The sequence below is a fragment of the Typopeltis vanoorti genome, chromosome 2 (assembly GCF_054136105.1).
Source record: "Typopeltis vanoorti isolate ZY-2024b chromosome 2, IOZ_Tvanoo_1.0, whole genome shotgun sequence".
NCBI classification, from domain to species: Eukaryota; Metazoa; Arthropoda; class Arachnida; order Uropygi; family Thelyphonidae; genus Typopeltis; species Typopeltis vanoorti.
The window spans coordinates 105,096,162-105,672,877 of NC_143550.1; the positions used below are offsets into that span (position 1 = coordinate 105,096,162).

General features: G+C 35.4%; 1 protein-coding gene across 8 annotated transcripts; it reads right to left on the reverse strand.

Moving 5' to 3' along the window:
• Positions 1-36,477: 36,477 nt before the first annotated feature.
• On the reverse strand, positions 36,478-479,645 carry AMPdeam (AMP deaminase). Of its 8 annotated transcripts, none has more exons than XM_090412444.1 (18): positions 479,291-479,645; positions 434,894-435,003; positions 354,436-354,652; positions 322,638-322,788; positions 293,663-293,849; positions 272,375-272,591; positions 249,866-249,995; positions 221,002-221,133; positions 167,157-167,201; positions 125,806-125,868; positions 104,044-104,175; positions 92,099-92,262; positions 76,968-77,094; positions 72,709-72,872; positions 70,312-70,432; positions 48,176-48,349; positions 43,347-43,457; positions 36,478-37,489 (listed from the first exon to the last, which is right to left on the reverse strand). In XM_090412444.1, exons 1-18 carry the CDS (start codon positions 479,386-479,388, stop codon positions 37,334-37,336), a joined length of 2,499 nt encoding a protein of 832 aa, XP_090268570.1. In that variant the 5' UTR covers positions 479,389-479,645; the 3' UTR covers positions 36,478-37,333. The 8 variants fall into 8 exon arrangements, with proteins under 8 accessions (XP_090268570.1, XP_090268565.1, XP_090268589.1 ...); XM_090412439.1 differs by having other exon boundaries at positions 272,375-272,594; XM_090412463.1 differs by having other exon boundaries at positions 272,375-272,594; positions 434,894-434,999; positions 479,284-479,644.
• Positions 479,646-576,716: the final 97,071 nt, after the last annotated feature.

Here is a 576,716-nt window from a genome sequence, read left to right on the forward strand (position 1 = left end):
CTTTGTATATAAGAAACTACAGATTTACCTCTTAAGTTAAGCAAACAATATAATGTTAAAGCAAGATGGAATTCTTTTTGTAAAAATAAGAGTGCCTACAAAAAAATGAAATCTGCATGAGATATAGAGATACTACCAAAATATATGCATATATAAATGTAAATAAAAACATAAGCAATGTATGTATTTTAAGAATAAGATGTGCATTTAAATTAAGTTAATAAAATAGTCTTCCAAAATATGTGAACAAAGATATAAAATGAAGATATATGTAAAACGAATTGTACATATGGAAAATGTCAATGCTAACATATATATGTATATATGTGTGTGGGTGTATATGTATGTATATATGTATGTGTATGTATGTATGTATATATAAACGAGAATAGACTGATCTGATAATGGAACTTATAGACTGAAATCACCATGTAACATATACCAACAAAAATAACAGCTCAAGCAATTCAATAGGACAATAAGGAAAATAGAAATTGAGCATGTGATGTTGTATCTTATTTAAACAGTGATTGTAAAACAGGTGTCATAAGTATATTGTAACGAGTAAATGAAAATGCCTAATAGAATTAGCAGCCTATGTACAAATTGTAAATAGCTGTATATATATTTATTTTTAAATGTACACAGCTACTGTTGTTGATACAAATAACCTCAGTAGAAGTAGCCTCAAGAAATGTAAATCAAAATGTCAATTAGAATAAGCATTCTATGTACAAACGTATATATTGTAAATAGTTGTATATATATTTATTTTGATTGTACATAGATGCATTAGTGTTAATAAAAATATACTCAGTGGAAGTGGCGCTTGGCCGCTTGAAGTTAGACCTAGGTTCTAGTCTAGTCGCTGACTGGAGGAACTTTTTCTAAGCCTATCTTCGACCAGTTCCCGAGTTAGTCGATCTCCGGCACGGACAAGCGGGTTTTTCCTCCCGGAAACTCGGGTTTTTTCGTCCCATAAACTCAAGAAAATCGACCGTAGTACCCACATTATTTCAGACAGTGGCATATCTTGTTAGGGTTAGATACCAAGAGATGGCAGCACTTGTTTGCCAGCCTCTTCATCGGTGGCTGCTATAATTAGTGATAGACATAGGCCAACTATCTCTGATTGGCTACTGGTGAAGATTGAACTGCCCACTCGGTCTCCAAAAGTTAGATGGGGTATAAAGGCCTCGCCTACTCCCTATTAGGGAATAAAAGGCGTTAGTTGATTTTTTTTATATCCTACTTGCATACTGTTTTATTTTGATTAACAGAAAGAAATGGCGTGGTATTCACATATTCGGATTTCATCACTTCTTTCTAAAGGCATGTCGTTATTAAAAACGAGATCTTTATTAGAAACACTACCTGCACACCTTGATTGTACTTTCTTGATTAGTTGACCAACAATAAGTATTCGTCTATTTCACAAGTATTATTTAAAAAGTATGTTTACATTACATAGAACATTTCGAATTATTTTTGAAACTTTTTAGAATTTTTTTGTTTTAGCTCACCCTTAAAATCGTTTCTTAGTCACATAATATATAACATAATAAAAACGAGATGTCGTTATACCTATAATGCAAGTGCGCACACTCCAAAATATTGATATTCATATTATATAATGTCAGCTCAGAGCCTCCGTAGCTCAGTCGGCATAGACGAAGAGTTTTGGTCAGAAGGACGGGTTTGATTTCCGTCTATGACGTGAGGAACCTTTATCTCTTTCGACTAAAGGTGAATTAGCTGGTCTCATACGGAGGTAGAGGGTTTTTGTATCCCTCAGAACAGCAAACCGGCCTGTGAACACACAGACCTACATCAGAAATACATAGAAGTCCCTCATTGGAGGGCACAACCTCAACTAATCCTAAGGGATAGATGAGGAAAATTGGAGAACCCCACACGACAACAACAGTGTCAGATTATATAACCCCTTTACAAAAATTAATACACTAATATATCATATCCACTGCAGTTATATATATATATATACAGTATATATATCCAGATATATATCCAGATTTTTTCCTTATGTATCTGATCTCTATGAAATATAAACAAATTAGAATCACATGTAGTTCTGTTTTTTCTCTCTCTTCGAAAGGAGGGTAATTCGTATCGACACGTACGCAGTTTATGTTGTTTCTTTGAAATGTGGTGTCCTAATACTTATTTTAATATGCTGTAAATGAAAGATGTATAAGCCAGAGTCAACGCTATGTTTTATCTAATTTGAGGCTTTGTTCAACGAAGCTTTTCTTTTCATGTATCATTTCTAGAGGTTTCTTTTATGTTAATTATTCATTCAGTCAATAAATATTCAAAATATTTATTGAATTATTTTTAAAATATGTTTTTAGAAGAAAAGAGTAACAAGTGAAAAGGTTCATCTATGAATCCTTCAATATTCTTCATGAACTGGTCTGCCCTTTTTCAAGGCGGACTAACCCAACTTTATCAGAGGAAAAGGCACAGATTGTCGCTTGTTTGGACTCTCAAAAGTCCTTTGAAATGATGTAATTTTGCCAGCCATCAGAAGAGATACATATTATATTATAATTTTTCTCCCTGCAGGCATACAAAAACTTGTGAACCAATGGACTAAGTGAATTCGAAACTAGGAGAGAAATATGTATGTCGAAAAAGGATGTTTTGTGTTGCTGGATGATTTTAATAAATGCTGTGTGGGATACTTTCTTTCAGGGAAGAGAGTTCGCTACTGGACAACTGCCGCTATCTATATTTAGAGCTCTCAGGACTAGGTGATATTTCCGACTTATTCTCAATCATGCAGAGAAAGCATACACGAAATGCAAAGTAATCATAGTAATTATGATATCCAGGATAGCAATATCTATTGAGAAAACTAGTATATGTGTGCTAGAGAAAAGGCCCAGACTGTCGCTTGTTTGGACTCTCAAAAGTCCTTTGAAATGATGTAATTTTGCCTGTGATCAAAAGAGAGCCAGGTGAAGATATGACATAGGAAATATCACCTAGTCCTGCGAACTCTAAATATAGATAGCGGCAGTTGTCCATTGGCGAACTCTCTTCCCTGAATGCCAGTTAAAATTATTGATGGTCTTGGACCAGCTATTTTTGATTGGCTTCTCCCAGTTCCCAAACGTTAGAGCTAGACAGCCTCACTCAGTCCCTTTGAGAAATAGTGTTATCTTTTTGTTGTTATTTTTAGTTCTGATAATAGAAAAATAAAGAATCAGAGTTGAAAACCTTTCATATGCGAATTACAGACTTCCACATGATAATCAATATGCAATGGTAAAAATCTCCGGCCGAAAACGCCAACAAAGGTAATTTTGCAATGTCGATAAAGATCAGAAGTGAAACTTTTGGCTGAATCAAGAATTAAAAATTCCAGAAAATACGAATCGAAGATACAAAGCCGTCGCCAGATTAGATCGCGCCCTGAGGCAAACAAAATATCGCCCCTGATAGAATATAAGAAAATCTCCAATTGCTATTTTCTTATTGCAAGCGAAACATTAATATAAAACGATTACATAATAATATTAAATATTTGCTCGATGGTGATATCGCACAATAAAACTGTTTATAAACTCTTCTAAATTTAAATTATAAGCTATATCTGCCTCTAGCAATATACTTGCTAGACCAACCAATCTTTTTTGGTTGGTCTAGCAATCAAGGTCGAATAACAGGAATTGTTAGGGTAGCGACGGCGCCTACTACAGCCTGGCTATATGAGCGCCCTGATTAAGCCGTGCCATGAGGCAGGTGGCCTCTATGCTACACTCTGTCGATGGTACTGACCGACACTGCCACCTCCAAATTTCGTAGTTGTCGTTACGCATTCTGGAAAGAGTCGGTCGTTCACCCGTCCATCTGCTCACTTGAGGGTGTAGCATGATTCATCGCTCCTATAACACAGTTTTTCAACCTTTCACGTACATGTTCTTTGCACCACTAAAGTCTACTCTACATGATGGTTTGGGTAATGATGGGGTTACATTGCGCGCTTTGGTTCTGAATGTTTTTGGAAGATTCATGTTCCAGTCGATGCGGTGTGAATAATTGTAAGGAAATAATTGAAACAACAGATCACGTTTACTTCACACTACGATTTTCACAGGGGAAAAAAAACCGTTTTAGAACAGTTATTGGCGCCTTCAAAATTTAACTTAAGGAATTTTCGAAGTGTAATAGTATTAGCATAGGTTCTTGTGCTTCTAAGGAATAAGGAACTACTTCTTAAATATGTATATTGATAAGTTATGTTTTCTTCGTAGTGACCACATTCCCAATGATTTCAACTGTAGACTAAGATTACAGGAATTTTTACGTCAGAGATTTTCTTTCTTTTTGCTATTTATCCACTTTTTTTAAAATTAAACTAAAGAAAGAATTGACTAAATAAGAAATCAACCTACGTGTTTGGAAAGAATGCGTTTATGTACAGTGATGAACAAAAAGAGTGAATTTCTAGACCCAGTTGGACGTTATTACTGCACTACAATATCACTATCTTTTTTGAGAGAGTGACACATAAATCACATGTAAAATAGCATTATTTCTGTGATAAACTGTATTCTACACCGTTGCTTATTACACGGCAAAAGATTATAATACGCAGCCATTGAGTTCTTTACAGAAAGAACTCAATGGCTGCATTAGGTAGCATTAGTATTGTTACCAAAACCAATATAAACAAATATTGCTTAGCTAACGAATGCTTAGGAATAAAAATTCGATTCGCTTACGCTATCAGAAATATAAATGTTTTCTGAGATATTATCGGAAATCTTTTATGAAAATAATTAAAACCTTTATTTAATTATTTAAATTTCCTTGATAACAATAATTTAAGAGACACCATTTAAAATCTTATAGAATTATATCGAAATATTTTGATATCTACAAGAAATTAGAATTAAAAGTTATTCTTTATCGCTTGATGAGACTACTGAAGTCGTTTTTATCGTGCATGTATACAAAATAGCACAAATTGTCTTGAGCATATTAAGAATTTGTGCGCACGAGATTGGGAAATCGTGACGTTTTTTTTTTATTATTCGAATAAAACTGAAGTTTACATTTTTACTATAATGAGGGCGTATATTTTCCATAAGTATCAAACGCGCATGGAGAATGTGCATATATTCTTTCTGTGAATTTTACTAGGATAGTAATGCGAAAAGGGTATAAAGGAAAACTACATTAATTCATCAATTAAATATTCTGTTTTTAACATATTTTCAAGGCGGAATATCTCTTTGAATTACAGAATTTGCATCTTGTTTTTAAATATCTCTTTAAAAAGGTGGGATAATTCCTGAAAAATAGAATCAATGGAAGTCATTTTATCAGATATTACGAACGTGAGATTATGACAAGGGAAATCGCTTACTACCATACAGAAAACTGAGCACCGTGATTAAAACTTCTTTCTTGATGGCATCGCTCCAATTGCTTTCAAAACTTACTCATCTCCTGTATCGTCTCTACAATCTTATGCGCAATTGATATTCCATGGAACAATCACATATCCATCCTATTCCAAAAGAGAGAGAGAAAGTCTACAGTCAAACCATTGACCAATCGCCATCTTGTCACTTTTCTCCAAAATAATGGGAAATGCATCAATAGCCAACTTCTCCAGTTCTTAGAGCTCTACCAATTAACCACCAACCATCAGTATGGATGTCTTCACTCAACATTCCAAGTTAAACTCCTTGCTCACACCACCAATACTGGACATAAGTTATGAAATGTTCAGAGAAACTTATGCTGTCGCCCTCGACTGGTCCATAACTTCTGATCCCGTTTGAGATAGTGGTCTTCTAAATAAATTGCCATCCTTTGTTCTGCCGTCACCATCAATAATTCGTTTACTAACTTCCTCTCTAATTCTTCACTACCTGTCGAGTTGGATGACCTAATATGTTCGAATATTACCACTAATCAGAAGCAACTCAGGACTAAATCATTCTGTCCTATCATCTGCTCTCTTTCTTCAGCACATAAATGGCTTCTCCCATTCATCACTAATTCTATTCGCAGCTGTGTAGACGACAGTGCTTTATATTCATTTGTCCAACCATGCAGTGCAATGACATCCCAGGAGTAAAATTTATCTACAGCCAGTGACTTAAATATTGGGCTAACATTTACCTCCAGACTCTCCTAGCCTGACAATCGCAATACGTCAACAGTTTTCTCAGCGTCTAAAAAAAAAAAATGAGAATCCTCTTTCGTTCAAGATATTATTTACACGAAACCAGCTCTTAACTTCATACAAAACCCAAATGCATCCATTATTAGAATACTGCTCACATGTTTGGGATGGTACATCTTACATTTTTCTAAAGATTCTTTGTGCTGTTCAGAGAAGTACTCTGAATTGCTCAGTTTTAGCTGCTGACTTGCAATTAACATATAAACTATTACTCGATATTACGTCTCATTTATATATCATGTAATTGTAGAATATTAAAACAGCTTTTCTTTTATCATATGCCTTTTCCAGATCTATAAAACTTAAATCCACATCTTTTTACATGCTCAAGAGATCTCACTTTTTGAGAATTCTTGAGAAAATAAACAATTCTCACCTATTTATCATAAAATAAAAATATAATCATGACAACCTCTGTAAAGGCTGTCTTTCCTCATTTCAGTTTTTTCCACCTCAGGTACTGAAATGCATCGATTATGTTTTGTTTTTTTCTTATATGTTTACTCCAATCACTTAAAATATCTTTATCATCGGCGATCAAGTCATCATTATCATGTCTACAACACCGATGAAAGCTGCTGCATTTTTTTGAAAAATCATACACACTTCCTTTCAGTACGATATTCCATTTTATCCTGCTCATACTAAATTATTACTTCCTATTTCAAATCCTTTGGATACTCTTGTGTCCTTGAACCAGCATGAAGATATCGCTGTTACCAATAACACACCAATGTGATTTTTCTTAATAATCATGTCTTATCTTCATATCAGATTGCGCACTTCGTATTGCAACTTGGTGTTAGTAATAAATAATACCGGTCCTGAACAGAAATCCCACAGGTGCTTTCCTTTATTATTAATTAGCTTTATTCTTTTGTCAAAATTTTCCCAACACCTTTGTGTATATTTTGTAACAATTTCCTACTCTGCTGTTTGGATGTTCAACAAGAACGAAAATTTCCTTCTTACTGTTAACTGCCTTCTTTATAATAAACAAAAAGTTCCACTATGTGAACTTCGTCTTCTTGTACGGAAAAACTTGAGCAACAAATTTTCTACCTATAAACTACACACGGGTGAAAAGAGCACAGCAAAATGTTTGATATATTTCTATCGCTTTCTATGTATTCTCTATTTAACAAGATTGAATTTAATTCTAATATTTACTTTTTGATTTTAAACTACTACTTATCATTGAACTAAATATTGATGTTTTTGTATTAACGCATTATCACTGGTTGGTATCATTAATTCAGTGATGTACAGTGTTAACTAATTAGATTGATGTTTTACAGGACAGCCCTTTGAATAAAAGTAATAAACATGTTTATAGTTTTGACCGCTAGAGTGTGTTGTAATCGCAGGGGCAACTTTCCAGTTCGAAAAGGTTGGCGGAGTGGTTAGCATATCCACTCTCCAGCCATAAGGCTGTGGGTTCAAATCCCGCCGTGGGCATGGAGGTTTGCGATTTTCTGTGAAAATACTAGTAATAGTAGTGGGCGGTAGATGGCGTTGGTGTAGATGATGGTTGTGGTTGCAGTTAGTTATAGTTGGAGTGGTGAAGCCAGAGAGTTAGAGAGTATGTGCCCTCCCTCGATGTGTCATTGGACTCCCTGGAGGTGTCACGTAATAAAAAAAATAAAAAAAATTATTACATAGCACCTCCAGGGAGTCCAAGGACTCATCGAGGGAGGGCACCTACTCCACAACTGTCCTTCACACCACTCAACTACGTTCATCTACACCAACGCCATCTACCGTCGACCACTACCATTAGTATTTTTCACAAAAATCCATGCCCACGGCGGGATTCGAACCGGCAGCTGCCTTTGGCTGGAGAGCGGATACGCTAACCATTCGGTACCTGGCTGGCCGAGTTAGTAGGTGTCACGTAATAATAATAATAATAAAAGACTAAACCATATCTCAATGCAGACTTGTGTGGATGTATAAGAACCTTGAAGTATATCGACTTGTAAAGAAAGGTTATTAGCTGTTAATTACAGCAAAGGTAGATGGTTAACTATTTGGACGAACATATACTCACAAAAAAAAAAAAAAAAAAAAAAAAAAAAAAAAAAACGCAGCCAGAAAACGTCTCTGAATAATGTTCACTACTCTGTTTTAATGAGAATTGAAAGAAAAGATAAAATGTGTACTCTCTTTTCCACACCCCCTGAGGTAGAAGTGGTGTGGGACGTGATATCCCCAGTAGGCCTAATCCACGATTTAGTAGTAGCGGATAAATTTATTTTGTATCAAACGAGGTGAATATCATTTTTCACATCTACAGGGTGTCCCAAAATTCACGCAAGATTTAAATTTAGCGCCATTTGTGCGGTAAAGTGTTGCCAACGAGAAAAGAAAAAAAAAAAGACAGCGTGACAGCTGATGGTTCAGGGTTATTAAAAATGGATCGCTACACGAAAGAACAACGCTTGAATGGATTATGGAACAAGTGGATGCTTATTTTTCGAACAAAATCATCTTCAGCGATGAGGCTCATTTTCATCTTGATGGCTTCGTTAATCGACAAAATTGTCGCATTTGAGGTTCAGAAAATCCACGAGTGATTGTTGAGAAACAAATGCATCCACAACGTGTCACTGTTTGGTGCGGATTTTGGGCTGGAGGCATCATCGGCCCATTCTTCTTCGAAAATGCGGCTGGTAAGGCAATAACAGTTAATGGTGCTCGCTATCGCGACATAATAATCCAGTTGTTTGTGCCTAAATTGCAAGATATGGATGTGGACGACATGTGGTTTCAACAAGACGGTGCCACATGCCATACAGCCCGAGAAACAATTCAATTACTCCATGAGTCATTTCCTAGTCGTGTAATTTCCAGTTTTGGTGATCAGACTTGGCCGCCCAGATCATGTGACTTAACGCCGTTGGACTTACTTTTTTATTTGGGGTTTTTTGAAGTCTAAGGTTTATGCCAACAAGCCCACGACCACCCACGCCTTGAAGGAGGAAATTGAGCGCTGTATCAACGAAATTCAGCCACAATTATGCAAAACTTGTCATGGAAAATTTCGACAAAAGAGTGCGTATGTCAGCAAAGCTGTGGAGGCCATTTACCCGATATGCTATTCCATGCATAACCCTATACTGTATACTTTATGAATCAATAAGAAATTACAAATTTTAATTAAAAACCTGTTTTCTATCAAAATTACTTCTTGCGTGAATTTTGGGACACCCTGTAGAAGAAAAAATATTATTAATATAAAGACTAATCCCAGGTGGACAACACTGGTCACCTTAAATCTTGGAGACTCTCATTCCTCTTTTTGACATGTCACGCAGCCACCCTCTTATCCAAAATGTTAATTTATATTCCAATTCCATATCGTCCACTTATGCAAACAGCCATCAGAGCTTAATCCTGTTAAAACCTTTGACAAAGTCCAAAAAGCTTAGAAAAAGTTCCTCTAGCCGGTGATTAGACTCGAATTATGTCTCTCTTCGTTTGGCCAAGTGCAGAGAATGCGACACCGAGAAATTCCTCAAAAACACACAAGTCATCTTCTCCATGATTAATGGATAACACGGTTACCATAGCTAATTCAATACAGATTGCATATTGGAATGCTAACGGACTAAACAACAACCTCCTAGAACTGAAAGAATTTGTTGAAAGATATAAGATAGACATCCTTTTAGTCAAGGAGACGCACCTTTGGCCTTGCGACAACCCCAAAATAAGGTACTACACACTATTTAGGACAGACAGGCTCAATGCCAGAGGGGGCAGAACGGCTATATTTGTTTAAAAAAAAAAAGCATAAGATACAATGAGATCAAGAAAACAACAACTACAAACCTGGAATTGAAATACACACAAACAACTCAGGTAGTCTAAAACTATATTCAGTCTACAACCCTCCAGGCAAACCACTCCTAGCCTCAGACCTCTCCAGCTCCTTGACACAAACGAAGCAACAATAGTGGCGGGAGATCTAAACGCAAAACATCCCGTGTGGAACAGTAGAAACACCAATAATAATAATAATGGGAAGGGCATACACAAATTCGCTATGACAAGAAACATCACCATAGCAGGTCCTGTCGAACCAACACACTATGGACCACTGGGCAAACATGATATGCTGGATATAGCCATTTTCAGGAACACCCCCACAGCAGTTTCAGGTTATTAATGATCTTAGCTCCGACAACAATCCAGTTCTGCTTAGCCTAGGCGGAGAAGCAGAAACCATCCCCAGACAATCCTACACAAATCTCAAGAAGCTCAACGCAACTCTCTGCAACATCACAGGCCCTGTCCCCACCATCTACATCTTTGGGTGAGGAGATCAATAAACTGGAAAGCACAATCCAAACTGGCCTTGCAGCAGCATCCACCGTTACCACTCCAGCTCAAACTAACCTGCTCCCAGAAGAGATTCGAAAGCTTATCCGCAACGAAAACAAGATCAGACGTCGATACTATGCAACACTATCACCCCTGGATAAACAAGAGCTTAACAGGGCAACAAACGTCCGATATGCGATCAAAGGCCATAAGAATCAACTATGGGAGAGGAAACTAAGCTCATTAAACACAGAAGATAACTCAATATGGAAAATGACTAAAAGCCTTTCACAGCGATCGACCCAACATACAACCAACCCATGGAGAAAGCGGCATAGTCTACCGAGACGATGAAAAAGCAGAAGCCTTTGCAGACACCCTGGAGCTGCAATTTCAACCAAACTACACTCATGCGGATTTGCGCTTCATTGAAAAAATCCACAGGCAAGTATGCAATGCACTTCATCATACCACAGCCGTGACAACACAAGCTATACTACGCTAAAGGAAATATACCAAATCATCAAGAACCTCAACAACAAAAAAAAGCATGATCAGATTTCGAACAAAATTATAAAAGCACTCCCTCATAAAACAATAATGCATCTAGTGGCTATCATCAATGCAATGCTAAGACTCACCTACTTCCCCACTCGCTGGAAGCAGGCAGATATAATCCTCATCCACAAACGGGGGAAAGCACCTCAGTTCCCTCAGAATTACAGACTTATCAGCCTCTTGTCAGGCCTTGGGAAAATCGCTGAAAAAGTAATACTAAAACGCCTACAAAACGAAACAGACAATCTAGGCCTAATCCCAAAAGAACAATTTGGTTTTCGAACTGGCCACTGCACAACTCAAGAAATCCACAGACTTATAGAAAAATAACTATCGGATTTAATTGGAAACAACATATAGGTGCAATGTTCCTGGATGTGGCGAAAGCCTTCGATAAATTGTGACACAAAGGCCTCATCCACAAACTAATAACTGCAAAATACTCATTAACCTTATCCAAATCATCGACTCTTACCTGATAGACCGAAAATTTCAAGTGAAAATCCACTAAAAGAAGTATCACAGGAGGTGTCCCACAATGCTCCCTATTATCGCCGCTACTCTTCAACATTTTTATCTCAGACGTCCCAAGCACAGCATCAACAACCATGGCTTTCTATGCAGATGACATGGCGATACTGACCAGATCGCTCAGACCATACCTAGCCACACAATGACTACAAAATGCAGCAACGAATCTTGAAAAATGGTTTCAGAAATGAAAAATTGACGTCAATGCAGACAAAAGTACGGTACTGATATCCCATGGCAAAAAGAAGTAAAATACCTGGGAATCAAACCAGATAACCATCTCAGCTTCAACTCCCATGTCTCTCATGCCTGCAACAAAGCAAACTCAGCAATAGCTCAACTCTACCCTCTACTTAACCGTAGAAGCAAAGTCAATTCTTATCGGTATGGAAACATTCATTCCGCATTCCAACTTAAATTCTTTCTTTTATTGGTTATGGGTTTTTCAGGAAGCATGCCGAGATTGTACAAGAGAACCAGGTAACATCATTGGTTTCCATTAAATCTTCACCTTTCTTTTATTATTAGCTGATATCTCCAGGGAGTCAAGGACTCATCGAGGGAGGCCATATATATCACCACAACCAGATGTCACGCCTTCCCTTAAATTCATTCACACTAGATGCACTCCTGTGGTGGCCGGTGAAATTTTAAGTGGAGGTACCGCCTATACAAAATAAAATTCTTTTAAGGTTACACAATGATCAGCATTTATATTGATGAATTTAGGGACACAAAACACACGTGTTGAAAAGATTATTTAAAAAAAAAAAAAATCAGCTAACACCTTTTTATTCCCGTATATACGGGAGTAGGTGAGGCCATTTAGCCCTATCTAACTTTCGGAGACTGAGTGGGCAGTTCAATCTCCACTGGTACCAATCAGAGATAGATGGCCCAAGGCTATCACTAATTAAGCGGTACGCAGTGAAGAGAGACGGCTCAAATGTGCCGCCATCTCGTGGTCTCTAACCCTAACACAATATATTTAATGTCTGAAATAATGTGGGTTCTACGGTCGATTTTCTTGAGTTTACAGGACGAAAAACCCGAGTTTCCGGGAGGAAAAACCTGCTTGCCCGTGCCAGAGATCGACTAACTCGGGAACCGGTCGAAAAAAGGCTTAGAAAAATTTCCTCTAGTCGCCGACTAGACTCGAAACCAAGACTTCCTTCGTGCGGCCTAGCGCGGTGGTGTGCAAACGCCACATCCACTGAGCTACACAGGCTCAAGATTATTTTACTGATTAATAATAAAATAATAACTTTACATTTCGACCCCTGTATTCAGGTCATCTTCAGAAGGATACATGTGTATAAGAACAAGCTACATGCTGTTGCACTCTATGCAAGTAAATTACATCTACGTTGTTAACTAATCTTTTTTTTCTTAGCCTGTCCTCTAGTGGAAAAAAATAAATAAATAAAATAAACAAAAATAAAATAAAAATTACAATAAACTCTGCTAAAATCCTCACGTACTAGGATTCTTCTGGAATTATACAGTTTATATTATGATTATTTTCTGGATTTGTACCGTTCAGGAAAAAAAAAAAAAAAAAAAAAAAAAAAAAAAATCAGTGTTCTTGTATTGAGATTTTTTCTTCGTGGTTGCTATGAAGGTTGTAGATGGGTCTTCCACATTCTTGGAATTGTTAGACCATCATTTTTATTCAGATTCGGATCATGTTTGAGCATTTCACATGCTTCCTTGAATAACAATATAAAATGTATAATTCCAGAAGAATCCTAGTACGTGAGGACTTTAGCAGAGTTTATTGTAGTTTTTATTTTATTTTATTTAATTTTTTTCCCCACTAGAGGGTAGGCTAAGAAAAAAGATTAATTAACAACGTAGATGTAATTTACTTGTATAGAGTGCAACAGCATGTAGCTTGTTCTTATACACACGTATCCTTCTGAAGATGACCTGAATACAGGGGTCGAAACGTAAAGTTATTTTATTATTAATCAGTAAAATAATCTTTTCAACATGTGTGTTTTGTGTCCCTAAATTCATCAATATGAAAAATAAAAAATTATTTTTTTCCCCTAATCGGTAACCAATTTATTAATAAATAAATCTGTAGATTAAGATTTTTTTTTTATATTTTTTTTTATTTTGTATAGGTAGCACCTTTACTGATTAGAAAAAAAAATTTTTTAAATTTTATTTTGTATAGGCAGCACCCCCCCCCCTACCCCAACTTAAAATTTCACTGGCACTCACTACTCCTAAAGGCAAACTGTTCCACTCACTGCTATGAGAGAAAAACCTAGCTCTTACCCCTCCTCCTGACTGCGAACAAACTTAACTTCCATGGATTCCCCCCCCCCCCCGTTCTCTCCCTACCTTCCATATAATGAAAAATTTCATCAAACAATATCCTATAGCACCCATTCAGAAGTTTATAGACCACTATCATATCACCCCCTCTTTCCCCTGTTAACTAGTCTGTAATCCACATACTCTCAATCTGTCCTCAATCTAAATCCCATAATCTGGATATAATCTTTAACTCTTATTTGCACCCTTTCCACAGCCACTTGGAATACAGGAGACCAAACCTACACACATAATTCAGGTGCAGTCTTATCAAGGCCCTATAAAGAGGCAAAATGAATTTCTTATCCTTATATATTCAAGGTTTGTTTCAAAACAGAATTTAGCAAATTGCAAAATGAGGGTATTCTGATGTGAAGAGTAAGACTATTTGTCAGTTTTACGAACACAAAGAATTCTTTTGTTATGTTGCAAGTAAAAGAAAGAATGAATGTATGTGACTAGTATGCAGGTGATAGCTGAAGGGACTGTTCAATTAATAAGTGTCATATTGCTATCAAGCCGGATGAAGAAACTTGGGTCTATCCAGTGGTGAGCTATAAGGGGCTCGCACGAGCCCTTTGTTACCTCTGGTAGACACCTGGATAGCTGATCTCAGCTATCCAGGTGTCTACCAGATTCCCTGCTCGTGTGGATTATCATATTTCGGACAAACAGGAAGATCTACTTAGGTCCGGTTAGAAGAACACCAGTCGTACATCCAGTACCTTGAACCCGAACAGTCTGGAATTGCAGAACATGCCATCAACACCAGACATAGAGTTAAGTGGAACAAGACAAAAGTCGGTTCCTAATGGAACGGCTATACAAAGAAACATTACTTCACTCCCCTAACCTAAACAGATCCGATGGTCTACGTCTTTCCCCCTTGTGGGAGATAGTACTTTATAAAGCAGCAAATCTTTCCTAACATATAATTGTATACACACACACACATATATATGTAGCAAACAGAACTTACATCCCTTCTATGAGAATTGCCAAGAGGTGTCCTATTAAATTATTAATTATAATGAAGAGCCAAAGGCTTCAATTCCTTTGAAGAGTTTATGTCGCCAAATTGAAGCCTTTGGCTCTTCATTATAATTAATAATTTAATAGGACACCTCTTGGCAATTCTCATAGAAGGGATGTAAGTTCTGTTCGCTACAAACTTGGTATTAACTAGGTCTACCTACTCACTGATGAGACCTCAAAAAAGGTCGAAACCGGTCTGGGTAGTAACCTTCTCTCATAATGTTGAACAAAATACAGCTCCTAAGAGTTAAGTTCACATTATGGGTAAATATCAAGAATAGTGATCGGAGCTTGCTCCACCCTTTATGAGTTACCTCAGCTTGCACTACCTTCAAGGGTCAGGTGCTGCACTATCCAGGTATTTGCTTATGCTTGGAATCACCGAACTTTATATAGTTTCTATATTCAGCATGAAACTCTGAGTTTCTTATTCGGCTAAGAAACAACATGGGATATAATATCTCTTAACTTAAATAAATAATTAAATTTAAATAATTTAAAAAAATAATAAATAATAATAATTAAATAAATTTAGGAAATTTAACCTTAGCTACTTAGGTGGCGCTTTGTGAATATAACAGTTATTGTTTAATTAGCCTTGTACCTGTACTGATGATGCCTGTGATACTCAGGTGAAAATTTTATGAATAAAGAATAATTTACGTGAGTTAATTCCATTATTATAATATGTCTACTCACGGTATTTCCTTACTGAAACTTATTAGTCTCTATATAGTTGTGAAAATACTTCATGTGCAAACTTATATTTCTTGATTAAACAAGAATATACAAGTAGCCTACTTGTGAAGATACTTCACATGCAAACTGTCCTCACACTTCAATAAAGAATTAAACAATATAATTTCTTGATTAGCTTAATTTCTAACCAAGTGGAAAAACTTTCTATAAGTTAACCTTGTTAGAAAAGCAAGCCTCTAACTATACACAGGGGTCCTTTTAGAACATAATATCTAAATGATCATTGTTTTCCACATTGTGCAATTAATACTGCATTCAAATTCTGCAACTTACATATAGCTTGAAAATAAATTAAAAATTTTAAAACATTCATATTTCTGAAGAGCAAAGATCTAATACAGGCAATGGAATAAAATTGATTGCATAAAATTGGTAACAGTTACCTGAGTACGTAATCTGTCTGATTATGGTTATATTATGGAAGTTGTCAGAATTCACTGACGGATTTTTCTGAATGTTCTAAAACATAAGTTCCATGTAGCTTCCTAGACATAATTAAAAGTGAAGGCTGATATCAATGGAGGAATTCCTTTTTTTTTTCCCATCAGGTATTTTGGTTTGCACTTTCTACATCATTTTCCTAATCTTGCATCACTTTTTGGTTCTTCGTTGTCTTTGGAGCTTGTGGGGAGGACTTCCCTCGTGAGCTCCAAAGATAACGCACTGTCGAAACGCCTCATATCCCGTTACTCCCACCCTGATCTTATCCCATCATATCCTTCCCCAAAAATTTTTATTTTCACCCCCTCCTAAAATATTCTCTGCCCACCTTTAATAATAAATAATAAAAAAAAAACGGGTTTTTCAAAAAGTTCACATATCCCTTGCCTCACCAATATTCTCCCACATCTCTCTCTCTCTCTCTCTCTCTCTACCCCCTTCCTTTCAACCATACTTCCATGCTGCTGAATAAGACAGCCAGCATCATCCATCCTACCAAGATATGTCCGAATTTTTCTTCCTATATATCCGTCTGTATAAAACATCAATAATGCTCTAAAATTTGAGTAAAAAGCCAATGACATTATAAAAAGGGATAAATCCTAACCAAAAATAGGCATAAAAATAATAAAGTTTAACTTTTACTCATTTTCCTTGAAGGAATTTTTATTATATTTTATATCAGAAGTATTTTTCCAACAGGTCTTTGAGTATCCTTTCTGTAATTGATGTATATTCATCAAACTAAGTGGGCATATGTTCACTTACTAATCTTGGAAAATTTATTTCTGATTTCAATTAGATATGTTTCAGAAAATAAACAAAGTTCTTATTCCTCATCTGTTATCCTTTATTCCTTCATGCAGCTAGCTGACTGACATGCTTTTATTCAACTTGCTACAACATTTCTACAAACATTGTGCAGATATGGTCATTTAATTTTAAAGAGAATGAGAATATATACTGGAAAAAAGTCCAGATAATTTACTGTTTCAAGCCTCTGGAATGTTGGGTATGAATACAGAACGAAGAAATGCAAGTTTCAGGGCCTCATATACATTCCTCAGAAAGAAGTCAACGGACACCATAGCTGAGAAACAAACAGCCATAGTGCCCATCTTAATAAGATGTAGGACCTCCTTTTGCTATGATGACTGCAGCAATCTTAAAGGGCATACTTTTGACAAGCGTATGATAGTGATTAATCGGAATTTTGGACCATTCTTCCTATAGGCATGTCATGGGTCCTGGACTGTGCTGGGGTATATGTTCCTTAACCTCACCCAATGCTCCAGTTCATCCCACAGATGTTCAATAGAGTTGAGATCTGGGCTCTATGGAGGCCAGTCAAGTGTGGTGAAATTTGTGTCCATAAACCATGCAGTTACAGTAGCCTTATGAGACAGTGCATTGTCTTGCTGAAAGAGACAATCAGTTCTGTAGAAACATCACGAAGTAGGAAGCATTGCATTGTTCAGAAATCTCTTGGTGTTCAATGTTTGTGACACCACAAAGGCACGACAGCAAATGAGGAAAAACAGGATCATACCATCATACCTCCACCTCCAAATTTCATAGTTGGGGTTATGCACTCTGGTAAGAGGCATTCACTGAGCATCCACCACAACCACACCTATCCAACTACTTGGTAGAGGATGTAGTATGATCTGTTACTCCATAACACAGCTTTCAAAACTTCCACATCCCACTGTACATGTTCCTTGCACCACTGAAGACAACTGCATGTTGGTTTGGGTAATGTGGGATTATATATCACGGTCCTACCATGGAAACCCATGTAGTGTGCCTCAGTTCGGAATGTTTGTTTAGATTTGTGTTCTAGTTGATGTTTGAAACTCCACTTTCAATGTCTTGACCAATGGATGGCAGTTTTTACATATCTTTTGTAGTACCCTACAGCCACATTCAGTGAGTGTGGTGGGTCATACTCTGTGGGTATCACTTGCAGTTGACTTCCTGTGCTTCCATCTCAGTATATGGTATCAATGATTGTTGACCTGGGATTGACTGATTTGTCAACAATTTACCGAACAAATAGGCCTCCAACATGGCATCCTATCACAATGCTTTTTTCAAACTGTCTGTTCCCTTTCTGTGTGTGCACATGGGGGACTGTCTGTTTCCCCCCCACACAGTTGCACTGACTTAGGAGCGTATTCCCCCAATTTATACCAGCTACAAAAGACACGACCCATTACATTTCACATTGTACCTTGTCCATGAGGTTCAAAGCTTCTACGTACCACTGTACATGCTCTTTGCACCACTTGGGATGTTCATTGACTTCTTTCCAAGCAGTGTATAAGTTAGCAAGGGTATTATTATTACCAAATTGCTGCATAAAAAATTTTCCAGAGTGAAGGGAGAGACAGAAATAGTACAGGAAGCCATCCTTAAAAGTTATATAAGATGGGTGTGAACAAAAAACCGAGGAGGAAGTTTTTTTTTTTTTTTTTTTTGGAATGAAGAACGAAATGCATTACCTGAGTATGTGGCGAGTGCAAAATAATGGGTTTAAGGCACAATTTGATGAGTTGTGGATGATGAGAGTCATCATCTCATGGAAATCATTCATAGAAGTCGTGATGTTAATAATAAAGCAATAATTGAATTAAGAAACCAGAATAATTGCCAAACTTAATATAAAAAATAACTGAATAACAACAAAAATCAACTAAGCAGAGTGATAGAAATATTCAAATGTTATGCACGTTTATGAATTATGCTTCTGAATGCCACAAATACAGTACTGAAAAAAAAAAATCTATGGGGATATTTAAAGAAAATTGTGTTGGCAGTTCATCCATAGTTGGTTCTGTATTTTGGAGGATTGTTATCAGCATTTTGCCTAGGTTTCCAATAAAGGACATTAAGTCCTCTTGGAAATGGCATAATATATTTTTTTTTAAAAGATTTAATTACATCTTTAGTAAAGTATTTACATTCTCTCCCACCCCCTTCTTTTGTATTACTATCAAACCTAATGTGCACCCACCCACAGTTACAAGTCTTTTCTTAATGAAAATTAGAATTTATTGTTTTATTTTTCTATTACTCCCAGACATGAAAGGCAGAAGGATCTACAGCAAGTAAATGCTGTGCAAGGACAAATGATACAGCAGAAGTAAAAACAGATTTTGAGGGGGGGAAACATTACAGATCAGTATAAAAATAGCAATAGGGAAAAAAAAAAAGTTCACAAGCCATGAATAGATAGATTTGGAAGGGTGAAATGCTTATTGAAAATATGCAGTCATTCTCACTATAGCTCACAAAAAAAAAAAAAAAAAAAAAAAAGAAAAAAAAAAAGAAGAAAAAAAAAACTTTTTTGCTCTAATGGATTTCCTTCATAATAGCAGCATGCCTATGTGGAGTTGGTCAGGAAATTTTTAATTTGTTATAATGGTATTTGCTATAGTGGGAGTTAGACTACTTATTAATTTCATTATTTAATTACTGTATTTAGTAATGCATAATTAAAATTTGATTGTTTTTAATTTTCTCGAAGAACAAACATAGTTACATGTAAAATATATGTATAAAGCTAATGGATATTAAATTTGATATACTGAAATAAGACAAAACTGCATTTTAATTAAAAAAAATTTATGGAGGTCACAAAATCAGCACAAGAGAATTATAGAAAAGATTCGGTTGGCACTATTACTCTAATGAATGTTAATATATCAAGAAACAATCCATCTGTTATTAAGTTTTTAAATTTGGTTAATTAAACAGCACATAATTAAAAAAGTAACCTGAAATACAAACATCAAAATATATCAGTCATGATCAATTTTTAGATGGAGAGCATGTAACAAAAATCGATTATATGTACACAAAGGTTAATTGTGGAAACTAATAACATGAAGTTTAAAGTTAAGTAAATATACCCCTGACAGTTTTTTTTTACCCATAAAATATTATACAATTTCAGGAATGTCAATTTTAGTTAGACAAAATCTTTTCTAGAGGAATGATAGTTAAAAAAAAAAAAAAAGATAATTTGATATCTTAACAGTACAGAATCAGGCAAGTAAATAAATGACAAAATGATCAGAATTAAACTTCGAATATTTTTAGTGAAAAAACCTATTAGTAAAGGATGCTATTATAATTATTACTGGAAAATATTTGTTTCAACTTAAATGGGATCTTTGAGAAGGTACTTTTGTAACTAGATTCTCTGAACTTTTTTTCTAATAAGATTAAATATTCATTTATGTTTCATCAAAGTAAATTGATAATTTAAAAAAAAGGAATGGGGTTTTGTATACTTTAATTTTTTTTTTGTCATAAATATTTGAATTATAGTTAATTTATTATATTCCTTTTGATATCAATAAGACTATTATTATTACAGTGTAGCAGGCAACTCCAAGGAGTCCTTAGACTCATCAAGGGAGGCCCTATACATGTCAAGAACTATCCAACATTTGTGCAGTCATCACACCCATAACAGACTCTGGCAACCTATTCCACTCATTCATTACTCTTCACACAACAAACCTAATTCTAACACCCTTGCTCAATTTACATGGATGGCTCCTAGTCCTTCCACCAACATAGCTGTTCTGAAAAATTTCCTCTGAATATTTCCAAGAATTCCTGTCACCCAGATCTGCATACAATAGTCAAGATGGGGTCTAATCAAGGCTTGATAAAGAGGAACAATAACCTGCTTGTCTCCGCTCGTCAAAGTATTTTTCAATAACCAAGTGATCTGATGAGCTGCTTTTGCCACTTTTGTTTTGTGCCTCCTAAACTTTAACTCCTTATCCACTGACACTCCCAAGTCTCTGGCTTTGTCAATTTCCCAGAGTACAGTTCCACCAATGTGATATACAGCTGGGAATCTTTTCATCCCAAAATGCATAACCTTATACTTTCCACATTAAACTGACATCTATTCTCCTTTGCAGTCTGCCAATCTATCCAAATCATCCTGCAAAATTTTGATATCATCTGTATTAACTATTGCTCTACCCAACTTTGTATCATCGGCAAATAACTGAACAGTTCCTCTCAAATCCTTTCCTAGCTCGTTGATGAAGGTTCAAGAACAGAATCCTGTGGCATGCCACTAGTCACAGGCCTTCTTTTGGACTCCACTCCTGAATAAACTACTCTCTGATATCTCTCCATCAACCACCCTCCTATCCATCTCATGAACCCTATATCCATGCCCATGTGCTGCAGTTTACTGATTAGAATTACATCACAACTTCTCTAATACTTTGACAACTCCTGATATGCTGATTGGTCAGTAATTTGCTACATTAGACTTGGAGCCTCCTTTGGAATGCAATGGAACAATTTTCCCCTCTTTTTCACCCCCCCCCCCTTTGGGACTAACCCAGAGCTGAGACTTAGATTAAACAATATGGTCAAGGACAGTGACAATTCCCTCGCCACTTCATGCAAAACTTGAGCTGGTATACCATCCAATCCCACAGCTGTATTCACATTAAGGTTCTGTAATATGCTATGCACCTCTATTTCATTTACCTCAGTTCCCATATAAGCCTTTGGCTCTCTCATTCCTACAATATCACCACCTGGATGATATACCCTTGCTAAGTGTTTACTTAATATCTACTATTTCGACTGATTCAGTTATCTCTCTAGCATTGGCATTCCTTAAAATCATCCTACCATATACATTCTTTCTATTACTTGTACCATATCGAAACAACTGTTTGGGATTCTCTTTAGCCTGCAGTGCTAACTTCCTTTCATAACCTGCTTTTGTCTTTCTTTCCATACTAGTTACTCTTCTAGCCTGTGCCTTGTATTGGTGATGTGCCACCTTGCTCCTTAAATTCCCTCCACAATTGTTTCATTTTTTGTAGCTCCAGCTTGATGATATTCATTAATTTAACTCCCATTTGATTTACTCTCCTGACTCTAGGTATGCAGTCTTCCATTATTTCTCTCAAACACTCCTTTATCACTTCCTATGCACTATCAACATTCAGCCCTTGCAGTTTTACATGCCATGGCACCGATCCAAACAATCTCCTAAGCTTGTCATACTTACCAGCCTGTAATTTCACATATACCCCATCTTAACTAAAAATTCCACACATTTTCAGTTGGACGCTGCTATAGACCAGGTCAAGACCATATGATCACTCTCACCAATTGGTGGCAACGTGGTCATATTCGTTATAGAGAAATTCTCAGATGCACTCACTAGATTGAGCGCTCTCAAATCCCTAGTATATTCCATTACATGCTGACTCAGGTAATTATCCCTTAGTAACTGTCTAAAATCCATTTCCTTCCTCCCATGTGCCCTCTCCACCTTCCAATCTATGTCCCCATAGTTGAAATCTTCCATAATAATTACCTGTCCTCTACTCATTGAGTCTATTTTCTGATGCATTCTATCTCCATCTTTTCCATCCCCTGGTGTATATCAGCATCCAACTGTATATTTTGTTCTGCTGGCCTCAATCTCACACAGATAGTCTCAAATGTGCTAGTTTCACTGGCTTGCAGTTAAACTTCTACTCTCTCTTTGATTGCAGTTTATCTGCTATCATCAATAACACTCCTGTTCCCCCCATTCTTTCCTCTCTATCCTCCCTGAACACACACTATACCCTTCACATTCTATCCCACTAACTATATCATCTTCTGTTAGCCATGTCTGAGTAATGCCAATAACGTTTGGCCAGGATGAACCAACCAATGCCAAAAATTCATCCTGTTTGTTCCAAATGTTCCTGGCATTAGTGTACATAAAGTGCAAAAGCCCTTTAGGCCCACTGCTATCCTGATGCTTTATACCAGGGGTCGCCAAAGTTATTTGTCCGTCGACCCCTTCAGGAGTTTGACTTTTTATCGACCCCCTATATTTTACTATTACGTAATTATAATAGGACAAGCAAAAAAAGACACTTATGTGAGTTTTTAGATTGTTTATTTTATAGTTACAGTGTTTATTGTATGTATAATATAGTATATATTATATTACTATTATTGTTACTGCTAAAGTGCAGAAATCAGTTATTCTCCAGATTAACTAGGGTGATCTGTTAACGTGCAGAAAATTGTTTCTTTTCTCAAATTATCTAGGTAATCTGCAAATTACCTAGATAATCTGCACATTACCTACTAGGCACTCGTTAAAGTGAAAATATGATCTTTGCTGGAACAACAGCAATGTTTCTGTACGCTTAAATTAACAATGTTATTTATTTTTCGATATCTAAAGAATCAAGTTAATACAATCAACAAATTAGTTGATAGAATCAATCAGTTTTAAATGCTGATGAATTTTAGAACATTAACGCTCACTTGTATGTCGATGCGCAAAAATGAGACTGGGATCAAATACTTGTATCAGTAAATAAGAACCACGTACGTGTTGCAATCTCGCTCCCACTGTGCCACCAACATCCGTTTATTGGTACGTCATTTTGGCCTACTTGATTGGCCTCAGTAACTATTTTCATGACCTTACTCCATCGTATAGGTCCTATTCATGGACCTGTAAGATGGAGGTACTGATCCCACGATTCACTCTTAATTGTGTTGTCATTACCTCCATGTCTTTTGTCATGGAGGTAATCCAAGTTAACTGAATTAAATATTACCCATACAATGATGTCTTATATTTTTCTGTTGACCCCTGAGCGCAAATCGACCCCTAACAATGTCATATCGACCCCCTTTGGTGACCACTGCTTTATACTAACTATCCCATTCTGGTTTGCTACCAGTGGTAACAACTTAGGCATATTATGCACATTCTTACACTATAAACAATTTCATCTTTATATGTCCCATAAAAATTTCTTACTTTCTTATAACATGCAGGATATATGAGATTTATTTCTTTTTATAGTCACCATTTCTAATGACAGTGATGCCAACAATCCCACTTCACTGTATCTTTTAACAATGAAAATTAATATTCATTATATAATTCATTTTGGAACCTTTTCTGAAACTGCTAAATTCTAGGTCATGATATTTTGTTCATAATGTTATAAGGACTGTTTTTAATGAAATAAAATGCTTCTTTAATGAGAATGTGTAATGGAGCAGAGATATTAATCATTAATATTTGAGAAAACTAAGAAAAAAAGGTAGGACAGTTAACTCACATAATGTGAAATGAAAATGCATTGACCAGTTAAAATTATAAGTGCCTTATGTTTATCCATTGTTTCTTTCATCTCATTAGACAAAGCTACAAAAGTCACCAATTCAAATATTATTTGGTTTTACTGAAAGATAATATCAAGCTTGATAGCTATTTCTGAAAGTTTGATGATATACATACAAGAAAATCTTGAAACTGAAAAACCTTATTTGTGTGAGCAGATGCAAGTGAAAGCTGCATCTGTAAAGTAATATGTTAAATGCCTATAATCTTTGAATATATAAACAGAAGCTAAGTGATACAAGGACATGTTACTGACAGTGAGATATAAGAAAGGATTTCAGACAGATATATGCAACATCCATTTTGAAAGAACAGAACTGAAGGATTGTGAAATGGCAAAACTAAGAAAATGTGATATAGTTCACTGCTGGTGATAAGTGGAGATGGTTCTCTGAAACATCTAAATTGCATGTTAATAGGTAGATAAACATATAGATTATACTATTTCTTCATTAACAGCCAACTTCTATATACTGTCTGAAATTAAATATTAGAAAAAAAAAAAAACACTGTATTAAACACTCTTTTATAAGTCAAGCCTGGTTGGCTGAACAGATAGCATTTCTGCTCTCCTATCAATAGTCTGGTTCCAAAATCCCACTGCAGGTATAAAAAGTCATAGTTGTTATGAACAGCTATATAAAATTCACTGCCCAGTGCAAGCCCTCCACTCTGCTTAATGGAGACAGCGTGAACGTTCCACATTTGGTCTCTAGAGCAACATTTCAAGATTACTTAATCCTTAAGTCTCTCATAGTACTAATGTATTATATGTTTTTTTTGGGTGGAATTCACATAAAAAATATAATAGCTCATATAAATTTCTGCATATTTGTATAACAAGTAAACTGAAACCACAAAGAAATATACACTGGTTATATTAAAGTTACAGTAATGAATTGTACAATTAAAGCTGACCTGGGATTTAAACTGAGTAAATTTTTACTCTTATTCTCAGCAAATCAGTAATGACTGAATAAATGTTACTGTAAATGCTAATCTTTAATGAAAATTTGAATGCCACCAAAGCGCAAGCCAGTAGATCAGTTGCTTATATAATAAATGTTCAGGATATGAAATATATTCATGTTAAAATCTTCTGATTAAGAAATTTCATTAGCTAAATAAAATTATTTTTGTGATAATAGATTGTTACAATTCTAAATGCGCTGTTATTAAGTCCATACAAGCATGTTTCCTGTCAAACAGGTTTCATATACTTCAGAGACACATATCTAAATAACATGCTGTGTTAGTTCATTTGCTGAACAGAAACAAAAATTAGATTACATTTATAAGAACTAGTGAACTAAATGAAATGTAGCAAATTTTATAACACAGAGATGAGAAATTATCATGACTGATTGCAATTATAGATTTCAAAGGTGAAAGGAACTGAAAAAGGTTAATTATGCAGTAAAAATGAAGAGAAGCTTTCATTTTATTTATTATTATTTTTGAAGTACCTTATTTTCAACTGACAGTCTTGAATTCCATTCTTAATTTTAATGAAGTTAGCAGACCATGAAAATATTAAAAATTATTATAGAAAGAAGTGTTTGCTCGATTTTTTTAATAAAGATTATAACCTCCTTGTATTATTATTATTATTATTTACAAAAAAAAAAAAAAACATTAAAAGGATACAGGAATAGAAATAAAATAATTAAAATGACGAATTAAGGCTTACACAAACATGATTCTGGTGGTTGACACTAATATAAAAGTAATCATTTAGCAATATTGAAAAAAGTGATCAGATATAAGCTTACTTTCAAATAAAATTCAGAAATGAAAAGTGATTCATATTTGACATGAATTTATCAATCATTTCTCCATAATGCTTCAGAGAATGACTAGAATTGATTTTTTATGTGCACTTTTTCTAACAGAACTGAACTTCAAAACATTGCATAATATATTTCTGTTTTTCTAAAGCTAGAAGTAATTGAACGAATTAAATTAAAAATGAGTTTCATTACTATTTCATAGAGATTTTATGGTGTCACAATTATAAAATAACTTTCTTCATATACAAAATACTGAAGAAAAATGCATAATGGGAATCATACTGGAAAATGAGAAATAGTTGCATCTGGTTAGATAGTAATGGCAACCATTTCAATTAGAATTGCATGAATATAAAGAAATGTCTTCACTTATTTTTCTATTCCATTGTTTTAATTATTATATAATAGGAAAGATAGTTTGTGAAGCAATAAAACCAAGATTTAGTACAACATATGCAAGAATCATTGAGAGGCTGCTGGGTTTAACTCAGTTTGTCAGGCTACGATTCTCAAATTTCTTACTGTTGAATCTAATACTATGTAAGAATAATTTTACGTCTCACAAGCATGAAAGTATAAAAAAGATATATTTTCTTAATAAAATGGATGCCTTATATCACCATCTGCACTAATTATAATATACACTATATATACTCAAACTGCTTGCATTTATTCCACTAGGTATACTTCAATTCATTCTTTTCGTTAACCAAGATGTTGATGAATAAGAATAAACCTATACTGTTCCTGTTTCTTCTTGTGGACATTGTATTTTTACATGCTTACACAAATCTCCAACAAACTAATAATTCCCAATTTTCTGAAGTTCATACAGCCAACTCTCACCAGTAAATTTGTAAGGCCCACAATAGTGTTATAGTTTGCTATAGTGAATTTCCTTTAGAAGAGGATTGTGCCTATGAGAACTTTTGAATAATTTGTTTCAATAATCTGTGGATGAGTTTGTTATAATAAAGTCTGATATAGTGACAGTCAACTGTATATAATAACTCGAGCCTTTTTTTTTTTTTTTTTTTTGAAAGTAAGAAAACTAAGATAGCAAAGCAGTTGTTAGTTTCTACAATCATAGTTCAAACAAAAATTAAAATGACTAATAGGATATGATCAAAGAATCTTAGTGAGCTTTTAGAAAAGGTGAATTTTCTTTTATACTGTGTCCTACATAATACCAATCAGTTCTCATATAAAAATAATGTACAGTGAATTCAATATTTAGAACAACATATTAATAATAAATTTAATTCTCTAATCTAGAAATATTTTTCTAAAGCATGTATTATACAATTATTTTAAACATTATTCTTGTAATTATATTCTTGGTTTCATCCTTTTTCTAAGAAACCAAGAATATAATTTTTTCGTATCTTTAATTTATAAATATAGGCATATGGAAAAAAATTTCAACATTATCTCTAATCCAGTATTTTAATAATAAGGTGTTACACCTTTTGGCTACTTGTATATGGAAATATGACTTCTGCATTACTTCAACTCTGGTATGACTTCTAGGTCTGGCTCCAACAGATAAGACCTCAATAAAGGTATCATCATTGCATTATGGGATACTAAGGCAATTGATGTGAAGCCATTAGCCTCTATATATGAATTGTCCTATCATGAAGTTACTTCATGTGCAAACTTTGTTTGCTTACACTTGGAAAAAGGATGAAACCAAGAATATAATTTCTTGGCATCTTTAATTTATAATATAACCAAGTAGAAAAACTTTTAACATGAAGAAAGTATATTATTAGTGGTTAACATTGCTTTCTTAATGAAAATTTATATGAAAGGTCAGTGTTTTACAGACAGAAGCAAGAATAGTGATGCTTAATATAGAGATTAAAGTACAACTAGCAGTTTTTGAAACTTGCTTGCCCTTCCTCTAGTCATAAATGAAAATTACATTTAAATATTGTAGCATAAGGGAGGAGAAATAGAGAATTTAATATGAGAAAGCAAGTGGGTCTTTATGCTGGAATTCATGAACATAAAAAACTGCTTCAAAATTCATAGCCACCAATCAATATTTACAGCAAGATACTCATTGGTTGGAAAGCGAAATGAAATGAAAGCTGTATAAGCTGTTTGTAAAACACAAATGAACTGTTGAGATTGGAATTAAAAATGAACTAATTACAGAAAATTAACCTTCTATAAAAAAGAAGCTATTCTGATGACATATCAAATTGGTGATAGGATAACTGAGAGTACAATTACATGGTTCTGTATATCAGAAATTAGTTGACACACTGATCTACTATTTAAGGATTCGTTAATTGAAGGCTAGATAATTGAGATTGTTGAAAAATGAAAAAAAGAAATTTAAGGATTCTTTTGACATACTTAAATGTGTGTCAAATTATTTTTCTGAGTGAAAATATACGAGCATTAAAAGGGCAGTGATAAAATTCTTCAATAAAGGCTTAGGTTACAAAGGTATCTAAACTGAAAATTATGTTAAAGATTGATTAATGTATAAACAGTTGCAAGTGAAACATGGAATTTTTTAAAAATTAATAGCAATTATCGGTAACAAATATAAAAAGAAAGAAAAATAAAATTAAGAAAACAAAACTGAATATAAAGGGAGGAAAAAAAAGGTAAAACTTATGAAACTAGCGAAAGCATCATTTTTATAACTACAGTTTTTAGTATGATTCAACTGAAATTATGGTATTTATTTTCAAAATCCAATTTTTCAAAAAAACTAAGAAAAATAAGATGAGAATTTTGCTCAAATGTTACTAAATCTAATATTTCCTGTTAGGATTAATAACTAAGTGCCTGTCCTGTTGAATATCTGAAAAAACATAGGACCTAATAACAGCTTACTAAAAGTATCTGCTTTCTTGGAGTATTTTTCATAGCTTTCTTTTGTTTAATGAAAAGATAAGGCACTTGCAAATGTATTATTACTTTAAATTTAATTGTAAAATTTCTATTCTATTCTACAATAATAAATATTAGCCTCTTAAATCTCAGCTCTTATATTATTCTATACTTTCATATATACATAATAAACAATTTATTACAATATTCAAAATCAAACTGGAAACTTAATGTCACAGTTCTTGTTCATCTTGCTGCTGTTCATATTTCTAATACTGCCTATGGAAGGAAATAGTTAAGAGAATAACTGCATATCTAGATATTTATAAAATGGCACAGCAGCTAAATGTAGATTCATGTATCTGGTGACAGTTTGGCTATTTAAACAAGATATGCTATGAATACTGGTGATACAAATTTGAGAGTTTTGTTCTATAGCAATAAAAGTTAACTACTTACCTAGAGGACTGAAATAAATGTACAAAAAATTACACCTACCATTAAAGCCTAAAACATAAAATTTATAAAAATGAAAGATAATAATTTAGTAAAAACCATCATTAAAATAAATAATGATTTAATATAAACCAGAACACTGCATCTAGTTAAATTTATTCAATGTATAAACCTAACAACATTCAGCACTTTATTTCTCTTTAGAAATATAAAGCTTAGGTATAATCTATAACAATATAAAATTTTCTTAACAAATAATCATGCAGAAATGTATACCACCTATCAGTCTTAAGTATATAATATTATGAGAAAAGTCCTTTATAAGAATCAAAAACTATTTTCAAAATGACTATGAAGTGATTTTTTTTAATATTTTATTATTTTTTTAAAATTTGGGATAACTAAAATAATGCATATAACAATTCGAAACAAATATCCATATTATAAATGTATTGAAATAATAGCAGTGTAATAAAAGTAGTTAAACTTTGTGTGTGTGTGTGTGTTGTAGGCAATGGACCTTCAACACTTCCACCTCATGATTTTGGATAAAGTGTTCTGATACTCTAATATGCTATTTTTTTTTTTTTTAATTCACCATTTTCTGGTGTATACTTGATAATCCTACACTTAAAATTTTCTTTCAAATTAGTCTATTAAATGTCATATCTCTGATTTGATCAGTTTTTATATTTCACTCTTCTAAAGCACTCTTAATTGTTTCAATCCATATCTTGGTTTTATTTGGGTTGTTTTCCCCATTTTTGAAAAATGTTTCACCAATCATCATCCATTCTGTTTAAGTTTTAAGTGAGCATACCATCTCAGCATACATACATACATTATTGAGTATTAAAAATGCCAAGTTCTTTTCATATCTTCATTATTAATATACTGCTGTCATCATTCCACTGTAGTTTCTCTCATATCTTTGGTATTCTGTCAGATCAGTTTTATTTCTAATTAAACTTTTAGATCCATAAACTGGTCCAGGCAATGCCACATATGTACTTTAATTTAGTATTTTGGCTGATTTCACATTCAATCCATATTTATTCAACTGAATTACAGTCATAATCATTCAATTAATTATTTAATTTGATTTGAATCTTCTCTAAAAATTGTCTAAACAGCTAAAACATATAACCTGTTTAATGGGTAGACTACTGAGAATGGACTACATTGATGTTTTCTGTCTCTTGTTAATTTCTTTTTTTTTTTTTTTTTTTTTACTGCTGATTTTCAGACAACGTTTCTGATAGCTGTTATTTAGTTTGTCCCAGACGCTGTAGCAGATTTCAGAGGATGACACCACCCACACAAAATAAAGAACAATGCTCAGAATTCCCTATTTGAATATCAGGTTTAATATCTCTTTGCTTAATAATGTGGTAATAGTAATAATAAAAATTCATGTATAAAACCAAATACTTAAAATTTTCAATTTACTAATATCTCAAAGTCAGCTTTCATGGTGAAGAATTTATGGAGACACAACACATGTTACAATAATTACTTTACTTATCATTAAAAAAGTCTTAAAAGAAAGAATTGTCAAAGTCAGCTTGTTCCTTTTCAGAAGTTATTACGTTTTACATATGTTAACAGTGGCGGCCTGTACATAAGCACTGCGACACTGCAGCACCCCCAGGGAAAAAATTAAATTTTGTTTGTGTTTTATAAATGATAACAATGCTTACAACATTATATAAATGCAATACATGTTAAAGGTTACAGCTTATGTTTTGACATTGATTGAATAGTTAATAATTGGAATTGTTCGATTAACGCTTTAGATTACGAAACAAATACACTGCGATCTAACGCCAATATTCGTTTGCCCTTGTCATTGCACGTTACGTCATTCCCAACTGTAACTGCTCATGCGGCAGTGTATTTTTAGTATGCTTACATGTCTTATTTCTGTGAGATATGAAACGTTTATTATTGGTGCGCGTGCGTGGTGAACTATTTTTTGTAAATCTTATTTTATTTTGTTAAAATAACATATAATTATTTATTTATTATAGATACAAGGCTGAATTATGACGAGTGTCACTGTTGAAAATATGAAAAGAGCAATATTTTTTCAATTATCGTTACATGAAACAAATGCACTACAATCTAACGCTAATATTCATTTGCCTTGTCATTGCACGTTACATCATTAGATACACTACCACTTGGATAGTGTATCTTATGCCTGTGCTCGTTATTTCTGTGAGATATGAAACTTTTATTATTAACGCGTGTTCGTGGTGAACTATTTTTTGTAAATCTTATTTTGTTAAAATAACATAATTATTTATTTATTATAGATACAAGCTGAATTATGACGAGTGTCACTGTCGAAAATATGAAAAGAATTATATTTTTTTCAATTACATGAAATAAATGCACTGCGATCTAATGCTGATATTCGTTTGCACTTGTCATTGCATATGAAACTTTTATTATTGGTGTTTGTTCATGGTGAGGATGAAATATTTTTAATAAAGCAATTTTTAATATGTAAATTTTTTTTATTAATAAATTCGTTACTGAGTAGGAAATTTTTTTTTTTTTTTGTAATGCAGCACCCCCACTTAAAATTTTCACCGGGCTGCGACTGTATGTTAAGAATTTTATTTCGTTCATGCTTAATGCACAATAACACTTTTGTTTACATCAACACACAATAAAAGCAACAGCATGTTTGATAGAAAAAAAAAAATAATGCAAGCATGAAAAGTTTGCAATCAGTAAGTGTTTTTCAATCAGTTTCCCATTGTTTTCTCAAAACAATGTGCAACCATATTGTAAGAAATCACAATTTTTTACACTACTGTTACACAGACATGTTTTGGATTGAGTGGTGGAGACAGAGTCGTAGAGTAAGTGTCCTCCCTCAATGAGTCCTTGGACTCCCTGGAGGTATCACGTAATAATAATATTTTGCTGGCCTGGTTGGCCGAGTGGTTAGCGTATTCGTTCTCCAGCCAAAAAGGCTTTGTGTTTGAATCCTGCAGTGGGTATGTTTGTGATTGTCTGTGAAAATACTAGTGGTGGATGCCATTGGTGTAGATGGAGTTGGAGAGTGGATGCCCTCCCTTGATGAGTCTTTGGACTCGCTAGAGGTGTCATGTAATAATAATAATGAAAATTGCATGCACGGTATAAAAAACACAAATAAAACCAATTGTGCTTTTCCAATAACACACATTTATAAAGTGGACAAAAAAAAAACGAAATGAACTTTTTATGCTTAAATATAATGAGGAAATAAAAAGAATAGAAATAGAAAATAATTTTTTCCTTTTCCATCATGTCTCAATTTTTTTTTCATCAAAAAATTAAGGACTTTCAAAATAATGTACAGATTCTATTATATATAGTTTTTAATAATTTTTCAGATGAAATTATTTACTTTACATAAAGTATTGCTAAAATCTGCTTTTTTTTAAAAAAAATCTGATAATACAAAAAGAAGCTGTGAGCATGAGAATGAGGAATGGTTTCTTTGGATGGAGGGTGGTTGAACCATTGAATGCATTGCCTAATAGTGGTGAGAGCACGAATGGTCAATTAGTGGTATGATAGTGTCCCCCCCCCCCCATGATGAGCCTTGTGACTCCATGTAGGCCTGAATCCATAATAATACAAAGAAAGATCAAAATGGAAATAAACTATTTTAGAAATGTTTTACAATATACTTAAATATCTATTAGAAAGTTTAGTTTTCACTTGGTTAGAGTATAATAAAATTAGTTTAATCCTTTATCCGAGTGTGAGCAAACAAAGTTTGCGCCTGAAAGTATCTTCAGGACTGGGGTAAGGTGGTACAACACCAGGGCAACTCGTTGCAAAGGTGGAGCAAGATACCAACACTCCTATCTCAGTAGCTCCTATAATGCAAAACACATCTCCTTGCGGATATGTCTAATGTTATGCATTAAGGGAAGGGCCACTGAGAGGAGATACTGAGATAGGAGTGTTGGTAGCTTGCTCCACCTTTGCAACGAGTTGCCCTGGTGTTGTACCACCTTACCCCAGTCCTGAAGATACTTTCAGGTGCAAACTTTGTTTGCTCACACTTGGATAAAGGATTAAATTAATTTTATTATATCTATTAGATTTGTTTTCCTTAATTCTTCTGGTTGGATATCACAGAAAGCTGATACTATGAAGATACTATAACTGGATAAATTCTAGGAGCAAAATTGCCAAATTATTTCAGACTAATCTAAAGTAATAACTTTGTTTTGGCTGAATGGAATTTAATGAAATTTGTATTTAGGATATGCATTAAAATTTGTTCAGTCAACTCAATTTTTGGTTTTAATCAGACCATTCTGATGGGAAAAAATGCTTCAGAATGATAGTAATAATTCTGCTCTGGCTGGACAGAATTGAATAAAATTTGGTATTTAGGATTTCTACTATAATTTCTCAACTCGTGTGTGTATGTATGCGCACGTGCACACACACACACACACACCAAAAATGGTCCTAGGTTCAATTGTGCTGCATCTAAACAGGAGTGATAGAATGAAATGCATATTTTCATGATTTCCTTATTTATTGTATTATATACTACATATTTTTACTTATACTTATTTTATTATTATTATCCTAAGATCCCATGGAGTCAAAGACACATCGAAGAGGTCCTTTTGTCACACATAAGCAGCTCATCATACTTTGCCTTAAACACATTCAAATTCTCTGTAGACACCACACTCTCAGGCATGGCATTTCAATCATTCACAACTTTGCATGCAAAAAACCTGCTTCTCACTCCCTTCTTCACATCCTCCTTATACAGCCTTCAGGGATGACCTCTTGTTCTTCCCTGATCTCCCACCATTTTATGTAAAATTTCTTCAACGTTGATCCTATAACAATCCCTTACCAACTTGAAAGTCTCTATATCATCCCTCTTCCTCCTCAGCAAATGCTTTAAAGGGGAAAAAAAAAAATATAATTTATTGTATTTTGGTCCCCTTATCTTCTTTCTGGCAGCTTTCTTTTGATGTTACATGGTAGTCATTCATATTGGTAATATTATGGAGACTGCTACAGTGTTAAGAGTAATAAATGACTTCCAGAAGTTTTGACCTTCATATACACAGCATACATGCTATATATATAAAGAAACAAGCTGCATTATAATTTAAAATCGTATATCAAAGTATCACTAATTTCATCTACTGTTACAATATTAGCTTGGACTGGTGAAATGGTTTTATATGGTCAGGGATCAAATTCATATTAAACTTTAATGAGCATTAATGTAGCCTAATCAGTATTTAAAATAAGAGCTGAGGTTTGTTATTAACAAATTGTGAAGGCTCTAATTATTATAACCTGTTAGAATAAAAGGATGAACATGTACCATATGCATTCTTGAGATCAGGGTGGTTGATTTATAAAATTTCAGGATTCTTTAAATTCGTACTCATACAAATTTTTGTGGTTTAAGGAACAGGTGCATTTCACTCATTTCTGTGTAGAGAAACCAGGGCATGATCAGAAAGAGCCATAATTACCATAGTTAAAGTTTATTGTAAAATAAAAAATTGGAATAAATTTCATACATTAAAGGGATATTAGAAAAATATAAGCAGAATGCTATATAAACACAATATAGCCACAATATTGCAGGAGGTTTATAGCCACCTATAAACCTCCTGCAAAATTAAAGAACTTATTCAACTCCTCCAAGGATCTCCTTCCTTCTCTAGCCAATCCAGGAGTTTACTGTATTCAGTGCACCCTGTAACTTGCCATACATAGGAATCATGCATACAGTTTCACCTATCTAAAAAAAGGAACACAAGCAATACGTTAGATTTAACAATTATAAATCTGGAATTTCTAATCATACCTTAGATACTTCACACAGAACTGACTGGAAAGGCACCTGAAAAGGGGGGCACCGCAGGGGGGATGGAACCCCCTAGTATATATATATAAATAAATAAACATAACCAATGCCCCCCCCCCCCTCCACAGGGATGGTAGTCAATTTTTTAATTCTGCAAAAATGCAAAAAAATAAATGGTGTTTGTGTGTGTGTGTGGAGGGCTACACTAACCCTGTTCTAACACAAACCACTGTCCTTTTTTCTATTTTCACAACAATTAGAAAAAAACGTATCAGAACCTAGTGCTTATTTTAACACATGCTTCTTGGAAATTATTTAGATTTAGATTTGCAATAATTGGTCCATCTCATTTATACAAACCCACTTAATGTTTAAGGTAATGCTAACCACTGTGGAGTGCAACTTTTCTAGGCATTTTGATCTGAGCCAGTACTATGCAAGAATATTAGGTTTTTATAATATAGACAATTTCTCAATTACTTAGACATATTGGGAAATTATTTGCTGATAAATGAACTAAATAATTAAAAACTGTTTCAGGAATCTGTTAAAATGCTAACCTAATCAAGGACTAGAAATCAGATTCCATTTATTTAAGATACATGGTGGATCATTGTATTTTCAATGGTAGCAGAATTCTTTAAAAGTCATATATCTAATACATGAAGAATAATTTTCTTCTTCCTATTCTTTTAATGTATTTCTTGAGAATGACATTTATACTAAAGAGAAATGCTATATAAAATGATTCACCTACATAGCACTATACATAATTATAAGTTGAGAATTGATGCGTTTATCATCACTCTTCCACCAGGAGACAATCTCATCTAGGGTTGCAATGGCATTAACTCCACAAAATGACCAAAATTTATATTAGCTGGAAATGCTGACAGTTGTTTTTATAGTTAATACTAAGAGTTAAATGTTGCATATTATTTAGAATATATCAGATGTTCATCTTTGAAAAACTCTTTCAAAAATAATACATTGGAGTATCATAACACTTTATCTATGGGTCATTTGATAATGCTCTATGCCCAATTGGGCAAGTGCAACATTATGGATCAATATTTTTGACAAACCCAGCCCAATGAAAATGAACAATATCTGGCTGTTAGATATTTTGTTTATAATACTTTGTTCAAAATTCTACAGAGTACTATAAAATATTTCTTATACAGTATGACATATTTTACAAAGTAATATATACATGTATTTCAGACTAGAAAAAGTGTCACCAGCAAAAACATATCTGAAGTGAAAAAAAAAAAATTAATTTTTGTCACCATTTGTTTTTGGACTATTAAATAATAATAATATTTACAAAACAAGTGGTAGAGAATAGTACTTTCATGAGATACAGCAATCAGATAAAGAAATATACCAATGATAAAGATATACAAGAGATTCATAACAAGTATTAACTATTTATACTAGACACCACAATAAGGCAGTGTACTTTTAACAAATGTAGACTACATATTCTAGTAGCCTACTTCATCTCGAAAGGTTTTGTTGACTTCAACAAATTTTCTAATATTAACTATTATATTTACAGTCAGTAAACAAATTAAACTAGGAAAATATTCAGCAATAACTTTCCTCAAGGTTCTGCTGATCTGTTCAACAAAAACAGTCAAAAATACCATTAATCCTTTAACATATCTTTATCCATATCAAAAATTTACTTTTATCCTTTAACAATTCAAGCACATTGGGACTCTTTCCCTGTGTGCATTTTGATTATCTTAACATCAAGAGATGCTTTAAAGGAAACCAACGTGATATATAATAAGTGCCAATAACCTAATTGAAAAATAGTTCTGTGTAAGTACAGCAGCTTCTATTTCTTTTATCTCTAAATCAGCATATAAGAAATCAGTCTACTGAATCTTTCAGCCTCTTAAGGTATTACTGTCAAGTATTAGTATTTATAGTTTATGGATTACATTATATTCAAAATTTTATATGCGTGCAAATGCAGCAAAAATTGTTGACAATTCATCAAGAAGAGTCTCAAAACGGTATGCAACTCTAATGTCTGGTACATTTGTGCGACTTATATCATTTCCAGCCACACTTTCTTTAGAATAATTTGATCCCAACCAGTACTGTTTAAGCTAGAAGAAACAAGGAAAAAAAAACGAATGCACATTAACATACAGGTACTCCACGAACACAATATATCATTTATCATGTTCTATATAATGTAAATTACAATCCCTATGAACAATGCATATTTTCTGTTCTATATTCTATAGTGGCTGAAACCGAAACATGCATTATAACAACAAAAAATTCAAGCCAACTGGGATATCACTCAGTTATACAAGACCCCTGCTATGTTACTCAGGAGAACTATGATGATTAACAACTACTAGAATAACATCAATTGAAGTGATGACAGGAATGTCATCACTTCAATTGGTACAAAGCATTCAACAGAAAAAAAAAAAAAAAAAGCAGATGAATTACAGGAACACCATGATGACATGACTTGGGGTTTGAAATTAAGATTGAGCAGGTAACATTCTTGATGACCACAATATAATTTATTCAAGCAATCCAGACAGATTTTTTTTTTTTTTTTTAATGTGAATCTTACCTATGAAAAATGATAAACTATTCCCTTAATACCATAGATGGGCTAAGAGTTAGATAATCTGGCAACTTGGCTTTAGAAAGCAAATACTGAATTTTTCAAGCCACTACAGGCTCCCAATATGTAGGGTGGTTGTGATTCTTACATCAAGATGATGAAATTCATCTACTATAAATCAAGGCTATTGGGATATTTAAATCAAGTGTAATGTGTTTGTTAATTGCATGTGCCCTAGCCAGTTTGTCTGATGTGCGGGATGGAAAATCCTTAAAGGTTCTTTATACCATAGATGGGCTAAGAGTTAGATAATCTGGCAACTTGGCTTTAGAAAGCAAATACTGAATTTTTCAAGCCACTACAGGCTCCCAATATGTAGGGTGGTTGTGATTCTTACATCAAGATGATGAAATTCATCTACTATAAATCAAGGCTATTGGGATATTTAAATCAAGTGTAATGTGTTTGTTAATTGCATGTGCCCTAGCCAGTTTGTCTGATGTGCGGGATGGAAAATCCTTAAAGGTTCTTTACACCCTAGATGGAAGAGAATTGAACTCAGGTCCTGCCAATCAAGGGACATTTGTCATTACCACTAAATTAAGAAGATAATCTTCTTGAACAGAAGGAATTTTCAAGTAGAGAATGTGGACAAATTTCAAAAGGGACAAGTGGACAATGCAACTTACTTGTATTGTCCAACTGTCCTTGCTCCTATTAAATATTTAAGTACTGAAGTAGAAAGCACCTGAATTATGAGAGAAGGCAACCGATATAAATAAAAAAAAATGCTTCATAGTAAACAGCAAGTAATTAATGAAATCCTAGACAGAGAAATGTTACGAAAAAATTTTGGAAAAAAATATAATAAAAGGACAAACAGAAACGTAATGTGAAATATCTGCTGGATTTTTGCTTTGCAAATAGACTAATTTTTATTAATATCATGTTTCACCAAAAAAAAGATGTGTATGAGTTAACATGGAGAGAAGATAAGTCTTATATTAATTCCATCATTGTTGGAGATATCTTCAGATTACTCAAGCAATAAGAGAAAACATGAGGGCAAATTTGAAACATTTTAAAAAGACAGCTGAAGGTGGCAAATTGCAGACTACAATATATAAATATGATACAGGAAAAAAGTGAAAGAGTTTGCAAACAAGAATCAAACTAATGATCCAGTGGCAAAATATGAAAAAAAAAAACTAGAAGTAGGGCAGGGAGGACTGCATCCATGTTCTCCCCAATCCCTGCTTCCCTGAATTCTAGCTTAATAATTTCTTAACATATACTCTTCTCCCCACCTATCCCCAAATTAAATACTTCTTTGAAATTTTCTTCCAGTTGATGTATAATGGATTTGGTGGTTCATAATGCCATTCTGAACCACCAAGTGGTGAAATATCTCTTTCTATTATTCTTTAATAATGATTTAGTTTAGTGCTTGGTTTTGGGACACTGTGGCGAATTCCACTGCCAACCTTCAAATAACATATGCAGGGCACTCACGCATACAAGTGTCTTTCACAATACCAAAACAATCAGACAAATAAAAAAAAATTCTTACTGGTAAGCCTATAGAACAATGAAAACATTTTAGTTATTTAGGTACAATTTTTAATGAAGACAGCAAATTAAATATAAAAATAGAAAAAGTAAGGCTGGCATGGTGAAAAGTCAGATGAATAAATTCATGTAGAAAGACAGAAATTGGCCAAAATGCTAATGAGGTATGCATGATAATCTTTAAATGAATTTTTAAGATATAAAGCTGAGAGTTGAATATAAACAACACCTAAAAACTGAAGACAACTGATATGAGTTCAAGGAATGAATACAGGGTGTTCGGGATAAATTTGACATATTTATAATTAATTATATTTTTCCGTAAGTTACATGTATTAACACACACTTCTCTTCATTTAAAAGGTTGGACCCTTCTTCATTCATATACAAGATGTCAGAAAGGATGGATAGCTGGAACCCACCTGAATCATGGAAGAGAATAACTTGTATCATGATGATTCGTGCCGGCCATCAAAATAAGGATATTTCGACTGCTGCCCAATGCTCCCTGAATACAGTAAAAACAATCAGGCATGAACTAGAGACTTGCAATGGTGACTACGAGGATGTAGCAAGAAGAAAGATCCCTAGCAGACGATCTGATTGCGTTCGTACAGCAGAATTCCTCGCAAATCTGCAGGAAAAGGTGTTGAAGAACCCTGGCATTGGAATTCGGACTTTGTCACGTGAAATGAATGTTGCAGCCTCTACTATGAAGCTTGCACTCAATGAAGACCTCCGCTACTACTCATACAAGCGCCGCAAAGGTCAGCTTGCTTACAGAAAAGGCCCGTGAAAAACGTTTGATAAACGCGAAGAAACTTCTAAGCAGAGTGAAACATCCTGCGGAACCACAAACAATCTGGTTCTTTTCCGATGAGAAAAACTTTTGCCAGGATCAAAAACACAACACGCAGAATAACAGATGGCTTGCATACAGTACAAAGGACATTCCTCGTGTAATGCAGACTAAATTTCCCCAAACTGTGATGGTTTTCGGATGTGTATCCTCTGAAGGCAATGTGATGCCTCCGCATTTTTTCCAAGAGGGCCTCAGGTTGACTTCAGATGGCTACGTGGAGTTGCTAAACACTGTAGTCAAGCCCTGGATAACAAGGGTAGCCAATGGTAGGCCATATGTATGGCAGCAGGATTCGGCCCCTTGCCACACCTCTGGGAAAAGTCAAAAATGGTTGTCTGAAAATTTCTACGACTTCACCAGTCCAAATGTTTGGCCTCCAAACTCCCCAGACCTTAACCCCATGGATTATTTTGTATGGGGCGCAGTTGAAAAAGACACCAATCGCACTTCCAGTAATACAAAAGCCCAGTTAATGGATAAAATTAAAACAGTTTTTGCGGCCCTTCCCAGGGAGACTGTAGCATCAGCTTGTTCGAGGTTCCGAAGCAGGATTGAAGCTGTGATCGATGCTAATGGTGGTTATTTTGAGTAAATCTTGTTGATAGTATTGTAATTAACTCTGCCTGTAATGTTTTTTGTCAATTCATTAAATTTAATAGATACAAAGAAGATTTTCTTTTTCCTTACGAAACTGTCAAATTTATCCCGAACACCCTGTACATGGAATTAATGGTAGAATCATTAAAAACTGAAAACAGCAGAATACACACAAAAATTATTAGTCTTCCAAGGTTGGTCGATTGGTAGAGCCTCTGCTACTAATGGCTCACACGAAAAGTTAAGCAAGTCTGAGTGCGGTTAGTAGTTGGAAGGGATTCAATCGTTCGCTGCTGTTGGCACACTCTCCCTCGACAAGTCTTTGGACTCCCTGGAGGTGTCACATAATAATAATAATGTGTAAACAGAGATGACTTAAGGTTGATGAGCTAAAATTGTCACTTAAACAGCTGGGAAAGGTGCGAATGAGATATCTGAAGCAAAAATGGCAAGGAAAAGACCAAGATTAAGATCAAGATGGATGGATGCATGCATGCAGCCAGGAATGCCATAAAAGACAGAAGTGTAATAGCTGATTATGCTGAAGACTCGTGTAATAATTTGGAGGGAAGCTGTTCATTTTCAAAATTTGAAGTTTTATGACTAGAAATAAAATATATTTAAGATTTTCTATACCATTAAGAAGTTCAAAAATACCAATTTTATCACACCGCTGGAAAAATAAACAAATAAAAAAATAAAACTCTTATGCCACATATTGAACATTTTGTAAAAAATGTGTCGACTCATGAATCGACATTATAATGGATATTTATAGTCATAAATTTAAAAACATGTACCAACTAGTTTTGCTCACACATAACTGGTCAGGGTTTGTGTAAAGAGTAAACATTTTTATGTTGCATATGAAAATGAGCAACTATAGAGTTGTTCAATACTAAACAAAAAATGTTACAATGGAAATGAATAAATTCATTCTAACAAGAATGTAAAATCACATGGCATGTATTAACAGCTGCCACCTGATAATGATTGAAGATAACTGTTGGAAAAACTGAAATCTTAAAAGATCCAATGAGAAATTTTTAAATTTCAGTTTAATATAAGCCCTTGGTTTCTGTTGAGACTCATGTGAATAAATAAATATCAAGGATTCTTTGAGAAGTCTAGAAAAAACGTTTTCTTCTAAATATGGCATGGTGGAACTATTCAACATTTTCTTCTGCCTCAAATCCACAGCTCGTCTATCCTATGTAGGCCAAATTACATAAGCTGGGAATCTATAGACTCCTGGGTGTTTGTAAATGTGTGTGTGTATTGGGGGGGTGCTATTTTTAAGAGATACAAGAAGACTACAAACAGTATGAATCAGTTTGAAAGTTACCTGATGTTATGATCCTTGAAGAGCAGCAATCCAATATACAGAATGGCAATCAATATACTGGATGTTCTGATGAGAGAGAGAGAGAGAGAGAGAGAGAGAGAGAGAGATGGGTTGAAAATCAAATTTTATTAACTGTTTTCTCAGAATATCCATGAAGAAGAAATAAAACAGAAATGGTTTGGACTTCTGTCTTGAGTTGATCATTTTGTAGACACTGCACAATTCTTGAGAGAGAGAATAATACCTAGCTTTTGATAACGATGGTGACAGGGCAAAACACGAAGATAGCGTCCAGTGTGAGTAGGCTTATATCTCCAAAGTGACACCTTCGTCAAGTTTCTTTATGACATCTAGGAAAGGGAGTTTATCAACCTTTTCTAGTTGTTCTAATGAAATTAATTGTACACTGAAATGAAGAAATAGTTGCAGACTTGTGAGGTCATGTTTCCAAATAATGAAGACATCATCCACATATCTCCACCAAATGGCTGGTTTCAAAGGATTAAGCCAGACATCTTTTAAAATTCTCCAGAAGTGATCAGCTGATGAAGGAGATAAGGTGCTATCCAAACCTTTGGCTTATAAGTCAGATAACAGACCACAGAGCTGGTGATCAATAATTACAGCTCATCTTACTTTCCTCTTAGGCATATTCAAGAACAGTGGTCTGCAGATGGAATTTCTAAAGTTATGTATGTGGCAAAATGTTATCCACATAACTTGATAACAAAGGAATGAAAATTTATATAAATGAAATTTAAAAAAAAAAAAAAAAGTATTTCTTTTGTTAATACTATTTTTTTTTTCCCAATTCACTTACCAAAGTTTATTTAGTCTAATGAAACAGATATTTAAGTTGCTAAATATGGTCACAAAAGGGTGAAAAATACCTCTGAACATTTATATATTGTTTATTTGTATTAAGAACGTCACCATCCTCTAAATGAAGTTTTCTTTCAAATACAGCAAAAATTTCATTAAATATAACAAAAGTTCCTGAATTACCCTGTGTGGAAATCCACTCATCAGAATGCTGTTTCTTGCCAATTCACACATGTCACAGCTACTTAATTTCCATACCTGAGCAGCAATACTATATTCTTCCATTAGCGGTTCCTAGAATTTTTAAAAATTAATAGTAATTAAATTTATTAATACATAAAAATAAATAAAAACAAAAAGTAATTTTTAACAAAAATCACATTTGATATATATTAATAAAATTTCAAAACATTTAAAAACAAAATAACATCCAATTAATTCTCGTGAAAGGAAACTCATAATGCAATATGCTTTTAGACGTTGTGACTGCTGGGAAAAGATGTTAGAGTGCGATCATGCGAGGTTGATTACAAACATGAATTGAGTCACTAAGTGTCCAGGTTACTGTTATATGTTGGAAAATAATCAGATGATACATTAGAAAAAATGACCCAACAAATGTCATAATGGGATACACTCAATGACAGAGGCAGAAAACATAGAGGGATAAATGGAGTATCTCCATTCACTAAATGATCATTATAGAATTTAAGAGTATCTGTAGACATAAAGGTAGTAATACAATGCTTGTTTACTAATGCCAGAAATAACATAAGCAAGAGGAGTTTTTGTCATCAATTCAGTTTGATTTAGCCAAAAATTAGACATTACTGAGATATAGTCGATGAAGGATTGTTTGATCACAGAGATAAAATGTAAGAGATTGTTTTCAGAGCAGGATTGTGAGAGGTAGTATATATTGAGGCTATACAGTGTAAGATAGAGCCCAACAGAAGAAAACATATACTTGGGTCATGCTGTTAAACTGAGATTTATCTGTAAATCAGTTCAGTGAGCACATGGAAGGAATCAACCATAAAGATGTAAAGTTGGGAGTATATAAGACTATAAGAAACAATGGCAATGGAATTTATGGAGCCGGGAGAAGTTACAGACCAAGCAAATAACTGGAGCAGTAAGATACATTCATACTCCGAAGTTACGCAGTAGATGGGACCAACAAAAAGTGCACAAGTTGAATTCGTGTAACTTGGGGTATAATTTTGCTTGTAATTTATATATACAAACATAAAAATATTAGTTAACTGGGACGAAAGGTTTACAAAAACACCTATTTTTTTAAAGAAATATAATCATAATTGTAGTTTTTCGTACATAAAAAAAGAAAGTTATTTCGATGTCGATGGTTTCATAAAATCTAATAGATTCGTCTGACGGTATAATGTCTTTTTCTTGTCACGCAAAATTTCTTCATAGCAAACCAATGATTTTTTATTCCTTTCCTTGTAGCTACAATTCGTTCCTCAAATGTCCTCCAAAATCTGTAAACCTTTCTTAATTAAGCTGAGACCTGTTAATTTTACAATTGTCATGTGCTTTTCTGGTAGAACTTCTTTGCTAGTTCACAAATTTTCATTCCGCCTTCAAAATCCTTAATAATGTTGAGTTTTGTTTCCAAAGTCGGTTTGTAGACTAAAAATCGCATATGAATGGAGACTGTGCGAAATAAGTCAGTGCTTGTTCACAGCATGTGTGATGCTGGCAAATGTGGCTGGCGCCGAAAAAAATATGACTAGTGGTAAGGCGTGAAGAGGGATGGGAATATGTACATATAAGCAACCGCGTAACTCCGGATTCACGTAAGTCAGGTATGACTGTATTAGAAAATTTGGGTAAGAATGGGTGGGATTGGAACTTTTTTTCAAGCCACTACAAGCCTTCAATAAGCAGGGGTTATGGTCTAATACTGGGCAATGAAATTCATATACACATGTACAAACAACTGTGACTGAATGGCTGTTAACTTTCTCCTTTGAGATACTCCTTTTGATTTAATTCACTGATGGAATTGAATAAGGAGACTAAACTAACAATGTATTCAAGTTGTGTATTGTCTATTCCCCTCAATTTCAACAGTACATGCAGTGTTTTATCAAACACTTATGCAAAGTTTATAAAAATAATCACATAATCACTATGACCACTCATGTACTAATGCTTAATAGATTGACAACCAAAAAAAAAAAAAAGCAAATTATCTTCTCTGTCTAACAAAGGTGTAACCATATAAAAAATGGAAGGTGAAATGTATCAACCATCTGAGTTAAAAAAATCCATGCTGCCTTCTGGAAAGATTAACTCATTTCTCTGATATCTTCATTAACATCCCTGATATACACACCTGGCCTATAGTTTGCTACCACTAACTTGGATTCTTCTTTATGTACTATTTTTCTTTCTTTCCACAATTCAGCAAATGTGGAAAGAAAGATAATATAATATAAACAGTAATATTCACATTCCATTCCAAAACCTTATTAACATTAAGCTTACTTAACACCTAGTTGGTTGAGTGGATAACATTGAAACTAATAAGCTGCGTATTTGAATCTTGTTGTAAGCATTTGTTTGTGAATGCCTTTTTATGATAAAAGAATTTCATCACTCAGTGCGAGATTACTTCTTCCTGACTAGCAGTATGAAGTGACTTGTAAAAGTTTCATATTTAATCTCAACTTGGGTAAAAGAAATCTAAATATCCAATCTATGAACTTCATAGATGTGATGTGTTCAGCACTGAATAAGACAAGGAAATAAGTCTTTCCTACACTTATTCAATGCTTTGAATACTTCATACCCTTTAAAACTCTTTGCTATATAAACACAATTACTTGCCTATGCCACCCCCCCCACCAATCTTCTCTGTCTAACAAAGTATCTCCTTTCCATACTGCCTTATCTCCTACCAGACAACAGCAACCCACAGATTATATATTGGGCTTTATCCTTTATCCAAGTGTTAACAAAGTTTGCGACCGAAGTACTTTCAGGACTGGGACAACTCGTGGTAAAGGTGGTATAAGTTCTCATCACTTGCCTTAGTATCTCTCATAATGCAAAGCACATCTCCTTGCAGACATGTATAATGTCTATGCATTAAGAGAAGGGCCACTACCCAGACATGTTTCAACCTTTATTGAGGTCTCATCTAATCTTTTGTGGTAATACTAAGATAGAAGTAATAGCAACCTACAGCGTTTTGCACTGGCAGTTTTGCTCAGATGCAAACCATTTCAGCAAACTGCTTGCTTCTATCCTCAAATTATGTACGTCCACAAACTCAAGGCCTCTCTTTCTATACATTCTATCACACCTTTCACAATCACTGTATGTCTTCATGACATACCAGCTAACCAACAAAGTCAATTCTTCCACTCATCCTCACCGTAAACACTCTTCTTATTGTCCCTTCTCTCAAACAAGTCTTCTTCTGTTTTAGAATTTTTTTGATAATGGAATTATTACACATACACATACAGACTGACGAATTCCCGATGATTGGAGTAGAGCTCTAATAGTACCCATATATAAAAAAGGAAATAAAACTGAATGTGAGAATTAGAGAGATATTTCCCTACTGAGTGTTCCTGGCAAGATCTATGCAAGTAACATGGAAGAAAAGCTTGAATTGTGGAGGAAAAGCTTGGTGAAGAACATGCTGGATTCAGGCCAAATAGATGCTGTCAGGATCAGATCTTCACTTTACAACAAATAGTTGAGAAAGCATGGGAATATAACAAAGATCTGTATTTAAGTTTTGTCACTCTGGAAAAGGCATATGACAAGGTGCCAAGAGAGAAGCTATTCAATATGCTACAGTTATATGGTGTCAATTGGGTATTATATCAAGCAATACTTAGTCTTTATTTGAGTTGTAAGTCAGCAGTTAGAATTGAAGGAAGTACAGGAAGATGGCTTAATGTTAAATCTGGTGTGAGACAAGGATGTACATTATCCCCTCTGTTATTCATTATCTACATGGATCACATTACGAAGGAATGTGGTATTAAACATGATATCAGAATTGAAGATGTTAATGTCAGTTCTTTGCTTTATGCGGACGATGTTATACTTCTAAATAAATCCGCTACAAGTTTGCAAGATTCCCTGACTAAATTGAATAACTGTTGTAATAGATATGGTATGAAGGTCAGCATTAAAAAGACAAAGACAATGAAAATAGGTAGAATTGTTGAAAATGTCAACTGTGTTGTGAACGGGGAACCTGTGGAACAAGTAAAACATTTCAGCTACTTAGGCACGATTTTTAGTGAAGATGGTAAATTAAATATGGAAATAGACAACAGAATCAACAAAGCTGGTATGGTAGGCAGTCAATTGAATAAATTCATATGGAATAAAGAGAAATTAGTTGGAACACTAAATTAGCTGTATACAAGACAGTGTTCAAACTGGTTTTAACTTATGGATCTGAGAGCTGGTTCAGAAGTAAAACACTTGACCAAAGACTAGAGACCACAGATATGAGAATCCTGAGAAAGATTAGAGGCGTGAACAGATGGCATCAATGGCAATATCATATTAAAAACGAGGATATTAGGAAAGAACTTGACATTGTCAGCATCCAGGAATGCGTTAGCAGAGCTAATCTCAGGTGGTATGGTGACTTAAACAGAACAGAATGGTTGAGGAAAGATTAGCAAAACAAGTGCTCTCTGCCAGGTTGTGAGGAAAACGACCCAGAGGAAGACCAAGATATAGGTAGATTGATACGGTACAAAGTTCCTTAGACGACAGAAATATAAGATCTGATAATGTTGGAGTCTTGACAAGTAACAGACTGATTTGGAGGAAAATTGTAGATAGGAAGTTAGTAATGACGTAAATTTTTCATGTAGTACTATCATATCCTGTACACCCCTTGAGGGTACATGTCAGGAATTTGATGATGATGCATTTTTCCTGTTTGGAAGAGCATTGTCATAAGTTTATTGGTTAAAGCATACAAATTATCTGTATTCATTTATTACCTTAGTGAAATGGAACTGAAGAGGGTCATCTGTAGAAAGTGAAACACATAATCCTCGGCTCAAGTATTCTGGGAGTGGATTGCGATGATAATTCAGGAAAAGTGAATTGTTACTTAAAGGAGACATAGCTATTCCAACTTGAGCTAAATAATAAAGATATTGAAGAACAGGCACCTAAAAAATAAACATGAATTACATAATAATTCAAGCTCAGGAATAATAGTTATTTTTCTAGTTTTATTGAAATAAAAAAAATTAACTTTTTATTGCTCCAGTAATGTGATTTATTATACTCATTAAAATTAATGTTTGAAAACTATAGTTATGGCTTTTGAAAATCTGAGTGGAATGCTCAGTGAAATACATAAGTTCACCCCTAATCTTCAAATCTACTGTATTTTCAGTTTCTTCATATTTTCACTAAAATATCATATGTGCAAAAGTATTTGAAGATATAAGGACATTTTCAAAATATGAGAAAAGAGACAGAAAAGAAATTAACCCCTATCTAGAATGTTTTGTTGGTGTTTTATCTGATCATTTCTTGTGTTAGGCTAAGTGGTCTGTTACGAGTAAATAACTCGACTTCACAGAAACCTAATTCTATGACAGAGTGGTCAATCCTATCAGCATATTCTATAAGTATATCAAGTATTTTCATAGTTCTATAATATACATATATATAGTAGCATTCTCAGAGCAGAAATCATTAGAAACAGTCACTATAACATACAGAGGAACAAACATATTGCAGGAATATGATTCTCCCAAGTCAGTGCAAATGTGTCCAGGTGAAATTGGTGTGAGAAGAGAACTGAGTTTTAAAGTGGCATCATGATAGGATGCCATGTTGCAGGCCTATCTGTTCAGCAAACTGTTGACAAATTGGGAAATCCCAGGTGAATAATCAGTGATACCATATACTGAAATGGAAGCACATGAAGTCAACTGTACGTGCTACTCGCAGTGGACAACCCACCACACTCACCAAATGTGACTACAGGGTGCTATGAAGGATATCACATTGGAGGTTTAATGGAATATTTGCAGGACTAGGAAAGGATTAAAAACTAATTTTAGTGCTTCCAGTATTTTGATCTCAGTCACTGAGATATTTTGAGGGATTGCAAATAACTCTTGTAACACACACAAAAACAACACAATACTAAATGAAACACAGTGACTCTAAAGTCCTATCTAGGTGTGTGCCCTCTATAGACATTTGTAGGTGGTCTAGGATGTAAAGTGGGACCTGTGACAATTACTCTTTCCCAAATTTTGAGAAGTTTTATACATCCGTATTTATTTAAGTTCGGTTGATTTCTGAATGTCACTGTAGATTCTAAAAAGTCTTTCTTTTTAAATTTAATATGGAAGAGCATGATGGTTTTCTTCCAGGAGATCCTTTGGGTTGTATCCAAAATGATCTGCAAGGCCAGAATGACCGTAGTCGTGATTGCAGATGTATAAAACAATTGCAATCATGACTTGTGTTCAATTTATGTTCTTCTAAACTGATAGAAGCATTTAGATGGGCAGATACACTGATCTGCCTGTCTGTCCAAAGTAAGCCAACTTGCAGGAACAGGGTAACTCCAGGCAAAGAGGGGGGAGAGAGGTGATCTTTGGTAGAATGGATAAGGGTAGCAAGTTTCCAGTAGGGCTTAAAAGCTGTGTAGAGGTTGTAGTTTTTGACCTGGCTATTTTTTTTTTCTGATGTGTCACGGATGTAGGGGGATGGAGATGGCATTTCTGAAATCCTTCTGAAGAAATGGCTGAGGAACTGATTATTTTTTAATTCTGTAATTATTGTAGTCATTGGAAAGGAAGGTGTGATGTGACCGAGTTCGATTGAAAGGAAGATTTTCCACTGGAACAAAGATTATAGGCTCTATTAGTTTGAGTTTTAATAATGCCATATTGTTGAGAGGGGTGGTGATGAGAAAGTTTGCGAATGTATCTGCTTATGAGAGTAGGTTTTCTATATACAGTGAAGGAAAGGTTACCATTAGGAAGGTGTGTTACTAAGGTGTCTAGGAAGGGTAAACTATTGTTATTTTCCTTTTCCATTGTAAACTGGATTCTCAGATGTAGACTATTGAGGTGACTGAGGGAGAAGTCTGTGTCTGGGCCATAAGGCCCAATAGAGAAGACATTATCAATGTATCTCAGTCAGATAGAAGTTTGAGAGGGTTGAGTCCACTGCTCGTTTTTCAAAATTTCCATGTAAATATTGGCGAGAGGGGGGGGGGAGGTGAGAGGGAGGAAACTCATAGTAGTTCCCCCTCTATCTGTCTGTAAATTTTGTTCTTTCAAGAAAAATAACCAAGACAATCCACCACATTCACCGAATATGATTGTAGGGTAAATTTGAAATAATGCAGAACAAAGGATCACAACATGGGTTTTCACGGTAGGACCACAATATGCAAGCCCGACATTACCTGAACCAACATGCAGCATCGTCTTCAGTGGTGCAAAGGGCATGTACAGTGGGATGAGGAAGCTTGGAAAGCTGTGTTATGGAGCAATGAACCATGGAGATGGATGGGTGTGGCAGATACTCAGTGAACGTCCCTTACCAGAGTGTGTAATACCAACTATGAAATCTGGGGGTTGGCAATGTGATGGTATGGTCCTGTTTTCCCTGGTTTGGCCTTGGACCTCTACAGTCCAGGACCTCTGTTTGTGGTGACATGAACATTGAACTCTAAGATGTATCTGAACATTCTGGACAATGCTTTCTTCCTACTTTGTGGAGTTTTCTACAGAACTGACTATTGTCTCTCAGCAAGACAATGCACCATGTCATAAGGCTGCTGCTGCTGCAACTGTGTGGTTTGTGGACATGAATGTCACCACAATTGAGTGGCTTCCAGAGAGCTCTGATCTCAATCCTATTGAATATCCATAGGAACTGGAGCATCGGATGAGGTCAAGGGATGTCTGCCCCACTACAGTCCAGGACCTCATTACATGCCTACAGGAAGAATTGATTGCTATTGTACGCTTCTGGAAAGTATGCTCTGTAGGATTGCTGCAGTAATAGCAGCAAAAGGAGGTCCATCTTATTATGGTAGGTGCAATGGCTATTTGTTCCTCCCACTATGGTGTCCATTGACTTCTTTCCGAGCAGCGTATATACAAATTGTACACTGTTCCTTCTGCAGAAACTAAGCATTAATTCATTAATTTGTAACCATGGTCTGTCTTCTCAGTTTGCTCCTATATAATGATACCATGACAACAGACAGACTCAATCTTAACTTTTTCTCCTTTTTTTTGCTTAATTCAGTAAATCTTTCAACATCTCTCTCTTTCCATATTAATTCCATAATTATTTTGGTAGGTGCAAATGACTTACATCTGGAAAGATAACTCTTAATTTCCCTCACTTCTAAAAGATTCATTATCATCCTTAATCTTGCATCTGGAAACATGATTTCATGATAAAATCATGTTCTTTCTCACTCTTTTGCACTTTTCCCACTTACTGCATTTTTTGTCCTTTTATGCTGTACCACTTGCTTCTCTACATGCTCAAGGTCATGTTTTACTCCATGAAAGATTCTGCATAAGCATGTTATTTCTATCATTGCTGCCACCTTGTCAATGACTTTTCACTTCTTTAATACTCTCATTCATCTTGTGTTTGCCATCACTCACTCCAGTTTTAGCCTGTATGACATGCTTATGGTTTTCATCATCAAAGTTAGTCACTTTGTCATTTTTTTTTTTTTTTTACACTATCTGTGCTTTTTTGCAGTGCCACTTATAAACACACACTCCATTTCCAAGTATACCTTAAACTACTCTAAATAACTTGGCTGCCATTGTTCTAGTGCATACTAATGCCATGTGCCACACTATGATTATACAAGAAATAAAACCCACAGAACAAATACAACGAAACTGCACACTCACAGAACTACTAATTATGAGTAACATGTTAATTATTTCCTAAAAATCACTTATCTCTCTGCACAGCAGGCATTTTCTGACATAATAGTGGAGAGCTTTATCCACTTCTTTGAACAGACATTAACATTTTGGTGCAAGGGCATTATTTTATTTTTTTTAAATATCAACCCCACACACAAGATGTCACAGAATATACAGAACATTAATGATGTGTAGGCAAGGGTTGAGGAAGATACCTAATGATATTCTTTTTAAATAACAAAGTTGTAGTTGTTGGGAAACAAGCTATTCTAGAGAAAAGAGAAAGAATGAAGATGTAGGTTCAGCAGGTTTGCGATTGCATTGTTTGGGCAGTTGCTGCTTTCACAGGTTTAGTAGAAAGCAGAGGAATGAAGGATGCCAGTTTAGTGGAACAACACCCAAAGAAGAACCTGAAGAATCATTGGCAGTTTGGCTAATGCCAAACTGCTCTATTCTGGACAAGTTTTTTTTTTTTTTTTTTTAAAGCACCATCCTAAATATAAAAACAACAGGAGGAATTTAGTACTATCATCATCGAGATCACAGACAGGATTATTGGTCAGTGAGAGAAAATCAATTTTGTACAAGAGAGTATGCTACATACAGAGAGTAGACCCATTCAAGGGTCTACTCTCTGCTTTCCAAACCTTCACGTAGCATGTATCTAGAGATAGGTGGGTGGGCAATGTAGCTACATTGTCATGGATCTAGAGTGGCAGGATCCATAGGCCAGATAGCCATTTAAGAGAAAATCTCCCATCAAGGGATCAACCCATTATCCTCACCCTAGATGGGAGACTTTACTTTTTTTTTTGCATCAGTTGAATACAGATTGGTTAATGTTGTAGATGACAATGATGCCAACTGAGTATAAAAGTGTAGAAATGATACAAGATGGATGTTAGTTTCAATAAGTGTAACTAGGAAGATACCATCAGGATCAGATTTTTTTGCTGAGTTATTTAAGATTCTTCTGATGTCTCTTTCTGGAAAAAAGAAGATAGGAAGCATGTAGTACAATATATCTGGTATGTATGCAAACCAGAAATCGTGCACTACATGCTAATTTATTTTCTTGTATACATCAGTTGCAGAAGAATGATGCCAAAAAGGCAAGTATTATCTTCAGGCATTAATATCTTCATGTTATATTGGTGCTGCTGTCTGGATGTGTGTGTGAAAGTGGTGGGAGGGAGCATATATGAACAGAAGTTGTGATTAATGGATTTGCAAAAGAACAGAAGGAATGACTGTCATTTGTACAAGAGGTATGTTTTCTGCATTCAGTGCTCTTACAGTAAGACTTCGATTGGTTGATGATTGTTTTTCATTTGTTGCATGTGTGTGTGTGTGTGTGTGTGTGTGTGTGTATGGCTGAGAATGAAGCTGAAGTTGCTGTCACAAGCTATTTTGTGATATATTTGGATTTTTCTGCTTGGAGTGCCTTGTCACATTGATTGTTAAGCCATGGTCCTGTGTCATCTCTATAATCTATTATACACAGCTGGTACTTATCCCAACATGTGGAAGCAATCACATATCCAACCTATTCCAAAAAAGAAGATGGAAGTCTACTAATCAATCAAACTAACCAATAGTCATCATCTTAATCAACTCCAAAAAAAAAGTCATCATTAGTGAACTTCACTACCTAGAAGTGCACCATTATGAATTCTGCCATGCAAGATCTAAAGCTGACGTCCTATTACATCAATCAAGACTGGACATGTGTGCTATGGAAATAGTTTGGAAAAACTTGTGCTCTCACTCTTCACATTTCCAGAGCTTTTCATTGTGTCTGGCATCGAAGCTGTCAATTAGTTGTCAGCTTTGGTCTACCTGCCACCTTCTGTAACTGGGCTGCAAGCTTCCTCTCTAGTCGTTCACTATGTTTCATGGTTGATGGCTCTCCAAGATTCATCACCAATGCAGGAGTACCTCAGGGCTCTGTCCTATTACCCACCCTCTTTCTCCTGTACATAAATGACCTACTCTCAATCACCACTAATTCTATTAACATCTTTTCAGATGATAGTGCTCTCCATTCATCTTACTCATTTAACCAACTACATAGTGTGTAGACAGCCCTAGCATCAAGATCATTTACAACTAGTACCATAAACACTGATCTATGTACTATCCTTCAATGGGGCGAGGACAAGCTGGTCACACTCAATGCCACCAAAACACAGTCTTGCCTCTTCTCTCACAAAAGCAATCTCAGCTCACATTCCCTTATCCTCAGAATACATAAATCACCAAGACAAGATCAAATCTTTCTCTGCTTGGACTAACATTTTCCTCCAGTCTCTCCTGGAACAAACACATCGATCAGTGTTTGTACCGAAAAACAGGCACTCTTTTGTTCAAGATGCTTCTTTACTCCCAATTAACTACAAATCTTAAATCTGCCCATACTGCTCACATTTGGAATAGAGCACCTAAAACTTCTCTAAAAATTCTTGATGCTGTTCAGAGGAGAGCCATTCTGATTGCAGATGAACCCTCCCTCTCTTACAGATTCACTTCAACTTTATCTCACAGATGCAATGTTTTGGCTGTGTGTTTATTCTCAGCTACTTCAATGGTTATTGCTCTGCTGAACTGACAATCATTCCTCCACTTTATGTTGCACCTGTTAATACAAGAGCAGTGGCTGCCCAGCACCTCTTTACTATGCAATTGCAAAAGCAGTGAATCTGCTTTCCATCTTTCCATTTTATTTCATCTATCTCTATCCTCTGAAATAGCCTTCTGTGAGAGTTATTTCCAAACAGCTACAATCTATGGTAATTCTTTAAAAGTCAAACCCTTGCTGCTTCGAACATAGCACTGATATGTTTATAGGTCTTAAGATGTTTCATGTATGGGATCAATAAAAAAAAAGAAGAAGAAAAAAGAAAGAAGTTTGAATAGGGATAGGAATTCAGAATCGAGTGGGAATGAATTTTCAGTGAAAATAATTTACTTAACTAGCTTAGAGCAGGTATTTGGATTGGGAGAATGGAAGCAGTAGTCTGTTCATGAAAAGAAAGGAAAGAAGTGCTGAAGATATCCCACATGGTAATACAGTGCCAAAGGTTGAAAATGGTTAATGGAAGGCTTTCTAGAGGACAGGAAATTTGCACTAGATTATGATCAAATTTACTAATATACAGGAGAGTGACTTCTACAGTATACCTGGAAAGAAAACAGGTTAAGAAAAAAGGCTATGTGGTATTCTAGATGGATAATTTGCATTAGATAATTGCTTACACCAAGAACTTCAATAGCTCTTCCAGCCAGAAGAGCTATTGAAGTTCTTGGTGGAAATAGAAAAGGAAAGTGGAAATAGACAAGGAAAGCCAGGGATAAACTCACTTAGGATGATGACTTCATTGTTTGGGTACATGGAGCGAAGAAAATTAGGCTGTGATAATAAGGATAGTGATTTTCAGAATTTCAAGTGGTAATTACAGCAGGTGAATAATACTGAATGGAAACCTTAAGCAGAAGGTCAAAATGTAGATTCTAGACATGGCATTCTCTCTGGAATGGAATATCAGATTGCACAATTGGGTGTTGCTCATCATTGTGCAATTAGTAGGTGGAATTGTATGCAATATAATTTGCAGACTTTTTTTTTTTAATGCAGTGTCATGATTATTTTTCTTTCGATGGTTGATTCTTGTAAAAAGTTAGAGAGAGAGAGATGGGGGGGAGACGTGCAGTGAAAAGAGAATACTCAGTCTTTTTGTGATAATCAGTAAGATTATGCAATAGCAGATCAGGAAGCCAACCAACATGTTACTATTTTCAATTTGTGTAACAATTCATTTGGATGAAAACCCTTTTCTTTTCCTACACTCCTCTACCAAAGACCATTCTTAATTACGTTCATTTTATATCTAGAAAACTGAGAAACAATGTCACTCAACTCTTTTAGTTATACACAAAAATAACTTTATATGACTTTTTGCCAATATCATGACTTCATGTTCTCCCACTATAAAAACTCTACTTCCTTTTAGAAGCTAACAGCTTTTGTCTTGCTCTGAAGATGCCTTGCTGGCCTGGTTGGCCAAGTGGTTAGCATATCCGCTCTCCAGCCAAAAGGCTGTGGGTTCGAATCCCACTGTGGGCATGAACGTTTGTGATTGTCTGAAAATAATAGTGGTGATGGTGGACAGTAGATGGCATTGGTGTAGATGAGGCGGTTTGTGGATGAGGTTGAGTGCTGGAGATGGAGAGTTGTAGAGTAGGTGTCAAATAATAACTCAAGAAAATTATAAGCAATATTAAATATTTAATTTCTTGGTGCTTGTTTCTTCTAATAGTTTTCATACCTATGGCTTCTTGACACAAAACTCTGAAAAACACTGTACATCATGATTAGAGAACTTCTGGTATTTAGACTAATCAAAATTGCTAGTATCTCATTCTGGCAAGTCTGTAAATTCTTTTAACTTTTTGTTCTGGAAAAGTATGTTAAGGTCCTAGGAGACTAACTATTGAAAACAACACAATTTTAAGGCTTTTTTCCATCATTATATTTTAACGAACCTGACAACTAATAACATCTAAAATTTTCACATTCGGATTTATTTATTTTATCTTTTTTTTTAATAGATGGGTGTTATGAGGCTCTACTCCAATCTTAATTATGCACTAACAGCCACTGTAAATCTTTTATACTTCCAGAGTCAAGCATTTATGGTTAATAAATAAATTATGAATTACACATTACATTCCTCTTGTTGAAAGTTTATTTTTCACTTGGTTAGAGTATAATAAATTTAGTTTAATCCTTTATCCAAGTGTGAGCAAACAAAGTTTGCGCCTGAAAGTATCTTCAGGACTGGGGTAAGGTGGTACAACACCAAGAGACCTCAATAAAGGTTGAAACTAGTCTGGGTTGTGGCCCTTCCCTTAATGCATAACATTAGACATATCCGCAAGGAGATGTGTTTTGCATTATGGGAGATACTGAGATAGGAGTGTTGGTAGCTTGCTCCACCTTTGCAAGGAGTGCCCTGGTGTTGTACCACCTTACCCCAGTCCCGAAGATACGTTCAGGTGCAAACTTTGTTTGCCCACACTTGGATAAAGGATTAAACTAAATTTATTATAACATTCCTCTTGACTATTTTCTGTCACTGTTCCATTTCATTTAATGACCTTTTAGCATAATTACTTCAGCCATTCAGAATATCTTTCTCTTCAATTTTTTTTATCGCATCTTTATCATCTCCAATTCCTTTTACAGCACTCTTTCTTCCATTTCTAAACTTATTCACGGTCAAAACAATTTGACACTTTTGTGATTTAAAAAAAATTTTTTTTTTATATTTTAAATCTGAAGATGAAGAATGATTGATTTGGCCAGGGAAGCATGTCGTGAAGTTGTCTGCAATGATAGAAAAATCAGAACTCCATGAATTTAGTTTAGCTACTTTTACATATTCTTTACATTTTTTACATTTTTCACTGTCTTCTCTTAGGGAACCTAGCAACTTTACAGAAACTTTTCATTTCTTCTCCAGGATTGCCACTTTAACTTGAATCCACCTCCCTGGTAGAATCCGTCAGCATTTGCTTTAGAATTTGCCAATGGTTCTCTGAGTTTTTGTCTACGAACTTTCATTTTTTTCTCTCCAATAATTAGTTGTATATAACAGGGGTGGCCACAGTTTTTGCAGCAAAAGCCCTAGTTACCTACAAGAAATTGTTAAGAGCCACATCCCAAAGGTCTATGTCAGTCATGTATGTACACATAAATACAATATCATTTATAAGGAATAAGGAAAAAAAAGTTTTTGAAACATTATATTTATTATTACATTTTTTTTACATCTCTTTAGATTTTTTTATTTACTCTTTACTAGTAGAAGGTTTATGGATTTCTAAGTTAGCAACTCAGTTTTTGATAATTTGGTTTGTAATTAGTAATTGAACTTCTTAATTCTTTCAAATGTTGGTTTGTTAATTGAGAACGATACTTGGATTTTACAAATTTCATCGTTGAGTACAGTGATTCAACATCATACGTCGCTCCAAAAATTGATGATAAACGATATACTACACTTTTTTAATGATCGTACTTTATGGTAGGTACACATTTCCAAAATTCATTGATTGAATTTACTGATTTATGTAACATTTTAAGACCTTTGTCTTCTTGCATTTCTATTAACTCCATTTTTCTTGATGCTGTTCCAGGAAGTAAGCTTTTTAAAAGCGGGAAACTGTTGTTAATTACATCAATTTCAAATGGATTTAATAGAAATGTGATAGATGGTTTTAATTCTTGTAAGTCTACAAATCTTCTTCAAAATCGTCCAACAGGTTGGACGATTTTGCTCGATAGTTACTGATGGCTGTAGGAAGACTATCACATCCTGAAGTCGCTTTTTTCAAACGTGGAAAGTGATTGAATGTCTTTTCACTTATATTTTTTTGAAAAAGTTGTAATTTTTTTTTAAAACTAAAAATGCTCTGACTCAATTCTGAAATATTCTTGTCCTTGCCTTGCAGCGACACATTGAAATTTTGTAAATGTTCCATTATATCGGTAAAAAAACATTAAGTCCTGGATCCATTCATTGTTTTTTAATTGCAGATATGATTGCCTTTTTATATCTAGGAATTCGATAATAGGTTCCAATAAAGCTACAAATTTGTTCAATACATCGTACATAGATAACCATCTCACTATGCAGTACAACGATAAATCATTTATTTGTTCATTCAAATCAAGTTCATCAATAAAATTTCGAAACCAACGGTGGTTTTTTGTATTGTCCGAATGAAATTTACAATTTTTATGAGTGGTGTAAACACATGTTCAAAATTAAAGTGTTTTGCAACAAGATGTTCTTGATGCAAAATACAATGAATTGGAATGAAATCGGGAATGCTTTCATCCTTTTTTTAAGTCCAATTAATCCTACATTCTTACCCACCATTGCTGCTGCTCCATCAGTAGCCACACTTACTAATTTACTTTTTGGAACATTTTTAAGGGCAACATCAAAAGCTTCCTTAATATCAACACCACGTGTACTATCTTTTAATGCTATTAAATCTAATAATTCTTCTCACGTCACTCCGTCCTCAAGAACGAAACAAATAAAAATTGCTAATTGGGGTTGGTCTGTAATGTCAGTTGATTTGTCAAGCACCAAACTAAATGCTACACAATCTTTTATATCGTTTTCTAATTTTGATAATAAATTCACATTTATTTCTGAAATTCGATGTTCAATTGTATGTCGTGAGGTAGGAATGTCGGTAATTAACTTTAAAAGTTTTGAATTATTAGGGTCCAATGATTCAACTGTATCAAGAATGTTTTGCTAAATAAATTCCCCTTCGGTATAAGGCCGTTTTGCATGTGCGATATTCCATGATATTTTAAAACTAGCCTCTATTACAGTTTTAGATTCTTCAGTAAATTTTGTCATGAAGTTAATTTGGTTATTAACTGAAGCTTTCAATGATTTAAGCTTTTTAATTCGTATTTCAGATTTTTCTGGATATTGAGACGAAAACTCACGATGCAATTTTTTATAATGACATTTTACATTCCCTACTCTGAAATTGCTCACTGTTGAACTACAGATGAGGCAAAAAGCTTTACCATTTTTCTCAATAAAAGCATAGTCTTCTTCCCATTCTTCCTTAAAATTTCTATGTTCGTCGATATACTTCTGCTTCTGTTTATTTTCAAGAGTCATACTGCAAAATATTCTTTAATAAAATTTTAAAAATCAAATATTAATATAAGAAGTACAAAATTCAGTAATGTATCTTTTTTTAATTTTCTGACAAAGTAATATAAATATAACTACATTGCCGAACTGCATATGACCAGAAAATTTCATCAAGCCACTCAAAAACATTGACCAATCGAGCAGCAAAATACAGCTTATTAGGGATGGCAAACAAACATCGATGATTTTCAGAGAAAAACATAGTTTTTTTCCTTTTTTTTGGCTTTGCCTCGAGTTTTTTAAATTATTATCATCATTCAGAAAAACTTTATTAGGTGATTGCCCCATGTCTGCTAGAAAATTAAGAAAAATTATAAATATTTTTTTTATTTGTTAGTTGAGCCGCAATAAAACTTAAGAGCTACATATGGCTCGCGAGCTGCAGTTTGGCCACCGTGGGCATATAATATCAAAGTTCAGTTTACTTCTGAAAGCTTATTCTTTTAAAACATTTGTACATATTTCTCTTTTTAATATGGTATTCACTTTTTACCCTACGCAAAAGTAAATGGTGATCACTTCCTATTTCAAGATCTCTGTATGCTCTTGTATCCTTCTCATCAACCTGTAAGAATATTGCTATCAACAATAACAATCGAGACATTTCTTGTATCTTCTATGTGAATTAACGCACATTATTGATGAATTCACCTTAAATTCTTATTTTTTCTGTTCCTGCAGATCTATTAACAATAACATAATCAAGACATTTTCTTCTGTGTTCTATGAAAATTTATGCACAACTCATTATACTAAACAAAACATGGCATTAGCAATTACCAGCTCATGTCCTGAACAGAAATCCAACAGATATTTACCATCGTTATTAGATTTGCTTATTTTTGAAAATAATCCAAAAGCATTTCTATATATCTGAGATTCAGTCCAATTCTACTGTTTCTCTACGACAAGATGAAGTTTCTTTTTCTTCAAATCAGATACATATACTCGCTTATGAACAGAAAAATTTACGTATACTCTTTCCTCTAGTATCTTCTGTAGGAGTGTAGATACAAATAAATTTCACTGTTCAATTTCCCATTTTAAAATTTGACCACATCACTACTTGATGTGGTCAAATATTATAGTTATCTTCCTTTAACTGATCACTATTTGAACTATTTAGTAATATTTTATCTGTTTTATTCTTCATTTTAGTATTAACAATTATCCTGACATGGCAAATTCTTTGGATAGTTCCACTTCATTTCCTCTGATATATTTTTAATGCTGATGGTGCTATTTTCAACTTTGCTGATGCTGAGTTTATTCCAATAGCTAACATTTCACCATTCATCCTAGTTCTCTGATGAAAACAGCAAGGGTATTGTTTAACTAAGTGATACCTTGCAGGCACAACATTCCATTCCATTGTACCATATACCAATACAGAATTCAATATGGTTAGATAAATCCCAATTTCCAGTACACCCTTACTTGATATCTATCTTTCATATCATTTACAAAACTTAGTTTAGCTATTTTTAAACATAACTAAGCTTTCTTACATTTTTATCAATGTTCTTTAAACAACATATGCAGATTTTTATGACTACCTAATAGAATTTTTGATTTTTTCTTTTCATAGACTACTTTGTATGTCTACCTTAGAGTTTTTTTTTTTTTTTGTAGACAACTTCACCATATGCTTTTCTATTTGAATCAATGCCTTCTTGAGATTTTGCTATTCAGTTTCTATGGTTTAATACTTGTTTCTACACTTCTTCACTTTTACCTCGATAATATTGATATTTTCTGTCTACAATTCACATTAGAGAATTGGACTAATTCTTTTCAAAACTTTAGCCTACATTTTTTCTTTCACTTGTACTGTCATATCTTGGATGGACCAAATAATAACCTAATCAAATAAGGCTTTTGTTAGTGTGCACTGTGTTCTCTCCATCTGAATTTACATTTTTCTTGTAAATTTCTGGAACATGGTGTTAGTAATTATTAGTCTGTGTTCTGAACAGAAATCTGATAGCAAGTATTTTCCACTTAATTTATAGAAATCCAAATTAAACCTATACCCATGCCTGTTTGGCTAGAACCTGTGAATTGTAATTAGAGATAAGAGTATTAAGTATCTCTTCAAAGTCCAAGACACGCACGAGCGCACACAAAAATTAACTGTCACAAACAATGAATTGCTTGACAAGGATCATTTAAAACAGTGAATTATCCTTTGATAATCCTAATTAATATACACAAGTAGTGAAAGTGATGACTAATGTTAAACTTTGGTTTCGTGCTTTGCTTACACCTCCAAATCAAAAAATTAGAATAATAAAAGGAAATGTGTTGAATGATTTGCAATTCAAATTTATTGCATAGAACAACACCACAAACACTTTTATCAACAAGGATGTTTTATCAACGTTAATATTTCGCTGATTTTCAACTCAGCATCATCAAAGCACAACACACATGTAAACGCGATAGTGAGTGAGTGAAACAATATAATTGCAAAAGACAAAAGATCTAAAGTCCTATTTTTGGCGCCCTGTAATGGAAAAAAAAAAAAGCAGCAGTTATCCAGGAGAGTTTTTCTTAGGATCACCGTCTCCCAAATTTTTGGCAAATTAATGCAACCATATTTGTTAAGGTTGGGAGAATTCTTCAAAGCCATTGCTGACTCAAAAAATAATCTTTCAGATCTATAACGACTCCTAAATAGCACATTCGTTTTCCTCCATCTAATCCTGTGTGAAGGAGTGTCCAAAGCGTGGTCTGCCAGTCCCGACTTGCCATAGTAATAGTAGCGAATGTATCTTTCATGTTCTTCCAGGCGGATGTTCACTGATCTTCCTGTTTGCCCATAATAGGCCAAGTCACAGTCACATGGAACTTCATACACTCCTGGGTGTGCTAAAGGGTGAAGTTTATCCTTTGGCGAGTGGATCAGAGTTGCCAGCTTGACATGAGGTTTGAAGGTGGTGCGAAGCCATGTTTCAACAATACTTTGGCTATCTTTTCCGATGTACCTCTGATATAGGGAATAGAAATGGTCATGTTGTATTCTTGTGTATTAGGGGAGGGCAGAGTAATGGGCCTATGTAGTATTTTATCTATTTTGTAGGGATTGTAGCCGTTGGCTAAGAACGTATGGCACAGGTACTGGAGTTCAGTGGTCAGAGCTGTATCGTTAGAACAAATGGCTCTGGCTCTGTGTGTAAGTGTTTTTAAAATGCCGTACTGTTGGACTTGATGATGATGTGATTGTTTATGTAGGTATCTTCCTGTGTGTGTAGGCTTCCTGTAAATAGAAAAAGATAGTGATCCATCTGAAAGGCGGGTGACTAATGTGTCAGGAAATGGTAAACAGTTATTTGATTCTTTTTCTACTGTGAAGTGAATTTTGGGGTGTTGGCTGTTTAGGTAGGTGACAAAAGCATCCAAAGTGTCTTGTCCATGGGGCCAGATGGCAAACACATCATCTACATAGCGCAACCACACTTGTGGCTTGTATGTAGCTGTGGTAAGTACTTTGTTTTCAAAGTGTTCCATGTAAAAATTTGCTAACGGGGGAGAGAGGGGGAACTCATAGCGGTACCATTAATCTGTTTGTAGAATTTCCCCCCCCATGTAAAGTAACCAGCATTCATGGTAAATTGAAATAATTCAAAAATATCTGGGGGAAATTTAGACTTGATTAAATCAAGAGTGTCTATAAGTGGTACATTGGTAAATAGGGAGGTGACATCGAAACTAACCATTATGTCTGAATTTTTTAGGATTAGATTTTTAACCAGTGTTTTGAAATGGATTGAATTTTTTACAAAAGTAGAGGAGTTGCCAGTAAGAGGGGCAAGCGACTTAGCTAAATGCTGGGCCAGTTTATATGTGGGACTATCTATGCTATCAACTATGGGGCATAGGGGAATATTAATTTTGTGGATTTTTGGTAATCCATAAATATGGGGTGTTTTAACATGAATTGGTTTTATTTTCCTGATGATTTCTTTGGGCCATGATTTCACTTTTTTCAGTAATTTTTGGACTTTTTTCTTTTGCGAGATCGTAGGGTCTCAATGTATAATTTGATATGTGGAACTGTCACATATGAGATCTTGCATTTTTTTTGTTATACTCTTCTTTATTCATGATAACTGTTGCATTTCCTTTATCGGCTTTTGTAATAATAATATTTTTATTATTATATAACTTTTTTAGGGCAGTTATTTGCTTACGTGGCATATTGCTTTTTGGAGGCTTAGCTTTGTTTATAATACTTGCTATGTCTAGTCGCACATTATTGGCCATTGGTGGCGGAAGATCGTGGATACCCCGTTCTACTTTCATCATAATTTCGAGTTTAGGAATTTGTTTGGGGGCGACGGCAAAGTTATGTCCTAAACTGAGAGCGTTCTTGGCTTCTTCAGTGAGTGTTTCCGACGATAGGTTTACGACCACATGGTCTCGTCGAAGTTGCGGTCGGGACTTCGTATGTTGGCGCTGTTGTAGTAGTTCAAATTTCTTTAGGTGCTTGCTTTTAACTTTTGTGAATTCTTTTTTTTGCTGCAACTTCGGAGATCTGCTGTAGGACAGTCCATATTTCAGGATTTAACACGTTTATTAGTTCTTGTTGTAGAGCTGTGATAGAGCTGTTTAGCTTACTAAGCTCTATGCGAGTAGCGGCGATTTGTTCTCGAAGAGGCGCTAAACTCGCCCGTCGATAAATATGATGTGCCTTTGCAGATTGTAACTTTTCTTTGAATCATCATGGCCCAAAGAAATCATCAGGAAAATAAAACCAATTCATGTTAAAACACCCCGTATTTATGGATTACCAAAAATCCACAAAACTAATATTCCCCTACGCCCCATATTTGATAGCATAGATAGTCCCACATATAAACTGGCCCGGCATTTAGCTAAGTCGCTTGCCCCTCTTACTGGCAACTCCTCTACTTTTGTAAAAAATTCAATCCATTTCAAAACACTAGTTAAAAATCTAATCCTAAAAAATTCAGACATAATGGTTAGTTTCGATGTCACCTCCCTATTTACCAATGTACCACTTATAGACACTCTTGATTTAATCAAGTCTAAATTTCCCCCAGATATTTTTGAATTATTTCAATTTACCATGAATGCAGGTTTGTAGAATCCCCCCCCCCCCGCCATGGGGGGGGGATTCTACAAACAGATTAATGGTACCGCTATGGGTTCCCTCCTCTCTCCCCCGTTAGCAAATTTTTACATGGAACACTTTGAAAACAAAGTACTTACCACAGCTACATACAAGCCACAAGTGTGGTTGCGCTATGTAGATGATGTGTTTGCCATCTGGCCCCATGGACAAGACACTTTGGATGCTTTTGTCACCTACCTAAACAGCCAACACCCCAAAATTCACTTCACAGTAGAAAAAGAATCAAATAACTGTTTACCATTTCTTGACACATTAGTCACCCGCCTTTCAGATGGATCACTATCTTTTTCTATTTACAGGAAGCCTACACACACAGGAAGATACCTACATAAACAATCACATCATCATCCAGTCCAACAGTACGGCATTTTAAAAACACTTACACACAGAGCCAGAGCCATTTGTTCTAACGATACAGCTCTGACCACTGAACTCCAGTACCTGCGCCATACGTTCTTAGCCAATGGCTACAATCCCTACAAAATAGATAAAATACTACATAGGCCCATTACTCTGCCCTCCCCTAATGCACAAGAATACAACATGACCATTTCTATTCCCTATATCAGAGGTACATCGGAAAAGATAGCCAAAGTATTGTTGAAACATGGCCTTCGCACTACCTTCAAACCTCATGTCAAGCTGGCAACTCTGATCCGCTTGCCAAAGGATGAACTTCACCCTTTAGCACACCCAGGAGTGCATGAAGTTCCACGTGACTGTGACTTGGCCTATTATGGGCAAACAGGAAGATCAGTGAACATCCGCCTGGAAGAACATGAAAGATACATTCGCTACTATTACTATGGCAAGTCGGGACTAGCAGACCATGCTTTGGACACTCCTTCACACAGGATTAGATGGAGGAAAACGAATGTGCTATTTAGGAATCGTTATAGATCTGAAAGATTATTTTTTGAGTCAGCAATGGCTTTGAAGAATTCTCCCAACCTTAACAAATATGGTTGCATTAATTTGCCAAAAATTTGGGAGACGGTGATCCTAAGAAAAACTCCTGGATAACTGCTGCTTTTTTTTTTTTTTTCATTACAGGGCACCAAAAATAGGACTTTAGATCTTTCGTCTTTTGCAATTATATTGTTTCACTCACTCACTATCCCGTTTACATGTGTGTTGTGCTCTGATGATGCTGAGTTGAAAATCAGCGAAATATTAGCATTAATAAAACATCCTTGTTGATAAAAGTGTTTGTGGTGTTGTTAATACCGTGAAAAATAAGTCATGAATAACCATCAACGCCTAAGCTTATCTGTTAGATTATTGCATAGAAAATAATTATTACCAAATATGAATTAGAATCATTTAAATCTACGTACTTTGTAAATTACATAACCATGTAAACACAAAAATGTAATATAAAGATAAGAAAACTGTTATCTGAAAACATTCACAAACTTAGAATAATTTTTAACATGGCTCAAGATTTAGAATAATGTGAAAATAAATGCACAAAATTACAGTCAAAGGGAAATAACATGATAATTAGTAATTTGTTCCATTCCCCTTAGCTTTTATGACTGTTCATAAGCGGATGGGCATGTTATTTACTAGCATTTCGCAGTCTTTTTTTTTTTTTTTTTTATCAAAACATGCCGATATGGTCTGCAGACTATAAACAAGTTTTTTTTTTGTCTCTAGAGGAAACTTCTCAATGGGTTTAAATCTGGTGAGTTTGTCAACCATGGAATTACATTGATTTGTAATCTTGGAAGTGTGACAAGAAGCTGAATCTTGCTGAAAAAGGAAATCACCATCACATAAATCTTCCGATGCTGGTAACATAAAGTGCTCAAGAATTTCATGGTGCACTTTGGAATTAACTCTTTCATACACAAGACTCAGTCTACCTGGACCCTCTGCAGTCATACAAGCCCATACATGATAGAGGTTGCAAATTCATCAAACGTTTCATTCATTCTTTATCAAATGCTTCTTGCTTAAGATGCAAAACATGCACCCTTGATGACATGGGACACACAAAACATACTTTCATCACTAAAAGGCACCTTTTTTTCAGTCCTCTTGACCCCACAAAAGTCTTTGCTGATACCATCGCACTCTAGCTGCCTTTTGCTTGGAAGTCATAATATACTTCGTCTTAGGCACACGTGATTTAAAACCCAATTTGTGAAGTTCTCTCAACGTCATAGATTTAGAAACATTCACACTTACTTCTTTTCATCTCCTGTGAAAATATCATGCACTTGGAAGCGGTTTTTCTTCATGATGGTGTTCAATCTAAACTCATCTCGACCGCTAACTGTAGCGATTATTTTGAAAATTCTGGTTATTAGAATACTGTCTCAATGCTCACTGTTGCTTGAGAACATTTCAATTCTTAACTATAAATTGTTAAATTTGGCCTTCTTTGTGTAGAGACACCATATGAACTTTTTAGCTTCCGATATCCATGCACAAATGGTTCCTCACACACGTTAGTGCCACAGCTACTGAAATATATGCTATTTCTATGCTCTCCTCAAAACAAATCAGAAAAATTTGGAATATTCTAATATTTTGAACCACGTTAAAAGTTATTCTCATTTCCTGAATGGTTTCAAATAACAGTTTTCTTCTAATTTATATTAGATTTTTATGTGTTTACAAGGTTGTATAATCTACAAAGTATGTAGATTTAGATGATGCTAATTCATATTTGGTAATAATTATTTTCTATGCAATAAATTTGAATTGCAAATCATTCAACACATTTTCTTTGATTATTCTAATTTTTTTTATTTGGAAGTGTAGTTGGCTAAGCAGATACATTGTTATTCTCTAACTAATATGCTGTGGGTTTTAATCTCACTATCTGTCACCCTTAGGTGACAGATTTATTATTCCATGTGAGAGAACTTTCAGCTTACTAGGGTAATGAAGTAGTTTTGTTTGCGAAAGTGTGATGTTTGGTCTTCTGAGCACAGTTTCTGGATTATCTATCCCTGAGCCCAACCATAGGGTTTACACCCTTTCTGAGTAAAATTTGCATTGAAAAAAAAAAAAAAAAAAAAAAGTACATTTCAAGTACTTTATTTATTTCCCCCCCCTCTGTGGTTAGGCATTGTGGTACAAAACTTGTGCAGTCAAAACCATATGGATTAAATTACCATAGCAATTACATATTCAACAGGTATAGTTCACTGATGTGTCAGACATGCACCTAGCTGTAAAAAGTTTTTTACCTTGGGTATATACTATGTTAAAGATACCAAGAAATTTTATAAGCTATGTTTTAATCCTTTTTCCCAAGTAAGCAAACAGATGGGTAAGTCAAGTTTGCACCTGAACACAGTTCAGGTCTGAGGCAACATCCCCGCAAGGGGATGTGCTTTGCATTAGGGGAAATACTAAGGAAAGTGATCAGAGCTTACTCCACCTTTACTACGAGTTGCCTCAGACCTGAACATGTTCAGGAGCAAACTTGACTTACTTGTATGTTTGCTTACTTGGGAAAAAGGATTAAAACCAAGCTTATAAAATTGCTTGGTATCTTTAACATAGTATATACCCAAGGTAAAAAAAATTCCTACATCTTACTCTCATCCTGAGATTTTTATTTAATAAGGTCAAAGTACCTTGTGGAAACTTGTTTAGGCAAAATTTATAAGCTCTGCATTACTTCAACCTTGGCATGTTTGGATCTGGCTTCCACTGACGAGACCTCAAAGGTCGAAACTGGTCTGGGTAATGGCCCTTGCCTTTAATGCATAGCATCATACATCTCTGCAAGGGGATGTGCTTTGCATTAGTGGAAATACTAAGGTAAGTGATCAGAGATTACTCCACCTTTACTACGAGTTGTCTCAGACCTGAACTATGTTCAGGTGCAAACTTGACTTACTTGTTTGTTTGCTTACTTGAGAAAAAGGATTGAAACCTAGCTTATAAAATCGCTTGGTATCTTTAACAATGCACCTAGCTGCTCAAGTTTCATCACACTGGCTGTTTTTTGATACAGAAAGATATCTGATACTATCAGCAATCCTTTCATGTCCTTCAAAAATGCAATTGCACATACTGAAATGACATGCACATGTCCCCCTTTTGCAAATCAGCAGTTAGAATTGAAGGAAGTACAGGAAGATGGCTTAATGTTAAATCTGGTGTGAGACAAGGATGTACATTATCCCCTCTGTTATTCATTATATACATATACATTATATACATTATATACACATTATGAAGGAATGTGGTATTAAACATGATATCAGAATTGGAGATGTTATTGTCAGCTCTTTGCTTTATGCGGACGATGTTATACTTCTAAATAAATCCGCTACACATTTGCAAGATTCCCTGACTAAATTGAATAACTGTTGTAATAGATATGGTATGAAGGTCAGCATTAAAAAGACAAAGACAATGAAAATAGGTAGAATTGTTGAAAATGTCAACTAGGTTGTGAACGGGGAACCTGTGGAACAAGTAAAACATTTCAGCTACTTAGGCATAATTTTTAGTGAAGATGGTAAATTAAATATGGAAATAGACAACAGAATCAACAAAGCTGATATGGTAGGCAGTCAATTGAATAAATTCATATGGAATAAGAGAGAAATTAGTCGGAACACTAAATTAGCTGTATACAAGACAGTGTTCAAATCAGTTTTAACTTATGGATCTGAGAGCTGGGTCAGAAGTAAAACACTTGACCAAAGACTAGAGACCACAGATATGAGAGTCCTCAGAAAGATTAGAGGCGTGAACAGGTGGCATCAATGGCAATATCATATTAAAAATGAGGATATTAGGAAAGAACTTGACATTGTCAACATCCAGGAATGTGTTAGCAGAGCTAATCTCAGGTGGTATGGTCACTTAAACAGAACGGGTGAGGAAAGATTAGCAAAACAAGTGTTCTCTGCCAGGTTGGCAGGAAAACGACCCAGAGGAAGACCAAGATATAGGTGGATTGATATGGTACAAAGTGCCTTAGACGATAGAAATATAAGATCTGATAATGATAATGGAGTCGTGACAAGTAACAGACTGATTTGGAGGAAAACTGTAGATAGGAAGTTAGTAATGAGGTAAATTTTTCATGAAGTACTATCATATCCTGTACACCCCTTGAGGGTACATGTCAGGAATTTGATGATGCCCACTTGCCTTTCTTTTTTTTACCATTCCAAGTTTAACACAAGCTAAAACTGAGTGAAAAAGTGTGTTAAATATGAACCTGATAATGAATCTGAGCTGAAGAGTTATGAATTTTGTGTTTTGACTTCTGTTGGTACAGAAAAATTGCATTTTTGAACTTTTACCTTTCGAAGTAGTAGTCCATGAGATATATTTTCACAAAGTAAGAAACCTCCTACAAGATGCTGTATTGGACCTGCCTCTCCACAATGAGGGCGTAAAACAAACGTATTCAGTCCACGTTCTCTGTAACATAACAAATAATTTCAATAAACTGAAAATGTAAACTAGGTAATTAAACTGCAATTTATAGAAATTAAAAAAATCTTATGAACTGTATATCAATATTACAGCAAGGCACATTTCTACCAAAATGCACTGTAGAAGTCACCTTGAGAAATCAAAGTATTTCTCAAGGTGATTTTTCTGTCTAGAGCAGAGCTTGACAATCAGTGGCTCACAAACATTAAGTGCTCATATTATTATTATTACACCCTCCATGGAGTCAGCAGACTCATTGTGGGAGGTTTATTCAACTGACAATATATTTATCATACCGAATCTTAAAATCCTTAACACTCCTGGCATAACACATTCTGGTAATGTATTCCATTCACTGACAATTCTCCAAGTAGAAAATCTACTCCTCACACTGCTCTTCACCACACTCTTACATAACTTTCAGGGATTGCCTCTGGTTTTTCCTCTCTTGCCTTCTACTCTCTTTATAATCCTATATGGATTAATCCAATAAAATCTTCTAACTTAAATGTTTCTATCATATAAGAGGTGATACACCTCTTTTCTTCCTATCCACCAAACTCTGCAATCTACATTTGTTCAACCTCCTTCCATAGTCAGCATCCCGAAGTCCTGATTCTTAGTCCCTTATCTCTGGACCCTGCCCTATGTTTCCTATATAATTTTTTACTATGTAATGCGCTTTTTAATTCTTAGCAGTTTTGGTTCTGTAAATTTATAATGGTATGCTTCCTATAGCAAATCTGAAGAAACCAGAGAAAATTTGCTATAGTAAAATTAGGTGAAAAGAACTTTATCTTGCTGATTTTTGGGAAATATACCTAAGAAAATATTGACATTCAGTGGGATATGATGACTTCTAGCTGTATCTCACACCAAGCATCTTGGTATTATTATTCTTCTCCAACCTTATCCCGTTACTATACACCATAGTTTCAAGCAGTGGTAGCAGGCAGTTATGAAGTATTTTAAGCTTTGAATATGTTTATTTAGAATTTATTTATTTAGACAATGCAGGACATGCACTTATGGTGCATGTCCTGCTATTCCTTTAATGTCTATGTCAGTGGTCTCCAAATGTTTCACCGTGAGGGCCACATTGGGTACCTCAGCACTGTTAAGCGGGCTGTAGTAAAAAAAAACAACTCTAGAACTAGATATACGAGTTTTATTGAAAGCAGATAAAAACTGATTACAGAGTATGTGAGATTAAATTATCGTATATTAATGACAACGAACACTATCAGCAAATTCTCATATTTTTAGCACAAATTATAATTAATGTGAATGATGTAACTGTGTTTGTCTTTTCAAAATCTTATTAAACTGAGATTTAAATTTTGAAGTGCTAATTACAAGTAGTGATTTCAAATGTTCATCAGATAAATTTGCCCTGTATTTTGACTTGATATACATTGATACATTGCAAAGATACATTGTCCCAAAAATAGAGATAAATTTACAAGCAAATTTCTTCAAATTTGCTTGTAAAATTCAAATTTTTTTTCTTCGTCAGTCCATTTTAACCGACCTTTTAAGTCAGAAAGACTGTAACTTGGATTACGGTTACTTTTTGCTATTCGGGAATATATTTTGGACATAATTTTAATTGATGCATTTAAAATCTATTAACACCTCGTGTTTTTTTTTTTTTTTTTTTTTGCAGATTCTTATTGAAAAATTAATCCAATTGGCGGGCCGGATAAAATCATATTGTGGGCCGTAGTTCGGAGACCCCTGGTCTATGTGGTGATCATACAGGACTGTTTCCAAGTACTTCCAACATATTCAGGATTCTTTGAATTAAGATGGATATCAGCTGAAAAATCATTCTTCATGGAACTTGCATTGTGAACTGTACTAAGGACAAACTACTGGAAGTAATCAACTATTATCTACATTATGTCAACTGTCAACTGCTAAAGTATCTCAATGAACCTAACCATCCCCTCCAACAGGAGGTGTTAACAAATCAGTCCATAAATGTGTAGTAAATGCAAAGCAAGGTGGAGAAGATTTATAGCAGTGTTTATAAGCCTTAAATATACAGAATGCATTTAAATAAGAGTTACATGAATCTATGTTTCAGTAATCTTACAACATTACAGTTATATTTTTATGAATTTTTATGTAATCAGTTTAAGATCTTCTACTTCTAAGACTTCAAACTCTTAGGGGTAAAATACATACATCAAAAATAAAACATTCAACGATTTTAGTTTTCATCTAAATCATAAGAAAAATAAAGATTACAAACTTACTTTCTGAAATGATTTAAAACACACATATTGGCATACATATAATAGAGGTAATAGTTATATGGAGGATTCTCCAAATCTGTCCATTCATGTGGAAGAGGAACATCTTTGTCAAACATGGGATTTTCAGGTTTTGACTCATCATCAACTGAATCAAATCCTGTAACCTGGAAAATAGTATTTTTATTTCATTCATTAATTAAAAAGAGACTCAGAATTATTATAATTTAAAGAATCAGTCATAAAATTATATTAAGTATTAACTATTAAAGTGAACTGTTACATGATCTCAATGGATAACACGAGATGAATAACAATTAAATTGAAGAGCTGTTCAAGCCTGCAGATATATGGAGAGAGTTTGATGGGAGGAAAGAACGATATACACAAGATCTGCATTTAAATGCATCTAGAATTAGGTATTTGGATATATGGAGAAAATATATGAAAGAATGGAACAAAAGCACACCTCCTAAAACATGTCCACTCTCCAACAATTAGGTCATGGATTCAAATCCTGTGACATGAATGTTCAAATGTCTTTAGGTGGGAGATGAATCTAATCTTGTGGTGTGAGACAACCACACCCCATCTTGTTTAATGGAAGCCTGAAGGGGCTTACCAAAAAAAAGTTCCATATTTTTGGTCGCAAGCATTGTTTATGGATTATATAATCCTCACAGCTTGCTCACAATAATAAATGTATTATAAGTTTATACAACCTTCTATATCTGTGGATAGGATTTCCAATGCAAAAATTTGTCAAGAATGGAAGCAGGAGAAGTTTAGATAAATAATTTTGAAGAATGCAGACATGGAAAAGTAATGCCAATGATTTTGCGAAAGAGATAACCCAAGGGGCAGAAATGGACACTGCTCACTAAATGAAGGCAACCGAGGTGAATCTAGAACATACAAAAAGCAGGTTTCAATTAATTTGAAGCTCAAGGCACTGTAAATTATCATAACTGAATTAAATGATTAGCTAGGCTGGGTGGGTGGTCAGTGTCTTTGCTTTCCAATCAAAAAGGTGATTCAGATTCAGATTTTACTATGATCAAGTCATAGTGAAATCTGAATATTGGTCAGTCTTTCAGTGGTAGATGGTTTGTGTCACCCTGCCTAATTTGAGACTTGAAGCAAGTTGAAAAAGAACCATGACAGATCTCTAGATAGAGGAGTTCTTAGATTAGTTAACTTTCAGCTGACCCTAATATATAGTTTTACAACTTTTCATGATGATTCCATTAAAAACAAAACACTTCCATAAATGTAAGAAACATTTTTCCAGTGTCAATTTCATTCAATAATTATGTGAATCAATCCACTGATTCACAAGAGTTGTCAATTACATTACAACAGTACCATGGGTGTCTAATCCGAAAATCCTGCTTCAGAAACCATAACATCGAACTTTTTCAAGCCAATTTTTTGGGCAATGAAATTGACCGCAACCACTAATAAGCAGGGTAGTAGCAAGCAATTAAATTCATTTATCACCTAAAGACATTCACAAATCTATGTGCATTGCAAGAATTGCAGCCTATTTGGAGATATGCTATCCCTTGGCCAACCAGGCTGGCAAGTTACACTGCATAATATTTTTGATCTAGAACATCTGGAAAATCCTTTGAACTAATAGGTTATAATACAACATGTAAAATGTAGCAAATACTTCTATTATCAGTATTTTGCTTCAAGTTAGTGAGGTATTCTGCAGGCTAGAACAATTAATGTGAGTTTTCAGGCTTGTGTAGTACTAATGTTTTGACTACAGTCAAAAGTGGCCAGTTTTGCTTTTGGAAGAGGAGTCAACCAGTTTTCTGCATCTTTCTCTCTCTCTTTTTGCCTGCATAAAGAGCATCTTGTAAATTCCTGTTAAAGATAATCAGTGGATTTCATCTTTGAGTCAGAGAGAAATAGATAGTGAAAGATAAGGAATATTAGTTTGAATACCGGTTTAAAGGTAATATGTACAATATATTTCTTTAGTTTTTATTATTATTATTCTTATTTCAGAAGTCCACTAACATAACTATTAATGTTTTGGATTGGTCCATGTTCTTTATTACTCTACATATTAGGGGAAAGGGGAGATAGGATAATTTTTTTTTTTTTTTTTTTTTTTTTTTTGTGGGATTGTATTCATCAATAGTAAAACCATTTAAGATGTAACTGTAATGCATTGGTGTGTGATGTCACTGAAATAACTGGTAACTGGCAATATTTATTCAGAGGATGGTGGTATGAATTAATATTAAGGTTATGTTAGAGCATGTTGTGTGTGTGTGTGTGGGGGGTCTGTACACAGCATAAGTGAAACAGAGAGAGAGAGTTATTTAGGAGTATGGTGATTAAAGTACCTACCAATGAATATAGTGGTTGTTTGTAATTTCTGTAAGACAATGCAATCAAGATTATTTCACTTGACATAAAATCTACTCCACATTGAAAGCACAATTATGGGATGAACTTACACCTACTTCCCAATTTTTTTTTTAATTAAAAAAATATTCATTCGAGGAATAGGTACTAAACTACACTCTTATACACCTCTATATGTAGCTGCTCCTAATTAATGATGTGCTTACTGTTGGAAGTTTTTTCCCACTTGGTTAGACTATAATAAATTTAGTTTAATCCTTTATCCAAGTGTAAGCAAAAAAGTCTGCACCTAAAGTATCTTCAGGACTGCACTACCTCTGGGTCTGGCTCCCACTGAAGAGACCTCAATAAAGGCCAAAACCGATCTGGGTAGTGGCCCTTCCCTCAATGCATAGTATTATACATGTCTGCAAGGATATGTGCTTTGCATTATGGGAGATACTAAGACAAGTAGTGATGAGAACTTGGTCCACCTTTACCACGAGTTGCCTCAGTCCTGAAGGTACTTCAGGTGCAAATTTTGTTTGCTTACACTTGGATAAAGGATTAAACTAAATTTATTATGATGTGCTTACTATTTGGTCACTTGGTCAGGATATGTTAGGTAAGCTGTTAATATAAAAATGTTCTTAAGGTGTTTATTTATCTTATACATAGAATAGCATTTACATAGGAAAACTAGAAACAACCAGTGTTTACTGTTTTTAGATTCTCTCTTACTACCAAAAACAAATCACATACTATCTGAGTATTAAATCACACCACCACCCAGCACAGAAATAAGGCATGATTAAAATGCTAACACAAACAGCTAGAGCCATTTGCCTCAATGCAATATTCTAAAATAAATCAGAATACAATATGGTTTCACTATTAATTAATACAATCCTACAAAAAAAAATTATCAATCCTTCCAATTCCCCCCCCCCTCACAAAATGCACACATAACTTAAATATAAGCATAAACACCTATAAGCTAATATTCAAGCTAGCCTTTCTTATTTAGCCTTCTAAAGGTGAAATTCACACATTCTTAGTATCATGAGTGTAATGGATCCAATGAAAACTAACTTGATTGTTACATTCAACATTAAAAAAGTGAGCCATCAGTCTAGGTGCTTGATATACTTCAAGCAGTAAGATGGAAAAAACAATAACCTTAAGGCGATGTTACTTTAAAAGTCAAATATTCTGGGAATCAACATATGCTTTACAGAACAATTCTAAAATAAGTAAATTTATCTGCATAAAACTACCTGAAGAAACTGCCATCCTCTCCAAACTTGGCCACCAATGACTGTATTAAAAGGGTACAATCCAAACAATTAGGATCCTAGTATGAATATTTTGTGGTCTTGTTCCCCCCCCCCCCCCCCAAAATTGTATGCATTTAAAGTGACTGTTCTAACCTTGTAAATGGGGAGGGAGGGGGGGGGGGGGTAAAATATTGGTAATAAAGCATCACTTTAACCTACTGCATTGTGATAAGCCACTAAACCATCAAAATAATAGATTATCCTTATTTTCAGTTTACATATAAGGCATTTTTACACATAATTTACATATATATTATGTTTACATATAATGCTTAAAAATAAAGGAAAGAGTACCATAAAACTGGTAATCTTTCCTCCATTTTTATGCTCTTTTATTCCTCTAAACTATTTCAGGTCTTATGTAATCTTTCCAAAATCTTCCCACCATGATTTCTGTTTACCTGTATTGTACCATGAAACAGCATACTTTACTGTAGGAATAAGTAAGTATTAGAAAAACATAATCACAAACATTTTTTTTTATAATCTTAAAAAAAGGGCTGTTATTATGCAACTGTAAGTAAACAATAAAAAGTTAAGAAACTAAATTTTAATACTTACATATTGAAGAAAAGTATGTATATCTGGATGCTGACTAGGATTATTTGTAGCCTCAAAGAGTGGCAAAAAAATATTTTCTAGAATCTGCTGGAAATCAGATACAAGTTTGTTGGATTTGTAAATATCACTGAAAAGAAAGATAATATATAATTTTATAAATTACTAATATGTGCTATGCAATTATAAAAAATACAAAAATGCTAACAAATAAAATTTTAATACAAGTGGTTAGCAAATCCTCTCTCCAGCCAAGAGGCTGCAAGTTCAAATCCTGCTTAGGGCATGGATGTTTGCGAATGTCTTCCACCTTCATACACACAAGTGAATAAACACTCTCCCAAGATGGAGTGGGTCACCATGGGAAAAGTAGACCCAACCCTCCTGCAATGGGAGAGACCTTTATCCCAGCTGTGGGAAAAAGTTACAGGCTGGAAAAAAAAAAAAAGACATTTAGATGTAGGATAATTTGTAGGATTTGAAAAGACTTAGCTAAAATAAGCCATAATTATCATGATATATTTTCAGCTGAAGAGAGATACTGGTCTCGTATTAGATAATGAAATTCATCTAACAATTAAATACATTCACAAAACATCCATGTCCATAGTGGGATTCATAGACACATCCTGTTGGTTAGAGTGGTTATGTTGCCCAACCAGGCCAAATGAGTATAGGCATTATAAAGAGGAAACTCACTTGCAAAGAACTATATCTACTGTATAAAATCAACTTTTACGAGATTTGCAGGTGTACGGATAAAGCATTCCTTTTAATAATTTATTCTCTTCTAAGTGCAGCATTTCAGTAACCTAAGTCATTGATAATTGCATTAATCTGCTGTTTTGGATTTTGGACTTTTACTGCCATTCTTGCATCAAGCACTAATAATGCTCAGTTCCTAATATTTTCATTTTTAATATGATTTTTGCCATTGATGCTATAATCCTAATTTTACTTACTTACTAAATTATTCCTAAACCAACTCCCTGATCCATAAGTTAAAATTGATTTGAATACTGTTTTGTATGGACAAGACAGAAATCATATACAGATGGACAAGATATTGCAGCGAACTATATAAAAATCAACTAAATGATACTGCAACAGAAGTAATCAAAGAATTAAAAGCAATCTCTCCACCAGCAGAGATCTTTGAAAATGACATCTTGGAAGAGGAGGTGAATAAAGCTATAAAACATCAAGAACAACAAGAGTCCTGGAAATGACAACATGATAGGCGAGATGCTAAAATATGGGGGAGAATCAGTTGTAAAAGAAATACACAAGCTATGTAATGAAATATGGAGATCAGGGTATGCCCCCGAGGAGTGGAAAAAAAAATTGGTCTTGGTTGTTCTTCATAAGAAAGGCAAAATGCTGATGAAAATACTAACAGAACGCCTGAAGAGGCATATGGAGGCACATCTTCCAGATGAGCAAGCTGGATTTCGACAAGATCGAAGTACATTGCAAGAAATACTCGCACTAAGACTAATAGCAGAGAAAGCTCGAAGAAAGAACAAAAAGATATATTGCTGTTTTATGGACTTCCAAAAAGCATTTGATAATATTGACCAAAATATAACATGGGCTGTCTTAGAATCCTATGGTGTGGACAATAAATTGATCTGCCTGCTGAAAGATATAATAAACAGCCAAGCACAAGCAAAAATCAGAATAGCAGGTGAGACTGGAGATTGGTTTGCCACTAGTCAAGGCACAAGACAAGGGGACCCAATATCACCAATCATCTTCATCACACATCTGGGAAGAACACTAGATAAGATTAAAGAAGAAGGTGGAGACATTTCAATAAATGGCATGAGAATAAACTACCTCTACTTTGCAGATGACATTGTCCTGATTGAAGAAGATGTAGCAAAACTGGAACAGACATTGCAAACACTATACACAGAAGGAAAAAGATATGGACTAAATGTCAACTTTGAAAAAAACTAAACCAATGATATTCGGACAACAGGAGTTACTGAACAGAGTTACGATAGACAGATTTCAACTATCTGTCTATGTGGAACACTTCACATATCTTGGATGCCACATGACTTGGACCCAAAAAAAGGAGATAAAAATTAGAATAGCCAGGGCAACAACTATTTTAAAAGCCATGGACAAAATATGGAAGAGCCAAGCTATAAAGATGCAAACTAAACTGTACATTGTAGAAACCAGTATCTTCAGCAGCATGCTCTAGGGATGTGAGGCTTGGGTACTCCTGAGAGAATCTGAAATGAGGATATTGGCATTTGAGAAGAAGCTATAGAAAGATCTTGAGAATAAGCTGAATACAGAAAGTGAACAATGAGGAAATCTATAGCCGAATACAACCAAAAGAAAACCTAATCCAGAAAATAATCAAAAGGAAACTACATCTATTTGGCTATATATGTAGAATGAATGATGAGAGAAAATTAAAAACGTTGTTGTTTGGAATGATTGAAGGAAAGAACAAAAGAGGAAGAACAGAGAAGGGGGCAATGACATCGTCAAATGATGCAGAAACTCTATACACAAACCGAGTTATCTTGCACAAAATAGAATGCAAATGAAAGAATCATATCAAGATGGCAGCAGCCACCTATGGGCATTGGACCCATGGTTGTTATTGATGATGATAGGTGTTTTGGCTGATTTCTCTTTTATTCCATATTGAACTAGTTCTCAACCAAAGCAGCCTGGCTAATTCTTTCATATTATTTTTCATGTCCTACACCTCATTCCATATATCAGCTTACAAGTCATTCATACCTGCCAAATAGAAAGTAATACCCACGTATACTCCTTAATAAGAAATACTTTTTACTTTTATTTGTGTGTACAGACTGATTAATACTGCAAAACTAATAATCCCATCTGATATTGTAATTAGTGTGATTTCAATTATTTTTTGCACATCTCAAAGAAACCACTGTAATCTTCAATTTATCCATTTTTTTTGGCATTAATACAAAATGTTATATTCAGGCAACGACAATCACGGAAAAGAAGGAGTAGCCATAGTATTCAACACAAAATACGAGGCTAATCTTCTTGAATGGCAGTCAGTCTCAAGTAGAGTAATGTGGGCCAATACGAGAATGGAGAACTGGACAATGACACTTATTTGTGCCTATGGTCCCACAGAAGGTTCTACTAAGGTAGAACCTTCTGTGGGAGGTTCTACTAAGGTAGAAGTGGATGAATTTTTTGAGGCTTTAGAAAAAGCAACTGACACAATGAAAAAGGAAAAGTTGGTCCTTGTTGGGGATCTAAATAGCAGAGTAGGAAATGATTGTGAGACATACAAAAATATTTTGGGAAAATTTGGAGAAAAGAGCAAAGCTAATAATAATAGCAAATATCTGTTGGATTTCTGCTTAGGACATGGACTGGTTATTACTAACACCATCTTCCAACATAAAAATGTGCACAAATTCACAAGGAGAGAAGAGGCAAGGAATAAGAAAAGTCTCATTGACTATGTTATTGTTGATAGTGATGTTTTCTCCCTGTACAGAGATTGTACAGAGTGTACAGAGGATTTGAAATTGGAAGTGATCACTATTTAGTCTTGAGCAGGATAAAATTGAATTTCATATTGAAAAGAATGAAATGTAAGAAAGTTTTAAAATGAATAAAAGTTGAGCAGCTCTCAGATGTGAATTGTAGACTAAAATACACAAAGATTATTGAAGAAAAAATGAAAGAGTTTGAGAACAGGAATCAAACCTTGGAGATTCAGTGGCAAACTCTGACGAAAACATTAATTGATTCTGCCAGAGAGGCATGTGGTGAGGTTGTCTGCAAGGATAATAAAATCAGAACTCCCTGGTGGACACAGGAAGTTAAAGAGGCAGTGAAGGAAAAGAAGAAAGCATACCAAAAGTTCCTGTCAAATAAGTCAGCTTGTGCTCTTAGAGAATATAGAGACAAATGCAAGAATGCTAAACACTGTGTAAAACTAGCTAAACAAAAGTCATGGGAGGACTTTGGCAAGAATATAGAAAATAAATATCAAGAAGGTGGCAAAATACTCTGGAGGTTGTTGAAGAAGCTCAGGAATGGAAGAAAGAGTGCTGTAAAAGGAGTTAGAAATGATAAAGGTGACATGAAAACGGAAGAAAAAGATATCCTTGAAGTATGGAGTAATTACTTTGAAAAACTGCTAAATGAAACAAGCAGTGATGACAGCACAGTGGTAAAAAACACTGACCAGGCATGCAGTCAGGAATCCATATCCATACTTGAAGTAGAAAAAGCCATCAAAGGCTTGAAATGTGGAAAGGCAGCAGGAATAGATGATATTCGATCAGAAATGCTGAAATATGGTGGTATAAGAGTCTTACAGTGGCTACACTGCATAGTTCAGAAAGCCTGGACAGAGGGACGAATTCCCGATGATTGGAGTAGTGCTCTCATAGTACCCATATATAAAAAGGGAAATAAAACTGAATGTGAGAATTACAGAAGTATTTCCCTACTGAGTGTTACTGGCAAGATCTATGCAAGTACAGGGTGTTCGGGATAAATTTGACAGTTTCGTAAGGAAAAAGAAAATCTTCTTTGTATCTATTAAATTTAATGAATTGACAAAAAAACATTACAGGCAGAGTTAATTACAATACTATCAACAAGATTTACTCAAAATAACCACCATTAGCATCGATCACAGCTTCAATTCTGCTTCGGAACCTCGAACAAGCTGATGCTACAGTCTCCCTGGGAAGGGCAGCAAAAACTGTTTTAATTTTATCCATTAACTGGGCTTTTGTATTACTGGAAGTGCGATTGGTGTCTTTTTCAACTGCGCCCCATACAAAATAATCCATGGGGTTAAGGTCTGGGGAGTTTGGAGGCCAAACATTTGGAGTGGTGAAGTCGTAGAAATTTTCAGACAACCATTTTTGACTTTTCCCAGAGGTGTGGCAAGGGGCCGAATCCTGCTGCCATACATACTGGCTACCCTTGTTATCCAGGGCTTGACTACAGTTAGCAACTCCACGAACAAAGCCCGAATTCCAATGCCAGGGTTCTTCAACACCTGTTCCTGCAGATTTGCGAGGAATTCTGCTGTACGAACGCAATCAGATCGTCTGCTAGGGATCTTTCTTCTTGCTACATCCTCGTAGTCACCATTGCAAGTCTCTAGTTCATGCCTGATTGTTTTTACTGTATTCAGGGAGCATTGGGCAGCAGTCGTAATATCCTTATTTTGATGGCGGGCACGAATCATCATGATACAAGTTATTCTCTTCCATGATTCAGGTGGGTTCCAGCTATCCATCCTTTCTGACATCTTGTATATGAATGAAGAAGGGTCCAAACTTTTAAATGAAGAGAAGTGTGTGTTAATACATGTAACTTACGGAAAAATATAATTAATTATAAATATGTCAAATTTATCCCGAACACCCTGTATACTTGAGAAACGGTTGAGAAGAATTGTGGAAGAAAAGCTTGGTGAAGAACAAGCTGGATTCAGACCAAATAGAGGCTGTCAGGATCAGATCTTCACTTTACAACAAATAGTCGAGAAAGCATGGGAATATAACAGAGATATCTGTATTTAAGTTTTGTCGATTTGGAAAAGGCATATGACAAGGTGCCAAGAAAGAAGCTATTCAACACGCTACAGTTATATGGTGTCAATGGGGCATTATATCAAGCAATACTTAGTCTTTATTTGAGTTGTAAGTCAGCAGTTAGAATTGAAGGAAGTACAGGAAGATGGTTTAATGTAAAATCTGGTGTGAGACAAGGATGTACATTATCCCCTCTGTTATTCATTATCTATATGGATCACATTATGAAGGAATGTGGTATTAAACATGATATCAGAATTGGAGATGTTAATGTCAGCTCTTTGCTTTATGCAGATGATGTTATACTTCTAAATAAATCCTCTACAAATCTGCAGGATTCTCTGACTAAATTGAGTAGCTGTTGTAATAGATATGGTATGAAAGTCAGCAATAAAAAGACAAAGACAATGAAAATAGGTAGAATTGTTGAAAATGTCAACTGTATTATGAATGGAGAACCTGTGGAAAAAGTGAAACATTTCAGCTACTTAGGCACGATTTTTAGTGAAGATGGTAAATTAAATATGGAAATAGACAACAGAATCAACAAAGCTGGTATGGTAGGCAGTCAATTGAATAAATTCATATGGAATAAGAGAGAAATTAGTCAGAACACTAAATTAACTGTATACAAGACAGTGTTTAAACCAGTTTTAACTTATGGATCTGAGAGCTGGGTCAGAAGTAAAACACTTGACCAAAGACTAGAGACCGCAGATATGAGAGTCCTGAGAAAGATTATAGGCATAAATAGATGGCATCAATGGCAGTATCATATTAAAAATGAGGATATTAGGAAAGAACTTGTCATTGTCAACATCCAGGAATGCGTTAGCAGAGCTAATCTCAGGTGGTATGGTCACTTAAACAGAATGGGCGAAGAAGGATTAGCAAAACAAGTGTTCTCTGCCAGGTTGGCAGGAAAACGACCCAGAGGAAGACCAAGATATAGGTGGATTGATATGGTACAAAGTGCCTTAGACGATAGAAATATAAGATCTGATAATGATAATGGAGTCGTGACAAGTAACAGACTGATTTGGAGGAAAACTGTAGATAGGAAGTTAGTAATGAGGTAAATTTTTTCATGTAGTACTATCATATCCTGTACACCCCTTGAGGGTACATGGCAGGAATCTGATGATGAAGTAACAAAAAGGTATGAGAGTTGGATTTAAAAATGGCAAAAAAAGAAAATTTTTAATAAAGCAGTATTGCAAAACTGAGCTAAAAAAATTATGCATTGCTGAAAGAGCTCAATGGCATAGTTGTGAATATGTCTTTTCTCATAGATATATTTATTTAAATTTCTCATGTGGCATTCATTTCTTTACTTCCATATTTTAGCATTTCATTATAGATTCCATAAGTTCCAGATTATTTCCTATTTTTCTATTTTGAGATGACTGATTCTATTAAGTTATTTTTTTTTAATTTCATTCAGTCTTTTCTGGCAATAATATTTCAGACATTTTTATTTCATATATAGTTAAGTAAAATAGTTTTCACATTGTTCTCTTTTAATGACTGGTGTATGTATGTATGTATGTGTGTATATATATATATATATATATATATATATATATATATATATATATATATATTCACACATTTCTTTTCTTTGATTTCAGATAATTTTCCACACTTGTTTGTGCTCTGTAAAAATCATATTCCTGTTGTTTAGAATAACCTTATCAATATTACCAGCCGGCCTGGTATCTGCTCTCCAGCCAAAAGGCTGCGGGTTCAAATCCCACAGTAGGTATGGATGTTAATGATTGTTTGTGAAAATACTAGTTGTGGTGGGCAATAGATGGCATTGGTGGAGAGAGAGAGAGAGAGAACTTTAGAGTAGGTACCCTCCCTCAATGAGTCTTTGGACTCCCTGGAGATGTTATGTAATAATAATATTTTTGCTTTAAGAGTCTTATTTTGTTATTTCATTTCATATTCTTCATATTTAGCTAGATTAGTTTTATCTTGTAAATATTTATGACATGGAGGTTATTTTAACTCCTGTGATTAAAAAAATGTATTATTTATTCTAAATTGATTATCTTATACCAAACAGAAGCAATCTTATTCCATTTGAGTTTTTAGTTGTTTCATCGAATCTTTGAAATGCCTGGTATTACACTATATCCAATCCTTGCATTTAAATCTCTTGTCAGTATTATTAATTCAGCTGATGTTCTTTTTATAGTTTTCTGCAGTGCTTCATAAAATTCAATTTCTGTTTTTGGTTTTCCTTCTTCAGGACTGTAGCCACTAATTATTTATTTTGCAGTTTTATTTTTATTCTCAGTGTTCTTTCAGATATGTATTCCCATTCTTTTATTTCATTTTGAAAATCGTCATGATTATTATTACTACATCTGCTTTAGCTATCTTTTGTTTCTATGCTCCACTGTCATAATTATTTAATTTATACATTCCTTTGACTTTCTTTTTTGTTTCTCATGTGCAAACTATTTTTATGTTTTGCTTATCCAATTAATTCTTCTTGTTTTTGATTTAAGGAATGAATGGTTCAACTTCCAATCCTTAATATGTTCATTTTCACTGTCTTTTCCAATGTTCTTTCTTGGTCAGATCTGTTTGAACAGTCTGGCTTCATCTTGTATTATTTCTGTGAGCATTTTATTTTTACTTCATACAAGCAGATTGCTAGCCTTATTTGTTGATGCAACCAGCTTTAGCTGGGTATGTTGATGTGGCCTTCATACCTAGGATGGTCTTTCTGGTAGTTTACATCACCTGTTCACTCTCACTGTGAAAAAACTTCCATTATCAACTTATCTCTAATCCAGAGAATTTTAATAATAAGGTGTGACACCTTTTGGAACTGGTATGGGTAAATATGACTTCTCCATTACTTCCACCTTAGTATTACCATCTCTGGGTCTTGCTCCCACTGATGAGACCTTAATAAAGGTCGAAACCGGTCTGGGTAGTGGCCCTTCCCTTAATGCATAGCATTACACATGTCCGCAAGGAGATGTGCTTTGCATTATAGGACATACAATGCCAAGTGATGAGAACTTATATGACCTTTGTATGTACCACAAGTTGCCCCAGTCCTGAAAATACTCAAGGCACAAACTTTATTTGTTTACACTTGGATAAAGGATTAAACCAAATATATAATTGGTAGCATAACCAAGTGAAAAAACTTCCATCAGATGTATAATTAATTCATTTAAAAATAATAATAAATAAAAATATAAAAAATTATAAACAAATAATAGTCATCACTTCACAAAACTAAATAAGTATACAGCCTGTCCGATTAAGATGGTAGTGTAGCATCTTAGTACAGTTCCAATGAACTCTGTATCTAGCGAGGCCTGAATTCTCAGAATCTGTAAATTTTATATAATCTTGATGTTCTTCAATTCTAATAGTAGCAAAACAGCCAGTCTGTCCAAAGTAGTAAATGACAACAGGGTATTTGATAAACACCAAGCAAGGATAAAGGTGATAATGAATCTTTGAGAAGTGGTAAAAAAGATATCAACTTCCAGGATGGTTTGAAGGTGGTGTACAAATTATATCTGCAAAGAGCTATTTGTTCTGTTCAGATATTTTGTTAAGGTAGGGTATGCTGAATCCTTTTAACATCAGATTGCAATCTGGAAGAAAGATCATAATTATCAAATATTTTCTGTATCAAGGTCTCATTGTATCCTTAAGTAAGAGTAAGTTTTATTTAATTCTTCTAATGGAAGAGACTCTCAGAAGAACAAATTGTGCATGTTTCATGTACAAGATTTTTGATAATACCAATTTTTTGTGAACAATGATCATATGAAGATCTGTAAAGGATGGCTTCCTATAAACAGAAAATTTAATATTACAGCAGAGTTACCATGTATTAAAGTATCAAAAGAAACAGGGGAGACTGTTGTTAGATTCACATTTAGTAGTGAACTTGATGCGAGCATATAAGGAGTTAATTTTATCCAGAAATTGAAGTAGTTCTGTTTCAGAGTGAGACCAGCTTGCACCACAAAAAAAGTAGCCAAATGTGAGGTTGAGGAGAAATGGTGTTAGAAATCTGATCATCTAAATGCTCCATAAAATAATCAGCAAAAGCAGGTGATATAGGACTACCCATCACAAACCATTCGATCTACTGAAATAATTTATTATGCCAAGTGAAATAGCCGGGATTGATAGTAAACTCCGACAATGTCAACAGGGAAATCTACTTAAAAGTTGTAGACTTTCTTGAAGTGGTATATTTGTAAACAATGAAACTACTTCAAAGGAAATCATTTCAGACTCTTGAAGATGAACATCTTTAATTTTTTCTTTGAAATAAAACTTTTTTTTTTTTTTATATAAGAGGTGGTTTTCTCAGTAAAATTTCATAGAAGTCTTGAAAATATCTTGAAAGATATTTTCCCAATTAATAAGTGGATCCAATGCAATAAACTATTGGATGTAATGGATAACCATATTTATGTAACTTAGGAAGGCCATAAATACGTGGGAACAAGCATGAAGGAGACCATTAAATCTTATCCTGCTCATAATATTTACCAAAGAACTAGCAAGGCACTACTGTCTGAAAGGATATGGCATGTTAAGAAGCTGTTCTTTTGTAATAACAAAATTTCTGAACTTCAAACTCTATTACAGAATAATCTTAGTTCTGAACATTTTGACTTCATCAGTAGAATTTCTTTCTTCAGTCAGACATGCCCACTTAAACTGTAAACAGAAGTTGATACGTAAATTTGAATTATTAGAACAAAGAAGCAGTCAGCTCATTCAGCAATCACCTAGCTCTGCCCATAATATGTGGGTTATAAATTTAACAACCCATCCTTTTACAAATGAGGAATTAAATGTATTGTCAAAAGGTCCAGATTTTGTAATAGCACCTCATCATCTCCCTCATTTAAACTTTATGGTAGGTGTAGAAAAAGGCATTGGAGAATTACTGAATTCATCTCTGGAAATTAAGTGTGTGGTTAGCAAAGGTCAGAGGACTAGATTTTTCACTTAGAGAATGGTGAATGAGTGGAACAGGTTGCCTGGGTCATTTGGAAGTGCTTTGTCAGTAAATGCTTTCAAGGGGATTTACAACAGATATTGTGGATAGTGCAGGCCTGCAATGAGTCTCTGGATTTCATGGTGTTCGCATTCAATCATAACGTCTAACTGATATAAGAGAGGGCTTTTAAAAAATTAATCCCAGATATGAATTTATGTATCCCTGATAACAAGTACATGTTTCTTGACTTTAAAGACTATAAAAATCTTTAAATCTAATCGATTTATGACATTCATCCCACTATGGAAGCATCCTCCATCAATTTATCATATAACTTACCTACAACAAAAGAGTATCCTAGTAATAATACATTAATGCTAAGTGTTGGCTCTTAAACAGAAACATACATGAGCTGATTATCAATTTTGCTGTGTGAGTGTGTGTATATCATCATCATCATCACGAATCATGGGCTCACTGCCAGTTGATGTCTGATTCACTATCTTCTTCCGCCTTTCTTTGTCCAGTGCACAGTGTCGCAGTTTTTGTACACCCATTCCACACCAGTCTTTTATATCGTCTATCCATTCTCTATATGGTCTACCTCTTCTGTTTAAACCATCCAAAATACCAAACATAAATGTCTATCTTCTGGTCCTCACTCATTCTACAGATGTGTCCAAATAATTGCAGCTTCCGTTTTATAATCTTCTGCATTAGATTCTGTTTTGGTTGTATCTTCTGATAGAGCTCTTCATTGGTGATTTTCTGTACCCATCCTATTCTTAGAATCTTCCTGTAACAAGTTCTTTCAAATGACAAAATTCTTTTTCTTGATTCCTTATTTATTACCCACGTTTCAGATCCGTACAGTACACTGCTGAAGATGCATGTTTCCAATACTCTTAGTTTTGTTTGCAGACTGATCACTTTACTTTTCCAGATGTTATCCATGGCCTTCAGATTTGTTCTTCCCTTTGCAATCCTGATCTTTATTTCTTTTTTACAGTCCAAGTCATATGTCAGTTTACTTCCCAAATATGTGAATTGTTCTACATTTTCTATATCAGTTCCATCCACTTGTATCTTTTGTTTCATGTTCTTCTCACCAAATACCATTGTCTTTGTTTTTTCAAAGTTCATAACAAGTCCAAATCTCTTCCTCATTTAACAGTTTCAGTTTTTTTTTGTAGTTCTATTTCGTCTTCAATAATAACAATGTCATCTGCAAATCTCTGATTGTTAATTTTCATTCCATGTACAGATATTCCTTTGGCATCTTCTTTCATTTTATCCATTGCTCTTTCTAAATGTGCGATGAAAATGCTTGGTGATATTGGGTCTCCCTGTTTAGTACCTCTGCTTGTTTTAAACCATTTCCCCAAATCATCACCTATTCTAACTGCTGCAACTGCATTCTGGTAAACATCTTTTAATATAGCTATTAGTTTTTTATCAATTCCATAGGATTCTAGAACTGCTAATGTCACTTTCTGGTCAATACTGTCGAATGCTTTCTGAAAGTCAACAAAGCAAGCATATATGTTTTTGTTTTTTCTCCTAGCTTTCTCTGCTATTAACCTCATTGTCAAAATCTGTTGGATTGTAGTTCTATCCTTCCTAAATCCTGCTTGCTCATCTGCAAGGTATGCTTCCAATTGTGTTCTCAATCTTTCTGTCAATATGATCATCATCACTTTACCAAGGTGACTTATCAAGGCAATTGTTCTATAATTTTTACATTCTAGCTTATTTCCTTTCTTGTATAATGTTACTAATATTGATTTCACCCACTCCTCTGGCATTTTCCTTTCTTTCCATACCATATTACATAGTTGGTGCATTTCTGAAACCATACTTTCACCACCATATTTAATCATTTCTCCAGTAATGTTATCGTTACAAGGACTCTTGTTGTGTTTTAGCCGTCCTATTGCTTTTTCTACCTCTCCTCTTAAAATGTCCATATCATGCTCATTACCTGGTGGTGATATCTGTTTCAATTCTTCAGTGAGTTTCCCAATGCTATCTGAATCTAGTTTTTCTTCATATAACTCACTACAGTATCTTGTCCACCGCTGTACAATTTTTTCTTTATTCATCAATACTTTGCCCTTTTCATTTTTAATTGTGGTCTGTTTTGGTTGCCACTTTCTATTAATAGTTCTGATCATTTTGTATACCTCCTTTGTTTTATGCTCTCCATAGTACTGTTCTATATTGTTGCATTGGGCTTCTAAACATTTCATTTTATCCATTCTGACTGCTTTTTTCACCTCATTACACTTTCTTCTATATTGCTCTTCTATTTGTTCTGATGTATCCCTTCTTATCTTCCACGTTCTTTTCTTCTGTACTAACTTCAGTGTTTCTTGTGTAATTCATTTCTTCTTGATCTTCTCTTCTTCTGGTACTGTTTCTTCAACTGCATCTTCTATCGCCTTCATTACTCTATTCACTCTTAAATTCGAGTTTTTTTCTTTCTCCACACTTTTAAGTTTCTCTGCTAACACTGTTCTGTATCTTCTTCCTATTTCTGCTTCACTTATTTGTGCTGTATCTCTTCTATTCTGATGTTGGGGTTTATATTTCTTTTTCAATTTCATCTTGATGTTTGCAATCACTAAACTATGGTCCGAGTCTATATCCGCTCCTTGAAAAGTTCGACATTGCTGTACTGATGTTATCCATCTTCTTTTAATCATAATCATGTTTTTGGTTTTCCCATCATTTGATTGCCATGTCCATTTTCTACACTCCTTTTGTTGGAATCATGTGTTACAGATCATCATCTTGTGGTCCACAGCAAATTCTAACAATTTTTCACCTCATTCATTTCTTTCTCCAAAACCATATTTTCCCATGACTTTTTCCCAACGATCATTATCTATTCCAACTTTGGCATTCCAATCTCCTTCAATAATTAGCACATCTTGCTTTGGTATTGTTTTCTATTGTCTCTGTGTCAAATCTTTGTAGAATAAGTCAATATCCTCATCTGTGCTGTCAGATGTGGGTGCATATATCTAGACTATTGATATGTTGAATGGCTTTGCCTGAAATCTTGCTACTATGATTCGTTCATTTACTGGTTTGTAGCCTAACAGTGCCTCTCGAGCTCTTTTGCTGAGAAGGAAGCCAACTCCTGCTTCGTGCATGGTGTCATGTCCTGACCATATTACTTCGCATCCATCGATCTCTCCAGATGATGTCCATCTCATCTCTGCCAATCCTAGTACATCCCACCGATATCTCTTCATTTCCTCACGAAATAGTTCTAATTTTCCTGACATCCAGAGTGTCCGCCCATTCCATGTTCCTACTGATAACAGTTCTGTTAGTTTCAGTTTCTGTTTCCTTTCAGTATCCCACTTTTCAATCCAACCCTGATCGCTCGATTGGTATCGCGGGCCTTGTTTATCCGGGTAACGCCCAAGCCGGCATGTTGTAGCTGTTGGTTGTATAGGCATCAGATAACAATCATTTTTTTTCTTTACGGTCAGAGTATCGACACTCATCTGACCAACCCTCCTCCTTTATCCAGGCTTGGGACTGGCATGAGACCCCTAAGGATCCCATGGCTGATAAGATTTCTTCTCAGATAATAGTATTTTTGTATTTTTTTTTTATGTATCTTTTTTAAGTTAAGGGATATTACATCCCATATCATTTCTTAGCCGAATAAGAAACTCAAGGAGTTTCATGCCGAATATAGTAGAAACTATATAAAGTTTGGCGATTCTGAGCGTAAGCAAATACCTGGATACTGCAGCAACTGACCCTTAAGGTAGTGCAAGCTGAGGCAACTCATGTCTAAGGTGGAGCAAGCTCCGATCACTATTCTTGATATTTACCCATAATATGAACTTAGCTCCTAGGAGCTGTATTACTGTTCGACATTATGAGAGAAGGTCGCTACCCAGACCGGTTTCAACCTTTATTGAGGTCTCATCAGTGAGTAGGTAGACCTAGTTAATATCAAGTTTGTAGCGAACAGAACTTACAACCCTTGAAACTGGCATGGGTAGTGACCTTCTCTCATAATGTCAAACAGTAATACAGCTCCTAGGAGCTAAGTTCACATTATGGGTAAATATCAAGAATAGTGATCGGAGCTTGCTCCACCTTAGACATGAGTTGCCTCAGCTTCCACTACTTTAAGGGTCAGTTGCTGCAGTATCCAGGTATTTGCTTACGCTTGGAATTGCCGAACTTTATATAGTTTCTACTATATTCGGCATGAAACTCCTCGAGTTTCTTATTCGGCTAAGAAACAATATGGGATGTAATATCCCTTAACTTAAACAAGTTATATGTCACCGAACTGAAGCCTTTGGCTCTTTATATATCTAATTATGTATCTTTATTTTCAGCTACAGAAAAAGCAGGCAAGGAATGTTATACTTTCAATTTTATCTTTCTTCCTAATATAAAGTAATATTAAGACAAACCAATATCAAAAATTTATATAACTCCATAAAAAATTACGAATTTATATTAAAAATTAAAGATTCTCACTACAAAAACGACTTAAATAACAAGCTACTTACTATAAACGTGGTATTTGTATAAGCCACCTACAGTTGTCAGAAAATACATCATTTTTAACAGCCCATGTAGCTAGTTTATTCCACTCATCTCTTTTACGACCATAAATTGACAACCGCAGTTCAGCATTTTGATATTTGCTCTCTTCCAAGTCACTAAGAACTTCCTGTAAAAATGAAATTTACATTTTTTTTCCCTCCCTTTTAGTGTAATCATTACAGGGTTACATTGTAAAATATTTAGAATATTATCACATGTAAATAAATAATTCATAAATTGATATTGAAAGGGTTTAGAATATAAATTTATACTATTTTGGGAAGCTGTATTTGCTGCTTGCATTTTCTTGATTATATCATTCACCTTTTTACAAATGCCATGAAAATCTTGGAGAATCTAAATATCTTTAAGGCTGTCTTGTCTTCACTGATAATTGGACTAGTAGTTTTTATTTTTTTTTTCGCTCTCTCTCAATGCATGCTGTGTATAATGGCAGATGGACTCATTATCCTCAATCTTTGGTTGCAAAATTTGAGGATAATGACCCAACTACGAAGGCTCAGTTCTTTTTTTCACTCAATCTTCTTTCAACATATGAAATTTTTCCAGGTGTGACTCCTCTTTTTGAAAAACAGTGCATTACACAAATCAACAAACTTTCCAGAATTCTGATCAAATCGATCTTCAACAGGTTGCTTGAAAGCCTTATGATCAATGTTAGCAAAACTCTCTCTCTCTCTTATTTCTTACAAAAAGAATTTTTTTTTTTTTCTGGGAATTTTACCAGAAATAACACCTAGAATTTTTTTTTCTTTTCCATTCTTAGCTTTGATAACATCCAAATCTTTATAAAACAGATTAGATTATTTCTCATCTTGGAATAACCCTAACCTCCAATATTTCTTGGCATAAACATATATCTCTTCGGCATCCAAGAAATTAGGTATTTTTTTTCACTCAAGGCATTACTTTATCTCTGATCTGAATAATCATTAACTCCATGTAAATATCATATGTCCAACCAGTGAATACCATTCTCCCACCTAGGTTGTTATCACTGAGGGCTCTCTAAAACTTCATCTCTCTTCATCAACATAGAATGAGGTCAATCAGATTTACTGATGACTGACATCTGGCTTGAACTTAATATCCAACCTCTGTTACTTGCATTTTGTGCATATACTGCCACCATCACTGTTTGTGAAAAATCAGTATAGTAGCCCCCCCTTTTATCTGCCAGGGGTGGGACTGCTGTACTGGCAGGGCCGGATTGAGACCCATAGAGGCCCTAAGCACTTAAAAGATTTTGGTGCCCCCATATATATGTAATTCAAAATATAAACAATAATAACCATAAAATAAATTGTTATTTTTCAAAATGAAACAAAACTAATAGTAAGATGGAAAATAATGTTCATTTTTGTATACTTCAACTTTATTTAGATTTGAAAAGTTTTCTCCTACTCTTTTTAATTGCAAAGTTTTTGATCAGATCCTCAAAATTAATCTTACGTAACACATATGCTTCTATACTTAGTAGAGATAAGGCATTCAACCTGCCTTTTTGCATAGTTGTTCTGATGGGATTTTTAATATACTTCAACTGAGAAAATGAACACTCAGCTGAGCAATTTGTGACCATTAATGTTAAAAATATACGAAAGACAATGTCTACATTTGGAAAGGCACACTCAATATTGTCTTTTACAATTATTTTATAAAGTTTAGCATGACTGAATCTTGTTTTTACATTTTTTTTGCATTGAAATTATGGTGCACATATGAGTGAAACTGCTGAAGCTCAGCTGAGAAATTAATGTTCAAGTCCTCTGGGTTAGCATCAATCAGCTTTTGACAACACTGAGAATACCTTTCAATTTCAGTAGATGATGAAGTCACTGAAGTAGCATTATGTGACACATCACTTAGAAAAGAAAATCTCTCTGATATTTCTTTGTATATCTCTCCTCTTCTTCTCATCTCAGTTTCAAGTTTGTCAACAATTGTGTAAAAGGTGGTAATACGAAATTTATCTCTGGCATTCAGATATACTTCTGGAGCATCTTCATCATTGCGTACCTTCTTTCTGATACGTTTGCTAGTTTGAGCTGCCTTATAATCAACATCTGGTAGCACGTTCTTTGTAGCTGCTTCATATCTTTCAAATTCATTTCATGAAGTGCACAATTGGTCAGCTAATGATCCATACAGATCTGCACATGTTTTTAAGTTGACATCCTCATTCTGTAGAACTTGGTTTACTCTATGAAAATTTTGCAAAATCTCATCCCAAAAATTCAACATAAAAACGAATTCTAGCTCTTGCATCTTATTTGCAATATTATCTGCTTCTCTTCTAGTGTCTCCCTTTTGTGACTGGTCTTTGGCTATACAGTCTAACGCTTCTAAAATTTGAAGGAAAGATTTCAAAATTGCTGCTGTTGCCATAGCATGTGCTCCCATCTGATATCAGAGAGGGATTTTAAGACATTTTCATTTCCAATACAACCTTTAAGAATTATTCACGGGCTGGTTGAGGCTGAAAAAAAAGGTATAGAGCAACTGCACTGTAGAGAAGAAATTAACCGCTTCTTGATAGCAGTCAACAGCACTTCGGCCTACCGAATTTAGTGAATGAGCTGCACAGGGTACATATATAGCAAACTTGTTTGTTTCTAAAATTTTTTGCTACATTCCCTTATAACACCCAGACATGTTAGCAGCGTTGTCATAAGACTGACCCCTACATTTTGAAAAGTTTAGCTGACAAACTTTACGTAAGTACTGCAACACCTGATTTGCCATGTCCTCATTGGTATGGCTTTTCATTTTTAGAATGGTTAAAAAGTGTTCAATAGGCTGTCCATCTTTTAAGTACCTAAGTGCAACACTTAACTGGTCGATATGTGACAGATCTGGTGTTGAATCAACTGACAAACTAAAATAACAAGAAGTTTTACTTCATCAACAATAAGCACGTGGACCTTTTGAGCCATCAGTTGAATTTCCTCACAGGTGGCTTTGGACAGATAAGGATTTCCTTTGCCACAATTTCCATATTTCGCAATGTGACTTGCTAAAATGGATCAAACTGACTTATGAGCTCAAGCAGCCCTAAAAAGTTCTAATTTTGCAATGATCCAAATCTTTCTTCTGTTCCTCGAAAAGCCAAGCTACATTCAACTAATGTAAGAATAACAGCTATGACATGTCTCAGGACATGTTCCCAGAAATTACATAATCACGCTCTTTCTGAATTTTTCCAAGTGTTGTCCCAACCCTACACCTTGTCTGCAAGTTAAGTATGATAGCATAGCGTCTCGGTGAGTAGTGCTTTTTTTCATGTTGATCAGTTACAATAGTATTTCGCCAGTCACTGAACCCTTCTCTTGTAACAAAATGTGAGAAATTTTTAGGAGCAAACAGTTTATAAACAAAACAATAAAACTGATCCCATTGATAGCGAACACAATAACCACTCTCTCATGCATTCCTCACCATTGGCTTTTGTCCCAACAAAATGTTTCTGCAAACAGTATCTTACTGGTTTGCCACTACTGAAATGTCGGTAAGGTTCGTCAAATGGCCCATTGTGGTGTTGACAGTCACTGGGTCCAAAAGCAGTCCAATAAGCCACGTCATCAGCAAAGAAATCAAGCCACAACCCTGGATCTTTTGCTATATATATTTCATCTTTTGCAGACTGAATCATTTCGCCACCATGGCCCACTAAACTTTCATTTTCGGCAATTATTTCAACATCAGAATGTTTTGTAAAGCAACTTGCATCAACATTTTGCAGTAAAGATATCAAGAGAATTTACAGACAAAGCGAGGTTAGTAGTAAGACATGTGCTAGATGAACCTGCTTGTGACACTTTGATGAATTCCAACATCATCATATTTTAATTTTGAAGTGATCAAAGTGGTATTTGTGTCCACTTCTGATGACAGAGATTGGCTCTGATCAGGAATTGATATATAATGTTGTGGAACTTGTGTGAAGAAATCGGTCAACTTTGCAGTCTTGGAATCTAATTCCAAAGTCTCCTCTTGTTTCTTTTTTGAAAGTTTTCGCTTTTGTGCACCACTTAACTGAACACGTTTCATCTTGGTTCTTGGGATCTGTTAAATACAAAAATAGAAAGATTATTTTGTTGAAAATTAGGTGGCAACCAACACAGTTACACATATCACAAGCAAAATCATACGAACAATTTAATTTTTGGCTTACAGCTAAATCTTGTGCTTTCGTATTTAATTAACTCTTATTTTACTGGAGGCGCGTTTCTGAGACAACCACGTGATTTGTTTTATATTTGCTTCTAGAGCCTTTTAACCAACCGACAAGCTTCTTTGACTTTCTATCCACCTACTATATTAATGTATTATAGGTTGAATCACTTCTGTATGGGATTACCATTAAAACACTAAATTATACTCTTTCTTTTAAGGTTACACGGTGATCAGCATTCAATATTTATGAATTTAGGGACACAAACGTGTTGAAAAGATTATTTTACTGATTAATAATAAAATAATAACTTCACGTTTCGACCCATTTATTGAGGTCATCTTCAGAAGGATACATTCAGAAGTATAAGAACAAGCTACATGCTGTTGCACTCTATACAAGTAAATTACATCTACATTGTTAACTAATCTTTTTTCTTAGACTGCTCTCTAGTGGAAAAAAAAATTAAATAAATAAAATAAAATAAACAAAAATAAAATAAAAAACTACAATAAACTCTGCTAAAGTCCTCACGTACTAGGATTCTTCTGGAAGTATACAGTTTATATTGTTATATTACGATTATCTTCTGGATTTGTACATTACATGTTGCTATTTGAATGTTCAAGAAAAAAACACTTCACTAGGTCTTCTTGTATTGAGATTTTTCTTCGTGGTTGCTATGAAGGTTGCAGATGGGTCCTCCACATTCTTGGAATTGTTAGACCATCATTTTTATTCAGATTCAGATCATGTTTGAGCATTTCACATACTTCCTTGAATTTCCGCTCGAACCAGGTTTTGGTGCAGTGTAGGGACTTTGTACCTTTCCAATCAATTCTGTGGTACGTTTGGAGTGCATGGTCAGAAAGGCCGGCTTTTCCAAAATAGAGGTATTTTATGTGACGTTTGTGTTCATCCTTTCTGATTGGGATGGTTCGCCCTGTTTCCCATATGTATGGTATGCTACACGTGCAATCTATTTTGTAAACCCCTGGGTGGGCTAAGCGTGACAGGTGATCCTTGGAAGAACTGTGTCTTAATTTTGTCGGGGGTTTAAAGGTGGTTTTGATGTTGTATTTGTGTAGTGTTCTGTCTATTTTTTCTGAAATGCCTCTAACATATGGTACAGCAATAGCATTCTTGAAATCTTTTTTGTTATTAGTGGTATCTTTGTGGAGGATCTTGTGAATGGTTTTTATACTGTATCCATTTTTTATAAAGGTATGTTTGATGGTCTCATATTCATGGTTAAGAGCTTGTTCATTTGAACAAATGGTTTGAGCTCTGTGTTTAAGGGTGCTTATGACCCCTAGTTTTTGTGTTGGGTGGTGATAAGAAGTTTTGTGTATGTACTGGTTTATGTGTGTAGGTTTGCGGTAAACTGAGAAAGAGAGACAGCCTGAAGGAAGACATATGACAAGTGTGTCTAGGAACGGAAGAGAGTTGTTTTTTTTTTCAATTTCAATGGAGAATTGGATGCGTTTGTGTTGTTTGTTCAGGTGGCTAAGGAATGTATCTAATGCTTGGCGGCCGTGGGGACAAATGGCGAAAATATCGTCGATGTATCTGAGCCAAATTTTGGCCTTTAGGCACACCGATTCTAGGACTCTTTGCTCAAAATCTTCCATATAAAAGTTCGCTATTGGGGGGGGGGGGAGTGGTGAGCCCATGGCTGTACCCTCTTTTTGAAGGTAAAAATTGTTTCACCACATGAAATATCTGAAGCGGAGTATGTGAGAAAAGAGGGTGGTGATGTCTTTTGGAAATATGTTCTGTAAGAGTAGGAGAGTATCATTAATTGGGACATTGGTGAAAAGGAAAGTTATGTCAAAGCTGACTAATAGATCTTGGTCGATGAGTGTAATATTTTTAATTTTGTTTATGAATTGTTGTGTATTTTTTTATGTAGGAAGGGGAATGACCAAACAATTCCTTGAGCGTAGCTGCTAATTTTTTGGCTAAGTAGTACTTCGGACTGTCAATTCCTTCCACAATTGGACGTAATGGCGTGTCTGTTTTGTGTACTTTTGGCAGGCCATAAATTCTGGGTGTGCAGGCATACTGCATTTGTAAAGTTTGTGTTCATCCTTTCTGATTGGGATGGTTCGCCCTGTTTCCCCTATGTATCGTATGTTACTTGGGGTGCTTAAGGGTCAAAGCTGTATAACTGAGAGGAGACCTCCACATAGCCTTTAAAGGAATGCGGAGAACCGACCAGGGCTTCTGACCTAATGTCCAATCCTCACCTTCTCGTGGCGCACCCTGTTGGGTATCTACTTGGATACTGAACGAACGAGGATGGGCTAGCAATTTGGGATTTAGCCAACCAAATTATATTCTTATTGGTTAAACCAAAATAAAAAATGATGGTACAACATAACAAAATTTCATGCTGGCTGGGGCGTCGCCCAGTTAAACAAGGCCACCGTTGTTTTCGCCAGGGAACCAGGGCAAACAGCGAAAAGTCAGTTACTGGAACAAATCTGAGAACAAACCCCAACTCAACATCACCAGAGTTAAAGATCGGTACTATCAATGTAAGAAGCCTGAATGGCAAAGAAATGGAGCTAGCTGAGGAAATAGATAAGTACCAGATCGACATAATAGGGGTGACTGAAACAAAAAAAGACCAAAACTGGTGAGATCTTTCTGAGCAATAAATACAAAATGTTATATTCAGGCAATGACAATCAAGGAAAAGAAGGAGTAGCCATAGTATTCAACACAAAATACGAAGCTAATCTTCTTGAATGGCAGTCAGTCTCAAGTAGAGTAATATGGGCAAATATGAGAATGGGGAACTGGACAATGACACTTATTTGTGCCTATGGTCCCACAGAAGGTTCTACTAAGGTAGAAGTGGATGAATTTTTTGAGGCTTTAGAAAAAGCAACTGACACAATGAAAAAGGCAAAATTGGTCCTTGTTGGGGATCTAAATAGCAGAGTAGGAAATGATTGTGAGACATACAAAAATATTTTGGGAAAATTTGGAGAAAAGAGCAAAGCTAATAATAATAGCAAATATCTGTTGGATTTCTGCTCAGGACATGGACTGGTTATTACTAACACCATGTTCCAACATAAAAATGTGCACAAATTCACATGGAGAGAAGAGGCTAGGAATAAGAAAAGTCTCATTGACTATGTTATTGTTGATAGTGATGTTTTCTCCCTGTACAGAGATTGTACAGAGTGTACAGAGGATTTGAAATTGGAAGTGATCACTATTTAGTCTTGAGCAGGATAAAATTGAATTTCATATTGAAAAGAATAACATGTAAGAAAGTTTTAAAGCGAATAAAAGTTGAACAGCTCTCAGATGTGAACTGTAGACTAAAATACACAAAGATTATTGAAGAAAAAATGAAAGAGTTTGAGAACAGGAATCAAACCTTGGAGATTCAGTGGCAAACTCTGACGAAAACATTAATTGATTCTGCCAGAGAGGCATGTGGTGAGGTTGTCTGCAAGGATAATAAAATCAGAACTCCCTGGTGGACACAGGAAGTTAAAGAGGCAGTGAAGGAAAAGAAGAAAGCATATCAAAAGTTCCTGTCAAATAAGTCAGCTTGTGCTCTTAGAGAATATAGAGACAAATGCAAGAATGCTAAACACTGTGTAAAACTAGCTAAACAAAAGTCATGGGAGGACTTTGGCAAGAATATAGAAAATAAATATCAAGAAGGTGGCAAAATATTCTAGAGGTTGTTGAAGAAGCTTAGGAATGGAGGAAAGAGTGCTGTAAAAGGAGTTAGAGATGATAAAGGTGACATGAAAACTGGAGAAAAAAAAAGATATCCTTCAAGTATGGAGTAATTACTTTGAAAAACTGCTAAATGAAACAAGCAGTGATGACAGCACAGTGGTAAAAAACACTGATCAGGCATACAGGCAGGAATACATACCCATACTTGAAGTAGAAAAAGCCATCAAAGGCTTGAAATGTGGAAAGGCTTGAGTAGATGATATTCGACCAGAAATGCTGAAGTATGGTGGTATAAGAGTCTTACACTGGCTGCACTGCATAGTTCAGAAAGCCTGGACAGAGGGACGAATTCCTCATGATTGGAGTAGAGCTCTCATAGTACCCATATATAAAAAGGGAAATAAAACTGCATGCGAGAATTACAGGGGTATTTCCCTACTGAGTGTTCCTGGCAAGATCTATGCAAGTATACTTGAGAAACGGTTGAGAAGAATTGTGGAAGAAAAGCTTGGTGAAGAACAAGCTGGATTCAGACCAAACAGAGGCTGTCAGGATCAGATCTTCGCTTTACAACAAATAGTCGAGAAAGCATGGGAATATAACAAAGATCTGTATTTAAGCTTTGTCGATTTGGAAAAGGCATATGATAAGGTGCCAAGAGAGAAACTATTCAATACGCTGCAGTTGTATGGTGTCAATGGGGCATTATATCAAGCAATACTTAGTCTTTATTTGAGTTGTAAGTCAGCAGTTAGAATTGAAGGAAGTACAGGAAGATGGTTTAATGTTAAATCTGGTGTGGGACAAGGATGTACATTATCCCCTCTCTTATTCATTATCTATATGGATCACATTATGAACGAAAGTGGTAATAAACATTATATCAAAATTGGAGATGTTATTGTCAGCTGTTTGCTTTATGCAGATGATGTTATACTTCTAAATAAATCTGCTACAAGTCTGCAAGATTCTCTGACTAAATTGAATAGCTGTTGTAATAGATATGGTATGAAGGTCAGCAATAAAAAGACAAAGACAATGAAAATAGGCAGAATCATTGAAAATGTCAACTGTGTTGTGAATGGAGAACCCGTGGAACAAGTAAAACATCTCAGCTACTTATGCACGATTTTTACTGAAGATGGTAAATTAAATATAGAAATAGACAACAGAATCAGCAAAGCTGGTATGGTGGGAAGTCAATTGAATAAATTCATATGGAATAAGAGAGAAATTAGTTGGAACACTAAATTAGCTGTATAAAAGACAGTGTTGAAACCAGTTTTAACTTATGGATCTGAGAGCTGGGTCAGAAGTAAAACGTTTGACCGACGACTAGAGACCGCAGATATGTGAGTCCTGAGAAAGATTAGAGGCATGAACAGATGGCATCAATGGCAATATCATATTAAAAACGAGGATATTAGAAAAGAACTTGACATTGTCAGCATCCAGGAATGCGTTAGCAGAGCTAATCTCAGGTGGTATTATCAGGTGGTATGGTGACTTAAACAGAACAGAACGGTTGAGGAAAGATTAGCAAAACAAGTGTTCTCTGCCAGGTTGGCAGGAAAATGACCCAGAGGAAGACCAAGATATAGGTGGATTGATACAGTATACAAAGTGCCTTAGATGATAGAAATATAAGATCTGATAATGTTGGAGTCTTGACAAGTAACAGACTGATTTGGAGCAAAATTGTAGATAGGAAGTTAGTAATGATATAATTTTTTCATGTAGTACTATCATATCCTGTATACCCCTTGTGGGTACATGGCAAGAATTTGATGGTGATGATGATGGTTCTTCTGGCTGATTTGCCTGTTTGTAAGATTTAAAAAAAAAAAAAAATAAGTTTCAGCAAGAAAAATCTGTGCAATCTTATAAGAGACTGTGTTATATATGTTCTCTAGAAAAGCCTTTAGGCTTTTCACATTCTAGATCTGAGTCGAAATAGGTCTTTCCAACTGAGGAACAAATGTCGCATCTTCGTGGCTGCACAGAATTTTAGTTGTCTCACAGTTAAGCACAAAGAAAGGTGGGAACCAGCCACTATAGAGTAAAGAAGTTACATCAGCAATAAATCATGGGGAAGTCCATACATAGGTAAAGAGGAAGGTTTAAATCTGTGCATAAATTCATATGTTACTACATGAAAAGTACTGTATGAAAGGATGAAACATTCTTTGGTTTTGGAGAGAGAGAGAGAGAGAAAAGGGAGGAAGGGAGATTATGTTCATTTCCATCTGCATGGAAATATTGCTGCATTTGTTTCTCAAATAATGCAGCACTTAATGAAAGCTGCTGTACAGAATGGTTTCACAGATATCTTCAGCTAATGGTTGTAACTTTTCTATGACACCCAGTAAATATAATAGACAAATTATATTCTTGTTTTAATCCTTGGGGGTGTAAGCAAACCTAGTTTACTATGAAATATCTTCATAACTAGGCTGCTTGTACATAGTCAGTTGACTATGCATTAATCACCTTAGTATCCTATAACATGTAGAGCACTTCCTTTCCAACACGTATACTACTAGGAATTATGAGAACGATTACTAACTAGGAAGATACTGAGACTAAGTCAATGCAGAAAACGTAGCAAAATCATTTATGATCATATTATGAAAATGCTCTGCATCAGATAATTGCAGAAAAGTTTTTTTTTTTTTGGATTGGATTAAGCATTAAGTAAGAATATAATTTGTCTATTTTGTAGCCATGCAAAAAGCTTTCTTCACCTATTTCTGCTGCAGAGAATTTTAATAATATGGTGACAGACCATTTTGCTACTTTATATGGAAAATATCACTTCTGCACTGAATTAATGCAGAAATCAGAGGGTGGTGTATGGTGAAATGGAATGAAGGTGAATGAGGGTGACTAGTGAAGTGCCCCAGGACTCTGTACTAGGAACCACCACTCTTTAATTTGTACATTAATGATATCAGAAGATTTGAAAGGGGATATTCAGTTGTTTGTCAATGATGCAAAACTAAGGAGGGCAATAGCTGATAAAAGTGATGTAGATATCTTGCAGGATGATTTAAATAAATTGGCAGTGTGGGAAAAGGACAATGGTTGTCAATTCAGTGTTGTAAAATGTAAGGTAATGAATGCACTTTAGAATGAAAAGATTACACACTTATTAAATTACTCTGGATCAGAGACAGATGTTGAAAGTTTTTTCACTTTATTCCATAAGGGGGTGTGCTTTGCATTATGGGATACTAAGGCAACTGGCATGAAGTCATTAGCCTCTAAATACAAGTAGCTCAGTCATAAAGATACTTCACACACAAATTGTTTACTTACACTTGGATAAAGGATTAAACCAAGAATATAATTTCTTAGCATCTTTAATATTATTATTTATTATTTTAAGGACCCACAAGAACCCATAGTAGAAACAACAAAAATAAATAAAATAAATCCTCCGATGCCTTTTCATTCTCAAAGGGGACAAGGCAGAGCTCTTAGTCCTAACTAACTTTCTGGAGAATGGTGAACAGCCATTCTCCACTCGTAGCTACTGCCAAACTGAGCTCATCTACCAATGATTATTAAGGCATTAGGGAAAAGAGAGAGAGAAGACAAATGCCACTATCTCTTGATCCTAAACTATATCTCATAATGTTCTCTGAAACAGTGCAAGTTCTATGGTCAACATTTCAGAGTTGTGGGAATAAAAGCTTGAATTTCTGGAAGATATTTTTTGCATGCATTAGAGACAGGTTAACTCAGGAACCAGTTAAAAACAAGAAAGTTGGGGGCAGGGAGCTAAGTTGTATATATTCCCCTAGTTGTTGAACTGGAATAGAATCTATAATGGGTCTTCTGATGGTCTAGGATTATGGAACCAAACCACATAAGATGTTTCTAGTTCATTAAAGCTACCTGAACATAAGGCTGGTATAAAAATAGCTAGGATAAAGGTTGTAATAACACAGCATAAAATTAAAACTGAATTAATAAAAATTATATAGAAGTAAGACTTACTTTTAAAATAGAAGCAAAATATTTTCCTCCGATGTGGTTGTCTGTTTTCAGAAATATTTCCCTGAGACGACTCTCTCCAATAGGATTATATTTGGCATTAAATTTGTCAAATCGATGAAAGGTATTTCTATCCTGAAATATAAACATAATAAACATTTAAAATTTATATAAAATTTATATAAACATAATAAACACACAATAATATATTCTCATATTCAGTGATAAAAGAACTGTGGAGGAGACTCATTATCAACAGTGACCCCACTTAAGTGGGAGAAGCTGCAGAAGAAGAAGTAGTAGTGATAAAAGAACTCATGACCTGAATTTCAAATGTCCAAAATTTTTTTTTTTATCAGGTCACCAGTCCTGCTAGTTCTATGAAAAGCTTACTCAGGATTTTGATTACAAGGATATTTAGCAACAATTTAAGGTAACAAGGAATGGTTTTTCAGTTAATTTTTGATGTTGAACAATAATACCATGCCACACATTATTTCAATTTTATATTTCATCACAAAAAACACCAGTGTTTAAGTGTGTATGTGCATTTATGTGTATTAAATAAGTATTATTCCAAGGGCCATCGCCAGATTAGATTGTGCCCTGAGGCAAACAATTAAATATCGCCCCTGATGGATTATAAGATAAAAATGAATGCAAAACAATTATAATTTTAATTAAATGTTTGCTCTTCGGGGATAACACACATTAAACTGTTTACAAGCTCTTCTAAATTTAAATTATGAGCTATGTTGGCTTCTATTGATATACTGCTAGATCAACCAATCTTTCTAGTGTCACTGCTGTTCGCAAATAATTTTTGACGAGTTTAAGCTTCTAAAAACTTCTTTCCGCACTTGCTACGCTAACAGGAATTGTTAACAATATCCTTAGGGCGTGGTTACGTTGGGATAAATTTCTACAAGATTTTGGTTTTATATATATGTTACCGCTAAAGCTCGAAAGCCGTTAATGTGCACATTACCTAGCTAATCTGCAGATTAACTGATTATCTCCGTTAACATGCAGAATCGAGAGTTTTCTGCATTTTACCTAGGTAATTAACGGCTTCCGTATCGTTAAAGTTCAAAATTTTGTTTCTCTCATTTCCTTTCCCTACTCCTTCCCCCCCCTCTCCCTCCACTTTTAGTTTGGTTTTTTAATAAGTAAACATAATTTTATCACATGTTTTGCAAATTCATTTCCTTAATTCTAATAATATTTTAAACCGTTTGATTCTTTGTATTATAGTTTTAATTGATTGATGATTGATTCTATCAACTAATTTGTTGATTGTATTAACTTGATTCTTTAGATATCGAAAAATAAATAACATTATGTTAATTTAAGCGTACAGAAACATTGCCGTTGTTCCAGCAAAGATCTTATTCTCACTTTAACGAGTGCCTAGTAGGTAATGTGCAGATTACCTAGGTAATTTGAGAAAAGAAACAATTTTCCACACATTAACGGATCACCTAGTTAATCTGCACAATACCTAGGTAATCTGTAGAATAACCGATTTCTGCACTTTAGTGGTAACATATATATATATGATAAAATTTGATGAGGACCACTTTTCTCTTGTGTTATTTTCAAGAGAATTTTTACTTCTTCAAATAAATCTATTGCATCTACATCAGATGTTTTGGCACTGCTCAAAGCAATTTCCAGGTCTTTACAATGTTTTTAATATTTTGTCTAAACTCCAGTTATGTAAATTATTTATATTATATAAAAATCCAAATAGATCATTGTGGGATCTCAGTTGTTCAAATCTATTTTGTAAGCTATTTATAGCTGTATCAATTAAGACGTTAAAAACATTAACTTCAAAAAGTTTTTCTGGGGTCGCTTGCAGCTCATTATGGATCTCATAGGAAAACATTTTTCTTTTTCTTATTATTCTCACATGAGGAAATTCCAGTGGTACATCAAGTTTTTCTGCAATTTCAGCTGCAGTTGTTTTCATTTGTTGAAATACGTTTTCCCTATAACAAGTTACAAATTTCAGGATGGTGTCAAGCTAAGAGCAGCCAATATTTAGAGGCATGGCCAATATTTAAATTTACACTTTGCAACATTTTACTCACTGGGTTTATTAATGATAGAATGTCATACCAAATAATTATGCGGCAAATAAATTTGAATGAAGTAATTTTTTCAACAAGGGCATGAGCAATGTACTATGCTTCATTTCCAGTTGAAACCTGTCAATTGAGGATTTTCGTATATTTACATGAGTGCATCATAAATTTCGCAAAATTGAAATCGAATTGGTTTAATTGCTGCAATTAGAACTTCCCATCGAGTATCAGACACACCTTTTATTGTCATGTTTAGTAGTTGTCTCAAAAGAACCTCCCACCTGTTCATTGATCCAGAAAAAAAGTCTAATAGATGTTGAATTATTCCAAAAAATGATACAGTGCCAAAACATCTGATGTAGATGCAATAGATTTATTTGAAGAAGTAAAAATTCTCTTGAAAATAACACAAGAGAAAAGTGGTCCTAGTCAAATTTTATCATATATATATAACCAAAATATATATGATAAAATTTGACTAGGACCACTTTTATCTTGTGTTATTTTCTGAGGAATTAGATAAGTACCAGATCGACATAATAGGGGTGACTGAAACAAAAAAGACCAAAACTGGTGAGATCTTTCTCAGCAATAAATACAAAATGTTATATTCAGGCAATGACAATCAAGGAAAAGAAGGAGTAGCCATAGTATTCAACACAAAATACGAGGCTAATCTTCTTGAATGGCAGTCAGTCTCAAGTAGAGTAATGTGGGCAAATATGAGAATAGGAAACTAGACAATGACACTTATTTGTGCCTATGGTCCCACAGAAGGTTCTAGTAAGGTAGAAGTGGAGGAATTTTTTGACGCTTTAGAAAAAGCAGCTGACACAATGAAAAAGGAAAAGTTGGTCCTTGTTGGGGATCTAACTAGCTAAACAAAAGTCATGGGAGGACTTTGGCAAGAATATAAAAAATAAATATCAAGAAGGTGGCAAAATATTCTTGAGGTTGTTGAAGAAGCTTAGGAATGGAGGAAAGAGTGCTGTAAAAGGAGTTAGAGATGATAAAGGTGACATGAAAACAGGAGAAAAAGATATCCTTGAAGTATGGAGTAATTACTTTGAAAAACTGATAATTAAACAAGCAGTGATGACAGCAGAGTGATAAAAAACACTGACCAGGCATGCAGTCAGGAATACATATCCATACTTCACGTAGAAAAAGCAATCACAGGCTTGAAATGTGGTAAGGCAGCAGGAGTAGATGATATTCGACCAGAAATGCTGAAGCATGGTGGTATAAAAGTCTTACAGTGGCTGCACTGCATAGTTCAGAAAGCCTAGACAGAGGGACGAATTCCCGATGATTGGAGTAGAGCTCTCATAGTAAACATATATAAAAAGGAAAATAAAACTGAATGTGAGAATTACAGAGGTATTTCCCTACTGAGTGTTCCTGGCAAGATCTATGCAAGTATACTTGAGAAACGGTTGAGAAGAATTGTGGAAGAAAAGCTTGGTGAAGAACAAGCTGGATTCAGGCCAAATAGAGGCTGTCAGGATCAGATCTTCACTTTACAACAAATAGTCGAGAAAGCATGGGAATATAACAAAGATCTGTATTTAAGTTTTGTCACTCTGGAAAAGGCATATGACAAGGTGCCAAGAGAGAAGCTATTCAATACGCTGCAGTTATATGGTGTCAATGGGGCATTATATCAAGCAATACTTAGTCTTTATTTGAGTTGTAAGTCAGCAGTTAGAATTGAAGGAAGTACAGGAAGATGGTTTAATGTTAAATCTGGTGTGGGACAAGGATGTACATTATCTATATGGATCACATTATGAAGGAAAGTGGTATTAAACCTGATATCAAAATTGGAGATGTTATTGTCAGCTCTTTGCTTTATGCGGATGATATTATACTTCTAAATAAATCTGCTACAAGTCTGCAAGATTCTCTGACTAAATTGAATAGCTGTTGTAATAGATATGGTATGAAGGTCAGCAATAAAAAGACAAAGACAATGAAAATAGGCAGTATCATTGAAAATGTCAACTGTGTTGTGAATGGAGAACCTGTGGAACAACTAAAACATTTCAGCTACTTAGGCATGATTTTTACTGAAGATGGTAAATTAAATATAGAAATAGACAACAGAATCAGCAAAGCTCTTATGGTAGGAAGTCAATTAACTAAATTCATATGGAATAAGAGAGAAATTAGTCGGAACACTAAATTAGCTGTATATATACAAGACAGTGTTCAAACCAGTTTTAACTTATGGATCTGAGAGCTGGGTCAGAAGTAAAACGTTTGACCAACGACTAGAGACCGCAGGTATGCGAGTCCTGAGAAAGATTAGAGGCATGAACAGATGGCATCAATGGCAATATCATATTAAAAACGAGGATATTAGAAAACAACTTGACATTGTCAGCATCCAGGAATGCGTTAGCAGAGCTAATCTCAGGTGGTATGGTCACTTAAATAGAATGGGCGAGGAAAGATTAGCAAAACAAGTGATCTGTGCCAGGTTGGCAGGAAAACGACCCAGAGGAAGACCAAGATATAGGTGGATTGATACGGTACAAAGTGCCTTAGATGATAGAAATATAAGATCTGATAATGTTGGAGTCTTGACAAGTAACAGACTGATTTGGAGGAAAATTGTAGATAGGAAGTTAGTAATGATGTAAATTTTTCATGTAGTACTGTCATATCCTGTACACCCCTTGAGGGTACATGGCAGGAATTTGATGATGATGATATAACCAAAATCTTGAAGAAATTTATCTCGACATAACAACGCCCTAAGGATATTTGTGCTTTTAGCTGCATCATTAACAAACAAGATTGAGAGAATGAGGCACTACGTGGACCAGAAAATGCACGGGGATTTATATTTAAAATGCAAGTTTGTACACCTTTCTCTTGTCCCTTCATGTTAGCACCATTATCATAACTCTGTCCATGAATGTCTTCTATATTGATATTCAATTGTTCTAATTCTTTTATAATTTTATCAGTCAACCCAAGTCCTGTTTTATCATGAATTTCCAAAAAACTTATGAATTTTTCACATATTTTCCATGTTTCTGACCAAACATATCTTATTATAACAGTCATTTGTTCAGGTATGGGTGGCATCTGGTGTGCAGTCCATAATAATGGAATAGTATTTGGTTTTTTTAATATCACTTATTATTTTACTTCTTATTTTCTCTGTCATAATTTGAATTAATTGATTTTGTATTTCAGGATTCAAATAATGAACTTCACAACTTTTTTGTTTGTTTTTGGTTATAGTATCAAGATGTTGCTTCATAACTTCATCGAACAATGCGAAAAGTTCTACAATTTTTTGTTGCTTCTTAACTTCATCGAACAATGCGAAAAGTTCTACAATTTTTTTGAAAATTTCCATTGTTAGGAGTATAAATTGTAGAGGACGATCCCCGAAGCGCAAGATTTTGTGCTGCTATGCAACGGATTATTGCTAATAATTGTATTAAAACTGCTTTCCAGCGTTGGGTTTCACTGTCCAAAATTCTTTGTTGGTCTGCATCGATAGTCAGTTTCAAATTTAACCGGAATGTCAATTCTTTCCAACGAATATGGGAATGTGAAGTTTCATGGATTTGAAGTTTTCTGTTGATATTTTTCCAATCATTGAAACCGCTTTTCGACGTAAGGCCTTTTTGCTCTGATGAAACAGGATTAAAAATTTCGCAGCAGAAACAGTAAACAGCATCTTTTTTCCTAGAATATAGAAGCCACGATCGTTCGATATTTTCAGAAAGCATTCATTGATAATAATTATTCGAAAATTTTCTGCCTTGATCATTCAAAGGATATTTATTTAATTTTACTTGAATAGAATCTTTTTTTTTTTTTTTTTTTTTTTTTTATAAGTTCCATTCTAGTTTTGTAATCAAATTTCTCTGGCCACTAGAATGGATCAGTTTCAATAAAATAATCTTGATTTTTAATTGGATCATCTGTTCATAATTCCCGTTTCTTTACGTCATCATTTTTGAAATCACCACAAGTAGTTGTTGTCAGTATCAGTGGCTGATATGGGGGAATTGTTGGTATTGGTGGATGAGGATGTAGAAGCTGCTCCAACGGCTGGTGCTGAAATTTTTATAACTTTTGGTGCTGGTTCTGTTGAAAACTCGTTCTCTTTGATGTCTTTTGTTAAGATTCCAAATCTCCTTACATCGCTTGTTGCTTTCTTTACTTGTTCTTCCTTTTCTCTTTTCCTTTTGAGAAAAGCAGCTCCCGAAAACTTTTTCTCTTTCAAATTACTCATATAAATTACAATAAATTTCGTATTGATAAATTATTCTTTTTTTTTCTATTAATTATTAGTTTTGAGTTAATTAATTTATTATTTTTAAGAGTTTTAAAACAATAAATCTTATTTAAAAAAAAAAACGATTTAAAACAGTTGCTATCTACGAATTTTTACTATAAATAATTTGAAATTTGGATACTTAATGGTAAACTATCATTATTGAGGGCAACGTAAGACAAAGTATGCTGCCCAAAGAGCGATTTTGGCATTTTAGCAAAATACATCTCTGATTAATAGGTTTATAATTTATAAACTATTATCTTTAAAATTTTATTTGTCTATCAAAAATCTAAAAATATGTACACAATTAAAATCAAAGTCAAAAATTGTCCAAAGTCATTTAAACACAGAATACTCAATATGTTTCACACTCAAAATTGAAATGATGCTGAAAAAAATGCATGAAGTGCATATCACGCTGTTTCGTCTATCCAAATTCAAAACGGAATTTAAGAAAACAAACAGCGTAATACACACCTATGTTTCAGACTAAATATTTGGATAGATCAGTGTTTCTGAAACTTTAGATATCCGTGTACCCCTTCTTTATTTTTCATTATTACAAAGTACCTTATCAAAATAATAATAGTAAATAAAAATATATTTCATTGTAAATGTCTGTTTTATTTGAATTTAGATGTACATTTAAACAAAAAAAATATTTTCTTTTAATAGAACAAAATTTATAAAGATACTATACATTTTTACTTAATATAAATAATTTATCAATGAGGAGTGAAATTGCTTATTCTATATCTGCTATATTGCTCTCTTTTGTGCGTTTTATAAATCCAGTCTTTAACCAATGCTCCATACTTAAGAATTTGAAAGCTTAAAAAATTACCATATTTACTCGAATATAACTCTCATCCCCCCCCCCCCAAATTAAAGCAAAAAAATCATAGTGCATGATATATGCAGGGATTTTCAGAAACAAAAATTTTTAGAAAAAAACTGAAAATGGGTAAGACTTACCAAGAAGCTTCTATTTGCCATCACTTCTTCTGTCCTAAAGAGCAGTTTCCTTGTGTGCAATGTCAAAGTTATCTACCCAAATAGTGTCATCTTCATTCCCATTATATCAAGCAAAAATTACCAGTAATTTAAGACTTGAGATACATAATGAACAATCCTTGACAAATTACTAATGAGAAGTGAAAGATGTGCACGATTGTAGGCAGTAGAGAAAGAGCTGCTATGAAGTGCATATGATTGGTGAGTATTAACAAAATACCGTGCGACCCAAAGAAAAAACAAGCTGACAACTGAATTGAAATGCCAATTCTCTTCAACTGATTTCCATAATATATGAAATACATTCACTATATATTTCTTAGTTTTAACACGTTCACGACGGAGTTAGTGTCAAGCAAAACCATAATGTTGCACTGCCAACATGTGGTTTTGCTGGAGTCTATACAGCAGTTTCTGTTGTAGGTGTTATGTCGTGATATTTCTTTAATTCCTTATTGTGTTCTCCTACTTATATCACTTATCTCAGATTGTCACTGTACACACGAGACTATCAGAATTCTGTACTCTCTTATCTACAGTTAAATCTATTCATACAATTGGCCAATTCTTAGAAAGATTAAGTATATTAAATAAATTAACAAAGGGTAGACTTCTGAATGGAGTCCGATCCTCAGTCTAGAGTTACCTCCTAATCAGGTTCTGGCAATATTTATTTGATCAAGCTGCGCCAGCCAGATCCCTAGGTTAGAAATTCCTCTTAACCAATGAGTACCCCTCAGAAAATATACTAAGTAAATCCGGGACAAACCCGTTTTATACCTCATATCTCTAGCCCTCTTCATTACCAAATCTTTCTGCCCGACACTTTCTTTTTGTGCCTGGCTCCTATTTTCATTTCTATCTTCCTGGAATACTTCGTACACATGCCGCGTCTTCCCGGAAAACACTGTGCACTCGCACATAAACAATTTGCCGTCGGCTACACAATTTATCCAAAGTTGTTGCTAGTGGACTTTGAACCTCCGGTACTATGCTCTAACATATATCTTATAGAGAAACTTCTTACATTATAATATTTTACAAATAAATGACATCTTTCACCTTTAATTAATATTTCAAAATTTATAATTGGTACAATTCTTTAAACAAATTAGTATCTTTACACTTATTTACAAGCATTTCCCCTTTTAGTTTTTTGTTTTCTTGTTAAATTCTGAATGAGATATTTCTTAGTTAAAATATTTTCATTCAAAATTCAACATAGAAGAGATGTGATTCATTAGTTAGGCCGTTTTTATCCCAGTTGTCTCTAATAGCACTATTTGTTGAGAAATATATATTATACAGTCAGCAAATGTCTGTGAATCTTATTCAGCGACATGATAAAACTAATTGTTTTTTGTGTTTTTGCAGTATAGTTGTGGAGGGTGCATTGTTTACCGCAGGGAGTGAGTTATCGCTCCAACGTGAAAGTTGGGGTGATAGTGACTCGCAATTTGAGTAGGAGAATTTATGCATAATATAATTTAATATATATATTAAATTATATTATTTATATATATATATATATATAGAGTATAAAAGTTTATGAAATTCACATCGTATGATACTTTATGGGTTGTTTCTTTAAGTATCTAATAAGTGGACTCTAAAATGTTTTCTTTTAGTATGACTATAATTTTTTTATAATAAAATATAATAAGCACATATTTAACTGTCAATGGGAAATGGCACCTTTTTTATTTGATAAACTAAACGCTGTATATTTGTAAAATATCTTGTTGTCGTAATACAGCTGAACGAGCATCTTTATTAAGCAGCGCATTGAGGCAGGCTGCCTCTATGCTACACCCTGTCGACGGTACTGATTATTCCTATTCATGATAAATGATTCTTTCTATGCTAATATTCTTATTTTAAAAAATTCAAAGACACAAGAAACATCATATTCAAAATCAGACAATTAATCCTGTTTCACTTACAATGAGGAGGAGAGATGACTCATTCTAAGTTATTCTCTTTCTCTTGCAATACACTTAAAAAATGCAAATTTCATATTTAAAAACCTATAGTACATGTCTACATGAATATGTAGCTTAAGGATTAGGGTAGTTCTTCTTGAGAGACCAGATATAGAACTTTAAGACACTATTAAGCATTGTGATGGTCTCACATTGGAAATTCATCTACTTCTCAAAGGTATTCAACAGCCAATATTTGGGGAATGAGCATTCCCCCCCCTCTCAAGAGAAGAAAGATGTTTTTATAAGGGATGCTTGAAACTCAAGTATTTTATTAATTTCTGCTTAGTCATATCATTTTGCACATCTTTCATCACAGGGCTATTTCCTGAGTACAGAGCTACTCCTAGTATGAGATCCATTATGATTATCCTCTAATGTGCATAACATGAAGAGTACACGGAAGAAGAGAAATTACGATCATTACTCTATATAAATTAAAACATCTCATTTGTGAAAATGAATTCAAGCTTGCAAAGAACAACCTGAAATGGCCATCAACAAGTTTAAATGAAATGTTTTTAAATCCAAGGCAACATCTGTAGAGAAAAACAATGAATATAGAACACAATGTAGAATCAAGATCATCATAATTTTGTACAGCAAGTTACAGAAATGCTTTCAAAATGCTCATTGTTAATCTTGTATGAAATTAAGTACAAATATAGAAACACTGTCTTAGTTCTTGTGAATCTAGCTGTGCAGTATACATGTCATACAGAGGTGTGATATGCATGGTCGAAATGAAATAGTGCCACGACTTGATTCTTGGTACTATGGAAACCTACAGCTTGTTGCTGAGAAAATAAGGAAGCAATTTAGCCATAACATATTAACTATTTTTTTCATACAAAACATTAGGGGAGGCTACATGCCATTTTTTTTTTTTTTTTTTTTTTTTTTAATAACAATCCCACCTAAGGAAAGTTAAAACCTTATTACACATTAGTACCATGTATGAATCCTATCAGAAACAGGAAACTATATCATAAATTCCATTCATTAGCATAAATTCTGATTGAAAGCCTGCTAGCAGGAAATTAGAAATAATCTACCTGGCCATTCACTTTGGTTTGTCCAAGTCACACTGCTTTCTGGGATTCTAGATCTTATGGAGTTATCTGTTAAAAGGATATTAAACCAATGATCTCCTCTGTATCCTTTTCCAGATAAAGACTGTTTTAACATATTTGCAAATCTGGAATCTTGATCTCAACTATCTGTTTATAGCCTTCATACTGCTGATATCATCATCTTTTGTAATGTATTGAAATCGAATGAAGCACAATAACACTGACCAAAACAAATTTTGTAACTAGAATCAAGAGACAGATTTATGTATTTTTGGACACACAATTTAAAGATAGACATCAGGAATGGTGATTACTAACACTTTTTTATAGTCACAAATACACTTGAATTTCACTTGATGCAAAAAAAACCTGTGTTGTACTTGTGGTTATCACATCTGCCTACTAGGTGGAAGATCCCAGGTTCAATACCTGGTAGGTAGATTTTTTGCCAGCATGGTGGGCTGAGTGATTAGCATATCCGCTCTCCAGCCAAAAGGTTGCGAGTTTGAATCCCTCCGTGGGGGATGGATGTTTGTGATTATCTGTGAAAATATTAGTGGTGGTGGTGGCAGGCAGTAGATGGTGGAGATGGAAAGTTATAGAGCAGGTGTCCTCCCTCAGTGAGTCCTTGGAAGTGTCAGGTAATAATAACAAAAATTCCAAAACTGCACTGATTCTCATCAACAAAATAGGAATAATTATTTCAAAATGCAAAAATTTTTAGAGAAAATAGATACTGATTCTGATCAGGAAATTCTATCAGCAAAAACATCAAGAGGAAAAGACTAAGATCTGACATCTCAAAATTAAGATCGCATGCAATACACAAAATTGCGTTTTAACTAAAAATTCTAAATCAGAGCCTTAATTTCTGAAAATAGACCAATTTTTGGGAAAAGGAAAACACAGTACTTCATGCATTAAAATAACTTACTAACACATCTATTGCAAAATTCTGAAATGTATAAACTATGGAATCAAAATAAGATAAAAGAAAAATTGTCATTCAGAAACAGCTGAATTACAACAAAATTAAAAAATAAATCACAATTAAATGTAGAGAAGCAAAATCAAATTGTACCAAAATGTGTATCAAAATGCAGATACTCATCACTGATTCAAAATTTATATATAGCACAATAAGATAATATAAATCAATATCATTAAACATGAAAGTGGCAATCAAATATCTGAAATTTTGGCTGACAACAAATTTTTGCAAAATCTAATAGTGAAAATTAAGAAATGTTATGAAAATTTCTTCATTTGGTTTATAAATTAAAGATGCAAAGAAATTACATTCTTGTTTAATCCTTTATCCAAGTGTAATCAAACAGTCTGTGTAATGAAAAGCACACACCTGAAAGGCCTTTCCTATAATACACAGCATTATACATCTGAAAGGATGTGTGCTTTACATTATGGAATACTAAGGCAATTAATATGAAGTTGTTAGCCTCTATATATAAGTAGCCTAGTCGTTATGATATCTCACATGCAACTTTGTTTGATTATAGCGTAATGAGAATATGATTTCTTAACATCTTTAATTTTATTTGAGAATATGATTTCTTAACATCTTTAACCTCAAAAATATTAAGGAAATAGGTGATGCAATCAGATAAGACAAAACAGATGAAGTTCCAAGAAGATGAAATAAAATAATTGCTAGAGTTTTGAAAGCATGGAGGTGAAACTGCAAAGCTTTATTTAGTACAGTAATTCAAACAAATTTTAACTCATTAAGAAATTCACGCCTGGAAATCAGGAAGAAAAATCCCCTCCCCCATATATATATATATATATATATATATATACAGGGTGTTCGGGAGAAATTTGACAGTTTCGTAAGGAAAAAGAAAATCTTCTTTGTATCTATTAAATTTAATGAATTGACAAAAAAAATTACAGGCAGAGTTAATTACAATACTATCAACAAGATTTACTCAAAATAACCACCATTAGCATCGATCACAGCTTCAATTCTGCTTCGGAACCTCGAACAAGCTGATGCTACAGTCTCCCTGGGAAGGGCCGCAAAAACTGTTTTAATTTTATCCATTAACTGGGCTTTTGTATTACTGGAAGTGCGATTGGTGTCTTTTTCAACTGCGCCCCATACAAAATAATCCATGGGGTTAAGGTCTGGGGAGTTTGGAGGCCAAACATTTGGACTGGTGAAGTCGTAGAAATTTTCAGACAACCATTTTTGACTTTTCCCAGAGGTGTGGCAAGGGGCCGAATCCTGCTGCCATACATACTGGCTACCCTTGTTATCCAGGGCTTGACTACAGTTAGCAACTCCACGAACAAAGCCCGAATTCCAATGCCAGGGTTCTTCAACACCTGTTCCTGCAGATTTGCGAGGAATTCTGCTGTACGAACGCAATCAGATCGTCTGCTAGGGATCTTTCTTCTTGCTACATCCTCGTAGTCACCATTGCAAGTCTCTAGTTCATGCCTGATTGTTTTTACTGTATTCAGGGAGCATTGGGCAGCAGTCGTAATATCCTTATTTTGATGGCGGGCACGAATCATCATGATACAAGTTATTCTCTTCCATGATTCAGGTGGGTTCCAGCTATCCATCCTTTCTGACATCTTGTATATGAATGAAGAAGGGTCCAAACTTTTAAATGAAGAGAAGTGTGTGTTAATACATGTAACTTACGGAAAAATATAATTAATTATAAATATGTCAAATTTATCCCGAACACCCTGTATATATATATGGGGGAGGGGATATATAAGCTGCATATTACTATGCAATCCAATAGATTGATAATCTGATTAAAGCCATATTTATAAGAATTATACAAGACAGAATAAAAGCAGCTTTTGAATGAAATATATAAGAGCAAATGGGATTGGGGAAGGGCTTCTCCTTCTACAATAAATTAATGTATTATATTATTATTTAGGCCTCCAAGGAGTCAAAAGATTCATTGCAGGAGGTTCTTACTAGGAAACACAATCTATCATACCACTCCTTAAATTCATTGACTGTTCTCATCTCACCACTATCAGGCAATGCATTCCACGGTTCAACCACCCTCCATGCAAAGAAACCAATCCTCACCCTCTTGCTCACAGTTTCCTTTTGTAACTTCCAGGGATGGCCCTTTGTCATCACTACTGCAATTATTAGAAGATATGTTAGGAAAAATATAAATCTTTATTGCTGTTTAATAGATTTTAAACAGCCATCCAACTCATTAAGCACAAAAATGAATTTGGAATATTAAAATTAAAAATAAGGAAAATGAAGAAGAGATTCAACAAAACATAACTCATCTCTTAGCAGTTGAAATACCAGTTAAGAGGTGAGTTATGGATGTCCTCTCTCACCATATTAGTTTAACCTATATCTGGAGGAACTTAAAAAAAAAAGATTCCATCCCAGAAAAAAATGAGAACATCTGTAAATGGAAAAAAATTACATCACATAAAATATGCAGATGATACAGCATTTACAGATAAGGAAACTCAATTATATGATAGAAAACTTACATAAAAAGATTAAGGACTATGCTGTTTTTTTTTTTAATGTAAGTGCAGACAAAAATTAAAATGCAGATAAATTTTACAAAACCAAAACAATGACAACAGGGAAACAAAATAGCTTCAACTTGTGAGCAGATAGGATTAAAACAATTATTTAGGCACCATCTGCCTATAGCAGATGAGGATGATGATTAAAATGCCTTATACTGATGCAGTAAAGCATAATTGTTAATGACCTACTTTTCTTTAGAATGATCTTAAAAGACTGGAAGAGTAAACAGAACAGAAGAGGTTAAAATTTAAACTCTGATAATATAATATTGGATAAACATAAACCAAATGGACAGACTTCATTAGAAAAAGTTAATGAATACGAGAATTAGGATATTTTGTTTGATACGGAATTTAGTTCTCGAATCATACTGGTAAGCTTGGGAGACTAAGTTTAATTCAAACTTCACTTGTAGGAGAAAGGAAGTTATAGCATTATACATGTTTCTAGACAGGTTAATATTAGATTATAACTCCAATTTTACTCATCAAGATTTTTAATGGATATCAAGAAAAAATTAGAAGGGTAATCAGAATTAGAGGAATTTCCTGCTTCTCACTCCTCTACTCACCCTCCCCTTATATAGTTCCAGGGATGACCTCTTGTACTCCCCAGTCTCCCGCCATTTCATGAAAAACCTCTTCAATGTTAATCCTATAACAATCCTTTACCAATTTTAAGTCTGTATCATATCACACCACTTCCTCCTATCCACTAAACTCTGCAAATTGCATTGTCTCAACCTTTCTTCATATTCAACATTCCAGAGATCAAATTATTTTGGTCAATTGCCTCTGGATCCTCTCTAACATCTCTTCAACCTTTTGAAAACCAGGTGACCAAATCTGTGTGCAGTAGTCCATATGTAACCTAATCAGAACCTTATACAATGAAACCAGAATCTCCTTACTTCTACAATTCAGTGTCCTCTGCATCATTCCCAGACATTGCGTTGTCCTCAAAATTTTGGCAATATGTCCTAAATTTCAGATCCTTATCCACCATCATCCCAAGATCTCTTCTTTCTTCCACCTCCAACAATATATCTCCACCAAGAGTAAATTCTACATCCCACCTTTGTTTACCTATTCAAGTTGGCTTGAAAGGCCACAACATCTGCTCTACTCTTCAAAGTTTATTCCAACTTTGCATTAACTGCAATGCAACTGAATATACTCATTCAAATCTTACTCAATATTATTAACAAACAGGTTAAACAGCAATGGTCCTAAAACAGACCTGAGGCACACCAGTAGTGACTTTTCTCTTCCAGGATATTGTTTCCCCATACACAACTTACTGATACCTATCAGACAGCAATCTACAATCCAATGCACTAGTCTAATATCCAACCCCAATCCACTCTAGTTTGACTGCCAACTTGTGATGCAGTAATCAAAAGCCTTTGCAAAGAAGTATTCTACTGTATATCCATCTCCTGTATTCAATGCTGCTGTCACTTTATTATAAGTAAGTAGATTACTAAACACAACCTCCCTTTAGCAAATCCATGCTATCCATCACAGGTAATACCATTGTTGTCAACCAAATTCTGGATCCCAAATCTCACCAGCCTTTCCAACACTTTTACCACAATACTGACACACAGATTTGCCTACAATTTGATGCCTGACTTCTGTCACCTCCTTTATGAAGCAGTACAATCTTGCCTTCCTTCCACTCCTTTGGAACTTAACCCAATGTAGGATGCATATTAAAAAATATCAAAGCAGATATCAACTCTCTGGTGCATTCCTTCAAAATACACAGTGATATATCAAGTCCCACAGCCTTATTAATATGAAGTTTGCTTAATTCCCCATATATCTCTTTCCTCACTCACAGTCAGTCTCTTCTTACCCACTGCTCTCAAATTCTCCATGATGTCACATTCATAAAAATGAAAGACCTTTATGAACTGCTCATTAAATATCTCAACTATATCCTCCAACAGCAGTTGTCCGTATATAATTTTTTCCAATCCATGCCATCCTACCATAATCATGATTATTTTTGCTAGCTACATATTGAAATAACTCTGGGATTTTTTTCTTTTTTTGACTTCATTAACTAACTGATGCTCCTACTGAACTTTTGCTACCCTTACCAACTGAGTCACTCTTCATGCTTGTTCTATATATTCCTCATGGAACTGATTACCACTCCTCTTATGTTGCATCCATAATGCTTTTTTTTTTTTTTTTTTTTTTTTTTTTTTTTGTACAGCATGCTTAATCTCTTCACTCATCCATTTCACACTTACATCATTTAACCTTCTGACCTTTGGAATACATTTAGACATTGCTTCTACTTGACAATTCTTGAATATCACTCAAGCAGAATAGATCTCTTTTCCGCCCAACTCCTCATTCCATGCTACAGCTCCAAGCCGTCTCCTGAGTTTCTCATAATCACCAGCCTTGTAGTTTCACATATACCCTTTCTTATGTCAACCACCCAGGTAATCACTTCATGGTCACTCTCACCAACTGGAGGGAGATTTGAAATCTCATTTATAACAATATCCTCTGATGAGATGATCAAATCCAAGACCCTCAATCCTTTTGTGCTCTGTGTTGCATAATGCCTGAGGTAGTTGTCCCTCAAAAACTCAACTCAGTTTCTTTACTTCCAGTTGCTATCTTATCACTATCTATATTGCTATAATTAAAAGCACCCATAATGATCCTCCTTTTCCCAATTCCTTTTGCTTATGCATTTCCTGGTCACTACCCCCCCCCCCTCCCAACATTACTAGGTCTATAGCAGCATCCAATGAAGTATTTCATTCTATTCACCTCTATCTCAACACCATACTGCCTCAAAACCCATTACTACTATTTTCCCCATGCAGCTCTACCTTGTATGGACATAACTTTTTTTTTTTCTATCATCAAATCATCAATAGTACTCCACCTCCCTTTTTACACCTTTCCATCTTCATGAAATACATGATACCCTTCCATCTCTATTCCTGTCAGGATGTCATCCTCATTCAAACCATGTCTCACTGATGTCAACAATTTTTGAGTGAACGATCTCAATCAATGCAACCATTTCCCTTGTTTCTGAGGAGTTCTGATACTTCTAGCATTCATATACAAACATAACAGCTCATTCCCAAATCTATAACAAGTTTCACTAATACCACTTATTAGATGCGACTTCTCCATATTTTCCTCAAGTCATTTCTTTTTCTCTTTACTCATCCCAGAACCTTCTTCAAATCCAACTGCTTTCCCCACATCCCAGGTCATCCCCTTCCCTCACACATTTAGATCCTCTTGGAGCATCAACCATTCTCACACTGTGTTTCCCTATCCACCCTGAGTCGCCCCATTTCCAGTTTGTCTTGTGCACTTGTTTTCTCTCTCTCTCTACACTTGTGCTACCCACTTCATTCATAAGCACTACTTCAATCTCTCCTTCCTTACTCTACTGCTCTTTCACATCGCTTCTTACTTGTTCAGATTCATTCTCTGCACCCTTTCAGCAGTAGTCTCTCCAAATGACTCGCACCAAAACCATTCAAATGCAGTCCATTATGCTTATACAGTTCAATTCTTCCTTCAAACTCATTCCGCACACTAACAAACTGCACTCCTTTCTCTTCACACATTTCTGCAAACATATTGTTCATAATTCTTGCTCTCCATCTCATCATCACTGTCAATACCTGGTCAACACACTGACTACCTTTCCTATCTTACTATTATCTTTTATCCTTCTGAACAACTTCCTGATATCCAATCTTACATTCTCATTTTTCCCAGTCAAGTAATTTTGTCTTTACTACCACTACCAACTCTTTTTCTTGCTTACTCCTCATATTCAGCGCCTTAATCACTCTATTCATTTTATCTCCAGGAAAACAAACCACGTGCATCTTCTCGTTTATAATGCCTCTAATAATCAAATCACCATACACCACCACTCACGGATCTTTCATACCGACATTTGTTTTCGTCTCCTTCACTCTTCCATACATATCTACAATTATCTTCATTTCACTCTGCCTCATCTTCACCAACTCAGCTTTCAAATCTTGCATCCTTTTATTGCTATCATTCACTCACTATTTTATAGCCAGTCACACACATGTTCGTGGTCAATCCCGTTCATCAACTTACCGTTAATTATACTGTTTTTCAACATCATTATTGCCCACTTTATTAATTTCAGTCTGTTTCTAGACATCATATAAATTATCACTTTATCGTCAATCAATCTTTTTTCCACATACTCTGAACTTTTGCACAAACTTCAACTGCCGTGTCAGTTACGACAGCATTTTCCCTATTGGCTTTTCACCTGGCCCTTTTCAAATCCATCATTTGAGGTTTGGCACCTGTAATTTTTGGAAATCTCAGAATTAGACTGCTTAACTAACACTGGAATGGTCCATTTTTGTGTGAAGCTTAAAGTTTTTCATAAGACCTAATAATGGCAGAAATATTTTTTGGGATCCAACAAGGTTTGTATTTTCTCTCTTCGTGTAAAAAAAAAAAAAGTTTTTTTTTTTTTGGGGGGGGGGGGATTGATGTAATGTTTTCCTGTTAACCACAACCACACCATAAACACAAGAGACAGAAATGTTCTGTAAGTCCAGGTGCATACTTTTAAATCCATAGATATTCAACTGGTGTTGCCCATTTACTTCCACATGCAATAAGTATGGAATTACTATTATGCATAAGTGCTTTTAAGCTTGTTTTGAAAGAGTGAACTAACTAGTGCCAATCTTTAAGATCCTGCACTTCATTTTCAAAAATGGGCACCCTTATCACAGCAATAAAATTCCACTTCTTGCTTCAAAACAAAGTTAGGATATTACTTCTCCCCCCCCCCTTCTTGTTTTCAAAAACCAAAATTTTAATTTCTTGACTAATAAGGTTGATATTTAGATAATTAAAATCTCTAACAAGATTTCTCAATATGGAATTACTATTATGCATATCTTCAATCAAACATCACATAACCTCACAAATACTTTCATCTGATGACTTGGAATTCACTAAAAGCAGAAGATTCATCATCCATTAGTACCAACATTTGTGATGATGGCAGAACAATTAGATAAACTCACTAGCATTCACTTGCAAATAAGTATGTTTGTCATCCAAAACTGATCTATTGTCAAATATGGAGAGAATCAATTAGATGACATTCCAAAGGTGATGAGGTTCAAAGAGGTAATGATGATGATCAAGAATAATTTTCTCATGTGATGTGATGCTTCCCCCCCCCCCCCCCTTATTCTTTTCTCAGTTTGTAATCTAGATGACAAATATAATTTTTTATATTTGATCTTGATATAATCAAGAATAATTTTCCCCATGTGATGCGATGTTTTTTTTTTCCCTTATTCTTTTTGAACAGTTTCAAACTATTGAGATTCTATAGCTTTTCTCCATTTTGACTGATCTAGAGCTTCCCAGTTACTTCTGTGAATGTTACATTTCTTCATATTTGTCTTCAGTAATCCTTAGCACTTCTTTCATCTTTCTTCACTTCTGAGATGATATGGTTAGGAAGGTATATATCTGGCATAATGGTGATGTGACCAGTCCAGAGTAGTTTGTGGTGGATAATTATTGCCTCAGTACAACCGTAAGAAGCTTTGTTCAACATACTAATACACTAGTGTCCAAAAGCTAAGGACGAACTACATTTTTACCTGTATATGAAAAAATTTTCATGATTGAAGTCATTCCTGGAGGCTATTGAAAAAGCTTAGAAATGATGAAAAGAGTATACAGCAACAGGAATCAGAAATGATAAAGCTGACATGAGAAGTGAAATAAAAATTCTAGATTCTCAGAATAATTTCTAGTTGCTCCCACCCACAAAAAAAAATTTTCTTGTAAATCTGTAGTACATTTGTACCATGAGTGAGTTAAGGAATTTTTTTTTTTTTAATTTCATATTTTTTGTATTATTATTTCTTTTTTTCACATAGTCCTGAAAACCTACCCTAGAGACCCCCACATGGAACTTTTCCAAGTCATTTCAAGCTTACAGTAAGCAGGGGCAGTAGTCTCACACTGGATGATGAAATTCTTCTCCTGACTAAAGACAATTGCAAACATCTATGCCCATGGTGGGATTTTAATCCATCCTGTTGGTGGATTAAAATCTATCACTTAGCCACTCAGCCAACCAGACCAATAATTTAACAGTTTCACAAATTACTTTGAAAAACTCTTATATGAAAGAAGAAGTGACAGAACAGTGTCACTTCTTGTTTCATATAACAAGAAACAAGAAGTGGCAGAACAGTGTTAGAAAAGTATTCAAAGGAAATTCAGTCAGGAATAAACATCAGTATCTGAAGCAGAAAAAGCCATTGGACCACTGAAATATGGAAAAGCAGTGGGAATAATGATATTTGACCAGAAATACTCATACATGGAGGTATAAAAGTTTTACAGTAGCTACACTGCGTAATTCAGAGGACCCAGAACATCATATTCTAGATCAGAGATCCCCAAAGTAAGTTACGAACCGATTCTGGGCGGGTCGCATTAAATATTAAAATACGAGTAGTTTACATGTTATTTAGGAAAGTTTTACTCATCAAGAATTGTCGGATGAACAATTCAAAGTCCTTTATCCAAGTGTTAGAAAACAAAGTTTGAGTTTGAAATATTTTCAGGATATGAGAATTCGTATATAGAGGCTAATGACTTCACATCATTTGCCTTAGTATCCCATAAAGCACATCTCCTTATGGATATGTATAATGCTATGCATTATGGGAAAGGTCACTACCCAGACCAGTCTCGACCTTTATTAAGGTCTCATCAGTGGGAGCCAGACCCATTGGTGATATCAAGATTGAAGTAATGCAGAAGTCATATTTCAATATACAAGTAGCCAAAAGGCGTCACACCTTATATTATTAAAAAGGTTTAATATAAATTTAAAAAAAAAAACTTTTTTTTTTTTTTTTTTTTTTTAATGGAGTCAGTTAATAAGAGAGTTCATTTATTCGTTGCACTGCAATGATTTTCAGGGAAGTTTTAGCGTTCGTTAAAATGTAAGGAGAGTATTTTAAGGTATAGAAGACAGAATACTAAGTGACAGCAATTCAGAGTGGCAATGCCTAGAGCAACAAAAAAGTTTTGGGGAGAAAGATTGCAAAACAAAAGATCTGATATTTGCGAGAAACTGCAAATGGAAAACAGAAAAGGAAGGAAGAAGAGGGGCTCTAAGTTTTACCTGGAAAATATATTGCAAGGAATATGGCTAATTAACTTACAACATGAAAAATAATTTCTGGGTTAAATAGCTGGTATAACTTGGCCAAATCAATTGCATTTCTACTCTCAACAAAGCAATGCAAGTTTGTATCCTGCTGTAGAATTAATGTTTGTGAGCATCTTTATATAAGAAAAGTTGAGCCAGCCATCGTCTGTATCAAAAGACTGAAGTGGAATAAAATTTGTTTCTAAATCGGGTTTTGATTATCTAAATCTCACCAAACCCAAGATATGTGTTGCATGTTTTTAACCTTTGGTGGACAGGTTGGGGTTAATATGAAAAACATTATTCCATAGTGGTTGTTCCAAACAAAGCAATACAATTTCAGTGCATTATGTTTAAATTATATATAAACCAAAGTGAATTCAGAAAACTGTCAATTTTGTAAAATCTGAATTCATCTCTATTCTCCAAAGTTCTCCAATTATTTTAAGAAGAGTAGAAAAATTATAATGAATCAAAATTCATTTTGAATACTTACTGCATGAACGTCCAACATGTCAACACTCAAATCATATGCAGTCAAATTCAGTAAGTCGAACACCTGGTAGAAGGAACTTAATATAATTTGTGACATTAATACAACTGAAATAATTAAATCATTACAAATGAACACTATTAAAATCTTGTAAATAGTAATAAAACATTGTTCAATAATCTTAATTTTCTACATTAACATGAATAACTAATGTTTGTTATGCATATGTCTTCTATTCATTGTATAGATGAGTTTGAGGATGATCAAGAACTAAGGCACAATAGAACAGAACACAATGTACTCTGGCACGATAACTTCCTTCGGCTGTAAATGGAATGTGTTTATCTGCATCTCATTCAACAAGTAAGATATAACCCAGGAAATCCATTTATATATAAGTTTGATTTTACAATTAAATAAATGGGTGTACACGTGTGTAGAGGCTTAAGTGCTGTGAGGACATCATGTTGGAGGCTTAATGGATTTTTTTACAACACTCAAAAAGAATTAAAATAGACTTTAATACTTCCTATATTTCGTCCTAGTCACTAGGACATCTACGGGGATTACAAAAAAATTAATGTAACATATGCACAAATAACAAACAATACTAAGCCCAACCACGTGGGTGACACTAAAGTCCTATCTAGGTAGAGCGCCCTCTAAGGGCAGTAGTAGGTGGCCTGGAATGTAAGGTGGGAACTCTGGTGATGAGTGTTTCCCAAATCTTCGGAAGCTTAATGCACCCATATTTATTGAGATTTGGTTGGTTTTTGAGAGCTGCTGCTGCTTCTAAGAAAAGTCTCTCTTTCTTGAATTTGCTGTGGTGGAGCATGGTGCTTTTCTTCCATGATACTCTGTGGGTGGTGTCCAAAACATGGTCAGCCAAGCCTGAATGGCCATAGTTGTGTTTGAAGATGTAAGACTTGTGTTCCTCTAGACAGATGGATCCTGATCTGCCTGTCTGTCCAAAGTACGCCAGCTTACAGGAACAGGATACTTTGTAAACTCCAGGCAGAGAGAGAGGAGGGAGCTGATCTTTCGTAGAACGGATAAGGGTAGCCAGTTTGCGGTGGGGCTTATATGCTGTGTGTAGATTGTATTGTTTTAGTATCTTGGCTATTTTTTCAGATGTGCCACGGATGTAGGGTATGGTGATGGCATTTTTAAAATCTTGTTGACGAGAAGGAAGGGGAATGGGGGAGGAGTTGATTATTTTTTTGATACTGTGATCGCTGTAGCCATTGGAGAGGAAAGTGCTGTGTATGTGGTTAAGCTCATTAGTGAGGGCGGTTCCACTGGAACAAAGATTGTGGGCTCTCTTGGTAAGAGTTTTAATAATGCCATATTGTTGAGAGGGGTGGTGGTGGGAGAGTTTGTGAATGTATCTGCCTGTGTGTGTGGGTTTTCTGTATACGGTGAAGGTAAGTGTATCATTAGGCAGGCGTGTGACTAAGGTGTCTAGGAAGGGTAAACAATTGTTCTTTTCCTTTTCCATAGTGAACTGGATTCTTGGATGTAGACTATTGAGATGACTGAGGAAGGAGTCTAACGTGTCTGGGCCATGAGGCCAAATAGAGAACACATCATCTACATATCTTAGCCAGATAGAAGGTTTGAGTGGGGTTGAGTCTATGGCTCGTTTTTCGAAATCTTCCATATAGAAATTGGCAAGGGGGGGGGGTGAGAAGGGGGGACCCCATGGCAGTTCCCTCTATCTGCTTGTAGATTTTGTTGTTCCACGAGAAATATCCAGAGTTAATGGCAAAGGAAAAGAGATCTAAGATGTCAGAGGGAAAAACCTTTTCTAAGAGAGATAAGGTGTCAATTAAGGGAATATTGGTAAACAAAGAGGAGATATCAAAGCTTACCAATATGTCTGTCTTTTTCAAGGTTAAATTTTCTGTGAGGGCTTTAAAGTGGGTCGAGTTTTTTATATAGGAAGGGGACCTTCCGGTGAGGGGGATCAGAGAGTTGGCCAGCTGTTTAGATAGTCTATAGCAAGGTGCATTGGTAGCATCTACTATAGGCCTGAGTGGGGAATTGGGTTTGTGGATTTTTGGTAAACCGTATATTCGGGGGGGACGGGAGTGGAAAGGTTTAAGTTTTTTCGTGACATCTGGGGGCCAGGAAGATACTTTTTTTGAGTAAAATTTTAAGTTTCTTAACTTGTGTTTTTGTGGGGTCATGTTCTAGCGGGATGTAGGTAGCGCGATCGCGGAGGATAATGTTCATTTTACGCTTATATTCACTGGTATTAAGAACGACTGTGGCATTATCCTTATCCGCTCTGGTGATGACGATACTTTTTTCTTTACGTAGTTTCAGGAGAGCCGTGCGTTGGGCATATGATAAATTACTTTTTGGCGGAGAAGAATGCGTGAGGATGTTGGCTACGTCAAGTCTGATGTTGTTAGCTATCTCCGACGGTAAGCGACTGATTCCACGTTCGATGTTCACAATTACGTCAAGCACCGGCACTTCCTTCGGAGCGATGGCAAAATTATGGCCGAGGCAAAGGGCGCTGACGGCATCGTCGTTGAGCCTTTTGGAAGAGAGGTTTATTACTGTCTGGAGAGGTTGAATTTGTGGTTGTGGTTTGTTTTTCACAAGGTTGCTAAATTTCTTGATGTGTTTATTTTTTATTTTTTGGAATTCTCTCTGTACGGAAGTTTCCGAAATGCCAGAAAGAATCGACCAAAGTTCAGGGTTAAGAACGGTGGAGAGCTCTGAATGTAAGGAGCCAATGGCGGCGTTCGTCACTGCGAGGGTAGCACGTGTAGAGGCGATTTTCTCGCGGAGTAATGCCTGGCTGGCATTACTCCGCGTACATTCACAAACTCTCCCACCACCACCCCTCTCAACAATATGGCATTATTAAAACTCTTACCAAGAGAGCCCACAATCTTTGTTCCAGTGGAACTGCCCTCACTAATGAGCTTAACCACATACACAGCACTTTCCTCTCCAATGGCTACAGCGATCACAGTATCAAAAAAATAATCAACTCCTCCCCATTCCCCTTCCTTCTCGTCAACAAGATTTTAAAAATGCCATCACCATACCCTACATCCGTGGCACATCTGAAAAAATAGCCAAGATACTAAAACAATACAATCTACACACAGCATATAAGCCCCACCGCAAACTGGCTACCCTTATCCGTTCTACGAAAGATCAGCTCCCTCCTCTCTCTCTCTGCCTGGAGTTTACAAAGTACCCTGTTCCTGTAAGCTGGCGTACTTTGAACAGACAGGCAGATCAGCATCCATCCGTCTAGAGGAACACAAGTCTTACATCTTCAAACACAACTATGGCCATTTTGGACACCACCCACAGAGTATCATGGAAGAAAAGCACCATGCTCCACCACAGCAAATTCAAGAAAGAGAGACTTTTCTTAGAAGCAGCAGCAGCTCTCAAAAACCAACCAAATCTCAATAAATATGGGTGCATTAAGCTTCCGAAGATTTGGGAAACACTCATCACCAGAGTTCCCACCTTACATTCCAGGCCACCTACTACTGCCCTTAGAGGGCGCTCTACCTAGATAGGACTTTAGTGTCACCCACGTGGTTGGGTAGTATTGTTTGTTATTTGTGCATATGTTACATTAATTTTTTTGTAATCCCCGTAGATGTCCTAGTGACTAGGACGAAATATAGGAAGTATTAAAGTCTATTTTAATTCTTTTTGAGTGTTGTAAAAAAATCCATTAAGCCTCCAAAATGGGTGTACAATTTCTTCATATGATTTACTGGATGTGATTGACATACGTATTTGACCACGAATGTCAAAAGCACATATGAAATTTTTATAAGTTCTATCAGGGTTAACTTCTATAATGTAATTCCTGATAATTAAACCAAATCAGTTCTTATGGTGCATTTCTCCTATCTAGCATAATGTGACTTATGGCTGATCACGCTGAGACTTCACCACATGACGCATAACGTCATGTGGTGAAGACCCCTATCTCTTCTACATACTATCGTAAGTATTCATGACTAAATCTGTGTGTGTTCACAGGGCCGGTTTGCCTGTTCTGAGGGACGAAAAACCCTCCATCTCCATATGAGATTGACTAACTCACCTTTAATCGAAAGAGACCAGAAAAAGGTTCCTCATATCATGGACGGGAATCGAACTCAGGTCTTTCTGATCAAAGGGTTTTGTCTATACTGACTGAGCTACAGAGGCTCATGGTGCATTTCTAGCTTATGCATAAAGTAATGAGAAAAGTATTTTTTTTTTATTTACATCTACAATAATTTCCCATGTTCATTAAATATGGTGGATTCACAGCAGTACTATTTAAATCTAAACTTCACATATCACTTACAATACTGTCTATCATTTTATTTACCTCAGAACAAAGTTCTGAATGAAATACCGCAAGCAATTTTTTCAAAATCTAATTTAAAAGCAAATCATTTTAAAATTCATATCCAAAAAATTATCAGTACTTTATTATATTAAAAAAAACTTTATATCATAATTAATGTTTGTCTAATCAAATATTGCAGTAGCAGCATTTCAGAAAAATAACAGCTGGACCTGATATATTTACATTTTCCCTTTACTTTTTTTTCTTGAAGTAATAACACTTTCTTTTGTATGAAATAAGAGAACAATTAGTAAAAAGAAATAATAATTGTATGAATTAAACAAGTGAATAAATACATACAAAATTAAAATTTCTTTAATCAACAGAAAGAAAGTGATTGGCTTACCTCTGTTCTTTTGAACAGTCTCCCACACAATTATCATAAAAGAATGTAACCTCTAGCTGTTCAAGAAACAAATCAAGAGATACCTAGTTTCACCTAAACTTTTGTCAACAAATTACTGATGAGCTATAGATTTGCAATCTTTCATGCCTGAAGTTCTAAAGTTGATAAAAAAAATGATTCAAATCTTTTTAAACAAATTGAAGATGGAATGAGTTATTTGTTGATGTGCACACTCAAAGGGTATACAAGATATATGGTAGTACTACACAATTAAATTTACATTATTATGGACTATCAACAATTTTTTGCCAAATTAATCAGCTGTTTGACAGGATTTCAATATTGTCAAGTTTTACATTTCAATTTAAGGCACTAATACCACCAATCTCCCCTAGATCTTTATCTTCCTCTGGGTCATTTTTCTTGCTATTAACAACTATATTGCTAAACTTTTCTCTCCAATTTGATAAAGTGACCAAACCACCTTAGATTAGCTCTACTTACACATTCTTAAATGCTAACAATGTTACTTTCTCATATGTTCATTTTTAATTTGTATGCCATCTGTTCACCCCCCCCCCCTTTTTTTTTTTTCAAAGCTTTCATTTCTGTACTTGTCTTTGATCAACTATTTCTAACTCTGCAAGTTAAAACTGCTTTGAACATTGCCTTGTATGCTGCTAGTTCAGTGTCCTGATCAATTTCATTATCACTCAACAAATTTATTCAATGGTTTGCCACCAACCATACTATCTTATTCTATTGTCTATTTACAATTTAATTTTCCATCTTTACTAAAAATCGTTCATAAACACAGCTGAAACATTTCACTTGTTCTATAGATTCTCTATGATTTTCACACCAAACTTAAATTATTCAATTAAACTAGTCCATCTGAAGCCACATTTGTAATGGATTTATTTAGGAGCATAAGGGCTGAGTTGAACAGCTCTGATTTTTATATCAGTTTTAATATCACTTTTCTTCATAACATGATCCATATAGTTGACAAATAACAGAGCATGTACAATTTTTCATATCAAGCTATTTTCCAATGTGTTCTTCAATTCTAACTGCTGACTTGTAACTTAGGTATAGGATATATATATATATATTGTACTGTGTGTACAGGGAGGCCCATAAATCACAAAGGGGTTTAAAATGTGAATAACTTTTTGTTTGTTATGTAATTTTTGAATAATGCTTCACACATGTACAAGAAAACTAAATATAATTTATTACTCCTATATATTTTGTTCGAAGGGAGAAGGCAAAGAAAACTAGTAACATTTAAATTCTGAATACAAGAATGAGTCGTGCATATAACATCCTGCATCTTAGTCGGAGTTGTATAGTAAGAGGGAACATTATTAGAGTTCAGTGATGTGGGAATAGATGTAAAATTAATTAATTTAAAAATAAATAAAAATATACAAAATTATGAATTAACAGCACTAACTTCCCAAAACTTAGAAATAAGCATACAGTATATCAAGATTAAGATCAGAATGGTGGATAGGGCCTCACACAATTAAAAAAATAATGTCACATTTGAACCTAATGTAGTGTAGAATTTTGGTACAGTTCCAGCAAGGCCTGAACCTTCGGAATCTGAAAATTTTCATGTTCTTTGATTCTAATAATAGCAGAATGGCCAATCTGTGCAAAGATGACAGCGCAGGATATTTAATAAACACCAGGAAAGGATAGAGATAATAATATATCCTTGACAGGTGGTAATAAAAATGACAACTTCTGGGCTGGTTTGAAGATGGAGTACAAATTATATTTGCAAAGAGTCCTTACATTTGAACATCTGAGTATGCCGATCCTTTTAACATCAGATTGCAATCTGGAAGAGGGATCATAATTATCAAATATTTTCTGTATCCATTAATTAATATTCTTCTAATAGAAGAGACTTGAAAGAACAAATTGTGTGTATAGGTATTATCAAAAGTCCTGTACAAGACTTTTGATAATACCTGTGTTTTGTGAAAGATGATGATATGAAGATGTGTGGATATATCTACTTGTAAAGGATGGCTTCCTGTAAAGAGAAAATTTACAAGCATATTTATGAGTTGAAGTATCCAAAAAGGGGAGATTGTTGTTAGATTCATGTTTAGTAGTGAACTTGATGCGAGTATGTAAGGAGTTAATTTTATTCAGAAGTTGATGTAGTTCTGTTTCAGAGTCAGACCAGATTGCAAAGATTTCATCCACAAAATGTAAATTTCTGATTATTAAGTTTTTCATTTTATTTTTTTCAGATATTCTAAGGGGCACTTGGGAAATTAAAAATAGTGCAATTTTATTTTGAAAATCAGCATTCGATTATTCTAATGCAAAGAGCATATCACCGCCACTATAATGTCAGAAATTCTCCCTCAGAAATAAAGATTCGTTACTTGATTAAACATTTCCAGCAAGATGCTTCCATAAGTGAATTGCCAGGACAGAGAAAAGCATTCAATGTTTTCCTTTTTTTCTCTGGCTTTACTTCTTTCAAGATGATGATGACAGTAATGTAGTGATGGTCAGTGATATGAGGTCATGTTAATTTTGTACACCCTGTGGCAGAGGATAGAGAGAGATGGAACCACTGTCCACACTGCTTCTAAGGCACAATTTTGGTGAGAAAATTATTTCGTGAAAATTAAATGGCCATCACATTCTCCAAATTTGATGGCTCTTGACTTTTTCCTATGGGGTTACCTGAAGGCAAAGGTGAAAGGCAACTGTGAACAAGCCTCAGACAATCCAACAGCTGAAAGAGAACATTCATGCAAAAATTAGGGTGCTGCAGACAGACATATTAACAGTTGTCATGGAACATGCTGTAGAAAGGGCCCAACTTTGTGAAGCCAAAAATGGAAGATATTTACATGATGTGGTTTTCATAATTAAAAAAATTTCAAAGTTCTGTATTTCATTATAACAAAAAAAAATGAATAAAAAAGTTATTAAATGTTTAAACTCAGTGGTGCACCCAGAGGGGGGGGCAAGGGGCCCGAGCACCCCCCAAAGAAAAGGAAAAAACACTAGAAAATTTTCCACAAATCTTTTCCTAATTTAAATTCATTTTTTTTTATGTTGTGTCGTGTCTTCTATTTCTATACTACTTATGAATTAGCGATCACTGCAGATGCTCAGTCATAGGTCGTATGCGATGCATAGTGTGTATTCGCAAATCGTCTACTCAACTCGCCCCCCCCTCCAAGATTAAATCCTGAGTGCGCCACTGTTTAAACTCCTTTGTGACTTATGGGCCCACCTTGTATAATGATCTAAAGTCAACATGTTATCCATTTCTAGCAAAGCCTGACTGTATGTACAGGGCTTTGGTTAGGACTTTAAGTAGTTTGTTATAGTAAGGGTATTTGCTGTAACAGCATCAACTATAATGAAGATTTAAAAAAAAATTCTCTTGGAACTTTATCATATACTGTTTTCCATACCTACACAACCTAAATAAATACGAATCTTGCCATTAATCTGGACTAGACAACTACCACAAGCCTGGCTTGATTCCAGCTTGTCCTTCCTCCAGTGGAAGGTGTTATTTATTCTGAAATGACTAATCTTATTTAATTCATTTAGTACTATTATATTTTTACTGTAAATATAAGTCTTGGATAAGGATTTGGATACTTATCCAATAAGTATTCAATTGAACAACTGCCAAAATGATCCTGAAAATATGTAGTGTCTACTGTGTCTTATCCCTCTAAGTCACAGAGAACACACAACTTGAACACAGTCAGTAATGTGGATAATTTCATCATTCTCTTTCATGTTAAACCACCACCATTTCACAGTTGACAATTACTCTTCATCATATTTTTTAACCTCAATGTATTAAAACATAGTTTACATCAAATCCTATAAAGTTCCCTTAGTAACTTATGTTATTCTCATACTCCCCCCCCACCCGGTCTGTTTATCTGCCAAATTCTGTATCTCGGAAACCTTCAAATCTTTAAAGGGAGCATTCCCCAGATCTATGGACGACATAAGTAGTGAAGAAGATCTAATATTTCATCCCCCATCAAACCTAAGTAATGAAATCTGCACACAGTGGTCTAGATACACTTGAGAGCTTTAATAAGCTTTACAGAAAAGGATAACAACTACTTTATTCCTACTTGCCAGTGTCTTTTCAACTCTAAATGATTGTTCTGCCCCATTCCTTCAACATATCCTCTGAAAAAGATCCTTTTTGTAGTGAAATTAAACTTTACATCTATAAGTATAGTTGGTTTGATAAAACTGTTAGAACAGAAACAATCAAAATGAAATGCATCTGCTGTTTCTTCAGATAGTCTGGAGGTTTTTGAAAGTTTAGTCTGGAGGTTATTGTTGAAGAAGTCGAATTCTAAATGTTGAGAAATTTGATTAATGATTTTCAGATGTCATTTAAGAAGAAAAACAATCAGAGACCCTAGTTCTGTTGAGGGAGCCATGTGAGTATATAAATGCAGTAGATTCCATGCAAGAAAGTTGTCTTCTGAACTTCACCTTCCTGTTGACTATAATCCTGCAGACTACATTTCTTACAATATGGTCCCAATGATGTCATTCTACTTAAATCAGCCTGCAGGATCTCTAATAATCTTTATTAATTACTGCCTTCTTATAAGCATGAAACTGAATATTTTTCCTCACATTATCCCTAATATAACTGATGTACAAATTAAATAGCAGCAGTATTCATCAATTTGAACCTGTGATATCACTGCTTATTCAAAGTTTCATTTATTTCAATCATAACCTATCATAAATTTGGATCCACCCAGATTGTATACCCAGAGTAGTATAAGTCTGTAGGATACTCTATCCTTGAAAGTAAACCATTTTACATTAAAAGGGTTTGAGAGGCTGGATGATAAATTTCCTGTTTTAAGAACGTGAATAGTCTATTAATAATGAAAGTAATAAAATCTATACTGCTATATTAGGAGTGATAGCACATCTGTTAATATCAGTAAATTACAAAAAAATAAAGATGCCAAGAAATTATATTGTTGGTTTAATCCTTTATCCGAACCTAAGCAAACAAGGTTTGCACGTGAAGTAAATTCGCGACTGAGCAACTCGTATATTATTATTATTATTCAGGCCTCCATGGAGTCAAAAGACTCATCATGGGAGGTCCTTCCTAAGAACATAAAGTCTGTCAAGACTCATCGAGGGGAGGTTCCCCCTAAGAAACACAAAGTCTATCATACCACTCCTTAAACTCATTGACCATTCTCGCCCTCACCACTCTATCAGGCAATGCATTCCACGGCTCAACCACCCTCCATGCAAAGAAACCACTCCTCACCCTCTTGCTCACAGTTTCCTTTCATAACTTCCAGGGATGGCCTCTTGTCATCACTCCTTCCTGCTGTTCAGCCAAGCGAAAGAACTCCCCAGTGTCAACCCTGTAACCACCTCTCAACAGTTTAAAAGTCTCAATCATATCACCTCTCCTTCTTCTATCCACCAAACTCTGCAGTCCACATTCCCTCAGCCGATTCTCATAACTATCCTTGTACAGTCCTGAGACCATCTTTATCATCCGTCTTTGTATCTTTTCCACAGTTAATTTATCCCCTTCAAATCCTGGGAACCAAATCTGAGAACAATAATCCAAGTGTGGTCTGATCAGAGACTTATACAACGGAATGATAACCCTCTTATCTCTGCAGGTCAGTGTCCTTCTCATAATTGCAGCAATCCTCTGTGTTACCTTCACCACCTTTGCAATATGTCCCCTAAATTTCAGGTTTCTATCAATCATCAATCCCAGATCTCTTGTCTCTCCTACTTCCTCCAGTATAACTCCTCCCATAGAGTATGCAGCATCCTATCGATGTTACCCAAACCTCAAGACCTTACATTTTGCTGCATTAAACTGACACCCCCATTCATTTGCCCATCTATCTAGCTTATTCAAATCCTCTTGTAGGGCTACTTCCCAGCTTCGCATCATCTGCAAACAACTGAATATCCCCTTGCAATCCACTGGTAATGTCATTGATATAAAGGTTAAACAATATAGGTCCTAGTACTGAGCCCTGTGGGACCCCACTTGTAACCTTCTGTCTCCTTGAAACTGCTCCACCATACACAACTCTCTGATACCTATCAGACAGCCAATCCTGAATCCAGTTGACCAATCTGACATCTAGACCCATGTGTTGCAACTTAAATATCAGCTTATCATGTGGAACCCTGTCAAATGCCTTTGCTAAGTCTAAGAAAATTGCAGTATATGCCTTTCTCTCATCTAATGTTCTTGTAACTTTATTATAAAAGGCTAGCATATTACTAAAACAAGAGCGCCCTTTCACAAATCCATGTTGACTCTCACAGATAACATTACCCTCATCTGCCCAGTGCTGTATACGGTCCCTCACTACTTTCTCCAAGATCTTAACAACTACTGATGACACACAGACTGGCCTATAATTAGACACTTCCAGTCTGTTACCACCCTTATGCAAATGCACTATCTTACCTTCCTTCCATTCAATGGGCACCTTTGCCGAAGCCAGACTTTCATTGAAAAGCCAGGTTAAAGGCACTGTCAGTTCCCTAGCACATTCTCTCAAAACTCGCGGTGAAATACCATCCAGTCCAAAAGCTTTATTGACATTCAGAGTTCTCAGTATCTGAAACACACTCTCCTCCTGTACCTCTAAACCTTAAACCTGCCCTATCCCTCTAGCATTAAAACTGACTCCTCCAGGATGAAATACTCCAATAAAGTGGTCATTGAACAATTCCATTATGTCCTCTGCATCAGTCACTCTATTCCCATTTTTATCCCACAATATCATTCTTCCACAGTCATTTCTCCTCCTACTGGCCACATAGCTAAAAAATTCCCTAGGATTTTCTTTGGATCTTAGGGCCAATCTCCTCTCATATTCCAGTTTCGCTTTCCTTACCACACTAGTCACTCTTCTGGCCTGTGTCTTATATTCTTCACGCATCCTCTCTTCACCTGTCTCCTTATATTTCTTCCATAGCCTCTTTTTCACATACAATTCCTGTTTAATATTGGTTGTCATCCACTTTACTCCAAATTGTGTCCTCTTCTTCACTCGTGGTATACAACTTACCGTTGCTGCTAACAAATATTCTTTCACAATTTCCCACGCACTAACGATATCCCGGCCTTCCAATTCCTCCCTCCATGAAGCTTCCCGAAGTTGACGTCTAAGACTATTATAATCACCTGCTTTATAATTCCACATAAGTTCCCGTCTCTTTGATACTCCTGCATGTCTATTCATTTTCCAAGTCAAAACCATATGGTCACTCTCTCCAACTGGTGGGAGAGATGTCATCTCAGTTATTATCAACTCTTCTGATGCTATAACCAAATCTAAAACTCTTGAACCTCTTGTTCCCTCTGTTACATGTTGCCTAAGACATTTGTCCCTCAAGAATTCTAGAAATTCCATTCCACTATTGCTACATGCATCTTCCTCTCTCCAATTTATACTACTGTAGTTAAAATCTCCCATAACAATCATTCTTCTTGCACTTGTCAAACTTAGCTGTCTAAATATCTCCTGGTCCCCATCTTCTGTGCTCCTAGGTCTGTAGCAACACCCCACTAAATATCCTGTCTTGCCTACCTCTACCTCACACCATATGCTCTCAAAATCATTTATCTCACTTCCTTCCAAAGCCTCCACTCTTAGAGGACATAGGTCATCACTTATCATAAGCAGTACCCCACTACCATGCTTTCCCCTCCTATCCTGACGAAAAATGCTATACCCAGCAACTTCTATTCCTGTTATTATATCCCCTTCTGTCAACCATGTCTCAGTGATCCCAATAATTTTTGGCCAGGCTGATGCTATCTGCACCACCAATTCCTCTCCCTTATTCTGGATACTCCTGGCATTAGTATAAAGCATATAAATGCCATTGTTTCTATACCCAGCATTATCTCTTCTAGACTCCACTGGGCTCAGTGTTACCTGACATCGTCTCCCTTCTCCCAAGTATCCATTCCCACAAGAGGCCACCCCTGCTATCATCCTCCCTGGGACACACTGACTCTTTCAGAACAGCAATCTCTCCAGATGCCTACGTCCTTCCTCATTCAAATGTAAACGGTCTCTCGTATACAATTCCTCTCTTTCCTCAAACGCACTCCAAGCATCCACATATACCAGTCCTCTCTTGTCACACATTCTTGCTATTATGCCATTCAATATCACTGCTCTTCTGCTCAGCTCATCATTATCATACCTAGGCAACACACACACTATTTTTCCTCTCTCTGTCTTTTCCGTAAAGTCTCAAGCAAAAACCTCATATCTCTCGCTGCCCGACTTACATTACCACTCAAGTCATTCGTTCCTACCATCACAGTCATCTCATCCACCCTTTCACCTCTCTTAATTGCCATAGCCACCCTTTCTATTGTTCCTCCTGGCAAACACTCCTCACGCATCCTATCTTGAACACCACGGATCATTGAGTCGCCATACATTATACCTCTTACCATTCCCTCTCTCCTATTGTTTCCATTCTCTCCTCTTCTTTCATTCCCATAGGTCTCTCTCATTCCCTCTCCTCTACTGCTATTCTCTCTTCTAGCATTCCCATACTTCTCTCTCTCCTACTGTTCCCATTCTCTCTTCTTTTAGCACTCCCATACTTCTCTCTCTCCTACTGTTCCCATTCTCTCTTCTTTTAGCACTCCCATACAAGTCTCTCATTCCCTCGCTCCTACTGTTTCCATTTTCTCCACTTCTAGCTCTTCCATATCCTTCTCTCATTCTGTCTCTCCTACTGTTTCCATCCTCTCGTCTTCTAGCATTCCCATACCTCTCTCTCATTCCTTCTCTCCTACCGTTTCCATTCTCTCCTCTTCCAGCACTTCCATATCTCTCTCTCATTCCGTCTCTCCTACTGTTTCCATCCTCTTGTCTGCTAGCATTCCCTCTCTTCTACTGTTTCCATTCTCTCCTCTTCTAGCACCCCCATACCTCTCACTCATACTCCCTAAATTCTCTCTCTCTCTCCTACTCTAATTCTCCTTGCATTTATCTCTTCCATTCTCCTAATCTTATCTTTCATACTTCTGCTCTCATTCACAAAACGTTCCACCTCCTCTTTCAACTCATCTATCTCCCTCTGCAGGTCAGTCACTCTTAATCTAAATTCACTCTCCCAAACAAAACCATCTCCTAAACTTTCGCAATCACTCACACCTTTCACACTATCAACTATTATTTTCTCATTCATATATATCTTTTTATCATTCTCTCCTATCACACTACTTGTCTTCCTACATTCATTCCCCGTTCCTGGAGCAACAAAGTCGAATATTGATATTTCTAATGCACTTATTTCCTCCAACTGCCTGCATTTTGCACATATACGCTCTCAGCTCTCTTTAACAAGCCAGATATCTAATTCCCGAGACGCATACATGCCGCAAGTACTGCATGCCACAAAGTCCCTTATGATATTGCTAATAATTGAGTTCTTAAATGGCGGAGGACTTGGCGATATGCCACTTGCGACTGCTGCTGAATCCGTCATCATTCCTTACTGCTGAGTAGCGTAATCGTTAATTATTCAATTAATAAATTCCATTAAATAAATAGAAAAAAAAAGTACAAACAATTACAAGCAAAACAAAACATTTAAGTACATTAAATAAAATGAAATATAACTAAATACAGTAATGAAAACTTAGCTTCGTTTTTTCTTCCACCGTTATGCATTCGATTCTGAAGGTAACCAAAATATATTATATCGCGACAGCAACTAGCTTCCAAAAAAACAACCACTGGAGTACACTCGTATTCAGAGAAACGATTTAGCACTCAAAAACATAGAAAAACAAGAAAAAAAACGGACTATTCACCAATTAAAAATCACTTTCTTCTACACAGCTCAAATTAGCCGCCACATGCTACGGCGACGTATATAAACGCTAATAACTTCACATCACTTGCCTTAGTATCCCATAATGCAAAGCACATATCCTTATGGACATGGATAATGCTATGCATTATGGAAAGCATCACTATCCAGACTGGTTTCAACTTTTACTGAGGTCTCATCAATGGGAGCCAGACCCAGAAGTGATACTAAGTTAAAGTAATGCAGAAGTCATATTTCCATATACAAGTAGCCAAAAGGTGTCACACCTTATTACTAAAATACTCTGGATTAGAGATAGATATTGAAAGTTTTTTAATGTAGTAAAATGACGTGAAGTCATTAGCCTCTATACATGAGTTGCCCAGTCGTGGAGCTACTTCACGTGCAAACTTTGTTTGATTACATTTGGATAAAGGATTAAACCAAGAATATAATTTCTTGGCATCTTTAATTTATAGTATAACCAAGTTAAAAAAGCTTTCAACATTTATCTCTAATCTAGAGTATTTTAGTAATAAGGTGATGCAGGAGTGAATGCTGGTCTTGAAATTCACGCTTGCTCTTGTTATCATTCAGGGAGTGAGAGGTGTGAATGAAGTCTGATTAGCGGAATAATGAATTACTGACCATTTAAAACTATATACTGTATATAGAAATGTACATTTAATTATACAAATACAACATTTATTTTACAAACGATATTCTATCTTTTTCAATTTAGCTACTTGAATACAAATTCTACCCTACGGTTCTTCTTTATGAACTGGTCAATAACATCGTCATTAAAAGTTGGTTGTAACTTAATTTTCCCAAGCAACATGCACACTTGTAAAGGCTGGCTGAAGCTCACTGGCTAGAGCTACTTTGACTGGGTATGGTCTTGTATTTAAGACAACGTGAAGGGAGCAGAAATGGTTATGTGCGTGCATGAAATTACATTGCCGCAGCGAGGACCTGGAAGCGCCTACAACCGAGCAAGGCAAGGTAGCGTTGACTAGAGCAAGCATCGGTCTTCGATACACAATGCCAAGCTCAGTTATTGCTGCGTAAGCTTAAGACGTCTTCTGTCTACAAAAATAAAAGCCTAAATGGAATGCTTATAAATGCATGCATTTATTAACAAATAAATATTACTTCTTTCTCAATTAATTAGCTTGAGCAGCAAGCATGGAGAATTCACCATTGGTGTGATGCCTTTTGGTTTCACACCTTATAGTAAGACAGTAAACATATTGTATATGGAAATATGACTTCTGCATTACTTCAACCTTAGTATCACTTTTGAGTCTGGCTCCCATTAATGAGGCCTGAATAAAGGTCAAAAGGCAAGTGATGTGAAGCCTCTATATATGAGTTGTCTATTTGTGAAGTTACTTCATGCGTAAACTTTGTTTGCTTACACTTGGATAAAGAATTAAACCAAGAATATTTTTGGTGTCTTTAATTTATAGTATAACCAGTTAGAAAACATTCAACATCTATAAAAATAGTAAATTACAGTATTACAAAATGTTATACTAAAATTGAAGATATCACTATTTCAAATCCTGCTCTTACCATATATGTTCATAATCAATTCTGTGGAGGGTATATAAACAGAAAGGTGACCAGCCAACTCATGAACAGTACAAGGTTCAGGCAAGAAAGGTGACCAGCATGGCAAGGCAAAATCAGATTATGAGAAGAATTTAGCAGAGCAGGCCAATGGAATTCTCAAAGAGTTTTTTTGTTATGCGGTGTTAGATCTGAAATAGGTGACTTCAAGTTTTACATGACGTCACCATTCCAGAATCTAACAATTAACGAAAATATATGCATACTTATCCTTTAGCGCAGTGTAAATATGTCCTTTTTGTAACAACATCTTGTAGGATAAACTGTGAATTTTAAATAAATGTATCTATATGTCTAGCATGAATGTAAGTCAGCAAAAGGGGGCAAAACAAGAGAGAAATTATTAGTAAAATATTGTAAATGAAAGAATGTGTATTATTCAGCAACAAAGGGCAAAGATCGTCCTAATACTGTAAAAGCAGCATAAGCACCCGCGGGCATTACATCTAAGAAGGAATCATGATGCACACGTTCCCGGAAACAAGAAGTCCCGTATGTCGATAGGTGAAGTCACCCAGCCGGAGACCAATGGGTGAGACGATATGAGCGATTCAAACTCGGAAAGGTGGCGCTCTAGGAGAGCGAATAAAATCTGCAACATGAAAGCAAATGACCCCCCCCCCCCCGTTTTTTCTTGTTCCTGCATTTCGCTTCGTGTGTGCTTTAAGAGTTCTTCGCTGTTCAGCGCTCATTTTTTGAGGGCTGACCTACGATAAGATCCAGCATGACACCGCAGTAGATTTCGGCAAGATTAACCGCAGGCCGCGATGAGAAGATCATCGACGAAAAACCTTAGCAGAGGGATAGCGCCCAGCCCAGGCGAGCACATGTAACCCACGTGACGATAAAATCGAGACGGCTAGAATCTAAACAAAGAAGGAAGGACGGAAGAAAACCGATAAAGAATAGATAAGTACTCTCACTTGTTCTAGCCCCTTTTGGGAATTGACTAACAGTGTTAAGAGAATGCAACTTAGATTTGTAATGAAAGAAAGAGTGAAGAACTAAGTTCTATGTAAATGACTATGCTTTTGAAATGAACTTTAAGAAATTTCAGTGTTTGATAAAGATTTGATTGTAATTAATCTGAGAGAAGTTATAAAATGTGTTAAATTGCCTTATTGTCCAATTGAGCTGCAATTATGAACATGTTATATGTTGAGTTAATGAATTTGTTAATACCTTGATGTCAATGCATAATTGTTTTAAGAGTGAGAGAGTGAATGAATGGTAGAGGTTTAACATTAGATTTGATAACCATTTTAATTTGTATGGCATTATTTAATGAGTTTAATAAATGTATTGATTTCTTACATATGTTTCTGATCATGATGACCGACTCTAAACCTTCATAAAATTTCGAACCTGAGAGAGAGAGAGTGTGCGCGCACGCACAGGAATACCCCAATTGAATGTAGTAGGGCACGACTGCAAATAAGATAAAAAGTAGCCAGAGAACCCAAGTTTCTAAGAATTTAATTTACATTGTTAGTGGCACCTGATATTCTATGATTACCCTAAAGGCAGAGTTTTCTCTAACCTTAAGGCCCAGGCTGGCGCAGATAAAAAATAAATTTGTCTGCGTGACCAGGATAACTCATTGAATTCAGGGAACGGGTAATTTCTGGTGGCCCTTAAGGGTTAAATTACGTAAAAAAAGGTATAAGAGAAGCGAGACTTAACGTTAAGTTTAATATTGAGGAAGATCACGCGACAATGGCGCAACCGAAAGAATTTGATATAGCGGTTGAAGTAGGAAAAGATAAAGTTAAATATATTGCCCTGATATATCAATATGAAAGATATATGGACGCAACAGCAGCAAGTAAGAGGAAGAATAACTACAGACGATTAACCTTAATGACTGATGATGGTCATGAGGAGACAGAAGCTGATAAAATAATGACAGACACTAACTAATGTTGGAACAGAAGTGGATGAACTGGAGGTTCTTATGATAATGCAGAATCTCAATGTAAATACAGCTGTGGGATTGGATGGGATATCAGCTATGATTTTGTGAGAATGTGCAAGGGAATTGGCAATGCCTCTGACTAGGATGTTTAATTTAAGTTTCAGCTCTGATAGAGTTACAAAGGAGTGGAAAGAGGGCAAAATTATTCCTTTGCATAAGGGGAGGATCTAGGACTACAGTAGCAAATTATAGATCAATCAGTGTCTCAGTGGTAAAAGTAATAGAAAAATTGATAAAAAAGAGAATTTAAGAATGGGTAGATAAAAATATGATGCTGTGCGAGGGTCAACATGGCTTTGTGAAGGGTCGGTCATGCCTTAGTAATTCGATAACTTTTTATAATATAGTAACAGGTCATTTGGATAAAGGAAATGGCTATATGATGGTTTTGCTGGATTTTGAAAAAAGACATTTGACAGAATACCACATGGAACACTGTTACACAAATCAGAACAAATGAAGATGGATATGACACCAGTTAAGCGGATAAGAGGGTGGCTGATGGACAGATATCAAAAAGTGGTGTATGGATGGGCAGAATTGAGGCAAAAACAGGTGACTAGTGGTGTGCCACAAGGTTCAGTGCTGGGAGCATTGCTGTTTAATTTGTACATAAACGATAAGATACACAAACAAGAGCCTGTGTAGCTCAGTAGAAGTGGCATTTGCACTCTACAGCGCTTGACCACATGAAGAAAGGATTTGGTGGTTCAAATCTAGTCGCCGACTAGAGGAACTTTTCCTAAGCCTTTTTTCGGCCGGTTCCCGAGTTAGTCGATCTCTGGCACGGGCTAGCGGTTTTTTTTCTCCCGGAAACTCGGGTTTTTCATCCCGTAAACTCAAGAAAATCGACCGTAGAACCCACACTATTTTCAGACATTAAAAATATTGCGTTAGGGTTAGAGACCACGAGATGGCAGCACTGGCTTGCCGCCTTCTTCACTGCGTACCAATGAATCAGTGATAGCCTTGGGCCAGCTATCTCTCTGATTGGCTACCAGTGGAGATTTAACTGCCCACTCAGTCTCCAAAAGTTAGATAAGGTAAACGGCCCCGCCTACTCCTTATACGGGAACAACATAGGCAATAGCTGATTTGATTTGATTTTTGACGATAAACAACTGAATTCGATATTCAGTTGTTTGCTGATGACGTGAACTTAGGTAAAGTAATAGTAAAGATGATGTGGAGAGTTTGCAGGAAGATTTAAGTAGGCTGTCAGTATGGGCAAAAGATAATGGGTATCAGTTAATGTTGAGAAATATAAAGTTATGCATTTTGGGATAAACAGATTACAAGCTATGTATCACATTAATGGCACTGTACTCCAGGAAATATATGAAGCTAGAGCTTTAGGGAGTGGGGAGAGAGAGTTGAAGTTTAGAGGACATATTGCTAAGGTAGCTTGTAAGATTACTTGGCTATTGAAGAACACATTAACAAGTAGAGATAATGAAGTTATAATTCCTCTTCATAAGGCCTTGATACAGCCCACATCTGGATTACTATGCTCAAGTCTGGTCCCCTGGGTTTCTTGGGGACAAGGAAGCAGTGGTAAGGATTCAGAGGTGAGTGGCTGTGGAATGTTCCCTATGAGGATAGATAGGTGTGTGGATTGCAGAAGTTGGTTGATAGGAGAAAAAGAGAGGATATGATAGAAACATTAAGTTGCTTAAATGATTATATAGGATAGATGCAGGAGAAATGTTTCAGCACTTGGCTAGAGACCAGAACAAGGGGATCATCCCTGAAAGTTGAATAAAGGTGTGGTCAGTTAAGGTGTGCCGACTAGATTTTTTTTTTGCTTGGAGAATGGTGAATGAGTGGAATAGGTTGCCGGAGTCGGTTGCGAGTTCTCTGTTTATGGATTCAATGACAGGTATAATAGATTGTGTCGGTAGATTGGGTATCACGCTAAGAGTCTTCGGACTCCATGGAGGTGCCTGTATAATAATATACATTAATCGAGTGTTAAACTGCTTTTAATGAGACATTTTCTTCCACTTTATTACAACACATTAGAATATTTAACTAACTAATAAACTTTCTATTTAGCAAGTCTGGTTAGACAAGCTTAAGTGTTTAATAGTGTCATAATCACTGCTGTTTTTCATTTGGCATTTACAACTTAAATAGATAAAATTAAAATCCATTTAGTTATTTATTCGATGCATTTTATAATCAACTGAACAGTTTTGCATACTTTTCAGCTTGTTTTGAAATATGGTTGTAATTTTAATCTGAATGCACTAATCACTTTAATTAATTCAGAAATACATTTAATTTACACAAAATAAATGTATTTCTGTATTAAAATTGTGTAAATTTTTTTTGAAAAAAAAAAGCAGAATAAACTTGATATCTTTGTAGAGTGGAGTCAACTGGTGAAAGACAGATCATTAATCAACATAAATTCTGTAGTAAGTAATATTTTTTTTAGGACACTCTTAAGGACACCACTGCAAATTAAGAACAAAATTTAACTGTTAACTGAATTTTGATTTGTACAGTTAACTGTTCACTGGTAAATAAATGACTTAAGTAAAATAGAAAACAATTTCTTGGATGCTGTAGAGGCAATAAATGTAATATGTTTCATGCCAAGAAATTGGAGGATGGAGTTGCACCAAGAAGAGAAACCTCATCTTGTCCAAGATTTGAATGCTATCAAAAGTATCACTGGAAGAATTTCTTCCTCTCTCTCTCTCTCTCTCTCAAAAAGGCAGAATCAAGTTTTCAGCAACACTGTAATCTGTATGAATAATGATCTTAAAATAATATTCACCATCTCAACCTTTATATCAAAGTTATTCTCAGAAATACTCAAAGATACACTGAATCAAAAGATACATCGGTATACACTACAATGGGCTCTATATAACTGCTTTGATCAACCATTGAAGGTAGCCTGAGCTCTGGTGAGAGAAAAAAAAGTCATGAATAAATTGGTAAAACTACATTAGCAGTTTCATTAAGGATTTAGTTTCATGTAGCCCTATTATTTTCAGCACTATTTGTTGTCTGAGAGCCACTGGATCATTAAGTAATTATTTCTGTTTGTCCTGGTATCCAACATGTGATTATTCACGCTTGAAAAATTACCCAAGTTCTTTCTGGATGCTACGTGGGTTGGAGATAAAACCATCCAAGTTCTTGGGACCTTTAAACCATCAATTTTTCTTCAGATTCGGTTGATGGATAAACATTTCACAGACTTCCTGGCATTTACATTGGATACTATGCAAGTTTGAAGAAATGCATGCTCAGAAAGGCTTAATTTTCTGTAATGAAGGAATTTGATATGTTCTTGCCTTTTCTTATTTTCATTTTGGGACTCTGTTCTCTTTCACCTATGTAAGGTAGGCTACAGATGCAACAGATATGATATACACCTGGGTGGGCAAGGAAGGTTATCCTTAGGAGCTGAGCATATATTTTTTTTTTATATTTTCACTGGTGGTTTAAAAGTGGCCTTAATGTTGTATTTTTGTGTTTTGTCTATTCTGTCTTTTATTTTTTGGTTATACTTTTGTATAAAGGATTCTATGAATTGTTTTCTTGAAGTATTCATTTTTTTTTTCTAAATGTTATATTATTATTATTACATGACACCTCCAAAGAGTCCAAAGACTCATTGAGGGGAGGTGCCTACTCTACAACTCTGTCTCCACCATGCAATCCAACTACAGTAAACCACATCATCTACATCAACAACATCTACTGCCCACCACCACTAGTATTTTCACAGAAAATCGCAAACATCCATGCCCACGGCAGGATACGAACTCGCAGCTGTTTGGCTGAATAGTGGATACACTAACCACTTGGCCAATCAGGCTGGCAATTTGTGTGTTAGTGCCTGCTTATCAGAGCAAATCATTAGTGATCTGTTTTTGTACTAATGACACCTAGTTTTTATGTATAATGATGATATGATTCTTTCTTGAATTCACAAGGAAAGCAGTAAATATTCACACAAGTAAATATTTACTGCTTCCCTTGTTTTCATGTGAATCAAATGACATGTACAAGTATCTTTCAAAGAATGATATGATTCTTTGCACAGGAATTGTTGTGTGTGTGTGTGTGTTTACGGTAAATAGCAAAGGATAGGCAGCCAGATAGATGTGTAACAAGTGTATTCAGAAAGAGAAGTGTGCTATTGTTTTCAATTTCAATGGTGAATAGAATGTATCTGTTTAGGTGGCTGAGAAAACAGTTTAAAGTTTGGCATGGGGAACCAAACTGTGAATATATTGTCAACATATTTTAACCAAACTTTGGATTTTAAGGTTGCCGAATTTAGGTCTTGGAAGTTTTTTCCCCACTTGGTTAGACTATAATAAATTTAGTTTAATCCTTTATCCAAGTGTAAGCAAATCAAGTTTGCACATGAAGATACTTCAGGTGTAGCATACAATAGTGCAGTAACTTTTGAACAGTTTTAGTTGGCCATGTGGATATAAACTTAAGTAATTTTGTTCTTTCTTTTAAGGTTACACAGTGATCAACATTCATAGTGAAGAATTTATGGAGACAAAAACACACTTGTCAAAGTAATTACTTCACTTATAATTAAGTAAATAACACTCAACATTTCGACCTCTGTATTGAGGTCATCATCAGGGAAACATACATATGCACAGGACACAAGCTACATGACACTACACAAAAGTAAGATAAATTTAAATGCTTTACGAATTGTTTATCCTAGCCTGACGTCTGGTGAAAAAAAAATTAAAAATTAAAAAACAAAATAAAATCTTATAGCAGAACTACATTAAACACATCTCTACAGTTCTCATATATTAAGGTGTTTTTTTTTTTTTTTTTTTTTGGGGGGGGGGTTCTGTCATGTTCTGGATGATATACAGGTTGCAGATGGCTCCTCCAGATTCTTGAAATTACTAATTCATCATTCTTGTTTAGATTTGGATGATGTTTCAGCATCTTATAAGCTTCCTTGAACTTTCTTTCAAACCAGGTTTTGGTGTGGTGAAGGGAACTTAGTGCCTTTCCAGTTGATTTTGTGACATGTTTGAAGTGCATGGTCCGACAAGCCTGTTTTTACCATAGTGGAGGAATTTAATGTGGTATTTATGTTCATCTTTTCTTATTGGGATGGAGTGTCCTGTTTCCCCCTTATGTAGGGTAGGTTGCAGTGAATTTTGTAAACCCCTGGGGTGGGCAAAGGGATCTTTGGATGAGCTGAATAAATTTCTTAATTTTGCAGGAGGTTTGAAGGTTGCTTTAATGTTGTATTTTTCTATCTTTTTTTTTGATATTCTCCTAATGTATGGTATGCTATGATTCTTGTAATTTTTTTTTTTGCTCTTGATGGTAATATTGTGGAGGATCTTGTGAACTGTTTTTTGTTGTAGCTATTTCTTTTATAAATGTTTAGCTAATAATTTCAACATTCTTTGTTCAGTGCCTGCTCATCAGAGCAAATTGTTAGAATTTATGTATGAAGGTACTGATGACCCCCAGTTTTTGTGATGGATGGTGGTATGAATTTTTATGTATGCACTGGCCTGTGTATGTAGGTTTGCAGTAAACCATGAATGAAAGACAGCCTGAGGGAAGACGTGTGACAAGTGCGTCTAGAAAAGGAAGCGAGAGTTATTGATTTAAATCTCTAATGTAAATTGAATATGTTTGTGTTGTTTTGTTCAGGTGGCTAGGAATGTATTTAATATTTCATGGGTGTTGGGGCCAAATGGCAAAAATATCATTAACATACAACCTTAACGAACAAGGACTCTCGCTTCTGGAAAAAAAGGCTTAAACTACGCTATCACACCAAGGTCAGTAAATAAACAAGACTTCCTATACTACATAGAAAGAGGTCTAAAATCTCTCACATTCAATACAGCCAATAAAATATGTATGGAAACATTCCACATACTAAATTCTAATAAACAGCTAAGTTGCAATGTAACCAAAGCTGAAAAATCTGTCATTGCTAAGGCAGATAAAAGCAATGCTACCGTTGTTCTTGATCAGACAGCATACTTTAAAAAAATGAATCAATTGGTATCCAACCACAACATGTACCAGTTGGTTAACTACAATCCTACAAACTGCATCAAAAAGAAAAGACTCAAGTTGGTGATCATTTGGGCTTGAGGAAACGATTAAAAAGCTATTACCACATTATGTCCACATTCCCAGAATTTATGACCTGCCTGAAATACACAAAACAAACTTACAACAACTTATGACAGATAACTGAAGGAATCGACAGCCCCAATTATTACTTAGCCAAGAAACTAGGGGCTACACTCAAGGAGGCGGTCGGTCCTTCCCCCCCCCCACACGAAATACACAATTCTCATACAGAACATATTTCTGTCCCATATCGCAGCCCTCTTTTCCAATGCACTTTGCTCTGTGTATTTCATGTGGCAAAATAATTACTACCTGCAAAAATAACGTACAGCCATGGGCTCACCACTCTTCCCATCCCCTAAATCTAACTTTTATACTGAAAACTTCAAGCAACGAGCTCTAAATTCAGAAAGCCTAAAACCCAAAGTCTGACTCAGATATGTTGATATTTCTGCTATTAGGCCCCAGGGCCATGATACATTAAATACATTCCTAAGCCATCTGAACAAGCAACACAAACATATCAATTTATCATTGAGATTTAAACAATAACTCTCTTCCTTTTCTAGACACACTTGTCACATGTCTTCCCTCAGGCTGCCTTTCATTCAATTCATGGTCTACTGCAAACCTACATAAACACACACACAGACAGGCCAATGCATAACATAAAAATTCATACCACCATCCAACACAAAAACGAAGGCTCCTCAGCACATTCAAACATAGAGCCCTAACAATTTGCTCCAATGAGCAGATGCTGAACAAAGAATATGAAATTATTAGCCAAACATTAATTAAAAAAAACAGCCACAACAAAAAAAAAAAAACTATTCACAAGATCCTCCACAATAATACCATTAAAAGGCAAAAAAGATTACAACAATTAGGAGAATATCGGAAAAAATAGAACACTACATAAATACAACAATAAGGCAAACTTCAAACTTCCTGCAAAATTATGAAATATACTCAGCTCATCCAAAGATTCCCTTTCCAACCTTACCCACTCCCAGGATTTTAAAAATTCAGTGAACCTGCAACCGACCCTACAAAGGGGAAACAGGACGCACCATCCCAATAAGATAAGAAGAATGCAAGAACATTAAATTCCTCCACGATGGCAAAACAGGCCTGTCAGACCATGCACTTCAAACATGTCACAGAATCAACTGCAAAGACACTAAAGTTCATATATCACACTAAAACCTGGTTTGAAAGAAAGTTCACGGAAGCTTGTAAGATGATAAAACATCATCCAAATTAAAAAAAAAAAAAGGATTAGTAATTCCAAGAATCTGAAGGACTTATCTACAACCTATATAAGCATCCAGAACATGATAGCAGAACACCACACAAGAAAACCTTAATATAAGAGGGTTGTAAAGATGTGTTTAATGTAGTTCCACTATAAAACATTTTTTTATTTTTATTTTTTCCTATCATCTGTATATTATGCTGATATAAATAAAAAGTTTATTTTGTTAATTTATATTTTTGTATGTATTTTACTTATTTTTTTCACAAGAGGTCAGGCTAGGGTAAATGATTAACAAAGCATTTAGATTTATCTTACTTTTGTGTAGTGTGCGTCCTGTGCAGATGTATGATTTCCTGATGATGATGACCTCGATACAGAGATCGAAACTTCAAGTGGTACTGGCTCTCTGAACAATACCAGCAATTTTTGTATGATGGACCCCGTGTTTCAGAAAAGAAGGTGACCAGTGATGTGCTTCAGGGTTCTGTTCTTGGGTCCCTTCTGTTTAACTTGTTTGTTAATGATATTTCATGTGGATTGACTAGGGATCTTCAAATTTTTGCCAAATGCAAAGTTAGGTGGAATTATCAGGATTAGTACTGATGTTAATTCTCTACAGCAGTGGTTCTTAACCTTTGCAAAAGTCACGAAACACTTTTGATTATAAGAAGAATTTGGGGAACACTAAAATTATTCTGCTCATAAAACTAACAATAAAAATATGCATGGGCTTGTCTTTTATTAAAATGGAACTTATTTTAATGCGATACTTGAGTTTGTCGGCTTTTGCTGGTTTCAGCAATATCAGGTCTAATATGTGATATACCTACTCTCATCTACTTGTATATATTAGTAAGTCTTTAATGCTTTTTAGTTTTTATATTGATTAATATTGAGAAACCGAGTTCACACAAATATGATGTTGGGTATTCGGCTTGGACAAAAATCCAAATTCATCAAGAGTTATTTCAGGGAATTTCATTTTTAGAGTATGATCCATTGACAAGGTAACTAATTGTTCTTCTTGTAATGAAAATTCACAACTCTATGTTAACTGTGCCAAACGGATTTTGTATCCAGTCATAATTGTGTGTATTTAAGGAAGGAAAGTAACTTGAAATATTTTCTTCCAATATTGTTAAATATTCCGTTATAACAGAAATAATTCCCTCGACATTTTTATTCAGAGTAGCCAATTACACTCAGAACTGTGTCGTGTGACATCTTTCACTGTAGGAACACTTGTAACCAGTTCGCGGAACACAAGTGTTCCAGGGAACACCGGTTAAGAACCACTGCTCTACAGGAAGATTTGAACTGACTTTTAGCTTGGACAAATGAGTGAGGTTGCCATTTTAATGTTAATAAATGCAAGGTGTTACACTTTGGGATGCAGAGATACAGGGCTACATACCGTATTGGTGGAGTTGTGTTGCAAAGACTGCACATCATATTGCTGTTATGATAAAAAGTACATTGAGATGTAAGGATAAGGAGGTGGTGGTGCCTCTATATAAGGCATTGGTCAGACCATACAGACTGTTGTGCTCAGATTTGGCCACCTAGTTTTCATTGTGATGTGGAAACACTAGAGGGTTCAAAGACAAATAACCTAAGTGATATCAGAACTCCGGAATGTTGGTCGTGAAGCACGTTTGAGAGAATGTGGATTACAGAGATTGATGAATAGGAGGAAAAGAGGAGATATGAGAGAGACCTTCAAGTTAGTTAAGGGATTCTATCAGATTAATACAGAAGAAATTATGAAAAGAATGGATTTTAGGATAGTACAAACAAGAGGCCATCCCTGGAAGTTGTATAAAGATGTGAAGAAGAAGGGTGTGAGGAGTAATTTTTTGCATGAGTTGCAAGTGTTGTGAGTGCAGGCAGCGTAAATAACTTCACAACTTATTATGATAGACATATTGCTGGCTGAGTGGGCCTCCCACGATGAGTCTGTTGACTCCATGGAGGTTGCCAAATAATAATAAGTAATTACTTCAACATGTGTTTTTGTGTCCATAAATTCTTCACTCAGAATAAGTAATTCTGTTGTCTTCTTGTTGGTGCAGTTGTTCACTTATTGGTATATATTGTTGTCAGATTATCATTGGCTCATTTTTCAAGGTAAGCTGTTTATTTAAGAATAACAATAGCATTACATCTGTCTGCTTTGGTAATATTATTATTACCAAATTCTTTGTTTCAAGGGATTTAATTGCCATTATTTCTACTTTAGAAAGAATTGAAAGTACCATTCTAAGCAATGGTCTGCACGGTTAGCCTAGTCGCTTCTCAACCATATGCCTGAGGAAGGAGTGTCCTAGGTTCGATTCCCGTCGACGACGTGAGGAGCTTAAGGATCTTCCTCAGCCATAGCCAAGTTAGCTAGTCTTGGGCATGGATAGCAGGGCTTTTTCCACCAGTTTGTCTGGGGTTTTTCATCCTGCAAGCAAGCAAACCAGCCTCGTGAACACATATGGATTACAGTCATGAATACTTAGAGGCATAGGGCTGACCATTTTATCGTCATATTTCGGTTACAAAATTCAAGCATGCTTGGAAGGTTGTGGGCACTTAAAGGCCTGCTAAAGCCACTGAATAAGATATATTCTAAGAAACGGGCTGAATATGGACTATTTTCCAAGCTGCAAGATAGATATAAGTGGAACAGAGAATAAAGATGCAACATAAAGACAGTAATTCTAGGCACAAGCATTCAAAACAATCAGAGAGATGTCAGACCAAGAACCTTGGCTTTTTTTTCTTTTTGTTCAGTTTTGACAAGATCCTGTTTTTCTGGAGGAAAAAAAAACAACAAACAAACTAAATCCTGCATGCTTAGAATGGTAATAGGACATTTATGAAGACTGTCACACTTAATCTCCCCCCCCCCACTTATTTCATAGGAAGTCTTGGTAAATGTCCTTTTATCAATTCCAAGTATATGTGTGAAGGGGATGGGCATGATTAGACAAAATTATGGCCAGTAGCTTTGGTAAGGAAAGCATGACTGCCATTTGAACATGATGTACGTTTCCTGTTTTAAGTCTTTTTCAAAAATCAGTTTTGGATGGGCTAATAGTTTGCTTCCAACTATACTGTGGAACTATACAACTATACGGAGGACATTTACGAAGATTGTCACACTTAATTCCCCCCCCCCACACACACTTCTTTCATAAGCAGTCTTGGTAAATGTCCTTTTATCAATTCCAAGTACAGGTACCCCTTGCTTAACGCAGTTTTGGTTAACACGAATTTGATTATCGCGGCAAAATTAATTGCAGCAATCCCTTTATATATGCAGCAAAAATTTTGATTAACGTGCCTTTAAATTTATCACGCAAAATCATGCTCATGCCACAAGGCTGCTAGCCTCATGGTCATTCAAATTCTCTTAATGATCTGTGTGAGAATGTGAAAGTTTTATTTTTCCCACCAAATACAACATCATTGTTACAACCCATGGACATGTGAGTCATTGCAACTTTCAAAGTCTATTTTCTTAAATAGACATTCTCAAAGGCAGTAGAAACAACAATGGGAGAAAATGGGATTACGCTCCACGAATTTTGGAAAAAATTTAACATTAAACATCCAATTGAGAACATTCGTGACTTGTGGGAGCAAGTGTCTTCTAGTTGCATGAAAGCTATTTGGAAAACCTTCTGCCAGAATGTGCTAATGACTAAGCGATTCTGTTCACAGGATTTTGCTTTCAAAATCCTGTGAACAACGTGGTCAAAGAAATCATTGCAATTGATGAAGACCTCGGTTTTGATGCAGAAGATGTTAAAGAATTATTGGATTCAAATTCAAAAGATTTAAGTGACAACGATCTTCTTGAAATTGTACAATGCACATACGAAGACAACAAACAAATGGAATGTGAAGATGAGGTTCCAAAGGAAATAACAGTCAAAGAACTGGATGGAATATTTTGCAGTTTAGAATCACTTAAGTAGCAAGTAATGGATATGAATCCTGATGTTAATCGAAGAATGCTTGTTTGTCGAGGTCTGGAGAGTCATTTTGCTTGTTATTGTAGAATTTATGCCGATAAGAAAAAAACTAAAACTGTTCTAACGACTCTTTATAACTTCTTTTGGTTAAAAAAAATTGCCGTAACTAATGTAGGTACAAATTTATTAAACATTTACTTTGCATTCATTTTTTTGTCTTTCCTAAAAGAGTACCATATAAAACGAACTATTAGTACAGTAATCGATCAGGGACGAATTGCCATTGATTATTAGATTTGATTAACGCGATTTTGATATAAGGGGTAACATCGAGGGATTAATTAACCGTGTTAATCAAAGGATACCTGTATGTGTGTGAAGGGGGTGAGCATGATTAGACAAAGTTATGGCCAGTAGCTTTGGTAAGGAAAGCATGACTGCCATTTGAACATGATGCATGTTTCCTGTTTTAAGCCTTTTTCAAAAATCAGTTTTGGATGGGCTAATAATTTGCTTCCAACTATACCATGATTTATTCTAAACTGAAGATATCTATGAAAGCTAACTGCACTATGCTTGATTCTTCTTCTTTTGCACACTTCTTGAAAAACCACGGCTTGGATAACGGACAAGAATTTAAAGTGGAGTAGGCAATGAATGTTTTCATATCAATAAGAACTGTCTCAACAATGAAATTCAGTGCAAAATTAGAATAATGAAAATGAAACTATCCAAGTAAATGAGGCATAAAAATCAAAGATCACTCCTCTTGGCATTCTTATAATGATAAATATAATGAAGATAACAGAACAGTGGGTATGTGAGTGTTGCTCCATGGAAATCAACTAGATTGTGATTTGAATTGCCTTGAGAACAAGCACCATCCACACTATATTTAGAAGTGGTCACCAGTGAAGTGATTAGGAGTGTCTGGAGAGTGGTTTGGTATTCATTTATACAATATGTAGGAGATCACTGTTTAAAGTGAATGTCTCAGTATCTCTACCTGCTGGATCAGTACAATTGGAAAATGAAACCCAGTTGGAGTTCATTATTATTATGTAGGATCCTCCAGGAAGTCAAAGACTCATTGAGTCTGACTTCCTGAAGATAGATATTTAAGCATTCAAAAATGCACTCACAGCATGCTCACCAGATGTCAATAGCAGAACCTGGACCTCCTGTGTTCCCTAACCACACACTTTTCAGTTTTTGCAATGACCCTGAGCTCTCCTTCCCTTACCACGAGCTATAAAACCTTTCCTGTCTATACTGATCTTTTACTTATGCTTCTATATCCTCTTTCTTCCTAGTTATTACTCAAACTTTGAAGATCATATCTCTCTTGATATGTCCTTGTATGAATAATTCCATAGGCTAGATATCATCTTGGTTACTTTCTGATGGGAATTTGGCTTTGATGAGGCCACCAACATGTGGTCTTATTAAAAACCTTGGACAGTACAAAAATAATAACTTTCTTATTCCTAGAAGTTAGTGTTGACCCAACTACCTTAAAAATAAACCTAAATTTTAACCCCACATCATCTACAGGTTTCTGCAATCACTGATCACTTATAATGAATTACATTAATGTGATACTCTGCCTGCAATGTCATCCTAAGTCCAAAATGTATAACCATACATTTATGCAACAATGAATTGGCAATGTCATATGGTGAATCAGTTTGCAAGGATTCTGCATCAGATATGTCCCTATCACCCTTCCTAGCTTTGCATCATAACCAAATATAATTGTATGCTGCGAATTAAACAATGGTCCAAGTAAAGAACCTCATAGTACTCCATTGATCACCACAGGAGTCCCAACCTCAAAAAATCCCATATTGTACAGTGCTGTTCTAAAGAAAATCACTATTCTTGCAGTATGAGTTTGTTATAATGATAGACAACTGTATTTCTATCATATTTTGTGAGAACTATCATACAAGATAAATTTACGGTATTCAAACATGTCTACTATTATATTACATTGTGACACTTTTTATAAAAATTGTACACAAGCATCTATTAAAAAAACTAACAGCACAAATCACTACTTGTATATTTTACTTCAAATATGGAGGCAAACATTTTCAACGCTTCATATTTTACTAGATATCCTATTTACATAATTTCTACTTCTTATTAAAAATAAAGTTTCAGGAGTTAATTTTTACCCCCTCCCCCTCAATTCAAACAATTTGCTTCAGTCAGACAATTCCTGCATTTACCTCTTCTACTATCAACCCTACCAACTAATTCAATATACAGATAATTTAAGTCTTTTTCCTCAATGCCTAAAATCTGTTACAATACAATATACTAGACACAAACTGCAAACACTGATTTCTGTAGCAGAAATCAGTATTTACAAATAAGCTTAATGTTTGTGTTTCAATACACTGAAATTCTAAGCCTTTTAATTATCCCCCCCCCCACACACACCCAGTTTTATGCCATGTAGAAACACCTCTTATTACAATGTATTAAGATAGTACTGAAATTATAACTTTGTAATCTGACCTAATTAACTAATCCTCCTTATAGAATAGTTCAGAAACATTGAACAATTTCAGTAGGAACTTGCAGTCCCCTAATACATACACACACACACACACCAGGGACGAATATTCCAGGTGTGCAATGCTCATCCACCGAATAGTAATATCACTGATATTATGTTTTTGCATTTATTCCCATTAAATACTTCCCTAATTGTTTCCAGACTTTGTGTGATTCCTAAAAGTAAGCACAATAGACAAAGCTTCATGAAGAGGATACTTAGACGTGTAAACATTGCATTACATTCACGTTAATAGTCTGGGTGTGCGTTCAAAATACATACACCTTTGAGCCCTTTGAAAAGATGTACAGATGATGCAGGGTCAAATTCTTAGTGTTCTAATAGTTTTAAACAGCTCAGAAGGTGAGGCAGGGTGAGCTCTGAGACAACTGCACCTAGAGGCCATGATTGGTTATTGTGTCAACCAATCCAACTGAACGTTGTCATCTGTATCGAGTTGCTGTTTTTTTCTTAGTTTCATCTGTTTTGCATGCGTGAAGTGTGAACTGACATGGTAGGCATTTTTTAAATATAATATAGACAAGTTTTTAATATATACTTATTGATAAATTTATAAATTTTTTTGGCTATATTTACTATAGAAAACAGTATTGTAATTGAAGGATTGTAATTTAGTTACAATTAATTGATAAATTAAAATATTCAAAGTCATCCTACAGTTAATTGCATTAGACCAATTAAGGCGAGCACTGATAGGCTACACACTCTTAAAATGTTTTTCATATATCGATAAAAATGCAATATATATATATATATATAGAAAGTATTTTACCTTGGGTATAATAAATGTTAAAGATACCAAGCTATTTTAAACCTGGTTTTACTCCATTTCCCAAGTAAGCAAAACAGACAAACAAGTCAAGTTTCTGCCTGCAAGTGTTGCAAGTCTAGCTGATCCTGCACATAGTGCAAGACCAAGGCAACTCATGGTAAAAATAGAATAAGCTCTGATCACTAATCTTAATATTTACCCTTAATGCAAAGCACATCTCCTGGAGGAGTGATGCTTTGTATTAAAGGCAATAGGTTAATATTGATTTGTATACGACAATGTGAATGTCAAATTATGTGTTCATTATTATGAAATTCTATATTAATTTTTAAACTTGTCTCAATAAAATTCTGCAATTAATTTTGTATTAATTATTGTTAATTAATTAGTTGCTGACGTGACAGGCATGTCAGCAACTTGATTTGTAAACTTTTGGCACGTGGACATAAAAAGGTTCGCCACCACTATCCTAACACACGAAAACTCAGACCCATACGGGCCGATGTCTTCGCTGAACTGGGAAGAGGGATTGTGAGGTAACTATACCTTAGGCCAGCTAATATGTAATCAGTCATCCCGAAGAAGTCACAGTGTGTCACCTCTTTTGTTCCTGGCGATGGTATTGTATAATCTATGGAAAAGTTGATATCACATCCATCTTAGTCAATAAATGAACGAAGAAATTTATAAGATTTTTTGCTCTATTTTAAGTAACTCCTACCCAGGAATGGCTGTAAACATATCTAAATCATCACACATTAGTATTGTGGGTGGACTAAGAATATTTTTCTATTTTTTACCTGGTATTATGCTTAATCTAGAGACTAAACATGGAACTTTTTCAAGCCACTTTGGGGCCTACAATAAGTGGGGATGTAGTCTCCCACCAAGCGATGAAATTCGTCTCTCAACTAAGGTTACAAACATCGAATACCCACAGCAGAATTCAAGCCCGAAAGAGAACATAAGACAAAAGAAATATTTATGCAGCATTCAATCCTAATTTTTTTTCATATTTTTCTTAGATTAAACATTATAAACAGCCCAAGATACAATTGCAGGTAACAATTTGGCTATTCTTCAACTCGGTAGCGCACTCAGAATTTTTTCTTTTTTTTGGGGTGGGGGGTGGGGGAAGAGTTGAGTAGACGATTTGAGAATACACATCGCATACGACCTATGACCTAGCATCTGCAATGATCGCTAATTCATAAGTAATATAGAAATAGAAGACACGACACAACATAAAAAAATGAATTTTAATGAGGAAAATATATTATTATTTGTATGCAGATTGACTCGGTTTATGAACATGTTTAGTTATTTTAATGACTACAACCACCAAGATAATTAAGAATTAATTTTGTGTCTGTATTAAACTTTTATTCTTAATTATCTCGGTGGTTGTAGTCATTAAAATTACTAAACATATATACGGTGGTGGCTGGTGACAATAGAAACAGGTGGGGCCAAGGGCCAAAAACAACTTTATTTTTTTTTTTATATTTATATAGTAGGTTCTATTATTGATTTATAGTTATTATTTCTATTACAATAATGTTCAGTCAGAATCCACTGACGCATTGAGCTATTAATTGTTTTAAATTGTTACATAACATATGTTATTAATACGTGTTATTAATACGTGGGCTCAACGTATTAATAACACGAAAACTCGAAAGATTTGCAGTTGCGGGCATAGCCCAACGGACCAGAGCAATGAACCCGAAATCCAAAGATGCCGGTTCAAATCCAGCTGGCCGCCCTGCAAAATGTTTTCATTTTTCAAGTGTTAAAACAAAAAAGTTATTATTTCTATTATTTATTTTATGAAACTTCCGAGATTCAGAGAAATAATGAGAAACGTTTTTCCAATAAACTATTGATTTTGTTCATAGTTAAAATGTATTGTTTATGGACGTAATAAAAATTTAAACTTTAAAATAAATTATAGCAAAAAACGACAACAATAATTAAACGCACTAAAAACAATAAAACAGATCGACGAGAATAAATAATAAGACAATGAAAGAATCGCCTGCTATTTACGTACAAATGCAGTGACTGGGCCAGACTAAACTGGCCCCAAGATAAGCGTTGCACCCAGTAAACAAACACGATCACTAGTGCACGTACTTCACAATCAAAGAATCGCACGCTATGTATGTACGTGAAAATACAGTGACTGGGCAAGACTAAACTGGCCCCAAGATAAGCATTGTGCCCGGTAAACAAACACGATTGCTAGTGTACTTGCCTCATACATGCCCTGTGTTCTACACGTATAAAATAGAGCCAGCCGTGGCTGGCCTCAGAGACCATGCTAAGTTGCATTATACAATAGTGCCACAAAATACTACAGTAATTTTTTTTATTAAACAATAAAACGTGTTGGAAATAGATCAAAAAATAATAATTACGAGAAACATTTTTTAAAACTACAATTATAGGGCTAGTTATACAAATACAGATGGGGCACAGTCCCTATAGACGAACTGCACCTGTATGTATGTATGTGTGTGTGTATATATATATATATATATATATATTAGTTATTTTCCATTTGTATAATCAACTGTGATCTTAACATATAAAAATTTTCTTGATAAAAAGACTTAAAACTTCTTTCTCACAGACTGAATGTAACTTACATCCTGAAGCAAGGGCAATCACAACAAGTAAATCTGTAGCAATCTGTAGCAAGTAAACCCATGCTACAGAGATATTAAGTTTCTATAAACTTAGTAGCTAAATATTCATATATGGCATATAAAACAAGTTTTTTCAAAAGCTTTTAAGCTATGAGTACATACATTATGAATACATGGCATTTTCACAAGATAATTAATTATCTAAAATGAAAGAATCTAGCAATAATCTGACTCAGGTCTGGAGAAGTACAGGTCAACAAATACAAATAAGTGATTTTAATTACTGTACTTTGAAGTGCCACATCCAAAAGCCTTCCCTCATATGATTTTTTATTTATTATTTTAACATTCTGTTGTGTATGGTCCTTTACAACAGTTTAATAGCAACTTAAGTCATGCAGTAAAACATGTGACAGTAGTTTAAAAATGAACAGAGGATGGTTTGAACATCATCCTCTGTTCTGTCTTTCTCACCTGGGCTCAGCAGTTGCAAATTTAAGAAAGGGAAAGGGTTATACCAGCAATGTAGATGGAATATTATTTTGAGTATAAAACACATCCAAAATGAAGATAAAAGGTGGGCTCCATTCTGGTTGCAAGTTTGATTAAATTAATTTGATATAATGGATTTAAGCAAAAGGCTATGACTTTTGATGTCCAAATCAAAGAACCAACAGATCATGTAACAGATGGCTTTCTGTTCAACTAATGTATTAAGATTTTCTAAAAATATTTTACATTATACCAAAACTTAGAATCTATCATAAAACTAGCAGTCTCACTCTTAACATCTTCCAGCAATGGTTCCACCACTGCTGCAAGATATTCAAGTACTGATGGATCTTAATTCATCTGAAATTATCAGATGAAAACATTTGAGTTGTCAAAAAACATTTGAATGACCAGCAGGAACTGAATGATTTTGTTAATTTCTCAATCTCAGATCTCATCCAATAGAACTCACCAGATCCAAGATGGCCTATTTAGAGAACTTGCTGTGAAATTATGATTCTGTTGCATAATAGTAAATAAGCCGTTGGAAGTTTATTTTCCACTTGGTTAGGCTATAATAAATTTAGTTTAATCCTTTACCCAAGTGTAAGCAAACAAAGTTTGAGCCTGAAGTAGTTCAGGACTGAGGCAACTCGTAGTAAAGGTGGACCAAGTTCTCACCACTCCTTGTTTGAGATTTTTCCCATAATGCAAAGCACATCTCCTTGCAGACAATAAAGCTATGCATTAAGGGAAGAGTAGTACCCAGACTGGTTTAGACCTTTATTGAGGTCTCGTCAGTGGGAGGCAGACCCAGAAGTGGTGATACTAAGGCAGAAGCAATGGAGAGGTCACACACACACAATATATATATATATATATGTGATTATATTGTTATTATTATTAATTTACTCTGGATTTAGAGAAAGATGGTGGAAGTTTATTTTCCACTTGGTTAGACTATAAGAAATTTAGTTTAATCCTTTACCCAAGTGTAGGCAAACAAAGTTTGTGCCTAAAGTAGTTCAGGACTCTCAGACCACTTCTGGGTCTGCCTCCCACTGACGAGACCTCAATAAAGGTTGAAACCGGTCTGGGTAGTGGCCCTTCCCACAAGGAGTGATGAGATCTTGGTCCACCTTTGCTACGAGTTGCCTCAGTTCTGAACTACTTCAGGCACAAACTTTGTTTGCCTACACTTGGGTAAAGGATTAAACTAAATTTATTATAGAAATAAGAATTCTTTACTTCTTGCCCATGTAATAAATATAAAGCAGACTGAAAATATATTCAAGTATGATGAAAGTAATAAGGTACAAGACCATTTAAAAGTGACAACATTATTTCCAGGTATTCAAGGAGAATTTACAAAATATTGCTACTTACAAACTAAAACAACAGACAAAAATGTACCTAACTACAATATTTTCTCAAAATTCAGGCAGATGTCTGTTATACTTAAATTTGAAATTATAAAAGAGATGAATATGTCTCAATAAAATAGAAGCCTGGAAATCAGGGACATAGCTCAAGGTTTTTGGAAAACAATAACACGGAAAATTATAAAATACTACTTAATCATCACATACAATAAGTGTTATAAGATAGGAATAGAATATCATTGAAAATTCACTTCTTTCATTTACTCTGCAATTATTTCCTGAAACATTAGTGCAATCAGATAAGAACAAATGGTTCCCTACTTTAAAGGACATCATAGTAACGTAGCAATAATAACAGGAAAATGGAATGTTAGTACAGTATAATGGTCCAGGAGGGATGGGGAGGGACAATTGTTAATTTATTCAAAAAATGACATGCAAAGGTGCCTGCAAGGCAATATTACATGAGAAATGATTTTATTGCCTTGTGTGAGACCATTCATCCTTATTCCATGATAGTCTCCAGATAGAGTATGCAATTAGTATTATGCAATAGTAGTCTATTGCATAACCTCAATGTCAATGCATCTGTGGGATTAGATGGTATACCAGCTCGTGTCGTACGAGAAGCGGCTAAAGAATTGTCAGTACCCTTGACCATTTTGTTTAATTTGAGTCTCAGGTCTGGGTTAGTCCCGAGGGGGGTGGAAAGAAGGGAAAATAGTTCCACTGCATAAAGGAGGTTCCAAGACTGTGGTTGTAAATTACCGACCGATTAGCATTTCAGGAATCATTGTCAAGGTCTTAGAGAAATTAGTCAAGAAAAGAATACAGGATTGGATAGATGAAAATGGGATATTGTATGGGGGACAACATGGTTTTACGAAGGGTAGATCATGCCTCAGTAACTTGCTCACATTTTATAACACAGTGATGGCTGAACTGGATAAAGGTAATGGGTTTACAGTGATTCTACTGGACCTTGCCAAGACCTTTGACAGGATACCACATGGAACTCTAATCAGTAAACTGGAGCAGATGGGGATGGATATAGGGTTGGTGAGATGGATAGGAGGGTGGTTGATGGAGAGATACCAGAGAGTTGTTTATTCAGGAGTTGAGTCTAAAAGATGGCTTGTGACTAATGGTGTGCTGCAGGGCTCTGTTCTTGGACAACTACTTTTCAATTTGTTCATCAATGATATAGGAAAGGATCTGAGAGGAAGTGTTCACTTGTTTGCTGATGATGCAAAGTTGGGTAGAGCAATTGTGAGTGCACAGGATGTCAAAATTTTACAGGATGATTTGTATAGTTTGGAGGATTGGCTAGGAAAAATGGATGTCAATTTAATGTGGCAAAGTGTAAGGTTATGCATTTTGGGGTGAAAAGAATAGCAGCAGTATATCACATTGGTGGAATCATACTCCAGGCGATTGATGAGGCCAGGGATTTGGGAATGTTGGTGGATAGGGAATTTAAGTTTAGGGGGCACATTGCAAACGTGGCTAAATCAGTTCATCAAATCACTTGGCTTCTGAAAAATACTTTAACATACAGAGACAAGCAAGTTATTGTACGTCTGTATCGAGCCTTGATAAGACCCCTTCTGGACTACTATGCCCAGTTATGGGCGCCAGGGTTTCTTCGTGATGGGGAGGAAGTGGAGAGGATCCAGAGACGACTGACCAAGATGATAACAGGTCTGTGGAATGAACCTCATGAGAATAGGTTGAAGATTTGTGGGTTGCAAAAATTGGTCGATAGGCAGAAAAGGAGTGATATGATTGAGACATTCAAATTACTGAAGGGTTACTATAAGATTAATCCAGAAGATATTTTTGAAAATAGGACTGGTGGTGGGAAGACTAGGGGCCATGCATGGAAGCTGGGCAAGAGCGTGGTTGACAAGGGTGTTAGAGCTAGGTTTTTACTTGGAGAGTGGTGAACGAGTGGAATAAGCTGCCAGAGTCTGTGGTGGGTGCTACGACCGTGAATGAGTTCAAGGCAAGGTATGATAGATACTGTGCGAATGTCGAATAGTTGTTCTTGACATGATGTTAGGGCCTCCCTCGATGAGTCTGTCGACTCCTTGGAGTTGCCCAGAATAATAATAGAGACCAAATGTGAAATAGTTTCCAACCTTTAATGGGTAAGAAACATAAAAAGAGGGAACTAAATATGAAGAAGCATGTTTAAATTTATGTGTATTTTTAATAATTTCTTATTTTTTCACTTTATTGTAAACATAATAAAATATGCAGTATGTGAATTCAGGCTGTTCATATTCATTTTACAAAATTATTACTAATAAAATATTTCATTATCTTTTAATTTTTTAGTATTAAACAATAATTAGTCCAGATTACTGGTAAGGAAAAAAACTGTTCTGTTTCTAAATTTTATACTCTAAATCCAATTGTTTAACTGGATTCAGAATCCAATCAAAATTCAATTGATTGAATTTAGGATTAAATCAAAACCACTGGATTCTAAATCCACAGAATCTAACTGTTTTGATTCTGATCCTAGTCACAGAATCTTTATCAACAGTGTAATAGATGACACAGCAAATTAATAAAGGATTATGTTTTTAAAGAACTTAAAATTTCTCATATGAAAATCAGATTAGGTGGAAGATTGAGAATTATTATAACATACACTTAAAAAAAAGGAGTATATACGATTGCAAAAAGAAAAAAAAAGGAACTACATAAGCAATCGAATTAAAAAAACGTTATAAGTAATTCTAACTTCAGTTTGGCACAAATGAACAATGATGTTGTAATAGTCACTAATTATAATTTTTCTTTCAATATTATATAAATAATAAACATAATAAGTACAGCCTTTCTTATCCATGGTACATTTCACATAAAACATTAAATAACAAAGTATTACTACATATATATATATATATATATATACATATATACACACACACACACACACACACACACACACACATATATATATATGTGTGTGTGTGTGTGTGTGTGTGCATGTATCAATTTTCTACTTAGAATATTTCAACATGATTTATTTTAAATAAGAAAGGCTTAATGCTTCAAACAAGCATTCTAAAATTACTTTCATGTGTTCAAAAACTATCGGCTTAATTTTATAGTACAGTGATCTCTCAATTATCTGATTCTCAAATAACCAGACAGTTTTAACTAACCCTTGAATGGATTAGTATATCATCCAACTTCCAATATAGCACCATATTACTATACATTTGCAGTTAACCATATCTTTAATTATCTGGAAAGGAAAAAAAAAACTGTTCTGTTTTTAAAATCCACATAAGGTAAAAACAGAACATAATACACGCTCCAAATCCAATTATTTAAATGGATTTTTAGAATTCAATCAAAATCCAATTGATTGAATTTAGAATTAAATCAAAACTACTAGATTCTAAATCCAGTAGTTTTGATTTAGTTCTGAGCTAAATTACAAAGGACTATATGAATATTACTATACGAGCACAATGGAATAAAAGGTGTGCTTACAGTACAGCACCATATTACTGTACATTTGCAGTTAACCATATCTTTAATTATCTGGCCAGCAAAGTGATTTCCCAATGCATTCAGATAACAGAGAGATTACTCTATTTCCTCCTTTACAACTGACATATTCTGAGCTAAATTACAAAGACTATATGAATATTACTATATGAGCACAATGGAATAAAGGTGCAATCAGATATTTACACGTATTAAAATACTCCATTATATATTACAATTAAAAAACATAAGTTAAGAAATTAAGAAAAAACAGCATAAATTAGTCAAGTTTTGTTTCCTCTGGAGATAAAGTATTATTTTCGAAAAAATATTTGAAATGAATGTAGTCATAAATTCATATCTTTTATAATCATGCACGTCTTCCTTACTTGCTCTTCCTGATGATTTAATATCTTCATGTCATTAGTCATCATCTCCAAAGGAAAAAAGAAACAAAAATCACAATTATCTTCATTTTAGACTTTATCAAAATCATGGTAAATATACAGGGGCCACAAAGTCCTGATCAGTTTTTAATTTTGTGACTTAAAGAACTGTATTGCATTAATTTGTTTCATTTCTAGATTTACTGGGACTTTGTGGATACACCTGCATAACTATGTGCAATTTATTTTCACATTAAAAACATAAAGTTCTAGAGTTCAAAACTGAATGGAACTTTGTGGAAAGCAATAGTGAAAATTATTTTTTATTTTTATTACTCGAGTTAATCTAGAAATATTAATAGTTAAGAACTTTTATTATGATTCTAAGTAATCAAATTAATGTAATAGTAATAATGTCTTTGATAACCATTTTATTAAACAAATATATGCAAAATTACATGAAACTCAGCAAACTTATTACAGAATAATAAACTGTTCATTCTTATTTTATTACAGCTAGAGTAGATCAGAACAAGGAAACTTTATGTGGCTGAGTTTCTGGAAAAGATAAATGGGCTATATCCTCACAATTCACCATGGAAATTGAAAAAGAAGGTAAACTGGTTTCTTTGGACATTTTGCTTTTCAATTCTCATAATGAACTTACTTCTGTGTACCATAAACCAACCTTCACTGGCCTATACATACTAAATAATTCAGCTCATCATCCTTCGCAAAAGATGGGCATTACAAAGAATCTACGCAAGCATGTATATGTGTTATTTGTTGCAACCCTTAAGTCCTTCAGTTGAAAATTGATAACATCTAGAACATTATGCTAAAAAATGGTTTCTCCAAAAGACAAATACAGTAGATCTGTGATTCCTATACTCTAGCTCCAAGAAGCTATATGAAGAGTTCCAATTCCTTACATCCTCAGCATTTCTGCTATTTCTAGGAACTTAAAGAAATACAACTTAAGACAGACATTCTTTCCTATCAAACTCTCATTTTGGTTACCTCCCTCCAAAGGACAGACCGTCTCCTCTTACCCTTCTAGGTGTTTATCAAGATCCCTGTGACTATGATATTTATTTTGGACAAACTGATCATTCTGTGGAAAAGAAATAGAGGATCATCAATCCTACATCCCTTATAACCTTGAAAAGTCCAGATTAGCACAGCACCGTGTAGACAAATACAAGTGTTTATTTAAGGTAAGTGAGGAAGCCTGAATACATCATTCTAACTTGAATAAGAATGATTATATGTCATTGCCAAAAATATGGCAGTCTTATTCTCCTTGGTCATCACTAGTTCTCAAACTATCTCAATGTTGTCACATCATATGCACATGCAGCAAATATTGTTTTAAACAATCCGCCGTTAGCATTCTACCTTATGTAACCATTTTTTATCTACACTGATGACTTGTTTCAAGCCATATTTCTAAATAGTCTTATTCAACATTTTGTTTTCTTCTTTTTCATAAGTAGCTTCTCCAATTTGGAGGTTAGTAATCATGGTACACCAGGGTGTCCAATCCTCTCTCATTCTTCTGATCTCATAATAGCTCGTTGCCCATCCATTTCTTTACATCAATCCAAGAAGTCCTTTGTCTACTAGGAGATTTTCTTCCCTCTAATTTTCCAACCAGTATTTTCAGTGATGTTTTCCTTGTGGATTCTCTTAATATATGTCCTGCCATCTTGCAATTTCTCTTTATAAGGCCTTCCCTTCAGTGAGTGCTCTTTTGGTTCCCATTAACTTCAATTAGTTTTTTTCTCATTCCAAGAAATTTTCAGTGCTCTCCTATAGCACCACATTTCAAAGGCCTGCAATTTCTTGATTATGGATTTTGTATATGTCCACGTCTCACATCCACACTTCAAAGTAGACCATACATAGATTTTATTTTTCTTATTTTAGTCTGTTTATTTATTCCAGACGTCATTAGCAATTTATTATTCCAGAATACTTCTTTTTGCCTTAGCTATTCTTGATTTTATTTCCATAACTGTTGTTCCATCTTCTGTAATCATTACTTCTAAATAATTATAAGCCTTTACATTTTGAACAAATCCTGTTGATATTCTTAATTTGTGTTTTGTTGCTTATTACCACATACTTGGTAATATCTATATTTAATATTAAGCCATATTTCTGACTCTTTCTTGTTTTACATGTTATAAATGCAATATTAAATAATATCAGTTCTCACAATAGCAATCATTGTAGTTCACTAGACTCGCTCAGATGCAGTAATGCTTCATCACTTTCTTTATAAAGTACCTGCTCTTATATAGAACTCTGTCAGCACAACTTGTGTGTGCAGGCAGCAGCATGCCCTGCAGGGACTGTTCTAGTTCATAATGCTGGATATTTCTTACAATTTTCATTACAAACTGCTTTAGATATCTTTTACAGTAGCCAAAGTAAGATAAATCAGAGGTGTAAGGGATCTGTTGGAAACCAGCAAATGCCAGTAGAGAACAGTTTATTCTTTGCAAAATTCAAAAATGAAGAAAGCTATGGACAGCATGGAACAATCTCAAAGTAAATTATCTTCGCAACATGCTCAGATTCCTCAGACAAGCCATGGTTAACTTCTTGATCAAATGATTAAACTATCACTTAAAACCTTAGAACAAAATCTATTTTATATATAATTTTTGTTATAACAAAGATTTCATGGTACTTGTTTTCACAGTATTGATGACAACACAGAATGATAAGAAAATAATATTAACTTAACTGCTGATGTTTTGCTGGTATCATATCCAGAATCTTCAGAGCACAAAAAAGAGTTTGTCACAGTATGCAAAATAACAATTTGATATAACAGTGGGACTAGTTTAAAAAAATTGTAACAGACAACACAAGGAACTAAAGTCCTAATTAGGTGCCATCTATGTTGGAAAAAGAGAGAAAACAAATATTAATTAGATTTTAAAATGACTTGGATCTTAAAATAAGCCTTTCCACATGTTTGAAAGTTTCATAGAGCAGGAGTAAGCCAAATGGATGTCTCAAGTGTCAGATTTTTGTTATGGAAGATGCTTGTGAGATACAACAAGAATATGATGTCCTATGTGTGTGTGTTGTAAAAAACTGAGAATCAAAGGCCTTCTACTTGGCAAAGAATAAGATCTAAAAAAAAAATGAGATGTAATTGTTATTTTCAGTTTCAAGTGTAAAAACTATATTCTAGGATGAAGTATTAACTGTTCAATAAATTTTGGGGGCTCTGTTAATTAAATCGAATACCATCTTTGTGAACTTAGGACCATATGAGTCTCGTTTGTTTTATTAAAAGTAATTTGATCATTATGACAACCAATAAAGAGAAAGTAGTAGCTCAGAAGAGAAGTGAATACTACAGAAAATCACTTTAAAACTCAAGCATGACCTATCATCATCTTACTGATGATCTTACTCAAAGTCAAATTAACAGACAAACTGCATAAATAGGTGGAATGCAAAAAAAAACTGAGCACATATTGTGGACATCTGCCTAGACTATGACGCTTCCACAGAGCTTGTAAATAAATCTTTCTATAAAGATACATTCCATTTCGAAAACAAAATTTCTGAACTGCAAAGGTTGGTTGATTGGTAGAGCCTCTGCTACTAATGGCTCAGTTAAGTAAGTTTGAGCACGGTTAGTAGTAGGAAGGGGACCAATCGTTCGATGCTGTTGGCACACTCTCCCTCGATGAGTCTTTGGACTCCCTGGAGGTGTCAAATAATAATAATAACTTTGTCTTCATTTAAAGATTTCTTTAATCAATTATAATATTAAAACATTTTTTTAAAAATAGTTTCATTATTCACTAATATACCTTTGGAAGATACACTTGATTTGCTTAACTAATCACGATTACCAAGATCTTTGATTTTGTAATTAACTTTCATCATTTCACTTAACAAAATCAACTATACAAACAAATCAAAGAGAGCAACTGAATATAGTTAAGCCAGTATGTGGAGAATATATATTCTTTACATACTGGCTAACTAATATTATGGAGAACTTTGAATCTTGTCTATAGCATTCATCCTTAGCTTCACTGAGGTGTAAATTCACAGATGACATTGGTGTAGTATGGCAAGGTTCATTATTGAAGCTTCAAGAATTTGTACATAAACTTTCATTATGAAGTCAAAGCTCTTGTAATACAAGGTCTTAAACTTTTCTAGCTTATGCATAAATCCAGCCTTTTCTCTACTCAACATGCTGTAGGGTCTGAATTTTACAATGGGTATAGATATTTTGTGAATATCCTTAGATGGTAGATGGAATTTCATTGCATAGTGAGATTGTGTTTGCTAAAGGCTGAAGTGGCCCGATAAGGTGGTTCATGTTCATATTCAAATCCAGCCAATCAAACTCTTAGCCCACTCCATACTAACAGCCTTATATGGATGGAGAATTGACAAGTGCATGTGGATACACACAAAAATCCTGTTTTGAGAACCTTTTCTTTCTGTTTAAGTGACCATATCACCTCAGATTAGCTCTACTCACATATTCTTGAATGCTAACAATAATTCCTATCTAATATCTTCATTTTCAAAGATTCTGCTAAGTTACCATTTTGTTCATTCCCAAATATTTATATAGATCTCTAAATGGATATCTGCTTATAAATATTTTGAACACTTGTAGCTTAATTGTTATTTACACAGAAATTTATTTATTTAACTGGCACCCTATCATACCAGTTTTGATTATTCTGGTGTCTATTTCCAAACAGAATTTGCTATTTCTAAATAGCATTTAATAAAATAATAAAGTAACATAAAAAACCACAGTGATATCTTTAACTAGTAAAAGGACAGATATTTCGTACTAAAATTAATAGTACATCTTCAGTGTCTGTAACGGTAATAGGAATGGAATACAGGCAAAACATTCAGTGGATCAACTATTAAAATACAATTGTTACTGCATGCTAGGAAATAACAGAAATAACAAATTTAATCTATTAAGATAAATATTTTTATTACATAAGTTTCTTCAACAGTCTGCAGAGTTCCTATTCCATACATTCCAGGAATCTGAGAACCTATAGGTAGAATTCTAAAAAAGTATGGATTGATTCCAACATACATTCCTATCAACAAAATTTCTTCTTTATTACCTTCTACAAAGGATAAACTGTCTTCTCTATCTTTGGCTGGCATTTACCAAATACCTTGCAAATGTGATGTCTCTTATTTTGGACAAACTGGCCTTTCTTTGGAAAAAAGAATAAAAGAACATCAATACTGATTATAACAAACCTCTGAAGTCTGGTCTGGTGCAGCACAGTATTGACTCTACTCATAGTGTCCAGTGGGATAAAGCAGTTCTCCTCCATAGATGCAGATTCAAATATGAATGCTTATTCAAAGAAAGTTGTGAAACTATCTTACACCGAATGAATTTAAATAGAAATGACTGTATGTCTCTCTCAAAGATCTGGGAGACTTTTATCTTATGTAAAAAAACAGTTATCTTAATAGATTAAATTTGTTATTTCTATTATTTCTTAGCATGCAGTAACAATTGTATTTTAATAGGTGATCCACCGAACGTTTTGCCTGTATTCCATTCCTATTACTGTTACAGACACTAATATAAGATGTACTATTAATTTTAGTATGAAACATCTGTCCTTTTACTAATTAAAGATATCACTGTGGTTTTTACGTGTTACTTTATTATTTAATTACTATGCCACAGGTTCCACTAAAAATTAAAAACTAAATATAATTTGTCATCTTCACTAAAAACTGCTTGCTTCTAAATAGATGAAATGCTTTATTGTTCTATAGTTTCTTCCTACAAGATGCAGCTGATATTTACCATTCTTACCAATTTTCATAGTTCTGCCTTTTTACTGCTGATTTTTATACAAAATTTGTATAAAAATCAGCAGGATTTATTTAAGAGGTATAACATCATCTACTAAAGAGCTGAACTGAATAGCTCTAATTTTGAAATCAAGTTTAAAGCCACTTTTTTTCCATAGTATGATCTCCACAGATGAATACCAGTGAAGATTGGATGTATGCTTTCCTGATTTCTATGCCTCTTTTCAATTTTGTAACTTATAATTCACTGAATTATAAATAGGTTATAATTATAAAGTCATAAATAGGCTGGCTATATATCACAGTATAATGTATAATTATGTTTTGAATAGCTTTTCTTTTGGAAATACTGTCATATGCCTACTCCATACTTAAAGCTTACATACTCTATCTTCTCCTATGAAACTTAAATACAGAAACTCTTATTTTTTTACTTTTTCTCTACTATTTGTATGAAAGTAAAAATCTGATCCTCACAAACCCTGTTCGGCCTGAATTCAGCTTGTTTTTCAAGTTCTTCCACAATTTTTTCCTAGTCTCAAGTTGCCATACTCATGTAAATACAACATTCAGTTGTATTTTCCTCTTTAAAGATCAATATTATGACAGATCTTGCTATCATAATATTCATCTTTTACACCTTTACTTAATATACTTTTCAACCTGATATGTTTTGAATTATACAGGATAACCACTGTAAAAACTTTTTATATTGCTCTGGTTGATTTTCCATATTCCAGGTTTACTATTATTACACCATACCTTTAAGGAATCATTAAGAAAGGGTATTCTGCTGTATTGCACACAACTCAGTCTCCACTAATTACTTAATCCACCAATTATACACAATGGTATCTACTGCCCACCACTAATAGCTTATTTTGTCTATAAACTGCATGTATTCTTCTGACCAATTTGATTGCATGTGGGATGAAAAAACCCAGAAGAAAGTAGCTACCTCTATAGGAAATCAACTATTTTGCATTCATTTGAAAAAGTGAAAGATTCCTCTTCATGACGAGATTTGAATTCAGGTCCTTTCAAATCAAACGACACAATGTACCATCGTTCTTCCAATTGCATACAGAGGAATTTCTGATAGCTTTTTTCTATCTCGTGTAATAAGTACTCCTGCTTGCATTCATCTTGAATATCTTCTACCACTGTTCTGTCAGTGCTAAACTGTAAGACTTTTGTTACAATTAGACTGTTATGCTACTAATAACTTATAATACTACATCTGCATTGTTAATTAATGAATAAGCAGAAAAGGATATGGCCCCAGTCGAGAAAGGAGAGATCACATCGAATGAGTGTTATCAGTGGAATAGCTGTAGATTCAGGAATGAGCTGTTGTGTTTATATACAAATGCTAGGTAAGAAACAAGGCAGATGAAATAGTTGCACTAATTGAGTCTGTTCACCCAAAAATTGTTGGAATAAGTGAGACGTGGTTAGATGAGGAAGACATCCTGACAGGAATAGAGATGGAAGGATATGATGTGTTTTGTGAGGATAAAAGGGATAAAAAGGGAGGAGGAGTGCTGATGATAGAGAAAGAGTTATGTCCATACAAAGTAAATGCTAGAGGGAAATAATTGCAGTGGTTTTGAGGCAGTATGGTATGAGAGGTGAATGGAATGAAATACTTGGATGTTGTTATAGACCAGGAAATGTGGATGGCAGTGACTATGAAATGTATAATCAAATTAGCCAAACAAATAAGAAAGAATGATCATTATGGGCAATTTTACTTATGGCGATATGGACTCGAATGAGATAGCAACTGGAAATAAAGAAATTGAGTTTGAGATTTTGAGGGATAACTACCTCAGGCAGTATGTAACAGAGGGCACATGAGGATTGAGGGTCTTGGATTTGATCATCTCATCAGAGGATGTACCGTATTTGCCGGCTTATAAGACACTTTTTCCTTTGAAAATAGGTCTGCAAAACAGGGTGCATCTTATACGCCGATACTCAGTTTTTTATTATTTTCATTTCTGGAAATTTTCTCTGTTCCAAATTACGCGATTTCTTTATTGCTTCCTTGCGGTGTGTGAGAGTATTCTAGTTACGTAGAGCAGTGTTTCTCAAACTTCAGACATCCGCTTTCGTATGATTGGTGCGGTATTAACAAAAGATCGTGCTGCTAAATGACAAAGACAATCCAACAGTTGAGTTGGAAATGCTAATTCTCTTCAACCGAATTCTTTATATAATATCTAAAACACATTCACTATATATTTCTTCGTTTTAATACGTTCACTCAAACAAAACCATATGTTGCAACGGCAACATACGGTTTTGCTCGAGTCATACAGCATTTTCTGTGGGAGGGGGACGTGCGATTCATTAGTTAGTACAGTTTTTATCCCAGTTGTCTCTAATTGCACTGTTTGTTGAGAGACATATTGCACAGCCTGCAGATGTCTCTGTACCTTATTCAGTGACACAACAGGAACATTTTACAATCTCAAACTTCACGGATACATTGAATTTTATTCTATGCGTTAATGATGCATAGCTGAAAATTGCCAAGGACCTCCTGAAGACCTTTCACGTACCCATGTACGTGAAAGGTCTACTTTTCACGTGCCAGCTGAATATGAAGAAAAAATTATTGAATTTCATCGATTCGTCATTAACGCAAGGAAACGAGAACATTTTGAACTTGCGCAAATAGGAAACATGGACGAGGTTCCACTGACTTTTGATGTGCCTCAAACAAAACTGTAGATTCCGAGGGCACTAAAAGTGTTACTATTAAAACTTCAGGGCACGAAAAAACTCACCATATGGTCGTTTTATCCTGCTGTGCTGATGTTACAAAATTGCAGCCACTATTGATTTTTAAAAAGAAGACACTACCCAAAGAAAAATTGCTTAAAGGAGTGTTTGTACATGTTCACGCAAAAGGTTGGATGGATGGAGGAGGAATGAAGTTATGGATAGATAAAATTTGGTCTAAGGCACCCTGGTAGACTGTTGAAGAAGCCTGCCATGCTAGTATGGGATCAGTTTCGTTCTCACAGAACAGACGATCTTACAAATAAACTCAAGGAATTGAAAACTCAGTTAGCTGTAATTGCAGGAGGTCTAACTAGTCAGCTTCAACCTTTAGATGTCTGTATTAATAAACCATTTAAGGGATTTATGAAGGAGAAGTGGAACAGCTGGATGCAGTCATCAGATTTTGAGGTTAATGCCATAAAGAAGAGGTCTAGCATTTCGCAAGTTTGTGAGTGGGTCAAAGCTTCATGGAATGCTGTGAAAACTGTGACAGTGGTTAAATCATTTAAGAAGTGTGGAATTAGTAATGCACTGGATGGTACAGAGGACAATTTGTTGTATGAGGACTCAGATTCTGATTTAGAAGAGATTTCAAGTGTCTCTTCATTTAGCTCTGGAGATGAATTTCTGGGTTTTGACGATTAAAAGGTGGATACTCTTTCCTAGTTAGATTAGGTATTTGTTGAATGCAGACCTACTTATTACTTTATATTTGAAATACTTTAAATTCATTATAATATTCAGTGATAAAGTTTTTTTTCCTAAAAAATGTGTACAAAAAACGGGGTGCGTCCTATACGCTGGCAAATACGGTAATTATAAATGAAGTGTCAAATCACCCACCAATTGGTGAGAGTGACCATAAGGTGATTACCTGGCTGGTTGCCAGCAGTATGAGGACCTCTGTAAGAAAAGGGTATATGTGGAACTACAAGGGGAGGGGGGGGGGATGATTATGAAGAGCTCAGGAGACAGCTTGCAAGTGTAGCATGGAATGAGGAGTTAGCTGGAAAGGAGATCAATGCAGCTTGGGGGAATTTTCAAAAACTATCTAGTAGATGCAATGTCTAAATGTATTCCAAGGGTGAGAAGGTTAAATAAAGTAGGTGTGAAATGGATAAATAAAGAGATTAAGCATGCAATACAGAGAAAAAGTGCATTATGGAGGCAGCATAAGAGAAGTCGAAATAACCAATTCCATGAGGACTACAAAGACCAGGCAAGGGCAGGTGACTTAGTTGGTGAGGGTAGCTAAAGAGAGGTATGAACAGCAGTTAGCTAATGAAGCCAAAAAGAATCCTAAGAAGTTATTTCAAAGGATGACACTGATTGGAGAAAATGGTATAAAGACAGCTGTTGCAAAAGGTGTGGTGGAGATACTTAATGGGCAGTTCATAAAGGTCTTTCAATCTTGTGAATGTGACTTCATGGAGAGATTGAGAGCAGTTGATGATGGGAGGAAAGACTGACTGTAAGTGAGCAAGAGGTGTTTGGGGAGTTGAGTAAACTAGATGTAAATAAGGCTGTGGGAGCTGATAATATATCACCACGTATTCTGAAGGAACGTGCTAGGGAGTTGACGCCAACCTTGACATTTTTTAAATACGAGTCTTGCTCTCGGTCAAGTTCCTAAGGAGTGGAAGGAGGGCAAGATTGTACCACTTCAAAAGGGAGGTGACAGAACTCAAGCATCGAACTATAGGCCTATCTGTGTGTCAGATGTTGTCGTTAAGTTGTTGGAGAACCTTTTGAGAACTAGGATACAGAATTGGGTTGACAACAATGGTATTATCTTTGATGGACAGCATAAATTTGCTAAAGGGAGGCCATGTTTTAGTAATCTACTTACTTATTACAATAAGGTCACTACTTTAAGACAGAGCAGAAGGATATACAGTAATATACTTAGATTTTGCAAAGGCTTTTGATAGATTACCACATGATAAGTTGATAGTTAAACTGGAGTGGATGGGGTTGGATATTAGATTGGTGCATTGGATTGGAGACTGGCTATCTGATAGGTATCAACAAGTTGTATATGGGGGAGTAATATCCAGGAAAAGGATGGTTACGAGTGGTGTGCCTCAGGGGTCTGTTTTTTAGGGTCATTGCTGAAGATTGAAGATTTGGATGGAGATATTCAGTTGTTTGCAGATGATGCAAAGTTGGGATATCCTTTTATCAAATATTTGATAAAAGGACCTCCTAAATGAGTCTGACTCTATTGGGTCTTGGGTAATAATAATTATGCTTGTGCTACCATTCCATCCACTGAAGGCTCTCCGCATATACAGCTACACTAGCTTCGCTCTTCTACGGGAGCAGATTGCATCATTCTTGCATTCTCTTGTTCAACTCCAAACAAAGCTATTCGTGCACTAGAGAAGAGCTTGCCACCATGCTGAACATTGACATTTGGACGATCCTTTCTGACATCTCGAATGCTTCAGCAGAAAAAGAATTGAATAGAATACGATGTCAGTACATTAAAATATTTGAAAGTTTAAAAAAGAATTCAGCTTTGAAACCTCAACTACCACTCAATATGGTAATAAACCTGTCATCCCTTATCCTGAAGCAATCAGCACACTTGCACGTGGTCACAACTTTGTCGTAGCACCAAAAAAGATCCCCCCCTGAAGAAATAATGATACAGGCATATTTTGGTATCTGCAGCCTTCCCAACCATATTGCCAACAATATCAGACTGGATGTAGCGTGTGTTCTTACCTAAGCCAAACCACCAAAAAGCAACCTATCAAAAGAAGAATTCAAAACTCTGCAAGAAATGAAAAACAACAGTAAAATAATAATTACTAAAGCGGATAAGAGAAATGCCACTGTGGTTCTAAACCAAACTGACTAGACAGGTAAGCTTGCCTCTTTACTTTTAGATTAGTCTACCTACCTCCCTATAGAATATGATCTCACCAGCTCCCAAATCAGAACACTCCATAGGCTTCTTAAGGTTACTTCTTGGCCTGTGGAAGTGACTAACAGACTAAAACCTTTTAACTCTAGATCCCCCCCCCACACACACACACAAATAAATCCATAAGCAGAATATACCATTACATCTCATTGTGGATGGCACTGATTCCCCCCATATACAAATCAGCCAAACATTTAGCCAAATTGCTCACACAATATACTGGCAACACAAATTCACACATAAAACACTCAGCCCACTTTAAAGCCAGTATAAAAAATCTCTCACTCCAACACACTGGCATAATGGTCAGTTTTGATGTCTCCTCATTCACCAATGTCCCACTCAAAGATTCCTTAGACCTCATTCAAGCCAAATTTCCTCCCAATATCTCAGCTCTATTTCACAGTTCACCATGAGCTCAGGCTATTTCGTTTGGCAAGGAAAATTCTACAAACAGATAGAGGGGACAGCCATGGGTTCTCCACTCTCTCCACCTTTGGCCAACTTCTTTATGGAGAACCTCTGAAGAAAAAGCCTTAAACTCCGCCTCACATAAACCCACTGTTTGGCTATGCTATGATGATGTGTTCGCTATTTGGCCACATGGCCTGGATACACTCCATAACTTCAACACACTTGAATAATCAATTCCAGGATCCAGTTTATCTTGGAAAAGGAAAACAACAACTGTCTCCTAGACACTAATTACACACCAGCCTGATGGATCCCTGGTTTTCTCTGTTTACAGAAAACCTACACATACAGGCAGATACATTCACCAGCAGTCCCCCCCTTCCAATAATATGGGATTATAAAAACCCTATATAACATGGCTAAATTAATCAGCTCAGATAACAATGCCCTAACTACTGAACTTAATTATACCCTTAACACCTTCTTAGCCAATGGCTACAACCCCCCCAAATATTAAAATCAATCCCCCCCCTTTTCTCCTTTCATAACAGAGATTACTCTAAATCTATCACCATCCCTTATATCTGGGGGTACACCCAAAAAACTAACAAAAATCCTAAGAAAATATGACCTCACAACTTGTTACAAACCACATAAGAAATTGGCATCTCTTAAGATGCCAATTTCTTATGTGGTTTATAACAAGTTGCAAAACCAAAGACTCACTCCACCAAAGACCAACCACTTCCTCTAGACCTACCTGCAGTATACTAGGTCCCTTGCAGTTGCAAACTGTACTACTACAGGCAGGACAGCCAATATCAGGATATCTGAACACAAGTACTACATCTGGTTTCACCAATATAGCCACTCAAGACTTGCTGACCATGCATTGGACACTCACCATGGAATACACTGGAAGAAAGCCACTTTATTCCACCATAGCAAGTACAAGTATGAAAGATTATTCCTAGAATCAGCCTCAGCTCTGAGAAATTTCCCAAATTTGGGAAGCTTGCATTTTAAGAACATCAACCCAAAGGCCAAGACAACCCAATTTAGCCAGCTAGGGAGCACCTTTAGGACTCTAGGACCAACTTCAGTTGCCTTCAGCTTCATTTACTTGGTGTTAGTGCCTGTGTCCACGTGGTTAGCCTAGTGCAGTGATGGCGAACCTTTTTATCCAAGTGTGTCAGACATCTTTTTTTTTTTTAAATATTGACGTTCTTGATGTGCCACTTGCATACGTGCATTATAAATTTAACTACATAATCACAGATGGTGACTTATACATATCATATTAGGCTATTTATTTAATAGGACTTTGATATAAAATCTATGAATTCATATTATATAATTAATTTAATAAAGTGAAATTACAAACTTACATTACATTTAATGACTTTTCTGTTGCTGAGTACTGGTAGAAAGTTGCTTTATAGAAGGGCTATAGTGTGTACATTTTAATGCTACACAGGCAGCGCTCAAATCATTGCTCAATCTATTTTTCCCTTTCAATTTGATATTATTTAAGGCAGAAAATATAGTTTCACAAGAGTATGTAGAAGATAAAATTGTTAGAAAAGCTTTAGCAAAGATTTTAAGAGCATGAAAGTTTTCAGGAAGGCTATTCCACACGCTTATCAATAACACTATATTGTTTCTATCAATATCTCTATATAACACCATATTGTTCAGTCCAGGCATCTTGGAAATTTCTTCCACTTCCTTTCTGTGATAATTTCAGTTTTTTATTAGTGCTAGCTGCCATTGTAAAAGGGTTCACAAATTAAAAAAGAGCACAATTACATACGGCGTTAATTAAGCAGTAATAATTAATAAGAACTTACAATTACTGGAAATGAATTATACACCAACAACTCAAATTACTTAAGTGGCAGACCATGCAAGCCTACCATTACTTCTTTCAGCAGGGTTGCCAGATTTATTACCGGTACGTTTGTACCAACCTACCAAACTTGTTATGTTTTACATCATGCTACTAAATAGCAGCTATTTAGTTTTGTTGCAACGTCATCGTAAGTTGTTACTATTTGCATTATTTAATGAAATTTAGTGAATTTATTGCAACTATAAAAATATTTTCATTATTTACTCAGATAAATTTAATATTTAATGCTGCAAATTATATTTTCTGTTAAAGTGGTTTTAAATATGTTTAGAACTTGTATTACTCATTCAGTCGAGAGACTTGGAATGCATGCATGAATGAATTTCACACAGAAGTCAAATGAAAACTTTATGTTTATAATATATAAAGCACGTATTTATAAGTTTGTATCATATAATATTGATAATTTTTATTAGTTTTTATAATATCATATGACTATGCAGAAATTATAATCATTAAGAAAGAAAACAAACTTATAACACTCGTTGTTTATAGGCTAGTTGCAAAATAAAATAGACTAACTATAAAATACAAGTCTTTCAATGAACTGAAACCTACCTTCGCCTTAACTGAGAGCGATCTTACACGATTTATCGCAGTTTCTTCATCAGAATACCAATATCTTTCAACATCCAAGGTGTGTCAGTGCTGACACGCATGTCATAGGTTTGCTATCACTGGCCTAGTGGCTATGCTCTTCGCAACCATATGCCTGGGGAAGGAGTGTCCTAGGTTCGATTCCTGTTGACAAAACAAGGAGCTTAAGGATCTTCCTCAGCCATAGCCAAGTTAGCCAGTCTTGGGCGTGGACAGCAGGGTTTTTTCCCACCAGTTTATCTGGGGTTTTTCATCCCGCAAGCAGGCAAACCGGTCCAGTGAACACACACGAATTACAGTCAAGAATACTGACCCAGCCATAGGTTTGATTTGTCAGCTATGCCGGTTCCGGAGCCCGGATAAAATTTGGGGGGAATTGAGATGGTGCCGTACCTCCCCGTACAGGGGACTCATGGCCGTGTATCATCATACAGTTATTATTAGTGCCTGTGTACACATATCATTATTTTGTGATCCCTGAAGATGGCAATGTAACATTGCCAAAATGTAGGAAGGTATTGATTAAAGTTTTTAATTAATATTCTAGTATACATTGTCATTTCCTGAAAAATTAAATGTTATGTATAACCAACATATAAGTTTATCTAAAAACATTCTATCTTTTAATCAGTCATATCAAAGCTGCTCACAAGAATCAAAATTCTATGAAAAAAGTGTTTATATCTAATTCATAGTTAATTTTTATAAGAAGAAAAGCAGTTTGTTTCACCTTAAGAAACTTTCTATATACTTGAACTCCCCCTTGATAATTTCAGTACAAATATTGGGTCAACAAGATCACTTATATAATCTTATAATCTTAACAAGGACTGAATTACACAATTTATTTTCTGTTTTATGTGTATATTTCAAATGGTCAAATTGCAGACAAGTTGGAGCTAATCTACAATGTAATCTACATAGCCTGTTAACAATTAAGACATTCTATGAAGATGTTTTTTCTGCTTCAGGGAGTACTCAATAAGAAAAAAAGAAAACTAGGAACTGATCTGATTTGTATTGACACAAATATATACTACTTACAGATTTGGAACTCATAACAATTAACAATGGACAGAGCACCTATCTCTCTAAAACCAACAGGAACTGAATCTGCTATTGACATCACAGCTATTAATTATAGCATTGCATCAAGTGCATGATGGAAAATTTTGGGAAATGCCATCAGTGACCACAGATCCATAATAACAACACTAAACTTCAAGATTGATCAAGAACAGCAAATCAAAAGGACATGGAACTTCAGAAAAGCTGAATGGACAAGGTTTACTCAAATCTTGGAGAGCTGTCAAGATGAACCTGTCTCTGGAAACTTTGACAGAAAATTACAAATCTTTACTTCACACATCAATACATCAATAAAGCTGCCAAAGTAACAGTACCAAGAGGCAAACGGAAAAATAAATGGATACCATACTGGAAAGATAACAATATTGATTCAATGATTACAGAAAAAGAAAATATCAATGAACAATTCAGAATTAATAAAACTGGTGAATCCAGAAAGAAATTAATGGACATAACACACAAAATAGAGCAGCAAATTTGGAAGTGCAAACAAGAGAAATGGGCAGAGCTTTGCAGTAACCGGGACACAAGAAGAGCCAGCCAACACTGTAACATTATTAGAATCCTGGACAACAATATCAAAGAAGAGAACCAACAGAAAACAAACTTCATTATAAATGCTGGGAAACAAGCTATTACAGATCAAGAAATTTCAAACACACACTGGCAAAAACCTATTCAAACAACTCCAAACTTCAGTATAACAGAGAGGACAAGACCCTCAATAAATTCACAGTAAAATACTAAAACAAGCAAGAACATACCAAACTAATGACATCTTCTCCGAAGAATTACTGTGCTGGCAAGTATGACAAGCTTGGGAGATTGCTTGGTTCAGTGCCATGGCATGTAAAACTAAAAGAGCTGGATGTCGGTAGAGCATGGGAAGTGGTCAAGGAGCATTTACAGGAGGTTATGGCTGATTGTATACGTAGGGTCCTAATAGTAAAACAAGTAGGGGAAAAATGGATGAATAACACCATTAAGCTTGAGCTGCAAAAAAAGAAACAACTGTGGAGGGAATTTAAAGAGAAAGGTGACCTGCAGGCACACGAACGGTATAAAGTGCAGGCCAGAAGGGTAACGAGCGTGGTGGTTAAAAAAGCAAAAGCAGATTATGAAAGGAAACGAGCTATGCAAGCTAAAGAGAATCCCAAACAGTTCTTTCAATATGAAGCAAGCAAAAAAAATCTGTACATGGCAGAATGATTTTAAGGAATGATGATGGCAAGGAGGTCACTGAATCAGTAGATATAGTGGAATTACTGAGCGAGCACTTTGCAAAAGTATATCATCCAGGTGGCGACATTGAAAAAATGAAGGAACCATTAGTTTATATGGGAATTGCAGTGAATGAAGTGGAAGTGAATAGTCTATTACAGAACCTTAATGTGAATACATCTGTGGGACTGGATGGTATATCAGCACGGGTCTTACGTGAAGAGGCTTAAGAATTGTCAGTGCCCTTGACCATATTGTTTAATCTGACTCTCGGGTCTGGTTTAATCCTGAAGGTGTGGAAAGAGGGGAAAATAGTTCCACTGCATAAAGAAGGATTCAAGACTACTGTTGCAAATTACCGACTGATCAGCATGTCAGGAGTCGTTGTCACGGTCTTGGAGAAAGTAGTCAAGGGTAAAATACAGGAATAGATTGATGAAAATGAAATACTGTATGGGGGAGGGGGGGACAGCATGGTTTTGTGAAAGGTAGATCATGCCTCAGTAACTTGCTCAAGTTTTATAACACAGTGACGGCTGAACTGGATAAGGGTAATGGGTTTACAGTGATACTGCTGGACCTGGCAAAGGCATTTGACAGGATACCACATAGAATTCTAATCCGTAAACTACAACATATGGGAATAGATATAGGGTTCATGAGATGGATAAGTGGGTGGTTGATGGAGAGATATCAGAGAGTAGTTTATTCAGGAGCGGAGTCCAAAAGATGGCCTGTGACTAGTGGTGTGCCGCAGGGTTCTATTCTTGGACCACTGCTGTTTAATTTGTTCATTAACAATATAGGAAGGATCTAAGAGGAATAGTTCATTTGTTTGCTGATGATGCAAAGTTGGGTAGGACAATAGTGAGTGCAGAAGATGTCAAAATCTTGCAGGATGACTTGGATAGATTGGAGTTCTGGGCTAAGGAGAATGGATGTCAATTTAATGTGACAAAATGAAAGGTTATGCATTTTGGGGTGAAAAGATTAGCAGCAGTATACCACATTGGTGAAATTGTACTCCAGGAGATTGATGAGGTCAGGGACTTGGGAGTGTTGGTGGATGGGGAGATGAGGTTTAGGGGGCACATTGCAAAAGTGGCTAAATCAGCTCATCAACTCACTTGGTCGTTTGAAAAATACTTTGACGAGCAAAGACAAGCAAGTTATTATACCTCTGTACTGAGCCTTGATAAGACCTCATCTCGACTACTGTGCTCAGATTTGGTCACCTAGGTTTCTTCTTGATGGGGAGGAGGTGGAGAGGATCCAGAGGCGAGTGACCAAGATGATAGCAGGTCTATGGAATGAACCATATGAGAACAGGTTGAAGATTTGTGGGTTCCAGAAATTAGTTGATAGGCAGAAAAGGGGAGATATGATTGAGACATTCAAATTGCCAAAAGGGTTTCTATAGGATTAATTCAGAGGATATTTTTGAGATCAGGACTGGTGGTGGGAGAACTAGGGAACACCTATGGAAGCTGGGCAAGAGTGTGGTTAGCAAGGGTGTTAGAGCTGGGTTCTTTACTTTTAGAGTGGTAAATGAGTGGAATAAGCTGCCAGAGTCTGTTGAGGGTGCTATGACGGTGAGTGAGTTCAAGGTGAGGTATGATAGGCCTCCATTGATGAGTCTAAGGACTCCCTGGAGTCGCCCGTAATAATAATAATAATAATAATAATACTTAGCAGAGATAAGGCATTCAACCTGCTTTATTGCATAGTTGTTCTGAGGAATTTTTAATATACTTCAACTGAGAAAATGAACACTCAGCTGAGCAATTTGTGACCATTAATGTTAAAAATATACGAAAGGCAACGTCTACCTTTGGAAAGGCATACTCAATAATGTCTTCTACAATTATTTTATAAAGTTCAACATGACTGAATCTTGTTTTTACATTTTTTGTTGCACTGAACTTATGGCGCACTATTTGAGTGAAATTGCGGAAGCTCAGCTAAGAAATTAGTGTTCAAGTCCTCTGGGTAAGCATCAATCAGCTTTTGACAACACTAAGAATATTTTTCAATTTCCACAGATGATAAGTCACTGAAGTAGCATTATGTGGCATATCACTTAGAAAAGAAAATCCAACCTTTACCATCCAACCAATCAATACAACCTTTAAGAATTGTCCACTGGCTGGTGAAAAAAGGTATAGAGCAACAGCACTGTAGAGAAGAAATTAACTGCCTCTTGACAGCAGTCAACAGCACTTCAACCTACCGAATTTAGATGAATGTTAGCAGCGTTGTCATAAGACTGACCTCTACATTTTGAAAAGTTTAGCTGAAAAACTTTAAGTACTGCAACACCTGATTTGCTATTTCCTCACCGGTATGGCTTTTCATTTCCAGAAAGGTTAAAAAGTATTCAATAGGCTGTACATCTTTTAAGTACCTAAGTACAACACTTAACTGGTCGATATGTGACAGAACTGGTGTTGAATCAACTGACAAACTAAAATAACCAGAAGATTTAATTCATCAACAATAAGCATGTGGACCTTTTGAACCATCAGTTGAATGAGTTCCTCACAGGTGGCTTTGGACAGATAAGAAGGATTTCCTTTGTCACAATTTCCATATTTCGCAATGTGACCTGCTAAAAATGGATTAAACTGACTTATGAGCTCAAGCAGCCCTAAAAAGTTCCCATTTTGCAATGATCCAAATCTTTCTTCTGTTCCTCAAAAAGCCAAGCCACGTTCAGCTAATGTAAAAATAACAGATATGACATGCCTCAGGACATATTCCCAGTAATCACACTCTTCCTGAATTTGTTTTTCCAACTGTTGTCCCAACCCCTACACCTTGTCTGCGAGTTAAGTATGTCAGCATAGAGTCTTGGTGAGTAGTGCTTATTTTCATGTTGATCAATTACAATAGTATTTCACCAGTCACTGAACCCTTCTCTTGTAACAAAATATGAGAAATTTTTAGAAGCAAACAAAACAATAAATTGATCCTGTTGATGGTGAATAAAATAACCACTCTCTCTTGTATTCCTCACCATTGGCTTTTGTCCCAACAAAAAGTTTTCTGCGAACAGTATCTTACTGGTTTGCCACTACTGAAATGTCGGTAAGACTTGTCAAATGGCCCATTGTGGTGTTGACAGTCACTGGGTCCACAAGCAGTCCAATAAGCCACGTCATCAGCAAAGAAATCAAGCCACAACCCTGGATCTTTTGCTATATTTATTTCATCTTTTGGAGACTGAATCATTGCGCCACCATGGCCCACTAAACTTTCATTTTCAGCAATTATTTCAACATCAGAATGTTTTGTAAAGCAACTTGCATCAACATTTTGCAGTAAAGAAATCAAGAGAATTTACAGACAAAGCGAGGTTAGTAGTAAGACACGTGCTAGATTTGATGAATTCCAACATCAACATATTTTAATTTTGAAGTGATCAAAGTGGTATTTGTGTCCACTTCTGATGACAGAGATTGGCTCTGATCAGGAATTGGTATATAATGTTGTGGAACTTGTGTGAAGAAATCAGTCAGCTTTGCAGTCTTGGAATCTAATTCAAAAGTCTTCTCGTTTCTTTTTTGAAAGTTTTTGCTTTTGTGCACCACTTAACTGAACACGTTTCATCTTGGTTCTTGGGATCTGTTAAATACAAAAATAAAAAGATTATTTTCTTGAATATTAGGTGGCAATCAACACAGTTACGTATATCATAGGCAAAATCATACGAACAATTTAATTTTTGGCTTACAGCTGAATCTTGTGCTTTCATGCTTTAATTAACTCTTATTTTACCGGTGGCACATGTTTCTGAGACAACCATGTGATTTGTTTTATATTTGCTTCTGTAGCCTTTTATAAGACATAATTTATTAAAACAAGACCTAAAACAGACAGAAAAATAAAATGGTTATGTTAATTATAAAAAATTACCTCATTTGATGCAATGGTAGTGCCAGAAAGCGTCGTGAGCAATAATACGGTGTAAATGAACCGTCATGCACGTGGTTAGAGTTTTATTAGGCCTTCTACACGTCATTATTTATTGAAACAAAGTAGGTAACAGTAAGAAAAGAGAAAAACATTGAAAAACTAATTAAAAGTTAATTTAAGCTAAATTCGTCATCTAACTAAAGCAGAAATTCTGTGGTGCCCCCCTCCCCCCTCCATGATGCCCTAAGCACGTGCTTATTTTGCTTAATGGTTAATCCAGCCCTGCCTTGAATCCTGCAAGTACTGTAATCTAATTGGCCGTCATTGTTATAAACAGGTATCAATCAATAGTTTTATTTTCCAATCAGATTTTTTTTTTTTGCACACAGCCCAAAAAATATTAGCTTTTCTGTTTTTGAAATGAAGTAGATTTCTTGTACTTCATTAATCTTCCACTTATTCCCTCCTCCCTGGGGATTTGATATTTGATTTCCATTTAATATTTACTGCTTCAACATTAACTGAGCATTCACAGAACCACTGATGTGGTGGGGGGGGGGGCTGAAAAGTTGTGATAACTACTGCAAATGATGCAGAAGCATTGTAACAAGTGTATAAATAACACTTAATGGGGAATATGTAGAATAATGTGTAAGTTACATGGTTCTACCTCAATCCCGTCACTTCATGGTGATTATCACAACTTTTCAGCACACCTTCGTATATTCTTCGATCACCTACATTTTCTTTAGCTTTACAGTGGCTGCTTATAACAAGATATCCATATTTTATGATTATTTTCCTGACCCCGTGGAGTCACATGACTCATCATGGGAGGTCAACACTAGAGAACAGAAAGTCTATCATACGACTCCTTAAAGTCATCCACAGACTGCATGTTCATCACCCTCTCAAGCAATACATTCCATGCTCCTACCAGTCTCTAAGCAAAAAACTTACTTCTTACCCTGTTGCTCACTACCTCCTTTTGCAACTTTCAGAGATGGCCTCTTGTCCTCGTTCCACCACATGAAAAATCTCAGTATTAATATGATAAATAAACGCCTTTGCCTTCTATCCATCAAACTCTAGCATGCCTTCAAAGTCTATCCTCATAATAAATGTTGTACAATCCTGATATCATTTTTCTTATCGATCTCTGCATCCTCTCCAAGGTTACTTCATCCCCTTCAAATCAGTGACCAGATCTGAGCACAGAAATCTAGATGTGATAGATCAAAACTTTATACAATGGGGACCAACACTCTGTTATCTCTCGTGGTCAATGTTCTCCTTAGTATCACAGCAATTCTCTGTGATGTCTTTACAGTCTTTGCAATATGTCCTCTGAACTTCAAATTTCTACTTATAATCACCCCAAGATTGCATGCTTCCTCCACTTCTTGCAGTATAACTCCAAGTAAGCATGAGGCATCCCTTCTGTGGATCCCAAATTTTAAAACTTTATATTTAGTTGCATTAAACTGATATATCCATTCATTTGTCCACCTTTCCAACTTATTCAAATCCTCTTGCAGAGCCAAAAACATAGCATGATTATCAATAACCCTCATATTATCTGCAAACAGCTGAATATTTTCCTGTAGTCCCTTGATAATATCATTGACATAAAGATTGAACAGGCAATGGTCCCAGGACTGAATGCTGTGGAACTCCATTTATAACTTTCCTACTCACTGATACTGCTCCCACATATACAACTCTCTGATATCTATCAGAGCTAATCACCAATCCACTAACCTGATATCTGAACCCATATGATGTAACTTAAAATCAGCTTGTCATGTGGCACCCTGTCAAATGCCTTGGAAAATTTCAAAAAAACAATGATGGTATGCCTTACCTTCAGCCACTGCTCTTGTTACTCTACTGTAAAAGGTAACCAGATTACTAAAACAAGAGCGCCCTTTAACAAATCCTTGCTGGTTTGCATAATACCCCTCATCTACTCAATTCTGTATAGTAGTTCTTATCAATTTCTCCAAAATCTTAACTACAGAAGAAATAAAAATAGGCCTATAGTTTGATACCCCATTCTACCACCACCATTCTTATGCAATGGTGCTAGGAACCATCCCCATTGCAAGAATTTCGTTAAACAGCCAAGTTAATGCTCAGTCAGTTTCATATTCCCTTAAAACACATGGTGAAATTCCATCCAGTCATCCTGCCTTAATGACATTCAGCATACATACTAAGTATTTGGAATATATCCTCTTCATTCACTTCTAACACTTCACCACTCATTATCCTTCTAGGAATATAGCTTGTAGTATCAGAATAGAACACCAAAAAAGTGATCATTAAATAGCACAGCCATATCATCTGCTTTGGTCACCCAATTATCATCCCCACCCAACAAGATAATCCATCCACTATCATTTTTCCTCCTACTCGCCACATAGTAAAAAAAAACTCCTTGGGATTCTCCTTGGATTGCAGTGCCAGTCTCCTCTCATATTCTAATTTTTCTCTCCTTAGAATACTAGTCACCTTAGCCTGAGCCTTATATTCCTCATGCAAACTGTTCTCCATCTCTCTCTCTCTTTATATGCCTCCCATAATCTCTTTTTCTTCTTCAATTCCCATTTTATTCCTTGTCATCCATTTGACTCCAAAAAATCTTCTCTCGAGGTATACAATCTGTCATTGTGGTCAACAAATTTTTCTTAAATATCTCCCATGCACTATCGACCTCTTTTTCTTTGAATTCTTTCATCCATTGTGCTGCAAGCAGGTTTCTAAGTCTATGATAGTCACCTGCTTATAATTCCACATAACGTCCTGTTGTTTTGATACCTACCCATGTTTATTCATCCACCAAGTCAAGACTACATGGTCACTCTCATCAACAAGGGACAAGAATGTCATCTCAGTCACAATCAGATCCTCTGACCAAATCCAGAACTCTCGATACTCGTGTTCCCTCTAGCACATGCTGCCTAAGACTTGTTCCTCAAGAAATCCAAAAATTCAGTTCCCTTATTGCTGCATGCTGTCTCCTCTGCTCAGTTTATATCACTATAGATTAAGTTCCCCATAATGATTGTTCACTTTGTGCTTGTAAAACTAATTTGCCTAAACATTTCCTGCTCATCACCATCTATATTCCCTGGTTTGTAGCAACATCCCACTAAATATCTTATCCTTATAAACATCCATCTCACACAATATACAGTACTCTCAAAGCCATTAGTGTTATTTCCATTGAGATTCTCCACCACCATGTTTACCTTCTCTATCTTACAAAATATGCCATACCATTTGATTTCTATCTCTGTTAGAACATCCTCCTCAGTTAACCAAGTTTCACTGATACCAACAATGTTTACAGGAACAGTCAATTAATGCCACAAACTCCCCTTTACAGCAATCCCTTGATTAGTGTGGCTAATGTGTTCTTTAAAACAGGTGTATTTATCAAAAACTAATCGAATATAATAACCTACGGGAAAAAGTATAATTCATTCCTCAAATTTCTTTTTTGAACCTTAATTTTTTTATAAAAGAATTAAGGTATGTCTCAGGGCCTAGTTAAAGGAAAGCCATGAAGCTGAAAGACAATAAAACATATTCACAATATAAATTTTATTATTCTACTTCTTAACAAAGAATTGAGCTAACGTAGTTTGGCGGGCATTTTGTTTCTTTTTTTTTCTTCATACAACCGACGGTATGGCCCTATTGCCTCTTCTACTCTTCTGCAAATTTTACTGCTTCTCTCTTCATCAGGGTCAGCCTCTAGGCATTGCTGCTTAAAAACTTCGATTATACAAAAAATATTTTCAAACTGTTTCTGTGAAAGCTCTTTTAGCTGACTATCAGTGGTTAAATTTTCTTCATATTCTTCGGGATCTTCCCGCTATGCATCTAAATTTAGCAGGTTGGAATCACTCAATTCTTCAGAATGAGATTTAATTAACTCTTGGACATTATCATTGAAGGGGAGAAAGAAATGAAGGATGTACGAATTGGTCGTCAACACGCGAAATCATGTGCTTTATAGATAAAATTTCCCAAATGTTAAACAAGCAAAATAGTAACCACTTTTAAAACTACAATGATCATAAAAGAGAAGTTAATTTTCAAATGTGTAATAATAAAAAACTCATCCCAGAAGACGGATTGATTACCCTATTATCGGAATGGATTCTCCTTTTTGTGACATGCGCAGAAGTGTCGAATGGTCTCGAATCTGTGGGCATACAGCAGACGACATAAATTTTGGCGGTAAAAATTTGGAACATAGTATACATGGAAGTAGTGTAGTGGGCCATTAAAAATAACTTTACACAATGTTTTAAATCAATAACTAAATTATTTCATTCTGGCGAGTGATTTTTTAAAATAGTTAGCCATAAAAATGTATAGATAGAAAATTTTTAAAATCTGTAACATCTATTTTTAAGATGTATATAGGCGCACTAATCGAATTTGGGTATCGAAAACAAAAATGACGCACTAATCAGGTGTGCATTAATCGAGGGATTACTATATTCCTAATGCTCTCAGCATTGTATACAGAAAATCCATTATTACTTCTCTCATACTGCACCTGGCTCTGTAATACAGTGTACATCCCCTCTTTTCTCATGACATATACCCACGAGGCCATCCCTGCAACATTCTAGTTTCAGGGATGAGGCTATCTAGTTTCCCTTCTCCTTCACAATTACTTGCCCAGAAAACAAGTCTCTCTAAATATTTGTTATCTACTGTCTTTTGATTATGCATAAATTTCCTAAATTTGTTTTTGGCTGTGATTTTCTTATACAAATTTAACAATATACAAATCTGTTTATTGTTTTGCAATTAGGGTGTTCAGAAAAAACATCTCCTCCCACCTCCTCCAACCACGACAACATTCTCTTTGTGTTCAAATTCATCTATTTTGTCAATTTTCTGCCAGTTTGTTTAAATATAATTAAATATAATGTCATATTTTCATTCCTTTTTAATTATTTCACTTTGATTTTTGAAATTTTTATTTCAAATTTTTATTTTTTTCATATTTTGCCATAATTTCACTGAAAAATGTTCTGGGTAGTTCTTTTATACAACTTTGTTGTCCTCCCTTCCTTCACACAATTCCCTTTATACTTTTGTCTTGACTACCCTTTTTGTTGTTGTTGTTGTTGCTGCTGCTGTTTCAGACCAAAGGTACTGTATATACATGTGTGTGTGTGTACATATGCATTTAGCACCTGTAGTAATAAAATATATGATATAATAATATGATATACAATAATCACTAAATAATGAAAAATATTCATTTCTTTGAAGTTAAAAGCATCTGTTTCTTAATTATTTAATTAGGATTAGTTCTTTGAAAAAGCAGCCAAACATTTCACATACTTTTATTTTCCAATAACATTTAAAAATCACACACTATCCTGCACATACCGGCCACTGAATTAGAAACTTTCCGGCTCTTTGCAGAAATCAGTGGTTTCTGTATAGGCATGTGATGACCAGTACTGATCCTCTTCAATTCCATGCATATAGTTTGGTAAGATATGGATTGGGAACACCCTTCATTAAATGCTTCGATCAATTGCTGCACACAGGAAGTTATTTGTCTGTTTAAATGAGATCACCATTGTCTGACAAGCATTCTTGTTCCTGACAGACTGTCTTAGGACCACAGACAAGCAATGTGAAATATTTTTCCACTGATTAAATACCCAGGATTTCATATCCTGGGTGTTTTATTAATGAGAACCTGATCATCTCTGCTGTTTTCAAAATCATGGCTCCAGCCAGACAGGCACCCATGATGCGCCCTTTATCAAACTCTGAAAGATCCATCTTTTTTCCCACTGCGATCAATACTATTGATGATTACTGACCAGCAGCATTCTTAAATAGTTGCCTAGAACACATGGTGATGCATGTGACTAAGTATTTTGCATATGTGCTGGGTAAGTGACATTTACGTACATCTGTATAAAGGTTTCTAATTCAGTTGCCAATATATGTATAACAACCTATGTACACTTTGCCATATATTTTTGTTAAATATGTTATTCTTTAATTTCAATATTTATATCTGACATTTTTCCACTGTATTATTCTGTCAGGTTTAGTTGTTTTTATTATTATTTTTACAACATATTTGTATGAATTGAAAAATTAAAAGAAACCGAGTTTGAATTACATTTGGTTAACCATTTTATGGCCGCAGGGAATTTAATCACTGAATATCTTCTTAACATACCAAAATAACATAAATCTATGACTGTGTGATGTGGCAATTTACCAAGTGATCAATTTTTTTGCGGAAGAATAAAATAAAGGAATTCATCATAAACGAATTTCTGTTTTCATTAAGTACCACCATTCCTCACATCAACGAATAATACTAGCACTCACTCATTATAAAGATATACAATACATCTGTCTCTCTATTGTGCATGCAACTGTTCAGTAAACTTCAGTATACATGCGACATCAATATTTAGTTTATCTCTATAAATATGACAATTTATAAGGCATTTCTTTACACCATTTTGTGCAAGCCTGAAAATCTTAAACATTCAACAATGAAATAACCAGAGCATTATTTTATAAATGGCTATTCATGAATTCTTCTTCAGATTTATCTTCAGTATGTAGAAAATCAATGTACAAAATCTGCTGAACAGTCTATAGGATCATCCTTCACTAACTGGTAATTAGTTTACGGAATTAACAACGCATATAAAGTATATTAATTAAAGTTAACTTTAATAAATAACTTCTATATTTCGGCAACGTCACGTTGCCATCTTCAGGAACATAAAGATATGGTATGTGCACGCAGGCACTAACAAAAGCAAATGAGGAAGAAAGCAAGAAACTAATATTGTTCCTAAAGTCCTAATGGTGCCCTCTGGTGGGCTAATTTGGTTGACTTGGCAGTTGGGCTGAAGTTCTGAAAATGTAAGTCTCCCAAATTTGGGGTAGTTTCATGCACCCAAATTTGTTGAGGTTAGGAACGTTTTTTTAGAGCTGCTGAAGATTCCTTGAATAATCTTTTGTATTTAAACTTGCTGCAGTGTATTATTTTTGTTTTCTTCCAACGAATTCTATGGTGGGTATCTAAGGCATGGTGGTATCAGCCAGCCCAGAGCAGCTGTACTGGTGAAACTGGATGTAGTCTTTGTGTTCTGAAATCCTGATATTTGTTGTTCTGCCTGTTTGGCCAAAGTAGGACAATTTGCAGCTGCAAGGGACCTGGTATACACCAGGTAGGTCTAGGGGAAGTGGTTGGTCTTTGGTAGAGCAGATAAGGAATGCCAACTTTTTATATGGTCTGTAACAAGAAGTAAGGTCATATTTTCTGAGGATATTGGTTATTTTCTCAGAGGTGCCCTGGATGTAGGGGATGGTGATAGATTTGGTGTAATCTTTATTGCAGAGGGGGGGGTTGTGGTTTACTGGTTTGAGTATTTTATGGATTTTTCTGAACTAAACCACATCCACAACACTTTCTTAGCCATTAGCTAAGTGTTGTGGATGTGGTTTAGTTCAGTAGTTAGGGCCTTGTCATATGAGCAGATTAATTTTGCCCTGTTATATAGTTGTGAGGGGGGGGGGGATTGCTGGTGAATGTATCTGCCAGTATGGGTGGGTTTTCTGTAAACAGACAGAAAACCCACCCATACTGGCAGATACATTCACCAGCAATTCCCCCCCCCCTTCACAACAATATGGGGTTATAAAAACACTACACAACAGGGCAAAATTAATCTGCTCAGATGACAAGGTCCCTAGCTACTGAACTAAACCACATCCACAACACTTTCTTAGCCAATGGCTATAACCCCAAAAAAATCCATAAAATACTCAAACCAGTAAACCACAACCCCCCCCCTCCGCAATAAAGATTACACCAAATCTATCACCATCCCCTACATCCAGGGCACCTCTGAGAAAATAACCAATATCCTCAGAAAATATGACCTTACTTCTTGTTACAGACCATATAAAAAGTTAGCATCCCTTACCTGCTCTACCAAAGACCAACCACTTCCCCTAGATCTACCTGGTGTATACCAGGTCCCTTGCAGCTGCAAATTATCCTACTTTGGGCCAAACAGGCAGAACAACAAATATCAGGATTTCAGAACACAAAGACTACATCCGGTTTCACCAGTACAGCCGCTCTGGGCTGGCTGACCATGCCTTAGATACCCACCATAGAATTCGTTGGAAAAAAACAAAAATAATACACCGCAGTAAGTTTAAACATGAAAGATTATTCAAGGAATCTTCAGCAACTCTAAAAAACGTTCCTAACCTCAACAAATTTGGGTGCATGAAACTACCCCAAATTTGGGAGACTTACATTTTCAGAACTTCAGCCCAACTGCCAAGTCAACCAAATTAGCCCACCAGAGGGCACCATTAGGACTTTAGGAACAATATTAGTTTCTTGCTTTCTTCCTCATTTGCTTTTGTTAGTGCCTGCGTGCACATACCATATCTTTATGTTCCTGAAGATGGCAACGTGACGTTACCGAAATATAGAAGTTATTTATTAAAGTTACCTTTAATTAATATACTTTATATGCATTGTTAATTCCGTAAACTAATTACCAGTTATGTATGACCAACGTATAAGCCTTGCTACTAGAATTTTGATCATCCTTCAGACATGCACAATGATAACAATTATCAGATGGAACTACCCCCCCCCCCCTTTTTTTTTTTTTTGCATTAAGCTACTTCAGATGTACTGAACACAAACTGATGATCTGAGAGTAGCAACCTTTCTCATAAATGAGAACAATTCTGGCAAAGACAGCACTGAAGTGATACTAAAGACTACAGTGCATAAGATTAATAATGAGGAAACTGATTTTTAATTTCAATAATTAATATATAATTTATAATAAAACATCCACTGCTAAATACAATTAGGCCTGATATAGAACTTAAAATTCACGTAAAAATATCATAGTGGTGCTTTAGCATGTGCAACACTTATGCAACAAATGACTAACTTACTGCTGCAACAGAAACAGTTACAATCATCTTGGTCTACTAAGAATCATAAACACATCCTCATTGCCACAGAAATATGGCAGCATAAGATTGCACTTTAAACATACTTTAAATTGTATGGGGGGGGGAGTGTTCAGCAGTCTTTTTTAACCAATGCCATCGATTTGATAAAAAAAAAATTCACTCCTTCAAGTCTATCCTACACAAAATTTGTATTTAAAATTCCAAAATAAATGAAATGATGACACAAAAAAAAAAAAAAAAAAAAAAAATCGAAGAAATAGCAAATTTAGGAAAAAAGTATACATCAAAAACATTGCTATGCATTATAACAAATCAGTATGCTATGTACTTTTTTTAATAGTAAAAAGGGGGAAAAATTATGCCTATTTCCCAAAGAAGTTTATGGTTTCTCAATAGATGTCCTAAGTAGGCAGCTTTTCTTCTTGTCACAATATTTATTCACAATTTGAGTAATATTTGAGTATTTCAAGTCAAATATCATCCCCAGCTGCCTTTCCATATCAAAAAACTGAAATGTGGAAAGGTGGCTGGAGTTTATAATATTCAACTTGAAATGCTCAAATGCAAAGGTATAAAACTTTTACAGTGGGTAAATTGCATAATTCTGAACCCCTGGTCAGAGGGTCACATTTGGGATGACAGGAATATAGATCTCATATTTCCCATATATAAAAAAAAGAGAAGTAAAACTGAATGTGAGACTTACAGGGGAATTTTCCTATTGAGTGTTCCTGGTAAGATTTATGAAAGTATAAATGTTGCACCTCTGTAGTGCAAAATAGAAGAACGCTAGTATGCTGTGCCCTTTGAAAAGGCGTAAGTTCGATTCTTGTCATGATGAGAGGAATCTTTACATGGATTTTTTCAATTGAAGGTGAGTTAGCCGATCTCATATGGATGTAGCAGGGTTTTTTCCTCCAAAAACTTGGGTTTTTCATCCTGCATACAGACAAATTGGCCCTTCAGAACACACGCAATTTACAGATAAAAAATACTAGTGGTGGTGGTGGTAGATGATAATGGTAATAGAAGTTCAGTGTAGTGGTAGAGACGGAGTAGTAGAGTAAGTGTCCTCCCTCAATGGGTCTTCAGACTCCTTGGAGGGGTCAAAAAATAATAATAAATAAATAAATAAATGAGAAAAGGCTAAAAAAAAATTGTGGAAGGGAACCTTGGAAAAGAAAAAGTTGGATTCAGGCCAAACAGAGGTTGTCAGGATGAGATTTTTCACTTTAAGGCAAATAGTTGAGAAATTATAAAAATATAACAAGGATCTGTTGAAGTTTTGTAGATATTGGAAAAGGTATATGACAAGATGCCAAGAGAAAAGCTGTCAAAACGCTACTGTTATATGGTGTAAATGGGACATTATATTAATCAATGCACAGTCTATATTCAAGTTCTAAATCAGCAGTTAGAATTGAAGGAGGCAAAGGAAGATAGTTTGATGTTAAATCAGGTGTGAGAGATGGTTGTACATCTCTGCTGTCATCTATATGAATCACATCATAAGGAAAGTGGTATTAAAACTAATATCAAAATTAGAGATGTTAATCTCAGCTCTTTTACTTGATGCAAAGATAATGTTATACTCCTAAATAAATCCAGTACAAGTCTGCAAGATTCTCTAACTAAATTGAATAATTTTGCTGAGAAACTTGGTATGAAAATAAGCAATAAAAAGACAAAGAAAATGAAAATAGGCAGAAGTACTGAAAATATGAACTGCATCTTGAATGGAGAACAAGTAAAACATTTCAGCTATTTGTTATTATTAACTAGTCTAGCCATAAATACTGTCACAACTAAGACAGCACATAAACCTGTAATATATCAGTAAATCATTTACAGCACATACAAACTACATGTATAACGTGCATATAGCAGCACTCAATGTTTAAAATGTCGCCCTTTTGCCTTCATGTACAACCTTCAAAAGGAAATGCTGCCACTGTTTGCTCCAAATCCATCTTCAGGCTGACAATGCTGGTGTGTCATTTCTTGCAAGTTACCCCCCCCCTGCCCTCCCAATCTCCAACCACAATTTGAAGTCCAACGGATTCAGACTGGGACTTCCAGACAGGCAGTAAAATGATGATATGTGGTCAGGCGCATTCGCTTCCAAGAAAAGTCTAGTGTGGGACAAACCACAGTTTGATATACTTTGGCAGAAGTTTTGACCTCTTTCTCACAGAAATGCAACTTGGATATACCCCTGTACACTCCCTCCACCACCACCAAACAATCACTGATGCAGGGTGATGACCTCTCTGAATCATAGGTGCTATGGCACATGCTGTGAGACCATCTGGGGCATATATCTGATCGTTTTCATAGTTAAATGACTCTTCAGTGGTGAAAATATTCTCATCCGTGAAGAAGATATTTCTGTCTATTGTACAAGCACCACAGGAGAAGTGCCTTTAGTTTTATCATCCTCTGCCAGATAAGCTGTGGTGTGTTGGTTTTCAGAATAGAATTCAAGAATGGTGGATAGGGATATAATATTCTACTGGTGAATATTATATCTACTGGTTTGGTAAAATGGAAATCTGGATTCAAGAATTTACTCCCTTTCTACAATAAAGTGACACCTGGGTTGAATAAGGGAAATAGCTAGCATGATACTGCTGGATTTTGCAAAAGCAATTGACAGCTTCCTGTCAATTGCAAAAGTACATATAAACTTCCATGAAATTCCTGACATGTATCCTCAAGAGGTGTACAAGAGGTTACTATGACTTCCAGTATTAAGTGTTTATTACTAATCTGTTGATGATAGCTTCAACCTTGTTTAACCATATGACACATTAGCTGGCATGGCTTTTTTTTTTAAAGTCAGTTACAGTTTGGTTGGCTAATCCCACATTTGCTAGTCCATCTTTGTTCAGTATGATATCTTCTAAGATGAGATCATAAGCCCAGTTGGTTGTCTGCATTTCTAAAAAAAAATAGTTATGTGGAATTCTTCTAGATATCTAGCTTACACTGTTAGGCAATCTCTCCCTTCCCAGCTGCATTGAAAAATTTCTTTAGCAACTTTATTATTATTAAATTATTTAAAAAAATGAAAGACAAAGAAGTTATGCTAGATGTCTAGAGTAATTTCTCTGAACACCAATTGAAAAACAGTAAAGGAAGTAGAAAATGTCCAGGAGCATTTGAAGAACAAAACATGAAGCTGAAATATGGAAAGGAAGCTGGAGTATATGATATTAATCTGTAACGCTTAAAATATATCCATAAGTTTTAGAGTGGTTATGCTGCATAATTCAAAAGGCTTGGTCTGAAGGTCAAATTCCACATCACTCAAGCAGAAATAGTACTAATTTATAAAAAAACAAAACAGAATTAGAGGTATTTTCTCGCCCATGAAAGATTTATGCAAGTGTACTTGAGAAAAGGCTAAAAAACCTTGAAGGGAAAACTGAGAAGTACAAGTGAACTTTAGACCAAATATGATTACATAGATTTTTTTTACTTTATAGGAAATAATTAAGAAATCATGGGAACATTATATGGATCACTAATGTCAATCTTAAAAAAAAATTCAAAAAGCAATAAGGTTAAGAGGAGAATATTCAAACACCTGTATCAGTATGGTGTAAAAAGAATCATAAAGAGCAACAGATTATACTTAAGTTACAAATTAGCAGTTAGAATTGAAGGATGGTATAGTACGCCCACAGATTCGAGACCCTCCGACACTTCTGCATATGTCACAAAAAGGAAAATCCATTCCGATAATAGGCTCCGATAATTTGCTCCTAAGTTGGTAACTTTGCTCCTAAGTTACCAACTTAGGAGCAAAGATACAGGAGGCAAGGTTGAGATGGTTTGGTCATGTGACAAGGAGGGAGGATGAGTGTGTGGTAAGAAAGGTCGTGCAGATGGATGTGCAGGCAGCCAAAGACGAGATGGAGGGAGCTGGTGGAAGAGGACCTGAGGATGAAGAACTTGGATGTGGTTACAGCCCAAGACAGGAGGATGTGGAGGAGACTCATTAAGGACAGCGATTCTATTTAAGTGGGATAAGCTTGAAGAAGAAGAAGAATTGAAGAATGGTACAATGTGTGCAGTGTACAATACTGCCTATAAGGTGAAAGGCAATATTGTACACTACACTACTTCCACTATTATTTATCATCTATATGGACCTTACTAAGGAGTTGAGTAAGAAAAGATATTAAATCTGATAATGAAATCAAGGATACTATAAATAACAGCCATACAGAGTTCATACAAAATTATTACCACTAAGAGTCAGAGAGAGAGGCTGAGAAGCAGGTTGTGGAAGGACAGGAAGATGATAGATACAAAGGTGAGAAGATTATAGCAGAGCAAAGTGATGGAGTGCAAAATGGTACTGATAATATAAATGAAAAATCAGAGTCAGGATCAGGGAAATGGGGATGGTCAGGATGAAGAGAGAAGTACACTAAAGCAGAGAGAGAGAGTAAAAGCGATTATGTTGATGGGATGGCCTCATAGACTGGAGAATTTTATGCTTGTATACTAATGTATGGAGCATCAGAAATAAAAGGGCTGAGTTTGTAGCATTGAATCAGAATGCCCAAAGATAATTGGCATAAGTGAAATTTAGTTGACTGAGGATGATATACTGTCAGGACATGAAATCTTGGGATACAGAATTTTCCAAAAGGATAGGAAGATGAAGAAGAGGGGGAGTATTGTTAATGGTAGCAGAGGAATTGTGTACTTCCAGAGTCAAAAATGGAAAATAGTAGTGCATGTGAAGATTTTTTGAAGCTGTTTGGTGTGAAGTTGAGATCAGTAGAATAGTATATCTTATTAATAGGATGCTGTTATAGGCCAGGGAATGTGGAGAGTATTAAATGTGAAATGTTTAGACAAATTAGTTGGACAAGTAAAAGGAAGATGATCCTAATGGGAGATTTTAATTATAGGAATGTAGATTGGAAAGAAGAAATAGTGTACAGTATCAAGGAGAGTGAATTTGTTGGGTTTTTGTGGGATAACTATCTAAAATAGCATATGATGGAAGCAACATAAGGTTTATCAGTGTTAGATTTAATGATAATCCTCATAGGATGGTTGTGAATAAAGTATCAACACTGCCGCTTGCTGGTGAAAGTGATCATGTGAAAGAGGAAAATGTTGTTCTCAAGAACAACTTTTATATGTAGAACCTATAAGGTGGGTGATTATCAGAAGCTCCAGTCAACTAGCATCAATAATGGGTTGATGAATTGTGTTGAAAAGATGTTGACAATGCATATGAAATAAGCAGTATCTAGCAAAAGCAATGCATAATTGCATACCAAGAGTTAAGCAAATAAATAGAGTAGGTGTGAGATGGATGAATGGCGAAATCAAGCAAGTGTTATAAAAGAAGTTATGGAGGAAGTACAAGACAGTTTGTAATGAATGGATGCATGAAGAATATAAAGTGCAGGCCAGAAAAGTGACAAGCATGGTTAAAAAAAGAAAAAAGTAAATATGAGAGGAGATTGGCCAGTCAGGTCAAAGCTAAACTAAGGGAATTTTTCTGTTTGTGGCAAGGAAGAGGAAAAATAATTATGACAGGTTGATGTTGGTAAATAGTTATAGTAGCAGAGTAACCATAGCAAACAATAGTAGAATTATTTAATGAACACTTCATCAGCGTATATCATAGTGGTGTGAATGATGCTCTGCAACATGCAGATAGAAGTTAAGAATTAACAGAATTAAATGTTAAAGAATCAGAGGTGTATCAAGTGTTGTACAGATTGGATGTTAATAAGGCTGTGGGAATGGATGACATATCACCATGTATTTTTAAAGAATGTGCAGAAGCGTTAGCTACCTTTGACCTGGTAATTTAATGAATGTCTTGCAGTGGGAAGGTTCCTAAGGACTGGAAAGAAGACAAAATAATACTCCTCAATAAGCATGGTTCGGGAGCAGAAGTTTCCAATCATAGATTGGTCTGTATATCTGCAGTAGAGATCAAAATATTGGAAAAATTGGTTAAAAATAGAATACAGCATTCGGTTGATGAACACAAAATTCTCTATGATGGTCAGCAGGGATACGTGAAGGGCAGGTATTGTTTTAGCAATCTGCTTATGTTTTATAAGGTGATGAATGTGTTGGATAAGGAAGAATCGTATACAGTGATATTCTTGGACTTTGCAAAAGCATTTGATAGATTACCACACATAAGTTGGTGTACAAGCTGCAGAGGACAGTAATTTTGGTCAGATGGATCAAGTTATATGATGGAGCTGTGTCTCAGAAAAAAAAGGTGACCAGTAGCATGCCTCAGAGTTCTGTTCTTGGGATCTATGTTTAACTTGTTTGTTAATGATATTTCATGTGGACTGACTGGAGATCTTCAAATGTTTGCAGATGATGCAAAGTTAGGTAGAATTATCAGGAATAGTGCTGATGTTAATTCTCTACAGGAAGATTTGAATAGGCTTTTAGCTTAGACAAATGAGTGGGGGTTGCAGTTTTAATATTAATAAATGCAAGGTGTTACACTTTGGGATACACAGATAGAAGGCTACTTACTATATTTATGGAGCTGTACTTCAGGAAGTGGATAAGATTCAGGATCATGGTGGACAGTGGACTGAAGTTCCAAGGGCACATCATACATGTTGCAAAAACTGCACATTGTACAGCTACTGATAAAAGGTACATTGATACGTATGGATAAGGAGGTGGTGGTGGTGATGCCTATATGTTACGGACCACATATGGTCTGCTGTGCTCAGATTTGGCCACCTAGTTTCATAGATGTGGAAACATTAGAGAGGGTTCAAAGCATGTTTGAAAGAGTGTGGATTACAGAGGTTGATGAATAGGAGAAAAAGAGGAGATATGAGAGAGACCTTCAAGTTAGTTAAGGGATTCTATCAGATTAATACAGAAGAAATTATGAACAGAGTGGATTTTAGGATAGTACAAACAAGAGGCCATCCCTGTAAGTTGTATAAAGATGTGGTGAAGAAGGGTGAGAAGAGTAATTTTTTACATGGAGAGTTGTGAGTGGAATGCATTGCCTGAGTGTGTTGTGAGTGCAGGTAGTGTAAATAATTTCAAAGCTCATTATGATAGCCATGCTGCTGGTTGAGATGGCTTCCCACAATGAGTCTGTTGATTCCTTGGAGGTTACACAATAATAAAAGATACAAATAGCAGGCAATGAGCAGGTGATGCATATAAGTAACACTCAAAAATGGACAAAGTTGATATCTGAATAGTATCCCAGAGATGGAAAGAGTTATTACAGGAAAACCAAACAGACAGTGTGTAGATGAGATTAAAGATAGAACTCAGTGGCATAGAAAAGTTCAAGATAAGATTGATGGGATTTTAAAATACAATTAAAGATGTCACTTTTACATGTTATCCCAGAGTGCCTTGACAGAACATCATATGTTTGATGTTTTATCTTGATGATAACCTCCAATCCTGAATTTCCAAAGAATTTAGTGGTTATATATACATGGATACTTAATCAAAGTAAAGGCATCATATCATAATGCATGACATTTGGAAGTCTTTCCATTTATGTAATAAATCAGATCTCTTGTCTATTAGCAATCATCTAAAAGCTATAAATAACAAGGTGCCAATAACAAGCATGCCACACACTTCACATGTAGAATTGTACTTGTATCTTTAGTATCTTGAAATAAAAACACTTTTTGCAGGTATTCAGAGCTTTTCTCCATTCCCCAGTAAAACTTCCTGAAGATTCTGTCAGACATTGAAAAGCAAAATATGTGGAGGTGACTTCTTTTTGCATATTAAAAATTATCCCATAAATGAGGTTCTCTCTCACTGTTATCTCACTTATTTATTCAGTCTTGGTGTTTTTCCTTTTAAAAAGCAAGCTATAAGTTTAATTCTTTACTCAATGAATGATATTTTCTTAAATAAATCTGCAACAGCTTTCAGGGCTTTGGACAAACTAGTATGAATCAATTAGAAGACAAACCAAGTTACCTAAATAGTTAAATGTGTAACATCAAGTTGTACATTTATTTAGTGAAGATTGCAAATTAAATATGGAAATAGATCACAGAATACATAAGGCATGTAAGAATGGAAATAAATAAATTAAAATAGAAAATCAAACAAAACACTAAGAATAAGTATACAAGTCAAAGTTCAAAATAATTCAAAATTCATGGATCTGGAGATATGTGTTAGAAATAAAACAGCTGATCAAGTCTAGATTTCTGAGAAAAATTCAGAAAATAAAAATGACATTGATGGTAAAACCAATGAAGATAACAGTTAAGAGCTTGACATTATTAATGTTTACAAATGTGTAAGAAGAGGTAATCTCAGATGGTAAGGTCACTTAAAACAGAATGGGCAATGAAAGATAAGAAAAACAAGAGTTGAAAGCCCAACCACTATCACAGGAGATCCAAACTATCCACAAAATCTATCATACCTCCCTTCGAACCTATTAACAGACAAAACACATAAATGACACTGGTAACCCATTTCATTCATTCACAACTCTCCAAGCAAAAAATCCTTTAGCCAATTGCTTGAACATTTGCACTGCATCAATCCTATGAAACTCTTTAAGTAATTATATAAATCAAGTGACAAATATTATATCCCCTCTTTTTTTTGCCTATCAACCAATCTTCCATCCATCCTCACAGGGAACAATTCTGTGGATCATTCACCATCTTAGTCACTCGCCTCTGAATCCTCTCCATCACTTCCTAATCCCCAAGAAACCAGACCTAAGTATACAGTAATCCCGATGCAGATGTAAATAGGCCTTATAAAGATGAATAATGACTTCTTTATATCTACTTGTTAATGTGTTCTCCAAATACCCAAGTAATTTTATGAGCTACCTTAGCAATATGTCTTCTAAACTTCAACTCTGTCTACCACCACCCATAAATCATCCCTAGCTTCATCTATTTCCCAGAGTACGGTACCGTTAATGTAGTACACAGCTTATAATTGTTTTATTCCAAAATGCATAATTTTACATTTTTCCAGATTAAACTGATACCCATTATCTTTTGCCCATACTGAAAGCCTATTTAAATCATCCTGCAAGCTCGCCACATCTTCTTGATTAACTGTTACTCTTCTCGATTCTGTTCCTCCATTAGCACTTTTGGATATCTGTCCACCAGTTACTCTCTTATCCTCAGTGTCATATCTATCCCCATTTGTTCTACTTTGCATAACAGTTCCATGTGATATTCTGTCAAATGCCTTTGCAAAATACAACAGAATCAATGTGTAGCCATTTATTTCAATAATACAACTCAGTTGTCACCCTATTATAAAAATTTAATAGATTACTAAGGCATGAACTTTCCTTCCCAAAGCCATGCTGCCCCTCAGAATATCATATTCTCATTCTCAAATTCTCTTTTTGACCAACTTTTCTAGTACTTTTACTCCCAGCACTGATTGGTCTATGATTTGACACTTAGAGCCCAGTCAGAAGCATTTCCAGTTCCCTAGCACAGTCTTGCAAAATGAGAGCTGATATCCCATCTAATCTCACAGCTGTATTTACATTGAGATTCTGCAATATCCCAACAACCACCACCAATTCATCCACCTCTAATTGTACCGCTATGTGGTAGGTAAAACGAATCAGAGAAGGAAAGCATATCATGATATATGTCAGCATTGATGCAGTTAGGAATATTTTAGAAGACAAACATAGGAACTAATCAAATCAGACTGAAAAAAAACAACAGACTAATTTGGAAGAATGTTAATGCATTTCCCCCCCTTTGTAACTGGTATGACAAGCAAAAACTAAGATGTCTCAATAAAATTATGGCATTGTACAATGTAAAAATGGTGTGTGTTAAAATGGGCTTATAACTGATAAATTAATATCAATTTAATTTGGTACAGTAATTACAATATTACAGTTACTAGAGCATAAGTGTTGTCACAAACCTGTTGCACAACTCATGCACACTGAGTTCATCCATGTGAAAGAGGACCTCATTCAATGTGACCACCATTCTCGTGGAGCAGAAATTGCATCCTGTATGCACCATTTTATTCAGAATTTGAAACCTTACAAGAATTTATCAAAATATCTTAATTTTTGTTTTTATCTGAAGGAAAACCCACTTGCCAGTGCTTAAGACTAACTAGAGAACTGATTAGGGGAAAAAGCTAGCAAAAGTTCTAGTCTACAACTGGAATTGGATCTATATGATCTTTCTTCTGGTAATACACCTGATATGCCCTGACACAGCTCAGATGTATCGCAAATTTTATCAGAGGAAGAGTGGATGGACACTGGCCATCCATACTTCCCAAACACAATTGATAAATATAAACCCGACAAAGGTAAGCCCTCAACCTCCCAAAAACCAAACAAGTCTATGAAGCCAAAACAATAAGAAAATTTGTGCAATGGTACTGTTGTGGGTTTTGCCAGAATATCGCTGATGATGTTGAGATTATGTTGTAGAAAACCTTTCCATTTCTGTCTACAGGAAACATACTTAAGACCCAACGAGGCCTGCTACTTGAGGAATTTCACTGTTGTATGCAAGGAAAGAACTGGAAGTGGTCCTGCTCATGGAGGAGCAGCTATCCTAGTGGAATGTCATAAACTTTTTATCATGTCTAGCTTAATACTGTTCTTCCAGAACAGTATTAAGCAACTTGTGAATTGCTACTTCTGGAAGAAGTAGCAATTCACCTATCCATGGGATTTCTTATTACAGCATGTTCAATTTATTTACCATTGAGTGCTGAGTTAAATGAAAATCAATCTTGATAACCCCATCTTGCAACTGCCTGAACCCAGATGATGAAAGATGAAAAAGAAATACAAAAAAATTAAAATAAGACAAAATATATCATATCTGGATGCAAAAAGGAAGTTAACCACTGCTACACCTGTTTTGAGAGCAAAGAAAAATACTTCTTATGGGTGACTAATAGTCACAATACTCTGTAGTGGCAACACAAATAGATGAGGTCGAATGATTGAAAGAATCCTTAACAATAATGACCTCTCCTAATAAATTTAGTTTAATCCTTTATCCAAGTGTAAGCAAACAAAGTTTGCCCCTGAAAATATCTTCAGGACTGAGGTAAGGTGGTGCAACACCAGGTAACTCCAAGCAAAGGTGGACCAAGCTCTCATTACTCCTTATCTCAGTATCTCCCATAATGCAAAACACATCTCCTTGCGGACATGTATACTACTATGCATTAAGGCAAGGGCCACTACCCAGACCGGTTTCGACCTTTATTGAGGTCTCGTCAGTGGGAGGCAGACCCAAATGTGGAGATACTAAGGCAGAAGCAATAGAAGAGGTTGCACTAAGTTAGTCTATCTTTGGTGCAAGGAAGGGAAGCTCATGGCTATCACTGATTAAAATCCATGATAGCCATTAGTTGAGCTTCTGATGACTGCTACAGATGGAGACAGACCTGCTGTACATCAATTTTCAAAAGTTAATTAGGGTTAAAAGAGATCCACCTTTGGGGAATAAAAAGGTGTTATAGGATTTGTTATTATTAGAAGCAAGTTTTTATTACAGTCTGGAGCCGCTGTATGGCACTTAATAAGCATGGAAGATGTACAGTTCAGAGCTTAAAGTGAAGTGTAGGATATTCTCAAAGATCTACAATTTCATTCAGCTAGAAAACATGTACATAACCTTAGTTTAAATTTCTTTGTTCCATTATCATTTGCTGTCTTCTACAAATAATTTTACAATAACTGTTGTGATTAAAAAACACAGTTGCAGGGTTCGTGGTGTGTGATACGGTTTTTGTTGGTAGAAAACAATAGTGCTGCAGAAATTCACTGACGACTGTGTAAAGTTTACAGGCCGAAAACGTAATGAGTGACAGTAGGGTTAGGCAATGGTGTAGTTTGTTTAAAGAAGGGTGTAACAATGTTCACAATGAAGAGCACAGTGGCTGGCCAAGTGTCGTCACAGATGATTTAGTGGAAACAGTGAACACAAAAATTAATTGTGGCTCGTACCTGAAAAAAATCAACATGATCCATTTCGGTTTCATAAGACAGTGGCCATAATTTGTTTTGATTGATGGTGCCTGTTTGAATTTTTTTTGCTTTCAGAAGTGATGAATGGCATCCACTGCACTGATTGTTGTTTTGACTTGACTACAAAATCCATGTTTCATCAAGATATAAGAAATAAGTTCATCTCCTTTGTTTTTGCAATGCTCCAAAAATTTTTGAGCTGATTCCGCTCATTTATGTTTATTTACATAGGTCAGCATTTTTGGGACCCATCTGGAATGCAATTTCTTATATCCCAGCTTTTCTGTTCACAATTTCGTGAATGACTGAGCGTGAAACTTTCAGAAATTCAAAATAAAGTTCCATAATTGTGAAACAGCAATTCTCACGAATTTGTGCTCACTGTTTCCACCAAATCATCTGTTACCACATTCAGCTGGCCACTGCACTCTTCATCGTGTCCTTCTTTAAACAAATGACACTATTGCCTAACCATACTGTCATTCATTATGTTAAGTCTGTAAACCTTACACAATCGGTGAATTTCTGCAACACTATTGTTTTCTACGAACCAAAAAATGGTATCATACCATGAACTTTGCAACTGGTAGATTATTATTTTTTTTTAATCACAGCACTCATTATAAATTATTAATAGAAGACAAGAAATGATAACAGAATGAAAGTAAAATGGTCAACAGCTAGCTAATGAGTCACTCTATAGCATGCATAGGCGACCCCCCTCTCTCATATCTTATTTAGCAGTAAATTCTGAACAGACCTTACTTTCTGGATGCACCTTGTTGTTAGATATCACTGGGAAAGATGTCTGTGTGCTACAATTTAGTATTCCCAAGTTTACATGACTAGAAGCCCAAGCCAGAACTAAATAATCCAGAATAAACTGACCGAGGATTCAATACTCCCTGAGAAGGCTCCAATTCATCATCTCACTGTCAGATCCTAAAGAATTTGTGTTTAGGGCTGCATATCTAGTAGGCATAGCTAGGTTTTAGTGTCTATGGCAAATTTGTACACAAGTGTATTTTATAGTGAGACAATTTTGGTAAGCGGTAAAATATCCTACCATTGGCACCCTTGGCAACTCTCCTAATGCCAAAGAGTTCTTACATTACTGTGCATGTCATAAATTTTCATGGAAGAGCTTCAGTCTCCACAAATCTTTGTTACCAACAATGAATAAAGATTCTCAACTAGCATGGGGGGAAGGCAGGCAGAACAATGGAATTTAGCCGTGTGGAACAACAAGTAATGCTATGTACAGCCTCTTCCTCTGATGAATATGCCAGAATATGGAGGATTTCTGGAGAATATTTTATACATGAGTGCGTTGTCATAACGATAAAATATGGAGGCAGTATAACGTGTAGCTGCTTCTCATGGTCTACTGGTCAGAGCATGGAACAGTGACTCTTTAGCAGACAGAGAGACCTACCTTGAATCCAATAGAGTATCAACTGAGATGAAATGGACTGCAGAATTATGGCATGGCCAAAGTGGCCTAGTGAAAGGATGGCATTAATGGAGGAATCACATTATTTTGAAGACACAAAAGAATGACACTTAATATTTAAGGTAGTTGGTCAATGAAACAGAATGGAAGATAAAAAAAAAAATTAACAAAACTACTTAAGTAAATGTGACAAAATTATCAAGATATATTATTATTAATTATACTAGACATACTCAACTACCATCTGAAATAAAAACAAAAAAACTTAAAGATAAAATTCTATGTTTCGACCTCTATGTTAGGGTCATCCTCAGGAATATATACATCTGTATATACTACATTAAAGCAACTAGCTATATACCATTGTGACGTACATAATGTCCCAAACTAATTAACCTGTTTAGCTTGACATCTTTTGGTAAATAAATAGTAAGATACCTGAGGTAAATAAGGTTCAGCATCTAATAAGGCCCATTTAAAAAAAAAAAAATCACAAATTAAGGCAAGTTGTGCCGGTTTGGTTTCTTACACACACAAGGACACAATACAATGGCAAATCAGTGGTGCCATATTGTCTAGCGACTGTATTGTGTCAGTTTGACCCAGACCTTTGTGGGAGGTGGTTGCGTCTTCCCGTTTAATAATATTACGCCGCAATAGTTCGTAAGTTTTAATTAAAAATAGTTCTTTTCGCATTGTTTTTATATTTAAATTGTTCTTTCAACATTCAGTTTTATGATAAAAAATGTTTTAATTGATTTCAATTCATATTTTACATGAAAATAGATGGGATCTAATCTAGTTCGCGGCGGTTAATAAGGCCCAGTAAATTTGTTGATGGGCCTTATTAAATTGCTATAATTTATGATTTTATTTTTTGGTGATTGCGCATAATAGTTACTTATTTTATTGGTAAAGGCCTCTGAAAATGTCAGAAGTTAAGAAGAAAAGGGGTCTTTGGACTGATGAAAGACTAGAAGCAGCTATGAAAGCTGTGCAAAGAGGACAACTATCACAATGTGCAGCATCAGAATGCTATGGAGTACCTAGAAGAACATTGAGGAACCATTTAAACACAGAGAAGAAGATGAAAAGAACTTGGTAGAAAGAATAGTAATGTTTGCTTCAATTGGAGTCTCTTTAACTCCAAAAGCTATATGCAGGCAAACTTTTATTTATATTTTGTGAACAAAATGAAATTAGGAATAACTTCAATAAAGAAAGTGGCCTCGCAGGAAAAGATTGGTTGAAGTTATTTTTAAAGAGAAACCCAACAATTTCTAAACGTAAAGCTCAATTTTTGAATCTTGCTTGAGCTGTAAGAACATGTCCTAATCCTCCATCTTGTGATTCAGAAAACTCCAATGATGAGATTCCATTGGCAAATCTAAAAACAAAGAACTCTTTGAGGTCATCATTTCAGGAGTTAATGCCAACGTCAAATTATGCAGTTGTAAACGCAACACCACGAAGAAAAGCGTTAAATTATAAGGGCCAGAGAGTGACCAAAGATCTTTTCAAAGAAAAGGATAGTAAGAAAGAGAGGGTTACCACTAAAAAACAGGAAGAACCAAAAAAAAATAAATAAATAAATAAAGGAACAAACAGAGTGTCAAAAGAGGGATGGTATTGCCATGGATGCAGAGAAGAAAAGGTTGCTGATATGAGGCAATGCACATGGTGTTTTAAATGGTACCATGAAGAGTGTGCTGGTCTCACCAAAGAAGAATGTGGCATATTTGTATGCTCTTATGACTGTTCTTAAGCTAATAATTATGATTAAAATTAATAATAAAAATAATTGTTATATTCTTTTTTAAATATTTAATTTTGTTCAAGGGCTTTATTAAACTTCTATGGTTTAATAAGGCCCACACAAGGTGTTTTTTAAAGACTTGGTTAAATTACTGCAAGAATTGTTCTTATTTGTGTTTTTTTTTTAATTAGTGATAATACAAAACTTTAATATGAATATTGTTGTTTCAATTAATCTAAACAATTGTCTAACTTATTCAAATTTTAAATAAGGTGGGCCTTATTTGCCTCAGGTATCTTATAAAAAATTGTTTGTGAGCGATGCAATAGTTATGGACTTCCCTAATAATTTCTATGGAAAGTTTCCTGAGCATAATCGAAATAAAGACCACGATATCAATAGCTCATGTACAGGGTGTTTCAAATTGAAGTACCCTTATTCAGAACAATCTGTACAGAGAACCAGTATATGAAATATCAAACTTGGTGGGTACTCTAACCAGATCATGGAGGAAGACATTTTGACAATAAAAAAATTAATCCAAAAATGACTGATAAGGGAAAAATAGCACTATGAGCAAGAGTGAAATTACATCAATGTGAACTGGATGGTATGCGATTGAGAAATAATTCGGTCAGTGATAACAAAGTTATTTGAAGATGTATATTTGCTCATTTCCTAAAATACCGTGATATGACCAACAGAGGTGATATTCAGCAGTGGCCTTTTGTACAGGACCAATGGCCAATACTGTCTACAACTGCATGCAATTGAACTGTTGAAAGGTTTCGCACGTGATGTGTGATTTTGTTTTCTAAATCTGCCAGGTGAAGAACTTTGTTCCAATACACTATGCTTTTGAAGTAACCCAAAAGCCAAGAGTCAAAGGGGTTAAGTAGGCGAATGAGGTGGTGATTTCATAGAAAATCAGCAACTGATTATCTTCTGTAAAATTTCTGTGACCTTTAGCTGGGCCGAGTGGTTAGCGTATCCGCTCTCCAGCTAATAGGTTGCAGGTTCGAATCCCGCCGTGGGCATGGATGTTTGTGATTATCTGAAAATACCAGTAGTGGGCAGTAGATGCAGTTGGTGTAGATGATGATGATCGTTGTAGTTGGTGGAATGAATGCTGGAAACAGTTGTAGAGTAGGTGCCCTCCCTCGATGTGTCTTTGGACTCCCTGGAGGTGTCACATAGTAATAATAATAATAAATGTCGTTTCAATAATTGTTGAACTTTATGTCCTACATAGGGAGGTGTTCTAAAATAGTGCACTTTAAATAGTCCAGTTTGGAAGAAAACTTTTGAAAGGAAACTGGTAATGAAATTTTAATCATTAGACTACATTTCAATGTTGTCCATACTACTGTGTATGGCAGTGGTTCCGAAATGTTTTTAATTCACAGGGCCCTTGCTGAATCCAGGTTTTCCCAAGGTGCCCAATGTCAAATTCTAACAAGTACACTTTGTGAAATAGCAAATAATTTTTTTTAAATTAAAGGATTAGGTAAAAATAATGATCACAATTTATATTAGGTAAAAATAATGATCACATATTAAAGATCACAAAAAAAAAAGTAATTGAACAAATTCAACTAATTATCATTAGTGGGATGGATGAGCTTGTTGATCACCACACATTTTCTCCAATCTTGGAATCAAACTGGACACAGCCACCCTCATTTCCTTCTTCACATCGATTTTCGCACGATGTTTAGTTTTTATCACAGTGAGTGCCGAAAATCCAGCTTCACACAAATAAGAAGTCGCAAATGGAATTAAAATTCTCTGAGCTTTTTCACTCAGAAGGGGATATTCATCTTTTACAGATATCCAAAATTCAGTTAATTCCATGCTGCTAAATTTTGTTTTCAATGTATTGTCGCAAGACAACTCAATAAGATTCTCATCTTCTGCTAATTCTCTAATTCACTAATTAGAGAATTAGCAGATTCTCTAATTCAGATGGAGCACTGGCATTAAATGGATCTTGAATCCATGCAAATTTATCGATATTATCATTTTGAAAATATTTCTCAAACCAGGTGATAAGTGTTCTTCAAAAATGGATTTCATACGTTGAGAGAAATCAACTCCATTGGAGGTCAAAAACTGTTGCAACAGGGGAAAACATTCTTTGCCCCCATCTTCATTCATTTTATTTTTCGATAGTTTTAGTTTTTTTTTATAAAAGCTGAAATTTTCTCAATCGACTTTAAAAGGTACATGTTGCATCCTTGCAGGGAGAGATTCAGAGCATTCATCTTTTCAAAAATATCACATAAGTATGCTAGTTTTACCAAAAAATCTTCATTCACAAAATTTTCGGTATACTTGTGGTCTTCCTCTTTAAGAAAAATATAAATTTCCTGTCGCAGTTCAACCGTATGAGACAAAACATTACCATGGGAGAGCCATCTTGAAGTGCTGTAGCACAACAAAGACATGTGCTCGGATCCCATATCCTCACATAGTTTTTTGAAAAACCTTCCCTTCAACGGCCAAGTTTTCATAAAGTTTACTGCATTCACTACATATTCTAAGACTTGGTTCAATGTAGGACCCAGATATTTTAACGAGAGTGTTTCCCTGTGAATAACACAATGGGTCCACAGTGCAACAGGGGCTTTGCTTCGAATAAGTGCCTGCAATCCTCCATAACAGCCAAACATAGAACAAGCACCATCAGTACAGTCACCAACGCACTTAGTCCACTTCAAATTATTTTCAGATATAAAAGTATCAAGGATCTCGAACGTCTTGAGCCTTGGCACCAGCATTGATACTTTTACAAAAGAGGTCTTCTACAATATAGGTATTATTTCTTGGAAAATTCCCATGTTACTCCTCTTGAAAGTTCTTTTATGGCTATTATAGTCTGATATAGTCTCTCTGATATTATAGGCTAATATAGTCTCATTCTTTTAAGGCTATTATAGTCTGTTTTTGTTTAGGAGTGTCCTTTATTTTAAATACATTGGCTTTTTAAACTCAAGATAATTTTTAGGGCATTATAAGTGTATTTTTGAAGGAAAATATAGCAGAATAATTGAGGAAGAAAATTCTGTACATACCTTGTTTAGATGCTAGGATGACTTCATTCTCCATATTTCTGCTCTAGGCATGTTAAAGGGGGGAGGGGGAAACATGGGGGGAGTGGTTGATGCAAGGCAGGAAGAATAATTTTGAAAACCCGAGTTTTTTCTAAAATAATATATATTAGAGGTGCTTAAGGGTCAAAGCCATATAACTGAGAGGAGACCTCCACATAGCCTTTAAAGGAATGTGGAGAACTGACCAGGGCTTCTTACCTAATGTCCAATCCTCACTTCTCTTGGTGCACCCTGTTGGGTATCTACCTGGATACCGAACGAACGAGGATGGGCTAGCAATTTGGGATTTAGCGACCAAATTGTATTCTTATTGGCTTAAATCAAAATACAAAATGATGGTACAACATGACAAAATTTCAAGCCAGCTGAGGCGTCGCCCGGTTAAAAAAGGCCCCCTTTATTTTTCGCCAGGGAACCAAGGCAAACAGCAAAAAGTCAGCTACTGGAACAAATCTGAAAACACACACCCCAACCCAGCATCACCAAAGTAAAAGATTGGTACTATCAACATAAGAAGTCTGATGGCAAAGAAATGGAGCTAGCTGAGGAATTAGATTGACATAATAGGGGTGACTGAAACAAAAAAGACAAAAACTGGTGAGATCTTTCTGAGCAATAAATACAAAATGTTATATTCAGGCAATGACAATCCAGGAAAAGAAGGAGTAGCCATAGTATTCAACACTAAATAATCTTCTTGAATGACAGGCAGTGTCAAGTAGAGTGATGTGGGCAAATATGAGAATGGAGAACTGGACAATGAGACTTATTTGTGCCTATGGTCCCACAGAAGGGTCTACTAAGTATAAGTGGAAGAATTTTTTGATGCTTTAGAAAAAGCAACTGACACAATGAAAAAGGAAAAGTTGGTCCTTGTTGGGGATCTAAATAGCAGAATAGGAAATGATTGTCAGACATACAAAAATATTTTGGGAAAATTTGGAGTAAAGAGCAAAGCTAATAATAATGGCAAATAGTTGTTGGATTTCTGCTCAGGACATGGGTTGGTTATTAATAACACCATGTTCCAACATAAAAATGTGCACAAATTCACATGAAGAGAAGAGGCAAGGAATAAGAAAAGTCTCATTGACTATGTTATTGTTGATAGTGCTGTTTTCTCCCTGGTGCAGGACACCAGAAAGTGTATAGAGGATTTGAAATTGGCAGTAATCACTATTTAATCTTGAGCAGGATAAAATTGAATTTCATATCAAAAAGAATCACATGTAAGAAAGTTTTAAAGAGAATAAAAGTTGAGCAGCTCTCAGATGTGAACTGTAGACTAAAATACACAAAGATTATTGAAGAAAAAAATGAAAGAGTTTGAGAACAGCAACCAAACATTGGAGATTCAGTGGCAAGCCTTGAAGAAAACACTGATGGATTCAGCCAGAGAGGCATGTGGTGAGGTTGTCTGCAAGGATAGAAAAATCAGAACTCCCTGGTGGACACAGGAAGTTAGATAGGCAGTGAAGAAAAGGAAGAAAGCATATCAAAAGTTCCTGGCAAATAAGTCAGCTTGTGTTCTGAGAATACAGAGACAAATGTAAGAAAGCTAAACACTGTGTAAAACTTGCTAAAAAAAAGTCATGGGGGGGAACTTTGGCAAGAACATAGAAAATAAATACGAAGAAGGTGGCAAAATATTCTGGAGGTTGTTGATGAAGCTTAGAAATGGAGGAAAGAGTGCTGTAAATGGAGTTAGAGATGATAAAGGTGACATAAAAACAGGAGAAAAAGATATCCTTGAAGTATGGAGTAATTACTTAATGAAAAACTGCTAAATGAAACAAGCAGTGATGACAGCACAGTGGTAAAAAACACTGACCAGGCATGCAGACAGAAATACATATCCATACTTGTAGTAGAAAAAAAAAAAGCTATCAAAGGCTTGAAATGTGGAAAGGCAGCAGGAGTAGATGATATCTGACCAAAAATGCTGAAGTATGGTGGTATAAAAGTCTTACAGTGGCTGCACTGCATAGTTCAGAAAGCCTTGAGAGAGGGATGAATTCCCGATGATTGGAGTAGAGCTCTCATAGTATCCATATATAAAAAGGGAAATAAAACTGAATGTGAGAATTACAGAGGTATTTCCCTACTGATTATTCCTGGCAAGATTTATGCAAGTATACTTGAGGAACAGTCGAGAAGAATTGTGGAAGAAAAGCTTGATGAATAACAAGCTGGATTCAGGCCATATAGAGGCTGTCAGGATCAGATCTTCACTTTATGACACACAGTTGAGAAAGCATGGGAATATAACAAAGATCTGTATTTAAGTTTTGTCGATTTGGAAAAGGCATATGACAAGGTGCCGAGAGAGAAGCTATTCAATAAGCTACAGTTATATGGTGTCAACGGGGCATTATATCAAGCAATACTTAGTCTTTATGTGAATTGTATGTCAGCAGTTAGAATTGAAGCAAGTACAGGAAGATGGTTTAATGTTAAATCTGGTGTGAGACAAGGATGTACACTATCTCCTCTGTTATTCATTATCTACATGGATCACATTATGAAGGAAAGTATTAAACATGATATCAAAATTGGAGATGTTAATGTCAGCTCTTTGCTTTATGCGGATGATGTTATACTCATCCACATAAAGATGTTATACTCAATAAATCTGCTACACATCTGCAAGATTCCCTGACTAAATTGAATGACTGTTGTAATAGATATGGTTTGAAGATCAGCAATAAAAAGACAAAGACAATGAAAATAGGCAGAATCATTGAAAATGCCAACTGCGTTGTGAACGGAGAACCTGTGGGACAAGTAAAACATTTCAGCTACTTAGGCATGATTTTTAGTGAAGATGGTAAATTGAATATGGAAATAGACAATAGAATCAACAAAGCTGGTATGATAGGAAGTCAATTGAATAAATTCATATGGAATAAGAGAGAAATTAGTTGGAACACTAAATTAGCTGTATACAAGACAGTGTTGAAACCAATTTTAACTTATCGATCTGAGAACTGGGTCAGAAGTAAAACACTTGACCAAAGACTAGAGACCGCAGATATGAGAGTCCTGAGAAAGATTAGAGACATGAACAGAAGGCATCAATGGCAATATCATATTAAAAACGAGGATATTAGGAAAGAATTTGACTTTGTCAGCATCCAGGAATGCATTAATGGAGCTAATCTAAGGTGGTATGGTCATTTAAACAGAATGGGCAAGGAAAGATTAGCAAAACAAGTGTTCTCTGCCAGGTTGGCAGGAAAATGACCCATAGGAAGACCAAGATATAGGTGGATTGATACTGTACAAAGTGCGTTAGGCGATAGATATGTAAGATCTGATAATGTTGGGGTCTTGACAAGTAACAGACGGATTTGGAGGAAATCTGTAGATAGGAAGTTAGTAATGATGTAAATTTTTCATGTAATACTATCATATCCTGTACACCCATTGAGGGTACATGGCAGTAATTTAATGATGACATATATATTATTCTACAATGTTATTACCATCTATAAACCGTACATAGCAAATCAAGTGAGCATTATTATTATTATCTGTGGTCTCATCCAGCTGCAATCCAAATTTCTTCCCTTTTATTTTTTTCAATTAATTGATCATTGAGGTCCTCCACTATGTGCTGTATTCTGCGATTGGTGGTGTTATTGGACAAAGGCACTTTTGAAAGCAGCTTCCCAGCAGACTCACTGATCATAACATTCACCATATCTACAGCAGCGTAGAATGAGTTCTTCTGCAATGGTATGAGGTTTCTTATATTTTGCAATTCTGTGCGCCACCTTATAGGATGCTAGCAAAGCATTGCTTAGTATTAACATCTGCTTATAAAAACTACCTTTTTGTTGATTTAACTCTTAACTTTCTGGTAAAGTAGCCACGAGATGTACTAACCATACTGGGATGATTGGTTTCTAAATGGCATTTCAACTTACTTGGTAGCATACACTCTGGTGCCAAAACTGTCATACACAGTATACACTGTGACCTCCATTCAACATCGACTTCTGTCGACGTAAAACCAAAGTCCAAATAACTGTCATCATATTTTCGATATTTATGCTTCTCCACACTCTTGCCACTATTTGATGGTGTGCCCTCTTTATTCTCTCTCACAACACTTATTATTGTTTAGTAAAAACCGATCCATTTTTAAAAATACATACGAGAAGAAATACTTCAAAAACTTCACTTGACTAAATCACAATAATATTCAGTTGATACAACCTCCAAAAACTAATTCAACACTATGACCGCGTGAAACTGACAGCTATTTATATACGAACACAAAGTACCGAGAAAGTTCGAGAAACTACTAAAACAATCGAGAAACTTAATTATTGTAGAGCGCCATCTAGTAACCATTTGTAGAGGCTTCTGCAAACAGTTATTACTAAGTGAGTTACTGGTTTGCACCAGGTCCACTAGATGTCGCGTCCTATCACATTAAATTGAAAATGGAAATAAAATTATAAAAATTTTGTAATCGTGGCTTCCCAGGGCGCCGCGCAACACACTTTGGGAACCACTGGTGTACAGCAAATCTAATTGTCTTGCTACAGCATACTGTATGAATCTACAAGATTCTTATTTGACTGCTCAATAACTACAATTGCAACATCTTCAGTCACTTACAGAATTTAATATTTATGCTCTCTTCCTGGTTGGAATGTCAAATTGCCTGTCTTTTCATATCAACTATGCACTGCATTGGTGTCAATGGGCCTTTTCATAGTTTTTAGACATCTATGCTAGTGAAGTGATACTGCAGCATTTTCCCCAATTCCTACAGAAACATTTCAAGTAAGGTATGTTCGAGCAAAGTACACCCGTCATGCAAGTTGAATGACTGTAGAGTCTGCCTTGCTCATTTGTTTATACTGTTTTATAGCTTACGTGGTATACAAAATTCATTAATTTTTCCTCGCTCGCTGTGCTTTAAATCATTTTTGAACTAATATTTTTTTTATTGTCCAAATCTCTTCCCCATGATCTTGTTAGGATACCAACCAACCCACCAACTTTGAGGGTATTTCATCTACTGGTTCTCTCTATAGACTTCTGAATAGGAGTGCTTTAATTTGCAACACACTGTAGTTAAGACTGTGTTAGAAGATACAGAAGTTGTAACTTGTAACCTAACAATGTCACTTTAAATAGTCCAGTTTGGAATAAAACGTTTGAAAGGAAACTGGTAATGAAATCTTAATCATTAGACTAGATTAAGCTATCTTTCTAAAGAATTTATCCAACCTTCAAAGCAGCAACCCTTCAATTAACTGACCTCTGCATGTCAACCAACTTCTAGTACAGCACCATGTAATTGCATTTCAATTATCAGAATGGCAAATTGCCTTCACCATGTGGTCAGATAAATTGCAGATTACTGTATAACAATATTCTGCACATCCTCTGAGATGAAGAAATTTACAAATTCAATGGCAATTCCTTGGCCTGTGGCCTGTAAAGAACGAAATTGAAATTGCCCGTCTCACTTAATAATAAAGAATGTTAATATGCTCTGTGTTCTATGAAGCATTTTTTTTCCTTGCTACTAATTCCAAAATTAGCAAACGATATTGGATTACGTGTAGTATGCAAGTAGTTATTTTTTGTTATTATGATAAAATTAAATAAAATGCAAACTTCATTAAACAAGTGAGGGAAAAATATTTTTATGGAAAGATAACTGATTAAAACTTCAAATTAATGTATTCTTAATAGGCATTTATCATAATCTCCTACCTGTTGCAATGTCATGTTACTTCCATCTTTAACACACACTATGTCATCCGTATGACTTTTCAAAGTCTTTTTGATGAATCGAAGCAAATGTTTCTGATTCATACATGAAGCTGCATGTACATGTGTATCAACCTAAAATTAATATAAGATGCAATTTAATGTCAACTGTAATTCTATTTCATTTCTATATTTTATGATTATCTATACCAGTGATTCTCAACCACAATGCTGAGATTTTTTTTTCTAAAAATCAAATATAGATTCATCATAACATATTAATAATGGAATCACAATAATTTAAATGTCTTTATTTGTAAAATTCTGCTAAGTTTCATGGTCGCTGTCAATACAATTATAGGAAAACACAATAAAGACCAATTCAGTTGAAAGTGCACGATATATTATGTGCACTATCGGCTGCAGGAGAACAACTATCTACATTAATAGATATCCTTTCTCGTAGACAGGCTAATAGATATTATAATAAAATAATTACAAATTAAGGAACACATGAATGGTGAGTATTAGTCAGTATAGCTTCCCAAAATTGAGAAAGTTGTAGTTTTTGTTCAGGCTTGGTTGTGAATGTGTGTGCTTCACAGCTTTCTTTGTACCATCTTTCCAGAAGAAAATTACTTTTGTGTAATACTTTGGTTTTGTTCCAATGCATTCTGTGTTTTGTAGATAGTGTGGCTTGCTAAACCAGACTTATTGAGTTTAAGTCAAATGTATCCCTGATATTCTACAAGACAAATTAGTGCAGAAACAACCTATCCATAATAACATAAGAAGCAAAAAGAGGGATTCTGTAAATCCAGGATAAGAAAGAACAGGATATTTGTCTTCAGGAGAGATAAGAAAGGTGTTAAGTTTATGAACTAGACAGAAAGAGACTTGTAAGTCAATTTGTCGAAGTAGTCTTGCCATTTTTTCTGAAAGTCCTTCAACATATGGAATACAAGTTTTAGTAATTTCTTGAGCCAAGTTAAGATGACAGCCATAATTATTAATTGTTTCATCAATAATTTTTTGTATTATAACCATTATAGATAAAGGTAATTCTGATAATAAACAGTTCTTTGTTTAAATTATACATTATGAAAACAACGTGCTAGAGTAAAACTTTAGTTTAATATAAACCAAAATAAACACTCTACGTTTCGACCTTCACATTAAGGTTATCATCTGAAGTATACACATATATACAAAGAAACAAGCTGAACTACAATCTACATGGTATGCTAAAGTTACTGATCAACTGTTACAACTATTGGCTTGACCTCTGGTGGGGAAAAAAAAAAACTTACTACATCAAAGCTAATCCTGTTATTATTATCCATTAGGTTACAAAATCAAATTAAGCTGGAGAGTAACATGTTTGCAAAAAGGAAAAAATTAATAATTAATAAATAAAAATAAAAATTATTACTTATATAAGTATACATATAAATTACAGCCAACTGGTAAGGATAGTGGCCAATAACTAAAAACTGCTTAAAGTCCTAAAGTGAGGGGTCTGCTGGAAATTATCTATAATTAAGTGGGCTGAATGTGTGCCATCCAAATTCCTGGACCTTTTTTATGCCACCATTATTGTTGAGATTGGGGTGGTTAATCAAAATTTCACAATCTTCTTTAAATTTCCGTTCATACCAGATTTTTGTATGATGTAATGGGCAAGTACTTTTCCAATCAATTTGGTGTAAGGTGTTAAGGCATGATCTGAGAGGCCTACTTCACCAAAATTGTTAAATTTAATATGTTGTTTGTGCTTTTTTATTTATATTTTATTTTATTTTATTTTTTACAGATAGGGATTGTATCCAGTTTCCCCAATATAAGGTAAGTTACAGGTGCAATAGATGCATTAAACTCCAGGATGTGCCAATTGGGGAAAAGGATCCTTAGAAAAGTTGAATATGGTTTTTAATTTTAAAGATGGTTTAAGTGGCATTAAGATTGTAATGGTGTAGGATTCTATTAATTTTTTCTGATAACTCTTTGATGTATGGGATAGCTATGGTTTTACTGTAATCTATATTATTTTTTGATGAAGTTTTATGAAGAATTTTATTAATAGCATTTTTGCTATAGCCATTATTTATAAATGTATTGCTAATAATGGGCTCAGCTCTATCACCCCTCCCCCCAAATGCTAACTTTTACATGGAAGCTTTCGAGCAACATGCTCTCGATTCTTTTACTCTAATACCTACAGTTTGGCTTAGATACATCGACGATGTTTTCGTTATTCGGCCACAGGGTCGCTAAACTCTTAAACACATTCCTTAGCCACCTGAACAAACAACATGAGAGCATACAATTTACTATTGAAATTGAAAATCAGACCTCACTCCCTTTCCTGGATACACTAGTCACATATCTTCCCTATTAGTATTTCTGAAGCTATTATAATAGCTTCAGGAATATTATTAGTTTTTACTACTCTTAAAAATGGTGCCAAAAACTCGTCGTAACAAGGCAGTGACTAAAGCTAAAGTTGTTGCTACTGAGGAGAGCGTTTGTCCTGAACAAAAGCACAGCTGCAGTGATGATAATAATTTATCTGAGGATACACTGACATTAGAAATAGTTTGGCTAAAAGAAATTATTAGGAAATCGACCAGGGAATTGGAAAAGGTGGAAAAAATGTTTGTCTAAACTTTGACAAGATAAGAAAAGGGATGAGAACAAGAACAGGCAGGAAAATACCGAACATGATAATCAAAATATTAATAACAACAAGGTGAGTCAGTTAATATCTAAGAAAAAGAGGTAATATGGTATGGTAACTTAATTTTAAAATTTGCACTTGCTGAGGGAGTCACCACTTCTAGTTTCCTGGGAGCAAAAATTAAAAATATGAAAAACGTAATTGAAAACCAAAACAGAAATATAAGAGAAATGGTACTGCTGGTAGGTACTAACAATTTAAGTGGGGACACATATTGAGAGAAGATATGAAAGGTGTTGGAAGAAGCGAGAAAGAAATGTGAAATAGTAAAAATTGTAGGATTACTACTTAGATATGATAGTACCGAGTTAAGGAGAACGACGATGATAGCAAATGATTTCACGTGCAGACTATGTAGAAGATATGAATTTATGAGTTTTTAGATGTGTTTGATGGCAGAAAAGATTTGTATAAGAATGATGGCCTGCACTTGAAGAATTCATTTGGCATCAGAAACCTGGAGAAATTACTTCTTGGTATGAGATCCAATGCAGAATCAGGGAAACTAGATCATCAAGGGAGAAATGAGAAAAATGTGTGTGAAAGTTCGGCTATGCCTTTGAACATGGTTATGTATGTGATGAAGGAGTGGAAAAATATGCTTTGGGTTCGGACCTTTTTAAGTATGCCTGGGGAAGGAAAACAGAAAATTCTAGAACAAGACCAAATAGATTGCATATCTAATTATAAGAATAGGTAAGGTCATAATTTATTATGTCTATACACAAATGCCAGAAGCATTAGAAACAAAGGGGTTAAGTTTGTTGCTTTATTGAATATGATGTGGCCTAAGATTGTTGGCATTAGTGAAATCTGGCTATCAAAATCAGATATCGTAAGTGGGATTGAGTTAATGGATACGCTATTTTTAGGAATGACAGAAGAGATAGGAGAGGAGGAGTGCTACTAATGATATCAGATGACTTTAAGTCCAGTTAGGGTAGAAATACAAGAAAACAATGATGGTAACAATGTCCCATGTAGCGATGAGTTTGAATCTTTTTGGAAGTTTTTCCCCACTTGGTTAGACTATAATAAATTTAGTTTAATCCTTTATCCAAGTGTAAGCAAAGTTTGTACCTGAAGTATCTTCAGGACTGAGGCAACTTATGATAAAGGTGGCCCAAGCTCTCATCACTCCTTGTCTTAGTATCTCTCATAATGCAAAACACATTTCCTTGCAGACATTTATAACACCATGCATTATGGGAAGGGCCACTACCCAGACCGGTTTCGACTTTTATTAAGGTCTCGTCAATTACACTTGGATAAAGGATTAAACTAAATTTATTAGAGTTTGAGTCTATCTGGTGTGAAGTGGAGGTTAACAGAATGAAATATGTGGGGGTGTTGCTACAGACCTGGCAGCAGTTGCAGGGGACGAAGAAATGCATTGCCAATTTAGTCTTATGGGTACCAAGCGAATGATCATTATGGGTGACTAATTTTCCAAACATTGATTGGGTAGAAGAGAAATCTCATAATAAGAAAGAACAGGAATTTAATGAATTGTTGTGAGACAACTTTCTCAAGCAGAATATGAAAGAAGGAACTCGAGGTCAAAGAATGTTGGATTTACTCATAGCATTAGAAGGGATCTCTGTCAAGAATATGGGCTATTTACCACCAATTGGTGACAGTGATCATGCTGTTCTTTCTTGGGAAGTATCTACTTGTATTGAAGCTCCGATTAAAATAGGCTACATGCTGAACTACAAAGCTGGAAATTATGATCAACTTAGAAGTATACTATCTTTGGTCCCATGGTATCAGTTACTGAATGGAAAAAAATGTCAGTAGTGTATGGGAATCTTTGAAAAAGTGCTTGAATGAGGCGGTATCGTTATCTCAATGTATTCCTAGTGTTTGAAGAATAAATAGGTTGGGAGTGAAATGGATGTGCAGCCTTATTAAGCAAGAGATCCACATGAAGAAGATGATGTCGAAAGAATATCTTGAGAATAAGGGTAAGAAGAGTTATGAAATATATAAAGCTCAGGCCAGAAAAGTAACGAGTATTGTGAGAAAAGCTAAAATGGAGTATGAAAAGAAATTGGCCATGCAAGCTAAAGGTAATTCAAAAGAATTTTATCGTTATGCCGCAAGCAAAAGAAAGAATGAATGTGGAAGAGTAACTTTACTGAATGCAGATGGTACACAAGCGTTGGAAGCTAAGGAGATTGTTCAGTTAATTCCTTCCTTTCCTTACTGTGTGATGGTACAGTAGCCATGAGTCCCCTTTTTATGGGGTGGGTGGGATACAGAACTATCTAGTCCCCCCCCACCAAATTTTATCCGGGCTCCGGAACCGGCACAGGCTGACGAATCAGGCCTATGGCTGGATCAGTATTCCTGGCTGTATTCGTTGTGTGTTCACGAGGCTGGTTTGCCTGCTTGCGGGATGAAAAATCCCAGATAAACTGGTGTAAAAAACCTTGCTATCCACGTCCAAGACCAGCTAACTTGGCTATGGCTGAGGAAGATCCTTAAGCTCCTCAACGTTGTCGACAGGAATCAAACCTAGGACACTCCTTCCCCAGGCATATGGCTGCGAAGCGCAAAGCCACTAGGCTAACCATTTTGCTAAGATATATCAACCAATTGGATAAGAATTTATCAATACAGACAGATGGAATATCAGCCAGTTTGCTAAAGGAATGTTCAGCTGAATTGGCTAGGCCTTTCACACATTTGCATAACTTAAGTCTCAGCTCAGGAATGATACCAGAAATGGAAGGAATGTATGATAGTTCAATTGTACAAGGGCGGTGCAGAAACTGATGTGGTGGTGCAAAAACTATCAGATGCCTTAGAAAAATCCAACATTATCTATGATAATGTTGGATTTTTCTAAGGCATCTGATAGGATACCACACGATAGGCTGTTGTATAAAATGGAGAATATGGGATTTGAATATAATCTATTGACTTGGATCAAGGGATGTTTGACAGACAGATATCAAAAAGTGGTATACAGTGGGTGTGAATCTGCCAGATTTAAGGTAACCAGTGGTGTTCCTCAGGGTTCAGTTCTTGGACCATTATTGTTCAATCAATACATTAATGACATTAAGCAAGGTCTATCATCAGATTTGCAATTGCTTACTGATGATGCAAAGATAGGCAGGGCAATCAGGAATGCTACTGATATTCAGCAACTACAAAATGATTTGAATAGACTGAAAATCTGGGAAAACGAAAATGGCTATCAGTTTAATGTTAGTAAGTGTAAAATTATGCACTTTGGCATGATTAGAGTTCCAGCAGCATATTATATTAGAGGGGTTATGCTACAAGAAACTGAAGAGGCAAGGGATCTTGGTGTATTGGTGGATAAGAATTTAAAGTTCAAAGGTCACATAGCAAAAGTTGCAAATACAACTCAGAGGATAATTGCTATGTTGAAGCAAACCTTGGCATGTAAGGATAAGGAAGTAATTTTGCCTCTTTATAAGGCTTTGATAAGACAACACCTGGATTACTGTGCACAGATTTGGTCTCCCGGGTTCCAAGGGGAATAAAGAAGCTGTGGAAAGGATGCAAAGAAGAGTAACAAATATTATATCCAGATTATGGGATTTAGATTATGAGGACAGATTGCCAGTATGTGGATTGCAGACTCTGGTTAACAGATAATTACTCTGGTTAACAAATAATTACTCATAATATGGAAGGTCTGCTGATTAATTATATGTAGAAAGTATTTTACCTTGGGTATAATAAACGTTAAAGATACCAAGCTATTTTAAACCTGGTTTTACTCCATTTCCCAAGTAAGCAAACAGACAAATAAGTCAAGTTGCACCTGCACATAATGTAATGCAAGTTTAGCTGAACCTGCAGGTAGTGCAAGACCAAGATAACTCATGGTAAAAGTAGAATAAGTTCTGCTGATTAATTATATGTAGAAAGTATTTTACCTTGGGTATAATAAATGTTAAAGATACCAAGCTATTTTAAACCTGGTTTTACTCCATTTCCCAAGTAAGCAAACAGACAAATAAGTCAAGTTGCGCCTGCACATAATGTAATGCAAGTTTAGCTGAACCTGCAGGTAGTGCAAGACCAAGGTAACTCATGGTAAAAGTAGAGTAAGCTCTGATCACTAATCTTAATATTTACCCATATTTACTCATAATATGGAAGGCAGGGAGAGAACATGGGGGGGGGGTATCCATTGAAGTTAAGGTTGTTCTCAGTCAAGAAAGAGGTAAGAGCTAGGTTTTTCTTCAGTGGGTGAAATAATTTGCCCTTAGGGGATAGTGAGTGCATCTAGTGTAAATGAATTTAAGGGAAGATATGACAACTGGGTTGGGTAATTTACAGCCTCCCTCGATGAGTCCTTGACTCCCTGGAGGTCTCAGATAATAATAATAGCTCATATCACCACTCTTTGCAAAAATTTAGAGTCATTAACACCCTCAAAAACAGAGCTATAACAATTTGCATGAACAAGCTCTTAAACAAGAATTAAAAATTATTAGCAATACATTTATAGCAATATATAATATATTCCGATCACCATGTAAGCATGAAGGAAAAGTTCTTTGTTTAGAAGAGAATCTGTAGAACATATATTATGAGCTCTGTTGACTAAAGATTTGATTACATCATATTTCTGACAAAGGTGGTGATGATGCGAGTTAGAATCAATGTATTTACCAGTATGAGTTGGTTTACGATATACTGAGAACTGCAGACTACCATCTGGTTGATGCAGAATGAGAACATCCAGAAAAAGATCACAATTATATCTTCTTCTTCCAGGGTAAATTTGATTCTTTGGTTTAATAAATTAATTTTTTTTTTGTTAAGAAATTCACGAAGACTGGACAAGGAAGAATTCCATACGGCAAAAACATCATCAGTACCAAACTGATTTTAGGTGAAAAAACGTCCAGAATATGTTTGAAATGTTGCATAAAGTAATTAGCTAGAGTTGGGTAAAGGGGAGGGGGGGGGATCCCACAGCTGTTCCCTCTCATCTGTTTGCACTGTTTATTCTCAATGAAGAACAAAGTCAAATAATTTTACAATATCAGGAGGCAAGTCATTATGAAGTAATTCAATCTTATCTCTTTCTTCTTTTTCCTGGTGTTATGTTCTACTTAGAGCAGGGTCTGCTGATTAATTATATGTAGAAAGTATTTTACCTTGGGTATAATAAATGTTAGAGATACCAAGCTATTTTAAACCTGGTTTTACTCCATTTCCCAAGTAAGCAAACAGACATATAAGTCAAGTTTGCGCCTGCACATAATGTAATGCAAGTTTAGCTGACCCTGCAGGTAGTGCAAGACCAAGGTAACTCATGGTAAAAGTAGAATAAGCTCTGATCACTAATCTTAATATTTACCCATAATGCAAAGCACATCTCCCAGAGGAGATGTATGATGCTTTGTATTAAAGGCAAGGGGCCACTACCCAGACCGGTTTCGACCTTTATTGAGGTCTCATCAGTGGAAGCCAGGCTAGAAATACCAAGATTTTAGTAATACAGAGTTTATAAGTATTTTACCAGAACAAGTTACCATAAGGTGTTTAAACCTTATTAAATAAAAATCTCAGGAGGAGATATAAATGTAGAAAGTATTTTACCTTGGGTATAATAAATGTTAAAGATACCAAGCTATTTTAAACTTATAAGCTCTGTATTACTAAAATCTTGGTATTTCTAACCTGGCTCCCATTGATGAGACCTCAATACTTGGGAAATGGAGTAAAACCAGGTTTAAAAATTGCTTGGTATTCTTAACATACATATATATATAGTTGTATGAGTGAATGTATGACGGTGAAAGACAATCACAAACATCCATTCCCACGGTAGGACTTGAACCTGCAAACCACCTGACCAACTAGGTGGGGTAATTCAATCATATCCGTCAGGGATATTTGTAAAGAGTGAGACTACCACAAAACTTACTAGAAGATCTGTGGCTTCTAAGGATAATCCTGAAATTTTATTCTTTATCTAATGATCATATATTAGTATTATCTAAAGGATTAGACCATGCAGTAGCTCCAAACATCATTCCAATCTCCTGAAGACAAATATCCTCCTCTTTCTTATCCTGTAGATGGATCTTATCCTGAAGGTTTTACAGAATCCCCTGCTCTTGCAGCTTATGGATAGACTGGTCATTCTGCACTAATTCGTCTTGAAAAAAAATCAGGAATACATTTCACTTAAAGAACCCAATAAATCCAGTTTAGCAAGTCACACATTATCTATAAAACAAAATTTATTTAAATTAAGGGGATATTAAATCCCACATTGTTTTAAAACCGAATAAGAAACTCAAAGATTGGAATCAGAGAGTTTCTTGCCGAATATAGTATAGTAAACTATAAAGTATCGGCGATCACTAAGCGTCCGCTAAATGCAAGTGGCCCGGCACGTAGTGCAATACCGGAAATCTGGCAGCAAAGTCGGTAAAGTTCTGATCACTATTCTTAGGTATTTACCATAATGTAAAAACACATTTCCTAGGAAATGTATGCTGTTATTACATTATGGTGGTGAGGTCACTACCCAGACCGGTTTCAGCCTTTTTTGAGGCTTCATCAGTAAGTAGCTAGAATGGGAGTTCATGCCTTTCATCACTGGCCTCTTTAGATTTAAAAAAAAAAAGTTGTGCTGAGAGTCAGCTTGATAGTGAGAGAGGAGGAGAAAAGATAGAGTGGATAGTAGTAGATAGTTAAGAGGCCTCAGTCGATCTACTTGGCCTGACTTAAATGTCAGCACCAAGCAGATCTCCGACATTATCTCCCTCCATCCGTTCTTTTCAGCTTTCCCCGGTCAGTCACCTCTTCAGGTGTCTGCCCGAGGAAAGTGGGGAAAAACAAATGAAAGAAGCACCACATGAAAAAGAGGAACTAGTAAATAACATTAAAAATTACATATAACAATTTGTAAGAAACTAGGTAAATTCTGAAATTTCAACCTGAATGACCAGTTTAATACTGAGAAGAGCGGGGGAAGAGCCTGGCCTGGGTGATGCGGCCCACAAGGAGCTGCACCGCCTCGGTGTAAGCCTTCGCAGCCCAGGTTCTCAGGATACCCCCTCCTGTGTGGAATAGACAGACCTTTTTTTACAACAAAAATTCTAATCTGAAAGAGGACAAAAAGAAGAAAAAAAACAAACCAGAATTTTTTTTTTTTTTTTTTTTTTTTTTTTTTTTCCCCGCTCTGGCAGATCGATACTAGGAGTCGACTGACTTGTTAGGCGAGGTTTAACTCCTCCTGCTGTCTATTGTTATGGGTTTTAATGATGAGATCTGCTAATTTGTCTCCACGGACGTGGTTTAGCATGTAGAGGCCTCTGTGCAATGCTAGTCCCACGTCGTCCCCTGCATCGATAAGACCAATGATCTTTTCAGGAGTGATTTCATTTATATTATCGACAAACACGTCGTTCCATTTTGCACTGACGACTCTTGGCCCGTTTTGTCCTGTGAGTATCAGTTGAATGTCTCCGAATGTTTCTATTGCTTTTCGTAGTCTTGCCGCCTCCTCGGGGAAATCTTTTAAGAGATGCAATATAGGTGCATTGGCCTTTGCATGAGGGAACTTTGTGGGTTCTGAAGTTGACTTTATATTTCCAACTTGTGCCGGACTTCCTTGTTTCGATTTTTTAATATAGACCGAATTAATACCAAAGTGTATAGCGAAAAGAACTTTATACTCTGCTATACGAGTTTCCGAACAGGTGCAACCATTAAGTTACTTAAATATAAAGAGCTAATAAGCTTCATTTCGGCAACAAAAACATTATTTAAATTAAGGGGATTATTAAATCCCACATTGTTTTAAAACCGAATAAGAAACTCAAAGATTGGAATCAGAGAGTTTCTTGCCGAATATAGTATAGTAAACTATAAAGTATCGGCGATCACTAAGCGTCCGCTAAATGCAAGATTTGCTGCCAGATTTCCGGTATTGCACTACGTGCCGGGCCACTTGCATTTAGCGGACGCTTAGTGATCGCCGATACTTTATAGTTTACTATACTATATTCGGCAAGAAACTCTCTGATTCCAATCTTTGAGTTTCTTATTCGGTTTTAAAACAATGTGGGATTTAATATCCCCTTAATTTAAATAATGTTTTTGTTGCCGAAATGAAGCTTATTAGCTCTTTATATTTAAGTAACTTAATGGTTGCACCTGTTCGGAAACTCGTATAGCAGAGTATAAAGTTCTTTTCGCTATACACTTTGGTATTAATTCGGTCTAGCTACTCACTGATGAAGCCTCAAAAAAGGCTGAAACCGGTCTGGGTAGTGACCTCACCACCATAATGTAATAACAGCATACATTTCCTAGGAAATGTGTTTTTACATTATGGTAAATACCTAAGAATAGTGATCAGAACTTTACCGACTTTGCTGCCAGTTTTCCGGTATTGCACTACGTGCCGGGCCACTTGCATTTAGCGGACGCTTAGTGATCGCCGATACTTTATAGTTTACTATACTATATTCGGCAAGAAACTCTCTGATTCCAATCTTTGAGTTTCTTATTCGGTTTTAAAACAATGTGGGATTTAATATCCCCTTAATTTAAATAATGTTTTTGTTGCCGAAATGAAGCTTATTAGCTCTTTATATTTAAGTAACTTAATGGTTGCACCTGTTCGGAAACTCGTATAGCAGAGTATAAAGTTCTTTTCGCTATACACTTTGGTATTAATTCGGTCTAGCTACTCACTGATGAAGCCTCAAAAAAGGCTGAAACCGGTCTGGGTAGTGACCTCACCACCATAATGTAATAACAGCATACATTTCCTAGGAAATGTGTTTTTACATTATGGTAAATACCTAAGAATAGTGATCAGAACTTTACCGACTTTGCTGCCAGATTTCCGGTATTGCACTACGTGCCGGGCCACTTGCATTTAGCGGACGCTTAGTGATCGCCGATACTTTATAGTTTACTATACTATATTCGGCAAGAAACTCTCTGATTCCAATCTTTGAGTTTCTTATTCGGTTTTAAAACAATGTGGGATTTAATATCCCCTTAATTTAAATAATGTTTTTGTTGCCGAAATGAAGCTTATTAGCTCTTTATATTTAAGTAAAATATAAAACAAAAGATTTAGTGGAACAAAACCCAAGTGTTACACAAAAGTTTTCTTCTGGAAAGACTACAAAGAAAACCATGAAGCACACACAACAGAAACCTGAACAAAAAATGATTACTTAAAACTTTTTCAATTTTCCGAAGTTATATAGTTCGCCCACCGATTAGAGGTCCCACGACACTTCTGCGCATGTCAGAAAAAGGAGAATCCATTCCGATAATAGGGTAATCAATCTGTCTTCTGGGATGTGTTTGTTTATTATTACAGGTCGGAAAATTTAGCTTTCCTTTAACAAACATTGTAGTTTTTAAAGTGTAACTATTTTGCTTGTATAACAGTTGGAAAAATGTACGTAGAGTATTAACAAAAATAAAAAAGGTATAGCATAAAACAAAAATTTAACTAAGTTTATTTTTAAGAAAGTTTTCTATAAAATAAAAATTATACAGAAAAACAGATATTTTTTCAAATGAACTTAGATATCTAAACTTACAGTTGAGAGAATTGAGACACTTTAATGTCCTAAACAGATTAATTATTTACGACTCTTAACAAACCCATGCAAAAAAAGGTTGGAAAAAAATACCATTATCAAATCCTTTTAATCTTCATAGTCATCTGAATCGGTGTCCTAATCCCCATCACTTTCACTTAAACTGATCACAAAAGGTTCACATAATTCTTCGATAATTCTGTCTTTGTCCCAATACATATTTTCCAATGAGGTAACATGAAAGCAATATTTTCCCCAGTTTTGAACTGTAATACTTTCAATCGCCTGTTCTGAAAGCTTAAAAAGTTTCGACATGTCAATATCTCCAGTTACGTTACGATGGCGAATGAAACTTTTCACTTCTGCCCAAACATACTCAATAGTATTAATATCGCAATGATATGGTGGTAGCCTCAAAGCTAGAAATCCATGCTCTTTGAACATCGTGTGGAATTTAAATAGTTCAGTTGTGGGAGAGTTTCTTTTGACCAAATTAAGCAATTTAATTTTTCGCATATCTGGGGAATGAGAAATGTTATTTGCAGAGAGAGCCAATCCATGAGAACTTGCTTCTTATTAGACCAATTTGGAACTTTGTTTGATCGAGTAGAGTGATATGAAGTGTTATCAATTATAACAACAGCATTTTTAGGAAGGTTTGGAATCAGTTTTTCTTCTGCCCACTTTTCGAAGATAGTAGAATTTATTTGCCTATGGTAATTGGCTTTGTATAGTAAGTTTGAATTCGGTAAAAAACCCATTTCTCCACCCGCACACAAAATTATTATGCGCCAGAGGCATTTCCGTTTTGTAGCACTCCACATTCTTCTTTAGACTGCCAACATTTTCCATAATTTAAATTACTATCAATCCAAGTTTCATCTAGATACACAATCGGTTTTTTTTCCTCCCTGAAACGTCTTATTGCTCTCAAATACTGGGTTCTAGATAAAACAATGTCACTTTGCTCCATGATAAGTTTCCTTTTATTCTGGGACTTTTTAAAACAAAATCCAATTTCATGAAGTATTTTTCTTAAAGTTTCTCTTTTCCAAGGAAAATTAATTTTTTCTTTAAGCACAGGAATCAATATCGGAACAGCTGGCACTCTTTTCTCGACCACGTAAAATTCGTGAATCTTCTTATAACGTCTATATCAAAATCATTCAAAGCTACGGTTTCAATGGTTTTCTTTACTCTGGTGCTTTTTTTTTAGGAGAAGATTTAAATTTTGGCTCACCTTTACCTTTTGATTCCCTATGAATTCTTTTAACAGTCGACCCCGATACACCCGCAATTGCACTTGCACATTTTATGACTTGAGAAAGGGGAACAAGGAGACGATTCTTTTTCACAGAATGTCAGCACATTATTCAATATTCTTTTGCAAGAGCTACTGAAATGTTTAACAACAGAACTTGTTGACTGTACTGGATCCATCATACAAATTAATAATAAAAAAATAATGCAAAAAAACGACAACTAAAATCAAGCTAGTACTAGTATAGGGACAGACAAGAAAGCATGTGATTTTGCATGTTGGCGACCAATTCATACATCATTTCTTTCTCCCCTTCAAACATGAATCGACTATTCTTGGCAAAATGCCAAGGAAAGATCTACAAACTGTAGGCAAACTATACTAATACTTACCATTTACATGTTCCTTAATTTGTAATTAATTTGTTTAATTAAATAAATAAATTTGTAAATAAATTACAATAGGATAATTTATTTCAGATATCTATTAATGTAGATGGAGCTATTCTCCTGCAGCCAATAGCATACATGATATAAAATAATTAGTTTATAGTTAGCCCCATGGGATGGTCTGGCAGGGATTATATTTTTGTAGCATCTAAAAGAGATAAAGGTGGTTTATTTGTTGTGATATACAGACTAGGGATTAGTGAAGTTCAAAATACTCCAGTTGCACTTCTCTGGTAGAGGCATAGACATTAATTACATCTAGTACAAGTGAAGAGAGAAATGGAAGACAAGATGCTGTTCGAACTTTATTAATCTCCCAAGATTAAAGCTTGTCTTAGTCTGAGTTCTGGGTCAGGATGAATTTCTATGGCAAAAATACACAAACTCTCTTCTGAGGTGAAAATATGAATCCATTTGTATGCATCCATTTTGAAAGATAGCCCACAGCTTCCTGCAGCTGTGTTTCTATCACCCTCATATTACACAAATAACAGAACATGTGTAAAGTCATCCACATAGAGGGCATTACTAACAGGGAAGAAGCTGTTCGGTTATTGAGTTAACCTTGATTGCAATAAAGCACGACACTTTAAACTGAACTTTGTGATACAGTTTAGGTTCAGAAAGAGCTATTCTGGATTTGGAAGATTTGGATAAAAGTTCATGAAGAGAGGGAGATTCCCTTTGAGCCAAAGTTGAGTAGGTCTTTCAAGATTATGAATTTCCAACAGAGTTGTATGCTTTTTCCAAGTCAAAGAAAATTGATATTAAGCTGGTGTTTTACGAAGGCATCCAAATCCAACTGGGATGAATGCTTCCAGTCAGAATAGATGACTAGATGTTAAATGACATTTACAGAAGCCAGATTGTGTTCTGAAAAAAGGGAGTTGTTTCTCTTCAGAAACCATAAAAGAGTTAAATCATTTTTTCCAGAACCTTGTACAAGCAGCTGGTCAGAGCAACTAGCTGATAGTTTATTGGGGATTTAGGATCCTTCTCTGGCTTAAGAAAGTCAGGAAAGGATTTTCATCATAGATTTTGGAGATCCTTCCGAACTCTTCCACATGAAGAGCAACATTTTGTCAAGTGGACTGTCCTCTGTTGAATGTATTATTAAGAAAAGTGATATGTTTGTTGTTGCCTCTGATTTTTTCTGTTTCTTATTTTTATTTTATTTTTTTTTATGTTTCTATGGTTTCTAAACATATCTGGAACTTGTTGAAGTCCCCTGATAAAAAAGAGGATGAAATATTTATTCTCAAGAGGAATTTGGTTCAGCGCCAGAGCTCTCACCACACATGGGAGCCCACTCTCCGGCAAACAATGACTGCACTTGTGAGTGGAATGCCAGGGCTATCCTCGATGCCATAATGGCACCACAAGTAAATCCTTGGCCCTAAGTCCATGGGAGAAGTAGACTTACTGCAATATCAAAACAAGCCTTCTAACCAAATGATTCTGGTTGGCAATCCAGGACCACCCATTTTATTGAAGGATTGTCTTTCTATCACCATCATATTACACAAATGACAGAAGATGGGTAGTCATCTTTATCATCTTAAGTCAACCATATAGAGGACATTACTCACTGTTCACGTTGGCCAAAGTACTGCAAGACATCTTAAGTCAACCATATAGAGGACATTACTCACTGTTCACGTTGGCCAAAGTACTGCAAGACTACCAGGATCCTCCTTTCCAGATTTCTATGAGTTGCACTACATGGCAAACAGGATGGCAAGGCATTGGATCCCAGCAGTAATGGTTGTCTGGAAGACAGGATAGTAAAAGAGACTCAGGAGAAGTGATGCAAAGAATATGGGAAATAAATGGGTGCTTCACATGGAGGAAATGGGATTGTTAGTTCATTGTTAGAAATTGTAAGGTTTTAAAATTTGGGAAAAAAAAACAGATGATATGTAGAGTGTACAATTGGGTAGGGATATATTGGAAGAGATCTATGGGTGATGGTGGATAGAATAATTATAACACATTGCTGTAATTATGAAGATAGCACTGAATTCTGGCAATGATTTAGATGACTGATTTGTAAGGAGATTATGGTTCCACTGTATAAGGCTAATATATGGACTACTCTGCACAGGTTTGTCACCTGGTTTTCAAACAGATGAAGAGATACTGGAAGAAATCCAGAAGCAATTGACTGAGGTGGTTTCTGGTATCTGGAATATTGGGTATGAAAAGAAGTTGAGGAAATACGATTTGCAGAGTCTAGTAGATAGAGAAAAGATTGGGGGGGGATGTGATAGAGACATACAAGTTTTTTTGTTTTTTTTTAATCAGATTAAAGATGAAGAAGTTTTTCACAGAATGATGGAAGATGTGGAAAGGAGAAGGGATGATCCCTGAAAGCTATATAAGAAGGATATTTTATTATTATCTTCAGACCTCCGTGGAGTCACTTCCCCCCCCCCCCCCCCAAACAGAGTGGCAAATGATTGAAATGCATTGCCTGAGTATGGTAACTGCAGAGAATGTGAATGTGTTAAAAAAATTGCAATCGGCTATGCACGAGAGTGGGACTTGCCACAATAGAGTGACTCCACGGAGGTCTGAAGATAATAATAAAATATGTAAAATCAGTATTACTAAAAATTACTACAATATTACCAGATTTTTTTTCTCATGTACTGTACATAAATTTTGCTAATTCCTAAAAATTTATCAGAAGTTATGAGGTGGAACATGCACTATTACAGTAAAATTTCAATACATTAAAATGACTTCTTATATCTTAAAATAATCATTATCATCATGATGCACTTCAAGGATTTAGGCCTATTATTGCCTCAGAAGCCAGTAGAAGTCTCTTCAATGGATGAACTGGTCTTTTTTCCTAATGGTTTATAATGAGCTTGTTTGGGTAGTCTTTCTATTTGCAATTTTTTTAACATGCTCCAGCCAAATGTATATTTCTTTATTTTCTCCTATTATTGGTTGCTGGTTTAATTCTTTCATCATTTATAATCAAAGAGGATATTCTGCATAAACTAGAAAATATGGGATTGGAATATAAACTCTTGACTTGGATCGGTGGATGGTTGATAGACAGATATCAACAAGTGGTATATGGTTGGTGTGAATCTGCCAGATTTAAGGTGACCAGGTGTACCTAAGGGCTCAGTCCTTGGGCCACTGTTGTTCAATCCGTACATTAATGCCATTAGGAAGGGTCTAACAGGAGAAGTGCAATTGATTATTATTATTACTATTATTACGGGCAACTCCAGGGAGTCATTAAACTCATCGAGGGAGGCCCCAAATCATATTCATCACAACTATTTGACATTCATACAGTACCTATCATACCTCGCCTTAAACTCATTCACTGTCACAGCATCCACCACAGACTCAGGGAGCGCATTCCACTCATTCACTACTCTAAAAGTAAAGAACCCAGCTCTAACACCTTTACTAACCACACTTTTGCCCAGTTTCCATGGATGTCCCCTAGTCCTCCCACAACCAGCCCTGTTCTCAAAAATATCTTCTGAATTAATTTTATAGAAACCCTTCAGTAATTTGAATGTTTCAATCATATCTCCCCTCCTCCGCCTATCAACCAATTTTTGCAACCCACAAATCCTCAACCTGTTCTCATACGGTTCATTCCACAGACCTGCTATCATCTTGGTCACTCGCCTCTGGATCCTCTCCACCTCCTCCCCATCAAGAAGAAACCTAGGTGACCAAATCTGAGCACAGTAGTCTAGATGGGGTCTTATCAAGGCTCGATACAGAGGAACAATAACCTGCTTGTCAACGTATTCTTCAGCAACCAAGTGATTTGATGAGCTGATTTGGCCACTTTTGCAATGTGTCCCCTAAATTTCAATTCCTTATCTACCAACACTCCTAAATCTCGTGCCTCATCAATTTCCTGGAGCACGGTTCCACCAATGCAGTAAACTGCCTCCAATCTTTTCACCCCAAAATGCATAACCTTACATTTTGCCACATTAAACTGACATCCATTCTCCTTAGCCCAGACCTCCAATCTATCCAAATCATCCTGCAAAAATTTGACGTCATCTGCATTCACTATTGCCCTACCCAACTTCGCATCATCCGCAAACAAATGAACTGTTCCTCTCAGATCCTTTCCTATATCATTTATGAACAAATTAAACAGCAGTGGTCCAAGAACAGATCCTTGTGGCACACCACTAGTCACAGTCCGTCTTGTGGACTCTACTCCTGAGTAAACCACTCTCTGATATCTCTCCGTCAACCACCCTCCTATCCATCTCACCAACCCTATGTCCATCCCCATATGCCCCAATTTACTGATTAGAATTCCATGTGGTATCCTGTCAAAGGCCTTGGCAAGGTCCAGTAGAATCACCGTAAACCCATTACCCTTATCCAGTTCAGCCGTCACTGTGTTATAATATGTGAGCAAGTTACTGAGGCATGACCTACCCTTCACAAAACCATGCTGTCCCCGATACAGTATCCCATTTTCTTCTATCCAATCTTGTATTTTCCTCTTGACTATTTTCTCTAAGACCTTGATAATGATTCCTGTTATGCTGATTGGCCGGTAATTTTCAACAGCAGCCTTGGAACCACCTTTGTGCAGTGGAACTATTTTCCCCTCTTTCCACCCCCTTGGGACTGACCCAGTCCTCAGGCTCAAATTAAACAAAATGGTCAAGGGCACTGACAATTCTTTGGCCGCTTCACGTACGACACGAGCTGGTATACCATCCAATCCCACAGATGTATTGACATTGAGGTTCTGTAATAGACTAGTTAGCTCTACTTCATTCATCACAATTCCAGTATAAGCTGTTGGTTCTTCCATTCCTGCAAAGTCACCACCTGGGTGATATACTCTTGCAAAGTGCTCGCTCAGTAATTCCACAATATCAACTGATTCAGTTACCTCCCTACCCTCAGCATTTTTTAAGATCATTCTACCATGAGCATTTTTCCTTTTACTTGCAACATATTTGGTCACCTTTCTCCTTAAAATTCCTCCACAATTGTTTCTTTTTTTGCAGCTCAAGCTTAATAGTGTTATTCATCCATTTAACCCCTAATTGATTTATTATTCGGACTCTTGGTATACAGTCAACCATTGCCTCCTGCAAACAGTTCTTAACCACCTCCCATGCACTATCAACATCCAGCCCTTGCAGTTTTACATGCCATGGCATTGAGCCAAGCACACACCTAAGCTTGTCATACTTACCAGCCCGGTAATTCCACATGTACCCTGTCTTAATTGTAAATTCGACTCTTTTAGCCACCTCCCAAGTCATGACTTTATGGTCACTCTCACCAATTGGTGGCAACATGGTCATGTTCATTACAGCCACATTCTCGGTTGCAATTACTAGGTCCAGCACTCTCTGCCCCCTGGTATTTTCCAATACATGTTGCCGTAGATAGTTGTCCCTTAATAACCGCATAAAATCCAATTCCTTCCTCCCATGTGCCCTCTCCTCTTTCCAGTCAATGTTACCATAATTGAAATCACCCATAATAATTACCCTTCTTCCACTCATTTCTTCTATTTGCTTATGCATACTATCCCCACCATCCACTCCATCACCCGGTCTATAGCAGCACCCAATTGTATATTTTGTTCTGCTGGATTGTATCTCACACCAAACAGCCTCAAATGCGCTTTTTTCCCCATCATGCAGTTCAACTTCTATACTCCTTGGCTGAAGATCATCATCAATAACACTCCTCCCCCCTTTTTATTCACCCTGTCACTCCTGAACACGCTATACCCGTCGCATTCAATCCCACTAGCTTTATCATCTTCTGTCAGCCATGTTTCACTAATACCGACAACCTCTGGCCTGGAAGTGCCAACCATGGCCAAAAACTCTTCCTTCTTGTTCCTAATACTCCTGGCATTAGTGTACATGAATCGCAGAAGCCCATTTGTCCCATCCTTACTTTGATGCCTTATACTAACTATCCCATTCTGATTTGTTGTCCGTCGTACTCGCTCGGGCATAATATGCTCATTCATACACTTAACTGCCCCCCTAAAGTCAGCATATCTACTCCCCCCCCCCTCTTAATAAATCTAGTTTCCCTGAGTCTGTACATCCACTTCCACTTCATTCATTCATCAACACTCTTTCAAGTCTCCGTACACCAACTCCATTCAAATGCAATCCATCCATCTTATATAAGTCCTTTCGCCCATCGAACTCATTCCACACATCCACAAATTCCACACCACTCTCCATGCATAACCCACGCATAAAGTCATTGGCAATTATGGCCCTCCTTCTAAACACTTCACTGTCATACCGCGGTAAGATACTCACCATCCTAACTCTCTCACTCTTCTCTTTTGCTACCTCAAACAACTCCCTCACATCCTCTATCATTTCCATTTTGTCCTGTTTCAAATCATTCGTTCCTGCCACGATTATCATCTCTTTCACCCTCTGTTTTTGCAGTCGAATAGATTCGCTGACGTCCTTTATGATCGCACCCGGCTGGTACGACTTCGTTAAATTCTCAATTATTACGCCTCTTAATAGCGAATCCCCATACAGCACTCGCTCCTTCATTTTATTGACGTTTGCAAACATTCTATTATTTGCCGTCGCAGACTTCCGCCGGTTATTTGTTGGTACGTTCAACACACATTTTTCCATACGCTCCAGTTGTCGTTTAGCTCTGTGTATGGCACCATTCAAACGGGCAATTTCGCTACTCGCATTTATCTCACCATTTTCATTATCGATCAAATCATCCATTCTTTCTGTGTTTCTACCTTCAATTACATTTTCGGCGACGCTCTCACACCTATCTGGCACTACCACGCAATTCTCTAGCACACCGCCATTTTCTACATTCTGACTATCGTTCACGATATCGCTCTCGACACACGAAACACGCTTGAAGTCCTCATTCTCTTTACACTTTTTACACATATTAACTCCACTATCACTTTCTAACCAGACTCCCACCGCTCTTCGCAAGGCATACATCTCACAGACAGCACATTGCATAAATTCGTTTACATCAATACTCTTAAACAAACATGGCGATCTGGCCGCCATTTTTTTCTTTATCGGTGCCATGTGTGCGCTATCTTTTCTTAAAAATAATAATTAAAATAACAGAAAACACGCAAAAATTGTACAGACATACCAAGAAACAAAAGCAAACAATACTACTTAAAATTCTAGTAAAATATCTAATGTTAACACAAAATAATACTAATCTTTTCAGGAGCTCTCGACAAGCCGACGATCTAATCAGTGAATCAGGACTATTGATTGCTGATGATGTGAAGATAGACAGGGCAGTCAGGGATGCTACTGATATCCAGCACTTACAAAATAATTTCAATAGGCTGGAAATTTGGGCAAACAAAAATGGCTGTAAGTTTAATGTTAATACTTGTAAAGCTATGCACTTTGGCATGTTGAGATTTCCAGCAGCATATTATATTAGCAGGGTTATGCTACAAGAAACTGATGAGGCTAGGGATTTTGGCACAATGGTGGAGAGGAATTTGAAGTTCAAAGGTCACATAGCAACAGTTCCAAATACAACTCAAAGAATAATTGTAATGTTGATGCAAACCTTGATATGCAAGGATAAGGAAGTCATTTTGCCACTTTATAAAGCCTCATTGATAAGAATGCACCTGGATTATTGTATGCAGATTTGGTCTCCCTGGTTCCAAGAGGATAAAGAAGAGTTACAAAGATTATGGGATTTAGATTATGAGGACAGATTGCAAGTATGTGGATTACATACTCTGGTTAACAGGAGAAAGAGGTGTGATATGACAGAAATCTATAAACTTCTGAATGAGTGTAATAAGATATCATCTGATGAAATTTTTAATTATATGAAAAATGGGGAGAGAACACGGGAGGCATCCATGGAAGATAAGTCTGTTTGCAGTCAAGAAACGAGTAAGAGCTAGGTTTTTATCTCACAGAACAGTGAATGAATGGAATAGTTTGCCTTTTTGGGTAGTGAGTGCATCTAGTGTGAATGAATTTAAGGAAAGGTATGACAGCTGGTTTGGGTAATGTATAGTCTCCCTCGATGAGTCCTCAATTTCTTGGAGGTCTCTGATAATAATTTTGCTGTTTTCTTTATAAATTTCATTTCAGCTACTATTAATCTTTTTTTCTTTTATTGACCATATTTCACTTTGCTATACTATTTCCAATAGTTATAGGAGAATGCAACACTGAGCTCACTGCTACCTCTTCACTGGATGAAAAAATACAAGTGTATGACGATGAGGTATTAGAGCTGTTGCACAAACTGAACAAGAATTCAGCAATAGGGACTGATGAGATATCAGCAAGTGTGCTAAAAAAAGTGTTAGCTGAACTGGCTATTCCTTTGACCAGGGTGTTTAATATGAGTCTCAGAACAGGGAAGATTCTGCAGGAATGTATGGTGATTCCATTGCACAAGGTGGTGCAAAGAACGATGTATCCAATTATCAACCAATTAATATCTCAAGATTGGTGGTGAAGATTTTGGAAAAATTGGTTAGGACTCACATTCAGAAATAGGTTGATGGTGAATGAACAACATGGGTTTAAGGGAAGGCCATGTTTTAGCAACTTGATCACATTCTATAACAATGTTACCATTGAACTAGACAAGGGGGAATGGATACATCATGATACTTTTGGATTTTGCTAAGGCTTTTGATAGAATTATAGAATGGTAGACTATTGCATAAATTGGAGAATATGGGTTTGGGTTATAGAATATTAGCATGGATAAAAGGATGGCTGATTGACAGATATCAAAGAGTAGTATACAGGGGATGTGAGTCTGCAAGGTTTAAGGTAACAAGTGGTGTACCACAAGGATTAGTGCTTGGTTCACTGTTATTCAATCTGTACATTAATGATATTGGGAAGGATTTGACAAGCAACATACAGCTATTTGCTGATGATGCAAAGATATGTAGGGTAATCAGGAATGCTGCTGATATGCAGTCTTTGCAGAATGATTTGAATAGGCTGGAATTGTGGGCATGGGAAAATGGGTGTCAGTTCAATGTCAGTAAATGTAAAGTCATTCACTTCGGCATGATTAGATATCCAATGTCATATTATATTGGTGGGATTATGGCTAAAAGAAACTGATGAGGCTAGGGATCTTGGAATGTTAATAGATAGGAAGTTGAAGTAAAGGGGCCATGTGGCAAAGATTGCAAATACAACTCAAAAAATAACTGCAATGCTGAAATGAACATTCACATTTAAAGATAAGAATGTCATTTTGCCTCTTTACAAGACATCGATAAGACCTCACTTGGACTATTGTACACGGGTCTGGTCTCCATTGCGATTCTGATATATTGGAGAGAGAGTGAAGGAGAGTGTTAACTGATATCTGGATTATGGAATACTGATTATGAAGACAGATTGAGAATTTGTAGACTGCAGACACTAGCAAACATGAGAAAGAGGAGTGATATGATTGAGACTTACAAACTTCTGAAAGGGTCATACAGGATTTCAATTGATGGAATTTTTCAATTTATGGAGGACAGGGAAAGGACAAGAGGATATCCTTGGAAGCTGAGAATGAAGGCCGCTAAGAAGGGAATGAGGGTTAGATTTTTCTCTGAGAGGGGTGGTGCATGATTGGCATTGGATGTTGTGGGTGCAAGCAGTGTGAATGAATTCAAGAATAAGTATGATAGCTGGTGTGCGTAGTATGTAGCTTCCCTCGATGAGTCTCTGCCTCTCTGGAGGTCTCTCATAATAATAATAATAATAATAATATAGCAGAGTTTGTAAAACTAGTGTATTATAAACTTTTAGTCGAGTATGCTTTTGTATCAGGTTGGATTTAAGCAAAGAATTTATTATGCCTATTACTTTTATGTATTTTTAATTTTCTTATTTATACCCTTTTCATCTTCATATGAAATGAAATCATGCATTGTAAATATGTAAAAGGATTAATATTTTATTTGTAATTGATCTTTAAAAGCCATTGTCTTTAATCTCCTTCAACTACTTCTTTTAGATAGAGAATAGATTTCTGAAGATTATCTTCAGAGTCTGTATTTACTACCTAATCATTTCATCAGTAAGAGTAGTGGTGTTTAAATTCACATTCAAGAATAGTTTAATACTGTGATGATTTTTCTATTCTATTTTATTATTTATTTAAATAAATATTAAACAATTGCTGGTAGGAGACATCCTTGTCAGACTTCTTGATTTATTTCTCTCTAAGATGAATTTTCAGAGTTGAATCTTATCTATTTCATTATTGTCACATATTATAATAGCTATTAGGATGCTATTTTTGGTATTTGTCTTTTTTGTAATATGTTAAATAAAATGTTTCTTTTTAGAAACAGCAGTTACTATTCCACCATCTTCATCCATTAATATCATTTTACTATAATCATTCTTACTTCTACTTGCCAGATATCTGATAAAATCTAGAGTTTTTCTTTGTCTGATTTGCTATTCTTAATGAATCAACCTTCCTAGCCTGCTCTTTATACTCCTCATGCAATGGATTACTACCACTATTCATCTTGTGCTGCCTCCAAAATGCATTCTTGCAATTTCTTGCTGAATCCTTCATTCACTGATTTGACACCTACTTTTTTTCAGTCTTTTGACTACAATGTAATTGCTTATTGATGTTAAATATCTTTATGTCAGTTCCCAAGCAGCATTTATCTCCCTCCCACTTAACATCTCATTCCATGCTATAGTTCCAAGCCATCTCCTAATATTTTTATAATCCCCAGCCCTGTAATTCCACATATCCTTTCCCCACAGAAGTCTTCATATGGTTAGCCACAACGCAGGTGATCACATCATGATCACTCTTATCAACTTGACGGATGTATGAAACTTCACTCACAATCACATCCTCTGCTGAAATTATCAGATCTAAAACTTAATCCGTGTGCCCTTCTTTACATGCTGCCTAAGACAGTTGTCTCGCAAGAACAAGAAATTCATTTTCTTATTTCAAAATGCTATCTTGTTATTCCAATCTATACTGCCATAATTAAAATCACCCTTCCCTTGTTCACTAACCCACATTGCTTATACATTTCTTCATCAACACCCTCCACATTCCATGGAATATATCAGCATATGATTAATTCTCTCTTCATGCCAAACTCCACTTCTCACCATACTGACTCAAAACCACTGCTACTATTTGCATATCTCACATCTCCATTTTGTGAAGACATAATTCACTAGCTATCATCAACAGCAATTCCCCCTACTCCCTTGTCCATACTATCTTATGAAAAACATTGTATCCTTCCATTTCTATTCCCATCAGCATAGCATTCTTTTCCAACTTGTCTCACTTATTCCAACAATTTTGGGTGAATAAACTCAATCAGCAAAATCATTTAATCTCTCTTATTTTTGATGCTTCTAGCATTTGTAAATAAACACAGAAATTAATGTTTAGGTCTAACCAGTCATGCCACTTGTAAGTTGTGATTTTAAATCTTATTCCCGCATATTTATATAATTCTGAGTCCTTTATCTTCTTTGGGTGATTTCCCTGTTTTTTTTTTGTTTTTTTTTAACTAATTTTTAATGCTTCCATTATTATATCTATAATTTTCATTATCTATTTGCCAGCTGTTTTTGATTTTATAATTATCAGTCCATAATTCTGAAGAAATATTTAGAACTTGTTGTTTTTAATTCACTGCTTGTATTTAATTTTTCTGTAATATCTGAACTGATATGCTTCAAAATTTTATTTGTATGTATTGGATCCTATTTTATATATATTATGTTGTAAATTAGAAACAAATCTGTTCCATGAATGTCAAATTATTTTCTGACCTTTTTTTCTTTTAAATATTGTTGGCCATAAAAATTATATTTATCAGCTAAACAATTATTCTCAAAATAGTTGTTGGAAGTTTTTCTACTTGGTTATACGATAAATTAAAGATACCAAAAAAAAAAAAAATTCTTGATTTAATCCTTTATCCAAGGTAAGCAAACAAGTTTGTGCCTGAACTATTTACGAACTATATAGAGTTTGTCTGCACAGTTAGCCTAGTCGCTATGCGCTTCACAACTATATGCCTGGGGAAGGAGTGTCCTAGGTTTGATTCCCATCAGTGACGTGAGGAGCTGAAGGATCTTTCCTCAGCCATAGCCAAGTTAGCCAGTCTTGGGCATGGACAGAAGGGTTCTGTCCATGCCCAAGACCTACTTTAGTAGATCTTTTGTCTGTTAAAATTTGAACTTTTATGTAACACTAGGCAACTGGTTGTAAAGGTGGAGTAAGATCCGATCACTTTCCTTAGAATTTTCCCCTAAAGCAAAGCACATTTCCTTGTGGAGATGTATGATGCTATGCATTAAGGTAATGGTCACTACCCAGACCAGTTTCGACCTTTATTGAGGTCTCATCAGTGGGAGCTAGACCTAAAAAATGCCAAGGGTGAAGTAATACAGAGCTTATATAAATTTTACCTAAACAAGTTGTCATAATGTGCTTTGACCTCATTAAATAAAAATCTCAGGATGAGAGCAAGATGTAGAAAGTTTTTTACCTTGGGTATATATTATGTTAAAGATACCAAGCAATTTTATAAGCTAGGTTTTTAATCCTTTTTCCCAAGTAAGCAAACAGACAAGTAAGAAACAAACAAGTAATCTCTGCAAGGAAATGTGCTTTGCATTAGGGGAAAATTCTAAGGAAAGTGATCAGAGCTCACTCCACCTTTACAACCAGTTGCCTAGTGTTGCACTACGTGCAGCCGCAAACTTGACTTAGGTGTCTGTTTGCTTACTTGGTGTAGAATCATACTTAGATCATACAAAAACCTGGTATTGAAGTTGAAAGTTTATGTACACAAATTTAGAGAAGCCGGTGAAATTTTGATCAACCATCCAAATCTAAACAATGGTGGCATAAAAATCCCAAGAATTTGGATGGTACACTTTCAGCCCAGTTAAGTTCTTCAAGTTTTCCAGCAAACCCTTACTTCAGGACGCTTAAGCAATAATTACAGTTATTGACAAATTAATATCTCTCTTAATGATTTGTAACCAAATAGATAATAACAACAACAGAACTCTAGCTTTAATGTAGTAGGATTTATGTTTTTTTTTTTTTTCTTCATTTTATCAGAGGTCAGGCGATGGATTTTAAAGGTTGACCAAATTGCTGTGCCTTTAGCATACATGTAGATTGTAATGTAGCTTGTTTCCTTGTATATATGTGTGTATATGCCAGATGATGACCTTGATAATCATTCAACATTTTGACCTTGAAGGTCAAAATGTTGAATGATTATCTTGGTTTATATTTAATTACAGTTTTACTTTAACACGGTAGTTGTTTCCATAATTTTTAATAACAAATTATTCAATGGAACTTGCTATTAATTTCATATAGAAAGTGAATCAAGTTATTGAAGTGTCTTAAATGAAGACAAGATATGCCTTTCTTCAGTGTTTCATGATCTGGAATGCAAGATGAATTGAACTGATTAATATTGCAGTTATATAGGAAGCAGTTCTTGGGCTATGTTGATTCTTGTATTAGTTTTCCTCCTTTGTGAATTCAAGAAGGAATAAAAGTTCTGTAGAAAGAGAGAGAATTCCAGAAGTTTTGTTGTATACATAGAATAATAACTGTTAGCTTATATAATTGAAAGCTACTAAGTAGAAAGAAGGATTTTGCATGTTGTTTGAAGTTGTCATCGATTGAATATATTGCATAGTTAAGCTGTATTCATTTGACATATATATTTGTGTTTATTTTGCAAATTAAAGATTTTTCTTTTCACTATAAAGGTGGGCAAAGACTCAGTTCTCTTAATGGGTTTAACGAGTTATGGGTTAACTTGGACGATAAGATGTATGATATCCTGGGATGCAATGTGTGCAAGTTGGATTTGGAAGTCTTTTTATTTTGAAATTAAATGTCAAATCACTCAGAGTAGAGAAATGATTTACTAAAGGTGCAACTTGATAGGATTACAAAGAGAGAAAGGTAAAAATATATTTCGCCCCATAAAATTTTTCAACAGGGTGAGGATAACCATCTTGTTGTTATCCTCAGTGCTGCCAAACACATTGTTTTGCTTTCTTCCTCACAAAAATTAATATTTTTGTGAGAAAGTGTTTCTCACAAAAATGGATCCCAACTTGCCTTCAATACACAAGATAAGATTTCTCTTCTTAGGCTGATATTTACCTCTGCTCTTTCTGGAATAAACACATCACATCACCTCTTATAGCTTCTAAAAAGGTGGGCATCCTTTTTCATTCAAGTTGCTACTTTTCACTTTACAAATCACAAATCCATCCATTCTTAGCATACCGATTACATGTTTAATGTGGTGCACCAAAAATCTTAAAAATTCTTGCTGCCCAGGGAAGAGTAATTTGGCTGACAGATGATCCCTTTCTCATTGGCTCACTTCAACCACCATCTCATAGATAATCTGTTTCAGTTCTGTCTTTTCTACAGATCATACAAGCTCCTGCTTCTCAACATCTCTTTACAACTGCATTGAACTTGTTTCTCCTATTTTCCATGTACTTCTGTGCTCTAAAACAGCCTTCCTCATGAAGTGCTACTATCCCCAGCAAAGTGCATGCAATTCCAGATTGCATATAACAAGTATTGTTGGGGGGGGGAGGGATAGTATGCAAGACTTGGACTGTAGAGTCATAGGAAAATGATTATAAAATTAACTGTAAGAGTTCCAAGTGGAGCTCCAATTATTTAAATACTAAACTTTATTATTTCAAAAATAAGCAAAAATCTTTTGAAAAAAAATCAAACAAAAAAAAAAAGGAGATTAAGATTTCTGACATACCTTCCTGATATTGTAGAAGTCCCTGTGAGGAACAGCTTTTTGTGCAGCTAATTCACGTAACTCATTTAATAATACATGTAGCTGATATTTTGAGGATAAATAACTTAGCCTTCGATAACAGAAAGATTTCCTGATTAAAAAAACAAAACACGAAAAGTTGTGAAATTATGCGTTATCATAAAAATGAATGCATATTTTATTACATTCTTCACATACTCATGCAATCACAAAGTCTTCACAGGTAACACTAAAAGCAATATCAAAATCAATTAAATCAGTCACATACCATATTAAGTTTTTGCACTACTTATGCTGTAAATCACTATATACTTGAAGACCTTTTTATTGAACTGAGCAAAAGCTATAATTCATATCTAATTTATAGGCATCTTACTGTCCTTCAAGTAGTGATGGGTTGTAGTTACTGTGCACTGGTTGTTAAATTTTTTTTACAAAAACAAATAAAAAAATCAGCTGATGCCTTTTATTCCCTTATAGAGAGAGAGACCGAGACACAAAGCCATTTTAGCCTTATCTAACTTTTGGAGACTGAGTGGGCAGTTCAGTCTCCAATGGTAGCCAATCAGAGATAGCTGGCCGAAGACTATAACTAATGATAAGTGGCATCCAACAAAGAGATGACTGACAAGTGTTGCCATCTTGTGGTCCCTAACATATATTATTGTCTGCAATAGACAACTCATTAACCATAGGAGTATAGTTTGCTATGGCAAAATAATAAGTTTGCTCTAACATGAAATAATTGTCTGTGCTATAGAGAACTGAGACAATTCCTAAAATGAGAGTTCAGATGCACGAGCTCCGCTCCTCTTTAATTTATACATTAGTGGCAAGCAACAAACCTCCTCCCGAAAGTTTGAGTATGCAGATGATCTGGCATTGGCAATTCAGACTAAACACCTAAAAGAGGCAGAGACTGTGCTCATTTCTAACCTCGAAGTTCTGTACAACTATTACACCAAGTGGCACCTTTGCCCAAATCCCTGTAAGAGTGAATTTTGCACATTTCACATGAATAATCATCAAGCTGATAAACAGCTGACGGTCTAATTCAGAGGGAAGACTTTGAAGTACAACCCCCAACTAAAATATCTTGGAGTCACCTTAGATCGCTCTTTAACCTTCAAGAAACACCTGGAAAATGTCTGCCAAAAGCTGAAAACTAGGAATAATATCATCAAGAAGCTTGTGTGTTTGGGCTGGGGGGGGGGGAGCTAACATGCTCCCATATTCTAGTGTACTCCTGTGCAGAATACTGTGTTCCAGTGTGGTATTCAAAATATCATGTCAGCAAGGTTGACGGGCAACTTAATGATATCTAGAATCGTTACAGGTTGCACATAAAATCTACACCTGTTGAGTGGCTACCAACACTCGCTAACATCATACCACCAGACATAAGGAAGAAAGCTACCACTAACAGAGTAGATAAAATGTACGGGAAATAACATCTTACCCATTCATGAGGATCTTCAAAATCTACCATTTTGAAGGTCTACCATATTCGCTTAAAGTCCCACAACCCGATCTGGAAAAATCAGCAACCAGATACATATGCTCCTGAAACTGAATGGAAAAATCACTGGCTTACTTCAACAATAAAAAATGGACACCTCATTACAGACCCCACAATAGAGGCCACTGGTTTTGATCTGCCCAGGCGGCAATGGAACACACTCAACCACCTGAGGACAGGCCATGACAGATGTGCTACCATGATGTGGGGTCTACATCAATCCCCAACATGGGACTGTAGTGCTAATCAATAGACCATCAATCATATAATCATATTATTCAAGACTGCCCACTGTGGAGTTTTCAGGGCAATCCAATGGATTAGAGACAATTTTAACTTAAATTTGTGATTTTCAGTATATAGTTTTAGTATATATATATATATATATATATATATTTTTTTTTTTTATTTTATTTTATTTTATTTTTTCACTTTTCTATTTTTATCTTTCCATTTGCACAAACCCAACTCACATGAAATGCATGTATGTGGCTTATCCTGATTTCTATTGCCTTGGAGAAAAACATTACCGTTAATCGATGTTACAAGAGGATATGAATAGGTTGGTACTCTGGGCTGAAGAATGGGGATGTCATTTCAATGTTGATACATGTCAAGTTTATGCACTTTGCCAGAGAAGAAGGAATGAGGTTTATCATATGAAAAGAACTTTGCTTTAGAAGGTAGAGAAGAGGTAAGAAATCTGGAGATCTTGGTGGATAGGGAACTGAAGTTAAGGAGACATCACAAAAGTTGTAAGGATTACTCAGAAAAGTGCAACTTTAATGCAAAGAACACTGATATTATATATATATATATAAAGCACTAATTAGGCCTCAATTTTGTGCAGATGTAGTCACCTGGCTATAGTGGCAATAAGGAAACATTGGAGGGAGTGTAGAAGCAAATAACAAACTCTCTCAGGACTCTTGAGATAAAGCATGAGGACAGATGAGGGAAATGTGGTCTTCAAAGTCTAGTAGAGAGAAGGATGATATGATTGCAACATGTAAGTTGGTGAGAGAAGCCTATGAAATATAGGGAGATTATTTCACAGCATAATGGGCGATGCAAGAATGAGCAGTCATTCTTGCATTGCCCATTATGCTCATGTGAATAAGGGAGTGAAAAGATTCTTTGTTTGGTGGGTGGTGAATGAGTGGAATGCATTGCTAGAGTGGGTGGTAAGTACTTCCACACTGAGTGATGCGAGTGTTCAGAACTCCTGTGATGAGTCTTCAGACGACATGGAGGCGTGGAAGTAATACTAATACTAGTTTAGTTACCTGCACATATGCAATCACAGTACTAAGCTCATAGTATGGAAGGCATGATAGTTCATCTATGCCTTCAAGACAAATGCTGGCTGGGAGTCACGATCAATTGAACACATGGACTTTGCATGACTAATATTAGCAACAATTAGTATATCAAGAGGTCTGCAAAGGACTAAACAGTTAAGTCTCACTTTTTTAGACAACTTCTAAACAAATAACTATTGTCTTATTTTAAAATAGGTGATTGTGCTTGTGTGATAGCAAGACAAAGAGAACATAATAATTTTTGATTAAATTCATGTAACATCAACTGTTCAACTTCTCAAAAACACTGCATAAAAATGCATTAAATGGATTTAAGCAATATGATATTTCCATTAAGTTTGAAGTCTGCAAATTTTTATTGTTTAATGCAGGGGTTACCAACCCTATGCTTTTAGGTGCCTTGGCACCCACCAACATATCCAGAGGTGCCTGCTGAGCCATATAGAATTCTCTGTTATTCTATATTTTATTGTGGGAAATCAACTGGTGGGAGATCAACGTGGGAAGATCCTGCATAAAAAGTTGCCCGTTTCAGTTTGTTAACAGAAGTTAGTCTTTCTCTTCAAATTTTACTCTTCAGCTAAAAGTTAGTATCAAGTAAGTTTGAGTGCATCTTTGTGAGCAGTTCTTGGGTTTTAAAAGGTTATCCTCCTCCTCTAAAATGAAGGTGAATAGTAAAAAAAAAGAAAATATATAATTATCAATGTAAATGGGAAGAAGATTAATGCTTTGTTAAAATAAAAGACAAATGTGCGTGTTTGGTATGTGGCAATTCTGTTGCAGTTATGAAGAAACAATGTGGAGCTAATCACTCCTTGTTTGAACACAACTATCCTTTTAATTCTGAACTGAGAAAGAAAAAAGTATGTGAACTAAAGTCAAAACTTACATCTCAACAGTTAGTTTTTATTAGAACAATAGTAAAGCATAAAAATGCCACCATTGCTTCTTATAAAATTCCTCATTTTAACAAAAAGGAAAAAGACATATCAGGATGGTGAATTGATAAAAGGGGCATTTTTTGCAGGAGCACATTCTTTATTTGAGGGATATAAAAACAAACAAGAAATTACGACAGCAATATCAGAGTTTTCAAATGAAATAATCACAAGGCAATTAAGCTCAATTTCCCTTGACATGCAAGCCCAACTGAAAAATTATTTAGGAAAATGTGAATACTTATCTCTGCAATCTGATGAGTTAACAAATGTATCAGATACAGCAGAATTGGCTGTTTTAGTAAGAATGGTATTTGAGGACTTTTCTGCTAGGGAGAAGCTGTTAACATTATTGCCAATGAATGGTCAAACAAGAGGAATGGAAATTTATCATACATTTAAACAATACATCAAAATAATAGATTTCCCCTATAAGCAAGTTAGCAGCGATCACTACTGATGGAGTCCATCAGTGGTGATCGCTGGAAGTGCCCACCAGCAATGGTGGGCACTTCCAAAGGATTTATTGTTTTTTGCAGGGAGGACAAATCATTTCCAATCTTTACATCATACCGTTGCATTATTCATCAAGAAGCATTGTGCGGTAAAGTTCTCTCCTTCGGTCACATTATGAAAAGAGTTTCGAAAATAATAAACTCAATTAGAGCCTCTCCTCTACAGTACCATCTCTTTATGTCTTTCAATAAGAATGCCAATGATGTAATTAAAAATCTTATTCTTCATTCCGAAGTTCGCTGGCTAAGCAAAGGAGAAGTACTTTCAAGATTTCAATCATTTCAAAGATTCTTCAATCGTCAAGAATTCGATTGAAGATATAAAAGAATTTCTCAGTTCCAAAGGACAGAACTATGAGCAGTTAAGTGATCCTTTTTGGTAATGAATTTGGGTTTCCTTATGGATATTATAGAAAAATTAAATTCTCTGAACTCGGAACTCCAAGGAAAGGATAAACACATTGTGATGATGATAAATTCGATCAGTTCATTCAAAGAGAAGCTGCCTTTATGGATATATCATCTGGAGCAGAAATCTTTCCATCATTTCCCACATCTGAAGAAAATGATTGACAGAGTGTTTGTCCCGGAATTGTTTGTTAAATCGTTTCAAGTGCTTCAGGAAGAATTTGACAAGAAGTTAATAGAATCCATGGCAAAATGAATTTGACACAAAAAAAAAAAAAAAAAAACCATTGGTTCAATGGCATTGTAGACTAATGTAAGAATTAAAGTTCTCAATTTAAAAAAAATTCGTCGCTCTGATGAAATTTACCTCTCTTTAATACTTTAGCAATGTAACATCATGCAGCTTATTCTACTTTTGAATGATCAATTGTTTGTTTGTTTGTATTCCACCTTGTAAAACCTGTTCCTATCAAGCCACTGAGGATAGTCTATTAGTTTCAGACTGAAATATTTGGCAAACATTAAAATATTCTTGTGTTAACGTGTTTATAATTCTTAATGTCACAAGCGTCTCTCAAGAATAGAATTCTGTTCCTACACTGGGAAAACTTTACCAAAAAACCAGTAAAATAGGTAAACTATCTGTAATACAAGGTAAGTTACGAGTGAGGATCATTTTTCTGAAAAAATGCCGCAATAATCAGATTATTCCTAACTTCGCTAAGATAAAAGAAACCATCAAATCTCCTGGAACTCAAAAAATCTACAGGAACACCAGCTTAGCTTTAATCCATAATCAACTCAGAGCAGCTAAACATGATCTTGCTATTAACATTCGTCAAGTTGCTGATCTCTGTACCTTTATCTCTGCAAACTTAGACCCACAACTTTCCGACATAGTTCTTAATGTGGCTAAACGCTCTATACAACGTTCATATAAAAAACAGAATTGACATCTAAACTGCAAATTTGATGTCCTTGTATCTAGACAAATCAAAACCTTTCCATGTTCCAAATAATTGGGTCATCAATGTGTCCAGTTGCCCTTTAATGAAAATGAAACACTCATCCTCTCAAAAGGACATGACTTTGCTATAGTCCCTAAAAAGTTCCTTATTTACATTTCCTGTTAACATCAAAAGGAACCTTAGTCATTTCTCCAATGAAAAGGCTAATTCTCTCTGCCTAGTAGTTGCTTCTACGCTACTCAAAGCCAAGCTTCCTTCTTCCAACATATCTTTTTCTGAAAAGAAAGTGCTACATTCCTTAAGAAACAACAGTCACCTTGTTATCACTAAAGCAGACAAAGGGAAAGCGACAGTAATTATGGGTTCTTCAAAGTACAGAAGAAAAATTTCTCTTTTACTTCGAGATCGCTCAACATACCAAGAACTTGATCATGAATCCACCAACAGGCAACTGAAGAAATTAAATTCCCTTCTAGACAAGGTGATAAGTTTAGATGCAGACATGATAGAAACCTTTCTTTTAGTGTTGCACGTTGATCAGCATTCGTTTTAGAAATTATGGACTTTACAACCATGTTATAAATAACTCTTAATTTCCTGACGTTTCAATCTTCATATTAAGATCATCATCTGGAGCACATACAGGACAAGCTAAGTTACATTACATACAGTAAGCTAGAGAAACAATGATTTGATCAGAGGTTATTCTACTGGCATGACCTCTAGTGAAAAAAAAATTAATTATTTAGGAACTACATCAAGCTAAATTCTATTTATGAAAATATGAATAAATATTCTTTCTTATAGATAGTTTTCTTTCAGTAACAATGATGTCCTATTTTTAGCATTATAATTGTTATTTTTGATTTAGGATCCTGTTATCTACAGTAGGACTGTCTGAAAGAAAACTATTTATAAGAAAGAACGTTTATTCATGTTATCATAAATAGAATTTAGCTTGATGTAGTTTCTAAATAATTAAAAATCTTTTTTTTCCCACTAGAGGTCATGCCAGTAGAATAACCTATGATCAAATCATTGTTTCTCTAGCTTACTGTATGTAATGTAACTCAGTTTGTCCTCTATATTTGTATATGCTCCAGATGATGATCTTAATACGAAAATCGAAACGTCGGGAAATTAAAAGTGTTATTTATTTATAACACAGTTGTAAAGTCCATAATTTCTAAAATGAACACGGTTAAAAAGGTTAAAAACACATTTTGCAAGACCTCCTAGATTTTATGGTCTACCTAAAATTCACAAGACAGACATTCCTCTCCGTCCTATAGTTTACTGTATTGATTCACCTATTATCGCACAGCCAAATATTTAGCAAAATTATTGAAATCACATATAGGCAAATCATGCTCTTTTTTGAAAAACTTTTCGGATTTCTTAAATAAATTTAAAAAATATCTCATTACAACCTACTGATCTTATGGTGAGCTTCGATATCAAATCTCTATATACTAAGTACCTCTGAAAGAGACTACAATTATTTGCTGACATCTTCCCAAGATATCGTAAAATTATTCGATTTCATGATGCACCCTAGATATTTCTTGTGTCAAAACAAATTCTACAACCAAGTGGAAGGAACAGTCATGGGAGGTCCACATTCACCTGCTTTAGCCAACTTTTATTTGTTTTCATCTATATTCCCTCAACCAACCTTTGGGGTGAGATATATAGACAACATCTTTTCAATGTGGCCTCACAACAGAGATTCCTTACCTTCCTTTTTAGCCAAAATCAATTCTTTACAGCTTCGTATTAAGTTTTACCATGGAGATTGAAAAACACAAGTTATCCTTTTTAGACATCCTCCTCATCTGCTCACCTTCAGGTATTCTGACAAAAACAATTTGCAGAAAACCCACTTTTACTGGACGTTACATTCTCGAACAATCTGCCCATCATCCTTATCAAAAAACAGGAATCATAAAATGTTTAATTCAACAAGCTAGAACTAATTGTTCAACTCCCCATGAATTACAGAAGGAACTTTCAACTATTAAACATCACATGAAATTAAATGGCTTCTCCAAAAAAAACTACACATCTGTTCGATTACCACAATCCAATACAGAACAACAAAGAATCAATATGTTGAGTTCCAATTCCATATATTTCTGGGATTTCAGAACCAATTTCAAGAATTCTGAAGAAATATGATTTAACAGCCACTTATATCCCTATTAACAAAATACCCACCTATTTCCCCTCTTCTAAAGATAAACGCTCAACTATGTCTGCCTGCGATATATCAAGTTCCTTGTAACTGCAATCTGTCGTACTTTAGACAAACCGGTCACTCTATAGAAAAAAAGAATAAAAGAACATCAATCATACATTCTTCACAACAAATCAGATACGTCTGGATTGGCATAGCACAGGATAGAGACAAGCCACAACATTCTCTGGTCCAAGACTCGCCTTCTACACAGATGTTGCTATAAATTAGAATGCTTATTCATAAAGAGTGCTGAGGCCTTACTTCAATGTCCTAACTTGAATTGAAATGACTGTATATCCTTGTCAAAAATATGGGAAAGTTTAATCTGGATAACACACTTAAAAAAATATAATTTTTTTTTCTTTTTTTAATTGAGACCTTTAATTCTTACATTAGTTTAATGTTGTCTTTAATTGAATTTATAAATTAAGATTGTTATATGAAACTGTGAATTAATACCTATAATTTATTCGTTACTCTGATGAAATTTACCTCTTTTGAATGCTTAGCAATGTAACATCATGCTGCTTGTCCTACTTTTGAATGATCAATTGTTTGTATTCCACCTTGTAAAAACTGTTCCTATCAAGCCGCTGAGGATAGTCTGTTAGTTTCCGACTGAAATATTTGGCAAACATTAAAATATTCTTGTGTTAACATGTTTATAATTCTTATTGTAGACATGTGGTACATGAGTATTAGCAGGGCTCCAGAAATCCACTCATCACAGATCAGGTTATTTGATCACTGGCAGCTGCCAACAAATTTATTAAAGAAGTTTTATTTCCCAGAGGGTTGGAAATAAAACTTCTGTATTTGAAATCAAATCTTTAATTTGACAACTAGGTAGCATTCTCTTTTAAGGAATCTCAAAAATACTTGCAATTTTAGTTGCCAATTTTCTCTAAAAGTCATAATGTAATCCAATCATCTTTATTTTCTTCCATTTTAACCCCCTTAAAAGTTCAGAACTTTGCTTTTTTTTTTCCTATATGAAAGACAGAAAAAAACAAAGTCATTAAAAACTCAACCTGCTGCATCTCCTTCCAAGCAACTGTCCTATCAACGTTGCCATAACAACAATTGATGACTTTAAACATTTTCTATGTGAAAGAGTTCATAAATATTCACTACTGAGTTCCAAAAATTCCCTTGTCTCTCTCATAGCAGTATTATAGTATTCTTTTCACTCCATGCATGCTCAACTATGGGTCAAACTTCTGGTTTCATTTTGGTCAAGAAGCTAGAAAAATGAGCCACCATTACATTTTATAGATATGGCACTTTAGTTGAAAACAGTAAATCTCACACACCTGAAGTGCACAAGAAAACACACTAGTTTTTTGTCTCGTGAATACATTTAAATTAAATTACAGTTATCATATCCGAGAAATAAATTTTTAATCAAATCAATGCATTCATTTATAAATTCAATATTAACTTTACACACATATAGAGTAAGCACACATGTAACAGACAATATTTAAAAAAAAAAATTAGTTGTATTTTTCTCCCAATATAATTTCATTAACAAAATAAACCAGTTATTTTGTTAATGAAACAAAATGTTACAGATAAGCCTAGGTGTTGATGGTTATTCATGATTATTTTTCACAGTATTAACAACACCACACACACTTTTATCATAAAGATGTTTTATTAACACTTATATCTCACTGATTTTCAACTCAGCATCATCACAGCACAAAACACTTGTATACGCGACAGCGAGTGAGTGAAACGATATAACTGCAAAAGACAAAAGATCTAAAGTCCTATTTTTGGCACCCCTAATGGAAAAAAAAAAAAAAGCAGCTATCCAGGAGTTTTTCTTAGGATAACTGTCTCCCAAATTTTTGGCAAATTAATGCAACCATATTTGTTAAGGTTGAGAGAATTTTTCAAAGCCATTGCTGACTCAAAAAATAATCTTTCAGATCTATAATGACTCCTAAATAGCACATTCGTTTTTCTCCATCTAATCCTGTGTGAAGGAGTGTCCAAAGTGTGGTCTGCCGGTCCCGACTTGCCATAGTAATAGTAGCGAATGTATCTTTCATGTTTTTCCAGGTGGATGTTCACTGATCTTCCTGTTTGCCCATAATAGCTCAAGTCACAGTCATAAGGAACTTCATACACTCCTGGGTATGCTAAAGTTTATCCTTAGGCGAGTGGATCAGAGTTGCCAGCGTGACATGAGGTTTGAAAGTGGTGCGAAGGCCATGTTTCAACAATACTTTGGCTATCTTTTCCGATGTACCTCTGATATAGGGAATAGAAATGGTCATGTTGTATTCTTGTGCATTAGGGGAGGGCAGAGTAATGGGCCTATGTAGTATTTTATCTATTTTGTAGAGATTGTAGCCGTTGGCTAAGAATGTATGGCACAGGTATTGGAGTTCAGTGGTCAGAGCTGTATCGTTAGAACAAATGGCTATGGCTCTGTGTATAAGTGTTTTTAAAATGCCGTACTGTTGGACTGGATGATGATGTGATTGTTTATGTAGGTATCTTCCTGTGTGTGTAGGCTTTCTGTAAATAGAAAAAGATAGTGATCCATCTGAAAGGTGGGTGACTAATGTGTCAAGAAATGGTAAACGGTTATTCGATTCTTTTTCTACTGTGAAGTGAATTTTGGAGTGTTGGCTGTTTAGGTAGGTGACAAAAGCATCCAAAGTGTCTTGTCCATGGGGCCAGATGGCAAACACATCATCTACATAGCGTAACCACACTTGTGGCTTGTATGTAACTGTGGTAAGTATTTTGTTTTCAAAGTGTTCCATGTAAAAATTTGCTAACGGGGGAGAGAGAGGGAGGGGCTTAATAAAGACATCAATATGCATTACCACTGTGTGCCATCTCCTCCCCCCCCCCCCCCAAAAAAAAATTTAAATACATTTTTCCAACACCTTTACCCTTTAAGTAAGTGCACACTTGAAATATAGAACTGTCCTAAGTTTATTTTCATAGGTCACAACATGAATTAGCTTAGTGCAGGGGTTCCCAACCTTTTTGTTTCCTAGAGCACATTCAAAATACCGGTAGGGCGATGGGCGCCATCTATTATTTCAAGCAAATTTTTTGAATTCTTTTGTTAAATGAATACATACAAAGCTTACATTATAATCAAATGTTTTATTACTTAAAAGTTTACATTATATAAAAATTTAAATATATATATATATAAGTTAGTGTGATCTTTGGCATTGCATTTCATTGGCCAGTGCTTCATAATTAAGAGAATATGATGATATTCCAGTTCTTAAACTGGAATGAACAACTTCGAATGCATGTCTACTTTACATTGTATGCGTTTAATACTCGTCATGTGTCATATAGCATGCCATGAATTGTTGCATGATTATTTCAAACTATACGGCACATGGTCGAACCCCAGCGGGCACACACAAATTGGTCGACAGGCGCCATGGTGCCCGTGGGCATAGGGTTGGGAACCCCTGCCTTAGTGTCATTGAAGCTTACAGAATTTTAAATAACAGTTTTAATTCTTTTTAATACTGTTATTTAAAAATATATAATTATCTTGCAAAGACAAGTTAAAGAGTGGATCATGTGACAGTGCATCACGAAAAGCGAGTGCTACCTACTTCCTTGTTTCATGGATTTTATTATGTTTTTCCTTAAATTATTGTTTATGGAGAATTTATATAAACTAACCCTTCATTATGAACAATAAATGAAAGACCCAAACTGAAATGTGATGAACTGGGTTGTGGCATACATTTTAAACCCACATTAAAGGAAAGAAGATTTCTGTATAATTATGTGTAATGTATAGTGAGAATTAAAGAGTGTATTACTTTGTTATGTCATTAGTCATATCTTTGTTTTTTTTAAAAAAATCGCCTATAACAAGGCAAGGGTTATGAATGATATGCTGGCTGAAATGTATGAGGAGATGGGAGTACAGTTTGTTAATGTGTGGAATGAGTTTGAAGGAAAAAGTGAACTGTATGGGGGGCGATGGACTGCATTTGAGTGCTTATAGTGTGAGTCACTTGGAGAGACTGCTGCTGGAAGGTAGAGAAGTGAGCAGAGAGAGAATGAATCTCAAGTGGGAATTGATGTGGAAGAGCAGGAGAGATTGAAGAGGTGGTTATGAATGAGGAAGGGAGTGGTATGAATATAGAAAATGAGAGAATGGGCTTGCAAGAGGAGCAGGGGGAAACGGTGAGGCTAAGGATGGACAGGGATACACACCATGAGAAAGGTGGATGCTCCAAGAGGAGGTGAGAGCATGTGTAGACAGGAAAGGAATAGGACGACCTGGGATCAAGAGGAAACAGAATTGAAAAGGGTTTTAAAATGAATAAGCAGAAAGGGAAATGGCCCAGTCGAGCATGGAGACAGATCACATTGAGTGAGTGGTATCAGTGGAACTAGCTGCAGTGAGCTGTTGTGTTTGTATACAAATGCTAGAATTATAAGAAACAAGGCTGATGAAATGCTTGTATTAATTGTGTCTGTTCACCCAAAGATTGTGGAAATAACTGAGACATGGTTGGAGGATGACATCCTGACAGGAACAGAGATGGAAGGGTATGATGTGTTTCGTGAGGAGAGAAGGGGTAGAAAGGGAGAGGGGGGGGAGTGCTATTGATGATAGAGAAAGAGTTATGTCCATACAAAGTAGAGATAGATTAGATTAGTGAGACTGAGAGTAGTAGATGATGGGGAGGAGAAACTGACTATAAGTGAGCAAGAGGTGTATGGGGAGTTGAATAAACTAGATGTAAATAAGGCTGTGGGACTTGATAATATATCGCCACGTATTCTGAAGGAATGTGCAAGGGAGTTGACACCTATCTTGAGATATTTTGTTTAATACGAGTCTTGCACTTGGCCAAGTCCCTAAGAGGAAAACAGTGCCATGATTTTGAGGCAGTATGGTGTGAGATAGAGGTGAATGGAATCAAATACTTGGTTGGATGTTGTTCTAGACCAAGTAATGTGGATGGTGGCGATAATGAAATGTATAATCAAATTTGTCAAGCAAATAAGAAAAGGGTGATCATTATGGGTGATTTTAATTATGGCAATATAGACTGGAATGATGAGATAGCAACTGAAAGTAAAGAAAATGAGTTTCTTGAGTTTTTGAGGGATAACTACCTCAGACAGTATGTAACAGAGGGCACGTGAGGATTGAAGGTCTTGGATTTAGTCATCTCATCAGAGGATGTAATTATAAATTAGGTGTCAAATCATCCACCAATTGGTGAGAGTGACCATCAGGTGATTACCTGGGTGGTTGCCAGCAGTGTGAGGACCTCTGTGAGAAAAGGGTATATATGGAACTACAAGGGGGGGGGGGCTGATTATGAAGAGCTCAGCAGTCAGCTTGCAGGTGTAGCATGGAATGAGGAGTTAGCTAGAAAAGAGATCAATGCAGCTTGGGGGATTTTCAAAAACTATCTAGTAGATGCAATGTCGAAGTGTATTCCAACATTGGAAATAACCAATTCCATGAGGTCTACAAAGATCAGGCAAGGAGGGTGACTTGGTTGGTGAGGGTAGCTGAAGAGAGCTATGAACAGCAGTTAGCTAATGAAGCCAAAAAGAATCCTAAGGAGTTCTTTCGATATGTAGCCAGCAAAAGAAAGAATGATTATGGAAGGATGACACTGATTGGAGAAAATGGTATAAAGACAGCTGTTGCAGAATGTGTGGTGGAGATACTTAATGAGCAATTCATAAAGGTCTTTTAATCTTGTAAATGTGACTTCATGGAGAGAGACTGAGAGTAGTAGATGATGGGGAGGAGAAACTGACTATAAGTGAGCAAGAGGTGTATGGGGAGTTGAATAAACTAGATGTAAATAAGGCTGTGGGACTTGATAATATATCGCCACGTATTCTGAAGGAATGTGCCAGGGAGTTGACACCTTCCTTGAGATATTTTGTTTAATACGAGTCTTGCACTTGGCCAAGTCCCTAAGGAGTGGAAGGAAGGCAAGACTGTGCCACTTCATAAAGGAGGTGATCGAACTCAAGCATCAAACTACAGGCCTATCTGTGTGTCAGTTGTGGTGGTTAAGTTGTTTGAGAAGCTTGTGAGAACTAGGATCCAGAGTTGGGTTGACAACAATGGTATAATCTTTGATGGACAGCATGGATTTGCTAAAGGGAGGTCATGTTTTAGTAATCTACTTGATTATTACAATAAAGTGACTGTTTCCTAGGGCAGGAGAAGGATACACAGTAATATACTTAGATTTCACAAAGGCTTTTGATAGAGTGCCTCATAATAAATTGATAGTCAAACTAGAGTGGATGGGGTTAGATATTAGATTAGTGAATTGGATTGAAGACTGGCTATCTGATAGGTATAAACAAGTTGTGTATGGGGGAGCGATATCAAGGAAAAGGAAAGTCACTAGTGGAGCGCCTCAGGGGGGGCCTGTTTTGGGGACATTACTGTTTAACTTGTATATTAACAATATAGATGAAGATTTGGATGGAGATATTCAGTTGTTTGCAGATGATGCAAAGTTGGGACGAACCATGAAGAGTAGTGAAGATGTTGTGGCCTTACAAGAAGACTTCAATAAATTGAATGATTGGGCACAGAAATGGAGATGTGAGTTCAATGTTGCAAAATGTAAGGTTTAAAATTTGGAAAACAAAGATGGAATGCAGAATTTATGCTTGGTGAGGATATATTGTTGGAGGTGGAAGAAATAAGAGATCTGGGGGTGATAGTGAATAAGGATCAGAAATTTAGGGGCCACATAGCCAAAATTGTGAAGACAACACAAAGACTTCTGGGAATGATGTGGAGGAGACATGTAGAAGTAGGGAGATTCTTGTTCCATTGTATGAGGCTTTGATTAGGCCACCCATGGACTATTGTCCCCAGATTTGGTCACCTGGTTTTCAGAAGGATGAAGCGATGTTGGAAAGGGTCCAAAGGCAATTGACTAAGGTAGTTTCTGACCTCTGGAATGTTGAGTATGAGGATAGATTGAGAAGTAATTTGCAGAGTCTGATGCACAGGAGGAAGAGGGGGGATATGATAGAGACCTACAAGTTGGTAAGGGGGTTGTTATAGGATCAATGCTAGAGAAGTTCTACAGAAAATAGTGGGAGATCGGGGCAGAACCAGAGGTCTTACCTGGAAACTGTATAAAGAGGGTGTAAGTAGGGGAGTGAGAAGCAGGTTTTTTTCATGCAGAATTTTGAATGATTAGAATGCCTTGCCTGAGAGTGTGGTGTCTGCAAGGAGTTTGAATGTGTTCAAGGCACGGTATGATGGGCTGTGTGTGTGTGTGTGTGTGTGTGTGTGTGTGTGTGTGTGTGTGTGTGTGTGTGTGTGTGTGTGTGTGTGTGTGTGAGATAAAAGGAACTCCCAGACGAGTCTTTGACTCCATGAGATCTTGGGGTAATAATAATAATAATAATAATAACAATATTTACACAAAGTAGACCAATACCTTGAGCAAGTAAAATTTGTGTCTAGTAGTTTAAGTTGTATTTCTCTATGCCTGAGTATTACAACCACAAGTAAGCTATGGGTTAGAGATCCCAGAAGCCTTGCTCAAGAGCTTTTTTCAAGTCACTTCATTCCTCCAATAAGCAAGGTAGTCATCTCACACCAGATGATAAAGTTCATCACCTATTTAAAGACATTCACAAAACATCCATCACGACAGTGGAATGAGAGTCTACAGCTTGTTGATTGTAGAGCAAGTGCATCGTCCATTTGGCTCACCAAGTTGGCAAATGAGTGAGAACCAAAGAAAAAAATTTTCCAAGAATTAGAATTTAGGCAAGAATGAATGACTGCACATGATAACTTGCACCTGAATTGCAAATTCAAAAATTTGCAATTCAGGAGTTTTAGTCTGCAATAGGTTTTCAAAAATTCTGGTGCTTAGGCTTATACACTGATGATGTTTCAGGAAACTGACAACATAGACTAAACAATACCCCCCCCCCCCACCACCACCACCACCACCTGCTATCTAGCTATGCTATGTAGACAATGTTGCTATTTGGCCACATGATCAGGACACCCTAAATGCTTTCCTCTCCCATCTGAAAAGTCAACATCCAAGGATCCAATTCATAACAAATAGAAAGTAACGGGAGTCTGCCCTTCCTATATACTCTAGTTAGACAACCCAATTGAACTTCAGGTTTCACCCTCTACAGGAATCTCTCTCTCACACACACACACAGGTAAATATATCCATCAACAGTCAAATCACCCTTCCTGCCTCCCGTCCCAACAGCATGGCACCATAAAAATCCTAGTTCACTGGACAAAATTTATTTACTCTGATTATACTGCACTCACCACAGAACGTATCTACAATACCTCTTTAGCCAATGGTTATCCCCCAACAAAAAGATAAAAATGTTAACACTCTGTATTCATCTCCCTCCATCAAATCCATTACCATTTCATAATAATCATAGCCTCTCTGAAAAGGTGACCAAGATCACATGATGTAACTAACTATAGAGACTTTGCATTTCTTCTCTGGTTTTTAAGATTTTGAAAAAATTGGTAAGAACTTGTATACAGAATTAAACATAATTCTGTATACAAGTTCTTATATACTGTATACAGAATTATGTTTAATTCTGTATAAATAATGTATGGAATTCAATATTTATAGAATTAATGTTTAATTCTCATAAATAATACTGTCCTGATATGAGGGCAGTGGCGGCCCGTGAAGCTTTAAGTGGGGGTGCTGCCCATACAAAATAATTTTACAAAATTCTTTTTTTCCTAATTGGTAACCCGTTTATTAATAAATAAATCTGTAGATTTATTTATTAATAAATTGGTTACTGATTAGGAAAAAAATAATTTTTTTAAAAATTATTTTGTATGGGCAGCACCCCCACTTAAAGCTTCATGGGCCACTACTGTATGAGGGCAATATTATTTATGCAGACCAGAAAGGATTTGTTAAAGGGGGACTCTTGTTTTAGTGATCCCTTTGTTTTTAAAATATAGTAACAAAAACAGCAGATCAGGGTAAAGCTAAAGACTATCTCCTATTTTATTTTTTGATTCTACAAAGGCATAGGACAGGATGGCATATGGCAAGTTGGTATTTAAATTGCAATGTATGGATTTGGATATCAAGTTAGACTGGACTGGTAACTGGCTTTCTGGTATTTATATATGAAGGGGTCTTTGGGATCTGCAGATTGGATACTTCATAATCACTTGGAATTATACTGAAAGAGGTTGAGGAAGCAAGCAAGGGACCTTGGGGTGATAGACAGAAATTCGAAGTTCAGAGGACATATTATGAAGGTTATGAAGACAATGACAAGAGATAAAAAGGTAGTGGTTCCATTGTATAAATGCCTTGGGCAGACCACATCTGGATTTCTGCACTGAGATTTGGTCACCCTGATTTGAAGGGGATGAAATATACTTGGAGCAGGTGCAGATAATGAAAATTACATCGGGACTGTACAATGTAGTTATGAAGACAACTTAAGACATGCAAACTACAGAACTTGGTGGATAGAAAATGAGAAAACGGGAGGGGAATATGACAGACATTTAAGCTGTTGAAAGGTTAACAGATTGACAATGGGGAGATATTTGATATGGTATAACGAGGAGGGAGGAAGGAACAAGGACAAGTAGAAAGTAAGAGGATAAGTAGTAAGTTTTTTGGCTCCTTATGACTGCATGGAAGTTAGGATGTAATATGATACATGCAGCTTGCATCATTCATCATCTGTAATGTCCTTGGCGGATTTGCAGCATCCAAATTGTGAATGAGCAACACTGTTGTTTCCACTTTTATGTAGTATGCATACCAGCTTTTTCATCTGCAAACCCATCCACACAAGGAAAACTGAATAGTCACTAAGGTTGGAGACCTGGCTGACTAATTCAGCAAACAGGTATATGATTACTGATATGTTTCCACCACATAGAGCATGTGGAGAAACTTCACATGCTCTATGTTGTATGAAATACGAGGGCTGTTCAATAAGTAATAAGACTAATTTTACTGTCACGAAACCACTCATCACAATATTAATTTCTTTGGAATAAAGAAATGTTGCTGTCTGTATTAACAAAAGAGGTTGATAGATGGCATATACGGGCTGATGTGCCAGAGTGTCATGTGACTAAACGCAAGCTTGTTTCGGCGTGCCTACAAAACTGGACGAGTCGGGGCGAAATGGAAGTGTCCTTGAAACAGCGTTATGCGATTAAATTTTGTGTGCGTTTGCAAAATCGGCATCTGACACTTTTAACATGATACGCGGAGCTTTCCACGATGAAGCAATGTCGAGGGCAAGTGTTTTTCGCTGGCATAAAACTTTTAAGGAAGGAAGGCAAAATGTGGAAGATCTTCAACATCCATCACAGAGACAATGATCAACACAGCAGCGATTATCATCAAGGAGGATCGCAGAATTACAGTATGCCAGCCGCATGTTGTCCTGAATATTTCTGCGGGAAGTTTTCACTCATTTGGGACTGAAACATGTTTGCACCTGATAGATTCCTAAACTCTTGACACCAGAGCAAATGCAGTAGCGAGTGGATGTGTGCACAGAATGGAAAAAAGACTGAAACAAGAAGGCAACAACTTCTTAACCTTGTCCGATGCCGATTTTTGCAAATGCACACAAAATTTAATCGCTCATAGGCGCACCAAAACAAGCTTGCATTTTGTCATGTGACACTCTGGCACATCAGCTCGTATACGCCATCTATCAACCTCTTTTGTTAATACAGACAGCAACATTTCTTTATTCCAAAGAAATTAATATTGTGATGAGTGGTTTTGCGACAGTAAAATTAGTCTTATTACTTATTAACAGCCTACGTACATATGATACAGCTGAAAGAATATCTAAAAGAACCAGCTATTTTGTTTTGCAATAAATTTCAGATTTCAAAGTATTTGTAAGATGACCTGGTTTGCCAGCAAGTTTGGCTGAGCAGAAAGATTCCATTCTACAACCAACAGCTTAGAGATTTGATTCTCACTGTGGACTTGGTTGTGAATAAGTCAGTGGTAGATAGATGAATTTCATTACTCAGTGTAAGAACCATCCTACTTAGTGGAGGCTTGGAAAAGTAAAGTTCCTTTGGTCTCTAGAGCAGGGACTTCTGAATTATCTCACCTTCAGCCAATGGGCTGAAGATTAGATAATCTTCTCCGTGAGTGGGTTTCACATAAAATGTTATCTTAAGATAATCAAAACTCATTGACTAAATGAATTAACCATACTATACATTAATCCTGAAGTAATGTTGAAAATGATGTTCCAGAATTCTGTGATGATCACTTCATCTGTGACAGACTGAATGTGTGAAACGAGCTGAGCTTCATTACAAACAAGATGAATCTGGTCAGTTACAAAATTCCAATGGTTAGGCATTATCCTCATGTTTGACATACTACACACACACACACACACACACACACACACACACACATGTACCATGCAGACAAAATGAAAAACATTTTGTTTGCATGGTACAAGTGAATATTTATTCATATAATGTTCTACACCCTCTTATTCGTAGAACAAAAAATGCCCCCTTACATCAGGGTTCTTCTGCACTGTTACACAATTATGTTTTCACATTCAGTCACATCTTGTTAAACAGCCTGTTCAGATGTAACCCAATGTTAGAAACAATATTCCTTAATGTGTGCCATCCCATATGTGTATGCATGAAAAACATTTTCTCTGCAAGTTTCTAGTCTCAGACTGTGCACTATGGCCTGTGCACAATAGTGAAGATCACAAGCCAGAGCCTCCTAATTTGATATGCCTAAAATTCATGACATCTCTTTTAAAAAGACACTGTAGGTTGCATGTTAAATATTTCTATTTTAGGTTCTCATATAGAAATATTTAACAACAACTACTCCTTCAACTACTCAAATACTCCATACACATGCAATTTATAAACAAATTATATCACATCTGTTCAGTCACTCAAATTTAAATGAATTTGTAGTTCTTTTCCACTTTAATCTGACAGTGGATTTTTTAAGGTTTATCAAACTAAAACTACTCATGTAATATTTTTCATATTAATGTTGCCCTTTTTTCATCTATACTTAGGAAATTGAGAGTACTAAATTAATTCACGTAAATCTGTGTAGCTACCAAAATCTATCACTGTTTGCACAAGTTGAAGCAATTGTACTGTCTATACAGTAGATACTCCACACAAATATGCTTCTGCAACTTGCAGTTTCAGAAGCAGAATCAATTTGCCCACAGGGTTCAGGAAAAAGGTAACTAATTAGAGTGTGTTAAGTTGGAATGGGTAATATTGGAGTAAACACACTGGAGAAATTACTCAATAAAATAATAGATTTTGCTATTCAATCTTTAAGTTTAGGTTATTTTTGTTTGAAAACAAATTTTTCTTTTCCCCAATGATATTTGGGCATGTAGTTGACATCTATAAGTTAATTACCCTCTCTGATTCTTTTAAAAACTTTCTTACACATTTTCTGTTAAATGAATGTTTTTTTTTTTTGTTTTTTTTTTATCCTACTGAAAACTAGATTGCATTTGCATTTTATTTCAAATATACAATGTACCAGTCTGATGATATCACTCAACAATAATGTTACTCAGAAGACATTCTTGTGAATTCTCTCCATAAGAATTTATGCATATCTTTATATTGGAGAAAATTATTATTATTACCCCAAGACCTCATGGAGTCAAAGACTCATCTGGGAGGTCCTTTTATCACACATACAGCTCATCATACTTAAACACACTCCAACTCCTTGCAGACACCACACTCTCAGGTAAGGCATTCCAATCATTTACAACTCTGCATGAAAAAAACCTGCTTCTCACTCCCCTACTCACACCCTCTTTATACAGTTTCCAGGGATGACCTCTGGTTCTGCCCCGATCTTCCACTATTTTCTGTAGAACTTCTCCAGCATTGATCCTATAACAACCCCTTGCCAACTTGTACGTCTATCATATCTCCCCCTCTTCCTCCTGTCCACGACTCTGCAAATTATATCTTCTCAATCTTTCCTCATACTCTACATTAAAACTACCTTAGTCAGTCACCTTTGGACCCTTTTTAGTTATGGATTTTTATGAATTAGTTATTACTACGCCATACCCTGGGTAAAAATCCAGTAAGTATTTTTGGACTTTTTGCCAATTTTTTTCCAAAATATTTCTGGATTTTTCCAGTATATTTTTTACCATGCTTTTAGTTCTCCAACAAGAGCTAGTTTGTAACAACTAGAATTTCTCTACCTCTTTATAAAGAGGTAGAGAAATTATAATGGAACTATAAGGCACAAACAAATCACATTGTTCAATGTCCCATTTCAAAATTTACACATACCACTGCACTTAAAACTCCAAGTTCAAGAAGCAGGGGGTGCTTAAAGGTCAAAGCCAAATAACTGGGAGGAGACCTCCACATAGCCTTTCAGGAATGAGGAGAACCAACTGGGGGTGTCTCTAATCTAATGTCCAATCCTCACCTTCACATGGTGCACTCCATTAGTATGCACCTACTGGGTACTGGATGAACAAAGGTGGGCTGGGAATTTGGGACTAAGCTGAACTCTCTATTGACTTAAACCACAAATGCATATAATTGTACAACATGACGAGATTTTATGCTGGTTGAGGCACTGGCTAGTTAAATAAGCCCCCCTCCCCCCTGTTTTCATCAGGAAACCATGGCAAACATTGAAAAGTCAGCTACCGGAACAAGTTTCCAACTCAACATCTCAAAGAAGAAGGACAAACTCAATGTCAGAAGAACTAAAGATAGGATCCATCAATATAAGGAAGTATTAATAGAAAGGAAATTAACTGGAAGAAGAACTGGAAAGTACCACATGGACATAATTGGCATTACTGAGACAAAGAAAACAAAACAGGTGAGATATTACTAAATAATAAGTATAGGATACTATTTTCAGGCAATAACGATCAAGGAAAGAAAGGAGTAGTGATAGTATTCAACACAGAACATGAAGATAAACTTCTTGATTGGAAGGCAGTTTCACGTAGAATGATGTGGACAAACTTCAAAATGGGGAAATGGACAATGAAACTTATTTATCTATGAAGGTTCTTCTAAGAAAGAAGTGGAAGAATTTTTTCAGTCATTAGAACAGGCAGCTGACAAAGAAAATGGAAACAGTTGCAAAACTAGTTATTTGAAAAATCAATATAGTTGGTTATAAAAAGCAATGAATTTTTTGTTTTTTTTTAACATTTGCTACTGACATACATCAGAATTATACATATTGCTTAATTTATTATTTCATTTTAATTGAAAATGAATTTTTGCAAATACTATTTACAGTATACAGATGGAAAAACAGATAAAAATAATAGCATTCATTTTATAAGAAAACTATCAAGTTTTGCAGATTTTCAGAAAAATAATAAGTGATAAAAAAAAAAAAAATCTACTTTCACCAAAAATTTTAGTTAGAAGTTTCAGACCAAGTTATTCTTAAAATATATTTAAAGTTCAGTAAGAAATATACTGCTGCAAGATTTTTATATGTAATTATTAACAGCACAAATAACATGCTACTCACAGTGGTCCATCAGCAATCATTGCACACATGAGGGTCATGTGATTCACAAATGTTCTCAAAGAAGGGAATGTATAGTCATTTTTCAGTCCATTGTCCATATCCTGCTTTGTGCGGTAAATCTGGACAATACCATCCTCCATTTTCAAAAACCAGTGCCAGTCTTCTGGTAGAGTACATTTCCATGGATCTTTTGTTGTAGGTGGTGAGCCAAGAGCTTCTTCTTCAAATAAATAATAATTTCATCATTATCTTAAACTAAAGTTCATATCTGATTTTTTTTAATGCTATTTATAAAATACTATTGCTAATATTTCATGAAATCAGTAGAATCATTAGTTTCCAAATTAATATTGATTCCTAATTTGAACATAAAATACTGTATCAGTAAAATATAATTTAAGCCTGCAAATCAATGCACTATATCCTGTGTATTTTCATCTACTTGTGATATTTATCATATACAAAAAAAGATATGATATTTATCATACTATCATTTTATGTCCAAGCTTATATACTGATTGCCACCACTCATCTTAGCATTTTTAAAAAGGAGATGACAATGCAGAGGTCATAATGACTAAATTATTTTCAATATCTTTGTCAAACTCAAATCAGCATCTTCAGGAAGCAATACTCAACTAAACTACATACATGCAGCATTGCACTAGTAGGTAAGACTGCAGCACATAACTCACTTCAGCCAAATGATTAAGGCCATTTTATCCAAAGTGAGTTTTTAAATGTTAGGCAGTTTGATGCATTAAATTTTGAAGTTGGGATAGTTTTTTTTTGAAGCAAATGAAGATTCAGGAATGATCAATTTTGTGCAGGTATCCAAACATGGTCTGCAAGATGTAAGAAGCCCTGGTGAACTATGTAGTCTTTATGTTTAAAAATAAATCCTAAGTCTGTATGTGCTGCCAAAGTTATGACTGCAGGACACTTGGTCAACACCAGAAAAATTAAGAGTTGTAGTTGATCTTTTGGAGGTGGATAAGGAATGCTAATTTTATATTTTAGAAGTAGTCACCAGACTTTTCCAGGATTTTGTAACCTCTTTCATAGACATCTATGACAGATATAGATTTACAGTAGCGTACGAGGGGTAGGGGGTCTAAAAAAGGTCTAATAAACACCTAGAACAAAAATGATATTAAAGCAAATGATATAATCACAAGAAAGAAGATATCTTAAAATCATTAAAACCTCCATATTTCATTAAATTGTAATAATTTGTTTTTTTATTTTAGGATATATAAGTTGTCAGAGGTTCTGAAGAAATTTGAAGACACAGAAGTGTGGGCCATTATCAAGTTTTTCATGCTGCAAGAAAAGTCCATAACTGAGATTCACAAAACTTTGTGTGAGACTTTAGGGGACTAAGCCCCAGCATATCCAACAGTTGCCAGATGGGTGGCCAAGTTTAAAACTGGGCAACCTGAGACAACAGATGCCCCAGGTCAGGAAGACCTATAGAAATCACACCTGATGTTTTCAGGTGTGATCGCTGCAAACATCAATGCAGTGCATACCATGATCCTTGATGATAGATGAATACCAGCCAAAAACATTGCAAAGACTCTAGGGACATCCAGGGAACAAATTGGGGGTCATTATCCACCAACATCAGGAATGCAGAAGCTCTCAGCGAAGTGGGTCCCCAAATGTTTGAATGCTGACCAAAAGAGAGAATGTGTGCTGCATCATCTCAAGGGATTTTGGGTCATTTTGAGAAATCAGGTGCAAATTTTTTTACTCATTGTGACTGTTGATTAAACATGGCTTTATCACTATGACCCAGAGACCAAATAACAGTCAATGGAGTAGAGACACAAAGGTTATCCACAGTCAAAGAAGTTCCAAACCCAAAAGTCAGCAGGGAAGTTTCTTGCCATTGTCTTTTGGGATATGGATGGTGTAATCCTTACTAAATACTTCAAAGAAAAAAAAAAAAAATGAGCTGAAACTGTTACAGCAGCAGTTTATTCAAAAGCTCTGAAGGAATTGAAGGAGGTACTGAAGGAAAAACCCTACGGGAAACTGAGCAGAGGCATGTTGCTTTTGCAGGACAACGCATCTGCTCACGAAACCCAACAGACAACATACAACTTGGCTTTCAATTGTCTGCTTTACCCACTCCCTGTTCACTAGACTTGGCCACATCTATTTCCTATTCCCAAATTTAGAGAAACACTTGAAAGAAACAAAACTTACCACAGATGAAGTCATATCTGCAAACTGAGAACTGGTTTATGTAACAAGGGAAAGACTTTTTTCTCATAGGATTGCAAATGATGCAGCAGAATTGTAACAAGTGCAAAACTCTTTGTGGGGAATATGTAAAAGGTTACATAGTTCTATTTCAATTCCTTCATGGTGATTATCACAACCTTTCAGCATTTTTCATAAATTGCTTAAGAAATGGTTAAATTCATCAGTGAGGACATTATCATTAGAAAATCAATTTTAGTTAACAAAAACTGAAGTTTACAATCAAAGTGCAATTATTAGATGGATGCATCTATTTGTGTATCCATCTACTTGGAACAACTTGAACAAAGAGTGTACATAATTAAAAGAAATAAGGAATAATAATAAAATTCCATACAAAAGCGAGTAAAGATAATGCTGCTTAATCCTAAACTGCACACCTACTACTTATTGGCCTCTGATCAGATTAATACTCAGATAAAAACAATTCATTGGATTCTCATAAACATCACCTCTTGGCTTGTGGAGCTCAGAGAAACAAGCCAGTAAAATTCCAAACACATCATCACCACCTGCAATATAGGATGCATCCAAAATTCACAAACAAAATTTGCCCCAATGCCCAACTGCAAATAGCATTGAGTCACCCAAGCTATTAATTGGCAAAATCAAAGCACACTTTCCTATCACTTGCAACACACCCACCTAAACATTTAGAGCTTGCCAAACTTTAAATCTAGTACAGAAAAAACTTCATCCTCACTGTGCTGATATAGTTTTGATGTCTCCTCATAGTTTAACGTTCCATTTCAAAATGCCAGTGACTTATGAAAGAAAGGATTATTTACTTAAGGCTAAATTTCTTCCCAATATCTCGGTCCTCTTTCAGTTCACCATAATCCATTTCATTTTGGCAAGAAACTAATTTATAAACAGAGGATACAGGTATCCATCTTTCATCCCACTCTATTTTACTTCATGGAGATAGTTAACCTGAATGCTTTAAATTCTGACACCCCCCCCCCCCCTCCCAGAATCTTCTGGTTGGTTACACTACTGCAGCTGATGTGTTCTCCATTTGGCCACATGATCATCCTAACATAATGAACATCTAATACATCTGAACAGCCAAGATCTTAGGATATATTTCACTTTAGAAAAAGAAAAATAACAGTCTACTGTACGCCCACAGATGCAAGACCCTTCGACACTTCTGTGCATGTCAAAAGAAGGAGAATCCATTCCGATATAAGGGTAATCAATGCCTTCGTGGGATGAGCGTTTATTATTATACATCGGAAAATTAGCTTTTCTTTTATAAAAATTCCAGTTCTTAAAGTGGTAACAATTGTACAACAGCTGGAAAATTTACGTATAAAGCACATGATTTCGCATGTTGGTGACCAATTCGTACATCCTTTATTTCTTTCTCCCTTCAGCATGAATTGACTATTCTTGGCAATCTGCCAAACTGGGTCCTATGAAGTGTGGACATACAATACCAATCCTAGATACCAGTGGCATTGCGTGCTCATTTCGGTTTGGTGTGCTGTCATGTGGGTTGTGGAACACGCACTACAAATTTCATGTCAATTTGACTGTATGCATGGGAGTGTACCCACAGAAAAATGTTTTTTTTTTTTTTTTTTGTTTTTTTTTGGGGGGGGGGAGTGGGGGCAAAGCTTAGAGACAGATAATTATCTCAATAAAAGCTTTAGCATTTTTTGATGTAATATTTATCGATGTAAACTATAAATACAGTACATTATTTTCATTTTACATCGATTTTAGTGATCTTTAATTCTTGGGGATGGGGTGGGGGGATATTCAGAATTAATACAGTCTTTAGCACAATTTGATATATTAAAAAAAATTGACCGGCACATTTTATTAAAAATCAACTAATTAATTAATCCCCAAATCCTAAATTAAATTATTTCAGTTTAAAAGTAAAAAAATTATAAAACTAACAAGTAAAATAATATTAAATTGCATACACTTACCTTTTAAAAATGTATTTTTTTGTTTAAATTTATTTCACTATAAATTTACAATTTACACTTCACTCAGTGACAGTAGACACAGAGGGAAAACGAACTGGTCTAGTTGTTCACACATCAGAAAAAGATGAACTAAAAACAGGAACATGCATTTTATTGCTGCAATAAAACACGTATTCTATGGCTACCCTGCTGTGAGCTGAACCAGGCCAACTCATAATAAAATTTTAAGACAGACAAAGCTTTCCATGGTCGAGGGTTTAAGGTCACACATCTCAATCACATTTACGATTATAATTCGTGGAATTTTTTTACTCGAGCCCTGGGGGGATCCCCCCCAGGGATAGAGTAAAAAATCCCCCCCCACCCTCTCTGCAGACACCCATGACTGTATGATTGCATTTTTTATCAATGTATGAAGTTTTGAGAGTGCATAGCGCTCATCTTAATTGGTCCAATGCAATTAATTGCAGGATAACTTTGAATACTTCTGCATAGAGTGGGGGAACAATCTGTTTGTTTTAAGATTTATTAGAAATTAACAATGAAGGAGAATGCTATAGTTGGTTCGTATATTTGAAATACTCAAAGATGAAAATATGTAAACCATCATTTATAAGACATGTTAGAATAATAAATGAAAAGAAAGAATAAGTGTGAGTAGAAATACTTTCATTAATGGTAAATGAATTATTAATAATTAACTCTTGTGATATGTGTGTCCTATAAGTTGCTGGATAGAGCGAATAGCACGATCCTGTAAAGTCTGGACATGAATAAGTGAATTTATGATTGCATAATTAAAAAAAAAACTTGGGGGGAAGGGACAGAGAATGGCAGGAATAAATATCATTTGATGGAGCAGCAAATCATCTCATAAAATTTGTTGCCCATGTTATGTGTATTTCTCTGGTTTGTGTATATTTCGCTCCATTTTCCAAGAAATTTCTTTTATTTAGTGAGACTCAGTATACATAACATTCGATCATTATCGAAATTATCCACACTTTCGAAAATCATACATTGTTTTTTTTTTTTTTTTTTTTTTTTTTTAGTACCAGTGGTTCTTCTGTCTTATCAATCTCACATATGCTGGTATTTTGTTGTAAATCAACAAAATCTTATAATACACATAATATTCATTTTTATTAGACAGTAAAAAAATATAGATTTTTTTTACTCTGTTGTTTCCGAAGACTAGAATAAAAATGTTGCTATACCGTTAAAAAACTTTGCAACCTCAATAGATGCTACACTGAATAGCAAGAGAAACATTTAGGTTTTTTTCTCCTAACATCCACTTTCAAATTTTCAGTTCCAGTGTGTAACAGTTTGTAATATAGCCATCAGATACAGAAAGCACTCAACTCATGACAAGTGGCAACATTCAATTGGATTGGTTGACACAATAACCAATCACAGCTGCTAGATGCTGGGTGAGCTCAAAATGTAAGCTCACCCAGTCTCGCTTTCTCAGCGGTTTAAAAATACTAAAATGTTAAGAATTTGATCCACTGCACCCTCTTTACATATTTTCAAAGGCTCAAAGGTGTATGCATTATGAAAGCACACCCGAGCTATTAATGCTAATGTGATGAAATGCGTATGTGTCGAAAAGTGCCCTATTCAGGAAGCACTAATGCTTTATTATCCTCATGAAGAAGACAATGAAGCATTAGTATATTGTGTTCAATTTTAGGAATCGCGCAAAGTCTGCAAACAATTGGGGAGAGTCTTTAATGAGAATAAATGCAAAAATATAATATCAGTGATACTGATATTTTGTGAATGAGCACCGCACACCCGGAATATTCACCGCTGCTAGACACACTGATTACATTTCAGCTTGATGGACCCTCCACTTTCACTATCTGCAGGAAAACTCCACCCCACCCTACATGCACACACAAATAGATATCCATCAACAACAGGGTATTACAAAATCTTTAGTTAATGAGAAAAGCTGATTTCTCTGATGATAATGTCTTTCCTGTTGAACTTAACCACATATACAAGATAACCAATGCCTACAATTCCCACTGGAATACAACAGTAACACTTATTCTCTTCCCCAACAGACTACAGTAAATTTATATCAGTCCCATATCTGAAAGAAGGATGGGCAAAAATCTATACATCTGGTGAATACTCTTAGGATGCCAGTTTTGGCATGCTCACATGTGCATTCTAAAAGTATTCACCATACTTATGGATTTTTGCAGCCTTCTTACAGATATGGGACTGATATAAATTTACTGTAGTCTGTTGGGAAGAGAATAAGTGCATAGCCACTTAGCTAATCATGTGCCTGGAAAGGAGTGTTCTGGGTTTGATTCCCATTGCTGATGTGAGGAGTTTAGGATCTTTCTCAGACATAGCCAAGTCAGCTGGTCTTGGGTGTGAATGTGAACTGCAGGGTTTTTCTCCACAGTTTATCTGGGATTTTTCATCCTGCAAGCAGGCCTTGAGAACTCAATGCCTCTACAGACATAGGATACACTGGGAGGCATAGGGCTAACCACCTTATCCTCCTTGTGTATGGATGCAGTTAAATGACTATAAAACCCTTCACACCGCAAAGCAAAAGAGGGAAAAAGGAAGAAGAAGAATCTACTGGAAAAAAAAGTCTTACTTCACAGAAGTAAATTAGCCTGCCTTAAGAACCTCAATAGATTTGAATGCATAAAACTTCCTAATATCCGGGAAACCTGCATCTTCAGATGTTCAACCTGATGACCAAAAGTATCCAATCATGCTCACCAGGAGGACTTGAGGCCCCCCCCCCATGCCTCACTTTGTCTGCATGAATATATCTTTACTTATACACTGTTACCTGAATATGCCATGTTGAATTTGACAAAAATATAAGCAATCAAATTTTAGTTATCATTCATCATGCCATCTCCCTTTTAACACGTTCACTGCCAACTACGAGTATACTCATAGTTGGTAAACCAGCTACAAAGCCAGCTACGAGTATACTCGTATGACGCTTACCGCCGGCAACGAGATTACTGTACTGACCTTGAAGAAGTGAAAATGCTTGGCTTGTGGAGCTAGCATCAAAACTGTGTTTTCTCATAGATGGTATATGCTCTGCACAAGCCAACTACGAGTATACTCGTATGACGCTTACCGCCGGGAACGAGATTACCGTACTGACCTTGAAGAAGTGAAATTGCTCGCCGTAGGGGAACAGACTATGCCGAAGTGGCGTGGCAGCGAACGTGTTAAAAACGCTAATATTATCACATGATAAAACTATACTATTTCAATGACAAAACTCTTCTGTGCATCTGGATACTGAAATAAGCTAAGTTAGCAATAAAGTATTCAAGAGTCAAATGCAAGATTCACTTAATTCTGCTATGATAAATTTGAAGGAACTAAAGAAATACAGTTCTAGCGCCATAGACAACTTTTAAAAACCATAGGAAGTTTATTATAGTAGGTAGTTGGCTATAGTAAATTCCTTTTAGAGATTATGGACTTTTTGATAGTTATAGTGAGAGTGTTATAATGGAGAGTGTAATTTGTTTTAGTGTGAATTTCATTTAGATTGATATTATAGGATTTTGGTTGAGATTTAATAATTAAAAGCAACACACTCACTATAAAAATCTTAGCTATAGTAAAAGTACTGTGTTACAAATGAAAGTTCAGAAATGCATAGGTTCAGTTTTCTGCGTGAACATTATTTTGACTCTAAAACAGTGTTCCTGACTTATTAACTCTTGGCTGTAATTTATAACACAAACATTATGCAGTCAGCTCTTACTATCAGCAAATTCACAGAGATCAAAGTAACAGTTTTGTATCCTTTAGCACATCATTGTGCTTTGGGTGAAAGCTTTTCAGTAGTCTGTTACAGTGAGCAAGTTGCTGCATAGTTAAGCAAATGTATAGATTTTCACTCTTTTATCAAACCTTTCATGCATATCACTGAAAAGATTTATAAACCATCCAGAATAAATGTAGTACTTCCTAACTTATCCAGCTATATTTGCTTTATACCAAAAATCAATGTTTTGTGACTGATCAATTACAGCAGCTTACTCATCAAGAGACCAGTTAGCGGGAACAATCTGTTTGAAGGATGTGCTAGATATCAAGTAGCAAATGACCTGAGATAGTGTGTGGGATGGAAGTGAGAGGTTAACACATTAACTACTCTATAAATATTTCAAGAATAATTACTTGAGAAAAAATGTAACTAAGGTTTGGACTACTAAAGGGATGATACTGATGAACAATATAGCCTCTCCAGTGATGGACCAAGTTAATTTCGCACCCTGGGCAGACTCCGTGTGTGATGCCCCTAATTTTTTTTTTTTTTATACTTAAGTACTTTCTAATTGTAAGTATAAGTATTTTTTCACATTATTATCATTTTTACTTATCATTTTATTCATTCAGATATACTAAAAAAGAAACAAAAATTATTACAAAAAAATTGATTTTGCACTGTAATTTTAATTTAATCAATTATAATTTAGATATATTTTTTCTTGATTTTAAATCTGCAAAAGCTTTTATTCTTTCACTGATGCCTAGTTTCTGAGCAACAGCATTTTCAATAGATAACAAGGCTAAAGAATTTAATCTCTCACTCCCCATTGTTGAATCGCAAATATGTTTTGATAAGTTTTAATTTGCTAAAACTTCTTTCAGCCGTTGCTACTGTTATAGGAATTGTCAGCAAAATTCTCAACGCGACCAAACATATTTGGAACTATATACTGCAAACTGCTTGCTTTTAAAAACTGTAAAGTTTCTAATGCTAAAGTTTCTCTAAAGTTTCCGAATTGATGTTTTCTGGAAGTAAAGTGTCATTTTTGAATTTTAAATTTGTGAATCATTATTTTCATTATTTTTGGAAAGAGCACAGGCTCTAAGGCCCTAGTTTTGGTGACCCAGGCGAGTGCCCAATCAGCATGCCCCTTAATCCAGTACCTGAGCCTCTTCCAACCTAGTCAAACCAACTTCTGTTTCAGAACAATACCTGGAAAGTATTGCCTCTGTAGACAGCTTCTGGTGCTGAGACCACATGTTTTAAGATAAATAAGTTTACTAAAATATAATTCTACAAGTATATATATCAAGTGGATATTAAATCCAGCATTATTTCAAAGCCAATGTAGAAACTATGAAAGTTTTGTAAAGAAGTTGACCACAGAGCTTACAGGAATACACTCACTGGCATTTACAAGTTGCCTTAGTGCAAACCATGTAGAAAGCATAAGCGCTGCCCAAGGATCTATATATTTGATTTTTATTGGTCCATTCTGATAATTGGCCTGACAGCTGTTTCGAATTGGTTGGTTCTCTTCAGAGACCAGGCTGAAACCTTAAGAGAACAAAAACTCTCGTTCAGTACTAAGGAACTGAAAGTGTCGGAGAGGTGTATTTTTCGTAAGCGAACTCTCAGTCAGTGCATAAAGTATTTATTAAAATAAAAAAATGAAGGCTTCATTTCAGAGATGCACAATTATATAAATTAAGTGGATATTAAATCCAGCATTATTTCAAAGCCGAATGTAGAAAATGTAGGAAAGCCTTTTGGCTCTTTATTTTAATAAATAACTCTATAAGTTTTATAAGCTGTCAGACTTGCAAAAGAAGTATTAGCAAAATTGTACAGAAAAGAGACTAGAAACAATTAATTACACATGTTATCAGAACTTCACAATTGGTGCATATAAATAAATAACTAGAATAAAAACTTTAATTACTGTATGATAGTTCCTGCTCTCATATTCTGTAGCATCGCACATGTTGTATCCTAGGTCCGTGGCAGTTAGATTTTTAATGAAAGCAGATGAAACTTAGCATAAGATTAAGCCTTGATTTTTGCTACATTGCATGAAGATATGCTGCATTTCAGAGGCTTCCTTGAACTTTCTTATAAAAATCAATTATGATCGACATAAGATATTTTTTGTTTGTTGCAAAACTACTTGGATGATCTGTGGTAGTTATATGGGATGTTGAACCTATTTTATGCAGTCTTCTTTTTTAAAGTTGCTTACACATGCAGATCTCCCCCAACCTTCCCATCTGGCCTACAAAGCAAATACCACAAGAGCAATGAATCTTATAAATACCTGGTATTTCATGGGATGATATGGAAGTTTTGGTGGATGTAATAATCTGGAGATTTTATGCAATGGTAAAAAAAGCCATATAATAAATTTAGTTTAATCCTTTATCCAAGTGTGTGCAAACAAAGTTGGCGCCTGAAAGTATCTTCAGGACTGGGGTAAAGTGGTACAACACTGGGCGTCTCCTTGCAAAGGTGGAACAAGCTACCAACACGCCTATCTCAGTATCTCCCATAATGCAAAACACATCTCCTTGCGGATAAAAAAGGCACTTTTGATGTTGTAATCATGGAGCAACTTTGCCACTTTGTAACATTCTTGATATAAGGTAGCATGATTGTATTCTTAAAATCTTGTTTAAGTGCAGGAATTGTCGAAGGTGTAATAAGAATTTTGTTGATGGTCTTGGGTTCATTGAGAGTCAGGTTATGCCTCATGTAGTGCAGTTCTTTATTTCTGTTAATTGACAACGCTTTTTTCATATTTCAGAACAAATATTGGCCATCAATACCACAGGCCATCAAGTATTTTGGTGACAAACAAAATTGCTTATATTGATCATAACGTTTTGCATGAAAGTTCAAGGAAGCCTCTGAAATGCAGCAGATTTGTTTTAAATTAAGCAGATCCTCACACAATTACATTGTGTGAGGATCTGCTTAATTTAAAACAAAAATTAAGGCTTAATCTTTCACCAAGTTTGGTCTACTTTCATTAAAAATCTACACACGATGCTACAGAACCTGACAGAAGCAACAAGCATTGTTCCAACATGCATATAGTAATTAATTTAACATTTCTATTCTGATTATTTATTTAGTATCAACTGTGAAGTTCTGATAACATCTAATATGTGCAATTAATTGTTTCTAGCCTCTTTTCTGTACAACTTTTGCTAATACCTCTGAAAATGTAAGTCTAACAACTTGTAAGGTTATATTTTATTAAACTCATTATTTATCTTAAAACGTGGTCTCAATACCAGAAGCTGTCTACAAAACTGCTATGCCACAGAAACTTGTGTATTTGTGAAGTACTGTGACTACAAAGGTATAATTCCGTAGTTGGAGAAAAATGCCAACTAGACCTCTTGGTGGTAGATGTCTTTTACTGCAGTGAAGCATCACCTTGCTTATTGGAGGTACAAAGTGGTCTTCAGAAGCAAGGGCCTCAATTTGTTCCTGCTTCTTACATACAGTGCAAGTTAAAGGACATGCAAGAGACACTATAGGGATCTAAACCCGCCTCCTCCATTTGAAAGAACAACAATAAATCAGTTCCAGAGATTGGCTGCTAGATATTATATGGGAATGAACTTGATAGTAATGAATTAGGAGGAGGCTTCTTCACCAATGATCGTCTTGGTTGGTACAAATGATTTGAGAAGCGCGAAGTATTCTATGAGGGATGATATAAAGAGTTGTTATAAGAGACAAAAACTGAAGAGCAAGAAGGTGAAGATTGTAAGTCTCCTACCACACTATGATAGAGGTGAATCTAACTGAGGAGGAGATCGTTGGTAGCCAATGAATCTATATGTAGACTGTGCAGAAGGAATGACAGATTTGTTGATTTGTGGTCTGTGTTTGACAGAGAGAAGGATTTGTACAATGCTGATGGACTACATCTAGATGGTTTTGGTGAACAAAGCTCTCTGAAGAGAGTTTTTTTGTTCACAAAGCACGCTGAAGCACAAATTCAGGAAAACTTAAGCAATTAGGGTGGATCCAAGGAAGTTTGTGTGAAGGCACCCATGAGGAGAGCGAGTGTGAGGATGACCAAGTATGGAATCTAGTTTCCCAAGCAAAAATACTGAATAGGATAGTCAATTCAGGATGGGGGGGGGGGTTAAGGGATGATGCAGTTTCTATATACTAATGTCAGAAGTATTATCAGGAAAAAGAGGGAGGAGTTTTTGGCATTGGTTAATGCAATCTCACCAAAGGTTATAGGCATTAGTCAGACTTGGCTAAGAGCAGATGATGTAGTTACAGGAATTGAATGTGGAGGGTTTAGTATTTTCAGGGAAGATAGGATGGATGAAGTACTACTGATGATAGCAGATGAATTGCAGCCAAAAAGAATACAAGACATTCATTTGAAACAATATGATGTGAGATTAAGGCCATATACAGTTGGTTGTTGCTATAGACCAGGGAGTTCTATAGATGATCTGGAAGACATGCATTGCCAAATTAATACAAGTACAGGTTGAGTGATTATTATACAGGGGACTTCACATGAGGAAGAAAGATCACATGACAAGAAGGAAATAGAATTTATGCACCTGCTAAGGGTCATCTAGAGGAAGCAATATTAAACTGTGTACCTATGGTAAGGAGGGTTAATTGGGTACAAGTTAGATGGATGGGTAATATCATTAAGCACCAGCTTCAGAAGAAGACAATTCTGTGGAGGGCATATAAAGAGAAAGGTGACCAGCAAACTCACGAACAGTACAAGGCTCAGGCAAGAAAGGTGCCGCATGGCAAGGAAAGCAAAATCAATGAGTGACCACAGTGTAAGGTTACTGCTTTAACCTATGTGACAGACACTGTGAGAACATAGGTGGATGAACTGGAGCTTCTTAGAATATTGCAAAATCTCAATGTAAATATGACTGTGGGATTAGATGGGATATCAGAGGTTTTTTGTGAGAATGTGCAAGTAAATTACTAAGGCATGACCATCGGTCATGTTTTAGTAATTTACTAAGTTTTTTATAATAGAGTAACAGCTGAATAGGATAAAGGAAATGGCTAAAAAGGAAATAAAGGAAATCCACCAAAATCCAGCACGATTTTGCTGGATTTTGCAAAAGCATTTAACAGAATACCACACAGCTCTTATGCAAATTAGAACAAATGGGGATGGATATCACACTGGTTAAGTGGATAAGAGCATGGCTGATAGAGAGATATCAAAAAGTGGTATATGGAGGGGCAGAATTGAAACAAAAACAGATGACTAGTGGTGTGCTGCAAGGTTCAGTGCTGGACCTACTGCTGTTTAATTCGTACATCAATTATATACAAAATAAGCTGAAAGAAAATATTCAGCTGCTTCCTGATGATATAAAATTAGATACAGTAATAGCTAATCAAGGTGATGTGGAGAGTTTCCAGGATGATTTAAATAGCCTCTCGGTATGAGCAACTGATTATTAGCCATGTATCACATTGATGGCATTCTACTTCAGGAAATAGATGAAGCTAGAGATTTAGAGGTGGTTATAGACAGAGAGTTAAAGTATAGAGGAATATTGCTAAGGTAGCCCATAAAAATATTACTTGACTATTTAAGAATACAAGTAGAGATTAAAAAGTTGTTATTCCTTTTTATAAGGCTTTGATATGTCCACATCTGGATTACTCTGCTCAAGTCTGATCCCCCCCCCCTGGGAATGAGGAAGCAATGGAGAGGATTGATCACTGCACATTTTCTCAAATGTTGGAATCAAACTGGACACAGCCACCCTCATTTCCTTCTCCACATTGATTTTCGCACGGTATTTCATTTTTATCACAGTGACCGCCCGAAAATCCAGCTTCGCACAAATAAGAAATTGCAAATGGAATTAAAATTCTCTGAACTTTTTCACTCAGAAGGGGATATTCATCTTTTACAGATATCCAGAATTCAGTTAATTCCATACTTTTAAATTTTGTTTTCAATGTATTGTCGCAAGAAAACTCAATAAGATTCTCTTCTTCTGCAGCAGTAAATTCAGATGGAGCACTGGCATTAGATGGATCTTGAATCTGTGCAAATTTATCGACATTATCATTTTGAAATTATTTCTTAAACCAGGTGATAAGCTGTGATAAGCATTTTCTTCAAAAATGGATTTCATACGTTGAGAGAAATCAACTCCATTGGAGGTCAAAAACTGTTGCAACAGGGGGAATCATTCTTTGCCTCCATCTTCATTTATTTTTCTTTTCGATAGTTTTAGTTTTTTTTTTATAAAAGCTGAAATTTTCTCAATCTACTTTAAAAGGTGCATGTTACATCCCTGCAGGGAGAGATTCAGAGCATTCATCTTTTCAAACATATCACATAAGTATGCTAGTTTTACCAAAAAATCTTCATTCACAAAATTTTCGGTATACTTGTGGTCTTCCTATTTAAGAAACATAAATTTCCTGTTGCAGTACAAACGTACGAGACAAAACATTACCACGCGAGAGCCATCACGAAGTGCTGTAGTACAACAAAGACATGTGCTCGGATCCCATATCCTCACATAGTGTTTTGAAAAACCTTGCCTTCAGCGGCCGAGTTTTTATAAAGTTTACTACGTTCACTACATATTCTAAGACCTGGTTCAATGTAGGACTCAGATATTTTGATGTGAGTGCTTCCCTGTGAATAATGCAATATGTCCACAGTGAATCAGTTGCTTTGCTTCAAATAAGTGCCTGCAATCCTCCATAACAGCCGGACATAGAACGAGCACCATCAGTACAGACACCAATGCACTTAGTCCACTTCAAATTATTTTCGGATATAAAAGTATCAAGGAATTCTAACAAATCTTGAGCCTTAGCACCAGCAGTGATACTTTTACAAAAGAGAAGGTTTTTACAATGTTATTACCATATATAAACCATACACAGCAAATCAAGTGAGCATCATTATTATTATCTGTGGCCTCATCCAGCTGCAACCCAAATTCCTTCCCTTTTATTTTTTCAATTAATTGATCATTGAGGTCCTCTGCTATGTGCTGTATTCTGCGACTGATGGTGTTATTGGACAAAGACACTTTTGAAAGCAGCTTCCCAGCAGACTCACTGATCATAATATTCACCATATCTACAGCAGCTGGTAGAATGAGTTCTTCTGCGATGGTATAAGGCTTCTTATATTTTGTGATTCTATGTGCCACCGTGTAAGATGCTAGCAAAGCATTGCTTAGTATTGACACTTGCTTATAAAAACTACCTTTTTTTTGTTGATTTAACTCTTAACTTTCTGGTAAAATATTCATGAGATGTACTAACCATACTGCGATGACTCGTTTCTAAATGTGTTTCAACTTACTTGGTAGCATGCACGCTGGTGCCAAAACTGTGATACACAGGACACACTGTGGCCTCCCTTCACCATTGACTTCTGTCGACGTAAAACCAAAGTCCAAATAACTGTCATCATATTTTTGATAATTACACTTCACACTCTTGCCACTATTTGACTGTGTGCCCTCTTTATTTTCTCTCACAATGCTTATTACTGTTTAGTAAAAACTGGTCCATTTTTAAAAATACATACGAGAAGAAATACTTCAAAAATCACTTGACTAAATGACAACAATATTCAGTTGATACAATCTCCGAAAACTAATTCAACACTAAGACCGTGCGAACCGACAGCTATTTATATATGAACACAAAGTACTGAGAAAGTTCAAGAAACTACTAAAACAATCAAGAAATTTAATTATTGCAGAACGTCTTCTAGTAACCATTTGTAGATTCTTCTGCAAACAGTTATTATTAAGTGAGTTACTGATTTGCACCAGGTCTGCTAGATGTCACGTCCTATCACATTGAACTGAAAATGGAAATAAAATTCTGAAAATTTTGTAATCGTGATGCTCCTGTGAGGAAGCTGCGGCTCCCCAGGGCGCTCTAATCCAAATCACCAGATACATATCCATCCCATTTTCTTCAATTCATGCAACAGAGTTCCATGTGGAATCCTCTCAAATGTCATTACAAAGTTCAGCAGTATCACTGAGTGACTATTTCTTTTATCCAATTCCATTGTCACTTTGTTATAAAAAATATGCAGATTACTAAGGCAATACTTACCCTTCACAAAACCATGTTGTCCCTTATGAAGTATCACATTCCTATCCATTCAGTCTGGAATTCTGTTATTTATTAACTTCTTCAATACCTTAATCACCACTCCTGTGATTGCAAAAGGGCTGTAATTTGCTAATGTTGTCTGGGCATTGCCTTCTTTATGCAGTGGGACTATTTTGCCCTCTTTCCACTTCATTGGCACCTTTCCAGAATGGATGCTTAAATTAAGATGAGGTAAATCTCTTGAGCATTCTCTTAATACACAGGCTGATATGCCATTTAATCCTATGGCTGTATTCACCTTAAGGTTCTACAATATCATAAGCACTTTCAATTCTTCAATTTCTATTCTCTCATCAGTCAATGTCATATCTGACATTGCAATATCACCATATCACCATGTGGTTTGCTTCTGTTACTTCTCTATTATCAGAACTTCTTAAAGTCATCCTTCCATAGAAATTCTTCCTTTTCCTTGCCATATAGCGAAAGAACGCTTTAGGATTTCTTTTAGCCTCATTAGCTAGCTTTGGCCTTCCTTAACATACAGGTTACCCTTGCCTGTACAGACAAGAAGGGTATGCTGATCACCTTTTTCTTTATATTCCCTCCAAAACTTTTTCTGCAGCTCCTGCTTAATGGATGGATGCAACTCATCCATCTAACTCTTATCTGATTTATTCTCCTGATTTTGGGTATACAGTCTGACATTCCTTCAAACATCTCTTGATCACATCCCATGCACAACCATCTGTCACCTCAAAATTCTTATTCCATGGTACTGCTGAAAGCTGACTCGAACTTGTCATAATCACCTGCTCTGTAATTCCATATACACCCCTTCTTAACAGAAATGTCTACACATCTGGCAATCTCCCAGATCACCAGAAGCAGAGGAAGTGTGGTTAGATTGGAGAAAGTGATAATATGACCAGATCCAATATCCTCGAACCATGTGACCTCTCCATTATATGCTATCTCAGGTAATTATATCTTACTATATAAATTCTATTTCCTTCCTTCTTGCTTATCTTCCATTAATATAAATTCCATTCTCTTCATTCTGTGTAATTTCTCCTCCCAATCTGTATCCATAGTTGAAATCCCCCAAATAATTACTCGATCTGAACTCATTGTGCTAATTTGCCAATGCATATCATTTGCATTATCTCCTATATTCCCTAGATTATAGCAGCAACCAATTATATATTTCATCCTACTGACCTATACCTCACACCAGATAGCTTTAACTGCGCTGCCCCCCCCCCCCCCCCCCCCTCCCCCCGATTCCATTTCCTCTGTCCTCTCTGAAAATACCATATCTCTGGCATTTTATTCTTATATCATGATCAGTGAAACCAAGTCTCACTAAATCCTGAACCTTCTGGCCAAGCTGAACTAACCAATGCCAAGAACTCTTTCTCCTTATTCTGAATACTTTAGCAATTAACACACATAAATTGCAATAGCTCCCTCCACATCCCACAAGCTCCTTTTACACCTTGTGTTGCTTAGCCCACTAAAGAACCTGGGGAACTATCCAGAATCATTGTGGTCCCTCTTCTGCTTACTAACCTCTAGGTTGCTTAGAACCTCCACACACTCACCTGCATCTCACTCTAAACATTCTAGTTTTGCTGACTTTGCACTTTTAAACTCTCACTGAACTATACTTTAAGACACCTGACTCCAAATCCATTAAAATGCAAACCATCTGCCTTATATAATCCTTCCAACAAACTCACTCCACACATCCACAAAGCCCACACCATTCCTCTTGCACAATCGGCATCCTGACTCATTTGCAATCTTAGTTCATTTCAACATACTCCTATCATACCATGGCAACAGCCTTACAACTTTTACTTTCTCACTCTTCTTATTTGCTTGTACCAGCAACTATTTCATTTTTGTTGCATACTACATGTCATCAGCTGGATCATTTGTACCAGCCAAAATAATCACTTCCTTCACCATCACCCTCTGCATCCTTATTATTATTAACATCTGACCTCCATGGAGTCAGAGACTCATTGTGAGGGATACACACAAAGTCATTCAACTGTGCCTTAAACTACTTTAATGTGTCTACATTCTCAACACATTCAAGGTTCTCCAAATCATTGCCATTATCCATGAGACGTCTTCAAAACTTGTGCAATATGGCCCCTGAATTTTAGGTCCTTGTCCACCACCACTTCCAGATCTCACATTGCCTCCAACTCCCTCAAAGTTTCCCCACTAAGTGTACACTTTGTAACATTGAACTGACAGTTGCACTTACCTGCCCATGAATGCAATATATTCAAGTTCTTCTGTAAGGCCATAACATCTGCTTGACTCTGCACTGCTCCCCTGAATTTTGCATCATCTGCAAACAGCTGCATATCACCAGTTCAACCCCCTCTCAATATCATTAATAAACAAATTGAACAACAACTGTCCCAAAACTGACCCCTGCATTACACCACTAATGACCTTCCTCTTTCGGGATACTGCACCCTCCATATATAACTTTCTGATACCTATCTGACAGTCAGTCACTGAACCATCTCAAAAGTCTGTTATCCAATCCCATCCATTTCAATTTTTTTACCAACTTATCGTGTGGCAATCTATCAAAAGCTTTTGCAAAATTTAAGTATATCACTGTATATGCATCTTCCTTGTCAAAGACATTTGTCACCTTGTTATAGTACATAAGTTAGTAAAATATGATCTCCTTTAATAAACCCATGCTGATAACCACACAGAATACTGCTGTTATCAACTCATTTCTGTATCCTACTTCTAACCAATCACTCTAACACCTTCACAACAACTCCAGATATACAGATTGGCCTATAATTTGCAGTGGAACAATTTTATTTTCTTTTCACTCCCTTGGAACCTGTGCTGCTGTAAGAATCTTAATAAACAGGTATGCCAGTGCTACTGCTAATTCCCTTAAGACATGTATTGATATATCATCAAATCCTATCATCTTATTGACATCAAGGCTATTTATTTCCTCAAATACCTCCTGCTGGCATTGCTAATATCCTTTATCTGTGGCTCCAGGAAAATGATTTTGTCACACTCTTCTCAAGCACACCTATTATCATTGAATCGCCATACAAAATTCAATCCTCATTCTTATTGTTTCCCTCTTTCATACTCTGCTTTCTGTCACCTCACTCACATTTCTCTCATTTCTGTCACTTCTGTGTCATATCACCTGCCAGGCATTTCTCAAACCATGCAATTTCGCATTTTGTTCTGTGAAGAACAAACTACATGTCAACATGATATCTTTTCCTATAGCATCTGCTCATTCTCTTCATTTTCAATTGCTGTCACTGCTACTGCATGCAACATCAATCTCAATGTTCACAATCACATTTTCTTGCATTCTATCATTCAACTCACTGTTGTGTTATTATTCTTACTTTCAACATACTTCTGGCTTACACCTAGGAATACTCCTGAAACATCTGCTCACAAGTTTTGTTCTTTCAAGACATTTCATTTTATATAAAGGGCATACATTATGCACCTGCTGCAGTGAACCAAATCACACATTGCTTCAATGACATACAATGCAGCAGTGTTTCTCAACTGCCAGGCCAAGAGAGGTTCCTCTGGAATTTGTCATTTTAGTTTTCTAAGCATTTTTCATGAATAAATATTTTATAGTGGAAATATTCTGAGGAGAATAATATCTGTGAATGTGTCAAAAAGCTCAGACCCAGAATGCCTAAATAAATCAGTGTAGCAAATGTCAGTGACCGGGCCGCATAATTTTAAACATAGAAGCATTCATGAATTATTGTTAATTTTCACACATCGAAATCTTTCAACATTCAGGAAAGGGAATACTGCTGTTCATGACCAGCCATGCCGATCACAACAATGGGCGGTGTATCCTCTATTCTCAAAACTGAATGAAATAATGTTGCAAATGTCAGTGACAATCAGCAAGGAAGTATAAAGAAAATTTTTCCACTGAAATTGAAGATCAAGGCAGTCTTGTATCCAGTTCTCAAATCTAGTAATACTGAATACTGTTTTTTCGCAAGTTCACATTGCAGTGTGTAAATGCTTGTTTCGAAACCCGAGTGCCGTGAGTCCCCTGCTCAGCTGACTTCTATGGTGAGTTACAATGCATAAATATTTTTCTCACTACCAATTTTTTTTCAAACCAACATTATTAAAATCAATGTTACACTGAATAATATAAATTTTTGATGATCAGAAGGGTATATGTCAATGAAAATCAGCACAAATTAATTCAATGATGTTGGCCTGAGGAAACTACAATATGCTACAAGATTTCATTAGTCCAGTGATTGATAATTAATTTAAATGTAATTTTATATTTGTCAAATGCCACACCATGTACTAATACTCTTTATGATTATGCCATAATTAATTATTAATATTTATGTCAGTTTAATGTATGAATTTAAAAAAAAAAAAAAAAATGGAAACGTATTTTCGAGTAAATTTGTTGGAACCGGGCCCTCGTCTTATGAAAAAAGAATTTACCAGGCCATGGCCTCACAAAGGTTGAGAACCACTGCCATACAGCATACCGTAAAAAAAATAAAAAAAAATAAAATAAAAGTTTTAAAAACAACCCTCACACAATTAAACAAGCAAACACACTCAAAAATAATCATCCAGAAAAAAATGAGTCTATTATTGCTAAATATTTACCAAAACAACTTATCTTTTGACTTCAAAAATCACAACATGTAACATCTTACACCTTCTATTGACAATCTTGTAATAGAAGAATGAGTGGATTTTAACATAACTGCTGTCATTAGAAGGGAAAAGTTTACTAGTAATGTTTTTGTATAATTTATGGATGATGGAGAAATGGAAAGGATACAAATTGCTCATAAAATAACATATGATACATATAAAAATCTGATTCATACCTTTAATTTATTAAACTATTAATTGTCCTCAATTCACAAATAAAGGTTATTTTTAAGAGAGGTATAGCAATTTAGCATTTTTAATTACTAATATTATTGTAGCTGCAGTGATGTCAATAGATCTGAAACTGTGTTAGAGAAATTTAAAGAATACTTCATAAATCAATACTCAAAAGATACAGCAGAATTTCAAACACATTCTTCATCTTCAAATAAAGTATCATTAGACAATTTTTACCTTCAGTGATGGATGATCTATCTACTTTGCAATCCAAAAAGTGATCTGCCTCTTTTCCACCAAAGGATTTCAAGAATCGGGAAGTAACCCCTGGGAAAGACTGTTTAGCAATTAGCATGTAGTGTTCACGAAGTCTTAAAGCTTCATGGAGAAGCTGTGATGCTTGCTTTAGATCATCCAGTGGTACCTGAAAAGGAGAAGAGGAAAAACACTCACTTTTATTAAAGAAATGTCTGCAAAACATTTCAGCCAATATCAGGAATTATAAGTATTTGTTATATAAAGAAATTTCTTCTCGTATTGATATTTTTGAAGTGGTATTTCATAACTTAATTGAATATATTTTTTAATTTATTATTTACTGCATCTATGAAGCAGTTCTAATAACAAATAAGATCAGATCCAATAGAGAATATTAGAACAGTTTCTTAGAATTAATTAACCACCACTTCTTAAAATGACAAGGTTGCAATTACTGGTTACAAGCATACTGAATCCATAGCTGCTGGGCATCCAAAAGTATCTCTCTTCCACTTAGAACATAGCCTACATTTCCTACATACATACATACTTCAATGCAATGTGAAGTCTTTAGCATCAAAATGATTGCAACTTAAAAACTATCAAAAACATCACTGCCAAATGTGCCAGCCCACTATACCTCCAGAAAGAAGAATTCCTATCCCTTACATTTCATTGTATTAGAATGTGTTGTGATACTTTTAAAGCAACAAGAGACAAACTTTAAATTTTTTGTCCTTGGTTAAATGAAGATGGGCTCTCTCTTCTAGACACATATCGTGTACCATACGAGTTCAGCCTACTGTATTTCAATTAGGTTAGCCAATTTCTGGAAAATATGAATAAGGGCATCATGATACAGCAGACTCATTAAACCACAGAAAGGTTAATTGGCACATCACAGAGCTCAAATTAGTCACAGAATCTTTTGGATAAATATAAAGCAACTACACTATAAATATGCTTTTTTCAGAGAGTTAAGCTTTAAGTTTGAAACTGATGCGCATCACCTAAAAATTTTTGGGGGAGTTCAAACTACTTTAAATGGATTCTAACAGTTATGATATAACTTTTTTCTAGCATGCAGCATTTATATAGTCTAGGACAGAGTGTATTAAACTTATGGATGTTAAGCATATTATCCTGTTAATCCTTTTTTTTTCCCTTGTTCCTTTCTATAATGAGGATGGTATAAGATACTTATCCCAAAATATATGCATATCAGTTTAATTAGTATTATGATAGGTAATACTAATTTTACTATGAATATGTTGAAATAATTATGTTTATCACAGATAGCTCAAAATAACTTCTTATTGATTTGTCCCATTCCCCAGCTGTTCACAGTCTGTGCTCAATACCATTTCTACCAATATTTCCATTCAAAATTTTCAACTTAACTTATATCTCTTATTCCATCTCTCAAAAGTTGTGAATGCTGTAACAATCACCATGAATTTACATTTTAGTTTCAAATCACTACATTAACTATTCACTCTCTTCTTTCATTCATGATACAGCTTATGAAATAGACTATTAGCATCAGTGTTTCTGTCATTTATTATTATTATGTGACACTTCCATGGAGTCTAAGGATTCATTCCAGGAGGACACTACACCACATGATCCACCAAAACACTGCACAATTCAAGTCTTCACTAACATCCACTATCCATTATGCAATATTATGTTTGTTCTCTGTCCTACAAAACAGTGGGACAAAAAACCTTGAGTTGCCATGAGGAAAAACCCTGCTATCTCTATCAGAGACCAGTTAACTTTCATTGAAGGAAAAACAAAAAATTTCTCTCATGACAAGAATTGTTAAGAAAATCAAGCTTTGGAGATAACCAAAGTAATCAAGATAGTTATATTTGAAGAGCAGTCAAAATATACTAGACAGTGAAGAAAACTCATAAGAGGGTATTCTAGGTTTAGCATTCTTTGACATTAAATATAAAACTGACCAACATGCATCACTCCTACATTAGAAGGAATCATAGCTGCTTGGATATCTGTATGGGAAAACTGGAATGGTGTGCAACAAAAGGATGATTATGGGTGATAATTCTACATCCACCAAAACCACCTCATCATCCTCTTAAAAAACCAGGAGTCTACAAAATCCATTGCTCTTGCGGGATTTGCTATGTGGGACAGACAGGAAGATCTGGAGAAATACGCATGGCTGAACACCAAAAAGACGTACAATACAAAAGAGAACAAAAAACGGGTCTTGCTTTCCATACCACTTCCACTGGACATGATGTACTTTGGCAAAAAAACGACGATGTCATACATAGAAAACAACAGTTTTATAAGAAAATTTAAAGAAGCTGCTAATATGCTAAAAAAACCCAACCTAATGCAATAAAAATCAAGGTTTAATTCTCCATCAAGTGTGGTCAGCTCTAATAAAAAAATCTACCTCAATCTGAGCTTGGACTGTATGAACGAGAACACGTGACATCGTCCAGTATTGTTCAACGTCAATAACGTTTTATATCTGCATTCTGTTATTTGATTTTATGAATAGCCAGACGGTTATGATTTTTATTTATTAATTCTCTTGTTTAAACTTTAAGTTATACTATTTACCCCCCCTGAAGATGTAAATCCTAAGATTTATGAAACTTGTCGGGAACTATTATTTCAGTATTTTGTATAACTGAATAATAAAAAATGTGGTGTAATCACTGAAATATATCTTTTGAACCAATTAGCCACAGAAGTCTACGCCTGCGATTATGGGCGATTTTAATCAGTAATAATGACTGGAATGAAGAAATAACATCTGGGAATAAGGAAAAAGAATTTGAGTTCTTGAGGACCAACTATCTTAGGCAATATGTAATGGAAGGCATATATGTGTTGAGTCTTACATCTAAGTTGTAGCCAATCACACGAAAACTTCTGTGAGGAAAGGATACATGTGAAACTACAAGGCTAAAGTTTATGAAAAACTTAGGAGTAAATGGGAGCTATATCATGGAAAAAGGAGCTGGATGGAAAGGAGACAAAGATCAAAAGATACACAGCAACAGCAATGTCTGAATATGAATTAACATAAGATGGATTTAATTTACATATATGTTTTATTGATATAAAATTTTCTCCCTAGTATCAAGGAAATCTTCAGTATGATTTTCAGATTAAACAATAAAAAAAGAAACTAGCAGATTCAAAATCATTGCTGAATTTACTGGTTTCTGTTCTTGTTGTTTAATCTGAGTCATACTGAAGATATCATTGATACTAGGATAAAAAGTTTATATCAATAAAATATACACGAGTTAAATCTGTCTTATGTTAATTAATTATCATGTCTTATGTTTCTATTCATCAAGTTATTTCAATGTATGAATGTATTCCAAAGGTGAAAAGGCTAAATAAGATCGGAGTGAAATGAATCAAGAGTTTTAAGTGTGCAGTCTGGAAAAAAAGAAAACAGTATAGAGGCAGCACAAAATGAAAGGTAATTAATCAGTCATATGAGGAGTACAAAGAACATGGCAAGTAAACTTGATGTTTTATATGACTTGGGTAAAGGACAGCTGAAGTGCAGTATGAACAGAAATTAACCAATTAGAACAAGCAAAATCCTACTGAGTTCTTTCAATATGTGGCAAGTATTGTAGAAGAAAGACGATCCTAGGAGGATGTTAGTGGACGAAAGTGGTAAACTGGTAACTGCTGCAGTGGATATACTTGAGGTTATTTAATGATCAATTTATCAAGGTATTTCATCCTCATGACTGCAACATTATTAGGAACTTGAGTGTGGAGAAGTGAATAGTGAGTAAGCAAGAGATGATGAATTAAGTAAACTTGATGTTAATAAAGTAGTAGGACTTTATATCATCACATCTAAAAATAATGCTCGAGGAAGTTAACAGCACAGGTGACAACTGTTTAACCAGGGCCTAGTTTAACAACAGGGTAAGAAGGTAAAACCAATTAACCAATTAGAACAAGCAAAAGCCTACTGAGTTCTTTCAATATGTGGCAAGTATTGTAGAAGAAAGACGATCCTAGGAGGATGTTAGTGGATGAAAGTGGTAAACTGGTAACTGCTGCAGTGGATATACTTGAGGTTATTTACTTCACTTCACAAAATGGGGGAGGAGGGGATTTATAAGACTGAGACTATAAATTATAGGCTAATGTACACCTGGGAAGTTGTGGATAAGGTATTAAGGAGAGCTAGAATTCCAAAGTAGGTTGATAATAGCAGTGTTCGCTATGATGGTATCAGCATGGATTTCTTATAGGAAGGTTATGTTTTTTGTTATCTGCTTATGTACAAACAAGGTGACAAATTCATTTGACAAAGTAGATGCACATACAGTGGTACATTTGGATTTTTCAAAGGAATTTGATAAATTGCCATACAACATACTAGTAACTAAAGGGGTTAAAATTACTTACAGCTGGAGATATGCAGCTGTTTGCAGATAATACAAAGTTGAGGAAGAAATACAATGAGTAGAGATTATGTCAACTTACAGCAGGATCTGAATAGACTGAGTGGACATGTAGCAAAGTGTTCAGGATGAAATGCATAGTATACAATTAATAGGGAAATTTTGAACCAGGAGATAAGAGATTTGGAAATGGTGGTGAATTTTAGGGATTGCAATGCTAAAATTGAGGACACTGAAACAGATCATGGTGATGAGGAGGAGGAGCTTAACGTGTATAAGATCAGTGGTTATGGTTGCCTTGTATAAGGCAATCACAAGGATCAGGCAACATATGGACTAAATTTCTGGTCACCTAGTTTTCACAGGAAGGAGGGCATCTTAAAGAAGTTCCAGAATAGATTCACTAAAGCAGTGTCAGGTCTCTGAAATGTGAAATACAACAACAGATGCAAGAATGCAATTTGCACAGCCTTGTGAATATTAGGAGAGGGGATATAATTGAAACATAAGTTGGCAAGGAGTTATCAGAATGTGAAGATTTTTTTGTAACATAAAGGGAGGCAGGGATAGAACAAGAGGTAAGGAGTATGTTTTTTTGAATGAAATGGTTGCAAATAGAATGCATTGGTTGAGAGTAGTGAGTGTAGAAACTGTGGTTTAAGACAGTTTGATGATCTGTTTCATATGATTTTATTTTTTGTGGTAGATTTTTAGCTAATTTAACAATGTTCCTGTATTTTTTCGTGATACTTTCATGATTGGAGATGTCAGGAAGTTAATTGCAAAGATGGGGATGTGCAGCATAAGGATAACAGATTTATGATCATGACTACACATAGGGAACATCCAGTCTCTTGTCTATGTATGCTGCTCTATTAGGACTCTCTATCGGCAGGCATGATACAGTAGAGAAAGTGGCAACAGAATAATTTATTCAGCTGATAGGGAAGCCTCCTGATGCAACTGCTATTAGGTATGGTCCCACATAATATCTAGCAGTCAGTCCTGAATTCACTACTCTAAGACAACAATGAAGTTTCATGTATAAAGTAAATTTCTGTGAATAGTTTTTTTAATGTTTTCCTCTAAGTTTTTGGCAAAATTATCTGTAAACACTGCAACTAGTATTATTCAAAACACTCATGAAATAGTCTATAGGATAAATAGTGACATTGCCTCAACATAATTTTGATTATCAGAATATCTGAAGAAGTGCATATGCATTATTAAGGAATGTTGAATTCACATAATTCAGCACTGAAGTACTGCAGTTGGTATCGTGCTGGAGTTTGAGAGCATAGCACCAAGTGCAACTTCCAAAAACATACCATACTTATGCTACTAAATAATATTATGATGTGGAAAAAAACAAAATAGTTACATAAAGGATAGCAAACTCTAGACACAGCTATAAATCAAGAACAGAGACTAAGCTATCTGGAAGACCAAGCAAGATATTCAACTTGCAGGTGAATTGAGATTAGATATAAGCATGGATTAAAAATCCATGTGTCAATGCATATAATCATCTGGTATATATTCAAAGGTATACCATACATCATAAGACAGAACAATTCAGCTTTCATTGTTAGTTTTCTTTTAACAAGCTTCTTCCAAATTGGTCTGTTATTTGCAAATGTTTGGATTTAATCAGTTCACAATTTTGAACTTCTAAAGTAGTCTAGTCCTAACCATATCAGTCCATCTATTTTGCCTGCAATGCTTGTTATGCTAATCTTTCAGTTCATTTATTTAGGTGACCAAAACAGATTAATTAGCTTTACTTACACATTCTTAAATACAGATATTACTAATGTTCAGTTCTTTTCTAATATTTTCCGTTTGAATATGATTATATCATTGATGCCATCTATTTACTTCTATGCAACCTTTGTAATTTTTGTAACCTTTCAACATTCAACCATCTTAGTAGAGCTTTGTTCCACCATTGAAACTAGTGTAGTACCACAATAATAACAGAATGTGATGGACACCATCAATAACATCTATTGTTGATAATGTTTAAAAATGGTGATCTGTATATTCACATTTTAAAATGAACTGTAGTATCAAATAGGATATTTGACAAAATATTTAATGCATTCAGGGAACATAAAATGTTTTATTTTGTATAACAATCATAAACATTCAAAATGATTTCTTCCTTCATTATCAGCAGTAACTATGTATTCTGCAATCATGAAAAATTCAATTACATGCAACAATGTAAATTTTGTAAATTTACAAATTTGTATTTTATTTAGGTACAGTTTCACTTAGTGATATTGTTTTTCTCTGAACAAATGCATGCTACTCATATACAGTATTTTTTAGCCCATCCATAGCACTAAATGTGTGCTATAGGTGGACTAAAATTGAGTAATCAAAAATTTGTTATAGAGAACAAACATGTAACCTTTTTCACAGGCCTATTCACTAAGAAGGGTGATGGACACACACTAGTTGATGAAAATTTACTTTATAAATTAACATGAGGATAAAATTCCAAATAATCAAATCTAATGCTAATCCAGAAACAAATTATTCAGCACCAATATGTATTGTGCATTAAAGGTTATCTACTATCAATAGCATTTATACATGTGAAACATTTAATGAAATGAAATTCATTCCATTAACCATCCTACAAGCCAAGGTACATCACACACACCACCTTAGGATTATTATTAACATCTGACCTCCATGGAGTCTGAGACTCACCGTGGGAGGTACGCTATCACACACAAAGCTCATCCAACTGTGCCTTACACTGATTCAATGTGTCTACATTAACAACACACTCAGGCAATGCATTCCACTCACCAACCACTCTCCATTCAAAGAACTTGCTTTTCACTCCTCTGCATACACCATCCTTATACAGTTTATATAATATCAATTATATCTCCCCAACTCCCCCTGTTCATGAGGCTTTGCAATTTACATTCTTTCAATGTCTTCATTGTTACAGAGATTATAAGCTATTATAGAGAATCACTCAAAAATGAACTAAAAATAAAAAAGTTAAACACAGCTACTACCATCAATGATGCTAATGAAATTTTAACAAAATCAATCTTGAATTGTGCACTTGTGCCCTTTTTTACACTTGAAATAGAAAGTGTAAAAAGGCACCAAAGAGAGGAAAAACTAAGACAGGAAACTTAGACCTGATGAAGAGAAGAAGAGATATGAAAAGAGATTTGAATGGCACCAATAAAATAGAATATGCGGAAATTTGTAAAACTATATGTAAAAAGATGAAACATGAAATTAGATCGTATAATACTAGGAAAATTAAAGAAACAATAGAAAACAATAGTAATACTAAGGTCCTAATACGAACATTATCAGTTGGAACAAAGGAAATAGCTGCTTAAGAGGAAAAAATGGTAAACTTATAAAAAATAGAAATGCAATAATCAAAAGAATTCAGGAATTTTATACTGAACTCTATGAAGACAAAGACTGAGACAGCCAAAAATCATCTATGGATAACTCGAGTGAGGAAGAACACGATGCTCCTGAGATCTTACAATGTGAAGCAGAAATGGCGCTGTGAGAAATGAAGAATGGAAAGACCCCAGGAGAAGATGGAATTATGGTAGACTTCTTAAAACTGGGAGGAAGCCCTGTCATCAAACAGCTGACTAAACACTTTAATAAATGCCTAAAAACAGAGAAATTTCTAAAAAATTGGAACAATTCACTTCTAATATTAATTTTTTAAAAAAGGGCAATAAGGAAGAAATTAAAAACTAAAGACCTATAAGCCTACTCTCCACCATATATAAAGCCTCCACAAAAATTATAAATAATAGAATAAAATCTAAACTAGAGGGAATGCAATCCTGTGAACAAGCTGGATTTAGAAAGAATTACAATACTTTGGGCCATATTCACACATTAAGACAGTTCATTGAAAAATCAATTGAATACAATAAATCCCTTATGTCTGGCTTATATAGACTATAAAGAACGCATTTGATTCAGTTAAAACATCTGCAACACTAAAAGCTCTTGAAACCCAGGGAACCGAGAAACCATATATTGAAACACTAAAACATATTTACAATAATGCAACTTCTGTAATTAAATTATATAAAAACAGTGAAAAGTTTCCAATACAAAAAGGCATCCAGCAAGGTGACACCATATCTCCCAAATTATTTATAGCTGCACTAGAGGAAGTCTTTAGAAGCCTTGATTGGGAAACAAAAGAAATAAACATAAATGGAGAAAGGCTGCATCATCTGAAATTTGCAGATGATATTGTCCTAAGCTTGAAGATCTGGAAGAAAGGCTAAATCAGCTAAATGAAGCCTCCAAAGTAATTGGATTAAAAATAAATAGAGAAAAAAACGAAAATAATGATGAATAAATACATAAACCATAGAACTGTCAAAGTTGGAAACCATGAAATAGAAGAAGTTACTTCATATGTATATTTGGGCCAACTGTTATCCTTTGAGGATTGCCAAAGAAAAGAGATTGAATGAAGAATTCAACCTTGGATGGATGGCTTATGGGAAAATGAGAGACATATTCAAAAGTGACATCCCTATGAGTCTAAAAAGGAAAGCTTTTGACCAGTGCACACTTCCTGTCCTAACATACAGGGAGAAACATGGACTTTAACAGAAGTCCTAAACAAAAAGCTGAGAACAACACAACATCTCATGGAGAGAAGTAAGCTAAAAATAACATTAAGAGATAGGAAGATAAATACCTGGATAAGATCTCAAACAGGTGTCATGAATATTGTAAAATACATTAAACAAACTAAGTGGAGATGGGCTGGCTATATTGCCATATGTAGTGATGGGAGATGGACTAGAAAAACAATAGAGTGGAGACAGGTGGATGGAGCAAGACGAAGAGGAAGACCGAGAAGAAGGTGGAGAGATGTTTTCTTTTTTTTAAATAACGAAACCTGTGGTGAGATCATAATTAAAAGAAACACACGTATTAACCACAGTGAAAATTATTTAATTGTAAATATTTCATCTTAAGTATCTTAGGACATCATCAGTACAGTAATTTAAAACAATAATAGGAATAACATACAGTTAGGGCACATGATTACAATAGAATCTCATTAAACGTGCGTAACGTGTTACAGAAGTAAAAATAATAATAATAATAAATAAATAAATTAAAAAAATAATAAATAAATAAAAAAAATTTAAAAAAATAATAAAAGATAATAATAATTATTATTTAACACAATTTTGTATGACAATTTCCCATACTTTAGGAATAGTAAGAACGTCGTTGCGGTTTAAATTTGGTCTGTGTAGTAGGGCTTCAGAACTTTCTTTGTATAAACATTCATGTTTATATAAAGATCTATGTAAAAGTTTAGACTTTTCCCAATGGATCCTATGGTTTGGATTTTCAATTCCGTGTTGAGAGAGGCCAGATTTCTGCGGTTTAAAAAGACGAATGTGGTCTTGATGTTCCGAGATGCGTTTCTGAACAGACCTACCTGTCTGTCCAAAGTAAGACAATTTGCACGAGCATGGAATCTCATAAATGCCAGGCAACATCAAAGATGAGAGTTTGTAATGTAATCATGTAATCAGTTTCTATTGTAATCATGCGCCCCTAACTGTACGTTATTCTTATTATTGTTTTAAACTACTGTACTGATGATGTCCTAAGATACTTAGGATGAAATATTTACAATTAAATAATTTTCACTGTGATTAAAACGTGTGTTTCTTTTAATTAGGTGGAGAGATGAACTGGAACAAATTGCAGGAGTGAGATGGATAGGAGAGGCAGAAAACCGAGTGGTCTGGAAAATCATGGGGGGGGGGGGGAGACCTTAGTCAAGCAGTGGACAGAACCAAAAAGTTGAAGAAGAATGTCTTCATACTCCACATTCCAAAGACCACTGACCACCTCTGTGAATTTTCTCTCATCCCTTTCTAACATATCCTCATCGCCATGAAAACCCGGTGACCAAATCAGCGCACACTAATCCTGATCAAGGCATTTTACAATAGCTTCATAACCTGTTCATTTCTGCATGTCAGTCCTCCCACATCATTGCCATTATCCCATACAATGTTTTCATAACTATTGCAATGTGGCCCTGAACTTTAGGTCATTGTCCAGCAATATTCCCAGATCTCTCATCTTCTCTACATCCTTTAAAGTTTACCCATGAAGTGTACACTTTGCATCCCATTGTTGCTTACCAAATTTCAAAACCTCACATTTTGCAACACTGAACAAATGATTCCACTTACCTGCCAATTCATATAATCTATTCAAATCCTCCTGTAAAGTCATAACATCTGCTTGACTCTGCTTTGCTCTCTCCTATTTTGCATTATCTGCAAACAGTTTCACATCAAAAGTTAAACCCATCCGAATATCATTAATATACAAACTGAACAACAATAATCCCATGTGGTACACCACTAGTGACTTTCCTCTTTCAGGATACCGCACCCACATATACAACTTTCTAATACCTATCTGACAGCAGGTCACCGAACCAACTCAAAAGTCTGTTATCCAATCCCATCCATTTCAATTTATTTAACAGCTTGTTATGTGGCAGTCTATGAAAATCTAAGTATACCACTGTATATGCATCTCCCTTATCCAAGACATTTGTAACCTTGTTATAGCATAAGTTAGTAAAGCATGATCTCTCTTTAACAAACCCATGCTGACAACCAGAGAGAATACTGCTGCTATCAACCCATTTCTGAATCCTAGTTCTCACTAATCTCTAGTACCTTCACCACAACTCCAGATATACAGTATAATAAATTTAGTTTAATCCTTTATCCAAGTGTGAGCAAACAAAGTTTGCACCTGAAAGTATCTTCAGGACTGGGGTAAGGTGGTAAACTTTCAACATCCAGATATACAGATTGGCCTATAATTTGTAGCCCCAGCCTTATCACCACCTTTATGCAGTGGAACAGTCCTACTTTCTTTCCACTCTCTTGGATCTTGTGCAACTCTTATTAAACAGGCATGCCGATTCCTTGGATTATTGACATCAAGGATTTTTCAAGAATCAACAAAACAGGAGCAGGTTTTCCTTTATCATTGTAATTATGCTGACCTGGTTGGCTGAGTGGTTAGCGTATCCCACAGTGAGCATGGATGTTTGCGATTGTCTGTGGAAATACTAGTGATAGTTGGCGGTGGATGGAGTTGGTGTAGATGATGAACACAGTTGTAGTTCGTGGATTGAATAGTGGAGACGGGTGGAGTAGGTATCCTCCCTCGATGAGTCTTTGGACTCCCTGGAGGTGTTGTGTGTAATAATAATAATTAATTAATCTACTCTGCCATTAATTTTTATTATCCAAAGACAAGGTCTGTTTGTCATACACACAGCTCATCATACCTTGCCTTAAACACAATTCAAATTCTCTGTAGACATCACACTCTCAGGCAAAGCATTCCAATCATTCACAACTATCCATGCAAAAAACCTGCTTCTCACTCCCTTGCTCACACTCCTTATACAGCTTCCAGGGATAACCTCTTCTTCCAAATCTTCCATCATGTTCATCCCTATGAAAAAATCTCTTCAATGTTAATCATTATAACAGCCCTTGTCTCCATCATATCACCCTCTCTTCCTCCTTTCCACTAGACTTTGTAAATTGCATCTCCTCAACCTTTCTTCATATTCAACATTCCAGAGATCAAACTAGAAGTATTTAATTGCCTCTAGACCATTTCCAACATTTCTTCGACATTTTGAAAACCAGCTGCAGAGTATCCAGCAATATATCCCCACAGTAGTCCATATATGACCTAATCAAGGTGTCAAATACAATGGAACCTAATCTGCTTATTTCTACAAGTCAGTGCCTCTGCATCATTCCCAGAATTCATTGAGTTGTCACAATTTTGGCATGTCCTCCAAATTTTAGATCCTTATCCATCATTACCCCAATATCTCTTATTTCCTCTACCTCCAACAATATATCCCCACCAAGCTTAAATTCTACACTCATCTTTGTTTCGCAAATTTTAAAACCATACATTTTGCAACAATGAACTGTTATCCCCACTCCCATACCCATTCACTCAATCTATTCAAGCTTCTTGTAAGGGCAGAACATCTGCTCTACTCCTCATAGTTCATCCCGATTTCACATGATCTGCAAACAACTGAATATTTCCATCCAAATCTTCTCCAACATCATTACTATATAGGTTAAATAGCAATGGCCCTAAAACACACCTGAGGCACACCCAGTAGTGACTTTTCTCTTCTAGGATATTGCTTCCCCACACACAACTTCCTGATACTTATCAGATAGCCAATCTCCAATCCAATGCACTAGTCTAATATTCATCCGCTCTAGTTTGACTATCAACTTATCATGCAGTAATCTATCAAAAAGCCTTTGCAAAATCTAAGTATACTACTGTGTATCCATCTCCTTTGTCCAATGAAGCTACCACCTTACTGTATTAAGAAAGTAAATTACTAAAACACGATCCCCTTTAGCAAATCCATGCTGAAAGATAATTCCATCTTTTTCAACCTAATTCTGGCTCCTGATTCTCACCAGCTTTTCCAACACTTTAACCACAATACCTGACACAGATTGGCCTATAATTTGATGATTGAATTCTGTCACCTCCTTTATGAAATGGTACAATCTTGCCTTCCTTCCACTCCTTTGGAACTTGACCAAGTGTAAGTGTAAGACTTATTAAATATATATATCAAGGCAAATGTCAACTCAGTAACATGTTCCTTCAAAATATGCAGTGATACATCATCAAGTCCCACAACCTTATTAATATCAAGTTTGCTTAATTCCTCATATACCTCTTCCTCACTCACAGTCAGTCTCTCCTCCTCATCCATTGCTCTTAAACTCTCCATGATGTCATATTCATAAAAATGAAAGGATTTTATGAAACTGCTCATTAAATATCTCAACTATATCCTCCACAGCAGTTGTTCTTATACCATTTTTAAAATGTTTAAAATCTCTTCATTCATCCATTTCACACCTTTAAGACATTGCTTCTACTAAACAGTTCTTGAATATCACTCAAGCTGAACTGATCTCCTTTCCAGATAGCTCCTCTTTCCATGCACCTGCAAACTGTCTCCTGAGCTTCTCATAATCACCAGCCTTGTAGTTCCACATATATCCTTTCTTCACAGAAGCCCTCATACTGCTGGCAACCACCCCGTTAATCACTTCATGGTCGTTCTCACCAACTGGAGGGTGATTTGATGCATTTATAATAACATCCTCTGATGAGATGATCAAATTCAAGATCCTCAATCCTCATGTGCCCTCTGTTACTAGGCAGTTGTCCCTCAAAGTGAAGAAACTAATTTTCTTCACTTCCAGTTGCTATCTCATCATTCCGGTCTATATTGCTAAAATAATCACGCATAATGATCAAAACAATTGCAGAGCCACTGTCTTTCAGTGTTTAAAATTGCCTGACTGCTAGAAAATATTTTTCAGTATTTTAACATTTTGCTATACAATTTACTTGTTTGTAAGAGTATGAAATTAAACTAATTTCATGCATCTGAAAATAAAAATACATAAATATCTATTCTGAAATGTGACAAAAAAACAGTTCAAAGTATCAGCAAATGAATTTATTTACTAATGGCAAATTAACTTATTTTTTAAATGAGGCACTGAAATGAAAATTTATGTCCTTGCATTTTACTGACAATATTATAGAAATCTGTGTTACTTTGAAATGCTTGAGATGAAAATCATTAATCATCATGAAATAAATGTGATTTGAACTTTTACCTCCTGCAAAATTCCATTATATGGATCCATCATCATGTTTAAAGTTTGATATGAATTGTTTTGTTGTTATGAATAACAAATGATGTTAAGCTGCATTACTCAGTTTCTGATTGAGACATTTTTAATCAAAAAATTATATCCAGTAATATTTCAGTACAGTCCAAGTCTTTCTTTCCCTTTTAGTTAAAAAAATCATAACAGATTTTTTTTATATGTATATTTTTTGTACAATGCTCATTTTAATAATATCCAAAGCTTAATGGTAGGGTATTCCCATTATAAATCAAAATAAATATTAAACTGAAGTTGCATAATTTTGTCTTTTGAGAGCGAGTTATTTGGTTATCCTATCCTTTTAGATGGAAGAAAAAAAATTTATTTTTATTCACAAAATATTCATAATTTCAAAGGGTTTAAAATTAATAACAGCTCATTTCCAAGAGTGTCCAATTTTGATTTTTTTGATGCCATTTTAATGCTCAATGTGTATATTTTTTTCATATCTTGTTTGCATTTTCAGAAAAAGTAAAACATTTCAGTTATTTATGCACAAATTTTAGCAAAGATCGTAGATTAAATATAAAAATACGAGGGTTGTTTGAAAAGTTTGACAAAAAAATAAGTTGCACATTTTTTTTTGGAAAAAAATTGCCTTTATTTCTCAACATAGTTTCCATAGAGGTCTACACATTGAGTCCAGCAAGTTTCCAATTTTTTCATCCCATCTAAAAAGTAGGATTTGTCAAATTGTACAAAACAGTTATCGACAGCCTTGATGATATCCTTGTTCGATGAAAATTTTTTCCCACAAAGCCAAATTTTTAAGTTTCAGAACAAGAAGTCACACGTGACCAAATCCAGAGAATACGGTGGATGTGGAACCAATTCAAACCTTAATTGGTGCAATTTTGCCATTGCGACAGCCAATGTATGGGGTGCATTGTCTTGATGAAAGAGCACTTTGTTGGTTTACTTCTTTCCTCCAACCTTATATCTGCTAGTTGTTGGTTGACCCCACATTCAAACATACAGAAAATTTTTATCATACTACGCCACTCTATGTTTGAAATCACACAGTTATTGTGAAGGAATCAAGCATTAAATAGCACAACAGCTATGTGAACTTGTTACAGGCTGAAATTTTCTTACTTATACATAGGGTTTCCTGCAAGATTCTTATTTTAATGAGTAGTGCAATGAAACTGAAATTAGGCAAGCACAAGAATCAAGTTAAACAAGATATTTAATTTTCTCACAAAATTATTTTTACATAAGAAACAAGAACTCTATTAAGATCAATACAATTAGAAAATAATTTATGCATTCTATAAAGTATTTAGATTCTACTCAGCTGAGTGCATCATTTACTGCTAGAACATATATATATTTAAGGCTTTCACAATTCTCATCCATTAATTTCAACTTAGTTTCACCTTAAACAATATTCAGCAAAACACTTAAAAAGTAATTCTTTTCAGTCTCATAGAATAATCACAAACTTCATTTTTTTCAAACATTTAGCTGGCATCATCAATATCTATCAGAGGATTAAAATAGTTCTTAAAAAGCTCAGTCTTGCATTTACATATACACTGTGAGATAACACATTGAAACATGAACTAATTCTTCAATGAAGTTTCTCACATTAGTTTCACAAGGAAAATGTTTTATAATATCACTCATTCAAGCTTGACTAGCTGGCTTCAGCAACACGAAATATGACCAAGTTTTCCGGACACAAGCAACACTATCACACGTTAGTTATAGAATAGATTTAACCAGTATGATCATCATAGCTTGCACATTATGGAAAACTCTTACAACACTTCTAGGCACTCGATAATTTTCCACAATATGCAACACAAAACTTATAGAATCCCTGAGTTCAATAATTTATTTGTTAAGACTGGAAAATGTATTTCCTTGCTCGTAATAACTTACCTTACAATAAATCTCGATCATATTATTATCCTTTCACTCGGGTAAATTCCATTACAAGGCGACAGGAAACTATAAATAAATATGAGTTCAAAGTAAGATTCATTAAAATCAGAACAAGTTTCCAAATCTTTGTTATGTCGTACGATCCCAGGTTAGATCACATCTCACGACCTTCCCACACTCTCTCCAATTTCCTTCTGGTTCCTTCTTCCTATATCTCATAAATCCTCTCTCTCTCTTTCCCGCCCAAACTTGTTTTTCTCCGCTCTTTCAGTTTACAATGAAACTCCCACGTGATCGTTGTACAGTTCCCAATGCTAAGGCATGCGCTATCTCAAAATAACATAGTTTTCTGACATCAGCCAATCAAATCCCATTAGCAGAGTCCCTTAGAAATACTTTCACTTTCAGTAACAACTAATAGTATGCATATATTACAGTTCACTGAGGATACATTTACAAGATAATATAAAGAATTTATATAAGATAAATAACTAAAAAAAAATTTACAATTATTATTTCAATGAACAAATAACAGCAAGTGTTTAAATTACACTTTACTTAGGAGCAAACTTAGCTTAGGAAATGCAATTCATGTTAAATCATGAATGAAGTATTAATAATCATAAAATTCTTCATTCACAATTTAACAACTTTTTTGTGCGCCAATCTTGGCCATTTTTTCTTCAGTACTTCTTTTAAACAGTCTAACAATGACACATAATAGACTCCTGTTATTGTCTTACCATTTTCAAAATAGTCTATGATGATAATTCCTTGGGAATCTTAAAAAACAGTGGCGATCACCTTCCCAGCTGACAAAATGGTCTTTGCTTTTTTCGGTGCTCTTTCACTGGGCATTTTCCACTGTTTTGACTACTGCTTGGACTCAGGTGTGTAGTGGTGGATCCAAGTTTCATCTAAAGTTACGAATCGGCACAAAAAATCAAATTGTGATATGATTTAATCAAATTGTGATTAAACATAGCCAAACATTGAAATGTCTTTTCACATGCATTTTTGATTGACAGCCAACAATTGCATCACACATCGCACACACACAGCTTTTTCATGTGTGACTTTTTGTGCAGGATATTAAGACAAGGAGTGATGAGAGCTTGGTCCACCTTTACTACGAGTTGCCTCAGTTCTGAAGATACTTCAGGTGCAAGCTTTGTTTGCATACACTTGGATAAAGGATTAAACTAAATTTATTATAGTCTAATCAAGTGAAAAATAAACTTCCAATATTATACATCCGTTCAGCTGAGATGCCTACAATCTCAGCAATCTTATGCACTTTCACTTGGCAGTCATCCATAACAATACCATGGATTTTGTCAATCATTTCCTTCATAGTGACTTCAGTCAGGGCATGCTTCATCTTCGATGGACTTACGACCATGTTTAAACTAATTTATCCAAAAATAAATACTCTTTAATGCTGGTGCAGAGTCCCCATGAACTGCATCTAACTCGGTTTTGATCTGCATGGCCATGCACCTCTTTAAATAAAAGTCTTTAAATATCACTGTGCGAAACTCGTTTTTCTCCATTTTTATGAAAAATGCAAACATGGTCATTTTAAATGTTTGCCAAATGAGAACTACGCATCGCATGTGGCTAAAATTTTGTCCGGGGTCATGAAAAAAGATGACACGAGCTGACACTGCTATGAATGAATGAATTATGTCGCTGTCTATTGGAAATTTATCAAACTTTTCAAACGACCCTCTGTTATTCCATATAAATTAATTCAACTGAATTAATTTATATGGAATAACAGAGAAATTAGAAACTACAACCTTTAGTATGTAGGTTGCTTCACAGTCTACATACTAAAGTAACTGCATACACAGTATTCAAACCAATTATAACTTACAAATCTGAGAGCTGGGTTAGAAATAAAACACTTGAGCAAAGACTAGAGACCACAGATATGAGAGTTTTGAGAAAGGTTAGGGAGTGAACAGATGGCAGTAATTGCAATATCATATTAAAAATGATGAATATGTTGTTTTTAGCATTCAGGAATGTGCCAGCAGAGCTAATCTTATGTGGTATAGTCAATTAAACAGAACAACAGAGGCAAGATTAGAGTGCAACAGTAAATAAAAGTTTATATATACATAAATTAGCTAATGCCTTTTATTCCCTTACAGGGAAAAGGCAAGGGCTTTTAACTCCCATCTAGCCTTTGAAGACTGAGTGGGAAGTTCAATCTTCACCAGTAGCCAATCAGAGACAGCTGTCCTGAAGCCTATCACTAATTATAAGCAGCACCCAATGAAGAGACCAGCAAACAAGTTCTGCCATTCTAACAAGATATGTTCGTGTCTGAACAGTGTTGGTTCTATTGGCCGATTTTCTTCAGGTTAGAAAAAAACCTGCTTGTCCATGCCAGAGATTGATTAACTGATGAAATGGTTGAAGAAAGGCTTAGAAAAGGTTCCTCCAGTCAGCAACTAGACTTGAACTTAATTCTATATTTGGGCAGCCTAGTGCAGAGGATGCAAACACCATTTCCACTGAGCTACACCCCCCCCCCCCTTATAAATTGACAATTACAATTCACCTCAAGTAATACTGCACGCTCTGATCCATTAGCACATCACTGAAGTCCTCCACAGCAAAGATATCATTATTTGAGGTATAATGGGCAACACCCAGATTTTTTTTTAGGCTTTAAGAAGGGATGGTATTAGAGCAAGATTAGGTAAATAGATTAGCTGGTCAACTTTCATTTCATGCACCACTAGGTATAAGAGCTATCACCACCAGTGACTTGTGACATATTACATTGTCCTGATAAAAGACACCATTTGCCAGTTCTCATTCATACTTAATGACTTGACAATGCATAAATATCTCATAAGTGTTGCATAGTAATCCCTAATGGATTCATAATTTTTCACAGTCTAACATCAACATCATTCTGCATTTTGATCATTTGAGAACACTTATGATTCATACTGTTTTTTCAGATGTTGGATAATGATATACCCATTTTTCATCAACACTTATCAATCTTTCAAAAACAAATTCATTGCTAACTCAGTTGGTCAAGTAACATCTCTACTTCACAACCTACATGCGGTTCTTTCGAGGTTACCAATGACATGGGTGTTTGTGAATGCTTTAGGCAGCAGATGATTTTTCATTGCCCAGTGTTACACCTCTACTAAAGGCCTTAAGTATCACATTTCTTTTGGTCTGTAGAGCAAAATCCCTAAATTATCTAACCCAAAATGTAATCTAATTTTCCAAAGTAGGACTGTCATTAAAAAGAAAAAAAAAAGTCCCTCTAAAGATGGACCAGATTATTACTGGTTATCTTGTCTTACAATATGTTAGAGATCAAAAATTTTGAGATCCAGAAAAATATATCATCATCAAATTCCTGCCATGCACCCTCAAGGGGTGTACAGGATATGATAGTACTACATGAAAAAAATTATATCATTACTAACTTCCTATCTACAATTTTCCTTCAAATCAGTCTGTTACTTGTCAAGACTCCAACATTATCAGATCTTATAATTCTATCATCTAAGGCACTTTGTACCGTATCAATCCACCTACATCTTGGTCTTCCTCTGGGTCGTTTTGCAGCCAACCTGGCAGAGAACACTTGTTTTGCTAATCTTTCCTCGCCCATTCTGTTTAGTTGACCATACCACCTGAGATTAGCTCTGCTAACGCATTCCTGGATGCAGACAATGTCAAATTCTTTCCTAATTTCCTCGTTTTTAATATGATATTGCCATTGATGCCATCTGTTCACGCCTATAACCTTTCTCAGGACTCTCATATCTGTGGTCTCTAGTCTTTGTTCAAGTGTTTTACTTCTGACCCAGCTCTCAGATCCATAAGTTAAAACTGGTTTGAACACTGTTTTGTATACACCTAATTTAGTGTTCCAACTAATTTCTCTCTTATTCCATATGAATTTATTCAATTGACTTCCTACCATACCAGCTTTGCTGATTCTGTTGTCTATTTCCATATTTAATTTACCATCTTCAGTAAAAATCGTGCCTAAATAGCTGAAATGTTTCACTTGTTACACAGGTTCTCCATTCACAACACAGTTGACATTTTCAATGATTCTGCCTATTTTCATTGTCTTTGTCGTTTTATTGCTGACCTTCATACCAATTGAATAGCTATTACAACAGCTATTCAATTTAGTCAGAGAATCTTGCAGTCTTGTAGCGGATTTATTTAGAAGTATAACATCATCCACATAAAGCAAAGAGCTGACATTAACACCTCCAATTCTGATATCATGTTTAATACCACTTTCCTTCATAATGTGATCCATATAGATAATGAATAACAGAGGGGATAGTGTACATCCTTGTCTCACACCAGATTTAACATTAAACCATCTTCCTGTACTTCCTTCAATTCTAACTGTTGACTTACAACTCAAATAAAGACTACGTATTGCTTGATATAATGACCCATTGACAACATATAACTACAGCGTATTGAATAGCTTCTCTCTTGGCACCTTGTCATATGCCTTTTCCAAATCGACAAAACTTAAACACAGATCTTTGTTATATTCCCATGCTTTCTCGACTATTTGTCGTAAAGTGAAGATCTGATCCTGACAGCCTCTGTTTGGCCTGAATCCAGCTTGTTCTTAACCAAGCTTTTCTTCCACAATTCTTCTCAACCGTTTCTCAAGTATACTTGCATAGATCTTGCCAGGAACACTCAGTAGGGAAATACCTCCATAATTCTCACATCCAGTTTTATTTCCCTTTTTATATATGGGTACTATGAGAGCTCTACCCCAATCATCGGGAATTCGTCCCTCTGTACAGGCTTTCTGAACTATGCAGTGCAGCCACTGTAAGACTCTTATACTACCATACTTCAGCATTTCTGGTCGTATATCATCTACCCCTGCTGCCTTGCCACATTTCAAGCCTTTGATGGCTTTTTCTACTTCAAGTATGGATATGTATTCCTGACCGCATGCCTGGTCAGTGTTTTTTACCACTGTGCTGTCATCACTGCTTGTTTCATTTAGCAGTTTTTCAAAGTAATTACTCCATACTTCAAGGATATCTTTTTCTCCCGTTTTCATATCACCTTTGTCATCTATAACTCCTTTTACAGCACTCTTTCCTCCGTTCCTAAGCTTCTTCAACAACCTCCAGAATATTTTACCACCTTCTTGATATTTATTTTCTATATTCTTGCCAAAGTCCTCCCATGACTTTTGTTTAGCTAGTTTTACACACTGTTTAGCTTTCTTACATTTGTCTCTGTATTCTCTAAGAGCACAAGCTGACTTATTTGACAGGAACTTTTAATATGCTTTCTTCTTTTCCTTCACTGCCTCTTTAACTTCCTGTGTCCACCAGGGAGTTCCGATTTTTTTATCCTTGCAGACAACCTCATCACATGCCTCCCTGGCAGAATCCATGTTTTCTTCAGAGTTTGCCACTGAATCTCCAAGATTTGATTCCTGTTCTCAAACTCTTTCAATTTTTCTTCAATAATCTTTGTGTATTTTAGTCTAGAGTTCACATCTGAGAGCTGCTCAACTTTTATTCACTTTAAAACTTTCTTAAATGTTATTCTTTTCAATATGAAATTCAATTTTATCCTGCTCAAGACTAAATAGTGATCACTTACAATTTCAAATCCTCTGTACACTCTGGTGTCCTGCACCAGGGAGAAAACATCACTATCAACAATAACATAGTCAATGAGACTTTTCTTATTCCTTGTCTCTTCTCTCCATGTGAATTTGTGCACATTTTTATGGTGGAACATGGTGTTAGTAACAACCAGTCCATGTCCTGAGCAGAAATCCAACAGATATTTGCCATTATTATTAGCTTTGCTCTTTTCTCCAAATTTTCCCAAAATATTTTTGTATGTCTCACAATCATTTCCTACTCTGTTATTTAGATTCCCAACAAGGACCAACTTTTCCTTTTTCATTGTGTCAGTTGCTTTTTCTAAAGCCTCAAAAAATTCCTCCACTTCTACCTTAGTAGAACCTTCTGTGGGACCATAGGCACAAATCAGTCTCATTGTCCAGTTCCCCAGTCTCATATTTGCCCACATTACTCTACTTGAGACTGACTGCCATTCAAGAAGATTAGCCTCGTATTTTGTGTTGAATACTATGGCTACTCCTTCTTTTCCTTGATTGTCATTGCCTGAATATAAAATTTTGTATTTATTGCTCAATAAGATCTCACCAGTTTTTGTCTTTTTTTGTTTCAGTCACCCCTATTATGTCGATCTGGTACTTATCGAATTCCTCGGCTAGCTCCATTTCTTTGCCATTCAGGCTTCTTATGTTGATAGTACCGATCTTTAACTCTGGTGATGTTGAGTTGGGGTTTTTGTTTTCAGATTTGTTCCAGTAGCTGACTTTTCGCTGTTCGCCCTGTTTCCCTGGCGAAAACAACGGGGGGGGGGGGGGGGGGGCCCTTGTTTAACCGGGTGATGTCCCAGCCGGCATGAAATTTTATCATGTCGTACCATCATTTTTATTTTGGTTTAACCAATAAGAATACAATTTGGTCGGCTAAATCCCAAATTTCCAGCCCATCCTCGTTTGTTCAGTATCCAATTAGATACCCAACAGGGTGCACCACGAGAAGGTGAGGATTGGACATTAGGTCAGAAGCCCTGGTCGGTTTTCCGCATTCCTTTAAAGGCTATGTGGAGGTCTCCTCTCAGTTATACAGCTTTGACCCTTAAGAACTCCAGAAAAATATATGTATCTGACAATGCACAAAATGTGATGAACTCATTGCAAGAGATGCTTACAGTATTGGCAATTTACTTAGCAGTTAATCATCAGTTTGATCACTAAGTAGATTATTATTCACCATTCTGTTATGGCAGCTGATGAATAATCAATATGAAGATCATCCTCAAGCAAGTCATGTAATGATGAAATTTGACTGTTAATTTCTTTGTTGCTGTAAGGGGGGGGGGGGAATCCTCTCCTGAAGTCAATACCATGTCCTCAGACATAATGTTTGTTTGAGTTTATTCTTTGTGAATAATGAAGTGAGCTAACGAAACTATGTTCCATATTAGCTTAAACCTTAGATAAATTTCATCTCATTTGGAGTGTCCAGTTAAACAAGATACCTACTACTTCCAATGAACCAGGAATGGACAATCTGGAACTCAACAGTAAAGCAAACAATGGAGCGAGAGAGAGAGAGAGAAAGTGGTAAGGAGACAAAACATAACATCTTTGGCTCTCTCTTGACTGTTGAGAAAAGCTATTCGAGTTGATTTGGATTTCTGCGAGAAGATTGGAATTCTGCATGAGTTTATAATTGCCTGCTACAGTCAATTAGCGATCTATGAAGCACATGTCAGTGTGCCTAACTCGATCCATAATAATCTAGCTGTGAGAGAATCCCTTTTTTATTATTTTTTATTTGAAATAGTATCGTGCATTGGTCTACAGTTTTGTGCGTTTTTTTTCGATAAATTTAGTTTTAATAATGTAAGTAATTATATAAATACATTTTTATAAAATTGTTATTAATAATATATTTATTTACCCAGACAATGTCGCTTTCTAAGACAACAAGAAAAATAAAAATAAAAATTCTCAAGGAGAGTGATGTAGGCAAATATGAGAATGAGGAACTGGATAATGAGACTTATTTGTGCCTATGATCCCACAGAAAGTTCTACTAAGGTAGAAGTGGAGGAATTTTCTAAGGCTTTAGAGAAAGCAAATGACACAATGAAAAAGGAAAAGTTAGTCCTTGTTGGGGATCTAAATAGCAGAGTAGGAAATGATTATCAGACATACAAAAATATTTTGGGAAAATTTGGAGAAAAGAACAAAGCTAATAATAATGGCAAAAATGTGTTGGATTTCTGCTCAGGACATGGAATGGTTATTACTAACACCATGTTCCAACATAAAAATGTGCCCAAATTCACATGAAGAGAAGAGGCAAGGAATAAGAAAAATCTCATTGACTATGTTATTGTTGATAGTGATATTTTCTCCCTGGTGCAGGACACCAGAGTGTACAGAGGATTTGAAATTGTAAGCAATCACTATTTAGTCTTGAGCAGGATAAAATTGAATTTCATATTGAAAAGAAGAGCATGTAAGAAAGTATTAAAGCGAATAAAAGTTCAGCAGCTCTCAGATGTGAACTCTAGACTAAAATACACAAAGATTATTGAAGAAAAATTGAAAGAGTTTGAGAATAGGAATCAAATCTTGGAGATTCAGTGGCAAACTCTGAAGAAAACATTGATTCTGCCAGGGAGGCACGTGGTGAGGTTGTCTGTAAGGATAAAAAAAATCGGAACTCCCTGGTGGACACAGGAAGTTAAAGAGGCAGTGAAGGAAAAGATGAAAGCATATTAAAAGTTCCTGTCAAATAAGTCAGCTTGTGCTCTTAGAGAATACAGAGACAAATGTAAGAAAGCTAAACAGTGTGTAAAACTAGCTAAACAAAAGTCATGGGAGGACTTTGGCAAGAATATAGAAAATAAATATCAAGAAGGTGGCAAAATATTCTGGAGATTGTTGAAGAAGCTTAGAAACGGAGGAAAGAGTGCTGTAAAAGGAGTTAGAGATGACAAAGGTGACATGAAAACGGGAGAAAAAGATATCCTTGAAGTATGGAGTAATTACTTTGAAAAACTGCTAAATGAAACAAGCAGTGATGACAGCACAGTGGTAAAAAACACTGACCAGGCATGCGGTCAGTGTTTTTTTACCACTGTGAATACATATCCATACTTGAAGTAGAAAAAGCCATCAAAGACTTGAAATGTGGAAAGGCAGCAGGAGTAGATGATATTCGACCAGAAATGCTGAAGTCTTACAGTGCATAGTTCAGAAGGCCTGGACAGATGGATGAATTACAGATTATTCGAGTAGAACTCTCATAGTACCCATATATAAAAAGGGAAATAAAACTGAATGTGAGAATTACAAAGGTGTTTCCCTATTGAGTGTTCCTGGTAAGATTTATGCAGGTATACTTGAGAAACGGTTGAGAAGAATTGTGGAAGAAAAGTTGGTGAAGAGCAAGCTGGATTCAGGCCAAATAGAGGCTGTCAGGATCAGAACTTCACTTTACAATAAATAGTTGAGAAATCATGGGAATATAACAAAGATCTGTATTTAAGTTTTGTCGATCTGGAAAAGGCATATGTCAAGGTGTCAAGAGAGAAGCTATTCAATATGCTACAGGTATATGGTGTCAATGGGTCATTATATCAAGCAATACGTAGTCTTTATTTGAGTTGTAAGTCAGCAGTTAGAATTGAAGGAAGTAGATGAAGATGGTGTGAGACAAGGATGTACACTATCCCCTCTGTTATCATTATCTATATGGATCACATTATGAAGGAAAGTGGTATTAAACATGATATCAAAATTGGAGATGTTAATGTCAGCTCTTTGATTTATGCAGACGATGTTATACTCCTAAATAAATCCCCTACAACTCTGCAAGATTCTCTGAATAAATTGAATAACTGTTGTAATAGATATGGTATGAAGGTCAGTATTAAAAAGACAAAGACAATGAAAATAGGCAGAATCATTGAAAATATCAACTGCTTTTTGCACAGAGAACCTGTGGAACAAGTAAAACATTTCAGCTACTTAGGCACGAATTTTAGTGAGGATGATAAATTAAATATGGAAAGAGACAACCGGATCAACAAAGCTGGCATGGTAGGAAGTCAATTGAATAAATTCATATGGAATAAGAGAGAAATTAGTCGAAACACTAAATTAGCTGTGTACAAGACAGTGTTCAAACCAGTTTTAACTTATGGATCTGAGAGCTGGGTCAGAAGTAAAACACTTGACCAAAAACTAGAGACCACAGATATAAGAGTCCTGAGAAAGATTAGAGGCATGAACAGATGGCGTCAATGGCAATGTCATATTAAAAAACGAGGATATTAGGAGAGAACTTGACATTGTCAGCATCCAGGAATGCGTTAACAGAGCTAATTTCAGGTGGTATGAAAGAATAATGGGCGAGAAAAGATTAGCAAAACAAGTGTTCTCTGCCAGGTTAGCAGGAAATGACCCATAGGAAGACCAAGATATAGGTGGATTGATACTGTACAAAGTGCGTTAGGCGATAGATATGCAAGATCTGATAATGTTGGAGTCTTGACAAGTAACAGACTGATTTGGAGGAAAATTGCAGATAGAAAGTTAGTAGTGATGTAAATTTTTCTTGTAGTACTATCATATCCTATACAACCCTTGAGGGTACATGGCAGGAATTTAATGATGATGATCTCATAATGTTAGAGTCTTAACAGTAACAGACTGATTTGGAGGAAAACTGTAGATAGGAAGTTAGTAGTGATGTAAATGTTTCATGTAGTACTATCATATCCTATGCACCCCTTGAGGGTACATGGCAGGAATTTGATGATGCCCTATGCTCCAAAGCAGGGTTCCCTACTTTTTTGTTTCCCAGAGCACATTCTAAAATACCGATAAGGCGACGGGCACCATCTATTTTTTGAAGCAAATTTTTTGAATTTGTTTGTTAAATGAATACATACAAAGTTTACATTATAATCAAATGTTTTATTACTTAGAAGTTTACATTATATAAAAATTTAAATATATATATGTAAGTTAGTGTGATCTTTGGCATTGCATTTCATTTGCCAGTGCTTCATAATTAGGAGAATATGATGATATTCCAGTTCATAAACTGGAATGAACAACTTCGAACGTATGTCTACTTTACATTGTATGCGTTTAATACTCGTCATGTGTCATTAACGCATGCCATGAATTGTTGCGTGATTATTTTAAACTATATGGCACACGGCTGAACAGCGGCGGGCACACACAAATTGGTCGATGGGCACCATGGTGCCCGCGGGCATAAGGTTGGGAACCCCCTGCTCCATAGTATTGGAAATGAGTAGACTGTGAACTTCATCTGATCCAGAGGCCTAAATTTCCACCACCAGTTTGCACAATTTTCTTGAAGACTTGGAGAGTGAATTTGATTCATTGGTTATCTTGTGAAGGTTCTAAATAGCTTTTTTTTTTTTTTTTGTCTAGGAGATAAAATTGTTACTAGAAATGAAAAATCATGATGTTGCATTTCTTAAATGATCAGACATGGGTACAAGATCTAGCATTCTTAGTTGATATAACAGGCCATATGTGAAATACTTCAGGGAAAAGATCAGTTAATAACACACATGTATGATACACTGGCAAGTTTTAGATGTAAATTGGTTTTGTTTCAAAATCACTTAAAAGAGAATATTCTAAATTACTTTCCTATGTGTGAATGAAGAGTTGAACAATAATAATCCAAGTTTTACCTTTTCACAATACTGTCCCAAACTAGAAAAGATTAAACAAGAAGTTTTTTTCCAACTTTTTACAGGTCCTTTTCGATTTAATTTCGAAAAAGCTCCTATTTGTATTCAAATGGAACTCGCTGATTTCTAAAATGATTCCATTCTAAAACCAAGAAGTCGGTGTTCCAAAAATGTATGCTTAATTTTAGGTCAAACCTATCCACAAATAAAAAAATTTTCAGCAAATTTTCTGTTTTATTTTGGAACCACCTATTTATGCAAACAATTTTTCTCATGTATGAAAGGTAACAAAACAGCCCACTTATCAAGACTAACTGACGTCAAGCTTTCTGCCATAATGAAGGTCATATGCTCTCAATCTCTGAGTCTAAATTTTGGCAAGCTGGTTAACAATAAATGTTGTCAAGTGTTGGAAAAAAAAATACTTCAATTACTTAAAATTACTATAATTATATATGCAAGTATATATTTTTTTACTCCAAAATATTATTATTGATATTTCAAAATTCAAAAAAGCAGATTAATGTATTCTTCTTCTCTTGTCATTGCATTACAAAACAAGGTAACAAAATTTGTTCACTACTTATGCACCATTTTACATTTGACCATAGTGGTCACGACTTGTGTAGGATGTCCTGAGCAGAAATCTAGCAGTTTAAATCACTTTCCTAATGACTGACCTGGAAAAAATCTATTTCTTCTTTATTAGCACCTGATTTTGAACAAAAAGGTATAAGTCTCCTAATAAAATTTCCTCGTTTGAAATTTGTTTGCAACACTTCAAGTGAAGCTACCTTCCATTCAAGCAATTTATCTTAATGTTTAGAGTTAAATACCCTTTGGCTATTTCCATATTTCAGAACCATCTGAATAAATAGATTAATAACCTATTACTTTGTTTACACACATTTGTCTTCATTACTATACTGTCGGCTGGTTGGCCAAGTGGTTAGCATCTCTGCTCTTCAGTCAAGAGGCTGCAGATTCAAATCCCATTATGGGCATATATGTTTGTGAGTGTTCTACTAACTCTGTGTGGAAATGGAATCTGCAACCCCACCACTTTTTCTAGCAGAAGGCTTCATTCCCAAAACTTAATGAGGTATGAGAATGGCCGTACAGCATCCAGCAATGCTAAATGTGAATAACTATTACTATATCACCAATTAAAGTGACAGGCTATTTCTACACTTGCATCATTTGTTAAGGCTGCCATTTTCACAGCATACTTCTTTGATGTCTGGAAGCCCCCATCAGAATCAACCAAGCATGCGTAAGTCAACAATTTTTGGCAATTTAAAAATTGCCAATTAGATTTTGGAACACTGAAGAATCTGCAATTTATGAGAAATTAAGACTACCATTCTTCATCTATCATTTGAAATGTTTAGTTTTCTCACACAACCACCAAGTAATTCTGTTAGCAGATGAACAATTTTAAACTTTACTTACTCCTGATGTGTCTTCTCCACTAATGGCTACTCTCTGAAAATGAGGAACAAAATCATGATCATCAAACTGCGTGGCTACATCTTCTCCAGCTTCTTTATGAGAAATATGTTCATCAAAATTACATTTTTTCACTTCACTTTCTTTTTGTACTCTGAAAGGAAAACAATTTATGGCTGATGAATATAAATATTCATTATAAGCATGATATATGAAATAGTTTAAAAAAAACAAACAAATATTTTTGAAACAAACTAGTATAAAATTATGTTATCTTTTTGTCAAGTCCCAAGGCCAGCATTCAGTTTATTTCAGAAAGCTATTAGCAAAAAAAAAAAATTTAGGAGTACACTGAGATCTAAATCTGCCCCCTATAGACTGCCATTTGGCTATGGACTTGCTGGCCTGGTTATTTGAATGGTAAGCATATCTGCAACTGAAGCAAATGGCTGTGAGACTGAATCCCACCCAGGGGTGGGATTCAAATCCACAGCCATTTTGTGAATGTCTTTAGGTGAGATATGAATTTCATCACCTGGTATGAGGCCACTGTCCCACTGACTGAGAACCTGAAATGACTTGGGGAAAAAAAAAAATGTTTGGTCTCTATAGCAGGATTTCTAAACTAATAAATATACAAAAAATATATAAAATTAATTTTTTTTTAAAAAGTAGAAATAAATCCTCAGCCTACCAGCACATATGAGCCAAAATAGAAGAAACACAGCTTCATATAACAAAGAGTTACAGACCAAAGTAGTATATATAATCTGAGAGATATTATTTTTCCTTAAAAAAGCATTCTTGTTATTAGCTGTGAAATACATTATAGTATCCGCTCAGCAAATTCTGTTCTGAAGTTGTGCTCAGCTAACGTTTAGAACTGCTTTATATTAAAATTATTTTAATATTGTCATAGGAAACCATTTACAATTTTCCACTTATAATTTATTAAGAAAGACCTCAAGGTAGTCAGGGACTCATCGAGGGAGGCTACATACTACACGTACCAGCTATTATACTTGTTCTTGAATTCATTCACATTGCTTGCACACACAACATCCCATAGCAATCCATTCCAATCACACACCACTCTATGAGAAAAAAATCTAGATCTCACCCCCTTAGCATCATTTATTCTCAGCTTCCAAGGATGCCCTCTTGTCCTTTCCCCAGCATCCATAAAGTAAAAAATTCCATCAACTGAAATCCTGTACGACCCATTTAGAATATTGTGGGTCTCAATTATATCACCCCTCTTTCTTCTGTTTGATAGTGTTTGCAGTCTACAAATTCTCAATCTGTCTTCATAATCAGTATTCCTCAATCCTGATATCATTTTTAACACACTCTTTTGCACTATCTCCAATGCATCAGAATCACAACAGAAACCAGGAGACTAGTCCTGTGCATAATAATCTAAGTGAGGTCTTATCAAGGCCTTGTATAGAAGCAAAATGGCATCTTTATCGTTACATATCAAAGTTCATTTCAGCATTGCAATTATCTTTTGAGGTGTATTTGCAATCTTTGCTACATGGCCCCTGAATTTCAACTTCCCATCTACTAACACTCCAAGATCCCTAGCTTGAACAGTTTCTACTAGCATAATCCCATGAATATAATACAACATTTCCTAATCATGCCAAAGTGCATGACTTTACATTAGTTACACTGAACTGACATCCATTTTCCCATCCCCACAATTCCAGCCTATTCAAATTATTCTGCAAGCTGAATATCAGCTACATTCCTGATTACCCTACTTATCTTTGTATCATCAGCAAATAGCTCTATGTCACCTGTCAAATCCTTCCAAATGTCATCAATGTACAGAGTGAATAACAGTGGATAAGGACTGATCATTGTGATACATCACTGGTTACCTTAAATTTGGCAGACTCACATCTCCCATATATCACTTTTTGATATGTCAGTGAGTAATCCTCTCCATGCCCATATTTTTTTTCTTGTAGAAAGGCTTAGATGTTGATTAACCATCTAATCAACATTGCTTATTAAATACCTTAAGGAATTTACAATGTACAAAGGATATAAATTAAATTAAACTTTAATCTATATTTCCAATATTTCGGCAACATCACGTTGCCATCTTCACATTGTTGAGAGTTTATTTTTCACTTGGTTAGACTATAATAAGTTTAGTTTAATCCTTTATCCAAGTGCAAGCAAACAAAGTTTGCACCTGAAAGTATCTTCAGGACTGAGCTAAGGTGGTGCAACACCAAGGCAACTCGTGGCAAAGGTGGAGAAAGTTAGCATCACTCCTATCCTAGTATCTCCCATAATGCAAAGCACATCTCCTTTAAGATATGTGTAATGCTATGCATTAAGGCAAGGGCCACTACCCATACCGGTTTCGACCTTTACTGAGGTCTCGTCAGTGAGAGCCAGGCCCAGTAGTGGAGACACGAAGGCAGAAGCAATGAGAGGTCTGTTGGAATGTAAGGTTTTCTATGCTGGCTTTGAAGTGGGCTGAGTTTTTTTGTGTGTGATGGTGTATTGCCAGTATAGTGTGTGAACGCTTTGGCCAAATGTTTAGCTAATTTGTATGTGGGGGAATCAATGCCATCCACTATGGGACGTAATGGCACATTTTCTTTATGTATTTTTTGGAGTCCATATATTTGATTCCCCCACATACAAATTAGCTCAACATTTGGTCAAAGCACTCACACATTATACTGGCAACACACCATCGCACACAAAAAAACTCAGCCCACTTCAAAGCCAGCATAGAAAACCTTACACTCCCAACATACTGACATAATGGTCAGTTTTGACGTCTCCTCCTTTTTCACAAATGTCCCACTCAAAGAAACCTTAGAACTAATCCAAGCTAAATTTTCTTCCAATATTTATTTCAGTCCTATTTCAGTTCACAACGAACTCAGGCTATTTCGTTTGGCAAGGAAAATTCTACAAACAAATAGAGCGGACAGCCATGGGTTCACCACTCTCCCCACCCTTGGCCAACTTCTTTATGGAGACTTTTGAAGAGAAAGCCTTAAACTCTGCCCCACAAAAACCAACCATATGGCTTCGCTACGTTGATGATGTGTTTGCTATTTGGCCACATGGCTCTGATATACTCCTCTCTTTCCTAACACACTTAAACCACCAACACCCCAGAATCAAGTTTACCCTGGAAAAAGAGAAAAACAACAGCCTCCCTTTCTTAGACACACTAGTCACCTGCCAGCCTGATGGAACCTTGGTTTATAGAAAACCCCACCATACATTCACCAACAATTCCTCCCCCACCCCCTCACAACAATATGGAGTTATTAAGACACTACACAACAGTGCTAAACTTATCTGTTCAAATGACAATGCCCTGACCACATCCTCAACACTTTCTCAGCCAATGGCTACCCTCCCAAACAATCCAAAAAATATTGAAACCAGTAAACCCCCCCCTCATCCCTTCACAACAAGGATTACACTAAATCCACCACCATTCCTTACATCCAAGGCACCTCAAAAAAATTACCAAAATCCTAAAAAAACATGACTTGACCTCGTGTTACAGACCATATAGAAAATTGGTGATCCTTTTCTGCTCCACTAAAGACCACCCACTTCCCCTAGACCTACCTGGTATATACAGGTCCCTTGCAGCTGTAAGCTGGCCTACTTTAGCCAGACAGGCAGGACAACGAATATCAGAACACAAGGACTACATCCAGTTTCACCAGTACAGCCACTCTAGTCTTGCAGACCATGCTCTGGATACACACTACAGAATACGGTGGAAGAAAGCCACGGTAATACACTGTAGTAAATTCAAATTTGAAAGACTATTCATGGAATCAGCCTTAGCTCTAAGAAATATATCAAACCTCAAAAAATTTGGTTGCATGACACTGCCCCAAATTTGGGAGACTTACATCAGAAGACCTTGAGCCCAACAGCCAAATACCTACACAGCTCGCTAGGGGGTGGGGGGGGGGGACCATCAGTACTTTTAGGAGAAACAATAGCTTCCTGCTTCATCCTCATTTACTGTGTGTAGTGCCTGCGTGCACATCTTTATTTTAAGTTCCTGTGAAGATGGCATGACGTTGCCGAAATATTGGAAATGCAGATTAAAGTTTAATTTAATTTATATCCTTTGTACATTGTAAATTCCTTAAGTTATTTAATAAGCATGCTCATATTTTATAATCCAAACCCCATATTCTCCAATTGATGCAAGTTTTCCATGCCGTATTCCATCAAAGACTTTAGCAAAATCTAAAAGTATTATCATGGAGTATCCATTCCCTCTTCTCTAACTCAGTGGTAACATTATTATAGAATGTGAGCAAGTTGTTAAAACATGACCTTCACTTAGTAAACTTATGCTGTTCATTGCAAAGTACAGATTCTCTATCAACCCATTTCTGAATACGAGCCCTAACCAACTTTTCCAAAATTTTTACCACCATTCCTGAGATACTGATTGGTCGATAGCTGAATACATCAGTCTTTGCACCACCCTTGTGCAATGGAATTACCTTACATTCTTTCCACTCCTGTGGAATCTTCCCTGTTCTGAGACTCAAATTATACAGCCTGGTCAGGGGAATAGCCAGTTCAGCTGAACACTCTTAACATCCATGCTGATATCCCAGTTCCTATTGTACAATTCTTATTCGGTTTGTGCAACAGCTCTAGTACTTCCTCCTCATCCATATGAGTTTCCTCATACAGTGAAGAGGTAGCAAATCATCGGAAAATGATAAAGACTGAGGAGAATACAGTAGAGGTATTTTAAAGAGTAGTTCATTAGCATATTCCACCCTTGTGATTGTAACATAATGCAGAACTTGAGAGCAGTAAGAATGGGGAGGGAGGGAGGGGGGGGGGGAAACCAATGATATCAGTGAGCAGCAAATATATGAGGAATTGAGTAAACTTAATATGCCTTGAGGGAATGTTCCAGGGTGTTAATAGCTTTAACTCCCTGGAACAAATGCTATCAAAGGCTTTTGATATATTGCCACATGACAAACTAATAGTTAAATTAAAACAGATGGGGTTGGATAGTAAATCAGTGCATTTGGATTTGATATTGACTGTCTGATAGGTATCAACAGGCTGTGTAGAGGGGGAGTGATATCCCAGAAGAGGAAAGTCACTAGTGGTGACTTTCAAAGTTGGGAAGTGTTATGAGAAGTAGAGCAGATGTTGTAACTTTGCAAAAGGACCTAAATAGACTGACTGAATGTGCAAGTGTGTGGGGGAAGGGGCAGGTTTAATGTTGTAAAGTGTAAGGTTTTAAAATTTGAGATGCAAAGATGAGATACAGAGTATAGGATTGATGGGGATATTTTAGAGGAGGTAAAGGAGATGAAATATCTGAGGATGATGATGATGGAGAAGGACTTGAAATTTCATAGACATTTTGCTAAAATTGTGAGGACAACACAGCAGATTATGGGAATGATGCAGAGAACACTGATGTGTAGAAGTGAGGATGTTTCGATTCCATTGTACAAGGCTTTGATCAGGCTGTATATGGATTACCAGTGCTTTTTTTCTGGCGGTATGCAACGGTAAGCAGTACCTTTTTTCTTAACTTTTAAAAAATTTGCGATTTATTGACAGCAAAATGTATTATAAATATTCCGGTAGATGGTACTGTGTTCACAAATTGAATTCTCAGTTTTGATTACTCATAAGTTAATACCCTGCTTTCCTGTTTCATAGGTTGATATGCAACTGGAAACAGGAAGTTGTGTTCACTTCCGATTGCTTCCAATATCAGTTCTATATTCACTCTGCAACAGGTAGGTGTTCACGTGAGTTTTGAAATAATCTAAGTTAAATCAGTGCAATCATTGTTCAATATGAATAAAATAAGTAGTTACTTTATGCCAATGAGTAAAAAAAAAAAAGAAAGGCTGAAGAAGCAAAAATTGTTGAATCTACTTGTGATCCTGTAAAACAGAAAACTAGCACCAAAAATACACTTGGTGAAGATGATCATGAAACCAAGACCGAAGATCCACATGGTCAAAAGGAAGCAGATTCTGATAATGATTGGCCCGAATGTTGGACACTTTTGCAGTAAAATGACTTCTGCGAGAGAAACGAGTGGCTGCATGTCAAGAATAAAATATTGGGCTGTAAAGTGTGTCGTGATGTCGGAAGTCTTGCAGTCGATAAACACATGGGAACAAAAATTTCAGCAGAGTGGGCAAATGGTAAAATCAGTCATTTTGGAGAATCTTGCAAACAACAGTTAATGTCATTAAGAAAAAAAGATTTACGATCATAAGGAGAGTACAGCACACCAAGCATACCAAAAAATAAAATCTGAAGCAAAAAATGAAACATTAGAGAAAGTTTTCCAAAATACTTTATCTCATAATAAAGTCATAACAGGAAAAGTGTTTCGAACCGCTTACAAAGATGCGAGGAGAAATCAATAATTTAACAACTTTGAAGACGAAATAAATTTACAGGAACTTAATGGCCTAGACATGGAATATATTATTCATTCTGCAAATGCTTGCATTAACATTGTGAGCCACATCGCAAATGAAATGCGAAAAACATTAATAGACAATATAGTGAACTCCAAGAACAAAATATCGGTTACTTATTGATGAATCGACAACTGTGTGTAACACAACAACATTGATGGTTATTGTTCACGTAGTTCTTCCTGAACTTTTGGCTCCTGCGAGTCTTTTCCTATTATCAGATGTAACTGCGAGAGGAATTCTAAACTCTTTAATTAGTCATCTCGAGTGTTTAGGATTATCTGAAGATTACTTCAAGGCATATTTATTGTCTGTAACTTGTGATGGTGCAGCTGTGTTGTTTGGTGTGCATAATGGTGTAAGAATGCTAATGCAAGAGAAGTTTCCTAGTGTTATTTTCTGGCATTGTGCTAGCCATTGCCTAATTATCTGTTAGTGACACAGTGAACAATGTGGCAAGAGTGAATCGCTTTAAGAGTTTCATGGATAAACTTTGTGACTTATCATGCTTCACCTAAGAATGCCAGGGAACAGTTATGTGGAGCGACTCTAGAACTTCAACTTCTTAAAATTGACAGAATTTTAAGCACTCGCTGGGTTGCATCCAGCATTCGCACCGTTTCTGTTGCATCTAGCATTCGCAAAGTGTGGCAAGACTTTGAAGACCTCGTCCATCACTTTCTGGAGGCAAAAAAAGAAGCAAAACAGATTGCTTTCTTTATGAGGGCCTTTTAAGAAAAATAAAGTCATGCAAGCTGGTTCTTCATTTGGGCCTTATGTGTGATGCTCTCCAAGAACTTAGTGAACAAAGTCTAGATTTACATCATCATCATCAAATTCCTGACATGTACCCCTCAAGGGGTGTACAGGATATGATAGCACTACATGAAAAATTTACATCATTACTAACTTCCTATCTACAATTTTCCTTCAAATCAGTCTGTCACTTGTCAAGACTCCAATATTATCATTATCAGATCTTATATTTCTATCGTCTAAGGCACATTCTACCGTATCAATCCACCTATATCTTGGTCTTCCTATGGGTCATTTTCCTGCCAACCTGACAGAGAACACTTGTTTTGCTAATCTTTCCTCGCCCATTCTGTTTAAGTGATCCTACCACCTGAGATTAGCTCTGCTAATGCATTTCTGGATGCCGACAATGTCAAGTTCTTTCCTAATATCCTCATTTTTAATATGATATTGCCATTGATGCCATCTGTTCACGACTCTTAATCTTTCTCTCATATCTGCGGTCTCTAGTCTTTGGTCAAGACTAGAGTTTTATTTTACTTCTGACCCAGCTCTCAGATCCATAAGTTAAAACTGGTTTGAACACTGTCTTGTATACAGCTAATTTAGTGTTCCGACTAATTTCTCTCTTATTCCATATGAATTTATTCAATTGACTTCCTACCATACCAGCTTTGTTGATTCTGTTGTCTATTTCTATACTGAATTTACCATCTTCACTAAAAATCGTGCTAAGTAGCCGAAATGTTTTACTTGTTACACAGGTTCCCCGTTCACACGCAGTTGACATTTTCAACAATTCTACCTATTTTCATTGTCATTGTCTTTTTAATGCTCACCGTCATACCATATCTATTACAACAGTTATTCAATTTAGTCAGGGACTCTTGCAAACCTGTAGGATTTATTTAGAAGTATAACATCGTCCGCATAAAGCAAAGAGCTGACACTGACATCTCCAATTCCGATATCATGTTTAATACCCACTTTCCTTCATAATGTGATCCATATAGATAATGAATAACAGAGGGGATAATGTACATCCTTGTTTCACACCTGATTTAACATTAAGCCATCTTCCTGTACTTCCTTCAATTCTAACTGCCGACTTACAACTCAAATACAGACTAAGTATTGCTTGATATAATGCCCCATTGACACCATATAACTGCAGCGTATTGAATAGCTTCTGTCTTGGTACCTTGTCATATGCCTTTTCCAGATCAACAAAACTTAAATACAGATCTTTGTTATATTCCCATGCTTTCTCAACTATTTGTCGTAAAGTGAAGATCTGATCCTGACAGCCTCTATTTGGCCTGAATCCAGCTTGTTCTTCACCAAGCTTTTCCTCCACAATTCTTCTCAACTGTTTTCATGCTTGCATAGATCTTGCCAGGAACACTCAGTAGGGAAATACCTTTGTAATTCTCACATTCAGTTTTATTTCCCTTTTTATATATGGGTACTATTAGAGCTCTACTCCAATCATTGGGAATTCATCCCTCTGTCCAGGCTTTCTGAACTATGCAGGGCAGCCACTGTAAGACTTTTATACCACCATATTGACTGCATGCCTGGTCAGTGTTTTTTACCACTGTGCTATCACTGCTTGTTTCATTTAGCAATTTTTCGAATTAATTACTCCATATTTCAAGGATATCTTTTTCTCCTGTTTTCATGTAACCTTTATCATCTCTAACTCCTTTTACAGCACTCTTGCCTCCATTTCTAAGCTTCTTCAACAACCTCCAGAATATCTTACCACCTTCTTGATATTTATTTTCTACGTTCTTGCCAAAGTCCTCCCATGACTTTTGTTTAGCTAGTTTTACACACTGTTTAGCTTTCTTACATTTGTCTCTGTATTCTCTAAGAGCACAAGCTGACTTATTTGACAGGAACTTTTAATATGCTTTCTTCTTTTCCTTCACTGCCTCTTTAACTTCCTGTGTCCACCAGGGAGTTCCGATTTTTTTATCCTTGCAGACAACCTCATCACATGCCTCCCTGGCAGAATCCATGTTTTCTTCAGAGTTTGCCACTGAATCTCCAAGATTTGATTCCTGTTCTCAAACTCTTTCAATTTTTCTTCAATAATCTTTGTGTATTTTAGTCTAGAGTTCACATCTGAGAGCTGCTCAACTTTTATTCACTTTAAAACTTTCTTAAATGTTATTCTTTTCAATATGAAATTCAATTTTATCCTGCTCAAGACTAAATGGTGATCACTTCCAATTTCAAATCTTCTGTACACTCTGGTGTCCTGCACAAGGGAGGAAACATCACTATCAACAATAACATAGTCAATGAGACTTTTCTTATTCATTGCCTCTTCTCTCCATGTGAATTTGTGCACATTTTTATGTTGGAACATGGTGTTAGTCCATGACCTGAGCAAAAATCCAACAGGTATTTGCCATTATTATTGGCTTTGCTCTTTTCTCCAAATTTTCCCAAAATATTTTTGTATGTCTGATAATCATTTTCTACTCTGCTATTTGGATCCCCAACAAGGACCAACTTTTCCTTTTTCATTGTGTCAGTTGCTTTTTCTAAAGCATCAAAAAATTCCTCCACTTCTACTTTAGTAGAACCTTCTGCGGGACCATAGGCACAAATAAGTCTCATTGTCCAATTCCCCATTCTGATATTTGCCCGCATCACTCTACTTGAGACTGCCTGCTATTCAAGAAGATTAGCCTCGTATTTTGTGTTGAATACTATGCCTACTCCTTCATTTCCTTGATTGTCATTTCCTGAATATAACACTTTGTATTTATTGTTCAGAAAGATCTCACCAGGTTTTGTCTTTTTTGTTTCGATTTACAAGAGAGAAATATTGACTTGTAATATTTCGAATAGTACAAAGTAGACAGGAAGATAAAGAATACAGTTCAACTCTTTAAAGAAAGAATTGAAAATCCTGGTCCATACTACAGTATTTCTCTTCAAAATCAGAAAAACATGAAGTTCAAAGGGATTGAGCTCAACAAAAATGAAAGACATAGTCATGCAATAAGTTCATCTGCTTTCTATAAAAGTCTGAAAGATGCTGTTAGAAAGCATCTGATTGAAGGAGATAATGCTGATTTGCCTGAATGTGCTAAGATTTTAGATTCCAAATATTGGTTAGAAAATCCTGGGAAGTATCTGCCATTTGGTGAAGCTGAAATTAAAAAGTTCGCACGCAAATTTCGCTTAAATGAAAGAGAAGCAGTTCGTGGTTTCCACGAATATCTTCAAGAAAATAAAGTCCCAGACACACTACTTACTCTAAAGCACACTTTGGGCACAATTGCAATATCTTCCAGTGAATGTCAAAAGGGGGTTCTCTTAGATGAATCTTATAGGTACTTCATCTATGGCATCTCTGCTTGTACGGACAACTTCTGCGCTGATGTTCATCGGGATAGTAAGACTTCCTCTCACTCAGTTTAACCCTAGGAAATATGTGGACTCATGGCTACTTCGAGGTCGTCATTCTGCAGTTGATACCAAAAGCAAGAAGCAATCTAGAGATGACGAGGGTATATTGGAGGATATGTTAAAAGTGTGGAAGTTGCTGTAATAACATCTTCATGGTGAGTACCAGCACCTTTTTTTTTAGACAAAAATCACCCATGTCTTTTAAGTAGTGTGAGCTAAGGCAACTATGGGATGCCGAGAATTTTATTCTCGTAAGCTCTCAGGTCAACTTACAAAACTTTCATAGTTTCTACAAACACTCGGCTTTGAAATAATGCTGGATCTAGTATCCACTTTGCCTATAACATTTTACACCACCAAAATGAAACCTTATGGCTTTTCCTTTAGTAATTGCAAATTACAGAGCCTAGTGGATAGAAAGGAGACATGATCCAGATGTATAAGTTGGTAAGAGGGTGTGTGTGTGTTGGGGGGAGGTAATACCAGCTTTAGACAGATGAGATTTTTCACAAAATATCTGGAAATAGGGAGAGAACAAAAGGCCATTCCTGGAAGCTGCATAAGATGGTTGCGAGGAGAAGGTTTTTACATGGAGAGTGGTGTGTAATTGGACTGCATTGCCTGAGAGAGTTGTGATTGCAGGAATAGTGAATGCATTTAAGTCAAGGTATGATAAGCTGTGCATATGAGAGTGAGACCTCCCATGATGAGTCTCTTGACTCCATGTGGAGGTCTGCTGATGATAATAATAACCATAGTAGCAACTGCCTCTGATTGAAGAAAGTGACCATGAAGTCTTGTTCCAGCAGGCTGCTCAACATGTGGAATACTCAGTCAAGAAAGGATCTATGTGGAAATACAAAGCCAGCATATAAGACAAACTTAAGTGGCAGCTTGGGGAAGTTCCATGGCATAAGAATCACAAGGAAAGGTCAGCAGTGTATAAGTAGTAGTAGTCAGAGACTGTTTGAGAGAAGCAGACTGCATACTCAGGGTCAGGATGAAAAACTAAGTAGAGGTTAAATGGATGAGTAGTGAAATAAAGCATGTGCTTGTGGAGGGAATATAAACAAAACGTGATCAGCATGCTCATGAGCAATACAAAGCGCAGCAAAAAAAGAGTGACCACTATGGTAAGGAAGGCTAAATCAGATTATGAGAGAAATGATGATTATGGAAGGATAACTTTACTCAGTGCTGATGGTAGGAAAGTGACAGAAGCAGAAGAAATATTTGAACTACTAAGTGATCACTTTGTAAGGATATATCGTCCAGGGAGATGATTTTTGCAGGCTACTGATCTGAGAATTGAAGTATATGAGCTGGAGATGCTCAGGATCATGCCATCCACTCCCACTATTGTGAATACAATAGTGGGAGTGGATGGCATGAAAAAGCCAGCATGCTACGTGCAAGAGAAATGGTAGTGCCTCTGACAAAATTATATAATCTAAATTTCTAGGTTCCAAGAGAGTGGAAAGAGGGTAAAATAGTTCTTCTATTACATAAATGGCAGCTCCAAGTGACACTTGGAGCTGCCATTTATGTACTACCCAGTATGGATCAATTAGTATCTCAGGAATGGTGGCTAAAGTACTGGAAAAGTTAGTAATGAGGTGGATGGGAACAATACTCTATGGTGGGCAGCATGGCTCTGTAAAAGGTAGATCCTGCCTTAGTAATTTATTCACATTTAATAATAAAGGTGACAGCAGAACTAGATAAAGGAAATCCTAATACCATGACACTAATGGATTTCGCAAAGGCATCTAATAGAATATTGCATAAGTTGGAGCAAACTGAATTGATACGAGGCTGGTAGCAATGATGGGAGTGGCTAATAGACAGACATCAAAAAGTAGTATATGGTGGAGTGGAATTAAGGCAAATGAGGGTGACTAATGGAATACCTCAAGACTGTGCGAGATTCACTACTACTTTTTAATTTATATACCAAATATGTAGGGAATGATTTAAGGAGTAAGGATGTTTAGTTGTTTGCTGATGATGCAAAACTGGATAGGGTAATAGTTGAAAAGGTTGATGTAGATATTCTGCAGGATGAGCAAATGACAAGGTTGTCAATTTAATGTTACAAAATGTAAGGTAATGGTATTTGGGATGAAAAGATCACATACTTTGTATCATTTTGATGGTACTGAATTGCAAGAAATTATCGAGGTCATTGATTTGGGGATGATGGTAGATAGAGAATTGGCATTCAAAGGATTAACTGCAGGCTGAAGAACACACTGACAAGTAAAGATATGGAAGTTAATAACCTCTTTAAATTAAAGTTGCAAAAAATTATATCCTTGTTTAATCCTTTATCCAGGTAAAAGCAAACAGTGTTTGCACATGAATTATCTTCACAACTAGACTACTTGCATATAGAGGCAAATTACTTCACATTGCCTTAGTATTCAATAATGCAAAACACATATCCTTTCTGGCGTGCATAATACTGTGTATTATGGGAAGGGTCACTACCCAGACTGGGATCTTTATTGAGGTCTCATCAGTGGGAGCAATACCCCGGTTGAAGTAATGCAGAAATCATATATTATACATACCCAAAAATATGCGTGCTTTGCATTATTGGATACTAAGGCAATTAATATGAAGTCATTTGCCTTTATACACAAGCAGCCAAGTCATGAAGATACTTTACATGCAAACTTTGTTTGCTTACACTTGGATAAAGGATTAAACAATAATATAATTTCTTAGTAACTTTAATTTATAATCAAGTGAAATGGCTTTCTCCAATTAAACTTCTTTATAAAAGGTATGATTAGCTTGCATCTTGACTACTGTGTACAGATTTGATCACCAAGATTTGTTGGGGATCAGAAGGTAGTGAAGAGGATTCAGATATAAGTAATCAAGCTGGTGAGAAGTCTATGGAATGCTCCTTATGAGGATAGATTAAAGGTGTATGCATTCCAGAGTTTATTTGACAGATAATTTTGTGTAAGAATGTGATTAGTAAATGTATGCAGACTGGAATTTTTGCTTAGAGAGTGGTGAATGAGTGGATTATTGCTAGAGATAGCTGTGAGTGCACTGATGGTGAACGGGTTTAAGGTACAGTAGATAATGTGTCAATAATGGTTAGCATGGGTCTCCCGCAACGAGTCTCGACTCCATGGAGATCTCTCCAATCCACACATTACACATGATGTGAACACTGCCTTTACATACTGGTAATTTATATGGAATAAAATATCAACTGAAAGAAATTTATTCCACTGGTCTCCATCATGCTAATTTTGCTCATTCTAGTGTTAACTTTCATGTTTACCATCTTCACTGAAAATTGTGCCTAAATATCTGAAACGTTACTTGTTTTATGGGTTCTCCACGAGGAATACAGTTAATGTTTTTCTTCCATGTTTCTACCTATTTTCAGAGCTTTTTTTATTGCAGATTTTAAAGCCAAACTTGTTATTACAGCAGTCATTCAACCTAATTAAAGAATCCCAAAGCCTTGAATTTATTCAAGAATATAATATCTGCATAAAGTAAACAGCCAAGCTGAATAACTCCAAATTATATCAGGTTTTCTCCCTCTCCCCTTTTACTGACCATGACATGTTTACACGTCAATTATAAGGATAACTGAAGTGTAAACTGAAATTGAAATAACATGGATATGAAGCATAAATCGATATATTTCATCCTATTTGGCCAGTTAGATGATGGAATAAGAATGGAGATAGTGTGCACCCTTGTCTTATACCTGAACGAACATCAAATCATCTTTCCATTCCTCCTTCAAGAAGACAAGGACTTATGAGGATCTTCCTGGTCACACTACGCACAAATATTTATTTATTTTTTAAAAATACGCATTCACAACATCCATTGGTAGCTCATTCACACACACTCACCACCTTCTTAATGCAGCTTTACTCATTTTCCAGGATCTTACAACTTAAATATTGACTATGCATAATATTCTGCATAATATCCCATTTACTCATAAGTTTTTAACACCATTTTTCTTGTCTTGTATTCCCATGATTTCTCAAAGTGTCCTGACAACAATTTGGCTTATTTCTCCCCAGGTTTCTTTACATAATTTTTCTCTATCCGAGTATGATTACATAAATGCTAACTCGAAAACTCAGTGGTTCTCACATTGTTTTATTTCCTTTTTATAGATGGGTCCTAGGAGAGTTTTGCTTCAATAACTGAGAATTCAATCACAAAACAACTTGAATTATCCAGTTATAGCAACTATAGAACTTTTATACCTATATTTGAGCATTTCTGATCTTATATCATCTGCTTTGCCTTTCTACATTCCAGGTTACTAGTTTCTTTCAACTCAAGTAGTAGTAATATGCATTTCTGGTTGCACACATTTACTATATCACAAACTGAATGAAACGTTACAACACTGCAGAAAAGGCTCAGAAGTGCTCATTATAAAAAAAAAAACACTCCAATTAGCCCAAAATCTTTCTATATAACTAACATTACATTAACTCTGTACAAAACAGATGTAATAAGATCTCTTGTTGTAAGACATTCTTGAAGAATTTAGCACATCTTATAAATCAAGTTTGTCAATTGTTTACTGGTTATAAAAATTTTAATGTAATGCTAAGTAAATCAATCATATGGCTCTGTTTACAGGATAATCCACTGAATCACCTAAATTCATTATAATTTTGAAAACTGCCTCACATAAAATTTTAAATGTCCATTCTGTAGCATATGGCAGCTGTTAGATGTATTTACAGCATCTGCTTATACAACAAAAATACTGTCCCACCCCTTATATAAAGAAGAATATCTTTCAATTTTATTTCATATCATTATGGAAATAATTTCTATCAGCATCTGAAGCTTGCCTTCATCAAGAGTAACATAATGAAAGAAGAATGATCTTACGATGCCTTCAGAAAATTTGAATTCATACAATAATGCAAGATCTTTTTTCTGTGCAATTTTTATGTAACTTCAAGACATAATAAAACTGCAAATTTACATTCTCACTTCATTCAAATAGGGTGTCTCCATCAGATCAGAGAGATTTTGTATCTATATCAGACCAATAAAGGTTCAACATCTTTAAAAACTTTATAACAACAATAAGAACTTCCTTGTCGATAGCAGCAACACTGGATAATTAACATTTATTCATTTTTCCCTCTTATTTAATCATCAGGAAAGTAGACCCAGATTGTTTTATCTCCAGCAAAGTTTCAAGACATCATATATATATATATATATATATATATAAAAGCATCATGTAATATAATCAAGCAGCAACTTTTCCTTATTAGCAAACAGAGCCCTTCTAGTTCATGACAAACTTATCAGGAAAACTTCTACCAAACTATTAAATACTTCATTTCCCCCCCACCTCCATTCAGAAACTGTAGACACAACTTCAGCAGCCAAATGGATCCTTTTATTACCAAAATGCTATGAACTCTAATACCACAATAGTACTAATGTTTGTAACTCTTTCCAACTTTAAAAATGTATTAAGGTTATTTAAAATAAGTATTATAAAAAAGATGAAATAATAAGTAGTGAATGATATTTTATCACTCATTACTGTGACCCCACACCATGTTTAATGGAGAAGGCCTAAAGTGGCGATTAAAATACAAAGCTATTATTCTGTAGAACACGGTTTCTGGATTTTGACTTACCAAGTCATAAAACAAGTGCAGATATAATAACTAAACATGTTTAATGTTGTCCTACATTTGACTGTGATAGCTGCTTCAATGTGTAAGTAAAAACCTTGACTAATTTCTGATAAACAGCTAATGGTATTGTGCTCTGTAACTGCTTTAAATTCATTGCCAAGTTCTACTAAGTAAGTGATGTCAATGCAGCATTCAAGTTCAACCTAGAACCTGTGGCCATTGCAACACTGCATTCTTCAAATTATTATTATTATTAAACAAGACCTCATGGAATCAAAGACTCATTTGGGAGGTCCTTTTATCACACACACACATCTCATCATACTGTGTCTTAAACACACTCAAACTCCTTGCAGACACCACACTCTCAGGCAAGGCATTCCAATCATTCACAACTCTGCACGAAAAAAACCTGCCTCTCACTCCCCTACTCACACCCTCTTTATACAGTTTCCAGGGATGACCTCTGGTTCTCCCCTGATCTCCCACTATTCTCTGTAGAACTTCTCCACCATTGATCTTATTACAACTCCTTACCAACTTGTAGGTCTCTATCATATCTCCCCTCTTCCTCCTGTCCACCAGACTCTACAAATTACATCTTCTCAATCTTTCCTCACACTCAACATTCCAGAGGTCAGAAACTACTTTAGTGTCACCTTTGGACCCTTTCCAACATCTCTTCATCCTTCTGAAAACCCGGTGACCAAATCTGGGCACAATAGTCCGTGTGTGGCCTAATCAGAGCCTTATACAATGGAACAAGAATCTCCCTACTTCTACACGTCAGTGTCCTCCACATTATTCCCAGAAGTCTTTGTGTTGTCTTCACAATTTTGGCAATGTGTCCCCTAAATTTTAGATCCTTATCTACTATCACCCCCAGATCGCTTATTTCATCTACTTCCAACAATATATCCTCACCAAGCATAAATTCTGGATCCCATCTTTGTTTTCCAAATTTTAAAACCTTACATTTTGCAACATTGAACTCACATCCCCATTTGCTTGCCCAATCACTCAATTTATTCAAGTCTTCTTGCAAGGCCACAACATCTTCACTACTCTTTATGCATCCCAACTTTCCATCATCTGCAAACAATTGAATATCTCCATCCAAATCTTCACCAATATCATTAATATACAAGTTAAATAGTAATGGCCCTAAAACGACCCCTGAGGCACTCCACTAGTGACTTTCCTTTTCCTGGATATAGCAACCCCATACACAACTTTTTGATACCTATCAGATAGCCAGTCTCCAATCCAATGCACTCATCTAATATCCAACCCCACCTGCTCTAGTTTGACTGTCAACTTATCATGAGGTACTCTATCAAAAGCTTTTGCAAAATCCAAGTATATTACTGTGTATCCTTCTCCTCGGTCCAAGGAAGCAGTCACTTTATTGTAATAAGTAAGTAGATTACTAAAACATGACCTCCCTTTAGCAAATCCATGCTGTCCATCAAAGATTATACCATTGTTGTCAACCCAACTCTGGATCCTAGTTCTCACAAGCTTCTCCAACAACTTAACCACAACACTTGACACAGAGATAGGCCTATAGTTTGATGCTTGAGTTTGATCACCTCCTTTATGAAGTGGCACAATCTTACCCTCCTTCCACTCTTTAGGAACTTGACCAAGTGTAAGACTCATATTAAAAAAAATATGTCAAGGCAGGTGTCAACTCTGGCACATTCCTTCAGAATACACGGTGATATATTATCAAGTCCCACAGCCTTATTTATATCTAGTTTACTCAACTCCCCAAACACCTCTTGCTCACTTACAGTCAGTCTCTCCTCCCCATCATCAACTGCTCTCAATCTCTCCATGAAGTCACATTCACAAGATTGAAAGATCTTTATGAACTGCTCATTAAGTATCTCCACCACACATTCTGCATCAGCTGTCTTTATACCATTTCCTCCAATCAATGTCATCCTTCCATAATCATTCTTTCTTTTGCTGGCTACGTATCGAAAGAACTCCTTAGGATTATTTTTGGCTTCATTAGCTAACTGCTGTTTATACCTCTCTTTAGCTACTCTCGTAAACCAAGTCACCCTCCTTGACTGGTCTTTGTAGACCTCATGAAATTGGTTACTTCCACTTCTCTTATGCTGCTTCCACAATGCCATTTTTCTCTGTATCGCATGCTTAATCTCTTTATTCATCCATCTCACACCTACCTTATTTAACCTTCTCACCTGTGGTATACATTTAGACATTGCATCTACTAAATAATTTTTGAAAATCCCCCAAGCTGCATTGATCTCTTTTCCAGCTAACTCCTCATTCCATGCTACACCTGCAAGCTGTCTCCTGAGCTCTTCATAATCACCCACCCCCCTTGTAGTTACACATATACCCTTTTTTCACAGGGGTCCTTGCACCGCTGGCAACCATCCAGGTAATCACCTCATGGTCACTTTCACCAATTGGTGGATGATTTGACACCTCATTTATAATTACATCCTCCGATGAGATGACCAAATCCAAGACCCTTAATCCTCGTGTACCCTCTGTTACATACTGTCTGAGGTAGTTATCCCTCAAAAACTCAAGAAACTCATTTTCTTTACTTCCAGTTGTTATCTCTTCATTCCAGTCTATACTGCCATAATGAAAATCACCCATAATGATCACCCTTTTCTTATTTGCTTGGCTTATTTGACTATACATTTCACTATCATCACCACCATCCACATTACCAGGTCTATAACAACATCCCACCAAGTATTTGATTCTATTCACCTCTATCTCACACCATACTGCCTCAAAACCACTAGTGCTATTTCCCTCTTGCATCTCTACCTTGTATGGACATAACTCTTGCTCTATCATCAATAGCACTCTCCCTCCCTTTTTTTTTTACCCCTTCTATCCTCACGAAACACATCATACCTCTCCATCTCTATTCCTGTCAGGATGTCGTCCTCATCTAACCATGTCTCACTTATTCCGACAATCTTTGGGTGCACAGATGCAATTAGTGCAACCATTTCATCCACCTTGTTTCTTATACTTCTAGCATTGGTATACAAACCCAACAGCTAGTTCCACTGATACCACCCACTCGATGTGATCTCTCCATGCTGGACTGGGGCCGTTTCCCTTTCTGCTTCTTCATTTTAGAACCCTTTGCAATTCCATCTGTTTCCTCTTGAACCCTGGTCATCCCATTTCTTTCCTGCCTACACATGCTCTCACCTCCTCTTGGAGCATACACCTTTCTCACGTTGTGTACCCCTGTCCACCCTGAGCCTCCCAGTTTCCCTGCTCCTCTTGCACACCAATTCTCTCATTTTCTATACTCATACCACTCACTTCCCCATTCATTTCCACTTCTTCAATCTCTCCTGTCTTACTCTCCTGCTCTTCCACATCACTCCCCTCTCGATCTGATTCATTCTCTCTATTTACTTTTCTACCTTCCAGCAGCAGTCTCTCCAAGCTACTCACACCATAACCACTCAAATGCAGTCCATCACTCCCATACAGCTCATTTCGTCCCTCAAACTCATTCCACACATTAACAAACTGTACTCCCATCTCCTCACACATTTCAGCCAGAATATCATTCATAATCCTTGCTCTCCACCTCATTTCACCACAATCATACCTAGGCAACACACTGACTACCCTTCCTGTCACACTATTCTCTTTTATCTTTCCAAGCAGTTTCCTGACATTCATTTTGACATGCTCTTTGTTCTCTCTCAAATCATTTGTACCAATTAATACAATTAACTCTTTTGCTCGCTTCCGCCTCATATCCGATGCCTCAATCACTCTACTCATTTTACTTCCTGGAAAACATACCTTGTGCATTTTATCCTCTAGCACACCTTTAATAATGGAGTCGCCATACAACGCCACTCGCTCATCTTTCGTTAACTCTTTCATGCCATCATGATTTTTTTTTTTATAGTTTTGACCTGAATTCTCTTAATTTCATTCCACATCCATTTCATTTCTTGCCTCATTCAATCCAATTCACCTTCCGAATCTCGCGACACATTCTCTCTATCATTAAATCTTTCTAACTCTCGACCCCCTCTTCTCACTTTCCCTCTCATTCATCCTTCTTTGTTTCCGTACTTTCGGTCCAACATACATCCAACTTTCACTATCATTCTTCTCACTTTCACTCTCATTTATCTTTCTTTGTTTCCGTACTTTCGGGCTAACATGCGTCCAACTTTCGCTATCATTCTTCTCACTTTTACTGTCATTCATCTTTCTTTGTTTCAGTACTTTCGGTCCAACATTCGCCATCATTCATTCTTTTTTCGCTATCATTTATTCTTTCGATTTTTTTCGCTTGCGATTTCTGCATCACGCCATTTCTACTTTCATTCATTCTCTCAATTTCGTTTCTTTCCACCTCACTTTCGTCCCTTTTAACATCCTTCACGGTTTTCAAATCGCTCTTTTTCTTTTTTCCCCGATTTTTTTTAACATTTTTTCGCCTCTCTTTTTTCACCATCCTTCTCTTTCAAACGTGCACTCGCGACACAATCGGTACTAACACTTTCTATCATCAATTTCATATTTGCATTCATCAGTTCCTCGTTCAGGTCACACTTCGCACACACCCTTCTTCCATCCACACTAAACATCCACAAATCATTTATGTAATCGAAGGAATACATATAACAGACCTCACACTTAACGAAACGACTGAAATCTAAATTAAAATCATGGAATGACAATGCCGCCGCCATTTTTTTTTCCCCCTTCTCTCTGCAGGTTACTAGGTCTAATAATAATAATAATAACGATTTCATAATTTAGTTTAGGCAAGAAAAATCACCCACACTAATAATACTGGTAGCGTACAATGTTTACAGCCACTCTTACTCAAACAATTACGCATATATACTTAATTATTCCTAGTAAAACTTATCTGAATCAGGAGCTCTTCAAATCGCGTCTGTAGCGCTTGGCTCACTAGCGCCCTCTCAAATTATGTATTTGTTAATGGGATATATATACAATCCTGGGCTCATTATTATCATTATTTTTTGAAATGAAGCACTATCATGTTCGAAAATCACTGGGACAATGCAGGCAAAAAAAACATTCTTCAGACATTCTCCATAAACTAAACATGTCCACAAGACCCACTTTTGTCTTATGGTCCAGGTTCTACGTGCTTGAGTTCATGGCAAGTAGCTTCACATGTTGTGGAAACACTTGTGGGATGGCTTGCAAATGCTCATGTCTTCTAAATACAGATTTTCCTATCCTCAAGGAATGCTGATTCCTGTCAATTAATACTTGAGGCATACATAGGCTCACATCAAGCTCAGTGTCAGCTATGGAATTGGGAATGTTTAACTGTTGCATAATATGTCTAAACATTTTCCTCAAATGATATGTAACAATCCATTCCAGGCTCTTCTGTAGTATTAACTCTTTTTACCGATCCTTTATAGTTCACAAAATTTCCATACTGCATAATTATAATATGAAAATAATTTTCTAGAAATTGAAGCCATGATATTGAAATGTTTCCCCATAACCTTTTGTGGAAGGTGCTGGGGGGGGGGGAGTTAATTAAATTAATATTGGCAACATTTTCCTCTTTCATATGTCATTTATAAATTTATTAAAAAATAAGATAGTTTTGTAACAATCAAGTGAAAAAAAACTTTCTACATTATTTCTGATCAAGAGAAATTTAATAAGGTGCTACACTTTTTTTTGCTACTTGTACATGGAAAATAGATGATTTCTGCATGAATTCAACCTTGGTATCTTTCTGGGTCTGGCCTCTAACGATGAGACCAATAAAGGTTGAAACAAGTCTGAGTAGTGAAATTTATCAATGCAATGCAATATATACATCTGAAAGCATGTGTATATTGCTTTGCATTATAGGATACTGAGGCAACAGATAAAGCCAACAGCCTCTATATACAAGTGGTGCAGTTATGAAGATACTTCATGTGAAAACATTGTTTACACTTGGGTAAAAAATTAATTATCATCTTCATCATCCATGGAGTCAAAAGACTCATCGTGGAGGTCGTTCTTAGGAAACACAAAGTTTATCATATATTATCATATCCTTGAACTGATTGGCCATTCTTGCTCCAACCACTCTCTCAGGAAATGCATTCCACAGGTCAACCACCTCCACACAAAGAAACCACTCCACACCCTCTTGCTCACAGCTTCCTTTCGTAAGGAAGGAATGGCCCCTTATCACCGCTCCTTGCTGCTGTTCCACCAAGTGAAAGAACTCCCCAATGTCTACCCACTAACTACCTCTTAACAGTTTAAAAGTCTCGATCATATCACTTCTCCTCCTTCTATCCATCAAACTCTGCAGTCACATTCCCTCAGTCGATCCTCATAACGGGCATTGTACCATATTTGCTGGCGTATAAGACGCATTGGCCTATAAGATGCACCCCCCTTTTTTTCTACACATTTTTTAGGAAAAAAACTTTATCACTGAATATTATAACGAATTTATAGTATTTCAAATATAAAGTAATAAGTAGGTCTACTTTCAACAAATACCCTAATCTAACTAGGAAAGAATACCCACCTTTTAATCTTCTTTGTCAAAACCCAGAAATTCATCTCCAGAGCTAAATGAAGAGACACTTGAAACCTCTTCTAAATCAGAATCCTCATACAACAAATTGTGCTCTGTACCATCCAGTGCATTACTAATGCACACAGTTTTCAGAGCATCCCATGAAGCTTTCACCCACTCACACACTTGCAAAAAGCTGGGCCTCTTCCTTCTTCCTAATGGCATAACCTCAAAATCTGAAGACTGCATCCAGCTGTTATGCTTTAGATGTTTGTATTAATAAACCTTAAATGGTTTATTAATACAAACATCTAAAGGCTGAAGCTAACTAGTTAGACCTCTTGGAATTACAGCGAACTGAGTTTTCAATTCCTTGAGTTTATTTTTAGCATCTTCTGTTCTGTGAGAATGAAACTGATCCCATAGTAGCAGGGCAGGCTTCTTCAACAGTCCACCAGGATGCCTAGACCAAATTTTATCTATCCATAACTTCATTCCTCCTCCATCCATCCAGCCTTTTGCGTGAACATGTACAAACACTCTTTTAAGCAGTATTTCTTTGGGTAGCATCTTCCTTTTAAAAATCAATAGTGGCGGCAATTTTGTCCCATCAGCACAGCAGGATAAAACAACCGTGTAGCGAGTTATTTTGTGCCCCGAAGTTTTAACAGTAACACCGTTTGTGCCCTTGGAATCTACAGTTTTGTTTGAGGGCACATCAAAAGTCAGTGGAACCTCGTCCATCTTTCCTATTTGCACAAATTCAAAATTTTCTCATTTCCTTGCGTTAATGATGAATCGATGAAATTCAATAATTTTTTTCTTCATATTCAGCTGGCATCTTTTGTGATATTTTTTGTTTTAGTCCACATACATAGCTGGTTTCTCTTCATGAATCTTGAACATCATGATGTTGATCCAGTAAAGTTGGCGATCCCTCTGTTAGTGGCTATCGCTTTCGCTTGATGAATAATCATTTTTGTAGACACTGAAAGTTCTGCTTTTCTGTGGTCTAAAATCCTAGTATTCAGTTCTGCCTCAAGTTCTTGCCATTTTGCAGTTCCACTTCGTAGGTTACATTTACTATGAGTTGCTTTTTTTAGATCCTCTTCCTGATTCTGCCAAGTTCTTATCATTTTCTCAGTTGGGGGTGGCCCGAAATGCCTCTCTGCAGCCCTGTTTCCATGTTCTTTAGCATATGCAATCACACATAGCTTGTATGCAATACTGTAGCAATGCCAACGTTTTTCAGCCACAATTTGCCAAGAAATTTAGAGAAAATTTAACAGCAGAAATTGATAAATTTCTGCTGTTAAATGGTATGTTGTTGCAGTTCACAATAACTGCAACAACATAAGCATCCACTGAACTCTATGTAACTAGAATGTTCTCACACACCACAATGAAACAAGAAAGAAATCGCGTAACTCGGAACAGAGAAAATTTCCAGAAATGGAAGTAATAAAAAACAGTATTGACGTATAAGATGCACACCGTTTTTCAGACCTATTTTCAAAGAAAAAAAGTGTGTCTTATACGCTGTCAAATACGGTAATTTATTCCCTTCTAATCATAGGGACTAAATTTGAAAACAATAGTCTAAGTGTGGTCTGATCAGGGTCTTATACAACAGAATGATAACTCTTTCTATAGGTCAGTGTCCTCAGTATTGCAGCAATCCTCTGGGTTACCTTCACCACCTTTGCAATATGCTCCCTGAATTTCAGTATAGCTCCTCCAATCAAGTTTGCATTCTCCCATTGATGGATCCCAAACTTCAAGATTTCATTTTGATACATTAAACTGACCCCCCCCCCCCACTCATTTGTCCATCTGTCTAGTTTATTCAAATCCTCTTGCAGGGCTGCCACATCTGCATTATTACTGATAACCCTTCCCAGCTTCACATCATCCACACAGAACTGAATATCTCCTTGCAATCCATTGCTTCTACTACTGAGCCCTGTGGAACCCCCACTTGTAACTTTCTGCTTCCTTGATATTACCCCACCATATACAACTCTCTGATACATATCAGACAGTCAATCCTGAATCCATTTGACTGACCCACCATTTAAACTCATATGCTGCAATTTAAATATCAGCTTGCCATGTGGCATCCTGTCAAATGCCTTTGCAAAAAAAGGCAGTATATGCCTTTCCCTCATCAACTGCTCTTCCCACTTTATTATAAAAGGCAATCATATTACTAAAGCAAGAGCGCCCCTTAATAAATCCATGTTGATTCTCACAGATAACATTACCCTCATCTGCCCACCGTTGTTTATAGTCCCTCACTAATTTCTCCAAGACCTTAAGAACCACTGATGACACACAAACTGGCTTATAATTGGAAAGTAAGATAGTGCAGCAGCACTAATTTACTTTCCTTCTATTCCTTGGATACCTTTCCTGCAGTTAGACTTTTATTGAAGAGCCAGGTCAATGGAGCTGTCAGTTCTTTAGCCCATTCTCTCAAAACCCATGGTGAAATACCATCCAATCCCACAGCTTTACTGGTAGAGTACTCAGTATTTTGAACATGCTCTCCTCTTGGAAGAGTGTGTTCAAAATACACTCTAAAGCCTGAACTTGCCCTATCCCTCTAATATTAAAACCTTCTCCAGGATGAAATACTCCAATAAAGTGCTCATTGAACAACTCCACTATGTCCTCTGCATCAGTCACTCAATTCCCATTTTTATCCCGCAATGTCATTCTTCCACAATCATTTCTCCTCCTACTGGCCACATAGCTAAAAAATTCACTAGTGCCTTAGTGGATATTAGTGCCAATCTCTTCTCATATTCCAGTTTTGCCTTCTTCAACATACTGGTCACTCTCTTGGCCTGCGTCTTATATTCTTCGTGTATCTGTCCTCTCCTTATATCTCTTCCATAATCTCTTTTTCAACTGCAGTTCCTGTTTGATATTGTTTGTCATCCACTTTACACCAAATTGTGTCCACTTCTTCACTCATGGAATACAGCTGCCACTGCTGCTAACATATATTCCAATTCTGCCCTCCATGGAACTGCTCCTAGTTGATACCTAAGACTATTATAATCACCTGCCTTATAATTCCACATATGTTCCCTTTTCTTTGATACTCCTGTATGTCTATTCATCTTCCAAGTCAAAACCATACGGTCACTCTCTCCAACTGGTGAAAGAGATGCCATCTCACTTATTATCAGCCCTTCTGATGCTATGACCAAATCCAAAACCTCTTGTTCCCTCTATTACATGTTGCTTAAGACATTTGTCCCTCCAGAATTCTAGAAATTCCATCCCCTTATTACTACATGCATTTCCCTCTTCCCAGCTTACTCTGCTATAGTTAAAATCTCCCAGAACAACCATTCTTCTTGCACTTACCAAGCTCAACTGCCTAAACATCTCCTGCTCCCCATCCTCTGTGCTCCGTGGTTTAGCAACACCCCACTAAATATTCTGTCTTGGCCACTTCTACCTCAACACCATATGCTTTCAAAACCATTAGTGTCACTGCCTTCCAAATTCTCCACTCTTAAGGACATAAGTCATCACTTACCATAAGCAGTACTCCACCGCATTTTCTTTTCCTATCCTGCTGAAAAATGCTGTACCCTGCTAGTTCAATTCCTGTTATTATATCATCCTCCATCAACGTCTCAGAGATCCCAATAATCTTTGGCCAAGCTGATGCTATCACCGCCACCAATTCATCTCCTTTATTTCAGATACTCTTGGCATTAGTATAAAGCATAAAAATGTCACTGCTTCTATACCTATCATTGTTCCCTCTCAACCCCACTGGACTCAGTGTTACCTGATGTTGTCCCCCCCCCCCTCTCCCCCAAGAGGCCACCCTTGCTACCATCCATCCTGGGAATTCTAGTTTCCCTGCATTGACACACTGACTCATTCAGAAAACAGCAATCTCTCCAGATGCCTTCATCCTTCCTCATTCAAATGCAAGTGGTCTCTCGCATACAGTTCCCTTCTGTCCTCAATGCCCTCCAAGCATCCACATATTCCAATCCTCTCTTCTGACACATTCTGGCTATTATGCTATTCAGTATTACTGCTCTTCTGCTCAGCTCGTCACTATCATAACTGGGCAACACACACACACACTCTTTCCTCTCTGCATTTTCATTTGCACAACCTCAAGCAAGAATCTCAGATCTCTAGCCGCCAGATTTATATTGCCTCTCAAGTCATTCGTGCCCACCATCACAATCATTTCATCCATCCTTTCACCCCTTTTAATTGCCATAGTCACATTTTCTCTTGTCCTTACAGGCAAACACACCTCTGGACAAGAATTAAACAAGAATATTGCTGGCCTGGTTGGCCGAGTGGTTAGCGAATCCGCTCTCTAGCCAAAAGGCTGCGGGTTCGAATCCTGCAATGGATGTCTGTGAAAATAAGTAGTGGTGGTGGGTGGTAGATGCTGTTGGTGTGGTTGGTGGAGACAAAGTTGTATAGTAGGTGCCTTCCCTCGAGGAGTCTTTGGACTCCCTGGTGGTGTAACATGATAATATTTCTTGGTAAGCATAATTTACTTATGAGAAAGTACTCAAAAATAAACCAATAAAATACATCAGCAATTTAAAAATTAATTATTAAAAATGTGTTTATTTTATTGCTTCTAACATACAAATGAAATGCTATGAAATAAAAATAGAAATTTAATAAAATAATTTTACCAAGTTAATCTCAACTTTAACAGAATCAATGAGAATTATTATTTTATTTAATTATACTCACTTCTCTTCTTCCCTTTTATAAGAGCAGCAGAAATAAAAAAAAGTTCTGATTTATTCCCATTCATATATAACAAAGGTTATCAACATGCTTGTACCAGTATACACAGAGATAATTAGAATACATCATATACTTGAATAACAGATTCTATATAAGATCAATTTAAATGCTTTTTTTTTTCTTTCCTGAAATTAATGTTTGCTTTATGTAACTATTAGGTGAAGCAAATTTTAATAAACTTTTTTTTTAGCTAATCCAAGTGATCTACTCAGCTGACCATACCATATCTTTCTACAGTACTTAATCGGCAAGCTGTGTTTTTAAGAATATAATCTCCATATTATCCAAAATGCAAAAAACACACACACACATACACGAGTAAATAAAACTAAAAAAAAAATAATAATAAGATATAATATAAACAGGTGAAAACAAATATTTAAATTTTCCATGAATTAAACATTAATTGAAAATAATTTATATTATGTGGGGGAAAAAAAACTGAAACAATACAGTCAAGATTGGATATAACAGATATATATATAAACGTTAAAAAAGGGTATGGGGATTAATGACATTAAAGTAATGTCATTAATTTTTTCCAATGAGATCAGAGGAATGTATTGATTCACAAGACAAAGGAAAAGGGAACGATGACCATATTCCTGTATTTTTATAAACTGAGGCAAATTTTAATTAACTTTTTTTCAGCTAATCCAAGTGATCTGCTCAGCTGACCATACTATATATCTTTCTAAGGAGGTTTGGCATTAAAAGGAATTTTTACACATTCAAAATTCAGTTAATGCTAAGCCTCCTCATCCTAATCTATCTTTCTCTAAATTTAAAGCACTGAAATCACTGAAGAATAATAATAATTTAATTATTACAAAAGTTGACAGAGGGAAGGCTTTAGTTATTCGAGATAGAAAAGAATACGAGAGAAAAATGTCTCTATTACTCTGCGACTATTCAACTTACAGACCCCCCTCAAATCGGATCCTACTAGGAGTCAATTAAAAAGACTTAATTCTCTTATAGATAATATCTACATGGGATGAAGATCAAAAGAAAAAACTTAAATCCTTCTTCGGTCATCCACCTAGATTGTATGGTCTTCCAGAAGTTCATAAACCAGTCTAAATTTTTTTTTATCAAATTTACTCACTTCTTCAACTAGAAGAACTGATAGTTATATAAAAAATACTTTAGATTTCAAAAATAAAATTTCAAATCTTCATTTGGACGTTTTGGATATTATGATTAGTTTAGATGTGGTTTCATTATTTAGTAATGTTTCTTTATCTGAGAGCATTGAATTACTGCACAAGAATTTCCTTCAGACATTGCAAAAATATTTGATTTTGTAATACATTCTGGTTATTTTTCCTTTAAAACAAGTTATATCAACAAATCGAAGGAACAGCAATGGGCAATCCTCTTTCTCCTGCTATCACCAACTTCTTTATGGAACACTTTGAACAATGTATTTTTGACATTTCTCCTAGACCTACTCATCGGTTCAGATATGTAGATGACATTTTTGCTATCGGGAATGGCTCTTCTGATGAACTACAACAGTTTCTCTTGAAATTAAATGCATTTCATCCAAGGATCCAGTTCACTCTAGAAGTAGAATTAAATAAGCAGTTAGCCTTTTTAGATCTTTTAATTCTTCACCAACCAGATGGTAACCTCTATAGAAATAAGACTCATACAGGCCATTATATCCATGCTGAATCTCATCACCATCCCAGTCAAAAGGCAGGAACTATTAAAACACTGGTTCATCAGGCCCACTCCTTTTGTTCTTCAGACGATCCATTACAGAAAGAATTACAATACATTTCCTCTTTTTTATCTAATGGATATAAGAATTCCTTCATCAAAAGAGCTTTGAGTATTTTTGATATGTCTTCCTCTTCAAATACAGAAGAAATAACACATATTCCTATTCCTTATGTGCAAGGCATTAGTGAACGCATAGCAAAAGTTTTAAAACCACTTAATATTTTTGTTGCTTTTCGACCAGTCAGAAAAATCTCCACCTTTCTCACTTCTCCAAAGGATAAGCTTCCACATCTCAGTTATCCAGGTGTTTACCAGATTCCTTGATCTTGTGGATTATCTTATTTCAGACAAACAGGAAGATCTACCTTTATTCGGCTAGAACACCAGTCTTATATTCAATACCTTGAACCTGAAACAGTCTGGACTTGCAGAACATGCCATCAACACTAGACAGAGTTCATTGGAACAAGACAAGAGTCCTTCACAAAAGTCGTTTCCTCGTGGAACGGCTTTATAAAGAAACACATGTGAAACTTTACTTCACTCTCCTAACTTAAACAGATCTGATAGTTTACGTCTATCCCTTTTTGTGGGAGATAGTACTAACTTTATAAATCAGCTAATCTTTCCTAACTTTTTTAATTGTATATATATATATTTCCTTTTTTTTTTTTTTTTAAATAAGTTAGGAAAATTATTGACCTTTTTCAGTTATTTTACATTAGTTACTTAGGTGGTGCCTTTTGGAATTGTCAGTTATTGTTTAATTAGCTTTATACATGTACTGAAGATGCCTGTGATACTCAGGCGAAAATTATACTAATAAATAATATTTTACGTGAGTTAATTCTGTTATTATAATTTTAATTAGTATGTCTACTCATGGTATTTCCTTACTGAAACATAAACATTGTATAAATACCGGGTTGAACAAGGGTTACTGCAATTTGTAGATCATGTTATATCAAAACCTTGTTGTATAAGTACCGCGTTATACGAGGGTTACCTGTATATAACAAACACTTATGTTAAATTATTGATTAGACCACCAGTATTGCTGTATTAAAAGTATTAATATGAATTTGTTCTCTGACGATGTTATAAATAGCTTTGATGTTTTTTTTTCACTAGAGATCAGGCCAGTAGAATAACAGATGATCAAATCATCGTCATTTTGGCATACTGTTTGAAATGTAATATAGCCTATCTTTGTATATACTGTACATGTGTATACTCTACATCAGGGCTGTCCAACCTTAGGTAATCCGAGGGCCACATTAAAAAAAAAATATTTATCTGAGGGCCACATCACAGTGCATATCTAGTAATTTGGTGACAGCAGTGACTCAACTTTGATAGCTGAACAAACGAACATCACTAATCGCATGCTCATGTTCTCCTTAAGCTCCCGGAGCATGCGAGTTGGAACAAAACAGTGTAAGAACGCTTCTTTGACATCTAATATTTGAAAAACACGTAGGTATATAGTGATGTAAAAACACCAAGCAAAATTACCAACATCGAGATTTCGATTAGTGATAGAATTAAAATATCTAATATGCATTCGATTCAAAATGTTATTTTATTTTTTCGCTCATGAAAATCAAAACCCACAAGTGGGTCGCATCCAGCCCACAGGCAGTATTTTGGACAGCCCTGCTCTACATGATGACCTTAATGTGAAGGTTGAAATGTTGTGAAATTAAAGTAATTATTCTTAACACGGTTGTAGTCTCCATAATTTATCGAAATGAATAAAGATAGGTATATTGATATTTAAAAAAATAAAAGACAAGAGGAGATTCACCTCTTTTCAAAGTTCAAGTTACTAGTTTTATTTTTTATAGGCAGATAATTTACAGAATATATTTCATATGCAAAATATGTAGTTGACTCTCACTATACTATAATAAACTAATGAAGTCTTTACTAAATTTCCACAGGTATAATATTACGTGAAATGAAATTCAATGTTGCAAACTATATAGCAAGCTGCAAGCTATCTTGTGGTCCCTATGAGTATGTTACGGTGAGAGAGGATGTACTATAGTTGTTTAAAGTAGGTCCAATGTTTGGATTTTTAAAGTGCACCATGAGACAAGCATAAAATGAAATCCAGAGCATGGAAAGTTTGTAATAAAATGAATGGGAAGCACAGTACTTAAATAAAGTAATGTGTCAGAATACAGCAGGATGTGCAGCAAAATTCGTAACTTTTTGAAACATTTTTGAAAGCAACACTCTTGTATTAGAAAACTGCACTAAAACCACATTTCTACCATCAAAATGAAAATATCCTTTGCATAACAATTTGAGACCACCCCATACATTTCAGTAAATAGTACCTGAATGACAATTGCTTCTGAATGGCCAGACGGGTTTCATGCACTTCTATAGGAAAATGAGGAACCTCATAAGGAGCAGAAATTTCATGACCTAGTACATGCTCTTGCGAGTGATTTAAGATTGTCTTTGCTACTTCTTGATAATTCTCATCTACTTCTGTGGGAATAACATTAAGAATCTGATATGCACAATTTTCTGGATCAGGAGACTCTGTGCCTATAAGATTAAAATGAAATCAAATTTTATTTATTTTGTTTATTATACACCTATACAGTAGCTTAAATATAATTTATAGCTAACAAAATAAGTAACAATGAGGAAATCTGTAAAATCTTATTGCAGAATAATATATCTGACAACAAAGGAAGTCTAAATAGCCATTCTAGTTTTGTCAATTGATTTACTTATTCTTGAGAGCCTGCTTTGGAGAAGATGGTTGACTATTTAGGGTTTCTGGTAAGAGAAAGTAATCTGATCTGAAGTTAAATAATATATAGCATCATGCCTATATTCATTTTTAAATGTAGTTGTAAACTATCCCACTATGACCAAGCAGCCAGGACAGCTAACATCAGAATTGCTGAACATAAGGATTATATCTGTTTTCATCAATACAGCCACTTAGGACTTGTTGACCATACTTTGGACACCTGTCATAGAATATGCTAGAAGAAAGCCATTCTACTCCATTGCAGTAAATATAAACATGAAACTTTCCTTGAATCTGGTTCTGCCTTAAGAAACTACCCTAACCTCAACAAATTTGGCTGTATTGAAGTACAGGGGAAGCCCTCATCTTCTGTACTTCAGCTCAACAGCCAAGGATGCCTAATTTAGTCCACTAGGGGACACTATTTAGAATGACTTTAGGCCTACTCTCAGTTGACAGGCTTCGTCTTCATTAGTTAATGTAGGTGCCTGCATACACATCTTATATTTTGTTCCTGAATGATGGCAATTTGACTTTGAGGAAATATTGGAAGCATTAAACTTTAGTTAATATATTAGTCACATTGTAATTTCCTTAAAAAATAGTTATGAATAGACAATATATATGACCAGTACTATTGACAGGTTGTGGCAAGGAGGCAGCCTGCCTCACGGCCTGGCTTAATAAGGGCACTCGTTCAGCCATACTGTAGTAGGCGCCATTGCTACGCCGTAGCAAGTGCGGAAAGAAGCTTTTCCAACCTTAAACTGATTAAGAATTATTAGCAAACAGCAATAACCAAAGAAAGATTGGTTGGTCTAGCAACTATATCGATAGAGGCAGACATAGCTTATAATTTAAATTTAGAAGTGCTAATAAACAGTTTTATTGTGCGATATCCCTATAGAGCAGACATTTAATTAACATTATTATGTAATTGTTTTGAGTTAATGTTTCTCTTGTAATAAAAACAAAATAGCAATTGGAGATTTTCTTATACTTTTGTCTTATAATCCATCAAAGGTGATATTTAACTGTTTGTCTCAGGGCACGATCTAATCTGGCGATGGCCCTGTATATGCCTTACCACCAGATCTAGGATAATGCCAAAGATGTGGATCTATGACATAAAACTGCATTTAGAATGGATTAGTATATATTAAAAATGCAAGATAAAGTGCAAAGGATGTTCAAGGTTCCTACACTTATCTCCTAAATGGATTACCATGTGTAGGCTATTTTACCAAGACAAATTATTGTCCTGGTCTCGAGTCAGTAAAGATTAACTAGGGGGTTTGTGGTTTCAGGGTTTTCATGTGATTAAAGACTTTAAACCATCAGTTTACCTATACAGAAATGATCAATGGCATTTAAAAACTCATTACACAAATGGATAAATCTTCAACAAAAGGCATGGAATATAGCCAGAGGAATTTTTCCATTATAAAGTTGATTTTAACAGCAATGACAATTAAAACAAAATTGGTGAAGATCTTTATGTTAATATGACCCATGAAAGTCTGTTAGCCTACAGTTCATTAGTATAGAACAATTAGTATTAGTGGTCTGGATGGGGTAAAGTTTAGATAATTTGGAAATCCTACTTGAGACCAAATGAACTTTTCATCACTTCAGGCTTCTAATAAGCAGGCTGATGGTCTCACATTGGGTGATAAAATTCATCTAGCACCTAGAAACATTTACAAAAGTTAGCAGAGTTTGTTCTCCCAGAAACTAATTTTAATAAATGAGCCAGAAAAATAGATGCAATTAATAGATATAATATATAACCTCATGGCCTTAGCTACTCTAAATGTAAATCCAAAACAACCCAACCTATGATTGGTGGTGGTCAAACCACACGACCTTGGATTAGAGAACAGATATGTTAACCATTTGACCTTAAGTGTGTCATAAGCATTTTCTATTTAAGAGAAAATCATCACAGGCGACTTGCATTCTAGGTAACGCTTCTGAAACAGATGTTTCCAATATGATTAAATATTTAATGTAGAGTAGTTTTTACAAGCTACATGTGGTTCTGGAGGGGAGGGGGGCGGAATCACCATTTTCAAGAAACCAGCACAGAGTGACTTCCCCCCCTCTTTTTGTCCTATCAACCAACTTCTGCAATCCACACATGCACTCAATCTATCTTCATAGGGAACATTCCACAGGCCACTTGGTCACTTGCCTCTGAATCTTCTCCACTGCTTCCTCATCCCCAAGAAATTCCGGACACCAGACTTGAGCAGAGTAATCCTATTTCCTGGAGTACAGTGTGATGCACAGCTTGTAATCTGTTTATCCCAGAATACATAATTTACATTACTTGGCATTAAACTTATGCCCATACTGACAGCCTATTTAAATTGTCTTGCAAGCTCTCCACATTACCTCGATTAACTATTACTCTACCCAATTTCATATCATCAGCAAACAACTGAATATTTCCTTTGAAGTTATTTCCTATATGATTTATGTACAAATTAAATAGCAATGGTCGCAGCATGGAACCTTGCAGCACACTACTAGTCACCTGTTTTCACCTCGATTCTCTCCCTCCATATACCACTTTTTTTGATATCTGCCCAGCAGCCACTGTCTTATCCACTTAACCAGTGTCATATCCATCCCCATTTGTTCTAATTTACATAACAGTTCCATGTGGTATTTTGTCAAAGGCCTTTTCAAAATTCAACAGAATCATCGTGTAGCCATTTCCTTCTTCCAACTCTGCTGTTACCCTATAATAAAAAGTTAGTAAATTATTAAGGCATAACCGAACCTTCACAAAGCCATGTTGCCTCTCATACAGTTTAATTTTTATCCACCCATTCTTGAATTCTCTTTTTGACCAATTTTTCCAGTACTTTTACCACTACACCTGAGATACTGATTGATCTATAATTTGCTACTGCAGTCTTAGATCCTCCCTTATGCAAAGAAATAATTTTACCCTCTTTCCACTCCCTTGGAACTCTACCAGAGCTGAGACTTAAATTAAACAACTTAGTCGAAGGCATTGCCAGTTCCCTTGCACTCTCACAAAATCCTAGCTGATATCCCATCTAATTCCACTGCTGTATTTACATTGAGATTCTGCAATATCCCAAGAACCTCTAATTCATCCATCTCTGTTCCTGGATTAGTATCTGTAACATATGTTAAAGCAGTAAGTATACTATTTTATCTGCTTCTGTCACCTCGTGATCATCATCACTCATTAAGGTTAATCTTCCATAGTCATCCTTCCTCTTACTTGCCGCATAATGAAAGAACTCTTTGGGATTTCTTTTGGCTTTCATGGCTAGATTCTTCTCATAACCTGATTTTGACTTCCCTGTCATGTTGATCACCTTTCTCTTTATATGCACTCCACAGCATTTTCTTCTTCTTCTGTAGCTGATGCTTAATGATATTACTCATCCATATAACTCCTACCTCATTAACCCTCCTTACCATAGGTATACAATTTAATATTGCTTCCTCTAGATGATCCTCAACTATCTCTCATGCACTATTAACATCCTTATCCAACAGTTTTATGACATGGCACAGATTTAAGCTTCTTCCTAAGCTAGTCATAATCACTTGCCTTGTAGATCCACATATAACCCTTCTTGACAGAATAGTTCTCATGTTGTACGATCTCTCCGAAGTCAAGACTCGATGGTCACTTTCACCAATTGGAGGCAATGTGGTCATCTTGGTTATGGATAGCTCTTCTGATCCTATGACCAAGTCCAAAACTCTCACACCCCCTAGTCCACTCCATTACATGCTGCCTCAAGTAATTATCTCTTAGTAGGTGTATAAATTCAAGTTCCTTCCTGCCATGTGATCTTTCTTCCTTCCAGTCTATAGCTCCATACTTGAAATCCCCCACAATAATCACTCAACCTGTATGCACTGTACTAATTGGACAATGCATGTCTTGCAACTCATCTGTTGAACTCCCTGGCCTATAGCAACAACCAATTGTATATTTTGTCTTACTAGCCTTAATCTCACATCAGACTGCTTCAAATGAAACTCCCCTGCATATCTCCTATTCTTTTTGGCTGCAATTCATCTGCTACCATCAGCAGTACCCCTACCCTCATCCTATCTTCTCTATCTTCCTTGAAAATAATAAACACTATCGCAGTAACTAATGCCTATAACTTTTGGCAATGTTGCACTAACCAATGCCAAAAACTCCTTGATCCTGATACTTCTGGCATTAGTATATAGAGCAGCACCTGTTAAGGCCATTCTCACAATCACTTGCCTCACGGGTGCCTTCACACAAACTCACCTGCTTCTACCTTAATTGCTTAAGTTTTCCTGAATTTGTACTTCAGCATGCTCAGCGAACAAAGCTTTTTCTAGATACTTAATACCCAAACCATTTAGATGCATATCATAATGTGGTAGGAAACTTACAATCTTCACCTTATATGCCACTGGGACCATGGTATCCAGTTCAAACGAATTCTGATGTTTTCTGTAAAAAATCTCAGGAAGATTAAATGTTTTGTGTTCTTAATAAATCTTCACCAGTGCAAGAATTGGAAAAACAGGAAAGCTCCCCCCACCCATTTGATGGCTTTTACAGACAACACAATACTTGCATTTGGATGGTTTTGTTGGTTTGCTAACTATGGAGGAGGGGAAGAACACTTTCCTGGCTTCTTTTCTTTCAATTCTTTCATCTCCCTGAGACTTAAAGTGTTATTTACATGTATAACCAACGTTTAAGTTTAAACACATGCATCCAGGAAAGATATGGACTGTGCAAAAGTTATAGCCAACAACTTTGGTAGAAAACCAAAAAGTATGACTGTCATTTGGATACGAGTTTCCTGTTTTATTGGCCTTTTCAAAATTAGTTTTGGATATGTTAGCTGACAGCAACTGTTCTGATTTTTAATATAAACAGAATAAATAAGTTTAAATAAAATCAAAATTGTAATATGTTTGATTCTGTTGTTATACAATCTTGAAACAATATTCAGCAAACCAAAGCTGAAATCAAGAACATGAAGATAAGGTGAACAAATATTTCCCTATCAGTAAGAAACAGTTTTCAGTGATATATTCGGTGTAAATGAAAATAATCAGACCAAGGAAATGAGACAGAGAAATTAAAGATGGTCTTCACTTGATATTCTTATAATGAAGACAGCATGTTTTCAACATGTTGTCTTCATTATAAGAATATTTGAACATATGAAGAAAAATAAACTCTGAACTCTGGATTTTTTCCTCACGAGTGAGGAAGAAATCAAGAGTGTCAGGAAAGCAGTTATCTGATAGGTACATGAAAAATTTGGGTGAGATTACTGTTGACAGTATAAACTCCTAGCATCTTTATTTGCTGAATCATTGCAGGTAGAAAAGGAAAGTCTGCTGGAGTGCAAACATTACAATTTCAAAAGAAGATGATTTCACCATTAGGATATCTGTATTATAGATAAATCAACATTTAAAATAAGGAAATCAAAAACTTGGGAATGGCTAATTTTCGAAAGCAATAAATCTTGGACAGCTAATGGATTTGATAAAATCGGGCAGAAGAGGAGAGTACTAAGTTGGAAACTCTGACATTGTAACAGTACTACTACTAATTTTTTTGGAGATGAGTAGTAATGCAAAAGTAGGCATAGCTTTTGCATATTGAAAAGTGCAATGAATACGAGTATGGAATAAAGACTATGCATGTTTGTGAAATGAATCTCTATGGTTTTATTTTATTGTATTTTTTCCCCTGTGTGTAGTCTATTTCTATTTGCTTGAGTTTTCGTGGTTGGTTTAGGATGAATTTTGAAGATCCACAGAGGAATTTGAAGTCAGAAAGAGTAGCTAGCAAAAAGAAAAGGCCAGTTCTTTTGGGGGATCTTAGCAGAACAGTATGAAACATTTCAGAAACAGAAGGTTTCTGTAAAAAATTGGAGAGAAGAGGTAAGTTAATAATAATGGTAAGTACAGTACTTGCCAGATTTCTGTTCAGAACATGGACTTAGTTATTACACATACCATTTTCCAACATAAAGAACAATAAATTCACATGAAGAAAGCATCCTAAATATCAAGTCATACTAAGTTGATAATGATATCCTGACACTAGGCCAGCCTGGTTGCCTGAGTGGTTAGTGCATCTGCTCTCCAGTCAAGAGGCTGCAGATTCCAATCCCACCAAGGGCATGGATGTTTGGTGATTGTCCTACAAACCAATTACCATATGCACTGCTGTGACCTGTGTCCTGGTGTAGTATGACCCTTGATGTCGTCTCACCACAAAAATAAAATAAAAACCTGACACTAGTCAGGATACAAGACTATACAGGGGATTTGAAATAGGAGGAAATCAACATTTAGTTAAGCAGGATAGTGTATATCGTCTTGAAAATAAAAATACGTACTAAAGCGTTAAAAAGAATCAAAGTTGTGAGACTTTCAGAAGTGAACTGCAGATTGAAATAAATATTACTGGAGAAAAGAAGAGTTTGTAAACAGGAACTAAAGCTGGGATACTCAGCAGCAAAATCTGAAAAAATGTGATTCACCAAAGCAAATCTACGTAAAGTTATTTACAAGGACAGAATAATCGGACCTTCATAGTGAACAAGAAATGAAAGACAGTCCTAGAGAATAATTTATCAAAAGTTTCTCACTACACAGCAATGAGAGAATATCAAGAAGAATGTAAGAAAGCTAAGCCATGTGTAAAAGTTGGTTAAACCAAACTTATGGGAATTTTATTCTGGTAAGAATAAAGATATTATAAGATGACAAACTGGGTTTAATACATCAGAGATTTTGATACAGAAGTGTTACATACTAGTTTCGCCACGTAACTGGTGGCTTCATCTGGGCAAGATAACTCTATACAAAAATAGCTTAAAGAACAAAATCAAGCTTAAATTACAACTAATACATAACCAAAGGATGAAAATGATCAAATTCATATGAACCGTTACATGAACATGTGGAGAATGTATGTTAGCACTTGGTCAGTAATTGTTTAGCAGGTGCATCCTATAATTGGTTACGAAGTTGAATTCTGCTATGCTGAGCAATCTTATGAGTGATTTCCAGATGTCACCAAGGATCATCCCTTAGTTTCTGTTTAAGCTAACTCTTGAACAGATCACTAATGCAGCTTCTTTTATTGAGCAGGAGGTGTAGTCAGAGCTGGCGCTAGGGTCTTTGCCACCTGCATGCAATTTCTATCTAAGCACCCCTGTAACAATCTGGGCGCATGTGGTTCTTTTATGATAATAAAAATTTAATTTATTTGAAATTTCTTAAATAAATTTTGACAGAACAGCCACACGTTGGTTCGCAAAATGTAACGAACAAAGGTGTGTTGACCAAGCGGGATAATCATTAAAAATCCAAATTTTTAAAAAATTCTCAAAATTTAAAGCAAATTTTGATAAAGCCACTTCACTTTAATCGTTGAATATAATGATACAGGGATTATAGCCTACGCACCGACCTGAATCGCTAACAAAATTAAAATGAATTTTAATTAAAGTTAAAATTTATTTGAACTAAAGTTTAGAAAATTCTTGCATTTTACAAGTTACTAAATTCTTATGGGAGGGGGGAGTCAGACCACACCTCCTCGCGACCCCCCCAGACCCTTGAAGCTCTTGACCAAATTTCTTATGGTCCGATTTCAAGGTGACTAACGTGGCAACGGCATCCAATTTTTTAATGAAGACTCAACTGCCCCAATTCTGAACTGACACTCACTCACTCACATCTTTGCCTGTCCAGCAATTGCAGCAGCCTTGAAAGAAATGGATCCTAATCCTGAACAACAGCTCTATACAAGCAGAATCATAGACATGGCCAGGGCAGTGTGGGGAGCACACGGAGGCATCTAGGACTCTTCAAAGGACAAGACAACAACAACTAAATTCTTAGTAACTTATAAAAATTATTCAAAAACTTTTACAAGTGGAACTATCTTCTAGGAAAATAAAAGAAATTCAAGATAGATGAGAAAATAAGAAAAGAATTCAGAATAATTAGAACATATTAGAATAAATTAAATTACATAAATATACTTGCAATTTTTTTTATTAAAATTTTAGGGTTTTTGATTTCATATTCACAAAATTAGAAATAATGGTCTTAACGTCTAATTTTGCACATATATCATTTTTAATAGCTATTAACGAACTAACAAGCCTTTTTTGTGACATACTTCTTAAGTAGGTTTTAATCAATTGCAACTTGGAAAAGGAACGTTCACCGCTCGCTACACTAACAGGTAAGGTTAATAGTATTCTTAAAGCAATTAAAAAGTTAGGGAAAGATAAATTATTGGAAACAATAAAATTAAGAATATCGAAAGGGTTTTGAATATTTAAATTATCCTTCCATAAAATATCCTGGAAAGCACATAACTCGTCATATAGTTCTATTGCATTTACGTCTTTATTGTCGCCGTCCTTCAAAAGAATTTCTAAATTGTCACAATTTTTTCGTAAATCATCATTATTAATTTGTAGTAATCTATACAATAAATTGAAATTATCATAATATGTTTTTAGTTGTTCAAAATGTTCTATTAACGAACACACTGCAACATCTAGAAGTGTATAAAACACTTCACTCTAAATTTATCTTCTGGCGATTGTGGCGTTTCGTCATAATGCTCGTAGTCAAATTGTCGTGTCTTCTTTTGTCGTCAAACTTCCATACCAGTTTTAAATTCTTGTTCTCCATCCACCTCTTCACTCAGTTCTTTTGCTGTTTGTAGAACTTCTTTAAAATTTGTATCTGATCGATACTCTTGTAAGAATATTTTTAAGTTTTTGATAGATTCTAAAGCAAGTGTAATGTTCATATTTTTGTCTTGAAGTATTTTACTCACAGGGTTTATTCTGTTAAGTAAATCATGTCAAGTTATAAGAGAGCAAATAAATTTGTAGTCCTTTATTTTGGCACATAATGTTTGTGTTTCATGCAGAGTTTCTTTATTAAAATTTTCATTATTTAAAATTTCAAAAAGTGCATCATAAATTTCTCCTAACTGATATTGTAGAGAGGGATTGCATTAATTTTACTTTCCCATCGTGTTTCTGATGGCTGTTTCAATGTTAATTTTTTTTACGAATTTTAAAAGGATTGCCCATTGTTTGTAAGAGTATGAAAAGAAATTGTATATTTCTTGAATAATTGCAAAGAAACTAATTGTAGCTGCATCATTAATGATTAAATTTAGGGTATGAGCAGCACATGGCACGTAAAAAAGCTCGAGGATGTTTGTTCAAAAGCAAATTTTGGAGCCCATATGTTTTCCCTTTCATATTTACCCCATTGTCATACCCTTGACCTCGCATGTCTTCAATAGGAATGTTCAGTTTTTCCAGTTGTTCCATTATTGTTGCACATAAACCACGTCCTGTGGAATCTGATACATCTGCAAAACCTAAAAAGTTTTCCCTGATCTTGACAATTCCATTGTCACAGGAAACAAAGCGAATAATGGTCATTTGTTCTGTTTTACTTACATCAGGTGTGCAGTCAAAAATTATGGAATAATATTTAGATTTTCGAATTGATAATAAAATTGTATCCTTGATTGCGTTACTTAAAGTTTCCAATATTTCATTTTGACTGTCTTTCCTCAAATAGTGTACTCTATTGTTTCATTGTAGGGCCCTTTCAACATGATTTTCCATAATGGGATCAAACTTCGCAAACAGTTTGACTAATTTTAAAAAATTGCCATTATTCCATTCATATAATTTATCAGATGATCCACGAAAAGCTAAATTTTGGCTACCAAGGAATTTTATAATTTCAATCAGGCGTTCTAAAACGCTCGTCCAATGTTTCTTTTCCATTTCATACATGCTTTGAGTCTGGTAATCAATAGTAGTTTTGTTTTTTAAATTTTTATCAAGTTCCTTCCATTTTAAGAAATTTTTCATGTCAGTTAAACTAGTCTCACGTTTATGCAAAGTTGTACTTACATTTCTCCAATCGTTATAACCTTCTACAAGACTACTTGACTCAGCAGGTGCGAAAAGTTTGCAACAAAAGCAAAAAACAGACTTTAAAGTTTCAGAATAAATGAGCCATGTTCTTGGCACGAGCTCCATGTTTTCCATTTTTCTATTATAATATGTGTTGCCAAATTTACGACCATATGTATCTCTGGGATATATTATATTTTTCTTTTGGACAGGCCCCATTTCAATTAAAACAACTAGTAATTTTTCATCAAAATTTCCCCTTTCACCTGGATCTTCTAAATTTACAGAGACTAACAATGTATTAGTTTCGTGGTCAACTACAACTAAATCTTCTACGAACTGTTTTTCACTTAAATCACGCATCTTGTTCAACAGTTGCAATAATACTTTCATGCAAACTGGATGATGTGCACGGTTCTTCAACTCTGATTTCTGATGTATCGAGTTGGTTACAATCTGCATCAGAATATTTTAACAAATTTATTAAGAGCCCTAGTTTGTTTCTTAATATCCGCTTCTTTCGCAGCATGATGCTTACAATTTTGTGCACCAGATAACTTTTTTAATTTTTGATTCCATTTCTATTTTATACCCACAAGAAATTATTACACAACACAACACAGAGACGAAATAATAGTCCGCACTGCGCTACTGTTAGTAGCCTACTGAGATGCGTACCATATGACTGGTTAACTAGTAACAAATGTTTTGTACGCAAATTCGTTTCTGCGCATAAAAACCGTTCACCATTTCCCTTCAGATAGACTGCAGCAGACACAACATTCTGCAGGCAAGCATTTAGCCTGCTATCACTGCAAAATTGTAAACAAGCCAGCTGATCAAAGAGGCAGCTGTTTAAATTTTCATTTCGGTGTATCCAGCCTTATTTATTTTAATATTAATCATTCTAAGAATTTTTGTTTTTATGATAAAAATTTTGTTTCTTAAAAATGAACTTATGAACCGTGCCCCAGCGACGAAGCCCCCTTCGTTGCAGCGCCCGCATGCTGGCTTCCGCCGGCCCTGGGTGTAGTCATCTTCTATGTATGGCATAGTACTTTTATCCCATTCAATATTGTGGCTTGTGTTGGAAAAATGGAAAGCTAAACCAGAATTATCTTCTCTCTTATTGTTTACATCTCCAATATGTTTCTTTTTTCTTATTTTGAAACTTCTAGAAATTTTTCCTATTTAATTCAATCCGCAAGAACACGGGATGTTGTAAACTCCAGGGTGTTTGTAAAATTCAATCTTGTCTTTTGGTGACTGTAATATATTGCAAACAGTCTTTATTGGTTTGAAAATTATAGTAAAGCTAAACAGATATATTGGAAAATGTCTTTAGCATTATTATGCGAAAGGATGCAACATACAAGGTTTGCCCTAGGTCAAGTTGATTCATCATGTCTTCATTTACATTACATTATTTCTAACAGCATAGAAGCTAACCTATGGTCCCTTATAGACAATATGATTAATTATACTTTTAATAGGACATTCTTTACTACCAAGAACAGACTTATCAAAAAATTTAATGCTCTATATGAAAAGAGTTGCAATTCAAGACCCAAACTTCCAAACAAAGTTGTTTTCAACCTTTCAGACTACAACTTAACATCTGCAGAAGTTAACATCTAAAAAAAGGTTTTAATTTTGCAGTCTCTCCGGAGTTTACACCAAAAGTAGACATTATGTGCAAAGTCGAGAAGGGTCTTCATTTTTTTACCTGTACCTGTTGCAAATGATATAAGGTTAAAGACTGTGATCATACTCTCATCTTCCTGACCACCAAGAAAGAACATCACCCCTTTGGTAAAGAGAACACTAACCAATTTAAAGAAAAATGAAGAGATAATTAGACTCAAAGCAGACAAAGGCAACTCCACCATCATTTTAAATACCAGAGATTATATATCAAAGATCTCAGTTTTACTTTCGGACACATTCACTTACTGTCAATTAGACTCAGAGCCTACTTGGATGAATCGCATAGAAACCAACAACCTTCTACGTAACATGGATACACGACTAACAGATCTTAATAAGAAACTGAAGTCGATGCATCCGTTAACTCCACGTTTATATGGTTCACCAAAAGTGCACAAAACCGAGATATCTCTTCATCCAATTGTGGATGGAATAAACTCCCCAATTTACTTACTATCTAAATATCTTACTCGTCTTCTGAAAACACACATTTGAAATATAGACACATATATCAAAAATACACAACATTTCATTGAAAAGTTAAAAAATGTCTCAACATCAGGAAGACATATTTGCTAACCTAGATGTGTCTTTGTTTACGAATGTCTCAGTGAATGAAGTCATGACTCTCATAGACAATCTATTTCCTCAAGACATTGCTCAGTGTTGTAGACATTGCCTAAATTCAATTTTTTTCAAGTGAAATGGGAAGATCTATAAACAACTGTCATCCCTTGCAATGGGAAGTCCTCTATGACTCATCCTCCAGACTTATTTATGGAAAAGTTGAAAAAAGATACCATGTCACATACGGATCCAAAACCATCAGTATGGTGGAGATATGACAATGACATATTTATCACATGGAAACATAGTGAGGCAGGATTATATGATTTCCTAACTTCCATTGACTCGTTTCACCACAAAATCAAGTTCACCTTAGAACTTGAAAATGAAAGAAAATTATCTTTTTTAGACATATTAATCAAAAAAACAAAAATGGATAATAGCATTGGTCTAAATGTATACCACAAACTGATTCAAGCAGGCCATTACCTGCATTTCACCTCTTCACACCATATTTCACAAAAGCATTATACATATGCTAAAAAACAGAGCACCATGTATCATAAGAGAAAACAGAGTTTTAACAGATGAATTAGATCTTATCCTCAAAACATTAAAAAACAATGGTTACATTACCCAAAAAAAATTAACGAAAAGGATTCTGTTCTTCACTCCCTCCCAACAGCAAACCTACAAAAATCATTACAGAGCTTCCGTTTCCATTCCTTTTGCTGGCACAGTTTCACAAAGAATTGCCAACCTGCTAAGGCCTCATGACATCCGAGTTGCTTTCGAACCAATATAGACTGTTCACAACATGTTACGGTCCCCAAAAGACAACATTAAATTCTACAAACACCCTGGAGTTTACATGTTCTTGCAGATTGAGTTATATAGGAAAAATATCTAGAAGTTTAGAAATAAGAAAAAAGAAACATATCAGAGATGTAAACAACAAGAGAGAAGACAATTCTGATTTAGCTTTCCATTTTTCCAACACAAGCCAGAATATTGAATGGGATAAAAGTACTATGCCGTACATAGAAGATCACTACATCTCTTGCTCAATAAAAGAAGCTGCAGTAGTGATCGGTTCAAGAGGTAGCCTAAACAGAAACCAAGGGATGATCCTTGCTGACATCTGGAAATCACTCATTAAATTGCTCAACACAGAGTTCAACTCTGCAACCAATTATAGGACACACCTGCTAAACAATGACTGACAACTGCTTACTTACACGCCCCACATGTTCGTGTAACGGTTTTCACGAATTTGATAATTTTCATCCTTCGGTTATGTATTAGTTGTAATTTAAGCTTGATTTTGTTCTTTAAGTTGTTTTTGTATAAAATTATCCTGTCCAGATGAAGCCACCAGTTAAGTGGCGAAACTAGTAGGCTAACATTTCTGTATCAAAATCTTCGACCCATTAAACCCAGTTTATATCAACTTATAATATAGTGATGGAAAAAAGACATTCATCAAGAATAAAGATATGATGGTGGAAAAATGTTCTGTTGAAAAAAAAAAAAAAAAGCTCAAAAGAGAACTATATATATATATATATATACACACACACACACACACACACACACACACACACACACACACACACACACACATGTAGAAAGTTTTTTTAACTTGGGTATATTATGTATTCACGATACCAAGTAATTTTATATAAACTTGGTTTTTAATCCCGTTTCCCAAGTAAGCAAACAAACAAGTAAGTCAAGTTTGCGTCTCCACGTAGTACAAGTCTGAGGCAACTCGTGGTAAAGGTGGATTAAGCTCCGATCACTTTCCTTAGTATTTTTCCCTTAATGTAAAGCACATCTCCTTGCGGAGATGTATGATGCTATGCATCGACCTTTATTGAGGTCTCGTCAGTGGGAGCCAGACCTGACAATGCTAAGGTTGAAGTAATGCAGAGCTTATGAATTTTACCTAAACAAGTTGCCACAATGTGCTTTGACCTTATTAAATAAAATCTCAGGATGAGAGATAGGTGTAGAAAGTTTTTTAACTTGGGTATATTATCAAGTAATTTTATATAAACTTGGTTTTTAATCCTATTTCCCAAGTAAGCAAACAGAAAAGTAAGTCAAGTTTGCACCTGCACGTAGTGCAAGTCTGAGGCAACTCAGAATTGGCACTACCAAGAGTTTTGCTAAGATATGGATGAAAACAAAAAAACAAGCACAGGCAGGCAGAGAACTAAATAATGGGGAAACCTACTATGGACAGCAAACAGATTTTTTTCCCCAAGCCATTTCAGTCTTCCAATAAGCAAAGTAGTAGTCTCACACTGTGCAAACATTTGTGCTAATGGCAGGATTAAAACCTATGAAGCTGGTTGAAAATTGGACATCCTATCGTCTTGGCTAACCAGGCCAGCTGAATGGTTATAATATCTGCGAGAAATGTTCAATGTTAGCCTGAGTAAGGCTATAAACTGAAACAGTTCTATTTAAAATATATTGTTAATATATAAATTATTTACCATATTTGGTGTCAAATTAGATCCACATGGATCTTTCCATAAATTAGATCCATGTGGATCTAATTTATGGAAAGTTAGAAGGAATAATCACTGAACGATGTTATTCACAAATATGACTATGAAAGTTTCATTGCTAAAAGGGTGATATACTGTCTCAATAACTGAAATGCTTAACTACATTACAGTTATGAAGCTAGTAGTAAGCATTTTACATTATATGATCATTGAGGCACTTTGTGAAGTAAGCTGCCCTCAGTGTGGAGCAAAAATGAAGATATTTCACACTTATTTGCTAGAATATGGATGAAAATAAGAATATAGTCTCTTGTCAAGTATAATAAAGGACAATAATAGTGCTAATTATAAGCATAAAGGTTATCAGACACATCATATAGTGCCACTTAAACAATGCCATTTTCTTCAATACTTGACTCCCCCCCACACACACACACCATGCCACCAAAAATAATTCTAATTTTGTAACAACTATTCGGTAAATGAGTTTCCACAAATTTTTAAAACCACAAAGATACATCAGGGAATTAATTTATTTGTAAATGTTTCCACCTTCTGTTCGGATATTTAGTTGTATTCTTCCTTTTCTCCTATTCGTGCATTCTCTTCCCAAAGTGTGGCATTTATTAATGACTCAATAATGATGATATAATGACATAATAATGATAATATGAAGAAAACTTCAGAATTAGATAGTTTTTGCAAAATTACCTAATTATATTATGGCTGGATGAGTTCTGTCTTTCATAGATGATAAAATAAAAAGTTGACAAAATTTTTTTTTTAAATGTTGAAACAGTAGTGGTTGGTTTTATACCTGACGAATTGAACATGTCCTTTTGGTTTTATACATCGAAATTTTATGTAAAGGGATAATAAATACTTACTTCTCATCATTCGCGGTACCCGCAAATAATTTAACCTCTGAGCCATATTTATCACTAGCTCGATTAAAGCTGACACTGCGTAGTATACCTCGACGAGTAAACATCACGGTACCTTAAAATATCCCACAGTGAAACCACCACTAATGATGTAACAAACGACGCCTCTGAGCGCCAAAATAAACCGGTACAAGTTTACACATTACAAATGTACTGATGAAACCTTGAAATCAATGAGTCTGTTAATGAAATGATTAATACATACTTGGGTACGATGGACGTAAACGGAATCTCATAACCCTCATCATACTACAATGGCAACACAAACGACATATACAAAGTTCATATTTCCTCCTGCATCCATCTCGCTTCACAAACGGAACCTACTCTAAGAAATGGTTATTTCGCAGATTAAATAACGACGTGTTTATTTTAACAAACAATATTATATTGTATATTCAATAGATTTTTTTTTTTTTTTAAAGCGGAGAAATCTGAATGACGAATGTGTTTTACTCCCAAATTTACTAACAGCCGCTAGTATAGTCCCAGACTATACCAATATCAAACTGATAGTAAGTTAACCAATCTCATACGGAGATATCAATTTTTTATTTTTTTACCGGAAACTATTATTTTTAATCCCGCGTACAGGCAAATCGGTCTTGAGAATACACGCAATTTACAGACAAAAAATATTAGTGATGGACAGTAGATGGCGTTGTGTATAGATGACGATGGCAGTAGTGTTTCTGTGTAGTTTTGGATTAAATGGTGGTTACGGAAAGTTGTAGAGTGCCCTTCTTCGATGAGACATTGGAGGTATCACGTAATTATAATAAATCAAATCCTCAAAGCATAAATCACTGGAATCAATTTTTTTTCGAACAAAGACATTTTACAACCATTCACAAGTTGCAATGCAAGTCTTGGTTAACTTTTCGGTCAACAATAGTGACAGGAATGTTTGAATCCACGAGAGTGGAAAGAAAAACACCGGGTTCTTTGTAGGATTTTGCATTATTTATAGGAAAATTGTCTGCGTGGTTAGCTTAGTAGCTTTGCGCTTCGCAACCATATGCCTGGGGAAGGAGTGTCCTAGGTTCGATTCCCATCGACGACGTGAGGTGCTCACGGATCTTCCTCAGCCAAGTTGGCTGGTCTTGGGCGTGGACAGCAAGGTTTTTTCCATCAGTTTATCTGGAGTTTTTCATCCTGCAAACCGGCCCCGTGAACACACAGGGTACAGTTATAATATATAGTACGGTAAGGAAGGCAACGGGGAAACCACCATGCACATTATCGTTTCCCTAGATGGTGGCGTATACATAGCTGTCCCTAAACAGCCGAAAGGCTATAACCACAACAAAACAAAAATAGGAACATTAGACTAAATATGTTTTTTTTTCTTCGAAGTAGAGCAGTATTTATTATTAAAATATGCCAAATAAAGAATTATGAATATAAACAAGAAAAAAAAACACCTCTTTTTTGCAATCAGTTTAAATTAATCGAATTTTATACCAATTAGTATTTGCAAGAGGAAGCAAAGCGCTAACGTCGATGATATAGCATAACAAGAAACAAAATTCTCTTGGTATCACACAGCTATTAACAATGAAAAATAATATAATAAAGTAATAACGGTAACCTCTAGAGTAAGGGTAATGCGTCCGAGGAAACAACTTGGGGGGGGGGGTTGTGTCTAAGTAAACAGAACAACCATTTCCAACAAAAACATTGTCCCTACTAAGAAATACCAATTATTCACTAAATAATGCTTTCCAGAACTGGTTGGCGCTTTAAATCTCGAACAGTTGCTACTAATATACTGGTTGACTACTCTTTCACTACAATATTGAGTTAACTGATATGCGGATTCCTGGGAAAAATGCAAAAAACATCCTTACAATTCGACCTGTGCATTCCCTTAACTTTACAAAGTCGAAGTCCTTCCTAACCACTCATTCCAAATATCAATCTAGTCACTCTGTGCCTTCTCCAGCATATGAATATCCTTTCTAAGATAGGTTAGAATATTTAGATATCATTATAAAACATTCGTTTTGTATCTTCTGCATAAGCAAACCTCTCGATTAACTTTTTCACACGATCCTGTTCAACAAAAATTGTAACAGAGGCAGAAAGATGTTTCAAGACAGTTGCTCTTTAATTACGTAAAGGGTCATTTTAAGTAAAGAGAGAAATAAATTAATGGTATTCTTCCAGTTAAATGCGATATAAAAAACAGCAACAATGTTGTATAAATTAACAAATTGAAATAAAAGTATTATAACATATTGTACACTTAATTACCACTGTGCGCAAATACAAAACAGATTTGAAAGACAGTAGTAACTGATATTCTTTAATTTTAGGTTCGAAAATGCAGTTGCAACGGAACAGACATAAGATGCAGAAATGCACACGAAAGCAATGGACAGTTAATAATACTCATATCAGCAACTTTTGTAATTATTTTCCACCTGGATATATGAGCTTTTTCATTTGAAGGTGAGTTAGCCGATCTCATAGCAGGATTTTGTTCTCCCGGAAACTGGAGTTTTTCATCCCGAGTACAGGCAAATCGGCCTTCAGAACACACGCAATTTACAGACAAAAAAATACTGCTGGTGGTGATGGGCAGTAGATAGAGTTGATGGTAGTTGTGTGTAGTAGGAGAATGGAGTATTTTATAGTAGGGGAGGCGGTTAGACGTGTGGCGGAGTGGAATAGAGTGCCCCCTGCGATGAGCCCTCGGAGATGTCACATAATATTTCCATACGTCATTTTATATAGTTTTTTTATGTGAATCATTATAAACCTCTCGCACATTTAGTACCGTCAGTTAGCTAAGGGTAAGATAATACTGTCACTCTACTCTACCATACATAGAATTTTTACATGCCACTTCAGGACTTTCCAATAAGCAGATAGCCTTACGCGGAGCGATGAAATTTATTTACCGGCTAAAAACATTCACAAACGTAAACTTGTATGGGTTTGAGAGCAGACAAACTATGCTAGCAGTAGCAACAGTTCAACTGAATATAGTCCTCAAGTAGCAATGGTATTCAAATAGTCGTGCACATTGATGAGGAGGAGGATTTATTTAAGAGAAACAACTAGAAATCCTGCTCTGCAAAGCAAAATTACCCCCCCCCCCTCCTTATGTGTAGGACTAAACTGTCCAGAAATGGATGTATTTTTGTGTCTTCGTAAAATAAATCTGCAATAGTATGAGTGTTCCTTTATTCCTGAGTTGAAAAGCGTCTCCAGGAAAACCTGGTTTATACTTTTCCTCTGAAGAGTTTCATCTCGTATTCCCAAGCATCTTAAATGAAAATTTGTCATTACAATGTTTCACGTGAGAGGAGAAAAAAATTTCCAACAACTTCTCTCCACTTTTCTTCCGGAAACTGATTTCTCATTGCACAAAGCAGGCAAACATAGCCAGAAGAACCAATTAACAGACATAATACACTGCCACACAGCTTAACTGCTTTAGCCGTAATTCAAATAGACTAAACATTTTGGTACCAAACTAATAAAAATACTTATGGCATATTTGGAAATCAAAATATTTCGTCAACTGACACTGATCCTATGCCATGCCACTAAAGGTGTTTGGATATAAGGCTGAAGTTGGATAGAAGTAACTACGAACAATTAGGTAATCTAAAATACTTCGGTAATAAAACAAAGTCCGATAAATTTTACACAATTATGAATGTACTGACTTACTAGATTTCCGTCATTTAATACGCTCTCATTCGAAAGAAATCTACATAAATTTTCCAGTCTATTATCAAAATTTTAAATAGTGTTGATCAATATAAATGTTAAATTATTCGCGTGATATACGATAAGAACGTACTGCTGTATTCCACACGAGCTGTACTGAATTGAAGAATGAACATTTCATCCAACAAATATACAAATATTTGGTCAGAATTAAAAGTAACATTTAAACGGCAACGTATTTCTCCATTCAAGACAAATAAAATTTCCTAATTACATCAAAGTCAAGAGGTAATCCATTATAGAAAACAGTCATTGTAGCCAAGTATCTGAAGATACTGTTCATTTTGAATTTACTTATACTTTTATTCCTTATCTGTTAATATAACCATAGAGAAGAGGTACCGATCATACTAGGAAGAGAAAGAAATAAGCATTTATTTCTGATATATAATGACAAAAGTGTTCAAGAAGAAAATCCTTGCAATCTTCGATGGCTTTCATCTACCTCTGTCTTTGAGAACAGCCTTCCTCGCAGATTTTTCCCCAAAGGCTACGACATCTAACTGTTCAAAAATCAACACATTCTTCTCCACAGCCACTTGCTTGTCCACTTTGGCGATAAGTTTTGTCATCTCTCGTGTGTGGGAAGCTAAAGCACTAGATAATTGCAAAATTATGTCGACAAATTTAAGAAAAACCATTTTAAAAAATTTCATAAAATCGAAATGGTGAACACAGAATGAGTAAGTTGGAATCATTTCAACATGGGTGAAGAATTTTCTATATTAGCACTGATATACTAGTGTAGTTGTTCAGAAAGGTGAGAATGCGTGCCCAATTATTTAAGTGATGATTTAGTGATTTGTAAGATTTTCCCTATTAACTGCCTGTGTTTGTTTATTTTTTATTTTTTTTTTTTTTTCAAGGAGAAAATCCTGCAATCTAAGAAAGGATAACTCAGCGACCAAATACGTCATGAAAAAATGTATCCCACAGCAGAGAGGGGTTTAAACCTAGGTCTTTTTTTTTTTTTTTTTTTTTTTTTTTTTTTTTATACAAAAAAGTGGTGGTTTGACTATCAAATGTATTTATTAGAGGACTAAAGTGGCTTGAAAAGCTCGTGTTTGGTTTATAAGCACACTTTCCAGATTATTATTTAATCCTTATATTCAACCACGGTATTAATACATAAGTTTACAATCTTTTTTCGCAAAATTCAGATAAAAAAAAGTAATGATGGGCATCGTAAACAGAATTAATTACGTTTTCAGTGAAAATTAACATAATTTAAATTAAAAGAATGCAGGAAGATCCATGTAACAAAAGTTACATGGATCTTCCTGCATTCTTTTAATTTAAATTCATTTAAAAATAATTACGCAAAAACTCTTCCCCCCCCCTGCTACAGATTTGGATTATTCCACAAGGTGCACACATACAAAACTTTATTCTACAGTGAAATATCGACAAGTTACAGAAGCAACGTTTTTCTTTTTCTTATCAAAACCTCTAACCTTTATATAAAAACAGACTAAAACGTTTCTATGGAAGTTAACTTATGACCCCCCAAGAATTCAGTTGTAACTACACGTCATTTTACCACACAAATCACAGGCTAATCCATCTACTCATAGCTTTATGTAATGAGAAGGAAACAGACTGTTTCGGTATACGTGAAAACAATTTTGCACTATTAAATGAGTAATTCTCCCCCTCCCTCAAAAATCCTCAACAATTAACTCATCAATAACCGTGATATAATACAGCTTTTAATGATATGGGATCGTGAAGAGTTTCATTATATCAATATTCCTGTAGAATTCTCTTCGCCAGTTTATATAAAAAAAAAAGTCTGACGCCTACATACCAGTTTAACTAACTAGAGCTCAAGGTCATTTGAAAAATATCCCGGGCAGTTTTATTTGGAGAAAGATATTCTTGATTGACTCCTGCCATCACTGTAACTCTCACACAAACAAGGTCATGACAGAATTAACCGATGACATTTGGTTAACCAAGATTTCCTGCTTCACTGAATTTTAAATAACTGTTTCCTCCCCCCACTTAATATCTAGAATCATCTTGGCTGAAATGAATTTACTAAAGCAGGTGCCATAATCAGCAGTATTTTCCGCCTTTTTTTTTTTTTTTTTTTTTGTTTCTTATTTCTATACTTGATACACTCCACGTATGAACGTCTAAAATTGCATCTGTGTATTACACCTTCGTATCTTCACTAGGAAACAAGTCACAAAACCGCATGTTCATTAACAATATAGTTAAGTGCAAAAAATTTTAACATTAAATTAAAAATCGAAACTCACTTTTGAAGCATTAGCCATTTATCATTCTATCAAAACATTTAACTTTTTCAACTGGCATCTCCTTGTCAAAGAAGCTTTCCCATCCCACTGTTCTTTTAATAATTATGAAATTAATAATTAACCTGTATAATTATAATGTAATTAAAATAACAAGTTAATTTTTCATGATGCTAGAAAAACATATGCAGGCACTAAATTTAGCCAGTAGGGTTGGACAAGTGGACAGAATCTCCGCTTTCCAACCACAAGAGTGCGAGTTCGAATCCCATATGAGCATGGATGTTTATGAATGCCAACGTGGTAGATAATTTTATTGCCCTGTTGCAAGAGAACTTTGGTAAGCGTATAATGGAACATTGTTCAGTTAGAAAATAAAATAATATTGCTTCTGAGGCAAAGATTTACCTAATGGCTTAATACATCAGGAAGAAATGGCTGATGTTTTAAATCACTTGGCAGTTGATAAGGCTAGAGGCAGGGATGATATCTCTTGTAGTAAACAGATAATGTGCAGGGTTAATCAATGCATTTCTGATTATCTTCAATGAGTCGCCAAGACTAGGAATAGTAGTACTGTTAAATTGTGAATGAAGCTATGTTATGTAATTTATTATTTTTCATTCACATTTAACATGGCTTATTAAATATTAATCATGGTTTATATAAAATTGTTTATTATTCCTTAATTAAGAATTACTAATTAAATATTTACTCAAAATCTGACCTGCTATTAACTTATAAAATAATAATATGTTTAGAATTTTGTGTAACTAAATATATATGGTGTAACGTAAAGTGTTAATTTATATTTAACTGTATACGTAATCAAAAAGTTAAAGAAGTAGCTTAAATATTCTGTTGTTTTTATTTGTGAAATATTTAATGTTATGTAATCACTCATGAATAATATTAGACCATATATTACATTAGCGAAATGTTTACGTGCAGTCTGTTGTCATGGAGACGCACGCGTAAACAACCACGAGTGGAGTAGAGCGTGGCGTTCGAACGTAAGGTGGGAGTGAAGGTCAGAGATAGATAGATATATAGAGAGGAGTGAAGGTCATAGATAAGAGATATAGAGAAGAATTATTATTAAGAAGGAGGAGAGAGTTTTGCGGCACCAAGATTATATAATCCTCAGGGCAGAGATTTATGAGTATAGTGTTCGGAAGTGAACCTATAAGTAGTGAAACATAAAGTTTAATGTTATAAGCGAAATCTGCTGTTGTTATGAAGAAAGGTTGATGCCGTAATCAGATAAAAGGAAACTGGACAGTCAATGCGAAAATTCCGATTAGTTCCAGTTAATCTGGATTACGATTAAATTCTATGTTGCCCTAGGAAAAGGTTATATTGGTTACTTGGAGAAAAGTGAACAGGAAAAGATATTAGTACCTAATTACTGTTGTTTGGAATAGTGAAGTGCGACTTACAGTAATACAGTTTAAACTATGGAGAATATTTGTTATGTGTGTTCCGCTAATGTTAATTAAGTTAATTCATAAGTGCTCTCTCAATAATTTGATGTATTGAAGAATTTGTCTGGTAAGAGTAGTTGTATAAATTTCTCTATTCTAGCATTAACTGTAATATATCTCCGATGCTCAAGGTCCGGGAATATATTTGCTTGGAATATAGCTTACGTAGTTTATTGCCTGCTGTGAATATACACATTGAGCTGATAGATTTGTGAAGACTGAATAAAATATGAAATTGTTATATTAACTTGAGAGAAGAAGATTTGTGTTTTTTGAGACTGTGAATAGTATATGAAAGTTAGAACATTGAATTAGCATCAGTGACCTAAGAAGATGTGTTAAGTTAATTGTATAGTTCCATTTTAAAATAGAGTTCTTGTATTTGTTAACCATATCATATATTAAATGTTTTATTTTGTTGATCTAAATATTGTGTTTGCCTGAATTCCTCATTATTGCACCGTTCATAAATATTCGAGTCTTGCGGGAACCCCAAGTAAAAATGATAATAGATGATTCGGCCTAATGAGATGACTGTTAACTTAATTTAGAACTGATCCTACTATTTATATAGACTAATCTAAGAATAGGGTGGCGCAGTATAAATATAAATTTCCCTACTTTTGGATCGGTGATCATTTCGTAATTAATTGTATTATTCATAAAAGTGACTTGAAACTAGATAGATTTAGAACACGACAGAAAGGAGTCGTCACGACAGTACCTACTCTTATAAATTTGCAGGAATTATTCCAGTTCATAAGGATAGTTCATCACACAAAGAATAGCAATATAGACAAATGAGTCTACAAAGTGTTGATTTTTTCTTTTGTGGAGCATCAGCGTCCGAGGCTTTAATGCGCCATGTCAAAAGCACTAACAAATAATAAAGTAAATAATGAGGTAAAATTGGTATATCTGATGCATAAAATTAAATAAAAAATAAAATAGTCCTAAAATGATATATATATATATATATATATATATATATATATATATGACGTATTGAATAAAATCTGACTGAGTGTATAAAGCCCAAGTAGAGTGGTAGGCTACTAAATATGATGATTGGTTAAAACAGTTGAATACTGAAACGCATTACTCCTCAACAGGAAAGTATGTGTAAGATGAGTGTGGCTTATCCGGAACCAAGCAAGAACAACTTCCTCTGTATGAACCGAGTGCAGACTAGACTATTACAGTTTGATATGGTAAAGTTTGCTGTTTGCTCCATGCCAGAGTGGTAGATAACTTCATTGCACCGTTGCAAAAGAACGCAACGAGCAGTTTTGTGTGTAATGTGAACATTGTTCAGTTAGAAAAAAAAATACCGCTTAAGAGGCAAAATTTACCTAATGACATTAGCTTTTATCTTATGATCTACATGTGTAATCGATGTAGGTGGCAGACAGATGACGATATGTTAAGGGAAGAGATGACCTCGTTGTAGTCTGCAGCTCCGTTTCCCTTGCGCTCAGGGGCATAACACAGACGAACCTCAAAAAAAAGTCACCAGATATGAGTAGAGATGTCGGATTCGAGAGGACACTGTGTGTGGTATGAGAGTTTTTCAATAGTTTGTAGAGAATTTAATGAGTCAGTGTAAATAATGCATTTTTGGTAACGGTTCATCTTTATATAATACAGTGCAAGATGTATGGTATGCTGCTCGAGAAGAATAATTGATGCATCCCAGTGGGATCCAGTTAAAGGCATTCTGAATCTCATATATAGAACAGTAAAAAATTAAGAGTGCTCTGCTCTTTATATATTTCAAAGAGCTGCTGGAGACTGAGGGAGAGGAGGGGGGAGCAGAATGTTTCCATACGTTGCACAAAGAGAAGTTGCATACGATAAAATGTAGCTATAGAAAAGTGGCGAAATGTTAAGGGGCTCTCGTACAATATTGTCTACAAGTGATGTTTAGAGATTGCATTAGTTCCTTTATACGCAGTCCAAAGAGGCGAATGACAGTCTGTAGTGTATGCGTTTTCTCAACTTGAACGGAAAAAAAAAATCATCACATAAGATTATCTTTCATGGATTTTATTTTTACGCCTAAAGTAAAAACAGTTGTAGTCAAAACGTGAAGGCCGGTTCGTTCGCTTCAACACAGAGACTAAGGACAGTTGATATGCTTGAATGTTCCAGTTGTGACTCTATTCTTTATGGCGGATAGATTTCAACTAATAGTCAGTCTTGATCGGATAAGTAATTTGTAGAGACAGAGCAAAGAACATCCGACGGCACGGCAGGAGGTACAAAACAAGGTGCAAATAATTCATTGTCTCCTGCACTCATAACTGTATGTGGGGATAGGAAGTTTAGTTTGTTGAATATGAGTCACACGAAATTCGTGGCAGCCGTGATTGTCGTAAGTCCTAGTCTTAACTTTTAGTCAGGAAGAAGGCGTTTGTAGTAGTACATACAAATGGTCTTTTGTAGCGAAAATCCAAAATCCATTTGCAAGGGTGGAAAGGTGGTCAGTGACTAGCTGCAAGTGTTTATGAGTATATTGTAGGAATGACAAAAGACGAGCCATCTACATAGAGGATATTACTTATAGTAGGAGGATGTTCTATTATTGACTTTGACTGCAAACAGTGCGACACTTAAAACTTATCCTTATGAGTAACCCTCTTGTTGGAGAAAGGACCAGACAGTGATTCGCAATTGACTTGATTCAGTTAGACAAAGTTTTTGATAAAAAGAGGAAGATTCCTTTTAAGATCAAAGATGTATAAGGCCTCAGAGATTGCCGAACTTCCAAAGTGTCAAACTTTTTTTTCATATCAAAGGAAAAATATACGAGGCGTGCGTTTTTAAGGAAAACATCTGTAAATAATTGCTCTATTTAGCCTCCCCCCCCATGATCTTTCAAAGACATGGGGGGGGGAGGCTAAAAGTTAGTCAAGGCTATTTGACGATGGTTGGAATTTTTGGATCATTGTTGGCTTTGGAAAGACGATAATAGCCAGGAATCCTGAAATTTGTGTTCACCGAAAATTCTGTTAAAGCACAGTCGATCCATGGAAGATGGTGATGTTTAGATTTCTACCAGCTAGTTTCCCAACGATGTTTTGGTAAAAATTCTCCGCGGGAGCATCTGTAATTGTGGGTTGTATATCCATTGTGCAGAATCGAAAGTGGGTTGGTGGATGAATGAATAGATGGTATTCGTTTATTTTTCGGATTTTGTCCTAGACCTCTTTGGTAGTGATCTAGTTACAGAAGTTGTGTATCGCATTCAATAGTTTTTCTAGGTATGACGACGAATGAATCGCGCTCGGGGACGATCACGCTTGCATTTGTGTAGTGGGGTACCTGCAGAAGTATCACCTACTTTGTTTTGGATATTCTTAAGTGTTGTACATTCTTAATTCCACCATGCTTGGGAAAGGGCAGAAAGCGACTTGATATTGATATTTTGGATACTTCAGTTGTGGCAGCTTGTATTATACACTTTGTAATGATTCGCTGCTTCATTAATAGGAGGGCTGTTTTAGAATCAAGTTTTGCTAAGGATTTAGCAGAATTTGATTCTCCGAGAGAGGAATATCGTAGGAAAATGACCGCTCCCACAGATATCTTCACCTTCCCATTTAAACAACTGGAAGAGAAATCGTGAAGACAGCAGTGAATATTTCGGTAGGCATGTGAAAGGTAGTGTTCCTTCTGGTAATTTAGTAGGGAAAGGTAATTGTTTTCGATTATGCACTCCAGACTTGCTCTTCTGTTAGCTTGTACACTACAAGAAAAATCCCTCATTAAGAGCACAGGATGGGAACCAACTGCAACAACTGGTCATCGAAATCATCCTGGAATATATCTGCACTGGCTGGTAGACAGATTCTGCACACTGTAATGAGATCCTAAGGGACGAATGGCAACTGCTTCTGTTAGTACTGAGTGGGAATTATTGGAAAGGAGTATGGTTGTCTACAAGGAGAGCAGCGCACTTGGAAAGTCATCCCTATCTTGTCCTTGAGAAGAAGATGTACCACAATGTGTCGAATCCTCACCAGGTTCTAAATATGTCTCTTGCAAACAAACATACTGGCTTACGTTTCTGCAAGAGGGCTTTGATATAACTGTTTTGGTGGTATACGTGGCAATTCCACTATAGGAAGTTATTAATCATTTATCTGATAGCTTTATCTTATTTGCGAGGTTTTATTTTTGTCATTCTTCGATATTTTCCCATTTTTGGGAAACTGAGGATAGCCGATGTCTATTTTTTTCCTCCTTAGGAAAAATATTAGAGTTATCAAATTCTACTCTATCCACAATACTAAGTATTTTTTTTTTTTACTTTTATTGTCATATGGGAAGGATAAAGATATCCATCCCATCTATTAATGGCTCTGGAAGCTTGTCCTTAATGCTATAAAATGCACATTCCATTATTTTTCGTAACAGTGGATTTTGATTTGTGGAGTCACTTTTTTTTTTTCTTTCCAGGAGTGACACCATATTCATTCACTACTCAGATTGTAAGATGGGTCGCTTAAAGGTCTAAGCTAAATAACTAGGAAAATATCTCCACATAGCCTTTTACAAGAAATACCAAGAACCCATCAGGGGCCTATGACCAATTGTTCAATTCTCCCCATCAGCAGTATAATGAACAAAGAAAGAGCGAAAGTAGGAATTTGGGATTTAGCAGACCAAATTGCATTTTAATTGGCTTAATCAAAAATAGACTGGTACATCTTCATCGTAGAATTGTACGCCGGGCGGGCGGGACGTTATCTAGTTAAAGTCCCGCTCAGAAAACCAGAAAGAACAGCAAGAAGTCAGCTACTGGAACAAACTCGAACTGAGAGTTGAAGGCTGGTATCACTAATATAGGAGCATCAATGGAAAAGAAATGGAACTAGCAGAAGAAATGGGTAAGTAGACTGCATAAATGGTGATACCGAAATAATAATAATAAAAAAGACAAACAGATGAGATTCTTCTAAACAACAAATAAATGTTATATTCAGGCAAAAATAATCAAGGAAAAGGGAGTAACTATAGTATTTAACATTAAATACGAGGATACCTTCTCTAATTGCAGGCAAAAACAAGTAGAGTGATGTAGGCAAATATCAAAATGGGGAATTTGACAATGCGATATTTTGGTATATGAACCTACAGACAGTTCTACTAAGGAAGTGGAGGAATTTCGAGGTATTAGAGGAAGGCAGCTAACACAAAGGAAATACTTGATCCTTGTTGGTGATCTAAACCAGTGTTTCTCAAACTGCACGGCGCCAATTTTTGAGAAAGAAATATTTTCGTTTAAATTACGCTGCACTTTTGCCTACTTATACAATTATATTTGTATAAAACCTTTTGCCAGCCTAATATTTATGCAACATTGGGTTATTTTGCTGCATTTAAAAAATGCTGAACTAAAACGCCACAAATCAACAACCAGTGATACGACAATGATTACATCAAGTACTGCAAAGCTGTTTGGGTTAAGATATGTGCCTTCAAGCAAGCTCAAATTTCACACTGAAAACAATGCACTTGCATAATAAAATTTAAAATATCTCTCAAATTTTTCTTTTTTATCATGTCTTACTATAAAAATATATACTGTAATAGAATTTGAATATAGTCAATGTAATGTAAACGACAAAATACTATAAATTTACAGTTAATTACACGAGTCTCCAGCATTAAGAAAGAGGTGTGCCGTGATAGAAATTTGCATTGCCAAGTGTGCAACAGTCTGAAAAAGTGAGAACCACTGATTAAAACATCAGAGTAGGAAGCGATTACCACACAGATGTTCGGGGAAATGTTGGAGAAAAGAGCAACGCTAATACTAATGTTAAATATACTTTATGATGGAACACAAATGTTCCATCATAAAGATGTGCACAAATTCACGTGGAAAGAAGACGAAGAAATAAATGTCTCAATGACTGTGTTATTGTCGTTAGCAATATCTTCAGTGATTTTCGGGATGCAAGTGTATACAGAAGATTTGGAATAAGAAGTTATTACCATTTAGTTTTGAGCAAGATAAAATTTATTTCATTGCAAAGAAAAGAGTGTGAAAACGTTTTAAAACAATCAGAGTTGAGCACTTTTCAAAGATTAACTGTAGACTGAACTATAGAAGTACCATTCAAGAAAAAATAAAAGAATTTGAAAACAAGAACCGAACTCTGTAAATTCAGTGGCAGACGCTCAAAGAAACCACTAATTTATTCAGCTAGAGAAATATGTGGCAAGGTTGTCTACAAGGATATAAAAATCGGAACTCCATGGTAGACACGGCGGAGGAAATTATAAATGGTAATCAAGGAAAAGAAGAAAGTGTAAGAAAATCTAGGGCAAGTATGCTGGCATGTGTTCTGAGAGAATATAGAGAAAAATATAAGAAAGCGAAGCAGCGTGTGAACTGGCTAAACAAGTCGTTGGAAGACGGATAAAACATAAAAATTAAATGTCAGGAAGGTGTTGAGCTATTCTAAAGGCTACTGAAAAAGCTAAGAAATTGGGGAAAGCGTGAAGTAAAAAGAATTACAGATAAAGGTGGCATGAAAATTGAAGAAAAAGATTCTGGATATATAGAGTAATTATTTGAACGACTGCTAAATGAAACCAGGGATTAGAGCACGATGGTAGAAAACAGTCAAGAGGAATGCAATCAAGATACATATCCATACTTGTGATAATAAAAAGCAATAAAGAACGTGTAATGTGGAAAGACAGCTGGAGTAGCTTTTTGTAACTGCACATTTAAGCATTTCTGCTTAAATGTGGAGTTATAAAAGTTTTTATTCATTCAGAACACGCCTAGCCACAGGATCGAATTCTAGATGGCTAGAGTGGAACTCTCATACTACCATTTATGAAGAGGGAAATGAAACAATCTAAGAATTATAGAGAAATTTCTCTACTGAGGTTCCTGGTAAGATTTATGCATGCTTGAGAAAAGGCTAAGAAAAATTTGGAAAGGGAAACGCGGATACGAACAATGCATGTTCAGACCAAACAGAAATTGTCAGGATCAGATTTTCACTTTAAGACAAATAGTTCAGAAATCATAGGAATATAATAGCGATCTATATTTAAGTTTTGTAGGTCTGGAAAAGGCATATGACAAGGTGCCAAGAGAAAATCAGTTCAAAAAACGCTACAACTAAATGGTATAAATAGGACACAATATAAGTGTATTGTCACCAAGTCAGTAGTCAGAATTGAAGGAGGTACAAGAAGATGGTTTGTTGTTAAAATTAGGTGTGAGACAAAGGTGCACACTATCGTCACAGTTATTCAACATCTATATGCATGATATTATGAAGAAAAAATAGCATCAATCTGGTAATCGTCTGCAGGATTTCCTATCTAAATTGAATAAGTGTGCTGTAATAAATTTGACATGAAAATCGGCGATTAAAAGAAACACTATGAAAACAAGCAGGGACACCGAAAATATCAGTTGCATCCTGAATGGAGAACCTACAGAATAAGTAAACTATTTGAGCTTTAAGCACAATACTTTTAGTGACGATGGCGAAGTAAATATGGAAATAAACAACAAAATTACCAAAGTTGGTATGGCAGGAAGTCAACCGAATACATTTACATGGTATAAAAAAAAATAAAATTATTCAAAACACTAAACTAGCTGTATACAAGGTGTTCAGAACCGATTAACTTATGGGTCAGAGTTAGATTAGAAATAAAACACTTCATCAAAGACTGGAGACCAGATGTAAGAATTCTTAGAAAGATGAAGTGAACAGATATCAATGGTAGAATGATATTAAAAACGATTATATTAAAAATGAAGTTAACATTGCTAGCATTCGGGAATGTGTGAACAGAAATAATCTATCAGAATATTATTACTTAATTAAAATGGTCGTCAGGCCATTCTAATTAATAGGCCTAAATCCTTGATACGCATGATGATGATGATGAATTAGAATGGTAAAGGAAAGGTTAGCAAAGTAAGTGTTACCAGGATGCCAGGAGAAAGATTCAGAGGATATAAGATCTGGTGGAAAAACAGTAAGAATTCGCAAAACCGAAATATAACAATACTGGAACCTGACAGATGACTAATTTGGAGGAATTAAGGTAGTAATGATGTAAATTTTTCAGATAGCACTATAATAATATCCTGTACATCCTCTAAAGCAATGTTCCTTCTAAGATGGGTTCATGTGTGGACGCACAGCGGCAGTTATGTTTGCAAAAATTACCAACCCTTGACTTCGGGTTTCCAAGGCAACTCCATTGCTGCTAAAACGACAGGACTGTGCAGTGTTTTCCAGTCTTAGAGGGAAACAAGTTGCCCTGAGGACAAATGCAAATAAATCATATCGTTTAGGGATGAAGTGATGGTGAGAAGGTCGGACAGCTGTGCATGTTAATGATGTCCGCTTAGATTATATATATACTAGGGCGATTCATCCCCCCCTGGCGTCCCCCCCCCGAGTTCCGGGCTGGTAAGCCAGTAAGACAAAAAAAAAAGTGATTCCTTTCCTCCCCCCCCTGCGGACACCAATGACCGTGGGATTTATCTATGTATGAAAGTTTTGAGAGTGCTTAGCGCATCAGCGCTCATCTTAATTGGTCCAACGCAATTAATTGTTGGATAACTTTGAATACTTCTGCAGATTGGAGGAACAATCTGTTTGTTTTATGATTTATTAGAAAACGATCAAGGTGAATGCTATATTTGGTGGTATATTTGAAATACTCAAAGATGAAAATATGTGAACCATCATTTATAAGACATGCAAGATTAGGAAAGAATAAGTGTGAGTAGAAACACTTTTTAATGGTAAACGAATTATTAATAATTATCATTTGTGATATGTGTCCTATAAGTTGCTGATTAGAGCGAATAGCACGATCCTATAAAGTCTAAACATGAATAAGTGAATTTATGATGGCATAATTTTAAAAAAAAAAAACTTATGAAGAGAGAGTATTGCAGGAATAAATATGGTTTGATGGAGCAGCAAATCATCTCGTAAAATTTGTTGCATATGTTATGTGTATTTCTCTATTTTGTGGATATTTCGCTCCATTTTACAAGACTTTTATTTTGTTTACTGGGACTAAGTATATATAACATCCGATCATTATCGGAATTATCTACACTTTCGGAAATCCTACATTCATTATTTTTTTTAAATTTTATTTTTTAGTATCAGCGGTTCTTCTGTCTTATTAATCTCACATATGCTGGCATTTTGTTGTAGATCAACAGCGTCTTATAATACACAGAATATTCATTTTTATTTAGGAATAGATTTTTTTTACTGTCTGTTGTTTCAGAAGACTAGAATAAAAATGTCTCTATACCGTTAAAAAATTTGCAACCTCAAAGTAGTTCTTCTGTTGCTATACACTGCACAAGTAAAAGAAAAATAATTAGCATTTTTCTCCTAACATCCACTTTCAAATTTTCAGTTCCGGAAAACATATGTAACAGCTGTTTGTAATACATACAGAAAGCCTCAACTCATGACAAGTGACAACATTCAATTGGATTGGTTGACTCAATAACCAATCACAGCTGCTAGGTGAGCTCAAAATGTTAGCTCACCCAGCTTCGCCTTCTCAGCGGTTTAAAAATACTAAAACACTAAGAATTTGACCCACTGCGCCCTCTTTACATCTTTTTGAAGGACTCAAAGGTGTATGCATTTTGAAAGCACACCAGGCAATTAACGCGAATGTGACGCAATGCTTAAGCGTTGAAAGTGCCATCTTCATGAAGCACTAATGCTTTATTACCCTCGTGAAGAGGGCAATGAAGCATTAGTATATTGTGTTCAATTTTAGGAATCGCGCGGTCTGCAAACAATTGGGGGAGTCTTGAACGAGAAATGCAAAAATATAATATCGGCGATACTGATATTTCATTGATAAGCACTGTACATCCGGAATAATCGCCCCTGATATATATATATATATATATTGCAGTATACATCTTTTAGTGAGATGTGCTTTACATTATGGAAAAATACTAAGAATAGTGATCAGAGCTTTACCCACCTTTACAATGAGTTGCCTTGGTGTTGTACCATCTTTAGACTTGAACTATGTTTCAGGCGCAAACTTAATTGTTTGCATACTTGGGATTAGGAGTTAAATAACCAAGCTTATAAAATTACTTGGTAACCCTAATATACAGTATCCCCAAGTTAAAAAATTAATTACATATACATATATATATATATATATATAACCTTCTCAGCATTAGCTTTTTCATTAGATGTGTTACACCACTTCTTGCATGTTATGTTCCATCTTGATTTTGTTGAACTTTTCTTATGATCTTCCTTGCAGTTAGCACACTTGGGTGTATTGCTTTTGCAATTTAATTTCATGCTATTTACCACACGAGCAATGGAAGAGCCACAATAAAAAATATCTGAGCATGACCGTATTTTTCACACAAAAGCAGGGTTTGGGATATAGAACCCAACAGGGCAGCTGAGATATACTACTTTTACCGATATTGGAGGCTTCAGGATGATAAATCTAAGTATGATATTCCTGGTCAGCACTGCCAAGTTACCATTCCCATATATATCAGAATTCCTTCTTATGGCTGTCTATTCAAATTAAGAGCACATCTAACCAGGAACGTCGGGATTTCGCTCTGAAATCACTCCTTGGGAAGAGTTAAAAAAAAAAAAAAAATATTTTACAAAGAGCTTCCTACCCATCACTCAAACAACCCATCTCAAAATGTGAGAATATTCAGGAGAGGGAGGGTATCTACAAAATGCCAAGTTGTTATAAACAGGTTAATCCTGGTGGGCTTGGTGTTAGGCCATATTCATAAATGATTTACATTCAAATACGAAGAGTAAGTCCGCACGGTTAACCCACTGGCTTTGCGACCATATGCTTGGGGAAGGAGTGTCCTAGGTTCGATTCCCGTCGACGACGTGAGAAGCTTAAGGATCTTCCTCAACCATAACCAAGTTAGCCGGTCTCGGGCGTGGAGAGCAGGGTTTTCCACGTTTATCTGGGGTTTTTCATCCCGCAAGCAGGAAAACCGGCTCCGTGAACACAGGGTACAGTCATAGGATATATAGTACAGCAAGAAGGCAATGGGGAAACCACCATGCTCAGTCATTTCCCTAGACGTGACTTGTACAGCGCCTAAACAGCCAAAAGGCTATAACTACAACTAAAATTCCTCTCGGATTATGTGAATCTAGGTAGATAACCCTTTGTTAGGACACCGTAACTTCTTTAAAGGAGAATCTTAATATCTTCCTTCGTTTTCCAATCCTAATACTCTCGCTTTTATTTTAAAATTGTGTAACTGTATGTAGGATCTTCTGTTTGAATGTAAGTATACTGGCCCCCAAGTGATGTGTATATCATATGAACATGGCACGCTATCGACTTTTTAAATATAATACATCACAATAAGAGCTTGCAATGTTAAGCTATAGAATTTATCTTCACGTTATTGCCTGCATTAACTCAGATGTGAAATAATCTTACCTCTTAAGATGCAGAGTATCATAGTTACAGTACTTTCCCTGTTCAAATCCAAAAAGTAAAGGTTTCTGCATCGTCCTTAAAGGATGCTTGTTTTTTATTTTGATAAATTAAAAATGTGCACATTACAAATTCGTTCTAATGAAGAATGGCCAGTTCCAGTGGTGCTCCCAAGATTTCTTTATCGAAGGAATCTTCAATTCATAAAAGTGAACTAATCGGTCAACTATTTACACGATTCTACTCTACTCCAAAGATATATAATCTTGTCGTTTTTCTTGAACGACGCTACAACTCATTCACAGTTAAATTTCAAATTTACTGATTAAAAAGATTATCTTCAATCATTTCCTCCATGAGTCTTCCCTTCATATACAGATAAGTAGATTGGAGCCACACAGATTTCCTTCAAATCTATCCTAATTGTATACAGTATGAATAGGACTTATCACAATAAAACACAGAGGATAAATCCACTAAATTAGAACACTAGCAAGATACAAGCAAGCGGATCCCCCAACTGCTGTACCCACAAAGTGAATTCGAAGCTACAAACAAACTAAGGACATTCATGTAGTAACAGCATTCATTTTCCTATCTGGATTTGAAAATGGAATTTCAGTTAATTGCTATGTGCAAGAAAATAAGAATTAAAAATGAAATTAAGTCTCCCACCTTTTAAACTAAAGGTATGTGTTGTCCTGTAGAAATGGCATTTGCATTCATAGTGCTAGGCCGCCTAAAGGAAGACGTTCTAAGTTCGATTATAGTCGCGAACTGAACTTTTCTTCAAACAGCTCCCGAGTTAGTCAATCTCTCGCATGGGGATTCTGGGTTTTTTGTTCTGTAAACTCAGGAAAATTCACTATAGAACCTATACGACTTCAGACAATAATATAGTGCATTGGGACCACGAGGTGGTGGTACTTGTCTGCCGTAATCCAATTACCAGATGCGGTTTAAAATCAGTGATAGTGTTGGGCAAGCTATCTCTAATTGGATAACTGGTGGAGTCTGATTTTGCCCCTCCTCAGTCTCCAAAAGCTAGATAGGACTAAAACGGCTTTACTTACTCCCTATGGGAATAAAACACGTTAGCGGATTTTTAAAGTATCCTTATAGTGGAAGTGAGCATGAAAAAAAAAAAAACTATCTAAAGCAACTCCAATAAAGAATAAATATATACAGGTAACCCTCGTATGACGCGTACTTATACAACGCGGTCTACAAATTGCAGTAACCCTTGTTCAATGCAGTCTGCAAATTGTAGTAATAATTTAAAAACACGGTCTGCAAATTGTAGTAACCCTTTATCTTTTCATATATATTTTTCACAGCGCGACTTAAAAATAAAATTTTATCTTCATTAAATTTGCTTCTGCCCGCATCGCACATGTAGTTATGAATGGCGAATTTATATTAAGGGAAATACCATTCACAGCACGCATGTACGTCAACTATTTACAGTAAACGAAGTCAATTGAAATTGTCTTCGTTTTCTGCAGGAAAGCGCATTAAAAGTCATAAGTGTGTTAATCTCAAGCCGAGCACTTTATTTTCTGATGAGTTACATACAATATGTAATGCTTTTTTATGCAAAAATTTTATTTTTTTTATAATAATGGCCACTTAAAGGGCTTTTGCGATATGGTGGAAAACGAAATTTAATTAATTGATGGGAAAATAGATTTAAATGAGGAGGAACTGGTACAATTAATAGATGACGTCGAAATGAGAAAAGTTCTGCCGAAGATTCTGACTGTGATGAATCCGTTAAAGAAATCAGCAGAAGTTATTTTACGGATAATGATCCTTCAATGGAGCGCTCCGGAAAATTCACAAGATAATTGGATATTTGTTTAGCTCCATATCATGAACTTGACAAAAAATTTGCAGCATAGTGGTAAGGAAGGTTTTATTACTGACTTCTTGATAATTAAAACCAGCCGAAGTATGCAATGAGAATTATATAAATGACGAGTCTTCGATTCCATGGGGTCTTGGGTAGTAATAATAATGTCCAAGAGATTTCAAGTGATGACGACGTCTGGCCACTCGTAAATAAAGAACATCTACGAAATGTTAGTTTTGAAGACGATTAAAGTAGGCACTTTATTTTATTTTGCCTAAAACATTTGTGCAATACAATTTTTAATTTTATAAGTTTATACTATGTATTTGTTTCATAGTTTGTTTTCTTAACTTACATGAATTAAATAAAAAAATTTTTTGTTGGATATGTCATTGTTTATATAATCTTAAAAAAAAAAACGATTTCGGAACCTAACCCTACTTTTTCTATGTGATCTGAGTCTCGCATAACGCGATTTGTATAACGCGGCATTTCTATGGAACCTAACATCGGCGTTATACGAGGGTTACCTGTACACACGCATACCACACATAAGCGACGGAAAGCAACAGCTTGTGAAATTAATCGAAAGTGGTTGGACTCTTATTCAGCTAATAATGCCATGCAATAACTAAGACTGAGATTATAATTACAATTTATAAGAACGTAAATAATTATTTACATTATTTATTGAAACATTGCATTGTATACCCACATTTAGTAAAGGACTCCCTCATTGAGTCCTTTGAGTTCATGGAAGCATCACGTAATGATAATAATAATATTCGTTGCCATTAAAAAACAAACAAACAAACATATATGGACCTCAAAGATGCCATATCATAAAACATCTACATTCGCAATAGTATTCTTGCTAATTATTACCACAGCAAATAAATCAAGAAATGTTTCTGGCTGGTAGAACAATCGTTATTCCTAACAATTCTTTATATCATTTTACCTGAAAATGCTACGAGAGAAATGAAAATTTTAATTAAAAAAATAAATAAACAGAAATCGTGGCACAGCACACACACGCTTCATTTCATTAAAATTTATCCAAATATAATTAAATTTTAGTAGTGATCGTAAATACCAAATTTTATTAAATTCCAATCATTTTGAAATAGTCCCTCAAATAATAATAAAGTCTCAAATACCAATTTTTTATTAAAATCCGTCCAGCTAGAGCGAATTTATACGCATGATGGGCAAAACAAATCCGAACAGGTGTTTACATATTTACATAGTAGCCCCAAAATGCTACTATGCAGTGTGTGTCTCAAAATTGGTGGTCCTACTCTTGGAACCATTGCGAGTTGCAAGAAACCACGTTAAAATTAGCTTAAGGCAAGATGTGTCCGTGCTTTCCCAAGCAGTCCAAGTTCTGTTGAATTCCGCTTTTAAAGCATTTTATGATAGTATCGAAATCATTTGAGGTCAAATTAGGTTTCTGGGAAACTTGCCAGTAACCTCCAATTTTGATATCTGGTCTCCAACTGCTTTCATATCCATATTTTAATCAAGTTCTTATCGAAAGCTAAAATATAAATACTATAAGGTCTGATTATTCTACCTTGTTAAAAAATCTCGCCATATTTATAGGTTGCTCGTTTAAAACAAGACGAACTAATTTCACAGCCAATGACAAATGTCGAAATTACTCGCAATTCTTTACTACTATAAGCAGAACAACTTGGCAGGAGGTAGAAAAATTTTCAAATGATCCGTTTAATTTCGGTCTAGGTATCATGAGTTCGTATAATGAAGTGTAGAGCAGCAAGGAGGTTTATTATCGTCACTTAAAATTAATGGCGCAGATTTACTACTGTATTCTCTTGTGTATTTTCCCTACATTAACTGACAGAGCGAATTTAACAGCAGACTAATTATGGGACTGGTCCAATTATGCAGAGAAGCCGCGGGAGCGCCAACTCATAATTTTACATTGGATTCAATCCAAGTTATGGAATTACTAAGACACTTTCAGCCACAGTAAAGTTAATGAAGTTTCGTGCGGTCGCCCAATTTATGTTTTTGCGTATTTATCTAAAATATACACATTTCCTTTTTAAAACCTCTTAATATGTATTCAAGTCAAACCTCCACATTGTTAACATACCTGGGAATTTTAAGGTCTTTAAATAGTATAAGGTCAAAGCAGAAACTCTGCATGATTTAATGTTTGGGCTATTTTTCAGTCGTTAATTAACTAAGATATAGCAATAAAGGCTGCTAAATATAAAGTAAAATAGATGAAGTTAGGTGCCCTCATCACATAAAATATTCCTTAAGTCAAAAAAAGCTTTCGACTCTTTTTCTGAGAAGTAAAATGGACAACCTAAACACAGAGCTGCAGTTCAAATTTGTCGTACATGAAATTTTAAAATTTCCTGACAACGCTGGGTAAGATGTATTTCTTACATTGTTACACCATTCCCGAGTGATCAGCCTTGTAGCTTCAATATCATAATTAAATAATGAAGTAATAGCAATGCAACCTAGAAACTTCAGTCAATATGCCTTCAAAACCTCTACACAGCGCCTTAATCGCTTACAAATCCAAGACAGATTTTTACGGGTCAACAAAACTTTTACTAAATTTTGTTAAATACCGCTAAAACAGTGTTTTTAAACCAATATAAGAAAACATTACATAAAAATAAAAATTAAATGAAATTAAAATGCTTACCTGTTACGCATTTTAATTTCACAATACTGTATATAGTATACACTATACTGTATACAATGGTAGGAGTTTTCTTATATGACTATGCAGGAGTGAGAAATTAACCGCTTTGTGAATTGCAGGTTTTTCCCCCCTCCAGTGATAAAGAAATGAAACTCTTAGCAAAACTAATGAAAAAATATATACTGTACATACAAGAATTTCGATTTGGGGTAGAGATTTCGTGTTTGTAGTCCACAGTACAGCTTGAGTTACAAAATATTTGGTCTACAACTTTCCTCTTCAGTAAGACAGTTTTTTGAATTCAATCAATCATCAGTTGTATGTGATACCACCTTGTGAGTATTTTATTATTACGAATATGCTATGCTGAACGCTGAAATAAGTATTGAGACAATACTATTTCAGATAAAACCTAATTTGCAAACACCTGAACAGCGCGCAGCCCTCCTTTGTCCTTGACCACACTTTCCACTAGTTTACGATAAGAATCAGATATTTTTGGAACATCCTCCAGCATGACTAACTCGTGTATCGTTATCAGACATTCTGGTCTGACTCGCATTCGCCTTTCGTACCCTTTTGGTAAGAAAGGGTTCCACTGGTTTGAGATAGGAACTCAGTGCAGGTCAGTCAAGTTTTTCCACATAATTTTTCTGAAATCTTTACGTCGCAACAGCATTTGTAGCATGACCTATCATGTCTAAGATGTGATGATGAAAAAAAAAGTGAGGTGTATTTACCAGGTAGTTAAATAATTATAGGCGATATGTGTTATAAAACTGAAATAGGAAGAATCCAGTTTCGAAAAAATTAGCATATCGAAGCTTTATTTATTTCTTAGTAGCAGCCTTGTGTTTCACGACAATGTAAATCTGGTCACAAAACGTGATGCCGACGAATGGAATTTTGTAGATGAAGTTTTGTTTCAAGGCCGTGCGTGATTACAGATATTGGAAATAAATATAATGGCGCGAGATGCAGCTCTTTCGATATCTTAAATGATACTGGAACGGAAGGTCTGGGAAAGACTTTCAAAGCTATTATTGTCATTTTAAGGGGGGCGGGGGGAATGCATAGATCGTTTAGAAAACAAGCTGCAGACAGAGTAAATGGATACAAACATGCATTACAGATTCGTGTTATGTATTCAGACATACGTTTCTTTCATTCTTCTAGGGTCAATTTCAAATTCCGTCCAGGATTCCAAGAACCTTATATATTTTTTTTTTAATCTGAAAGTGACTTATCCGATCTCATAATGGGATGGCAGAGTTTTTATTTTCTGAAAAATGCTGTTGTTCATATTACAAATGGGCAAACCCACCAAAAAAAAAAACGCGCAATTTGTGACAGTCAAGTGGAATTCCAGTATGCGAAATCTTAAACTACTAATGTCAGCTATAGACAAAAGACTAAAAATTAAATTCGCATATCTACGTATGCTATATGTTCAGATGAAATGCAATTAGTATGTCAACACGTAATTTTGATTTTCTAATGGAGGTATTGAGGAAAAATCGATCACCGTATAATATTTTTTTATGATATGAAAACAGGGAGAGTTATAGAATGAATACACTGACACATGAATTCTGGATTTGGCCACAGCAATATATTACTCAGTTACAATTTTTCACCTAACACACCTGCCAACTTGATTGACCGGCCGGTCTTTGGCTGTGGAGTTGGTTTTCCCCTCAAACTAAATCCGACCTCGATTCAGGAGTTATGTCTTCAGTACAGTTTACGCCATATGTTTCGTAGGAATTTCGCTTTTTTTTTTAAATCTTCGTCTTTCGATTACATCATGTTTTTCTCTAAGGTTTGGTATATTTATGCACATTTCTTCATGTCGAGAACAATAAAAACATGCATTTATTTCAGATAAATTATGACACGTGAACCTCTCAGAAGTTATTTCTATGATTCGTCAACTAACTTGCGTCAACAAGTTAGTTGACGAATCACAGAAATTTATGCTACAGTGAAACGTCAAGCATGCTTGCTAGAACTAGTTTCTATGGCTTCAGTCAATTTGTGCTGTCAAAAGCTAAAGCCAGTTTGTATTTTTACAGGATTCTGAACAACAGCGTTCATAGTTCAGTTTCATAGTTAAAGCAGGATATGGTATGATTACCAATAACATCGCGGTTTAAATCCACACGGTCACAATTCGAATAAAAAAGCGGGGAATTTTAAATTAATGAAGAGGGAAAATAATTTCACCCGTTATGTAAGATAAGTAGCGTGACAAATCTGGTAATTAAATTAGTAAAGAATTTAGACTCCCTATTGTAATCTGTTTCATAGACTACTCCAAAGCTTTCGACTGTTCAGCATGTAAAACTGTGGGAAGTAATGAAAATAATGGGTTTTTCCTCAACACACTATCAGGTTGATAGCTATCTCGTAGAGTGAGCAAGAAACCACGTAAGAATCGGTGTTGGATTAATTGATTGGTTTCAGGTTGGAGAGGGAGTTAAGTAAGGATATCTACTTTCTCCTAATTTTTTCAGTACCTATGCTGAGAACATCATGCATGTAGCATTAGATGAGCTCAAGACAGAAATTAAGATAGGTGGAGATTGATCAGTAATCTGAGGTATGCGATGATACAAGTACTCCTTAGTAATGACATGGAAGAACTAGGACAAATTCTTGACAAAGTTAACGATATCAGTAAGAACAGAGGACTTCAGCTCAATCCTAGCAAAACAAAGATTATGGTTCTCCCAAAGAGCACACAGGGAAGCTCCTGAGAAACAGGTGTAACATTAATGGAGAAAGAACTGCGGAAGTCAACAAGTTCGAGTACCTGGGATATATTATTAAAATGAAGAAGACGTCAGAATGAGATTAGAGATGTCTAAAATCTGGAAGGGTGAATCCATCTCCACAGGAATAAAGTTAAGGCTTTTGGATGCAGCGGTTTTCAAACAGCGACTTGTTGATATGAGATGGAACCTAAAGAAGTCTGATTGGAAAAGGATAGCTGCTTTTGAAATGTGACATTACAGAAGGCTGTTGAGGATACATATTGAAAAGCGGACAAACCGATGGGTGCTATAAAGGATCGGTAGGACTTTAAGGCTCCTTAAGGATATACTGACAGAAGAAAGTTGAAATAATTTAGACACATTGAAATGGATGGAAGTTTCTCAAAATAGTAATACAAGGTCAAGTTCCTGGAGAAAGAGGAAGGGATAGACCGTCAATGAGCTGGATGGATGGTGTGTCTGGAGTGACTGATCTTCAGAGTTGAAACCTCCAGAAAAGCATACATCACGACGACCTGGCGAGGACTAGCGTGGCATATCACCGAGTATCTGAGAGACCATACAGCATCTGTTGATGTCCAATAAATAGGTGGATGGATGTTGAGTTGTTTAAAGAATAGGTTTTTTTTTTTATGTGGCATTTATGAAAGGCTGTAAACCTATAGTACACTGGTACTGTGGATGGACAAGGATTTTTTTCTATTTTAATTTTTTAAATAATTTTTAGTATTTATTTAGTTTTCACACAATTCGGAAATCCTGCTCTAGAGACCAAACACGAAACTTTCTCAAGCCACTTTAAGCGACGCAGTGGTCTCGCACCGGCGATGAAATTCGTCTCGCACCTGAAGACAATCACAAATTCCGACCCCACTGGAATTTGAATCCACAATGTCGGGTTGGAGAGCGGATACGAAAACCACTCGGCCAACCTAGCCGGGCTGGTTGGCGAAACTAGATAATGTAAATAATACCGCACTGTGGATATAGGTTTACCGTGTATTGTCATAAGAATACTGATTTGCTCATTCAAGTAATCCCGAAAGATTTCTTTTTTTTGTGTGTGTGATTACCACAGCTAAGAAAGGATGTAAACCTATAGTAATCGTACAATAGTATCAGTGACTGTTGGCTAATGGTAGGATAATCCCGTGACCCAGCTCCAGAGACTAAAATGGAATATTTTCAAGTCAGTTCAGTCTATAAACAGCAGGAGAGCAATCTCGTACTGCGTAATGAAATTCATCACTTCCAATATTCATGTTCAAATTGTGATTTGAACGGCTGCTAGCTGGAGAGTGGATACGCTACCTACTCAGCCAACTAGACAGGCAAACTGAGGTTTACGCACTGCCATAAGCGTAACGACACTGTTTTGGCCACCCACAACAGCAAAAAGAAAATGCACAATAATCTAACTTACCAATTTATATTTTGAAAAGCTACAAAGAAAGAAAGAATAATTTGTCTGCATGCGCAATACTTCATAATCGAAAGGAGAAAAAAAAAAACTTTAGGGCTCAATGGTGAATGCAGAAGTTACGAAGTTCGGACCTCGAAGAGTAAAATTATATAATTTTTATTATTTTTTTTTCAACTTTTTAAAATCATATCAATTTCAAAAAAGTAAACAGAAGTAACATTAATAAAATAAGTAATGTTAAAAATCCAATGTCTCGATTCCCCCCCCCCCAAAAAAAAGTCCTATCGGTGGGTGGTCTAGATTTATTTTACACATATCTTGAAAATAAGACATTTCATTTAGAAAAACCTGGGTTTGAATCCGCTCAACGAGGCGAAGTATCTTTATAAGAGCTTTTCAACGTCCTAACTTGAATCGTAATGACTGTATCAAACATTCGGGAAAGTTTAATCAGGATAACACATTATTTATTTTTTAATTTCCTATATTAGTTTAATGTCATTTAAAATTATTACATGAATTTCTGAATTAATATCTTTAATTTAATCATGACTCTGATAAAAAAAAAGTTTACTCTTTTAATACTTAGCGATATGACAACACGCGGCACGTTCTATTTGTAAATGATCAATTGTTCGTATTCCACCTTGTTTTTTAAAACTATTCCTATGTAGCCACTGAAGATGATCTGTAACATTCAAATGAAATATTTGGCAAATTAAATAATATTCTTGTGCAAACGCGTATATATTTTATAACAGCTTTTCAAGTAAAGGAAAGTTAGCCCGTTTCATATGGATAGTTCCTCCCCTCCCAACCCTCCAGATGATCGGTTTTGTATCTGTAAAAGAGACAAACCGGCCCAAAGAACAAACGCAATTAATAAAACATAATTTTAAACAACTTTAACTCCTCTTATTTAATTTCACAAGTAAATTTAAGGAATCTTCTTTAAATATGCATCTAAAAATATTCCAGGGAAAAACAAATGAGAATTATTGAAATTTATGAATAACGAAAATCAGTTTTTAGTCGACAAATAGGATGCTCCTCTAATTATAATGCACCCATTTAGTTTCCGCATGTTCCTGCATTATATATAAAAAAATAATTCTTTACCGAAAACGTGATGATACTATTTTTTAAAAAAAAAGCGAAAAGTTACAAAAACAAAATATGTGGAAGCACGTTAACTATCATCTGATGCTTAAAATGGTTGAAGGGCCAGATATGTCTGCGTATGTGGAGCAATTTTTAACTTATCCTACTCAATGACGCAAAAGTGTTCAAAATAAATCTGCGTTAAGTACTAACAAGGAAGCAGAAAATATGTGCCCAATTCTAGAACTAGAAATTCTCAAAGTTATCACATTCTATAAATCTTACTACGAAAAGGTAACACTTCAAGGTAATTACGAAAGAGGCCATATTTACACCCCAGCATTTATTTTTTCGCTATTGATTCAAAAAGGTCGCATTCTCATTTAGAAGACATTTTTATGCTTTATGCACACGCCCATACTATATCATGCGGGCTTCCGAAACCAATCTAATAGTCGGGTGAACACATAATATAAAGTAAATAAAATAAAGGTGTATACATTACAGGCCGATTTGCTTGTTTCTTTAGCAAAGAGGAACTACCTTCCCCAGTTTCCAGGAGGGGAACAAAATCTGCAAATTCACCGCCATCAATTGATAATGATGATATATGCCTTTTGGATTCTTGTCTGTATTTTTTTTTTTTTTTTTTGTACATTACTTTTTGCATTCATCCAATTCGTAGAATTTTCCTACAGCACGTTATTTCGAATTGACAGTATACGCCTTACAGACTTGGACAGTTACCCATGTTTCATCAATATACTAGAAGAGATAGGGCTCGTGAATACGCACGCTTTCGGGCTTTACTTATTTGGCCCACTTTTGTTATTAAATTCCTCATCTCTTTTTAGTCTAAATCGCGCATCATGTTGATCTAGGTATGTAAAGCTCCTAAACCTCTTCCAGATCGTGTCCAGTGACTTATTCGCTACTTCATTATCTTATCGCCCAATACAATCGTTTACGTTTTTTTCAACGCTCATTATCAACCAGTATCTCTTTTCTTCGCATAACTATAGCATTGTTCTTTCTTCTTTTCAGTAAAGATATCTGCAAATGTTAGGTTATTGATCCTCCTACCATGAAGTGAAATTCCACTCATATTACTTCATAGCCTATGTTCTTTCCAAAAGCAATAACGATGTTCAGATATCGTCTCTTTGCCTCGTTGTACGGAACCATAATTTTTTTTTTCCCCCTTCATGGTCTCCACCGTTTACGTCGATATTTCATAAGAGATGTATAACGTCTCCATCCATTCCACAAGATTTAAATACAAATGCAACTTTCTGATCTATGCTGTAGAATGATTTCTGAAAATCGACAAATATTTGGATTTTTACGTCGGACTTTTTGTTATTATTTTTTTTTTTTTACAATTAATCGCCTTTATTTGATTAAACATCTCTCTTCTGAATCCCACTTCTTCGCCTTGCCGATTTTCTTTAATTTGTTTTCTTATTCTTTCTGTTGCCACAATACTTTACCCATATTATTCTATAAGTTTCGTCCACTGTTTCGTTCTTTTTTTTTTTTTCCTTTGTGAATAGATATTAAAAACTTCTTGTCCATTCTCTTGGTGGTTCTCCTTCTTCCCATGCAATGTTGCACATTACGTGTAGTTCGTTTATCATCTCACTGTCATACTACAGCATCTCTCCCCGATAATTTTAATGGTTCTTTAGATACTTTCTAGTCTTTACAACCTTTTCCCATGATATAGCTTTCTGTGCTTAGTTGTAATGTTTCCTTCAATTCATTGATCAATCTCTTTTGCACTATCACATCTCCCTGTATATAATGGTGAGCAGTATCTTCTTCGGCTTTCTCATCCCCATTTCTTTATGCATGAATAAAAGAATTTATAAGATTTCACCTTATTCATTTTATATATTTCTTTGCTTTGAGCTTCCTTTTTGGTGTTTGATTTACGGTATTCAGCACGGTATTTATCCATATCCTTGTACAGCTCTTCTAACCACTTTCCCTTATCCTTTCTAACTATGCACCGCTTCTTCCACATCCAAGCAAATCTTTCTCTCCTAATCTTTAATGCCCCCTCCCCTTTTTGTGTGTGTCCTGTGAAATCCATCTCTCCTTTAGCTTCCGTCTCTGGGTGCAATTTTTTCTTTCTGCTTTGCTCTTGATTGCAGGAACCACTGTCGTTTTCTACCCCTTTCAATTATTTCTTCATAATGGATTTCAATTCTTCCTCGACTGATTTCCCCGAATACTTCCCTCGCTCAATTTCCTTGTAATCTCTGACTGAAATTGGACCTTTTCTTGTCGTTTGAACTTCAACTTGATATTGGTAATTCCAAAGATATGATCTGGCTCCATTTTCTGTTTATCAGTATCAAATCTGATAATCGCCAAATCGCTTTCTGCAGTACTTTTGTTAGAAATTTTTTATTGCAAATTATATCATACTTCCCAAGCATAAATTATCCTCTTTCACTGCTTTTCTGTATCCATATCTCCCCATTCCTTTTTTTAATCACTACAGCATTAGTGATTAAAAAAAGTTTTTAAGCATTACAGTAACCATTTCTTCATAACTTTCCGAAGTACAGTAGATAATTAGATTTGGAGCAGGTGATGCGGTTTCTATGAACATGAGTGTATGTCGAATTAGAATCTTTCAATTTTATTACAAAGTAAGTCAACTTTCCTGGACATTCCATGTTCTAACATTATATCGTTTTCTAATTTTACTTACTGCGCATCTCTGTAGCCGATCTCGATTGCTCAGTTGGGAGGCAGACCTTGTTTATCCACTGATGTCAAAGCCAGTACGTTCTTTCATTTGTACTTTCATATTGTACCAGATTTCAATTCTCTAAAGCGTTTTATTTTACAAAAAGAGTAGGCATCATTCCTTTAGCCCTAAATTGGAAGAAAGTGGATAGCCAGTCTTCAATGATGTTGAGCCCAAGCTATCAATGAATTGAAGCTCTTCGCAAAAAAAATATAGCACGTAACCGCTATGTATCTAACGATCCCGTGGCTCTAAACTCTGACACTTATATTACTGTCTGTAATAGTGTGAGTTCCATGTACGATCGTTTCTGTATCTTCAATCAAGCAGCAAACATCGGGAAACTCATTTCTAACAAACATTGCAGCAGTGATTCGGTGAACACAGTCACGAATCTAGAATGCTGGAGAAATTTAAAATTTCTTCAGCATTATATAAATATCAGGGATTTCTAAATTACGGGTCGAGCAATTTTATTTGAATCAAGAAGTCGGGTAATGACTAAGCTAAGTACCACAGACTACGCAAACAAGAATCATTAGAGACCAGATGCTACATATTATATAAAAGCAACTAAGTATGCGAGACAAGCATAGTTTGTAAACTGCATTCTCTGGACGGTACTCATAGTTTTCAGGTTGACCCCCCCCATAAATACACACACTTCCACATGAAACTGACGACTAAAAAAATATTTCTAACCAAAGGGCATCGGCGGCAGTTAGATATTTTCTACCACCATGTACACCTATACAGCTTGCATCATTCAAAAGATTTCAACCAGTTATTTCTAAACTGATTGATTTACTTATCATTTAAACAAAAACAAATGATATTTCCTTTAAAAAATTAACCTACGTGTAATCAAGGAAATGAACACATGCAATCAGAAGAAAAAGCATCCTTGGGTAGTGACAACTTCTTATCAAAACAATTAAATGCAGAGAACAATTCTTCGTACGTGCTGTAGACATAATTTTGCCATTAAAATTCTCGAATGAAACCAAAACTAAAATAACTGCACAACTGCTTTAAAACTGGCAAAATCCTTATTAAACATGCCTGATGAGAGTGAAAAGAAATGCCACAAAACCGAAGGTATTCATAAGAAGAAACAAACTAAAATCAAGAAAACATATATTGTGTGTGGTACGGCATGTATATTACCATAAGACATTACGCAATTTTACAAGGTAAAACGCAAACTTATTAAAATTTTTATATTTAAAGAAAAACCTCATAAATGAGAGAAAACTCTCTCATTTATGAGGGATCTCATCCCTGCAAATGGTAATCTACATTGTATATGCTATGCTAATTTTTAGTTATCAAAATATTTTCTATTAATTAAAAATTTTATTAAATTTATTTTCATAATTTTTAAAGGGAAAGGGAGTGCAACAACTTCACAAGTGGGTCCTAATTAAAACATTTTGGCACCTTTTGTATATGCTAATTACCAAAGAGGGAATGCCATCGCAGGTGATCCTACGCACAGTTAATTGGAAACTGTTCAAAGAACAGGAAGACAACAATTAAGACAATGTTCGCCCATATCTTCATCTGCAGTAGTTACCATTAAAGATGTGGAACTATCAGATATCTCCCCTTCCTTTCTAAATGAAAATAAGTTGAAAATAAAGAAATTTATCCCCAGAACTGTTGCTTCAGTTCTGGGGATAAATTATTTTCAAGCGATCAGAAGATAATGCCGGCAGTGAATATTTTGTTAATTCCTACACATAGTTCAATTGTAACCACTCTTAAAACAACGACCCTACAAATTTTAACAGAGATCTTAAGTATCAAGTTTCATTCAACCAATGCAGAATGATAACAGTATAATAGTTTATCAATAAAAATGATTCGAGTGAACCACATGGACATCATCTGGTGTACGCATTTTAAATTCCACATTTTGTTAAATTTTATTTAGTCAATGCGGGGTTATTTTCAATATATAATTTTCAGACATTTTGCAAATAGCCCGATCTAAATAAAAATTGAGACTGCTCAAACTGATTTCAAACACAAAATTTCCATAATATCTGTCTAGTCAGTGCCCCAGAATATTTTGCGCATGGCCAACGAAATGATGCTTGTATATTTTGAGAAATGCTTCGAAAAACGCACTCAAAAGTTGAAAGCAACGATTCAGATACAGTGGTATCTCGCTAATCCGAACCTCTTTAGTCCGAACCCTCCAGTAATCCGAACTGCGGTTTGAAAGAAAAAAAAATATTACATATTATTTTGTGTACTATTATTTTTATTTAATAATTATTATTTTAACTTATTTATTTTATTATTATTATTACAGTACAGTATTTTTTTTTCACACTGTCGATTGTACAGTTATATTGTAAGCCTATTTTGATTTATTGTGTGTGTTCACGTTTGCTTTTTTATAATGTACTGTAGGCATAAATCACCGAATTCGAAATCAAATCAGATGCTGAAATTATAAATATGACGCTACAGAATGAATTAGAAGACGATGATGACGATAAAGAACTCGAAGAAAAAAAGTGAAACATGAAGAGGAAGTTGACAGTTTTAATATGTGTATAGAATGGGCTAAGCAGAATGATACGCCATTCCACAAAATTTTATTGCTAATGCAGCTCCGAGAAGAAGCATTCGAAAAAAAAAGTTTTAGCTTCCAAGAAGCAAAAGAAAATCAGTGACGTTTTTACAAAGAAATAAAAAAACTTTTTTGTGTGTTATTTTGTGAAACTTCATTTGTGCTGTATACAAGAAAGCGATATTTTTACGCAAATTACGTTATGTACTGACCTATGCAGTTTTATTAAATCAGAATCCTCAACAATACAGGTACATACAAAAGTAAAACATGGGTACTGTATTTTTTAAATTTTACATTACCGTACAGTAGCTTTTTTTCTATCAGTTACTTCATTTATTTATAGAATTAAATTGATGTACCATTAGAATGCGATTATTTTTGTCTTAACCGCTAGTTATTGTTGTCTCTTGGGGTGAAATTCGCTAATCCGAACGAGCAAGGTTTTTATTAGTTCGGATTAGCGAGATACCCCTGTATTTAGTTGTAAACCACCGATTCCCTACAATGGTTTCTTTTAATTTTACAAATCGCTGATTACGGTAAGTTGTGATTTTCACCAAGAATAAATGAACAGGTATATCAGGGAGACGAAAACAGTTCAGTAGTCTGGGTCGAAGTAGTTATCGCGAGCTTAAGAAGCTACAGCGTCAAGCATAAATGAGAGGTCGAGCCAGCACGCAGGAGGAAAGGAACCAAAACCTGAAAATTGTAGGATTTAACTTGAAGCTAGATGAATTCGTTAAAAAATAAATGTAAAATTGTTCTTAGAATAGATTTATATCATTTGTAATAAATATAAAATTTACTAATTTATTTTAAATGGAGGGGAAGATTACCTTCCCTATCACGATTTCATGCTCTAGATTGTGGTGGCGAACCTTTTTATGTGCACGTGCCAAAAAATTACTAATCGAATCGCTGACGTGCTGGTCAATTTTTAATAGGGGAAAAATTAATCTAACTTAATTCACTCATTTATAAACTTTTAATATATATATTTATATATAAATAAATATATTTCAATAGTGTATATATATATATATATATATATATATATATATATATATATATATTTATGAAATATAAATATGTTACGAAGTATAAATATATTTCAGTGTAAAATTGATTATTGTATTATTAAATTGATTTTAATGATGTTGGTTTGAAAAAAAAACGGTAGCGAGAAAAATATTTATGCATTGCAACTCCCCCCCCATACAAGTCAGCCTGAGCAGGTGAAGCAAAAGGATGTCAACTTGTTGGTGAAACGCTTATCGCATTTACTCGAATACGTATAACTTGCCCTCGCGTATAACTCGCTCCCCACGGTAACAACACGCCTTCCCCAACAACCATTATAATGCAGATGCAAGAAAAACAAGTAGTTTTGTTGTATCCCTGAAATAAGGTACAGAGCCTTTTGCAGTCTGTGTAATACATTTCTCAACAAATAGTGCAATTAGAGACAGCTGGAATAAAAACGGCTCTAACTAATGAATCACATGTCCCCCCCCTCTCACAGAAACTATGCATAGATTCAAGCAAAACTATATGTTGCACCGGAAACACAGTAACTATTGTCCAATTTTTCAATTACATGAAACAAGTGTTTGTTTTATTGCATTTGAAATTCTCTATGTCATTATGACAGTTCACAAAGTCTAACTTCGTAATCTGTCATATAATGCGTGTGAGTTCGCCTGCCAGCTCAAACGCAAACAAGCAGCAATAGAATTCAACCAAGGGTTGAAACTTTGTGTGAGTTGAGCCTGCCGGTAATGAGAAGTTCCGTCAGAACGATAAACGACACCCCGTCGTGAATGTGTTAAAACTAAGAAATATATAGAGAATCTTGTTATGACAGTTTCAGATGTTATGGAATTCGGTTGAAGAGAATTAGCTTTTCAACTCAACAATTGTAGGTTGCCTTTGTCTTGCGCGATCTTTTTTAATACTGCACCAATCATATGCACGTCTTCATAGCTGCTCTCTCGTGCAAAACAAAATTTAACTTGTACGTATTGTAACAATTAAAAAAAAAGTTGAATAATTTATAAGCGTATAAAAGGATATCACCTGCAAATCGTTGATGTGCCAGCAAAATTCTCGGGCATGCCATAGGTTCGCCATCTATGTTCTAGAAAATTAATTCAATTAAGCTAATTTCTCACATCGATGAAAGAAAGATTCATATAATTTTAAGATCGAGACATTTACACTACGTCATATTTAACTAACAATCCGTTTTAACTGATGAACTCAAGAATAGTCCAGTGCACAGCAGAACTAAAACTTGTTAAACTGGCGTCTCACTGCGAATAAACTGTCTTAATTTTCTATCTTCCGTAATAACTATGAACTATTTGTAATTAAATTTACAAATTGCCAAAAGATTTGAAATTATCTGGAATGGGGAAAGTTGTGGAGGCATGGGGTCTCTCAGAAAATTCGCAGGGATTTGTTTAATTCTGGAATATCTGTTATGAAGCTGGCGTTTTGGTTTGTTAGGTCTCATGCTGTCAGCTGAAACCTAGTCTACTCTATATATATAAAAATACATACGTCTTCAAGGCCCACTCTTCCTAATTGGGTTATGGGGGCAAAAGCTGCAAGAGGAACTTCCAATGGTCACGATCCTCTGCCACCAAGCTCAGTTCTGGTGGGATTCCCAAACGTGTCCACCCAAGGTTTTGGATATAGTCTATCCAGCGAGTACTTGGTCTTCCAGGTGGGCTCTCACCCTCTGGCTTGGCAATGAGGGCCTGCTGAGGGAACCTCTCGTGGCATTCTGACCAGGTGCCCGTACCAGCGTAACTGTTATCTCTCAACACGGAGAAGCAGCGGTTGAGTATTGAGGGTTTCCCGAATTGCAGAGCTTCTGACTCTGTCGAGTTTTGTCAGCCCCGCAATCGCTCGAAGGAACCTCATTTCAGCCGCTTGGATTCGTGTCCACATTCTTTCGGTCATTACCCAACTCTCATGACCATAGGTGAGGATGGGGACATAGACTGTGTTGAAGACAGCCAGCTTTGCCTTCTGGCTTAACTCCCGCTTCAATACTACCGAACGGCCAAGCTCCCGCAATATTGAGCTTGCTAAGCCAATTCGAGCATCTAGCTCTACATCCCATTTTCCATCATTCGTGAATATGGACCCAAGGTATTTAAACTTCTCCACCTGTCTCATTGGAACTCCACTTACATTTAGAGTGCACTGGGATGGTTGTCTTGAGACCACACTGATCTCCATTCCGGTGTCTGCACAAACAGCTACAAACCTATCCAGGGTCCGCTGGAGGTCATCTGTGGAAGAGCTAAGCAGAACTAGGTCATCTGCAAAAAGCAGACGTCCAATGCTACATTTTCCAATTCTGACACACTCACTGCCTCGGCTGTGCCTATCGATCCAGTCCATAAATATTATGAAAAGGAGGGGTGACAGAACACACCCTTGGCGGAGGCCAACGGAGACTGTGAAAGGTTCAGACTTTGTGCTATTTACCCTGACACAAAACTCTGGGCATTCATACAGGGACTTGATGGCAGCTAATAGTTGACCATCCACTCCATACTCCTGTACTACTTGCCAAAGCTTATCCTGAGGAACCTGGTCATATGCCTTCTCCAAGTCCACAAAACATGTGTAGACATTCTTGGCATATTCCCAAGATTTCTCAAAGACTTGCCTTAAAGTGAAGATTTAGTCAGTTGTGCTTCTACCAGGACGAAAGCCACATTGTTCTTCCTGGAACTTTGACTCAACTATGCTCCTGCACCGTCTTTCCAAGCACTTGGCATACACTTTCCCAGGCAGGCTGAGCAGAGAGATGCCACGATAGTTACTGCAATCCTTCTGGTCTCCCTTCTTAAAGACTGGTATTATTATGCCTGTCTGCCATTGCTTTGGTGCTCGCCCAGATATCCAAGCAGTCTGACACACTCGAGTCAGCCAGAGAACACCGTCTCGATTTAAGGCTTTTAGCATTTCGGACCGAATTTCATCATTGCAGCAGCCTTGCCCGATTTTAGCGATTTTATTGCTAAATGGACCTCTTCTGCTGTGAGACTAGTCATTGCCCTGATCTGCACCTCTTGGATGTCCACAACTGCTGGGCCACCCGGGTTAAGAAGGCTCAAAGTATTCCCTCCATCTGTGAAGGATATCCTTCTCGATTGTTAAAAGTGCACCATCAGAGGCCTTAATTGCCCTTGCTGTGCACGATTTCCTCCCTCGGAGGCGGCGGATGGTCTGCCAGAATACTTTGTTCGTATTTGCATAGGATGAATCTAATCTTTCTCCAAAGGATTCCCAAGCCTTCTGCTTTGCTGTCTTTACTGCCTTAGCAGCATCTTTTCGTGCCTCAGCATACCGCAAACGCATCTCAGGTGACCTGACTCTAAGCCATGTTAGGTAGGACTCCTTTTTTGCCCGGACAGTTTTTTGGACTTCTTGGTTCCACCAAGGTGTCCTTTTCCCACTGCCCGTTGCCACGCCGAGCAAATTTTAAACGTTTTTATGTGTCACGTTTTTTGTCTTACCAGCCCTGAACTTGGGGGGGGGGGGCGACCAAGTAGGCGCATCCCCCAGTATATATATATATATATATATATAACAAATATCGCATAGAAATCGTTACCGATCACGAAACTTGTGAAACCGAGCAATAAAAATTATTTGTTATATCCTCTTGTAATTTGTTTGTTCCGCTACTTAACATCCGACACTTCAAGCTTTCGTGTTTCCATAAACATCATGGCAATTAACAACATACTTAGAAGCAGTCGAACTACTTATTTCAATTAATTATATATCTCATCTCATTCCGTTAACTTATGAAGCTCAATTGGCAATTATGACCAAGTCATTTGGCTTTTATAAACAGGCCATGTGAAGGACGAAGAAACGTTTCTTAGTATGTGCGCATACTGTTCAAAACAATACATAGCGAGGTCGTATTTTTTTTTTTTTAATTTCATGTAGAATTACTTTCATTAGATGTGTCATTACTGAATGACCCAGTCACTTAGTTCTGTTATTACTGAACGAGAGCAGCTAGCTCTGTGCCAATACCATCTCAAGGAACTTAGCAACGCTACTGATATTCCATCATACCGGGTACACTTCTTCCCCGCCACCCACACACTCGTAATTTTAGTGAATACTTAACGATCGATTTTGACGAATCTTGTTAGATGAATGAATATATTACAAAAATTCTTTGTATTATAATGTAATATTTAAATCGGTTCTTTTTTTCTGGAATTTTCTATTTCTATTACTTTGTCTGTAACAGTAATGACAAAATTATTTTCAATACAAAAGGTAATGAGTGCGTCAATTATTGAAAGATGTGATAACGTTTACTGAATGCAGTCTAATTTATACGGGTAGAGATAGATTAATTCTACAGCATAGTCTACTTCTCTGTTTACCAGCAAGAATAAAAACCAGATAACTCACGTCCTCTAAATACTCCAGATCTTTCCAAACAGGATACGTTAAGTTCATGTACGGTGACAGTGGCATTAACTGCACGAATTACCCAAATTCAATTTATACCTCTATGTATGCACATAACTACTATCAAATGTGTTCAAGATCGGTTTTACGTTTGTGAGAGAAACCTGCAGCAGGAGGAAAATCAATTCCATGGCCGCATTCGAAGACCAAGTTAACTCGATGCTGAAAAAGTGAATGATTTACTCTAAGCAATGATATTATCTCATCTTCTCCCTTCATTCTTTCACATTTATATACAAGCATACGTCAGTACTGACATGTTCAACTTGGCAGAATAAAACCAAGTTGAACATGTCAAACTCATCGCTCTTATAATCCGTTAGAGAAGGCAACTTCGCATATTTTCTCCGTGCAGAAACAAAACTCACAAAATTAAGGGTGGGGCTGAAAACACGAGAAATCCATTATTAATGACTGCCGTCGGCAGTCAAAGAGAAATTGTGACTGCGCCTGGAATGCGCAAGATCACCAATAAACGCATAAGGTGCTTAGTTATAAAAACGTATGAAATTCAAGTGCATTGACATATGTTTAGTGTAACAATAAAAGCACGCAATACATATGAATAGAGTAAAGGAATGCATGGTTACTTTTCGATCTTTTTAAAATGATTACTTATGGTTTCGCCTTGCTCTGACAGAAACAACATCGATTTTCTTATCACAAGTAACGCAGACAAGAACAGGCAAACGAAGCAAATGTATAAATAACGTGAACAAGACGAATCATTACGTCTTCCTCATGAGATATTAGTAGCAAATTCATACTCGTGATCTTCGCAATTTCTTCAATAAATTGTTATCTGTTCCTAATGCCTTCGACGTTCTCTGACCGCCCCCTTTGTTCATAACCTCATTCCTTCCATTCCCTTTGACTGGCCTTTATCTTATTTTTATTTATTCTATCTATTTTTGTAAATCCCATCCAAGACAGACTGTAAACCTATAATGCAATAATAATACTGCGGCAGACAAAGGCTTTATTCTGCCAAGTTGAACATGTCAGTACTGACGTATGCTTGTATATAGTTAGGAAATCCTACCCTCAGAACAAACTTGGAATTTTCAAAACACATCAGGCCTCCACATAAAAATAAGGTAGTGTTGCTTCTATCACAAAATGAAATACTTACCGCCTAAAGATATTTACAAACATCCATGCATAAGATGGAATTCGAATCCACAGCCTCTGTAATTATTGACGTTATATCCAACAACGTCGGCAATCATACATTTTGTAACTATTAACAATTATAAGTTGAACTGCACGTAATGTAAATGAACTGCATGTATATAAGTGGTTTAACCTAAACCAATCTTACTTTAAAGGGATGCCTTCATTTACTAATAACTGCCACTCGAAAAGAAACGTTATCTTAGATTTCTTTTCTTTCTTTTTTTTTTTTTTTAATTCTTACACTTTTTCGGTACTCTAAAGGAGCAGGCAGTACTTTCATAACCGTAAGTTTTTGGAAATCAGTACACAGCCAATCTCAACCTCTGACCACTACTGAAGTTGAGTACACTTCTTCGAAAGTATTAAATATCGTTACGACCACCGATTTCTATCTAGTATTTATTTGTATTACTGGTGTGTGGTTATAGTCGATTTTGCTAAGGCAAAATTAAAATTTGTTCAAAAAACATTGCCTGAACAAAAGACTGACTTACTCTGGAATCCACTGGAGAAGATACCCAGAAAATAATTCCTCTAGTAGTTTTGAAATTGTCTGTAAGTATCTCAGGAGTTATTTAAAACTGTGTTGTTCCGCCAAAGCAACTAAGATTATGGGGCAAGGGTATTAATGTTTTAACTGCATATGTTATGTCCGGTTTGACTTTTGCAGAATGAAAAATCATTTCACCTCTGCTCTGTATGAGATGATCATCTAATTTGCCTTCAACTGAAGCAGGCTTTATAAAGGTTCTTCGTGTCCAAGATAAGATTCTAATAGAAGTCTTTCCAAGAAACGGGAATCGTCAATACTAAATTACAGAAGCTTAAGTTCGTCTAGATCGTCACTACTGACTAGAATTATGGTGGTTTTTTTTTTTTAAATGTGAAATTTTTATATAATAGTACTCTAATAGCTCTCTGAAGTATAAATGAGAGTTACACATCTATCTTATTAATTCTGTAGGCAGGCGAAGACAAACATACAAATACAGCAATATAAACAAGCAGAATTCAAGGCAGTTTGCTAAGTACTGTTTTGTATGACACACTCGAAGTTTTGAGACTTCCTCTCCCTCCTTCAATCCCTTGGATTCTCAGCGGTGCGGTCCTTCTGCTATCCCATATATGGAATGGATATGGAAAGAATTCACATAATTCCACAAAACACTGAATTTTACTAAATTAGAGAATTTGTAATGGTATGGGTATATTTCTATTGCCAGGACTAATAACGGAGAAATATAAACGTCGTTAAAATTTGTACAATATTTATATATCTGTACAATAATTAAAATGTGTATAATTCAAGGAAATGTAAAATGGTAGAGCATGAAGTGAGATTTACTATATCAATTTAAATTACATCATAAGTTTTCGATGTAATTTAGCGGTCGATACGGAATAATATTCTTTAGTTTGCTATTCGCCTGTATATTTTGTCATGGCAACGTAATTGATTCAATATAGGTCTTTTATATTGAATCAATTACGTATTGATTCAATATTTCATATAACTATTAAAAAACTAATCAGAAATTCTACAAATGTAGGAAGCAAATTAATAGTATGAACTAATTAACAACTTCAACAGATCCTTATCTCTCAATATTCGCATTGATCTGGAGAAAATTTTACTTCTACCTGGACGAAGTTCAAAAAGATAGACCATCTGTTGAGTGACATTCACAAACTAAAAATAAGCTTATCAGTTACAATATAGGAAAAAAAAAAATTCAGAATTCATGATTGATCACATAAATGGAGGATGAAAAGCTGAAAGCTGTACGCACATAACCTGTTTTACACTTAAAAAGAAAAAAGTAATATGTTTTTCCTTGGAGGTTTAATTTAAAAAAAAAAAAAAGGCACACCCAACCTACTTACGTACTTTCAAATGGGCTAAAGAAATACAAATTCGCATCACGTGGGCTAATGCAAAAAATGAAAACTATCACAAACTGCTGAATTATTTATGAATGTCTCGAAAAGAAATGCGGAATAACTTCCATAAGATTCAGTTTCGAACTGTGATCGCTGCTACATCAATAACGCATGACAGAATAGAATATAATAGAACCTAAATGAGAAAAATAATCTGATATTCAAGAATTCGGTGCAATAATAATTAAAAAAACACGTAAAGTTCATCATCCTTTTACTTATCCAAAACAAGCATAAGCAAATATCTTTGGAAACTGGAGCCGCATGAAATTACAATCGTGAGTGCACTTTCTGTCAAGTGTGATAGTTTCCGCATGAGTTATGCTAATCGCAAGCCCTCGTCTTGGTATAAGACCACACACACACACACACACACACACACACACAACAGAGGATATCAAGATTTGTTGGAAGCAGGTTAATGCCTTTCACCATCATTTTTATTTTTATTTTATTTTATTTTATTTTTAACTCGAGGCTCCCGTCAATAGTAATTTTTTTAAAAAAAATTTAGTTCTTTGTTTCATTTCATTTCATTTGGTGGTGGGCTCTTTTATGTATAATATTTAATTACCTTTATTTCGATTTTAAGGAAGCGTGATTTTCTAAATGATTTCTACAGATATTCATCATAATTATTTAATGTCATTTTAAAATGCCATTTAAAACTTTCTCGAATGTTGTTAATTTGTATGCGCGTACGTGTGTGAGGGAAAGAAATGACGACAGAAAGTCGATCACATGAGTTAAACCATAGTCTAAATAAATTTTGCACACTGCTTTGAGATTAATATGCGAATACAAGAGAAAATACACAGAACTCACTTGCAGTAACTTCGACCTAATCCTATCCCCACGCCTCTCTTCCGTGTTTTAGGAAGACTTTATAAACAATTCCGATTGCCAAACTAGATTTCCGGAGGTCTGTCCGGATAATTTTCAAACGAATAACGCCAACTCGGCGTTTAAAAAATGCGCAACTATTGCATACCGGATTGCCTGAAGATGTTATTTCCTTCCATTTATTATTTTTATTTGCATACATCAATATAAACAAAACCTTCTTATGAAACTCAAATTTTACATTCTCTTTCCAACATCAAAGAACCGCTGCTTCTGTAATATGTATGAGGTAATATAGCATAACATCGTTAAATTTTCATGAGAAGTTATGTACAAAACGATCATAACTTCTCATTAAGTAGGATTTACCAGATTTACTGACTGTGCTTGTTACACTATAGTCGATATAGGCAATGTTTCGCTCCAGTCAAAATGTGCATCTATTTTTATAAATTTCATTCTTGGGATGTCTCCGAGATCAGTGCAACGGAACTGGATTTTACAGATGGGATGAGTTCTGCTTTGAACTAATGAAGGGGATGGTAGTGGGTTAGACTATGAAATATTTCAGTAAAACAGTATTTATTAATTAGAATTTCCAGAATGCATTTAACAAGGTCTTGTTCAGGTATTAACTTAATGTAGCTGATATCTCTTGTGGTTGGTATAATATCAAGAACAGTTTACTCTCGATTGCTTTCGTGTTCTGATGTTGTATAAATGTTGCTTTCTTCCAATAAATAGCAATTAAAACTTTCAGTGAAAAACACTGTTAATAGCGAGGAATAAACAAGATTTATCGTAAACATTTCAGCGCCACTTTAACGAAGAATTTAAATATATATATATTTATTTTTATTTGTATCTGAACAAATCCGTATTATCCACACTACAGCTATCCCTGCACATAATTAGCCTATTACATTAGCCTGTTTTATAAGATTGTGGATCACATTTCTTAAAGTTATGTTTTAAAATACATTTCTCCAGAGTAGTCATATGAAAAAATAAATAAAATACATAAAATAACTGGAATCGATCTCGTTCAGGAAGCAAATGCGTTCCTTGTGAAACTATATGCTTACTGCAAAGTTATTTCGTAATATGCATAAATACATTTCGTAAAAAATTAGCAAAAGGTATTCCTATAATACCAAACGAACTCAAGGTTTTCAAGATGCGTTAGCTATCCGAAACGACTATAACGTGTTGAGTAGTCACGATCCACGTCCTTTATCATACAAGTGACAGGTATCAAAACAGCGTGATGAATACAGTCATCCATACATTTTCCCGCACTCTGTTGAATAATTAACAGGAGGTGGAGGAGGTCAAGGTTTCTGAAGACACACTGCAACTTCGTACAGGTATAAACCAAACAATTTCTAAGGATTAAAAAAGTACTGTCATATCATACAAGAGGAGTTAGTTACTATGCGGAATGATTAGGGGGCATTCCATAATGGTTGTGAACAAATGCAATGTCTGAATTATGGAATGTATGTCATTTATTTGTGTAGTTATTTTAATAGCCATTTTATTTGTGAATAGTTTATACCTATTTCCAACCCAAATATCTGTCCCCTGATATCAGGGGCGCGCCAGTAGTGTCCAGCGCCTGTGTGCAAACCTTTAGTTGGCGCCCCTATCCCCCCCCTCCCCTCCAATAAAAAAAAATCACTTAAAAAAAACTTTTTTTTTAATTTTATTTATTTATTTATTTTTTTTTTTTTAAAGTATTTCCACCTCTTTGGCGCCTTTACTATCCTGCCGCCTGTGTGCGTGGCACACATTGCACATATGGTCGGCGCACACCTGCCTGGTATCAGTTACTAAATGGGGAAAATGTCAGTAATGCATGAGAATCTTTGAAAAAGTGCTTCAATGAGGCGGTATCTAATATATCCCTAGTATTCGAAGAATAAATAGGTTCGGAGTGAAATGAATGTGCAACCTTATTAAGCAACAGATCCACAAGAAAGGGATGTAGAAAGAATATTGTGAGAATAAGAGTGTGAAGAGTTATGAAATATATAAAAGTCAGGCCAGAAAAGTAACAGTATTGTACGGAAAGCTAAATCTTAGTATGAAAAGAAATTGGCTACGCAAGCTAAAGGTAATCCGAAATCATATTATCGTTACGCCACAAGCAAAAGAAAGAATGAATGTAGAAGAATAACTATTGAATGCAGATGTATTCTAGTGTTAGAAGCTGATGAGATTGTTCAATTAATGACTGCTCACTTTGCTAAGATGAATCAACCAGGCGTATGTAATACGATGCTGCTGCTACACTGGATGAAGAGTTAGAGGTGCATGACAATAAGGTTGAAAATCTTCTGCATTACCCGTATAAAAATTTGTCATATGGAATATCGGCACATTTGCTAAAGGAAAGTTCAGCCGAGTTGCTAGGCCTTTAACATCTTTGTATAAAGAATGCATTATTGATGAGACCTCAATAAAGGTCGAAACCGGTATGGGTAGTGACCACTGCCTTTGATGCATAGCATCATACATCTCCGCAAGGGGATGTGCTTTACATTAAGGGAAAAATACTAAGGAAAGTGATCAGAGTTTAATCCACCTTTACCACGAGTTGCACTACCATGAGTTGCCTCAGACTTGCACTTCGTGCAGGCGCAAACGTGACTTACCCGTCTGTCTGCTCACTTGGGAAATTGGATTAAAAACCAAGTTTATATAAAATTACTTGATATCTTGAATATCTTTGTATAACTTTGGTCTTAGCTCAGGAATATATGATAGTTCCATTGTACAAGGGTGGTCTGAAAAGTTCTTGGACTAACAATAAAAAAAACAAATTTATAATTTCAAATTTTTTTTTTTTTTTCAATATAATCTCCCTTAAGACTAATACATTTATTCCAGCGATGCTCCAGCGCCATTATCTCGTCCCTGTAGTGGTTCTCAGTAAGATCTGCAAAATACCCTTCTACAGCTGCAATCACCTCTTGATTCAAAGAAAAACGCTGACCGTCGAGGAAGAGTTGTAGTTTTGGAAAGAGACAGAAGTCAGATGGTGCCAAATCTGGGAAATAGGGTGGCTGTTCCAACAATTCATAGTACAGATCCATTAATTTTCCCATTGCCAAAACACCTTTGTGTTTCATCAGGACAGGTGCACTGTCCTGATGAAAGATGCAAACCGGGTCTTTTCTCAATAATTTTTTCGTCTAGCCTGGTTAAAAGATCGGAATAATATTCCCCGGTTATTGTTTTACCTTTTTCAAGATAATTAATAAACAAAATGCCTTTAGCATCCCAAAACACCAATGCCATGATCTTTCCTGCTGATGGAACCGACTTTGTCTTCTTTGGCGCTGAACAACCGGCTTCTGTCGACTGTTTTGACTGCTGTTTGGATTCTGGTGTGTAATGGTGATCCAAGTCTCATCCATAGTAATAAATCGAAGCACAAACTCAGTTTTTTTTTTTTTTTTCTTGTTAAAACGCTCCAAGCACTATTCAGATATTTTCATACGAGTGCGTTTTTGATCTGCTGCGGGCAAGCGCGGCACCCATCTTGCGCAAAGATTTTTCATTTGCAATTCTTCATGCAAAATATATCCTTCACGCTCTTTTGAAATGCCTATAGTCTCAGCAATTTCACGCACTTTGACTCGTCGGTCATCCAATACCATATCGTGCATTTGATCAATGATTTCTGGTGTTGTTACACTTTTTGGACGTCCTCCTTCACGTGGATTATCTTCAAGGCTGATACGGCAACGTTTAAACTCGGCATCCCATTTCTTAATTGTCGAAACCGAAGGAGAAGAGTGCCCATAAACTTTTATGGACTTCGAATGAATTTCTTTTGGCGTTAAAACTTCTTTTACAAAGAATTTTATAACCGCACCATACTCAATTTTATCCATTTCAAGGCATACAGACAACACTTGTGCTTCAGACAACTGTATAAAACAAACTACTTGATAGAATGATCTGCAATTTCACATGGATGCTTATGACAGATGTACCAACGCAGAAAAAAAAAAAAAATCGTGCCGATAGTGTTGCCATCTATGGCAACACTATCGGCCAGAGAAATTTTCAGACCACACACCCTCATACTAGGATGGTGCAAAAACTGATGCGTCTAACAACCGACATATCAGTATATCTGGTGTGATAATGAAGATTTTAGAGAAGTTGGAAGAACTCGCATACAGAAATAGGTAGGCAAGCTATACTCTGCAAGCAGAAGCATGGGTATAGGCTACGGCCGAGTTGGATAAAGGGAATGGATGCAGTATGATAATATTGGATTTTGCTAAGGCATTTGATAAAATGCCACACGAAAGGCTGTTGCATAAACTGGAGAATATGGGATTGGAATACAAACTCTTGACTTTGATCAGTAGATAATTGACAGAGATATCAAAAAGTTGTATACGGTGAGTGTGAATCTGTCAGATTTAAGGTGATCAGTAGTGCACCTCAGGGTTCAGTTCTTGGGCCATTGTTCAATCTACATTAATGGCATTAAGAAGCGTCTAACAGGAGATGTGCAATTGTTTGCCGATTATGCGATGATAGGCAGGGCAATAAGGGATACTCCTGATATCCACACTTACAAAATGATCTAAATAGGTTGGAAATTTGGGCAAATCAAAATGGCTGTCAATTTAATGTTAGTAAATGTAAAGTTATGCACTTTGGGGTGTTGAGATTTCCAGCGGTGCATTATATTAGTGGGGTTAAGCCATAAGAAACTGATGAGGCAAGGGATCTTGGCGTAATGGCGGATAAGAATTTGAAATTCAAAGAACACATAGCAAAAGCTGGAAATACAACTCGGAAGATAATTTCGATGTTGAAGCAAACCTTGGCATGTAAGGAACTCATTTTGCCTCTTTATAAGGACTGAATTATTGTGCGCAGATTCGGTCTCCCGGGTTCCAGAGGAGGATAAAGAAGCTGCAGAAAGTGTGCAAAGAATAGTTACAAAGATTATGTCGAGATTATGAGGCAGACTGCGGGCATGTGGATTGCAGACTTCAGATAACAGGAGAAAGAGGGGGAGGTGATATGAGTCAAACTTTTGAATGGGTATTACAGGATAGCGACTCATGAAATTTTTCGTTATATGGAAGGTGGTGAGAGAACACGGGGGGCATCCATGGAAGTTAAATTTGTTCACAGTCAAGAAAGGGACAAGAGCTAGGTTTCTCTCTCACAGAGCAGTGAGTGGAATAGTTGGCCTTTAGGGGTAGTAAGTGCATCTAGTGTCTCAGATAATAATATTTGGTCATTTAGTTAAAGCTGGTTTAAGATTTTGCAGACCGTTGTCCTGAATATCGACTTTGATGGAGTCTGTAACGTATGCAAGGCAAGCGCCACGATCACCATGAACAGGTTGGTGAGAGATTTGTTCATACTATTACTTAAGTGACATTTCTAAGAGGATAATTCCGATGTTGAAGCGAACCTTGGCATGTAAGAAACTCATTTTGCCTCTTTATAAGACCATGAAAGATAGCATGAAAAAAATGGGATAATAAAACATAACAGACAAATCTTCTGCAAAAGCATCATTCCAAAGCTCCTCCTGGAATGCTTCCTTAACTACCATTGCTTCCAAATTTATTTTAGATCAATCCTTTAACAATGACCTTGTGATTTATCGGACAAGAATAATGTAACGAACTCCAACAATGCCAAAGAAAACATCTTCACTCATCTTACTCTGAATGGTATTTAGATTTCAGATTTTTCTTATCGAGCTGACTTACACCTCTAGCCTTTACTGACAAACATCACATGTATAATATCTTCAGGAATGCTTCCTTAACTACCAAAAAACTTAAGTGTCCTCTTTTGTTCACAAACACTTATCGGCGGGTGTACATCCCAAATTCCATCAACACCTTAGAAGACTATCCTCTGCGTTTGAAATGGTACATCAAATGACTCCCAAAATTACCGCTTGATGCTCTCTCAAAGAGGAAGCCTACAAGACAGTTCCGTTCACTCACAAACACTCCAATCCCTTTTAAAGACGCTATATTTCTACATCTATTTTCATGGATGTTGCTCTGCCACCTTCCTCTAAGCATGTAAAAAACACGAGTTGCTTGTCAATGTACATACACAATTCACCTTCAAATTCACTGAACCAATTTCTCATTCACCCTCTTTTGAAAGTCCTTTCTCACACCATTTTCTCTATGATCTCCAACTGTGCAACATGTTCCTTCTTTCTCTTTATTCACTTGCCACAGTGACCTCATGAGTAATTGATATAAATTCACACATAAGCTGTAGTGACGTGTGCCTGCTACGTGTCGTAGTTCTTATGTTACTGACATAATAACTATTACAGAAGAATTTAACTGGTTTAAAGTTTCGATAATAAAGGGGGGGGGGAGTTGAGCGAATGAGGAAAAGTAACTCTAAACCACCTGCTTTCAGTTTCGGCTCAATAGACAATGCCACTTTGGTTGGAAAGATCTGGTTACGAATCCCGTATAACAGCGTTTCACAGATGGTGGGTCACGACCCGGCACCGGATCACGAAAGCTAAATGCCGGGTCGCGATAAAATTTCTAATGCCTTTTGTCCCAATCTATAAGTGTGAAACAGGCTTTTCAACACTGGTTTTTCTAAAAAAAAAATAAATATAGAAACCGATTGGAAGTCGAACCGGATTTAAGAATAAAGTTATCTTTTCCTCCAAACCTGACGTTTCTAGTTAACAAACAACAGCATCACACTTCTCATTAATACATTACTTGGTTTTAGTTTAATTTCTTTATAATTTTTGTAGGAGTAAATGCTTCTTTATTATAATAATAATAAATGAAAACTCTATGAACATTCAAATATGTTTTATTTTAACTATTGGCCATAAAAAGTTTAGTGGGGCAACGGAAAAATAACCGGGCAACGGAAAAAAAAAAGTTTGGGAAACCTTGCCGTATAGGACAGCGAAAAACCTTCCTCACGGCTTGTCAACTGAACGTAAGTTAGCTTAACAGATGGAAGGGTTTTTCCTCCCACAAGAGGCAAAGCGGCCAGAAGAACATAAGTCTCATAGCCTTTATATGGGGAATTTTTTGATTCGACCGTAAATCAAAAACAAGGCATTCCATCAGAACGCATATTTTGAATAACCATTTCTCAATTCCCCACTCGCTATTTTGGTGATTCATGACTAAACTAATTTGTTTTACAACAAATAAAATGTTTCGGATTAGAACGTTCCTGTTAAAACACTTTCGATGTAACCGGTGAACTTATGCAACAATTTATGAAGCGGAGACGTGACCTTAACTCCACTACACCATGCAGTGTACTTTCAATTTCCTTGACTCTTCGCATTGCGGTATAAAGTAGAGGGGGGAGGGGAATTAATCGGTACGAAAAAAAGAATCTTCTAAAACACTAATCTTTACTAAAAAAAGTCACTGTTTGGAGTTACAGGGAAGGCCAAGCAAGTCTCTAAATTCCACTCTCAATTTTCTTATATGCAAAGAATCGAGAATATGAAGCACTGAAAATGCCAAAGAATTTTTTTAGAAAATTCTCAACGCGGAAAATAAGGACCCAACTGTTAAGTACGGGTAGTAAGGTCAAAGAGATTATTTCACGGTATGTGAAATATTTGGTCTTCACTGGTTAAGGATGAAACGCTATCTCAATCGAATATTTACATTCACAGTAAAACTAAGGATGAGAATACAAAACACAAACTGTCAACTTACCGCTGAGAAAATTATTCAATTTCATTTGCATCATAATTAGATTAATCAGCACATTCGTCTTGCTGAGAAATGCTATTTTAAGCAAGTGAACGCACATTGATTAACCGAAGAAAGTGCCTATGGCTCAGCAAAACAATGGCAATGTAAAAGGCTCGTAAATCGGCTTTGAAATGACATTTCCTACTGAAAATGCGGAAATGTTTCGTTTCACCACTGAAAACGTGCCAAAGTATTTTGCCGAGAAATCTGTGAGTGAGGGATAAATTTAGATTATATATTCTACTTGAGCATGACTAAACTCAAAAAATGCTCAATTACTTGTTGAGTTGATAAATCCTCAAGCCTTCGGTGGCAATGTATACATAGAAATAAAAATGCTAGAAAAAGGCCTGATAAAGTCTGATAAATAAAGCGCTTCAGTTATAAGGGAATTAGATCTTCTAATTTTATACCATTAGATTATTTTTTACCTCCATCCTCTTCGCAAGCTGATCTCAAATTGGATGACGTTTAAATATGATTGAGGCGTATGTGGTTTTACAAGTCATTAAGAAGCTTACATTGATGAAGTACACTGACACGTATCATAAAAATAAAACATCTTGGACAAAAAATTAATCTGTTGAATCCTTTTCGAGTGTAATAATTGTTTCAATGAGTCACAGAAGACTTTCCACTAGAAATGAGTACAAAGTTGGTGGTATATTGTGCTTCACTTTACCTTTAATATATTTGCATCTTAATTAGCACATTTTCGTAGTTTTGTCCTAGTAAGTTTCAAAAGAGAGCAGACGATCTTAATCGTATCCCAATTTGCATAATTCAACCCACACCTGTGGGATGAACTCAATGGATATTACTATTACGCCAAAGCAACTAACCACAATAACAAGCCTTGCCCGTATTGCAAGATGAAAAACACTTCAACATACGCATGAGACCGTCTAGCTCATATGCAGTTAGAAACCTCTTATAAAGATTCATTGTGTCCTAGACAAAATCGAACCCATGTCTTTTCAAACCAAATGAAATACGATACATTATGTGGAAGTATTGAAGGTTCAAGACGCTTCTAATGACTTTCTGGAAGGGGGCTACAGAAGGCATGCGATGCAAAATAAGAGACGATTTGACTTGATCATCCGTGCAGAGTGGGATGGGAAAAATTGTATTTCAAAGCGAGTTTAATCTTTAGACGATGTTGCAATACTGCCATCTGAGTGAGAAAGAGAGAGGCAGGAGCACACATAGGCAGAAATTGCATCTGCAATGGATCAGACAGGACGACTGCCACTAGCATAGGTGGAGGGTATTCTACACTAGTAGTGATTAAGAAAAGTTCCAGAGCGTTGAGCGAGCATAGAAGTTTGTCTGGTATTCTGGTTGGTGGATGAACAACTTTCTTTAGGCCAATGTTTATATCAAATAGTTGAGACATTTCTTTCGCAGTTTGGTCAGTAGAAAAAAATCATCCAGAAAGATGATTTCCCTGTTATGGTATTTGGATTGCATGAAATCATACTTCAAGGATAAAACAGCTCAACATGATTGGTAGAAATGGGGAAGGGCAACAGATGAATGATACATGAGGCAAAGAAATCTTTAGCCATTCAATATTAGGCACCCTCTGGCAATGAATGGCAACTTCATTTTGTCAACAAGTCACCGTATGACTGCTTGCCAGCTTTGTATCAATGGTCACCAAGACGAGAAATAAGGCACGAAGATAAACTCCAGCACTCTAGAACAAATTTTTATCTGCATGTTAATTCCAAAATGCTGGAATTTTAATATTTTAATGTATACTATAAAATTAAAATAGTGTTTTACTTAATATTTCATTAAATCAGGAAGGAGGCCTGAGTAAGCTCAGTGCTAGGCCGCCCTAAGATAGACTTAAGTTTAAGTCTAGTCACTGACTGGAGGAACTTTGTCTAAGCGTTTTTTTTCTCGATCAGTTCCCGAGTTAATCGATCTCTGTACAGACAAGAGCTTTTTTTTTTTTTTTTTTTTTCCTTCCAGGAAACATGGGTTTTTCGTTAATGACATGCAACTGAAAGGCGATAGTGTATCTCAAAACAGGATCTGCTTACAAGCTCAAACTATTTACAAAGATCTTTCGCAGAACTTGCCATCCACTAGCAAAGACATCAGCGAAGAGTTTAAAGTTAGCCAAGGATGGTTTGAGAAATTCAAGAATAGAACCGGTATCCATAGTGTTGTTAGACATGGAGAAGGTGCTAGTACTGACAAAGAAGCCGCTGAAAGGTTCGTGAAGGAATTTCAGAAACTGATGGAGTGAAGGTTACAGACCAGAACAAGTTTTCAACTGTGATGAAACTGGGCTTTTCTGGAAGAAATGCCTAAGAGAGCGTTCATCACTGAGGAGGAAATGGCATTGCCAGGACGCAAGTCAATGAAAGACAGACTAACTTTGCTTTTTTTGTGCCAATGACAGTTTTTAGCTTTCTAGATATGATTTTGCCCTAATTTGGTCCCTATGAATGGTCCTATTAAAACCAAAACTGAAATTACGGGCAGCGACCTAATTTTCTCCTCACTTCTAAATTGTACAGTGTTGCTGTCATCAAGCAACAATACCTTGACATAGAAATTGACTGAACCTTAACATAGAACTAATCATAAAATTCTACTTTAACTTTCGTTTTTATTCGCAGTTTGAGAAACAAGTGATCCGTTATTGTCATAAAAAGCCCGAAACGTTAATAAAAAGTGTTTGAGCAGAAGTATTGAAAGTGATTTAATCGGATTACAAAGGAAACCGAGAAATAGTAGGTACTAAAAGAGGCGACAATAAAAGTCATTTACTTTAGTTAATACCATTTTCTCACTTAACTTTTCCACTAGGTTTTCTCTGATTTCTTCTAAAAATAACATGCTTGAAAAGGTAGTAGCAAGAATTGTGATGGATAACTAATAGCCAGTTCATTTATTTGTAATATTCATGTATGCGCCACCGGGAAAACCAAGTACCCAACTAATCTGATTATTAGTTCGGTTCAGCTATTACTCAGCATACATCAGCAAGCACAAACTGCTTTGCTAGCAGATATCGGTTTGAAGTTGTCAGCTGGATAGTTTTTTTTTTTTTTTAATGAAAATAAAACTGCAAAGTGGTTCCATTTTCACACCAATGCCAAAGAAAGTAATGAAAAAATTGCACTGATGCCAACGCAGTTCTTAATAATGTTCACAATAATACTCTTATTCGATAAAAACCTACCCATAAATTTATCTCGTGAAGAAGTTGATGACGAGCATCTCTGTCGTGCTGATGTAGTGTCGACCTGCGTGCCTTTGTTTACCATTTGCGGTTCCGTTTCGAAAGTCATTTTCTTGATTATCTGGCAGCGTGAGAGTGCAAAGTTATATATGCCTCACAAAGAGGCGCTGCTTTTATCAGATACGTAAACAAATCAGACAAGGCGATGCCTCTTGCTTTCGTAAATCAGGTTTGATGTTTACGAATGTAGGAGAGACCAGGCGTCCAATGGCGCACCAAGAGCTATTCGTAATTATTTATATAACCTAAGTTATTAATGAAAAGTAAACTGCATATGAAATAGATTTCTTCTGTGTAGAACAATGCCGTAAATTAAGAATGATCGGAAATTTTTAAAAGCAGCGAGCCTGATTCACCAAATTAACAGATGGATTTCACTGCACTGCTTGTGGAGGCCTCAAAGTTGCTCGACAGAGAGAGAGAGAGAGAGAGAGAAGAAAAAAGCTCAATGTTAAGCCTTACCAACTCTTTCCGGGGAATAGGCCAGAAATTTACATTGCCGGCTGATGATGCGCATCTCGGGGAAATGTAAATTAGTTTTTTTCCCCTTTTTTTTTTCGAATTTTTATTTCGATTTAAAAGAAAAAAGAAAAAAAAAAGAAAGAAAAAAGAAAGAAATTTTGTATACAAGTACATAAAGGTGTTAAAGATACCAAGCTATTTTAAACCTGGTTTTACTCCATTTCCCAAGTAAGTAAACAGACAAACAAGTCAAGTTTGCGCCTGCACGTATTGCGAGTATAGCTGACCCCTGAAAGTAGTGCAAGTCAAGGCAACTCATGGTATTGAATGATTTTTATGTTAATAAAGAAAATTAAATATTCTGGACTTGTTCATGGCGATTATTACATCCAATGAATGCCTATATACTTGTTTTGTTATTAAACTGCCAACCATGCAGGAAATCACTCCCGTTCCAAATGGATATTGCTGCTTTCTTGTGAAGATCTGGCGGTTAGATTTTAGAATACTAAACTGTTTTGAGAATCAAAAAAAAAAAACAGTTGGCAGTTTAGTAACAGAATCAACGAGTACACACACACACACACACACACACACACACACACACACACACACACACACACACGAGAGAGAGAGAGAGAGAGAGAATTAACAATAAAATGCTAATACTGGTAATATATATGTAATATGTAAATATAATTAAACTTGCCAAATCTTACTACTAATAGTATTAAAAACAAAAATATGCTTGAATTACGACAAACTGAAAAATGCACATTCGCATCAAATGCTAAAACGGAACTATGAATTCATATCACTTAGTGTTCACTTCAGAAACGGTTGGGTTGAGGAAGGGTATAATATAATCAGTCGGTTCGAGTGAGCAGAACAGTAATACAAATTCAGTCACGCATTAGCTATGTAAATATTTAAAATATTGCATAAAGTATATCCAACATTTCTTGCAAAAACACAAATGAATAAACAATAAGAAAAAAGAAAAACTTTCAGACAAGAGAAATTGAAGCCGGATCTGGAGAAACTGTTTGAAAAACAGAAACTCCGGTCCAAAAGTAAATAGTAACCCTACAAGAGCAGTCCCAGATTAACTCTTTGTACACCCAGGTTCTAATGTATACCAGCTTAAATCTTTTCGTGGGCTTCAAATAAGATATTAAAAACTAGAACGATAACTCATCTCTAAGTTAGAGGCTGACTGGCAACTATCAGTCTATTGGACAATCTCACCCAGTGTGCTTAAATCCACTGACTTCTTTTTTTTTCAATTCTTCAAACAATTAGTTTACTATTCTAGAAATCTGACCATGAGATTTTCACAAGAAAGCATCAATGTCCATTTTTCTGGAAATGAATGGAAGTGATTTACTGCATAGTTGGCAGTTTAGTAGCAGAATCAAACTAGTTTATCATTCTTAAGTAGCTTCTCTGATTTGGAGGTTATCAATCATGGTGTACTAGTGTCCATATCTCTGATCTATCATAATTAAACATTGGGGCCAGTACCGTAACAGGGCTCCAAGAACAAGTAAAGGTATCCACAATTAAGGTGGGACAAGAAAATGTTCCATGTTAGATGTGTGTTCACACAGGACAGTTTGACTATTTGGGGGGGGGGATCTGGGTTTATAGGAGAAAAACCCTCCACCTCTGTATGAGACCAGCTAACTCTCCTTTCATTGAAAAAGCCCCAATAGGTTCTTTCACATCACAAACGGGAGCCGAATCCAGATCTTTCCAACTAAAAGTCTCTGTTGAAATTGAGCTATGGAGCCTCAATTTATGGTTAAGAAGTTGCATAAGGAAGGTGGGTGTATGCAAGGAAGTTAGGAGCAGGTTTGACTTGGAAATTGGCCTGGAAAGTGTAGAAACATCAAATAAGTTTAAGCATTTGAGCATTGTGTCTGAAGAGAGCCTCCCATGACGTTTAGTTCCATGGTGATCTGGAGATATTGTTTCACTCCATGACAATAAATCAAGTTGTCTTTTATTCATCAGCCAATATTTGTGGCACATTCTCTCTCTCTCTACTATATCATTATACAAAATTAACACAGAAACTCTGAAATATACGAGACAGTCAATCCACAAGACAATTTGTTTAGAAAAAAATAATGCACACTCACTACTTATCACAGCTTGTTCAGAAAATGTTGTTTGAAAGACATACTCCTACACTTCATATTTCCTTTAGTTTCAAATTTCAGAAATGGCTATAATCCATTTGAGTTTGAAAGATCTGAATCATGAAGGTGGAGAGTGTATCTGTGGATGGTTTGAGGTCCTACTCTAAACATATTCAATTTGTTCTATATTCCTTTCATTCTTCTTTACTAATTTTTCATTAGATATGTCATTCAACTCAAAGTATTAAATACTAGTTAAGAAAGGAAGTAACAGATAATGACAAAGATAATTGAAGCAATTAAAATATATTATGAACTTTATTAAAAAGGTAATAGGGATGGTAGTTTTCCTATACATCTTATGCAAAGGACCATATTTAGCTTGATTGTCCCTATATAAATATGTTGGTAGTGTGTAATATGAAGCATATTGCTAATGTGTAATAGGAAGATCAAATAGAGAAATGATTTTGGATACCATCACAATTTTTGCAAATTTAATTCTATATATTTCAGAAAACTGGAACAGATAAGAAGCCGAGTTGAAAATCCAATGGTTAATGGAATTTACATTATAGGATAATACAGGGATTTATGCATCCAGGACAAGGTAATGATGTTTCTAGGTCCTTGGTTTTTTTTTTTTTTTTTAAATCCACATGTTAATACAGAATTTTCACATGTTAAATCAATGCTGAGATGTAATTCTCTAAGCTCTTCACGTTATGAATCTCAAACTATGCAACATTCCTTATGGTTATAAACAATAGGTACCTTTAAAGATTAGATTAATATTCCATATGGTTGCAAAGAGTGGCTACTCAGCAAGATATTTTTCCACAAATCAATAGAATCAATTATCTCAAAGCATTAATATCACGATTTTCATCATACACAAGTAAATTAAGCTATAAAGTTAGTTTTTGATCATAGGCTTTAGGAAAAAACTTCAGACTGAATTTACAATGAAAGAAAAGATTAATATTTCAGATACACCTAAACCTCTTTTTGTGCGAATTTTTTTACGCGATTTTTATTCACTTTTACGTGACCGACCTAAAGTTAGTCAAGAAAATTCTGAGAATTTTGTGGAACTGCATTCTCGTTTCAATTAAGAAAATTCTAAATTCTTACAAATTTCATTTATTGGGAATTCCCTGAATTACATAAATGCCTGCGCATAAAAAAGCAGTTCTTAACAGTTTGAATTTGGTGCTTGAGTAGACAACATAGTCTGCATTTTTCGCATTTGCATTTTTAAGTGATATCAAAATAAAAATCACGTTACAAAATTGATAATTTTGCCAAGAAATAATAAATGGCAAGCTATATGTAATTTTCAAACTTTCATTTCATTAACCTAAGATTTTAATCCAGCCCTCACATGATGTTGCCGATAACAAAAAAAAAAAAAAAAAAAAAAAGGAAAGGAAAGCCGTTTCCTTGGATATAAAAATTCAAATTTTAGATCGTCTTCAAACTGGGGAAGGTGCGACAACTGTGGGTAAGCATTTTGGAGTCTGTAAATCAAATGTCAGATCTATAAAGAAAAATGAAGGGGCTATTAGAAAAGCGGTATGTTCTGGTACAAAATCGAGTGCGAAATTATCATCATACACAAGAGATGTTGTTCTAGAAAAGGCCGAAAAAGCTTTAGTGATGTGGATAGAAGATAATGTACAAAAACTAATGCCAGTTGAAGGAAATTCCATCAAGCAATCAGCATTGAGATTTTATGAACAGATTAAAAATCTGCAGCCAGATACTTCATCTCAATCGAGGAAAAAATATGAATTTCATGCAAGCAATGATTGGCTGGCTAAGTTTATTAAAAGACATGCTCTTCATAATATAAAAATTAAAGGTGAAATGGCTTCTGCTGATGCAACAGCTGCTAAAGCATTTCCACAAAAACTTGCTAAAATAATTGAAGATGGAGGTTTCACTCGTGAATAAGTTTGGAATATGGATGAAACGGGCCTTCTCTGGAAAAAAAAATGCCAAACAGAACTTACTTATCAAAAATGCAAAAAACTGTTGGTGGGTTCAAAGCAGCAAAGGATCGCATAACACTCCTATTTTGTTCGAACGCTTTAGGAGATCGGATGATAAAACCACTGCTCATAAATCGATCATTAAGACCATGGCCAATGAAAGGCGTAGATTTTCAAAAATTGCCAGTTCATTGGATGGCCAACAAAAAAGCTTGGTTGACCATTGATATTTTCATTGAGTGGTTCCACAAACATTTTGTGCCAGAAGTTAGACGCTATTTGAATGACAAGAGTCTCGAACTTAAAGTGCTTTAGATTCTTGATAATGCACCTGGTCATCCTGCCATAGAACACCCAAATGTGCAATTTTTTTTCTGCCGCCAATACCACATCATTGCTACAACCTCTAGATCAGGGTATAATTGCGACTTTTTAAACATATTATGTCAGACGGACATTTCAGTACGTTTGGAAAAGTTAAATGATGATGAAACACTGTCAGTTATGGATGTGTGGAAAAAAATTTTCAATTATGGATTGTATTGATCAGGTTCAATTATCGTTATCTGAATTGAGACCAGAAACTATGAATGCATGCTGGAAAGCTATTTGGCCCACATGTGTTAAAGAGAATGCTCCTGTTCCCTTCAATCATACTGCAGAATTCCCAAATATAATAAGTTTGGCATGTGTAATGGCAAAAAAGGATTCTATGATCTTATGTCGGCAGATATTGAAGAATTATTAATTGATAAACCTCTTAGCAAAGACGAAATAGTGGAGACTGTTTCTGAATCTCCTGAAAGCAAAGAAGTTAATGATAATGATCAAGATAATCCTACTTTAACTGCTGATATTATTAAAGAGGGTCTTAAACTGGGCAGTAATTTAGGCAATTATTTTGCCCGACATGATCCAAATGAAAAACGTGCTGGGAAGTTTTCACGTGAGCTTAAGTTGTTAATGTCTTCATACAAAGAGTTATGTCGCGACTTATCTAAAGCATCAACACAGCGATTAATAACTGAGTTCATGCCTAAAACTACTGAAACAACCAGTGGTACTTTTGTTCAAGATATGACAAGAAGAATTTCACAAGTTAAGGCGGAAGTCGATGACGATAACTAGTAGTTCTAGTGATATTACAGTCTCACGAAAACGAAAGCTTTCGCGTTTATTGTCAGAAACTGATAGCGAATAACAATTTTTTTATAGAATCCTTAGCAAACAACTGAAATGAATGTTTTTTTTTTTTAAAGTTATTAAAATGCATTATATGTATGTGTGTTCTCATTGAAATGTAAATAAAAATCTTATGATCCTAGCGAATTTAATGTTTATTTTTTTCATTATTTTGCTTATATTTCAAGTCTGGAACCAATCTTCACTTTTTCTATAGAGTCAGCAGTTCTTTTTACACGAATTCTGTTTACACGTGATTTTTAGGAACGTATCTATCACGTAAAAAGAGGTTTAGGTGTAATTTCATTTTGTCAATACTTTTCTGAATAAGGAAAACTGGATAGATACTTCAGCTGAAAATTTAAGTTAAGATTAAATTCACTTAAGATTTTGATTGTACTTGAAGAAAGAATATCTTCTGCTTTGTGAAAAGGCAGATAATTCCCCCCCTCCCACTTAAAACTACATGCATGCATGAATATATGGAAAAAACAAAACTTATCCTTCAGTGAAGTCAAAAATACTACAGCATTCGAATAAAAGATTTACACAAGAATTAATTTTTGCTTTTCCAGGATGTTAAAGTACAGAGATATTATCCAAGAGAAAGGAATATGCTATAAATGCATTCTATATTTGTTACTTATAGAAACTATTTTGAATTTAACTTATTAATTTAATTTAAAATTTAATTTAGTAAATTATCAAGCGATTCATAAAGAGAAAACCTGCGAACTCAAATTTAAATTATGCTACTGAAAAATACAGAAGCAATGCCATGTTTGTCTTATAAAAAACCTGTGAGGTGGAAATAATCTTAATCATTACTCACTGTTCAAGAAGACTATGATCTAGGAATGTTAGATTTGAGAATATTGGAGACTTGACAATTAGAGTAATTTGAAGGAAACTATTGATAGGATGCTAATAATATGAACTTTATAATTTAAGAAATAATAGATTAGTATTTGTTTTAATCCTTTACCCAAGTGAGAGTAAAGCAAAGCTGGCACATGAAGTAGCTTCACAACTAGGTTAATTGTATATGAAAGATTTCACATCAAATTGCAATTATAATTTACTCTAAAACCATGCAAAAAAAAAAAAAAAAAAACTTTCTATAATTACATGGCATCACAGTCACCTGATGCCAGTTGAGGATATATCTAGAACTCTTGATAGTTTCCTATAATTTTTGTTGTTGACAAAATGGGGAGCCAAAGTGACCACAAAATAACAGGACTGTGTATTATCACATGTTAAAGTTAAAAAGAAATGCCTTAACCTCCCTACTGGCCGATGTGGATGAAATCATCATCAGTTGCATCAGTCTTGGGACTGGTAGCTCAGCATGAATTTCCTCCATTCTGCTCTGTCATTGGCTTTCAACAGGTTTACAGAATCGTATCCAGATTTAGCTGGATGTCTATAGACATGACCAGGTGTGTGTGGGGGGGGGGGGGTTAATGTTTATCAAAATTCACCTAGATATATTGCTATTGCTTCTGTATTTTGGCATAAGCATATATATAACAAGTAAAAAGGATTTTCACCTTCAAGGTGAACAGCCAATAATGAGTAAATAAACTTGGCACTGATCCATGCTTTTTCACAAACATGCCAAAAAGAAGAATGGTATTATTCTACAATGACCGTATGGCTTACTGAATCAGTTCACTTCCATGGTTAATTTTAGATAATAATAATAAAGAAACAGATTAGTACTAACATCTGACCTCCATGGAGTCAGAGACTCATCGTGGGAGGTACACACTATTGCATACAATGCTCATCCAACCATGTCTTAAACTGATTCAATGTGTCCACATCCACAACATGCTCAGGCAATGCATTCCACTCACCAACAACCCTCCATACAAAGAACCTGCTTCTCACTCCTTTGCTCACACCCTCCTTATACAGTTTCCAGCAATGGCTTCTTGTTCTGCTCCCATATCCCATTCTATGAAAAATCTCTTCCACGTCTACCTGATAACAACCCCTGACCAGCTTATATGTCGCAATCATATCCCACCTCTTCCTCCTATTCATGAGGCTCTGCAACTTACCTTCTCTCAATCTGTCCTACTCCACATTCCAAAGACCACTGACTACCTTCGTGAATCTTCTCTGTACCCTTTCCAACATACTCGTCACCATGAAAACCCAGCGACCAAATCTGTGCACAATAATCCATATGAGGCCTGATCAAGGCTTTATACAATGGAATCATAACACCTCTATTTCTGCATGTCAGGGCTCTCTGCATCATTGCCATTATTCGATGTGATGTGTTCACAACTTGTGCAATGTGGCTCCTGAATTTCAGGTCCTTGTTCACTATCACTCCTAGATCTCTCATCTCCTCTACTTCTGTTAAAGTTTCCCCACCAAGTGTATACTTTGCATCCCATTGTTGCTTACCAAATCTCAAAACCTTACACTTGGCAACATTGAACTCACAGTTCCACTTGCCTGCCCTGCCCATTCATGCAATCTATTCAAGTCCCCTTGTAAGGCATTAACATCAGCCTGACTGTGCATTGCTCTCCCCAGTTTTGCATCATCTGCAAACAGCTGAATATTACTAGTTAAACCCAACCCTATATCATTAACACACAAACTGAACAACAATGGCCCCAAAACTGACCCCTGCAGCACACCATTGGTGACCTTTCTCTTTCGAGATACTGCACCCTCCATATACAACTTTCTGATATCTATCTGACAGCCAGTCACTGATCCAACACAGAAGTCTGTTATCCAATCCCATCTGTTTCAATTTATTTAGGAGCTTGTCATGTGGCAGTCTATCAAAAGTTTCTTAATCACTTCTGCTTATAAACAATTTGCATGAATGAATGAAAGAGAGAAATAATGGCTTTTTAAATAAATCTTCATATAAGATATCAAATAAAACTAATGCTTCTTTCTTCGTACTATTATTAATGGAGCAGTTTAAGGTTCTACCCTTTTCCTCCTTTATATCCTGGGCATTTCTATGCACAGTCATAGAAATGCCCCAAGTTAGTTTAATCCAAAAACTAATTTAATTTATGTAGTTCATCTAATAAATACAACATATCTTGTTCCTGAATATATACAGATATGTTTTGTTAGTAAGATGCTCAGAGAAAAATAAAATATGCATTTAGTATCTAAGCTTTACATTGCAATGCATATGAGCTACCTTTCCATCTTTGTTTATCAAAAAGGGTTGTAAACTTACAGTACATCAATGCTGTGGATGGATTAAGAGGAAATCTTGGAACCCTATTTGAAGAAATATACTTTTGCAAGTCAATTCAGGTAGTCTCACATTACATGAAAATCTTCCAAGGAATAAAGAAATTCACAAAAGTCCACACCACAGTACAATATGAACTCAGCAGATTATGTTGGAGAGAGCAGAGATGCTATCCATTCAGCCAACAGGTAAGGGAATAAAAACTTCCAACAACGCAATTATGTTGTAATCAACCCCAGCAACTCACAATTTTTAAATGGTAGTCTCCGAAAAGAAAACTGTATTACTATTATTGTCACTAATAATTATAATAGAAAAATCACAGTAATTTAAGTCTTTATAAATTGAAATTTAAATACATTTTATTTCACATTTTTAAACGTTCTTTGCTTGGGTAGAGAACCAGTACCGTTCATTTAATGCCTTATTTCAAAACCTCATAGATAACATGGCCATGTGTGTAGGTAAGGTTATTTGGCTTAATGGCTGAATAAACAGGATATGAGGCAGGAAATTCTAGTACTTCAAGCTGTATCCAAACAAGGAATATTGTTAATATGCATGCTTCCATTGTAATGTATATTCAACATACCAGATTTGGTAGAAAATGATTCACTATCTGCATCAGAATCACAGCCATTGATGCTCCTATTGGGAGTTGCATTACTTTTCTTGGAAGGAATATGGAGCTTTTCCATCTTTCTTAAAAACAGTAAAAAGAAGAGAAATCTAAGTAATTATTTTATATAAATAGCTTCATTTTCAAAATATTTATTTAAATTCAAAATAAACTTCATACTTAGCAAATCTTTCAAAAAAAATTTTTTTTTTTTTAATCTGCTAATAGTGTGATGACTGGAATTGAGTTTCCAGACTAGATCACAATCATACAGACCATGAAAATATAAAGAAATCAAAATACTCTCCAGAGTTATGTGGGACTTTAGTATACTACTCTATTCCCAACAAATGTCGCAAACTAGCTTTAGAGATATCACTATGAACAATCCACCCTTCATTCTCCCATGTTCCTTTAAATAACTGTAAAACTATTGATCACTGTCCAAGACAATTTACTTCTGCCCATTATGCTTCTCAACCATAATATTTTCTTCATTTCTATCTCTTTCCTTCAACGTTTCTTTCCATTTTTAGTTATATTTTATAGCAATGATACAATATTATCACAATTTAATGCCTTATTAGAAAGTTACATTATCATCATCATGCGTATCAAGGATTTAGGCCTAGCAATGCCTGTTCTGGCCTTAGAAGTCATCGTTGAATCGTTTAAGAGGATGTCCTGGTTTTCTGTTACATTATCATCATCATACAGGCACCTCCATGGAGTCTGAAGATCCATCACGAGAGACCCAATCTATCCACACAATCCTTGAACCCATTAACAGACAAAGTCCTCGCAATTGACTCTGGCAACCCATTATACTCATTCACAATTCTCTAAGCAAAAAATTTAATCCTCAAACCCTTACTAACTACAACCTTTATTCAACTTTCAGGGATGACCCCATGTTCTGGTACCTCTAGGCAAGTGCCAAAACATTTCCCCTGCATCTATCATTTAAAACCCTTTAAGCAATTTAAATGTTGCTTAAAGGGTTTTATATGATCCTCTCTTTTTCTCCTATCATCCAACTTTTGCAATCCACACACTTTCAATCTATCCTCATAAGGAACATTCCACAGGCTACTCAACATCTTGGTCAGTTGCTTCTGAATCCTGCTTCCTCTCCCCAAGAAACCCACAGGACCAGACTTGAGCACAGAAATATGGATATGGGCATATCAAGGCAGATATAGGCATATATTATAAAGAGGAATAACAAATTCCTTATCTCTATTTGTTAATGTGTTCTTCAACAGCAAAGCAATCTTATGGGCTACCTTAGCAATATGTCCTCTAAACTTTACTCTGTCTACCACCACCCCTAAATCTCTAGCTTCATCTATTTCCTGGAGTACAGTGCCATTAATATGATACACAGCTTGTAATCTATCCCAAAATGCAAAACTTCACATTTCTTGACATTAAACTGACACCCCCATTAACTTTAGCTCATACTGACAGCCTATTTAAATTGCCCTGCAAGCTCTCCACATCACCTTGATTAATTATCACTACCTAATTTCACATCATCAGCAAACAACTGAATATTTCCTTTCAGGTTATTTCCTATATTTATATACAAATTAAACAGCAATGGTCCCACCACTGAATCTTGTGGCACACCACCCTCTTATCCACTTAACTAATCAGTGTCATATCCATCCCCATTTGTTCTAATTTGCATAACAGAGCTCCATGTGGTATTCTGTCAAATGCCTTTGCAAAATCCTACAAAATCATCATGTAGTCATTTCCTTTATCCAACTCAGCTGTTACTCTATTATAAAAAGTTAGTAAATTATTAAGGTATGTCCAAACTTTCACAAAGCCATGTTTACCCTCATACAGTATCCCATTCTTGAATTCTCATTTTTTACCAATTTTCTAGTACTTTTACTATCATGCCTGAGATACTGATTGGTCTATAATTTGCTACTGTAGTCTTAGAACTTCCCTTATGCAAAGGAATTATTTTGCCCACAATCCATTCCTTTGGAATTACAGAGCTGAAATTTAAATTAACGAAATTTGTTGGAAGTTTTTCTACTTGGTTATACTATAAATTAAAGATAAAAAGAAATTATATACTTGGTTTAATCCTTTATCCAAGTGTAAGCAAACAAAGTTTACACCTGAAGTATTTTCAGGACTGGGACAACTTGTATATAGAAGCTAATGACTTTACATCACTTGCCTTAATATCCAAGTATATAATTTCTTGGTATCTTTAATTTATTTAAAATTAAAGATCCTAGTCAAAGGCATTGCCAGTTGCCTTGCACATTCTCGCAAAACCCTAGCTGACATCCCATCTAATCCCACAACCGTATTTACATTGAGATTCTACACTATCCTAAGAACCTCGAATTCATCTACCTCTGTTCCCATATTAGTGTCCATCACATAGGTTAAACCAGTAACCTCACTAGGATAATATACCCTTGCAAAGTGGTCACTCAATAATTCAACTATTTTATCTGCTTCCATCTTCTCATGACCATCACTCAAAGTTAATCTTCCATAGTCATTCTTCCTCTTACTTGCTGCATATCAAAATAACTCTTTGGGATTTCCTTCGGCCTGCTGGGCTAGATTCTTCTCATAATCTGATTTTGTCTTCCTTGCCATGCTGGTCACCTTTCTTGCCTGAGACTTGTACTGTTCATGAGTTTGCTGGTCAGTCTTTCTCTTTATATACCTTTCACAGCATTTTCTTCTTCTGCAGCTCGTGCTTAATGATATTACTCATCCATCTAATTCCTACCCAATTAACCCTCTTTACACTAGGTATATAATTTAATACTGCTCCTCTAGATGACCCTTAACTATATCCATTGCACTAATAACACCCTTAACCCTGCAGTGTTTTATGTCATAGAACATATTAAAGCTTCTTCCTAAGCACGTCATAATTACCTGCCTTGTAGTTGTACAAATACTCCTTCTTGATAGAATATTTCTCATGTTTTACAATCTTCCAATTGCATGGTCACTTTCATCAATTGGAGACAATGTTGTCACGTTGATTATGAATAGCTCTTCTGATCCTATGTTCAGATCCAATATTCTCCCAGTCCTAGTCCCTTTCATCACATGGTGCCCTAAGTAATTATCTCTTAGCAGGTGTATAAATTCTATTTTCTTCCTGCCATGTGATCTTTCTTCCTTCCAGTCTATATCTCCATAGTTGAAGCCCTCCCTAACAATCACTCAACCTGTACTCATCATACTAATTTGATGTTGCATGTCTTCCAGATCATCTGTAGAACTTCCTGGCTTATAGCGACAACCAACTGTATATTTTGTCTTACTGGCCTTAATCTCACACCAGATTGCTTCAAATGAAAAGCCACCCTCCTGCCTGTTTCCTATTCTTTTTGGGTGCAATCATCAGCAGTACTCCTTCCCCATCCTATTTTCTCTATCTTCCCTGAAAATACTAAACCTTTCACATTCAATACCTGTAACGACATCATCTGCTGTTAGCTAAGTCTCACTAATACCTATAACTTTTGGCAAAGCTGCACTAAGCAATGCCATTAACTCCTCCCTTTTGTTCCTGATACTTCTGGCATTAGTATATAGCAATTGCATTATCCCTTTAGTCCTCCACCCACCTTTACTTTCTGAATTGACTACTCTATTCAATATTTTTGCTTGAGAGACTAGATTCCACACTTGGTCATCCTCACACTCACCCGCTTCATGGGCGAATGTGAGGGAAATTTAGGCAATTAGGATGAAACATTCTAACAACTCCTTTACATCCTCCCTCATAGAATACTTCTCACCTCACAAATCATTTGTACAAACCAAAACCATCATTTCTTTCGGCTTACCTTTTTGCATCTGATTGGCATGGCTAATATTATGATTTTTTGCACCCGGGAAACATGACTGTCGCACTTTCTTTAAATATTCCCCTGATTATTGAGTCTCCATACATAATTTTTCATAAACCTTATATTCAGAATTTTAAACTACTTAGCTTTTTTTTTTTTTTTTTTTGTGTCCAAGAAACAAGTTGACTTTCATTTTTTGTTTCTTTTTTTTTAAAGTTGTATTGGCTCTTTTCATTCTTTCAATTACTTCTATATTATTCATAATTTGTTAATGATATCCTGAGCATTTGTTAATGATATTTGTTAATGTTAATGATTATTTGTTAATATTTGTTAATAATAGATGTTAATGATTATTTGTTAATGATATCCTTTGTTTCAAATGCTATAAATTCAGAATTTTTATTTGCATAATATAAAAAAAATAATATATCTAATATGGAACTACTATAAAAAAATCAACATTTAAAGGAACAAAGAAATTATATGTTTATCTAGGAAAGATGCGAGTTTAAGGCTAGCAAACATTTATGAATTGCACAACCATTACATAGCTATACAGGTAACTGATTTATGTCAATCTGTCACAGCAACTGGCAGAACTGCAATATTCAGAATTATGCCCAAGCAACTGCAGTCAGGAGAACAGTATTTTATATCTGCTAACCTGGGTGATGAGCAGACCCATCTCATTCTCCAACTATGACAAATTTACAGAATCACAACTGTGTTATTAGAGGCATGAACATGGTACATGGTTAACAAAGTACCATGCTTAGTTTCTAGAATATTGTTCTGGATTGTCTAATAATGTAGCAACCACAATGCTAAATGTATGACAGGTTTACATATCACACGTTTATAAGTGTAATTCACATTAAAAGAAAACTCCATGTTATGACTGGTTTTTTGTCCATTTTGCAAGGGTAATAATAACCTGAGATTCTTGTAGTAAAACACTTAGCAGGATTCATATACACATCTTTCCAACCAAAGGACATATATTACATCATTCTTTTGACTGTTTTATGGAGATGCAAAACAGAATTTCATTTTCTAAATACTATATCATAATACTAAACCACAGATTGCAAAAGTGAGACTTACCCACTGTTAACATTGACAAAGGAAAAGTTAATTTTCGAACTCAACACAGAAAAATTTAGTCAAGTATATAAAATTATGCAATCTGCAATTGCATACTACAGGGAAATTTATGCAGGAAAAAAAAAAAAAAAAAAACTCTGCAAACTGAGTTGGATGAAATGTACAAATTTATAAATAGGCCCAATCCTGCTGTCATCTCACCGTTTGAAGATGAGCCTAGATATTTCGAGTGCATCTGATGAATCATCTTTAGAATGCTGTGTAGCAATTACTGAATGTGAAATATTTTGTTGACCTAGCATCTCCTTTCTATGATGAATTGTCCAATTAATAAAGCAGCAGTTTTAAAGAATTATTCTTCCTTAATGTGTTTCTAGTCATTATCCATTAGTCCAAAGACTAATCAAGGGAGGGCACCTACTCTACAACTCTGTCTCCACCACTCAAATCCACCAACTACAACGAACCGCAATTACATCAACGCCATCTGCCACCCATCGCCACTACTAGTATTTTCAGAGAAAACCACAAACATCCATGCCTATGGCAGGAGAGTGGATACGCTAACCACTTGGCCAACCAGGCTGGCACTTATGTTTTTGTATTTATTACAATACAGTACTGTATATAGTAATTTTATGTTATAATTTGTATACTGTATTATTTCACTATAAGGAAGAATAAAATTAGTTAAAAATATAAAACAGATCTACATATTTAAAATTCTGGCTTGCTAATCATTTAAATATCCTAATAGTGATTTTCAACTAATGAGCATTTTGATTTATGATGAGATCATTGGAACAGAACTCAGTTGTAAGTAAAGGACTGACTGTGTGTGTAACATGAAAAAAATTAATAGCAATTAATATAATTAATTATTGAGTCCATAGTGCAATTTGAAGAATGATGGTATGTTACGCCCTTCGATTAGAAAAGGCCTAAGTTCAAAGCCTGCTACCTCTGTATGGGATCAGTTAACTGATCTCATATGGAGGTAGCAGGTTTTTTTCTCCTGGAAACTCGGATTTTTCATCCCACATACAGACAAATCGGCCTTGAGAACACACACAATTTACAGATAAAAACAGTGGTGGTGGGCAGTAGATGGCATTGGTGTAGGTGATGATGGCAATGGCGGTTCACTGTAGTTGGTATATTAAGTGGTGGAGACAGACAGTTGTATAGTGGGTGTAATCCCTCGATGAGTCTTTGGACTCCTTGTCAGGTAATAATAATGATAATGAATTCCGCCTTTAAAATATCCACTTAAAAAAAAAAAATCTAAATTCTGAAAAAAATTTTTTCCATTTTTTAAACAGAATTTTTTTAATAGTAATTTTCACAAGGATTTCCTAGTGGTGTTCAGCATACATCACATTAGTGTCTTAAGACTCAATTATTAGTTCATTATTTCAGGTACATATTTCTTTCCACGTGAATAAATAACCAACTTTCAATGGGTGGGAGAGAGAAAAATAAATAAAAAAAATCATAATCCAAACCATTTCTATCAAATTCATACCCATGCACTGATAAACTCTAGAGCCAGGGTTTCTCAAACTTTTTCTATGATGAAACACTTCACAAATCATGAAATTTTAACAGAATACCTTGGTTAGAGTCGAGTATCACCAGTCTTGTATTCAATGTAAAGATAAATGCACACAATCGCCACAGCAGGCTGTATCGCATCGCATTGACCTTGCTTACGACTGCATGTTTCCTAGAATAGATACCTCCATACTTCACTTGCACTCGGAGGTGTCGAGAAATGTGGGCAGCTGTCAGCCAGTGACTAAGTCAAGGCCAGAGCAGGCTGGCCTTAATAGCACAATCCACATGCAAAGTGAGGAGCGGCTGATTTTCAAACATGTATGAACTTGTCGCAGCATTTAAAACTATTCCAAGCTCATTAATTTTGATAATTTTTCACAGAACACTTATTTACTTTTCGTGGAACACCAGAGTTCTTTGGAACATAGTTTGGGAAACACTGTCCTAGACCCGGGGTCGGCAACCTTTTGAGTCGGAAGAGTCAAAAATTACAATTTACAAAATTTCAAAGTTTTTAAAGAGCCACAAAATTTTAAAAAGTTTTTAAAGAGCCACAAGATCTTGTTGTCTTCAAGGCATTTTTGCACGGCATTCGCTATATCTTCCCCTCTAGTTTGTCCCGAGAGCGGTAGCAATCCTAGAAGTTCTTCTTTTGGACCTTGGGAAGACATATACCTGACAAAAAGGGCAACTTGTGCCGTGTCTTTTATGTCGCAAGACTCATCTATAGCAAGTGATAAGGCAGAAGAAGGTTGAATATCTTCCACCTGCAAATATGTTACATTTGAAGACATTTTAGCTATTCTATCTTGTACTGTTTTAGCGGATACGAGAAGCTGGGCATAATGAAATATAATTTATCAAAAAACATTTTACAATGATATTTCCCAATTAAAAATACCTACCTAAATAAAATAAATAATTCTCTAATAATTTAATTATTAAAATAAATAATTTAGACACGAAACACTGTTTGTCTCACTCTCTCACGTACTGATTGACTATAAGTACATAGTTTCATCGCATCTGTGGTCGCCTCCCGTATGCGGTGATCGCCGACTGGCACGAACGGACTTGTCCGAACGTGTTTATCACGGCGCAGTCTGCATATTTTAGTTTTTTTTTTTAATTTTGGCAAATATTAGATACTTAGTTTACGAGTAAAGGTGTTATGCCCAGCTATGCCGAAATCAATGAAAATTGCCAAACATATAAACTTCCGAGAGCTTCCGACGGACTGACGACAGTGACGATGCGTGTCACGGGGGAGGGGTGCGGTGAAAAGCGAGTACAAGTGGCTGAGAGATAGAATCGGTGCCTAATCCTCGTTAATCGATTCAGAACGATTTTTTAATTTTTTTTTTTTTGATAAAATAAATAATATTTGCGTATGGAACTAAAGAGCCGCAGCTTCACATCCAAAGAGCCGCATGTGGCTCGCAAGCCGCAGGTTGCCGACCCCTGTCCTAGACCAATAAGCTCAAGCTATTCAGCCACAGTACCATTATAGTCATGTTTCTGATACCAAAGAGACTACAATAAATAAAATAAAACTGATAGGTAATTTTAATATTTCCTCTTTTGTTATCCAGAACATGATATAAACTTTTTCAAAGACTTGGGAACCACTCCTTAGAATTTAAATGTTTGCAAACATTTAAATGCTAGGGAGGTCACTCAAATACCTGAATTTATATGCAGCATGCACAAACAATACAGTATTGTGATTTGAAAGTATTCAAAGATTAAATTCTTTTATCATATCAAAAACTTACACAATGACAGTGAAACAAAATTGCAATGTACATCGCTTCAAAACAGTTCAGTTTTTATTAAGAAATACTGAGAAAAAAAACAAGAAAATGGTCAAAAATGTAATGTCACACATGTAAAGAAATTGAAGTACACAACAAAATTGAGGAATCCTTTCTTTCATAGTAATCATCATTTGTGATGTGAAAATTATAATAAGTACTGTGATAACTTTATCATAACCAGCTGATAGTTTGATTTATATTAAAGGTAAGCAGAAATACATAATATACACAAATTTTTTGCCAGCAAAAGTTTGGTCGATTGGTAGAGTCTCTGCTACTAATGAACATGCAGAAAGTTAAGCAAGTCTGAGCATGGTTAGTAATTGAAAGGGATTCAATTGTTTGATGCTGTTGGCACTCTGCTGAGGGACTGGCCATTCTCACAGGGTTAACTTTAGCCTCTCAACTGTGCCCTCGGGACACATGGGGGATATGACAATGACACACATTTTTTACATAATGAATATGTGTGTGTCTACATTTATCAGCCAGTCTGGTTGGGCAAGTGGTTAGCATACCTGCTCTCCAACCAATAGGCTGCAGCCTTGAATCCTGTCATGAGCATGGATGTTTGTGAATGTCTTTAAGGGGGAGATAAATGTCATCACCCAATATGAGACTGGTGCCCTGATTATTGGAGAGCTAAAGTGGCTTGAAAAAATTCCAAGTTTGGTCTCTAGAGCAGGATTTTCGACTATTTAAAATAAAAAAAATACAAACAAAATATATAAAACTGATAAAAATAGCAAAAATATATATATCCCTAGCCTGCCCACAGTACATAATGTACTATATAGGTTTGCTAGGTGGAGGTAACATGAAAATAAGGTAATTTTCTCTATAATTTTTGCATAATAAATAGAGAATTACCCCTCAAGCTCACAGTTCTGCTTTTATACAAGTTATATTTATCTCTTGCAGTTAAAATGATAGGCTGAAATGTCAAATAGTTATTTTTAAAGTTATTAAAACACTATAGTTAGTTATAATTTTGACAGTGAGAAACTGAGAAAGAAAGAAAGAAAGACATACATAACATTTTGGAGAGTATTTAAGGAGAAAGGCGACCAGCTACTTATGAACAGTAGAAAAAAAAAAGGGGGCAAGGAATGGAAACTAAAGACAAAATCAGATAATGAGAAGAAATTAGCCAAGCAGGTGAAAGGGTTCTGGGTTTGAGGATATTCGGATATGGTTTATATGTAATGCTGTAGAAAGAAACAATTTTTTCAAATTTCTGCTAATAACATTGATTTAATTTGTAATGTGTTCTTTTTGTTTTATAAGTGTGCAAGATAGGCTGAGTTATTCAGACCTAAGTAAAATTTGTATATATATACTTAAACTATATATTGTTATCGCCTGCAAAGCAGGACAAGATATCTTTCTTGAGTTAGCTAAATTTGTCTAGTGTAGAATTTGTGAGATTTATTCATTATGAAAGTTAAAGATTTGTGCAAAGAGCTAAAATGGTGAGAGAGTTAAGAGGTTGAATTATGTGATAGTAGGGTAGAGAGTATTGATAGAAGACTGGAAAATGTAAATATCAGTGATAATACTGACAGTAATTACTGACAGAAGCTAAGCGGCATGTAGAAGACCTGAATAAAGAAATAGCATGCTTGCATGTAATAATTCACAGGACAAAGCATGAGATTGAAATGCTGCAGACACAGCAAGAGATTAGTCAAACTGAAAAAGCCCAAAGCAAAGAAAGATGATTATAAGAATAAAGGAGAGAAAGAGGGTAAGCAAATAATTTTATACGAGGAGGAGGGTTCTTCACGAAAGCAGTACAAAATCATGCCACCCAGGTGCAAAAATTAAGATCATTAATACTGTCAGAATGCAGAAAGAGAAGGTAAAAGAATAGATTTTGGCTGTAACTTATGAACTGCAAGGTGAGAAGATGGAGGAGGTGAAACAGTTATTGGAAAAAGCAAAAACGAAGAGCAATAGGGTAAAGTTTGTAAGTCTGTACCAAGCTATGATAGAAGCAACCTGAGAATGAGGATGATGATAGCTAATGAATCAATATATGCATAAGGAATGATGTAGAATTTGTGGAATTATGACCTGAGTTTGATGGATGGAAAGATTTGTAGAATACTGATGGATTGCACTTACGAGGGTTGTTCGATAAGTCCATGCAAAAATGAAGAAAACCAGTTTATTGGGAGAAACATTTTTTAATTTTTCAACATAGCCTCCTTTGAGGTCTATACACTTAGTCCAATGATGCTCGAGTTTTTGATCCCATCCAAATAGTATGATTTGTCCAACTCTTCAAAATAGGCTGTTGTTTCAGCAATCACTTCATCATTTGATGAAAATCTCTTCCTGTCAGCCATTTTATCATGTTTGGAAACAGATAGTAGTCGCAGAGAGCCAAATCTGGAGAGTAGGGTGGGTGGGGGTGCGAAAGGACTTCATAACGTAAATCTAACAATTTTGAGGACACAATTGCAGAAGAGTGAGCAGGTAAATTGTTTTGGTGAAAAGAGAATCTTCTTTTTTCTCCAAGTGTTGTTGTTTTTCCTTTATTTCATTATTTAAACGATCCAGCAAAGAAACATAATAATACACTCCGGTAATTGTTTTGCCCTTTTCCAAGAAGTATATGAAGATTGTACCACGAGCATCCCAGAAGATGATGGCCATAACCTTTCCTGCTGAAGGAACAGTTTTCACTTTCTTGGGTACAGATTCCCCGCTGGCAACCCTTTGTTTTGACTGTTCCTTGGTCTCAGACTGACAGTGATGAATCGTCTACTGTTATGAAACGATGCAAAGATTCCTCTGGATTCCACTGAAACAGCTTCAAGCTGTCCTTGCAACAATTCACATGTTGACGCTTTTGATCCAGTGTGAGCAAATGTGGCACCCATCTTGCAGATAGTTTTCTCATATGTAAATGTTCATGTAAAATATTACGTATGTGGTCATTTGAGATGCCCACAGCCTTAGCAATTTCACACACCTTCACTCTTCTATCATCCATCATGTGCTCATATGGCCACTTCGAAAGTTACTAAACCACTTATAAAACCGTTTTAATCGAAGGTGCAGACTCACCATAATGTTTATCAAGCTTAACTTTGGTTTCCTGAGCCATTTTCTTTTCAAAAGATAATGTTCAATCACTATATGAAATTCTTTCTCATCCAATTTTCGCAAATCATAGTACTTGATCGATTCAAATGAATGCCAAACACAGAGTAATAGATCTATCTGACTGAAACTTAGTGTGTGATTCTCCAACAGTTGCCAGCAAGTAAAAATAACCTCGATACATACTGGTGGCGCCATCTCTTCGACTTTGCACGGACTTATCAAACAGCCCTCGCAAATGGATTTGGAGTTAGGTGTTACTCGTGAACTGAGAGCGTTGCTCACTGACAGCAAGGAAGTGCAAAGTCAGGAAAACTAAAGAAATTAGGGGAGATTAATGAAGAAACTAGTATCTTGAGCAAAAATATTGAATGCCATAGTCAATTCAGGGTGTAAAGGTGATTGGAGACCTAAGGGAATGCAACAATTTCTATACCAGGGGTGGCCAAGACGTCAACTGGTCGACTGCAAGGCACCTGAATGTAGCCAATTATTTATTTCTTAACGAATGTAGCAAATTAAAGAATAAATAGATTGAAAATGAATAGATAAATGATAATCAAAATTATTAATTGATAAAAAAATTGTCAAACATGTCAAACTAATTTATTTCTAATCTGATGTAAAGTTTATAATTTAGCGGTTAACAATGAAGCCATTGCTTTACAGCAGTCACGTGATTCGCTTCGTCCATAAACGTTCGCTTGATGGGTCTGAACGTGCCTAATGGTAACACGTTTGATGACGTGTACACTAGCAGTTGATAGTCCATCTGTGTATTGTTCTTGATCAAGACTCTTGCAGTCAAAGTGTCCCAATTATCCAGTATTTTAGTACCGAGTAATCGCATGAAATCGTTTTCCGTTTATCAATCTTTAGTATGTATTATTTTAAATTAAGCAAGTGAATGCATTTAGTATCGTTAAAAAATAAAAAAATAAATAAAAAAATTAAGGATAACAATGAGTGAGCCTAGAACAAGTGTGAAAAAAATAAAAACTTATCACTATCATAAAGAATGGGAAGATTTTTTCTTTATTATGATGAAAGACAAATGTGTATGTATAATTTGCAACGTGAATGTGGCTTTAGCGAAAAAAGCAAACGTCGAAAGACACTATCACATTGAACACTGTTCAAATATGATTACGAATATGATTATCCACAGGGCACTGCCCCTTAAGAAAAGCAAAAGGTACATCAAATGAAGACACTACTGACAGCACAACAAAATATTTTCGTCAAGTACAATACAGGCGCAAAGGCTGCTACAACTGCATCATTCAAAATTGCTAAAACTTTAATTAAACGTAATAAGCCGTTTCAAGATGGAGAATTATGGAAGGAAGCCTTCATGAAAGCCGGCGAAATATTATTTCAAAATTTTAAGAATAAATCAGAAATAATAACTGCTATTAACAATATGTCATTATCACGAAACACAATCATGCGTAGAGCAGAAGAAACCAGCTGGAACCTTGAAGAAATTCTGCATGAAAACATAAACAAGTGCAATTTTTTGTCACTACAGTTTGACAAATCTACTGATTATGCTGGTACTACACAGTATCCGGAGAGTTCACTGAAATCAGTTAACCGAAAGACAATTTATCAAAAAAAACAAATCACCAAATAAACAATTCATCGAACAACATTTAATCGAAAAAGCAATTCACCGATCAGCAGCTAATCAAAAACACAATTCAGTGAAACGCAATTGATCGAAAAATACACAATTCATCGAAAATACAATTCACCGAAAAATGAATTATAAGGCATGTGGGGTGAAGATGTGTGTGCTATTTTTTTTTTTTTTTTGAATTATTCTGAGAGGGATATATCTTTCAGGTCACTTATATGTTGTAAACTACTATTTATCCGACTTCGTTCGGAAAGCGATTTTTTTTGCGGGGCATATTGGTTGCAGTAAATGATATCCACTGAGGCGGATATAGTTGACATGTTAAATGAACATTTCATAAAGGTATTTCATCCTCGTGAAAATAACATCTTGTAGAACTTGAGGTCAGTGGGGAGGGAGGGAGGAGTCCTTTAGCACTGTGTTTTCTAACTGTGGTCCAAAGACCATTAGCATCCTTCAGAAGTCAAATAAGACTTCCAACCGCTGCTCATCTAAATATAACAACAGATGAGTATGCTTCATTTCTTCGACTCTTTATTCTTCATTCCTATTTTATTATTTTCCTGGAGAATATTTTAACTTTTTTTTTTTTTTTTTTTTTTTTTTTTTTTTTTATAACAAACTGCACAGATTACCTCCTCAAAATCCAGAAATATATCCACACATATACTCATCAGTATTCTTAGCATAATCCTCCCCTTATTAACTGCAATTACTTGCTTTCGAGGTTATTTGGAGATAAGTGCATATATCACTCCTGTCGTTGAAGAATAACAGAAACAGGAGTAAATAAGTGAAACATGATTGAAAAATCTTCAGGAATGATTTTTTTTTTCAAGTTTTCCAATATTTTTACTCTGAATTCCTGTATATTTTATTATTATATTGTGAAAAATATTTACATCAAAGAATCAATTTATTATTATTAGTAGTAGTAATGATTAATACTATTTTTCCTCATCCTCCTCAATATAATAATTGTTGGTATAGCAATGCTACTTGACTAAGGAATAATTATAGAACAATATGGATTCTTATTGTCTTTCTCATCTGTATATATATGTGTGTTCATGGGACTGATTTGCCTATTTCCAGGAGGAAAAGCCTAGTAATCTCCATATTAGGCCTGCTAACTTACCTTCAGTTGAAGAGGACTGAAAAATTATGTGCCTCGTACATTTATTAATGGACAAATTTTACTTGGATTCGGTATTTGAAACTTTTACAAAAATTGTTGAACCGTTCCAGTTTTCATTTCAGCTATATTCAGGGCTACAAAGAAAAGTGTCGAAATTATGTATTACAATAACTTGCTGACTTAGCAGAAGTCACAGTACAAGAAGCTGTCTGCATGGTTCAGTTTTAGTTCCTAATGGATCACTTTTATAATGACATTTCTGCAAAGAAGTTCCTAAATGATATTAGCAATTTCGCTCTGGTGGATGAAATTTAATGAAATTTTTAATTTCAATCGGACTAGACTTATTGTGACAAAATTTTCATTGCTGCACAATGAAGCATTACATTAAATGTTCTAAAATGCAAGAAAATAATTATTACTTTTCAATGACCACTTCCATATGTTGTATCATGAGTAACGTTCCGTATTGTTATTGAACATTTTTAAACACTACTCTGTAAGAAAAATGACTTTTCGATGAATTATGAAAGAATTCATCGAACATTTTTCAGTGAATTGTTTTTTCGACGAATTGTCGTCAGATGAATTGCAATTCGTTAAATTGTCATTCGATGAATTGTTTGTTCAGCGAATTGCTTTTCCGATGAATTGTCTTTCGATTAATTTTCCTGTAATCTACTGCACAATTATGTATTTTTATTCGAATTGTTTTTGAAGATATGTCAGCCACAGAAGAATTATTAATCATTATTCCAATTCAAGGACGAACAAGAGGTCAAGATATCTATGATTTATTTAAGAATTGCATTGTACGTACAAATTTTCCAATTCACAAGTTAGTGTCAATAACTACGGATGAAGCGCCTGCAATGGTAGGTAATAAAATCGGTTTCGTCACTCTGTGTAAAAATGATGAAGATATACCAAGTTTTGTGGACTATCACTGCATCATCCATCAGCAGGCCTTGTGTTCAAAAGTACTGAAATTCAATCATGTTATGAATGTTGCTTTCAAAATTGTTAATTCAATAAGATCAAATAGCGTCGTCAATTTCAGGCTTTGCTAAAAGAATGCCAGAGTGAGCATAGTGAATTATTGTTACATACTGACGTAAGATGGTTAAGCCGTGCCACATTTTTAGCAAGATTCAGAGAACTTCTTCCAGAAATAAATTCGTTTTTGAAAAACAGAGATGATTCACATCCAGAATTAAATGATAAAGAATGGCTACTTGACCTCGCCTTTTTCTGTGACATTACAGAAAAATTAAATAACCTAAACTTAGAATTACAAGGAAAAAATAAAGCAATCATTGATATGATAAGCTCCTTAAAATCATTCAAGGAAAAATTAAACATGCTTGAAATAAAATTAAAGCAGTGTAAATTGAAACATTTTAAAAATTTGGCTGACCAGTCAAGGGATATACAAAACGTCACCTTTAATAAACACGCTGAAAGCATAAGACTTTTAATGAACAAATTTGAGGTAAGATTTGTAGGAATCAGTAAGCTCGATGATATCGCTACTTTTTTATCATATCCCTTCAATGAAAATATTAATATTGAGAATACAACTTCAAAATTGAATGAATTTCTCGACACAAATAGAGTAGATTTGGAAGAAGAAATTATAAAAATGAAATGCGATATCCACCTCAAATCAATTGCTTCAAATAATAATTTTTGGAAGTTGATCCAAAGTAAATATCCAAATATTTGGAGAAACACCGCTTTTAATTCGCACAAATAAGTTGATTTTTTGGATCAACTTATTTGTGCGAATCGGCATTCTCATGTATGAATGCTATTAAGACAAAGCATAGATCGCGCTAAGTGATCAACATCTGGAATATCGTGTTTACGAATTTCTTTAAGTTTGTACGATCCAGATTATGATCGCTTAGCTGCATCTATGCAATGTCGGGTATCGTCCAATTAAATTAAAATATTCAATTTTGTTTGTATAATTATATTTAGTTTTTTTGTATTTTTTATTGTTATTATTTTTTAATAAAGTTATGAATAATAAATGTTCTTTTTTTGTTATATTTATTGCCTTATAAACTTTTAAAAATCTCGAAAATATTCCACAATTTTCGATCGCATCTATAGTCGCTCGCAGAGATATTTTCACTAGGTAAAGTCCCCAACGTCTAAAAGTTTGCCCACCCATGTTCTATACTAATGCTAGAAGTATCAGTAATAAGATAGAGTTTTTGATATTGGTTAGTGCAACCTCACCGAAAGTTATAAGCATTGGTGAGACTTATTAACAGCAGATAACATAATAACATGGGTATAATGTGATGAATTAAGTATTTTTTGGGGGGGGGGGGAGTAGAGCAGATAGGACAGGGTGGGGTACTGCTGATGACAGCAGATGAATTGCAGCAAACAAGAGTAGGAGCCAGGCAGATGGCAGTTCTTTTGAGTTAACTGATGTGAGATTGAGACCAAATAGGACAACATATAAACTGGTTGCTGCTATAGACCAGTAGTAACCAATCGATCGCACTCATTGTAGTAATTAGCTGATTAGTACAATGAGTGCAAGTCAAATAATTATTATGGGGGCTTCAATTTCAGAGACAGAGTGGAAGGAGGAAAGATCACATGGCAGGAAGGAAATGGAATTTATGCACTTATTGAGAGATAATTACTCGAAGCAGAATGTGACGGGGGGACTCAGGGTACGAGAGTGCTGAATATGGTTAGAGGATCAGAAGACCTGTCCATAACTAAGGTGGCCACATTGCCTCTAATTGGAAAAAGTGATCATGTGGTCTTGACTTATATAGAACACAGCACTAGAGCTAATGATTTAAAATAGATGAAACAAACTATCTCTGATCCACAGTAATTTAGAAATATGGTGATATACCATTTTATTAACTGTAATGGGAAATATGACTTCTAAATTAATTCAACCTGGGCATCTATTCTTGGTCTGGCTCCCACTGATGAGACCTCAATAAAGGTTGAAACCAGTCTGGGTAGCGACCCTTCCCACAATGCACATCAACAGATATATAAGAAAGCTAGACTTGCATTATGGCATACTAAGTCAATTGAAGTGAAGTCATCAGTAGTCTAGTTATGAAGATATTTCACATATGAACTTTGCCTGCTTACACTTGAGTATAAGATGTAAATAATATAATTTCTTGTCTATTATATTAGAGCTAATGATTTTTAGCCTTTGTAATTTAAAATTCAGATTAAGGCTTCCAATGGAAAGAGCATTTTTTTTAATTGCTCTTTCTATTTTTTAATTTCTTAATTGGCACATTAAGAATTGTGCCAATGCTGGTGAAGATACTATTCCACAAGACTGCTTAAATGAATGTTGCCCTTCATAAATTATGCCTTCTTAAATATAATAATGCTGTGTGTGTGTGTACACTAAATATGCCATCTTGCATACTCGAGTCCTAACCAAATTCAAAACTATCTCGAGAATGCAAACTGGTTTATAATTTCATATAAATATGACATGCATGGCATCTACTCTATTATAAACTTTTAACTTAAAACTTTTGACCAAATCAAGGGTACTGTTAATTCCCCCATTAGAAATCTCAAACTACATGGTGAAATCAAATCCATCCAGTCAAACAGCCTTATCAGCATATAGAGCATTCCAAACTAAGGATTAATTATATCCTCATTAATTAATCTTAATAGTGTTCTGGTCCAGGTGGTATACCTCCAGTTGTGTTGCAGAATTAACACCCATCTTGTATCACATATATAAGCTAATATTTAAAAAGGTACCTATGCATTACAATCATACAATGAAAATAACACGATAACCATATTAATAAACTTTAATTAAAAAAGCACTGATATTTTGTACTGAAACTAACAGTACATCATCAGCTTGTGGAAACAAGCAATTCAAAGAACAAGAATACAAGATAAATATAACAATTAATGAACCAATTAAAAATGGTTGCTGTGTACTAGAGATTTTAGAAAATTAATATCTCTAGCACACAATTAAAAAAATATTTTTTTGATATTACATAAACTGAGGATCTCCCAAATTTTTTTTTTTTTTTTGGGGGGGGGGGGGAAGAGGCAATTATTAAAGTGAGGCTGGTGTAAAAGAGCTTTACCATTCTTAGATATCCTTCTAACTTTTACAGCCTTCAATAATTTATCAACTAGTGTTTTATCACAAACACTAACACCAAAAGTCTGCTTATGACACTTTCCCAAAAAAATCAGTCTCCAAAAATACACAAAATACACACACCACTACGTCCGATTGTTGAAGGAATCGATAGCCCATATTACCACTTAGCCAAAAAATTAGTAGCCACACTCAAGGAATTGGTACATCAGTCCCCTTCCTACATAAGAAATACACAACGTTTCATAAACAAAATTAAAAACATTACACTCAATGACCAAGATTTATTAGTCAGCTTTGACATAACTTCCCTTTTCACCAATGTCCTAATCAATGATACTATCTTACTCCTACAGAACATATTTCCACACGACATCACGGCACCTCTTTGCCCCATACTCCGCTCCGAATATTTCGTGTAGCAAAACAATTTTTACCTTCAAAAAGAGGGTACAGCCATGGGCTCACCACTTTCCTCCCCAATTGCTAACTTTTATATGGAAGACTTTGAGCAATGAGCTATAGAGTGAGTGTGCCTAAAGTCCAAAATTTGGCTCAGATACGTCAATGATATTTTCGCCATTTGGCCCTATGGCCACGAAACACTAAATACATTCCTTAGCCACCAGAACATACAACATAAACATATCCAATTCACCATTGAAATAGAAAAAACAACTCTCTTCCATTCCTAGACACACTCGTCACACGTTTCCTCAGGCTGTCTCTCCTTCTCAGTCTATGGCAAACTTACATACACACACACACAGGCCAGTACATACACAAAATTTCTTATCACCACCCCAACACAAAAACTAGGTGTCATAAGCTCCCTTAAACACAGAGCTCAAACTATCTGTTCAAATGAACAAGCTCTAAACCTGGAATACAAGATCATCAACCATACATTTATAAAAAATGGATACAGTAAAAAAAAACTATTCACAAGATCCTCCACACAGATACTAGTAAAAACAAAAAAGGTTTCAAGAATGCTATTGCCATACCTTATGTTAGAGGCATCTCCGAAAAAATAGACAGAACACTACACAAATACAACCTCAAAACCACCTTTAAACCCCCAACAAAATTAAGACACCTACTCAGTTCTTCCAAAGATCCTCTTCCACACGTAGCCCACCGAGGGGTATACAAAATACAATGCACATGTAACCTACCATACATAGAGGAAACAGGACGAACCATCCCAATTAGGAAGGACGAACACAAACACATTAAATACCTCCATTTTGGAAAAACTGGCCTTTCTGACAATGCACTCAAAACATACCACAGAACTGATTGGAAAAATACCAAGTCCCTACATTGCACCAAAACCTGGTTCGAGAGGAAATTCAAAGAAGCATGTGAAATGCTTAAACATAACCCAAATCGGAACAAAAACGATGGCCTAACCATTCCAAGAATGTGGAGGACCCATCTGCAACCTTTATAGCAACCAGAACAAGCCAAAGAAAAATCCCAATACAAGAAGACTTTTTTTTCCCCTTAACATTCCATAGCAACTTGAACTGTACAAGGCTTAGATCTGAAGAAAATCATAGTATAATAAGCGGAACTGTACAAATCCAGAAGAATCTTACTAAATGAGGACTTTAGCAGAGTTTATTTAGTTTTTTATTTATTAATTATAATTTTTTTTATATATATTTTTTTATTTATTTATTTTTTATTTTTTCAACTTTCATTTTATTTTATTTAATTATCGCTAGAGGCAGGCTAAGAAAAAGATTAATTAACAGAGTAGATTTAATTTATCAGTACATAGTGCAAGAGCATGTAGCCTGGCTCCCTATACACATGTATTTCAACCCCTGTATTGATGACCTCAATACAGGAGTCGAAACGTCAAATTGTTATTTTATTATTTAAATTAAGGGGATATTAAATCCCACATTATTTTAAAGCCAAATAAGAAACTCAAAGATAGGAATCAAAGAGTTTCATGCCGAATATAGCAGACTATAAAAGTTTCGGCAGATTGTAGCATAAGCTAAAGCATGTAGTTCAAAACTAGGGCAACTCGTAGCAAAGGTGGGTAAAGTCCTGATCACTATTCTTAGTATTTCCCATAATATAAAACACATCTCCTAGGAGATGTATGATGTTATACATTATGGTGGAAGGTCACTACCCAGACTGGTTTCGACTTCTATTGAGGTCTCATCAGTGAGTAAGTAGACCTAGATGATACTGAGGATATAGTGAAGAGAACTTATATACTTTGCTATACAAGTTGTCAAAAAGGTGCACCCATAAATTACTTAATAAAGAGCCAATAGGCTTCACTTCGACGAAGTAACATTATTTAAATTAAGGGGATATTAAATCTCACATTATTTCAAAGCAGAATAAGAAACTCAAAAATAGGAACATGTGTTGAACTACGTGCTTTAGATTACACTACAATCCGCCAAAACTTTTATAGTCTGCTATATTCAGCATGAAACTTTGATTCCTATCTTTGAGTTTCTTATTTGGCTTTGAAATAATGTGGGATTTAATATCCTCTTAATTTAAATAATGTTACATCATTGAAGTGAAACCTATTACCTCTTTATTTAAGTTATTTTATTAATAATAAGTAAAATAATCATTTCAACACGTGTGTTTTGTGTCCCTAAAATTCGGAAATACGAATGCTGATCACTGTGTAACCTTAAAAGAAAGAACCAAAAAAATCAGTGTTGTCAAGTCATTAATAGAGCACAATGTTTTCTCCTCTCACTCAGGCTTACAACAAGAACTTCTATGGAATTAAAGGGTCATAACACTCATCAAAATCCAACAAATAACTGACTCCTACATTCCAACAGCTGACAATTTTTCACTCGACTGCAGGGTTTCGCTTCCTTATATTTCTGGCATCTCTGAACCTATTGGTAGAATTTTGAAAAAGTTTCACCTTAATCTCACATTTCTCAATAAAATTACTTGCCTATTACCATCTACAAAAAGAAAACCTGCTGCCTCTTATCTTTAGATAGTGTTTACCAAATCCCTTGTAAATGTAATGTGACATACTTTGGGCAGATAGGCTATTGTGTGGAAAAAAAATTAATAAACATCCAACACTACACTGAATACTCAAATCTCGTCTGACATCCTGTAGTATCCTATAAGATGAAGTTAGTCTTCTCCACATGAGTTTTAAATGCAAATACCTTTTCAAAAAAATTTGTGAAACCCTTTTATACCAGCCTCACCAGAATGATTGTCTCTCTATCCGAAATGTTTAGGAAATTATCATTCACTAGTATGCAGCAATCTTTTTTAATTAGTAAACCAATTGTGGTATTTACCTTGTATTCCAGTTCTTTGAATTGCTTGTTTCCACACATTGACAATATACTGTTAGTTTCAGTATAAAATATCTGTGCTTTTCATTAAAGTTTATTATAATTATTTTCATTGTACAACCTATATAAGCCATCATACTCATGTAACATCCATCCAACAGTATGAAAGCAAGTACAGGGTGTCCACATTGGACCTCACTAGTTCAAAGAATGGTAAAAAATCAAAATATGAGGGTGGTTTGAAAAGTTCTTGGCCTAAAAATGAAAAAATGAATTTATAATTTCAAAATTATTTTTATTTTTCAACATAATCTCCCTTAAAACTAATACATTTATTCCAGTGATGCTGCAGTGCCATTATCCCATCCCTGTAGTGGTTATTAGTAAGATCTGCAAAATACCCCTCTACAGCTGCAATCACCTCTTGATTCGAAGAAAAACTGTCCAACGAGGAAGAGTTTTAGTTATGGGAAGAGATAGAAGTCAGAGGGAGCCAAATCTGGGGAATAGGGTGGATGTTCCAACAATTCATAATGCAGATCCCTTAATTTTCCCATTGCCAAAATACCTTTGTGGGCAGGTGCATTGTCCTGATGAAAGATGATTTTTTTCTTCTGCAAACCAGGTCTTTTCTCATGAATTTTTTTGTCTACTCTGGTTAAAAGGTTGGAATAATATTCCCCGGTTATTGTTTTATCCTTTTCAAGATAATTAATAAACAAAATGCCTTTAGCATCCCAAAACACCGATGGCATGACCTTTCCTGCTGATGGACCTACTTTGTCTTCTTTGGCACTGAACAACCAGCTTCTGTCGACTATTTTGGCTGCTGTTTGGATTCTGGTGTGTAATGGTGAATCCAAGTCTCATCCATAGTAATAAGTCGATGCACAAATTCAGTTTTATTCTTGTTAAAACGCTCCAAGCACTGTTCAGAGATTTTCATGTGAGTGCATTTGTGATCTGCTGTGAGCAAGCACAGCACCCATCTTGCACAAAGTTTTTTCATTTGCAATTCCTCATGCAAAATACATCCTACACATTCTTTTGAAATGCCTATAGTCTCAGCAATTTCATGCACTTTGACTCGCCGGTCATCCAATACCATATCATGCACTTGATCAATGATTTCTGGTGTTGTTACACTTTTTGGAAGTCCTTCATGTGGATCATCTTCAAGTCTGGTATGGCCATGTTTAAACTTGGCAGCCTATTATTTAATTGGTGAAAACGAAGGAGAGGAGTGCCCAAAAACTTTTATAAACATCTAATGAATTTCTTTTGCCAATAAACCTTCTTTTACAAAGAATTTTATAACCGCATGATACTCAGTTTTATCCATTTCAAGGGATATAACACTGCTTCAGACAGCTGTATAAAACAAACTACTTGATAGAACGACTTGCAATTTCACATGAATGCCTATGACAGATGTACCAACCAACTTAGAAAAAAAAATCGTGCTAATGGTGTTGCTATCTATAGTCGAGGCCGAGAACTTTTCAGACCACCTTCATATGCAAGGTTAGGGTTGATCAAACATTCCAGGGACTATACGAGTTTATTCCAGAATTTTTTTTTTTATATATAAAAACTTGGTTAGTATTCCTTCTCATTTGTACAATTTCAACACCATTGTTCATATACTTAAGCAGTAGTAACACGTTGAAACTAGGGAGGTCCAATGTGGACACACTGTACTTATCCAGCCTATCCCTAAACACGGATATAAGTCAGCCATCAAATTATCATTTCACTGCCTCCCTCAATACTTTCAAAAGTGATGGAGGTCATGGATTCTGCCATTCTCATTCAACAGCTGACCTTACTAACCTTCCCCACTTTTGGACAAGACCATATAAAGATTTGCAGAAATTCATGTGGTCACTCTTGATATTTCCAGGACATATAAGTCTGGCATCAGGACCTTTTCACGAAGTTACCATCTTATGCGATGGATGGTAAATTATATAGTGCACTCTGCAATGAGTCCTTGGACTTCATGAAGGACCCAAGTAAAAATAATAACAGAAATTTAAAAAAAAAATGAAGCTTGGAATGTCTGGGTATTGCGTGGTTTGTAGAATGAGTAGAATGTACCATCATTAGCAAAGCTGTCAATAGGATTACTGAGGATTGAAAGTAGATCATTTTTGCACAAGATATAAAGGGTAAATGATAGAACACAGTCTCTATATACTTCTGCAATGGCATATCTCAAAAAGAGAAGTCATCCAGATCATGCAGTGAACAACCAGAAAGAAAGCTGGCTATTCCATCACCAGTAGTGGCAGATAGACTGAAGGATGACAATTTACACAGCAGGTATCATTGCCAGACACAACCAAAAGTTGGAAATGTAAACAGCAGATTTCTCGAACTTTTCAATGGCACGTGTTTAACGGTGGGTGTGTAGGCTAAGAGGTCAACTGTGCATCTAGACTGATGGAAATTGATACCAGAGGTTGCAGATTAACTGAGAGTCCTCTAGGTAGTGGGACAGTTGAGTTGATTTCATCCATTATTTTAGACAGGACTGAGGTAATAGCGATTAGTTGGTGGCCTGATGATAGACTGATCTTTTCTTTTTGGAATAGTTTGATATGCTTATTTTCACACATTGGGATAATGCCAGCTGAGTATACAAAATTGTAAAGAAGTTCTGGAGTTTTAATTCAGGAGCAAAATATTTCAATACAAATGGACAGATGACACTGGGTTGGGAAGACTAATGACTAAGTTATTTAGTATTATTCCCACCTCATCATACACAGATGGCTCTATTGCATCATTACCCACAGTAAAAGCCAATCTCCTGGTTCACACTTTGCTTACAATGCACGCATAATTGACAATGGTAAATTCCCCCCCCCCCCCACCATTCCAGATGCCCAACATACCATGCCCTGCTATATCCTTTTGCAAGAAAGAGATCAGAAAAATACTGTCCAAATTAGACACAAACAAGGTCTTCTAGGCCTGATGACATTATTCTACAATTGTCCTGAAAGTTTGTGCACCAGAACTGACTCTTATCCTATGTCACCTGTATATGCTCTCTTACTCCAATGGTATCTATCCCAGTCTGGAAACTGGCCTATATTCAACCCATTCCAAAGAAGGGCAACAAATCACTGCCATCCAACTACTGCCCTATCTCACTCACCTCAGTCCTATTTAAGTAAATGAAAAAAATCCTCAATTCCCAACTTCTACATTATCTTGAAGGCACCCACCTAATAAACGACTGCCAGTATGGATTCCATCACTGCTAATCAACAGGAGATCTGCTCACGTGTCATCCATCTCTGGACAAATGTCATGGAGAAGTTTGGAAAATTTTAAGTGGTTGCACTTGAAATATCCAAAGCTTTTGACCAGGTCTGGCACAAAGGCTCACTAAACAAACTACCATTGTTTAGTCTGTCTCAGGACTTCTGTAGTTGGATTGTTTTCTGTCAGGATGCCACTATGTGTGGTGGTGGATGGTTCCTTATCCTCTCACCATTCAACTAATGCCTGGGTTCCACAATGTTCTGTCCTCTCACCAACCCTCTTCCTGCTATATATCAGTGACCAACTTCAGTTGACCTCCAACACAATACACAATACTGTGTATTGTTGGAGGTCAACACACATGACAGCACATTGTACTCCTTCCTCCCTTACTCTACATAACTCACCTCGACCTACAGAACAACCACCACCACACCTCTATCAATTCTGATCTCCAAGCCATCTTCTAATGGGGTTCAGATAACCATGTCAATTTCAATATGCACAAGATTGTGATATGAGCAATCAAGAATACAGTGACCACTACAGTGTACAGATGAACTGGCTAAAAAAAAAATAAAGCTAGGTACCGGGAGAGCAGAAATGGTTATTAGGAATTCTGGTTGAAAGAGGTATGATTTGCATTAGGTCACTGCTTATAGTAATGACATACCTGTCTAGCTTGGTGAAAGGTTTGAAAAGGAAAGTTAGATGGGGTTGTGAACATTAGGTCACCTGGGAAGGTGATTTCTCTACTTGGACCACCAGATTGTAGGAAGTCAAACTTTGTGGATAGGAAGGGGTTAGTGGTTTTCAGAATTTGGAGAGTAATAAATAAAGGAGCTATAAATACAAATGTTACTAAATGTGACAAAAAACAAAAAAAAAACCTTAAGTCACAGGAGGTCAAAAATAGATGATTTATTATTATTACGTGACACATCCAGGAGTCCAAGGACTCATTGTGGAAGGGTACTTTACTCTGTCTTGCCAAATATATCTCATTTTCTCCACTACTACCACTTAATTCTCCTACTATGACACTACTACTACTACATTCAATGCCATCTACTGTCCATCATCACCATCAACATTTTTTTTTGTCTGTAAATTGTTTTGAAGGCCGATTTGTCTGTATGTGGGATGAAAAATCTGAGTTTCCAGGAGAAAAACCCTGCTACCCCGTATGAGATCGGCTAACTCACCTAAGTTATCTAGTATTATTCCCACCTCATCATACACAGATGACTCTATTGCATCATTACCCACAGTAAAAGCCACTCTCCTGAATTCAAAAGCTTCTACTAAAAGCTAACTCACCTTGAACTGATAAAGCCCATCTAAAGATTCTTCCCGTCATGATGAGAATTGAACCCAGGTCTTTTCCAATCGAAGGGCGCAACGTTCCTCTATTCTCCCAAATGTGCTACGGAGGCATCAATCAATTTAAATTAGGCATTCTCTGGCAAGCAATATCAGATAGTCACGAAGTACAGGTGCTGCTCTTGTAGTAAAAGGAATCATGCAGTATATAATTTGAATAGTGAAAGTGGAATGTGGTTGTTAGCTGATATTTGGATTTGTCAAAAAGCAGATATAGTCAGGATTTCTGTAAGTGATGGGGTACGTCATTATGCCATGGGTGCTGATTAAGTGAAAGTGATTTTTTTCATTTATAAGGATTCTGGCTTGTTTAGACCTTTTTGTTGAAATTAGTTTTTGAGGAAGATTTATTTCAATCAGTGACACTGTTACTGTTTGTTGTGTATTTCACTTTTGATTCAGAGTTAGATGAAAGGATAGAATAGAGAGATGCAGTGAAAGAAGATAGACTTGGAAATGACACCCATACAGATAATGACCAAGTCTTCTTGCCATAGTATGGCCTCAACACTATTTCCCACATACCATTACTCGGACTACCTCTCCTTTTGTTTTAGAATACTGAATGGCGCAGTGAACAGCTATTTTTAGACTTCTATTAATGAAGGGATGGGGTCAGGTTCCTGCAATTACACTTAACTCTTTTCTTTTATTAAATACAATTTTACACAATCTTCTATCCTTGTATGATAAACTGATCCTTCAATGGAGAGAAAATAGTTTACCATCAGTGTAATCATGTCATTTCTTGCATAACACCTTTCACTTTCATCTCTTATTGTTTTAGGAGCTGGATATTACTATATCAAATACATCTCTCCTCTTGGAATTTCCAAGTTTTGATTGGAATAAATAATTCACATCTATAACTATCTCAATTTCCTGGATGCTTGGCTCTTTTCCAGCCATAAATATTACTTAACTGTAGAATAACACATATGTATCATAAGACATAATCATTAAATTATCGAACATCAATTAGAATTGAATTCAAAAAACAGTAGCACACATGCTTAAATTGGAATCTATGTATACAGTTCCATGTTCATGGATTAAAACTACTGGGCTGAAATTAAAATTAATTGAATTCAATTCCTATTGTTGTTTGATAATTGTACTGATGATATCTTATGATACCAAGACAAAATATTTACATAATAAAGTTATTTACTGTGACACAAGTGTTATTCCCAGTTATGGATACCCACAAGTTTCACTATATATATCAAAAATAAATATTACTTTTCACCTGAATTATTGTACCTTAGAATACTGTTTCCATATTTTGGATGGTATACCTACACACTCAAAATTCTTTATTCTGACTAAAAGAAAGTCATTGGCAAATCTCTCTCTTTCTCCTTAACATATTCTGCTTCTCTATTACTACTTTCATGGAATAGGATGTACTAATAGAAAAAAATCTGAATGGTATTTATAAAGATTACAAATATCCTCAAAACCTATAAAGACAAACAAATGGTTACCATCTACAAGTACCTCAATATAGAGTAAGTGAACCAGCCCTATCCCCACATCTCATCCACCTATACTTTTTGAAACAGTTTATAGAGTTTTAAAGATTACAACCTTCAGTTATTTCAGACAAATTAAGTTCCTCCTCCTTTACTAATCTTTAACCTCTTCATGCCACCAGGAAGGAGTAAGACTGGAAAAGAATGAACTTACTCATATTAATGTATTTATTATAATGGTCAGAATTTCAATGTATAGGATTACCATACAAAAAAATATACATAAGCATTGTCCTGTTGATAAGCTAATCAGTGAAACTGAACAGCAGGCACACTGAAGTGTTACTGATGTAGCATAAAGGGCATTTTTGCTCTAACAGTCCAGTAACCTATATACACCTAATAAAAACATTGCAAAGTGCTACCTGACAAAAACGAATTAGTGACTAATCTTCACCAGAAAAAAAAATTGCACTATCTTAGAAAAAAGGATGACCTTTGAGTGAGGTTTATTATAGCTAGCATGGTCAATAGCACCTTTCTTATGTCACATTCATAAGAACCGTTGAAAACAAGTTTTGGGAGATAACTAGTTAAGCCAATGTATAGTTCTATTATAGCTGCTTACTGGAGTCTTCAACCTCTATATCATGATCAAAAAAACATTTGCACTTCAGTTTGAAAAACCTAGATTCGAATCCACTTTAGGATGTGAGAAACCTTAAGGTGATTTGTACTGAAGGAAACAATCTCCTATGAAAGCAGCAGCATTTTCCAGTTAATGAAGGGGGAGTGCTGTTAATGATTGCAGAAGAATTGTGTCTGCAAAGTGTGGAAGTTGATAGGGAATGCACAAATTTTGAAAATGTGTGATGTAAAGTTGAAATAAACAGGTTAGTATATCTGACAGGATGCTGTTATAAGCAGGGAATGCAGAGAATACAGATTGTGAAATGTTTAGGCAAATTAGTTCAGCATGTCAAAAGAAGTGATCCTGATGGGAGACTTTAATTACAGAAATATAGAATGGAAGGATGAGATAGTGTATGGGAACAAGAAGAGCGAGTTTGTAGAATTTCTGAGATATAAGTATCTTAAGGCATATGATTGAAGCAACCAGAGGCTTTAATGTTTTGGATTTGGTGATAACTTCACAAGATGTAATTGTTAATGAAGCGTTGACACTGCCGCCGGTTGGTGAAAGTAATCATGAGGTGCTCGTTTGGGAAGTGATGTAACAAGAAAAGATTACTGCCAAAAATGGATACATGTGGAAGTTAAAGCAGGTGATTATAGATAGCTCTGTAATCAGTCAGCATCAGTATGTTGGGTAGATGAGCTGAGTGGAAAAGATGTCAGCAATGCATGGAAACTCACAAGGCAGTATCTGACAAAATATAACTGCATACCAAGGGTTAAGCAAGTAAATAGAGTAGGGATGAAATGGAGGAACAGTGAAATAAAGCAAGCTGTGCTGGAAAAGAAAATGTTATGGAGGAGGTACAAGACAGTTGGTGGTGATTGGATCCATGAAGAGTATAAAGTGCAGGCTAGAATGTTGCCAAGCATGGTAAAGAAAGAAAAGGTGTAGTATGAGAGAGATTGGCTGGTCAGGCCAAGGTAAACTCAAGGGAATTTTTCTGCTACATGGCAAGCAAGAGGAAGAATAATAATGGCAGGTTAATACTGGTGGATAGTCATGGCAGTAGACTAAAAGCTGCAAAAGATATAGTGGAATTATTGAACAAGTACTTTATCAATGTATATTATACTAGTGTAAATGATGCTGTGCAATATATAGAAGAGAGGCTAGTATTAGGAAAATTGGAAGTGAAAGAGACAGAGGTATATCAGATGTTGGTTGAGTAGATGTTAATAAGGCTGTGAGAATAGATGAATGACATATCAACACATATTCTTAAGGAATGTACACCACAATTAGCTATGCCCTTGACCTGGCTATTTAATGAAAGTCTTGTAGTGGATAGAGTTCCTAAGGAGAAGAAAGAAGGCAAAATAGCACCACTCCACAAGCATGGTTCTAAGACAAAAGTCTCCAACTATAGTCCATCTGTAAAACTGTGGTTGTGGTCACAGTGTTGGAGAGATTGGCAAGGAATAGAATACAGGATTGGGTTGATGGATATAGCATTCTTTATGATGGTCAGCATGAACTTGTAAAGCATAGGTCCTGTTTTAGTAATTTACTTGCATTTTATGAAATAACAAGTGTGTCAAATAAGGGAGAATCATATACAGTGATATTTTTGGACTTTGCAAAAGCATTTGATAGATTACCACATGATAAGTTAGTGTACAAACTGCAGAGAATGGGAATAGATAGTATATTGGTTAAATGGGTCAGAGATTGACTCTGAACAATACCAGCAGGTTGTGTATGATGGAACAGTGTCTCAAAAAAGGAGAGTAACCAGTGCTGTGCCCAAGGGTTCTGTTCTTAGGCACCTGGTGTTTAACTTGTTTGTAAATGATATATCATGTGGACTGACTGGGAATCTTCAGTTGTTGGCTGATAATGCAAAGTTGGGAAAAATTATAAGTAGCACTGCTGATGCTAATTCTCTCCAGGAAGATTTGAATGGCCTTTTGACTTGGAAAAGAGTGGGGTTGTAGTTTTAATATCAATGTGCTGCATTTTGGAGTGCAGAAATAGGCTGTGTACTATATCGACGGTGTCATACTGCAGGAAGCAGATGAGATTAGAGATCTGGGAGTGATGGTTGACAGTAGACTGAAATATAGAGGGCATATTGTTGGAGTTGCAAAGGCTGCACATCATAGTGCTACTATGATAAGAAGTACTCTAACATGTAGGGATAAGGAAGTGGTTGTGCCACTGTATAATGCACTGGTCAGGTCACATTTGGACTATTGTGCTGAAATCTAGTCACCTGGTTTTTCAATGTGATGTAGATACATTGGAGAGGGTCCAAAGGTGAGTGACTAAGACAAGATCGAGACTTTAGAATGCTGGCTGTGAAGAGAGGTTAAAGAAATGTGGATTGCAGAGTACATTTTTGTTAGGATTGGGAGAGAAAGAAGTTGAGACAATTCTTATAAGTTTGATTCAGTGTTGTTGATATTCCTGAGTCATCTTCCAATAATTCCATGCCAGTATTGATGTACATCTTTATTATATTCTACTGTAAACTTGAGTTCTTTCCTAACAATGCACACTGCTTGGAAAGATGTCAACAGACACCACAGTGTGAGGAACAAACAGCAATGCCGCCCACCTTAATAAAATGTTGCAATGACTGCAGCAATTCTATGGGGCATACTTTTCACAAGCATATGATAGTGAGCAATGGGAATTTTTGACCATTCTTCCTGCAGGCATGTAATGAGGTCCTGGACTGTTATGGGGGGGGGGGGGGATATCCCTTGACTTCACCCAAAATTCCAGTTCATTCCACAGATGTTCAATAGGGTTGAGATCAGAGCTTTGTGGAGGCCAGTCAAGTGCCGTAATGTTATGTTCATGTCCAGAAACCATGCACTTACAGCAGCAGACTTGTGATATGGTGCATTGTCTTGCTGAAAGAGACTGTGTTCAGCTCCACAGAAATGGCACAAAGTAGGAAGCATTGTATTGTCCAGAATGTTCAGATACATCTCAGAATTCAATGTTAGTGGCATCACAAACAGCGGTCCAAGACTAAACCAGGAAAAACAGGACCACACCGTCACCTCCGAATTTCATAGTTGGGGTTATGCACTCTGGTAAGAGACATTCACCAGGCATCCACCACGCCTATCCATCTGCTCAGCAGAGAGTGTAGTAATTTGTTACTTCGTAACAAAGCTCTGCAAGCTTTCACGTCCCACTGTATATACTCTTTGCACCAACTGAAGATGATGCCACATATTGGTTTGGGTAATATGGGGCTTACATATTGTGGTTTTACCATGAAAATTCATGTTGTGAGCCCTGAGTTTGTGCAGATTCATGTTCCAGTCAATGCCCGGAACACTGCATTCAAGAATTCAATGTGTTGGCCGATGAATGGTGGACTTCACATATCATCCTTTGTGGCACCCTACGGTCATGTTCTATGAGTGTGGTGGGTGGTCCACTGCAGGTAGCACTTGCAATGGACTTTCTACACTTCCATCTAAGCATGATATCACTGATTGCTGACCTGGGATGGCCCAATTTGTCAACAATTTGCCAAAGAGATAGACCTGCAACATGGCATCCTATCACAATGCTTCTTTCAAACTCCGTCAGTTCCCTTCTCGCGGCCATTTCATCCAGACACAGTTGCACTGACTTGGGAGCATTATATTCCCCCAATTGATACTGGCTACAAATCTCTACTGATTTCCTAACCATTTTTCCAACATAGTTGAGCATGCAATATAAGTCATTCATTCCAATTGATACTGGCTACAAACCTCTACTGATTTCCTAACCATTTTTCCAACATAGTTGAGCATGCAATATAGGTCATTCATTTCATATGGTGATTCAATGGCTGTGAGCCCATTTTACGGGCAGGTACAGCACCACCTCAATCCCCCCTATTTTTATCCGGGCTCGTGACCAGCACAGCTGACAATTCAGAAATATGGCTGGAGGGATTGTCTTAAGTATTCCCGACTGTATCCATGTGTGTTCACAGGGCCAGTTTGCCTGCTTGCAGGATGAAAAACCCCAGATAAACTGGGGAGAAAACCCTGCTGTCCACGCTCAAGACCGGCTAACTTGGCTATGGCTGAGGAAGATCCTCACGCTCCTCACATCGTCGATGGGAAATGAACCTGAGACACTCCTTCCCCAGGCATATGATTGTGAAGCACACAGCCACTAGGCTAACCACGTGGTCAGTTTATAGGTTATTTTGTTATTTAGTTCTTACTGATGAGTAAGAACTAGCAGTCTGCAGAAAGAACAAATTGTACTTTTTTACTACCTTGAGTACTTAACACACTAAGTGCAATTATCTTTTGACAACAGTCACGTTATTGCTAAACTGGCTCCTTAAAAAAAAAAAGTTATCCCTTAAGCAATTCTATAAAATGGGTAACGGTAATAATGCAGAAGAACAACATTTATAAATTATTATTACATGCTGTCTCCAAGGGATCATCATGGGAGGAAAAACAACTCAATATCTCCCCTACGTAATTCTGAACTACACACAATAACATCTACCACTCACTACCATAAATGCTTCTCTTAATCTCTTCTCTTGTCCTCAGATATGGTCACCTGGTTTGCAATGTGATGTGGAACACTGGAGAGGGTCAAGAGAAGAGTGACTAAGACAATATCAGGATTCTGGAATATTGGCTATGGAGAGGGTAAAGAAATACAGATTGCAGAGTTTAGTGTATAAGAGATGATATGATAGAGATGTTTAACTTAGTGAGAGGATTTTATCAGATTAACCTAGAGGGAATTATAAAACTGTAGAAGGTGAGAGAAGAAGAACCAGAGGAGGGTGGTGAAGAGGGCATGTGAGGAGTAGATTTTTTTACATGGAGAACTGTCAGTGAATGGAATTCATTACTGGAATGTGCTGTTAATGCAGGGAGTATTAAGGATTTTAAGATTCAGCATGACAGATATGTCGTCAGTTGAACAAACCTCCCACGATGAGTCTGCTGATTCCATAGAAGTTGTAATAATAATAATAATACAATGCAAAAACTGACAACATATATATATATATTTATCATCATCATCATGCATATCAAGGATTTAGGCCTTAGAAGTCATCATTGAATCGTTTAAGAGGACGTCCTGGTTTTCTTTTTCCTAATGGCTTGTACTTTAAGGCTTGTTTTGATAATCTTTCTGTTTTCATTCTTTGAATGTGTTCCATTCATTTATGTTTATATTTTTTAATTTTTTCTATTACTGGTTCTTGGTTTAATTCTTTCATAATTTCTTCATTTCTTTTGTGATCAAACAGTTTTTCTCATAAATTTCATTTCTGCTGTTGCTAATCTTTGCTTATGTTTATTTTGTCTTTTTGTTTTATTGTCCAGATTTCGCTTCCATACATTAAGACTGGTAGGGCTAATGTATTATATACTTTTAGTCTGGTTTGTTTTTGAACTAGGTTTGGTTTAAATATAGAGTTAATTACACCTGTTATTTTTAAATATTTTGCAATTTTTACGTTTATATCTTTTTCATATGTGATCGTACATCCTAGGTAGTTAAATGAATTCACCTGTTCTAAGATCTTGTTATCTAATACTATTTTAGTTCTTGCTGGATCTTGTCCTTTAAAGGCCATAGTTTTTGATTTTTCTGTTGATATTATCATACCATAATCTTTGGATATCTTATTTAGATCTAAAATAGCTTTCTGTAGTTTATCTTCAGAATTTGTAATTATTATTTGGTCGTCGGCAAAGAGAAGAGTGTTTAAGTTTACTGTAGGAGAAAGTTTAATTCCTTGAATGTAAATTTTTATTCCATTTTATTATTATTTCATTTAAGTAGATATTAAAAAGAGTTGCTGAGAGGGGACATCCCTGTCGGACCCCTTGTTTTATCTCTCTCGTATATGATAGCTTGGGATTTAATCTTATTTGTATTTGATTATTTTCATATATACTTGTGATAGCTTTTAGGATATTATTTGGTATTTGTCTTTCTTTTAATATGTTAAATAATATGTTTCTTTTAACTTTGTCAAATGCTTTTTCAAAGTCAATAAATGCAATATGTGTTTCTAAATTGAATTCTCTTCTTTTCTCTATTATTAATTTTAGGCAAAAGGCCAGGTCTATACATGATCGTCCTTTTCTAAATCCATTCTGTACTTCTAAAATAAAGTTTTGAGTATTTCATTAGTTTGCTATTTAAGATTCTGCTATATATTTTGTAACAGGAATTTAGTATACTAATACCTCTATTACTTAAATTAAGGGGATATTAAATCCCAAATAATTTTAAAACCGAATAAGAAACTCAAAGATTGGAATCAGAGAGATTCTTGCCGAATATAGTAAATTATAAAGTATTGGCGACACTAGCATTAGCAAATGCAAGTGATCCTAGTACGTAGTACAATACCAGGGCAGCTCGTTGCGAAGGTGGAGAAGGCGGTTTTAAAACTATGTGGGATTTAATATCCCCTTAATTTAAGTAATGTTTTCATTGCCGAAATTAAGCTTATTAGCTCTTTATATTTAAGTAACTGATACCTCTATAGTTTTTAGGGTCATCTCTATTACCTTTTTTAAAGATAGGAATCACAATTGCTTTTTTCCCCATTCTATTGGGGGGGATACCAGCTGAATAAATTTTATTTAAAAATAATAAGAGTTTCTTTGAATCTAGTTCCTGCATATTTATATAGTCTGAACCTTGTTTATCTTCTCCAAGTGATTTTCCATTTCTTGTTTCTTTCAGGCTGATTTCTAATTCTTCTTTAGTTATTTTCTTTTCATTTTCGTTAATTGTTTGCCAGTTGTCTTTTTTTAAAATATTTGTCTGTCCACAATTCTGTGTAGTAATTTAGAAATTCTTCTAATTTCAATTCAGTGTTTAATTTTATGTTTTATTTTGGTATCTGCATTTAAGTGTTTCACAATTTTATATACATTGGGTCTTATTTTATATAAATCATGTTCTAAATTAGAAACAAATCTGTTCCATGATTCTCTATGTCTTTTTCCGACTTCTCTTTTAGCTATGGCTCTTATTCTTTTATATTCTATTTCATCTTCTAATCTTTAACTGCTTAACCATTTGCGATAGGCTTCTTCTTTTTTTTTTTTTTTTTGATTATTTCTTTCATTGTATCATCCCAGATACAATGTTTTTCTTCAGTTTTTTCCTTTTGTTGAATTTTTTGGTCTTTCCTAAGCTTTCATTTGCTGCTGCATTTAGTATTGTTTTTATATTAAGCCATTCTATTTCTTCTTTTTGTTTTATTTTGTCTAGATATTGGTTAATTCTTTGTTCATATAGCCATTGTACATTTGAGTCATTCAGCTGTATAACTGAGAGGAGACCTCCACATAGCCTTTAAAGGAATGCGGAGAACCGACCTGGGTTTCTGACCTAATGTCCAATCCTCACCTTCTCATGGTGCACCCTGTTGGGTATCTACTTGGATACTGAACGAACGAGGATGGGCTGGCAATTTGGAATTTAGCCAACCAAATTGTATTCTTATTGGTTAAACCAAAATAAAAAAATGATGGTAGAACATGACAAAATTTCATGCCGGCTGGGGCATCGCCCGGTTAAACAAGGGCCCCCGTTGTTTTTGCCAGGGAACCAGGGCGAACAGCGAAAAGTCAGCTACTGGAACAAATCTGAAAACAAACCCCAACTCAACATCACCAGAGTTAAAGATCGGTACTATCAACATAAGAAGCCTGAATGGCAAAGAAATGGAGCTAGCTGAGGAATTAGATAAGTACCAGATCGACATAATAGGGGTGACTGAAACAAAAAAGACAAAAACTGGTGAGATATTTCTGAGCAATAAATACAAAATGTTATATTCAGGCAATGACAATCAAGGAAAAGAAAGAGTAGCCATAGTATTCAACACAAAATACGAGGCTAATCTTCTGGAATGGCAGTCAGTCTCAAATAGAGTAATGTGGGCAAATATGAGAATGGGGAATTGGAAAATGAGACTTATTTGTGCCTATGGTCCCACAGAAAGTTCCACTAAGGTAGAAGTGGAGGAATTTTTTGAGGCTTTAGAAAAAGCAACTGACACAATGAAAAAGGAAAAGTTGGTCCTTGTTGGGGGATCTAAATAGCAGGGTAGGAAATTATTGTGAGACATACAAAAATATTTTGGGAAAATTTGGAGAAAAGAGCAAAGCTAATAATAATGGCAAACACCTGTTGGATTTCTGCTCAGGACATGGACTGGTTATTACTAACACCATGTTCCAACATAAAAATGTACACAAATTCACATGGAGAGAAGAGGCAAGGAATAAGAAAAGTCTCATTGACTATGTTATTGTTGATAGTGATATTTTCTCCCTGGTGCAGGACACCAGAGTGTACAGAGGATTTGAAATTGGAAGTGATCACTATTTAGTCTTGAGCAAGATAAAATTGAATTTCATATTGAAAAGAATAAGATGTAAGAAAGTTTTAAAGCGAATAAAAGTTGTGCAGCTCTCAAATGTGAACTGTAGACTAAAATACACAAAGATTATTGAAGAAAAAATGAAAGAGTTTGAGAACAGGAATCAAACCTTGGAGATTCAGTGGCAAACTCTGAAGAAAACATTGATTGATTCTGCCAGAGAGGCATGTGGTAAAGTTGTCTGCAAGGATAAAAAAAATCAGAACTCTCTGGTGGACACAGGAAGTTAAAGAGGCAGTGAAGGAAAAGAAGAAAGCATATCAAAAGTTCCTGTCAATTAAGTCAGCTTGTGCTCTTAGAGAACACAGAGACAAATGCAAGAATGCTAAACACTGCATAAAACTAGCTAAACAAAAGTCATGGGAGGACTTTGGCAAGAATATAGAAAATAAATATCAAGAAGGTGGTAAGATATTCTGGAGGTTGTTGAAGAAGCTTAGGAATGGAAAAGAGTGCTGTAAAAGGAGTTAGAGATGATAAAGGTGACATGAAAACGGGAGAAAAAGATATCCTTGAAGTATGGAGTAATTACTTTGAAAAACTACTAAACGAAACAAGCAGTGATGACAACACAGTGGTAAAAAACACTGACCAGGCATGTAGTCAGGAATACATATACATACTTGAAGTAGAAAAATCCATCAAAGCCTTGAAATGTGGAAAGGCAACAGGAGTAGATGATATTCGACCAGAAATGCTGAAGTATGGTGGTATAAGAGTCTTACAGTGGCTGCACTGCATAGTTCAGAAAGCTTGGACAGAGGGACGAATTCCCAATGATTGGAGTAGAGCTCTCATAGTACCCATATATAAAAAGGGAAATAAAACTGAATGTGAGAATTACAGAGGTATTTCCCTACTGAGTGTTTCTGGCAAGATCTATGCAAGTATACTTGAGAAACGGTTGAGAAGAATTGTGGAAGAAAAGCTTGGTGAAGAACAAGCTGGATTCAGGCCAAATAGAGGCTGTCAGGATCAGATCTTCACTTTACAACAAATAGTTCAGAAAGCATGGGAATATAACAGAGATCTGTATTTAAGTTTTGTCGATTTGGAAAAGGCATATGACAAGGTGCCAAGAGAGAAGCTATTCAATACGCTGTAGTTATATGGTGTCAATGGGGCATTATATCAAGCAATACTTAGTCTTTATTTGAGTTGTAAGTCAGCAGTTAGAATTGAAGGAAGTATAGGAAGATGGTTTAATGTTAAATCTGGTGAGACAAGGATGTACATTATCCCCTCTGTTATTCAATTTTTATATGGATCACATTATGAAAGAAAGTGGTATTAAACATGATATCAAAATTGGAGATGCTAATGTCAGCCCTTTGCTTTATGCGGATGATGTTATGCTTCTAAATAAATCCGCTACAAGTCTGCAAGATTCTCTGACTAAATTGAATAGCTGTTGTAATAGATATGGTATGAAGGTCAGCAATAAAAAGACTAAGACAATGAAAATAGGCAGAATCATTGAAAATGTCAACTGTGTTGTGAATGGAGAACCTGTGGAACAAGTGAAACATTTCAGCTACTCAGGCACGATTTTTACTGAAGATGGTAAATTAAATATGAAAATAGACAACAGAATCAACAAAGCTGGTATGGTAGGAAGTCAATTGAATAAATTCATATGGAATAAGAGAGAAATTAGTTGGAACCCTAAATTAGCTGTATACAAGACAGTGTTCAAACCAGTTTTAACTTATGGATCTGAGAGCTGGGTCAGAAGTAAAACACTTGACCAAAGACTAGAGACCACAGATATGAGAGTCCTGAGAAAGATTAGAGGCGTGAACAGATGGCATCAATGGCAATATCGTATTAAAAACGAGGATATTAGGAAAGAACTTGACATTGTCTGCACATCCAGGAATGCGTTAGCAGAGCTAATCTCAGGTGGTATGGTCACTTAAACAGAATGGGCGAAGAAAGATTAGTAAAACAAGTGTTCTCTGCCAGGTTGGCAGCAAAATAACCCAGAGAAAGACCAGATATAGGTGGATTGATACGGTACAAAGTGCCTTAGACGATAGAAATATAAGATCTGATAATGTTGGAGTCTTGACAAGTAATAGACTGATTTGGAGGAAAATTGTAGATAAGAAGTTAGTAATGATTTAATTTTTTTCATGTAGTACTACCATATCCTGTACATGGCAGGAATTTGATGATGATGTTTCAATTTTTCTTTCTGTTCTTGTTATTTGTAGCCATTTAGGTGGTAATCTTAATTTTATTTTAACAAGGAAAGGGTCACTACTTATTTCATATCCTCTGTGAACTCTAACATCTAGTGAAACTTCTGATGGCTTTTCATTTAATATGAAGTAATCTAATATTGATTTCCATCCTCTTGCTGTCCAAGTATATTTATGTATGTCTTTATGTTTATAGAAGGAATTCATTATTTTTAAGTTATTATAAACTACAAAGTCAATCAATTTTTTACCATTTCTGTTTAGAGTGTGTTCTCCATGTATTCCTACATTATTATTAATTTTTGTGTTTCCAATTCTTACATTTAAGTCTCCTGCTAAAATTACGTAATCATTTTTATTTTTTTATTATATATGTTTTATAACTGATTATAAAAATCAATATTATCTTGTTCTCTTCCCTCTTCTGGGGCATATAAACCAATTATTGTTAAATAGCCTCTATCTATTTTTATTATAGCTTCTATTATTCTTTCATTCCATAATTTATAATGTTTCAACTGTTTTGAAAGGGAGTTATGAATCAAAATCATGACTCCTGCTTGTGCTCTTTGGTCTCTGTCAACTCCACAGTATACAACATTAAAATTTTCAGTTCTCATGGTTCCTTTTAATTTCTCTTTTGTTTCAGTTTGAAAAACTGCTATTTTAAAATTTCTTTCATTTAATAATTGGTATAATTCTATTTCTTTATATGCTATTCCTCTTACATTCCAGTTTGCTATATGTATTATATTTTGTCGTTTCCATTTTTGTTTTATCTTTTCCATTCCTTTTTCTGTCAGCTTACTAGTAGAATTATGTTCTCCATGTCAGGGGACTAGCCTGACGATGGAATAGTTCAGTGGTAGGGCTGCTACCTTAAGGCTTCTGAACTAACCTTCTTCCGAATTTAAACCCATAGGAAGAATAGGGTATATTGAAGGGGGAAAGAGTAGATTATAGAAGAATTATAGTAAGGTTTATAGAGAGGGCATAGTTGTAAGGCCAGAAATAAAGAGACCTCATGGCCCTCGAGTACTCTAATAGCATAGGGGTCATAAAATAAGAAGAGTTGGCTGATAAGGTCTTATAGGAAAGATTAAAGTAAGTGGATCTTCCTCAAAGTAGTAGAAGGAGAGGACAGATCCAGCTAGGGGTCCATGGGAGTGCCGCTTCCCTTACAATCAAGGTGATTGCCCCTTATGGCCCTGTTGGTCCACGAGTCCTTATTCAGTATACACAATGGTGGGCTCCCCTATCCACCACCCAGGGGACGCGCTCTCTAGGGTTTGCAGGGTCCCCTGAGAGTATATTTCATATATATATTTATAGTTGCAATATATACACAAACATGTGATGTGGATGGTTGTTATGCACCATCCAGTCATTTTCAATTATCTTGATCTTCATGATCTTATCTTGATTATCTTCATCTTGATCTTCTGAATAAAGGCTCTCCATCTTACTCGGCCTCATCTTTTTTTTCAGCAGTTGCAAGTTCCTTTATGTTGTCCATCCAACTCTTTTGCAGTGTTCATATCCTTCTCATGCCCTCAATCTTCCTCAACTACCTTTTCCAATGGGTCATCTGCTCACATGTCCACTTGGAGGCGATGATTACTAAATAGTGATCCTCCAAGGGGCATTCTGTCTTACTCTCTTAACTTTATTATTTATCCTTGCAGTCCACAGGATTCCTAATAGTTTCCTCCATGCACATAATTTAAACAAATCAATTCACTTCATCTTTCTTCTTAAAAATCCAGCTTTCCCATTACTACTGAAACACTTTGGTAAGTCTAACTTTTGTGGCTTTACTTGCACCTCTATCTTCAAATATTTTGGTCAGGTTAAAGCATTTTCCCACAGCTATCCTCCCTTTAATTTCATCCTCACATTTATCATTATTTTGGATTCTAGATTCCAGTAAACCATAACTTTCAACAATTTTAATTTTATCTCTATCATAAATTCATCTAAATTGCTAGAAGTCATCACTTTTGTTGTGCTGATGCTTAAGGCTGGATTTGGTGCTTTCCCTCTTATCCAATAGAATCAACTGCTCTAGCTCTTCCTTAGTTTCTGGTATGAGGGTTGTATCATCTGCATATCTTAAATTATTTTTCTGCCACAACTGTAATTCCAGCTGGGTCTTTGTCTAAGTCAACCATTCTCATAATATGTTTGCTATAAATATTAAAAAGATAGGGAGACAGTATACACAGTACCGTTGACAGGGCGTAGCACATAGAGGCAGCTTGCTTCATGGTGCCACTTAATAAGGGCACTCGTTCAGCTATATTGTCGTAGGTGCCTTCGCTACTAACAATTCCTATTAGTGAGAGCAGAAAGAAGTTTTTTCCAAGCTTAAGCTGATTAAAAATTATTTGCAAGCAGCAATGACCAAAGAAAGATTGGTTGGTCTAGCAACTATATTGATAGAGGTGGACATAGTTTATAATTTAAATTTAGAAGAGCTTATAAATAGTTTTATTGTGCGATATCCCCAGAGAGCAAACATTTAAAATTATTATGTAATTGTTTTGCATTAATGTTTCTCTTGTAATAAAAACAAAAAAGCAATTGGAGATTTTCTTATATTTTTGTCTTATAATCCATCAGGGGTGATATTTAATTGTTTGCTTCAGGGCACGATCTAATCTCGCGACGGCCAGATTATAGATCACAAAAAAATGATTTTTTTTTTCTTTTTTGGAAATGGAATGAATATTGTTGTTTCCCAATCTCTAGGCCAGTATATTTACTTCCAAACCTGTTGACAAATTTTAGTTAATATATTTACTACTTCATTCCCACCTACTCTGACTAATTACACTGGGACTATCGCAGCTGCAGGAGCTTTTCCTTTTGCAAGTTGTTCCACTGCTGATATCACTTCACTTCTTTTTAATGGGTTCCTCAACAAATGCTCTCATTTCAAATTCTCTTTCATATTAATATTTTTCTCAAATAAATCCTGTACAAGTCCTTTCCATCTTTTTTCACTTCTTCCATCAAACTGTTTTCTGAATTACTTTTTTATAAGTTCAATTAAGTTCAATATGCACTGTTATTTTGTAATAGTATGCAATTTCTTTTACCTTTGCATGAGCAACCAAATCCACAAATTGCTTCAGAAACAGATGCAGATTTTAGGTTTAAATTACTGACCTCAAAAATCATCTTTGAACAATAGGTTCGGATTTACTATTTCCACAAAACAATGTTCGGTTACTGAGCTACCAGTACTGAAAACATGCACACACATCTCAAGACAAATATTAGAGTTATGCTGATTCATGGATGTGATAGAAACCTGTTAGGGTACTCTTAGCAGTGAAATTTTCCTTTCTGCAGGTCATATTTTACACTTCAAAGTTTAAGAGTCATTTAAGTGTAGGTCACCGCAGACTAGAAAAAAATGAAGATAATTCATGAAAAGCCCTACAGGTAACTCAAATGGTATGAATGGAAAGGTTTAAATTTGCTTTTTAAATAAGTAAATAGAAATGACATAACCTACTATGAGAAAATACTACTAGTGGGCAGTAGATGGCTTTGTGTGTTGATGGTAGTTAGTGCCCTTGTGTATGTAAATTGGAGGCTTAAGTAGTTGAGATGGGAGGTGAATGAAGTAGGGTAATTTCCCACAACAAGTCATTGGACTCCTTGGAGGAATCACATAATAAAAAACCTTGTGAATGAAGTAAACAACAGTCATCAATAAACAGATAATACACTGTTTAGTTTCCTATTTAAAAAACTCATCCATAACAAACTGAGAATCTATAGTATATATTTACTGCAGTGGAATAAGAATTACATAATATGAGGACCTTACTCTAGAGACCAAAGATGGCATTAAGAAAAATGCCATTGATTAAACAGATATAATCTTACACTAGGCAATGACTTCTTTTAAAAATCAAGACATAAGAGGAAGAATTCATTGTAAAATATTATTTTAATTCTATTATAAAAATATTATTATAATATTATTATAATAATATTTCTATACCAGAATCACTTACATTTAATTTAAATGTCTTTATTTGCAAAATTTACAGCAGTCTCATAGCCATTATCAATACAATTATAGGAAAACATTAAAAAAAAAAAAAAAGAGAACAATTCAATTGAAAGCACATGACATTGTGTACTATCAGCTACAGGAGAATAGCTTCATCTGCATTAATAGACATTCAAAATAAATTACAATAAAATAATTTAGTTAATAAATTATTTTTAAATATCGTTTTTGTTCAGGTTGGGTTGTGAATACTCATAGCTTTCCTTATGCAGTCTCTCCAAAAGAAAACTTTTCTGTAACACTTTGGTTTAATTCTACTGAATCCATTGTTTTGTAGATAATGCCTGGCTGGCTTGCTAAACCAGATTTGTTTGGTTCTTTAAGTGAAATGTATTCCTGATGTTATTCTGAATTATGCAATGACAATCCTACTGCTATCTAGGAATATCTATAAACATCCACCATACTCATAGTGAGAAAATAAACTGTGGAAAGTAAAAGGTTTCCATGCAGTAAATAAGACCTACCAATTAATCAAATTTTAGAAAGAATTTCAAAATTCCTCCCCTCCATCTCTTAAGCGTACAGGCTAATGGGGGGGGGGGGTATAAAAGAAAAAATGAAAATTACACAGAATAATTAGCCGCTTTCAAAAAATTGCATTGCAGGACATTATGATCGATAACATTGTAATGCACTTCCCGAATAAATATCCGGAACAAATTTAATTTAAAGTATTCAAATTACTCTTCAGTGCTAAAGACCTCGAATGAATTTCGGAGTGGGTGCGAATAAATAATTATTTATGCAAGTTAAAAACATTTTATTTTATGCAGATTAAAAATTTTATCATTAAACTGACTGCAGAATATGTCATTGAATTTCATGTACGTTGTGGTAAGGTACTACCTTTGTAAAAGTCAAAAGATTTCACTTAATAATTACTCCATTTAATTTCTTGAACGACAATTGAAGTCAGCATGACAATTCTTTTCCCTTTAAAGCATTTCACTGAAGATTTTCTTTAAAGTGATAAATGTAGCTATGAATGTAAATAAACCGATAATTTGTGACAAATGTAATCACTAGTAAATTGCAAGTAAAATCAAACATAATTTATAATAAATAGTGTTCAGTTCCTCTAATCTGAAAATAATCAAGTCAAAATATCAAAATAATTTAAAAAAATAAGCTAGAAACCTACGACTCACGGCTCAGCACACCAGCACCATAAAAATTGATGCTCTGGAGTATATATTTTCTTCTTAGAAACTTTCCAGAATATATTCAATTTACAATATTTCCGCATACACCAAACGTCAACTGACAATTCGCGTTACCCACGAAACGTTTCAATTATAGTCCAATCTTTGCATATGCATATATTATCGTTATTACGCAGGCAAGAAAATTCAGTTATCTTTATATGCAATATTTTCCAGGATTATGAATACTTGTCAACACTGAGGACAATATTGATTTTTTAAAAATTGGGTATTTAGAATATCCCAAACACACTGCCAAATATATTTACATTTTCAGCAGCATCAAAACTGTCAAGCTCATACTGACAGATCACTGCCACAACCGTGTGTTTTAATGATATATGCGCCCTCTCCTGCTAAAAGTTCTATTTAATGTCACAGACAAAAAAAATATTATTTATGAACTCTTTAAAACAGTTACCATACATAAATGTTTTAAAGAGGAATTTATTCCTAAATTTTAACTGGTATGCTATATTGTCTGACTTAGTAATGTAAATTTTGTCTTCATTTTAATCCATATTTTATCATAGTGTCAGAGTCAGATTCAGTGGCGCACTCAGGATTTAATCTTGGAGGGGGCCGAGCGCTCAGGATTTAACCTTTGGGGGGGGGAGTCGAGTAGACGTTTTGCGAATACACACTACACATCGCATACGACCTATAACTGAGCATCTGCAGTGATCGCTAATTCATAAGTAGCACACAACATAAATAAAAAAAAAAATGAATTTTAATTAGGAAAAGATTTTTCGAAATTTTTCTAGTGTTTTTTCCTTTTCTTTGGGGGGTGCCCATGCCCCTTGGCCCCTCCCTCTGGGTGCACCACTGGCCAGATTTAAGTTTATTGTTATTATTATATTTTTATTTATCCTGGAGTCAAATTCATCCATAGAGAGAGAGAGAAAAAAAAAAGTTTATACATTACAGAAGTAAACAGATTTATCTGAAAAGTTTCCCCTGCCTACATCATATCTAACATATCAACTTAAACTCTTCGCATTATGTCGGTCATTACTTCTTAATGCTAAGGTTCCATTCACAGGTGATGAATGAGTGGAATAGGTTTCCTGAGGTGGTCGTTAATTCTTCATCGGTCAATCGGTTTAAGGAGAGGTATTATTATTATTATTATTATTATTATTATTATTATTATTATTATTATTATTATTATTATTATTATTATCATCATCATCATAGTGTCAATATTGATGAGGCATTAGTGAAAAATGGCTGACTGAAGATGATATAGCTAGTGGGATTGAATGTGAGGGGTATAGTGTGTTCAGGAATGACAGGGAGAATAAAATGGGGGGGAAGAGTATTATTGATGATAGCTGATGAGCTGCAGCCATGGAGAATAGAAGTTGAATTGCAGGATAGAGAAAAGAGCACATTTGAGGCCATTTGGTGTGAGATTGAGGCTAGCAGAACATATACAATTGGGTGCTGCTAAACCAGGTGATGGAAAAGATGGTGGAGATAGTATGCATAAGCAAATAGAAGAAATGAGTGGAAGAAGGGTAATTATTATGGGAGATTTCAACTATGGTAGCGTCGACGGGGAAGGAAAGGACTCATGGGAGGAAGGAATTTGGATTTCATGCGGTTATTAAAGGATAACTATCTGCGACAGCATGTAATGGAAAATACTAGGGGTCAGAGAGTGCTTGACCCAGTAATTGCATCTGAGGATTTGGCTGTAACGAATATGACCACATTGCCACCAATTGATGAGAGGGATCATGGGGTCTTGACTTCGGAGGTGGCTAAAGGTGTGGAATTTACAATTAAGACAGGGTACATGTGGAATTATCGGGCTGGTAAGTATGACAAGCTTAGGAGTTTGACTGGTTCAGTAGCATGGCATGCAAAACTGCAAGGGCTGGATGTTGATAGTGCATGGGAGGTGGTTAAGAAGTTTTTGCAGGAGACAATGGCTGATTGTATACCTAGAATCCGAATAATAAATCAACTAGGGATTAAATGGATGAATAACACCATTAAGCTTGAGCTGAAAAAAAAAGTAACAACTGGGGGAGGGGGGAATTTAAGGAGAAAGGTGACTTGCAGGGACATGAATGGTATAAAGCCCAGGCCAGAAGGGTAACAAGTGTGATAAGAAAAGCAAAAGCGGATTATGAAAGAACATTAGCCATGCAGGCTAAAGAGAATCCTAAACAGTTTTTTCGATATGTTGCAAGTAAAAGAAAAATGTATATGGCAGATTGATTTTAAAGAATGCCGATGGTAGGGAGGTAACCGAATCAGTTGATATAGCTGAATTACTGAGCGAGCACTTTGCAAGAATATATCATCCAGGTGGTGACATTGCAGAAATGAATGAAACAATAGATTATATGGGAATTGTGGTGAATGAAATGGAGGTGAATAGTCTATTACAAAACCTCAATGTCAACTGATCTGTGGGATTGGATGGTATACCAGCTCGTGTCATATGAGAAGCGGCTAAAGAATTGTCAGTGCCTTTGACCATTTTGTTTAATTTGAGTCTCGGATCTGGGTTAGTCCCAAGGGGATGGAAAGAGGGGGAAATAGTTCCACTGCATAAAGGAGGTTCCAAGACTGCTGTTGAAAATTACCGGCTGATCAGCATATCAAGAATTGTTGTCAATGTCTTGGAGAAAATATTCAAGAGGAAAATACAAGATTGGATAAATGAAAATGGAATACTTTATGGGGGACAGCAAGGTTTTGTGAAGGGTAGATCATGCCTCAGTAACTTGTTCACGTTCTATAACAGAGTGATGGCTGAACTGGATAAGGGTAATGGGTTTACAGTGATTCTACTGGACCTTGCTAAATCCTTTGATAGGATACCACATGGAATTCTAATCAGTAAACTGCAGGCATATGAGAATGGATATAGGGTTAGTGAGATGGATAAGAGGGTGTTTGATGAAGAGATATCAGAGAGTGGTTTATTCAGGAGTAGAGTCCAAAAGACGGCCTGTGACTAGCAGTGTGCTGCAGGGTTCTGTTCTTGGACCGCTACTGTTTAATTTGTTCATTAACGATATAGGAAAGGATCTGAGAGGAACTGTGCATCTGTTTGTGGATGATGCAAAGTTAGGTAGAGCAATAGTGAATGCTCAGGATGTCAACATTTTGCAGGATGATTTAGATAGTTTGGAGGACTGGGCTAAGGAGAATGGATAGCAATTTAATGTGGAAAAATGTAAGGTTTTGCATTTTGGGGTGAAAAGATTAGAAGCAGTATATCACATTGGTGGAACTGTACTCCAGGAGATTGACGAGGCCAGGGATTTAGGAATGTTGTGGATAGGGAGTTGAACTTTAGGGGGCACATCGCAAAAGTGGCTAAATCAGCTCATCAAATCACTTGGTTGCTAAAAAATACTTTAACAAGCAGAGACAAACAGAGGAACAATAATGGAGGAGGTGGAGGGGATCTAGAAACGAGTGACCAAGATAATAGCAGGGTCTATGGAATGAACCTTATGAGAACAGGTTGAAGATTTGTGGGCTGCAGAAATTGGTTGATAGGCAGAAAAGGGGTGATATGATTGAGACATTCAAATTACTGAAGGGTTTCTATAAGATTAATTCAAAAGATATTTTTGAGAATAGGACTGGTAGTGGGAGGACTAGGGGCCATCCATGGAAGCTTGATAAGAGTGTGGTTAGCAAGGGTTAGAGCTAGGTTTTTTTACTCGGAGAGTGGTAAATGAGTAGAATAAGCTGTCAGAATCTGTTGTGGGTGCCATGACTGTAAATGAGTTCAAGGAGAAGTATGATAGATACTGTGTGAATGTTGAATAGTTGTTCTTGACATGATGTGGCCCTCTCTCGATGAGTCTAAGGACTCCTTGGAGCTGCCCGTAATAATAATAATAATTATTATTATTATTATTATTATTATTATTATTTGTCACCTCCAGTGAGTCCAAGGCTCATCAATGTTGTGTTATTTTATGACAGGTAAAGCGTGAAATAATGGTTAGTTTCTTCATTCCATGGTTAAATTCTAGATGCAATTGTAAGTGTATTGTTAACTATGTTGTAGACCTCCCACGATGAGTCGTTGGACTGCATGGAGATACCCGTTAAGAAATAATAATACTAAGAGGTAAGCTTTTATTATTCATATTATATAAGCTCATATTATTCAATATTATTCCAATGTTAGTCTAGGTTTGGAGCAAGGTACAGTAGTAATATTTATTTCTTTTGTTTGTTTTATTTTCCAAAAACTCAGTTTTCAACTCAGAATAATTAATCATAGAACTGACACTGTTTCAAAAAATAATTCCAGGGAATGTGACAATACAGTTATTTGCCATATATTAGTAACCTGTAGAGTGTAGCTCATTGGAAGTGGATTTTGCACTCCTCGTGGCCAAAGGAATGACCTATGTTCAATTCTAGTTACAGACTAGAGGCACTTCTAAGTCTATCTTCGACGGTTCCCGACTTAGTCGATCTTTGGCACGGGAAAGCGGTGTTTTTCTTTTCGAATCTCAAGAAAAATGTCCGTAGAACCCACGCTATTTCGGACAATAACATATCAGATTATGGTCAGGGACCACGAGATAGCAGACCTCTTCACTGGATGTCACTTAAAATTAGTGATAGTCTTTGGCCAGCTATCTCTGATTGTCTACCAGTAAAGATTAACTGCATACTCAGCCTCCAAAATGTCGACAAGGCTTAAACGGCCTCCATTATTTCCTATAAGAAAATAAAAGACGATAGCTGATTTCTTTTTTCTTTTTTTTTTGTTATCTGTTAGCATAACCCCTTTGTCGAATAAAAAAAATCAGCTACTGCCCTTTATTCCGTATAAGGAGTAGGCAAGGCGTTTTCGCCCTATCAAACTTTTGGAGACTGAGTGGGCAGTTCAATCTCCACTGGTAGCGAACCAAAGATAGTCGGTTCAAGGCTATCACTAATTAAAGCAGCCTTTAGTGAAGAGACGGTTCAACAAGTGCCGTCATCTCGTTATCCCTAATCCTAACACAATATTTTTATGTCTTAAATAGTGTGGGTTCTGCAGTCGATTTTCTTGAGTTTACGGGACGAAAAAACCGCGTTCCTCTAGTCGGAGGGCTAGAGGAACTCGGGTTTTTTCAAACGGACGGTTTAGTGCTAAGAAGTGTAAACTGCACTTCCACTCAGCTACACAGGTTCCCTGGAATAAAAATATGTTAGATAATTTATTTTTAATACTAAATCAGAAGCATAATATTAAAATTATTATGCTGTGTTAGAGTAGCTTTGGAGTTGTGCGATGAGTCCCTGGACTCCTCGAAGATGTCATGTAAACTAACGATAATCCACTAATGCCTCTTATCCCTTGGGAGTAGACGAGTCCATTTCTGCCTTATCTAACTTTTGTAGACTGATTTTTTTTTTATATTGTCACATACATGAGAGATCGACATAAGGGCCATATGTAACGTGCACCATGAGGACTGAGATAGAGGTTTTCTGATTATTCTGTTGTTGTTGAAGAGCTGCAGGTTGTAGTTGGGAAATACTTCATGAGGAAGGCTGTTCCAGAGGACAGAGGTGGGTGGAAAAAAAGAGGAAGCGTAGAAAGAGGTTCGATGTGTTTGCAGTTGTACAGTAAAGGAATACTGGGCAGCTGCTGCTCATGTATTAACAGTTACAACAGAAAGTGGAGGAATGATGCCTGCCAATTCATTGGAGCATTGACTATGGAAGTACCTGTAGAATAAACACAGTGTACAAACACTGTTTCTGTGAGATGGCGGTAGAAGTTAAACTGTAAGAGAGGAATTATCTATGAGAGTAATTTCTCGACTCTGGATGGCGTAAAGGATTTTAAGGGAATATTTAGGTGCACCATTCTAAACATGTGAGCAATATGATGGTGAAGCTTATAAAGGTGACTCAGAAGATGGGCCGAATTGACTGATTGTTGAGGATAATATTTCATATGGTTGAAATGATCAGAATGGAACTGATGAGGCTAAGCAGAACATAGATGCAAGTTGCAATGATGAGGAAGAATCGAACGAGATTTCTGCCAATGAACAGACAAAGCTGGCCGAATAAAGAAACATTATTGAAGAGAAAACAACTACTGGAGAGGAAGAACCAGAATTTATTACAAAAATTCCCAAAATGTTTATGGGAGATAAATTACTTACCTCTGTGAAAGACCAACTAATTCAGAAAGAGGCTGCATTTTTTTTTCTAGTGAGTCACTGAAATTAATATTTATTAAGTTGTATTTTCTATATAGTGCCATGGAACCTATGACAAGGCTATGCGTAGATACCAAATGTAAGGAATAATAGAGAAATACAATATGATTTGTTCAAAAATAGCCTTTAATTCAATGAATATTTACAAAAAGTGACATGATTAAACCAAATCACCTTAATAAGAAAGTCAAATTACTTTTGACCGAGGGCTATAATTTAACTAGGCTCAAATTTGCAGAAAAGAACTTAAAAGTTTAAGAAATATTTATGAAGTATTCAACAATAAGAAAGTAATTGCTTTTCATTTAAAAATGGAACCATCTTTTTAATCATATCAACGAAAAAAAATCCACTAATAACGTCTGTGACAGTGTTGATTTACTGGTTATTTCTTTATAATCCCAAGCTACAAACCCAAACAGCTGAATACTATATAACGTGGTTCTGTAAGAAATCAGATGACAGTCAATACCCACCATAATTTCGCAGTCAATAAAAAAAAAATGTAATAAATGAGATATGTGCTGCAAATGAGTGACAAAAACCTAGCATTAGTAGTGTCTAAATACTTTAAGATGACTTCTAGGAAATAAAAATGTAATAAAAATGCAATAATACAAAGCTACATAAGCAAATCAAATTAAATTCATTGATGTTATAAACATCACAGTTATTAATAGTTATTAATAACAGATTACAAATATACTATACAACATTAATCAAAAATAATATTTGAACTCCTAATAATAAATGCCTGCACGGCTGGCCATGGATAGCATTTCCGTTCTCCAACCAACAGATCATGCGCACGATTCCCACTCTGGGCATCAATGTTTGTGGATCTCTTTAGGTGGTAGGTAAATTGCATCTTAAGTGAAGCTCAGAACAGCTTGTAAACATTTCATGCTTGCTCTCTACAGCACTGTTTTCAGATTGTCTAAACTTCAACCCGCCCACGGTCTAATGTATGATAAGTTTAAAACCTTTCGTGAGTAGAATCACATTAAAAAAAATAATAAATACATAAAACGAAAAGAAACACAATAAATTAATCAAAGATGAACATGTTAAAGAAATCTGTTTAAACGTTTTCCACTGATTTGATTACTTATCCATAAGCGCACGCACGCACACACACACACACACACACACACACACACACACACACACACACACACACACACACACACACACACACACACACACACACACACACACACACACACACACACACACACACACACACACACACACACACACACACACACACACACACACACACACACACACACACACACACACACACACACAGTACCGTCGACAGGGTGTAGCATAGAGGCAGCCTGAATCACAGCGCAGTTTAATGAGGGCGCTCGTTCAGCCATATTGTGGCAGACGCCGTCGCTAACAATTCCTGTTGGCGTAGCTAGTGCAGAAAGAAGTTCTTCCAAGCTTAAACTGATTAAAAATTATTTGCGAACAGCAACAACCCCAAAAAAGAATGGTTGGTCTAGCAACTATACCGATAGAAGGGGACATAGCTTATAATTTAAATTTAGAAGAGCTTATAAACAGTTTTAATGTGCGATATCCCCGTAGAGCAAATAATTAATTATTTACTCTAATTAATTAATATTATTATGTAATCGTTTTGCATTAATGTTTCTCTTGTAATAAAAACAAAAAAGCAATTGGAGATTTTTTTATATTTTTGACTTATAATCCATCAGGGGTGATATTTAATTGTTTGCCTCAGGGCGCGATATAATCTGGCGACGGCCCTATATATATATATATATATATATATATATATATATAATTTCTGGTTACAATCCCAATATTCATTGACTTCAAAGATCCTGATTGATAAAATAGTATCCGATTCTGATTAATATTCTACACGTTGACAATTTTCTTCAAAACATTTGCAGTTTTTTAAAGCGAAACTGTCGGTGATTAAAAGTTTCAGGAATATGTTAGCGATTTGTGATTATTTGCTCTAAATAGGGTTATCTGGAACTCCATCGCTTTTATTTTCTCACTTAAAGCTTTTCGTTATCAATGGGAGCAACCAGCATTTTTTTAGCTCTAATGTTTTTCAGTATTTTGTTTCATAGCTTGCACATGAACGGAGAGGTGCACAAAACAGATCATATAGTTGTTTACCATTATGCAAATACAGCTAATAAATAGAAAGGTTTTTTCCCTTCAGAGAAACTCTTTCTTTTAGCCAAAAATCGACCAATAAAAGAATAAACAAAATTCATAAAAAAAGTTCCTCTTTAATTCATAAAATTGAACTTATAATCGTCTTTTTTTCTTCTTTTTTTTTTCTTTTTCTGCTAGCCTAGGGTAATGGTAGTCAGCTAGCTGGGCAGCTTGAGATAATTGCTTTTTTCAATTTAAATTCTTATGTGAAGAAGCTGCAAAAGTTATTATTATTATCATCATCATCATCCAAATATGCGGTCAAAATAATGCTAATTGTCTTTTTCTCTGAGTATACCGTAGCCACCAAGAGAAGAAAAGAGAAAAGAGACGTAGTTTTAAGTCCTCATAACTAGAGCGCAATGTGTGATGGATGTAGTCATAGGTCAGGTTTTTGTTTAACATGAAAAAAAATATTATTTTACAATTCGAAACTTTCTAACTCAGCTTTACTCAGTAAAAGACTGAAATATAATATATATATATATATATATATATATATATATATATATATATATATATATTGCTCTACAAAGTGACACTAGGCATATTGTGCTCTAGAGAGAGAACTAGGGACACGTTATCATTTCTCTAATACAGTGAAAGGAATAGTTATGATAGATGTAGTGTGATAGTTTGGAAAGGAATCTCATTGAATAGATTCACCTACCTGTATGCACTACCTAGTGGAACCATGAATGCTGCACCTTATAGAGACGAGATCCTGCACCCGATTGGGAAGAATTTATCCCACAAGACAATAATGCTCGTCATCATCGAGCGATGTTCGTGGAGCAATATTCAGAAAGAACTATCATATGCATGGAATGGCTAGTCATGTCTCTTGATCTTAATCCTAATGAGCATTATTGGGATGCTCTAGGTAGACGTGTTGCTAGCCCCCCCCCCCCCAGAAACCTTGAGGGGCATAGGAGAGATTTGCAGGTTGCAGGAGGAGTAGTGTTTATTACCAACTGAGCTCCTGGATATCATAATAAACAGTATAAAACATCATGGCGAACGCTTCTTTGCTGTGATGGATGCCCACATTCTTTATTGATGCATTTTGAGAATTTTATTTTGACCACTTGTTTTTTTTTTGACAATGTCTTCATGTATGCATTTGTTACTGAATTAAACTATATATTTGTAATTTTATGGGTGATTTTTATATATCTTACATCATACTACTTTTCACCGAATTGCGTAAAAATTCATCATACCGACTTTTCGTTATCGTGGTTTTTCCTCTTTGTTCCTTAATTTATGATAACCAGTGTATACTGCTTGGAAAGAAATCAACGGACATGCCCATGGGCAAGGTGCATTGTACCATGCAACGAGTCACGTGATTGTACAAGAAATAAATAGGAGGTATATGATGCTCGTGCTACTGTGTCCGTGGCGAAATGGCTGCGAGAAGGAAACTGACGGAGTTTGAAAGAGGCATTGTGATAGACTGCCATGTTACAGACCTATCTGTTCGGCAAAATGTTGACAAATTAGGTCATCCCAGGTTAACAATTCAGTGATACCATACTGAGATCGAAACACAGGGAGTCAACTGCAAGTACTACTCAAAGTGGAGGACCCACTACACTCACCGAAAGTGACCGTAGGATGCTACGAAGGATGATTTCTTAAAAACCACCATTCGTTGATCGCCATTAGATGAAAAACCGACACGTTGATTGCGAAGTTCCGGACATTGACAGGAACACGAGTCTGCAAAAAACATTCAGAATCAAAGTTCACAGCATTGGTTTCCTTGGTAGGACCGCAATATGTAAGCTCTACATTATACAAACCAACATGGAGCGTCGCGTCAATGGTGCAAAAAGCGTGTACAGTGGAATATGGAAGCTTAGACAGCTGTGTTATAAAGCGACGAATCACATCACACCCTGAAACGATAAATCGATGGATGTGAGTGTGGTGGGGGATGCCTGGTGAACGTACATCACCAGAATGCGTAACCCTAACTATGAAATTCGGAAGTCGTGGTCTGATGGTATGGTCCTGTTTTTCCTGGTTTGGCCCCGGTCTTCTATTTGTGGTGCCACGAATATTAAACTCCGAGAGGTATCTGAACATTCTGGACAGTGCAATTCGTCCTACTCTGTGGGTTTATACAGAACTGACCATTGTTTCTTTCGTCAAGACAATGCAGCTGTAACTGCTTGGTTTGTAGATATAAACATCACTTAACCTCTCAAGTGATTTCGCAATCACTTGACCAGCTTTCACAAACCCTGATCTCAACCCTATTCAATATCAACGTGATGAACTTAGGCGTCGATTGAGGTCGAGGGACGTCCCTCTCATAACCGTCCAGAACCACATTACATGCCTACAAGAAGAATGGTCCATAATTCCCATTGATCACTATCGTTCACTTGTGGATAGTATGTCTCGTAGGACTGCTGCAGTAATAGCGGCCAAAGGAGGTTCTGCATCTTATTAAGGTGGGCGCCATGGCTGTTTGTTCCTCACAAAACGGAATTAGCTGACTTCTTTCCAAGCAGTAGCGAACAAATTAATCCAAACAATTTTCGTCATGCTTTTGGGTTTTGTTTAGTTTTTGTTTCAGTTTACAAAAATTTTGGATTTCATTTGGTGTACTATTTTTGGTTTTGGTTTTAGTTCACTATTTTGGTTGAGTGATGTGTTTTAATTGTCTCTACGAAGTTTATCAATAGTGTTGTGCGTTTTAATAGTATAAACAGGTGGATATTCTAGGGTTTTATTCATTTTGTGTAACTATAAAATGGATACATCACCAAGAAAGCGTTCAAAATATGTACTTTTTCTCAGCAGACATCCATGATTTAAACAAATTGCCAATGAATGCTGTTTTGATCTGGGTACTGCAGACATATTACTCTGAAAGTAAGATGGTGATAATGAGGATATATGCAAGTGGCAAAAGAAGCTAATAGCATTTGCTTACACATGGATATAGTGTAGGATTGAAACGATGGTCGAGTTTTATCTATCAGTGAATGTAATTTGTGGATGAATTTCCTTATGATTTGCTATGTATTTCCTTATGATAGATTTGCTAATTCTTCAGTATTCTAACCCTTCAGAATTCACTTCCACCCAATAGGCAGTGAAGACTACAGCAAATTATTGCATCATAACAATCCGCTAACACCTTTTATTCCCTTTTATATATATAGAGAGAGAGTAGGCGAGGATATTTTAGCCGTATCTAACTTCTGGAAACTGAAGGGATGTTCAATATCCACTGGCAGCCAATCCGAAATAGTTCATCGATGACTATTACTAATTATGCACAGCATCCAGTGAAGAGAGTTTACAGGAAGAAAAACCAGAATCTTCCGGACGAAAACCGCGAGTTTCCAGAAAAGAATTTCGCTTGCCTGTGCCACAGATCGACTAACTTTGGAACCTCTCGAAAAAAAAAGGCCTAGAAAAAATTTCTGTAGTCAGCGACTAGAATCGAATTGAGAACCCTCTTTCCTTCAGGTGGCATAGCACCATGAACACACACACACTACTTCCCCTGAGCTATGCAGAAATGAAAAAGATAAAAATAAATAAAACAAAAAAATAAATCTTATACGTTTTTTATTCTGCTAACAGATTAGGTGGAGCTTCTTTACCTTATTCCTAACTAAGTTTTCGAAGACAGGTATGCAGCCAGTTTCCCCCATTCAGCTTTCATTAATTGTGTGCTCCAACTATTAATGAATCAAGACTTTTGAGAGAGGGAGCATGAAAGACAGTTGTCGCCCTTTCGTTGTCCTGAACCCTAACACTCTGTTATTATTTTTTTTTTTTTTTTGAAGAGTGGAGATTTGAAGAGAGGAGCCGAGATAGACGGAATGAAAAATGAACCTAAATAGCGAGTTCTGAAGTCAGTAGTGTTGCTCTTGTTATTGCTTTAGCAGAAAATGGGGGCATAACAGATGCCTGGTCTGCTGAACAGTACTTATGAAAATATCTACCATATTTGGATGGAAGATTATTAAGTTTCATTGGCTGTGCATTATTATCATCTTGATTACTGAACCTGAAGTGGCATGAAAAACACCACATTTATCCAGCAAAGCAAGATTTCCAATTTATCTAATTTTTTGCCTGTACATGATTTCCAATTTATCCAATTTTTTTCCTGTGCAAGTTTAGAAACATGATATATGTTTCTAAACTTGCGGGCTGTCGGCCTACTTGGTCGAGTATGGCTTTCCACTCAATTGGGTACGGTTCGAATCCACTTAGACATGAATGTTTGTAAATGTCACTATTTGGGAGATAAATTGCATAGTCCTATATGAGATCATCACCCTACTTTTTGAAGGCCTGAAGTTGCTTAAAGTTTCATGTTTGGTCTCTGAAAGAGGATTTCCAGATTATGTAAAAAAATAAAATAAAATAAAATAAACCCGCTAACGCCTTTTATTCTCCACAGTGTAGAAAGAGGCCATTTTAGCTCTACTAGCTTTTGGAGACGGACGGACAATCAATCACCACCATAGTCAATCAGAGATAGCTAGTCTCACCAGATCATGTAATAAATAAATAAAAAAAATAAGTTAACGCCTTTTTTTTATTCCCTTTCATTGGCTGTGCATTATTATCATCTTGATTAGTGAACCTGAAGTGGCATGAAAAACACCACATTTATACAGGGAGTAGGTGAGGCCATTTTTAGCCCTATCTAACTTTTTGGAGCAGTTCAATCTCCACTGGTACCCAATCAGAGATAGCTTGCCCAAGGCTATCACTAACTAAGCAGCATGCAGTGAAGAGAGACGGCTCTACATGTGCCGCCATCTCGTGGATCATAACCCTAACACTGTATTTGATGTCTGAAATAATGTGAGTTCTGCAGTCGATTTTTTTTGAGTTTGCAGGACGAAAAACCCGAGTGTCCAGGAGAAAAAACCCGCTTGCCCGTGCCAGAGATCGACTAACTCGAGAACCGGCCGAAAAAAGGCTTAGAAAAATTTCCTCTAGTCGCCGACTAGACTCGAAACCAAGTTTTCCTTCGTGCGGCCAAACGCAGTGGCGTGCAAAAGCCACATCCACTGAGCAACTCTTAATAAATATATAAGTAGAAATAAAATATAAAATTAAAATAAACTTTAGTTTACCTATGCTACTGAAGTGCTACCGATTACAATCTATTGTGGATGGGAATCCAATATAAAATAAACCATAGTCACCCCACAGTTATTATTATTATTATTATTATTATTATTATTATTATTATTATTATTATTATTATTATTATTATTATTATTAAGCATGCACGCTATTCCGATGCTCCCATATTTTAAGTTGCAAAGTGTATCTTGAATTCCATTCTTCAAGCTGAACATATTGACATAACAACTGTAAGCATCAGTTAAGTAATAAATAAATTATAAGTATTCAAAGTTCGAAGTATACGTTGATCAACTATGCGAGAAGAGAACAAAGGAAGTCGCCATATTAGAAATTACAGCAAGATCGTCAAACAAGAAATATGAAGTGCTACAAATGCCATAAAGACCTAATGTGAGAAGAAAACCACATAGCATGCAGGAACTGCCAGAGAAACATGCATTTTCTATGTTCGGGACTGTCCGAGGCGACTTGGCAGAGAAAATCAAATGCGAAGCTTGACGAGTGGAAATGTCCGTAGTGTAGAGAAAATAAAAGAAACGTCGCCTTCAACTGCAGGCGACGAAAACAAACAACGCTGAAAACAACTCAGGCGGTAAACAGATAACATAACGCAGCAATCAACAGCAGAGGGAACGAAAAACAAAGAAAACAACCCAGGTGAGACAACTTTGAATGCATTACTTGAAAATAGATTTTAAAAAAACCTAAAAGACTGTTTAATCGATTTTGTGAGAGAACTATTTGAAAAACATACCATACAGATTACCGAAAAATTCAACCAACATGATGAATTTATTAAATTTAATAATAACTCAATAGAAGATGTATTACAGACCGTCAGAGAAATTAAAAACTGAGTTAAAGTGTTAACAGAAAGACAGCATAATTTAATTAAAGAGACAACGGAACTACGACAAGAACTAAATTCTTTAAAGCAACAGTACGAACTCTTTAAACCCACAGCAGTATAAAAATGATCTCCTGATAGATGGTCTCCCGGAAATTGCAACGGAACATCTAAAATACACTTATAATTTTTTATATTAATAGTTTATATTAAAATACACTTTGGCTTAGTTTTAATACAACTAAGCCAAAAATTTGACGCTCCCATTGAATCAAAAGATATTCAGTCAGTACATCGGTTATCACAAAAAAGGAAAAGAAAAAATAATTCCTGTGGTGGTGCGACTCACCAACAGCCCAACAAAAATTACATTTATAAAAGCAAGCAGGATTAAAAAAAAACAGCTGTCAAGGATCTGAAAGGAGCCCACGACAATACCTCAATATACTTGTCCGCATACTTAACGCCTTATTACCAGAAACTATTCTACCAAACAAGGAAAGTAAAAACAGAAAAAAAATTACCAGTTTATATGGATTAGAGACAGCAAAATATTCCTTAAAAAGACACAAGATGCAAAACCAATCCAACTCAACAGGCTGCCACATTAAAAGGAATATTGACGACTCGTAAAGAAGAGAACAGCACACCAACCTACATGAATGAAGCCATCAAGCTGGTGTAATCACCCCGGAACATGATAATTGCCACATTCTGAAATCAATAGCAGAATGGAAACAAGTGACTGTCCCCCAAAAAGGACTATCTATTCTACATATCAACATCAGAAGCATTCAAAAATACTGGCTGACCCTGCAAACTTATCTGAAGGAAGATATAGACAACATAGGCATTTTAATACTGACTGAAGTATCTACGACAAACGAAGAAGCAACCATCTACGAAATGCCACACTTCCAACAACACAAACACTGCAGACAAACTAAACGAGGAGGTGGTATAATACTATTTACCAAACATAAACCAGAAGTAACAGAAATAAACTATAAACTAGAGTACGCAGAAAACATATGCATTGAAATTAAAAACATCAAATAGGAAAACTCCTTGATAATAAACGCAATATTCAGATCACCCAACTTAAGCAGCACAAATTTTCTAGATGAACTAAACAGATGGCTCTCAGCCACGAAAGAAGGCGCCGCAGAATACTTGATAATAATAGGAGACATTATACAGGGTGTTCGGGATAAATTTGACATATTTATAATTAATTATATTTTTCCGTAAGTTACATGTATTAACACACACTTCTCTTCATTTAAAAGTTTGGACCCTTCTTCATTCATATACAAGATGTCAGAAAGGATGGATAGCTGGAACCCACCTGAATCATGGAAGAGAATAACTTGTATCATGATGATTCGTGCCCGCCATCAAAATAAGGATATTACGACTGCTGCCCAATGCTCCCTGAATACAGTAAAAACAATCAGGCATGAACTAGAGACTTGCAATGGTGACTACGAGGATGTAGCAAGAAGAAAGATCCCTAGCAGACGATCTGATTGCGTTCGTACAGCAGAATTCCTCGCAAATCTGCAGGAACAGGTGTTGAAGAACCCTGGCATTGGAATTCGGGCTTTGTTCGTGGAGTTGCTAACTGTAGTCAAGCCCTGGATAACAAGGGTAGCCAATGGTAGGCCGTATGTATGGCAGCAGGATTCGGCCCCTTGCCACACCTCTGGGAAAAGTCAAAAATGGTTGTCTGAAAATTTCTACGACTTCACCAGTCCAAATGTTTGGCCTCCAAACTCCCCAGACCTTAACCCCATGGATTATTTTGTATGGGGCGCAGTTGAAAAAGACACCAATCGCACTTCCAGTAATACAAAAGCCCAGTTAATGGATAAAATTAAAACAGTTTTTGCGGCCCTTCCCAGGGAGACTGTAGCATCAGCTTTCGAGGTTCCGAAGCAGAATTGAAGCTGTGATCGATGCTAATGGTGGTTATTTTGAGTAAATCTTGTTGATAGTATTGTAATTAACTCTGCCTGTAATGTTTTTTTGTCAATTCATTAAATTTAATAGATACAAAGAAGATTTTCTTTTTCCTTACGAAACTGTCAAATTTATCCCGAACACCCTGTATAAACATTAGGAACATAAATAACAACACAGAACAATATCTAGACCTCTTATCAACATATAACATAACCCCATCCATACAGTCGAACACACGAGAAGAGATAGTCGGAAATACAGCAACTTCATCCTTCTGTACTGACCATATAAATATACGGGCCCCTCCAAACAGCCACACAGCAGTCGTCATAACATGCAAACTGGCAGACCATTATTTCACAGCATTACAGTTACACACTGAACCAGAACACATAAAATTCACTGAGAATACAAAACAGTATTATAGCATTGTAAACGAAACAATACTAAACGACGAAATCAGAAAAAAACAGACTGGATGCAGATAGCATCTTTAGACTCTGTATATAATAAGAAGCTGTATATAATAATAATCTTAAACTAGTATTTAAAAAATATATATATAACAAAGCATTAACAAAAATAAAAATACGCTCCCAAAGAAAACAGACAACATATTAACAGACATACAAAGAAAAGATGCCCTATGGAAACAACTTAAGAAGTTGCCAAACAATATCGCTTTACAAGCTGAATACAAAAGAAAACGGAATCTCCTAACAACACAGATTAGAACAGAAACTACTACAGTAATAAATTAACAGCAGCTCAGAACGACATAAAGGAAACCTGTTACCTGATTAATGAAATACTGGACAATATACACAGAACCACTGCCTCAGAAACAATAAAACACAGCTTTGCTTGCGATCCCAAATCCCTCAAACAGTTGGTAAACAACCTTAATCAGCAATTCGTGAACTCTGTCCAAAAACTACAAGAAGCAACCTTTCCTCACACAAACGAACATTCTCCACTAGGTCCACGAGCAACCCAGTCGATGTGCTTCCCAACAGTAACAAAAGAAGAACTATCACTGGCAATTCAACAAATTGACCCAACAAAGGACCGGGGATAGATGGAATCAGACCAAAAGACATCATGAAACACTTAACCAACCTGTGTCCAGTTATACAAAAACTGTTAAATAAGATCTTCGAAATGGGACGCATACCTAAAACACTAAAGACAGCATTAATCACACCCATACAAAAACATTAAAAAAGAAACATTACAAGTAATTACAGACCCATCGCCACGTTGTCTGTAATCAACCAAATCATGGAGCGCATTGTGCGCTACAAACCCTCCCAAAACACAATATGGCTTTCAAAAAAAAAATAAAGGAACAGCAACACTCCTGCAAGATTTCACAGACCTAATAAACCTGCATTGGATAAAAACAGAATAATATTAGTCGTATTCGTTGACCTAACAAAAGCATTTGACTCACTAACACACAAAAACCTTATTAATTAAACTAACTCGTATCGGAATCGGAGGTCGTCTACTCCAGTAGTTTAAAGCATACATTGTCTCCCATTCTATTTAACATAAACACACGACATAAGCCATCTTCCAGTATGCAGACGACATGGCCATAGTATCCATTCACAACAACGCAAATATTGCCTACACAAATATGCAACACGACATCAATCAAATCACTAACTGGTTAACCGAAAACGGCATATATATAAACCCTGGAAAAAACAAAGTTAATGATATTCAAAAACCCCCAAACCCTGCCCATGGAAACAAAACATATCACTATCCAACATTCACTCACCTATACACAAAGCGCTGAACCTAAAACCACGACCATCACACAGGTGAAAACAACACGCTATCTTGGACTTCACTCCGATGCTGATCAAAGTTGGAATAGCCATACAAACTACCTACACACCAAGCTTAGGATAATAGCAAGCAAACTATACAGATTAAAAGACATTGCCTCAAACCACATAAAAATGCTAATCTATAAAGCATTATGTGAAAACATTTTAAGATACGCAATCACATCATACGCATTCTGCGCAGACTACAGACTTAACAGGTTACATTGGTTCCAAGATAAAACGATAAAACTGATATTCTGGGAATAACCCACTTATCAGGCAGCACGGACACAACACAAAATATTAAAAGTGAAACACTTATTTCACTACACAGTCACGTTAAAACACTACTACAGCCCAACCTATAGAGTAACTAGAACAACATATCAGATGACAAGACCACAGTCAATAAACTATATAACTTATAAGTACAACAATCACAAGCGCAAAGCCACCTGAAACTTCTACGTTCCTCACATGATAAACAAACTGCCGTTCGACGACCGAAACCTACGGACATACAGAGAGCTGAAACAGGCGCTATATAAATATTATAACGAGAAAGAAAAGTAGAGAAATTCTTGTTTTGCTCTCTCGCTCTCTCTCTCTCTCTCTCTCTCTCTCTCTCTCACACACACACACACACACACACACACATAAAAATACTAATCTACAAAGCATTATGTGAAAACATTTTAAGATATGCCATCACATCATACGCATTCTGCACAGACTACAGACAACAGGTTACATTGGTTGCAAGATAAAATGATAAAACTGATATTCTGGGAACAACACTCTTATGCAGGAAGCACAGACAAAACACAAAATATTTAAGGTGAAACGCTTATTCCACTACACAGTCATGTTAAAACACTACTACAGCCCAACATATAGAGTAACCAGAACAACATATTAGATAACAAGACCACAGTCAACAAACTACATAACATATAAGTACAACAATCACTACGGCAAAGCCACCCGAAACTTCTACGCATCTGACATGATAAACAAACTGCCGTTCGACGACAGAAACCTTGGAACATTGAGAGAGTTGAAACAGGCGCACTATAAATATTATAGCGAGAATGAAAATTAGAGCAATTCATGTTTCTCTCTCTCTCGCTCCCACCCGACACACAAACCCCCCTCTCAAAAACCATCACTACAGGAACACAAAGAAACAAACACACCATGTCTAAATCCAACCTACTTCAAAAAAAAAAAATTAAACTGTAATAGCAGTTAAAGTCTTCCAAGCCCGTACCAACAAACAGTAAAATCAACACCTGGCTTGCGACCAGTATAGAAACATAACCATGAAACCACTGCCATCTATCATCTATTATCTTCCTCAGATAAGCTCTGCTAAGCTTCGAGGAAGAAATCAGAAATGCCACCCAAAGAAAGAATATAATACATTATACAGAAAAAAAAATTATTATTATTATTATTATTTTAAAATATCATTAACTTGCAAGTATTTGTTATTCACGATTGTAATATGTTATAATTATTAGTGTATCTGTGTATGTAATGTATCTGAGACATAATAAAATGTTTAAACGTGAAAAAAAATTATTATTACGGGCAATTCCAAGGAGTCCTTAACTCATCGAGGGAGGCCCTGAACATCTTGTCAAGAACCATTCAGTATTCGCACAGTATCTATCATACTTTTACAATATAATTAATATTATTAAATTACACCCACACTTTGTAGAGCTTCACTTGTCTTGGTGGCAAGAATAGTCGATTCATGCTGAAGGGGAGAAAGAAGTGAAGGACGTACGAATTGGTCCTCAACACGCGAAATCACGTGCTTTACAGACAAACTTTTCTAACTGTTATACAAGCAAAACAGTTACCGATTTAAAAACTACAATGATCATAAAAGAGAAGTTAATTTTCCGACGTGTAATAAAAACAACTCATCCCAGAAGACGGATTGATTACCCTATTTTTGGAATGGATTCTCCTTTTTGTGACATGCGCAGAAGTGTCGAAGGGTCTCGAATCTGTGGGTGTACTATATTATTGACACTCTCCCTCATGAACAAGTCAGTTTCAGGCCCGGGAGCAACTGCAAAGATCAAGTTTTGGCCCTAACGACACATACAGAATCTGGTTTCGAAAAATGCCTTAAAACTGGTGCAGTCTTTATAGACTTGACGGCTGTATATGTATCTCATATAACGGAGATCTAAAGCATTACACATTATTACTGGAGGAACGGCACGATCTACAAGCTCCTTAAAATACCCAAATGTAAAAAAATGATCCATTTGATCAATACTATTCTATCTTATAGATATAGAACAATACAGGTAGTTCTAGATGATGATGATATGAGCAAGCCAAGAACACTTAATAATGGACTCCCCACAAGGGTCAGTTCTGGCCCCCCTTTTTTTCAATTTGTATATTTCTGACTTTCCAAGGACGTTTAGAAAATTCGCATATGCTGATGATTTATGCATCACATTCCAACACCAGCACTTCTGTACTATAAAGCACGTACTAACTAGTGACCTAGAGGAGCAAAACCACTTCTTTGAGAAGTGGCGTCTTATTCCATGCACTACCAAAACTAAAACGTGTTGTTTCCATTTGAACAATAGCATGGTACGAGACATCTTAAGAGTGCCACTAAATGGGAACATATTACCACACAATTTTAATCCAAAGTATCTGGACAGAACCCTCTCCTTTAATAGACATCTCTCCAATAATGCTGCCAAACTCAGAACTAGAAATAACATATTGCATAAACTTGCCGGAACAACCTGGGAGGCTTGTGTTCCCACATTAAGGACATCTGCTCTGGACCTCGTCTACTCAACAGCTGAATACAGCTCAGCTGTCTGGCTGAACAGTGCATACATTAAATTAATTGATACTGTGTTGAATCAGACAATGCGTATCATTTCTGGAACAATAAAGACTACTCCATTACATTGGCTACCAGTTCTGAGTCACATACAACCGCCACAACTACGACGCCAAGACAACCCGATTTGTGAATATAACAAAATTTGCCAGAACCCATTGCTTCCTATACACTCTGATATTCACAGCTTTACATTGCAGAGGCTTAAGTTAAGACACCCGCCTATTATAACGGCACAACAACTTGTTACTGAGGGCTATGATGCAACAACATGGCAGACGGAATGGACTGCCAAAGCCCCGGTAATCTGACAGACTGTCTTTAACCCAAAAAGCCCCCCATCAGGGTTCGACCTACCTCTAAAAATATGGACCTCCCTAAATAGGGTTTGCACCAACCATGGCAGGTGCGGAGCTTTCTTATTTACTTGGGGAATAAGACCAAACTCATCTTGTGACTGTGGTGAGGATAACCAAACTTTACAACATATCACATTTGACTGTCCTCACAGATTCTTCATGGGACCACTATCTGACAATTTCCACTGATTCTGTTGACTGGTTTTCTAACTTAGATATTCAGTTTTAATTTTATGCTTATTTATATATTTTTATATGTATATATGACTACAGTGTCACTTCACACTATTATATTCTTTTATGCATTTTATTGTCTTGTATGTGTGTGTGTGTGTGTGTGTGTGGTAGCATATGCATGTATTCTTCTTGGCCAAACGCTAAATAAATAAAATATCATACTTTGCTTTGAACTCATTCACAGTCATGCCACCCACAACAGACTCTGGCAGCTTATTCCACTCATTCACCACTCTCCAAGTAAAAACCTAGTTCTAACACTCTTGCTAACCGCACTCTTGCTCAGTTTCCATGGATGGCCTCTAGTTCTCCCACCGCCAGACTTGTTCGGAAAAATTTCCTCTGAATTAATCTTGTAGAAACCACTCAGTACAATACCAAATTACTAACTTACAATACATCGTAGATGAGACTCAGATAAAAAAAAAATCAAATGTTTCAACAGTAAACGTAATAAGTGCCTGAGAGTTATCTTTATAGTAAATAAATAAATCTTATCTTTTAGCTCGAACATTTTGGAAATCCGTAGGTAACTGCTCTTCATCAATTCAGTTGAGTGTATTGTGCATATGCGCTGGACAAAAAGGCAAACGAGAAAAACCCGTGGTAGAGTATTTCCGCTATCTAGTGTTCCTAATCCCAATTAGTAATAATGTAATTTTATTGATAGAGTAAATAACTAAAAATAACTCAGTCTTTATTATTATTATTATTATTATTATTTCAAGGAGAATAAACCCTACTTACCTGCGGCATAGATCGATTAACTCTAAACCTCTGGGGGGAGGGGCGGATTGGAAATCTTCCTCTAGTATATGAATGAACAACTAAGTTCGAACAACTACGACACGAGCGTCTTCTAGGAGCCACTGGTTGGAAAGATCTCATTGTGACTTGAACCAGGGAAGACACATCAGATTTGAAAATCAGTAATAACAATAATAATGTGTAATGCTTTAGATCTCCGTTATATGAGATGCTATTGGGAATTGGGAATCACCACATGGCATCGATTCACAAATATTCGCCCAGCAAATATGTTGTGCACGACTTTGAATTCTACAGAAAAGGTATGATTTTACTAAAATATGATTTTGCTGTAAACTGTCCTTAAATGGATAACAAAAATTGCCTGTTGAATTCACACAGCCTCAATCCCCCCCCCATTTTGCAAGTTGATAGAAAAATAGATGTATATGAAATACAAAGATAGCCTCACCTCATGCAGTCTGCGACTAATGTTTAACATGAAAGCCTTTGTTATTATAGAACGTTTCTGTTTCCTATTTATCCTTCAGTACTACTTACACTCATCCAGTTCTTAAGCATGTGATTATTTTTTACAAACAAGAAATGGTCATTCTAAACTGTGAAGTAACACAAAATTTTTAAGTCTAAAATTGCATTGAGTTTTACTAAAATATTGTTCATGTGTGCAATTTTTGCGGTTCTGCCTGTTGCTGAATGGATAGCTTCTCCAACAAGTGGAGATTCAAATTCCACTGGTATGGATGTTTGTGGATTTTTACGTAGTTTCAGCATCCAGTGTTACAGCTGCTTTCTAGAGCAGCATACCACGGTAGTAATATACAGTACCGTTACTATATAGGCTTTTATAGGTAGCAGTCACATAAAAAAATTAAATAACTAGCTCTCTCTCTCTCTCTCTCTCTCTCTCTCTCTCTCTCTCTCATGAATATATTTGTTTAAAAAATTTTATTATCATAAGAAAGTCATTTAAAGATCACTATCATCATAAAATTTAATACTTCCTTTTAAACACTTCATTTTATGCTTTTATTTCGAGTAAGCAAAATGTGTGGAATAACCATACGATATTATATTGTATGCTTAAAACAATAATATTCAAATTATTATTTAATCTTGTGTAAAATTTGCGAAGTTTACCAATAACTTACCTCCTGTTTTATGACATTGAAAAACCAGCAGAAAAATTAGAGATACTTATTAAATAAATACGAAACGTCATATTTTTCATTTATACTTTCTTTGCTAAAGTTACAAAGAAATTTTATTCATTCAGATGCAGTTAGTTATTGTTATTCTTCATTAAAAATGCAATTGCATAATTGGTGGAAAAAGAATTATAATTATTATTATTTCGTTGCTATTTCCCCTTTTTAGAGGGACTAGCATGTGAATTAATATTAGATGGAATAACGGTGGAAGTAGTCTAGACTGCGAAGCTAGTTTATTATATCTCTTAATTACATGCATACCACGTGATACAGCAAAATATAAAGGAGAGGATATAAAGATAAATTACTGTAGTTGTATACAATATGGTTTAGTTAAATGAATTCGTGGAGATCTTTTCATAAGTGGCTACATTAGTTGTCAATTCTTGAGACTGTAATGCAATTACACTTTCCTAATATACAGTCTTCAAATCCGATGTGTTTGGATGTGACGACTGCCAGGAGAATTATTTATCCTGTAGTGTTATGTCGTTGGAATAGTTTCGAATACGATTTTCGTTTTTTTTCTTTTTTTTTTTTTGTGCTAGGAATAATGAACACCAAACTTATACTGATGTTCTGGACAATTTATTCCCAGCCATGGCAATTCTACAGAAACGATCAGGTGACTATCAATACAGCAAAACGCAATATCATACTGTAATGGCTACAGCGATGGGGGAATGACAGTCCAAAAGCTATACATCTTAGCGCAGAGTCATATTCTGTTCCGTTGGGATCAGATCAGTACTGTGCCGACCTCTGTAACCTGAGCTCTCTCTATCTCTGTGTTAGCGAGATAGACTGAGGGAAAAGAACGAGATCAGCACATCTGGCTTCACTGCAGAAGGTCATTGTAGTGGAGAGTTACATTTCACCTAAAATGACTTTAATTTTAGTGGCCGATATTTAGTGGAAAGTCTACTCAGGATCGTCTTATCTGTAATAGTAGCCAATGGTTGGACTATTAACACTTTTTAGAATAAAGCATTTGTGAAATACTTTAATCAAAGCATGTTTACGTATGGTACACAGACATGGAACATCACAACTCAACGAGCAGTTAATATTATCAATTGCTTTGGGACATGTCTTTGAACAATAGTAGGATAGACTTGGCAAGATCACGTTCTTAATACTGTCATTCTTGAAGAAAGATAGCAAAGATCCCTAATAGAAACAATTCAAAAAGTCAATGAAATGTTGGGACACCAGCTTAGACATCCGCCTTCCCCTACGTTCAGCATTCTTTGCTCTCTACAGGTCAATTAATGGACACAGAGGAAGAGGAGAACCAAGAAAGAGTTTTGGTAATACATAAGCAAACTTATTTTTGAAGACGAGATTGATGAACCATTTGACGTATCCCATTTGGCACAAAACAGAGCAACTTGACTCACTTTCATCCAGTAGACTTTATCTCCTTTCTGTGTATATTTCCCCTCTTCATACATGAGTAAATGATGATGGTGATGATGTAGAAACTTACCTCCCTCCCTTCCCAATGATTTTTAATGTCTTCTAAGCTGTGCCAGTTTTATTACTTGAATAAGTTGGCGTCTACAGCAATAATATAATAACAGACTTCAGAAATTAAAGCCAAAATGTTTGTTATATATTTCTATTATATTTATCTTTGATGCTTGCTTTTATTATTTTTTTAAATGAGGAAAATAATAATTAGAGATCGCTATTTAGTTTGATTGGATTTATCCATGCCGTAAAAATGAAATCTGAGATAATAGTAACTTTAAAAAGATGATTTTCAAGATTCCATACCCTGAAAGAGAATCAATATCTATTGGAAAATAACATGATTAAGCACTTTTAATATTTACTTGCTAGTAGGAAAAATGACAACGGAAATATTTTTATCAAGACTGACAAACTTAATGTGACAAAAGAGTCGTTGCTATGACCTTGCATATCTGTTAAATTATTGAAAAGCATATCAGCCTACTCTACTCATGTTGTCAATCAGTTCTTTTGCTTGACTGATTTGTTTGTTTTTTTTGTTGTTGCTTTTGGTAGCTAAGAAACAGAGTTGAGAGAGAGAGAGAGCTTATACTACAGACTTATTCAGATTTTTCAGAATCTGAATCAATGTTTTTCAAACCAAAAAGTGCATCTACCAGCCAAGGTACAGGAATGTAGTCAACTAGAGTTGTATTAGGCTTTGTAGTGCTAGTGCAGTTATATATTAAAAATCTATGCAGATGCCTGTCGATAGCATAGTTGAAAGCACTGCTACTCAGAGAATACTATGGCGATATGATCATTACGAACAACAGGTTTATAAAAAGCCAAGTGACTGCCGAAATATCCCATTGTATATAATATCTAAAGATAGAATAGGGGAATTCTATGCGAAGGTATTGGCGATGATTTATTGACTAGGTCACGTTTGTATACTCTATAAGTCTTCTTTCATTTTACTGCCAAGCATCTACTTCTTCGATAAACTCTCTCTCTCTCTCTCTCTCTCTCTCTCGAGCAACTTTTCTCAATCTTATTACTTTGGAGCAACCCTTGAAATAATTTTCAGATCTCAGGGAACCCACGTATAAAAATTATTATTTCTTTTTGTTTATATATAAACACAAAGATAAAAAAAATGTTTCCGTTGAGAGAATGAAAAGGAAAGTGTTAAAAATGACATCAGGATTGTGGAATACTGATTATGAAGACAAATTGAGAATTTGTGGACTGCAGCCACCGAAAACAGGTGAAAGAGGGATAGGATTGAGACTTAAAAGCTTCTGCAAGAGGTATATAGGATATTAATAGATAAAATTTTTCATTTTCTGGAGGGTGAAGAAAGGACGAAAGGACATCCTTGGAAGATAAGAATGAATGCAGTCAAGAAGGAGTTGAGAGCTAGATTTTCTCTCCCATTGGATGTGACGAATACAGGTAATATGCTTTTTTTTTTTTTAATGGCACTAGGACAGCGAAGGTCAGTCATACTTCGCCATATCAAAGATTATAGCACAAGGTAAGACACACAAGGTAAGACAATTACAAACATCCATGCCCGCAGTGAGATTCGAACTTGCGACCTGTAGGTTGGAGATTAGGTATGCTAACCACTCGGCTAACCAGACCGACGTGCAGGTAATATGAATGCATTATACAATGCTTATTTTATTATTTTTTTTTTTTTCAATCACGATATCTCGGAGAACACTAGGGTTCCGCTAAACCCGGTTCAGCAACCCTCTTCTAAACGCTCGGCAGTAAACTGAAATACAAACTTTAACTTTTTATTATCACAAACAGATGATGCATGTCCACTCTCTTCTTGTTATGCGAGAAATGATTCCAAGTATCTGTAACTTTCTGTAAGCACTGATGCACCATAGGTATCGGATGAGCACTAATATATTTCAGAGAAACCCTAAATTGCATGCATCTGAATAGAGGGTGGACCATCCTTTAGTCATGAACCCATTTCTGTTATTCTAAGCGTATTCCTACTAGCTTTGTAATGAGTCAGGTAGTTTGGATCATTCTTTCAAATCATGCAAACCATGCCGCATTAGATGCAAGTCCATGCAAGAAATATTAAGAAACATTTTAAGAAATATTATTTGTTAGAATGTCATTAAAAAGCACTTGATAAATTGTCTTAATCTGATGCTTCATAAATCTTTCACTGAATAAACTCAACTCACTTCCGACGGTCAAAGCATTTTTGAAAGCGCAATCACGAGAGTCTTCAGTGGAACAAACCTGCGTTGGAACATCTAGGAAAGAGGCCTTGCTTTGAATCTCATCTGGTATTAGGATGCGAGGAATCTTTATAATGTTCCTTCAACTGAAGGATGAATTAGGAAATCTCACCAGTAATTTATTTGTATTAAATTATGCCGAACTGGTTGTCAGGATGGTTAGCTTACCTGCTTTCCAACCTGTGGTTCTATTTCTGCCGTGGGCATGGATGTTTGTGATTGTCTTTAGATGGTGAGTGAATTTCATCTCCGAGTGTGAGGCCACCATATATATATATATATATAATGGTAAGAACGGTTTTCGTAATCTGTTACACTTCCCACCCAAGCATGTTCGACATATATGAAGCACGTATAGCGTCAAATAGAACTACTTCTGAGTGTTTGAAAATAAATATTTCTTTCTATGATGATTACTGGATATTAGGTACGTTTCTTCTTATTTTTTTTTCTTTTTTTCTGACTGTACTAAACAATTTTCGGCTATGGTAATACTCCAGTGCTCAAGTTACACGAGATTTGTATTATTGCCACTCTGGTTGAACTTTGATCTCCTAGTAGAAAGGCCTACAATAATAATAATAATAATAATAATAATAATAATAATAATAATAATAATAATAATCAGCACACACAATAAAAGTTACACCAGACAAAAAGTCGAACGTGTCTTTGAGCGAATTGACAAAATCATATTATGCCTACTTCTATTTTAAAGAAGAAATATTAATTGAAGAGAGAGAGAGAGAGAGAGAGAGAGAGAGAGAGAGAGAGAGAGAGAGAGAGAGAGAGAGAGCATTTCTCATTCAAGTACTGAATAGTCGTAAGTTTCTTAATGAAGTAGTATTTTTGTTATATTATGTCTAATAACGGGGTTGAAGAGCATCAATTTGACAAGAGAAAGAACTCCCTTGATTTAAATAAGAATAATAAAATTATTGCGATAATCTGAGTTTCTATTTCGAAGGATGGACGACTCAACTCCTCATTTGTCTGTTCAAGGAATTTATGTCAGTAATTTTCCTTCAGTTTCAATAGTTTGTTAGACGCTAAAATACAGCATCAAATAAAAATTAAATACAAAAAATAAAAATAAATAAATAAAAAATCTTGGAATGCAAACAACTAAAATGTCTCTTTTATTAGTTTCTTAAATGTCGATTTCTAGATTATTCTACAATACAGGATCAAGAATCTGGTTAACTTCAATTTAAGAAAAGTTATTTCAGTACGTAACTCTTTACAAACATATTTGCAAACGTTCTGTTAGATTTCATGCTTACCTTATAAGCGATATTCAGAATAAATGAATGATATCTGTAGATAACAGAATGAATGAATGAATAATATCTGTAGATAACAGAATGAATGAATGAATAATATCTCTAGATAACAGAGTGAATAACCGTATCTGTATATAACAAAATGAATAATTCCCATAGCCAGATAAAATCAGTTGTATCTGCTTGTTCTCTCACCCTTCCCGTCATAAACATATTATATCCATGCTTTTCTCATCATCAGGAAAGTTAGCAATCTGTTATAGAGTTAAGCTAACCCTATATAAATCCCAAATCTTGCAATGCCTAGTATATTACTTCCACATCGACTGAGTTCGGAAGAGGGCAGTTAAGTTAATCGATAACCTCGTTTCCTTTTTGTGCATTTACTTTGTGGGAGACATTGTTCATTCGCATGACATTATTATTATTATTATTATTATTATTACCCCAAGACCTCACGGAGTCAAAGACTCATCTGACATGTATGATTCTAGTCCTATAACAACACATATAACGTTTGCCAACAACCTCTTCATCATCTAGTAACAACTCTCTTTTACGTGTAATTTTATGAAAAATCACACTGTTTACGGAATTCCTTAATTCCCAGCTTTATCTCATATTAATATATTTTTATAATCACGAACATCCCATGTCATTATTAAAGCTCGACAACTTTTCTTGTTAGTGTGTAGTTTAAATACGAAACTAAACTTTTCACTTAAATAAAATTTATCGGTTGATAACTAAATTATTTTATTATCTTACCATGTTGATTTAAAAAAAAAACGGACAATAATTTTCTTTTCCAAATCAAATCAAACATAGGTTTTGTCTTAACGGTATTTTGAACGCAAGAAACTCCGCCCGGAGAATATTTCTCCAACAGAAACTTCCTCAGCGTCTTGCGTAGCGAATACCGGCCACTGCCTGTACTATATTTAGAGCGGCTTTGTTACAGAATGAAATCAATAAGTCTGTGACTGGCCTTGGAACATTGCGATCTGTTTTTTGTAACTTTAAGGAAGGAAGGAAAAAGGTGGGGGAGAAGTGAATGATGAGAAAGTATTTTAATGTTTAAAAAAAAAAGCACGCCAACTCTAAAATACTTTTAATGCGATTTCTCAATGCTCCAAGTTCAGCGTAATTCAGGTTAACTGCGAAAGCCAAGTATATTCACCTTGGTTAAGGTGACAAAGCTGTTTACTGCAGTGCAGTAATTAGATGGCCCACTGGGAGAGGACAGTTTTTCGCAGAAGGGGAGGAGGAGGATGAGTTCACTGCCTCACTTTGCTAAAGCCAAGTTGAAAATATTTATGTTATGACTCAACGTCAGGTTCTAGTGTCGTCATTACGTGTGATGCAACGAGCGAGAAATAAATGTTTGCGCACTTTCTATATGGTTCTGCTTCAGCTGAGGAATTTATAAATAATTCTTTATGAAATTTCAAACACGAAAGTCTCTGTAAAACAAAAATAAAAATTAATTGTAAAGAAACTAATTGATCTACTTGACATTGTTTATGAAACAGACATTTTCTGAATATTATTTAACGCTGTCTTTTTTTTTTTTTAATTGTGTTCATCACGAAGAACCGTAATACCCTACTTTTTTATAATTATTTCACCAATAAATGGATTTCTCAGTAGAATTATAGAATAATTTCTTTCTTTCTTTTTTTTTTTTTTTGTTGAACTTTCAAGCTTTCAATTACCAAACGTCTTGTAGCATGTAAAAATATAGTATTCAGTTTTTTAACAGGAACTTTTATTTCTTAATATATTTCTCAACCAGAAATTGCTTTTACATACACTCGCTACTATCTGATAACGAGAAATCTTTTTAAAAGGAATTCAGGTCTTCCTGGGTCCGAAAAGGATTGATGAGCTCCCAAACGAAAAGCATGATCATCTATCGCTGCAGTTTTTTCAATGACTTTATCTAGGATTTGAAAAGGAAAAGGTAAAGACAAGCAAAGCCACTTGTTCAAGTCGGTTTGAATATTGGAACGAAAATCCAAGACTTGTGAGTTGCACGAGCCAAATATTATTATTATTATTTGCGATTCGCTGAAGCTAGTTGCAACTGTTAGCATTTAATCCCAGATCTTATTCTTAAATCAAAATGAGTTTCAGTCCTTCTCATCATAATGGAATAGGCAATGGACTAAAAAAAAAAAAAGGAAACAGTGACACGTTGTGATTATTATGGCGTTGGTCTACCCTGGGCGTCTCCGCACAGCCTCTATTCTTCGAAGGAGAGACTCTGTTTGGAACTCAACAGGAGAAATTTTACACCATTCATCTGACAGAAACGGGATCAATTCGCCTTTGTTCTTTGGGAAAAGTTGGCTGAGAGCTCGCTCCAAAATGTCCTATAGGATTTAAGTCTGGTGGTTGAGATGGCCATGTCAGACAGGACACCTCACAGTCATCATAATGGAATAGTCAATGGGCCCATTTCGGTTGGGTGTGCTGTCATGGCTTATGCAACCCACGCTACAAAATTCACGTTAGTTTGACAGTATGACTGCATTTTTATCGATGTATGAAAGTTTTAAGGGTGTATAGCACATCAGTGCTCATCTTAATTGGTCTAATGCAATTAAGTACGATGACTTTAAATACTTTAATTTATCAATTAATTGTAACCAAATCTGCGTAGTGTGTGTGTGTGGGGGGGGGTAAATAATGCGTTTTAAGTTACTGTAAATTAGAAAACAATAATGAAGGAGAATACTGTACGGTATTTGGTTGGTATATTTAAGTTACTGGTGTAACATTTGGAAGAGGAGGACGAGACTTACCTCCTTCGACTACAATACCGATTCCTATTGTAAATATGGGAAAGAAGTTATAAATTTATATAAAATTATATATTAAAAACTTGTCTACGATGTATAAAAACTTGCTCACAATGTCAGTTCACACTTCACGCACGCAAAATAGATGAAACTCAGAAAAACAAAACAAAACAAGACAGAAAAACAGCAACTCATGTCAAATGACAACATTCAATTGGATTGGTTGACACAATAACCAATCACAGCCTCTAGGTGCTATTGTCTGAGAGCTCACCCCGCCTCACCATCTGAGTGATTTAAAACTACTAGAACGCCAAGAACTTGACCCTCTGCGCCATCTGTACATCTCTTCAAAGGGCTTAAAGGTGTATGTATTTTGAACACACACACACACACACACACACACACACACACACACACACACACACACACACACACACACACACACACACACACACACACACACACACACACACACACACACACACACACACACACACACACACACACTTGGCTTGGGCTATTAACGCAAATGTGATGCAATGTCTACGCGTCGAAAAGTGTCCTCTTCGTGTAGCATTAGTATATTGTGTTTACTTTTAGGAATCGCGAAGTCTGGACACAATTCGGAGCGTATTTAACGGGAATAAATGCAAAAATATAATATCAGTGATATTGTTATTCGGTGGATGAGCATCGCATACCTAGCACACCTGGAATATTCGCCCCTGATGACCACACTGGCTCGATGAATGGGAGCATTATCTTGTGGAAACGTTGCTGCCGACTGCGTAGGAGAAAGTGTGCCAACGTGGGATGAAGATGATCAGTTATGAATGAAAGATAATGTGCAGCATCCACTTTGCCTTCTAATACAACAAGTAAACCCAAATCATGCCACGAGAATGCACCCCACACCATTACAGAACCACCCAAACCTTTCACAGTTGGAAACAAGCACTCTGGCTGGTAAGTTTCCTTTCACTGACACCACGTATTCGTCCATTTAAAACTAATTAAATTGCAGCAAAAAGTATGAATGTGGATTCATCGGACCATATCACATGCCTCCACTGTTGTGTAGTCCACTGCTTGTGATCTTTGCACCATTGGACACGACGACATGCTTTGATGGAAGTGATCAAAGGCTTGTAAGCAGTAGGCTAGAATAGTCACAACTGCTGTAGGAAAGCAAAGTCTGAGTATGAAAAGAAACTGGCTCTGCGTGCTAAAGACAACGCACAAAAATTCTATCGATATGCTGCGAGTAAAAGAAATAATGAATATGAAAGAATGACTCTTATAAATCCAGATGGCGTGAAGGTTACAGATGCAGAAGAGGTTGTTCAGTTAATGAGTGCCCATTTCGTTCAAAGCTATGAACCTGGTGAATGCAACATTGAGCTCACTATTACCTCTTCACTAGATGAAGAAATGCAGGTGTGTGAGGCCGAGGTATTAGAGCTGTTGCGCAAATTGAATGAGAATTCAGCCATGGGGGACTGATGGAATATCGGCACGTGTGCTAATAGACTGTTCAGCTCAACTGGCCATTCCTTTGTCCAGACTGTTTAATATGCGTCTCAGAACAGGGAAGATTCCGCAGGAAGGAATGCATAGTAATTCCATTGCACAAGGGTGGTGTAAAAACTGATCAATTCAACTATCGATCAATTAGTATCTCAGGAGTAGTGGTGAAGAGTTTGGAAAAATTGGGCTCACGTTCAAAAATGGGTTGACAGTGAATCTGTACTTTGCAATGAACAACATGGGTTTACTAAGGGAAGGTCATGTTTTAGCAATTTGCTCACATTCTATAACAAAGCTACCATTGAACTAAACAAGGGGGAATTTTGTTAAGACTTTTGACAGAATACGGCACAGTAGACTGTTGCATAAATTGGAGAAAATGGATTTGGGTTATACAATATTAGCATGGATAAGAGAATGACTGACTGATAGATATCAAAAAGTGGTATACAGGGTATCTGAGTCTGCAAGGTTTAAGGTAACAAATGGTGTACCACAAGGATCAGTGCTTGATCCACTGTTATTCAATCTGTACATTATGATATCGTTAAGGAGATGACAAGCGACATACAACTACTTGCTGATGATGCAAAGATAGGTAGGGTAATCAGGAATGCTGCTGATATGCAGAACTTGCAGAATGATTTGAATAGGCTGGAATTGTGGGTATGGGAAAATGGGTGTCAGTTCAATGTTAGTAAATGTAAAGTCATTCACTTCGGCATGATTAGATATCCAATGTCATATTATATTGGCGGGATTAGGCTAGAATAACCTGGTGAGGCTAGGGATCTTGGAGTGTTAATAGATAGGAAGTTGAAGTTAGTTCAGGGTCCATGTGGCAAAGATTGCAAATACAACTCATAAGATAATTGCAATGCTGAAACGAAAGTGAACATATAAAGATAAGGATGTTATATTTGCCTCTTTACAAGGCCTTGATAAACCTCACTTAGACCATTGTGCGCAGGTCTGGTCTCCTGGTTTCCGTTGTGATTCTGATATATTGGAGAGAGTACAAAGGAGAGTTTTAAAAATGATATCAGGATTGTGGAATACTGATTATGAAGTCAGATTGAGATTTGTAGTCTACAGACACTAGCAAACAGGAGAAAGAGGGGTGATATGATTGAGACTTACAAAACTTCTGAAAGGATCATACAGGCTTTCAATTCATGGAATTCTTCAATTTATGGAAGGTGGGGAAATGGACGAGAGGGCATCCTTGGAAGCTGAGAATGAAGGCAGCCAAGAAGGGCGTAAGGGCTTGATTTTTCTCTCATAGGGTGGTGCGTGATTGGAATGGATTGCCTTTGGATGTTGTGAGTGCAAGCAGTGTGAATGAATTCAAGAATACCTATGATAGCTGGTGTGTGTAGTATATGGCCTCCCTCGATGAGTCTCTGACTCCCTGGAGGTCTTTCTTTAATAATAATAATAATAATAATAATAATAATAATAATAATAATAATAATAATAATAATATCCAATCTGTGTAATTCACAGCACAGAGTTTTTGTTGAAATGGGTTTTTGAAGACAGGTGTTAAATTTTTCCCACAATTGCTCAGCAGTAGCCCTCCTAATTTTCCTAGTGCAGCACACTAATGCCCGAACGTCCCTCTCTTGCCGTAAGCACGTTCGTCAACTGTTACATGTCGCTGATGATGTTTGTTTTGTCGACTGCCATAACCTTAGAGACTGTTCCTCGACTAACATGTGCAATTTCAGCTGCTCTGGTTACGGATGCACCTGCCAGCTTGGCTCCAACAATCATGCCCCTTTCAAAGTCACTGAAGCCCTCTCTGGATTCCATTATATCCTGCAATAAACGGCTGAAGGTCTCCATCTGCGTTTAAACACACGTCACAAGGAAGGTCGGGAGTATATTTGCATATGATCTGCATTTGTGTTTGGTGAATCGTAACTACCGATAACGCGACAGTGTTTCCATTTTTTGTCCATTACCTGGGAGATTCCCACATAAGAGTACTAATGGTGTCGCTATGACACCGTAAAGTACTCTTAGCTGAAAGGGGGGATACACGCTGTTGGTTTTCATCAATGGTGATGAACTGATCACTCATGGGCCAGACTGGAACACGACGCACTTTATCGGACCCGTCGAAATATAAACACACCTTCGTTTCCTATTAATTCTGAAAAAAATTTACATGGCGTCGTTCTTTACGATGCTTTTACTGTTTTTTTTTTAATTTTTGTCCAAAAATGAATGTTGTTTTTGTTCATTTAAATGTGTATAACATCAAAATAAATAGTTTAATATTTTTTTCTTTTAAAAAGAAAAATATGCTGTAAAGCTGAATACTGTCGCTAGTCATCTGTAAAAAAAAAAAAAAAAAAAAAAAAAAAAAAAAAAAACTTAACAAAAAAGTTAAGCTTCGCTGGTTGTCGCTTGTGACGAAAACTATGCTGGAATGTAGACATCGAGGAATGGGTGAAAATATTTTTTACAGTTTTTTTAAGCATACGTACTCCGTTATTCGTGCAAAGACAATGCCCTTTTTATCTGATAGAAAACCATGGAAGTGATGTCTAAATGTGGCACGCGTGTCATAAGTGGCATTCGATACAATATTTATTGGCACTCCACCAAAATATAAAGAAAAGTTAAATTCTGTCTACGAAAATTTAATTGCACATTTTCTTGGAGAAAAAAAATGTATGGAACGGTGGCCTAATTTCTAAACAGTTAAGAGATTGTTTCTTGATTTCACGTTTTGGCACAGTGACCAGAGAAAAACAACAAATAATTAGGACTATTTTGTTTCACATGACATGATGTAGCAACAGCGAGAAAGATGAAGGCAGTCTTGGCTACTCAAGCCAAGCAGAGAGAGAATTTTTTTTTTTTTTTTCGTGAAAGAGTGAAAAAAAAAACCTATAGTGAGGTCTTAACAGATGAAGGTCAATAACCCAGAGCCATCTGGCACGAGTGTCGAACTCCAGAGGACTCTAAATAAGTTTGTTATAAAAGTAAGTTGCTACATTTCGAATTTTTTTTGAATTCTAATTGTGTTTTCTAGTTCTGCATTCATTATCCATACGTTCAAATCAAAAATGTTAACTTTAATGAGCTGGAGTTTATCTGACACCTAACTAAATTTCTGGTCCCCAGCAATTATCGGTTGTGAAATAGCTGCAAGCATGGATTCATACATAATTTGTTGCTAGAACTTTTATTATTATTATTATTATTATTATTATTATTATTATTATTATTATTATTATTATTATTATTATTATTATTATTATGGATTTAGCAGAATAAAAAAATAAAATCCACAGTAGTTAAAATAGAAGTATAAATAAGAAATTTCAGACGATCGATGGTACAGATCAACTTATTTTTTAAATAAAAAAAAGTCACAAAACAAATCTTCGATTTAGAACTTTGCAATAAATCATTCATGAAATAAATTTGATTCTCTTTATAGTACAAATTGCCGTTCTAATTAATTACAGCCAATTTAATATACAAAAAAGAGAGAAAACTAATTTCAATTAATAAGTTTTAATTTTAATAATTGAATACAAATATTTTATTACTATAGAAAAGAAATTCTTTTCCTCACACAGAAATGTGCTAAAGTTTTCACGAGTGTCGAGAAATTACTGACTACACAGTCCAACGTTTTATACAATCATCGTCAGAGCAGAGAACTCTCTCTCTCTATCTATCTTTAAGCATTTGACACAATGTTCGTATTAAATCAGCTTATTACCACTGGAGAAAACAAATGAGTTGGAAGCAGAGGTTGTAGTGAATAGTTGAATCCAAAATTTACTAGAAGACAAGATTAAACGCACGATTCTAAGTTCGTATCTTTTATATAATTAGAGTTGTTCTGAGCAAAATTAAGTCCAATGCCAATTAGCAATCGATAGTACAAACCGCTTTTGTAATTACAAACCTTTCTTTGTGGCTTCCAACTAAATAAAATGATACGTATCTCAAATATTCCGTAACAACAGATATCTTCAGTTCTTTTCCATTCCAAAAAAAGCGTTTCCACAATGTTGATATCGTTATTATTATTAAGTGACATCTCTAAGAGTTCAAGGATTGATCACGAGAACGCACTCTTCTTTCCATGTAATCCACCGTTTTATGACTCGTTATTGATGGCTGAATGAAGTAGATCACGCCAAAGAGCTAGGATGAAATAAAAAATATAATTTAGTTTAAGCAAATTCTGTTTATATAATCACAGGGCGCCGTCCTAACCCACTAAATAGCTAAGGCAAAAGGGATCTAGGGACAGCAAAATTGTATCTCAATCATAATTATTATTTTTTTTTATTTTACATATTTTCTTCAGTTTGGACGACATATACCCTAACAACAACCCTACACATTTATTTGTTTATTTGATTTTTTTTTCTTCACACACACACACACACACACACACACACACACACACACACACACACACACACACACACACACACACACACACACACACATGTAAAGAATACATCTAGCAAGCAATTAGCAATTATATGGAATTGAGATATCTTCCCCGCTCCCCCCCAAAAAAACAGTACTTGGTACTTATGATATATTTCTGAATATTTTACCAGTTATGGATGCTAAGATGTCAATGAATGAAAGTATATGAATGCATGTGTGTGACGGCAAATTGAACGACTAAAATATATATTTACTATAGTTATCAATTTATTGAAAAGAATTGCTGTGTGCATTTTTCTTTAAAATATGTAATGCAGATTTATGTGTACAAAAATAGAAAGGAAAGAAAATAGGTATCACACAGTTAACTAGTGGCGTCATCTACCGAACAAACCTCTATGATTTTAATTTTAATTAGTTTTAGTTTATTTTCATTTTTTATGGTCACTGGTTTTCTTTTAACTTCCCTACACATACAATGAATAAACCTTTGGAAGATACTGACGAGTGAAATTTTTCATTCCTCCTACCTCAAAACCTAATTATAGAAATAGTGTCATTAGCACATAAAGATTACACGCTAATCAGAGTTTGGAACTACATAGAATATTTAGATACATTTAACCTTATATAATCTGTGATGCCTTTTTTATTCCAAAAGGGAGTAAAAAGATGAACAAGAATATGACAATGGCAGCCATCTTGTTCTCCTAATCCTAATCATCGACATGGGTCGATTTTCTGAACTGAGGAGTTACAAAAACCACAGAATCGAGCGAGATCTTTCTTCTTCAAGTGTCAGAAGTGAACACGACGGTAGGCATTTACCATAATATTTATTTATTAGTTTTATATCTTTACATGTATATATATTGGGCTTCCATAGTCATTTGGCAATGCTACTAGTTTCATAATGCCGAGTAGCCAGAAGAAAGACTATTATAAGTTCGATTCTAGTGGCTAATTAGAGGAGCTTTATTAGGTTTGTTTATTCATGGAGATTCGGAGTTACTCGATTTTAGACACAGGGAAGTTTTTTCTTCAGACAACTTGAGAATTTTTAACTTCGCAACTCAGAAAAATGGAGTGCAAAAATTACACTATTGCAGATAATAATACCAGTTAGCGTTTAGGGATACCAAATGGTGAAATGCCACTATCTTGTATTCGTATGTATTCCTACGCCGATTTCACAAAAATGAAATAAAATAAAAAAGCCATCGAATTATACATTTGTTCTTCCACAAGTCAGAAATCACAGCACCAGCCTTGCACTACAGAGTAATTCAACACTTTATGTCTTGATCTTGCTGTAGTTTTAAACAGCAGTTGAGCTTTTCTATAGAAGATAATTTGTAAAATATCGACTTTCGATTTCTGTTGTATTGAAATAAATTTTTGAAATTGACGTCTTCGTGTTACTGCTGTTAGACTATGCAGTTATTCTGTATGATTACAATATTAAAAATAAAATAAATAATAAATATAAATATTTTAACAATAAATAACTCAAATGGAAGGGTACCTAAATAATGAGCAAAATATATTAATTTCGATTAATAAAAACTCATGAATAATGGCAAAAATGTGCGTTATTATCAACACGATGTTGATGTACCTAAATTATTTTATTTATTACGTCTTTTTTCTACTTCCTAGCTAATACCATATTTCACATATTTGAATGAATTGATTTGTTTAATAGTCTACCCATTTTGCTTTTTATCGGAAACATTTCATATTTATATTATTTTGCAGTATTATATGGTGTATCGCACATAACTCTGTAATTCCTTTTCTATACTGTGTATTTTTTTAAAAAATCATCAAGTTACTGAACTACTTAGAATATTAAATAGAAATTAGAACTCAGAGAAATCTACACCAGATATCAATGTGTGTGTCAAAAGAATAACACGTTTTTAATAAGTAAATATGAACATATATTTAAAAGGCTAGAACATTTTCACCTAAAAAAAAAAAAAAAAATCAGAATTGACATAGTACTTCCGTAGCGCAGTTGGAAGAACAGAAAATTTAAATATTAAAAGTCATTTGTATAAAATATAAAATTAAATGAAAAATATGAGCTATTCATTTTAACGATAGCTAACCTAAAATACTAATGACATTTCTTCCAAAAAAAAAATTGAATCGAAAGTTTTCAGTCATAATAATACAAAGAAGCAACTTAATTAAAATAAGCATCAGTTTATAGCTTTCAAACTAAGAAAATTATTATACCAATATTGAAACAAATAAAACAATTAACCGTACCAGAAAATACTTATAATGATAAAATTGGATTTATTTATTATTTTATTTGGTATTTTGGTTGAAATTGATTCAGCACAGTATATCTTAAAAACACTTCGTATATAAAAAATAAGCCAAGTATGGAGAATGTTTACAGCTGGCTGCAGTTCAATAGAACGTTCTTAGTTGACAGTGTTGTATTATTGGTAAATATTTAAACTGAACTCCAGCAACACAATAACAGCCACAACAACAATACCAAAGAAAAGTGCTAATAAAAGTTAGCCAAGCAGTAGCTTATAAATTGTAGTCAACAAATCAGCTTATTTTTTACTTTTCTCAGTATTAATCCAATATTTTTACATATGTGATTGTTTTAGGAGATAATATTGCTTAAAGTAAATAAGGTTACTCTTTTTATCCACGCATATTGTCCACGGAATTAGAATCTTCGCAGAAATTAATTGTTTTCGTATAGACATGCGACCGCCAGTCTTGATTCTCTTTAATTTCTTGCGCATAGTTTGGTGATACATGGATCGGGAAAAGCTTTATTAAATGCTTCGGTCAATTGCTGCACACTGGAAGTTCTGTTTGTCCGTACAAGCCTTGTCAGACGAAGGCGATCTCATTCTTGACTGTCTTAGGACCACAATTACGTCTCTTAGACAAGCATAATGGGTTATTTTTCCACTGATTAAACACGCGGAATATCTCACCTTTTGAGAAACCAGTCAGCTCTGCTGTTTTCAAAGTCGGACTCCAGCCAGACGGGCACTTACAATAAGCCCTTTATCGAATTCCGAAAGATCATTTGTTTTCCAAAATGATTAATATTAAAACTTGTCAGACTAATTTTGGAGGATATCGTAGACTTTAAATTCAATTACAATATCCAAGCAAGACATTTTAAGTTATTTGTTTCAGTTTAGAAGCAGAAAAATTCATAAAATATCATATAAATAAAGTACGTTGAAAAAATTATAGGAAAAAAAACAAAATATCTAACTACATTATCAGAAGCGTAAGTTTTTTTAACTAATTTGATAGTTTAAAATTTTCTTTAACTATTAAACTGTGATTTTTACTTTAATTCATCTGTGCTACATTCCCACAATCGTAGAAATTCATTTTAGTTTATCTTTTCTGTGTTTATTTTCGTATTTTCCTCTCCTTTACAAATCTTAGTTATTGACTATTGTGATAAAGTTGCTGATCTAAAAGCTGTTTTTAAAATTCCTTCAGTGTTTCCTTATGACTTTATATTTCGCAATATTCTTATTGAAACATTTGTTTAGGCATTGCAAAACTCAAAATAGCTTCAATTTCTTAGCGTATTTAAGTGCTGCCATCTATCCTTTGCATAAATAACTAACACTAATAATTAGAGTTCTGAGTGAAGATAATACTTATAAAGAAATTAAAAATTAAAATTCAGAAAAATCCTTCTAATAATAACGTATTTATTAATGTTCCAAATTTAACGGTTTTAATTTGCGAGAAAGTATTATCGTTAATATTGAACACATGAAATTCACAAGATTAAAAAATACTATGGGTGGAGACCTGTAGATGGCGCTGTGTGCTGATTGCAGTTTTATTGGATGATTAGATGAAACTGAGTTATGCATAATGAAGTAATGTTCCTTACCACGATGACAACTTGGATGCATCACGTAACTAATAATAATAATAATAATAATAATAATAATAATAATAATAATAATAATAATAATAATAGTACAACGACATACCTTGAGTTTGTGTACCATTACCATTAACATTACTGACAGGATGGGTGAAGCACTAGTGCTTTTCATATTCCCCTTTATATGTAATGAGAGTTGTTTGGGAACGGGAGATTTGTGAGCAATTAAGCTGGCCCTCTGGGGGCAGTTGTGTTAGCTATGATCGGTTGAGAGAGTTTGTGTATAATACAAAATTTCATTATTACTGTTTTGGTTTCCCGACGTAATGTGGTGTCATCTTTGAATATATGAATAAATAACAAGCTCACGAAATACAAAATATGTCTTTTGATCATTTATAAAAAAATAAAACATGGTTGAAGTACAATAAAACGCGTTATAATGTTTGTCGAGCTTTTGATTTTCACAAGGTATCAGACAGAGTTCTCTGAATACTGACATTTTCTAACAGAAAATCATAATATGGTATATAAAAAAAAATAAAAATAAAAATCTAAGAACTTCGAAACTCATCTTCTCCTAAAGACATTCGGAAGCATTCATAACATAGCGGAAGTTGAATTTGATTACTATTACTATTATTACTATTACTGTATTACCGCTACAGTACAAAATGATAAAACTGATCTTTTGGGAACAAAGAGAAAATCCCGACCTTATAAACATTGCAATGGCAGAACACAAAATGCTGACAGCAAAACATTTATGTCACTATTCAGCTTTGCTAAAACATTATTTCAATGCCAACTACAGGACAGTCAGAAATACATATCGTATAACAAGACCTCGGACTACTAATTATATCACATATAAATACAATAATCACTACGGAAAGGCCACGCGAAACTTTTACATCCCAGACATGATAAACAAATTACCTTTTGAATACAGAAACCTTACAAACTACAAGAGCCTGAAAAGAGCTCTAAGGACATACTGCGAACAAGAAACACGCACCCAAAATACCATACAAACGCAATGATACACAATATATTCACTCAGGCTTCCAGTTCAGCGACGCATTAATACATTCCAAGTTAATGTGTGTGTGTGTGGGTGGGTGTGGGTGAGTGGGTGGGTGGGTGTGAGTGCGCGCGCGCGAATTTCTCAATCACAGATTCGTAGCTTCCCAACACAGCAAAAAAAAAATAAATAATAACCAACTGGTGTCATTCTCAGATAAGCTTACATATAATCTTCGAGGATGAAAGCAGAGAAATCTCTACTACACTGGAAAAGGAAACCACAATCGCGCATTTCTGCTATCACCTGTTTCGGCAATATTTCCGCATTTGCTTCAGCTTTTCCATCTCCAATATTGAAATACTGCACACTCATGAATGGCAATCTCCTGTTTACCTTTTAGTATTCTGTCATTAGTTATTTCTCATTTAACAATTTTGCAAAGTAATCATTGCAAACGATCAAAATATTCTAATATCTGTTCTGGTTTCATATTTCTCATCTCCTATTTCTTTTACCGCAATTTCTAAGCTTTTTTTTTTCATTAACCTCCAGAACATTTTATAACGTTTATGATATTTACTTTTCTAACTTTGTTCACGTCTTTTCTTTTGATGCTTTTACACATTATTAAAGTTTCTTACATCTCTCTCTCTCTCTCTCTCTCTCTCTCTTGCTCTCATATTATCTACATTTTAAAGTCCTATTTTGGCTTTTGTCAGCAACTTGCGATAAGATTTCTTCTATAACATAGAATAAAAGCCAAAAGGCTATTTTTCTGGCAACCTTAATAATAATGAAGGGAATACAAATCCTTTGATGTTTATCTGCCAGTAAGCGAAACTGTAAGAACTTACAGTTTCGCTTACTGGCAGATAAACATCAAAGGATTTGTATTCCCTTCATTAAGATTTCTTAATTTTCAGGAAAGCGTCTTTTATGTAATTCTATAAAAGATTTTACAATGAAGTTCTGAAGATCATCCCATGTTCTTCCCTAGTTGCGTCATTAAATGTATTATTCATATTTTACCATTGGTCATTAAAGTTTAATTCTTCTTTTCCAACTTATTTCCCCTTTTCACCAAAAATGTTCGTACACTTGGTTCTACAATGGACTTCTAAAGCAGCTCATTTGATTCGTTTTAAAACGTTTGCACACATTTTTGCTTTTCGATGTGATCGCGTTTTTATCTAACCTAATTGATGATCATTCCTTATTTCAAATTCCGTAATTCAGATTTCTTCTCCATTTTCTGAATGAGATATCCATTTGGATATCTCATCCACAAACTACAATGTCCTTGGTTAGAAAGACCAAGAGTTCAAATCTAATCTAAGACATGAAGAACCTTTGTAAGATCTTTTCAGCTGAGTTAGCCATGTTATACAGAGGTGGACATGACGTTCTTTTGGAAACACGTTTTTTTTTTTTTTTAACATACAAAAAAAGACGAACCGGAAGAAAACGTACAACCGATACACATAGTTACATTGGTCCCCCTTAGTGTTAGTTGCTTCGCTGATGCCTTTTTTGGGTGTAATATTCAAAATAACTCTATACGCTACATGCGAATGCATTTATATATATATTTTTATCGGAACATAAAGTTAGTAATAACTAATCGATGTCAAGAATATAAATCAGCTGCTATTTCACTATTATTAGGTCTGTTCCTTTCTCCAAATTTTTCCAAACATTTCTATAAGTCTGGGATTCATTTCCTACCTGCTCTTTAAATTTCCAACAACAAGAAGGACAAACAAACAAAAAAACCTGAGTCTTCCTTTAAATTTATTTCAGTTACTAATAACAAAAAAATCCTGTTCCTTTATTTCTTCCCTATCGGACATTTTTCTTGGAATATAAACACATATATGTTTCATGGTCCAACTTTAAAATTTTTCATTATACTATTCATAAGATTGTCCAGAAATATACTTTGCTGTTTAGTGTTAAATTTATAATTTCGTCTTCTTGATACCAACTGCCCGAAGAACATCTTATAGTTATCATTTAGCACTATGTCACTTTTTTAATTTTTTTTTGTCTCAGTACCATCGAATATATCAAGATTACACTTTTCTTATTCTTCTGCTATATCCACTCTCCTCTTCCATCAATATTTCTGATGATTATGATGGTGCATATTATTTTCGATTCTGTTGAGCTTCAGGTAGTTCTAGTATCAGACATTTCATATTTCCCCCAAGTCATGGGTCTTGTTTATTTCACTCAGAAATTCGGTTTGAGATTTCATTCATTGTATTTCTGATTTGGGACAATACAGAATATGCTTGGCGAAATGGCGAAATCTCAATTTAGCATAAACTCCTCTGTAGATATGTGGAGTTAAGTGGTTCACCACTCGAAGACGAGTCAGAGAATGTGGTCATTTCTCTGCATTTCTACCACTCTCATCATTTGATTTAAACTAATAAACTCATTTACGTTTATAGAAAAACACGAAAACACGAAGTTTTCGTATTTGCTGGATTTGGTGATATTCTCATAGAATAGGGTATGAATGAGGTATGAAAACTGCCTCCTGTTGATAAGAGGGATTATGAGTCATTGGGTTTTGAATGTAGTCAAACAGGAAAAGGTAGATAGCAAGAATGTATATATGCAGTTCGTCTACTCTCTATACGGAAAGTAGAGAGAGCAGGCGAACTCCATATATACATTCTTGATATCAACCTTTTCCTGTTTGACTACATTCAAACACCAATAACTCATGATCACTCTCTAGACGGAAATAAAAGGTATTAGCGGAAAACATTATCAGTGTAATGTACGTATAGAGAACGTACATTATATGACACTATATGGATATAATTCGAAACAAATTTTAGCAGAATAGGTGATGAAGTTATTGTCAACAAAGTATCAAAGTTATTGTAAAAAAGTTATTGTTATTATCAACAAAAGAATCGTTTCGGTATCTACATGAAAAACTTTCTGGCAAAAATTCCCTATACTTTTTGAACTTCAGAAAATATTTTGTTTCGATCATCACTATGAGGATCGAAGAAGAATGACATAATGTGTGAAGTTGACACCTTTTCTAGATTGTCCTTTGTACACCTAAAGTGATGTTCTGTTCGGTATTGAATTTGGTGATTGTTTTCCTACAATTTTTCCCGATTCTGATCAACTTGGAGTTCAGTCTTCAGCGACTTGTAATATGCAGGATTTTTAACTTGGACCATTATGACAGACTTTTGTTTTTTTGTCTAAGATGGACCCCCATGCTGACACTAGCACGGATTTTAGTGAAATCATAAATTAACGTTATTCATTCCTAAAAGAATTATTGTTTAGAGGAAATATTCGGATCAAGAAACAAATATGGAATTAATGAACTGAAATTAACCAGAGCATAAAAGAGAAGACTTGTTATTGTCTATAATATCCCTATAAGGAACGAGTTCAAGTATGAAGGCAATATAGAGAGTAGGAAGAATGTTGAGAATTTTAGTTATTCTGTTGATAAGTAAATATTTTTACTATATAATTGTTTATGACAAATATTAGAGTATTGTCCCGAATTAGTGTGAAAAAGAAAAAGAACAGGTGGAATTTTGAGCATTGAATGCAATAAAGATTGCACAATTCGGCCAGTTTGGTTTTTTATAATTCCAAAGGATTTAATTACACCATGCAAAAATTTGTTGTAAAGCGGATACACTGTGAATTTTGCCATCAGGCTGGTTAAATAAAAAAAAAATAAATCTGCTAATGCCTTTTATTCCCTAGGAAATAAGGGAGCCCGTTTTAGGCCTGTCTAAGTTTTGGAAATCGAAGAGGTCGTTCACTCTCTACTGGTAGCATATCAAAGATTGTGGGTCCACCTCGTGAAGCCATCTCGTGCCCTATTTCTAGCTATATATTATTTGTTTGAAAAAGTGTGGATGGTGCGGTCAATTTTCTTGAGTTTCCGTGAGAAAACTCGTTCGCCCGTGTTCGAGACCGACTAATTCATCAACCGGTGTAAAGAAAAGGTTAAAAAATGATTCACCAGTTGACGACTAGGTTCGAACGGCTTTCTTCATGCAGCCTAGCGCTATGAATGCAAATGCCTTCCACAACGTTTCACAGGCTTTCTAAAACGAAAAATTTCTCCCCTCCCCCGCAGGAGAGGTTGTTTAACACTAAAAAATTGTAAATAAAAAATAAATAAATCCGCTAATGCATCTTGTTCCCTAAAGGGATGGGCGAGGCTATTTATCCCTAACTAGCTTTCTAAAGACTGTGGAAGAAGCAAAATTCACCCTTAGCTATCGCTGTCAGCAAGCCCAATGCCATCAATAATTTTCATGGATATTTAGGGAGGAGAGTATGGCCGACCACTGGAGGCATCTTGTGGTCCTTAAGCTGCAACAATATATATTATTGTCTGAAATAATGTGGATTCTACATCGATTTTCTTCAGCTGCTGACACCCAAATTCAAAGTTCAGCACTCTTTCTTGACTAACAGTGATTTGGGTTGCTTAATGGAACAAACTCTGTCTCACTCAATTACATTCTTGCCTTTTTTTTAGGGGGTTGAGTAAAAATCTTATTCATTTATTTATTTTATAATGCAAATTTATACAAGAGGCTACACATCCATTTCATCTATTAGTTATTGACATTTTTTTGAAACATGATAAATTAATTACATTTTCTGATATTATTCTAATAATTTCAGTAATAAGTTATAATTTCAGTTATGAATTCGCTGTAATTTCCAGACTGCAATGTTCGTTTATTTTATACTTTATATAGATAATGTGACACTCCTTTGAATGCTTACGAAGTGGCGCCATCTTCAGACTAACCATAGAACTAAATTGCAAATTTTATTAAATAACATACAGCCAAGGAGGAGTTATAGTAGGCTTGCAGACGACTCTATATTTGACTGTCCCGTATTTTACGTCGAATTTTGCTGTCCCGTATTTTACGTCGAATTTTGCTGTCCCGTATTGTACTTGTAGGGACAGCCTAATGTCCCGTATTTTAATGAAAAGATAAAATTATAAATATTATGTTAAGCAATTATAATTTTCGATATTCTTTTCGAATAATCCAACTTAAATTGATTTGTAAGCCATAAAATCTGACAATTCGAGGAAATTAATTGTGTTTACAGCGGCGGCATGCCGGCGACGGTCCCTTTCATTGGTCGCTTTTTATTTAATTTATAATTCTGTACAGCTATATTGCATTTGTTTATTTTCAAACAGTTCTTATTTGGACATTGTGCGGTGTTGTATTGGTACGGTACTTGGATGTTATTTCAGTAATTATTAAAAAATAATTTCTCGCCTTTTTTGAATGTGCGATATTTGGTTAATGCATAAAATATACAGTTAAAGGTAAATTAATTTTCTTTATTAATCATACAAAGGTAAATTAAATTTTGTTTCTTTCCTTAAGCCCTTAACAATGCCAGAACGGAAGTGCGTTTTTAACGATGATTATTTGAAAGAATGGAATTTTCTTGCAAAAGGAAAACATAACGACGAATTTGAATGCAAAATCTGTAGACGAATGTCCGATCATCCCCCGATGTGCAATACTAAATTGCACATCGGGGGATGATCGGATATTACACAAGACATTAACACTCAGAAACACAAATTGAGCATTCCGAGTTCCAGTTTCCAAAAGTATTGATGCTTATTTTGTAAAACCAACTCACCCGTATTTGTCCCGTATTTGGTTTTCCAAAATCTGGCAACCCTAAGTTATAGTTAAAGTCATCTTAGTAAAGTTATAGTTAAAGATTTGAAATAATGAATCACTTTAACATATTTTATTCCTCTGCATCCCTGGGAGCGTTAAAGAAATTTTGTAAGGATTCCAAATACAAAGTGAAGTTAGTTTTGATTTTATATTCCGAATGACCCATAAGAGAATTTTGGACAGGTTTCGTCTGCCAATTAATAATTTGAAATCAATATTAAACTCCATGTTTCATTTCTTTTTGAAATGTTCCACCAGATGGCAGCACTTCTTTACATTTCTGTTTGCTTTCATGATAATGTTAGAAATTGCTTTATTTATTTTTCTTTTAAAAGTTCCTAGGAGGTTTAGGATTTATACATCTATTACTTTTTTATAGGAAAAAAAAACGCGAACGCAGTTGATGTGTACATTCAAATCACAGCTAAATATCTTACGTTCTGATAGGAAGATTAGTCCACATCAAAGCACATTAATTTTCTTTCTCTAAATCCTAATAACTTGATCGTATTTTTTTTATTTTATGATTAGATATTTTAGCCAGAAGAGAAAGCATTTTATGAAATAATTTTCCAGAATAGCTGCTCCAGTTAGCATAAAAAGTGAACTGTACTGTGGGAAAGGGAAAACTACAGGCAAATGGAACTATGTTTTGGACATAGGTAAACAACAACAACCAAAAAAAAAAAAAAAAAAAAAATCAACAACAGCAAAAAAAAAAAAAAACTGCGAAAAGTTTTTTTATAGAAAGGCAAAATTGTAGTTATTTCACTGTATTCAGTCACTAGGAAATGTTTCACTTCATAATATTTTCATTGTGCTTCATAAATTAATTTATTCTTCAAAAATACCGCGAGACTTTTTGCTGATACTAAATTATTTGGTATTATTTTGAGTAGCATGTATTTCTTTTGGCCACAGGGAGTTTGCGCATTCGAAACAGTTTTAATGTTTATCACAACTAGAAGACTGCTGGCTTTCATGCGCATGTGTTGATTGTCAAGTAAATAGAACACTGCAGTGAATGAGATACGTATCGAAACAAATTTATTTAGTTTAACTCTGAATTTAAACATATATTTATAAAACAACTTGAATGTAAATGATATATATATATGAGAAAAATATATTATACTGGAAATTACTCTTGTTTTTCTTTCATATTTTTTAAAATTTTTATATACCTTTTTTATTTTGGTTATTTGATTAAATAAGTAGTGAAAGACGAAAAATGCGTATTATATTCCCAACGATTTGGTTCAACAAGCTACAGCATACGATCCAACGGACATATTCAAATACAGAAGACCAAAAGCTATATTGGCCTCCTTTAGTGATGCATAATCTCCATGCCCAATTAGGGCGAGCATTCTGCTCATAAATTTTACCTTCACTGCAACCACAACAGATAGCGGAGAATATGAAAAGCATCTTGCTTCACCCCTAAAGACATAATTGTCAATTGTCAATGCGTATTATATTATATTATGTGATGTAGCGTAACATTTCCGTGTTATTCGTTTTTCATGTTTTCTTGACAATTTTGAGGTTTACCATACGGTCATCAAAATTCCGTTTCGGAGTATGTAGCGAATGCTATGAAAGTACTACATGGCTATTTATATTTATGTTTATTTATATATTTCGTAATATAATATTATATATATATATATATATATATATATATATATATATATATATATATATATATATATATATATATATATATATATTATATTATATTACCAAATTGATCTTTTATTTTACAAGACCTCCAATATGGTTACATCAAGAATTTCTGTCCTGTAAGGAGGCATTACTTACTATATCAATCTTGGTCTTCCTCTGAGTTTAACTTCTGGTACTAATTACTTACCTTTCCAGGTTTTGTTTAATCAACAATCATGCTACCTTAGATTAACTTTGATCTGACATTCTTAGATGCGAACAATATCAAGCTCTTTTGTAATATCTTCTTTTTTAGCATGAAACTACCATTTACACCATCTGTTCATTCTCTTTATTTTTCTGAAAATTCTTATTCCTGTTGTCTGTAATCTTTGATTAAATATTTTATTCCTTTTAAATTTCACATGGGTAACTCAAAATTGAGTGCTGTATGTTAGATAGGGGTTCGACTCCCCCACTCCTAATTCTTCTACTGCATTTCCAAACATAATCGGCAGGTTCACTAAAAATTGTGCTTAAATAGCTGAAATGTTTTACTTGTCCTCCATTGAATGAAGTCGATGTTTTCGATATTTGGAGCTGTTTTCATTGCTTTTTTATTGCTAATTTTCATGACGAATTTGTTATAGTAATTAAATTAGTTTTCAATGATACTGAAGACATTATTAGCTTTATTTAGAAATATAACATTTTCAGTAAGAAGCTGAATTGAATTCCTCAGATATTAATATGAAGTTTAAAGCGACATTCCATCATAATATGATCCACTTAGATAATAAATAACAGCGAAGATAGTGTGCACCTTGTCTTACATCAGATTTTATATGAAACCATATTCGTGTGAATCCTTCAGTTTTAACGTCCCACCTACAACTTAAATATATGCTATTCTCTATGATGTCTCGTTTATATTCTAACATTGTAGGATTTGATCAGATTTTAAATTTCTTATAAGCCTTTTCTATATCTATAACGATCTCAACCATCTGGGTTTGAGATTGTTATATCTGTAACAATCTCAAACCCAGATGGTTGTTATAATTCTAAGTTTCTACAGTTTATGTAAGTAAAATTCTTCTTCTAACTACTGTGGCTCTTGAAACCAACTTGTTCTTCCCAATCTTTTCCATAAGTTTCATTTTCATCTCACGTACGCTTCCACAAGCTAACCTACAGAATATTCAATATGAAAATTCCACTATTTCCTTTTTTATATAGATACTACTGTGGGTTATATTTCAATCAACCGTAATTCCGCAGCTGACTGGTTTCTCAAAAGATGAGACATCCTGGATGTTTAATCAGTAGAAAAATAACCCACATGACTTGTCTAAGAGGCGTAACTTTGGTCCTGAGACAGATTGCGAGAAGGCTTATACAGACAAAACAGAACTTCCTGTGTGCCGCAAATTGACCGAAGAATCGACGGAAGTCTGTTTCTGATCCATATCTCACCGAACTATGCGAACTACTACGAAGAAGAAGATCGGTATTGGCAGTCACACGCCTATGATTCAGAAGCCGGTATGTGTACATTATTTATTATATTACATGTTTGTACTTGGCTATGCATATTTAGTTGACATTATTGTTATAAAAATTATTCAGATATCTTTGAAAGGTTCGCCAAAACCCATGAGTTTCACAAAATTGTTGTTTACATCCCCCCTACCAATGATTATCAATTTCTATAGGGAAGTTGAACATACTGACGTCTCTCTTAACCCCCCCCTCTCTCTCTCTCTCTCTCTCTCTCTCTCTCTCTCTCTATCTGGTAACTCAAAACATTACCTACGAGTATTTCCAGTTCTGTGAACAATTAATCATTTACCTCCAGTTCACTCAAACAGTATTTAAGAGAAAATGGCATGATGGAATAATTTGTAAGAGTAATTCATGATTTCCATTCTATATACGAGTTTATGGTAATGCTATCATTATTTGCAGTTAAAATGTTCAATTTATGTAGGTGTTCATTACGTTTACATATGAAGATTGATGCTCTTAGATAGAATAAGACAGCCAATGCTTTAGAAAGACTCTCCGCCTATTCGAAAGTCGTTTCAGGAAGAATATTAGATGTTGGGTGATTATGTGAGCACAGGAAAAGGCCAAATAGTGTGCAACGATTCGATTCCAGCCTTAGGTCAAAACAACATTAATATTCAAAACAACATCTGGTCAATAATTAAAGCTATTCGGTCAATGAGTTACTGCATGAGAGATTTAATTCCTGCAGATAGTCTGGGGTTGTAATTAGTTAAATGAAGTTGGCTGTTATTCTCACGAAGATCACTCAACGTATATTAGAAAGTACCGACTATTTAATGTAGGCGTGCCTTTATACGCCAACCGAACAAACAATTTGCTTGACGGAAAAGAAATAGAAGGATCTCCAAGGGATTGGAATTTTTGAGAAGAGGGGGGGGAATCAAGATCCCCTTGCTCTTTTAGGTGTGTGTGTGTGCTGTTCAGAAATCTGTACCATAAGGTTATCCTTGTGCCCACTGACCTGTTAAATTCACTTATTAGAAGTGCGCAATACATATTCTGCTTACATGGTAATTAGGGTTGACCACACCCTTATTAAAATGCTTTCTTCGGTTTCGATCGAGCCACTTAAATCTTTTTTTTATTTTTTTTATTTTCTTACATGTCATTAAAATGTCATGTTCCCTAGTATACTTTTGACAGTTGTAAATGTAATAGCTTGGCACAAGTTCTGTTCACGCCTCTTTACTTTTAAAGCTATTCCTATAAAGTACTTAGATTTCGATCTACGTAAGTCGTTTCACCCATTATTTCTTGAGTTTTTAAGGACAATCCTCTTTAATAATCGAACTAAATGAAACCTCATCCCAATGCACATAAGTGGTAGCAGAACAAAGGCCGTTCTTTCGTGTTTTTAATCGAAGACCCACCCTGTACCATACAAAAGTATCGAAACCAGATATTACGACAATCAGTCCTTATCCCCATTGTCTCCTAGTCTGTATATTATAGCTATATAAAATATAATAAAATAGCCTACAGATGAGGTAAGATAACTTCAGATAACTCACCTTCAGGTGAGTTAGCCGAAACAATAATAACAAAAAAAAAAAAATTATAATAGTTCTTCGCGTTCTAGACGGGATTTCAACCCATGGTCTGCGAACCCAAGGGTAGCGTTGAAACTGGCTGAATTCCAGAGGCTCCTTAAGGAATTTATACATCTCCAATAGTCGAAATGACTTTAATCCAACATTGCCTGTATCAACCAGCTGCCCTCTTTCTTAAAAATGTTTAACGAATCAGAAAATTACGAAGACGTCACTTTTTTTAGGTATTTGCAATCGAAACTGCGCAACTGTTATCTCATTCCATTTGTCAAATACTTTCGCACGCATGCGTATAATAAATCCACCTAACTGATCTAATTTCCTTGGCATTTGGAATTTCAGGTCATTACAAAAAATGGATCGAATGACACTAGTTTTAACATCATCGAAGCGTTTTAGAGAAATGATTATGCAAATGAATGACTGGCGCTGTGTGGAATTTAATGAAATTTTGTTTTGATCTTTATATAAAAAAAAAATGGTTGTTATCTGAATTTTGGCTTAAATTGATTTAGTTTAAATCACTAAACTATAAATAACAATAAATAAACTGTCTATAAGTTTTTTTATTGTCTTCAAGTATATTTGTTCATCAGTTGAAGAAAAAAGTGTTCCTTGTTTGACACTTCCGTCAAAAACGTCATCTTCAAGATTTCGTCAACAGGCGGAATCTTAAAGATGACGTTTTCCAAAACTTTTAGTTTTGGAAAACATCATCTTCAAGTTTTGTGATGATTATCCTGATTTAGTACTGTATTCTCTGCTCTAAACCAGCGCTTCCCAAACTGTGGGCCGCGGCCCCCTTGGGGGCCGTAGGTTTTGTTGAGGGGGGGGGGCCGTGAAATAATGAAAACAAATATAAAATGTTTTAAGACTAAGTAGATTTTTTTTTATTTTAAAAGAAACGTATTTAACTTTCATTATTTCTTTTTTGTTATTTTTTATATTTTAATGCAAAAATTCACACATTGGTGTTGGTTCACAAACTTTGCTTCCTGCGTATTTCGGCGCTTAATGAATATTAGTAAATATTGCTTATTCATATGTTTCATTTCAAAGCAGTGGTTAATTGTATTTACTTCGAATGCTCTCCAGGGAAGCTCCAAATCTTCCTGTCTCTTTCATCACGCGTTCCTAATCAGGGACTGTTGATACTGACTTTATATACATATCAAAACAAGTTTTATATTATCACTGTCATCCGAGCTAGTTTTCTGTTACCAATAAAAGTTTCGCATATACTTCACACATGAAAAAAAGCTTAAACAAGTTCATGTGGGGGAGATAGTAACTCCCTTGCAGTGGTAAACAACACCCCCTCCCTAACAACCACTATACTGCAGAAGCAATAAAAACAAGTACTTTTATTATGCCAGTGAATCTGTGTAATATATTTCTCAACAAATAGTGCAATTAGAGACAACTGGGATAAAAACGCACTAATTAATGAATCACATGTCCCCTCATACAGAAACTATGCTGTACAGACTGAAACAAAACCATATGTTGCATGGGCAAACACAGTATCTAAATAAAAACTATTGTTATTAATTAGATGTGTGTGAGTTCGATTTCCCAAGGCAGCAATAAAATTCAATGGAACGTGTTAAAATTCGTAAAAGTGTTAAAACTAAGTAATATATATATATATATATAATGAATGTTATGGCAGTTTCACATATGGAATCGGTTGAAGAGAGTTAGCATTTCAACTCAATTGTCAGCTATGCTTTTATCTTTCGGTTGCGCGATCTTATGTTAATACCGCACCAATCATATGCACGTTTTAATAACCTGCCTTTGCTGTCTGTTTCGCGTTAGGCTTAATTACCGTAAAGGGAGAAAAGTCACAAAAGAGAAAAATGTTCCTGGTCAGGGGATTCCCTTATTCAGGTAATATTCACTAATTTCATGTTATCAGTCTGTGGTGTGCCAGTATCGGTAAGTGGTGATATTATTTGATCTATTCTACGTTAAAAAATTTAACCCTGAGATGGATAAGTGGCTGGTAAAAAATAAAATAAAAAAAATCCCGCGAACAATCAGAAGAAGCAGAAACAGACTCAAAAAAAAAGACAGTATTTCATATTTTACCAGAACAGCCCACATCGTCTTCAGAACCAAACGGTAAGAGGCAAAAAATGTAATATAAGTATTTGATTTTTGCAATATTCGCTGTGTATGTTTTGTATTGAATATAAATACAATAAATAATATAATAATATATCTCTGTATTACGATTTTTTTCGAGGGGGGCCGTGAAATATTTTAATTTTTGCAAAGGGGGGCTCTGACATCCTGAAGCTTGGGAAGCACTGCTCTAAACGATACAAAGAAGATTCCAAAAACATTAGAAAATATATGACATTTTGTTTTATTATCAACAAAAAAGCAAATATGTTTTAGAGAATACATATTACAAATTTCGACGCGATTCATTTTACCCCCCCCCCCTACTCCCCGTATGATAAATCCACAGTTCATTTTACAGATACAAACAAACGACGACATTAGTTCTCGCAAATTTGTTAAACAAGCTAAATAAAGGAAACACTCTACAGTACTGACACTAGATCCTAGAACAAGAAGCTACGTAAGGACACACACACAGTCACTGCATCATTCCATTTCAAAGGGTAAGCAATAAAATTTCCTCCGGATCTGCAAGACTGGGCGTCATCGCTGAAGGATGTGAGAGGAAAGATCTGAAATTAAATGTCCTTGTCACCCATCTACTCACAGTAACAAATTGTTATCGTTTTGTTTGTTTGGAATGTGGATGATTGATTGTCATGTGAAGTAACTTTATTCAAGTTTGCATTGAGTTAATGGTTATAATAATTCGTCAGCTATGTTTGGTAAGAATAAAATGCAATAAGATTATCTGTCCTTGTGTTCATTCAGAGAAAATGTTTTTCGTAAACATTTTGACGCCTTGAATAATACTAACTAAACCAAAGACGCAGAACAATGTCAGTTGACAGCTCTGTCAGTGACCTGATAACGATAATGGGTGGATGGGGGAATCATTTATCGCTTTTTATATTCTCCTTTGTTTGTAATGAGGGTTTACTTCTTTACAGGCGATCGGATGATTTCAGAGTTTTATGCGCGCCCTTTGGGAGCCTAAGTTTAAGCGTAATCTGAAGAGAGGAGGATAGTTGATGGTCGTTTGTGTTCGTAGTGACCTCTTGAGTTGTAGTCTGTAGCTTGATCGATGAGTTGATTTCAGTGGCTGGCTACGTCTGCGAAGTACTTTACTACTATTGAGGGGTGTGTGGAGTGCTGGTATCACGGTGCATCTGTTCATTCCTAATGAACCATGGTGTGTATAAAATCATGCAAGCACTTGGCTGTGTGACTCCAGGATAGTGAAGCGTTATTGCCATCTGGTAAAGTAGTAGTTTATTTCTTGAGTTAAGCTTAACGCATCATTGACCATAGAATATAGTTGTGCAATTGCTTTGGTTGCATTCATACAAGAGTTTAGTGTAATCGCATAAACTTACACCTATTTTTAAGTAGAAGACAAGATATTTTGTTTCTGTGTGCCATGGGATTTTGGTGTTGAACATCTATCTCCTTTTGGGGATGCTAGTCTTCTGCTGAAGAGTATGGTCGTTTGCCAAGTCCCTTATTTGGTAAACCAAATTTTTAGTGGTGATGCTCTATTGAAGTCTTTTGGATACCCGGTATGGACATAGAGAGATCTTGATAATATTGCAGTGTCGCTAGCGTAGAATGCTAGGATGGTTGAGGGTTTTGGGGAATGTCTGCCATATAGATGGAGAATATGAGTGGACCAATAGGGAGCCTTTGGGGGTTCTGGCTGTGATCTTCCGATGCTTTGATCTTATTCCACTGAGTTTCACCTGCAAATTCCTGTCGCTTAAATAAAATTTGATTAGTTATCATGTTTTTTGGCGTATTTTCCTTTATGGACTTGTAAAGGAGGACTTGGTGCCAAATTTTATCAAATGCCTTGGCGACATTCAAAACAACAACAAAAAAAAGCTCCTACCTGTTGTTTCCAATTAAATCACGTGGTGATATACTTGTATTCGACGAGCTGGGTTGTGCTGTGGTTACGTCGGAAGCTCAATTGGTCATGTAGTATGTTTTTTTTTTCTTTCTTGGTCTGTTGTCTCTTGCAGTCTGGTTCATTATTATTAATAATTTATTATTAATAATAATTAATAATATTAATAGTTCATTATTATTAATAATTTAATAGGACACCTCTTGGCAATTCTCATAGAAGGGATGTAAGTTCTGTTCGCTACAAACTTGGTATTAACTAGGTCTGCCTACTCACTGATGAGGCCTCAAAAAAGGTCGAAACCGGTCTGGGTAGTGACCTTCTCTCATAATGTTGAACATAATACAGCTCCTAGGAGTTAAGTTCACATTCTGGGTAAATATCAAGAATAGTGATCGGAGCTTGCTCCATCTTTTACACGAGTTGCCTCTGCTTGCACTACCAAATGGGTCAGGTGCTGCACTATCCAGGTATTTGCTTATGCTTGGAATCACCGAACTTTATATAGTTTCTATATTCGGCATAAAACTCTTTGAGTTTCTTATTCGTCTAAGAAACAATATGGGATGTAATATCCCTTAACTTAAATAAAGTAGAGGTTTAAGTTTTCTAATACTTGACTGCACTGCTTTTCCGCGTTGTTAGCAATCTTGCAAACATGAATCCCTGTTCGCTTTGTATTGTAGTTTTGTCAGTATAAGGAAAGTTGAATATTTATAACCTGTGTATAATTAAAATAAAATTATAGAAATTTCTAGTTATGATTTATGACTGGATTTTTGATTATGTTAAAGCAAATATCGCATTTCAAATGGTTGGTTTTTTTTTTTTATTATGCAGATTATTCAAAAATGAAACAACAAAAAAGTTGAAATATCAAAAAATAACTGAAAAAAATGTGGACATAAATAATTTTTTCTCCACAAAATTGCATAAAATCAATTCTTTTGCATTTAAAATGACATGAAGTTTATTTAACTTAAATTTATTAAAATAAACGAGTTTAATAAAATTCATATTATTAAAATAACTTACGTAATTCACTAACTTGTAAATTTCTTTGTGTCTTTCTCTTGAAAGTTAGCTTGAAGTAGTGTAAGTAAGCCAATTGACATTACGGAAAAAAATCCCACTGCTTCAGGCAATTTTGAGGGAGCTTGAAGGAATCACGCTGAAGGCATGGTAAAAACGATAGCTTGGAAAAAAGACGGCAAGGCGGTGGGGGTGGGGAAATAAAACTTGAACTCGGTTTGTAGAAGTTGATCTATTTAGTAGAAACAAACACGAAACAATAATAGAACGAATATATAATGCGCTTTGCAATAGTATTCTTGGAGTGACGTCCAGTCAGCATCGCACTGATCTGACCTTAATCCAGTTTTTCTTGAGAGTTTGTCTGTAAAGTACTCTGTTATGAGAGGGGGGGGGATGAACTTCATGATCAGTTATTCGCATCACCTTTTTGATTTTAATAATATTAAAATATGTACGGCACCTATTTTATTTGTTGTTATCTCTGATAGATAAGATTATTTATCACAGATCAAATAAAAATGGTCTTATTTAAGCTGATATCGAGACAATTCAACATATATCAATAGATAGATAGAGATCCTACACAACAAATTATAAAAAAAATGATTATGTAATAAGTAATATAGGCATAATGTAACACAGGCAAATTGGCTAAAGAACACACGTATAGAATAGAAAATGAAATATTATTTGGCGTAGACAGTATAATGTATATAATGTACATAAATCAAATATTTTGTTTTTTTTGATGGTTACGTAATGTATCAGTGAGCAGTAGATGGCGTAGAGTAGAATGCGTTCCTGCATTCCACGCTACGCCATCGCTGTGCGGTATAGAATTCGTTCGTGCGATGAGTCGTTTTACTCCTTGAAGATATCGCGTGGTAATAATAATAATAATAATAATAATAACAATAATAATAGTAAACTGTGTCTCGTTCACATCAATTTATCTATTTTTTCGGAAAGGGGAAAAAAAAAGAATTTTAGGAGGGTTCAATTCTCACATATCCATAAAAGCATTGATAAAGATTCCTCATCACAGACGGGATTTGAACCAATGTTGCCTTTCCATTCAAATAGCAAATAAAACCTTTTTTTTTTGTTATTTAAATGAAAAGGATCATTCCTAATTACGGTATTTAAGTTTAAATCATTTCGAAGTATTTGATTTTATGTAAACAATTTCAATTCTATTAAATGGGTTTTTAAAAATGTAGAATTTTTTTTTTTTTTTTTTTTTTTTTTTTAACTGAGATTTTCGAGTACATCGCTTTCAGTTAACCGAACAACACCTGAATTATATTTCAGTGGATTTTCTTGTTTCAGCCGTTCTACTCTTCTCTTTCGTGCAGTTAGGAATTCTAAACGTGTTTCCCCCAGGGAAGGTAGCCTAGAGTACGACGAGTTAGAATTTAGCGATTACAACAGCATTAGGCACAGAGACACCTGCAAAATGGTTCTAAAACAAACAGTAGGGAAAGGACAAAAGGTAATTTTCGTACTCCCGGGGCATGTGACCTCATTTCTGTTCGCTGCATCACCTGAAGCCAACATTGCAACATAAACTGTTCTCGAGAGTTTGTCTAGAAAGTGCTCTGTTATGAGGGGGGGGGGGAGGGTTGAACTTTATGATCAGTTATTAGCATCGCCTTCGTGATTTTAACAATATTAAAATATTTTCGCAATTTCCAGTTCCTAGTCATACTTAACAGGAACAAAAAGAAGTGTAGTAAGTAACTAAGTTTAGTTTCACCTCTAGATGGCGTTCATGTTCCTTTTTGTTTTCTTTTTAAAATAAATTCCTTTATGAATTTCATTATACCAAACTACTCCTTTTAATTTAGGACCGCTGTATTTTTAAATCTCAAAAGCAGCACGCCATATTAGTTTCTCATTTTTAAATAATTTATATTCGCTGCCTAATAATACAAAACAGTGCTCACCATTCTTCTATAAATTATATAATGCCTTACCCTCATGAAGGAAGGAAGGATGGATTTTTGGCCTTTGTGACATTAGGCCACGAGTTCATGTTATCACAACGGAATTAAAAAAAAAAAAAACGATGGACGATCCCTTTAGTTCGCGGAAGGGCATTACTTGAAGTTTTTTTATTCAAATTCATGATGATGTACATTCCGATAACAAGAGGAGTTTTTTTATGACTGGCTTTCGTGGCTCTTTATTTATAGCACGTTTCTCCAACATGGTTAAATGCATTCTAACACTGCTGAATTAGTATTTATTTTTATGTAGTTGTGTGTGTTTGTAAAATACATCATGCACAGTCGAAAGTAAACTTGGATCCGTTTTTTGTCCCTAACTTTTGATAATAACGTAATATTTATATAGATTACACGTGTGTGTGTGTGTGTTAAAAAATTATCTCAAGAAATAAAGCCCTGCTTACGGGCTCGAAAAAGATCGACTGGTCTGGAAGTGGCTGGGAAAGAGATAGGAAGGAAAAAAAATCCTTTTTTGTAGGTGACTTAGAATCTAACTGTAAATCTCTGCTTCGCACGCTTAACATTAGAGTTTAATACGATGCGATATAGGCACTCCTATTATTATACTCTGCTGAATTTCATCAATTTTTTTTTTTTAAATCTGTGTTATTTAAAAAGAAAGCTTAGATATTAATGAATAAATTAGTACCGCCGAGCAGTTACTTATATTTTGTTGCGCTCAACTGTGATACAGCACTCTAAATATTATTATTAGAATCTATTTAGTTCCCATCCAAATCCTTTATTACAAGTTTAAATCCCTATTTTTGTTTTTAATATGCGATGCTGTTTGCTTCACAGAAATGGAGCAAGTTCTGCTAGTCTGATGACTTAAAATTAAATGTCTTAGAAAATTACAGGTGGGGAGTTTCTAATAAAAAGCAAAAATGTAGGGGGAAAGCAGGGAAAGTTCGATAATATAGATATTAAATAATCCAAATGCAGTAATTCAACTCACATTTATATAAAGACATTACATTCTTTGACATTTACAATATACTTACATAGAGAAATAAAAAGCAGTGGCTATATCGAAACATGTAGGATTATGTGCGGCGTGTAGATGGCTGCAATGGTCTGATTTATATATATATATATATATGAAGTGATTTTACGGATGTTATCATGGATGTATAATGACAGAAAAAACTTGCACCACCTTTTCCTTTGACTATCTTCTACTACTAATTCTGACTAGATAATGTAAAATTCTTTTTAGTTTTAGAGTAAATAATATTATACCCCCCTCCCTCACTCTCTCTCTCCACCTTCCTACTTGTAGGACACTTTTGAAACGCGCCCGTAAAACATCTTATTCTACTTAGGGAAGGCTTTCAGAACAGATCATACCATTAAACGCCGTAAGCGTTTTTTTTTTTTTTTTGCAGTGGAATATGGCATGTTCAGTTGAAGTATACTTTGATGATTAATTCTGAATTCTGAGGGATAGAAAGTACACTACAAGGAGTTGGATTTCTATGAAAACAGACGGACAACTCTAGCTAGAATCCTACATGACAGCGTTGTAAGGGAACCTCTTTAACCGATGAATGAGCCATCAAAATCGCGAAGCATTGCTGGTCCATTCACTCTCTCTATCTTGATGTGAATGCCATTCATGAAATGCTGCAAACTTATAGTTAATGTGGGTGGACTAAATTTTAGAAAAAAAACTGGAAACCTTGTTCTATAGGCCAAATATTTCCAGTCACTTCATGCCTCCGATAATGCAAGGGTGATCTTAAACTGAATTTTCTTTGTAGTTTTAGTGTGGCACTTCATCCACGAAACCTGTCGGCTGTGTTTGTCATACCTGCAACCGAACCTCGAAAACATACCCTGGCATTGGATGGAAATGGAAGAAGGTCATGTATTCTGGAAACAGAAAAGGGTGGTGCCAACCACTGTTAAGTGCCTGAAGGCACTTAACAGTGGTTGGCACAGTCGTATTTTCACCTACAAATGTAACGATATTCATTAACACAATCGTCAATACTCGACGCCTCTTCTATTCTGATGTTTTTGGAAATTGGTTAGCAGCAATTCTTCACCTTTGTTATCGCCGAAAGATTAGATAAGGCGGGAGTATCTATAGTAGTCGTGCATAGACGTAAGGACTAATCCGAGATGTAGATCGAGAACTACCACATCTCATGTTCCTTATCCTGAATGGTATTTTTGTGTGAAATCGTGTGACGTCGAAGATCGATTTTTTTAAATTCCTGAGTTCAGCACCTGACTTTCCAGGAGAAAAAGAAAAGAAAAAAAAATCTATTTACCACTCTCAAAGACGAAGTAACTCGAAAATGGGAATCGAAAATATGTCAAGTCTTCCTTTCTCCTGATCTAACCTCATCAGCTCTACTCACTGCCAATTTTATTCATATTATTTTCTTATTTAACTGTGAGTGAATCAATATTATTTACATTCACTATAAAATTCTAAATATTTTTTTTTCTAAAATTTTTATTATATTTTTAAATTCCTCATGAAATCCTAAATATTTTTATTACAATTAATGTGGTGTTTTCTAACAAGAAAAATTTTTTTTTTTTTTTTTTTTTTTATTACACTTCGCTCTCCAATGAAAAGGCGCAGATTCGAACCTTGCCGTGGATGTTTGTGAGCGCCTTTAGGTAGGAGATAAATATCATTACTCAAAATGTGAGACTACCATCTCGCCTTATTGGAGCCCTGAAGTAGCTTGAAAAGTTCCGCGTTTAGTCTCTAGAACAGGGTTTCCTGACTATGTAAAAATAAATAAAAATATTTATCTAATATTTATTTTATAATATTTGTAATATTAAAAAAAAACATATAACTAATTAAAAAAATATGAAAAATCCCTCACGGTAGTAATGTACTATTAGGTTCACATAAACATAATTTTTTATTGCAACATGTCAAAAAATATTTTCCATTTTTTTATAACAAAACATTTGGCCCCGACTGTCTCATTATCGGAATTGTTTTAAGAAAGACACTTCCTCAGAAGAGTCAAGTAACACTTTTTTTAACGCACTACACTTTGTTTACATTTGGAAAGGTTTACCAGTCACTAACTAATTCATATATTCGTTTTTATGCTATCAAAACACTTTATTATTGAAGCCACACATGATTACTGCTATCAATGATGTGAATACGACATTTTCATTAGATGATACAAAATGACACGTGAGCCTTTGAGTTTACACCACTAGTGACAGAATTTATCAAACTTGAGGAATCCCCCCTCCCAAAAAAAATTAAGACAAACGTAATAAAATACATACGCTAAGATTATTATTATTTTCAAATATCTTACGAAATTCTTGAGACTTTATTCGTCTAATTTATTTTCACTTGCTTTTATCTCCATAAATAGAAAATGGCTCATACCCTATCAATCAAAATCAAAAAGTCTTAACACTTCAGATATTCCGAACTAACCTTTCAATGTCTGAAACACTGTTGACAACACCGACTATCAATGGATAACCCATCCAGTTGGGATTAACCAACACATCGATGACTGTACATATTACTGCCGTACTGAAATTTTAAAGTATTTGGAAGGAAACAAATGCTAGATTATCCTTCTAGATATATGTTTAACTCTTTTTGCATTTTTTAAAAATACGTTTGCTGAATATTTATACTGTATTTCATTTAAACTAGTGTGGAGTGGTGATCGGAATTCTCTGATGAACAAAAACTGGATATTATGATTTGGAACTGACTAACTCAGTGCTAAGCACAGATCGGAGGATGTTTGTCTAAGAATTTGTGGATATCATTATTTTTATAACATTCCGTATTTTAGAATTTTATGAAGGATTTGAATATCCTGACGATCAGATTACTAACTTATCCTAATGCTAATGTAAGGAAAAAGCGCAACTGCGTCATTAATTAAACTTACCAAGAAATTATATTCTTGTTTTAGCCTTTATCCAAGTATGAACAAATAATATAATTTCTTGTTAAGTTTAATTATAATACTTTTTATTTTACTTTCTAGGTTTTTTTTTTTTTTTACTATTTGTTTTTTTATTCCTCCATACTCTACTGAGAACCCTTTTCTATTTTAACCGCTACAAAACAGAAACACTTGAAACTTTTATTGATATCTTACAATATCCACGTACTCGAAGAAATGTCCTTTTATAAGATGTTGTGGCTTCGGAATTGTACTTTTGCTGGTGGCAGGTTCTCTTATTTAGAATACCCAGGGGGTTGGGACAGAACGACTTAATGACGTCTTACAGAAGTCAGTCTTCTTTTCTTACAACAAAAGTGATTTTTTCCCCTCTCTTCGGCAAGCAACAAAAAAAAAAAGAAAAAAAAAGAAAAGAAACGATTATTCAGTGCTACAATAGAGATAGTGTGTAGCGGGTGGTCCTTTCGTGTTCGTAATACCTCCAAGCAACTTTAGCGATTCTGTGGCGTCATGAATGGAGACCTGCATGGACAGTTGTTTGCCGTGGCAAAATCCTTTAGCCTATAGGATAGATTCAAGAAAGAAAACCAAGTTATGTACTAAAGGAATTCTCGAGATCTTTTTTAGTGGAAAAAACATTCAAGACAAAAAAAAAAAAACATCTGAGAAAGAGAGACCTAAGCAATCAACCACATACACACAAAAACAGGGAAAAAATCGTTGCGCTTAAAGGATTACTTTTAGAAAGTATAATTATATAAATATATTAAGATGTTAATATAAATAGAAAATGGTCTATTAACATATATCCATAAAACTCTAAAAAATTTTGAAAGTTATAATTAAAGTATATAACAGAAGAATTAACCATATTGGAAGAAAAGATTTCAAGTTACTTTCCTTCCTTAAATACACGCAATTATGATGGATACGAAATGCATTGGGCACAGTTAATACATCGAGTTGTGAATTTTCGTTACAAGAAGGAAAAAAATTAGTTACCTTGTTAGTGGATCGTATTCTAAAAATGAAATTCTCTGAAATAACTCTTGAGGAATTTTGGATTTTTGTCCAAGCCGAATACTCAGCTATCCACAAGAGCACTGAAAATTTTGTTACAGATTTCAACATCATATTTGTGTGAGCTCGATTTCTCAATATTAACCAATATAAAAACTAAAAAGCGTGAAAGGCTTACTAATATAGACAGAGATGAGGGTTGCTATATCACATATTAGACCTGATATTACTGAAATCTGCAAAAGCCGACAAGCTAAAAATAAGTTCCATTTTTATAAAAGACAAGTCCATGCATATTTTTATTGTTAGTTTGATGACCCTACTGCTTTTGGTGTTCCCCAAATTTTTCTTATAATCAAAAGTGGTCCGTGACTTCGAAAAGGTTAAGAACTACTGTTCTATACCAAAGTAAATGATATTATGGATTTCCACCCAGCTCAATCCATAGCCTTTCTCTTGTAGTTTTCAATGTGATGAGTTGGGCTGCTTCGTTCCATTATATAATCAAATTCGTTTTGTTCTTTCTCTGGTTTTTATCGCAATGATCCTCCCCCCCAAGATATTCAAGAAAATTTTTTTATCCCATCCCCTCAGAATATGACCCGTACGGAACTCACCTTTAAATTTTCACCAACTAAAATTTAACTTTAGAATTTTAAACTTTTTAAACTATTTTTAATTGCGTTGTTATGAGACTTCGTTTATTTTTAGGTGAAGTACCTAATAGAATGAAGGAGTAATTGACCAAAAGTAATTGAGCGGTGCATCCTATACAAGTGTTTCCAAATACAACTGTTCCTACAAACTTCTATTTCATTTTAGGCAGACTGGGCTTGACTAAAATTCTCAGTGGAGATCAAACAACGACTATCACACATCATATTAGATCGGGACTGGTTGAACGAGACAACTTATGTAGCTGTACATGAGAAGGATGAAGTGTCTTTCCAGCCTTTCTTCGCTTTAAACAGATTCGCTAGTGGGTCCTTCAATAACGCAAGAGCAACGCTTTTGCTATTATGTATTTTGGCAAACATCCTTGAACCTTCAACAGGCTATTTTCAAGGGTCTTTGCGATTCTACAAAAACTGAACATCTTCTATATTCAATGTACGAACGTACAACCTGACAAGCTTCAGTATTATTTATATCTCAAGTATGAAAAACAGGTAAATAATGAATGGTACATATTTTAAGATAAATTTCAAAGGTTACACTGAAGGCAGTGTCTTCTTTCTTATGAATATCTTCTTTCGAGTTCAGGGCATCTATTATAAGAAATTATTATCTTGGCTCCCAAAGTTTTTCGAAAATTTTCAGGAATAGTTTTCGTTACTTCCCTGCTGTCTTCAGATTAAATCAAATGTGAGTTTTGTTCAAATGTTTTGACCAAATGTTCTTAGTACCTGCTTTCTGCTAGAAGGCAAAACTAAAACTACACAAATGAATTCAGAAATGCATTGAGGATTGTATTAAGTGGTTTGACATTTAGAGATTCTGACCCGGAATGGCGGCTAATTACAAGACTGGATTCATTTTGAGAAGGTAGTGGACGATGTCCACAGCAAGTTAACCCCCTTAATTTCTGTGAATATTTCACATAAACATTTAATCAGTTTTAAGTTAAATTTCTATGTAACCGATTTTAAATCTTAAGGAATAAATGTATAAATCTAGATTAGACCATAAATTTAAATTAAAAAAAAAATGCCATAATTTATTCTCCTTACAAGTCTCCTAAGCAGTTTTCGTTGGATAAAAACGCCCTTCAACACAATGTTTCATTCCTGTTTCACATTAATTACGCGCATTATTAGTCTATAAGACAACCTTTAGTTTTGGATGGTTTTATCTGCGCTTCGAATGTAGAAAAAAAAAAATCCTTAGCATTCAAGTGACTTTTAATTCTCTAAGGTGATAAGCAAGTAGCATGATAATATTTAAAATTTATTTCAGATAAAAAAAGATTAAAAAAAAACTGATTATTACTTTAATTTTTGAAATGAGGATATTCTCCCTTCCATTCCACACCCCAAATAAACCCTCTTGCACGAAATATCTAAGTTGATTCACTTAAGTGTATTCAATGTAGGCGACTTCGCTTTCAACTCAGACAGCGATCCCCCTTCTTGCCATTCTGGTTGCCGAAGTGACTGGATTTTCATTTACGACGCTAACATTTTTATGAAATCCAAATGCGCCAACCCACTCTTGTCTTTTAATAGAACTTCCATTAATAACACAAATCGAAGATGGGATCTGGCTTCGTCGCATCGATCGTTTGCTGTGTAGTATCACTTTGCGTTGGACAGCATGTGAAAACCAGCAGTAATATCAACGGACAGCTGATTCACTGATATACGAGGAGTTTTCTCACAACTAAAGCCTTAATTTCCTCCTTACTGATTTCATTTTCTACGACACCGAAATGGCGGGGATCGTTTTCTGTGGACTCGAATTAATTATAGAAACTGGGTTTGCAGGTGTCTTAGGTGTGTGTGTTTGAAGAAACAACGTATTTCTTAACAGTAGATACATCACTTTCCGAACATGTACATCTAGTCAAAGACATCAGCTTTTCTTGCTGTTACTAAAGCAGCAATTGGTTCAAAAAGAATGACGTATTTGAAAAATACTTAAACAATTGCGTTTAATTAAAAAAAATCAAATAAAAAATTTGGTCTTCATCAAAGAATATTCGAAGAAAATCAAATACATCTTATTTATATTTAAAAATATTTAGTGTTTAAACAAAATACGTATTATTATTATAATTATTATTAAGAGAAACCTCCAGAGATTCAAAGACTCATCGAGGGAGACCACATACTACACACACCAGCCATCATACTTATTCTTGAATTGAATTCATTCACACTGCTTGCACTCACAACATCCAGTGATAATCCGTTCCAATCACTCACCACCCTCTGAGAGAAAAATCTAGCCTCACACCCTTCTTGGAGGCCTTCATTCTCAGCTTCCAAGGATGCCCTCTAGTCCTTTCCCCATCCTCCATAAATTGAAAAATTCTATCAATTGAAATCCTGTATGACCCTGTCAGACGTGTGTAAGTCTCAATTACATCACCCCCCACCCCTTATCCTGTTTACTAGTGTCTGCAGTCTACAAATTCTCAATCTGTCTTCATAATCAGTATTCCACAATCCTGATATCATTTTAAAACTCTCCTTTGTACTCTCTCCAATATATTAGAATCAAAACGGAAACCAGGAGACCAGACCTGCGGACAATAGTCCAAGCGAGGTCTTATCAAGGCCTTGTAAAGAGGCAAAATAACATTCCTTATCTTTACATGTGAACGTTCGTTTCAGCATTGCAATTATCTTTTGAGTTTTATTTGCAATCTTTGCCACATGACCCCTGAACTTCAACTTCCTATCTATTAACACTCCAAGATCCCTAGCCTCATCAGTTTCTTCTAACACAATCCCACCAATATAATACGACATTGGAGATCTAATCATGCCGAAGTGAATGACTTTACATTTACTGACATTGAACTGACATCCATTGACCCATGCCCAAGTTCCAGCCTATTCAAATCATTTTGCAAAGACTGCATATCAGCAGCATTCCTGATTACCCTACCTATCTTTGCATCATCAGCAAATAATTATATGTCGCTTATCAAATCCTTCCCAATATATTTATTTATATTTATAAAAATTATATTTATATTTATATAATTATAATTATATAATATAATAATATAATATATATATCATTATATATAATTACAATTACATTTATAAAAATTAAATATTTAAATTTAATTCCTATCTAATCATGTAGCATATCTACTAAAATAATGCATAACATTTTTTTTTTCATATAATAAACGAGTAATAATTATTATTTTATATACTTTTAAAGTTATTATTTTTAATCACATTAACTTTCTCCACAAGATGGCGCAAAATCCTTTTCAACCTGTAAGTAATGTAGTATACTCTGAGGAGTTTTAAAATGTTTTTCTATTCTCCGTAAGATGGCGCAAGAAGTTCACTGTATGTCTTCAGAAAAATCTGTATTAGCACAATACTTGATAACATTTACTTCAGTCTTAGTGGGATGTTAGGCTAAAGAACTCAGTGAAAATTTCTCCTCATACTTTTAAGGATGAGAGTACTTAAAGATAAAGCATGCTTATGAATGCTTTGCGAAAAATAAGGAAATCATGGTTTCGCTTTACTGCACCTGAATTGGCATATATATATAAATGAAAATAAAATTTAAAAATACTTTTTACGTGAACGTTTTGATAAATACGATTCTGTTTTAAGTAACAACAACGTTGAAAATAATGTGAACCAAATAGTACAAATATCATAATTAAATAATAAAATAATAAGACATGTCTTCTAGAAACTTCGCAACAATGAACCAACTTTTCAAGTTATTGTTAGAAACTAGCGACCTCTACAACTTAACTATGTTTTGTGTTTTTTATTACTTTTTGAGCAAAATTTCATGAAAAAGAAACTATTTCCAAAAAAAAAAAAACTTCAAAAAAAATATATATATATATATATATATATATATATATATATATAAACTCATTGGACTATATTTATGCTAATTTGTAGTTAATTGAATTTGCTCCAAACAACAAAACAGATTTTTGAAATCTCCCATAAAGCGTTATTAGCTCAACGCGATCTGTAGCAACAATAATCTCGAAATTTAAGGCGTTAATAAAATATCTTTATGGGAATCATATATTTCAGATGTAATTTTTCTTAAAAAATATTTATTACCCTAAGAACACCACTTTCTCAATATCCCATATAAATAATAACACCTGCTTCCATTTTTATGGGGCATTTTAATGCCTTATATCCATCCTCAGCGAACATCCGGTACATCAAATTTGGGCCATCGGCTTATTTAATATTAAAATTGCTTTCATATATCATTGATTGTTTCTAAAGAAAAGATTTTATTTATTTTTATTTTATTTTTTAATCTTTGTTTCCAACAGTTTCAAAAGTATCTAGGAAATAAAAAAAAATCGATATTAACTGTCATTTTCATCTCTCTTCCAGTTCGAAACGTGATGTAAATATCGCGTGTCTCGGATTTCAGGAAATGAACATGCATCTCGTGAGTTTTTGAAAGCAATCGGCATTGTTATATCACGTGTTTCACCTGATGTAGATTTCATATATTTGTGGTGAGTGCGTGCGAATTTTTGCAATGGTCTTTTCAGAAATATTATGCATTAACTGTTGCTAGCGTGTGTTATTGGAGATGAAGGTGTTGCCTGCCAAATTGACGTCACCTGATGGAAATAAAGTCATACGAAGGTTGCAGGTGAGAGTTAATATTTATGAAATATACAAAAGAAGTAATTAGGATTTCGCAAATTATGTAATGTCATGCAGTTAATAGTGATAATAAAATGAGTCAATATTAGTAGATAAATTAATTGGATAACTATAAGTTTACTTCTATTTTTAAGTGTTTTGTTTTTTGGCTAGTAGTTACCTTAAATAATTCCGAACAGTCTCATTTAAGTAGATAGAAGAAAATCAAAGACAATAAAAAGAACGTAGGATAACCAACAATAGAAATAATCATTACACATAGACACACACACACACGCACATACACCGAAAAGATAATCTGTAAATTGCCACAGAATAACTACAGATGTTTCCAGTTGTACATCATTTCATGGTTTCGTTTTACATTTTAATTATTTCATTAAACACATGGACACGTCTTTTATAATTCTTTTGTGACGTACTTAATACGTAACAGAAAATGGTTTTCCGAAACTTTATTAAGTACTTGTAATTCATTGTTCAGTACTTAATGCTTTGTTAGAGATTTAATTGTTTGAAATGAACGCCCAAATGATTTTAACAAGTGTTTCATTAATTTCACTATATTGCAGTTCGTAGTCTAACAGTTCGAAACTAGAAAGTAATGTGGAAAGCTGTTATCTTCTTTCACTCTTGGGTAGACAGAGAGTTTACGGTAAAGATGTTCTTGTCTAGACAACAGAAGCACAAAAAAATTCGACAAATAAAAGGATGTTTATCTTTCTTTCTCTCCCCCCCCTTTTTTTTTTTTAGAGAGATATTCTCCCAGATGGTTAAATAATATCTGGCACTCTAAGAAATTGTTAGTTAAGAGCAGAAAAAAAAAATTTAAAAAATACACATACATTAAGTAAAATACTTCTACAAATTACAAAATGGAACTCGGTCTTAAAAATACCACAGCGGAACAATTGCGCTAAAGAAAACAACAAACAATGGTATTTTGTCCCTCTGTAATCTTGTCCTGTCGTATATAATTTTCCGGAGCATTTTCTAATTCTAAATTTGTAAACGTTTTTGCTGTGCTAGATAAAGAAATTGGTTATTGGGAAACTAGAAGTGCCTGTACTTTCTATGAGTGTTTTCTCGACATAAAAGCGTTCGCAAAGTTATTATTCAAACCCCGAAATGTATTTTTTTCTTTTGTAATAGTCACATCAAATGCATTTTTAAAAAATCTAAATGCTCAACTTGAAAAATATTCTGTACTTATCCATTTGAAATATTGGCATGTTTTGGAGTTGTTTGCAATTGTGGGATTTTTTTTCAGAATTTCTTTCTTGTATTTCAAATATTTGAAACACATTTGTAGTCCTGGTTGGCCGCGTGGTTAAAGTATCCGCTCTCTAATCAACATGTTGTGGACGGATTGGCATCCCAGTTTGGACACGATTGTTTATGACTTGTCTTTAGGTGAAAGATGAATTTTTATCGCTAGACGTGACACTACCGAGCTGCTCATTCAAGTACTTAAGTTCCGGACTATGTAAAAAGAAAGTAAAAATTAATAAAAAAAAATAGAAAAAAAACTTTAGCCCATTCAGTGTACTAATGCATCAAAGGCTTCCTTTCATAAGTGAGTGTCACATAAATAAAAAAGAATATTCTTACCAATATATTTTAATTATTATTATTATTTCCTTATAACGTCTACATTATTAATATTGGAAATAACTAATTGTTTTCATTTTAAGCAGTTTTTCCCAGCTGCAGTGAATCAATCAATTACGATGAAGTGTTCTATTTAAAAGATACCTTTTTTTATAACAAACCTTGTTTTATTCTTTTAATAATATTTTTAAAAGAATGAAAACTCATCTTTCTAATTATTTATTTTACCTGTGTGTAGTGATTTACTCTCCAGCGAATTTTTTTTCCCTTTCAATATTTTGCTTCAGCAGTCTTTTTCATGTAACTAGCTCGTTTGAGGATTTGGTTTGAAGTTATATCATTACATGCTATTACGTATATATAAATGATGGCCTGCTAGCTCGTAGTCATACTGAATAAGTTTATTGAAATTTACGAAAACTTATTAATGTATATGACGATAATACGGTGAACTGTCGAAATGGCGCAAAATGATGTAGATGCTGAATTACCATTATTCAAAGCAGCCTCCAAGCACTTCAGTGACTGAACTCAACCTACAATGAATTGATGAGGCGATTAATTAAAACAGAACAGAAGAGAAGCTTCCCACAAAGGTTCTCTGGCTTAGATAATTTGCATGGAAGAGCACAATATATATTATTAAAGACGAGTTTAGGTGTTACTACAAAGTAACTTTGGACAATTAAAGATACATTTTATTTTATTGTTGAAATGGTGTCATTGCAGAAAACCAAATACTTATCTTTTATCTTTCTTTCTCAAAGAATTATTTATGGTTTCAATATTATGAATAAAAATGTAAGAAAATTTTAAAGAAAACTTAAAATAAAATAAAAGACAAAAAAAAGGAAAAAGGTGCTATCAAAATTTGAATATCTACTGTGTACTTGATTTTTCCAGTTTGTTTGGAGTTAGCATAAGCTTCTTTGTTTCTTAGATTTCCACAAGCCAGTCAGACGTCTCCAATTTCAACGGTACTTGGCTGGTTTATGGCAGGTTCACAGCGTCTGTTTCCTATACTACTTTTGAAATAAGTGTTGCACGTTCAAGTGAAAATTGCTTCAAATGCTTTGCCAGGAAATTCGAGTTTTCTTCAAGCACAAATAGGTCAGAGAATCTCCTCAACAAATGAATAAATTACACCTGCTTCTTAACTCAGTTATAATTCAAACGACAAGTGAAAAAAATATCGAAGACATTTACAAATCTTTTTAATAAAATTTCTGCAGACTTCAATCAACAATAATTCTTTAAAAGAAATATTAGTCCACCAAAAGCGACTTATTTTAGTTATAAATATATAATACCACATGAATTTTTCATTACAGAAAATTATTAATATCATATATATATATAATTTTGGTTTAAATTTATACAATGAAAATAACATCCAATTGTAAAAATATTTTTGTAGAACATTTTAAAATCTTAATTATATTGACAATTCCTCTTATTTACAATAGAAATATTACGTTATTTAAAATAAAATAATTTTATGATAACATCTGAATACTATTTCACTGAAACATATCTTTTTTTTTAAATATTCAAGTTGCTTATCCGTAATATATTGCGAATTGAACTAACTGTTCGATTCCCATGTGCAAAACCGCGTCTATTCTATTATATATTCCTGACATCTTGAACAAATCAACGCTGCGAACAGCAATTTCTGTCTGACAAAGCTTCGCTGCGGATGTTAATTACTTTTATTGATTGCAGTGCGCTCTAGTTAAGCCATCTTCAAAATGACCAGCTTTTATGACCTTCCAATGGGACCAAGCAGCAGATAAGAGAAAAGATGCTAATTTTAAACTAAGAGATGGTTCGAAATTTCTTTCATTATGAATGATTGCCAATAACCGATCTCGGGAGAAAAAAAAAAAAAGAAACACACACACACACACACAGAGAGAGAGAGAGAGAGAGAGAGAGAGTAATGTTTTAGAGAATGGTAAAATAAAAAAAATATAAAAAATAGCAAACTTTATTCTGAAAAAAAAATTGTTCTGTTTCTATCAGTAGTCATTGCATTACCCACTTAGAGACAAATCTGATATTCGAGTTTCTTTTATTGTGAAATAACACAATGTGTTATCAAAGTTTCCAAATGAATAAGGCTAGATGGATGTTTAGATCACGCCAAAGCAATCCAGGATATTATTATTACTACCAGACACCTTGCGGGAGTTTGAGACTCATCTACCACCTATCACTCACGCCACCTTTTCTTAAATTTATTCACACCGCTTGTACTCATCACGTCCAGAGGCAATCCATTTCAATTACGCACCACTGTATAAGGGGGGGGGGGATATATCTCATCCCTTTCTTGACTGCATTCATTCTGAACGTCCATGGAAGCTCTCTCCTCATCCTCCATATGATATGTTCTCTTAATCTGTACTCCACAATGGCGACATGATCTTTAGCACTTTCCATTGCACTCTCGTCACTGTATCTGCATCACTTGTGTAACTAGGAGACCAAATCTGCGCATGCTAGTCCAGGTACGGTCGTATTAATTTCCTATAATGAGACAAAATCACTTCCTTATTCTTACATGACAGTAGTAATGATAAGGAAGTAATTTTACTGAATGATGCCGAATTTATTGAGCTGCAAGCAGGGGCGGCTCTTGCATAGGCATTGCGGAACTGAAGCACCCCTAATTTTTCTCGATATATAAATTTATTTATTAATTTATTTATATTTGCTTGTAATATTTAATTTTATCATCAACAATCTTATACAATTCTCTTATTTTGTATAAAAAATAATAAAAATCCATCTTGTAGCACTTAGGAGGGCGAAGGACGCTAGCAGCACCGTGTTTACCACAGTGTGTTTTCCACATATTGCTACGCGCGCAAGCATATGCACGTAATAGTGAGATGCGAGCTTTTAGCGTAACGCGGCACTGTCCGTCGCGCAGTTCCACTGTTGTTTATATGCAGTTTGCGACAGTAGTAGCGTGTTCGTAGTGCTTATCGTGTTTACTCTGTCTCTTTTAAATATTTGGACATTACAATTAAAGACATAACATTTGTTATAGTTTTTATTTTAGAACATTATAACAAGCCAAACGGCTATTTTTTCTGGCGAAGTTAATTAAATTAAGGGTCTAAAAATCCCTTATTATTTTATAGCCAATATGCGAAACTGAGATCGAAAACTACGATCTAAGAGTTTCATGCCGAAGAACTATCGGCGAATCCAAGCCTAAGTGAACACCTGGTAGTACAACACCAAGGCAACTCAAAGCAAAGGTGGAGCAAGCTCCCTCACATCCTTGATATTTTCTCATAATGTAAAAACACACAGCTCCTAGGAGATGTCATACTGCCTTACATTATGAGGAGAGGTCACTACCCAAACCGTTTTCAACCTTTTTTTTTTTTTTTTTTTGAGGTCACATCACTGAGTAGGTAGACCTGGATGATTTTTTTTGAGGTCTCATCAGCGAGCAGGTAACCTGGATGATATCAAAGTCCTTATAAGGACTGGCTTAAAGGGGCGAATCAAGAATGCTTTTCATATTTCCCGTTATCTGTATAGGACAGTGTAGGGATAAGGTGTTATTGAGCTATTAAAGCTCTGATCATGGCAGGAGGGTACCAGCAATAGCCGATTCTCAGTTAGAACTTCATTGGCTACGACATTGCCATCCATTTCCCTCCAAGGGTATTAATCACCGCATCTCACGGTCGATTCTCACGTCATTTCCATTCATATATCAAAGTTCTTAAAAGAACTGGGAGATGGACTGAATCCTTGACTCTTTATCTCGTCATCTGAATGAAGAAAATCTGTGTATATGGGGTGTTATTGAGCTAAAAGCTCTCGTCATGGCTGGGTAACGGCAATAGCCGAACCTCAGCCATTCGCATTACCATTTGTTACCCTGGAAGTCCTAAAAAGGACTTTTCTTCACATCTCCTCATATATCAAAATAGGACGCAGGACATATATGGCGCAGAGGGTGAAGCTTGACGCTTTTCATATTCCCTGTTGTCTGTTTCGGGAGCAGTGATGAGAGAGATTTGTGAGCTATTTTAGCTCGCCCTGAGTGGGCAGAAGTGGTTATTCGTCGTTGAGTATTAGGATGGTTTTCGGTCTTTTATGTTTCCAGTGGTCATAGTTTCCGGCTTGTATTAGTTAGTTTGGATGCATAGATATCTTCATAAAGAATTTTTCTGCTAAGGAGCGTAGTAGTGCAGAGATGTAGGGGATATTTATGTCCCGGTGGATCTGAGCGTTCCTGATGAACCACGGGGCGTTCAGTATCATTCGTAGGCACTTGTTCTGTAGTCTTTGTAGCTTGAGGATGTTTGTCTTGGAGATATGACTACAGGCTGGGGAGGCGTATATGACTGTGGGACGGATCACTGTCTTGTACAGTAGTATTTTATTTGTTGAGCTTAGTTTGCTGTGTCTGTTGATCAAGGGGTATAGCTGGGCGATAACTTTTGAAGCTTTGGTGCATGTGCTGTTAATGTGGCTGTTGAAGTATAATCGCTTATCGAGAAGTATTCCTAGGTATTTTGTTTCAGTTTTCCAGGGGATTTTAGAGTTGAACAGGGTGATGTCTCCTTTGGGGGATGCTCGTCTTCTTGTGAAGAGTATCGTTGTACTTTTCTGGGGGTTTAACTGTAGTCGCCAGTCTTTAAACCATTTTTCTAGAGTCAGGATGGTGTCCTGTAGTTTTTTGGTAACGAGATGTGGTTGGCGGGATCTGGCTAGTATAGCCGTGTCATCTGCATAAAGGGCGATGGTGGATATGAGAGGATTTTGAGGGGTGTCTGCCATACAGATATTTGAACAGGATCGGGGCTAGCAGTGATCCTTGAAGAACTCCAGCGAGGATTTTCCGTTGGGTTGAGACTGTTTCATTGATTTTGACTTGCATCCTCCTGTTTGAGAAGTATGATTTGATCAGGTTTATCATGTTTAGTGGAAGGTTAGCGATGATAATTATGATTATTTATGATATTATCATAGATTATAATTATATTATCATATAGGATTAATTATGATAACGATGATTTTTAGAGGTGGCCTTGGTGCCAGATCTTATCGAAGGCCTTTGAGATGTCTAGGAAGACGGCTCCAGTGTGCTGATTCCAATTAAATCCCGTGGTGATGTATTCTACCAGTTTATGGATCTGTTGAGTGGTGCTGTGATTTTGATGGAAGCCAAATTGTTCTTGTGGAATAATATTTAGTTGGTTGACATGATTTTGGAGTCTGATGAGGATGATTTTCTCAGCTATTTTCCCTAAGTTGGATAGCAGGCTGATGGGATGGTAATTTTCAGGTAAGTGTAGGTCTTTGCCTGGTTTGTGAATTGGGATGATGTCAGCTATTTTCCATGACTGAGGGAAGTGCTGCCATTTTGGGGAAGTGCATCCATCCTCAAATGCATCCATTTGAGGATGGAGTTTATGATGTTTGCCAGATGTGCTATGGCTTTGCGTGGTAGTGCCTTGATGACTTTGTTAGTGATGCCGTCAGGACCTGGGGCTTTTTTGATCTTGAGATGGTTGATGATGCCGATTATTTCGGTAGGTGAGGTAGGCATTATAGGGCTTTGATTGACATCGGGACGATTTACTGTGAACCTGACTTTACGATGGATCTTGTATACATAGCTGATGTTTAGGTTCTCATATGCAGGACTGCATTTTCTCTAGGTTTCTTGCTATGGCTTCGGCTTTGTCAGCATCTGTGTATGCAATGTGCTGTTCTGCTTGCAGAGGGGGAAGGATTTGCGCTTGTTCCTGAGGTTGTTTAGGAATTTCCATATGGAATGATCTGCTGTGGAGATGGAACTGAGCTTGTTGTCCCATTGTTGATTCCTGTGGTTCTGGAGAGCTTCTTAGACAGATTTGTTTAATCTGTTGAGGGCTGTTTTGTCCTGGGGAGTACGAGTGTTGTGATATCTTTTTCTGTGTCTGTTTTTTCCCCTTATTAAGTCCGTGGTTTCTTTCGGGACAGGATTTTGTTTGTGGGTAATCGTGGATACTGTGGCTGCTGTTATGGCTTCATTGATTTGATTGGTGAGGTTCTTTATTGCCGTGTCTATTTCTTCCTTGGCTTTTATATGGGGAAACCGGACCAATGTGTTCTAGTAGCACTTTCCTAAGTTTCTCCCAGACAATGGAGGTTTGGGGAGGGGGTGACTGGTCTTTGTTCCCTAAGTGAAGTAGGATTGGGTTGTGGTCTGATGATAATTCGTTCAGTGCTTGAATGCTGTGCTGGTATTTGATGTTGTGTAGGATGGCGATGTCTAGGATGTCGGCTGTGGTCGGTTGGTTCTATGGGTCCTGTTATGACAGAGTTGTTTAATCCTGTGTAGCTGAAGAGGATACGGCCATTTTTATTTCTGGTTCTGCTGTTCTAGGAGGGATGTTTGGAGTTTAAATCCCCAGCGACGCTGATGGATTCATTTATGCCTAGTACAGCATCCAAGTCAGAAAATAGCAGGATCTTAGCGGGGGAGTTGTAGATGGTGTAGATTTTAAGTCTTCCAGTTGAGTTTGTGTGGACTTCGACACCGGCGAGTTCTAGATTGGAGGTTGGGGGGGGGGTGAGTATTCCATTGTGCCTGATGCAGTTTCTGATAAATATGGCTGTACCACTGCCTCTATAGTCCAGTCGGTCATTTCTATATAGTGTGTAGCCTCTCAGTTTTGGATTGTCTGCAGGTCTTAGACGAGTTTCATTAATTAGGATGATGTCAGGGTTGTATCTGTGAGAGAATTCTTGAAGCACCAGTGTCTTGTTTTTTAGGCCATTGGTGTTCCAAGAGGCGATCCATAGTGAGTCTGGGAGTAATTTAGTTTTATTCATTAACAAGCATTGATAAGATGGTTTGAGTTTCTTTTAGAAATCTTTTTGTGGAGTTTGGTGAAGGGTTTGACTTACTGAAGTCTTGAAGCGTGTTTGCTTTGCCAATGAGGCTGTGATGACTGTTGTTATGCATGGAAGAATTTGGTCCTGCTGGATATCATTGGATGAGCGGGCTACTTCGGCGTATGCCCTGCTTCGACGGTGGCTTTCCAAACTGTTGGTATTTTCCATTTGTGAGAGCTGGTATTTTGTTGTCTTTTGTTGGGTGTCAGGCAACTGGGGAGCCGTCGACTCTGGTGCCTGTGGGCAGGGTTGAGAGATCTCTACGAGTACTAGGGGCATTCGATTCTTGTCGGCCCGTAACATTCTGCTGACTTTGACAGATGGGAGATCGTGGAGGTCTTCAGCTATTTCATCTATGCAGATGTTTTCTGTTGCTCCCCTGAGTACAACTTTTAGGTTTTTCTCCAACTTCAGTGAGTAAGTATGATATTTAATATCTAACTCATCCATGGTTTTTGTGAGGAGTCTGTAATCGCCTACTGTGGCAGGCTGGATTTTAACTCCGTCGTGTACGTTTTTTGCCCATGAATAGGCAATTTGGTGGTTTTGCATAATAGGCCTGAGGGCCGTCCATCGTTCTTTTTCCCGTAGTACAACTGGAGGAACTTTTTCATTGTTGGGTGTGGGGAGGTCAGTGTTGGAGGCATCTTCTTCCATCCCCTCGTTTATCTGAGTCTCCCGTGTTTTTCGCTTTTTTCGAGCGTGAGTTTTAGTATCGTCTTTTGGTGTGGGAGCAGAGATTATCAGGTTCATCTTCCCTTCTTCCCCTGGTGTTGAGTTGTCCCCTTCTGTGGAGTCATCTGTCGCTGAATGTAGGTTTAGAAACCCTGGCCACTCCACTTCAAATTACTTCAGCAGTTTTTTGAGGAGGTCGAGCGCCAGCTTCTTATTCAGAGATTGGACAAAGTCGTCGGGACTTAAGCTGTTCATTTTTAAAAGTATTCAAATATGCTTACCTGAGATATTTATAATGGCGAAGAGAACGGGCAAAGGCCGGAAAATTGCATCAAAAGTCAAAGTCTTACCTTGTATTCCGCTATAAAAGAAGATTCACAAAATCTAAAACTCACTAATCACCACTGAAATCAAAAACATTCTTCGCAACAACAACCATCATGCCGGTATTCATCTTCCACCATCTTGATCCCACTCCTATTCATATATCAAAGTTCTTAAAAGAACTGGGAAATGGACTGAGTCCTTGACTCTTTATCCCGTCATCTGAATGAAGAAAATCTGTGTCGATAGGGTGTTATTGAGCTAAAAGCTCTGGGTAACGGCAATAGCCGAGCATCAGTTAAAGCTTCATTGGCTACAGCATATTCGTTACCCTGGAAGTCCTAAAAAGCACCATCTCTTCAACCTCTATATATCAAAGTCCTTATCCTCATAAGGACTGGCTTAAAGGGGCGAAGCAAGAATGCTTTTCATCTTCCCCGTTATCTGTAGAGGACAGTGTAGGGATAAGGTGTTATTGAGCTATTAAAGCTCTGATCATGGCAGGAGGGTAACAGCAATAGCCGAGCCTCATTTAGGACTTCATTGGCTACAACATTGCCATTCATTACCTTCCAAGGGTATTAATCACCTCATCTCACGGTCGATCCCTCCAAATCAATACCACCACCCTATATATCATATATCAAAGTTTAAATGAAAAGAATTTACATATACGAATGCCAGAGTGAAAAGAACTTACATACCTTCACTATACGAATGCTAGAAAATTTAAGTGAAAAGAATTTACATACCTTCACTATATGAATGTCCTTATAGTCCTTATAAGGACTGGCTTAAAGGGGCGAAGCAAGGATGCTTTTCATCTTCCCCGTTATCTGTAGAGGACAGTGTAGGGATAAGGTGTTATCAAGCTATTAAAGCTCTGATCATGGCAGGAGGGTAACAGCAATAGCCGATCCTCAGTTAGAACTTCATTGGCTACAGCATTGCCATCCATTACCCTCCAAGGGTCTTGGATTGAATGAATCAATCACCGCATCTCACGGTCGATTGATTGAATTCATCATCCAACAACCGATTGAAACTTCCTTAAGTCCTTAAAAGGACTGGCTTAAAGGGGCGAAGCAAAAATGCTTTTCATCTTCCCCGTTATCTCTAGAGGACAGTGTAGGGATAAGGTGTTATTGAGCAATTAAAGCTCTGATCATGGCAGGAGGGTAACAGCAATAATAAACAAACCTCAGTTAGAACTTCATTGGCTGCAAGCATTGCCATCCATTACCCTCCAAGGGTATTGGATCTATATTGGATCTATAATCTCCAACCAATATCCCAGAGTGAAAAGAACTTACATACCTTGACTATACGAATGCTAGAAAGGTGTGCCCACATATTATAACTAAGATAAAAAGTCAAAGGCTATTTTTTCTAACAAAGTTAATTAAATTAAGAAGATAAAACTCCCTTATTATTTTATAGCCAGTATGTGAAACTCTGAGCTTGAAAACTACGATCTAAGAGTTTCATGTCGAAGAACTATTGGCGAATCCAAGCGTTAGTGAACACCTGGTAGTACAACACCAAGGCAACTCGAAGCAAAGGTGGAGCAAGCTCCATCTTCTATTACATCTCCTAGGAGCTGTGTTTTACATTATGAGAAAATATCAAGGACTGAGGGAACATGCTCCATCTTTACTTCGAGTTGCCTTAGTGTTGTACTACCAGGTGTTCACTTACGCTTGGATTTGCCAATAGTTCTTCGGAATGAAACTCTTAGATTGTAGTTTTCGATATCAGAGTTTCGCATGCTGGCTGTAAAATAATAAGAGATTTTTATCTCCTTAATTTAATTTTAGAACATTATTGGGGTTATGATAATTGATTTTATTTTTATGTTTAATTATTTTTAAAAAAATTTCCCATAAATTTGATAATTTATCCAAACACGTATACACTGTACTTACAGTGTGTATGTATATTTCGAAAGTTGCAGCACCCCCCACAATTTCAAGCCACGAGCCGCCACTGGCTGCAAAATAACTTCCTTATGCAACGTGTGACAGAAAGAACTTTATGATCAAACGAGTGTTAAACCTGATTATAGTGTCAGAGGAAGATTTCAGTTGGTGACAATGATTATGCTATACTGACCTGGGAGGTTGCTAAGTATATGGATGTTCCATTCGGGTACATGCTGAACTACAAAGCATGAGATTATGGCCAATTCGTATGGTAACTCGTATCACTCTCTTCTTGAGAGACTCGAGATTGAACTTCCACTTTACTCCTACCCAATTTATTATTCGAGCTTTAGGAACACATTCTGATATTGCATCATGGATGAATGTGCGTTACTGCAACTCTGTTGTTTGAAATTGCACATGTTCTTCTGGCCGTTGGAGCAAAATTCACCGACATTTGAAAACCTTTCGTGCACAGCATAGTTCGTCAAGGTGTTGATGGCCATTCACATTTTTATTCGACCTTGGAATAATTTTATTTATTCCAATACTGGTTTCAATTTAGTTTGCTAGCGTTGTAAAACCTACTTTTTAAATAACAACAGGCCTCGGAGATTTAAAGGACGTGAAATATTTTAAAACAATAAACGATATTATACTATTTTAAAAGTTTTCGGAAAGATGTGAGTTTTCTGTTAACTTTGAAATGGGAGAGTTTGTTTCGAATGATTGGTGAGTCGAAATGTTAACATAAAATCTATCATCTCTCTCTCTCTCTCTCTCCCCCTGTGTGTGTGTGTGTGTGTGTGTGTGTGTGTGTGTGTGTGTGTGTGTGTGTGTGTGTGTGTGTGTGTGTGTGTGTGTGTGTGTGTGTGTGTGTGTGTGTGTGTGTGTGAGAGAGAGAGAGAGAGAGAGAGAGAGAGAGAGATCCTCCTTTTTAATTTGTTACTTAATCTTACTCTTTCATTTCTGTACTTTTGCTTGATTGGTAGGGCTGTCTGATCACTTACTTGCTTCTCCTGTGTCACAAGCACCTGTTTTGCGACACACTCTGCTATGCACACTCTGTTCCTGTCGTGAACTTCTCTGACGACAATGGAATCAATTTCTTCGTTGCTACTGCACTTCAGCTCGCAGCGAAATAACTCGGTTTTCGTTCTATTCACAGCGAAAGAAAAACGTGTAATATCGTTTGCGCAGCAGTCGCTTGGTCAGTAGATAGTTCGTGAGATGTAGTGCGAATATATAGCATCGTCTACGGCACATTTTGTTTTCTTTATTGTTGAGCTATCACAGTGGTGAGAAAATTAGCTAAGTTCGAACCCACAAATAAAGTTCTTTCGATATTTCAATGCTAAGATTTTTTTATTCACTTACAATACAACTTACTGTTCTGTTCTATTAATTGAAGTAAATATCATTATAGATTTAAATATAAATTATGGTGTCTTTAATAATATTATTTTTTATAATAGAAATATTTTATTATAAATTTAAATATTAAAAATTTTAAAATTATATTTTACGTATTAATATATTATTAAAATTAGTTATAAATTACCATGTTATAAAAGTATTATTAGAAAATAACATATACATTATTTTATAAATGTGCTAATGTACATTATCATTTGTTTCTAATATTAATGACAAATTAAAATAAATATTTTAATGATGATGTCTTTTGCCATACACCATAATATTATCGTTTCATTTTTTTTTTAATTCAAAGCCTTTAAGATTATTAAAACATCAATTATATGTGCAGGTTTTATCTCATCGTGTTAGGCTCAATGGCTTGTTACAGCCAATAATTTGGCTTCTTACCAACCTGATAATACCGCTTATGATAGGGCTGTTAATGATTCTTTGTTCATGTGGCCAGTTTTCCTATTTTGCAGAAAAAAAATCTCGAGTTTGCGTTAGGGAAAAACTCGCATGAGACCGTCTAACTCACCTTCAATTGAAAAGTCCTTAAAGAGATTCTTGACATCTTAGATAGATTTCGAACCAACATCTTTCCAACAAAAAACCACCATCGTCAATATTCACTGAAGAAAGGAAGCTCGTTTATTTATAATTTAAATTTGTTTAATTTATTTATAATCAGAGATACGTGCGATAATCATTGAATTAATATTCCCAACTGATTTTCATTGGATTATCGACTTTTCTGTTAATTTTTGTTGTGGGGCTATAGTCGTCAAAGACACTCGATTATACTAAAATTCCGATGTTAATTCAGCGATCTGTACGCTCCGGTGTGATAGGTTGGAATGATATATCGCTTTGTCAATGTGGCATCAGTGGACGCTAATTGTGCCGGTCCGTGCTGTTTCATCGTGGTCATGGAACGCCTCGTGCTGTTTAATAACCCCGAGTGACGGCTCGTAATGGGTGAAGCCATGAAACTGCGAGTTAAACTTTCTTCCGATCTACCAATTAGTATACTCGGTGTGAAGCACAGATAAGAAATTCGGCAAAGGTTGCTAATAAGCTTATAGACTTAGGTTATGATTAAACTAATTTATCATTACCTTTGTGCCCATATTACTCGACTTATTTGAAGGATTCATTATAAACTTGGACTCTACCCAAGGCTTCTGTGTATTCTATATCTCTCGACACGCTTAACGCTGCTAGCTATTTCTGAAGGCATGTGGCGCCGCCTATCGGATATAGGCTTACTGTTGACAAGGGTGGTATGCTATTAACTAGACATACGTCATCGAAATTTTTCAGTTCATATATTCATATTCTGTTGCCATTTCCTATTTTCTTATTTTATTAACTTTATTTTTTTTCCTTTTCAATTCTCCATTCGTATCGATAATGTTTATTGCATCTTTAGTTTTTTTAATTTTTCCTTTTTTTTTCTTTTTCTGAGTTTTTATTTCTAATACATTTTTTCCTGCTCAAGTTTGTTGTTTGTTTGTCCCTTTCTTCTTTTTCTCTCCTCTCTCATCCATATTTTCACTCACTCTCATCCTTGCTGTCTTTTACTCCCTATCCAGTATTTCGCTTTTTTATTTTTCTTTTCTTTTTTTATTATATTTATCATCATCATCATCATCATCTCTCTGTCTGTCTCCATTCATCCCTCCTCTCATCTTTTTTTCCCTCCATATAGCATTTATTTTCTCCATTATTCCTTTTTAGTTTCTTCCTTATTATATTCCTCGAATCTCTCTCTTTCTATCTCTAATACTTTCAACAGAAGAATGCTTCCCACTTCTGACATTATTCAAGTTTGTATCAATCCCTGTCTGCTATTTCTTTACTGTATTCTCAATGTGATGAGCTACGGACTCTCACGGGTCCTCCTAGCATCAAAAAACAGATCAGTGAGCATCGAAACACGTGCCACTGAGGAGTCTGCTAGTGGAAGTCCATTTCCTATTGTAGCAACAGCTTTCTGTTCTGTAAACTGCGTTGCTCTTTTGTGGTTGCTTTGCAAACGTAGACTACACATAACTGCACATATTAATACGTATTAATTCCAATATCATCGTTTATATTAATAAGGTTAGTTTATATTTTCTCTTACGCTCCTTCTTTGTTTTTTTCTTATCATTCGAGATTACTTCCTGACCGCTTACATCTCATATAGGGATGTTCATCGTTTTATGCAATGAATTTCAAAACGCAGCGTCTTCAGTTTTTCGGCAGTGGCGATGCTGATAACCTCATTTGTATTCCAAGATTTTTTTTTAAAGCCAAAATTAGGTTGTTAAAGAGTGCTCGGGTTCCGAGTATCCCGCAAAAGTACCCGAAGGAGAAAACGAATCGCTAGTCTGAATAATCTGGTGAGAAGAATACAGCTTTTGGAATTGCAGATTCTTTGAAATCAGGAAGGGGAATTTGCAATTCCATTCTCTCCCTATCTCAGTCAAATTCACGAGGTATATCTCACTCCCGAATTTTCTTTCGTCCATTTCTAAGCTGCTTAGAACGTACTAGGTAGTTTAAAAATAAAAAAAGGAAAGAAGGAAATATTCTAAACTTCAGAGACTGTGATGCGCTGGAATTGAGGAAATTCCAGTGACACGCAGAGAAAAGTTTGCATCGGCATATTGCTGGCTTCAAGACCAGCGTCGTCTCACGTAATACTTTTTTCCTTTAGTAAATAAGACCATCTCGTGAACGACCTCCATATCAAGTTATGTTTTTCGGGTTTCTGAATACGTCGTATGCATAATATTATTTTTTAATTGTTTATTTAATAATTTTTTAATTATTTATATAAAATAGTCTTTTATTTAAAATAATATTTTGGAATGAAACAGTCATCTGGATTGTTTTGAAAAGTTATTAAAATTACTAATATTTTTCTTACACCAAAATAAAATTATTATATTTTACATATAAAGGATTTACATATTATAAATAAGATTTTAGCTCCACTGCAGCCCATGCATGTCGTATGAGGCTCAGTTAAAAATTCATTGTAGCCAATGAAATATTAACTGAGGCTCAGCTATTGCTGTTACCCTCCTGCCATGATCAGAGCTTTATATAGCTCAATAACACCCTATCCTTACAATGTCCTCTACAGAGAACGGGGAATATGAAAAAAAAAAAAAAAGATTTTGTCATCATCATTATTAATATTGTAATGATAAAATTAATAAATTTGCTAACATTGTTATAAATATTGTAATGATAACTAATAAATTAAAATAATATAAAGTAATATTAATTATCACTAAGATTAAAATTACTAGGTTGTTATCACTGTATTTTTAATAACACAAAACGTTGATAAAACATTGTGATTATTCTTTTGAAAAAAAAAAAACGTTAAATATTAGGAACCTATTTATTATTTATGAAAAAGCTCTGTTGATAGATAATACCCACATGTATTTAATTATTGTTTTTTATTTCTTATTTTACGAGTTTATTTTTTACGCACCAGTCCTCAAAAATGCTAATATTAAAATTTCACCGATACCAGACGTAGAAAAACACATAATAAATAAATAAATAAATATATATATATATACTGTATATATATATATATATTTTTTTTTTATTATTTTATTTATTATTATTATTATTATTTATTTTTATTTTTTATTTTTGGCTAGATGGACCGAAGCAAGAAAGCTTTTCGTATTCCCGTGTTCGCGCGGTTAACCTAGTGGCGATGTGCTTCGCAACCACATGCCTGGGGAAGGAGTGTCCAAGGTTCGATTTCCGTCGACGACGTGAGGAGCTGAAGGATCTTCCTCAGCCATAGCCAAGTTCGCCGGTCTTGGGCGTGGACAGCAGGGTTTTTTCCCCAGTTTATCCTGGGGTTTTTCCTCCCACAAAGCAGGCAAACCGGCCCCGTGAACACACACACACGGATACAGTCAGGAATACTTAAAATAATCCGTCCGGCCATAGGTCTGAATTGTCAGCTATGCTGGTCCCGAGCACGGATAAAAATAAGGGGATTTGAGGTGGTGCCGTACCTCCCCGTAAAAGGGGCTCAAAGCCGTTGACTCTCCATACGAAATGAATGAATGAATGAATATTCCCCGTTTTCTGCAGAAGAAAATGTATGGATGGGATAATATTGAGCTATAAGCTCTGATCATTGCAACAGGGTAACAGCAATATCCGAGTCTCAGTTAAAACTTCATTGGCTACAGCATTGCCATCCATTACTCTCCCTGGGTACCCATTTTAGTCGCCTCGTACGACATGCATGGCTACAGTGGGGATGATATGTAAGTAAAGCCCTCTCTAAAAATTAGAACGATCCCTAGACCACTCCACAGTGGCCGAGAGATCGTCCAACTCAGCGTTGGCTCCAGTCAGTGACGGGCACCTCCACCACCGAGCAGAACCGCTCATATTCTAGGGAAAAGCGTCCACCGACGAGGCCCCTCACGGGCCACGCCGGAGAACACCGTCCCCGGAGACTCAAAATGCTCTCCCAGGACAAACCCCGGAAATCAAGCCACCCCCTCTCACCGGGAGCAAAATTCCGGAAGAAACTTGAGAGAGCGAAATTCAGCGTCTATTTTAGTCGCCTCTTAACACACGCATAGGTTAATTATTTAAGTAAAGCGGTCTCTAAATATTAGGACGATCCCTAGACCACTCCATAGTGGCCAAAAGACCGTCCAACTCTGCGTTGGTTCCACTGAGTGACGGGCATCCCCACCACCGAGTAGAACCGCTCATATTTCAGGGAGAAGCATCCATCGACAAGGCCCCTCTCGGGCTATGCCGGAGAACACCCTCCCCAGAGACTCAAAATGCTCTCCCAGGGGAAATCCCCCGAAATCAAGCCTCTTTCCCTACTGGGAGCAAACTTTCGAAACTCAGCGTACATTTTAGTCGCTTCTTACGACCACCCGGCCATATTTTTATCCCGTCCACCACACGGGGTACAATATTATATATTTAAGTTCTTAAAAGAACTGGGAGATGGACTGAGTCCTTGACTCTTTATCCCGTCATCTGAATGAAGAAAATCTGTGTGGATGGGGTGTTATTGAGCTAAAAGCTCTAGTCATGGCTGGGTATCGGCAATAGCCGAGCCTCAGTTAAAACTTCATTGGCTACAGCATTGCCATACGTTACCCTGGAAGTCCTAAAAAGGACTCTTCTCCTCCGTATATTTATATCCTTATAAGGACTGGCTTAAAGGGGCGAAGCAAGAATGCTTTTCATCTTCCCCGTTATCTGTAGAGGACAGTGTAGGGATAAGGTGTTATTGAGCCATTAGAGCTCTGATCATCATGGCAGGAGGGTAACAGCAATAACCGAACCTCAGTTAGAACTTCATTGGCTACAGATTGCTATACATTACCATCCAAGGGTATGGATATCAACCCAACTCTCATCGATGGACCGATGTCTATGTGATTTATCATGTAAATGAAAATTATTTATTTTTTATTTTGGTGTATTGTTAACCGATGTAAAATAAATTATTTATTAACGATATAAGGTCGAAATTCTGACTGTTTTGAAGAGAAGCTATTTTAAATCAATAAATCCATAGATTCTATTTAGATTAACTATCTCACTGAAGTGTTGTTTTTGTGGTTTTAGTATCTGCAGAGGACTATCTCTGACTGTACTTTTTATATGCATTGAGTTTCAGATAACAACTTCAAATGGAAGTTATTAAAGAAGCAGACGCATATATCCCTTTCCTAGATTTAATGTTTTTCTGGTCACTTACTCGCCATTTATTATGAATTTGCTAAAGTTCAAATCCTAAGCCCTTTCGCTTATAGGCATATGGTTGAGGAAGATGGGTGATTTTTTTATATAAAATTTTATTCAGTTGTATCTGAAAAATATCAATGCATTATATTTATAATTTATAAATTTTTCTATTTAATATGAAAATAAAATGAACCTTCTCTATTATGTGTATATTCTAACGATCGTAGCTGTAAAAATAATTCCCCTTGTATTGTATCTAATGAAAATATTTATGTTTAATCCCGAGAGTTAATCTTGGGATTACATATTTTCAAATCGTTTAAAAATTTTAAAATGGGTTCACTTGTTAATTTTCTTTATTTCCATGCTCAGGAAGGGATGTTACTTGAATCCGATTTCCTAAGTTGAACCGTTTAAAATTAAAACTTAAAGAAAAACGACTTTACACTTCCTGCCATTTCTTTATTTATGTTTACCTAGAATACGAAAATTTGAAACGTATATTATGCGTGGTTGGCCAAGCGATTAACTTACCGGCTTCCCAACTAACAGGTTAGTTAGGGTTGCATTTCTCCCTGACCATGGATGTTTGTGGTTGATTTTAGGTGGGAGACGAATTTTACTACCCAGTATGGGACCAGTCTTGCTTGTTGAGGCCTGAAAGAAAGGTTTATGTTGGACTCTAGGGTAGTGCTTCCCGACTATATATATATATATATATATATATACTCTTTCAGCTCTGCTATCCGATATTAGCACACGCGTGAAATCAGGCGCACGCAGATGCCTAACAATAGAACTTCAACACGGACTGTAGCTACAGTTCAAAGCTAACTGAATTTTATAATAGTCGTTTTATAGTGATACGATGTTTCTTATAGTGTTTACTTGCTTTCTATGTTCCCACGCCTGAAGAAGTCGGACAATCCGATGAAACATGTTGCGTTTTGAATAAATTTAATTGTTATTCTAGTCTCTAGTTCAATTCTAAATAGTGACCCCACCCATAATTTATTGCAGTATACATCTTTTAGTGAGATGTGCTTTACATTATGGGAAAATACTAAGAATAGTGATCAGAGCTTTACCCACCTTTACAATGAGTTGCCCTGGTGTTGTACCATCTTTAGACTTGAACTATGTTTCAGGCGCAAACTTAATTGTTTGCATACTTGGGATTAGGAGTTAAATAACGAAACTTATAAAATATATATTAAAAAAAGTCATGTGATCTCCAAATTTGAGGGCCATCTCTCTCCCTTTCCTCTTTCTTTGTGCTGGGAGCTATGCAGTACAGTCCTCCAGCTAGCATGATAAGACAGGTTTTCGTAACTAAAACATGTAACCACCCTAGATATTTATTATTATTATTATTATTATTATTATGACCTAGAAATTTATATTAATTTGAATTTATTAATAATTAAATATTTACTTTAATAAATAATCACGTAAATTATATTTATATAAAGTGATAAAAATGTAAACTATAATATAAAATATAAATAACCACACAGACGAATGTCATAATAACAACAACTACAGCAATAATAAAGACTGGAAGGAGTAAATGCTGTACCTTATATTTCTCAGGGTGGCAGAATTTTTAGCATTGAGCCGTTACAATGCATCTAACTTTTTTTTTCTTGGATTATAAGCCATGTGTACGGACCATATTTCATGGTACAAAACTACTGAAACTGTACAAGCCCTGAATCCTATCAGTTCGACCTAGATATGTGGATCCATTCTTCCATTCTCTTAGTTGATAGACAGAAAAAAAACTGATCTCTTTCCTGTATGATTGCTATAAAAGTCGTCAAATGTAGTTATCTGAATTGTTTATCAATTCTATGGCAAGACACAGTATGCACCGATTCCTTTAACGTGCTGTTTAATATGTTAAAAGAATGAAGAGTGCGTTGTGTTCATCCATTACATAAACACATTTCAAGACCTGAAATTAAAGTCTGGTCTTTATGGCTCACTTCCAATTATGGCCTGTTTGCATATGCTTAAAACCTTCGTTCGCCATAAGAAATCTTTATAAGATCATACAAAGAGCGTCTCACGACGTAACGAGCGACACACTCTCTCTCTCTCTCAAAATAAGAAAGAAAAAAAAAAAACTACTAAAATTAGCATTAGGTGTTGTCCGTCATAGTTGCTAGTTATTGACGGAAGAGGGCGTGTCAGTCAGTGTGTCACAGACAGGAAAACCTACAAATGTGGATGTCATTACACGAAATCAAACAATCCAACCGAACATACGACAGGTTATTTTCCGAAGTGAGTTCAAATTTCTTTTTAAAAATCACTGCCGTATTTGAATTTTAAAGAATATAAACAAATAGAGCTCGCGAAAAGAGAAAACAATAAAAACACAGCGATAAGTCTCCCCCCCCCCCCACTTCCCCACTTTCTTAAAACAATGTGATAAAGACGTGGTTATCTCTGATACTTTCTTATTGTGCAGTCCAAGACATCTGAAGTGGTCCAAGTAGTTGAAAATTCATGATATTCAAAATGTTTGACAGTGACGAATGATGTGTCTACTGTAATAATGATATACAGGCTTTCGATTTTTTTTTTCCTCTAAATTCGATTTTGATTTCTGGTAGAAACGATCAACGAATTCTTGAATTATTTTAAACTTCAAGAGGGGAGAAAGAGGAAGTGATGGGGGAAAATAGTTCAAGTGGGAAAAAATACGAGGGTGTTGATTTTCTAGAAGGCGTTTTATTTTTATTTGTATTTTATTTATTTATTTTATGGATCGAAGTGTTTTCGAGACGTTGATTTCTAAAATCAGTTGGGGATAAATTTCAAATAATTCTTGCGTTTTTATTAAAACAGCGAAAGATTTCTATTTATTTATTTATTTATTTTAATATTTGATGAGAATTCAGCATCAAACATTCAACGGAATTACTAACTTTATGCTGGCATATATGAAGACAAATTCTCCGTTTTATTTATTGTTACACAAACCAGAATTTCTTTTGGGGTTTTATCATAGGAAAAATAAAGTTTCACTCAAAGCCTGTAAATAAATAAATGGGGTTGTCGAAATAATACACATTTTCTCTTTGGTGCGTGCAGAATTGCTCCCAAATGTCCGATATTTCGTTGGGGCAGCCCAAAATCTGGACAGGTGTTATTTTCATAGGCGATGGAAGAGAGAGAGAGAGAGAGAGAGAGGAAGAAGGGGGAGAGTTCCAAGATTAATGCTATGTCACCGATTTCGTTGTTTACACATCGTGTTGAATCTGTTCTCACAGTTTTGGTGGATAGGTTTATTTATCATTTAGGCTAATGTCGCTTGTACGTGATCTTCTTCATTTTCTCTCTCTCTCTCTTGAGTCTTCCTCTTCTGCCTTTTCTGTTTTATATTTTATTCTTGCAAATTTCCGTGTTCACGCTTCAATGTGAATAGAATATTTTTAACATATAAGCTGAATTTTCCAACAGTTATTTAAAATGTTCTATCTCCGAAAGTTTTCAAAATAGTTGCCAATTTTTTTTAATTCATTTAAAATGTTTAATCTTTTTTTTTTTTCTATCATCCAACATTCGTGTATTGCAGTTTGTTGATTACTATACGACTGTCGTGTAATCAGTTATAATGTAACTCACATTGACGTCATTCTTTCACCGACATATTGCATGCAATTTTAATTTCTTTTATTGCAAACATTTATTTGCTCTTGCTACAAACATAAGGATTCTGCACTTCCGCAGATTATGTATAGATTTCTCCATGTTTGAAATAGAGAGAGAGAGAGAGAGGCAGTTCGGAAAGTTCTGTTTATGTATTTCAGAGCCTTCCGTGGCTCTCCTTTCTCTCTATTGCAAACATCTAGAAATCTATATATAATTTGCCAAAGTGCAGAATCCTTAATGATTGCTACTCGAAGTACTGGAAAGTACTGAATATATACACTCATGAACCAAAACATTATAATCACCCCTGCAACAAACTGCATGGTTGGCCGGAAACAGGTAAGTATTGCCGATATCCTGGTATGGGGATTGTTCTCATGAACATCAGTAGGTTCTCCATCCCCCCAATGAACACATCTTGACCACTAATGTTTATCTAAAGATTGTTTAGGCCAGATATTGCACTATGATGATGACAAGGTAACCAGATGGATCTAGACTATTCCTGTGTTACAAGGCTCGTATTGTGTATGCATAGTCCGAAGAGCGTATCCAAGAATTCCATGTGCTCCACTGATCACCTAAGTTCTCTAATTTGAATCTCATAGATCATATGGAACGCAGGATCCGCCGGTACACGCTCAATGCCTCTCTTGGTTCTGATCTTCGGGACATTATCTGCCTATTTGGTCCAGAATATCTCTAGATTGGTTCAGTGGTATCGTGGAGTCAATGTCAAGATGAATGCAAGCGGTAATCTCGGCCAAAAGAAGCCAAATGACACTATTACTAGATGATCATAGTGTTCTGGCTTATAAGTGTGTTATCCATTATTTATCTATTGCTGCATGTTTTTTTTTTAATTATTGTTCTTTTCTAACAATATTCAGAAAAGGTTTACAATGAACACACAAACTGAGCTAGATAAATAAACACAACAAAAGATAAAACAATTAGAGTATTGTTGTACGATTGTTGGTGAAGGAATGTTGTTCTACCTATTGTTGATAAATATGTTGTTTTATTTGTCATTAAAATAATGTTATATCAATTGTTGAGGGAGAAGTACATTGTTTAATCTATTGTAGATGAAAACATTTTGCTGCAAGATAAGACAGCCAACAATCAAACTGGAATTCCCTTTTAAAACAACAAGAGTAACTGCCGTTATGGTTTACTCATTTGGTTATTTATATAGATAAAGTATCCGAAGAAAACATAGCTGTTGGAAAGAAATATATTTTTACTGTAAATGTATTATACTTTTGTAGGCTTCAATGAGTATAAACTTTCAATGTTCAATGACCACAGTTCGGAAACCACTAGTTACATTAATGTTTCAGAACAGCTGGCGAAGCCTCAGACATTTTCGAAAACTGTCACAAACTATTAATTATCATTAATAATAAGAAAATTAAATAAAGAGAAAAATCTTTGTTTCTATGTTACGATAATTAAAAATAGTTCACTTGTTAAGTAATAAGATAATAAAAGTGAAGTTTAAGGAGAATACCCACATTATTATCATTCTGCGTTAGACCTCCTCTTAGAAACGAAGCATTGGCTTAATTAGTGGCCAAGTTAATAAATGCTTACGAAACATCGGGAGTTTACATTTACCGTTTGAATAGCGATTATTAAGAATACATAAACTTGACATGAATTAATACAGCTTAAGAAATAATCTCATGTAGATGAAGAATTACGTAATTCCAAAGTAATCTAACTCTCTACGTTAATTGGAACATGGAGAAGGTTTACATTAATCCTAGAATACCTCTATTATAAATTAATCATTGAGGTTATTACAGTTACAGCAGCAGCAGTAGCAGGTCAGTATTGTTACAAAATGACACAAGTGATTATTGTAACAACAAGGCATTGTTTAACTATAGTTAAGCGCGTGTATTGCAACAATTGGGTTTTTATATAGTTTCGATTTATGCCATTTTCTACAATGTTGTAAAGTGGAATTTCATGTTTATTGGGTCATTTTTTTGATTTAAACGAAACACGTTTTATGCATCATTGAGAAATCCACTTAAAAGGAAAGTAAAGTATATCATCCGGGTATTGAGAAACTGACATTAATGTAGTTAAATTTTTCGCGTTTACTATTTGTCCAAGTGAATCTCATCAGACCTCATTCTGTACGGCATTTTCTGACTGATTTCGATAAAATATGCAACAGTCACACGTGAACTATTGTTAAGCATTGAAAAGGTCAAATGTGACGAAACTAAAAGAGGTTAAAGCCTTGTGATCATTTATAGATAATTGGATCGCTTTCCAAACTCTTTTTTTTTTTTTTTTTTGCAATCATAGTGAAAGCTCGGTGCTGGGATCAGTATCGAGATTGTTAAAAAAAAAAATAAAAATGCGAAGACAGTACATTATTTCCCTTTAAGCGTCACGTTACTTGACGAAACTATTTTAGGAGTGCCATTTAATTAATGATGCTTGGTCACGGCTTCCTATGTATTGTTAAGTGCATCCTCTATCATTATTTACTTGTAGCGCCCTCTTCGTATTTTATTATTTTTTTAAAATTAAAATTATCCTTAAAGAGTAATTAATGTTTGTGGTTTAAAGAATTTTATGAAAAATTGTAGCCATAGATCGAATAGCCTTTTGGAGCATTGACGATTCTAATGGGTTGGGGGAGGAGGAGGGGAGAAATCTACGAAAGTTTTATGCGTGCTTCGAATACTTGTGTAACACCGCATCTAATAGCCGTTGGAGCTTAGTAACTTGAGCATCTCACCTTACAATGCTATCTCTCTCTCTCTAACGCACAAATACACACACACACACACACACACACACACACACACACACACACACACACACACACACACACACACACACACACACACACACACACACACACACACACACACACACGCATGCATTCGCCGCTTTCGAGAATTTCGCCGGCTCATTTTTCACGCTTATTTCAATCTCCACGCTCTCTTATAATGAGGCAAGGGAACGAAATGAATCACTGAGAACTCGGAAATCATGCTGAGAAACGAGAGAAATTTTTAATTAATTTGTTTAGCCACAGATAGCCTCGAAAATTTAATATCCCCGAAGCAGGCACCGGAGCGTGATGGATGGGGAAAACAACGAATCGCAAATATGGATTGCATCTCTCCATCATTTTTATCTCATCTTTCAAGGTAAGCAATGAATTGCTTATCGTTTCAAATGACATAGTACAGTACTGTAACGACAAGAAAGATTAACTCTCTATATTCAACTAGGATAAATAGTCAACTTTTGTCAAGAGTCTAAATTACATCCTTGTTTAATTAGAGATTAGCGTAAGGATTTGAAAAATTCATAAAATGTGCCAGTCGAGTAGTGTTTAAAACGACAATTAAAATAAAAATTTCAGTGGTATCTTTGTTATGGAGTATTTGTTTATTTCTGTGTTACTTCTGCTTGTATAAAATCACTTTATTACGTCATTCATTTCGAGTAATCATTGTTGTTAATTTCATGCAGCGAGTACCACGTGAAAAAAAATGAATAAAAACATAAAGGCAACAATTCAGCTCCTGTGTCTCTTTCAACAATTACTGTCAAAACATATTATATAGAGATGTTGTTGAATATATACATGGGAAATTTTTCTTAAAATGAAACCGGCATCTAGTTAGTTTGTCTGCACGTGCAATTAATATTCTTAATATTGAGATACTCATTTAATTAAGAAGTTTTGAAATATTCATTTTAGGGTTTACTTTTCAGTCACCAAATTGATCGGAGGAACACAATAAAAGCATTAGTCGTGTGTAATTTAATCAAGTGAAATCAAAATTAATTAATTAACATTTTCAAGCCTAACTAAAACACATTATATCTGTTAATCAAGATACCGGTAACTCGTTTATGAGAAGTAGATAGAGCAGAACTGGTTCATGCACGCCATATTTAATATAGAGAAAGAGAGAGAGAGAGAGACAGAGAGGGAGGGAGTCGGTTCCGAACTCTGGTACAAGAAGGCAAATGACAACAGCGCCATTAATCATACACAACAAAGGCGGTCGGTGATAGTTTACCGAAAACGATGTCTTAATGTTTTGAAGGGTGATTTAGATTAATGGGGATGGCGGAAACTATTTTTTCTTTTGATACCTGGCAGTGATGAATTATATGTTTTGGTGACTTCTTAATTTAAAAATTTTACTGATTAAACTAACTTAATGCAGTGGCTTTTTTTAAAAACTGCCTTTGTGATTGCAGAGGATATCATTACGTTCATGAAGCACCCGCTCAACTAAAGTCAGTGACAAATCGTTTGAATCTGAGCAGTAGATACTAAGAAAAGATTTGTATTAAGTCTCTTGCTATATATTTATCATTTGTCAACGTCTTTCTCTTTTCATCACTCATATTCTTCATCACTTTCTTATTATTGATTACATTCACAAAACATGTAGTAATATAAATAATAAACATGTAATATATTAGACATATTTATTTATTTATATAAAATAATAAATATTTTTAACACATATCATGGATAGTAAAAGATCACTTATATAATTTATGGATTTTTAAAGTATAATGAGAATTTGTGAATACATCTTTTTATTAATACTATTTCATTAATATATTAAGCATTATTAGAATTAAGTTTCTTATGGGCTGGTGGGTTCGATTGATTAATTCGAACCAATACCCTTGGAGGGTAACGGATGGCAATGAAGTTATAACTGAGGCTCGGCTATTGCTGTTACCCTCCTGCCATGATCAGAGCTTTAATTAATAGCTCAATAACAC

Bases quoted from the DNA above. Each gene is read 5' to 3' on its own strand.
- AMPdeam (XM_090412439.1), bottom strand. From the start codon at position 479,388: ATGCGGAAATATTGTAAATTGAATATATTCTGGAAAGTTTCTAAGAAG. The intron at 48,350-70,311 runs GTAAAAGTTCAA...TTTATTTTTTAG, and splicing joins ATGGACTACTACTTCGAAAG to GTGCCTGTTCTTCAATATCT. The intron at 37,490-43,346 runs GTAATTCAGGAA...TGTTTCTTCTAG, and splicing joins TGAGTGGATTTCCACACAGG to CTTAAACAGTACTGGTTGGG.